This window comes from Bufo gargarizans, chromosome 5 (genome assembly GCF_014858855.1).
Source record: "Bufo gargarizans isolate SCDJY-AF-19 chromosome 5, ASM1485885v1, whole genome shotgun sequence".
In the NCBI taxonomy this organism is placed as follows: Eukaryota; Metazoa; Chordata; class Amphibia; order Anura; family Bufonidae; genus Bufo; species Bufo gargarizans.
The window spans coordinates 209825221-210401936 of record NC_058084.1 but is presented as its reverse complement, the minus strand read 5'-3'; the positions used below and the strand labels follow the sequence as shown (position 1 = coordinate 210401936).

At 42.9% G+C, this 576716-nt stretch overlaps 4 protein-coding genes across 4 annotated transcripts; all 4 read right to left on the bottom strand.

The window, feature by feature from the left end:
• Positions 1-11903: 11903 nt before the first annotated feature.
• Positions 11904-31943, bottom strand: LOC122939385 (immunoglobulin kappa light chain-like). Its single transcript, XM_044295453.1, has 5 exons — positions 31904-31943; positions 31520-31815; positions 22216-22276; positions 20461-20781; positions 11904-12019 (listed from the first exon to the last, which is right to left on the bottom strand). The coding sequence occupies exons 1-5, from the start codon at positions 31941-31943 to the stop codon at positions 11904-11906; spliced, it is 834 nt and encodes a 277-aa protein (XP_044151388.1).
• Positions 31944-62954: 31011 nt separating this feature from the next.
• LOC122939384 lies at positions 62955-129248 on the bottom strand. Its single transcript, XM_044295452.1, has 8 exons — positions 129109-129248; positions 128687-129014; positions 102732-102945; positions 94912-95028; positions 71052-71112; positions 67159-67482; positions 65209-65271; positions 62955-63255 (listed from the first exon to the last, which is right to left on the bottom strand). The coding sequence occupies exons 1-8, from the start codon at positions 129146-129148 to the stop codon at positions 63119-63121; spliced, it is 1284 nt and encodes a 427-aa protein (XP_044151387.1). The 5' UTR covers positions 129149-129248; the 3' UTR covers positions 62955-63118.
• A 10645-nt stretch (positions 129249-139893) lies between these two features.
• LOC122939383 (immunoglobulin kappa light chain-like) lies at positions 139894-189776 on the bottom strand. The gene is made up of 6 exons (XM_044295451.1): positions 189667-189776; positions 188960-189260; positions 148107-148186; positions 141811-142125; positions 141185-141244; positions 139894-140159 (listed from the first exon to the last, which is right to left on the bottom strand). Exons 1-6 carry the CDS (start codon positions 189719-189721, stop codon positions 140038-140040), a joined length of 933 nt encoding a protein of 310 aa, XP_044151386.1. The 5' UTR covers positions 189722-189776; the 3' UTR covers positions 139894-140037.
• Positions 189777-220593: 30817 nt separating this feature from the next.
• Positions 220594-521785, bottom strand: AMPH (amphiphysin). The gene is given in 22 exon segments (XM_044294372.1): positions 220594-221992; positions 224419-224520; positions 250258-250476; positions 260354-260445; positions 263614-263704; positions 270793-270912; positions 272382-272441; positions 276846-276878; positions 281567-281590; positions 284327-284350; positions 292084-292197; positions 292791-292919; positions 322196-322334; positions 346614-346696; positions 364294-364369; positions 367621-367706; positions 368099-368206; positions 386938-387033; positions 396506-396600; positions 399734-399788; positions 429442-429522; positions 521717-521785. Coding segments are annotated over 22 exon segments (2004 nt in total). The 3' UTR covers positions 220594-221884.
• Between the last annotated feature and the right edge of the window lie 54931 nt (positions 521786-576716).

Below are 576716 nucleotides of genomic sequence, written 5' to 3'. Positions count from 1 at the left end.
GCTTGAGCAGATAAGTGGCAGATGAGGTTTAACACTGACAAATGTAAAGTTATGCACATGGGACGGAAAAATACAAGTCACCCGTACATACTAAATGGTAAAACACTTGGTAACACTGACATGGAAAAGGATCTAGGAATTTTAATAAACAGCAAACTAAGCTGCAAAAAACAGTGTCAGGCAGCTGCTGCCAATGCCAATAAGATAATGGGTTGCATCAAAAGCGGGATAGATGCCCGTGATAAAAACATAGTCCTACCACTTTACAAATCATTAGTCAGACCACACACAGAGTACTGTGTACAGTTCTGGGCTCCTGTAAACAAGGCAGACATAGCAGAGCTGGAGAGGGTCCAGAGGAGGGCAACTAAAGTAATAACTGGAATGGGGCAACAACAGTACCCTGAAAGATTATCAAAATTAGAGTTATTCATTTTAGAAAAAAGACGACTGAGAGGAGATCTAATTACTATGTATAAATATATCAGGGGTCAGTACAGAGATTTCTCCCATCATCTATTTATACCCAGGACTGTAACGAGGGGACATCCTCTGCGTCTGGAGGAAAGAAGATTTGTACACAAACATAGAAGAGGATTCTTTATGGTAAGAGCAGTGAGACTATGGAACTCTCTGCCTGAGGAAGTGGTGATGGTGAGTACAATAAAGGAATTCAAGAGGGGCCTGGATGTATTTCTGGAGTGTAATAATATTACAGACTATAGCTAGTAGAGACGGGTCGTTCATCCAGGGAGTTATTCTGATTGCCTGATTGGAGTCGGGAAGGAATTTTTTATTCCACTAAAGTGAGGAAAATTGGCTTCTTTTTTTTTTTTTGCCTTCCTCTTGATCAACTTGCAGGATGACAGGCCGAACTGGACGGACAAATGTCTTTTTTCGGCCTTATGTACTATGTTACTATGTTACTTCCACGTCCCTTACTGCTCGCCTTCTTCGTTTTAAATATATGCTTGAAAGTATGTCACACGTACAGTAGCGTAGGTTTTGGAAGTGTACGTGCAAAAAGATTTACAAGGGTATTTGTGATGAGGAAACGTTATAAAGGACAGGTACCACAGGTAATGTCACAGTTCACAGTGTCTACGGAAAGTGTACTGGATGTCACTAATATTTTAGGGATGCACACACTTTAAACAGGAGATGTGGCGCGGATAATTTTATTGTCCGCAGCGGACACCGTCTACAGATAAAGTGCACTGGATGTCACTGATATTTTAGGGATGCGCACACTTTAAACAAGAGATGTGGCGCAAATAATTTAACTGTCCGCAGCAGACACCGTCTATGGAAAAAGTGCACTGGATGTCACTGATATTTTATAAATGCGCACACTTTAAACAGGAGATGTGGCACAGATAATTTAACTGGCCGCAGCGGACACAGTCTACGAAAAAACTGCACTGGATGTCACTGATATTTTAGGGATGCGCGGATAATAACTGTCCGCAGCGGACACCGTCTACGGAAAAAGTGCACTGTATGGCACTGATATTTTAGAGATGCTCACAATTTACACAGGAGATGTGGTGTGAATAATTTAACTGTCCGCAGTGGCCTATTACACTGTATTTTGCACAGGATTCGCTAAAAATATATATTGCTGCGTTCACACACAATAGTCCTTAAAAGGTCTTTTGGGTCTCTGAAAAGTTTTTTGGTATAAAAATCTTCCTATTACACTCCTTACACTGTCTATCCCTTCCTATGCACAGCTCTCCCTAAGGGTCCATTCACACATCCGTGTGTGTTTTGAGGATCCACGGATCCGCGGATCCGCAAAACAAGGACAGCGGCAATGTGTGTTCTGCATTTTGTGGACAGCACATTGCCGGCCCTAAGAGAATATGCCTATTCTTGTCCGCTATTGCGGACAAGAATAGGACATGTTCTATTTTTTCCAGGATCGGAATTGCGGAACGGGAAGTGCGGGTCCGCAATTCCGGATCGGGGCCGCACGTCGTGCGGCCCCATAGAAATGTATGGGTCTGCAATTCCGTTCCGCAAAATGCATAATGGAATTCGGGATGTGTGAATGGAGTCTAACACTGAGCAATTTAGCGCAGGTTGTGTACAAACATACAGACGTGGACAAAATTGTTGGTACCCTTTGGTCAATGAAAGAAAAAGTCACAATGGTCACAGAAATAACTTTAATCTGACAAAAGTAATAATAAATTAAAATTCTATAAATGTTAACCAATGAAAGTCAGACATTGTTTTTCAACCATGCTTCAACAGAATTATGTAAAAAAATAAACTCATGAAACAGGCATGGACAAAAATGATGGTACCCCTAACTTAATATTTTGTTGCGCAACCTTTTGAGGCAATCACTGCAATCAAACGCTTCCTGTAACTGTCAATGAGACATCTGCACCTCTCAGCAGGTATTTTGGCCCACTCCTCATGAGCAAACTGCTCCAGTTGTGTCCGGTTTGAAGGGTGCCTTTTCCAGACTGCATGTTTCAGCTCCTTCCAAAGATGCTCAATAGGATTGAGGTCAGGGCTCATAGAAGGCCACTTTAGAATAGTCCAATTTTTTCCTCTTAGCCATTCTTGGGTGTTTTTAGCGGTGTGTTTTGGGTCATTGTCCTGTTGCAAGACCCATGACCTGCGACTGAGACCAAGCTTTCTGACACTGGCTAGTACATTTCTCTCTAGAATTCCTTGATAGTCTTGAGATTTCATTGTACCCTGCACAGATTCAAGACACCCTGTGCCAGACGCAGCAAAGCAGCCCCAGAACATAACAGAGCCTCCTCCATGTTTCACAGTAGGGACAGTGTTCTTTTCTTGATATGCTTCATTTTTTCGTCTGTGAACATACAGCTGATGTGCCTTGGCAAAAACTTCGATTTTTGTCTCATCTGTCCACAGGACATTCTCCCAGAAGCTTTGTGGCTTGTCAACATGTAGTTTGGCATATTCCAGTCTTGCTTTTTTATGATTCGTTTTCAACAATGGTGTCCTCCTTGGTCGTCTCCCATGTAGTCCACTTTGGCTCAAACAACGACGGATGGTGCGATCTGACACTGATGTTCCTTGAGCATGAAGTTCACCTTGAATCTCTTTAGAAGTCTTTCTAGGCTCTTTTGTTACCATTCGGATTATCCGTCTCTTAGATTTGTCATCAATTTTCCTCCTGCGGCCACGTCCAGGGAGGTTGGCTACAGTCCCATGGATCTTAAACTTATGAATAATATGTGCAACTGTACTCACAGGAACATCTAGTTGCTTGGAGATGGTCTTATAGCCTTTACCTTTAACATGCTTGTCTATAATTTTCTTTCTGATCTCTTGAGACAGCTCTTTCCTTTGCTTCCTCTGGTCCATGTCGAGTGTGGTACACACCATATCACCAAACAACACAGTGATTACCTGGAGCCATATATATAGGCCCAATGGCTGATTACAAGGTTGTAGACACCTGTGATGCTAATTAGTGGACACACCTTGAATTAACATGTCCCTTTGGTCACATTATGTTCTGTGTTTTCTAGGGGTACCATCATTTTTGTCCATGCCTGTTTCATGAGTTTATTTTTTTACATAATTCTGTTGAAGCATGGTTGAAAAACAATGTCTGACTTTCATTGGTTAACATTTATAGAATTTTAATTTATTATTACTTTTGTCAGATTAAAGTTATTTCTGTGACCATTGTGACTTTTTCTTTCATTGACCAAAGGGTACCAACAATTTTGTCCACGTCTGTATATTGCTGCTGTCACACACAATAGTCCTTACAAGGACTTTTGGGTCTATGAAACGTTTTTGTAGAAAAATGAAATTCGATTACACTCCCTGCACTCTCTTTCCCTTCCTATGCTCAGCTCTCCCTGACTTAGAATGAGCCGAACACGCGTCAACGGGTGCTATATAGCACCTGATGACGCGTTTCGGCCAGCCAATCACTGTAATTCCAGTAGCCAACATGGCTAATGGCATTACAGTGGGTTCAGTACTTACCTGCATGTTTATTGGCTGCTTAGCAGCCGAAAAACATTGCGGGGAGGAGACTCGAGCATTGCGCTCGAGCACATGCGGTACTCGGCCGAGTACCGCCATGTGCCGAGCATAGCGATGCTCAAGCTGAACTGATATTTGGCTGAGCATGCTCGCTCAACACTAAAGGTTACTCAATCACAGTAATAAAACAGCAATTTATTTAAATGGGTTCAGAGTTCTAAAATATCAAAAGATATTGATACCGAGCGTGTTTCCACCCCATGCTGCACTTTGTTTTTCCCTATCGCTGATGTCATCTTCCAGGCTGTTGCAGTGTCATTCTGTAAGTCACTGCTGCAGCCAATCACTGGCCTTAGCAGTTACATCCTGTGTACTGTTGAGGGAAGTGATCGGCTGAATGAAGTAGGAGCTGCAAGGCAACAAACTCATAATTTGAAGAGATATGCTAGTAAAATACAGTTTATACTGTAATTAGCAAATCTGGATCACAGTGAGTTCCCATAGCAGTCTCCTGTATTTGGCAATTTTTATTTGTTCCCTAGGATAAATTAGAATTGAAATGATTAATATTACCATGGAAATATTTGCTTGGAAACCTATTCAGAACAAATTATGCAATATATTCTGTAAAACACAGATATTTGGAATGTAACACGTATAATAGTAAACTTTACTACAGGATTACCTGAAAGGAAAAAATGAAAGATTGCAGATTTATTGATTTTTTTTTTATTAACAAATGTTGCAGTTTATATAGCATTATATAGTAACATCATAGCTTACAATAAAAAAATATATATATATAACCTGTTCTTTATTATTTATGATTGCATGGTGTTTTCATATAATAACTTGTTCAGAAATACAAGTTGTGTGCCTATTGCTACATAGTACTATTTATACAGGACTGCCTCATTTGTTATCTAATAAACTACGCAGCAATTTTTGTGCATCAAATGTTCAATGCATTTAAAGGGTGTTATGTGGGAACTAATTAAAAAGGGGACCTTTTAAACCATGAAGGTGCAGAAGGGCTTTTCAGAGTGTTCTGTGCTTCAGATTATATCTGCTCTGCTCCGATTTTCAAGCATGCAGAGTATGGGGCCATAGAAAGTATATGGGATCACTAGAATTCTCTGAGAAAACTGCTGCACCTTCATAGTTTCATCAAACAGTTAGGTCCCCTTTAAGGAACAAAAAATATGTAGGTGCCCAGATATTGCAAGTGTTGTATGTAGTTTATCTTCAATCTAAGATCAAAAATATGCATGTAATTATCTGATTATATCACTTTTTCCGACATTTAAAGGGATTATCCAAATCTTAATATCCCCTCCCTCTGAACCCGTGGTGCTGACCATACTTACCTGGTTCCCCCATGCCAGTTTCCTTACCAATCGCTTCATGGCTATCTCCGCATCTGCCTTGCACGCTAACAATATCCATCGATGGGTGGGTCACATGACTGCTGCAGGTCATCTGTGCAACTGGCTTTTGGCTGTAGTGGTTAAGTGGCACCGCCCATACCCCCTCCACAATCAATGGATGTTGTTATCTCTACACAGGGGAGATGCGGAGCCGGCAATGGAGTAATTGGGAAGGAAACCAGTGGCAGGGCAAGGTTAGTCTAGTCAGCCCCATGGGTCCAGGCATTGGGGCGGGGCGGGGCGGGGGGGGGGGGGGTGGAGTTGTTGAATCATGGATAACCCCTTTAATATAGCACCTGATGCTTTGTTAAAATTTTACCCATAATTTTTTATGAGTAATAGTATATTTGGTAATATTATGATCACAAAAAAAAAAAAAATATATATATATATATATATATATATATATATATATAAAAAAGTGGAATAATGTGGCAGCACCAAAACATAACAGTGTAGCGGGTGCTATGTCCAGGGTTATCACTGCTTACCCAACATTTGTATGTAGAAATGGACAGCACATCCAGTAGAAAAATATATTCAAAAAATTTTTATTCAGCCACAGTGGCACAAGTGCCTCTTGTGCCACTGTGGCTGAATAAAAATTTTTTGAATATATTTTTCTACTGGATGTGCTGTCCATTTCTACATATCACCTTTTAATGTGACCTATAAACTGTATCACTTAATTTAAAAACAAACTGAAATCTTTTAGGTGGAGGGAAGACAACAAAAAAAAATAATAATGTGGTTGCACACCCTCTTATAACTTGGGTTGTAGCTGTGTTCAGAATGAAGCAATCACATTCAAAATCATGTTAAAATGTTAAATAGGAGTTGGCATACACCTGCCATCATTTAAAGTGCCTCTGATTAATCCCAAATAAAGTTCAACTGCTCTAGTTGGTCTTTCCTGAAATTTTATTAGTTGCATCCCACAGCAAAAGCCATGGTCCACAGAGAGCTTCCAAAGCATCAGCGGGATCTCATTGTTAAAAGGTATTAGTCAGGAGAAGGGTACAAAAGAATTTCCAAAGCATTAGATATACCATGGAACACAGTGAAGACAGTCATCATCAAGTGGAGAAAATATGGCACAACAGTGACATTACCAAGAACTGGATGTCCCTTCAAAATTGATGAAAAGATGAGAAGAAAACTGGTCTGGGAGGCTACCAAGAGGTCTACAGCAACATTAAAGGAGCTGCAGGAATATATGGCAAGTACTGGCTGTGTGGTACATGTGACAGCAATCTACCGTATTCTTCATATGTCTGGGCTATGGGGTAGAGTGGCAAGACTAAAGACTTTTCTTACGAAGAAAAACATCCAAGCCAGGCTACATTTTGCAAAAACACATCTAAAGTCTCCCAAAAGCATGTGGGAAAAGGTATTATGGTCGGATGAAACCAAGGTTGAACTTTTTAGCCATAATTCCAAAAGATATGTTTGGAGCAAAAACAACACTGCACATCACCAAAAGAACACCATGCCCACAGTGAAGCATGGTGGTGGCAGCATCATGCTTTGGGGCTGTTTTTCTTCAGCTGGAACTGGGGCCTTAGTTAAGCTGGAGGGAATTATGAACAGCTCCAAATACCAGTCAATATTGGGACAAAACCTTCAGGCTTCTGCTAGAAAGCTTAACATGAAGAGGAACTTCATCTTTCAGCATGACAATGACCTAAAGCATACATCCAAATCAACAAAGGAATGGCTTCACCAGAAGAAGATTAACGTTTTGGAATGGCCCAGCCAAAGCCTAGACGTGAATCCGATTGAAAATCTGTGGGGTTATCTGCACAGGAGATGCCCTCGCAATCTGACAGATTTGGAGTGTTTTTGCAAAGAAGAGTGTGCCATGCTGACTCATATCCAAAAAGAGGGTGTGCACACTTATGCAACCGTATTATTTTATTTTTATATTTTTTTCTTCCCTCTACCTAAAAGATTTCAGTTTGTGTTTCAATTGAGTTGTACAGTTTATAGGTCACATTAAAGGTGGAAAAAGTTCTGAAATGATTTATCTTTGTCTCATTTTTTTTACATCAGAGAAACCTGACATTATAGACTTTATATATCTATATATATCTACATATATATATATATATATATATATATATATATATATATACAGTACAGACCAAACGTTTGGACACACCTTCTCATTCAAAGAGTTTTCTTTATTTTCATGACTATGAAAATTGTAGATTCACACTGAAGGCATCAAAACTATGAATTAACACATGTGGAATGATATACATAACAAAAAAGTGTGAAACAACTGAAAATATGTCATATTCTAGGTTCTTCAAAGTAGTCACCTTTTGCTTTGATTACTGCTTTGCACACTCTTGGCATTCTCTTGATGAGCTTCAAGAGGTAGTCACCTGAAATGGTTTTCACTTCCCAGGTGTGCCCTGTCAGGTTTAATAAGTGGGATGTCTTGCCTTATAAATGGGGTTGGGACCATCAGTTGCGTTGTGGAGAAGTCAGGTGGATACACAGCTGATAGTCCTACTGAATAGACTGTTAGAATTTGTGTTATGGCAAGAAAAAAGCAGCTAAGTAAAGAAAAACAAGTGCCCATCATAACTTTAAGAAATGAAGGTCAGTCAGTCCGAAAAATTGGGAAAACTTTGAAAGTGTCCCCAAGTGCAGTCACAAAAACCATCAAGCGCTACAAAGAAACTGGATCACATGCGGACCGCCCCAGGAAAGGAAGACCAAGAGGAGACTGTGTGAATCAGGCCTTCATGGTAGAATATCTGCTAGGAAACCACTGCTAAGTACAAGCAACAAGCAGAAGAGACTTGTTTGGGCTAAAGAACACAAGGAATGGACATTAGACCAGTGGAAATCTGTGCTTTGGTCTGATGAGTCCAAATTTGAGATCTTTGGTTCCAACGACCATGTCTTTGTGCGACGCAGAAAACGGATGGACTCTACATGCCTGGTTCCCACCGTGAAGCATGGAGGAGGAGGTGTGATGGTGTGGGGGTGCTTTGCTGGTGACACTGTTGGGGATTTATTCAAAATTGAAGGTATACTGAACCAGCATGGCTACCACAGCATCTTGCAGCGGCATGCTATTCCATCCGTTTTGCGTTTAGTTGGACCATCATTTATTTTTCAACAGGACAATGACCCCAAACACACCTCCAGGCTGTGCAAGGGCTATTTGACCATGAAGGAGAGTGATAGGGTGCTGCGCCAGATGACCTGGCCTCCACAGTCACCGGACCTGAACCCAATCGAGATGGTTTGGGGTGAGCTGGATCGCAGAATGAAGGCAAAAGGGCCAACAAGTGCTAAGCATCTCTGGGAACTCCTTCAAGACTGTTGGAAGACCATTTCAGGTGACTACCTCTTGAAGCTCATCAAGAGAATGCCAAGAGTGTGCAAAACAGTAATCAAAGCAAAAGGTGGCTACTTTGAAGAACCTAGAATATGACATATTTTCAGTTGTTTCACACTTTTGTTATGTATATAGTTCCACATGTGTTAATTCATAGTTTTGATGCCTTCAGTGTAAATCTACAATTTTCATAGTCACGAAAACAAAGAAAACTCTTTGAATGAGAAGGTGTATCCAAACTTTTGGTCTGTACTGTGTATATATATATATATATATATATATATATATATATATATATATATGTATATTTAGAAAGCAAGCTTGTTCTTTTGTAAGGGTCAGTTTATTCATGTATTTGAGTTGGTGAGAAAGCAGTCAGTCATTCTGCAGCTTTGTAATTAAAGAAAAGCAGGAGTGGACAATACATGAAACTTTTCAAAAGTAATAGAGCATAGATAAGCTGTGCGGTTCGGATTATCATAGGCTTAATTCCTGCAATATTAAAAATAGAAGAAAGCTCTATTAGTGTTAATGGCAATATGTTTAAATGCAGAGACAGATTATACAAAGACCAAAGGGACCGTAACCCAGGGACTTTCACCACCTAATGCAGCCCCTTCCAACACACTCCGAGCAGCAGGACATTTCTAACACAGAGAAACTGAGTGATTGAATGTGCATATTTATTGCCATAGGGTGACAGGCTAAGCATCTACCAAATGCCTCTGACTCTGCCTGTTTACTGATTTCACAAAGAACTTAAAATATTAAAATTAACTTCTGTTATTAAAATTAAAAAAAATGTTTTTTCTTGTACTGATTAGCTTAGCAGAATAGTACAAAAAAACTGTATCTAGACAAAAAGGTGGAGCAAGTGCAGGAATGAACAGTTGACATTTAAATATGGTGCTGGTTACTTTCACACTCGCGTTTTGTGCAGATCTGTCATGGACGGATCTGTTCAGATAATACAACCGTCTGCATCCATTCAGAACGGATCCGCTTGTATTATCTTTAACATAGCCAAGATTTGAACACTAGTCTTGAACACCATTGAAAGTCAATGGAGGACGAATCTGTTTTCTATTGTGCCAGATTGTGTCAGTGAAAACGGATCCGTCCCCATAGACTTACATTGTGTGCCAGGACGGATCCGTTTGGCTCAGTTTCATCAGACAGACACCAAAACGCTGCAAGCCAAATCGACACTGAAACTGACTGGAGACTGAACTGATCCTTTTCCATTAAGAATGCATTAGAATGCAAAGTGATGCGTTTTGGACCACTTGTGAGAACCCTGAACGGATCTCACAAACGGAAAGCCAAATGCAAGTGTGAAAGTAGACTTAACTGTGCAGGATCCATCTCATTGTACACATCAGATGAATGGGGGCTAAGTGATGTTAACAGAGTCTTAGGTCTCAGTCTATGGCAGAAAATGTGCATGTATGCAGAAAATAACTTGGCTGTGAGTGCAGAATGAATAAATATTCATAATGAAATGTGGTTGCTAAGTCAGTGAATTTTTAGATCATGCTTTATTTTTCACACATGTCAACTTGGATTTGTGCAATGGTGAATAAAACCTCTTTTGGATTGATTGTGCACTATGCTATTTATGTAGCGTAATGTTCTAATAGTCTTACTGTTAGAACAGAGTTCTGCAGTAATATGTAGCATGCCATCTGTCATGTTAGCGATTGCTACAGCTATACATTAATTTTCATAGAAAATACTTCTAGAAGCATATCATAAAAATACTAAAAAAGTAAATACGGAATTATGATTGTACTGAAAATATCTAAATACAAGTTTTGCAGAAGTAGTGGATTGAAAGACTATTGTTCTGTGTAAAGTCCTAAAGGGGTTGTCAAACCATCATAGATTATCCTTGTTTGAAAAGAAAGGTAGCCTGGCAATTAGCTGATCATCACAACTTCAACTTCATATGGTATTGTCAGGGCAAACTGCAGCCACAAATGTAGTATTAGGCCAACTTCACACTTGTGGCAAAGCTCTCCGGCTGTATCAGATCCAGAAAACATTGGCAGGCTGTTCTTTGCCAGAACAGCCTGATGATGTTCTCCGGATCCAGCAGAGTTGGATAGTGTCACGTGCCTGTCAGACCCCATTATAGATGCCAGGAACCAGTAAAACATAAATTGCTGTATGCAACAGTTTTTGTCTGTCTGAATCCCAGAATTTATGCTGGGGAGCAGCCAGATGCCATGATAGTCAATGGGGCTGGTCGGCACACAGCACTATATGGCTATGCCACATCTGGAGAACACCAACAGATTGTTCTCTGCCAGAACAACCTGCTGGATAACTTTGCTGCAAATGTAAAGTGAGCCTTACATGCTTCCCATTTAAAGGGGTTGTCCGGGTTCAGAGCTGAACTCGGATATCCCTCCATTTTTACCCCGGCAGCCCCCCTGACATGAGCAACGGAGCAGTTCATGCTCCGATGCTCTCCTTTGCCCTGCGCTAAATTGCACAGGGCAAAGGCATTTTTAGGAGTTCCGGTGACGTACCGGGGCTCTCCATGGGTCTGACAGGAACCCCGGTGACGTCACCAGCACTGAAGGGCGGGATTTAGCTCTGCCCTAGCCAGTAAAATGGCTAGGGCAGAGCTAAAGCCCGGCCCTCAGAGCCGGTGACGTCACCGAACACACTGCCGGGCGGAAGTTACCGCCCGGCAGTGTGTTATTGAAAGCAAAAGAGCCCGTGCCCTGCGCGATTTAGCGTAGGGCACAGGAGCGCATCAGAGCATGAGATGCTCCCATGCTAGGCTCAGGGATGCTGCCGGGGTGAAAATAAGGGTATGTCCGGGTTCAGCTCTGAACCCGGACAACCCCTTTAAGGGAATGTAAGTTCTTGCAAATTAAGCAGTTTAGTTTTTTTTTTTTCTGACTGATGTATTGAAATATACAGTATAGTAAAACCCCTTTAAGAAGACCACCTTGTTATCAGACCAGATTTCCCTTGACAGAATTTAATTCCACCATATACTGGATTTCTTCTTTATGAAGATCATCTTTTTAGTGGAACACTTTTCAGTTTAGTTTGGTCATCTTAAAGAAGTTTCACCATATCTTTTTTAAAAAGAGAAGACATTCAGATATAAGCTATAGATACATGTAGAAGATTAAATTTGTCCAAATATAGTTACCTGGAGTATAAATGCAATTACTGATATCTGTTTGATCTGCCTGATCCATGAGATCTTCAACATTCAAATGTTCTGTAAAGTACAATTAATTAGAATAACTGAGAAATAAGATAGCAGGTTTACTTATTACAGAATAAAAAAGGCTAAATAGCACTTTGATTCCCTGATAAAATGTTATTTATATAAGTGCTACCATTAGTAGTGTTGAGCTCGAATATTCGAATAGCAAATATTAATTGTGAATATTGCAACTTTGTAAATTTGCGAATATTACGAATATAGTGCTATATATTCGCTATATCGAATATTCGTCATTTTTTAACATCTGAAAACATGATTCCTTCCTGCTGCCCCTTGTGGGTCAATGAGTCATTGGCCCACAAGCAACCTAAGCAGGAAGGAATCATGTTTTCATATGGAAAAAAAAGATCAATATTCTAAAAAACTAATATATACTGTAGCAATATAGTGAATATATTCGTTATTTAGAATTTTCACATTATTTTTTCCTATCTGTACAGTTGTTCGCATACTCCTCCCCAACAAGCGTCACCGTCACCATGGGAACGCCTGTGGGTTAGAAAATACCATCGGATCTGAGTTTTCCCTGAGATCATGAAAACTCAGATCCGATGGTATATTCTAACCCCACAGGCATTCCCATGGTGACGGGGACCTTGTCGGGGAGCAGTATGCCAAAGTGGAATAACAGTACACATTGAAGAAAAAAAAAAGATGAATATTCTAAATAATGAATATATTCGCTATATTGCTATAACTTCGTCTTTTAGCATATTACGAATATTCTAAAAAACGAAGTTATAGCAATATAGCGAATATTCGTAAAATACACATATAACTGCAATTTAGCTAATATAGTGCTATAGTATTTTTTTTATAGTGTACATTTTTTCCAAAGCTGAAGTTCAGTAGAGGCAAAAAAAAATTAGACAAAAAAAAAATGATTATAGCGCTATATTAGCTAAATTACGGTGTATATGTGTATTTTTAAAAAGGCCTTGGTGATGAGGGATGTTGCAGGATCTCCATTATCGCTCCCTGTCAGGCTTTCTAGGTCTGAAGCTGGGTCTCCTGAGTTTCCCGCTCTCAGCACCATGATGGGGTCAGTACCGGCTACCCGGTCTGTCTGAGGTTTCCAGTATTTCTGCAGGTCAGACTGACTTCCCATAAACTTTGGGGTACTGGGGGGGTCCCCTGAGCGTTCTTTGCTGTGTTTGCCCATCTTTGGGGTAATTCTGTTTGCTATTAAAGGCAGTTTAGAGGTGTTTTATGGAGGAGCAGCAGTCTCACACGTCCATTCCAGTCGGTGGCTAGGCTGTATATGTGTATTTTATGAATATTCTCTATATTGCTATAACTTCAACTACGAATATTCTAAAAAACAAAGTTATAGCAATATAGCGAATATTCGTAAAATACACATATTAGCCTAGCCATAGCCATAGGAAATATTCGATTTAGACGAATATAAGACGAATATTCAATCGAATATTCGCGTAATCGAATATGGCACCTCCCGCTCATCACTAACCATTAGCAGTAATATACATTTTTAAATCACTGGCTATTGGGCCCAGAGGTTGGGAGGGCTCTATCAGTTGCAATAACGTTGTGCCTTTGTGTGGGGAATAACAATATGACAACCCTTTTTACTATAATGTAGTGTGGGGATTCGCTCTGGTAGTTAGGATAAGCAGGCGCAGTACAGAGGCAAAATACAAGTTCGTAATTCAAACTTCAGTGTTTATTCACACATGATGCCAAAAACAAAACGTCACTTTTGCAGTGTTGGTGTTACTTCACACCCAATGGCAAGTTAATATAACAAAAGTCACCTTGGTGGCAGTTCTGCCTCAGAAAGTTTAAATACAGGCTTTAGACAACCTGTTCCCCTGACACACGAGTCTCCGCTCTCCAGCCCAGCACAGGCCTCAGGTCCCAGCACACAGACCTCCTGAGCTCCACTGTCAGACAAAGGCAATCCTCTCCACCTGGCAGTGCTGGCTGTTTTTTTACCTGGCAAAACCCGGCCTGGAACATGGGTAGTAGTCACCCACCCAGCACTTTGACTACTCCCAGTAAGAGCCGTCCCAGATCAGCTCTACAGCCATGCTAAGTACCAGCTCTTACTCCACCAAAGCCAGGAACCTCGGTGACACGTAACTATTATCCATGATGGTTCCTTATACCTTCTTACATACCTCCCACCTTTGTTCAACCCTGCTGGGATAAACACATGTCATACATTATACTCGGGACAGGGCATCCTTGTTTCCCTGCAACCGGCCTGCCCTGTGTTCTGCGGAGAACTTAAAGTTTTGTAAGGACAGGAACCACCTGGTGAATCAGACATTTCTCTCTTTGGCCTGGATCTTCCACTTGAGAGGGGAGTGGTCAGTCACCAGGCGGAACTTTCTCCCCAACTAATAATAGCGGAGAGACTTGAGTGCCCACTTGATGGCTAGTTACTCTCTCTCCACTATACTATGCCTGGTCTCAGCTGGGGTGAGTTTATGGCTGAGGAAGACAACGGGATGCTTCTCCCCGTTAACTACCCGAGACAGTACAGCACCGAGGCCTACTTTGGAGGCATCGGTCTGTACTATAAACTCCCTTTTGAAGTCGGGCGTCACCAAAACCAGGGACTCACACAGGGCCGACTTCAAAGCAGAGAATGCCTCTTCCGCCCGATCATCCCAGTAAACCATCACTGACTTGTGTCCCTTCAAGAGCCCTGTCAATGGCAGGCACCTTAGCAAAGTGGGGAACAAATCTCATTTAGAAGTCCACCATTCCCAGGAATGACTTTACTTGCCTAGTGGTAACAGGTCACCAATTTCTTATCGCCTCTATTTTGTTTACTTGGGGTTTGATGACTCCACGCCCAATGACATACCCCAGGTACTTAGTCTCTTCCAACCCTATCGCACATTTTTTTTGTGTTAGCGGTCAGTCCACTATAGCCTGCACCATGGGTAGGTGACTTTCCCAGTCGGTACTGTGGATGACAATATCATCCAGGTAAGCTGAAGCGTACTGATGGTGTATACACAGCACAATGTCCATGAGCCGTTGAAAGGTGGCGGGGGTGTCATGCAGACCAAAGTGTAACACCTAATACTGTAATACCTAATACTGATACAGCCCCTCTGGTGTGATGAAGGCAGTTTTCTCTTTGGCAGCCTCCGTTAACGGTACCTGCCAGTACCCTTTGGGGAGGTCCAAAGCAGAAAAATACCGGGCTTGGCCTAACCTCTCAATAAGCTCATCCACCTAAGGCCTAGGATTCGCATCAAATCTGGAAATCTCATTTAGTTTGCGAAAATAGTTACAGAACCGTAACGTCCCATCTGGCTTGGGTATCAATACTATAGGACAGGCCCATTCCCTTTTTGACTCCTCAATGACGTATAGCTGCAACATTAGCTGCACCTCCTCCAAGATGGCTTGTTGCCTAGCTTCGGGTACCCAATATGCTTTTAACCTGACTTTTGCCTGAGGCTCAGTGACAATATCATGCTTGATTATGGAAGTTGCATCTAGTGAGGCCCAAGAACCCATCTGTGTTCCAATTAACGAACTCCCTGGCCTTCTGAGTCTGTTTAAAGGCGAGGTCGTCAGCAATTTTTACTGTGACAGCTGCTTCTCTTGCATCAGACAGAGGGGCCGGAACCTCTTCTTCTAGAAAACCCTGCTGCGGGATGTCTTCAGTACAGGTTTCCCTATCCACAGTTTCCCTAACTATCCACGGTTTGAGTAAATTCACATGGTAAACCTGATCTGGCTTTTGCCACCCTGGCTGGTGTACCTTGCAGGTCCCCTGCCACCTAGCCAGGAATTTACTGTCCACGGTCAGCACCAGAATCAAAATCCGATCACCCGGGTTAAAGAACCGGACCCGAGCCTGCCGATTATAGACCCGACTCTGGGCTCGCTGAGCTGCCTTCATATGCTCCCTGACAAGAGGCAACACTGTCTCTATCTGATCTTGCATCTGGGTTATGTACTCAATGACACTTTTATGTGGAGTGAGTTCTTGTTTCCATGCCTCTTTGGCCATGTCCAAGAGACCGCGAGGGTGTCTGCCGTATAGCACTTTTGAAAGGCGAGAACTCAGTAGAGGCCTGGTGTACCTCTCGCACTGCGAACATGAGATAGGGCAGAAGGAAGTCCCAGTCCTTCCCATCTCTAGACACTACCCTTTTCAACATATTTTATAATGTTTGGTTAAACCTTTCTACCAGACCGTCCTGTTGCGGATGGTAAACGGACGTCCGTAGTTGTTTTATGTGCAGCAACTTACAGAGTTTCCTCATCAGCTTGGACATAAAAGGGGTCCCCTGGTCGGTCAAAACCTCTTTAGGTAGTCCTACTCGGCAAAACATCTCCATTAACTCCTTAGCCATGAGTTTGGCTGAGGTATGTCGCAGTGACTAAGATGAGTTGATGCCCTCTGGCGGACTTCGGTACTGGGCCTATCAGTCAAACTGTACTTCAATAATCTGGAGAGGTACTAGGGGACTACGGAAATGTGGCTGGGGGCTAGTTATCTGGCAGGTCGGGCAAGACTTACAACATTCTTCCACCTCTCTGGATATGATGGGCCAGTAAAAGCGCCAGGTGAAATGGGCCAGATGACACCCGAGAATGTGTTGATGGGCTAGATCTAACACGAATTTAAGTTTATAATATAGATTGGTGGCGACGGCCACCTCGTGGGTTAATCTGCCGACAACCGTGGATAGAGACACCATAGCGGTGGGGTAGTCTTTTAAGTCTCCATAAATACACATTACCCTGACTTTCCGGCCAGTATACTCAGCGGGCCGTACCAGTGTAGCCCTTACTAGGGACACCAGACTCCCTGAGTCCAGCAACGCCTCCGCCAGAGTGTCTCCTTCTTCCACCTGGCACAAGTAGTTGTTGTCTATAGTCTCTGGGGTACCGGAGGCACACAGCTTCCTGGCATATAATGAGTGGCGGTAACCATAGTTAGTGTCCATGGGCTCACCCTGATGGGGACAGTCAGCCCTTAAGTGGCCAAGCTCCTGCCACTGTCAGCAGACTATTGGAGCCAGGTCCGTAGGGGGCACAAGTCGCCGGGTCTGGGGTGGAGATTTCCGGGGTTTGACTGCCCCACTCCCAAATAAACCCCCTGTAGATTCCTGGTAGCCTCATAGCGTTCCACCAGGTCCACCATCTCAAGGGCATTACAAGGAGAGACCTGGCCGATCCAGTGCTGTAGAGGGTATGGCAAAGTCCTCCATAATACATCATCCAACAGATGGTCCGGTATAGCAGTGGAACTCAGCACATCAGGCTGAAGCCATTTTTGCAACAGGTGTAATAGATCATAATACTGAGGTCTCTCAGGTTTCAGCAGGGTTAAACTCCCACTGATGCACCCGCTGGGCCCGGACCAACACATTCACCCCCAGTCTTGCCAGAATCTCACCCTTTACTGTTGGGTAATCGTCTGCTTGTTCATCCGGTAAGTTGAAATACACCTGCTGGGGTCCGGATGCCAGGAACGAAGCAACGACCACCTTTACGATCACTGCCAGATAGTTTTCAATGTCATCTGAGAGGGTCATCTTAGGGATCACCGCACGGACCGCTTTCCGGGCATCGTGGATGCTCTGGGATGCTACTGCCGCCTGTAAAGCCATTGCATTTTCTAACAGCAGCTGGTTTGTTTCTTTCTGCTGCTTATTAGCCTCCCGCTGCTGCAGGTTAGCCTCCACGAGTAGTGATGGACGAACATCGGCCGGGACGATTCGTAAACACGATTAAATGATCGCAAACCGCAAGTTCGCAGTGGGCACCATTCACTTGTGCTGGTGTATCTCAGGCCTCAATCAATATTTTGTGGAAGCCGGTGTATCACACCCCACAATCAGTATTTTGTGGAAGCAGGTATATCGCACCCCTTAATCTGTTTTTTGGGGGGCAACAGGTATATCACACCTGTTGAAATTACTTATTCCAATACCGTTTGTCCCTCTATCTAGCTGCGGTATCTCAGCAGAACCACACACAGCTTCTGCACAATACAAATGCTCGATAATATACTTTATATGTTAGAAGGTATATTATAGGTATATCACACCCCTCTGTATGTCACACCTATCAATAGCAAACCTATACCAGTCCTTAAAAGGACTTTTGTGGCCCTATTAGCTAGCTTTTGGTGTCATTAACAGTCTGTCCCTGCTCCACACATCAACCTCTCCCTACACTGGAAAAAACGGAATGTAAAATGACTGCCAGATCAGGTTTATTTATAGGGTAGGGGGTGTGTCCATGTGCTGAAACGTCTCAATTAGCTGTCCTGTCCCACTTGATGGATTCGTCATAGGTCAATGTTTGGCGCTATGCAAAAAAATATTGCGCGTGTGAATATCGTCATATGTTCACATGTTTGGCAAATCGCAAACGAGCAAAGTTTTCTGCGAAATGACAACCGGGTGAACCGCTAGGCCATCTCTATCTACGAGGGCTTTCACAACAGCTTTCATTTTGTCGAGGGACATGGGTTGTAATCTCACTGGTTTGATGTAAGACATAAAACCGTACCTGGAAAAAAAAAAAAAAATTCGGCCTTCACGCCAGCCTCACTGTGTTTTACCGCATCCTCCACTAATTGTGGAGTTTCAGCGGACGCAGTACAGAGTCAAAAATTCAAGTTCTTAACTTAAACTTCAGTGTTTATTGACACTTGCGGCAGTTGCACAAAACAACATGTCACTTTGCAGTCTTTGGTGTTAATTCACACACAATAGAAAGTTCATATTGCACCTATATGAACTTTCTATATGAACACCTTGTTGGCAGTTCTGCCTCCAGTAGTCCACAGCAGGCTTTAGGGGCCTGTCATCCCTGCACATGGGTCTCAACTCTCCAGTCCAGCACAAAACCTCAGATCCCAACACAGAGACCTATTTAAAGACAGCCAGATGCTGCCAAAACCCAGACCATCATTTAAACTCTGGTCCGGTATTTGACCTTACGTGGAAACTACCTGCCTTCCCAGACAAAACCCCTCACTGTGTCATAGTTGTTACAACTAGAGGTACAGTACCCATTGAAAAATAGATTAATAGTTACCCAAAATTTACTAAAAAATCACAACGTAGATGGAGTTTTTCAGTGTTTTTTTGTGTGCTTTAAATTCTGTGAAAAAAGCGACTCCTCACTAAAGTTATGTAGGTGTTGGCCTTACTACTGGAGATGGTGTGGACCTCTAAGTTGCTACAGTTTTGACTTTGGGCTAAGCCTGGCAATGGATTCTGAGTGATTCTCTGTTATACCCCCTTTAATCTCAATATAGGTATCTTGACTTTGCTTCAGGGAATCCTCAGGTAGCTACACCAGGAGTACGGTTGATGAAAAACTGAGCAGACTTGACACCAAGTTGGCAGGAGGAAGTCAAACTGAGGCACAGGGAGGTTGTAGTAGGCAGAGTACAGTCAGCAACAGAAGACAAGCAGAGACCAGGGCAGAGAAATGGACAGGGTCAAATATACTAGCCGGAACAGAAGAAGCTGACATCATCTTAGCAGATCACAGGAATGAAGTGAATATTATTATTTAAGATCAGTATGTGTGGGGTGGCGATACTTTACTTTACAAAACCAAAAGGTTCTGCGTTCTTGCAAGTCCTAACACTGCATGTAGTTGTAGAAGAGCAGTTGCAGACAATAGATGATGCCTGACCCCTAAGCAGGTAAACCGACAGGTTATGACATGATTAGTGATGCTATAATGCATGCAGCCTCACCAATGATAAATTCTAAAGTGCCTCTATGTGAAAGTCAGTCATGTGATATTTTAAGGGTCTAAACTATTGTTATTGTTTTCCCAAGGAGCACTATCATTGTCTACATACACAGCTGGTCTCCTTAAGGGGAGCCAGTTCCTCCCTAAGCTGCATTCAAGAACTCTCACTCAGCTGGAATTGTACTCCATACCATATCCTAAGCTGTATTTATAATGGATAAGTGAAATAAATTATGCATAAGGGTAAAAAAATTCCAATCACTTAGTGCATGCACAAGGGCATTCCTGCATACTGTGACAGTGGTGGCTCCAGGCAGCTAGAATAGTTTTATTTAACTCCATATCAATGCAGAATGTTTGAAGCTCTAAAATGACAGTGACAAATTTACTATTGCAAATACACCACATTTATTAAAGGTTTTAGACGCTCCTTCTTCCCACTTGACAAGGGTAATGAAAGGGGGCATGGTTTAAAGTGCAACTGTGTGCCAAAATTGAACACTTTAATGTGTCATTTATGTGGTGTTTTTTGTCCATCTGTGTGTTGCAGTCCGCTCTTCCTTCATGCGGCCGCAGTGTCAAGAAAGCACATGTAATTTATATGCGCGGTTTCCACACAGCCTCTGCTGGAGCTACCTTCAGAAGACATTTTAAGTACTATTTGACAGTGATAGATGTTTGGAAATAATAGAAAATATAAAGATAAAATGTACCTGTGTTATACGTTTCTTCTTTCCACTGATTTCCATTTCCCTCATGTTTGTACTTGCATTTATATGTGCTGCCAATATCAGACTGCTTTATTGTAATCCAGCTGTACAATGAGGACAAGTCGCTGGATGCATCTGTTATGATTGTCCCCTGTTCTGATTCCAGCTTATTGTTACTTCCATCGGTCCATTCCACTTTAATTGCATCAGGGAAGAAATTCTGCAGGTTGCACAGTAAAGTTGCAGACTTTTTTGTCCTCAGATCACTCTTGGATGAAGCTAAGATAGTCACATGTGGTTCTTTTGCCCTTTGATCTGTTGAAGCTAAAAGAATATTTTTGCTTTTAAGTAAATTGTAGTCATTTTATATGTATATATGTAGTTTGTGACCATGCCAGTATATCTTTTTTTATATAGGATTTAAAAAAAACTACTTTTTGTGACAATTTATTTAAAAATCAATAGCAAGCCATTTTAAAGAAATGCTTGTATTGTTTTCTTACGTTGCAATTTACTTTTTCATTATATATTGTTGAATATTTCTTTCATAAATATTTTATTAAACTAGTGCTTAATTTTTTTTCGATTTCTTGAAATGTATCTGCTTAGATATTGTACATCCTGAAACCATTTCAATTACACATGAATTTGTATAATAAGACAAAAAATAAAATAAAAAAGGATCCTGACTAAACTAAGGCCTCTGTCACAGACTACAGTATTTCTCTTCTTTGTTATTAACTTCTTTTTTAAATGTATATTATGTCCATTTAACCTTCCGGAATGGATTACAATGCTTCATTAGAGCGTACAATACAACACACATTGAAAAAATAATTTTTATCATTTTTGTTTTCATTTTATACCACATTAACCTTGGTGTGAAAAAAATATATCATGGTGACTATACATAAATATGAATAGACCTATTAATGGATAAAATATACTAAAAATCACATTTAGTTTTTCAGTGTATTTTTTGTGTTGCATCTGATCTAAACTATTTGAAAGAACTAATGATTAAACATGTATCAACCATTAACTTTAATTAAAACCTTACTACTTTAATAAACTTACCCATTGGCCCACATTTTTTAACATTATATAAGGGGTTGTGTTACTTCAGCAAATGGCATTTATCATGAAAACAAAGTTAATACAAGGCACTTGTCTACATGATAAATGCCATTTGCTGAACTGAGACAACCCCTTTAATGTATTTGTGCCTTGTTTTCTGGTTCCATTTACTACAGAATTGTCTTATCTGCAGCGGGTCACATTAATTAACCATTTACTCCAAAATTAGAGACATTTGTACCATGCACGTCAGTTTGTAAAAGTCTGCTGAAAGGTAGACGGGGCATGCTACATACTTTTGTGTAATCTCACTCCAGTAGCTAGGTTGCATAAAAACTAAAGAAACATGAACATTGTGCGTCATTTCGATAAGTTTTTTGCAGACGATGTGGTATCCAGCAAAAATTATTTTAGAAATAGAGCACAAGATAAAAATCTTTCAATGTAAGTCACTTTAAGTTACTCCACAATTTTCTATAAATGTTGGTGTCCAGCACTAGATGGAGAATATCTCTGCACTTCATGGTAATATAAAACTTTCTGTATAATTATGATATAAAGGAAGCTGTGATAAACAGGAGTGTTTTTGTATTTTACATAGTAGCTCGTGGATGGGTTTACACACGTCGTTTTAGATAGGTAGTTCTAGCCAAACGTCAGAGAACTTGAATTATCACTTACATGTTACGACAAGCTTGGTTCCAGATCCGAATACTTTGACATTAACACTGTGCAACTTTCCCTTACAAAAATATATAAAGCACATTTGAATGAGTTGTGAAACGTTCTACTGTCAAATGTGGCTTTTAGTGTGAAAACAGTAGTCTTACTTTGATGTGATGCAGCTGCTCTGTGCTGAAAAAAGGTTTATTATGATGAGAGGACTGTTTAGCCAATGCTGGATTTTCTGAACTGTGAACTGAATCAGCCAATCAGGAGTCTTCTTTTCATGCATCACATTGAGGTTAAATTTAATTCAGATTAATTGAAGTGCTTCGCTTTTATGCATGGCTAATTTGGATTATCGTAAAGCCATAAAAAATACAGCTATTTGCATGCAAAAAAAGCAATTTTCCTAATATAAAAACTGGTCTCATATTGCTAGGATATACTATCATATTTCTGATCATGGGGGTCTGACTTCTGTGAACATTACCCTGGTTTGTAACGTGTGCCCAGGGCACCATATGTAAAAGTTTCTCCAAATATGGGACTTATATTGGAGAAATATTTTTAACCACTTCATTACCAGAGGGTTTGCATCCCTTGCTTACCAGGCGATGTTTTCAATTTTAGCAATGGGCGTATCTACCGTAACTGCAAATAACTATTTAATTCAAGGCCATATGTATTTGATAGTATTTTTCACAGAACACATTAGACCTTTCTGTTGTGCCATGAGATGACATATGTAATATTTTTAAAAATATTGTAGTGAAAAAATGTTAAAATTATGAAAATAATATATTTTATCATTTTTCCAAACTATTAAAAATGATTTGAAGACAAAACATTACTAAAACCATTGCTGTACAGTCGTGGCCAAAAGTTTTGAGAATGACACAAATATTAGTTTTCACAAAGTTTGCTGCTAAACTGCTTTTAGTTCTTTGTTTCAGTTGTTTCTGTGATGTAGTGAAATATAATTACACACACTTCATACGTTTCAAAGGCTTTTTTCGACAATTACATGACATTTTATACAAAGATTCAGTATTTGCAGTGTTGGCCCTTCTTTTTCAGGACCTCTGCATTTTGACTGGGCATGCTCTCAATCAACTTATGTGCCAATTCCTGACTGATAGCAACCCATTCTTTCATAATCACTTCTTGGAGTTTGTCAGAATTAGTGGGTTTTTGTTTGTCCACCCGCCTCTTGAGGATTGACCACAAGTTCTCAATGGGATTAAGATCTGGGGAGTTTCCAGGCCATGGACCCAAAATGTCAACATTCCTGAGCAAGCTCTGCACTGGTGGCACTCCGATCCCGCAGCTGAATCCTCTTTAGGAGACGATCCTGAAGCTTGCTGGACTTTCTTGGACGCCCTGAAGCCTTCTTAACAAGAATTGAACCTCTTTCCTTGAAGTTCTTGATGATCCTATAAATTGTTGATTGAGGTGCAATCTTAGTAGCCACAATATCCTTGCCTGTGAAGCTATTTTTATGCAACGCAATGATGGCTGCACGCGTTTCTTTGCAGGTCACCATGGTTAACAATGGAAGAACAATGATTTCAAGCATCACCCTCCTTTTAACATGTCAAGTCTGCCATTTTAACCCAACCAGCCTGACATAATGATCTCCAGCCTTGTGCTCATCAACATTCTCACCTGAGTTAACACAACGATTACTGAAATGTTCTTAGCAGGTCCTTTAATGACAGCAATAAAATGCAGTGGAAAGGTTTTTTTGGGGATTAAGTTAATTTTCATGGCAAAGTTGGACTATGCAATTCATCTGATCACTCTTCATAACATTCTGGAGTATATGCAAATTGCTATTATAAAAACTTAAGCAGCAACTTTTCCAATTTCCAATATTTATGTAATTCTCAAAACTTTTGGCCACGACTGTATATTCGTACTGTGACAATAGGTGGTATTTGTGCAATTTACCTAATGGCTGAGCTCACAGCAAAACTTGAAATGAGTAGAAATTATTATAGATTTTGGAGCCCTATTTTTCTGTTGTTGGTATTATGGCACCATGCTGCAAGGCCAGATATTGTACAGTGTCAAAACATTAGAAACACCATCAAAGTGACTATTGTTTAAATGTTGACCCCCTAAGTTATTTATCTTTGGGAAATGTAGACATTTTGAGGTAGGTTTATCAAACTGACATGAAGAAAAACTGGCTTAATTGCTAATAGCAACCGATCAGAATCCACCTTTCATTTTTCATAGCTCCATTGGAAAATGAAAGGTGAAATAGTTGCTATGAGCAATTTAGCCAGTTTTCTTTACACCAGTTTGATAAATGTTCCTCTTTGTCTTTTTTAAGGAAAGCTGGATGAAATTACATGGAGAAAAATTAAAATAGCTTCTTTCCCTAAATTTTTGATTCAGTGGCCTAATTTTCACATTCACCAGGTGGCCTTGAAAAAACACACATTACCACATATTCATATATGGTACTTCTGTCTTTTGAATGATATTGTATATGTGCTTTATACATCTTGTTTGGGCTCATCACAAAACTTCAAAGGATTGGAGCGCATTTTGGAGACTTTTCTATTACTATGGCACCATAATGCCAGAACAGATGTTGTACAGTACAAAAATATTAGAAACACTCACAAAGTGACAAGTTTATAAAATGTCAACCTACCTAAGGTATTCATTTTTGGGAAATGTGGACATTTTAAGCTTTTGGCTTTTTTGGAAAAACTGAATGGAAATAAATGGTGTGGGGTTTCGCTCTGGTAGACCGGATTAGTGAACGCAGTATAGAGGCAACAACAGTTCTTTGGATCAAACAGTTCAGTGTTTTATTCACACTTTAGGCAAGTGAAAACAAGCAGTCATAAACAAGCAAAAAGTCACCTTGCGGTGTTGGTAGTAATTCACACCATGCGGCAATTCTGCCTCAAAGAGCACAGCAGCACGCCAAACAGGTAGCAAGCCTTCATCCAGACACAAAGCTGCCAGCTGCCTATTTAAGGACAGCCAGGTGCTGCCAAAACCAGGACCGTTACTTAAAATCCGGTCCAGTATTTGACATCACTTGGCTATAAATCAGCCCAGCAGCACATGCTGAGAGGAAAATACCTGTTTTCCCAGACCAAACCTCTCACTGTGTCACATACGCCAGACAGTTTACCTGCGACAGGGCATCCGCGTTTTCCTGTAACCGGCCTGCTCTGTGTTCTATCAAAAACATAATGTTTTGTAGGAAGAGAAACCATCGGGTGACATGGGCATTTCTGTCCTTGGCCTGGCTCATCCACTTGAAAAGGGTGGTCAGTCACCAGCCGGAATTTTCTCTGCAATAAATAATAGTGGAGAGATTCTAGTGCCCACTTGATGCCAGGCACTCTCTCTCCACTATACCATACCGGGTCTCGGCTGGGGCGAGCTTACGGCTGAGGAAGACAACAGGATGCTCCTCCCCGTTGACTTCTTGAGACAGTACAGCACCAAGGCCTACTTCTGAGGCATCGGTCTGTACTATAAACTCCTTTTTGAAGTCGGGCATCACCAAAACCGAGGCCGCCTTCAAAGCGGAGAAAGCCTCTTCCACCCGATCATCCCAGCGAACCATCGTTGAGTAGTGTCCCTTCAAGAGTCCTGTCAAGGGCGTGGCTAGAGTAGCAAAGTGGGGAACAAACTTCATGTAATAGCCCACCATTCCCAGGAATTACTTTATTTGCCTAGTGGTGACAGGTCGGGGCCAATTCTGTATTGCCTCTATTTTGTTCACTTGGGGGTTCTATGACTCCGCGCCCAATGACATACCCCAGGTACTTAGTCTCTTCTAACCCTATTGCACATTTTTTGGGTTAGTGGTTAGGCCAGCTTTCCTAAGGGAGTCCATAATAGCCTGCACCTTGGGTAGGTGACTTTCCCAGTTGGTACTGTGGATGACAATATCGTCCAGGTAAGCCGAAGCGTACCGACGATATGGACAAAGCACAATGTCCATTAGTCGCTGAAAAGTGTCAGGGGCGCCATGGAGACCAAAGGGTAAGACCTTATATTGATACAGCCCCTCAGGTGTGATGAAGGCATTTTTCTCTTTGGCAGCCTCCGTTAAGGGCACATTCCAGTACCCTTTGGTGAGGTCCAAAACAGAAAAATACCGGGCTTGTCCTAACCTCTCAATCAGCTGGAAATCTCATTAAGTTTTCCAAAGTCGTTACAAAAACGCAAAGTCCCATCCGGCTTGGGTATCAATACTATAGGACTGGCCCACTCACTTGTTAAATCCTCAATGAGTTAGTCAGACCACACATGGAGTACTGTGTACAGTTCTGGGCTCCTGTGAACAAGGCAGACATAGCAGAGCTGTAGAGGGTCCAGAGGAGGGCAACTAAAGTAATAACTGGAATGGGGCAACTACAGTACCCTGAAAGATTATCAAAATTAGGGTTATTCACTTTAGAAAAAAGACAACTGAGGGGAGATCTATTGAACAGTTGGTGGTTTATCGCAAGCTTGTGTTAGATCTAGCCCACCAACACGTTCTCAGGGGTCAACTGGAGCTGCAGAAAACTCAGAACCGTATTCTACAGTGGTTTTACTGGCCCAGCATATTCAAAGAAGTGGAAGAGTTTTGTAAGTCTTGCCCGAACTGCCAGATAACTAGACCCCAGCCACATTTCCATAGTCCCCTAGTACTTCTCCCGATAATCGAAGTACCGTTTGACCGAATAGCTAGGGACCTCATAGGCCCAGTACCAAAGTCCGCCAGAGGGCATCAACACATCTTAGTCATTCTAGACAACGCCACTCAGTATCTCGAAACAATGGGAGACCTGGATTCTTAATTCTGGCTTAGCCTCCCAGGAATTGACGAGGGCAAGGTTGTTAGATACTAAGAGAGTATTGAGTTCCACTCAGAGAGGAAGGAATAATAGTCGCTGAAATGGAGGTCATAGTGGTAGGGAATATAGTGGATACCTTGAAAGTGGATTCAAGGCGTATACGTATGTCTGTTGGGATGGGGGAGGACACTGCACAGAGAAGGGTGGGAGGGGTTTCACAGAAGTCACTGTATTATTCAAGTTGTACTGTAATTTTTAACTGTAAAAATCTATAAAAATAGTTTGATTTAAAAAAAAAAACTTCCCTTGCTGACATGTTTTCCTTGTGTAACTAACTACATGTGTGAACCATGTCAGCAGGAGAATGCCATGGAGTTTTAACATGTTAAATTAAAAGTTATGTTTTATTAACTGAATGCTGGATTATCCTACTATTCTTGAACATATTGTATACCAGGGGTCCAGTGAAGGACCTGTGCCGCCCTACACTGGCCAAGGACTCTGTTCACATAATTTGCCTCTGGGTGAGCTGTGCTTATTTTTCTTTTGCTAATATGGCCTATGGGCCTGCACAACTGATCAGCTTTTTTGGTAGATTTCACACTGTTACACCATACAAAAAGAATACTAGTTTTAGGCCACATCAGTGTGGATTTTTTTATGTTGTTACAGTATCAGATAAGCCAGCAAAGTCTTACATGGTATAGGAATCTAACTTACCAATCAGATGCTGCCATCATTATTGACTGGCATCTGGGGGTTGGGGGGAGTAGGCGGAGTTGGCGCATAAACAACCAAGATCTGAGTTATACCTGAACAAGCTTCTGAGCCATTCTCCATACACTCTTTGGACACCAACAATGTAAAGTTACTTCATGGTACACATAGGAGTTAAACAATAAAATAAAATATTATTAAACTAAATTATACATTTTTTGTCTGACAAGGGAACTTGAAGCTGCAGTCATTTGATAGTTTATATAATCCTTTAGAATATTATGGGTACATCCATAAGGGATTTGATACTGCAGATTTTTTTCTCAGTTCTAAAAAGGAAATCTGTAGTAGCAAATTCATGTGGATTTTTTTTGCAGATTTGCTTGTGAGTTCAATTCTGAAAATTGTGCAGATTTCCCTTCTGAATTTCAATAATGCTAAGTAATGGTAGAAGTCAAAATTTGTTAAAAATCTGCAACAGCACCACAGCAGAAATTGACATGCTTCAGATTTACACGGCGTGTGAATGAGATTTCTGCAAATCTCATTCACTTTTCTGGTACTGTAATCTACTGTAGATTTTTTGTCTGTAAATCCAGATGTAAAACCCGCAGCAAATCCATTACATGTGGATAAACCGGTAACATTGTAGAGCATTATTGCCTGATGATGTATCACTGACAGGCAAAATAATAAGGGCTGATGCATATGGTCATATCCATTTTTGCTGTCTGCAAATTGCGGATACACATGTACACTGGCCATCTATAGAACAGTACTATCCTTGTCCGTAAAACATACAAGTATAGAACATGCTCTATTATTTTGCGGGTGCAATTTAACGGACATACGGATGTAGATGGCGCCATTTTTAAATGCCCAGCCACCGACTTAAATTTACTGTGGTGGTCAGGAAAGAATTAACTTCCAAGTCTTCACACTGAGATTGGGCCACCAGGTGGGAAGAATATGATTAGGCAGAGTGGCCTGGGTATACCTGATTTATTCTATAGTGATTCGTGACAAATTAATCCAGAACCAATAAAATGTATTTGTGAATTTTGGCAAATCAAATTTTTCAAAACTTTGCTCATCCTTAGTAGATACCTATTGCAGATCTGAGGACCTTTGTTAGCCAATAGGCTGACAGTTCACTATTAACTACAGCATCTAATGTGTTAAACTGCAGAGATCAGAGGTTTCTCTGACCCTAGCCTTTAGGCCACATGCATGCAACCGTTTTCCTGGTCCATGTCCAATCTGCTTGTCAATCTTGGGCTACAGTTGTTCTTCATGCAGCCTCTAGGCAAGGCAGTGCTCTTTTGTCAAATGTATGAAATGTTGCATTAAGTTTTTTTGGTGCATTTTTTAGTGTAATACTGTTTTGACATGTTCTTCCCATTTTTACTACATGCCTATACTTGAGTAAGGGTCCAGTCATACGTCCGCATGAATGGGTCTGCATCCGTTCTGCAATTTTGCGAAACGGGTGCGGACCCATTCATTTCTATGGGGCTGCAAAAGATGCGGACAGCACACCGTGCAGGGCCGTCTTTAACAAGGGGCAAAAGGGGCAGCTGCCCCGGGCCCAGTTGCTCCTGGGGGGCCCAAGGCAGCTGTCTCTTGAGCCCTGCTAGCCACTGCCCGGGTGTTAGGCTGTCAGCTACACAGGAGGTGCTGCCATGCCATGCCTGCCAGCACTACAGGCAGCGTACTGTAAGAGCTGTAATTCTCTAGGACCTTAGATGACATCATCACCATGTGACCAGTAACCTAGCAATATTACTGGTCACGTGGCTATGAAGTCATCAAGGTCCTAACAGGAGTGTTGTGTAGAAGTTTGCCTTAACTGTGGAGCTTTTTTAGTGAAGATTACATCAAAAAAAGGTAACAGGGGCTGTTATACTAATATACTGTAAACTACTGTATAGTGGGGGGCCTGTAAACTGTGGGGGGCTGTATACTGTGGGTGCCTGTATACTGTGGGGGGCTGTATACTGTGGGGGCCTGTATACTGTGGGGGGCCTGTATACTGTGGGAGGCTGTATACTGTGGGGGTTGTATATTGTGGGAGCTGTATATTGTGGAGTGCTGTACTGTATAGTGGGGGGCTGTATACTGTGGGGGGCTGTATACTGTGGGGGTTGTATACTGTGAGTGCTGTAAATTGTGGAGTGTTATACTGCTGTACTGTATAGTGTGGGGGGCTGTATGGTTTGGGGTGCTGTATACAGTGAGGTGCTATACTGCTCTACTGTATACTGTGAGGTGTTGTATACTGTGGGGTGCTGTATATTGTGGGCTGCTATACTGCTCTACTATATACTGTGGGGTGCTGTATACTGTATAATGTGGGGTGCTATACTGCATACTGTGTGGTGCTGTATACTATAGGGTGCTATACTGCATACTGTGGGTTGCTGTATACTATAGGGCGCTATACTGCATACTGTGGGTTGCTGTATACTATAGGGTGCTATACTGCATACCGTGGGGTGCTGGAGTGCACTGTAACGCTAGGGTGAGCCGAGCCCTGGTCTCCTTCCTGCAGAGCGGTGCCCACTTCCAGCTGCCCAGAGCACTGATCCTGATTTCTGAGCTGCTGGAGTCTTCAGAACTGGAAGTATTTACAGTCATTCACTGTTCTCTACCAGATGTGTGAATTTTTTTGTGTGTTTTGTGGTGGAGGGCGTGATTGCCTGCTAAGGTGTGGGAAGGCGGGATCCAGGGGGCCCAAGTAAATTTTTGCCCAGGGTCCAATCAATATTAAAGACGGCCCTGACACCGTGTGCTGTCTGAATCTGCACTTCTGTTTTGCGGCCCCACAAAAAAGATAGAGCATGTCCTATTCTTGTCTGCGGCCACGGACAAGAATAGGCATTTCTATTATAGTGTCGGCCATGTGTGGTCTGCAAAATGCGGCACAACCATGGCTGGTGTCCGTGCGGATGTGTAAATGAACCTAAGATTGAGACCATTGAAAACTCACAGAATTTTGGTTTAAATCAGTTGACATGCCCACTTTACCATTTCCTTTTCAAAACTGTAGTGAGTATTGTAAAAACTTCCCCCCTCTCTGGATCAGCACTCCTCCCCATTCGGCTCAGGTGCTTTTAATCTGCAGAAGTCTGCATAGGGTTTAAAATTCCTACCAAATCTCAGTTGGTGTTCCTGAGAGGCTGTGAACAGGTGAGCTCTTTGCACCAGTTCACATGCGGTGCTGGGCGGCGGCCGTCGCTGCTTTTGTGCCGTGCTGGTGGAGTAGTGGGACCCAGGGCCTTGGTGGCTTTTCTGCACAGTGGGTGCTGTGTGGCTACTGGGTCCCATTGCCTGCTGGAGCGGTGTGGGGGCGCGATGGTCGCCGCACGGCGCCGCACCATAGTTAGAGTAGGTCCCCACTTAAAAGGAGGCGACCTTGTCGTGGTAAGTGGGCCTATGCTCTTTGATCAAACTGTATACTAATGCCTCCTAATAGTGCATAGCAAATTTATGATAAGAAGTGCTGTATAGCCATTGTTTATCTTGCTTAAAATTAAAACAGTTGCTGCATCAAAAGCATAGTAATGAGGATGTGCAATTTAGATTCTCTCTCACACATTGGATAAAAATGTAAAATATCGCTGTGCATACAAACCCCTCTAATGGAGGCAAACAATGGAAATATACAGTATAACAGTGGTGTGAACTCACTCTTACTAGCCTTCATATAATGTTTCCTGACTAATTGTACAGGATTTCTGTGATGTTATATCAGTGTGGAAGCTAGGGGACCTGACCCTGACCCAATATGCACAGTAATAGATACCACTGTCATCATCTTTTACATCATAAATGGTCAGTGTATATTTGTTTTCTCTTGGAGTAGTGTCATATTTTCTTGAGTCAAATCCATCTTCATAATTATCTTTTCCTTCTCCAAAATATAGAATCCTTTTAATTACTTGATTTTGTTTTTGTACATACCAATGAACATAGGATGTCTGCTGGCTAATCTCACACGGTATACGAGCTGTTGACCGGTCACCTCTAACCTTTACTAGAGAAGGCAGCTCTTGGTCTATGGTAGTCTGTGCATCTACTGTAGGTAAAATAAGAGATATGGGGATGAAACAAGCATGAGGAGGTCAAGCATAACATTTATCATTGATTCTGGCATTAGGACTTACCTGATAGAAACAGAGCAACCAAAATGCAGAGATACAACATTGTTTTATCTCCTCAGATATCTATACGTTGTGAACAGTTATTGCAATCCGCTCTGTATTTCATAGGGTATATCAATGACACACATCCTCTTTTCTGAAGGTATCAGCCTATCATGTAGATTAATCATTTGCCCTTATTCCTTTTTTCCTGTCTGGGAGATAGGAGATTCAGCTAGTGCCACTGTATATAAGCCCTTAAAGTTTTTTTTTCTCTTGAGCAAATGGAATTTATAAAGTATAGAAAGTTAAAGGGGTTATGCAGTTTGTTTAAACAGATGATCTATCCTCTAGATAGATCATCAGCATCTGACCAGCGGGGGTTCGACACCCAGGACCCCTGCCGATCAGCTGTTTGAGAAGGCAGCGGTGGCGGTGCTCCAGCAGCACCGCAGCCTTCTCACTGTTTACGGCTGGCCCAGTGACGTTACGACTTGTATCAACTGGCCTGGGTGGGGCTAAGCTCCGTTCACTTGAATTGTGCCCCAGATGGGTGTGCACGTACTGTAGGCTGGAGCTTTTTCCTATAGTGTGCAAGCACGACCACTGCTGCTGGATTGCAGGGTGGTCGTTACCCCTGGAATTGAGTAGTGTATAATGTGCTGGAAAAATGAAATAAACCAGCAAAGGAGGAAATATGGACAATCACAATACATTAGTATGTGGCTTGTATTAACTTTGTCTACATGATAAATGCCATTTGCTGAAGGGAGACAACCCCTTTAAAGATGTTGTCAAGTATTTTAAAAAATATTCGACACACCTCTCCGCTAGCCGTGTGAAGGAAAAGATACATACCTGCTCTTTGCTGCTGGATTTCGGCTCCTTCAGTTCATCAAGTTCCAATTCCCTTTAACCACCAAAGCGTTTTGGGGCTAAATGACCAGACATTTTAAAACAGTTTGTGCAAGTGATTGTTTTTAGCCTTAACATTTGTATTACTTGGGTTGCCCAGAAACTGTGGCTTTTTTTTTCAAGACATGTACTGCTGCTTTTGGTAAATTTGATAGATTATGTAGAAAAAGTTAAAATATATATATTTTTTAGTTTATAGTTTTATTCTTTAAATGTGCAAATTAACACTAAAATAAAGCATTCAAATAGTATTTTGTTTAGTTAATTTTAACATATAATATGCTTAGTCTCAGGTGATCAGACTGCAGTCTGGGTTGGAATATGGAGTGTGGATTAATAAAAATTGTGTTGGTACTTTATTTTATTATCGCTTTCAAGACGTCTTTCACATGTCAGTGAATCACAGACATGCGCTCTGTGTCTCCATGAACTGCATGTATAACTATTAATTTTAATAGGTGATGTTCCACTGACCGAGGTATGCACTACTTTGATCTGTGATGCAGACTAAACACCCATTGAAGTTTATGCGTCCGTGAAAACCACTGACACAACACGGATGATATCTGTGTTCTGTCAGTGCTTTTCATGGACCATTGGTTGTAGATGCTGTGGAAGCTAATTTTCAACCTTGCAATGAATGCGAAATATGCGAAATATGCTTGACACATGGGGGTAAAAAACTATCACACAGACCAAACATGAATCCTTCACGGACATCTTCACGGATGTCATCACAGACACTGACATGTGAAAGAGGCCTAAATTATGGTACTATACGTTGGTATATAATTTACTTGCCTAACATATCCCCTGTTAGGTCATAAAGATCTCTGATGGACATTCATAAAAAAAAATAAAAAAAATTCATTTTGAAGTTTTCCACTGTAACTGTGGCATTCATAGGAGCTCGAGTCACATAGGAAAACAGCTCCCTGTCATAACATTGGTCACAAGCAGTGGCTATGGGATGCACCTGGCAATCACATGATCATCTGGTCTAACAGAACTACAGTAGCACCATTGCCACTAAGTCCTGTGTAGGCTTCTATTTCCTCCTCAATGTCTTAGGCTGCCTCACAGCCAGGCACCTGACCTGGTTCTGTTAAATTGCAAAAGCAATAACTTTAAATCAAAAATGCCAAAAGACTCCACTGTGTGGCATCAGTGCAGTGAGAATAGGACACTGGACTCAGTATGGTAATATTTATTTTGGGACCAAATGACAATACCTGGGTAATGTATGACACATTTTACGTGGACACTACTAACATGGCTGCTGTGTGCAATGTATACTGAGCACTACCGTATATGTATGTATTTATGTTATTTAACCCCTTCATGATGTGCCTGATTTGGGACCTTGGTGACCAAGCAATATTTGTTTTTTTTTTATTGTCGGATTTCAAGAGCTATAACATATATAACACATATATAATATATAATTGTTGATGTAGCTGTATTGAGAGCTTGTTTTTTGTGGGACAAGTTGTAGTTTTTAGTGCACCATATTAAGGTGCATTGTAATTATTGATTAACTTTAATGAACTCATTTTAGGGAGAATGAGAAAAAAACTGCAATACCGTCATTGTCTTTTTACGTCGTAAATTTTGCAACGTTCACTACTTTGTGGCATAAATAACACAGTAACTTCACTCTCTAGCTTAGTATGATTATAGCGATAGCAAATTAAAACCCTTTCAAAAAAATCTTTTTGTATCACCACATTCCAAGACGCAGAACTTTTCTTTCCACAGACCTGTGTGGGCTTGATATTTGTGGGACAACTTGTAGTTTTCATTGCTATTATCTTGGGGTACATAGTATGTTTTGATTACTTTTTATTCAATTTCTATGGTGTTCACTTGCTGGATAAATTGTGTAATCATTCGGGTGATCACAGAGTAAAAATGTGGACAGAATTTTACTGTTAAAATGTTTTTATTGAAAATATATATTTTTTTGTATGAAAAAGTTGGATTTAAAAAAAAACAAACTTTATTTATTACTTTTTCAATTTGTTACTCCCACAAGGGGACGTTTACATTTAATCATTTGATCGCTTTCATAATACACTGTACTACTTATGTATTACAGTGTATATTGCTGTCAGTACAAGCCAGACAGGCAATTTATTAGGCTGTGTCTCTGGCATGGCCTAATAGGTGTACACTGACGGCAGATCTTTAAGGATACCGGCATCCCACAGCCCTTCTTTGTGGCAGTGCTGATGGCTGACACACAGAGTCCTCTACCTCCGAAACCACTTAGATGATACAGTTGAAATTAACTGCAGCATCTAAGGGGTTTAATGGCCAGGATCGAGGCTTCTTGTTGCTTTATTTGGGTCATTAGAGCAGGAGCCCAGCTTTCATAAGAGAGCTGAGCTCCTGCTCAGGCTGCCCTGACCTCCGGACGGTTTACCATATTGTACAAACTCTGCCTGCTCAAACCTCAGCTTGTAGCTAACTATGGGTTTTCCTGATCTCTTGATGCTTCTGACTGGGTGTGTTTTGAACCCTGAAGCAGGGTTGCCAACTGTCCAGAAAATTCTGGACAGTCCGTAAAAATAAGTAACCTTTTTCTTGTGTATGTTATTTTTGAGTCTGTTGGTACTTGACTAGATTATTTTGGTGTTAAATATTATAATTTTACAGCTCACAGTAAATGCTGGTAATGAGTTTTTATCAGTATATTGAGCTATAGACATGTAGTACTTATAATCTTTATCATTCATTATTCATTCCAATTTGTCTGTAAAAAATCCATGATTTGGGGATAAGATGTCCAGTAAAATGAAAAATTATGGTTGGCAACCCTGCCCTGTAGGCCAGCAGCCTCTGAACAAATACTACTCCAAGAGTTAGGAGCTTAGTGGTTTCCCTGTAGAGGTTTCCAAATCTCTGTATAGGAGTTAAAGGGAGAAAACCATGGTGGTCAATTAGATAACACCCTTAGGGGCCAAATCTGTTCATTGGCCCTGCACATCCACATCTGCTCCTATTACAGTTTTATTCAGGCCATTGATCCCTCTGGTCCACATAGTTAAGGTTTACAGAATGTGCTGAAGCCTAGGAGCTGACTAACCAATGCAGTTGACAGGAGCAAATAATCCAGTATCTGAACATGATGTCTGCTCACTTGGACTCCTTTGCAATTACAGCTCTAGCTTTCCCCCCTTAAACCACAGCATCTGTACTGCAATCACAATCGGCTTCCTCCACTGGTGCTTCCAGCCTTCATGGTCCACTGCCACTGCACTATGACAACAAAGTTCCTAAGGCTGTTGTGGATTTTTAAATCAGTGCACCATCCACTTTGAGTTACAGGCCAATCAGTTCCCTACTGGCCATGCCAAGGTAGTCCTCCAGGCTTCGCTCCTATCTTCTGGAGAAATTTGAGGAGCCTGATCGGCCACTGCACTATCTTCATCTTGTTGTATTCCCTCTCTCCACAATTGTTCTGGAACAACAAGGCCAGTATCTGCTTTTTAGAAGGGTTTGACTGTCTGCATTAAGGATAAATTAGTAGAAAGGGACCTTCCAGCTACCCTGGATGACTTGGTCACATTGGCTACATGATCTACATTTCAGGGAGCATCTCAGAGAGACAAAATCATGAGATGAGAACACATTAATAGACACCCTTCATTCAGAAGCCATTGCTTCCCTCTGCTTCATCCTCCTCTGTGGAGCCTTCTGCAAAATCAAAGCATACCCTCAAATCATCTCTTGTAAAAACCAGGGAAGAACTTGCAGATACTTTCACACAAAGGAGATCTGCCTAAAGTGGGAAATGTTTGTGGGGCAGACCACAACCAGGCTGAGTATTGGGGTCCAGTTCTTTAATGCATTCTTCATGAAACAACACCTGTGGCTCCTCTCCATGAGTCAGCATTTAAGTTCTTTGTGATGATCTGAAATCCTTAGTGATGATGTGCAGTCCTGCCGCGTGTAGGGCTGCTCACTTACTGTATTACCATCTTATGAAATTACTAATAGCAGAACTGAAAGACTTTATACCAATGGGGAGACATTAATTTGCACCAAAAAATTCTAACATTACAAGACAGAAGTGGTGATTTCCCCACTTTTTAAAATATAAACTTCAATTTCTGCTTATTTCTTTTGATTTGTTACATTTCAACGTCACTAGCAATAAAATGTGTTTTTTTAAAACTGAAATGCACCATTTCAGCCAACCCTGCCAGACCGCACTTGCGACTTTTGAAAAATATTTGTCACTTTTTAAGCATATTTGGGACATTTCCTGTGATAAATTGCAACTTTTGTCTCAGACTCGGGACATTTTTGTTAGTTTTTTTTTTTGTTCAATGTCAATTTACTGACAAAACGCTGTTGTTTAGCTCATTTATATTAGATAAAAATAAATACATCCTGTTTTAATACTTACCTATCACTTGTTCCCATGACGAGTTGTTTTTTCTTTTCATAAATGCAACTTTTTGACAAAAAGTGCCATAAATACAAGATTTTACTCAAAACATCAATTAGAGCCATTTCTGCCAATAAGAAGATGATAAATGAGGCGTAATATGCACCAATTTGATAGCCCTGCCCACTTTGACATTTACACCTAATTTCTGGTGTGATGAATTATTATGATGAAATTCTGGAGAAAACTGTTGATGTATTAGCGCACAAATCAAAACTCCATTATTTTTGTTTTTTTGTTTTTTATAATTATAGCTTAACATGCTTAGTAAATGTCCACCATAGTGTTTTTAGCTGCTGTGTCATCCTTCCACTCTGAAATAGTGGCTATAGGAGACCACAGCAAATCTAGAAGAAAAGATGGAGTGGGGGGTAGGGGGGCCTCGGCTTCTCTTACTGGTTCCGGGTCTCTGCTTGTCAGCAGCACAGACCCTGCTCCTGCTCTATCCATCCCTGTTAGTCCGGCCAATTCTAAAACTATTAAAACCCATTAAAGGGAATGTGTTATCAGAAAATGGCCTGCTGTTTAACCGCCTCCGGACCACCTAACGCAGATCTGCGGTCCGGAGGCGGCAGCGGGGCGCTCAACGACGCATTGGCGCGTCATCTCGCGATACCCGAGATTTCCAGTGAACGCGCGCACACAGGCGGGCGCGTTCACAGGAACTGAAGGTAAGCGAGTGGATGTGATTTTTTTAACCCCTAACAGGTATATTAGACGCTGTTTTGATAATAGCGTCTAATATACCTGCTACCTGGTCCTCTGGTGGTCGCTTTTGTTTGGATCGACCACCAGAGGACACAGGTAGCTGTGTAAAGTAGCACCAAACACCACCTACACTACACTACACCCCCCCCTGTCACTTATTAACCCCTTATGAACCCCTGATCACTTCATATAGACTCCCTGATCACCCCCCCGTCATTGATCACCCCCCTGCCATTGATCACCCCCCTGTCATTGATCACCCCCCTGTAAGGCTCCATTCAGACGTCCGTATGATTTTTACGGATCCACGGATACATGGATCGGATCCGCAAAACACATATGGACGTCTGAATGGAGCCTTACAGGGGGGTGATCAATGACAGGCGGGTGATTGAAGGCAAATGTGACTCCATGTTGTCTTCCCTATGATGTACAGAATTGTTATAATATCTCACCTACGCACTTCACATCCTCCCCCACTGTGAGTTAGGTTCACTTATCTGTCTCAGGACATATTCTGGGAATCTCCCAGAATTAGAACAAATGTTCTAATTCACTCAGGGTCATTCGGCACAACTGTGTACGTTCTTATATGTGACGTATTACATACCCATAAAAGGGATGTTCCAGTGGTATCTGTATGGGCATCAATGTTTATCATTTATGATTGGTTTAACGCTGTTGTTGTGCAAACTTTTCTGCTGCCTATATGAGACCAAGCTATAGCATAATAAAATTAGAGTGTTTCTCAGTGATGTGTGTGACTATTATTGCCAACTGAGAAACATCTCTCCTGACGTCAGTGTCTCAAACCAAGGTTGTCGTAGAGGTCCAGAAAGGTCCAAATCCTTTCAGTTTGGGGGCTACATCTGGGTTAGAGAAGGCCATCCTCGTGTCCGGTAAGAGAGACATCTCTTTTGTCCACTGCCCGGTCCGAGGGCACTGGCCACATCTCTACCCGTGAGTTTTTATTATGTATCCGGGATACATTGTTAAGCCTTAAAAATAAACTCCGGGAGTTTATAATGAGTACTTGGAGTACTTTCATGAATAAGGCCGGCACTTGGAGTGCCACGCACGGAAAAAAATCTCCGGGAGATTTGTTTTGTGTCAGGGACACATCATAGGATCACATGATCCATTCCGTAAGTTGTTGTGTGTCAGGGACACACTATAGATTCTCCGGGAGAATCTATTTACATATAGCATGCCTATATTTAGAGTATAAGATACATAGAGTGTTAAGATTAATCTGTTTGTGTGAGAGCTATTGTTCTGGTGGTAAGTGTAAGAACATATCTGTAATATTATCACTCTGTCATTTGATGCATTTTTCTTACTGTGGGTGGAGGAAAGAAAATCTAAGTGTGAGTTTCCCCCTCCCAACCAGGGACTGCAAGGCTGCAAATAGTGACAACCTAATCTCATGTTGATTGTAAAGCAGCGCGTTTTTTCATGGACCTCAGACAAAATACAAGACTTTGAGAAACATTTATATGAGAAGGAGGCAGCGGGATGCTGTGAGATCAGGAAGATTCAGAACCCCACACATAGTTACAAAATTTTAGGAGCAAAACCTTGAGTAAACAGCCAAGACATTCATCAGTTGCTCTCAGCCATCTACTGCAGAAGCTGTCTGTTTCAGCGTGATAGACTTGAAAAATGCTTTCTTCTCTATTCCGGTTGATAAGTGGACCAGACTAATTTTGTTTTTTCCTTTGAGGGACGTAAACTCACCTTGTGCAGGATGCACCAGGGATATGCTGATTCACCTGTAGTGTACAGCATTGTCCTCCAAGTCATTTTAAAACACTGGCACCCCCCCCCCCCCCAGGGTTCTGTGCTCTTGCAATACGTGGATTATTTGTTATTTGTGCAGTATGTCAGAGGAGGCCAATGTAACAGATGATTTATCTTTGTTGAAATGGTTGTCTGAATGTGGACACAAGGTGTCACGCAAGAAAATGCAATGATGTAAAAAGCAAGTTGAATACTTGGGCTTTGTTCTCACAAAAGGGAGAAAGGAGAATCAGCACAGAAAGATTCCAGTCTGGTAGCGGGCCTGGTCACCCCGCACACCAAGAAAGAAATGTTATCTTTCCTTGGTATGATAAACTACTGCAGACAATGGATTCCTGATTGCTCCTACTATGACAATGTAATGAGACAAGCCACTCTGGCAGACATGCCAGATCTCATCAGGTGGTCTGAGGAAATGTTTAATGTATTTGATTATTTGAAATGTTCTTTAATTACAAGTCCAGGTTTGGGCCTCCCTGACTACAAACTCATGTTCCACGTATATGCTCGACAAAATTGTAAAACCATGGCTGGTGTGCTGACATAGTATCACGGAGGCAAGTTACGTCCTTGTGCTTTTTTCTCAAAGGTGGTTCTGGCATCCGTCCAAGGAATGCCGGCCTGTCTGAGATCTCTTGCAGCCTGTGCCTGTGCTCACAATGGGACATGAGACTATCCTGTACACCACACATGATGTAGTAGGCCTTCTTAAAGGCATGCACACACAGCACATGTCTGCACAAAGACTATCTGGGTGGGAGATTCTACTCCTCAGCAATCCCTCCCTCCAAATATGCAACACACACCTCAGGTCCAGCACCTATCTTGAATGCCCTATTAGGACTTAAAGGACCTGAGGATCACTTGACAGAGGCACATGATTGTATACACGCCATACAACATGACACAGATATTGTCCTGGGAGCCAGACCCATCACATACCAATCTTCACAAGCAGCAGAATTGCACTCACAAGAGCATGCATACTACATGAAGGCAAGCTAGTCACCATTTACACTGACAGCAGGTACGCACATGAAGTGGTCTGGGACCACAGGGTCATTTGGCAAAGGAGATGATTCATTGCAGCTGATGGTAAGCACATCTCACATTCACAACTTGTCATACAACTTTTAGAAGCCATAAGATCTCCCTGACAGATTGCAATTGTCCACTGCAGGGCGCATACTGGTGGTAAAGATCATGTGTCCCAAGGCAATGCCCTGGCAGATGCAGAGGCCAAGAAGGCTGCACTGATGGCCCCGGCCACATTGCAGATGGTGAAATTGGTACCTCCTTCACTTGAGTTAACTCAGATGCTTGTGGATCTCCAGTCCTCAGCTACTGACGATGAAATGGCCAATTGGTGTTATCCAATCTTGCAGAAGAATCCTAGGACAGGATTATTCTGCAAAGAGGGGGAAACATGCATACCACAGCACAGCTCCGCTCTGTTCATTGCACATTTTCATGGAGTAGGACACAACAGCATTCAAACAACACACATGCTGCTAGCGCAGAATTTCTATATTACAGGCATTAAACAGTTATTGTCAGATTATGTGGGAAGGTGTATTACATGTTTGAGGAACAAACCAAACACCTTTGTAACCAGATTGTTTAAAACCCTAAGTGAAATTGAGGAAAAAGTTGCTTGTAAATCTCCTTGTCTTCCACAGGAACCAACTCACCCATTCCAAGTGGGAGATATTGTGTTGATAAAGAAATTAAAGAAAGGAAAATTTGCAGGAGACTTCCCCTACGGACCACCGACTACAGTGGTAGCCGCAACCCGCACAGCAGTACTCACGGAAGAAGCACCTACTTGGATCCATGCCACCAGAGTGAAACTGATAAAGGAGGCACCCCAAAAGGAGGTGATAACGGGGACAGACAGTCCTGACCTTGAAAAAGGACAAAGTAAGGTACTAACGGGGACAGACAGTCCTGACCTCGAAAAAGGACAAAGTAAGGTACTAACGGGGACAGACAGTCCTGACCTCGAAAAAGGACAAAGTAAGGTACTAACGGTAGCAGACAGCTCTGACCTCGAAAAAGGACAAAGTAAGGTACTAACGGGAGCAGACAGCTCTGACCTCCACCAGGATGCACTCCCTCAATTCTGGAAGATGGCACAGATGGTCCACTTGGACTGTGGGATTACTGACGATCCTAATGACTCTGCCGGAGGATAACAAAGATGAAGTTGCTATAACTCGGAAAGGTGGAATCACTACCTTCTGGTACAATTCCTCCAGTACTCACGTTGCAACTTACTCCTTCTGTTTATGCAGCTGTCATGGTCTTACCTTCTTACTGTTCTCCTTCGTTTGACATGTGCTGGCGGCCATCTTGGTTTCTGGGTTTCTTGTAGCCTCCCACCCTGCGGCTTCTCCTTCCCACTGGGAGGAGCTGGATGCCTAGCTCATATATATAGGAGGTCTGTGGCTTCAGTTCCTTGCTTGGTCCTCCTGTGTTCACATGCTTCTAAGACTGCTGCTGCTTCTGGTCCCTGATCCTGGCCTCGTCTGACTACCCCGTTGGTTCCTGATCCTGGCTTCGTCTGACTACCCTGCTGGTTCCTGATCCAGGCTTCGTCTGACTACCCTTCTGGTTCCTGACCTCTGTCTACGCAAGACCCTGCTTCGGTTTAGCCATCCGTTTGGACTTTTGCTTACAGCTTGATTTTCAATAAAGCCTTCTTATTTCCACTTATCTCTTGTTGTACGTCTGGTTCATGGTTCCATGACATTAGGACCAAGCCATGAATTTGGACGGTACAGGGCCATCCTCGCTACCTACGCTGGTTGCCAGACTTGATCAGCAGGATCACCTGTTGGGTCGGTTCGCTGTGGCGTTGCAAACCCTGCTTGAACGCACGGCTCATTTCGCTTCCGTTGCCGATGGGTCGGTTGTCGCTCCTGGGCTCGCTCCTACTGCCGCTCCGGTTGTTGCGCCAGAGTCTACCCCGACACCTGTTGCTGCGCCTGCGGTGTCTCGGGGTATGACCGGTTCTGCCCCCCTTCCACAGCGCTTTGGGGGAGAGCCAACTCAGTGCCGAGGTTTCCTTAACCAGGTGGGCATTTATTTCGAGTTGCTGCCACATGCCTTTCCTACTGAGAGATCAAAGGTGGGCTTCTTGATCTCGCTGCTCTCGGACAAGGCCTTGGCCTGGGCCAGCCCTTTATGGGAGAACAACAATCCGGTGGTTGCCGAGTTTTCCGGTTTTGTTGCTTCTCTTCGGAAGGTATTCGATGTGCCGGCTCGTGCTGCCTCTGCTGCGAAGCTCCTTATGTCCATCAGACAGGGTTCACGATCCGTAGCTGAATACGCCATTGAGTTTCGTACCCTGGCAGCAGAGGTGGGCTGGAATAATGAGGCTCTGGTCGCTGCTTTCTCTCATGGTCTCTCGGATGCCTTGAAGGATGAGGTTGCAGCTAAGGACCTACCAGTGGAGCTCGAGTCTCTTATTTCTTTCCTGATTTTGATTGACACCAGACTCAGGGAGAGACCTTCCTTTAAGGAGAGCCTGCGGAGGTCTTCTAACAGATTGGCGCCTACGTTTGCTGTCCCACCCGTGCCTCCCTCTCCTCCCACGCCTCCTGGGGATGACTTGTCTGGGGGTGAACCCATGCAGCTGGGGTTTGCTCGCCTGTCCGAGGGGGAGAGGGTACTCCGGAGACGCGAGGGCCGATGCATGTACTGTGGTCTCGGTGGGCATTTTCGGTTGGCATGTCCGAACCGTCCGGGAAACGCTCGCACCTGAGATCCTGTCGGGGGCAGATCTTGGGTGGAGTCTCCTCGTCCCCGGTTTCCCGTGTTGACAAACCACTGATCACTGTTGTCCTCTCCTGGGTCGGGGGCTCGGTGACGACCCAGGCGTTGGTGGACTCTGGTGCTGGTGGTTTGTTCATTGATAGTGTGTTCGCTGCCGCCAATTCCATTCCTCTGCAGCCTCGAGGTTCCCCACTGGCTCTTGAGGCGATAGACGGCAGACCCCTTCTGCCGCCACACGTGACTCATGAGACCCTTCCAGTGGGGATAGCCATTGGTGCCGTTCACAGAGAGTCGGTCTGTCTCCAGGTGATTTCGTCTCCACACTACTCGGTGGTCTTGGGGTACCCCTGGCTCCAGAAGCATAATCCGACTTTCGATTGGAGATCGGCCGAGATCCTCTCGTGGTCACCGCAGTGTGGGGCTAGTTGCATCCATGGGCCTGTCAAGTTGCTGTGTACTTCCTCGGACTCTCTGTTGCCTCCTGAATACGAAGAGTACCGGGATGTATTCGATAAGGTGCGCGCGGTTGCCCTACCTCCGCACCGCCCATACGATTGTGCCATAGAGTTACAATCTGGTGCCGTTCCTCCTCGTGGCAAAGTCTATCCACTGTCGGTAGCGGAGAATGAGGCCATGGAGGAGTACGTGAGGGAGGCGCTTTCACGCGGACACATTCGCAAATCCTCGTCCCCGGCAGGGGCTGGATTTTTCTTTGTGAAAAAGAAGGGCGGTGAGTTGAGGCCTTGCATCGATTACAGGGGTCTCAATCGCATCACGATCAAGAACGCTTACCCGATACCCTTGATTTCCGAGCTGTTCGATCGCCTCAAAGGGGCCACGGTCTTTACCAAACTCGACCTGAGGGCGGCATATAACCTGGTAAGGATCAAGGCGGGCGATGAGTGGAAGACCGCGTTTAACACCAGGAATGGTCATTATGAATCCTTGGTTATGCCCTTTGGGTTGTGCAATGCGCCCGCAGTCTTCCAGGAATTCATCAACGATGTTTTCCGTGACCTGTTGCAGCAGTGTGTGGTGGTCTATTTGGATGACATCTTGGTATATTCTGAATCCATGGAGGCCCACATTATGGATGTCAGACGAGTGTTGCAACGGTTACGAGAGAACAGGCTGTTCGGTAAGCTTGAGAAATGCGAATTTCACCGATCCCAGGTAACCTTCTTAGGTTACATCATTTCCGCTGAGGGGTTCTCCATGGATCCTGAGAAGGTTTCGGCTGTCTTACAGTGGCCCCAGCCCAGTGGTCTCCGTGCCCTGCAGCGCTTTTTGGGCTTCGCCAATTATTATCGGAAGTTCATCAGGGACTTTTCTATGCTAGCCAAGCCTCTCACGGATCTGACCAGGAAGGGCAGTAATTTCCAGGTCTGGCCGCTCGAGGCCATCCGAGCTTTTGAGGCTCTAAAGTCCGCCTTTGTGTCGGCTCCGATTCTGTCGCATCCCAACCCTGGGTTGCCCTTTGTCCTCGAGGTGTACGCGTCTGAGACGGGAGTAGGCGCCCTTCTGTCTCAGCGTAGAACACCAGAGGGTCCTCTGCTTCCTTGTGGGTTTTACTCCCAGAAACTGTCTTCCGCGGAGTGCAACTATCAGATTGGTGACAGGGAGTTATTGGCCATCGTTCAGGCCCTTAAAGAATGGAGGCACTTGTTCGAGGGTTCGGTGGTTCCGGTTCTCATCCTGACGGACCACAAGAATCTGACCTACCTTTCTGAGGCCAAGAGATTGACACCACGTCAGGCCAGATGGGCTCTGTTCTTGTCACGTTTTAATTACGTGGTCTCCTACCTACCCGGTTCCAAGAACATCAGAGCGGATGCCTTATCACGGCAGTACTCCGAGCTGTCCGGGGAGGAGTCGATTCCGACTTCGGTCATACCTCCGAATCAGATCCTGGCCGCCATTCGCACCAGCCTGACCTCTCCCCTGGGTGAGCAGATTTTGGCGGCTCAATCTGGTGCTCCCTCTGGGAGACCCAACAGCAGGTGTTTTGTGCCTGAGGAGTTGCGCACTCGGTTGTTGCGAACCTACCATAACTCCAAGGCCGCGGGGCATCCTGGAAAGAATCAGCTGTCCTGGGCTGTTTCACGTCTGTTCTGGTGGCCTTCTCTACGTTCCGACATCGCCGCATATGTAGCGGCATGCTCCGTTTGTGCCCAGAGTAAGTCCCCTCGGCACCTTCCGTTGGGCCTTTTGCAACCCATAGCCACCGGGGAGCGCCCATGGTCACACCTGGGGATGGATTTCATTGTGGACCTCCCTGCATCCCGAGGCCATACGGTCATTCTCATGATTGTGGATCGGTTTTCCAAAATGTGCCACTGTGTTCCTCTCAAGAAGTTACCCTCTGCACAAGAGTTGGCCACGATTTTCGCCAGGGAGGTCTTCCGGTTGCACGGTTTGCCCAAGGAGATTGTGTCGGATCGGGGGAGTCAGTTTGTGTCCAGGTTCTGGCGCGCCTTTTGCTCCCAGTTGGGGATTCATCTCTCTTTCTCCTCGGCCTACCACCCTCAGTCCAATGGGGCCGCAGAACGATCCAATCAGGCCTTGGAGCAATTCCTTCGTTGCTATGTCTCCGATCACCAAGACAATTGGGTTGACCTCCTGCCTTGGGCTGAGTTTGCCAGGAACACGGCGGTGAACTCTTCCTCTGGGACATCTCCCTTCATGGCCAATTATGGGTTCCAACCTGCCGTGTTACCGGAGGTATTCTCTCCCCAGGATATTCCGGCTGTGGAGGATCACCTTTCCGTCCTACGTGCTTCTTGGGTACAGATCCAGAGGTCCCTTGAGGTCTCTGCGCAGCGCCAGAGACTCCAGGCTGATCGCAGACGAGCGCCCGCTCCTTCCTACCAGGTCGGAGACCGTGTATGGTTGTCCACCCGCAACCTCAACCTTCGAGTGCCCACTCCCAAGCTGGCGCCTCGCTTTGTTGGTCCCTTCCGAGTGCTTCGCAGGGTAAACTCGGTAGCCTATGCCCTTGCGCTTCCTCCTGGCATGCGGATCTCCAACGTGTTTCATGTCTCACTGTTGAAGCCATTGGTGTGTAATCGTTTCACTTCCTCGGTTCCTCGGCCCCGTCCGGTCCAAGTGGGCAATCGTGAGGAATATGAGGTGAGCAATATCCTGGACTCACGCCTGGTCCGCGGTCGGTTGCAGTTTTTGGTCCATTGGCGTGGTTATGGTCCAGAAGAGCGTTCCTGGGTTCCCTCCGCAGATGTCCATGCTCCTGCTTTGCTCCGAGCCTTCCACGCACGCTTCCCTCACAAACCGTTCCTTACTCCGCGGAGGAGGGGCCCTTGAGGGGGAGGTACTGTCATGGTCTTACCTTCTTACTGTTCTCCTTCGTTTGACATGTGCTGGCGGCCATCTTGGTTTCTGGGTTTCTTGTAGCCTCCCACCCTGCGGCTTCTCCTTCCCACTGGGAGGAGCTGGATGCCTAGCTCATATATATAGGAGGTCTGTGGCTTCAGTTCCTTGCTTGGTCCTCCTGTGTTCACATGCTTCTAAGACTGCTGCTGCTTCTGGTCCCTGATCCTGGCCTCGTCTGACTACCCCGTTGGTTCCTGATCCTGGCTTCGTCTGACTACCCTGCTGGTTCCTGACCTCTGTCTACGCAAGACCCTGCTTCGGTTTAGCCATCCGTTTGGACTTTTGCTTACAGCTTGATTTTCAATAAAGCCTTCTTATTTCCACTTATCTCTTGTTGTACGTCTGGTTCATGGTTCCATGACAGCAGCATAATGAAGTGCAGTCCTTCCACGAGATACTGCAACCACTATAAGAATGGACATACCCTCAGAAACAAACAAACCCCCTCAAACCTCATATCTTAACTTTTAACAATATGAGAACAATATCTGACCCAACATATGAAGAGGCTCTTGCAGCAGAAACTGGGTTCTCTGATGCCAACCTATGGTTAGAATGGATGAACTACAGCACTGCTTCAGTAAATAAAAGTAATTGTTATATATGTGGGACAGCTAAGCCTCACCTAGGTACTGTGCCCTTAATATTGCCCTCTAGTGTTGAGGAATGTTTTTTGCAATTATTCTCAACTTTATCTAGTAACCAGTGTGCATGTGAAGAATGGAAGCAAAAATACTCACTCCTCATAAAAACTCCCCGCCCTGGTGCAGGTATACATATCTATCCTGGTAACTATACCTGCAACAGAGGGGGAGATCAAGGAAGATTCCTGGGTAATTTCACTGAAGGATACTGTGCAACTTACAGTGAAACAGATACCTCCCTCACACAGAATCAAGTATACTCGAATGGAGATGTATATTGGATCTGTGGGGATGGAAAGATAAGATCTAGACTAGAGGGTTCCTGGAAAGGTGAATGTGCCCTTGCTAAAGCCATCATGAACATACACATCTTCACTGAAAATGAAAAAGACACCAACACACATATACGCAACCGTCGTGCCCTCCCAAAAGGTAGCTTCGACCCACACGTATATATTGATGCAATCGGGGTCCCAAGAGGGGTCACTGATGAATTCAAGGCCAGAGGTCAGGTGGCAGCAGGATTTGAATCCATAATTCCCCACATAACAATCAACAGAAATGTAGACTGGATCAACTATATTTACTATAATCAACAAAGGTTTGTAAACTACGCCAGGGATGCGTTACAGGGTATAGCAGAACAGCTACAGGCAGATTCCATTATGACATTTCAAAACCGCATGGTACTCAATATGATACTTGCAGAAAGAGGCGGTGTCTGTAAGGTAATGACGGACCCCTCATCCTGCTGCACGTTCATACCCAACAACACCGGCCCTAATGGTATGGTCACACTGGCAATAAAGAAACTCGAGGATTTATCAATCGAGCTCAAAAGAAACTCAGGTATCAATAACCCATGGGATCAGTATTTTGGCTGGTTCACTACCTGGAAACAGGCACTTGTACAGTTGGGAATCATTATCCTGATAATTATTATAGTAATAGTTGCAACATGTATCATACCATGTGTACGGAAACTGATAATGAAAGGAGTATCAAATATGTCATTTTATGAGACTATGCTGCCTAATCCTGAAGACAACTCACATGAAGGATATAGAAAATATCTGGTGGTATATAGGGAAAAGGGCAAGGGTAAGAACCATATTATCTAAGAAATTTGGTTCTAAAGAGGAGATTAAAGGCAAAGGTGACTCCATGTTGTCTTCCCTGTGATGTACAGAATTGTTATAATATCTCACCTACGCACTTCACATCCTCCCCCACTGTGAGTTAGGTTCACTTATCTGTCTCAGGACATATTCTGGGAATCTCCCAGAATTAGAACAGATGTTCTAATTCACTCAGGGTCATTCGGCACAACTGCGTACGTTCTTATATGTGACGTATTACATACCCATAAAAGGGATGTTCCAGTGGTATCTGTATGGGCATCAATGTTTATCATTTATGATTGGTTTAACGCTGTTGTTGTGCAAACTTTTCTGCTGCCTATATGAGGCCAAGCTATAGCATAATAAAATTAGAGTGTTTCTCAGTGATGTGTGTGTCTATTATTGCCAACTGAGAAACATCTCTCCTGACGTCAGTGTCTCAAACCAAGGTTGTCGTAGAGGTCCAGAAAGGTCCAAATCCTTTCAGTGATCACCCATATAGACTTCCTGATCACCCACTGTCATTGATTACCCCCTGTCATTGATCACCCCCCTGTAAGGCTCCATTCAGACGTCCGTATGATTTTTACGGATCCACAGATACATGGATCGGATCCGCAAAACACATACTGGACGTCTGAATGGAGCCTTACAGGGGGGTGATCAATGACAAGGGGGTGATCACCCATATAGACTTCCTGATCACCCCCCTGTCATTGATCACCCCCCTGTAAGGCTCCATTCAGACGTCCGTATGATTTTTACGCATCCACAGATACATGGATCGGATCCGCAAAACACATACGGACGTCTGAACGGAGCCTTACAGGGGGTGATCAATGACAAGGGGGTGATCACCCATATAGACTTCCTGATCACCCCCCTGTCATTGATCCCCCCCCTGTATGGCTCCATTCAGACGTCCGTATGATTTTTAAGGATCCACGGATACATGGATCCGCAAAACACATACGGACGTCTGAATGGAGCCTTACAGGGGGGTGATCAATGACAAGGGGGTGATCACCCATATAGACTTCCTGATCACCCCCCTGTCATTGATCACCCCCTGTAAGGCTCCATTCAGACATTTTTTTTGGCCCAAGTTAGCGGAAATTGTTTTTTTTGTTTTTGTTTTTTCTTATTAAGTCTCATATTCTACTAACTTGTGTCAAAAAATAAAATCTCACATGAACTCACCATACCCCTCACGGAATCCAAATGCATAACATTTTTTAGACATTTATATTCCAGACTTCTTCTCACGCTTTCGGGCCCCTAAAATGCCAGAGCAGTATAAATACCCCACATGTGAAAGAAGACACCCCAAGGTATTCCGTGAGGGGCATATTGAGTCCATGAAAGATTTAAATTTTTGTCCCAAGTTAGCGGGAGACTTTGTCCCAAGTTAGCGGAAAATTATGATTTTTCTTTTTTCTTTTTTTTTTTATGAAGTCTCATATTCCACTAACTTGTGAAAAAAAATAAAAAATTCTAGGAACTCGCCATGCCCCTCACGGAATACCTTGGGGTGTCTTCTTTCCAAAATGGGGTCGCTTGTGGGGTAGTTATACTGCGCTGGCAATTATGGGGCCCTAATGTGTGGTAAGTAGTTTGAAATCAAAATCTGTAAAAAATGGCTGGTGAAATCCTAAAGGTGCTCTTTGGAATGTGTGCCCCTTTGCCCACCTAGGCTGCAAAAAAGTGTCACACATACTCAGGAGAAGTTGGGGAATGTGTTTTGGGGTGTCATTTTACATATACCCATGCTGGGTGAGAGAAATATATTGGCAAAAGACAACATTTCCCATTTTTTTATACAAAGTTGGCATTTGACCAAGATATTTATCTCACCCAGCATGGGTATATGTAAAATGACACCCCAAAACACATTCCCCAACTTCTCCTGAGTACGGCGATACCAGATGTGTGACACTTTTTTGCAGCCTAGGTGGGCAAAGGGACCCACATTTCAAAGAGCACCTTTCGGATTTCACCGGTCATTTTTTACAGATTTTGATTTCAAACTACTTCGCACACATTAGGGCCCCTAGAATGCCAGGGCAGTATAACTACCCCACAAGTGACCCCATTTTGGAAAGAAGACACCTCAGGGTATTCCGTGAGGGGCATGGCGAGTTCCTAGAATTTTTTATTTTTTTGTCGCAAGTTAGTGGAATATGAGACTTTGTAAGAAAAAATAAAAATTAAATCATAATTTTCCGCTAACTTGTGACAAAAAATAAAAAGTTCTATGAACTCACTATGCCCATCAGCGAATACCTTAGGGTGTCTACTTTCCGAAATGGGGTTATTTGTGGGGTTTTTCTACTGTCTGGGCATTGTAGAACCTCAGGAAACATGACAGGTGCTCAGAAAGTCAGAGCTGTTTCAAAAAGCGGAAATTCACATTTTTGTACCATAGTTTGTAAACGCTATAACTTTTACCCAAACCATTTTTTTTTACCCAAACATTTTTTTTATCAAAGACATGTAGAACAATAAATTTAGCAAAAAAAATTATATATGGATGTCTTTTTTTTGCTAAATTTTACAACTTCAAGTGAAAAATGTCATTTTTTTGCAAAGAAATCGTTAAATTTTGATTAATAACAAAAAAAGTAAAAATGTCAGCAGCAATGAAATACCACCAAATGAAAGCTCTACTAATGAGAAGAAAAGGAGGTAAAATTCATTTGGGTGGTAAGTTGCATGACTGAGCAATAAACAGTGAAAGTAGTGTAGTGCAGAAGTGTAAAAAGTGGCCTGGTCATTAAGGGGGTTTTAGCTAGCAGAGTTGAAGTGGTTAAATCACTTTTTTATGTTTAACATATAAAAAAAAAAATTCATGTTATATTTTAATTTCCATGTCACTTTTTATATTTAAAGTAAAACCAAACTGCCTACAGTTTTTGCACTGGCCACTATGTCTAATAATTGGTGCCACTTCTTGGTTTGTACAGATTACTTTACTGCAGCAATTACCTCTGTGTATAGATAAGCCAGGATCCACAATTCACAATAGCTGATTGTCACAGCTCTTCTATTCTTTCCTTGTAACAAAAACTTTCCCATGTAAGTCAATAGGGTTCCCTCCTGTCTATTGTGTCTATGGCACATGGGGCTGCCGTAAAGCAAGTTTTATAATGCTTTGTAAATGCTGTTAAGAACAGCTCAGGCCAGATGGCAGCCCCCATAATCATGTTCTGAAAGTAAAATTAAAAAAAACACTCAGAAGATAAAAACACTTTAGAAAACATAGATATGTTCTACTATCAGATTTTAGATGTCAGATTTCCTTTAAGTTTAGTACGGTATTTCCTGATTTAGAGTCAAAAGGTTTAATTCTGTCAATATTGTATATTAGGTCACACAAGTCATACTTCATGTCTTTGGGCTACACAAAGAATTTCTGTTCCCTTCAAAAGAGAGATTATCTCTACTCCTTTTTTACTGTATTAATTAGGCATTTTGTATTCCACTGACTTCTGCTTTTTAGATGTCATATTTTACCATTTCATCTAAATATTTTTAGGATTTCTTTTCTTTTTTTTTTTATCTATCTCGGTATAATCTTATTGCATTTACTCAGTTATATATGATATTCACATGCATTTATGTGAATGCATTATCATGACACTTTTTCACCTTTTCAGAACTGTATATGATTGTGTTGTATGTCAAATTGAATACCTACTGAAATTCAATAAAACAAGTAAAAAAAACTTTTGTACAAATAGAAGTTATATAAAATTAGCAACTGCAGAACTACATTGACCTAACTTTTTGCATGCATATGAAAGTGAAATGACATTAAAAAAGTAGCAATAATAGTAAAAATAAACATAGAATGACAATGGCGATAAAGAAAACTGGCATATTGTATGGGAAATGACACCAAAATATTTTACTTGAGTTTTTCTGGATGGCTTTAATGCTTCCCTAATATTAGATTGTTGTAACCACCAACTGCAAACAACATTGGGCGTGCAGATGTTCAGAGTAGTAGATATATGTAAGGGAAATCTGTTTGAATTGACAGTTGAAGCACAGAGAAAAACATAATTTCCATAAGCAAAGAATTTTACATGTCAGCCTAATGTGTTGCTCTATGAAACAACAGCATATAATGCTCTTTTCACATCTGGTGTATAGCCTTCATTTAACCGCTTAAGGAAGTGGCATTTTATGTAGTAATAACTTTGGAGCGCTTTTACGTATCCAAGCAATTCTGACACTTTTTTGTGGCATATTGTACTTTATCAAAGAAAAATAAATAGTTCTATGTGTCAAAGTCTCAAACTAAGCAGCAGTCCTGAGAATAGGAGTCGATCCAACCTCCTTATCACATGCAATCAATAAACCAGAGTCCAGGTCCGCGCTTCAAAGGAGATGTAGTTTGGAAATGCCTTGTAGAAGGAAAGCGCAGTTAAATCATATCCCACGCTGAAACTTCCCCACAGGCACACGCCACACTGCCGACCGAAACTTCACAGGACAGTGGTGACCCTTCAAAAGATCAGCAACATAGTGCAGTACCCGTGAATATGTCAAAGATAAAGGCTTTATTATACTCACAACAGCACCACTAGAAATCAGCGTATAAAGTCATCTGAAATATCACTGCCCGACCTGGGTTTCGCCTGGAGGCTTCGTCAGGGGCTCTACAAAGGTAAGTGCCGGTGTCTATTTATGCACCTAAGCAGGTGCTTCTGTGTCAGGAATCAACTCTATCAAGTCCGGCACACCACTTTTCAGGTCATTAACATAGGCAATGATCCCATATTATATCACAGTATCCCACATAGCAATGAAAGTACATACATATATAAAACAGAAAAATTCTTAAATACATTCATACTAATACATCACTCCTATAAAAAACATTCATAAAAATACAACACTTCTATAAAAACCTTAAGCTATAAAATTCCATATCCAAAATAAAAGGAGTATAATAATCATACAAAGACATTCTCATTGTAATTGATAAAAATCGCAAACATAAAAAATCACAAGCACAAGAGAAAAAAAAAAGGATGTCTACTATATAAACAGGAGTATGCCAGATAGAGACAGCCCACATACACGCCACTGGATATCGGGTAAGAAAGAAACTCAGATCGGTCCGATACATTCACCACGGCATCATTATGATGTACTGAATTGTTTGTATGGTATAGGTCAGAATATATGGATGCCACCCACACCCGATATATATCCATGCCAGATTTGCTTTACAGATGAGGTAGCTGTGGTTTTATGGCTAGATACAGCTTTTATATTTATATGCTGGTCTAGACCTCTTACTCACAACACCCTCACTGAGATTGAGGGAATTAAGTGATTGAATATCTGCTGACATTGGAATTATTGTGGACTGCCCCTTGAGGCACGCTGTACGGTCTCTACATTTATGTAAATGTTTGTATGTTTTTATGTCATAATAAAATTAGATTTTATTGGGTAATATTTAGTACCGGTTCTCTTTTTGTTGATATATATACCATTTCAGGTTTGCAGAGGCCTTGAGGTGAAAAAAAATATAAAAACACCACAAAAGACCCCTTTATGGAAACTACACCTTTGAAAGAATTCATTTAATAATGTAGTGAGCGTTTTGATCCTACATGTGTTGATCTAATATTAAGGCATAATGGTTGTTGCAGAGTGAAAATTCAATTTTTTCCCCCAAAGAAATGCTATTTCAGGGCCAAATATGTTGTTCCCAGCTTGTGCCACTGGAGAGAAAAACCGACATAAACTGTAATGCCGGTTCTCCCGGGTAGGGTAATACCCCACGTGCGGCTATTATCTGCTGTCTAGGCACATGGTAGGACACATAAGGAAAGTACCACCATTTGGCTCTTGGAGCAGTTTTTGCTGGAATGGTTAGTGAGTGCCATGCATTTGGAGAGCCCTAAGGTACCAGTACAGTGGAAATCCTTAAAAAAGTGACACCATTTTGTTAACTACACCACTCAAGGAATTCATCTAGGAGTGTAGTGAACATTTTGGTCCCACTGGAATGTTTCTTAATATAATGGAAAATGGATGGTGTAGATTGAAAACTGCAATTTTTATTAAATGTTTCTGTGAGCAACATATTGTGCTCAGCTTGTTCTACGAAAGACACATATCCCATACATTTTATATGGCTTCCCCTAAACATGGCAGTACTCCACATATTGCCAGTATTTGCTGCCTGGGCATACAACAGGGTTCAGAAGGGAGGGACAGTCATTTGGCACTTGGAGCACAGACTTTGCTGGAATGGTTATTGGGTGACCGTTGCAAACATTGAGTATAAATTAGCTCATAAACTTTTTGGCAGACACATTTATGAAAAAACTGAACAGAACTGGTTGGTAACCTCAATTAAGACTTAGCTGTTAATACATTAAAATACCCAAAAAGGTAGCAGGTCACCCACCAGGGTGCAACACACTTGTCAAAAATCACTCAGTGGTGAATGAATACAATACTGATATATTAGTGCCAAGAGTATTTTAATGATGTATTCAAAGTTAAGTCTTAAAGGGGTTGTCCGGGTTCAGAGCTGAACCCGGACATACCCTTATTTTCACCCCGGAAGCTCCCCTGAGCCTAGCATCGGAGCATCTCATGCTCCAATGCGCTCCAGTGCCCTGCGCTAGATCGCACAGGGCACAAGCTTTTTTGTTTTTAATAACACACTGCCGGGCGGTAACTTCCGCCCAGCAGTGTGTTCGGTGACGTCACCGGCTCTGAGGGGCGGGCTTTAGCTCTGCCCTAGCCGTTTTACTGGCTAGGGCAGAGCCAAATCCCGCCCATCAGTGCCGGTGACGTCACCGGGGTTCCTGTCAGCCCCATGGAGAGCCCGGTACGTCACCGGAACTCTGAAAAATGCCTTTGCCCTGCGCGATTTAGCGCAGGGCAAAGGAGAGCATCGGAGCATGAACTGCTCCGATGCTCATGTCAGGGGGGCTGCCGGGGTGAAAATGGAGGGCTGTCCAGGTTCAGCTCTGAACCTGGACAACCCCTTTAATTGAGGTTACCCACCAGTTCTGTTCAGTTTTTTTTATTTATTTATAATTGGGTACCCATTTGTAGGTTATTGTTAGTGACCATCTTATTCCCATGATTATTTAAATATATGCAGACAAATTCATGAAAACTTTTGGTAAAAAAATTGTGATGCACCACTTAGGCACAAGAAATTGTGATGCACCAATTAGGCACAAAAAGGTGACACACCAACTAGGCTAACTAGCCTACTACGTATTATTATTATTATTATATATATATATTTTTTTAAAGAAATGAGGTAAAAGGGATGAAGAGATTAAAGGAAATGCCAGACTAATTACTCAGGCCTAATCAGCCCACACCGTGTAGCCTAGTTAGCTCATAGACAGGCTCACTTGGAGGACAAAATGGCAGAAGCTGCACAAGAGCCGAGGGGGTTGTCCTAGATAGTGGTAAGATATTGGAGTGATGGGTCAAGTTGGTGCGATGGAGGTGGGGGGTGTCTGCCTCACAGACAGGGTGTGGGCTTGATTGTTATTGGCTATCACCCCGAATAGTACAGAACATACACAGGATCACTGGCAAGTGGGAGAGATTGGGGGACAGAAAATATTTAATTTACACCATAGAAGCTGTAGAACTTTTTTGAGCTGATGTCGTCTATAGCATCTATAGAGTCCTATGCAGAGGTCACTGTTAAGAGAGTGTGGTGCTGTAGAGGTCATTTAAGTGGGCATGGCACTGTAGAGGTCACTATTAAGGGGGCACGGCCCTTTGGAGGTTACTGTTGAGTGGGCGAGGTGTTATGGAGAACACTGTTAAGAGGATGTGGTGCAGTGGAGGTAACTGTTAAGGGGTGGTGTGCTGTAGAGGTCACTGTTAAAGAGGTGCTGTAGAGGTAACTGTTAAGGGGCAAGGTGTTGTGGAGGTCACTGTTAAGGGTGTGTGGTGCTGTAGAGGTCACCTGTTAAAGAGGTACTGTGGAGGTAATTATTAAAGGGCATGGTGTTGTCTAGGTCACTATTAAGGGGGTGGGGTACTGTAGAGGTCACTGAAAAGGGGACGGGGTGCTGTGGTAGCCATTTCCTTGTAAAAAAAATACAAAAAATGAGGATTGGCCTTCTTGGCACCCTTGGAACAAATCCAATAAACACACAGACAGAATGCAACAGTTTGCAAATCAGTGAAGTTCCAATTCCAAAACTTCAGCAAAAATTGAAGTCATTTGTATAGACGCAACTTCTTTAGCAGATATGCAGTGACATCAGTCTGTGTCAGAGCTCCATATGCAGTAGGGTTTGCTGAACTGTTGTTGTAGAGACACATCTAAAACCTCTCTGGTTCATGCTGGTTGGGAGTTGCTCCACTGTAGTGTGTTGGTCCTCCTGTCACGGCTGAGGATGGGGAAAACCCTCAGCCGTGCGATGACAGAAGATGTTAATGGCTACTCATCCAGAACAACAGAAATAGGGAGCAGGTCACCTCCTATTGCGTCCCTAATCTGACCCTAACTCCTAACCGTATGAGCCAACCCTGATGGTAGGAGGGCTCATACACCGGAACCTAATAGTCCCTGCTAGCCCTCAGGGTGGCCCTGGACTAGGAGCTAGGTAGACAACCTGTTCCTCCTGGACGCGGAGAAACAGGAGTCTAAAGTGGCCAAGCTGCAAAGAAAAGGTAGACATGGACAACTTATGGCAATGGCAGGTAAATGTAACAAATACAACACCTACCTGCCACAGACAACGAAGCCTGGAACCCAAGTGCTGCTGTCCACAACACCACAAACGGACACAGCACACACCACACAATCACACAGGAACCCAGGACCATAAGCTGCAAAGAATAAAGACCAAACAAACATCTTCATAACATCATGTGACGTAACTCTATGACCACAAGGGTGGCCCCCACTGGCAGATGGTAAGCAACAGGAGGATGTCTCCAGCAACCATGGCTGAAGAACCCCTCAGCTAACTGAAACCAGCAGAGGCTTTATAGCCCAAAGTAGCCACACCCACACTCAGACACACCCAGTGCACACACACACTGAGGGAGTTAACCATTCCTTAACCAGGGAGTGTAGTGAAACCACATAAAGGGGAATACACAAACTCTCACTGCAGCTGCTACCGTCGACAACGACATGCGTGGCAAACGTGTCCTGGGAGCCGGCCAGATGGCCGAGACACTGCCATCACATGTACACAACACCACACGTTGCCACAGGCAGCCACAGGCGAAGGGAAAATGTCAGAGTGCACACATAACATAAAACACAGTGCACACCAGACATTCAAAGTGCATACAAACACACACACATAACCAAAGGCAACCGCACGCATACCTGTTGTCCGCGGCAACCGCACTTGAGGCAAACAACGAAGTGCCCCCAGCTGCGGCTGACACAACACCAGACTGCGGGCAACTGCATGCGGCTCCCGAAGAGTCACGACCATGAACATGGTCGTGACACTCCCACCCCTCAAAGCCCCCCCACAAAAACAAAGGGGAAAACCAGAGAGGGACCCAAACAAGGGGATAGGAGAAGGGGAATCAGAGTCATATTATGCGCATCTCCCCAGGACTGCTGCCGGCCCCTGGAACAACACACAGGAACCAGGAGCCGACTGCCAGGCTCCGGGGCAACACACAGGAACCGGAGACCAGCAAAGAAACAGCCCGGGGAGAGCGCACTGACCCTGCATCCCTTCTCCACTCACGTCCCCACTCCAGTTGCTGCCAGCAGACACCCCTAACCAGCACGCAGCCGGACCACTAACGGAATGCTGCCAGCAGATGACCAGAGATAGGAACATGGAGAGGGACGAGGGATCACCAACACGGAAGGTAAGGTGGCGGGGAATAAGCCACCAACCGCGCCGTTAACGGTGATCCCCAAAACGCTCTCCCTCCGGAGAATGCGCATGCAGGCCAAGAGCAAATGGCTTTGCATGCTGCACCCTCTTTCAAGGTGTGCAACCGCACACCAAACAAACCACAGTGAAAGAATAAAAAGGTAAGGGGACACCAAAACAGGCAACGGTTAAGGAATGACGGGGACTAGCCACTCACTGCGCCATCAACGGTAATCCCCAAAACGCTCTCCCTCCGGAGAACGCGCAGGCACCACACAAAACGTATGACGATGCATGCTGCACCCTCTTCCGAGGGTCACCACGTGAGAAGCACTTGTGGTCATACTGTCACGGCTGAGGATGGGGAAAACCCTCAGCCGTGCGATGACAGAAGATGTTAATGGGTACTCATCCAGAACAACAGAAATAGGGAGCAGGTCACCTCCTATTGCGTCCCTAATCTGACCCTAACTCCTAACCGTATGAGCCAACCCTGATGGTAGGAGGGCTCATACACCGGAACCTAATAGTCCCTGCTAGCCCTCAGGGTAGCCCTGGACTAGGAGCTAGGTAGACAACCTGTTCCTCCTGGACGCGGAGAAACAGGAGTCTAAAGTGGCCAAGCTGCAAAGAAAAGGCAGACATGAACAACTTATGGCAATGGCAGGTAAATGTAACAAATACAACACCTACCTGCCACAGACAACGAAGCCTGGAACCCAAGTGCTGCTGTCCACAACACCACAAACGGACACAGCACACACCACACAATCACACAAGAACCCAGGACCATAAGCTGCAAAGAATAAAGACCAAACAAACATCTTCATAACATCATGTGACGTAACTCTATGACCACAAGGGTGGCCCCCACTGGCAGATGGTAAGTAACAGGAGGATGTCTCCAGCAACCATGGCTGAAGAACCCCTCAGCTAACTGAAACCAGCAGAGGCTTTATAGCCCAAAGTAGCCACACCCACACTCAGACACACCCAGTGCACACACACACTGAGGGAGTTAACCATTCCTTAACCAGGGAGTGTAGTGAAACCACATAAAGGGGAATACACAAACTCTCACTGCAGCTGTTACCGTCGACAACGACATGCGTGGCAAACGTGTCCTGGGAGCCGGCCAGAAGGCCGAGACACTGCCATCACATGTACACAACACCACACATTGCCACAGGCAGCCACAGGCGAAGGGAAAATGTCAGAGTGCACACATAACATAAAACACAGTGCACACCAGACATTAAAAGTGCATACAAACACACACACATAACCAAAGGCAACCGCACGCATACCTGTTGTCCGCGGCAACCGCACTTAAGGTGAACAACTAAGTGCCCCCAGCTGCGGCTGACACAACACCAGACTGCGGGCAACTGCATGAGGCTCCCAAGGAGTCACGACCATGAACATGGTCGTCACACTCCCACCCCTCAAAGCCCCCCCCCCAAAACAAAGGGGAAAACCAGAGAGGGACCCAAACAAGGGGATAGGAGAAGGGGAATCAGAGTCATATTATGCGCATCTCCCCAGGACTGCTGCCGGCCCCTGGAACAACACACAGGAACCAGGAGCCGACTGCCAGGCTCCGGAGCAACACACAGGAACCGGAGACCAGCAAAGAAACAGCCCGGGGAGAGCGCACTGACCCTGCGTCCCTTCTCCACTCACGTCCCCACTCCAGTTGCTGCCAGCAGACACCCCTAACCAGCACGCAGCCGGACCACTAACGGAATGCTGCCAGCAGACGACCAGAGATAGGAACATGGAGAGGGACGAGGGATCACCAACACGGAAGGTAAGGTGGCGGGGAATAAGCCACCAACCGCGCCGTTAACGGTGATCCCCAAAACGCTCTCCCTCCGGAGAATGCGCATGCAGGCCAAGAGCAAATGGCTTTGCATGCTGCGCCCTCTTTCAAGGTGTGCAACCGCACACCAAACAAACCACAGTGAAAGAATAAAAAGGTAAGGGGAAACCAAAACAGGCAACGGTTAAGGAATGACGGGGACTAGCCACTCACTGCGCCATCAACGGTAATCCCCAAAACGCTCTCCCTCCGGAGAACGCACATGCACCACACAAAACGTATGACGATGCATGCTGCACCCTCTTCCGAGGGTCACCACGTGAGAAGCACTTGTGGTCATACTGTCACGGCTGAGGATGGGGAAAACCCTCAGCCGTGCGATGACAGAAGATGTTAATGGGTACTCATCCAGAACAACAGAAATAGGGAGCAGGTCACCTCCTATTGCGTCCCTAATCTGACCCTAACTCCTAACCGTATGAGCCAACCCTGATGGTAGGAGGGCTCATACACCGGAACCTAATAGTCCCTGCTAGCCCTCAGGGTGGCCCTGGACTAGGAGCTAGGTAGACAACCTGTTCCTCCTGGACGCGGAGAAACAGGAGTCTAAAGTGGCCAAGCTGCAAAGAAAAGGCAGACATGAACAACTTATGGCAATGGCAGGTAAATGTAACAAATACAACACCTACCTGCCACAGACAACGAAGCCTGGAACCCAAGTGCTGCTGTCCACAACACCACAAACGGACACAGCACACACCACACAATCACACAGGAACCCAGGACCATAAGCTGCAAAGAATAAAGACCAAACAAACATCTTCATAACATCATGTGACGTAACTCTATGACCACAAGGGTGGCCCCCACTGGCAGATGGTAAGTAACAGGAGGATGTCTCCAGCAACCATGGCTGAAGAACCCCTCAGCTAACTGAAACCAGCAGAAGCTTTATAGCCCAAAGTAGCCACACCCACACTCAGACACACCCAGTGCACACACACACTGAGTGAGTTAACCCTTCCTTAACCAGGGAGTGTAGTGAAACCACATAAAGGGGAATACACAAACTCTCACTGCAGCTGTTACCGTCGACAACGACATGCGTGGCAAACGTGTCCTGGGAGCCGGCCAGAAGGCCGAGACACTGCCACCACATGTACACAACACTACACGTTGCCACGGGCAGCCACAGGCGAAGGGAAAATGTCAGAGTGCACACATAACATAAAACACAGTGCACACCAGACATTCAAAGTGCATACAAACACACACACATAAACAAAGGCAACCGCACGCATACCTGTTGTCCGCGGCAACCGCACTTGAGGCGAACAACTAAGTGCCCCCAGCTGCGGCTGACACAACACCAGACCGCGGGCAACTGCATGCGGCTCCCAAGGAGTCATGAACATGGTCATGACACCTCCTTTGTGCATCTTTGTAGCTGACATAGTGAGTTCCCATAGCAGTCCCACATATCTAAAACTCAAGTCAAAACAAGTTATGTAATAAATTCTGTACTGTAAAATGCAGATATTTGGCATGTTAGATATAATGGTAAACATTGACTACAGGCTTATGCCAATGGAATAATGGGTGGAAATTGATATTACGTTTTTAATAGATATAGGAAAAATAAGCAGTTAATAATGTGTGTTCTTCATACAGCTAATTGAAAAGTAAACATTCTCAGCAGAGGGGAAAATGGCAGAATTAATTAAATACCATATAATAACAATGAATGAAAGATATGTAACCTGTATTTTACTATTCATGTTTGCATGATGTTATTATATAATAACTTGTTGAGAATATGTTGTCAGAAACTAGTGTGCTTTCTGTAATGTACTTGTATTACAATACTGCCTAATTTGAAATTTGATCTAATGAACTAAGCTTTGTGGGAACTGAATGTTCAATACATGTAAAGTGTATTATGCATTACTAGTAACTAATTAAGGCCTCATGAACACGGCCGTTGTTTGGGTCCACATCCGAGCCGCTGTTTTGGCGGCTCAGATGCGGACCCATTCACTTCTTCAATGGGGCCTCAAAAGATGCGGACAGCACGCCATGTGCTGTCTGCATCCGTTGCTCCGTTCTGTGGCTCCGCAAAAAATATAGAACATGTCCTATTCTTGTCCGTTTTGCGGACAAGAATAGGCATCTCTACAATGGGCCGCCCGTTCCGCAAATTGAGGAAGGCACACGGTTGGCTTCCATTTCTTTTTGCGGATCTGTGGTTTGCGGACCGCAAAAAATGGCACGGTCGTGTGCATGAGGCCTAAAGGACATAAAAGATCATTACACAAATCAAATATAGGCACTTAATAATCTGATTTCATCTGTCTTTCCAGTATTTAATAGAGTCCATGATGTTCTGTTTGACATATACACTGATTATAAATATTTTATAGTATATTTTTATTTCATAACATTTTATGAACTATCAAATAATTTTGGCCAGCTTCCAATAATAATTTCCAGGTCTGCCTTGTACAGGAGAGAGGTGTCATGAATTTGTGGAGGTCATTACAACATAGAAAGAGAACTTTGAAAAATGCAGCACGTCTTCATCTAATATAAAATATAGTCTTTATTGATAAGCTTTTAAAAACAGCATAAAGACAGGAGAGATATTTCCAACGCACTCGGAGCTAAAATATATATATTAATGCTACTGCATAATTAAGAAGCAAGCTTGTTCTTTTTGTATTTGAGTTGGTGAGAAAGCATTTATTCATTCTGTGGCTTTGTATTTAAAGAATAGCAGGAGAGGACAATACAACAAACTTTTCAAGAGCAATAGAGCATAGATAAACTGTGCTGATCGGATTATCATATGTTTGATTATCATATCTTCTCTTCCTGCTTTGCCTGTAAGGTTCAAATTAGAGGAAAGATGTGTTATATATCAGGTATAACTAGGGTTGAGCGAATCGAAGTATCCGAAGTGGACTTCGATACAAATTTCAGGGAAAATTCGATTAGCCAAATTTCCTTGTGCTTCGTGGTTATTAATCAATTTTCTCTGAAATGGCATAAAAAAGATTCGATACTCACCTCATCTGTTTGAGTGCAAAGAGGCCGCCACGGCCTTCTTGATTGAAGATCCAGTGCGAAAACTCGTGCACAGTGACCTATGACATCACCAAACACTGCACGAGATTTCGCATGGGATCTTCGAACAAGATGGGCGCAGCAGGCTCTTTGCGCTCGAACGGATGAGGTATTATTTATTTATTTTTTTTACCCCTGAAAGGCCTCCATTTTTATACCACATGCTACAATCAGCGATGCACGCAACTTCTGAGAGGTTTATTGATGGGTGGCCACACAATCGCCATTTCCCATCATTGTGCCCGCTATTTCTACAACGAAATGCGCTTTGTGGCGAAGTAATTCATAACTTCGCTTAACACTAGGTATAACAGGCTTTTTACTATATATAGCAATAAGTTTAAATGCAGGGCAAGATTATCTCTCCACATGTACTAATCTGTCATTAATTTAGTCCACCATATTGATTGTATTTGGTTTTGTTTTAAACAATGTACTGTATGCAAACCCTTGCCACATGTACAGCATCCTGGAATTAGCGGTGCTTTAAAATAATAAGGATAGTAATAATACCAAGTTTTTTGTTGTACCGAGTAGCATAGCAGGAATAGCAGAATACACTACAGTACAGTACAATACAGTGTCCTTGCTCGTAGTGACTTCAGAATAAAGAAATGTTGCTAATGAAATATGGCTGCTGTGGTAAAATGTAAAAAGGGAATTGTAGACGATGCTGTATTTTTACAAAACATATTTCAGCTTGGATTTATGGAAGTTCATCCTTATTGATTTTAATGAAGAATAAAACCTCATATACTGTATTTTGTTTTACCATATTCTACCATACAGATGTTGCGATTGTTAACATGACAAATGAGGCACTACACTGCACCATTTTAATACACTTTTCTATTAGAACAGCACACTATATCAGTCTATATCTCTCATGTTATTTTTTACTACATTTGTACATAGATTTCCATCAAAAATACTTATAGTATTATATCCTAGAAATGGTGTCATAAAGTTGTGATTGCAGTTAAAAAATAAATCTACCAATTAGCTGATCATCCAGGCTCTGGTGTTCGGATGTTATTGTCAGGGCAAAATGTAGTTTTACATGCTGCCCATTCAAGGAAACGCAAGTCCATGTGAAATACTGTATATAGAAGAATTAGCTTTTTCTGACAGATGTATTAAAGGGGTTATCCAATCCCTATAATGAGCCCCAGAATGCCCTGGCCCCTCCTCTAGAGCATACTTACCTGCTCCCTGGCACCCGAGTCCCTTTGGATCCCTGCATGGCCGCTGCAGGATCTCCCTGTCGTGTGGATCAAAACATCCGGCGATGAGGGGAGCAGCCAATAGCAGGCCGCAATGTTGACCAGCCTCCCTAGCAGCTAGGGAGGCTGATCACTGTAGCGGCCTTTTATTGTCTGCACCCCCGCCACCCCCTCGTTGCCGGATGTTTTGATCAGCGTGACGGGAAGACGCAGCGGCAGTGCAGGGATCCAGAGGGATGTGGGTGCAAGGAAGCAGGTAAGTATGCTCAAGAGGAGGGGCCCGGGAATTCTGGGGGTCATTATAGGGATTGGATAGGGACCCCTTTAACATATACAGTATAGTAAAACCTTTCTAAAAGACCACCTTGTTATTCAGACAGATTTCAACGTATATGTGATAATGGAAGGAAACGTTCAGACAAGCTTTAAAGCAAAATACTCTAGAAACAACACATGTAGGAGATTGTATTTGTACAAATATAGTTACCTGAAGTATAAGTGCAATTACTGATATCTATCTGATTTGTGGGATCTCCAGTATTCAAATGTTCTGTAAAGTACAATTAATTAGAATAACTGAGAAATAAATATGATGATAGTTTACTTATTACGGAATAAAAAATAAATAGTACTTCGATTTCCTGATAAAGTATAATTAATCTGACCGCTCCAATTAAAATGAATTTTTAATTCCCTGAAGTCACCAGGGCTATTCTTTCGCAACAGGCTGTCTGCATACTTTTAATTGTACAATCTAAAATTCCCTTGCTGCCATGCTATATACGGTATATCTGTTTATATGATGGAGGCTGGAGGTGGAGTACTCATAGCAAACAAGATTAATAGTTACTCAATTTACACAAAAAAATTGGACAGAATCATTTGGTGTTTTTTTTATTTTTTTTATTTTTGCAAGTCAATAAAAAAATATATCCTCAGTAAACTGAGGTATTTGCCTAATTACTGAAGATGGTGTGAACCACGTTGCTTCACAATTCACTTTGGGTTAAACCTGGGAGTGGATCCCCTTGTATTCTCCATTTAATCCTGATCTGTTACTGCTTGCCGTTCCAGGTGTGAAGATGCAGAAGAACAGCAGAGGTCAAAAGGACGACACTGGACCTCCACAGGGAAAGCCAGCAGAACGTGACGTAACTCACCAGTGATAAAATTGGGCATGTCTCTATCTGAGGAGTTGGTCTTAAATGGAAGTACGGTGGCTCAGTGGTTAGCGCTGGGGTCCTAGGTTCGAATCCGACCAAGGGCAACATCTGCATGGAGTTTGTATGATCTCCCTGTGTTTGCGTGGGTTTACTCTGAGTACTCGGGTTTCCTCCCACACTCCAAAGACATACTGATAGGGACCTTAGATTGTGAACCCTATTGGGGACAGTTGGACGCTTATGTCTGTAAAGCACTGTGAAATATAGTAGTGCATAAATAAAATAAATATCATTTTAAGGATCAAAACTATATCTGTATATATCTTTATAAGGGATATAAATGTATATCTAGTGAAGTTCATGCTGTAAAATTTCCAAACACTTAGTCCATACACAAGGGCATTCGGAATGTGACAGTAAAAATTCTAATAATAATAATGCATGGTATTTAGAATTTAATCATTTAACTTGTTCTATTCAGGGGGCTTGAGGCTCTGTAGCAGAAATATTTAATGCTGATTGCTATAAATATATGTTAAGAAAGTAAACAGCAAAAGATTGGGGTAGATTCACTGTTGCAGATGGAGTACATGTCTTACACCACATTTATGAATAGTTTTAGACACTTTTTCTGCTATGATCGACAAGGTAGTATAAAGGTGTGCCAGATTTATCATCCAGCATCAACCACTGTAATAAATCTAGATGATTTTTGTGCATAGTCTAAGCATGCACTACTTAAACTTTTAGACAGGATTAATAAATATTCACCAATACATTAAAAGCTGAACATTAGAGGACAATTTAAGGGGTTTTCCAAGACTTTAGTAGTGATGACCTATCCTCTGGATAGGTCATCAGTATCTGAGTAATGGGTGCCTGACACCAGTGACCCCTGCCGATCAGCTGTTTTAGAAGGCACTGGCGCTGGCAGTAGAACCACAGCCTTCACACAGCCTTCCCTAGGCCAGTGAGGACACATTCATCGGTCACATGGCCTAGGTACAGCTAAGCCCCATTCAAGTGAATGTACGGCACTGTGCTTGGTAAGCACGGAGAAGGCCACGGTGCTCACAGGAGAGCTGGTGCCTTCTCAAACAGTTGATCGGTGGGTTCCGGGTGTCAGACCCCTACCAATCAGATATAGGTCATCAGTTCTAAAGTCGTTGAAAACCCTTTTACGTGTAAGTATTATTTTACATCTTGCTATAATTATGTTACTGAAGAGACACAGTATAGCTAGAAATAGTAGTAAATATAAAGATAAAATGTACCTGTGTTATACGTTTCTTCTTTCCACTGATTTCCATTTCCCTCATGTTTGTACTTGCATTTATATGTGCTGCCAATATCAGACTGCTTTATTGTAATCCAGCTGTACAATGAGGACAAGTCGCTGGATGCATCTGTTATGATTGTCCCCTGTTCTGATTCCAGCTTATTGTTGCTTCCATCGGTCCATTCCACTTTAATTGCATCAGGGAAGAAACTCTGCAGGTTGCACAGTAAAGTTGCAGACTTTTTTGTCCTCACATCATGCTTGGATGAAGCTAAGATAGTCACTTTTGGATCTATTGCCAGTTTTTTTGCCTCCTCATCTGTTTATTGTAAATTGTAGTTATCATATACGTATATATGTCATTTTATAGGGAAATAAAACAGAAATGAAAAAGCCTAGTAATGCATTTACATTGAAACATAAAACAAAGAAATGTGGAAGCTATAATATGAAACCCTTTGTTGAAGTATACGGACGATACAATATAAAATTCCTCATATGGCATAAGAAAAATCAGCATTAAAATGCATTTTGTAACCATTTTTATGTTTGATTTAACAGGCTGCTGGCACAGGGATCATGTTATGGTGTGGTCAGGAAACCCTTGTTGGGGTATGGCGGACTGTAAATACAGGGAGTGCAGAATTATTAGGCAAGTTGTATTTTTGAGGATTAATTTTATTATTGAACAACAACCATGTTCTCAATGAACCCAAAAAACTCATTAATATCAAAGCTGAATATTTTTGGAAGTAGTTTTTAGTTTGTTTTTAGTTTTAGCTATTTTAGGGGGATATCTGTGTGTGCAGGTGACTATTACTGTACATAATTATTAGGCAACTTAACAAAAAACAAATATATACCCATTTCAATTATTTATTTTTACCAGTGAAACCAATATAACATCTCAACATTCACAAATATACATTTCTGACATTCAAAAACAAAACAAAAACAAATTAGTGACCAATATAGCCACCTTTCTTTGCAAGGACACTCAAAAGCCTGCCATCCATGGATTCTGTCAGTGTTTTGATCTGTTCACCATCAACATTGCGTGCAGCAGCAACCACAGCCTCCCAGACACTGTTCAGAGAGGTGTACTGTTTTCCCTCCTTGTAAATCTCACATTTGATGATGGACCACAGGTTCTCAATGGGGTTCAGATCAGGTGAACAAGGAGGCCATGTCATTAGATTTTCTTCTTTTATACCCTTTCTTGCCAGCCACGTTGTGGAGTACTTGGACGCGTGTGATGGAGCATTGTCCTGCATGAAAATCATGTTTTTCTTACCTTGCAGACTTCTTCCTGTACCACTGCTTGAAGAAGGTGTCTTCCAGAAACTGGCAGTAGGATTGGGAGTTGTGCTTGACTCCATCCTCAACCCAAAAAGGCCCCACAAGCTCATCTTTGATGATACCAGCCCAAACCAGTACTCCACCTCCACCTTGCTGGCGTCTGAGTCGGACTGGAGCTCTCTGCCCTTTACCAATCCAGCCATCTGGCCCATCAAGACTCACTCTCATTTCATCAGTCCATAAAACCTTAGAAAAATCAGTCTTGAGATATTTCTTGGCCCAGTCTTGACGTTTCAGCTTGTGTGTCTTGTTCAGTGGTGGTCGTCTTTCAGCCTTTCTTACCGTGGCCATGTCTCTGAGTATTGCACACCTTGTGCTTTTGGGCACTCCAGTGATGTTGCAGCTCTGAAATAAGGCCAAACTGGTGGCAAGTGGCATCTTGGCAGCTGCACGCTTGACTTTTCTCAGTTCATGGGCAGTTATTTTGCGCCTTGGTTTTTCCACACGCTTCTTGCGACCCTGTTGACTATTTTGAATGAAACGCTTGATTGTTCGATGATCACGCTTCAGAAGCTTTGCAATTTTAAGAGTGCTGCATCCCTCTGCAAGATATCTCACTATTTTTGACTTTTCAGAGCCTGTCAAGTCCTTCTTTTGACCCATTTTGCCAAAGGAAAGGAAGTTGCCTAATAATTATGCACACCTGATATAGGGTGTTGATGTCATTAGACCACACCCCTTCTCATTACAGAGATGCACATCACCTAATATGCTTAATTGGTAGTAGGCTTTCGAGCCTATACAGCTTGGAGTAAGACAACATGCATAAAGAGGATGATGTGGTCAAAATACTCATTTGCCTAATAATTCTGCACGTAGTGTATACAGAATGGTCCTTTGCATATTGCTGCATATTTCTTTGCCGAGATTGGGAAGGGGTTAGAATGGTGGCCAGCAACCTATCCTGGAATGTGAGCAGGATGAGTTGCTACCACTTTCAGAGCTGCCTAGGGTGTGAGGGGGCAGAGCCTCGCCACACACTAAATTGCTCTACAGTAGATGGTAATGATGCTATCCTGCCTATGTTTTGCCATGATGGCTGAGCAGCCTGACAGGAAAACTCACCAATATGTAGTATATGCATGTTCTTGATCATAGTGTGTAGTGAGGCCTCACCCTATCCCTCAGGCAGATCTGCAAGTGGGAATCCCTTTAAGTTATTAAGTTGTATACCACAGGTTCCCGAAAATAGTGATATTTAGGACTAGACAGATAATTTTTCTATACTCAAAGATATTGTAAAGACGCATTTAGACAAGTATATAATCGTTTAGGCAATAAATGATACAATTGCATTTAGCAATTTAGGTTAGAGCTATGGCTGTTCACACAAACCTGTCGCAGCCAGCATTACAGAGTAGCTGTGATCTCATAGAGATGAATTATGGGATCAAGTGTGAGTCGCAAAAAAATCCAACACTGCTCATTTCTGAGATTACCGCTACTCTAAAATCTTGGACACAACAGCATCGTGAAAACAGTGTCACTGTGTAACCCTAGCTTTAAAGCCACTGCCACTAATCAAGGATTGCTCACTCGATTTAGACAGCAACAATTTACAAAAAAACACACGTGTTCCTTCACATTGCCACAATTTATTTGGTCTCACAAACTATTTTACATGTAAACAAGCATTTTTCAGTACAATCCTTGCCACGTACTTTTACACTAAACTATTATCGTCCAACATGAATCGTTAGCATTTGAATTGTAGCGGTTATCTGCTTGACTAAATGCGCCTCTAAGCTTTTTGTATAATTAAGAATAATAAAATGAGAATAACAAGCAAAGATAAAGGTTGTAGATGGATTCATACATGCAACGTCTATCCTTTATACTTTTTCTTTTTGTGTGTGTCCAGTCCTATATTTGGCTATGTGAATCCAGTCTTCAAAAACAGAAGAGTTAGATACGCATAGTAAAAGAATGTTTTTATTACTAAAATTGCATTATAATATTGTATAATATTGTAAAAGCAATCATTAACAAAGTGTATATTGTTTATATGGTCAGAATCACATACATTGTGAAGCAATGCTCTACACATACAAGGTTAATACCGGTATATTAATAATGTGTAATTACCGGTACTTACCTTTACTCTTGGCTCAGGATATCCCACAGATCAGTGGTGTGGGATGATTTTAAGAAACAAAACTTTAGTGTTACTTACAACACCCAACAGTAATGTAAAAGTTTGCTTTGTTTTCAAAGCTGGTCATCTCGTACCACTCATTTTGGGATAGTGTATATCTAGCCAAAACGTAAGGAAGGATACAACTGAATTCATAATATATACAAAATTTAAAATATAACAAAAAATAATAAAAACATGGTAAATACTAAATATTGTATTGTCGTAAATTTTTTATTATACGAAAACTTAAAAATAATAATAATAATAATAAAGTGACATGTATGATATGTGTGCAAAAATGTTTACTGACTATTAGTAGTTTCAGGGCTATAGCAATACATATGGTTAATTGTTATATTTGTAATACGGTTTAGATTTGAATGATCACTCACGTGTTACGACAAGCTTGCTTCCAGGTCCGAATACTTTAAAATAATCACTGTGCAATTTTCCCTTACAAAAATATATAAAGCACATTTGAATGAGTCTCAAAGCATTTGACTGTTACATGTGGCTTACTGTAAAATTGGCAGGCTTACTTTGAGGTGATGCAGCTGCTCTATTAAAATGGTTTGTAAAGTATCAAAATGAGTAAACTGATTTGTCGGTAGTGAACCCTCTCCAACTCAGCTATGTCTCTCTTGTATACAGGAGCCCAGAATTTTACACAGTTCTCCATGTGTGGTCTCACTAGTGATTTGTAAAGTGGCAGGACTTTCTTATCACATGCATTTATGCTCCTTTCGATACAACCCATTATCTTATTGGTCTTTGCAGCGGCTGCCTGACACTTGTTTCTACAGTTAAGTTTTCTGTCAATTAAAATTCCTAAGTCCTTTTCCATGTCAGTGTTACCCAGTGTTTTACCATTTAGTACAGTATGTACTGGTGACTTGTATTTTTCCTTCTCATGTGCATAACCTTACAGTTGTCTGTGTTAAACCTCATTTGCCACTTCGCTGCCCAAGCCTCCAATCTATCCACATCCATCTGTAGCAATATAATGTCCTTTTCCGTGTTCATTACTTTACACAGTTTAGTGTCATCTGCAAAGATTGATATTTTACTATGCAAGCCTTCTACAAGATGTGGTGATGTGAATGCTAAAGTGTATAAGGATCCCGGAAAAGGGGTATATCTCACCTAGGTTCCTCAACTGGAGGAGATAAGTAAAGTTCCAGACTGGTGTTGGTTTCAGCAAGGCATAGTTGCTGGAGCTATTTTGTTTAGTATTTTAGGGCTGGATTTTATTTTGATTGGGAGCTAGGTTGGTAATGTGATCTCCCAATCCACCCCTCCCATTCCAGGGCAGATTTTCCCTAGCATGAGGGATCCCCAGGTGTAATCACCTGGGATCATTACTGGGGACTAAAAGCCCATCCCCGACTGTCAGTCAGGGGTGTGGTTGCAAACAGAGGCCGTGTGAGGCCCTGGATGTGTGGTTTCAGCTGGGCTTGGCTGAGAGGCCACCAGGCTGGGAGCTGGGGAAAAAGTGACACATGGGAAGTGAGTCACAGTGCCATAGTCAGGCGGAACACTGAGTCTCAATCCCCGACAGGAGACATTGAACTTGTTACAGCCAGGAGGCTGTTGGACTGACTAGCTGGGAAAGCCGCATCTGGCTCCGTGTATGAGCTATGTCTTATAGGTGACTCAGGGATATTTTTTGTAAGTTTAGTTGCCTAGTTGCCTAGATGGGCAGGTGTTCATTTGTATTGTTTTGTGTGTACTGGTGTTAAAATAAATGCACTGTTTGGACATTCCACACAGTTGTCAGCAATAATATTGCGACTGAGACCCTGGAGATAGAGCTAATCCCTCACAAAGATCATTAATAAATATATTGAAGAGAATAGGGCCCAATACTAACCCCTGTGGTACCCCACTAGTGATAGTGACCCAATCTGAGTGTGTGTACCATTAATAACCACCCTTTGTTTTCTATCACTGAGCCAGTTACTTATCCACATACAGACATTTTCTCCCAGTCCAAGCATTCTCATTTTAAGTACCTACCTTTTATGTGGCACAGCATCAAATGCTTTGGACAAATCGAGATATACACAATCCATATACACACCCTGGTCTAGTCTAGAATTTACCTCTGCATAAAAACGGATTAGATTAGTTTGATCCCTCATGAAGCCATGCTAATACAGTGTTATACACTCATTTTCATTGCGATACTCCAGGATATCATCACAAACAGATGTTAAACTTACTGGCCTATAGTTTCCGGGCTCTGTTTTTTACCCCATTTTGAATATTGACATCACATTTGCTAACCGGAAATCCTGTGAAACACACCCTGTCATTATAGAGTCCTTACCTATCAGAAATAAGGGTCTGCCTATTACATTACCTAATTATCTTAGAATATGGGAGTGTAAGCCATCTGGACCTGGTGATTTGTGTATTTTAATCTTTTTAAGACACGGCAAAGCTTCTTCCATGGTCAGACAGGTCACTTTTAATGGGGACTTTACTTTAACACTCTACTTTTCATCTGCCATTTTTTTTTCCTAAGTGAATACAGTGGGAAAAAAATATTTACAAAATTTACTCTCCTCACCGCCCTCTACACCTCGTCCCTCATTACTCATTAAAGGGCCAAAACTTTCAGGTTTAACCTTTTTATAACTGAAGCACATTTAGGGTTAGTTTTACTCTCTTTGGAAATCAGCTGTCTCCAGATTAGCTTCCTTTATCTGTCTTTTACATATTCAGTTTTTTTCCTTATGTTTTTTTTGTACTTTGTTATCTTCCTGTTTTAGCAATTTAAATACTTTCTTTTTGTTACTTATTTGCTCCCTTTACATTTTTATTTTCAAATCTATTTTTATTTCTAACCCTTTGATTACCATAAGGTATGTACCTCTCACAATGAAAATTTAGGATGCCTTTAAGAATATCCCACTTTGTGGCTGTAGTTTTATTTTTTTAAGTACATTATCCCAGTTAAAAAGGCTAATGGCTTCTCTAAGCTAGTCAAATTTTGCATTTTAGTGCCTACCTGAAAAAGCACTCTTTAATGGTAATTAGTAGTTTATTATATTATGGTCACTATTTCCCAGGTGTCCCCCAACCCACATGTCTGTTCTGTGAGGTCTGTTGTTTGATACTAAGTTTATTATCACCATCCCTTTAGTTGGATCCTGTACCAGATTGTGAAAGTACTGTATTTTTCTCTTTATAAGGTGCATCAGATGCACCCCTGGTTTAGACCAGAGCAAATCTGAAAAATATTTTCTAGGTCCTCTTTGAAAGGAATGTGGTATACTGAAGTGGAGGGGGCAAGGTCAGTAACTTTAGGGTGTAGGGGGGATAGTTTTGGTCAGCTCCTGTTACCCTCAGTGTGTCATCTGCTGACCATTGTATCAATCAGCAATGGCACATGTGGTCACCTCATTAAATGTACGTATCCAAAATCATGTGTCTCTTGTCATTGCTATGCTGTGTCCTGCCATGCTTCTTCTTCTGCTAGATAATTTTTAAGTATTTGTCTGTGACACACACACACGCAGATTTGGTACACAAACAGCTCTGCTGTATACACACACACACATACACATACTGCAATACACAGATACAGCTCTGCCATACACATGCAGCCCTGCTACACACACAAAAAAAACCTCACACACACACACACAGCTCTATCACACACACATACAGCTCACTTACTCACATACAGCTCTGCTACACACATGTACACACATACAGCACTGTTACACACATTTCCCTGCACTAGTGTCGGCTGTATAGTTCTTTTGTTCTGGCTCCTCCCATTGATGACATCAACAAAGGTCCTTAAAGGGGTTATACAACCTCTTAAATGTGTCCCCAAATTCCCGGGTCCCTCACATAGATTGCATTTACCTCGCTTCCCAGCACCGACGTCGATTCTGATGCCCGCACGGCCGCCGATGCATCTCACTGTTGCGCAGATAAAAACATCAAGAAATGGTGGGAACGAGCAGCCAATAGCAGGCCACAATGGGAACGAGCCCCCCTAGCATCACCTGCGATGCTAGGTAAGCTTGTTCCCGTTATAGCCTGGTATTGGCTAGCCAGCCCTGTCATCGTTTTCATCCACATGACTAGGAGATGCAGTGGCTGCTGTGCGGGTGTCAGAAGTGATGTGGGGCCGGGGAGGGAGGTAAGTACAATGTGTGTGAGGGGCCCAGGAATTTGGGGAGGCATTTTAGGGGTTGGAGTTCTTATCTCCTTCCATTACATTGCAGAATGTTCCTTCTTATGTGCTGAATTGATCATTCTCCTGCTCTCCTGCTTGGTGTCAGCTGTAAGAGAGAGGTGTGTGCAGATTGGGCAAAGCGCTGAATGTGCACTCTGCCAGTCAGTGCCAGGGGGTCTGGCCATGCTGGATCTCCCGGACCTTTTCCCCCAAAAAATTTGTGCAACTCAGAATTAATATTGCCCCCATTAGTGCCCCCCAGTAACAGTAATGCCCCTATTAGTGCACCCCAGAATTGATAATGCCTCCCATTAGTGTCCCGCAGTAAGAGGAATGCCCCATTAGTGCTCCCTTCTGTGCTTCTGCCAAAAAAAAAAAAATAAAATCACCTCCTCCATTTGAGCGCACCGCGTTTAACACTTGCTGCTGACTGGAAGCTCAGGACAGGACCTGCAGTCCAGTGGAAGAACTCATTAGTAACAGACCTTATAGGAAAATTACCAGCACCGGCAGTGACGCTAAAATACCAGCTTGGTGAGACACCAGCCAGGTGGCAACCCTAACTGCAGTTAATAAGACACAGGCACTTTGTAGCAAGAGTTTTTCTTCCTAAAAAGTGCGTCTTATAAAGTGAAAAAAAGGTAATTGTCTTTAGTTATTGCCAAGAACCTGTTTCCTTTATGAGATGTACAGGCTTCAGTTTCCCAGTCTATATCTGGGTAGTTGAAGTCCCCCATAATAGCGACCTCATAATTATTTGCACCCACGTCTATCTCATTTAGTAGCAGATTTTATGTGGACTCTTATATATATGTGGACCTAATATATATATATGTATATTAGGTGGTTTATAATAAACTCCTATTAGTATTTTATTATTGTTTTTGCCTCCATATGTTCATGTCCCTCACTTATATCCTCTGGGACTGTGGGCATTAGACAGGACTTTAAATAAAAGCAGACCCCTCCCCCTCTCCGGTTTTGGCAATCCTTTCTAAACAGACTGTAACCCTGTACATTAACTGCCCAGTCATAGCTCTCATCCAGCCATGTCTCAGTTATTCCCACTACTGTATGTCATAGTCCTCCTCACACATCACTAATTCCAGTTCACCAGTTTTATTAGTCAGGCTCCTGGCATTAGTGTACATACAATTAAGCGATTTTTGAATATTGTTTACCCTACACCTTTCCTTATGAAATGTTAGTGTCTCAGTCACGTTCTTTCGACAGGCACGCTGCTCAGCAGGCAGCGCCACAGGCATTCTGTTGTCAAGGCAATGATGGTACAGGAAGCAACAGCCAAGCAGAGATGGCACCGACGCATCCAGCATGCTGACATCATCGTGTCACATGACCAGGAAGTGTGGCCTATTTAAACAGGTTGCCCGTGATCTGTGTCTTCTCCTAGGATATCCTTGCTAGCCTTTTGCTTCTATTATGACTCCCCTGGTATTCAGACCCTGCTTAGACTGAACTATGATTCTTGGCTGACAATTTGGATCGTAATGTGCCCTCCTGGTTCAGACTTTTGGCTTGGTATAGTTTCTGATTATGGTTTGCTTTAATTGCTCTTCTGGTTGTGACTCCTGCTTCTGTTTTTTTTACTCTATCTTATTGGTTTTGTTTCAGTTTATATTGGTCTCTCCTGGTTTCACCTGGCCAGTCTGTTTAGCTTATTACTGTGTGCAGGTGGACAGTCCTGCCCCCAAGATGATGTTTCATGATATAGTTTGACCCTATTGGATGCATATGTGTTTTTAACAGTTTCTGATGACTTGCATGCTATGCCATCATTAAAGGGCTTCTGTCACCCCACTAAAGTGATTATTTTTTTTTTGGGCTAGTGAAATTAGTTATATTGCGATATATGACAATATAATTGTGTTACTTACTTTGATCCAGCAGTTTCTGCAAAAAACGAAGTTTTAATATATGTAAATTCGGTCTCTACCAGCAAGTAGGGCGGCTACTTGCTGATAGCTGCTGCAGAAATCCGCCCCCTCGTCGTGTTGATTGACAGGGCCAGCCGGGATCTCCTCCTCCGGCCAGCCCTGTCGGCATTTCAAAAATCGCGCGCCTGTGTTGATTCGGCGCAGGCGCTCTGAGATGAGGAGGCTCGTCTCCTCAGAACTCCCTCAGTGCGCCTGCGCCGATGACATCACCGAAATAGAAGACGTCATCGGCGCAGGCGCACTGAGGGAGTGCTGAGGAGACGAGCCTCCTCATCTCAGAGCGCCTGCGCCGAATCAACACAGGCGCGCGATTTTTGAAATGCCGACAGGGCTGGCCGGAGGAGGAGATCCCGGCTGGCCCTGTCAATCAACACGACGAGGGGGCGGATTTCTGCAGCAGCTATCAGCAAGTAGCCGCCCTACTTGCTGGTAGAGACCGAATTTACATATATTAAAACTTTGTTTTTTGCAGAAACTGCTGGATCAAAGTAAGTAACACAATTATATTGTCATATATCGCAATATAACTAATTTCACTAGCCCAAAAAAAAAAAATCACTTTAGTGGGGTGACAGAAGCCCTTTAAGGACATGTTGGTGGTGCTGCCTCATCGCGCTATTTTTATTATTTAAAGAATTGGATTTTACTTGACATGTGGAAACCTTTTTTCCTACATGGATTATCTTGCACAAGCCAATAAGTGTTTCCTGCACCAATGCATTTGGGACACTCAGGGGAGATTATTAACTGAAGCGTAGGTGGGCTCCATTTATACTCCTTGCTTGCACTGTTACTGTGTGGTCATCTATCAGCCCCTAGATGTTCCTCCTTATAGGCCCTTGTACCTACAGTACAGACCAAAATTTTGGACACACCGTCTCATTCAAAGAGTTTTTTTTTTTTTTCATGACTATGAAAATTGTAGATTCACACTGAAGGCATCAAAACTATGAATTAACACATGTGGAATGATATACATAACAAAAAAGTGTGAAACAACTGAAAATATGTCATATTCTAGGTTCTTCAAAGTAGCCACCTTTTGCTTTGATTACTGCTTTGCACACTCTTGGCATTCTCTTGATGAGCTTCAAGAGGTAGTCACCTGAAATGGTTTTCACTTCACAGGTGTGCTTTCTCAGGTTTAATAAGTGGGATTTCTTGCCTTATAAATGGGGTTGGGACCATCAGTTGTGTTGTGGAGAAGTCAGGTGGATACACAGCTGATAGTCCTACTGAATAGACTGTTAGAATTTGTATTATGGCAAGAAAAAAGCAGCTAAGTAAAGAAAAACGAGTGGCCATCATTACTTTAAGAAATTAAGGTCAGTCAGTCCGAAAAATTGGGAAAACTTTTAAAGTGTCCCCAAGTGCAGTCACAAAAACCATCAAGCACTACAAAGAAACTGGCTCACATGCGGACCGCCCCAGGAAAGGAAGACCAAGAGTCACCTCTGCTGCGGAGGATAAGTTCATCCGAGTCACCAGCCTCAGAAATTGCAGGTTAACAGCAGCTCAGATTAGAGACCAGGTCAATGCCACACAGAGTTCTAGCAGCAGACACATCTCTAGAACAACTGTTAAGAGGAGACTGTGTGAATCATTGTAGAATATCTGCTAGGAAACCACTGCTAAGGACAGGCAACAAGCAGAAGAGACTTGTTTGGGCTAAAAAACACATGGAATGGACATTAGACCAGTGCTTTGGTCTGATGAGTCCAAATTTGAGATCTTTGGTTCCAACCACCGTGTCTTTATGCGACGCAGAAAAGGTGAACGGATGGACTCAACATGCCTGGTTCCCACCGTGAAGTATGGAGTAGGAGGTGTGATGGTGTGGGGGTGCTTTGCTGGTGACACTGTTGGGGATTTATTCAAAATTGAAGGCATACTGAACCAGCATGGCTACCACAGCATCTTGCAGCGACATGCTATTCCATCCGGTTTGCGTTTAGTTGGACCATCATTTATTTTTCAACAGGACAATGACCCCAAACACACCTCCAGGCTGTGTAAGGGCTATTTGACCACGGACGAGAGTGATGGGGTGCTCTGCCAGATGACCTGGCCTCCACAGTCACCGGACCTGTTCCCAATCGAGATTGTTTGGGGTGAGCTGGACCGCAGAGTGAAGGCAAAAGGGCCAACTAGAGTGCTAAGCATCTCTGGGAACTCCTTCAAGACTGTTGGAAGACCATTTCAGGTGACTACCTCTTGAAGCTCATCAAGAGAATGCCAAGAGTGTGCAAAGCAGTAATCAAAGCAAAAGGTGGCTACTTTGAAGAACCTAGAATATGGCATATTTGCAGTTGTTTCACACTTTTTTGTTATGTATATAATTCCACATGTGTTAATTCATAGTTTTGATGCCTTCAGTGTGAATCAACAATTTTTATAGTCATGAAAATAAAGAAAACTCTTTGAATGAGAAGGTGTGTCCAAACTTTTGGTCTGTACTGTATGTAGGAAGGAAATGTCAACCAGTTGTGCGCCACTGTCTAGGGCGCATCGTATGAGTAGGTAGGGACAGTGGGAAACGGTAGGTAGTTCAGGATTCACTTTTTCCTACCATGACATCCTCCCACCATTCCACCACCATTCCTTAGCCCCAGGACACTATTTTCACTGTTCTCCTATAATATAGTTACCCGCTTCCCAGTTCCTAGTTTAAACACTCCTTCTAGCCATCTTCTTCCCAAAAATGAGATGCACCTTCCCAAATGGGGTGCAGCCTACTCCCATGATAGCGCCTGTAGCCGACAGAGATGTCAGCCTAGTTTTACAGGAACCGAAACCCGTTCTTCCTACACCAGTTCTTGACCAACTTGCTTAGCTTCCTAATCTCCGCTGCCTTTGTCGAATGGCTCATGGTACAACTTGCATTTGAGAAAATACTTCCTTTGAGGTCCTTTCCCTGAGCTTGTGACCTAAGTCATTGAAATCATTTGTAAGGACACTGTACCTACCTCTAACTTTGTCATTGGGGCCAATGTGTACCATGACTGCTGGGTCTTCTCAAGCCCCTCCCAGTAATCTGTCAATCTGATCTGTGATATGTCCAATTTGAGCATCAATTAGACAACACTCAGTTTGATAATCCTGGTCTTTGTGACAGAGATCCTTATGTGTATATGTACAGCACCTGTCTGGCCTGCCCTGCACTCCTGGTATTCTCCTTACTGGAGCTCACATTCCTCTGACCGGCAAAGGAAGTATCTTGCTGCATCATTACCATCCCTGAACCCATATGCCCCTCATCTGCCAACTTTACAAACTTGTTGGGGTATGTCAGATCAGGACTAGCCTCCCTGGAATTCTTCCCTCTACCCCAATTTATGTTACTCAGTTAGCTACCTCACTTTCCTGCTCCTCCATACTACCCCCCCCTCATCCCCCCCCCTCAGTGAGCAGCAAACTCCTTTCCATATTATCAAGGTTTCCCAGTGTTGCAATTCACTCATTTAGATACAGGATTTGCGCTTTCAAGCAAACAATTTGCTTGCATTTTGTAGAGTAATATGCAGTCTCAATTGGTTGTTCAAGGACTGTATACATTGTACAAGATGTGCACTGAACTGCTTTGTCAGTCATGGAGCACATACTTACTAATGTGGATTTTATATCGAGGTAAGAGACTCCATTATGCTTTAAGATCTTTCTTTTTACTCCCAGCAGTAAACAGTTAACAATATAAAACAGAAAAAATCAACTTCACTGCAGTCTGAAATATATGTACTAATATATGTTGGTAAGGCTGATTAGTCCGCCTGCATTTGTGAGAGGGGCGGAGGCTCTTCATATACGAGCCACACCCTCACTCACAGGTGTGTGTTTTCAGGTGCCATTAGCACACTAGCTTCTCTGGTGGTAGGATTCTTTCTTTGCAGCATGGAGCTTGTTATTTTGCTCTCTGCCACCATAGCATGCACGCGCCATACTACGTAAGTAGGATGGGCCGGTCGGATCCGACTTTGCTAGCGAACGGGAGGCTTTGCCTCAGAATCTGCTACCTCAGGTTTGCTCGTTTGGGCCTAAATACTTCCATTTGCTTTTCATTTTTGTTTGTTGGTAATAAGAGTTGGTTCCTATAAATCTTACAAGTTTCACTTTGCTTTGTTCGTCTCGTATGAAAAGTTTCTTTACAGCAATCCGGCTGAAGTAAGAGTTACCCGGGCTGCACGTGACGTCATGTTTGGAGCCCGGACGCATCATTTATTGTTTAGGTCTTTTGCTGTAGCTGTTCCTTGCCATGTGTCTCCCCCCCGCCTCCCCCCGCTACCACCATCTTTAAACTTCATGTATTTCACTTTTGTAAGCCGTGTACCGGGGTGGGCTCCCCAGGATACAGCAAAGTCACAGACATGGAAGCAACACTGACACCAGCTTTATATGCAAGAATATAAACTTTACTTTGGAAACAGTATTAACACAAGTACAAACAGTATAAGTAATACCCCAGGCCCACAGTCACCGTCCCTGTCCGAGGGACAGGCCTAGCCTGCTAGCGTACACAGCAGAGCCTACAAGTCGTACTGTGCCGCTATAGAAGACACACCTAACCGGTGGCAGACGCAGCAGAGCCTGCAAGTCAATTACTGCGCTGCAGCCCAGTACAGTAAGGCCTAACAAAGCTATAACCCTATCTAACTAGCTAATACAAGGCCTAGGCTAGTCTCTGTTACTTTAGGCGCCAAACAGTGAAGTACAATTGGTAATCAGGTGTACCGACCTGCGTCCGTTCTGGGCCCTAGGATGCCGCTTACCCGGGATGGCCACCAAGCTCTCAGCAACCGTGCGGCCTTGCTTGATGCTAAGGTTTTCTGTCCATACACTGGAACTGGTCTTCCTGGGACAACCTCTTTCAAAGCGCTGGATCCAGAAAGGGGACAGCAGATACTCTCCATCCCTTGAGTTCCATTCACTGCCGGACATCCGCAAGCCAGGATGGAATCGGATTCAGCCCCTCACAGCACAATCCTTCCACCATGTCAGATCAACACTTACTGGTTCACCCAGAAGCATGCTGACTGTGCTGCAAAACAGCGGCCTCTAGTGCCCGGAATGCCAAATGACAGCTCCAGTACAATTTAAAGGGAACCTGTCACCGGGATTTTGTGTATAGAGCTGAGGACATGGGTTGCTAGATGGCCGCTAGCACATCCGCAATATCCAGTCCCCCATAGCTCTGTGTGCTTTTATTGTGTAAAAAAAACGATTTGATACATATGCAAATTAACCTGAGATGAGTCCTGTCCCTGACTCATCTCACATACAGGACTCATCTCAGGTTAATTTGCACAATAAAAGCACACAGAGCTATGGGGACTGGATATTGCAGATGTGCCAGCAGCCATCTAGCAACCCATGTCCTCAGCTCTATACACAAAATCCCGGTGACAGGTTCCCTTTAAACATAAATATACAGGCAGAGCTTATCCACACTCTCATACTTTCATGCTCCGCTGTTATCCTGAGCGGCATTTACACTTTTGGCTTTTATTTAAGCCTTATGCTGCATCCGCACGTCTTCACTGTACTGCACTTTTCTACTCTTGGTTCGTATTCACTCAGATTGGTCTCACATTCAAGCTGCACTCACCTGTTGGCTGTTACATCTCATTCCGTCCCCAGCCGACAGCCGGATCCGTATTACATGCCTGTTATTACATGTTGTATACTCGGCTTACAGCCATAGCTGCTACTGTTACTCCATTTTCATGCTCTGGACGCACCACCCTGGTGTTCCCACCTTGCTCCACTCACAACCAGAGCTGCGTTTATACAAATTTTCATGCTCTGCTTATACCCAAAGTTGTGTTCACACTTCTACTGCTACACCAGGTTGTATACCCCACTCACCAAAGCCGCTTTCCATGTCTGCAGTCACATCAAGTTAATATTCCGTTCACATCCAAAGCTGCGTCCGCATGTCTGCTTTTCACATCTTGTCCTATACTCCTTTCACTACTAGAGCTGCGTCCACATGTCTGCTTTCGTATCACGTCAATACTCTGATCACTTTCAGGTTGCATTTATACGTCTGCTTTATACCATGCTTTTCATGCGCTACCCATACTCAAAGCTGCGCCTATACCATGTTTTTAGGTACCACTCACATCCAAAGCTGCATTCTCCTGTTTATTGCTACATCATGGTTTTGCTCAATCTCACCGGGGCAGTCTGCACCCACCGCTCTGGTACCTCTCTCCTAACAAACATAACTGCGTTCTTTTCAGGCTTACGTTACCTTCCTCGGTGGTCTGTTACATTCCATAGGCCTAGTTTCTGTTTAATCCTGGTTCGTATTCACTCAGACTGGTCTCCTTTTACTTCTGGTTCGTATTCACTCAGATTGGTCTCCTGCCCCAGTTCACCAAACAGCTCCTCAGCGGAGGTCAGTGGGCCGATAGGAGTACGTTTCCTGCTATGTTTTCACAAGCTGTTCATTGAGACTTCTCTTAGCGAACTTGCAATGCCCCAGGCATTTCATGTTTACGTTTATGGTTCATGGTGGTTAGTGTTTTATGTATGCACGTGCTTCAAATTACTAATGTCTATATTTTTAACGCCTGTTGGCAGTCATGTTCCTTAGGCCACCTTCTAGCCAATCCAATCATTCAAGTCGCTTCATATGCCATCAGGTCCGGCTTACGTTTTAATTACTTATCGTCACCGCAACGTCATCCCTCTGGCTTCGGGGGCCCTATGACCGATCCGGCCTCATGGCTCCAGGGGCCCCTTGACCGCTTTTCATGTTTTGTTTGTTAAGGGTACGACATGGTTGTAGGCTGGTTAGTGTCCCAGGTTTCTGTTGGAGGTTATGCGAGTCCATGTCTTTGTCTTTCTAGGTTATCGAGTCCCGGTTGCTTACTAAACCCGTTGGGTTAAGGCCCAATCTTTTCCCCAGCCGTCCTTAATTCTAAGGTTCGCATCCCAGCGGCTGCCCGGCCCCATGGGCCCCTGGTGGTTGCTTCAGCCCCATGGCTTCAGGGGTCTGACCAACGGTTGTCTGTCCACCTGTGCAGCTATGCTTTTGAATGACTCATATCTTTACCTGCTTGCCAGCTTATGTTATTAATTTTAGTTAATGTCCGTTATTATCTCCATTTTCTGTCACGTTTCCCTTCGTCTTTTCAGGTCATGCAGTTGAACTATTGGGGTCACCTTCCACGTCGGTCAGGTCTCGTTCCTAACGATATTTCGCCTTGCATGTTATTCAGGCCACGTAGTTTATCTTGGGTATCGCCTGCCACATCGGTCAGGCTCATGGTTTAATTCACGTGCACCTCATTCATGTCACTTTTCATAGTTATAATTCTTTAAAAAAAAATAAAAAAAAACTCGGCCCCATGGCTTCGGGGGCCCGATGACTGCTTCGGCCCCATGGCTTCGGGGGCCCGACGACTGCTTCGGCCCCATGGCTTTGGGGGGCCCGACGACTGTTTTCAAACCTGCTGGGCTGATTGCCTGGTTGGTTGTCCATCTGTGCATCTAGGCTGATTTGGCCCCTATGTATCGCACACATACCTGCTTCCCTAATTTCCTAATAATCCATGTTGATCGCTCCATGTTGATCCATGGCTTCGGGGGCCGGACGACTGCTTCAGCCCCATGGCTTCAGGGGCCCGACTACCTGCTTCGGCCCCATGGCTTCGGGGGCCCGACTACCTGCTTCGGCCCCATGGCTTCGGGGGCCCGACTACCTGCTTCAGCCCCATGGCTTCGGGGGCCCGACGACCTGCTTCGGCCCCATGGCTTCGGGGGCCCGACGACCTGCTTCGGCCCCATGGCTTCGGGGGCCCGACGACCTGCTTCGGCCCCATGGCTTCGGGGGCCCGACGACCTGCTTCGGCCCCATGGCTTTGGGGGCCCGACGACCTGCTTCGGGCCCATGGCTTCGGGGGTCCGACGACCTGCTTCGGCCCCATGGCTTCGGGGGCCCGACGACCTGCTTCGGCCCCATGGCTTCGGGGGCCCGACGACCTGCTTCGGCCCCATGGCTTCGGGGGCCCGACGACCTGCTTCGGCCCCATGGCTTCGGGGGCCCGACGACCTGCTTCGGCCCCATGGCTTCAGGGGCCCGACGACCTGCTTCAGCCCCATGGCTTCGGGGGCCCGACGACTGCTTCGGCCCCATGGCTTTGGGGGCCCGACAACTGTTTTCAAACCTGCTGGGCTGATTGCCTGGTTGGTTGTCCATCTGTGCATCTAGGCTGATTTGGCCCCTATGTATCGCACACATACCTGCTTCCCTAATTTCCTAATAATCCATGTTGATCGCTCCATGTTGATCTATGGCTTCGGGGGCCCGACGACTGCTTCGGCCCCATGGCTTCGGGGGCCCGACAACCTGCTTCGGCCCCATGGCTTCGGGGGCCTGACGACCTGCTTCGGCCCCATGGCTTCGGGGGCCCGACGACCTGCTTTGGCCCCATGGCTTCGGGGGCCCGACGACTGCTTCGGCCCCATGGCTTCGGGGGCCCGACGACTGCTTCGGCCCCATGGCTTTGGGGGCCCGACGACTGTTTTCAAACCTGCTGGGCTGATTGCCTGGTTGGTTGTCCATCTGTGCATCTAGGCTGATTTGGCCCCTATGTATCGCATACATACCTGCTTCCCTAATTTCCTAATAATCCATGTTGATCGCTAATTTTATGTTTTGACCGCAAATTGGTCCGGTTCGCCCTACAGCATTATTGTCATGTCTTACGCAGATATTTTGTCTTTCTTTAATTGTTCATGCTTTCGTTCAGGTCCTGCCAGAGGAAGAACAAGTAGGGCAATTCGCTCTAGCATTTCAGTCTCTGATCGTAGTCGATCATATCTTGTCAACCAAGTCCCCGCGCAAAGTCTTTACCTTTTTACCACGACCAGGAATTCATTTTCGCCAGTAGCTTCATTGCATTGCATTCCCTCACTCATGGGAGGGCATAGACAGAATCTTGTATATTATGGCTTCATAGCTTCTTGCCCCACTAACCTCCGACTCCCTACAACCACGGTGAATCGGATTTTGGACAAGGTCCAGCATTTTCTCACGGTAGAAGATTCAGATAGTAGGTCGGTCTTCACTTCTCAAGCGTTAAAACAATTCTCAGGGGCGCACAGTAGAACAAAGCGCGGATAGCTGTTGTCTGGGTAACTATTCAAGGATTCTCTTCCTATCTACATGGTTCTTTTTGGCCCTCATTCCTGCATAGTCTAGGCAGTTAGGCTTTGGTCCCACGATCTCCTGACGCTAGGGCATTGCCAGTACTCGCACTAGAACCAAACTTTACAAGTTTCAGTTGGTTTTATGATCCATTTCACAACGTATTCTCGGTCCTCCATTCCGCTTTGGTGCAGTATCCACAATATTGAGCATGTCTCTGGCCTTGTCATCCACAAGATGGGTTGTAGGTTTCCTACTGGTCTTGCCTCACATACCCTGAATTTTCGCTCTCTAGATCCCGGATGCCTTGCAGTTGGCTTGGGGATTAGTTTGTACATGCCATTCAAATTCCTTTTCTATCCTACTTGGCTTGGTTTTTGCCCACTTATAGGCCTACCCACAATCATGGCTTAGGGCACACAACAAGCCATTTAGTCAGGTCAGCTAAAACACGCCTAGCTGGGTTAGGTTGTTCCTGTTGTTTTCTCACTAGGGTTCTTCGGATACCTCTTGGCCGTAGCCATGACCACAAGTTGGTAAGGCTGATTAGTCAGCCTGCATTTGTGGGAGGGGCGGAGGCTCTTCATATACGAGCCACACCCTCACTCACAGGTGTGTGTTTTCAGGTGCCCCACCCTCCCTCCCTCATCTTCTCATTTCCACAGGGTATGCCCACTTATAGGCCTACCCACGATCATGGCTTAGGGCACACAACAAGCCATTTAGTCAGGTCAGCTAAAACACGCCTAGCTGGGTTAGGTTGTTCCTGTTGTTTTTTCCCTAGGGTTCTTCGGATACCTCTTGGCCGTAGCCATGACCACAAATATATATATATATATATATATATATATATATATACACTCATTTAAAGAATTATTAGGAACACCATACTAATACGGTGTTGGACCCCCTTTTGCCTTCAGAACTGCCTTAATTCTACGTGGCATTGATTCAACAAGGTGCTGATAGCATTCTTTAGAAATGTTCACCCATATTGATAGGATAGCATCTTGCAGTTGATGGAGATTTGAGGGATGCACATCCAGGGCACAAAGCTCCCGTTCCACCACATCCCAAAGATGCTCTATTGGGTTGAGATCTGGTGACTGTGGGGGCCATTTTAGTACAGTGAACTCATTGTCATGTTCAAGAAACCATTTTTCCAATCTTCAACAGTCCAATTTTGGTAAGCTCGTGCAAATTGTAGTCTCTTTTTCCTATTTGTAGTGGAGATGAGTGGTACCCGGTGGGGTCTTCTGCTGTTGTAGCCCATCCGCCTCAAGGTTGTGCATGTTGTGGCTTCACAAATGCTTTGCTGCATACCTTGGTTGTAACGAGTGGTTATTTCAGTCAACGTTGTTCTTCTATCAACTTGAATCAGTCGGCCCATTCTCCTCTGACCTCTAGCATCAACAAGGCATTTTCGCCCACAGGACTGCCGCATACTGGATGTTTTTCCCTTTTCACACCATTCTTTGTAAACCCTAGAAATGGTTGTGCATGAAAATCCCAGTAACTGAGCAGATTGTGAAATACTCAGACCGGCCTGTCTGGCACCAACAACCATGCCACGCTCAAAATTGCTTAAATCACCTTTCTTTCCCAATCTGACATTCAGTTTGGCGTTCAGGAGATTGTCTTGACCAGGACCACAACCCTACATGCATTGAAGCAACTGCCATGTGATTGGTTGACTAGATAATCGCATTAATGAGAAATGGAACATGTGTTCCTAATAATTCTTTAGGTGAGTGTATATATATATATATGTATATATGCGTACATATATATTGTTTACCTTATTGATAAGTTCCCTATAGTACAAACCGGACTCCAAAAAAGTTGGGACACTAAACAAATAAATATGAATAAAAACTGAATGCAATGATGTGGAGATGGCAAATGTCAATATTTTATTTGTAATAGAACGTAGATGACAGATCAAACGTTTAATCCGAGTAAATGTATCATTTTAAAGGAAAAATACGTTGATTCAAATTTTCACGGTGTCAACAAATCCCAAAAAAGTTGGGACAAGTAGCAATAAGAGGCTGGAAAAAGTAAATTTGAGCATAACGAAGAGCTGGAAGACCAATTAACATTAATTAGGTCAATTGGCAACATGATTGGCTATAAAAAGAGCTTCTCAGAGTGGCAGTGTCTCTCAGAAGCCAAGATGGGTAGAGGATCACCAATTCCCACAATGTTGCGCTGAAAGATAGTGGAGCAATATCAGAAAGGTGTTACCCAGCGAAAAATTGCAAAGACTTTGCATCTATCATCATCAACTGTGCATAACATCATCCGAAGATTCAGAGAATCTGGAACAATCTCTGTGCATAAGGGTCAAGGCCGTAAAACCATACTGGATGCCCGTGATCTCCGGGCCCTTAAACGACACTGCACCACAAACAGGAATGCTACTGTAAAGGAAATCACAGAATGGGCTCAGGAATACTTCCAGAAACCATTGTAAGTGAACACAATCCACCGTGCCATCTGCCGTTGCCAACTGAAACTCTACAGTGCAAAGAAGAAGCCATTTATAAGCAAGATCCACAAGCTCAGGCGTTTTCACTGGGCCAGGGATCATTTAAAATGGAGTGTGGCAAAATGGAAGACTGTTCTGTGGTCAGATGAGTCACGATTCGAAGTTCTTTTTGGAAATCTGGGACGCCATGTCATCCGGACCAAAGAGGACAAGGACAACCCAAGTTGTTATCAACGCTCAGTTCAGAAGCCTGCATCTCTGATGGTATGGGGTTGCATGAGTGCGTGTGGCATGGGCAGCTTGCATGTATGGAAAGGCACCATCAATGCAGAAAAATATATTCAGGTTCTAGAATAACATATGCTCCCATCCAGATGTCATCACTTTCAGGGAAGACCCTGCATTTTTCAACAAGATAATGCCAGACCACATTCTGCATCAATCACAACATCATGGCTGCGTAGGAGAAGGATCCAGGTACTGAAATGGCCAGTCTGCGGTCCAGATCTTTCACCTATAGAGAACATTTTGGGGATCATAAAGAGGAAGGTACAACAATGAAGGCCCAAGACGATTGAACAGTTAGAGGCCTGTATTAGACAAGAATGGGAGAGCATTCCTATTTCTAAACTTGAGAAACTGGTCTCCTCGGTCCCCAGACGTCTGTTGAGTGTTGTAAGAAGAAGGGGAGATGCCACACAGTGGTGAAAATGGCCTTGTCCCAACTTTTTGGGGATTTGTTGACACCATGAAATTCTGATTCAACATATTTTCCCCTTAAAATGGTACATTTTCTCAGTTTAAACTTTTTGTTCCGTGATTTATGTTCTATTCTGAATAAAATATTAGAAGTTGGCACCTCCACATCATTGCATTCAGTTTTTATTCACGATTTGTATAGTGTCCCAACTTTTTTGGAATCCGGTTTGTGTGTATATATATATATATATATATATATATATATATATATATATATATACAGGTCCTTCTAAAAAAATTAGCATATTGTGATAAAGTTCATTATTTTCTGTAATGTACTGATAAACATTAGACTTTCATATATTTTAGATTCATTACACACCAACTGAAGTAGTTCAAGCCTTTTATTGTTTTAATATTGATGATTTTGACATACAGCTCATGAAAACCCAAAATTCCTATCTCGAAAAATTAGCATATCATGAAAAGGTTCTCTAAACGAGCTATTAACCTAATCATCTGAATTAACTAATTAACTCTAAACACCTGCAAAAGATTCCTGAGGCTTTTAAAAACTCCCAGCCTGGTTCATTACTGAAAACCGCAATCATGGGTAAGACTGTCGACCTGACTGCTGTCCAGAAGGCCATCATTGACACACTCAAGCAAGAGGGTAAGACACAGAAAGAAATTTCTGAACGAATAGGCTGTTCCCTGAGTGCTGTATCAAGGCACCTCAGTGGGAAGTCTGTGGGAAGGAAAAAGTGTGGCAGAAAACGCTGCACAACGAGAAGAGGTGACCAGACCCTGAGGAAGATTGTGGAGAAGGACCGATTCCAGACCTTGGGGGACCTGCGGAAGCAGTGGACTGAGTCTGGAGTAGAAACATCCAGAGCCACCGTGTACAGGCGTGTGCAGGAAATGGGCTACAGGTGCCGCATTCCCCAGGTCAAGCCACTTTTGAACCAGAAACAGCGGCAGAAGCGCCTGACCTGGGCTACAGAGAAGCAGCACTGGACTGTTGCTCAGTGGTCCAAAGTACTTTTTTCGGATGAAAGCAAATTTTGCATGTCATTCGGAAATCAAGGTGCCAGAGTCTGGAGGAAGACTGGGGAGAGGGAAATGCCAAAATGCCTGAAGTCCAGTGTCAAGTACCCACAGCCAGTGATGTCAGCTGCTGGTGTTGGTCCACTGTGTTTTATCAAAGCAGGGTCAATGCAGCTAGCTATCAGGAGATTTTGGAGCACTTCATGCTTCCATCTGCTGAAAAGCTTTATGGATATGAAGATTTCATTTTTCAGCACGACCTGGCACCTGCTCACAGTGCCAAAACCACTGGTAAATGGTTTACTGACCATGGTATTACTGTGCTCAATTGGCCTGCCAACTCTCCTGACCTGAACCCCATAGAGAATCTGTGGGATATTGGGAAGAGAAAGTTGAGAGACGCAAGACCCAACACTCTGGATGAGCTTAAGGCCGCTATCGAAGCATCCTGGGCCTCCATAACACCTCAGCAGTGCCACAGGCTGATTGCCTCCATGCCTCACCGCATTGAAGCAGTCATTTCTGCAAAAGGATTCCCGACCAAGTATTGAGTGCATAACTGAACATAATTATTTGAAGGTTGACTTTTTTTTGTATTAAAAACACTTTTCTTTTATTGGTCGGATGAAATATGCTAATTTTCAAGATAGGAAATTTGGGTTTTCATGAGCTGTATGCCAAAATCATCAATATTAAAACAATAAAAGGCTTGAACTACTTCAGTTGGTGTGTAATGAATCTAAAATATATGAAAGTCTAATGTTTATCAGTACATTACAGAAAATAATGAACTTTATCACAATATGCTAATTTTTTGAGAAGGACCTGTATATATATATATATTCTGTAACGGATCTCCTGGCACCCCGACAGGGTACCTCCGTTTATGGATGCTCCTAGTGCTTTCCAAGGACTTCAAGCACTCCACTCGACACCGTAACCACCACAGGAACAAGGAACAGGAACAGCTCTTACAAGAGTTAGTAGTTATAGCCAGGGGAGTATAGCAAATCTTCAGCGTATAGCAATCCCCAGTGTCGATCAGTTACCCAAACACCAGCCTCAACATGATGAAGGGTAAAACAGGAACTCTTTATTGAACACACAAGCATTGATTAATATACACATTTTCCAACAAGGGTACCACCCTGTGGACCTAGTTGGGAACTGAGGACATAACATAGCATCCAATTCTTACAGTTTAAATACAAAAACTATACATTCAACAAACACAATGGCATTGTCTGTGACGCAATTAACAAACACAATGGCATTGCCTGTGTCGCACTCAATAACAGAATAGGCATTGTCTTTGACGCAATTAACAAAATACAATTACCAAAACTCAATGGGCTCTGCCTATGATACAATTATCAAACATAATGGGCTAACCTAATCACTTACAGGCAGAAAACACACATTTTTCCCCAAAAGACAGAAAACACCTCAAAACCTCACATATCCCCATAATTTATACATCCATGGATAGCTCTGATCTGGGTGAACAACATATCCAAAAATCACCCAGATCCTATCAGGGGTTCCCGAATTCCATGGAAGTCACATTTGGCTGACCGTAAGCATGGCTTTCCTGCCCAAAACAGTTCCACAGATTTAGGCTGTACGGCCGGTCTGTCTTCTCCTTCAAAGTTAGTATATGGGCCATAATCCTGAGGCAAGAGGCCGGCAAACAGACCCCTCCAAAACCCAGTGGCGAGGTTATTTTCACCACATATTCCATGTTTTATATGAATATTTATTGACCCACTATCTGTTCACAAATCTCTCTTTCTTTCTCTATACTGTATATTGTTAGAGGTTTATTTATCGATATTCCCACCGATACTCCCTTCCATACACCCCCCTTTTTCCATACAGTTTCCTTTACTAACCATATCTCCATAGCGACGTCACAGTTTACTTTCACTTTCACCGCTCCGTTCTTTCCAGTGAGCGCGCTCTGGTTGGTCCTCAGCCTGCATGCCCCTTTTTCTCACATTGTTTCAGTCAGATGAGCTCTGCAGTCCTGTCAGCTACACCGCTCCTCAACTACTCTGAGTGCAATATCCTTTTCAATGCATTAATATCTGTGTGTGTCTCTTATTTTTCATAGGAGTCATCTATGAGGGGAGATATGTGTCACCCAGAATGTTGCACAAACCATTATAAAGCGGCTTGCTTACCAGGAATGTGCCACCAAGGTGCCCGGCCTTGGTGGAGTAAAAGCCCTAGTCTAGGTGTCCACTAAGTTAGCTGGTGGACACAAAAAATAGATAGTGTAGCTGGTTCAGCTAGTTCAGGGCAGGCTTTTTCTGGGAACAGGCAATGTGTTGGGTGGGTGCCTGTTCCCCAGGTTCCAGTCCAGAACTTGAGGCATGCTTATGTCCAGGGATCCTATTTAATCCTGCTGATGGATCTTACGTGTGTCTCAATCTGGAGGAAAGACACACAGTGTGAAGTAACACTGTCAGAGCGTGCTACAACTGTTTGACCCGGCTGCAATCTGGATGTACTGGCTGTACTTTTGATGAAAAAGCCTAAATAAAGAGGACTTTTGTTGAACGTTTTGGTGTCCCTGCCTCTGTACACTGGTCAAGTGAGTACGGTTCCCCACAATATATATTATCCTTTAATTCATTATAAAAATGTTATATTCCTGATTAATTATCCATATACTTACCATTACCATGTGCGCTGAGGATACCAATAAAATACCTGGGACTCCAGGTTCAGTCATAGTGGAAGAATAATATATAGTGGATGGCACTCCAATTACGTATAGGTTCCGGTGCTCAGTGGTAATAATCAATATAGATTCAGGTAAAGACCATGGCACTCATATTAAAGTGATCAGAAAAAGTTCATTTTATTGTCCATCCCAAGGTTAAATGTTATAACACTGGCCAACGTTTCGGTCCACCAGGACCTTGTTCACGGCCTTAGTGATGTAGATTTTTAGTCCACCCAATGCCTCCAAATCTACATCACTAAGGCCGTGAACAAGGTCCTGGTGGACTGAAACATTAGCCAGTGTTATAACATTTAACCTTGGGATGGACAATAAAATTAACTTTTTCTGATCACTTTAATACGAGTGCCGTGGTCTTTACCTGAATCTATGGTTACGGACAGTCTTTAATAGACACAGCTAAAAAAAAAACAGCTCTTGCATTACCCAGGCGAGACCTGGTTTTTCCTAAACATAAAAAATACAGAGGTTTAAAACAAGGGGGCCAGACTGCAATGCCATTTTTTATAACTAACTATAGTCTTGAATATCTGGATGTCTGCAAGATTGTCAGAAAGAATCTGACAGTTTTGCTCACAGATGCCCCTGGAAACTAGGAAATAAAATGTGTTGCCCGCAAGGTGCCAACACTTTCTCAAAAACTCAGTTCGAGTCGGTTTTCAGATGGTACGGTACCGCAACAATGTTGGCTTAGGTCCAAAGGGATGTTCAAATGCGGACACCGCATTTGTACGTGTTGCAGTGTCGTACAAACAGGACGGTTTGTGGCCTCTGTTGCAGCCCAGCAATCATTTGAGATACAACAATGCATCAATTTTAATACCACACATGTGGTGTATTGTGTGTCTTGTTCTACATGTCAATTGCAATATGTGGGATGTACGTCCAATGCCCTCAAAGTTTGGGTATGCAGACATATCTCAGATATATCTCATGCTTTTGTAAAAAATGTGTCAGCAGTCAGCCAGCATTTTGCCTCTTGCCATCAGGGCAATATTGCTGGCATGAAAGTTCAGGGCATTGAACGAGTTAATTTTCCTAAACGGGGCGGAGACCATAGGAAAGCTCTTCTTAATAGAGAAGCTTATTGGATTTTTAGATTTCAGTCCTGTATACCTTTGGGCCTTAATCAAAGACAAGATTTAATATTGCATTATTAGATGTATCCTCTTCTCTTGTCCTTTAGGAACAGTTCTTGCATGGAAGGAAGAGAAAAGAGAAAATTAAATATACATATTTTTTTTTTCTCTTCTTCTCATGCAGTTCTATTCCTGTGTCTCAGTGGTATATGCTGTGGGTTGGGTGAAAGCAGTCTAATTGGCAATTAATAATCCACAGCTGAATCACTGCTTTTACTCTGTATATAAGATTTGTCAGTCTTATTCTCTGTGTCATGAGGAAGGATCTGTAATATATGTTGATCCGAAACATGTTGATGAAATGATCCTGATGTTTGATTTTTAAGCACGTTTCCTAATAAAATACGCACTGCGTGGTGAAGCTGGACAATCTACTTTTTTTGCTATTTCTCAGCCTTGGTTCCGGTTCTGTGTCCGTGCTCCTCGGTGGTGTATGGTGAGGTGAGCTCCAACGTGGTGTTTTTACGTTTACCTGAATCTATAGTGGAAGAATAAATCCTACAGTCCATGATTAATAATTCACTGACAAAATCTGTTCAATGTGCGGTCAATTCAGCCATATCTTCATTACAAGAGGCGATTGCACAATCTGTAGCCATGGCTATCACCAATGCCCAAACCATGCAGTCTCCTAAAGACCCTGCTACCCCTTCTGACCAATTTTGGTCTACGGAGGAATCCATTTCCCGTTTAGCGGAAAGTATGAATAGGGGTAAAGCCGCTCAGAAAAGGCGCTTTCCTACCGATCCCACTCCTATGAAATTGCAAAAATTACATACAAAAAGGATCAGGATACTAGTAAAACTTTTTCACAAAGCACAATTACCACTGCTAAAGCAGTCAATATTGAACCCTCCACCCCTGAGGTTGTCAACATGAAGCGGGCTTCTAAGGCTTTGAGAGTTAAGCCAGACTCATATAACGCTTCCCCTTCTGAGTCCTCCTTTAGATGAGGATGAAAATTCAGACATTTATAATATGTCTCTGTATGAGGACATTTCTGATGAGTTCTTCATCCCTTATCTTGGATGGATCGGGTACCCCTTTGTTTGACCCTGGGATGATCAAACATCGGTCAGGTGAGTGGGTACCTCAACCTCAAGAATCCAAATTTGTTTCATTATGGCTTAAGAAACCATTAGACAAGACAGCTAGAAGTAAGCTGAGTTCTGAATGCCCTAGGCCCACGCTCCCACACAAAATTGCAGATACTCCTGAAATAGATCCAACTCTTATGAAATTTTTGTCCAAATCTGGCAAAAATCATAAAAAAGGAGTTGATTCTTTTAGAACGATCCAGGACAGACTGTTGGACGTAGTCGGTCCACTACCAAAAAATTTAGACTTGACTGAACAAGCCTCTACCTTTGAAAATCCAGTGGACCTATCAGTCCTGAAGGGTTGGGCCAAGAGGACAGTATGTTTAGTGGGCAACACCAATGCATCAATTTGCATGGAAAGGAAGAGGTCTATCCTCATCCGGCTAGACCCGCAGCTAGTACACCTGGCCGCTTCAGACAATACCCCATCCTCAGAAGGTTTACTTTTTGGAGATTCCTTTGTGAAGGACATAAGTAAATACGTAGGGCTCTTTTCATCCTTACAAAAGGCCCAGACATCACTAAAACGTGTCTTCCAAGGCCGTATTTTTACAAAGGCTTGGAAATGGAGGGGCTGATTTCCCAGCCGGGTGTCCCAGGAGGGACAATATTACAGAGGCCCTCCCCCTCCTCGGCCAGAACATCCTACCTTCCCAACCACCTCCTATGCCACCATTTCTTTCTTCCCCACAAGAGGAAGACCATGGCGTTCCAGAGGCAATAGAGGATTCCCAAGATCAAAATCCTCTGCAGGTAAGAGATCTTCTTCCGTATTCTTTCCACGTTCCCTTGGGAGGTCAAATAAGACATTTTATTCACGTCTGGGCTATGATCTCAGCAGACGCATGGATCCTAAACACTGTGAGGGGTTATCAAATCAATTTTCTCTGTTAGCCAATACAAACACAGCTCCCTCATCCTATAATATTCTCACAGTCAGATCAAAGACTGATACAACTAGAAATCAAGGAACTTTGTTCCAAGGGCGCATTTGTCAAAATACCCGTAAAATCACTGGGTTTCCTCAGCAACCTCTTCTTGGTGAAAAAGAGGGATGGCGGCCACAGACCTGTCATCAACTTGAAGACCCTCAACAATTATGTCTTCTACCGACATTTCAAAATGGAAGGTATCCATTTACTGAGGGATCTACTTTTACAAAAAGATTGGCTCGCAAGAATATACCTGAAAGACGCCTATCTCCCGGTGCATGTCTCAACCCTACCTCCAATTTCTATGGGAAGGTCACAAATACCAATTTACCAGCCTACCGTTTGGACTGTCCTCCGCACCATGGTGTTTCACGAAACTCTTGAAACTAGTGATAGCAACTCTCCGGACTCGGGGTGTACATCTCATAATTTACCTAGGCGACATCCTCATCATGGCTCAGTCTCATTCATTAATTCTCCTTCACATCCACTGGATATTAACTCTTTTAACCAACCTGGGGTTTTTAATTAACCACGAGAAATCGATTTTAACCCCATTGAGACAGATGGAGTTTTTAGGGTTTCTAGTGGATACTCAGTCTGCTACTCTGAGCCTTCAATCCAGGAAATTGAAGACCATCAGGAAAGAAATTCGGTCAAGAATTTAGTGTCTCTCCGAACCATTGCTCTGATTGTCGGAATACTCTCTGCCTCAATTCAAGCGTTTTTTCCTGATTCCCTCCACTACAGAGCTCTCCAATGTTTAAAAGCTCGACATCTGAGGGAAGGGTTGGGTTAATCAGATGAGGTAACTCTAACTCTGGATACCAGGAACGAGCTCCTGTGGTGGCTGAAACACATCCAAGACTGGAACGGCAAGACCATATTGAATTCTACCCCAGACCTAATTATCGAGTTGGACGCCAGTCGACTTGGTTGGGGTGCTAGGAGCAGCTCCCGTTCCACAGGAGGAAAATGGTCCACAGAAGAAACTTCCCTTCACATCAAATGCCTAGAGCTCTTGGCAGGATTTTTTGCCCTCAAAAGCTTCACAAAGGACAAACCACATTATTGTGTCCTTCTTCGGATGGACAATGTAGTGGCAGTACAGTATATCAACGGCCTAGGAGGAACCAGATCGGAGATTCTAGCCAATATTGCCAAAGATTTGGGCATGTCTAGACAAACATATCATTTTGAAGGAGGAGTACCTTCCGGGTTTGTCCAATACTATTGCGGACTGGAATTCCCAATTTCAATCGGACACCAGCCACTGGAGATTAGATCCCACAATCTTCCATCAGATCAATTCCCTCTGGGGTCCACTATATATGGACCTTTTCACATCCCATCTTAACCGTCAGCTACCTCGGTTCTTCAGCTGGCGCCCTGATCCAGATTCTCTAGTTACCGATGCCCTGTCACAACTGTGGCCTACGGATGTCCTTTAAGCTTTCCCTCTGTTCACTCTCATCTCGAGGATTCTCCTTCTAATCATGTGTTAACAAGCAACTCTGGTGTTAATAACCCCACTCTGGCCAACTCAGACCTGGTTCCCCCACATTCTGGCAATGACTATAGATTATCCACTAATCCTTCTGATTCATCCATCGATCCTTTTAGACCCGACCGGACATCAACATCCTCTGATTCTATAGCATCTTTTGTCTCTAGTAGCCTGGTTCATTTCAGGCCAGCAGGACTTGATTACGGAATTACACAGTCAGCTAGAAACATCCTCTCTGATGCCTGGGCTCCAGGCACCTGATCATCTTACAGAGCAGCCTGGAAGATTTAGTCTGATTGGTGTGGTCCATGGACATTGGATCCCGTATGTGCACCTCTAAACCATATTATAAACTTCCTTTCTGATTCTTTCGATAGAGGGAAGGCATATCGGACTATTAATATATACCGATCGGCAATCTCTTTCTAGCATGCACCTATCCAGCCTTTACCAATAGGCAAACATCCTTTAGTTTGTAAACTTTTGAAGGGCATTAAATTTCGAATGGCCTCCCACTTCCAAATATCACTCTACTTGGGACGTTAACTTGGTGCCGGACCTATTTTTAACTTGGGAAGATGATGATCTTCTCCCTCTGAAGTTATTGTCCTTTAAGTTAACCATGTTATTATGTCTAATATCTTTTAAACGTGTTTCGGAAGTCCGAGCTTTAGATTTCTACCACAAGGAGTTCAGTTTTCTATTGTTCGTCGTACCAAAAATAATATCTCATCTGTTTTCTACCCTGCTTTCCCTCTACAATAAAAGATTTGTGTGGTCAGGTGCCTACGATCCTACGAATATAGAACTTTACCTCTAAGGAGTCCATCTGTATCCCAACTCCTCATTTCACATTGCAGACACCATCTAACAGTGTCATCTGCAACCCTAGCTAGATGGGTTTCTCAAACTATGTCCTTAGCAGGGGTGGAGACTTCTCTTTTTAGGGCGCACTCCAATAGAGGAGCTAGGTCCACAAAAATTAGACAATCTGGAGGATCCTTATCAGACATTCTAAAGGAGGCCAACTGGGCCTCAGAATCTACGTTTAATACCTTTTATTTCCAACCCGATCCACACGTTTCCACTGTATTATTTCAGTAACCATTAGTTGGTATTTATAGTTATTGTTAGAATTATATTAAAGAGCATAAGCTTTGAACTTACATAATGGAGTCTCCTGCCTTGATATACAATTTAAGATTTTCCTAGTTTTAATTAGGGAAAATATAGATTTTATGAAAGACAGGAGACGAACTATATCCTACCCTACTGACCCGACCCTTGTTTTTATTGTTTTTGTCTCCTCTCTATTAGTCTGAAACATCTTTCATCCTCATGACTGTTCTTCAACGGGTATATCAAATCCTGCTACAATCTCCAACTAGTGTTATTATCATGGATGTTTACGTTTTGTCAATGCATCCTGTTATCCTTCACCATCTCATCAAGAAAGATGGATGTTCACATGATTGATTAGACCTTATATGACCTATGCTGCCTGTTGATTGGCTGTTTATGAGCACTAATTTACATATCCTATGTACATTTTTCGGTTTTACAATATTAACTGTTTGCTGCTGGGAGTAAAAAAGAAAGATCTTAAAGCATAATGTTCATCTCCTATCTGTCATAAAATCTATATTTTCCATCATTAAAACTAGGAAAATCTTCAATTACACCAGGAAAAAAAAAAAGTTAAATAACACAAGCAATTAAACTGCTAGACAAATTAATAAATGACATTCCCTCCAAAACTCCTTTGATCTAAAGTCACATAAAAACACATTTGGGATCAAAACAAATTTTCACGCTCCCAAACTCACTTATTTAGTTTGCTTATAAAGATGTTTTTCTCCACTCAGCTGCAAACCAGTCTGCAGGTTTTTTTCCCCTTCAGGATTCAAAGGTTATAGCTATACTCAACTCTGGCATTTTAAGTTCTCCTGATTAGGTAACCACACACCTAAACTAGTCACCTGTGCAACACACTAGATGCTGAACTACTGAGCAAACAAAATGTTATACAGTCAGGTCCATAATTGGGACGTTGACACAATTCTAACATTTTTTGGCTCTATACACTACCACAATAGATTTGAAATGAAACAAACAAGATGTGCTTTAACTGCAGACTGTCAGCTTTAATTTGAGGGCATTTACATCCAAATCAGGTGAACGGTGTAGGAATTACAACAGTTTACATATGTGCCTTCCACTTGTTGGGGGACCAAAAGTAATGGGACAATTGGCTTCTCAGCTGTTCCATGGCCAGGTGTGTGTTTATTCCCTCATTATCCTAATTACAATGAGCAGATAAAAGGTCCAGAGTTCATTTCAAGTGTGCTATTTGCATTTTGAATCTGTTGCTGTCAACTCTTAGGCTGGGTTCACACTGGCGTGACGTTTTAGCTCAGGATGCGTTCAGGTAAAAACGTGCGATTTTTGTTAAAAAACAAGTCAGTTTTCACAGCGATTGCGTTCAGTGTTTGCGTTTTTTCCGCGCAGATAGCATCCGGATGACATGTGTTTTTAACGCGCGTGAAAAAGAACGTAAACATCCTGTTGAGTCACATGGTCACTTGAAACACAATATAAACACGCCCAACATGCTCTTCAGTTTGTGGCAGCTCCATTTTGTGTGGATCTATATCTGAAGTGTGTTGATTCTATTTTGAGGTGTTCCTTTTGGAAGCAGCATGTCGTCTTTGCCTGCATCAACTCCTGATCTTGTGCTTTTGCACTGGCTGGTATTTCGTTGTTTCGGAGAGCGGAGAGAAATGCTTGAGGAAGAACCGCGGAGGACGAGGATGTGGGTTCACCCAATAATTGCACAGAGGGCTGTCAAAGGGCAGTTTCTAACTATGTATGCTGACCTGCGTGCGCGCCCTGACAAATTTTTTCGTTATAGCCAAATGTCCATCCCTACATTTGATCTGCTTTTGGGGGAGTTGAGGCCTGGCCTAACCTTCATGAATACCAACATGCGGCGTTGTGTTTCAGCTGAGGAACGGCTAATTATAACCCTGAGGTATGTAAAATTTTTTGCAGTCAGGATAAAAACCATGTATTTTATGTTCGATATATAGCTGATTGTAAGCTGCATGATATCATGAAAAATGTTTTTTTTTTTTTTCACAGATTTTTGGCAACAGGAAACTCATTTGCCTCTCTACATTTTGAATTCCACATGGGGACCTCCACAATATCAGGAATAGTGAGGGCTACCTGTGCCACCATGTGGTCGCGACTGCGAGCTGCTGTGCTGCCAAAACCAACAAGGCAGCAGTGGCTTCAGATTGCACAGGGCTTCCAGGATAGGGCACAATTCCCCAATTGTATTGGTGCCCTTGACCGGAAGCATATACGGGTGAGGAAGCCACCGAACTCAGGGTCCCAATTCTATAATTATAAACAGTTTTTCTCTGTAGTTTTGTTGGCCTTTGCTGACACAAACTACAGGTTTATAATTGTAGATATTGGGGCCTATGGAAGTTCGGCAGATGCTCGCATCTTCCGGGCTTCCAGAATGGGTCGGTGGCTTCAGTCCAACCAACTGGACCTTCCCCAGCCAGCTCCTCTTCCTGGCTCTTCTGGCCCACCAGCGCCATATGTTATAGTTGGTAATGAGAGTTTTGCTCTATCGCCAAACCTGATGCGTCCTTTCCCTAGGCGAGGATTAAATCAGGAAAGGCGCACATTCAATTTTCGTTTAAGCAGGGCCAGAAGATATGTTGAGTGTGCCTTTGGAATTCTAGCCAGCAAATGGCGTATTTTTCATTCTGCTATTCAGCTTGCCCCTGAGAATGTAAACAATGTTATTAAAGCATGTGTATTGCTTCATAATTTCACTCACATGCATGACTCCAGTCCAGATGACGATGCAGAGGTGTTGACTTCATCAGCCCATGGAGACCCTTCTCTACTTGGAAGAGCAGGTTCAGCAGGACTGAGAGTCCAGTCTCCTGCTGGGTCATTTACATTTAATCAACAACCCTTTTCATCTGGCCAAAGATAATATTGTTTTCATACAGTGAAGATGACTATACATTGTATGTATCCTGGATGGATGTTTTTTTTAGTTAGTTTTTTTTTAGTAAGTTAGGGACTCGCAAAAATATTTGGACCCTTGACGTGGGTTGCGAGCTTCCATAATTCACGTGCATAACTAATTATTTTAAATGCATGTGAAATATCAACTAATCCCTCATAATGTCATTTTTTCTGTACTGTGTATTGTACTAGTAATAAAAAATAGCAAAGTAAAATTGGGTTGAAATGTTTTTGCTTTACTGAAAAAATAATATCAACAAAAAATATAGTCATATTTGACATAAATAATCTAATTTACAACAATATCAAACTTCCGTTACTTTACAAATTGTAGTAACGTGAGGGTGTGGGGGGGTTAACATCTGATTGAGAGGGCTGGTAACTGCCCTGAGAAGAGGGGGCAAAGTGCTGGGGTGGAGCAGCCTGAGCTGCGGAGGGTGCAGGTTGAACATATGATGCCTCTGTACTGTATAGGGGACCATATTGTTGGGGTGGAGGGAGGTATGGTTGCCGAGGAGGGTAGTGGGGTGGCCTGTTGGGAAACTGAGATGGAGGCCTAGATGGTGGCCCATGGATGTTCCCATATAGGCGCCAATTTTCGAGTGCAATAAATAATTCATAATAATAATAATGTGCGGCGTCTGCGCTCCTGAACATAGAAGCCCAACGGCTTAGGTAGGTTTAGCGTAGGACCCGCCTGACCTGAGACCACCTTGACGTTCGGTAGGCAGGCTTAGATGTGTTTTGATCAAAATATATTGACTAAGTGTCTCAGACATTATCATATCAGAGTGAGGACTTAGTCCATATATAGTGCTTGCATCTGCTTTAATAAGTGCATTATTGTCTTATTTCTGTGGTTTTCTTCAATAAATAATTCAGTCGGATCTTTTGGTGGAATGGCTGCCTGAATGAGGATCCCAATGGTGCCTTGGGTCCGCAGATAAAGATCCTCCGGAACTTTTTTTAGTAGGGCACCAATACTGCGCCCATATAATTCGTAATGGTCCTCCTGCCGGACTCTCGACAATTAGTTGAGTACACGAGTATTCACCTCCACTTCAGCTGTGGGCATTGACCGTTTCCGGCGTGCCCCCAGCTGAAGTGAAGGTGCATACTCTGCAGGAGGGATGTGGGGCGTGGAGCTGGTGGATGGGCCAGCTTCTGACATCTCCTCTGTGTCCAGGGAAGGTGGAATGTCTTCCTCAGTAGCAGCCTGCTGCTCCTGGGCAGCCTGCTCCATCTCTTTCTCCAGGTTGTCTTCTGTCCTTCAATTGAGAAAACATTATTAAATTACATGTTTATATAGGGAACCTGTCATCAACTTTATGCTGGCCATAATAATCACGCCAGAATAAAGTACAGACTGGTGAGTCACCTGCTGATTGTCAGTCTGTCCATCATTAGCAGATTGGTGAGAAGAGCAGGAGATTATGAATAACCATGACTCTTCTCAGGTAGATTTGACTTTTTTCAAGGCCTGGCCTGCAATGATTATGATCCTGCTTCTCAGAACCTACTTCCTTTTAGGTCATATAATATAAGTGACAGGCCACTGAAATCAGCATTTGTGTCACTAATTTATGCTGCACTCAGGGAGGTTAGCATAAACTTGATGACAGGTTAGGCTACTTTCACACTAGCGTTCAGAGCGGATCCGTCTGAGACGGATCCGCTCATATAATGCAGACGGTGGCTCCGTTCAGAACGGATCCGTCTGCATTATATTGTAAAATAATTTCTAAGTGTGAAAGTAGCCTGAACGGATCCGTCCAGACTTTTACATTGAAAGTCAATGGGGGGACGGATCCGTTTGAAGATTGAGCCATAGTGTGTCATCTTCAAACGGATACGTCCCCATTGACTTACATTGTAAGTCTGGACGGATCCGCACGCCTCGGCACGGCCAGGCGGATACCCGAACGCTGCAAGCAGCGTTCAGGTGTCCGCCTGCTGAGCGGAGCGGAGGCTGAACGCTGCCAGACTGATGCATTCTAAGCAGATCCTGATGCATATAGGATTACATATGTACTTACGGGCGCACGTCCATTATGTCTCTGAGGAACATTAGCTGCTCTTTATAAATATAGGGCCTTTTCTTCAGTGGCCCTGAACCACTGCGGCCGTGATGGGACATTTCTTTGCGAAATTGGTCGTGACAACTCGGCCATCTATTCTTTACTTCATCAACCACAAAAAAATAAAAAAATAAACATTACATACTGTATGACTACCATGTGGATTTGTAGGGATGTCCTCTATAGCAGTGTTGCCCAACCAGTGTGCCTCCAGGTGTTGCAAAACTACAACTCCCAGCATGGCCGGACAGCCTTTGGCTGTGCAGGCATGCTGGGAGTTGTAGTTTTGAAACACCTGGAGGCACACTGGTTGGGCAACACTGCTCTATAGCATAGCAAATGGCAAACTATCTTCTCGGATAAAACATGTGCTATGTTAAAATGGAGGACAATGTTACACATGTGCTATGCTACTTTGAACATAAAGCGATTATCTCAAATGTCTATATATATATATGGACAGTGCACTTACTTAAAGTATGGCGCTTGACTTCTGGAGTTTTGGCCCAAACATTAGCAAAAACCTCCTGTCACGGAAGGTGTACAGGAAACAAGACAATGCAAAATGAATATATGACTCACTGGATCCAAAACTAAGGAACAAAAGGGAGACCCCTGCATCAGACCTGGCTCTCTCCCTTACTGCTCAGCCTATGCGATAATCCCAATGGTGGACGATCGCATATCCTCGTACCTCGACTATATAACACCTGAACACCCTACAATAGTGAAGGGACACGACCACCGGCTCCCTACACTAGACACGGAGGGAGTCAGGGTCACCTGGGATCTAGCAAACAGAAAATCACAAATTAATGTACAACACTTTACTTGTAGAAGACTGGGAAATAGGATCAGCATGCACACACACTCCAGGAAGCTGTATAAACCGCACACTAATTCATTATGGGGAGGAATTTAAAGGGATGCAATCAGTCCAACTACATGACAGCTGAGAGAGGCTAACGAGATGAGGAACTGAAAACCAAAACCAAGAAAACTCAAGGAGGAGGTTCTGAAAGGCTTCTGTCAGAGCTTCTTAGCTGTCTGGTTGTGACACCTCCTTGGCCACTTCCTCCCAGGCAGCATCTTTCTTGTATCGGTCATGGTAGTCACCAGACCGAGTGTCCCACAGACAGGGCCTGCCCTGGACCACCAGAATCAACTTTTCCACGCCCATGGGCTTGCTCGGCTGTCTGGGCATTTTTCCAGCTACTCACACCAACAGCAGACAAAACAAACCAGCTTCGGACATGCAGCTCTGAAAAAAATCACTTCCTGTCTATAATCACTTTCTTTTTCAAGTGTTGAAACCTGAGTGAAAAACGGAACGCAACGCATTGCATCCGGATGCAATGCGTTATTAACGCATCCCCATTCATTTCTATGGGCCCTGTCCTGCGTTACAAACGCAGAATATAGAGCATGCTGCGATTTTAAAGCATTGCAGAAGTGATGCGTGAAAAAAACGCTCATGTACACAGCCCCATTGAAATGAATGGTGCCGGATTCAGTGCGGGTGCAATACGTTCACCTACCGCATTGCACCCGCACGGAAATCTCACCCATGTGAACGCAGCCTTAAGATGAGATCCAAAGAGCTGTCACTATCAGTGAAGCAAGCCATCATTAGGCTGAAAAAACAAAACAATCCCATCAGAGCGATAGCAAAAACATTAGGCATGGCCAAAACAACTGTTTAGAACAGTCTTAAAAAGAAGGAATGCACCGGTGAGCTCAGCAACACCAAAAGACCCAGAAGACCACGGAAAACAACTGTGGTGGATGACCGAAGAATTATTTCCCTGGTGAAGAAAACACCCTTCACAACAGTTGGCCAGATCAAGAACACTCTCCAGGAGGTAGATATATGTGTGTCAAAGTCAACAATCAAGAGAAGACTTCACCAGAGTGGATACAGAGGGTTCACCACAAGATGTAAACCATTGGTGAGCCTCAAAAACAGGAAGGCCAGATTAGAGTTTGCCAAACAACATCTAAAAAAGCCGTCACAGTTCTGGAACATCATCCTATGGACAGATGAGACAAAGATCAACTTATACCAGAGTGATAGGAAGAGAAGAGTATGGAGAAGGAAAGGAACTGCTCATGATCCTAAGCATACCACCTCATCAGTTAAGCATGGTGGTGGTAGTGTCATGGCGTGGGCATGTATGGCTGCCAATGGAACTGGTTCTCTTGTATTTATTGATGATGTGATTGCTGACAAAAGCAGCAGGATGAATTCTAAAGTGTTTCAGGCAATATCATCTGCTCATATTCAGCCAAATGATTCAGAACTCATTGGATGACGCTTCACAGTGCAGATGGACATTGACCCAAAGCATACTGCAAAAGCAACCACAGAGTTTTTTAAGGGAAAGAAGTGGAATGTTATGCAATGGCCAAGTTAATCACCTGACCTGAATCAAATCGAGCATGAATTTCACTTGCTGAAGACAAAACTAAAGGGAAAATGCCCCAAGAGCAAGCAGGAACTGAAGACAGTTGCAGTAGAGGCCTGGTAGAGCATCACCAGGGATGAAACACAGCGTCTGGTGATGTCTATGTGTTCCAGACTTCAGGCTGTAATTTACTGCAAAGGATTTGCAACCAAGTATTAAAAAGTGAAAGTTTGATTTATGAATATTATTCTGTCCCATTACTTTTGGTCCCTTAACAAGTGGGAGGCACATATGCAAACTGTTATAATTCCTACACCGTTCACGTGATTTGGATGTAAATACTCTCAAATTAAAGCTGGCAGTCTGCAGTTAAAGCACATCTTGTTAGTTTATTTTCAAATCCATTGTGGTGGTGTATAGAGCCAAACATTTCAGAATTGTGTCGATGTCCCAATATTTATGGACCTGACTGTAAATTTAAAAATGTACCCCACAATATACACCTAACTACTGTGTAAGTAAACTGGTAGAAACACAAAGAAGAGTGCCCATTCAATTCCATTATAATTATCTTCTTGGTGAATAGAGTGCAACATCAGTTTGGAGCACCTTGCCATCCCCAACCAGAGGGAGAACCGCCCTATATATCTATCATTTAGAAACACAAATAAGCTATAATTCATAAGCTATAATACCCTGCTCTGGTATAAAGTATAAAGTACAGATTCACGACAGAACACACTTGCATTCAAAACACAATTGCACGCTCCAAAACTCGCTTTTTTAGTTTTCTTATAAAGCTGTGTTTCTCCACTCCACTCCAAAATACACGTTTTTTTGTATACGTTAAAAGGATGGCAAAAACATGATGTGAACCCAGCCTAAGATCTTATGATCGAAACATGTAAGCAAAGATATTGAAGATGTATACATGTATAGATGTTTAGAAGTAAAGTATAGAAGATTTTACAACGTCCACAGGAGTGCTGGATATTCCTTTATTCAGAAAAAAGCACATCAGTATGTTTTATAATAGGAACAACACAATGATGAATCAGTTCCCCATATTATTAAAAGAGTTTTCAGGGATTTCCTTATTGATGGTAATGTGGTAAGCACGTGGATTTCAGATAAATGGGACCGTTTCAGAAATGTCTGCAACATATCTGCCACCTGTGAATATAGTTATACACTTATACATGGGTGCTCCTAGCCTTTCTGCTGCCTAAGGTGAAAAGTAAAATTGTGGCAGCCCCCCCTAAAAAAAAGTCTGCAGGTTAGATAAAAAAATATATAGCATTTAAAGGTAAATCAGGTGTACTCAACCGTTTTATGCTGGCATAATGTTAGCGACTGCTCTCTGTCTTTAGACACAACATGCACATGCACAAATTTGCACACAAACAAGCAAACAGTAACGCACATATACATACACTCACACACACACATTCCCAAATACATGCGTGCATGTACACACTTGCTGCATACATAATTCTATGACAGTATATTTTGGATTTGAGTCCCCTTACTCCCAGTACCATACCCAAATATATTGGGGACATTTATCAATTGCAATATGTCAGAAAACTGGTGTCACAAAAGTAAAAAAAAAAGCCTAATTTGCACGAAATTTTGTGAATTTTTGTAGTTTTTTGCATTTATCGTGCCATTTTTACAAAAAGTGGGCAAAGCATGGGGAGGGGGTCCAGGGCCAGGAATAGTTAGCCTGGCACATTTATTATAGTCTATGCATGCTAGATTGTGGTTTTGACGCAAAGACATGCCCAGATACTCCGCAGTTAAGAGGTGTGTGCATTTGACACAAGCGAGAGAAAGATAAGCCTGTCATCTAAAATGCCAGTGATAATAAATGCCACCCATTATTTTCCTTTCAGCCTTTTTACATTAACATTTGTTGATGTTGTAAGGCATGTTAAGTCCCAGAGTGGACCCCAAATGAATTCAGACCCTAGAGTTAGACCACCAAAAGAATCCATACCACAGACGTACAATATATTCTGACTCAAACCCACCCAAAATTTGTCAGATCTCATACCCCAAAATTTAAAGAAGCACTCCAGGTTTTCTGTTCAATATTCAAGGCAGCATAGGGCAGGCAATGTTAATTTCTGTCTAACTTTGGCTCCATATTTTAGGGGAATCTGTCACCAGGTTTGAGGGCTTAAACTAGTGTCAGAGACCTTGATTCAAATGCTGGCTCTTTCCACCCTGTATTATTGACAGCAGGGACGGACATACCGCCTGTGCAGCTGGTTCAGCTGCGCAGGGGCCCAGCAAGGGAGGGGGCCCTTCCCAGTGCCAGTAGAGGTGTTTTTTTATGTAATTTTTTTTACTCGCTTCCTCTGGCAACAGCGTAACCTGGTCACTTTGGGGTGGTGGTTGGGGGGGGAGGGATTTTGGGGGTCCTTAATTGGGACTTACTGTGAATCTGCTGCCCGTTCTTCTTACACTCCATAGCTGAAGGACCTGCGATGACATCATAGTCATGTGATCTTTTAGTCATGTGAACAGTGGTGGTAAGACCTATGATGAGGTCAGCATCATGTGACCAGTGCAGAAAAAGACAGCGCTCAGCAGTGGAGAGAAGTAGGAAAAGACCTGTGATGCCATGGAATAAATGTGAGTGTCAGAGAAATGCTGGGAGATGTGGTTCTCCCCTATTACACCTCCTCCCTGCTTAGTGGGAGGGAAATATGTTACTTAACTGGGACTGTATGTTAGAGGGACTGAAGGGAGGGGAGGGTGTTAGTTACATGGGAATGTATGTTATAGAAACTTGGGGGAGATTACTGGTAATGTTATATACATGGGACTATGTGTTGGAGAGGCTGAAGGACGGGGTTTAAATTATTTACATGGGACTGTATGTTATAGTAATTTACATGGAAATGCATGGTATAAAAGATTGGACGGAGAGGACATGCATTATAATTTATAGGGGCACTATAGAGAAGATTATAACTCCAGGGGGTATGGCAGGAGGCATTATAATTACAGGGGGCACTGCAGGGAACATTATAATTACAGGGGACAGTGGTGGTAGGCATGACTACTACTGAGGACTCTATAGAAGTGCCTTATAGATTATATATATATATTATAAGGGGTGCCCTATATACCCGACATATAGGGGGGCCTTACTAGTACTGAGGGCACTGTAGAGAGCCTTATTACCACTGGGGATACTATGGGGGGCCTCCACCTAGCAGTGATCCCAGCGACGCCACCGGCACTAATACCCTGCCCTACCCTGTAAAGGGAAAGAGAGAAAGGGAACACAGGTCCTAAATCACACACTTCCCCTCCAAAGGAGGTATTAGGAGTAACTACCGGGTGCCACAGGAGGTGGGGAGAGGCAAAATAACTAGTAGTTTTATAGAGAAGTGGTGGGAGGCTGCCAAAAGTGGATGAGTATGCGTCAATAACAGAGGCATATAATAATGAGGAAAGTGAAAGAGAGCCAAAAAAACTAGGATATTATCTTTATCTGGGATGATGATGTAAAGTATCTCCTAGCCCTCATAGAGGGTCTTTACACCAATGATTGGGGACTCACATTTAGCCTTGAATATAGTCCCTTATAGGCTATTTTCTTGGACGTCCACCTCACTAAATTACAGAATAGAATTATTACTAAAACATATTTTAAAAGGCGGATGCCAATAGTTATTTGGATTTTAAGAGTTGTCACCATCACAAATGGCCTAAAAACATTCCTTACAGCCAAATGAAGAAGGTAAGGAGAAACAGTTCTGAAGATCATACCTGTAAACAACAATATAAGACCCTTAAAGACCGTTTCCGTGAAAAGGGTACCCCAAAAAACGCATCAAAGATTCCATAGAGAGAACTCTGAATGGGGGTCGAAAGGAAGCCTTACAACTAGGGTTGAGCGAACCCGAACTGTAAAGTTTGGGTTCGTACCGAACTTTAGGATTTTTGGACCCCGAACCCGAACATTTCAATAAAAGTTTGGGTTCGGTGTTCAGCGCTTTCTTGGTGCTTTTTGAAAGGCTGCACAGCAGCCTATCAACAAGCGTCATACTACTTGCTCCAAAAAGCCATCACAGCCATGCCTACTATTGCCATGGCTGTGATTGGCCAACTGCAGCATGTGACCCAGCCTCTATTTAAGCTGGAGTCACGTAGCGCCACCCGTCACTCTGCTCGGATTAGTGTAGGGATAGGATGCAGCTGCTGTGAGGGAGAGATCAGGGAGGAATCTTATGAAGAACTGCTTCTTTACTCAGCGATCTACAGCAAATGTGTTTTGTGGGTGCAGTGCACAATTCTTTTAAGCCTGCCCTGAGCCAACTACTACTGAAAACAAACTTTTTTTCCTTCAGTTAGTCAATATCAATACATAATCGGCAGCCATTTTATGCAACGATAGTGCACCAGCACAGGATATCTGCATGTCTGCAAGTCCAAAAATACTGCTTTGAGACACTGGGGTTAAAAAAAAACCTTTGTTTCATATAGCGCACATCTAGGATTATCGGTGCATAAGTGACTGTGAAATTTAGGCCAGAATAACGGCTTTCTCATACTGGGGCATACTGGGGTGAAAAAGGATTATAGGTGCATAAGTGAGTGTCACATTTAGGCCAGAAATACGGCTTTGGCATACTGGGTGAAACAAACCCCTCTGTTTCATATAGTGCACATCTAGGATTATAGGTGCATAAGGGACTGTTCATTTTTGGTCAGAAATACGGCTTTTGCTTACTGGGGTTAAAAAACCCTCTGTTAAACTGCACATCTAGGATTAGAGGTGCATAAATTAGTGTGAAATTTAGGCCACAAATACAGCTTTTGCTTACTGGGGTTAAAAAAAAACTCTGATATACTGCACATCTGGGATAAGAGGTGCATAAGTTCTTGTGAAATTTAGGCCACAAATACGTCTTTTGCTTACTGGGGTTAAAAAAAAAAAAACTCTGATATACTGCACATCTGGGATAAGAGGAGCATTTCTTGTGAAATTTAGGCCACAAATACAGCTTTCTCATACTGGGGCATACTGGGGTGAAAAAAAAAAACATCTGTTTCATATAGTGCACATCTAGGATTATAGGTGCATAAGTGAGTGTCACATTTAGGCCAAAAATACGGCTTGGGCATACTGGGGCATACTGGGTGAAACAAACCCCTCTGTTTCATGTAGTGCACATCTGGGATTATAGGTGCATAAGGGACTATTCATTTTAGGCCAGAAATACGGCTTTTGCTTACAGGGGTTAAATAAAAACTCTGATATGCACCTCTAATCCCAGATGTGCAATATAAGTTACTGTGAAACTTAGGCCACAAATACACCTTTTGCTTACAGGGGTTAAGAAAAAACTCTGATATACTGCACATCTGGGATTAGAGGTGCATAAGTTACTGTGAAATTTAGGCCACAAATACCGCTGTCATATAGAGTAAAATAAATAAAAAATTAGTGCAATACCCTACATCAGGGTTTTTATTGGCGATTAATTATTTTTAACAGACGTAACCACTTTTTACTTTGCTTGGTGTATGCTAACTATAAGGCAAACATCTAATAAGGGACACGGTCATGGTCGTGGTGGGGGTGTTGGTGGAGCCTCTGGTGCAGGGAGAGGACGTGGCCGTTCTGCCATAGCTACACGTCCTACTGAACCTACAACCTCAGGTCCCAGTAGCCGCCAGAATCGACAGCGATATTTGGTTGGGCCTAATGCCGTTCTAAGGATGGTAAGGCCTGAGCAAGTACAGGCGCTAGTCGATTGGGTGGCCGACAGTGGATTCAGCAGGTTCACATTATCTCCCATCAAGTCTTCTGCAGAAAGCGCACAGATGGCGCCTGAAACCCATGCCCATCAGTCTGTCACATCACCCCCATGCATATCGGGGAACCTGTCTGAGCCTCAAGTCATGCAGCAGTCTCTTATGCTGTTTGAAGACTCTGCTGGCAGGGTTTCCCAAGGGCATCCACCTAGCCCTTCCCCAGGGGTGGAAGACATAGAATGCACTGACGCACAACCACTTATGTTTCCTGATGAGGACATGGGAATACCACCTCAGCACGTCTCTGATGATGACGAAACACAAGTGCCAACTGCTGCTTCTTTCTGCAGTGTGCAGACCAAAAAGGAGGTCAGGGAGTAAGACTGGGTGGAAGACGATGCAGGGGACGATGAGGTCCTAGACCCCACATGGAATGGAGTGAAAAGGTGCAGATCCAGCACTTCAGCTCTAAAAATAATTCTTAGTCCAGCAAAGGGACAAGAGAGAAGGACAAATTTAACTTCATCCAAAGGATAAAAGCCATAACCCAGGCATACAGGACCTTTGGGATATTTTAGGTGAAGGATATATTAGCCTCCGGCAACCTCACCAAGTTTCCACTGACATTGAAGTAACCCACGGCTCCAAAATCACAAAACCTGACAAGCCTTAAACAGTGGATTTGCAGAATTACCTCTGTATCTTCTAAAGACTGCATTATTGTACTACTGCAACTGAAAGACATCCAAAGTAAAAGTTGTGAGTTGCATCTTACCACTGTCTACCTAATTATTACTACCTATGGTTTTACCACCATTAATGGTACTGGCGTCACGACAAAAATCATCAAAGGACTCAGCCGCAACAAGCACCCTAAGCACCCTTAACATCAAAGGCACCTCAACCACCATCTTGGCTGATGCTTCCTACCCCAGAGCGTGCCCAGGAGGATTTCGTGCTGTCCACCTCAACACTGTGCTGCCAGCCCAGGGAGGCTATCTGCTAACTGTGAGTAAACTGATGAACTGTGTGTTATACCCCTCATTGGTCCACCGTGAACCTCACGTGTTCCCCCTGCGACGGGCTGGCTGCAGTTCTGCCCCATTCAACTTCTGGGTCTCCAAATTGTCCACATGGCCAGAGCTTTCCCTGTATGCCTTGGAGGTGCTGGTCTGCCCTGCAACCAGTGTACTCTCTGAACGTGTATTTAGCACGGCAGGAGGCATCATAACAGACAGACGAAGCCGCCTGTCCACAGCCGACGTGGACAAGCTCACATTCATTAAATTGAACCAGGCCTGGATCCCACAAGTCTTGTCTGTACCTTGTGCAGAATAGACAGTTCTAACAGCCTCAACCACTCATCACTGTACTCAAGTGCACTTATTACTTTTTTTTTATATGTCCCAATATTTTGAGGGATACCCCTATGTAAAAATGCAAAATAACACACATCTGTGATGGCTACCTATTCCTACCTTCGCCGCCGCTTCCACCTAGACCGCCACGTGAGCCTACACGGCCACATCCACCAATCCACCCTCAACCTCTTCCTCCTACATCATTCCTAATTTTTATTTGTTTATGGTCTTTTATGTTTTTTAAATTAATTTCCCTATCCACATTTGTTTGCAGATCATTTGCCATGCTCTTAAGCACATTTTGATGCCTTTTGCAGCCCTCTAGCTCTTTCCAGGGCTATTTTAGAGCCATTTTAGTGGCCAAAAGTTCGGGTCCCCATTGACTTCAATGGGGTTCGGATTCAAGTTCGGGTCCTGAACCCGAACTTTTTTTTCAAGTTTGGGCGAACCTGCCGAACCCGAACATCCAAGTGTCCGCTCAACTCTACTTACAACCAAAATCAACCACAAATTAACACGCAGGCTTAGCAACAATGGGGCGGTCTCTAGCAGTACGTACCCGCCGGGAACCGGATGTCACATGGTTTTTGCTGTCCACGGATGTGTTCCAAAGACCAGAAGTAGCATCACTTCCTGGTCTGGAACGAACGGCGGCCCTCCTCGGCTTTAGAGAGTCCAAGTACAATCCATGGCATATTTACATCTGAAGGGGAAATATACTCCCCCACCATCCCATGTCCCTATCAAAATCCTGTCTTTTTATTTTGTGCACACGTTCGGCCAGGAACACTCCGAAACCAGAAGTGATGTTTGCTCATGGTCCCTCCCCACCATGTGCTTTTTCTAAATTGGCATATCACATGGATAGGTATATAACACCCACAGGTACCTCTTTTTGTTTATGTCTTTTATGTTTTGTGTACACTGTTTTGCTCCTGAGGAAGGGGGTATTCTTGTAAACATCCGAAACGCGTTGAACCTTGATTCAAATAAAGGGAATTATCCAGAAGTACAGTCCATGGGGACTGCGGTCATTTCCTGTGATTCTACAAGCGATCCTGGCAGGGGAGTTTAGCCTATGGGTGTCTTGAGCTTTATCCCATAGACTATCTCCCCTTGTGAAGTGATTTACCTATGCACAGACTTATACCGACCTATATTGATGTTTTTTTCAGCTGTTTTTAAATGCTTTTATACATGGGTATGCACTGATTTCCAGGTCGACATATATCAACCTGGTTCCCTATATATGGTTTTCTCTTGCTAAAAATTGATTTTTCTGCCACATCTCAAAACTGCTAAATATTTTTCCATTATTGTCCTTATTTTGATCTGATCCTATTTCATCTTGGTGACTGGCTAGCCTGTAAAGCCGTCCATCAGTGCCGGTGATGTCACTGGGAACACCTCTAGGCAGAAGTTTCCGCCTAGTATTAACAAAATGTAAACAAAGGAGCCCTTGGGCATGGTAGATCATCGGAGCATGAAATGCCAGAAGGCCTGAGGGGGGGGGGGATATGTCCAGGTTCAGCTCTGAACCCGGACAACTGCTTTAAAGGGCATCTGTCAGCAGTTTGTACCTATGAAACTGGCTGACCTGTTCCATGTGCACTTGGCAGCTTAAGGCATCTGTGTTGGTCCCATGTTCATATGAGCTCACATTGCTGAGAAAAATGACGTATTATTATATGCAAATGAGAAATGTTAACAATGTCGGCGCATGGCTCAGCCCTCCTTTACGCAGTGCAGACACCATGTACTTTAGCCCATTGTCTGGACAGTATTTTGAGTACTACAATGTGACCTATGATGCACTGTTAACCCCTTAAGGACCGGGCTCATTTTCACCTTAACCCCTAAAGGACTCAGCCCTATTTCACCTTAAGGACTTGCCCATTTTTTTGCAAATCTGACTAGTGTCACTTTAAGTGCTGATAACTTTAAAACGCTTTGACTTATCCAGGGCATTAATTTTTTTTCCCAGTTACAAAGCAAGGGTTAACAGCCAAACCAAACTCAATATTTATGGCCCTGATTATGTAGTTTACAGAAACACCGCATATGTGGTTGTAAACCGCTGTACGGGCACACGGCAGGGCGCAGAAGGAAAGGAATGCCATACGGTTTTTGGAAGGCAGGTTTTACTGGACTGTTTTTTTGACACCATGTCCCATTTGAAGCCCCCCTGATGCACCCCTAGAGTAGAAACTCCAAAAAAAGTGACCCCATTTAAAAAACTACGGGATAGGGTGGCAGTATTGTTGGCACTAGTTTAGGGTACATATGATTTTTGGTTGCTCAATATTACACTTTTTATGAGGCAAAGTAACAAAAAATAGAAATTCTGAAATGTCATCTCCATTTGCCATTAACTCTTGTGGAACACCCAAAGGGTTAACACAGTTTGTAAAATCAGTTTTGAATACCTTAAGGGGTGTAGTTTTTTAAATCGTGTCACTTTTTTGGAGTTTCTACTCGAGGGGTGCATCAGGGCGGGGCTTCAAATGAAACATGGTGTTAAAAAAAAACAATCCAGCAAAAACTGCCTTCCAAAAACCATATGGCATTCCTTTCCTTCTGCGCCCTGCCGTGTGGCCATACAGCAGTTTACGACCACATATGGGGCATTTCTGTAAACTACAGAATCAGGGCAATAAATATTGAGGTTTGTTTGGCTGTTAACCCTTGCTTTGTTACTGGAAAAAAAATTATTAAAATTGAAAATTTGCCACAAAATTTTTGTTTTGGCTTCGTTTTTATTTTTTATTATTTACAACGTTCATCTGACAGGTTAGATCTCGTTCTATTTTTATATAGCAGGTTCTTACTGACGCAGTGATACATAATACCTTTACTTTTTTAATTTATTTAAGTTTTACACAATAATATCATTTTTGAAACAAAAAAAATAATTTTAGTGTCTCAATAGTATGAGAGCCATATTTTTTTAAATTTTTTGGGTGATTGTCTTAGTTAGGGGCTCATTATTTGCGGGATGAGATGACGGTTAGATTGGCACTATTTTAGGGTGCATAAAACTTTTTGATTGCTTGCTATTACACTTTTTGTGATGTGAGGTGACAAAAAATTGCTTTTTTGACACCGTTTTTATTTTATCTTAACGGTGTTCACCTGAGGGGTTAGGTCATGTGATATGTTTAAAAATCATGTTTTAGTCTGAGAGCCATAGTTTATTTTTATTTTTTGGGCGATTGTCTTAGGTAGGGGCTAATTTTTTGTGGGATGAGGTGACGGTTACATTGGCACTATTTTTGGGGGCATACGCCTTTTTGATCGCTTGGTGTTGCACTTTTAGTAATGTAAGGTGACAAAAAAATTGTTTATTTAGCACAGTTGCTATTTAATTTTTTTGACGGTGTTTATCTGAGGGGTTAGGTCATGTGATATGTTAATAGAGCCGGTCAATATGGACGCAGTAATACCTAATATGTCTACTTTTTTTCCCTATTTTTTTTACAATTTTTTACAAATTTATTTGGGGAAAAGTGCGCTTTTTTTATTGACTTCAAACTTTTAATTTTTTTGTAAAACTTTATTTATTTAACATTTTTATACTTTCTTTTTTGTACCACTCTGGGACTTCAACTTTTGGGGTCTGATCCCCTTTACAATGCATTCTAATACTTCTGTATTGGAATGCATTGGCTGTATTAGTAATACAGTGTGTATTACTCATACAGCTTCCTGCCTGTGAGATCCAGGGGGCTGGATCTCACTGGTTGTATACCAGAAGACAGCCACAATGCCTAAGGAAGGCATCGCGCTGCCTTCCATGCCATCGGATCCCCATTACTGCAGCACGGGGACCCGATGGCTTCCACAATCGGCGCCAGAATGACCCGTAAATGCAGCAAACCACAGGTCTGAATTGACCCCCCTTGGCATTGTTATAGAGTGCCTGATCCCTGTGTCCGCAAGAGGTTAAATGGACTTTTGTAAAATAATATTTTTAGTCAGATGGTTAGCAACATTTCTTCACCGCTCATATGGACTTCCTCTGAGGACGTCAATACTAATCGTTCTTATGTTACCTTGTGTTAGCTTAGAAAGCCTAGGCATTGTTTTGCATTGTTGCTACACAAGGGGACCAAGTGGTAAGTGACAAGCAGATCTAACATCGGCAAGGGTAACTCCACTGCTAAAAGTGTTAGTTTAGACTGATTAGCCCTCATCGGAGCTATGGAAGGTGGGCTGGTATCTTCTCCTAGTTCTAGATGTCCTAAGGCCTTGAGCGCAGCCTTAAGGAAAAATGCTTAGCTACCGGTTTAGTCATCAAGGTGACCGTGCAAAAAGCTTTATATAGACCTTGGTGCTGGGAAGGGATTACAGGATGAATCCACCCTTCTATTTGCGGTCATCTCATAGCATCGTGGAGGGATTACAGTACATGACACCCAGATGCTTCCCGTGGTACTAGGGCTCAGTATCCACAATGGGAGTATTTGAGCGCTTTGTGCGGACTCTTTGATTCTCTGGTTATTAACGAGAGGGAAACAGTAAATAGACACCCTACTCATACGGGCAGAGACCTAGTAGTAGCCGTTGCTATATCAGTCAGTAATAGTATATCGTCCAAAGCATCATTCTAACTTTCCTTGGGTACACTTAGAGCTTACTCTAAGCACAAGCCAAGGGCTGCATGGTTTTAAGTAAGGGGGTATGTAACTCCCCAGGTGTTACCACAACTGCACCCTGCTACTATCTCTAATAGGCTAACAAAACTTCATCTCATGTAATGTGCCTGGTTCATCAGCAGGTGTCAGCAAACACGGAAGAGCTGTACTAACATAGAATGGAACTTTCCATTCCATTCTAGTCCCCTCTGGAGAGAGGTGGGCTTGTCCTACTTCCTGCAGGAAGGGTGGGGACCAGTTAGTTCCAGTTTAGGTCCTTCCTAGACAGGGGAAGGGTTATGCAGGGGCACATATCTCCTGGACAAGCCCACGCCAGCCAGAGCACCTTAAGCTCTGCTGGCCATGGAGGCTAAAGCATAGAAGCCGCAGGAGCTAGGAGTAAACTTCCTGGGCTGAAGATTAGTCAGACTACAGAGTGAAGTGCAGCATCAAGAAGGAGCTGAGTTATCCAGTCAGCTTGTCAGTACACCAGTGGGAGAAAGATATAGCAGAGTTGAGTTTGCCAGCCAGTTTAATGCTAAAGCCTGTTGGAATTAAGACAAAGCCTGTAAGCTGTTGGAAGAAACGTTTACTCAAGTAAAGCTGCCATTCAACATCATCTCAAGGTCTGCACTCAAGTTATTCTTTCAAATCCCTCAATTATTTCCCCTATTTATTGCTTCGGAGCCAAAGCCTGGGATCCAGCCGAAACCAGGTAGGAGCACCATGACACACATAAAGAGACATTTAGGCCGTACTACACCACTCGGCATTCCTACAAAACCTGGAATGCAATATAGAGGTCCTTGGGGGGAGGCGCCCGTTGCATATCCCGGACGTGAGCTACAATTGTGGCACTCCTTGTGTCAAGCCAGAGAAAATGTCAGAAGCATCTTATCTAGGATAAGGAGAAAAATTACTGGACTGTTGCTCAGTGGTCCAAAGTCCTGTTTTCAGATAAAAGTAAGTTTTACATTTCATTTGGAAATCAAGGTCCTAGAGTCCGGAGGAAGAGTAGAGTGGCACACTATCCCAGTTGCTTGAGGCCCAGATTTAAGTTTTAACAGTGAGTGATGGTTCGAGGAGCCATGTCATCTGCTGGTGTTAGTCCACTGTGTTATAATCAAGTTTAATGTCAGTGCAGTCAACTACCAGAAAATTTTAGAGCACTTCATGCTTCCCTCTGCTGACAAGTTTAAGGAGAGGCTGATTTCATTTTCCAGCAGGACTTGGCATCTTCTCTCACTGCCAAAACTACTAATACCTTGTACCTGGTTTAATAGCCACGGTATCACTGTGCTTGATTGGCCAGCAAACTCGTCTGACTTAAAACCCATAGAGAATCTATGTGGTGTTGTTAAGAGAAAGATGAGAGTCACCAGACTCAACAATGTAGATGAGCAGAAGGCCGCTATGAAAACAACCTGGGCTTCCACAACACCTCAGCAGTGCCACAGGCTGATTGCCTCCATGCCACGCTGAATTGATTCAGGAAATAATGCAAAATGAGCCCCGAACCAAGTATTGAATGCATATACTGTACCTAACATTTCTGTATTAAAATAATTTAATTATAATATTCTAATTTTCTGAAATACTTACTTTTGGATTTTCATTAGCTATAAGCCATATTCATCAACATGAAATAGTTCACTCTGTGTGCAATAAATCTATAAAATATGAGCTTCACTTTTTAAATTGAATTGATGAAATAAATTAACTTTTGAATGATATTCAAATTTATTGAGCTGCACCTGTATTAATTGGCATTACCTGGAGTTGTGTGAAAATGCTTTTCATGCCTCATTCGTTTTGACAAATGTAATGTTTTCTACACTTGCAGAGGTCAATTTTGTATTCTTGGATGTGATGATGCCACCTGCCATGCTGAATACCCTCTCTGACAGTACACTGGAGGTTGGACAAGACAGTATACCCATAGCAGACAGGGTTAGTTCTTGCCACTGTTCCAGTCTACTGTACCTGCCCAGAAGTCATTGGGGTTAGAGAACAGGGAATGTGCCAGAAAACGAGCACAGTTCAATTAGGACTGAACCTGGTTGTTCAGGCAGTGTGTATACATATGTTGATGTGCGTCAGCTTGATGTGGCACAAAAACTGCTCCATCATATTCATCAAATTGAATTGGGTGCTGTTGGTGCTGCTGCAGCTTTTGCTGCTTGTTGTAGCAGTAGTGCTGGCAGAGATAGCAGGAGGCTGGTGACATGCAGGCTGCAGGTGTGTGCCCATTGAAAGCTGTGTCAAGTTGTGTACAGAGTGTATCCTAGTACAGTGAGGGTCTAAAATCATGGCTATCCAGTGTTCATTACTTTACTTGATGCTAACGATACTTCTATACGTAAGCCACCAAGCATGCCGCTTGCCATGTTCACCAGCATTCCCGAGGACTCAGTTCTTTCATGCCCCCCCTCCCCACTGCAATGATTGGTCATGGCAAGTGTTGTCATCATCATAATTGTAAACATTGTCCTCCTGCACCACCAGCTCCTCCTACTCCAGTGGTAGCTCCTCTTTCTCATCCATGAGACTTGAGCTGTGTGGTTCTCAAACAGCTACAGGGCAGCGAGCAAGATGTTGAAGTGGTTCTTCTTCCACCATTACTTTTTGCATTAGTGTATTTGTTCTAAAATAAATATCAGGGAGATTACATTGTTGATACCGTTGTTGTCTCTACTCACAAATTTGGTGACTTCTATGAAGGGCCTGAGTACGTGTCACACATCCCTGATGAGCAGGCACTGTCTGAGCTCAAAATAATACATGTTCCCTGCTGTGGTTGTCTTGTGTATGATATAATCATTGACCACTTTACACTGCTCAAACAGATGCCCCACAATATGAAAGGTGGAATTCCAGTAGTTACAATGTTGCGGAGCAAGTGGTGCACAGGCAGAGAGTTCTGATGGCCGACAACGTGGTGGAGGATGGGGATGAGGAACAATAGTCTGAGTGGAAGAAACAGTAACTGATGATAATGATAAAAGGCACTCATACAGCGTGTGTGCCACAAAGAAGACTAGGAGAAGGAGAAAAATCTTGTTCTGATTGCTGGCCAGTTCTATTTTCCCACTGGATCTGGTGATGTTGCCTCATGTGCTGCCTGGGGCGCATTGACCATAGACCTTACAGGGAAATCTCCCAGGGGGCCACCTGGGCCCTCCTCAAGGCAAGTCAGTGGAAGTTTTTGGGGATGTATTTTGTGCTGCTGGCAGCATATTGTGATGGACTGTGGTATTTGGCTCTGTAGGGGAGGTATAAAAAGCCACAATATGGAACTGCTGGCCCTGCCTTCCATCACTTTAAGTTCCCAGTCCGCCCCTACCTGTGGGCTGCAATAGAGATGCGATGACAAAGTTTGTAATTTAATACCCATCTTATTTTTACCCTGCCAATCTTAAACATGGCAGTGTTTTTGTCTGCTGGCACTGTGGAGAAGAATTGCCATAAGGGAGATACTTGCACTCAGCTAATGGCAGCCAAGCATGCCCTAGGTCTGGCATATTTGGGCCACTGGTATTAGCAGAACCACCAAATCCTGTGCTGTCCACAATAGAAACAGATCTGACCCTACCAGTTTTATTTTTATATTTTGGCCATTAATGTCTCGGGTCTTTATTGACTCCATGTCCATGGTCATCCCATTTGTCCTCAGATTTTCAGCACCCAGTTGCGATTCCCAGGTCCTGTCCAACTTATAACCATCATCATAGTCTTCACCTTCCCTGCCACTTCCCTTGGACCCTTGGCCCCTCTCATGATTCTCTGCTCTGTATTTATATATAAATAGCTATACATTTCAGTCCCCTCCTATGCCTTAACCATCTCTTCATGACAGTCCAAACTCTGACTCCTCACTCAACTCATCATTAACAAATTCCGTATTCATTATGAAATATAATTATGCATGGGCTGCTAGTCACAGTAATAACGCATGCACGCGACTGAAAAAGTCTTGCAATAACAGCAGCCATATTAATACAGTCTCTTTGGAGCCAAAACATTTTACCACATTAGAGATTTTTATGAAATTTAGTTATTAAGATGAGGAAATCGAGTTCATCCAAAGCAGGACAAGCTCATCATTACTTCGGAACAAGAATTTTTGAAAAATTCAGATGTATCTGATGAGTATAGATTCAATTAGCTCATCTCTACTAAGAGGTAGTACAGTATATAAGGCATAGTAGGTAGATAACAATAGTACTACTGTGGCCTTTGTTAATCAGTGGGCTGATTGTTCACTATTGACTACAGCATCAAAAGGGCTAACCTGACACAATCAGATCTCTAGGCAAATCAATAATTGTCATATAATTATGTCATGGAGTGATAAGAGTTAAAGTGAAATATATGCTTTAACCCCTTAAGGACACAGCCCTATTTCACCTTAAGGACCAGGCCATTTTTTGCAAATCTGACCAGTGTCACTTTAAGTGCTGATAACTTTAAAATGCTTTGACTTATCCAGGCCATTCTGAGATTGTTTTTTTCATCACATATTGTACTTCATGACACTGGTAAAATGAAGTAAAAAAAAAAAAAAAAACATTTTTATTTATAAAAAAATACCAAATTTACCAAAAATTTGAAACAAATTGCAAATTTCCAAGTTTCAATTTCTCTACTTCTATAATACATAGTAATACCTACAAAAATAGTTATTACTTTACATTCCCCATATGTCTACTTCATGTTTGGATCAATTTGGGAATGATATTTTATTTTTAGGGGATGTTACAAGGCTTAGAAGTTTAGAAGCAAATTTTGAAATTTTTCAGAAATTTTCAAAAACCCACTTTTTAGGAACCAGTTCAGGTCTGAAGTCACTTTGTGAGACTTACATAATAGAAACCACCCAAAAATGACCCCATTCTAGAAACTACACCCCTCAAGGTATTCAAAACTGATTTTACAAATGTCATTAACCCTTTAGGTGTTCCACAAGAGTTAATGGCAAATGGTGATAACATTTCAGAATTTAGATTTTTTTGGCAAATTTTCCATTTTAATCCATTTTTTTCCAGTAACAAAGCAAGGGGTAACAGCCAAACAAAATGCTATATTTATTGCCCCGATTCTGTAGTTTGCAGAAACACCCCATATGTAGTTGTAAACTACTGTATGAGCACACAGTAGGGCGTAGAGGTAAAGGTGCGCCGTATGGTTTTTGGAAGGAAGATTTTGCTGGACTGGTTTTTTTGACACTATGTCCCATTTGAAGCCCCCCTAATGCACCCCTAGAGTAGATACTCCAAAAAGTGACCCATCTAAGAAACTACACCCCTCAAGGTATACAAAACTGATTTTACAAACTTTGTTAACCCTTTAGGTGTTGCACAAGAGTTATTGGCAGATGCAGATTAAATTTGAGAATTTAAATTTTTGGGCAGATTTTCCATTTTAATCCATTTTTCCAGTAACAAAGCAAGGGTTAACAGTTAACAAAATGCTATATTTATTGCCCCGATTCTGTAGTTTGCAGAAACGTCCCATATGTGGCCGTAAACTACTGTACGGGCACACAGTAGGGCGTAGAGGGAAAGGTGCGTCGTATGGTTTTTGGAAGGCAGATTTTGCTGGACAGGTTTTTTTGACACCATGGCCTATTTGAAGCCCCCCTGATGCACCCCTAGAGTAGAAACTCCATAAAAGTGACCCCATCTAAGAAACTACACCCCTCAATGTATTCCAAACTGATTTTACAAACTTTGTTAACCCTTTAGGTATTCCACAAGATTTAATGGAAAATAGAGATACCATTTAAAAATGTCACCTTTTTTTTGCAGATTTCCATTTTAATAATTTTTTTCCAGTTACAAAGCAAGGGTTAACAGCCAAACAAAACTCATTATTTATGGCTCTGATTCTGTAGTTTACAGAAACACCCCATATGTGGTCGTAAATTGCTGTACGGGCACACGGCAGGGTGCAGAAGGAAAGGAATGCCATACGGTTTTGGAAGGCAGATTTTGCTGGACCCTTTTTTTTTTACACAATGTCCCATTTGAAGCCCCCTGATGCACCCCTAGAGTAAAAACTCCAAAAAAGTTACCCCATTTTAAAAACTACGGGTTAGGGTGGCAGTATTGTTGGTACTAGTTTAGGGTACATTTTATTTTTGGTTGCTCTATATTACACTTTTTGTGAGGCAAGGTAACAAGAAATAGCTGTTTTGACTGTTTTAATTTTTTGTTACTTTCAACATTCATCTGACAGGTTAGATAATGTAATATTTTTATAGAGCAGGTTGTCACGGACGCGGCGATACCTAATATGTATACAATTTTTTTATTTATGTAAGTTTTACAAAATGAAACAAAAAAATCATGTTTTAGTGTCTCCATAGTCTGAGAGCCATAGTTTTTTCAGTTTTTGGGCAAATATTTTGGGTAGGGTATGATTTTTGCGGGATGAGATGACGGTTTTATTGGCACTATTTTGGGGTGCGTATGACTTTTTGATCACTTGCTATTACACTTTTTGTGATGTAAGGTGACAAAAAATTGCTTTTTTTACACCGTTTTTTTTTTTTTTTACGGTATTCACCTGAGGGGTTAGGTCATGTGATATTTTTATAGAGAAAGTTATTATGGACGCGGCGATACCTAATATGTGTACTTTTTTTATATATGTAAGTTTTACACAATTATTTAATTTTTGAAACAAAAAAAAATCATGTTCTAGTGTCTCCATAGTCTAAGAGCCATAGTTTGTTCCGTTTTTGGGTGATTAACTTAGGTAGGGTCTCATGTTTTGCGGGATGAGGTGAAGGTTTGATTGGTTCTATTTTGGTGTACATACAACTTTTTTGATCATTTTTATTACCTTTTTTGGGAAGTAAGGTGGGCAAAATTTCAATTTCATCATAGTTTTTTATTTTTTATTTTTATGGCGTTCATCGTTACAGGTAAAGTAACATGACCGTTTTATAGATCAGGTCATTACGGACGCGGTGATATCAAACATGTGTAGGGAATTTTGTTTTTCATTTTTAATCAGTGATAAATGTGTTTTTTGATTTTTACTTTTTTTGACCCAGACCCACTTGGTTCTTGAAGATCCAGTGGGTCTGATGTCTATATAATACAGTACAGTACACTATATAGTGTATTGTACTGTATTTTACTTACACTTTGTCTGAACAGATCTATGCCTTTAGCACAGATCTGTTCAGCACCATGGACAGCAGGATGCCTGAGAAGGCGTCCTGTTGCTATGGGAACCTTCCCCGTCTGCCACAACTGAGCAGATGGAGAAGGGGAAGGAGGGGAGCTCCCTCCCTCTGTCACCCCATCCTGTCTGGGGGCTGCAGTATGGAAAGGGTATGGAAAGGGTTAAACGGCTGACATCGCAGCACAGATGTCAGCCATTTATACCAGAGTGTCAGCAATGTGCTGACACTCTGGTATATACCCACTGAACACCAATGAATATTCAAGAGGAGCCGGGCGGGGGATCGCGATCCCGCCTGCCGCACCCCCTGCAACACCCCCTGCACCACCCGCCGCATAATAATCATTCAGGGGTGCAGGGGTGCAGGGGGGGTGTGAAAAATATATATTTTCAGCATTTTAAAGTTTCTGATCCCCGATTAGAAACTGCGGAAAGCGCAGCAAACCGCAGGTCTGAATTGACCTGCGGTTTGCTGCGATCGCCAACATGGGGGGGGTCACAGGACCCCCCGGCGCATTTAGCCTAGGTGCCTGCTCAATGATTTGAGCAGGCACCGGGTTCCGATCACCGCCCGCCTGGCGGCAGTGATCGGAACCATACATGACTAGTGTTGAGCGCGAATATTCGAATTGCCAATTTTTTTCTCGAATATCGCAATTTCGAGATTTCGCGAATATTTAGAATATCGTTCTATATATTCGCGAATTCGAATATTCTTTTTTTTTTTTTATTATTATATTTTTTTCTTTCCCACTTCTCTAAAGTTGTTCCTACCTGTCCTTTGGATTCCTGGCTTCCTGGCTGCTCCAGTCAGTGGCGTTTTCAACTTACTGCTATATTCCATATTAGCTAAATTACAATCTAATCTATATGTGTATTTTACGAAATTTTGCAAATTGCGATGTGAGTAATATAACACGAAATAATCGCATGAAGATTTCAACTTAGCACTGCTATATTCCATATTCTAGCCTAATATGGAATATAGCTATGCTAAGTTAGCACTGCTATATTCCATACTAGGCTAGAATATGGAATATAGCAGTGCTAAGTTGAAATCTTCATGCGATTATTTTGTTATATTACTCGCATCGCAATTTCGACTTTTGCAAATGTTCTTAATATTGCTCTAACTTCGTCTTTTAGAATATTACGAATATTCTAAAAGACGAAGTTAGAGCAATATTACGAAATTTCGTAAAATACACATATAGCTTGTAATTTAGCTTATATAGTGCTATAATCCCTTTTTTTTCCTCTAATTTTTTTTGCCTCTTCTGAACTTAAGTTTTGTAAAATATGTACACTGTTAAAAAATATTACTATAGCAGTATATTAGCTTAAATACAATCTATGTGTATTTTACGAAATTTCGTAATATTGCTCTAACTTCGTCTTTTAGAAATTTCGTAATATTGCTCTAACTTCGTCTTTTAGAATATTCGTAATATTCTAAAAGACGAAGTTAGAGCAATATTGAGAACATTTGCAAAAGCCGAAATTGCGATGCGAGTAATATAATACGAAATAATCGCATGAAGATTTCAACTTAGCACTGCTATATTCCATATTCTAGCCTAGTATGGAATATAGCTGTGCTAACTTAGCACAGCTATATTCCATATTAGGCTAGAATATGGAATATAGCAGTGCTAAGTTGAAATCTTTATGCGATTATTTCGTATTATATTACTCGCATCGCAATTTCGGCTTTTGCAAATGTTCTTAATATTGCTCTAACTTCGTCTTTTAGAATATTACGAATATTCTAAAAGACGAAGTTAGAGCAATATTACGAAATTTCGTAAAATACACATAGATTGTATTTAAGCTAATATACTGCTATAGTAATATTTTTTAATAGTGTACATATTTTACAAAACTTAAGTTCAGAAGAGGCAACAAAAAAATTAGAGGCAAAAAAAGGGATTATAGCACTATATTAGCTAAATTACAATCTATATGTGTATTTTACGAAATTTCGTAATATTGCTCTAACTTCGTCTTTTAGAATATTCGTAATATTCTAAGAGACGAAGTTAGAGCAAATCACGAAATTTTGTAAAATACACATATTAGCCTAGCCATAGTCAATTAGCATAGGAACGTTGCCTTATACTATCAAGATAAATAATCGCAATACGCGAAAAAAAATATTCGTATATTATTCGCGATAATTAGAATAATTACGAATATTCGTTTTCGACGAATATAACACGAATATTCGCGAAATATCGTGAAATCGAATATGGCACCTCCCGCTCATCACTATACATGACGTACCGGTACGTCATGTGTCCTTAAGTACCAGGACAATATAACGTACAGGTACGTCATGTGTCCTGAAGAGGTTAAAATAATAGACCGTGGCGACTAAATAGATGTTATATATCTTGACTTCTCCAAAGCATTTGATACTGTGCCACATAAAAGGTAAGTACATAAAATGAGAATGCTTGGACTGGGAGAAAATGTCTGTATGTGGGTAAGTAACTGTTATTAACACAAAAGAGGACAGTATACTGCTACAGAGGGATTTGGATAGATTGGAGACTTGGGCAGAGACGTGGCAGATGAGGTTTAACACTGACAAATGTAAGATTATGCACATGGGAAGGAAAAATACAAGTCACCAACACATCCTAAATGTTAACACTAACATGGAAAAGGACTTAGGAACTTTAGTGATCCAGTTTCAAGCAGCTGCTGCCAAGGCCAATAAAATAATGGGTTGCATCAAAAGGGGCATAGATGCCTGTGATAAGAGCATAGTTCTGTCATTTTACAAATAACTAGACAGACCACACATGGAGTATTGTGTACAGTTCTGGGCTCCTGTGAACAATGCAGACATAGCAGAGCTGGAGAGGGTCCAGAGGAGGGCAACTAAAGTAATAACTGGAATGGGGGGACTACAGTACCCTGAAAGATTATCAAAATGAGGGTTATTATCTATTAACAAAGTATAAATATATCAGGGGTCAGTAGAGAGATTTCTCCCAACGTCTATTTATCCCCAGGACTGTGACGAGGGGACATCCTCTGCGTCTGGAGGAAAGAAGGTTTGTACACCAACATAGAAAAGGATTCTTTACGGTAAGAGCAGTGAGACTATGGAACTCTCTGCCTGAGGAGGTGGTGATGGTGAGTAGAATAAAGGAATTCAAGAGGGGCCTGGATGTATTTCTGGAGTGTAATAATATTACAGGCTATAGCTACTAGAGAGTTGATCCAGGGAGTTATTCCTGCCTGATTGGAGTCGGGAAGGAATTTTGTCTCCTAAAGTGGGGAAAATTGCCTTCTCCCTCAGTATTTTCTTTTTTACCTTCCTCTGAATCAGCCTGCAGGATAACAGGCTGAACTAGATGGACAGATGTTAGATGGACAGATGTTTTTTTACAGCTTTATAAACTGTTACTAGAAAAAAACCCATTATTTGTTAAATATATATTATTATTTTACTGTATGTGATGGCTTGCTTGTTAAATTGCTAGCATTTATGTAATGTAATGTTCTCTGATTAATTGTACAGACTTCCTATAACATTATATCAGTGTGCCTATCAGATGTATCCCAGCTTGCACAGTAATAGATGCCACTGTCATCATCATTTATATCATTAATGGTCAGAGTGTGTTTCTTTGCTCCTGTTGTTATGTCTTGCTGAGCAGATTTAAATTTATTTGTGTGAAATCCATCTTCATAATTATCTTTTCCTTCTCCAAAATAGAGAATCCTTTTTATTACTTGATTTTTTTTCTGTACATACCAATGAACATATGTTGATGAACTCTGGCTAATCTCACACGGTATACGAGCTGTTGACTGGTCACCTCTAACCTTTACTAGAGAAGGCAGCTCCTGGTCTATGGTGACAGTCTGTATATCTGGATAAAATAAGAGACATACGGTTGAAAAAAGTATTTTGTCAAGCATGAGCAGGTCTAAAATAGCATTTACAATTCTGGCATTAGAACTTACCTGATAGAAATAGAGCAACCAAAATGCAGAGATACAACATTGTTTTATCTCCTCAGATATCTATAGGTTGTGAACAGTTATTGCAATCCGCTCTGTATTTCATAGGATATATCAATGACACACATCCTTTTTTCTGCAGGTATCAGCCTATCATGTAGATTAATCATTTCTCCCTTTTCTTTTTCTTGTCTGAAACATAAGTGATACTACCAGGGGCAGATATACCATTGGTGCAGTTTGTGCAGCCACACAGGAGCCCAACAGACATGGGGGCCCATACCACTATAATAAAGGGCATCAAAGTATGCGGCTGATAGATTCTTATCCACTAGATGAAGAAGGCACTAGAGAGTCATAGCATTAGAGAAGGTACATTAGTCCTTCACTCTTGATAAATAAAACAGAAAGGGGCCCTCTACTATGTCTGCCCCTACATTTAGCCAATGACAAGTATATAAAACGACCAGACACTCTTTAAGAATTTTGGACAAATGGTGGTTTATCAGTTGAAACTTTTTCCATGACACATATAACTGTTTTTAATCCTTTTTTTCAGTTTGTACGATAGTTCAATGTGGACATTTACACAAAATAAAGTATATAAAATTACATTTTGCTTTGCTCGTTTTGATATGTATTATGTAAATGAGTTGTCTTGGGTGGTATCTTTTTTATTTAACAAATTCTGGATCTGTATTACATTTTATAATTAGTTTAAACTTAGGGTATGTTTATATATTATTCACGTAGATAATATCTCCCCACAAGGTCATAAAAGATCTTTTGGGCCTTCACTGATCTATATATTTTTAAAATTCAGCTATATAACTGTAGCATTTATAGGGGCCTGAGTTACAGGAGGACAACAGACCCATGTCTTTCATAACACTGGTCACTAGTTACTAGAGGTAGTAAGAGTCTGCTAAGACCCAGTAGCTATGCCATGCAGGTATGGTGGGTACAGTTCCTTGAAAACATTTGATTGCTGGGTCCAGTAGAGGCAATGCCTTTCCTGGTAAATTCTTTGTAGGCTTTTATCTGCTCGGGCCCCAGTCTGCCTCTAACCTACTCTTATTGAATTAAAGACTTGCCATCAAAACACCAAGGTGATAATGCAGTGTTAGAATGTATCATTCTACACCTTGAGGGCAAGTACAACCAAAATTTTATCTATGCTTAGAAGATGGTGCCATAAAGAAGTGTTTTATTGGGTTCGATTCATTTTAAGGGTATTGAACAAAAACTATTAAAAACAAAAAAATCCTGGAAAATTCATTTAATTCCTATTTTAAACCAAGTGAAGTGAAATATTATGCCTACTGAGATCTGTATTGAAGTGCATCAATATATTGGATATTGCTAATTTGAACATTTTGCCCCATATTGGCTGTTAAAAATCACAACAGGGTTATTGGTAGAATTCTCAATTATTAACTGTAGTAGAAAGCGATAAAAACAGATGACTAAGGGTTAAGCCACTTGTAAAGAGCGATGTGAGCGATGTCAGTGCAGTGGGAATAGGTGGCTAGACACAGCATGGTGCTTGCTCATTTGGAATCTGCGCTGGTTAGAGAGCAGCAGTAGATACAATGCACCAGCGCCTAGACTGGCACAAGAAGACAGGGACTAGGCAAGCTGTCTAGCCCTGTCAACCCAGGAGAAAGGGGAGGGACTAAAGCTGTAGCGGTGTTACTAAATGGTACTCTGAGGTTCTGATTGGCCTTCTAGTTCTCTAGTAAGTTAATTTACATATTGATAAAAACATGCTTTTCTGTGGAATGGGACAACAGAAATAACTAATTAGGGTATCCTTTCTGTCAGCATGATTAACCTTACCAGGTTGTATGCCCAATTTAATAGGGTTGATGATGCTGATAGATACTCTTTAATTCTATTTCAGAAATGTTACCCAACTTATGTGGATGCATGCTGTAAATGTCATATAGAATTAGATAAATTCATCTGTCTTAGCCACGTCAGCTGCTGGTCGTATGGGGGTGCCTATAATCGGACCCCAACCAATCTAAAACTGTTAGCTTATCTTAGGCCAATTATTTTAAAATTCAAGATAATCCCTTTAAGATCAATCATGATCACAGGAAAACTTGGGTTCCTCTCTAATCCAAATGTATTTCTCAAAACACACAGAGTACCTAAATTCTGACACCGCTAAGCCCATACTACAGTACTGCTCAGTTTTCTAAGATGTAATACAGCTCGCATAGAGGTGCATGAGGTCACTACTGCATCACGCACTGGGTGCTGCCGTCAAAATATTTGCCTACATTTCCATTTACACTCGTGTTTATGTGAAGCTGGTTTTCTGAATGTTCATGTAGGTGAAACCTTACGCTTATTACATTTACCTCCAATTCTAAAACAGTTAAATCCCATTTCCTTATTTAGTGTGATAAAGGGTGATCAAGGACACTGGTGACTAACATTTTGGTAAATTGCTTTTCTTGGTAGTTTTGATTCTCCCCTAGTATTAGATTGCTATAACTAACATCTGAAAACCACATAGAGTGTGCGGATGTTCAGAGAATATCTGTAAAGGAAATCAGTTTGAACTGTTTGTATGCCTGTGATGAATACCATGCAGAGGCATCTGTCAACCACAGGGTCCCATTGTAAAAAAAATATATATTAATCTATATTTTTTTTTTACTGTATGCCTTTGAATTGAATAGGGTAGTGCACTACACTTTTCCATTCTCCTATTATAGTGGTATTCTCACTGTTATGGTACATGTAATATACAGACATATTTAGCATGAACCTAGTCTTACAGCATTAATTCCTTACTCCTAGTAGCCAAAATGGACTACAAAAAAGCTTGGATGGCAACTAGGTGCACTGAAAAAATACAGTAACCACATAGTTTATTTTCAATGTACTGGATATAAGGACTGCACTCCCACATCTCCTACCTCTACCTGCTTCTTGGTGCAGGCTGCTGTGTATGTGATTATACACAGGAGCCTGTCAATCACCGATTGCCAGGAGAAGTGCAGCACAGTACAGTCGTGAGATTTATTATTCAAAATGTGTCAGAATTCTTTAGCAAATTGTAGCAAAAAATTGGCTTACATGTCTTGTTCCAATATTAAATGTTTTAGACACTTTTTTTTCACCCACAAGGGTACTTTCACACTAGTGGCAGGACGGATCCGACAGGCTGTTCACCCTGTCGGATCCATCCTGCCGCTATTTTGCCGTGCTGCTGGACCGCTGCTCCATCCCCATTGACTAAAATGGGGGCGGAGCTCTGGCGCAGCATGGCAGTGCACGGCAAAAGGCCGCCGGACTAAAAGTACTGCATGTCCTACTTTTTAGTCCGGCGGCCTCTCACCGCGCACTGCCGTGCTGCGCCGGAGCTCCGCCCCGTCCCCATTATAGTCAAGGGGACGGAGCGGCGGTCAAGCAGCACGGCGAAATAGCGGCAGGACGGATCCGACAGAGTGAACAGCCTGTCGGATCCGTCCAGCCGCTAGTGTGAAAGTACCCTAAAGATGCAACAATGTGTGCCAAAATTTCACCAAAAGTTTTGGTTGAAAATACTGGCACAAAGTAAGACAAGTCAACTAATAGGTGTTCAGCAAACTCTTGGGGAGCCGGTGCAGAGGACGAGAGTGGTAGTGGCCCTGATTAGAAGGGGTTTCACAGTGTACCCCTCAGGCATGAAAAGATTTGGCAGACATATATAATATATATCATAGAAGAGCAACAAACAATTTTCTTTACTGAGTGCAAAGGATAAGTTACAGTACATCCAGATGTCATCTGTACAAGGTGCAATGTCTCTGTCCCCAGAAGATGAGGTATGGTGGAAGGAAAGATGGCAGACTATAACACTCTATAGTAGTCCTTCTCTCTATCCTGATTTCCCTTCACTAACAGCAATAGCAGCTGGCACTTGCGGCTATTAGAGAAGAGCGAATTTCATATTTTGAAATTCGTTTGCAATTTGTTTACTGGCAAAAGCAGAATTGCGTTATGAATTCCGTTACCACAGACCATAACACAATTCTATGATGGAATGCGTAGCGGAATGCCTTTAGAGGCATTCCGTTATTCATTTAGTCATAATAGAAGTCTGTGGGCTGCAAAATGGATCTGTCCCTTTTCCGTTATGCAGGAGAGTCCTCCCCTCATTTCTAGCGTCTATAGGTGTCTATGTAATGGCAGGAGCTAGTCGGCGATCCTCTTCCACTCACAGCAGCAGTTTCTGGCTCTCTGTTCAGGCGAGCATTGTTCTCCTCGGCTGCCTCTGCCACTATCTGCTTCTAGCCACATTGTGCAGCATGTAATGGCGATGGTCAGCTGCTGGCTGTTCACCGTTCAGTCCTGGGCTCTTTTCAAGCAAGCACCCACCTCCCTGGCTGCTTCCGCCGCAGTTTCTTTCCCGCCACATGTGTGGCATGTCTCTCAACCTGCTTCTTGTAGCGCACATGTTTAAGGGCTGGCACACATTACTTCCTGCCATTTAAATAGCCAGCACATGTGATCTGTTCTGACTGATCCCAGCCTTCCTGCACATATATTAAGTCGTCCAGCCCTCTTCCCAGTTGCCTGAGCATTATAGGTTCTTGTGACCTGCTAAGGTCTGCATTTATATGTTCCAATGTTCCTGGAGAGCACCCGACAGGGTAAGGAGGGTGATGAGGGACTGTTGGTCCCCTCTTCCCCTCTCCTTATGTTTCCCTTGGTAAGGGTGGAGAATAGGCCTGGGTAGTGGTTATGAGGGAGGATAGGAAGGGGTTAATAGAAGTGGTAGGTGTAGTGAGGATGAAGTGGGAGAGACGGTGGGAGGAGGAATAGGGGTAGGCTTATATAGGGGAGTTCAGGGAAGAGGACTTCCTCTTGACAGGGTAAGCCGAGTTGCCCGCCCTCCCGCCCTTTAGGTTTCAGATTTATTTTATAGCAGGTTTATTTTTATAAATTTATAAAAAATAAAAAAAATGGTTGTTGAACGGTTTGGTTCACTGTTTCTCTCTTTTGAGGTTCGGTGGAAAGGGGAAGTCACAGCTGGCTTCGGCATTTGAAAAGCAAGTCGTGGTGAAGAGTGATTGGCGTACGTACACCCTGGGGATCCAGGGTGGTATACCACATCGGAGGAATGGTCTGTGGAGGAGGTGGTGTTTTGATACCGTTTTGTTAAAGGAAAAATTTTGCTGTGGCCGATCATCACCCAGTAAAGGATTGGTTATAGAGCTAAGTTGTCTGAGTTTTTATTTGGTTTAAGTGTAAGGGGGTCCGGTGAGGTCTCCCCCCCCCCATTCATCTCCCTGCCCCATCCCTAGGTTAGTACCAGCAGTCTGAACTCTTTACTCATGTCCGCCTTCCGGATTCTGGTACCTGTCTAATCCCTGCCTGTTCTATTTTGACTCTCCTGTTGCTTGACCTGTATATGTGGCACCTCCCCTGACCCTTTGCTTGTACGACTATGTCTCTGCCTTATACTTCTGTCCTGCTCTGTCACTTCTAGTTACGACTTGGTCTGTTGAGTACGTTCATAGCTCTGGTGATTTGCACTTGCACCCCACTAGTCCGATTGGGCTACATTGTGTGTCAACCACCCTCAAGAGGTAGCAACCTGGTGTTCTCCATGGGAAAGTCTATCCCCACCATCTGGGATACTGTGAAGAAAGAGGGGTTCACTTAGACGATGCCCAGTTGGTCCACACCCACTTATCATGACAGTCGACTTGTAGAATGCAAGCATCTGAATATGTCTGTCCTGAACTGTGGTGATGGGTGTCTCAACTTGTTATCCCCTCACCTTGCAGTGGAGTCTGTATATCTGTAATGCTGATCACTCTGCTGACTCTGTATGCTGTAGCTTGCAGTTCTTCTTGTGGCTTGGGACCCTGCAGTCTCCCTGGAGTAGTGGTCCCAGGACCCTTGGAGCTAGAACAGATGGACTTGCTCCCCCACTCCAGGCTTGCTCAGCTAACTCTCCATATAACTCTCTGGGGCTCTTCCTTTTGGAAGAAGCAGGACCAGCACACTCCCATCAAGAGGGGAGGAATGGAATAGTATGTTCCATTCCTAATGCCAGCCATACCTTACCATTCTGAAGCTTACAGCAGATACATAACATGACATTACAATTAGAGATGATCGAATCGAAGTTGATGAAGTGGAATTCAATTCAAATTTCAGAAAATATGTGATTTGCCCCAAATCCTTCAAGCTTCGTGGTAACAAATCAAATGTTTTCCTAAAATGACTGCTGCACATGTTAGGACATGGAGCAAAGAACTCTGGGAATGAGGGATCACCCATAATGCCATGCATGCAGCCAATCAGCAGCCAGCCAGCCCTGTGATGTCACAGCCTCAGCCATCTTGGATTCAGCCATGTTCCAGTGTACTTGGTGCAGGGAGAGATGTCAGCAGGCGCTACGAACAGTGGTAGAAAAGACTTTAAAACTTTTATTTTGCTGTATAGAAGTTTAGGAACAGGATAGGGAGGAATCATTTCACAGTATTGAAACAGAACAGGATTCAGTAGGGGAGTTTGCAGCCTGGGTAATAGAAACAATCCTATTATACCCTGCTGCACTGACTGTGGATCCAAATTGCCATTATACAGCTCTGTAATTCCAGCAAACCGTTCTTGCTATTGGGGTGCAAGTGCTGTTTCATACAGCCATTAACAAGGTTTATTCCAAGGAAGTATTTCTACATCTTATTTGCCCTTGTGCGGTGCAGCTATATGTTCTAAAGCATTCTTTGGCTTGTGTTAGTGGGGAAAAAGGGCTTATTAGCCATTGTGTGGTGATGTGAGAAAATTACAGCCCTTTTTTGCGTGTATTAATGGCACAAAAATATATATTATTTGCTGTTCAGCGGTGCAGTTATATGTTCTAAAGCAGGGGTGGCCAACCCGCGGCTCGCGAGCCGCATGCGGCTCCTTGCACCTTAACCTGCGGCTCTCAGAGGAGCGCGCTCTCGTTTACATATGCGGCTCGCAGGGGATCGGGGATCAAAATATTAGCAGTACAGGGGAGAAGGAAGAAGAAAGCAGTCCGCCCTACCCCCTGTGCTGCTGCCGCTGCCACCAATAAGAATACAGAGGGAAAGAGGAGGGGAGGGGCTGTGGCCACTGCCACCAATGAAGGTAACGCACTCATTTATTCAAATTCAGGAGGCGGGTGCAGGCTGCAGAATAATTTAGCCCGCACCCGACCTCTATAGCTGAGATCCGCGGCAGTTAATTGACATGTCATTGGTGGCGCAGTGCCCCCCCCCCCTTAATACGTGAAGGCCCGCGCTCTGACCTGACGCTGTGCACGTCAGGTCACTGTGGAGAGGGCGCCAAAGTCTTCAGAGCAGCGGCAGCAGAGGTAGGATAAGCCTCCTACACAGTTTTATTTTATTAAAGTACTGATCTGGGGGTCTTATCTGACATGGGGGTAGTATGAGCTCAGATAAGACCCCCAAATCCTCATCAGACCCACAAAATAAGCCTCACCAGTGCTCATATAAGACACTAAAAATCGGACACCCCATGCTCACATCTCCCCTATGTCAAATCACCCCTGAGCATCTGAGCATGGGGCGTCATCTGAGCATGGGACGGTCATCTGAGCATGGGACGGTCATCTGAGCATGGGGCGGTCATCTGAGCATGGGGCGGTCATCTGAGCATGGGGCGGTCATCTGAGCATGGGGCGGTCATCTGAGCATGGGGCTGTCATCTGAGCATGGGGCTGTCATCTGAGCATGGGGCGGTCATCTGAGCATGGGGCGGTCATCTGAGCATGGGGCGGTCATCTGAGCATGGGGCGGTCATCTGAGCATGGGGCGGTCATCTGAGCATGGGGCGGTCATCTGTGCATGGGGCGGTCATCTGTGCATGGGGCGGTCATCTGAGCATGGGGCGGTCATCTGAGCATGGGGCGGTCATCTGAGCATGGGGCGGTCATCTGAGCAATCTTGAAACACATTGTGAAAAACAAAGATTGCCAGAATTCTCACTAAAGCTGTTTACACTACAGGTAGGAAAGGTGGTTTAAATGCACTTTTAAATGTTTGATAACTCAATTGCAGTAATACTGTCGTGTGCACGCATATTTGTGTAAACGGATAGCTTGTGGCTCCTGGCAGTCATACGATTTTTTTTTCTGGCTCTTTGTGTCTGTAAGGTTGGCCACCCCTGTTCTAAAGCCTTTTGTGGCGTGTTTAAGTGGAAAAATATAAGGGCCTATTTGCCCTTCAGCGGTGAAGTTATATGTTCTAAAGCCCTTTTGGTGTGTATTAGTGGCAAAAAAATATATATTATTTGTCGTTCAGTGGTGCAGTTATTTGTTCTAAAGCATTTTCTGAAGTGTATAAGTGGGAAAAAGAAGGGCCTATTTGCCATTCAGCGGTGCAGTTAAATGTTCTAAAGCCCTTTTTGGCGTGTATTAGTGGCACAAAAAAAGTATTTGCTGTTGTGCAGCGAAGTGAGAAAATTACAGCAGTTTTTGGTGTGTATTTGTGGCACAAAAATATATATTATTTGCCGTTCAGCAGTGCAGTTATATGTTCTAAAGCCTTTTGTGGCGTGTATAAGTGGCCAAAAAATATATATCATTTGCCGTTCCGCAGTGCAGTTATATGTTCTAAAGCCTATTGTGGCGTGTATAAGTGGAAAAAAACAAGGGCCTATTGGCCTTCAGCGGTGCAGTTATATGTTCTAAAGCCCTTTTTGGCGTGTATTAGTGGCCAAATAATATATATTATTTGCTGTTTAGCTGTGTAGTTATATGTTCTAAGGCCTTTTGTGGCGTGTATAAGTGGAAAAAAATACGGGCCTATTTGCCCTTCAGCGGTGCAGTTACATGTTCTAAAGCACTTTTTGGCGTGTATTAGTGGCAAAAAAATATATATTATTTGCCGTTCAGCGGTGCAGTTATATGTTCTAAAGCCTATTTGGTGTGCATTAGTGCCACACAGGCCCAGAAGAGCACAGATGACTTCTGCTAGCAATGACTTTGTCTCCTCACTTTTCCAGTACTCTGTCTCTACCTTTTACAAGAATACACAAATTTACCATTCTCCTGCTACCACTATTGTTAATCCAATTTCCCTATTTAAATAAAGGAAAAAAATAATTACACAGTGGGACAGTGAGGAACTACATGTCTTGGCAGAACCTATGAAAGAGTAGCTATATAAACAATGAAGTACAGTACTACAACCTAGTTATGAATAGCTTGACACTGAAACACTGAGGTACTACAGATCCTAGTACAACCTAGTCAAGAATAATGTAATTATGCGCTGGAACACTGAGGTACTGGAACTCCCAGCATACCCTAAAAGTGATTAATTGCACACAGGAACACTGAACGTCCAAGAATAGCCTTCACATGCATAAATGCACAGTAAAAGTAGGGTAATCCTTGGGCTTAAAGGCTGTAAAGGAGAGCAGGATTCTGCTTGGCAGTATTATGGAATAGATCTCCTCTGGCACAGTACATTGCTCCTGTGTGCTGATGCTGCAGCATGGATTCAGAGGATTTGCGACTGATTTGTTACAAAGAGCTGGCTCCTTTACCTGAATGATGGGAGCCAGCACCTAAGCAAGAGTGAGCCAAAAGCACAGACAGGGCAGGGCAGGCACAGCAGCAGTCTACAGAGAATAAATTAGCAGGGAAGGCAGAGTTTCAGGGAGGCGTCGGTGTTTGAGACATCAGTGGCTATTCTGGGCAGGCCTTGGGGCAGAGAATAAATGAGCTAGGATATTCCCCCAATGTCTGCTAGCTGTTGGTCTTACCTCTAGGACCTGCACCTATCCTTTGAACACAGCCTGCAAAGTCCCAGAGAGCACACTGCGAAAGTGCAGCCACACTCCATTGATTCCTATGAGAGCGCCAAAAATATCCGAGCACTGGCTCAACTATTTCTGTCAGCTCCAAATAAGTGAATGGAGCAATGGCTATGCTTGTGCGGTGCACTTCCCATTAATTTCAATGGGACTTTCGAAAATAGCTGAGCTCGGCTATTTTCAGTGCTCCCATAGGTATAAATGGGCGGTGCGCCCTCCGGGACTTTGCAGGCTCTGTTTGAAGTATAGGTGCAGGTCCCAGAGGTAGGACCCACAACTATCAGACATCCTAATGATATGCCCCCAATGTTTGAGACGGGAATATCCTTTTAATGCTTCTGTTTTCACATTGTTGTTTCTTTGGTATTTGTTATATGTCACAAAATACAGCATGCCAATAAAAAAATACTGATAAATTTCTCAGAATAATAAAAGCCATAAATTCTACTAAAAAAAGAGACATTTGAGAGCCAAAAGAGCCAGTTTTTTTGGTGACCTGAGCCAGGATCACTGAAAAGAATCGAAATACCTGCAGAAAAGGAGTCCAAACAACAGGGAGCATATTACCCCAGACATTTGTCCAGTTTGCATCCCCACTCCCCCAAATTCTAGCCCTGCACTAAAAATAAATATACTATAGTTTTCAAATATCAAGGTATCTATTGTAAAAAAATTGAAAAATAAAAAATCTCTGGAGCTCCCAGGTACTCCACTTGTCCCTGCTTTCTGGTGCCTCTCAATAAGCCTGAATGGTCAATAGTGGGCTGAGCAATCATTTGCTCTTTGTTGAGAGGGACCAGGAAGCAGAGATCGGCAGAGGACTGCGAAGCTCTGGAAGGGGATCGGTACTGCGAGTATCGCTTATTTTGATGCTTCACAGCAATCTCAGCTTATTTTTAAGAAATGGACAACCCCTTTATGCCATTTTTCTTGATTTCTATAATAAATGTAGTGGATTTTGTTTTACAAGCTTTTATTAAGAAACACTTATTTCATAAGCATCAAGCTATATAGACATATGATAGTACAGTATAATTCTAAAGCACTCACTGAAAGCTTTTTTTTTTTTAGGTGCAAAAACATAATATATGTGTTTTGGAAAAAATAAATTCAGTTTAAGAATTTGCATTTACAGACAAGCAAGAATGGACAATACATGAGGCATTTTAAGAGTAATAATGTGTAAGTAAGCTGTGCAGCTCGAATGATCGTATGCCTGATATGGACACCACCTGCAAAATTTAAGATAGAGTTTTTAGCAAAAATACACAAAATTATTTAGTTTCATACAAAATATACAAAAAATGTATAAAACATAATTTAATAAGTGAGTACTTTGTGGTGCGTCTCTTGATGATCCACAGTTAAACAGTTATGTTATAATAAAGACATAAACAGCTATAATGAATATGGAAATCATAACGCAAAGAATCAAATTCAGACCACTAAATGGTGCCTAGAATAGGTAACAGAAGGTAACTCTGTTTTAGAAAACTCCATTTTAGAAAACTCAAACAGTATTTCCACTTCTCCATCTCCAGTAGGTAATATTTTCAAAAGCTAAGATGGCCCCACCTGTAATTTACCTTATTCCTTATACCTTGTTATACAGCCTTCCTACTCATTGGTCCATTTGATTTTTTAGAATTCTAGAAAGCAAACTGCGTTGTCCATAGTGAAATAGCAATGGGAAATGTATTTAAACCATGTGCTCATTGTTCCAACATAATTCCTTACCCTGATTTATTAAATCTTACTGAACAGATTCATTTGAATGGTAGTTGAACGGCCACTGCACATCATTTATTTGGACAATTTAACTCTGTGTTCCCTTAGATGTCCTCATTTGTCATTAACAATTCTATTCCTCACCTCACTCATTATTTTTATTGTATTAGGTTTCATGCACACAAACATATTTTTGTTCCTTGTCCGTTTTTTTGTGGCCCATATGCGGAACCATTCTCTGCAATGGGGTGTACGTATGTCTGCATGGCTTTTCCGCAAAAAAAAAAAAAAAAGAATATGTCCTATTATTGTCTGCATTATGGACAAGGATGAACCTGTTCTCTTATAGGTCATTAAATGTGAAATGCACGTGGTCGTTATCCGTGTTTTACAGATCTAAAATTTACAGACTGCAAAACACCCAACTGTCATGTGCATGAGCCCTTAAGGAAATGTTTTTGCTGAACTGAAATTCATACCCTGTTAAGAAAGTAATTCGGAAGCTAGATTTAAAATACATATTGCTTACCTGCGGAATTAGTACAATTACCATTTTTTGTCTTGTCCGGCTCTGTATCTTTAAAAATAGCTGTGAAACAGAATCATAGTGTCATCTAAGTAAATATATTACACATTTTATTATATTATAACAATTATTTTTATTAAAATGTTAAAAGAAAGTAGAAGGAGCTGTATACAATTTTTTAAAGAATAAATAGGTCATACTGCATGTGTGTTTTCTGTGTGTTGAAGGGTCTGAGCAGAAACCTAATTCCTCCACAGCTGAAATCATAGCACATTGGTTACTGTAGAAATTGAAGTTTGTAATTGAAATGCTGAAAGCAATTTTAATAACGCATAGCCACTCTATCGTTATTTCAATGTCAGACTGTGGTTCAGTGGACCCACCAGGCTCCATCCATACAGAATATGTGCATGTCTATTTTTAATATTAAATCTTTATTGTTATCATTCCATGCTATGGATATATCACCCAATCAGAAATAGACAATAATGACAAGATATTTGCTCTAAAGCCCTGTAGACAATTATTCCTACACATATTGTCACATTTAAGAATTAAGTATGACTTGTACCTACTGAAAAACAAAACATTTATTTATAATTTATAGGAATATAATAGTATAAATGTACCTGTATCATACTCTACTTCTTCCCATGTTCTTTGATTTCCCTCGTGTTGATACTTGCATTTATATATTTTACCTATGCCAGGTTTTTTTATTGTAATCCAGCTGTACAATGAGGACAAGTCACTGGATGCATTCTTAATAATTTCACCTTGTTCGGATTCCAGCACCTCAATGCCTCCATCTGCTCTCCACACAACATTAATTACATCAGGGAAGAAATTCTGAAGGCTGCATAGTAAAATTGCAGATCCTGTGTCCTTCACAATTTCCTTAGATGTGCCTAAGATAGTCACATCTGGTTTTCTTGCCTTCTGATCTAAAAAAAAAAATAAAAAAAGGTTTTTACATTAAGAAATGAATTGGTAAGTTTTGAACCATTGCTCCAATTTAAAGAAATGTATTTTATATTCTCACATAACTCATGTTTTACCACATTAAATATTTATCTGTTCATCTAAATATTTTAGATATATGACATTTAACCCCTTAAGGACTCAGCCCTATTTCACCTTAAGGACCAGGCCATTTTTTGCAAATCTGACCAGTGTCACTTTAAGTGCTGATAACTTTAAAACGCTTTCACTTATCCAGGCCATTCTGAAATTGTTTTTTCATCACATATTGTACTTCATGACACTGGTAAAATGAAGTTAAAAAAATTCATTTTGATTTATAAAAAAATACCAAATTTAGCAAAAATGTAAAAAAAAAATTGCAAACGTCCAAGTTTCAATTTCTCAACTTCTATAATACATAGTAATACCTCCAAAAATAGTTATTACTTTACATTCCCCATATGTTTACTTCATGTTTGGATCATTTTGGGAATAATATTTAATTTTTGGGGGGATGTTACAAGGCTTAGAAGTTCAGAAGCAAATCTTTAAATTCTTCTGAAATTTTCAAAAACCCAATTTTTAGGGACCAGTTCAGGTCTGAAGTCACTTTGCAAGGCTTACATAATAGAAACCATCCCATTCTATAAACTACACCCCTCAAGGTATTCAAAACTGATTTTACAAACTTTGTTAACCCTTTAGGTGTTCAACAAGAATTAATGGAAAATAGAGATACAATTTAAAAATTTCACTTTTTTGGCAGATTTTCCATTTTAATAATTTTTTTCCAGTTACAAAGCAAGGGTTAACAGCCAAATAAAACTCTATATTTATGGCCCTGATTCTGTAGTTTACAGAAACACCCCATATGTGGTCGCAAACAGCTGTACGGGCACACGGCAGGGCGCAGATGGAAAGGAATGCCATACGGTTTTTGGAAGGCAGATTTTGCTGGACTGTTTTTTTTTTACACCATGTCCCATTTGAAGCCCCCCTGATGCACCCCTAGAGTAGAAACTCCAAAAAAGTGACCCCATTTTAGAAACTACAGGATAGGATGGCTTTATTGTTGGTTAAAACGCTTTGACTTATCCAGGCCATTCTGAGATTGGTTTTTCGTCACATATTGTACTTTATGACACTGGTAAAATGAAGTAAAAAAATATTCATTTTTATTTCTAAAAAAAATAACAAATTTACCAAAAATTTGGAAAAATATAGCAAATTTCTACGTTTCAATTTCTCTACTTCTATAATACATAGTAATACCTCCAAAAGTAGTTATTACTTTACATTCCCCATATGTCTACTTCATGTTTGGATCATTTTGGATTTCGGGAATTATATTTAATTTTTTGGGGATGTTACAAGGCTTAGAAATTTAGAAGCAAATTTTCAAAAAACCAATTTTTAGGGACCAGTTCAGGTCTGAAGTCACTTTGCGAGGTTTACATAATAAAAATAGAAACCACCCAAAAATGACCCCATTCTACAAACTACACCCCTCAAGGTATTCAAAACAGATTTTTACAAACTTTGTTAACCCTTTAGGTGTTCAACAAGAATTAATGGAAAATAGAGATACAATTTCAAAATTTCACTTTTTTGGCAGATTTTCCATTTTAATAATTTTTTTCCGGTTACAAAGCAAGGGTTAACAGCCAAACCAAACTCAATATTTATGGCCCTGATTCTGTAGTTTACAGAAGCACCCCATATTCTGAGCCATAGTTTATTTTTTATTTTTTGGCCGATTGTCTCAGGTAGGGGCTAATTTTTTGCGGGATGAGGTGAAAAAATTGTTTATTTAGCACAGTTTTTATTTTTTACGGTGTTCATCTGAGGGGCTAGGTCATGTGATATGTTTTTTTAACTTTATTTGGGGAAAATTAAATTTTTGTTTATTTCTACTTGAAACTTTAAATTTTTGTTGGGGAAAACAATTTTTTCAACTTTTTTTTCACTTTATTTTTTGTCCCACTTTGGGACTTGAACTTTTGGGGGTATATTCCTTTACAATGTATTTCAATACTTCTGTATTGGAATGCATTGGCTGTATGAGTAATAGTGTGTGTATTACTCATACAGCTTCCAGAGCCTGTGAGATCCAGGGGGTGTGTCCTTAAGGACTCACAAAACATGTCATACCGGTACGTCATGTGTCCGTAAGGGGTTAAAAATGTATACTAGAGTGTTTAAGCTTGTAGATCCAGTCTAGCCTAAATATGTAACAAAGAGAAAAACATAATAAAACCCTAGTTTGAACATTCTCATCCTACTAGGAAACAGTGACTTCTAATCAGCTTGTATGGAAAGCTTGATTCCTTTTAGTTCAGGCTATAAACAATAAGCAAAAGAAGAAAACAAGTTTGGGAGCTGAATAGATAGAAGCAAATTGACAAAAACTGCTTTCCTCACTATTTTTGGAAAACATTTAGTCTTTGCAGCAGTATCCTTCATACCATCTTCTGTCACTGTAATTGTTGGTCACAATAAAACTGCATTCCATTGTCTCCATGGTACAAGTTGTTCTGTAGTATACTGTCCTCCCCTGAAACACGTCGCTTGATAGTGGTTGTCTGTGCTTGGTCACCGCTACCTCTGTTCACCAAACTATACACCCCAGGTTCAACATATTGCAGAAACACAGATTACCTCTGTGCTTACACTGCAGGAGGATGAACATGGAAAACTCTGTGCAACACCTTTACAAGTGTTTAAAAAGTAAGTTTATTCTAATCACATAATAAAACCCAAAAGCCAGAGTTTTCTGTGTTTATCCTCCTACAGTGGGAACACAGAAGGAATCTGTGTTTTGGTGACTAGTTAAACCCATGGAGTATAGTGTGTTGCACAGTGTTATCAATGACTAATGACACTACTGTAGATCACCCAACCTGCTCCAGATAGAGGATGGTAAACCACAGAAAAACCTACACCAAGGAGACAGTGGAATGCTGTTTTATTGCTGCAAATGCTACCTGTACACCAGGAACACTGTGTTCTAAAATACTACAGGGCACTAATCATGTTGAATATTTCAACAGTGTAAATTTAGGTTAGACTTTAAAAATAGGCCAAATTTATCATGCTGGATGATACATTTTATGTATATTTTTATTTCTGTTGAACTGTATACTACGTGTTGTTTTGGCGCAATTTTGACACACGTCGACACATCTTAAGCTACACCCTTTTTCCAGCTACACCCCTTTTCCACGTCTCTTTCTATTTAAACTATACCATTTGTCAACCGATGCACTAAAAAAGCTTAAAACACATTATAAATGTGATTCAAAACATTTTTTTATAGTAAATTATGGCAGAATTCTGACACATATATCTTAGCAAATCTCCTCTACATATATTCTATATGCATTTTAGAAGCAGTGAAGTATTCTTTCAAATACCCTATGGGGTATGACTCTATGACAAAGGTTAAATAAAATAAAATTGAGTAAAAATAATAATACTTAATGTCTCCTCTCCTGCCAAAAATAAAATAAACATGTCTTTCTTTTTTTAAATAAAAGATTTTTAAAATAGATCACCATAAAAAATACACATTTGGTACTGCCACAATCGTGATAAAATAAACTTTTTGTTTTTGTCACATGGTCAAAAACAAAATAAGAAAAATGTCTGTTTTTTCATTCTCCGCAAAGAATATAATAAAATAAATGAATATATGTACCATAAAATAGTACTAATAAAAACTCCAACCTGAGCTATGAAATCAAAGCTCTCATATATTTGCATCAATTTAAAAAGTTATGGGTCTCAAAATGAGTTGACACAAAAAGTAATCCAATAAAAAAAAAACTATACTTATTAAATAAATCAATAAATTATTTGCACCACAAAATGTTACCACTGAAAAATACAACTTGCCATCTGATGATTGCCAGTTATAGTCACCTAGGGTGACAAAAAAAAGTAAAGAAGAATAAAAAATGCCCCTTTTTTCTAAATCAAAATAAATGAAAATAGGTATCACTGCATCAAAAAACACCCATACTATTAAAAGATAACAATATTTATCCCATACAGCAATTGGTGTAATGGAAAAAAATCATAAAAAGTTATCAAAAAGTCACACACACTTCAAAATAGTATCACTTTGTAAGTACAGATGACCCTGCAAAAAATGAACCCTCATATATCTATGTACACATAACTAGAATAAAGTTATAGGGGTCAGAATATGGTATTGAAAATAAAAAAATATATTTTTTCAAGGTTTTTTCAGTATTAAAATGCAAGAAAAACTATACAAGTGTGGTATTGTTATAATCATACTGACCTGGAGAATGAAGGTAACAAGTGAATTTTACTGTATAGGGTATGCAGTAAAAAAAGAAAATAAATAAAACTGTGGCAGAATTGAGTTGTTGTTTTTTTCCAATTCCACTCCATTTTGATATTTTTTTTCAGTTCCTCACTACATCATACACAATATTAAATGGTGCCATTAGAAAATACAATTTGTCCCACAAGAAATATGCCCTCATAAGGCTATGTGAAAGGAAAAATAAAAAGGTTATGGCTCTGGGAAGGTGGGGAGTGAAAAAGGAAAGCGCAAAAATGGAGAATCGTAATGTCCTCTAAGGATTAAGTTACATTGATGGAAAAATAATATGGCCCTTGAAATAAAACAATGGGGAAAAAAAAAAAAAAAAAAAAAGGTCCTTAAGGTGCAAAATATGCCAGTTCTTAAGGAGTTAAATGTTACCCTTGAGAATAACCTAAATAACACTTCCTTCAAATAATAATATTATCAATTCTGCCATTTAAAAGAGGTTCTACATTACTCACTGAACAAATTATTATATTAAAATATTTAAAGTGGTTCCAAATTATAGTTTGTTGCTCAGAATAATATAATATTACTCAATAATAATCAGCCTGACAGTTTCATAAGCTGATTATTATTAAATGTCATAAACTATTGAATTGTTAACTGGGTTCCCAGTGGTTAGCAATAACGTTTCTCATGAACATGTTGGATACCAGGACATAATGGCTAATGATATACTTTAATAAAATACTAATTCCACCATTTTCAAAAATTGGCTGAATACAAAGTAAAATTACACAAACGTTTTTGCAACCATCGCAAAAAATATGAAGATCATTTGTTGTTGTTTTTTTCATTGAGATTACTGTAATCCTGCAATTTTACTGCCACCAGTGGTAAAACTGATCTTTAGAAAGTAAAAACATTTAACTGAATCTATCAAATAAAGGGTATAAGTGGATGAAAACCAAATAAGTGTTCTGCAATCACAAACTCATGTCCTTCATAGAACCAATCTGGTTTTAAATATGTATTGTGCCATATATATATATATATATATATATATATATATATACATACAAAATGTTAATATTTGAATTAGCTCATGCTAATTGTGGAATTATGACCATAATTGTCAAATAGCACCTGCACATGCATTAGTTTCAAATAACATGTATGACCCGACAAGTACAGATGCTATCCCGTGATTAGCGATGAACCGCATGGAGATTCCGTTGCCAGGGCCGCATCATTGCTGGTAGCCTGATACATATTTTAATTTATTACTAATAGTAAGGCAAATTATCATTATCTTGTTTTTATTTTTTTTACTATTTATTAATTTTCGCAATACTGGTGTTAATCGGATCCATATTTGTTACCAGGAATGAGGAGATAAAATGATCCTGCTACTAGGTAGAAAATATATGTATTTTTTTAATTTGACTTAGTACATTTAGTAATCAGACTGCTGTGTTATGAAAAAAGTATATAGAGATGACAGAATTAAGAATTATATTATTCTAATTTGTCACACATGGCTTTATTATTTATGTGCACAATTTTGTATGAATGTGATATCGGTAAGACAATGAAACCTGTGAAAGTGTGACCTGAATGTCACTAGATGTGTTTGCTTCTAGTAAACTATACTGTACTTACCAATCACCAAAAGTTTTGTGCCTGTTCCAAATTTCTTCATGTTGGCGTCCTTACACAGTGATGATTTTCTTAGCAAAAAACTGAAGGGTGTTATTGTATAAAATAGAAGGAAGTCTGGTACATAAAATATAAAGCTAGGGCTTTTGATAACTTTTAGTAACATTATGTTTAATGCAATTATACGATCTTCATAAATCATGTTCAGAAATATAAAATAATTCATTAATTAGAGGTTACCAGTGCTGAGAGCAAAAGTGATTTCAATTTAGCTTTACATTGTATTTCAACTTATCAATTCAAATTTAACAATTGAAAATCAATCATGTTCAGTTAAAACGCTCACGTGCTTATATTAGCCTAGGTCAGTAACAGCTAAAATGTACCGTAATAAATATAGATACAGAGTAGAATGAGTTTATTCCAGCATTAACAGGACTTAATAGGTACTTTGCATTAAACACTATAAACGTTATATATTTGTCATAGAAAACTATATTACTAATTGTTGACTAATTATGACTAATTGTCATGTTAGAGAATCTATAAAATAAAGTGCTAACACAAGATTCATTGTTAGTAGACATATTTTCTTCATAGATGCCTCATAATCTGGTTTTTTGGGCAATCTTCTGTTTCTTAACAGATTTATGTTATGTTGACAGTACTGAATATTGAATTACCGTACATTTATTTTACTGCACAATTTTTTTTTATTGGTGAATTTGCAAGGCATTTGTAACAATGTAATGCTTTATAGCAATTATCAGAAAATATGTTTTATTGATTGATAGTTATTTATAAACAATAAAAACAAGTTTATGAGCTGAAATTAACAAAAATAATCTTCACAACAATCACAGTAAATTAATAAATGGTAAAAAAAGAAACAAAGGAAAATAAAAAAATTCTACACCATGAGTGATGGAATTGTACCAATTATAATGATACCAAGCCATATCAACACATTTACTGTTAAAACTATCCATGTTAAAACTCTAAAGCTTAACTGGTGATATAAAGTATTGATAGTACCATGTTCGACAAAATAAATACATAAATAAAAGTATTTTACAAATGTGGAGTTTTAATACTGAAATTATATAAATCTATCACATTCACAATGTAATATAACTAATATAATTAGTTAAATAAAATATATTGAAAATTGGTGGTGACATATTCAAATTAGTTACCTGAATTGTATCTAGCAAAATCATGTAAATCTCTTTCATCACTGGAAATATATATAGCTTATTAGTTTTATAGCTGTAGTATGCATTGAGTAGTAAGTTTAATCATGTACATACCTGTTATGATGTGCTGAGTGCCACTACCAAATTATCCAATGATCCAGTCAGACAACGATCACGGTGCAATTATCCTCTACAAAAACCTCCAGGTAAGACTTCAATGCCTCGCCAGATAGTCTATTTTTAACTTTAAAAAGTCAGTTTTCTTATTCTAAACTGCCAGTGCCAAACACCCTTCCTGCTTATCGTGCAGGTGCAGCAGAAACTGAAAGAATATGGATAGAAACATAACTAAGGTTCAAATACAAGCCAAGAATCCTGATGCAACAATTTTTTTTAATTTGTTTTAGCTTTTGTGGCTTTTCATTGCCGCTATGATCTTTAAGGGGGCCTTCACACATTTCTGTGAAAACAAATCAGTTCCATTCATTTAAATAGGGTTGGTGGCAAGCCTATGAATTTCTATAAGCACCTATTAAGTGAATAGAACTGATTTCCAGTTACAGAAAATCTGCCTTTAATTCTAACACTACACAAATGTCAATTTACTCTCATTTCCGTGGCCGACTTAGCACCCACGTGTTCTGTAGTGCTGTGCATAAATTGTCATCACTCATATCAGTCTCTGTTTTTATTAGAGCACTCATGTAGTGCCGTTGAATCAATTTATATGTATCATAGTGCTATCAAAGAATTAATCAGGGGATTTTTCCTGACTCAAGTTTCACTTTTATTTGTTATTCGTCTTTATTCATATGTCGGTGTCCTTTTCCATGTGTGAAAAAAACAATCCACTTGTCAACCATGACAATATCTATGTTGTGTCCATTTCTGTACCATGTTTTGTGTTTTTTGTGCTTTGTGTCCCAATCAATAGAAGGTGGGCCACTTTGTCCTATCCCACTAAAAATTGAGTTCCAGACAGTTGGCATCCATGTTTTTCAAGAAGCTATAGATTTTAATGGACATGTTTGGTCAGGAAAAGTTACCAAATTAGTGCAAGCCTACATCTTTTCTGTACAGATCAGCAATATACATGGTGGGCCATTTATATTGATACACCTTAATAAAATGGGAATGGTTGGTGATATTAACTTCCTGTTTGTGGCACCTTAGTATATGTGAGGGGGGAAACTTTTCAAGATAGGTGGCGACCATGGCAGCCATTTTGAAGTCGGACATTTTTAATCCAACTTTTGTTTTTTCAATAGGAAGAGGGTCATGTGATACATCAAACTTATTGGGAATTTCACAAGAAAAACAATAGTGTGCTTGGTTTTAACGTAACTTTATTCTTTCATGAGTTATTTACAAGTTTCTGACCACTTATAAAATGTGTTCAATGTGCTGCCCATTGTGTTGGATTGTCAATGCAACCCTCTTCTCTCACTCTTCACACACTGATGATGTGTTTCCCTCTTTATGCACTGAAGCTGGCACGTTCCCTGAGTTTTTCCAGCAAGATGGTGCACCACCACATTATGGGTGTCAGGTCCGAGCATTCCTAGATGAACAGTTTCCTGGAAAGTGGATTGGATTGTCGTGGGCCAGTTGAATGGCCCCCAAGGTCTCCCGATCTGACCCCCTTAGACTTTTATCTTTGGGGTCATCTGAAGGTATTTGTCTATGCTGTGAAGATACGAGATGTGCAGCACCTGAAACTATGGATACTGGAAGCCTGTGCTAGCATTTCTCCTGCGGTGTTGCTATCAGTGTGTGAAGAGTTGGAGAAGAGGGTTGACAATCCAACACAATGGGCAGCACATTGAACACATTTTATAAGTGGTCAGAAACTTGTAAATAACTCATGAAAGAATAAAGTTACGTTAACACCATTGTTTTTCTTGTGAAATTCCTAATAAGTTTGATGTGTCACATGACCCTCTTCCTATTGAAAAAACTAAAGTTGGATTCAAAATGTCCGACTTCAAAATGGCCGCCATGGTCACCACCCATCTTGAAAAGTTTCCCCCTCACATATACTAATGTGCCACAAACAGGAAGTTAATATCACCAACCATTCCCATTTTATTTAAGGTGAATCCATATAAATGGCCCACCCTGTATATTGGATGAGAGCACTAACAGCCAATATAATAATTTATTCTTTATATAAAGGAACATTTTACACTCTTTCTTATGTGCATATGTAGTAAATAATTGACAGCTCACCTTGTATGCACATTCCTAGAAGAGAAGTGGTCAATCGGAAAGTATGGGCAGGAGTAAAGTGTTGACAATATGTAAACAGCATTAGATGAAAATACTGAATCAAATCGTAAAAAACTATACATCTCAAAGGCTAATGTCTCCCTCTCTCTAGAAGACGAGATCTGACAGATCCACTTTAAATAGGCTGTCCATTCATTTACAAGTAATGGCCTGTCTATAAGTCATCAGTATCTGATTGGGGGGGGTCCAACACTTCACACCCCCTCCCCTGATCAGCTGTTCTGCAGTACCTCCCGAGCCCAAAGTCCGTGCAGGAACTACATTGCACTGTCTATTGTGCAGTGAATGGAGCTGGTAACTACAGCAGTGCTTCCACTAACTTCAATAAAAGCAGTGCTAGAGTAACCAACCCTGTCCCCTGGATGAAGCTGCATAGTTCCGGTGCTGACTCCTAGCTCCTTACTACTGCAATACAGCTGATTGGAGGGGCTGCTGGGTGTCAGATCCTGAGCTGATTGGAGGGGCTGCTGGGTGTCAGATCCTGCCAATCAGATATTGATGACCTCTCCTGAGCATGAGCCATCACTTGTAAGGAAATGGAAAACCTCTTTAAAACTCTTTTCAGGTGTTAAAAAAACTGAAATCATTTTTTAAACTGGATTTGTGCATGGGAGCGTTTATCTAAGTATAATGTATAACTATGTCTAAATTTATAACTATTGATATCATTTTGAAAGCACACACTTAACATTAATCCAGTCTTATGGAGGTGCCATAAATGTTCATATATGACCAGCCCTTTAAAGGAACATGAAACCTAGAAATCAATGCTAGAAAAAAAAAAGAAAGAAAGTTGATCTCACTGGTGCTCAGTCTACAGCATTTTCTGAAGGATTCTAAGGCAAGCAATTTTTAAGAAAATTTTTGCATACATTTCTAAGTTTTGTGTTCCTTGTACATGCATGGTGGATTCCCATACTTTAAAGATGGTGCCGGCTCTGGAGCGGGCACCATAGTCACCGGTTTTCTGCTGTTTTACACAGCAGACACCTGCAGCTAATAACATTTAACCTGAGGCAGATTTTCACAGGAGCATTGCACTCTGGGAACCTGAATGGCTCCCCGTCACCGTGATTGAGGGAGACATTTTTTCCCTGTGGTAGCTTTGGTCCCTCTGATCCGAGGCCACTACAGCAACAGTTCCTAAGGAGACTTGCCTGTTGAAGGGCTCTGTAGGAACGTATTTAATGTTCCACAGCAAGAAAAACAGGGGGTCAGTCAGCACATCCCAATTCGCAGGTGCACGCTCCCATGGCTAGAAACATGAAGAAGAAAAAAAATACAATGCAACAGCACTCTGCAAACCAAATTATGTACAATAATGCCATAGTTATAGAAAATATTCTGGTGCTAATGCTACTCTTTTGTAAAATTTGGATTCTTGTCATATACATTTTGTACAAAATAATTTGGGTCCGTCTGCCAAACGTCAAGGTGATCTCTGTAAGACTGGAACCTAACACTAAATACTACCTGTTATGTGCCATGCTGGGTCCACTCTGCCTTTTACAATTTTTGGTGGCATAATGGCCTCCATTAAATCCAGGGAATGGAGCTACCAACATGCATGCCAAGCCCACTCTATACCTCTCCTGGTGCCAAAAGGCTTTCAATGAGTACAGGGAGAGCAAGCTACAGCTTTATACTTGCACTAATTAAAATCAGCCTATGGGGCAGACAGGCTAGTCAGGAGTGCAAGACTAACTGGAGTCAGCCACACCTCCAGCTCATATTCTGCTACACTTATTTAGAAAATTTTAGATTCTTGGCAAATACATTTTGTACAAAATTATTTGGGTCCGTCTGCCAAACCTCAAGGCGATCTAACACTAAATACTACCTGTTATGTGCCACAATGGCCACCATAAAATTTAGAGAGTACAGGTTCCACATGCATGCTGGATCCTCTCTGCCTTTTACCATAGTCTGTAGTGGTAATTAATTGCAGTCTATGGGACAAGCGATTGCATGTTCAAGTCCTTAACCACTTTCTGTCCGCCCATAGGATATAAACGTCCTATGGGTGGATCTCTATTTCAGAATGGACGTTTTAAAATGTCCTTTCAGAAACTGCAGCTGCACGCTAATCGTGCAGCTGCTGATCGGGTTGCCCGCTGTACAGCCTCTCTGGGGGGGTGTATTTTTCCTGTAACTGGGGCTACTATGTCAGCCCCAGTTACAGGAGAAATCAACAGTGAAAAAAAAAAAGAAAAAGTGAAGTAAATGTCCCCCAGAGGTCTTGTATGACCTTATGGGGGACGAAAAGTGTAAAATAAAAAAATAAATAAAGGGTTGAAAAAAATAAAATAAAAAAAAGTTTCCCATGTAAAAAAAAAAAAAAGTCCCCAAGTAAGGAATAAAAAAAATGTTAAAAATAGAAAAAATAAAATAAAATAGACATATTTGGTATTGCCACGTCTGTAAAAACCAGCTCTATAAAAATATCACATGACCTAACCCCTCGGGTGAACACCGTCAAAAAAAAAAAAGTGTCAAAACAAGCAAGTTTCCTTACATCACAAAAGGTGCAACACCAAGTGATCAAAAATGCGTATGTCCCACAAAATGGTACCAATAAAACCGTCACCTCATCCCGCAAAAAATGAGCCCCATACATAAGAAAATCTCTCAAAAAATAAAAAAACTATAGCTCTTAGAACATGGAGACACTAAAACATCATTTTTTGGGTTTCAAAAATGCTATTATTGTGCTAAAGTGAAACAAATAAAAGTATACATATTAGGTATCGCCACGTCCGTAAAAAACAGCTCTATAAAAATATCACATGACCTAACCCCTCGGGTGAACACCGTAAAAAAAATTTTTTGTCACCTTACATCACAAAAGGTGCAGCACCAAGTGATCAAAAACGCGTATGTCCCACAAAATGGTACCAATAAAACAGTCACCTCATCCCGCATGAGCCCCTACATAATAAAATCTCTCAAAAAATAAAAAAAACTATAGCTCTCAGAACATGGACACATTAAAACATCATTTTTTTGTTTAAAAAATGCTATTATTGCGTACAACTTTAGCAAATGAGAAAAAGTATACATATTAGGTTTCGCCACGTCCGTAACAATCTGCTCTATAAAAATGTCACTTGACTGAACCCCTCAGGTGAACGCTGTAAAAATAAATAAATAGAAACTGTGCTAAAACAACACATTTTTTGGTCACCTTGCCCCATAAAGTGTTATAATGAATGATCAAAAAATCATATGTACCCAAAAATAGTACTATTAAAACTGGCACCTTATCCCCTAGTTTCCAAAATGGGGTCACTTCTTGGGAGTTTCTACTGTAAGGGTGCATCAGGGGGCTTCAAATGGGACATGGCATCTAAAAACCATATGGAGTTCCTTTTCTTCTGTGCCCTGCCTTGTGCCCATACAGCAGTTTATGACCACATGTGGGGTGTTTCTGTAAACCGCAGAATCTGGGTAATAAATATTGAGTTTTGTTTGGCTGTTAACCATCGATGTGTTAAAGAAAAAATTGGATTAAAATGGAAAATCTGCCCAAAAAGTGAAATTTTAAAATTTGATCTCCATTTTCCTTTAATTCTTGTGGAACGCCTAAAGGGTTAACAAAGTTTGTAAAATCGGTTTTGAATACCTTGAGAGGTGTAGTTTCTACAATGGGGTCATTTATGGGGGTATCCACTATGTAAGCCCCACAAAGTGACTTCAGACCTGAACTGGTCCTTAAAAAGTGGGTTTTGGCAATTTTCTTAAAAATTTTAAGAATTGCTTCTAAACTTCTAAGCCTTCTAACGTCCTAAAACAATACAATGACATTTCCAAAATGATGCCAACATAAAGTAGACATATGGGGAATGTTAAGTAATAAATATTTTATGAGGTATCACTTTCTGTTTTAAAAGCAGAGAAATTGAAATTTTGAAAATTGCTAATTTTTTAAAATTTTTGGGTAAATTTGGGATTTTTTCATAAATAAAAGGTGAAATATTTTGACTCCAATTTATGACTATTATGAAGTACAATGTGTCACGAGAAAACAATCTCTGAATGACTTGGATAAATAAAGGCGTTTCAAAGTTATTACCACATAAAGTGAGATATGTCAGTTTTGCAAAATTAGGCCTGGTCAGGAAGGGGGCAAATGGCCCAGATGGGAAGTGGTTAAAGGTAGGGATGAGCGAACCCAGACCAACACGTTAGGGTCCGTACCGGACATTTGGGTGTCCATGTACCAAACTCGAACTTGGATTTTGGCGACAAAGTCTGTGTCCGGCTTCATTGTTCATACTTTAAATAAAGCTTGTTGAAAGGCTGCAGCACAGCTAATCAACAAACGATTAAGCTGTGGGCACCTGAAAGCCATCACAGTCATGCCTTGTATTGGCATGGCTGTGATTGGCCGGCGCACCATGTGACCATGCATGCATAAATGCTGGATCACATGGGGTGCCACCATTCTGCTCTAACTGGTGTAGGGCTTTTATTAGTTTTAAAAAAAAGTGTGCTGGTGACCTATAGTTATTATTGATGGGTGCAATAAAGCTCCTTTGCACCAGTGAGACAGAAATACCATACTTAATCGTGCTGTTCAGTCTGAGGGTGACCTGTTGCCATTTTTCTTTTGGTGCAATCCTACTCCTTTGCAGCAGTTACAGGGAAGTATAATAGTTAATCAGTCTGGTATTTGTGTAGGTGAGACATACCTATTTTTTGGGGAGAAAAAAACTTTACTTGCCACTGTCAAAGGTGATATATAATAGTTATTCAGCTGGTTAATTGGGTCAGTGTGTCCTACATTTTTTTTTGTGGTTTAAAATACAATGTACTTGCCACCGCCAAAGGGATATATAATAGTTATTCAGCTGTTTAATTGGGTAGGTGTGCCCTACCTTTTTTTTTTTTTTTTCCAAACACCTCGTCTGTCAGGAAATTTTAGTGGGTGACTGTAACAGAATGAGGAGAGCATCAACTAGGGGACGCGGCCATGGTGTTGCTGGTGGTGGCGGTGGGGGAGCTCCTGCTGCAGGGAGAGGATGTTGTCATTCTGTGCTGGCTACACACCCAAATGAAACACTTTCCTCTAGTGCACGCAGGCAACAGGGCGTTATGTGGCATTTTGTAGGCCCGAATACCACTCTTAGAATGGTGAGGCCAGAACATGTAGAGGCGGTAGTAAACTGGATGGCCAAGAGTGCCTTCAGTTCTTTCACATTGTCTTCCACCTGGTACACTACTGAAAGCGCAAAGTTGGCACTGGCGTCCCATGGGCATCTGTCTTCCACCTCACCTTTCACACATCAGCCAAGCAGTCTGAGCCCCAAGTCATGTAGCAGTCACTTATGCTTTTTGATGACTCTGCTGGCAGGATTTTTGTGGGCCATCCACCTAGCCCTGCCCCAGAAGTGACAGAGATTAAATGCACTGATACCCAACCACTTATGTTTGAGGATGAGGACATGGGACAACCACCGTAGCATGTCTCTGATGATGAAACCAAGGATACTGCTTTCTGCAGTGTGCAGACCAGCCAGGAGGGCAGGGGTGAGGAGTGGGTGGAAGACGATGGGGAGGATGATGAGGTCGTAGATCTCACATGGCATCCAGGTCATACCAGTGACATTTTCAGTTCAAAGGAAGAAGAGGGGGGCACGCAGCACCAGCCAGGAGCAGGGTGCAAAAGCTGTAGACACCTCAAAAACCTTAAGTAGACACCTCAAAAACCACAAAAGTTCAGAGGCTCCTCCTGCTCCCTCTTCTGCTGTGGTCTTGGCCTCTTCCTCCCTCTCTGGAGCAACAGGGTCACCAGTCACCCCTGCAAACAGAGGATGTCGTAGCCCCACCACCAGCATATCCACACTGTCCCATTGAAGTGTTCAGTTGTCCATCCCACAAACACTGGAGAGAAAGAAGAAGTACCCACCTACCCACCCATGAGCCCTGGCCCCGAATGCCAGCATTTAAAAACTGCTGGTCTTTGAAATGCTGCCATTCTGTCTGGTGGAGACGGACAAATGTACTGATGCCAGCTGTCCCACGGTATGTGGTTCCCAGCCGCAACTACTTTTCAAGGAGGGCTATCCCTGCCCTGCATGAACAAGGGGCAGAAAAAATCAGTGGCAAGGTCCACATAACCACCGACACATGGACCAGTAAGTACGGGCAGGGAAGTTATTTCTCCCTAACTTCCCACTGCGTAAATGTAGTGGCGGCTGGGCCTGAGGCGGACAGCGGTTTGGCACATGTCCTACCACCACCGAGGATTGCTGGACATTTCTCAGTTCTTCCTGTTGCCTCCTCCTTCTACTCCGCTTCCTCCTCTGGTTCCTCCTCTACTGCATCCTCATCACGTCAGTGCAACACCTGCACCACCAACTTCAGCATAGCCGGGGGAAATGATAGCAGGCTGTCCTGAAACTCATATGTTTGGGGGAAGATCACACACCACGCAGGAGCTGTGGACAGGCATGGAAGAACAGACCAATAGGTGGTTTATGCCACTGAGCCGCAAGCCCAGCATGATGGAGTGTGACAACAGGCGAAATCTCATAGGAGCTCTGGGGCTAGCTGATTGGACATACATCCCTTGCCTGGTGCATGTGCTAAACTTGGTGGCGCAGAGGTGGCTTAAGATCTAACACGATATGTCAGAGCTGCTGCAGAAAGTGAGAGCCGTCTGTGCGCGCTTTTAGCTTTCCCATCCTGCTTCTGCTCGCTTGTCTGCAGCCTAACTTTGGCCTTTCCGTTCACCGCCTCATATGCGATGTACCCACAGGGCGGAACTCCACCTTGCACATGCTGGAGAGACTGTGCAAACAGCAGCAGGTGATAGTGGAGTTTCAGTTGCGGGGCGCGCACGGGGGAGTCGCTATGTGGAACAGCAACATTTCACCACCAACAAGTGGGCCTCCATGCGAGACTTGTGTGCCTTGTTGTGCTGTTTCAAGTTCTCCACCAACATGGCCAGCGGTGATGACGCCATCATCAACCTTACTATACCACTTCTATGTCTCCTTGAAAAAACACTTCAGGTGCTGATGGATTAGAATGTGGCACAGGAGGAAGAGGAGGAGGAACAGGGGTCATCCCCACAGTTATCAGGCCAGTCATCCAGAGGTGGCTCCAAGGGTGGGTTCCTGCACCAACAGCAGCCAGATACCCAACTGTCCAGCCATGGCACAGTTTTGGAAGATGAGGCGGAGGAGGAGGGTCCCTGTTCACAGCAGAGTGGCACGCAAATCAGTTCACGGGCATCACTGGAGTGTGCCTGGGGGGATACAGACGATACAGACGATACATCTCCCACTGAGGACAGTTTGTCGTTGCGTCTGGACAGCCTGGCACACATGAGCGGCCATATGCTGCAGTGCCTGCGCAACGACTGCTGAGTTGCCCATATTCTAACTGGTGCTGATTACTGGGTGGCCACCCGGCTGGATCCCTGCTACAATGACAACATGCCGTCCTTACTTCCGTCACTGGAGCATGAACAGAAGATGCGCAAGTACAAAAAAACGCTGGTAGAGGCGCTACTGATGGCATTCCCACCTGACAGCGGGGGCTCAGTGGAAGCACGAGAAGGAGATGGCAGAGGAGGAGGAAGTCGCCAATGCAGCAGGGGCAGCGTCTGCACCTCAGAAGGGATAATTGGCATGGCCAAAATGTGGAAAAGCTTTGTCTGCACGCCATAATATACAGCACCACCATCTGATACTGACCATCTTAGCAGGAGGCAGCGTTTCAGCAACATGGTGGAACAGTATGTGTCCACATGTCTGCATAAACTGACTGATGGGTCTGCCCCGTTTAACTTCTGGGTCTCCAAATTGGGCATATGGCCTGAGCTTGCCCTTTACGCCTTGGAGGTGTGTGTTTAGCACAGCAGGGGGGTGATTACAGACAGGCATATCCGCCTGTCCACAGTGAACATGGACAAGCTCACGTTCATTAAAATAAACCAGGCATGGATCCCACAGGACTTGTCCATATCGTACCTTGGCCAAAGTAGAGAGGTATACCAGCCGCACTCAGCCATTGTTATACTCCAGCGCGATTTGTGCATTCTCTTTGCTATTTCCCAATGTTTTGGGGCCTCCACAAACAAAACCCCCAAAAAAAATTTCAGCTTCCCACTACATTATATGCAATATAAATAGTGCCATTATAAAGTACAACAAAACCACAAAAAACAAGCTTGTGAATGGAAATATTAAAAAGTCGTGGCTTCGAGAAGGCTAGGAGTAAAAATTTTAACTGCAAAAATGGAAAATCGCTCTGTCCTCAAGAGATTCAAGTGAATCTCTAATCATGAAATTCACTAATAAACTAGGCACAATGGTTTGTAGGACTAGCTCAGCTGAATGTAATAATACATTTTACCTAGCGATCTGTTGCTTCATTCAAGTATGTTTATTCACTACACCAGGGACAGGCCCAAGTCACTGTGTGCATCTGTCAGCCCCTCCCTCCATTTCTTTGGTAGCAGGGCCTGATGAGAAACCTGGCCCTGACAATCAAGAAGGAAAGGAAGGGGCTGGCAGTGGAAGCAGAAAGAGCAAGGGTTCCATTGAGTGAATTGGGCTTTTCCTTGGTGGTGCAGGTAAATGCTCATTTGCATTATTCTCCATAATGAAGCAATTGATTAATACATGGAAGATATCAAGATATCATTACATTAAGCTCAACCAGAACTACATTGTGCTTGGTTTAATAGTGAATCAGGGTCAGTAGTGGGTTAAAGGGTTGTCCTATTTGAATATTTATGGCATATTTACAGGATGTTTGATAGATGCAGACCACCCCTGGGACTCACTTCTATGTCAAAAACCTGGAATGAATAGGAAGCCGCACTAGCATTGCTTTTTCCATGTACTGCTGTGGGACTTACTCAGTTATTTTTGAAAGTCCCATAGAAATGAAAGTAGATAGCCACACATGTTTGAACATCTTTGTTCCCAGCAGTGTATGATGGGGCCCTGTTTGCTTTATTACCTTACACATTCTAGTACATGCCTTGTACAAAGTCTCTGCAAAAGCAGAATATGTGGAATTAATAATGAAAGACCAAAAAATCTTAACTATAAAAATAGTGTTTTATGTGGTGCATTCAATTCTTGCTTCATCTGTTGAATTACCTGACATACTGCTCTGTAGTCCTTAGACTATTGGTACAGACTTCCTGTGGTTTTGTAGCAGTGTGGGCAGGAACCGGGGATCCAGACTGCACAATCATAGTGCCATCGTCTTCACGAGTTATTTGATTAATGTTCAATATGTCATTTTTCCCAAACTGACTGGCTGTATACTTTTCTTTGTAAATCCCATTTTTATAAGTATGTCTGTTATTCCACATATATAAAATCCTCTTCAATACTTTGTTTGATTTCTGTAGATATTAATGAACTTCGGTTGATGGCCTGACCTTTACGTTGCCTGCTCGTTTTCCTAGAGAAATCACTTTATGTTCTATATATCTGTACAAGTGAGTCAATGATTAGGATAAAGTAATCTTTATAGATCATAAGTGAATCACCTCCTCTGGGAATCCTTAGAGCCATTGCAAACAGGCAATACCATGTAATAATATAAAGATTATAATCTAGAAATATATAATTGATATGTATTATACTGTATGGAACTAGAAGATAATTTTTATTATTACAAACACTTGTTATAAAGAAAAAGGTAAAACTGACGGATCTAACATTGTCTCATGTCTTAAGAAATGCTTGCCCTAAGAACAGTCAATGCAATTAGCTGTGTCTATTTCACACTGTACAGTGACACCAGTTCCTGTCTAAGGTATCAGCCTTCTATACAGATGCTTTCATTGACATGATGGTACAAACGGCAACATGTGTCGCATGACATGAAAATCACAATGTTGCATTGACTGTCAATTAGTTGTGATGTGATAAGCAACATGCTGGGAATGTGACACGACAGTCGCAGATAATCAATCCCAGGCTATTGGATTTCGGCCCCAGATCGCAGGTCACCCACGACTTTACCATCATAGACCACAATGCAAGTTACCTGCGACTGTAAGTTGTTTGTGACTGTTCTGCAATTTACTCGTCAAAGTGAAGACAGGACAGCACCACTTGTTAGTCGATTTCTGTGTAAAATGGCGGCGGTGCTCTCAGTGCCAGGCCCCGACCTGAAGGCCCCTTGGTAGCCAAAACAATAGATGAAAAACCGCAGTACTCCCAGTCTTGAATCCAATTTTGTGTTTATTAACACCGAAAAAAACGTTAATAAACAGCTTGAAAAATACTTTGCTGTCACATAAATGTTTTTGGTTTTGCTGCTTTTTGGGCTGCATAGCCTATATCAGAATGTAACATGTTCCTTTAGCCTGGTTTCACACATAGGGGGAGATTAATCAACTGTTGTAAAGGAAAACTGATTTAGTTGCCCATAGCAATCAATCAGATTCCACCTTTCATTATATCAGAGAAGCTATGGGCAACTAAACCATTTTTATTTACACAAGTTTTGATAAATCTCTCCCATAGATTTTTTTTCTGGCATTTGTTAGGGCTTTTGTTTTTTGTTTTTGTCCTGGAGTTTTGTGCACTTTTTCAAAGGTTAAAATCAACAGTTCCAGATGCTATATGGAAGTCTATATTACAATTTGAAACTTTTGCAGTGCTGTTTTTTCATCCTTGAGGTGCAATTTTTGGGTCCATAGCATTTTTATCAAATGTCAGCCTGGTGGTTTTTATCTCATTGCCTAGAGTTATTCTAACACAGACCACTCGTTACATTGGTTGTTCACGGCTGCTGCTGTCCTATGTGTAAGTGCCAGCTTCCTGTATGTGAATTAGGGCTTGTATTCGTTGTATCTCTGTCTTTAGCCTGCTAGGGTTAATTTTCTCCTGCTCTGTGAGCCGCTGCATGGCTGTGTTCAATTGTGAATCAACTGCTCCTATATATACACCTTGCTCCTTCCTTGCCAGTCCTTGCCTGAGCAATCGTCTTGGTAGGTCTCTTTCTAGCTAGCTAGAATCTGCAAAAATGCTATTACCTGGTTGTCTTCCTATTTCCTCACCTGTACCTGTTCATCATCCTGATCCTATGCTGCCTGCCCTGACCTTTGGATTATTTCATAGATTTGCACAAAGTCTGCCAGCCCTGTCCTCTGCCTGTTTCCTGTCTAAATCTATTGTCTGTTCTCTCTATGCCATGCGTTGGTGTCTCTGATCCCCATGGGTCATCAGTCAACCACCCTTGAACTATTCCAATATATAGCGGTCTGGTGCCTTCCCTGCAGTGAAGTCCAGATATCTGCATAGTATTTAAAGGGTGATTATCAGGGGACAACCAGGATAAAACTTTTAGGTCTATCCCAAAGCCAAAATGGTTGGTTGGCACAGTGTGTCCACAACCAGTGCCCATTACACCACCATTGTTTTTTCTGTTGCACCTTTCAAAAAATGCATGTGCTGAATGTTGGCATGTGATAAAACACACTATATGGTCAACAACATCTCTAAAAACTTAACAAAAATGCTGATTAAGTCATTTTTTTTTGGTTTTTTGGCCCAAAACCACCAAGAGCAAAAATGTGCGAAGAGGCCCGTATACTGCATCAGTGTTTCTCGTAATTCCTATATCACCCACATTTAAATACATTTAAAATAATAATTTAAAAGGAAATTATTCAGCATCCTACATGCCACTATGTTATATGTGTGCATGTGTATTGTTTGTGTGGTGTGTGTATGGAGAAGGGGTCCTTCTTTTGCCACATCATCAAGAGAATTATTTGGTTGCTAGTGCAACTCTAGGTCTATAAGTGCAGATTCACGCAGGAAAAATATTATACAGTTGATGAGTTAAAAATTTAATGTAGATTTCATTGTGTATTTCATGAGGACATAGCCAGGAATTTCATGCTTTGCATAGCATTGATATAAAATCTGCAATGAAAATCGATGGCATTTCTGCAGATGACAGGATATGCTGCAGATTTGAAAAAACCTTCAGTGTGACTGCTATAATATCAGACTAGTGAAATTTGAAGATCATCCAGAAATGCATATAATCAGATCTCAGTCCTTTTATTGTTAGGTAGGGATTTGAGGAACTCACATTCTGGAGGACATTTTATTAGAACATCTAAAAAAAAACTGATGTGAACATTCTCATGTTTATGCATTCAGGGCGCTAATACCTTCCATAATCGTAGTATTCATAAGTAATACAGATACCTGTAGGGGAAGGAAGGGAGCCCCCACACTCTTGGGAGACAGAAAAACATGTGTAATAAAAATGGACTACATTCTGTGGATATGCCATACATTTCTTAGATGGAAATACTCCTTTAAATATGTTCTACTGTATCACCTCGCTTTGAGATAACATTTATGGAGAATCTTTTGATCTAACTCTATGCTGTGCTACTTTTCAATTATTCCTACTTGAAGTTAATAAATGCATTTAGAGTTGAGCGAATTGAAGTCACAAAGTCGAATTTCCTTGTGCTTCGTGATAACGAATTTGATATATTCTAAAATGGCTGCTGCACATGTTAAAAAGGGGAAGTAAGAAGCCCGGGAACAAGGGATCACCCACAATGCCATGTAGCCAGCCAATCAGCAGATAGCTCCTGTGATGTCACAGCCCTATAAAAAGTCTTCTCCTGCGTGGTCTCTGCCATTTTCCAGTGAACTTAGTGCAGAGAGAGACGTTACAGGCACTAGGGACAGTGATTAGGAAAGACTTTATTCACAAAATATTGCTATTGACAATTTCAAGGACAGCTTAGAGATAGTGTCGGGATATAATAGGGTGGCATTATCCAAACGATTGGGAGAGAGCAGGGGCCAATTGAACTGTGTAAAGTTTGGCTAAGGCTACTTTCACACTAGCGTTACTATTTTCCAGTATTGAGATCCATCATAGGGTCTCAATACTGGAAAAAAACTTCAGGGGACAAAAAGGGGACAAAACGTAACTGAACGGAATGCTCCAAAATTCCGTCATGGGATGAGGAGCAAAACAGATTCGTCATGACCCACAATGCAAGTCAATGGGGACGGATCCGTTTTCTTTGACATAATCTAGAAAACTGATCCGTCCCCCATTGACTTTCAATGGAGTTCATGACGGATCCGTCTTGGGTATGTTAAAGATACTACAACAGGATCCGTTCATGACGGATGCAGATGGTTGTATTATCAGTAACGGAAGTGTTTTTGCCGGACCCTGCCACATCCAACAAAAACACTAGTGTGAAAGTAGCCTAATAGGGGCTATTCTATTACACCTTGCTGCACTAATTGGGGTTCTAATACTACTGATTTTAGTTTGTTTTGTTTGCATTCTTGTACAAATAAGTAATTCCATTAATCCTTGATTCTGTTATTCGGGTGAAATTGCAGTCTGACACTACAGATTTTCAGGGGTTCACATTCTTTTATACATAAGAAATTTTTTAATCCTTGATTGTCTAATTAGGGTGAAATTGCGGCTGCTAAAAATTACAAGGAATCGGCACTCCAATACATAATTTGTTATACATAAAGAAGATCATCATATACACCCTTGAAAAATTATGACTGATGGCCTGCTGGTGACCCTCTAAAACATTAGGGGTGAGGGCCTGCTGCTGATATGACCATCTAAAACATTAGGGGTGAAGGTCTGCTGCTAAGCTGACCATCTAAAACATTAGGGGCAAGGGCCTGCTGCTGATCCTACCATGAAAAAAATTGTGGGCGAAGGCCTGCTGCTGATCTGACCATCGAAAGAATAATGGTTGAGGGTCTGCTGCGGAGCTGAATCTCTAAAACATTAGGGGTGAGTGCCTGCTGCTGAGCTATCCATCAAAAAAATTATGATTGAGGGCCTGCTGCTGAGCTGACCATCGAAAAAATTATGGTTGTGGGTCTGCTGATGAGCTGACTCTCTAAAACATTACAGGTGAGGGCCTGCTTCTGAGCTATCCTTCAAAAAAATCATGGTTGAGGGCCTGCTGCTGAGCTGACCATCGAAAAAATGATGGTTGAGGGCATGCTGCTGTGCTGACCATCGAAAAAATTATGGTTGAGGGGCTCCTACTGGGCTGAACATCGAAAAAATGATTGTTGAGGGCCTGCTGCTGAGCTGACCATCGAAAAAATTATGGTTGAGGGTCTGCTGATGAGCTGACTCTCTAAAACATTACAGGTGAGGGCCTGCTTCTGAGCTATCCTTCAAAAAAACATGGTTGAGGGCCTGCTGCTGAGCTGACCATCGAAAAAATGATGGTTGAGGGCATGCTGCTGAGCTGACCATCGAAAAAATGATGGTTGAGGGCATGCTGCTGAGCTGACCATCGAAAAAATGATGGTTGAGGGCCTGCTGCTGAGCTGACCCTCTAAAACATAAGGGTAGCCTAATAAGCATGTTGATGTGATGGAGGAGGAGTACAAGAAAAGGAAGATTGAACCATATACCCTTTTTTGTGGTGGAAGGGGTGCATGGGAATATAGTGTATTCAATACACCATAAAAGCCACATTTAAAGTACCTTTATGTTCAGCCGCTTTCCTCTGGTGGAGTAGAGAAGTCAAGGGCAATCCAGGCCTTGTTCATTTTGATAAGAGTCAACCTGTTAGCTTTTTAAGTTGACAGTCAGATGCGCTTATCAGTTATTATGCCCCCAGCAGCACTAAATACCCTCTCTGACAAAACGCTTGCGGCAGGACAGGCCAGCACCTCCAAGGCATAGAGCGCCAGTTCGTGCCACGTGTCCAGCTTGGACACCCAATAGTTTTAAGGCACAGAGGGATCATTGAGGACGCTGACACGGTCTGCTACGTACTCCTTCACCATCTTCCAAAACTTTTCTCTCCTTATGACACTAGGCCGTGCATCAGGGTGAGGTTGCTGGCGGGGTGTCATACAACTGTCCCAGGCCTTGAAGAGTGTTGCCTCTGTATGAACTGCTCTGTGTTCCCCTCGTCTTCCCTCCTTGGTTGCCCAAGGAACTACATACTCTGCTGCCAACATTGTCAGCTGGAAATTTTTGGAGCAATTTTTCCACAAGGACCTTCTGGTATTCCACCATTTTGCTAGTCCTCTTCGCCACAGGAATGAGAGATGAGAAGTTCTCTTTATAGTGGGGGCCGAGAAAAGTGAACAACCAGTAATCGTGTTGAGGTTGCTAGTGTTCATGCCCCTGCTCATTTTGGTACAGAATAGGTTGCAAATGACGATTCTTTTATCGTCCAGCCTTTCCTCAAAAAAGCACCAGACTGCGGAACATCTACCCCTTGTCAAGGGAGATTGCCACAAGGAGGTGCTCCGGGGAACAGTTGCATGTATTTCAAGAGGAAATCGAATCCTAGCTGTCTCCTCGCCAACTGAAGATTGGAACCATGGTCACCGATAACAGAAAAAACATCATGTTGGTGCTGCGTCAAGGAGGGCTGACCCATCTGCCCTGCATGGCAGATTTCTTTAATCATGTTTTAAAGCGGTACCTGAAGTCTTCCATCCAACAGCAAGACATCCTGAAAAAGGTCAGGAAACTTTCAGCCACTCTTACCCTGCAAAACACACTGAACTGGCACAATCAATTTATACAGAAATCAGTGGTTTTTCTGCACAAAAGACAGCAGAGAATCAGGAGGTGTAGATTGCTTCCAATGAATGCAGGGAGAGCAGGCCAAAATGCGTGTAACGTGAGGGTCACGGGAAAGGCAGCATAACATAAAGTCTGCCATGTGTGCCAGAGTCCCAACATACAAGACTTTGCTGTCCTCATCAGGAGGATGACTCTCAATCTCCTCATTCTCTTCCTCCTCTTTGGCCCATCCTTGTTGAACAGATGGAATAAACCCGCTGTGGGTAGTACCCTCTTTAGCGGAGGCAACTGTCCCTTGCTCGTCCTCCACATCATCATCCAATTCACGCTGAGAAGATGAACGGAAGTTGGTCTGGCTATCACCCTGTGTACTGTCTTTCCCCATTTCCACCTCTTCCGCAAGCAAAGCGTCCTCCTTCATTGTGTGCAGTGAGCGTTACAGTAGACACAGAAGTGGGATGGTTATGCTGATAATAGCGGCATCGCCGCTCACCACCTGTGTTGATTCCTCAAAGTTGCGTAAAACCTCACAGAGGTCAGACATCAATGCTCACTCGTCACTTGTGAAGAGCAGAAGCTAACTGGAAAGGCGACGACCATATTGCAGATGGTATTCCACTACTGCCCTCTGCTGCTCACAAAGCCTGGTCAACATGTGTAACATGGAGCTCCAGCACGTGCTCACGTCGCACAACAGTCAGTGAGCTGGCAATTGCAATCGCTGCTGCTGCATTGCCAGACCGGCGGCAGCTGTAAAAGACTTACGGAAATGGGCACATACGCGGCGCACCTTCAAAGTAGCTCAGGGAAACTGGGGTAGGTTTTGAAAAATCACTGAACCACTAATTTGAACATGTGGGCTAGGCATGGGATGTGTGTGAGCTTGGCGAGCTCCAAAGCCGCCACCGAGTTACGGCCGTTATCAGACACAACCATGCCTGGTTCTAGGTTGAGTGGCGAGAGCCACAGCTCAGTCTGGTCCCTTATACCCTGCCACAGCTCTGCGGCGGTGTGCTGTTTGTCACCTAAACATAATAGTTTCAGCATGGCCTGTTGCCTCTTCCCCACTGCAGTGCTACACTGCTTCCAGCTACTGACTGATGGCTGACTGGTGCTGCAAGAAGAGAATTCAGAGGTGGAAGTGGAGGAGGAGGTGGAGGAGGAGAAGGGGAGTTGCAGCAACTATTGGAGGTGGTGGCGGAAATCCTGATAGAAGTCGGGCCTGCAATCCTTGGCGTCAATAGCACCTGTGCAATCCCAGAGTACGACTCACTCCTGGCCTCCACAACGTTTAACCAGTGTTCCGTCAGGGAAATGTAGCATCCCTGGCCACAAGCACTTGTCCAGGTGTCAGTCGTTAAGTGGACCTTCCCAAACTGCGTTGGTCAGGGCACGGGTGATGTTAAGGGACACATGCTGGTGTAAGGCGGGGATGGCACACCAGGAAAAATAGTGGCGGCTGGGGACTGAGTAACGAGGGACCGCCGCAGTCATCAGGCTGCGGAAAGCCTCAGTGTCAACATTTCCAGGGCCAGCAATTTGAAAAGGTGCGCATTCAGTGCTATGGCCTGTGGGTGGGTGGCTGGGTATTTACGCTTTCGTTCAAAGGCCTGGGGTATGGACATCTGTACGCTGCGCTGGGACACAGAAGTGGATGTGCTAGCCAGCATGTAACATAGGGGAAGAGGAGGCAGTGGTGTGACCCGCAGACACTGATTGTGGACCCAGGCGTTCGGCCCACCTATTAGGGTGCTTTGATGCCTTGTGGCGGATCATGCTGATAGTGGTGAGGTTGCTAGTGTTCATGCCCCTGCTCATTTTGGTACAGAATAGGTTGCAAATGACAATTCTTTTATCGTCCAGGCTTTCCTCAAAAAAGCACCAGACTGCGGAACATGGGAGATTGCCGCAAGGAGGTGCTCCGGGGAACAGTTGCAGGCCTGTTTGGTGTCGCCCGCCTTCTCCCTTTGGCCACCCCACAGCCTCTTCCAGCCTGTTGCGGTGCTGCAGATCCCTCTCCCTCTTTACTGCTATCATCATTTCGGCTTGCCAGCTTCCCAGGTTGGGTCAGTGATTTATTTGTCCACCACCTTCTCTTCCACTTCCTCACTCTGGTCATCCTTATACTTGTTGACCTAACAACAACCTCACTTATTGACAACTGTGTCTCATCCTCATCATCAACCTCTTGAGACACTAATTGCCGTTGACTTATTAGCAACTGTTTCTCATCATCATTATCCACCTCGTGAAACACTAATTGCCGTTCCCCACCGTCATCTTCTTGTGACTGTGGATGCTCAAGAGTTTTGGCATCAGTGCACACGATCTCCTCATGTCCCTCTTTAAGCGGGCTTGGCTAGAGGCCCAAACAGGGGCGGATTAAGTGCATGATAGGCCCGGTGCTGTCTACCCAACTTGGGCCCCCCCCCTCTTCTGTATGAAGAGGCTGCGGTGCGTCCTAAGTACCACAGTCTCTTACTAGGCTATATGACATAATTGACATGGTCTTTGCGCAGCTCTGTCCCATCTGAGTGATTGGGGCTGACCTTTAGTACCAAGCACAGTGCTATCAAATGGACAGCGCTGTGCTTGGTAAGGCGCAAAGAAGCTGTGGCGCTCACTGGGACATCGCAGTCTCCTCAAGCAGCTGATTGGCGGGGATGCCAGAAGTCAGACCCCCACCATCTCATAACTCTCTGAGTACAGATGTCATAGATGTTACCTGCAGTCCTATGTAACACCGCACATAACACAGTGAACTATTGTGTTATGTGGGGTGTTACATTGGATTTCATGGAACATCTACTACATTATCTTCACACAGAAAGTTATCCCTGTTATTTGGGATGTTACATAGGACTGCAGGTGACAAATTAAAACTTTTATTGCCAAATTTAAAATACATATGATTATGATAAAAAAAGACTTGGAGGAGAAGATGAGACGCAGGTCACAGTAGTGATCCAGCTCTACATATGGGAGAATACAACATCACATACCTGTTACATCCAGTGACATCTCCTGTCATGTAGACTTTCTCTTTCCTCTTCTCCTCTGGTTGACCCAGAACGCCATGACAAATTCTTTCAGCCGCATCTTATCTCTAAAGAGTTTGTTACACAGACACGTTAGAGTTCTCATAATTGGGGTCAGATATCAAACTGGTGTAAAGTAGAACTAGCTTAGGTGCCCATAGCAATCAATCAGATTCCCCCTTTCATTTTCCAAAGGAGCTGTCAAAAATGAAAGGTCAAATCTGTTGCTATGGGAAACTAACTCAGTTCTACTTTACACTAGTTTGATAAATACCCCAAAGGTCCCTATAGTGTCTACAGCAATTATAATGTCCCCTAGAGTGCCCCCAGTAATAATATTGTGCTCCAGGTAATAATGCCTGTATAGTCTCCCCAAAAATAATGTCCCCTAATAGCAACGCCACCACACTACCCCCATATAGTAATTTCCCCGACACGGCCCCATATAGTTATTTCCCCCACACTGCCCCCATATAGTAATTACCCCCACACTGCCCGCAAATAGTAATTTCGCCCACACTGCCCTCATATAGTAATTTACCCCACACTGCTCCATATAGTAATTTCCCCCACACTACCCCCATATAATAATTTCCCCCACACTGCCCCATATAGTCATTTCCCCCACACTGCCCCATATATGCCTCGACACTGCCATCCATTAAGTAATGTGCCCCAACACTTACCCCAATTAAGTAATTTGCACCCACACTGCCCTTCATTAAGTAATGTGCCCCCACATTGACACCCATTAAGTAATTTGCCCCCTCACTGCCCTTCATTAAGTAATTTGCCCCCACACTGCCCCCAATTAAGTAATTTGCACCCACACTGACCTTCATTAAGTAATGTGCCCCCACACTGACCCCATTAAATAATTTGCCCCCACACTGCCTTTAATTAAGCAATTTGCCCCCACACTGCCCCCAATTAAGTAATTTGCACCCACACTGCCCCCAATTAAGTAATGTGCCCCCACACTGCCCTTCATTAATTAGTATGCCCCCACATTGCCCCCATTAAGTAATTTTCCCCCACACTGCCTTTTATTAAGTAATTTGCCCCCACACTGCCCTTCATTAAGTAATCTTGCCCCAAACTGCCCCCAATGTAATAATTTTCCCCATGGAAACATTCCCCCCCCCCCCCTTGTCCCTGTAGTAATATGTCCTCCTCTGTCCCCCAAAGTTAGCACACACACAAAAAAACAAGGAAAAAAAAGGCTAATACTTACCTGTGTCCGGAATGGTAATAGCTCTGCACGCGCCCCTGAGGGATGACTTCAACACGCACATCGGGCTTTTACCACCACATAGGCCTCAGGCCTACTAGGCTTTAAGCCTATGGCGGTGATAGGCAGCAGGGCAGGGAACTATGTGCTCCCATGCCCTGCTGTAGTTTGTGGGTGTTTGGGTCAGTGTTGGGCCCTCCAGCGATGACGGGCCTGGCGGTACAGACCAAAATGCCCCAATTATAATCCGCCACTGGGCCCAAATCAAGGAATGGCGATGAAAAGAGCCCCTTGGAATATCTAAGTGTGGGATCACTTGTTTGGCAAGACTCTCCATGGTGGGAGGAAGGTGGGCTACTGAGACTGGACTTTGTGTAAGACAGGGTGGTGCTTAACCGACTGGAAGCATTATCTGTTGCAATCCAACTGACCACCTGGTCGCACTGGTGTGACTTCGAGAGTGGTGTCCTGCACCACCCTGCAAACTGGGACATGAAGCTAGGTATCACGGATGAGTGTGTTTCTTGTGCTCTGGCAGCAGGCACAGTTTCACCTCGCCCAGGGCCACGGCCTCTGTGTGCACCATCAGCAGCACGGCCACTTCCCCGTCCCTTACTGCTAGTCTTCTGCATATTAAATTGTATATATGCTTGCAAGTATGTCACACGTACACTAGCGCAGGTTTTGTAAGTGTATGAGCAAATAAAGGAGGAGATGTAGCGCAGGTAATGTTGTTGCTGTCACCAGCGGCTAATAAAAAATGACAGGGAATATCACTGATATTTATGATGCGCAAACGTTATACAGGAGATGTAACACAGTTAATGTTGCTGCTGTCACCAGCGGCTAATAAGAAATTACAGGGAATGTCACAGCTATCTGGGATGTGCAAACATTATACAGGAGATGTAGCGCAGATAATGTCGCTGTCCGCAGTTCCTATGTAAAAAGTACTCTGGATGTCACAGATATTTTTAGGATGCGCAAACATTATACAGGAGATGTAGTGCAGGTAATGTCACTGTCCACAGCATCTACCGAAAAAGTACACTGGATGGCACAGAGATTTTTAGGATGCGCAAACGTTATACAGGAGATGTAGTGCAGATAATGTTGCTGTCTGCAGCGGCCAAACAATTGCAAGCTATTTTATCGCAGGTTGCGCTAAAAATATATATTGCTGCCAGATACAACAATAGTCCTTAAAAGGACTTTTGGATCTCTAATCGAACACAATTTAGCGCAGATTGCGCTAAAAATATATATTGCTGCCAAATGCAACAATAGTCCTTAAAATGACTTTTGGGTCCCTAACACCAATCCTGCCTAACAAAGTAAAATTAAATTCCCTACACTATCTGTCCCTTCTACAGCACAGTTCTCCCTGACTAAGACTGGCCGAACCACGTGTCATCGGGTGCTTTATAGCACCCGATGACGCGTTCCAGTCAGCCAATCACTGTAATGCCAGTGTAGTGGCAATAAAGTGAGTGGCAGTACTTAGCTGCACGTTTATTAGCTGCATAGCCAACAAACATTAGGGGAGGAGACTTGAGCCACGCGCTCGAGCACACGCAGTATTCGGCCGAACACCGTGATGTGCCGAGCATCGCGATGCTTGAGCCGAACTGGTGTTCGGCCGAGCATGCTCGATCAGCACTAGTCATTAATTCTCCAAAAAGGCTGTACCGTCCGTGCACACATGTAGTAAAAGGCTGACATGTCAGCCTGCATTTGTGGGAGGGGCGTAGGCTCGCTTAAAAGGGAGCACGCCCCCTCCTTCACTTGCGTGCGTTTTCGGTGCCTTTCCCGCCCTGAAGCGTCACGCCCCTTGCTGCCGCGCTGCTCGTTAGGTAAGTGTCTCCCTGCTCCCCCGATGCTCGCCTGCCCATCCGGCTGTTACGGGTAAGTAATCTCCGACTCATTACAGCACTGCTTTTCACAGCCACCCTGACCCCCCCCCGGCTTGCCCGCCCGCCCGCTCCATCACCACCGCCGTTCTTCCTCACCTCCGCTTCGGCCCCCGGCCAGGCGGCCGGCGCTGTCTCCGCTTCCGGCGCCGGCAGAGAGGGTCACGTGGGACGCCATGCAGGTTCGCGGCTCAGCGTCCCTGTTGCCACGCAACAAGCCAGCGTCTCTGTCAGCTCCCGCGATTCCCCGCTCGGCTCCCAGCCGGGCTGCGCCGCGCTTCCTGCTTGGCCGGGGTCACGCGGGACGCTAGGCTGGGGTTGGCGGCTCGGCCCCTGGTTGCCCCGGCAACTAGCTCGCGTCCCCGGCTTCCACCCGCGTGACCTCGGCGCTGGCGGGTGCCGCGTGGCGTGCGTTTCTCCCATCATGGCGCCGGTGCATTATATGGCCCGGGCGCCCTTGGCATGGGGGTCGGAGCCGGCGAGGGAATGGGGCACTCATGTGGCCGCGCCATCCGGTCCCCGGCTGTTCTCACGCCGGGGGCGGCATTCCGGCCAGGCAGGCCCGTGGGTGTGCAGGCTGATTCTCCAGGCGGCGTCTTCGTTGCCTCGGCACCCTGCCCCGCGGCATGCCTTGAGCGCCCCCTCCTGGCTGGCAGGTGTCGTTTCTGTCAATCATATTCGGGGGGGGGGGTATCTGAAGTATGGCTGGTCTCATGGTAGGGCAAAGGTGGTATTGAGGCTATCAAGCCCCGCAGGTCATAGCACGGTTGGCAAGGAATTGGGGTCTCTCAGCGCCCCCTTCTGGCTTGCGGGTGTTTTAAAAAAAAAAAAAAAGGCTTGTTGTTGTTGACTGTGAGGACGCGTGCAGGTCCGCGGTTCTCCCCCTCACGGCTTCTAAATTCTTTTCCACACCACAGGTGCCACTCCTTTTTCGGTGCGCATTAACCAGTTTTTGCTCTCACTCGATCCAGTCCGAGCCGACCGTCGCTCTGTCACTTCGCAATCCACGGAGTTTTGGTAAAATACCGTTATTTTTTGTTTTTCATAATCTGTTGCCTGTTACGCTTCAGGCTTACGTTGTTTTTCATAATCTGCGGCCTGTTACGCTTCAGGCTTACGTTTTTTCTTCCAGGTTGGGTGCCTGTCTCGGTTCAGGCTAAAATTTTATTTGTTATCTGTTGCCTGTTACGCTTCAGGCTTACGGTTGTTTTTCATAATCTGCGGCCTGTTACGCTTCAGGCTTACGTTTTTCTTCCAGGTTAGGGGCCTGTCTCGGTTCAGGCGTAAGTTTATTTGTTACCTGTTGCCTGTTACGCTTCAGGCTTACGTTTTATTTTCTGTTTTTAATCTATGGCCTGTCACGCTTCAGGCTTACGTTTTCCTTTCCAGGTTGGCTACCTGTCTCGTTTCAGGGTTAAGTTAATTTGTTATCCGTTGCCTGTCACGCTTCAGGTTTATGTATTACATTTATCATCATCTACTACCTGTTACGTTCAGGCTCAGGTACCAAAACCCCGCGATTGTTATCTCTCTCTCGGGTCAGGCTCTCGTTGCTAACGTACCATGACTGTCATCTGTCTTTTGCCCGTTCTGCACCAGGCTTACGTTCATGTTTTTTTTTTTGCAAACTGTTGCGTATCAGCGTTGCATTGTTATTTACCAATTCTGTCGCTTTTACGTTTCAGACTCGTTCCATTTGTCTCGTCGGTACTAATCCAGGTTTGATGTTCTTTAAAAAAATAAATAAATAAATAAAAAATATCACGGCCTGGTAGCTGGTACGCCACTGCACACCTTAGTCGGGCATGGTCCTCCACGGTAACGCCGTTTTTGTAGAACTAGGCACTCGCCACCTTAAACTCCTCATTCACCAGTCACGCCTCGGGGGTCGCCTGTCAGTACGGGGCCTCCAGCTCAGCTCCTTGTTTCTTTTTCTTGTTTTGGTTTGTCACCTCACAGCTGCAGCATGTCGCATATCTCCAACATCGAGGAGGCCTCATCCATCCCCGAGACTCCCGCATCCGAGCGGCCCAGCTCCTCATCACTAAGGAGTTGGACTATTGCAAAGTTGATTGCAGAATTAAACAGAAGAGGGATTCAACACCCGGCTTCCGCCCGGAAAGCCGAATTATATAGGCTGCTCATGGCAGAACCGGCTGCCCCGGACTTGGAGCAAGTCTCTATGTCCACATTGCAGGTGTCACTGACGCAGCTGCACGCCATGATGAACACTATTGCCTCCTCAGTCTCGGACGTGCAGTCCAGACTCCTGGCTGTCGAGTCTCATCAGGGGCTGGCATCCGTCCATCCAGGGTCTCCTTTGCCTGTAGCCTCCACTTCCGTGCTCGTTCCCCCAGGTAGGGTCCCTTGCGCACCTGAGGTAGCTCCGGCATACTTCATCCCCGGCAGCATTAAAAAGGACATTCTAGAGGGCAAGGACGTCAATCTGGCGTCCATCCTAATAGCTACCCATGACACGATAGAGAGCAAGACCATAGCCTGCGGCGACATGTCAATTGTTCTCAAAGCTAGGGATCCCCGCCTCAACAGAAAGCTATCCATTACGGAGTTCGTCCTGGCCTTTAGCTTGTTCAGGGATGTCATCTGTTCTGTCCATCCTGAGAGGTGGGAGGAGTTAGATACTTATCTTTACAGGGTCACGGACTTGGGCCACAGGTACGGTGGGCACGCCTTCTACGATTACCATCGCTCCTTTTCGGCCAAAGCGGCCGCCGCGCTGGTTCAATTCAAGCATATCACGAACTGGGCCGCTATGGACATGGAGCTCTTTTGCCGGCATTTCGCTGGGCTCAGGGCCCCAGCATGCGCCTCCTGCCAATCAATTGCCCACTCCGCAGAGTGGTGCCCCAACTCAGGTCCCTCCACGTCCCAGGGCAGGTCCCTCCCCGGCAGTTCGGGGGCCCCTCAGCGGTCTGGCCCATCCACAGACAAGCTAGGGCGGCCGATAGTGTTCCTGGGCAACAGCCAGGTGTGTAATAACTTCAATCAGAACGCGTGTTATTACAACAAATGCAGGGCCCTTCACGTTTGCGCGGGCTGTTTCAGGGCTCACCCCCAGTTGGCTTGTCCTCAAAGGTCCAGGCCATCCTGACTAAGCGGGGTCAATGTGGTTCTGCTAGCATCCCTGCTACAGAACCATCACAACCCTCAGTTCGTACAGTTCCTGGTTTCCGGGTTCACAGCAGGTTTCCACACAGGCCTGATAGCTCTCCCACAAGCTTCTTGGGAAGGGCCCAACCTGCTGTCGGCAACCAGTGATCCTGAGCCGGTGGGTGCGCTGATCAGGTCTGAAGTAGAAAAGGGGTTCCTCATCGGCCCCTTTTCCTTCATACCCTTTGACCTTTGGAGGATAAACCCCGTGGGCATCGTGTCCAAACAGTTCTCTAATAAAAAACGCTTAATTTATGATTTGTCTGCTCCACATGGCTCCAGCACACCCAGTCTGAATTCTTTTGTGCCTTCCGAGGAGTTTTCAATGAGCTACGCCACCATAGATGAAGCCATTCAGTTGATCCTCAAAGTAGGTCGGGGGGCGTGGTTGGCAAAGGCGGACATCGCCGATGCTTTTAAATTACTGCCCATTGATCCACAGCTCTGGAGGTTCTATGGCATCCGGTGGGAAGATCAGTTTTTCTTTGCCAATCGCCTAACGTTCGGGTCCAAGAGCAGCCCCTGGCTGTTCAACCAGTTCGCCCAGGCATTGCATTGGATCCTGGTCAACCACTGCGGTTGCCCTCTGGTCATCCATTACTTGGATGGCTTTCTGTTAATTGAAAGCCCAGACTGCCGGCCAAGCAAGCTCCAGGCGCTGCTTCAGCTGTTTGACCAACTCAACGTTCCGGTGGCATCCTCCAAAACAGAAGGCCCGGCGACGGTCATCACTTTCTTGGGCATAATCCTGGACACAGGGAGGATGGAAGCCAGGTTGCCAGCTGAAAAGTTGGTAAAAATCAGGGAGGCCATTGCCAGGTCAGCAGGTAGCAGGACTTGCACCAAGGTAGAGTTGCAGTCCCTGCTCGGCATGCTCAATTTCGCCACCAGAGTCATGCCCCAGGGCAGGGCCTTCATGTCCAGACTCCTGCAGCTACTCCCTTCTGCCCCCGAGCAAGACAGCCTCGTCACCTTGGACACCCAAGCCTTGGCTGACCTGGCTATGTGGCAGGACTTCATGGCCTCATGGAATGGAGTCTCCTTGTTCATACCTCAGCCGGGCCCAGCTTCCACATTGGTTTTTTCGGACGCCGCCGCCTCTAGAGGTTTCGCGGCTATCTGTGGAAACCAATGGTTCGCGGGTGCCTGGCCAGCAGAGGTGTCATCCGCTAGAGCCGCGTTGAAATCATCCCCCTTGCTGGAAGTTTACCCGATTGTAGCAGCAGCCCAGGTTTGGGGCAGTACGTGGGCCAACTCTTCAGTGGTGTTTGTAACCGACAGTCAGACAGTGGTGGACATAGTCACCAGGGGCAGATCACAGTCTCCCCAGATCATGTCCTTTGTCCGCAGGTTAGTCTGGCTTTCATTGGAACATAACTTCCATGTGGCATGCAGACACATTCAAGGAGTACATAATGTGGCCGCAGACGCCTTGTCACGCTTTAATTTCGACACTTTCTTTCAGGTCATGCCGGAGGCAGACCGTGTGGGGCTATCTCCTCCGATGTACCAAAACCTGGTGATGGATTAAACTTTCTCATTGATTCGGCTAAATCTTTGATGCAGGAGTCTTTATCTCGTAACACTGCCAGAAACTACAGGACCGCGTTGAACACCTTCAACAGGTTCACGGGTCTGCATCCGAGACGAGACACCGATATGACCACGTACATCACAGCTTTCATTGCCTACTGTCACAAGGATCTCAAGCTATCCTTCAACACCATCAAATTGTACTTGTCCGGGGTCCAACATTTCTCCATGTTAGAAGACCCCGAAAGCAGGTCGGTTTTCCTTTCCCAGGCAGTCAGGGCAACCCTCAGGGGCGTTCAGAAAAACAACCACGTGGCCATCCCGTCCAGGCAGCCGGTGTCAGGGGATTTGTTTAGAAGGCTTTCCTCCTCCCTAGACGCCTTTCCTTTTGGGCTCCTTTCCAGCACAGTCATCAAAGCAGCAATGTACCTCTGTTTTTACGGGTTCTTAAGACCCGGTGAATTCACCCGCAGTTCAGCCAGGGCCAAGGGTTTAACCAGGGGTCAGCTGGCCTGGCATGACTACCATTTCTCCTTGTACCTCCTCACGTCCAAAACCATGCAGGTAGGTCCACCGGTGGAGGTACGCTTCTACCAATCTGCCAACGCTTGGTGCCCGGTCCAGGTGCTGGGGAGTTTGCTAGCAGCCCTGGGAGACGCAGGCCCTTACAGCCCGTTGCTCCCGTTCCAGGCCTTGCCCCTCACGACCTCCCAGTTGTCTCGCACGTGCGCACCCTGGCTTCGGGTTTGGGTTTCGACCCAAAGGCCATTTCAGGGCACTCCTTCCGTATTGGGGCAGCATCCGCGGCTTCAAAGCATAACGTTCCCGGCCACGTCATCCGGAGAATGGGCCGCTGGCGCTCCTCTTGCTTCACTCGCTACATACCGAACCCCCAAGCCGAGATTTCACGGGCTTTTCACAGTTTGGTACTGTAATTGGTCATTACAATAAGAGTTCTCTCCTCCTACTCAGGTGTGGTTTTTGCCCCCTTTTAGGTCTACCCTCGGCATGGCTAAGGGCACACCTCCAGCCATTTTAGTCAGGTAACAGGTTCCTCTCTGACAGGTTCCCGGTTCGTCATAGCACTGGCTCTCGGCTGTAGCCTCGACCACAAGTAGTAAAAGGCTGACATGTCAGCCTGCATTTGTGGGAGGGGCGTAGGCTCGCTTAAAAGGGAGCACGCCCCCTCCTTCACTTGCGTGCGTTTTCGGTGCCCCACCCTCCCTCTCCTTTTCTCTCCTTACTCATCAGGGTATGCCCCCTTTTAGGTCTACCCTCGGCATGGCTAAGGGCACACCTCCAGCCATTTTAGTCAGGTAACAGGTTCCTCTCTGACAGGTTCCCGGTTCGTCATAGCACTGGCTCTCGGCTGTAGCCTCGACCACAAATGTTGAACAGAAGATGGGCCAGTCCTTGAGCCTGGCGGTGTCTGCTAAAGTTCACGGCAGCGCCGACATGTGGAGCTGTAACTACTGTCAAGGACAATATATGTCCTTTACGGTCCACTGGGTAAATGAGGTTTCTGCCCAGCCATACCAGAAACTTGGCCAGGTGACAGCACTGCCGCCTCCATATTCTCAAGCTGTGAGTCCTGTACCAATGTCCTCCTCTGCTTAGTCATCCTTAACCTTGTCCTCAGCCTTCACTGCAAGCACAATTCAAAATGCTGCTCCAGCATACCACCTATGCAGAGCATGGTGGTGTCATGCTGTTCTGCACCCGATATGCCTGGGGTGGAACTGATCCATTTCTTTCAAGAGGACATCGAATCCTAGCTGTCTCCTTGCCAACTGAAGATTGGAACCATGGTCACCGATAACAGAAAAAACATCATGTTGGCGCTGCGTCAAGGAGGGCTGACCCATCTGCCCTGCATGGCAGATTTCTTTAATCATGTTTTAAAGCGGTACCTGAAGTCTTCCATCCAACAGCAAGACATCCTGAAAAAGGTCAGGAAACTTTCAGCCACTCTTACCCTGCAAAACACACTGAACTGGCACAATCAATTTATACAGAAATCAGTGGTTTTTCTGCACAAAAGACAGGAGAGAATCAGGAGGTGCTGTAGATTGCTTCCAATGAATGCAGGGAGAGCAGCCTACAGCTTTATACTTACACTAATTGCAATCAGCCTATGGGGCAGACCGACTGGTCAGGAGTGCAAGACTAACTAGTCTGGGATGTACTGACTGACCCCCTTTTTCTTGCAGTTGTACTGAGCTGGAGGTGTGGCTGACTCCAAGAGAGATATAGAGTGGGCTCAGCATGCATGTTGGTACCTGAATTCCCTGGATTAAATAGAGGCTATTATGGCACAAAAAATGGTAAAAGGCAGAGTGGACCCAGCATGCATGTGGAACCTGCATTCCCTGAATTTTATGGTAGCCAGTATTGCACTATAACAGGTAGTATTTAGTGTTAGGTTCCCGTCTTATAGAGATCGCAATGACGCCGACAGACGGGACCAAATAATTTTATACAAAATGTATTTGCCAAGAATCTAAAATTTACAAAATAAGCATAGCATTAGCACCAGAATATTTTCCATTGTCATGGCATTATTATACTTTATTTGTGTTTGTGGAGTGCTGTTGCATTGTGTTCTTTGTGTTACTAGCCATGGCGATGTGCACTTGCGCACTGGGATGTGCTGACTGACCCCCTTCCTTTTGCACTCTGTAACTGGGCCACTATGTTGACTCCTCATGCGGTTGTCACCTCGCCACTCTGTGACTTGGCCACTATGTTGACTCCTCATGCGGTTGCTACCCTCACCACTCAGTGACTGGGCCATTGTGTTGACTTCTCATTCGGTTGCCACCCTCCCCACTCTGTAACTGGGCTACTATGTTGACTCCTCATGCCGTTGCCACAATCACCACTCTGTGATTGAGCCATTGTGTTGACTTCTCATGCGGTTGCCACCATCCCTACTCTGTGACTTGGCCATTATGTTAACTCCTCATGCGGTTGCCACCCTCCCTACTCTGTAACTGGGCTACTATGTTGACTCATGCAGTTGCCATCCTCACCAATCTGTGACTGGGCCATTGTGTTGACTTCTCATGCAGTTGCCACCCTCCCTACTCTGTGACTGGGCCACTGTGTTGACTCCTCACGCGGTTGCTACCCTTCCCACTCTGTAACTGGGCCACTGCGTTGACTCCTCATGCGGTTGCCACTTACTACTATGTGACTCGGCCTCTATGTTGACTGCCCATGCGGGTGCCACTCTCCCTACTCCGTTGCTGGGCCACTATGTTGACTCTTCATGCAGTTGCCACCTCACCATTCTGTGAATAGGCCATTGTAGTTGACACCCTCCCCACTCTGTGACGGGGCCACTAGTGTCCCTGTTTGGCCTTGTTGACATCACCATTTATTTTGCCCTTCTTGTGATCTGTCAGAAGGACAGAAAATTAAAAAACACAACAGATCCTGCTTTGAAGCATCCATAAGGCCTGTCACATGATCCCTATTTTGCATCAGGATATTCTCATAATTTGGAAACCAAAAGCAGAAGTGGATACAAAACACAGAAGGCATACAAATATTCCAATCAAGGTGTCATCTCTGTTTTGGATCCACACCTGTTTTTTTGGCCTTAGCAATACTGATGGGTTAATGACTAAATGATGACAGTGCGAAGGCGGAGGCTAAAAGGACAGAATCAGTTTTTTAGGGTTGTTTGTGTGACGGATCAGAAGTAGGGAAAAATAAACAGTGACGTCAACAAACACTTATTGCTGACACCCTCTCCACTCTGTTATGGAGCCACTACTTGTATCAGCTTGTAAAAGAACAGGTTCTGTAGAAATCTATGTGAAATCAGCTGATGCCAGTGTAAAAGGAGTATGCTTTTTCACTCTATAGTAAAATCTTGGGCCACTGCACAGTTCTTTATACCTGATGATAACATTGATCTGTTTGCCCCCATAACTGACCAAATAAGTGAAGTGATTCTAAGAGTGACACCTGTCATACTGATGCACAGTAACTATTTTACTACCACAACGGACTAGCTATTCATGTTTCTTAAATGCACAGTATTGCACACCGATATACAGGCTCTCTGCAGCCTGGAAATAGATAATTTTTAACGCGCTTCGTCACAAATAAATTTGGATCGAATCAAACTTTTTGGGAAATCTCTAGTAATCATGTGTATATACACTGCTTAATTAAATTGAACCCCACCAAAAAATGGGGGAAAACATTAAAGTATTTGCTTGCAGACAGCTGCTTTTGAGGTCTGCAGTGTAGCACCTGCACTTCTGATAGCAGGCACAACCTGCCCCAGCTCCTGTCTTCTCTTTCCCTGTTTGTCAGCTGCCCTGCTTGTCCCAATTCCACACAATTTACCACACAATTGTTCTTTGGAATCCTAGCCTTTCCCTTCACTCTCTCTGGCAATAAGCTTGATTGATTTCTGACTGTCCCTGAATGATTTCTAACTCACCAAACTCACCCTGACTCCCTAAGAGCGTTTTCCTGCAGACACTGTAACACCCAACCACCCTCATTCACAGCCCACCACTGATTGGCTAATCCAGGCTGTCTGTCAGCCGGGGAGCCAGTCAAGGAAAGCCTCCCCCCACTTCCTCTCAGGGTCATGTGAGACGTCTTATTTTTTCCTCCCTAGTTCTTTTTTCGGCGCCATTTCAGTAAATTCGTCCGAAACGAACCTGAAAATATTCGGGTTCATCTGCTATCTAAACTAGTTTGCTCATCCTTAATCCACATGAATACAAAGACTTAAAGTTTCCAAGGAGGGCATTGCCCAGTCCAGCTATGAGACTATTGAATATACAGTGTCTAACTGATTCACTGAGGAAGGGTTTGGACATCTACATTTAATATACAGTGGCAAGCAGCACTGCGGTCCAATAGTGCTGTTGAAACTGATGTTGAACCACATATTCCCCTGCTTTAAACCTCATTCACACGTCAGTGTTTCACGGGCGTGTGCTGAAAGTGTTCTCCACGGACAGCACACGTCCCTATTCATTTTAATGTGTGTATTCACACATCAGTGTTTTAGCACGGTCCGTGGGTCTCTTTTTTTTAGCACCTATGCATGCTCTATTTTGTCCGTGTTCACGGATCCATCACGCCCATTATAGTCTGAGGGTCCGGGAAACCCATCCGTGTTGCATCCGTGTTTCACGGATCATTAAGAAGAAATTAGTAGAAAATTCTTTTTCAGCTGTTCAGTATCGGTGAAACACAGATGCAACACGGACAGTAAAAAACGGACACACGGACCCAACACGGATCCTTCACGGACAGTTTCACGGATGCATCACTGACCACTTGCTCACGGATTTGAGCACGGACACGGATGTGTGAATGAGGCTTTATGCTGTGGCTTTTCATACATATTAAATACAATACAGGTTTATTTTGGCATGTGCACATCTTTTACACATATTTTGCATATTACTCCTGACATAGATTTATATCCCTGTGATATGATTGTAACCACCAATGGGAATAACTACAGTAGATCATGATAAGGGTTTATTTTAAAGAATTATCAGAATATCATCAGAAAAATTACAAGCATTTATGACATGGTTTTTCAATTCATTTGCAGTTTTCACCTATAAAAAACTGCATCTGATTCGAAAACCACAGCAAAAACACATGATATTTGCAATGCGGTTTTTGAATAGCATCTGAATACAACCTAAGTGCATATGGCAATAGCATGACACAAAGTGGCTATGGGTCCATAGTAGAATAACTTCATAATAAAATATTCCATATACCTCTGCATAAACCTAAAGCTATTGTGTCTCCTCATACATTGGTAGCATATTGCTAGGATATGCCACCAATGTCAGATACCTCTAAAAAGGGGCCTCCAAAGTGAACAAGTGCACTATGTATTGATGACATGCTCTCCATTCAATTCTATGAAATGTCTGTAAATAGCTGAGCGGCCGCGCATGTGCAGTGTACTCTTGATGAATTTGAGGACTCTGCTGTAGACCTCTATTCATGTGAATGGGGCTTAGCTGCAATACCAAGCATAGCCACTATACAATGTTATGCTTGTGAAGAGACTGCAGTGCTCAGTGAAGCTCCAGTGAGAACAATGATCTTTTCAAACAGCTTATCGGTGGGGGTGCCAGGGTTGGAGCCCAGCCTATCTGATATTGATTACATATCCCAAGGATTGGCCATCAATATTGAATACCTGGATTACCCCTTTAATGCAAAACTGAGACTTTTTCATGTGCTTTTTTAACAGTGTTTAGTCCTTGAAGATGTTCATGTTTGGTCCATGTGTCTGTTTGTGCCCTCCTTAATGCATCAGTAGTTCACAAATCCTGATAGGCTGAAAAAGGTAAATCCTGGGCAACATATGCCAACCATCAGTGGATTCCACTGAAATCTATGCCAGTGGCACACGAGGCACACATACGCATGCATACGCCTCTTAATTTAGGAGCAACATCTAGCAGCACTGGTTTTGATAAATATTCCCTAATAAGATATAGGAAACTATTTTCTAAACTGGACAACCCTTTTAACCCCTTCCCAATGTCCACTGTACATGTATGGCAAGTGGCGCCCTCTAAGTTCCTGACCAGCAGGTGACTGCTGTGTTAGAAAATATATGTAACGAAAAAAAGAGAAGTTGAGGGTTAATCAGCTCTTATGGAAATACGGTCCAGAAGATCAGAAAAATCTAGAGACGCCAATGGATTAGGAAAGCGTATTAATAGGGGGGAGAAACAGGTAAGGTGTATTGAGGATCTGGTTTGAGGGTGAAAAGGCTGCTTATGGGTTGACCAGATCGCCATGTAAAACAATTTTATACAAGAGGAACAGATGGGTAGGATGCAGTGTGTTTGTGGAATTAACCCACTGAGTACAACCTGTTCGAGATCCCACTTAAAGCACCAAGTCACTACCTGTTGTTAATGTTGGTTGGGTTGATAGGGCCACTAATTTAGAACCCAAAACAAAAGATCACCTCGTGGGTATGATGAAACAAAGTAGTCGTGCCAGATAAAACCGATTTGGAAAGATAGGTCAATAAAATATATATTAAATCAAAATATCTCAAGAGTTGTAGAATATGAGACTAAAATAAACACTGTAGGCTTTTACTCACTTCACGAGGGGGGTGGTTATCTGGATAAACTCAAGACACCAGGAGACCATGAACCCCCCAGCCTGGACCGCCTGTTGAGTGTTAGAAGATGAGGGCAGCCGACATCAATCAGGGCTTCTGTTCAAATTCTTTATTAGGAGTCGAAATCCGACTCAACGTGTTTTGGGGCTGAAAAGTCCCTTCCTCAGGAGCAGCATACATAAGACATGATGTATGCTGCTCCTGAGGAAGGGACTTTTCAGCCCCAAAACGCATTGAGCCGGATTTAGACTCCTAATATAGAATTTGAAAAGAAGCCCTGATTGATGTTGACTGCCCTCATCTTCTAACACTCTACAGACGATCCAGCCTGGGGGGATTCATGATTTCCTGGTGCTTGAGTTTATCTAGATAATCACCCCCCTCGTGAAGTGAGTAAAAGCCTAGTGTTTTTTATTTTAATCTCATATTCTACAACTCTTGAGATATTTTGATTTAATATATATTTTATTGACCTACAGTATCTTTCCTAATCGGTTTTATCTGGCACGACTTCTTTGCTACATCATACCCCTGAGGTGATCTTTTGCTTTAGGTTCTAAATTAGTGGCCCTATCATCCCAACCAACATTAACAACAGGTAGTGACTTGGCGCTTTAGAGTGGAATCTCGAACAGGTTGTACTCAGTGGGTTAATTCCACAAACTTGCTGCATCCAACCCATCTGTTCCTCTTGTGTAAAAGTGTTAGAAAATAGACACCCGCTGGCTGTGTCCGTTAGAAGAGGCAATTCTTATTACAGACATTTAACCCCTCAGATGCTGTAGTCATCATTTACAGCTACAGCAGGTGAATGGTCTGAGGGTCCTCAGGCAGTCTCAAAATAGAGACTGTGGAATAAGTGATCAAATGATTGCAAGTCCCCTAAGGGAACTAAAAATTAAATACAAAAAAAAATTATAAAAAAGATTTAAAAAAAACATCTTTTGTCCATTTTACATTTAAAACTAAACAAAAGTAAATAAATATAATTGTTATCACCACATCTGAAAATGCCCTAATTATTAAAATATAAATGTCCATAGACATTCCTGCATGGTAAATGTCGTAACAGAAAAAGAAAATCTGAATAGTCAAGCTGCTGTTTCTTCTTTGCTTTGTTTTTAAAAAATTGAATACAAATTAATCAAAAATGGTATCAATGAAAACTTTAGATCACCCAGTTAAAAATAGCCCCCAGACATCATAGACAGAGATATCAAAAGTTATGGTGTCAGAATAAGACAATGCAAAGAAAAAAGATTTTTCAAAGTTTATTTTTTTAAAAGTACTAAAACATAACAAGCCTATGTAAGGGGGGTTCACATAGGCATTTTCAATCCTGCTACAGCTTTCCAGTATAACATGCTTATAATGGAAAATAACGCAATGGATAGCCCAGAAACCAAATAGAAACCTTTCAGTTTTAATCAGTCCTCAATGGAGAATAAATAACGCAAACCAGACAGAATGCTGGTTTCCATTATTCATTCTCCATTAAAGTATATGAGGACGGATTAAAACGGAAAGGTTTCTGTTTGGTTTCAGGGCTATCCATTACGTTATTTTTCATTATAAGAATGTTATAATGGAAACCTATAATGGAATTAAAAAAAACACCTATGCGATCACCTCCTTAATTTGGTATTGCTGTAAGTGTACCGATCAGTAGAATAAAGGTAATATGTAATTTTTACCACACAGTGAGCACTATAAAAAAAGAATCCTGTAAAGCCATGGCACAAATGCTTTTCTTTCCAGTCCCCCCCCCCCCCCTTTAGTATTTTTTTTCCAGATTCCATATACATCATATAGATTATTAAGTGGTGCCATAAAAAAATACTTGTCCAGCAAAAACCAATCCCCAATCCATTATTTGGATATGTGAATGGGAAATAAAAAAGTTATGGCTTTTGAAAGTCAGAAAGTAAAAAATGAAAAATAGAATGGGGTCTGCAATCCATCCGTCCCGCAAAAAGATAGGACAAGTTCTATCTTTTTGCGGAACGGAAGCACGGAACGGAAACCCCACGAAAGCACGCTGTGCTTCTGTTCCACATCTCCGGATTTGCGGACCCATTCAAGTGAATGGGTCCGCATCTGTGATGCGGAATGCACATGGCTGGTGTCCCGTGTATTAAGGACCCACCGTATGCGGGCCGCAATACGGCCACGGAGAGGACACACGGCTGTGTGCAAGAGGTCTTAGGATAAGAAGGAGGACCTGTCACTTTCTCACAGAAGTGCACCTGGCTGCAAACCTTTGTAACCACATCATGCCTGACTCCTATGCTGTGTTTTATGGTCATTAGTTTTGATAGCCAAGTGCAGTGAATTGTCAGGTGGGTGATCCCCAGAGATTGTTACGACAGTCATTGACACTGAGCACTGTGGACTGCCCACCTGACAATTCACTTCTATCAGATCCTGAATCTAATGACCCTAAGGCTAAATTCGCATGGCAATATCTGCATCAGAAAACTCAGTAGTAGATTAATAGCAGATTACTATCTGACAACAGGTTGTTCTTGGGTGGCAGATTTCTAATTTGGTGGCGAATTTAAATGAGAATTACAAGCGTTTTAGAAAATGATTTATTTAAGGAATTGGAAGAGTATTTAGAAGAGGATTAGAAGAGGTTTTACAAGAGGTTTTTCCAGCATTTTTCTTATCCAGCCCGTTGTTGGAATATAATTCAGAAGTGTTTTTGGTGACAGAAAAGCTACTAAAAATACTTCTAACACCACTAGCATTTTTTTTTCACTTCCTCATTGACTTCAATATAAAATCTGTTATCAATCCACTTCTAAGAGGTAAGATGCCGCTTCAAAAGCAGATCTCAATTAGGCCTATTGCACACGGCCGTTTTTTTTTTCCGTTTACTGGCCGTTTTTTGCGTTCCGTATACGGTCCGTATACGGAACCATTCATTTCAATGGTTCCGCAAAAAAAACGGAATGTACTCCGTATGCATTCCGTTTCCGTATTTCCGTTTTTCCGTTCCGTTTTAACATAGAACATGTCCTATTATTGCCTGCAAATCACAGTCCGTGGCTCCATTCAAGTCAATGGATCCGCAAAAAAAACGGAACACATACGGAAATGCATCCGTATGTCTTCCGTTTCCGTTCCGTTTTTTCCTGAACCATCTATTGAAAATGTTATGCCCAGCCCAATTTTATCTATGTAATTACTGTATACTGTATATGCCATACGGAAAAACGGAACGGAAAAACGGAACAGAAACGGAAACACAACGGAAACAAAAAACGGAACAACGGATCCATGAAAAACGGACCGCAAAACACTGAAAAAGCCATACGGTCGTGTGCAATAGGCCTTAAGCAGTGGAAAAAAATACCACCATGTGCATATGGGGACATTTTTTTCCATTAAAGCCAATGAAAAGCTATTGATGATATTTTGATGGCAGATTACACAGCGGAAAATGGTTTTCCGCAATGAAATCCGATCTGGATTTAATTTATGTGAACATACCCTGATAGTAGCAGAACTGGAGAGACTAGAAATAAAAAGATAAAACAGTGCAGGAGTTGCCAATGATATGGTATAAAACATACTGCTAGTTGCACTTCTTGAAGACGTTACAGGACCTCTTTAAGCAACAAAAAATTAAACAAGATGGAACAAATGTAAAATATGTAATTCTTGCCCACATCATTAACACAGTCCATAAAATAAGATAATTTATAAATTTAGTGTAACACAGGGAATTACAGTAAACCATTGGAAGGAAATTGTGCTATTCCCTTATGTAGTTACAAGACAGTGGTGTTCTGCCAGGCTGCACAGAAATAGGTGCCATCATCCGTAGGCTTAATATTGGTAATACTCAAGGTGCAAGAACTTTCTGTGGAAATTTCCAGGGATATCCTTGTTTTATATTCATTTACAGCTTCAGTCGTTCCAGGCTTGTAGAACAGTAGCCATTTAATAGCCTTGCTGCTGTCTTGATGGTACCAGTGAAGACCTTGATGTATGACATAAATGCCATCAACCCCACAAGTGAATTTAGCTGTTTTGCCCATAGATCGTATAAGAGACTTTAATTCTTGGCAGGAAACTACACAAATAATTCAGAATAATAGATTAGCAGCATGTATTATTATTATTACTTCTATATTCTTTTTTCATAAATGTGGTGCTGAGCTGTACCTACCAGTACAAAATATGCACAGACGTAGGATATATGGCAGCATGCTGAATGTCTTCTTGACGGTGGACCCTTGAAGTCAGTATATCTTACTGCTTATCTTTGAGGAACTGCTCTAGCCAATATCATGTGCTATTTCTTTCTAAGTTGTCTTCATAAGTTAGCCTTGCAATTATATAATATTCAGCAAAACCGCAAGCAACAACCACACGGCTCAGTGGAGCACCTGACATACATATAACAAACCCACAGTGTAACTAACAAGTAACATTTTAAACACAGATGGGTAACTTGTAAATACTTCTTACATACTTACCGATAACTACGTGCACTGAGAAAAAGCCTTGGGGTTCAGGAAACTGGAGTGTCATCAAAATGTCCCTGCAAAGTGAGGAGTAGAAGCAGGGAGAAAATACTGTGCGTGAAGGGGAAGGGGCGGTCAATTTATCAAAACTGGTCTAAAAGAAGACTGGCTTAATAGTCCATAGCAGCCAATCAGATTCCAGGTTTTATTTTTCAGAGCTCCTTTGGAAAATGAAAGGCAGAATTTTATTGGTTCTTACGGGCAATTAAGCAAGTGTCCCTTTACAGTTTTCATTAAGAGCTTATTCCTACTTACTCAAGAAGTGGGAGCGTACATTCCCACTGTGACCAGGATTTATTTATCTGTGCTGCTTATATACAGTCACACTAGTTAGCAGATGCAGAGGGCAGGTAGCTTAGTAAATGTGTAAGCTACCTTGTCCCCTCCTTACCTAATGATAGAACAGGGCAGAAAAAGTGATGATCTCTGGAGACATTTACACTAGTGGTGAGATGCCGGATATGGTTAATGGATAACCAGTAGTGTGATCCAGAATAATTTTACCGATGGCATTTATTTATTTTAATGGTTTCAATTTCCCCATAATAAAAATAAACATTAAAAAATAAAGATAATTTGCACTGCCACGTCCCAAAACACCTATACTATTAAAATATAGAGTGCAAAGAAGGATGTCTTGTGGGGATTGGAGATGACATTGTGGATGGCCTTGTATAGTATATCATTATTAATTAGCAGTTATTTTGTCCTGCTGTGGGAAAGTTTAGTGCATTTCTCTACTTTCTTAACCCTTTTCAGGACCAAGCCATTTTTCACCTTTCTGCCCAGGCCATTTTTAGCAAATCTGACATCTGCCACTTTATGTGGTAATAACTTTAACACGCTTTTACTTATCCAGGCCATTCTGAGATTGGCTTCATGACAGTGGTAAAATTGACTCAAAAGATTTCATTTTTATTTATAAAAAAATACCAAATACTTTTATAATAGATAGTACTTAATAACTCAAAAATAGTTATTACTTTGCAATCTCCATATGTCTACTTTATGTTTGGATCACTTTGTGAATGCCATTTTATTTTTTGGGGACGTTAGAAGGCTTTTTCAGAAAATTTCCAAAACCCACTTTTTAAGGACCAGTTCGGGTCTGAAGTACCTTTGTGAGGCTTACATAATATAAACTACCCAAACATGACCCTATTTTAGAAACTACACTCCTGAAGGTATTCAGACCTGAGTTTACAAACTTTGTTAACCCTTTAGGTGTTCCACAAGAATTAATGGAAACTGAAGATTAAATTTCAGAATTTCACTTTTTGGGCAGATTTTCCATTTTAATCCAATTTTTACAGCAAAAAAAACTCAATATTTATTGCTCTGATTCTTTATTTTACAGAAACACCCCATATGTGGTCATAAGCTGCTGTATGGGCACACGACAGGAAGCAGAAGGAAAGGAACGCCATATGGTTTTTGGAAGGCAGATTTCACTGGGATAATTTTAAGCTGCCATGTCACATTTGAAGACCCACTGATGCACCCCTAGAGTAGAAACTCTAAAAAAGTGACTCCATTATATAAACTGCAACCCTCAAGTAAAAAAGCAAGGGTTAAAAGCCAAACAAAACTCAATATTTATTGCCCTGATTCTTTAGTTTACAGAAACACCCCATACGGTATGTGGTCGTAAGCTGCTGTACGGGCACACGGCATGTCGCAGAAGGAAAGGAATGCAATATTGTTTTTGGAAGGCAGATTTCCCTGGGATAATTTTAAGCTGTCATGTCACATTTGAAGACACCCTGATGCACCCTTTTTTGTTTGTTTGTTTCTTTCAGTTTTACATAATAAAGCATTTTTGAAAAAAATTATGCTTTAGTGTCTGCATATTCTGAGAGCCATAGTTTTTTTTTATTTTTTTGGGCAATTGTCTTAGGTAGGGTATTATTATTTGCGGAAAAAACAGAGGAACTAAAGCTCATAGGCGTCCAGTAGTGAAAAATCTTATACTTTATTAATTACAAAAGTCAGTGGATAGTAAAATACCATAAAACAAGGGGGATAAGGAGCACAAACACCATCCCAGCATTACAATGTCGACATAGGTAACAACAGCAACAATAAGCATGGAATTGATAAGCATGAGTCCTAATATGAAAACACCACGGCAAGTACCAAATAATATGGATATGGCAGGTAGTGACCTGGGGTTATTTCACACAGAGAAACCCGCAACCAAAAGCGGTTGTGTGAGCCCTCCAGAACTATGTCCTGCCTATATAACAGAAGCCATGAGTGAAGATGTAGGTAGCGTGGACTCACCAAAAGATGGCAGCGACCTGAATGCCTGGGATGGCGTTACCCCTGGGTTACCATAGTTTTTTTGTATTTTTTGGGCGATTGTCTCAGGTAGGGTATCATTTTTGCGGAATGAGGTGACAGTTAGATTGGTATGATTTTGGGGGGCATACACCTTTTTGTTTGCTTGGTGTTGCACTTTTAGTGAGATAGGAGCCAGTAGGATGCGGCTGCTGCGGGGACTAACATGTGCCCCCTGTGCTGACAGATACCCGGGGACCAGAAAAGGAGGTCCCCATCCCCAGTGCTCCCAGCTTTGTCCTCCCAGGCTCTTTGGGAGTTCTATGAACTCCAGGATGCAATGCTGCAGCAGGTACGGGCCACTCTCTGCCTGGTGTGCAGGTGTGGGCAGTGCATAAGGGTGTCGGTGAAGGATACGTTGTGGCAGGTGGCGGTTTCCGGGGCCAGATCCCGGGGTGCCAGCTGCAGAGGAAGCCGGAGGAGGAGGCACGGTGGAGCTGAGCACAGCAGCGTGCCGATGCGCAGGGTTTGGCGGTGCGTGCGGAGAACCGTGTGTTGATTGGCCGCCGCGCATGCACACTTAATCATCACACACGCATGGTCGCACACGCACACAGGGACTTTATTAAAGAGGATATACAGTACAGACCAAAAGTTTGGACACACCTTCTCATTCAAAAAGTTTTCTTTATTTTCATGACTATGAAAATTATAGATTCACACTGAAGGCATCAAAACTATGAATTAACACATGTGGAATTATATACATAACAAAAAAGTTTGAAACAACTGAAAATATGTCATAGTCTAGGTTCTTCAAAGTAGCCACCTTTTGCAATGATTACTGCTTGGCATTCTCTTGATGAGCTTCAAGAGGTAGTCACCTGAAATGGTCTTCCAACAGTCTTGAAGGAGTTCCCAGAGATGCTTAGCACTTGTTGGCCCTTTTGCCTTCACTCTGCGGTCCAGCTCACCCCAAACCATCTCGATTGGGTTCAGGTCCGGTGACTGTGGAGGCCAGATCATTAGGTGCAGCACCCCATCACTCTCCTTCATGGTCAAATAGCCCTTACACAGCCTGGAGGTGTGTTTGGGGTCATTGTCCTGTTGAAAAATAAATGATGGTCCAACTAAACGCAAACCGGATGGAATAGCATGCCGCTGCAAGATGCTGTGGTAGCCATGCTGGTTCAGTATGCCTTCAATTTTGAATAAATCCCCAACAGTGTCACCAGCAAAGCACCCCCACACCATCACACCTCCTCCTCCATGCTTCACAGTGGGAACCAGGCATGTGTAAGGGCTGAGTCCATCCGTTTACCTTTTCTGCGTCGCACAAAGACACGGTGGTTGTAACCAAATATCTCAAATTTGGACTCATCAGACCAAAGCACAGATTTCCACTGGTCTAATGTCCATTCCTTGTGTTCTTTAGCCCAAACAAGTCTCTTCTGCTTGTTGCCTGTCCTTAGCAGTGGTTTCCTAGCAGATATTCTACCATGAAGGCCTGATTCACACAGTCTCCTCTTAACAGTTGTTCTAGAGATGTGTCTTCTGCTAGAACTCTGTGTGGCATTGACCTGGTCTCTAATCTGAGCTGCTGTTAACCTGCGATTTCTGAGGCTGGTGACTCGGATGAACTTATCCTCTGCAGCAGAGGTGACTCTTGGTCTTCCTTTCCTGGGGCAGTCCGCATATGAGCCAGTTTCTTTGTAGCGATTGATGGTTTTTGTGACTGCACTTAGGGACACTTTCAAAGTTTTCCTAATTTTTCGGACTGACTGACCTTCATTTCTTAAAGTAATGATGGCCACTCGTTTTTATTTACTTAGCTGCTTTTTTCTTGCCATAATACAAATTCTAACAGTCTATTCAGTAGGACTATCAGCTGTGTATCCACCTGACTTCTCCACAACGCAACTGATGGTCCCAACCCCATTTATAAGGCAAGAAATCCCACTTATTAAACCTGACAGGGCACACCTGTGAAGTGAAAACCATTTCAGGTGACTACCTCTTGAAGCTCATCAAGAGAATGCCAAGAGTGTGCAAAGCAGTAATCAAAGCAAAAGGTGGCTACTTTGAAGAACCTAGAATATGACATATTTTCAGTTGTTTCACACTTTTTTGTTATGTATATAATTCCACATGTGTTAATTCATAGTTTGGATGCCTTCAGTGTGAATCTACAATTTTCATAGTCATGAAAATAAAGAAAACTCTTTGAATGAGAAGGTGTGTCCAAACTTTTGGTCTGTACTGTATATCTAAAATAATAAAAGCCCTGTGTGCATGCTCAGGGCTGCATGTCCGTGCATGTGTGGCAATAATTGAACTGCGCACGTGCCCCCAATCACTGCCACCCCACACGCAACCACGCTGCTCACACCATGCACACGGCGCACCGACCAATCATCACACGACGCTCCGCATGGCGCCCACACATGTGTGCCGGCCAGGCCAATCGCCGCCGCTCGCAGGTTATGGTATGCTCTCCACGTCAGAGCGCCGCCATTACTGTTCGTGCATCACACAGCCGCACAGTCCCAGCACTCTCAGCCACAGACAGCAGCCGCTGCCAGCAGTCTCAGCCATCAGTCAGTGCCACTAGCCACAGCCCCCAGTAACAGTACCAGCAGTCTCAGCCACCAGTCAATGCCAGCCGTCCCAGCCACCAGTCACAGTGCTATCAGTCACAGTGCCACCAGCCACAGGCACCAGTTACAGTGCCAGCAGTCTCAGCTACCAGTCAGTGACAGCCGTCTCAGCCATCAGTCAGTGCCACCAGTCACAGTGCCACCAGCCACAGGCATCAGTCACAGTGCCAGCAGTCTCAGCCACCAGTCAGTGCCACCAGCCACATCATCAGTCTCAGCCATTAGTCAGTGCCGCTTGCCACAGCAACCAGTAACAGTGCCAGCAGTCTCAGCCACCAGTTAGTGCCAGCAGTCTAAGCCACCAGTCGCTGCCAGCAGTCTCAGCCACCAGTTACTGTCAGCAGTCTTAGCACCACCAGTCAGTGCCAGCCATCTCAGCCACCAGTCAGTGCCATTTAAGGCCTCTTTCACATGACCGTATGGCTTTTTCGGTATTTTACGGTCCGTTTTTCATGGATCCGTTGTTCAAATTTTTTGTTTCTGTAGCGTTTTTCCGTATGGCATATACAGTATACAGTAATTACATAGAATAAATTGGGCTAGGCATAACATTTTCAATGGATGGTTCTGCAAAAACGGAACGGATACGTTTTTTTGGCGGACCCATTGACTTCAATGGAGCCACGGAACGTGAATTGCGGGCAATAATAGGACATGTTCTATCTGTCAACGGAACGTAAACGGAATGCATACGGAGTACATTCTGTTTTTTTGTGGAACCAATGAAATGAATGACCGTATACGGATTGCAAAAAATGGCCGGCAAACAGAAGAAAAAAAAAAACGGTTGTGTGAAAGAGGCCTAATATTGACTGTTCCTACTAATGTTTATGCAGTAATGTTCTAGCGCCCTATATTGTAATGGGCTTAATGTCTAGTTTAAAATATTCATTATATGTGAGATATATATGAAATAATATAAAATAATATAAAAATTTTATATACATCTCACATATAATGAATAGAGTTAAGCGGACACCTGGATGTTCGGGTTCGACAGGTTCGGCCGAACTTCACAAAAAAGTTTGAGTTCGGGACCTGAACTTGACCCCGAACCCCATTAAAGTCAATCGGGACCTGAACTTTTTAGTACTAAAATGGCTGTAAAAATGTCATGGAAAGGGCTAGAGGGCTGCAAATGGCATCAAAATGTGTTTAAGAGCATGGCGAGTGCTCTGTAAACAAATGTGGTTAGAGAAATTACTTTAAATAACATAAAATATGTAAAATAAAAAAATAATAATCTTGATCTAGGAGGATGAGGTCCATATAGAGTAGGAGGTTGAGGAGGCAGATGTGGCGTGTAGGTAGAAGCGGCGGTGGAGGAGGAGGAGGTGGTAGCCTACACTGCTTTTTGGTTTTAATATATATATATATATATATTTTTTTTTTATTAGGGTACACCCCAAAACATTGGGAAATATAACTTGTGATAACCCCCTCCAGTCTTGCTAAACACACGTTAAGACAATAAACTGGCTGCAGGGCAGGCCAGCACCTCCAAGGCGTAAAAGGCAAGCTCAGGTCACGTGCCCAATTTGTAGACCCAGAAGTTGCAGGGGGCAGACCCACCAGTCAGTTTGTGTAGGTGTGTGCACAGATACTGCCCCACCATGTCGCACGTCCCCGTGATGTTCACGATCTAATTGGATATCTGCTCTATCAACTTTAGATGTTCTTTTCCGCGCCTACCATGTTGATCACGGTTAGCATCGAATCAGGGTTCCACGACGGAGAGGGAGCATGAGAAAGGTATAGCACATCCAAGGGATATCAATGGAATAAATTTTATTGTGATTTAGCAGAAATGTGGGATAAGCTATTAAAACGGAAGAATTGAAGGAAAGGAGGGGGCGCGCAGCAATTAACCACTCCCGACTGGGGGAGGTAGTGACGTTAAATAACAATACAGGACTCTTAAGATGCACTGTTATTAGAATGATTAATAAAAAATTATAGGGAATGTCACTGGGGTATTTAGGATTTGGAAATGTTAGACAGGAGAGGCCCTGCTGCCGCTTTGTTGACTCTAGATAACTTTTGCCTGATCGCACGTCACCGTGACGTCCACGATCCATTTGGATATCTTCTCTATCAACTTTTACAAATGTAGTTCCCTGTCACTTATGCAGAGCAGGGGTTTCACCAGAAATGGGTTAATGTCACCCACCTATGGAGCAGATGATTTTTAAAAATGTCGGTCCCTTTCACCTATGCAGAGCAGGGGTTTATTCACAGCAAAAATTGTAAAATGTCACCCAAGAATGTAACAGAAAAATGAGTGAAATTTATTAACCTGTCTGCTAGGTAGAGCAGGGGTATATCACAGCCAAAAATTGGTGAATTTCACCTGAGAATGTAACAGGCAAATTAGTGAAATTTGTTTACCTGTCTACTAGGTACAGAAGGGGTTTATCACACCCAAAAATTGGTGAATTTCACCCGAATATGTAACAAACAAATTAGTGAAATGTTACCTGTCTAATAGGTAGAGAAGGGGCATATCACACCTAAAAATTTGTGAAATTCGCCCGAATATGTAACAGACAAATACATTTTTTTTTTTACCTGTCTACTAGGTATAGCTGTGGTATATCACAGCCAAAAATTGGTGAATTTCATCTGAAAATGTAACAGACAAATTAGCGAAATGTTTTACCTGTCTACTAGGTACAGCAGGGGTATATGACACCTAAAAATTTGTGAAATTCGCCGGAATATGTAACAGACAAATTAATGATTATTTTTTTTACCTGTCTACTAGGTATAGATGTTGGTATATCACAGCCAAAAATTGGTGAATTTCATCCGAAAATGTAACAGACAAATTAGCGAAATGTTTTTACCTGTCTACTAGGTACAGCCAGGGTATATCACACCCAAAAAGTGGTGAATTTTACCCGAATATGTAACAGACAAATTAGTGAAATGTAACCTGTCTACTAGGTAGAGCAAGGGTATATCACACTCAAAAATTAGTGAATTTCACCAGAAAATGTAACAGACAAATTAGTGAAATGTTTTTACCTGTCTACTAGGTACAGCCGGGGTATATCAGACCCAAAAATGTGTGCATTTCACCCGAATATGTAACAGACAAATGAATGTTTTTTTTTTTTACCTGTCTACTAGGTACAGCCATGGTATATCACAGCCAAAAATTGGTGTATTTCACCCAAAATGTAACAGACAAATTAGCAAAATATTACCTGTCTACTAGGTAGATCATACCAGCCGCAGACGGATCCGTCCAGACTTTACATTGAAAGTCAATGGGGGACGGATCCGTTGAAAAATGGAGCCATATTTTGTCAAATTCAAACGGATCCGCCCCCATTGACTTACATTGTAAGTCTGGATGGATCCGTTTGCCTCCGCACGTCCAGGCAGACACCCGAATGCTGCTTGCAGCGTTCGGGTGTCCGCCTGCTGAGCGGAGCGGAGCCCAAACGCTGCGAGACTGATGCATTCTGAGCGGATCCGCATCCACTCAGAATGCATTAGGGCTGGACGGATGCGTTCGGGCCCGCTTGTGAGAGCCTTTAAACGGAACTCACAAGCGGAGCCCCGAACGCAAATGTGAAAGTAGCCTTAGTCGTGCAGTAATTCGTTGCCAAATCCCCCAGGGTCCAGGACGTCTTGCGGCAGGCCAGTAAAATATCTGGCCATTTTAGAAGATCTTACATAGCCATGGCTTGCCTTGCTGATGTTCAGCGGCTACACCAGCTGCCCATCAGATATCTGATTTGTGAAAGCCCGACGCACCTTACGCATGCATTGCATCGTGTCATTGATCAAGCCGTCGAGGAGCAGGAGCTGGAAGATGAGGAAGTTGCAATGCTAAATGAATTCCCAGGGGGGCTACTCCATCTGAGACAAATTAGCAGGAGTCTGAAGAGGAGTCACAGGAGGATGGTGTCAGGAGGGGGGAGGAGGAGGAGGAGCAAGAAGAGTAGGCTTTGAGGGGGACTTTAAACTTTTCGGGGATTTGTGGTGTTGTCCGTGGATGAGGGGAGAAGACAAAGGACGACATTCTCCTAGGCGATGAGCAGGAGCCAGGGCGCTCCACCGCTTCCAATTTAGTGCAAATGGGGGCCTTCATGCTCAAGTGTTTGAAGAGGGACCCCCGTATAAAAAGCATAAAGGGCAAGAACCAGTACTGGGTGGCAGCGTACTTAAACCCCTGGTACAAACACAAAATGGCGGACATGTTACCAGCATCACAGAGGGTAGAATGCAGCATATCCAGGCCTTGCTGCCAGAGATGCTGCATTCTGCTGTTGTGGACCCTGGCAGAGAAATTTCCACCCACAGCGAAACAGGCGCGGTTACCAATGCTACATCGCCTGCAAAAAGAGATCGGTTTAAAGATGTGTTGGTCACTTCGGATATGAGACATTCTTGCAGCCAATTTGAGAGCCGCCCTCCGGATCCAGCCTCAGGGATAACGGCTGATGTGGACGCTCTGAGAAGCGAGGAACCCCTGGAATACTGGGTGTGCAGGCTTGACCTGTGGCACAATTTGTCATGGAACACCGGTCCAGACACATAATCACTTGTTCTTTTCTGACAGCTGAATGCCTAATTTTTGGGGCCTGTACTCCACTGGCCTACAGTAAAATTGTTATTCAGTGACCGCCTAATGTACCTCCAGCCATATAATCACTTGTTCTTTTCGGTCAGGTGATGAATGCCTAATTTTTGGGGCATATACATATACTGGCCTACAGTAAAGTAGTTATCCAGTGGCCGTCTAATATATCTCCAGCTACATAATCACTTATTGTTTTCAGTCAGGTGAATGCCTAATTTTGGGGCCTGTACACTGGCCTACAGTAAAATTGTTAATCAGTGACCGCCTAATGTACCTCCAGCCACATAATCACTTGTTCTTTTCTGTTAGGTGATGAATGCCTAATTTTTGGGGCCTATACTGGCCTACAGTAAAGTAGTTATCCAGTGACCGTCTAATATATCTCCAGCCACATAATCACTTGTTGTTTTCTGTCAGGTGAATGCCTAATTTGTGGGGTCTTTACTCCACTTAACTACAGTAAAATTGTTATTCAGTGTCCTAATGTACCTCCAGCCACATAATAACTTGTTCTTTTCTGTCAGGTGAATGCCTCATTTTTGGGGCCTGTACTCGCCTACAGTAAAATTGTCATTCACTGACTGTCTAGCATGCTTCCAGCCACATAATCACTTGTTCTTTTCTTTCAGGTGAATGCCTAATTTTTGGGGCCTGTACTCTACTGGCCTACAGTAAAATTGTTATCCAGTGACCGCCTAATGTACCTCCAGCCACATAATCATTTGTTATTTTCTGTCAGGTGAATGCTTAATGTTTTGGACCTGTACTGGCCTACAGTAAAATTGTTATCCACTGACCGTATAATATACCTCCAGCCACATAATCACTTGTTGTTTTCTGTCAGGTGAATGCCTAATTTTTGGGGCCTGTACTCCACTGACCTACAGTAAAATTGTTATTCAGTGACCGCCTAATGTACCTCCAGCCACATAATAACTTGTTATTTTCTGTCAGGTGAATGCCTAATTTTTGGGGCCTGTATTGGCCTACAGTAAAATTATTATCCACTGACCGTCTAGTATGCTTCCAGCCACATAATAACTTGTTATTTTCTTTCAGGTGAATGCCTAATTTTTGGGCCCTTACTCTACAGGCCTACAGTAGAATTGTTAATCAGTGATCGCCTAATGTACCTCCAGCCACATAATCACTTGTTCTTTTCTGTCAGATGAATGCCTAATTTTTAGGGCCTGTACTCCACTGGTCTACAGTAAAATTTGTTAATCAGTGACCGCCTAATATACCTCCAGCCACATAATCACTTGTTTTTTTTCTGTCAGGTGAATGCTTACTTTTTGAGGCCTGTACTCCACTGGCCTACAGTAAAATTTGTTAATCAGTGACCGCCTAATGTACCTCCAGCCACATAATCATTTGTTCTTTTCTGTTAGGTGAATTCCAAATTTTTTGGGCCTATACTCCACTGGCCTACAGTAAAATTGTTATTCAGTGACTGCCTAATGTACCTCCAGCCACATAATCACTTGCTCTTTTCTGTCAGATGAATACCTAATTTTTGGGGCTTGTACTCCACTGGCCTACAGTAAAATTGTTAATCAGTGACCACCTAATGTACCTCCAGCCACATAATCACTTGTTCTTTTCTTTAAGGTGAATGCCTAATTTTTTGGGCCTGTACGCCACTGGCCTACAGTAAAATTGTTATTCAGTGACTGCCTAATGTACCTCCAAACACATAAGCGCTTGTTCTTTTCTGTCAGGTGAATGCCTAATTTTTGGGGCCTGTACTTCACTGGCCTACAGTAAAATTGTTATCCACTGACCGTATAATATACCTCCAGCCGCATAATCACTTGTTGTTTTCTGTCAGGTGAATGCCTAATTTTGGGGCCTGTACACTGGCCTACAGTAAAATTGTTAATCAGTGACCGCCTAATGTACCTCTAGCCACATAATCACTTGTTCTTTTCTGTCAGGTGATGAATGCCTAATTTTTGGGGCCTATACTGGCCTACAGTAAAGTAGCTATCCAGTGACCGTCTAATATATCTCCAGCCACATAATCACTTGTTGTTTTCTGTCAGGTGAATGCCTAATTTGTGGGGTCTTTACTCCACTTAACTACAGTAAAATTGTTATTCAGTGTCCTAATGTACCTCCAGCCACATAATAACTTGTTCTTTTCTGTCAGGTGAATGCCTCATTTTTGGGGCCTGTACTCGCCTACAGTAAAATTGTCATTCACTGACTGTCTAGCATGCTTCCAGCCACATAATCACTTGTTCTTTTCTTTCAGGTGAATGCCTAATTTTTGGGGCCTGTACTCTACTGGCCTACAGTAAAATTGTTATCCAGTGACCGCATAATGTACCTCCAGCCACATAATCACTTGTTGTTTTCTGTCAGGTGAATGCTTAATTTTTGGGGCCTGTACTGGCCTACAGTAAAATTGTTATGCACTGACCGTATAATATACCTCCAGCCACATAATCACTTGTTGTTTTCTGTCAGGTGAATGCTTAATTTTTGGGGCCTGTACTCCACTGACCTACAGTAAAATTGTTATTCAGTGACCTCCTAATGTACCTCCAAATACATAATCACTTGTTTTTTTCTGTCAGGTGAATGCCTAATTTTTGGGGTCTATACTCTACTGGTCTACAGTAAAATTGTTATATAGTGAATGCCTATTGTACCTCCAGCCACATATTCACTTGTTCTTTTCTGTCAGGTGAATGCCGAATTTTTGGGGCCTGTACTGGCCGACAGTAAAATTGTTATCCACTGACCATCTAATATACCTTCAGCCACATAATAACTTGTTCTTTTCTGTCAGGTGATTGTCTAATGTTTTGGGCCTGTACTGGCCTACAGTAAAATTGTTATTCAGTGACCGCCTAATGTACCTCCAATTCAATTGTTCTTTTCTGTTAGTTGAATGCCTAATTGTTAGGGCCTGTACTCCACTGACCTACAGTTAAATTTGTTATTAAGTGACCGACTAATGTACCTCCAGCCACATAATCACTTGTTTTTTTCTGTTAGTTAAATGCCTAATTTTTGGGGCCTGTTCTCCTGTGGCCTAAAATAAAAATTCTCTAGGCTCTAGCAGGCCACATTTTTGACAGTTTCCCTTTAAGATGCATACAAATGGCTCTGATTAAAATACATATTTTTTGTGGGAATTTTTGCCATTGATCCCGCTCTGGTATGTCACTGTCAATGTTGTGGGACTATTTGTGTACTTCTAGTAAGTATTTGGTGGCTGCAAATATGATGCGTTCGCTAAATGTCCCCACTGATGTACGTCAATCACTAATTCTAAGGAGCACTTGAACAAATTTAAACAATCCCTCCTTATTTGAAAATCCTTAATCCCTACTACAAAACAGGCCTACTTCTCATCTCTCATATCTTCCCTATCTCACAACCCTAAACAACTGTTTAACTATTTGAACTCTCTTCTCCTTCCCCTAGTGCCCCCACCCTCACTTCTCATCTTAGCTGAGGACTTTGCCACATACTTTAAACAAAAGATTGACATCAGAGAAAAACTTTGCACCCTACTCTTCAGATCACATCTTACCACCTGTGCTCTTGACCTAGTCCCATCCCACCTCATCCCCAACCTAACTACAGTGTTTATCCCTGCCCTAACTTATCTCTTCAACCTATCAATAATCACATTTTTCTTCCCCTCTGGTTTTAAACATGCTACCATTACACCCATCCTCAAAAAGCCTTCCCCTGACTGATCTTCTTTGTCCAGTTATCACCCAATATCACTTCCTCCATATGCCTAAAAGCTACTTGAGCATCATGTCTGTACTGCCTTCCCTTTACTAACCATTGCATAGTTTTGTTAATGTGTGTTCATATGTGTGCCTACAGCGCCATCTAGTGACCTTTAGCTGTAAGTGTATCGTCTGCCTTGTTAAACTATGCATATTCATTAGGTCACCTGACTTCCTGCTCACAGTGGTTTGTAGGAAAGAGACAGTCACCTTCTTCCTTTCCCCTTAACCTCTTGGAAGGAGCAGCTGCACTTTATGTGTGTCTCTTACTAAAGCATCGTCGGTAAGGAATTTATTAATGTTTTCTTATAAGTTTTGTGTACATTGTGCTGTACATTCAGTTCTTGTATGTTAATTTTCTTATAGTTTATTTTATCTACTGCCGGTTAATTAAACCACAGACTACAGAAACAAGTCTCATCTTATTAAATAGTAGAATGGTGATATCTGCCTGTCAAACTACATATAGACCCCGGGGGTACATATTGTCAGAACAGGACAGTAAACGACGACTTCTAGCGAGAGAGGTGCACCTGACTACACAGAAGTCTGTTACGGTCCACGCAATATCTGCAAACGGACACCACAGCGACTTCTATACAGTCCAGTGCTGCAAGGGGATAGCTGCTTCAAGCAATGTAGACACATTTGATTGCTTACTCTGACCGTTCTCTAAGCACAGTGGCATTCCACAGCATAGTAGTCTCCACGCAGTTAAGTGTCTTCACCAATACCATGTCGCGAAGCACAGTATCAAGCTACGAGACACGATCAGAGAAGGATGGTTCCACCAAGTCGTCGTCCGTTAGCAATGCAGCTGCCATTGCCTGCGCAAAGGCAGAAGCCACGAAGGTCAAAGCAGCCTTTGCTGAACAAGACATGAAGATGAAAGAAGAAAGGGCTGAGAAAGCAAAGCAACCGGTCCTCTTAGATGCAAAGCTAGAGAAACTTGCCGTAGAGAAAGAAACGGCAGCCGCCATAGTTGAAGCAGAGTTCTTGGAAGCAATGGAATACCCAAAAACCTCCCCCTCAACAGAGCTATCTATCAGGATCAATGATTGAACACTCTTCCTGGTCAACCAAGTCTGCTGCCTTGAAGTAGCCTTGGATTCTGCCCTGTCTTTCAAGCTGCACACCCAAACCCTTTCAACCACTTACTGCCTCCAACTCAAAAATATCTCTTTCATCCATCCACGCATTCCTCAACCAGGAGTCTGAAAAATGCTCGAATATGCCCTCATTATCTCCCGCCTAGACTACTGTAACATCCTCCTATGTAGCCTTCCATCTATCACCCACACACCCCTCCAATCTATCATAAACTCTGCTGATCCACCTTTCACTTGATTACTCCTCTACCCTCTACCTATCCCTTCACTGGCTCCCCATTGCACAGCAAATTCATTTTGAAAATATAACAAATACGTATAAGACCGTCCACAACCTGTCCTCTTTATATATCTCTGAGCTACTTTCCCGATACATCCCCTCACATAATCTCTGATCCTCACAAGACCTCCTCCTCTCCTCTTATCACCTCTTCCAACAATAGCCTCCAAGATTTCCCCTGTGCATCCCCTTTACTCTGGAGCTCTCTACCCCAAAATATCAGACTGTCACCTACAGTGGAAACCTTCAAAAGAAACCTGAAAACCTACTTCTTCAGACAAGCCTACAACCTACAGTTAGACCCTGCTGCTGCTCTACCCCTATGACCAGCTTTACCCTCACCTACTGTGTCCTTCACCCATACCTTGTAGATTGTAAGCCCTCACGGCAGGGTCCTCTCTGTCCTTCTGTACCAGTTTGTAACTCGTCTTGTTCATGCTTATTGCAATTGTCTGTATTACGTATGTATACCCTTTCTCATATGCACAGCACCATAGAATCAATAATAATAATAATAATAATAAATAATAATAAAAACTTTACCAATCTTACCAAAAAAATGTTGTTTGGGAGGAGTGGCTCACCTGTATCACAATACCTTTAAGCCTAAATCCCACTACAGTCAGGTCCATAAATATTGGGACATCGACACAATTCTAAGATTTTTGACTCTATACACCACCACAATGGATTTGAAATTAAACGAACAAGATTTGCTTTAACTGCAGACTGTCAGCTATAATTTGAGGGTATTTACATCCAAATCAGGTGAATGGTGTAGGAATTACAACAGTTTTCATATGTGCCTCCCACTTGTTAAGGGGCCAAAAGTCATTGGACAATTGGCTTCTCAGCTGTTCCATGGCCAGGTGTGTGTTATTCCCTCATTATCCCAATTACAATGAGCAGATAAAAGGTCCAGAGTTCATTTCAAGTGTGCTTTTTGCTTTTGGAATCTGTTGCTGTCAACTCTCAAGATGAGATCCAAAGAGCTGTCACTATCAGTGAAGCAAGCCATCATTAGGCTGAAAAAAAAAAAAAAAACATCAGAGAGATAGAAAAAACATTAGGTGTGGCCAAAACAACTGTTTGGAACATTCTTAAAAAGAAGGAACGCACCGGTAAGCTCAGCAACACCAAAAGACCCGGAAGACCACGGAAAACAACTGTGGTGGATGACCGAAGAATTCTTTCCCTGGTGAGGAAAACACCCTTCACAACAGTTGGCCAGAACAAGAACACTCTCCAGGAGGTAGGTGCATGTGTGTCAAAGTCAACAACAAAACATCCTATAAACAGTTTAGACCAAGATCAACTTGTATCAGAGTGATAGGAAGAGAAGAGTATGGAGAAGGAAAGGAACTGCTCATGATCCTAAGCATACCACCTCATCAGTGAAACATGGTGTTGGTAGTATCATGACGTGGGCATGTATGGCTGCCAATGGAACTGGTTCTCTTGTTATTTATTGATGATGTGACTGCTGACAAAAGCAGCAGGATGAATTCTGAAGTGTTTCATGCAATATTATCTGCTCATATTCAGCCAAATGCTTCAGAACTCATTGGACGGCGCTTCATAGTGCAGATGGAAAATGACCCAAAGCATACTGCAAAAGCAAGCAAAGAGTTTTTTAAAGGAAAGAAGTGGAATGTTATGCAATGGCCAAGTCAATCACCTGATCTGAATCTGATTGAGCAGGAATTTTACTTGCTGAAGACAAAACTGAAGGGAAAATGCCCCAAGAACAAGCAGGAACTGAAGACAGTTGCAGTAGAGGCCTGGCAGAGCATCACCAGGGATGAAACCCAGCGTCTGGTGATGTCTATGCGTTCTAGACTTCAGGCTGTATTTGACTGCAAAGGATTTGCAACCAAGTATTAAAAAGTGAAAGATGATTTATGATTATTATTCTGTCCCATTACTTTTGGTTCCTTAACAAGTGGGAGGCACATATACAAACTGTTGTAATTCCTACACCGTTCACCTGATTTGGATGTAATTACCCTCAAATTAAAGCTGACAGTCTGCAGTTAAAGCACATCTTGTTCGTTTCATTTCAAATCCATTGTGGTGGTGTATACAGCCAAAAATGTTAGAATTGTGTCGATATACCAATATTTATGGACCTGACTGTATGTTAAATATTAGTCTTAGGGCTACACTGCAACATTTGTCGCTGAAAAGTTGCGTAACATTTTTTGTACTGATAGTCAATGGTGTTGCAATACAACACCCTACATGCTGTGACTATGAAGTGACAGTCACAAAAAATCCATCAGTCAGATATTTTGTGACTATCATAGCAGCCTGTTGCATTGTGACCCCATTGAAAAACATGACATTAAATTTTGAGCAACTTTCTTGTCGCCCAACAAATGTTGACATGTAGTTTTACCCTTTTTTGTCTTACAACTTGCTGTAGTGTGACACATGTGTAGCCCTACCCTTACAATCAATCTCAAACCTATTGTGGAAAATAGGTTAACCGGTCAGAGAGCAGAGATTCATTGTCATGACCACCCTCAGTGAAGGAGGTGAATGCTGTTCTAAAGCAATGGCAGATGTCACAACTCTCTTAAACTTTTTTTTATGAAGTTTCAACTAATAATTTTTTTACAGCCAGAAAAAAAGGCCAACTGTCACATTAATTGTGTGCACAATGGTGGCCTTAAATGGGTGGTCCCATGAAATATATTCTACAGTATTTAAACCAGCACCTAGATGTGAATACTTTTGTATTTGCATGTAATTAAAAAATTAGCATAGCCGCCGAGTTATTCAATAAAATATATCTGTGTAGCGCCACCTGCTGTTTGTTTTTTTCTTATTTCTTTGACCTGCTCACTGAAATGGCCGCACATGCTCAGTTTCATCCTTCAACTGCCTCCTGAGTTGTGATAGGGAGAGCTGAGACACGCCCCTTTAGCTGCAGCAGAAAATACACTCCCCTTGTGCTGTCAGCTTGATATCAATCTAGCAGAGCAATGATTAGGGAGATCTCTGGATCCATGTGAGGTACAGGTTCTATCTTTGTTAGAAAGAGATTGCTATGTACTATTTTATTTTTAACATTAATCATGGGATAATCCCTATAACTCCTACAGTCTAAATAAGTGATCTCCAACCTGGGGCTCTCCAACTGTTGCCAAACCACAAGTCCCAGAATACACTGATAGATTTCAGTTGTGAAGGCATACTGAGAATTGTAGTTGGAGAACACTGCTGTAGGTGCTACCAGACTCGCAACAGAAACCCTTTAAATTTTTCAGTACTGAGAAAAAGCATACTGCCACACTAGTTTTTAGTCCTATGCAATTGTGTAACAATAAGTCTAACACCCAAACACTACAAACCACAACCGCAACAAGACAATTTATTTACTGCGTGTTTTAAGTTAACACCACCCATTAGGTCTAGGCAACCAACTAGTATTCCCGAGGCAACTGAAAACATTTTTTTTTTCAATTTTCTGGTGATTTTTTTTGTAAACATTTACTGCACAGTATCATTGCAAAACAAAAGAAAAAACAAATGAAAAAAATATATATATACAGTATATATATATATATATATATATATATATACAGTACAGACCAAAAGTTTGGACACACCTTCTCATTCAAAGAGTTTTCTTTATTTTAATGACTATGAAAATTGTAGATTCATACTGAAGGCATCAAAACTATGAATTAACACATGTGGAATTATATACATAACAAAAAAGTGTGAAACAACTGAAAATAGGTCATATTCTAGGTTCTTCAAAGTAGCCACCTTTTGCTTTGCACATTCTTGGCATTCTCTTGATGAGCTTCAAGAGGTAGTCACCTGAAATGGTTTTCACTTGACAGGTGTGCCCTGTCAGGTTTAATAAGTGGGATTTCTGCCTTATAAATGGGGTTGGGACCATCAGTTGCGTTGTGGAGAAGTCAGGTGGATACACAACTGATAGTCCTACTGAATAGACTGTTAGAATTTGTATTATGGCAAGAAAAAAGCAGCTAAGTAAAGAAAAACTAGTGGCCATCATTACTTTAAGAAATGAAGGTCAGTCAGTCTGAAAAATTGGGAAAACTTTAAAAGTGCCCCCCAAGTGCAGTCACAAAAACCATCAAGCACTACAAAGAAACTGGCTCACATGCAGACCGCCCCAGGAAAGGAAGACCAAGAGTCACATCTGCTGCAGAGGATAAGTTTATCCGAGTCACCAGCCTCAGAAATCGTAGGTTAACAGCAGCTCAGATTAGAGACCAGGTCAATGCCACACAGAGTTTTAGCAGCAGACACATCTCTAGAACAACTGTTAAGAGGAGACTGTGTGAATCAGGCCTTCATGGTAGAATATCTGCTAGGAAACCACTGCTAAGGACAGGCAACAAGCAGAAGAGACTTGTTTGGGCTAAAGAACACAAGGAATGGACATTAGACCAGTGGAAATCTGTGCTTTGGTCTGATGAGTCCAAATTTGAGATCTTTGGTTCCAACCACCGTGTCTTTGTGCGACGCAGAAAAGGTGAACGGAGATGGACTCTACATGCCTGGTTCCCACCGTGAAGCATGGAGGAGGAGGTGTGATGGTGTGGGGGTGCTTTGCTGGTGACACTGTTGGGGATTTATTCAAAATTGAAGGCATACTGAACCAGCATGGCTACCACAGCATCTTGCAGCGGAGTGATATTCCATCCGGTTTGTGTTTAGTCGGACCATCATTTATTTTTCAACAGGACAATTACCCCAAACACACCTCCAGGCTGTGTAAGGGCTATTTGACCATGAAGGAGAGTGATGGGGTGCTGCGCCAGATGACCTGGCCTCCACAGTCACCGGACCTGAACCCAATCGAGATGGTTTGGGGTGAGCTGGACTGCAGAGTGAAGGCAAAAGGGCCAACAAGTGCTAAGCATCTCTGGGAACTCCTTCAAGACTGTTGGAAGACCATTTCAGGTGACTACCTCTTGAAGCTCATCAAGAGAATGCCAAGAGTGTGCAAAGCAGTAATCAAAGCAAAAGTCTCTTCTGCTTGTTGCCTGTCCTTAGCAGTGGTTTCCTAGCAGACATTCTACCATGAAGGCCTGATTCACACAGTCTCCTCTTAACAGTTGTTCTAGAGATGTGTCTGCTGCTAGAACTCTGTGTGGCATTGACCTGGTCTCTAATATGAGCTGCTGTTAACCTGCGATTTCTGAGGCTGGTGACTCGGATGAACTTATCCTCCGCAGCAGAGGTGACTCTTGGTCTTCCTTTCCTGGGGCGGTCCGCATGTGAGCCAGTTTCTTTGTAGCACTTGATGGTTTTTGTGACTGCACTTGGGGACACTTTCAAAGTTTTCCCAATTTTTCGGACTGACTGACCTTCATTTCTTAAAGTAATGATGGCCACTAGTTTTTCTTTACTTAGCTGCTTTTTTTATTGCCATAATACAAATTCTAACAGTCTATTCAGTAGGACTATCAGCTGTGTATCCATATGACTTCTCCACAAAGCAACTGATGGTCCCAACTCTATTTATAAGGCAAGAAATCCCACTTATTAAACCTGACAGGGCACACCTGTGAAGTGAAAACCATTTCAGGTGACTACCTCTTGAAGCTCATCAAGAGAATGCCAAGAGTGTGCAAAGCAGTAATCAAAGCAAAAGGTGGCTACTTTGAAGAACCTAGAATATGACATATTTTCAGTTGTTTCACACTTTTTTGTTATGTATATAAGTCCACATGTGTTAATTCATAGTTTTGATGCCTTCAGTGTGAATCTACAATTTTCATAGTCATAAAAATAAAGAAAACTCTTTGAATGAGAAGGTGTGTCCAAACCTTTGGTCTGTACTGTGTATATATATAATAAAGAAACTCTGCGGCATCTCCGTGAATGTGCGTCTTTTCACCCGATATCATGTGACACTTCAGTACTCTCATTGGGACTATTCTCAAGCAGTGTTTACTTGGTGAGAATAGTCCCACTGAGAGGACTGAAGCATCGCATGATACTGGGTGAATAGACGCACATTCACTGAGGTGCCGCAGAGTTTCTTTATTTTTTGTATTTTTGGGCTTGAGGGATCGCCCTTCAGCCGCTGGCACTCCAGCATTTGCTTGATTTGCAGCGGTGCTCCCTGATTTATTTATTCATATATATATATATATATATATATATATATGTATAGAGAGACGAAAGAATCCGGACTGCACTCCAAAATGAACGTGAAATAAATGATTTATTCACCAATAAAAAAATTGCAAAACTTGCGACGTTTCGGCTCACAAGAGCCTTCCTCAAGCATGGAAATAGTGTAAGTGAGGGCATATAAAAGACATTTCATAAATGTAGGACCAATCAGATAGAAGTTGCAATTAACATCCAATTACATACATCTGTTACAAAAAACATACAAAGTGCATGTGCATAAAGTGACATGTGTCATGTAGTCTATATTCTCGGGGAAGAATTCCTTTTCTGTAAAAATAATGCCATTAAAGATCATAATAAAAACAGTGATATAATGAGGAATATGGATCGTAGAAATAATACCTAAAGAAGCAATAGCACCCACATGGACCATCACGTTCGTTGGGCGTCTCTATCTCTTCAATGCGCATGTCCAGAAGAGCGTCATCCTATGAGTCATAATGCAGAGAGTGTGGCGCATGTGTTCTATGGTGTTAAACAGACATCGCCATCTTGGTTAAGGGCAAGTTGCCCTGTATGTTTATATAGTATACCGATGTGAGCTGTACCAAATATCACCCGAATAAGGTAAGTCGCCGTAGTAGGGATCTCCTACATGAGTCAGTAGATGGGCAGCGATCCCACCCTGCCGAGAGGGATACCGAACCGAGGGGCCGTGGGTGTCGAAAAGGGACATTCCCATGAACCATATCGACACCGATAGCCTGACCACTGACAAAAAACCAGCTACAGGGAGATCATCCCTGAAAATGGAACAGCATCACACCTGAACAATGATCAAAGATCTAAATCTGCAAATAAGGATTACAGATCTGGACCTGCGCATAAAGGGGAGAACAATGATGTCAGCTCTGGTCTCCGATGCTTCCAAAGGATATAGTTCACGGATCCGCATCCATCACCATGTGTGTTAAAATGTTCTAAAAGGCAAAGAGAAAATACACATATTACTATTTATATAAATTGTGTTACAATTATATATTGATCTTTCACGGTTCTCCTGCACTATTATACTTTTAAGAGAAAGGTGTATCGCACATGGGGAGAGGGGGGGCGAACCACGAATCTCAAGACTCTCACCTAAACTCAACATTAAGGCCTCTAGGGTATAAGCTATCCAGGTCGTAGATCCATCGCAATTCTCTTTTCTTAAGCATTGCTGAACGATCACCTCCTCTCCTAGGGACCGTAATCTGATCAACAATCCAGCATCTTAGATCCCGTTCACTGTGTTGTAGGGATCCGAAGTGCCTGGCCACTGGTAAATCGGTGCGTTTTTTCCTAATAGAATTTCTGTGATTGTTTAACCTCAATTTAAGTTCTGTTGATGTTTCCCCAACATAAATTAAATTGCACGGGCAGGCCAATACATAAATTACATATGATGAGGAGCAGGTCAAATGAAATCTAATAGGAAATTCTTTATGTGTAGATGGATGTATGAAGGATCTAGATTTACAGATATAACGGCAATTGATGCAATTGAGGCAAGGGAAACATCCAAGCCCCAACGGCGCCAATGTCCGCTGTATACTGACCTTCTTGGGACCAACATCTGCCCTCACTAAATGATCTTTGATATTTTTATTTTTACGATAAGACAGAAGTGGAGGAAGTCTAAATTCGGGTACATCCTGAATGGATTTGCTTAAGATGCTCCAATTGTCTCTCAAAATACGTCCTATCGCCACACTGTGATCACAAAATGTGGACATGAAAGGTATCCTACGCATTTTTTGAGAGGCAATGGGAGCAGTCTCAGTATTAGTAAGCAGAATTTTATTTTTATGTTCATTCAGCAATCGACGGGGATAACCCCGTTCCTTAAATTTATCTGCCATCATCTCTAAAGTGGTAGTAAACTCAGTCGGATCTGATACAATACGTTTTGTACGTAAAAATTGTGAATAAGGTAAATGCTTAACTAAGCTGCGTGGATGATTGCTTTCGAACCGCAAAAGTGTATTTCTATCAGTCGTCTTGACAAACAGGCCCGTGTGAATAGAGCCATCAATCAATCGAACATTGGTGTCTAAAAATGACAATTGAATCTTTGAAAAAGATATAGTGTATTGTAAATCAGCACCAATGCTGTTTAAATAGAAATGAAAATCGATTAATTGAGGCGCCGTACCTGTCCATAGGAGGAAGACGTCATCTATGTATCTCCACCACCTCAGAACATGCTGGAAGTGGTGGGATACATAGATAAAGTCCTCCTCCACATGGCGCATATATATGTTGGCGTACGTTGGGGCCACATTTGACCCCATCGCAACGCCATGCTTTTGATTATAGAAAGTATCTTGGAACAAGAAATCGTTTTTCTCCAAGATCAATCTCAACATACTGTTGATGAAATACTTGGCATTTTGTGTAAGGGGCGATTCATCCAAATACTTGTTGACTGCAGAAATACCCTTTTCATGTCCTATTGATGTGTATAGCGATACAACATCAAAGGACACAAAAGTTAAGTTCTGCACATTGCTCACATCGATACCTCTCAACTGCTGTAGAAATTCACCTGTATCTTTAATGTATGATCGGCCAGCTGTCGAGAACTCCCTTAACAATTTGTCCAAAAAAATGGCTATTCTGCTGAACACCGAATCAGAACCAGATACGATGGGGCGGCCGGGGGGATCCACAAGGCTTTTGTGGACTTTGGGCAAGATATATATAACTGGAGTAATAGCGAAGGATACCATCAGGTACTCCTTAAGCCCTTCATCTATAATACCCCCGGCCACCGCATCAGATAGGTTCTGACGGATCGTATTCATAATGTTAAATTTTGGGTCACCATGTAATATGCCATACACATTTGTGTCGCTCAATTGGCGTACAATTTCATTAACATATTTGGATGTATCGAGTACTACCACCCCACCGCCCTTATCGGCCGGTTTGATCGTCAAATGGGGGTTGTTTTTGAGTTGAGATAGTGCCTCAATCTCTGCAGTTGTCAGATTCGGATGGATGAATCTGTCTGTATCCCCAAGACGGGATTTGAGTTCTCTGATGTCTCTTTTAACTGCAGAGATATAGGCCTCTACCGCAGGCTCATCTACATTGAGGTAAAAAGCACTTTTGTTAGTTAAGCCCACTTTTTTAAGTGAGAGTTCGCTGGAGCATATCTGTGCATTGGTAATACGACCCTTAAAAAACATTTTTAACTTAATAGAACGAAAAAAATCATTCAAATCCATTTCAAGGTTAAACCAATTTACCTTGGAATTTGGACAAAATGTGAGTCCCTTAGATAAAACGCTGTGCTGAGCCTCAGTCAATTCCAATGAAGATAGATTAAAGACTATGGTCTCTTTCTCTGGGATGATGTCTTCATCGATTGCAGTCTGGTTCTGTTGTACCGTTGCTTTCCTTTGTCTTCTGATCCTTTTACCTCCCCTTCTAGTTCTTGTTCTTTTCTTTTCTTGATATCCAAATCGCTGCCTAAAAAAGCTCCATCTTCGTCTGTGGGTAGCTGTGTATTTTTTCTTTTCATTTTACCATTTTGATTAAAGGACATACGTGATGGGTCTGTCTGCCAAGCGTAGATATCGCCTCTCTTATAATCTTCCGCATCGTGAATCCATTTACTCCTTTTGCCCTCCTCCAATTCAATCTGCATTTTCGATAACTGGTTTTGCGTATCCTCTGTGAAATGTGTATATTCATCAGGGGATAATTGCGCCTGCAATGTGCGTTCAACCTCAATTAATTCATCAGTAAGTGAGGTTACTTCCAGCTGTAGAAAGTCAATATTTAGTAAAATATAGTCCAAAGAATATCTGTTGGATAACATTTCAAAACGTTTACAAAATAAATCGTTATTGGGAAACAAAAGTGCTTTTTACCTCAATGTAGATGAGCCTGCGGTAGAGGCCTATATCTCTGCAGTTAAAAGAGACATCAGAGAACTCAAATCCCGTCTTGGGGATACAGACAGATTCATCCATCCGAATCTGACAACTGCAGAGATTGAGGCACTATCTCAACTCAAAAACAACCCCCATTTGACGATCAAACCGGCCGATAAGGGCGGTGGGGTGGTAGTACTCGATACATCCAAATATGTTAATGAAATTGTACGCCAATTGAGCGACACAAATGTGTATGGCATATTACATGGTGACCCAAAATTTAACATTATGAATACGATCCGTCAGAACCTATCTGATGCGGTGGCCGGGGGTATTATAGATGAAGGGCTTAAGGAGTACCTGATGGTATCCTTCGCTATTACTCCAGTTATATATATCTTGCCCAAAGTCCACAAAAGCCTTGTGGATCCCCCCGGCCGCCCCATCGTATCTGGTTCTGATTCGGTGTTCAGCAGAATAGCCATTTTTTTGGACAAATTGTTAAGGGAGTTCTCGACAGCTGGCCGATCATACATTAAAGATACAGGTGAATTTCTACAGCAGTTGAGAGGTATCGATGTGAGCAATGTGCAGAACTTAACTTTTGTGTCCTTTGATGTTGTATCGCTATACACATCAATAGGACATGAAAAGGGTATTTCTGCAGTCAACAAGTATTTGGATGAATCGCCCCTTACACAAAATGCCAAGTATTTCATCAACAGTATGTTGAGATTGATCTTGGAGAAAAACGATTTCTTGTTCCAAGATACTTTCTATAATCAAAAGCATGGCGTTGCGATGGGGTCAAATGTGGCCCCAACGTACGCCAACATATATATGCGCCATGTGGAGGAGGACTTTATCTATGTATCCCACCACTTCCAGCATGTTCTGAGGTGGTGGAGATACATAGATGACGTCTTCCTCCTATGGACAGGTACGGCGCCTCAATTAATCGATTTTCATTTCTATTTAAACAGCATTGATGCTGATTTACAATACACTATATCTTTTTCAAAGATTCAATTGTCATTTTTAGACACCAATGTTCGATTGATTGATGGCTCTATTCACACGGGCCTGTTTGTCAAGACGACTGATAGAAATACACTTTTGCGGTTCGAAAGCAATCATCCACGCAGCTTAGTTAAGCATTTACCTTATTCACAATTTTTACGTACAAAACGTATTGTATCAGATCCGACTGAGTTTACTACCACTTTAGAGATGATGGCAGATAAATTTAAGGAACGGGGTTATCCCCGTCGATTGTTGAATGAACATAAAAATAAAATTCTGCTTACTAATACTGAGACTGCTCCCATTGCCTCTCAAAAAATGCGTAGGATACCTTTCATGTCCACATTTTGTGATCACAGTGTGGCGATAGGACGTATTTTGAGAGACAATTGGAGCATCTTAAGCAAATCCATTCAGGATGTACCCGAATTTAGACTTCCTCCACTTCTGTCTTATCGTAAAAATAAAAATATCAAAGATCATTTAGTGAGGGCAGATGTTGGTCCCAAGAAGGTCAGTATACAGCGGACATTGGCGCCGTTGGGGCTTGGATGTTTCCCTTGCCTCAATTGCATCAATTGCCGTTATATCTGTAAATCTAGATCCTTCATACATCCATCTACACATAAAGAATTTCCTATTAGATTTCATTTGACCTGCTCCTCATCATATGTAATTTATGTATTGGCCTGCCCGTGCAATTTAATTTATGTTGGGGAAACATCAACAGAACTTAAATTGAGGTTAAACAATCACAGAAATTCTATTAGGAAAAAACGCACCGATTTACCAGTGGCCAGGCACTTCGGATCCCTACAACACAGTGAACGGGATCTAAGATGCTGGATTGTTGATCAGATTACGGTCCCTAGGAGAGGAGGTGATCGTTCAGCAATGCTTAAGAAAAGAGAATTGCGATGGATCTACGACCTGGATATCTTATACCCTAGAGGCCTTAATGTTGAGTTTAGGTGAGAGTCTTGAGATTCGTGGTTCGCCCCCCCTCTCCCCATGTGCGATACACCTTTCTCTTAAAAGTATAATAGTGCAGGAGAACCGTGAAAGATCAATATATAATTGTAACACAATTTATATAAATAGTAATATGTGTATTTTCTCTTTGCCTTTTAGAACATTTTAACACACATGGTGATGGATGCGGATCCGTGAACTATATCCTTTGGAAGCATCGGAGACCAGAGCTGACATCATTGTTCTCCCCTTTATGCGCAGGTCCAGATCTGTAATCCTTATTTGCAGATTTAGATCTTTGATCATTGTTCAGGTGTGATGCTGTTCCATTTTCAGGGATGATCTCCCTGTAGCTGGTTTTTTGTCAGTGGTCAGGCTATCGGTGTCGATATGGTTCATGGGAATGTCCCTTTTCGACACCCACGGCCCCTTGGTTCGGTATCCCTCTCGGCAGGGTGGGATCCCTGCCCATCTACTGACTCATGTAGGAGATCCCTACTACGGTGACTTACCTTATTCGGGTGATATTTGGTACAGCTCACATCGGTATACTATATAAACATACAGGGCAACTTGCCCTTAACCAAGATGGCGATGTCTGTTTAACACCATAGAACACATGCGCCACACTCTCTGCATTATGACTCATAGGATGACGCTCTTCTGGACATGCGCATTGAAGAGATAGAGACGCCCAACGAACGTGATGGTCCATGTGGGTGCTATTGCTTCTTTAGGTATTATTTCTACGATCCATATTCCTCATTTTATCACTGTTTTATTATGATCTTTACTGGCATTATTTTCACAGAAAAGGAATTCTTCCCCGAGAATATAGACTACATGACACATGTCACTTTATGCACATGCACTTTGTATGTTTTTTGTAACAGATGTATGTAATTGGATGTTAATTGCAACTTCTATCTGATTGGTCCTACATTTATGAAATGTCTTTTATATGCCCTCACTTTCACTATCTCCATGCTTGAGGAAGGCTCTTGTGAGCCGAAACGTCGCAGGTTTTGCCATTTTTTATGGGTGAATAAATCATTTATTTCACGTTCATTTTGGAGTGCAGTCCGAATTCTTTCGTCTCTACAATACTTAGGGTATTGCCGCTACCCCGTGCTGGACGTTGCACCCACACCTTGGCTGGTGCTCCCGCTGGACTCTCTCCTTTTTCTATATATATATATATATATATATATATAGTGGGGTTTTGCTCTGGTAGACAGGGTTGCGGACGCAGTACAGAGGCAACCACACAGTCTTTAACTTAAACAGTTCGGTGTTTATTCACATATAAGGAAACACAAATGACCGTTCAGTCTTGGTGTCATCCACAGCAGGCTTTTGGTGCCTGTTTTCTAGCATGCGGCTTTCAAGCCTTTAGCACGGCACCAGTTCACAGATGCGAAAACAAAATCTCCACAGCTTCCCTGTCAGGTGGCAGATCATCCACCCCCAGCTGAGACTGCTGGTTGGGATTTAGATTTATAGGCCAGTAAAGACCCGGCCTGGAGCGTGGGTAGAAGCCACCCACCCAGCACTTTGGCTACTCCCAGTAAGAGCCGGCCCGGATTGGCTTTACAGCCATACTAACAACAAACAGTGTCAGTCAGCACTAGCTGCCGCTGACACTTAAAACTACCCGCTCTTACCTCACCAAGACCAGGAACCTCGGTGACACATACCTTCTATCAATGATGGCCCTTTGTGCCTTCCTACAATATATATTACCTTTCTCTGCATCAGCAATATAAAATATCAGCTTTGAGCTAATATTGCATTCAAGGATATGTAAGTTAGGAAAAAGACCCCGGCGGTGGGTCGCTCGCCAGTTAACGATGTAGTGAAATTGCCAAATTGAATATGATAAACTACATCCACTGTACCACTCCTTGGTATTTCATCCTTGCCTGGTGAGCACCCCTGGTCTTCATATGCAGAGGATTCACATCCTTCCGGTTTTCAGCCAGCAGCTGTCTACTATATTACACACTATGCTCCAGGGTTATGCCTGGCTGGCAGAACTACCTAAGCTAATTTAGAGTCTTTTCACTCTTGTCAAGCGCTTCATTTACCCATTGATCTAGCACTATAAGAACGCCCTTGTGTTTTTTCCTATACAGCAGAAATATGTAAGGGCATAGTAATTACAAAGCTCTGAAGATATGCATATTACTATAATAATTACTTAATTTAAATAATTATACAAATGTATTGGATACAACTATTTATATACAGTATGTTTGCTTAAAAGGGCTCTGGGAGTAAATTATATATGGATAAGTCATCAATATCTGACTGCTAGGAGTCCGACTCCCAGAACCACCAATTTTTTTGTTTTAAGAGGAACAAATCTCCAGTGAGCACTGCAGCCTCTTCCTAGGGCAGTGATGTGACATTCATCTCCCACATGGTATGGTGTCAGCTCTATCCAATTCAAGTCAAAGGGCTTGGGCTGTAATGCCAAGCACAGCCACTATACAATTTACTGTGCTTTCTATGCTGTGAGGAGGCTGTAATGCTCACAGAAGAACCACTGCCTCCTCAAACAACTGATCAGTAGGGGTGTTGAGAGTCAGATCTCCATTGATCTGATATTGATGACCTACCCAAGAATAAGTCATTAATATTGCACTCCTTTATTTTAAAGTCAAATATAAACCTGGATGAGCATTATAAGTCCATGTTCCATGTATTATATCAATAGGAGAAGAAGATGCTGTGCAATACATATTATCTGAAGCGGTTGTCCTCAATTATTATATGGATTATGCATTTTCCCAAAGAAACAGTGTCACACTTGTTCATGAACTTTACCTGGTATTGTATTCAAATAAGACGAGTTTCACAAACCGGCACAACCCGGCACAACCCATGCTTAAGTGTAGCAATACTTACCATATTTTTCACCGTATAAGACATACTTTTTCCCCCAAGATGGAGGACAAATGTCAGTGTGTATTATGGGCGAATACTAATTAGTGCTCATCAGCACAGGAGCACCCGGTAGTTGTGAGTACAGCGCTCCCGAACTCTGTACTCGCACCGGACCGGACTCTGTACTGTGGCTGCTAACAGCGTGAGGACGTCAGTGCTCTGTGACCTCACGCTGTGCAACATCAGGTCACAGCACAGTGTGGCAGGAAGACCAGAAAGAGCGGTGGATGTTAGGAATGACATCGTCTGGGGCAGGATAGGTAAGATATATATTTTTTTTTGTCTGCTCTGAGCATGGGGCTCTGAACTGAGGTTTGAATGGGGATCACATTAACATAGGGGGTCAGATATGAGGTTGAATTGGGGTTCTGATCTGAGGTCTAATGAAAAATATTTTTTTCTTATTTTCCTCCTCTAATACCTAAGGGCATCTTATGGACAGGTGCGTCTTATAGGGTGAAAAATACGGTAAGTGTGTCAATGCTTTTAAGAAAATGTGTGACCAAAAATTGTATCTGCTTGTTAAAATTTAGATAGTAGCACATCTCCTTTTTAATCTGTTTTAATTTTTTCAATTATTACCTAAAAATTATTATTAGGGCTGCTATCTTGCCTGAACTGTTCTTAGCAACTTTACAAAAGATTAAAAAATAATTATTTACGGCAACCCCATGGGCCATTGACATAATGGACAGGAGGGGACTCTATTGACTTATATGGGAGAGTTTTCTAGGCATGCTCTGTGACCTGTTCAGAGGTCACTGTAAAATGAAGGAATAGATAATATTTAACAATCACCTATTGTGAATGGATAATCCTGTTTTATCTATACACAGAGGTGATTACAGACAAAATTAGAATGAGTTAACTGCAGCAAAGTGATCTGTATAAACCAAGAAGTGACGCCAATTATTAGACATAGTGGCCATGCAAAAACTGAAGAATTGTCTTTTTTGTTTAATATATGGAATACATGGAAAATTGAAAACAACATTATCAAAAATTCTTAAAAAATATGTTAAACATAAAAAAAATGAATTAAACAGCAGGTCATTTTCGGATGACGCATTCTGTCTATAATTCAAAATAAAAAATATATAAATATATCCTTGGCCCATTATAAGTACCTCAATTGTTTTTTAGGTCAATATAATTCCCTGGCATTATAAGAAACAATTAGTCATAATATGTGGTTGAACAAAAAGTTTATTTGAGATGACACAACATTGAAAGAAACATAATAGATACAGGTGTCATTTTCATATTCAGTACATCAGATATTTGAAATATTGTATTTAGTGTAAGCTGGTAAAATATATCTTTTCTCCAGGATAAATTCTTATATTTTGTAAACTAGAAAGAACCAATTACTGTGCATTTATGCTGCTTTCACTTTCTGTCTGTACTATAAAGAAAATGTCCCATTATTTAAGAAGACGCATTGTTGAATGCTTTGGCAATGGACGCTAGTCGTGCTTTATAGCACTAAACTAGTAAACACCACAATGCCAAAAAGAGTTCAAAGCAAAGCACTTGTCAATGATACTACAGACTTAAGAAACTACAGTAAAGGACAACATACATGATACATAACTACATTAGATATGTCTGTAAAGGAGTCAGGACACTGAAAATATGTTTTGCAGCAGTTGCTTGGTATTAAGACATAAAACTGTAAGGGTGTTGTTCATTCTGCTAGCTACTTTACAGTTACTAGTAAGATCATCTGCAATGCAGCAATTCAATACAATATAGACTCAGTGCACATAAGTTAAGGTTTGTATGCTGATATAGGGTACATTTTAGTCCCGTTTAAGAATTTACAATATATTAAACATGTACTATGCTGAAGTGAAAGCGTTTAATTTCAATATGGGCAATGCATAATGACGAGTCTTCTATGTGAATGAGGTTTTTGAGTCACTCTTGGTCTTGAAGGAAGAATTGTATCCACCATGAGATATCACATACATAGTGTCCTTCAACAGCAAATTTCTAGAGCTATGATGTAACATATTTTGAGGTACCACACATGGTTGTTAGAAGTGTACATAGGTGACCATTAGAGTGCAATTATAAGACGGATGCCCAACAGTTGCTGAAGTCATGGACACAGTACTTGGTTTTTTATTTCTTCCAGTATAATTTAAAGAGAGATATAAAAAATGATCTTCCAAAGAAATGAAATTCTTAATTTATAATAGATGGGATTTATGCTGTAATATCTTAGGAAAGGTTCACCTAACCTTTATTCTGACAAAGCACAAACAAACCAGTGGTTGCATACAAGTGAACAACATCGATTCTCCATTTACACACTAGTAGAATAAAACTGAGGCCTGGCTTTCATGCTGATTTTGTTTGCTCTCAACAAGCTTTATCTGGGACAGGCACCAGTCTTTAATGGTTAACATTATAGTCTCAAATGTATCTGTCTTCCCAGAAGGTCAATAAATCCAAATATGAAGTGTCCATCAACATCTTGCCTCACATTAACTACTCTAATTTACGAGTAAAATTTTCTGGAAAGAGTCCCTTGTAAGTCTCCACATCCTTGTACTGTTGCCAGTCTACTTCCCTGACGCCAGAAAGCCAACCAGCCTCCTGCAAAATAGAGAGTTCATAGTTAAAGGTGAACGTTCCTTATGAATCAATGACATTGTAGCCACATTGCATTTTAGCATGCCAGTACTGATTATTTAAAGGGGTTTCTAGTTTATTATTATAAAGCTAATTAAGAAGGACTGGCAAGTTCTCTCATCACTATGACATCAGCAGTATGTACACTTTTTCCATGACACAAAGATGCCACGTGATGGCCATCATTTATCGTGGCATAGTAAAACATACCGGGAAACATCTTCTGTGGCAGTGCTTGGTGCTGTCCCAGAGTGTGTTAACTGTGCTACAGTAAAGGATACCCAGAGCCTTTCTCCAGATGCTGGCTTATTTTTCTAATCTTACCCATCCAATTTTCCTCATGGAGTTAGCACCAACATGGATGCTGTCGCCTTTTTTTGCATTTTTGTATAAAATTATGGAGGTCATTTATCATTTGTGGTTGTTTTTGTGTCCATTTTAAATCCATCTTTGCTTTGTGTGCCTCCACCAAATTTATGAAATTGCACCTTAATAATATATGTGGTGTGAGGGTAATGTGGTTTACATCTGTAGGTGTAAAAGTCGACTAGGATATTGCCTGGTGCAGGTAGTGACTTTTTGCGACTTTCGTAAAAGTCGCACATAGTAAATGAGCCATAATCTAGGTCTAATCTCAGTTTTAGCTCTTAAACATAGACCACAGTGAAAAGTGGCGAGGATCACAAAATGTCGCAGAAAATGTCGCAGTTGTGACTTTTTTAGACCACAAAACTGACGTATCTGATTATATAAATGTTCCCCTATGTGTATCAATTTTGTGACATAACAGATTTTTGAACTTTTTCCTTTCCTTTGGAAACACTAAATTATCAGACTTATGCTACTTTCACACTAGCGTTAATATTTTCCGGTATTGAGATCCATCATAGGATCTCAATACCGGAAAAAAAACTTGTCCATTTTGTCCCAATTCTTTGTCAATGGGAACAAAACGTAACTTAACTGAACGGAGTGCTCCAAAATGCATTCCGTTCTCATACTGGAGAGCTAACCGCAGCATGCTGTGCTTTGCTTTCCGTCCTGGGATGTGGAGCAAAACGAATCCGTCAGGACCCACAATGCAGGTCAATGGGGACTGGGTTTTCTCTGACACAATCTGATACAATAGAAAACGGATCAATCCCCCATTGGCTTTCAATTGAGTTCATGACGGATCCGTCTTGGGTATGTTAAAGATAATACAACCGGATCTGTTCATAACGGATACAGATGCTTGTATTATCAGTAATGGAGGCGTTTTTGCTGAACAAAAACGCTAGTGTGAAAGTAGCCTTAACGCGGTTTTGTAGTCAGTCTATAGACACTGATGACCTATCCTCAGTTCTCCGGGGATCCGACATCCCCACTGATCAGCCATTCTCAGCAGCCACTGGCATTGAAAACGGTGGAGAGAACTGGATGCAGAAAGCTCCACCCATCGTGTAGCGGCTGTGCAACTGCAACTGAACTCCCATTATGGTAGGTTATGGTTAAAGAATACTGGCAGTAGAAATGGTCAACCCGGCTAGTTAGTTCAGCTTATTGGTATGACAGGATATTTAAAAGTTAACCTGTCACTGTGAAAATGTATTGCAGCATTGAGATGTATAGCAAAGAAAAATAAAGTATGTTATACTGAATCTTTTCCCACAGAGTATGGGGGAGATTTATCAAAGACTGGCAGAGTTACCGGTCTATGACACCTAGGCACTCTGCCTGATGCTACGCCTCGTCATAAATCAGGCGCAACATCTGCCAATCCGTGCGCCTAAACTGAAATCTGCTCAAAGGTCTGCCATAGATTTCAGTGTTCTTTTACGCCAGAAAAACGCCACATGCAGTTTGCGACTTTTTCACGCCAGTTTTCTAGAGTAACTTAATGATAAATCTGCCCCTATGTATCAATCTGCTCAGCTCCATCTGCTCTACACCAGGCTGTGCAACGTTGCACTGCATTTTCAAGATAGCAGGGTTGCTTTAAGAGACTGAGATTTTAAAGGGATTTTCCTATATAGGACATTTATTGTAAATTGCTGGATATGCCACAAATGTCTGCTAAGTGAGGATGTCACTTCTGGAGCCCACTCCTATCTCAAGAATGTGGCTCCACCGTGAAGCGACAAATAGAAGTCCCATAGCAGTAAATGGAGAGCTGGCCATGCATACGTGGCTACCTCTCTGTGTCCATATGCATGGCTTGCTCTCTATTCATTTCAGGGGCCTGTTTTTCAGATACAATCTGCACCTATTGGACATTTAAGGCATATCCTATCAATGGGACAACCCATTTCAGAATAAGCCCAATTTACAGTGCTTGCTAGGATTTTCTGATCTAGCAGTAGAATGATAATGTCAGGAAAACTTATATATGTGCATTTAAGGAGAATTACCTGATCAGCTGATGTTACAGAAGCAATAACCAAAACAATATCGCCTCTATTAAGGTTAAGTTCATCTTCATTAGCTGCCTCAAAATCATGCAGGGCTTCAACCTGGAAATACATACAAAGGAATGCAATAAATAATAACAGTTCCTATAAAAAAAAGGATCCCATTATTTAAACATAATTTGACAAAAATAGACAATAATGTCATCCAAGCCAAGTTCTTTTGACAGATTTCCACAGACTTCACCCTTTGCAAGGCATAGGGTAAAATCCATTGCGTATCCACCATAAGATTTGTACAGTATTCAATATGTAGATTTTATCCTATGGATCTGCAGCAAAAATTTGCAGCAGATGCTTTCTGTTATGTGCAAACTTTATTTTTTGGGGTTTTATTGGTTTTACAACAGTAAGGACGTACAAGCTTTACTTGCCCTAAAAGGGCGCCAATATAAGAATGCATGTTACGTGCAAACTTAAACCCATAGATGTAGAAAAAACATTTTTTTTAAATGTGAACCCTATGTTTGACTCATAATATGTAATTTCAAGTCAGCCCATTCAAAGCAACCCCTTTCCATATATTAGGGCAAATGGATATCATGGGATGGGGTTTCCAGCTCTGGAAATCCCTTAGTTACCCAAAGTGGGAAGCTGCAGCTTTCACGCTGGAGGACTGTGGATGTGATGTGAAATGTGGGTATTTCGGCAGCTGCTTTTAGGTATTAATAGACGATCACAGACGCCTCAGCAACCGGTAAGTGGGCAATCAGCTCATTGTTGGTGGCGCTACCTCCCCAAAGAAGTATATATAATAATAATAATAATAATGATAGAAGAAAGAACACAATAAACTGAAAATAACAGGTACAGTGGGATGCGAAAGTTTGGGCAACCTTGTTAATCGTCATGATTTTCCTGTATAAATCGTTGGTTGTTACGATAAAAAATGTCAGTTAAATATATCATATAGGAAACACACACAGTGGTATTTGAGAAGTGAAATGTAGTTTATTGGATTTACAGAAAGTGTGCTATAATTGTTTAAACAAAATTAGGCAGGTGCATAAATTTGGGCACTGTTGTCATTTTATTGATTCCAAAACCTTTAGAACTAATTATTGGAACTCAAATTGGCTTGGTAAGCTCAGTGACCCCTGACCTACATACACAGGTGAATCCAATTATGAGGAAGAGTATTTAAGGGGGGTCAATTGTAAGTTTCCCTCCTCTTTTAATTTTCTCTGAAGAGGAGCAACATGGGGGTCTCAAAACAGCTCTAAAAGGACCTGAAGACAAAGATTGTTCACCATCATGGTTTAGGGGAAGGATACAGAAAGCTGTCTCAGAGATTTCAGCTGTCTGTTTCCACAGTTAGGAACATATTGAGGAAATGGAAGACCACAGGCTCAGTTCAAGTTAAGGCTCGAAGTGGCAAACAAAGAAAAATCTCGGATAGACAGAAGCGACGAATGGTGACAACAGTCAGAGTCAACCCACAGACCAGCTCCAAAGACCTATAACATCATCTTGTTGCAGATGGAGTCACTGTGCATCGTTCAACCATACGGCGCACTTTACACAAGGAGATGCTGTATGCGAGAGTGATGCAGAGGAAGCCTTTTCTCCGCCCACAGCACAAAAAGTGCCGCTGGAGGTGGGCTGAAGCACATTTGGACAAGCCAGCTTCATTTTGGAATAAGGTGCTGTAGGCTGATGAAACTAAAATTGAGTTATTTGGCCATAACAAGGGGCATTATGCATGGAGGAAAAAGAACACAGCATTCCAAGAAAAACACCTGCTACCTACAGTAAAATATGGTGGTGGTTCCATCATGCTGTGGGGCTGTGTGGCCATTGCAGGGACTGGGAATCATGTCAAAGTTGAGGGACTCATGGATTCCACTCAGTGTCAGCAGATTCTGGAGACCAATGTCCAGGAATCAGAGACAAAGCTGAAGCTTCGCCGGGGCTGGATCTTTCAACAAGACAACAACCCTAAACACTGCTCAAAATCCACTAAGGCATCTATGCAGAGGAACAAGTACAACGTTCTGGAATGGCCATCTCAGTCCCCAGACCTGAATATAATTGAAAATCTATGGTGTGACTTAAAGAGAGCTGTCCATGCTCGGAAGCCATCAAACCTGAATGAACTAAAGATATTTTGGTAGGTAAGTGGTAGGCAATTAAGAGTGCCGTGTTTGTGTGAGGGGAGGCGGGGCTTTGACTATTTATACCTGGCTCTCCTGCCCCCACTTGTCGGTTCGAACGCTTTCGAATCGGCTCGTGGGTTGGCTATCCGTTCCAGAGAAGTCGCGTGTTTCTTTGATAGTTCGCGTGGTCGGGTGCGTCAGGCTCATCGCTGCTAAAAATAGGTCGGCCGGGTGGCTGCCCACCCGTCTCGTTTATTTATGTTATGTTATGCTGCCGCGCGTTGCCGTCTGTCCCCAGCCGCACCTGTGTCTGCCCCGCACTTTCCGCTCCTGTTCAGGCACCCCGCTCACAAATGCAGCGTCCCCCAGGCTAACTGTGCAACAGCCTCCTCGGTCACCCCTCACCTGTGGCTCCTCTGCGGCGAGTGTCATTCCTGCACTAATGCCATCGCGTGCAGCGCATCGTTCACGCCGCTCACCGGCTTCACAGTGCAGCTTACTGGCTTTCGGTACTCCAGCAGGTTCCTGTCTCAAGAGAGGGCGACACCTACAGGCCATTCTGGTACTGCAGTCTAGGAACTGGGCTCTTTGCTCAGCACTAGTTTCTAGGCACACTGGGGCAGTGTTATTAAAATGAAAAATAAATATATTAATAAATAAAAGGGGAGTTAGGGAAGTAAAAAAAAGGATATAAATAAATAAAAATAAATTAAAATTAAACAAAAAAATATAAAATAAATAAATAAATAAAAGGGGTGTTTAAGGTAAAAGGGGCAATTACATGTACAGATGTAGAGCGATATAATTAGTAATAGCCCACTGGTTTGTCAGCAGCGTCTCCGTTAGGATTGCCACTACGCCTCGTGCATGTAGCCTGGTTGCCCATAGCCCATACAGTACGTTGGGAGTTAGTGGGTCGGTTTCGGGGCGCAGCTGCGACAAGCTGGTTGTTAGCTAGGGAGCAGTTGCGTGGGTGAGGGGTCACTCAGCCGGGGTTCGCTTACTCACATGTCTGTCCTTGTTTATTCAGGTCCGCAGGTGGTTGGCTACTTTTGCGATACTGCGGGGTTTGTGGCTGTCATGGCCGCCAGGTGAGTCAGGTGTGGAGCGCATGCGTGGGCCACCCCTTTACTCCTGTGTGGGCTTGGGGGACTGGGTATGGTGGCCTATCTATGCTCAGGCCGCTGACGCATGTCTTGCAGGGTGGCGCCTACAGTCGTGGCCTTTGGTGGGAAGTTGGCATAAAAAATGAAATAAAAAAAAAAAAACATTTTTTGCCAGGTCTGTCATGACTACAGACTCGTTATAAAGCCCTGCCACGCCTGCAGGCATTAGACTGTCACGACTACAGACTCGTTATAAAGCCCTGCCACGACTGAAGGCATTAGTCTGTCACGACTACAGACTCATTATAAAGCCCTGCCACGACTGCAGGCATTAGTCTGCCATGACTACAGACTCGTTATAAAGTCCTGCCGCGACTGCAGGCATTAGTCTCACGTCAACAGACTCGTGATGTAATACTACCACGTCTACAGGCGATGGTCTGTTACCGCTACTCGGTTGCACTCCTGTTTTGACTACAGGCACTTGGTGGGCATATCTACGGGAAAGTTGCATCACGTTTACGCACGCGGGTCAGCCACAGCCTGGGAGGTCAGCCTTCACGGTCACAGGTAGGTCTGGTCAGGTCTCCCAGCGGGTTCCAGTCACAATAACGCCCTTAGCCGTGCCGTTGTCAGTTTAGTCGCTTCACCCGGCTACGATCATAAACTCTACGGTACTTGGACCTTCTCATTGACTGCTGACTTCATAATCCCTACCCGGCCAGGCCAGCAGACCTGGCAGCGCTTCTGGTTACTACCGTGGGCGCCTTCGGACCTTAGCCACGGGTGCTAGGCTTTCCTCCCTGGGGCAGATCTGGCCTTGTCTGGCCAGTAGGTAGTTATTAGCCTTAGTGTGGTTACTTGAGTTTGAATTTCTTTTAGTAGGGAGATGTCTCAGGAATTTCTTCCGGAGGGGTCCTCATCTTCTCGGGACAGCGGGGAGCAGCAGTCCGTGCGGTCGGCGGAGTTGCCGATAAGGTTGTGGACCGTCCCTAAGCTGACGGCAGAATTATCAAGAAGGGGGATTCCGTTCCCGGCCTCCGCGAGGAAGTCTGAACTCTACCACCTTCTGTCTACACAACCGGCGGCTCCTAGCCGAGATGAGGTTTCCCTTAGTACCATTCTGACTTCCCTCATGCAGCTGCAGGCTGCTGTCAACGTGATGGGTGCATCTGTGTCAGATATGCAGGTTAGGCTGGAGACTGTCGAGGCCCGGCCTGCAGTGTTCGGTACAGGAATGCAGACGGTGCCCGTCGCCGGTTCATCAGCCTCCGCAGCGCCGGATGGGTCCAACCTTTCTTCTACTATAGCACCATCCCATTTCGTACCTGCTAATATCCGGCAGGATATTCTGGAAGGAAAGGACGTCAATCTGGTGTCTCTTCTTGTGACGGCACACGAAGCCCCGGACAACAAGACCATATCCTGCGGAGAGGTCTCTGTTGTGCTTAAGTCTAGGGACACAAGGCTGAATAGGAAACTCAATGTTGCCGAATTTGTGTTGGCTTTCAGCCTCTACCAGGATGTGGTGTGCTCTGTTAGCCCCCTTAGGAGGGAGGAGTTTGACCTGTATTTGTTTAAAGTCGTCGATCTAGGGTACAAATATGGAGGCACTGCCTTCTATGACTAACACCGCTCCTTCTCGGCCAAGGCAGCGGCCACACTCGCTCAGTGCAAGCATGTCATAGATTGGTCACGGATGGATACTGAGTTGTTTTGCCGTCACTTTGCGGGCCTGAAGGCTCCAACTTGCACTGGTTGCAGTTCTTACGCTCACACGGCCGGCTGGTGTTCAGAGAGCGGTAGCGCAGCTGGGCCTTCCGTATCTAGCGTTCTCCCCGCCCAGCCGGCTAGTAGGGTTCTCGCGTCCATTGACAAATTGGGTCGCCTGGTGAAGTACCTCGGCAAGTCACCTTTGTGCAACAATTTTAATTATGCAATATGCCACTACAATCAATGCAGATTGTTGCACTTATGTTCCCTGTGTTTCAGGGCCCACCCCCGCGTCGCTTGCACGCAAAGAGGGGGGAGTCACGCATGACTAAGCGTGGTTAACGTGGATCTCCTCGCCTGTTTCCTAGCCGGACATCCAGACTCAGTTTGGGTACAGTTTGTGCTCAACGGTTTGCGGTACGGCTTCCACACAGGCTTGCTTACCCTTCCTCAAGCCCCGCATGAGTGCAGGAACTTGTTGTCGGCTACCAGAGATCCCGAGACGGTCACACAATTAATTCAACTCGAGCTAGACAAGGGTTATGTGATCGGCCCAGTGCAGCAGCCTCCATTCAATTGCTGGAGGGTTAACCCGGTCGGTGTGGTGACTGGCAAATTTTCCAATAAAAAGAGGTTGGTTTACGACTAGGGATGAGCAAACCCGAACTGTATAGTTCGGGTTCGTACCGAATTTTGGGGTGTCCGTGACACGGACCCGAACCTGGACATTTTCGTAAAAGTCAGAGTTCGGGTTCAGTGTTCGTCGCTTTCTTGGCGCTTTTTGAAAGGCTGCAAAGCAGCCAATCAACAAGCGTCATACTACTTGCCCCAAGAGGCCATCACAGCCATGCCTACTATTGGCATGGCTGTGATTGGCCAGAGCACCATGTGACCCAGCCTCTATTTAAGCTGGAGTCACATAGCGCCGCCCGTCACTCTGCTCTGATCAGCATAGGGAGAGGTTGCGGCTGCGACAGTAGGGCGAGATTAGGCAGATTAACTCCTCCAAAGGACTTGATTAATTGATCGATCTGCAGCTGTGGATCATTGAGCTGCTGATACTCAATTGCTCACTGTTTTTAGGCTGCCCAGACCGTTTGTCAGTCACTTTTTTCTGGGGTGATCGGCGGCCATTTTGTGTCTTGTGGTGTGCCAGCACAAGCTGCGACCAAGTGCATTTAACCCTTAATGGTGTGGTTGTTTTTTGGCTAATTCCTACATCAGTGTGAAGCTGTCACACCAAGTGCATTTAACCAACAATAGTCTGGTTATTTTTTGGCCATATACTACATCAGGGGCAAGCTGCGCCTGTCACCAAGTGCATTTAACCCTCAATTGTGTGGTTGTTTTTTGGCTAAATCCTACATCAGGGTGAAGCTGTCACACCAAGTGCATTTAACCAGCAATAGTCTGTTTATTTTTTGGCCATATACTACATCAGGGGCAAGCTGTCACCAAGTGCATTTAACCCTCAATGGTGTGGTTGTTTTTTGGCTAAATCCTACATCAGGGTGAAGCTGCCACACCAAGTGCATTTAACCAGCAATAGTCTGTTTATTTTTTGGCCATATACTACATCAGGGGCAAGCTGCGCCTGTCACCAAGTGCATTTAACCCTCAGTAGTGTGGTTGGTCAAGCTGTCACACCAAGTGCATTTAACCATCAATAGTGTGGTTATTTTTTGGCCATATCCCAGTCTAATTCTGTCAGTAAACCTATACCTGTCACCCAGCGCCTAAATACTAGGCCTCAAATTTATATCCAGCTAAATCTGTCGTTACTGCTGTACTGTTGTGGCTGGTCAAGTTATTTAGTGTCCGTCAAAGCACATTTTTTGTTCTGGGTTGATATACAATTCCCAATTTAGCAATTTCATAATTTAGTGGTTTCTGCTGTATCAGAGCTATTTGAAATCTATCCCTAAAAGGGTATATCATATTCAAGGTGCACATTGGGTCATTCAGAATAACTTCACACACACGCTACTGTGCATTTCCAAGTCTAATTCTGTCAGTAAACCTATACCTGTCACCCAGCGCCTAAATACTAGGCCTCAAATTTATATCCAGCTAAATCTGTGGTTATTGCTGTGGCTGGGAAAGTTATTTAGTGTCCGTCAAAGCACATTTTTTGTTCTGGGTTGAAATACAATTCCCAATTTAGCAATTTCCTAATTTAGTGGTTTCTGCTGTATCAGGCCTACTTTAAATACATCCCTAAAAGGGTATATCAGAATCAAGGTGCTGATAGGGTCATTCTCAATAACTTCACACACACGCTACTGTGCATATCCCAGTCTAATTCTGTTCGTAAAACGTATACCTGTCACCCAGCGCCTAAATACTAGGCCTCAAATTTATATCCTGCTAAATCTGTCGTTACTGCTGTACTGCTGTGGCTGGGCAAGTTATTTAGTGTCCGTCAAAGCACAGTTTTTGTTCTGGGTTGAAATACAATTCCCAATTTAGCAATTTCCTAATTTAGTAGTTTCTGCTGTATCAGAGCTATTTGAAATCTATCCCTAAAAGGGTATATATTATTCAAGGTGCACATAGGGTCATTCTGAATAACTTCACACACACGCTACTGTGCATTTCCAAGTCTAATTCTGTCAGTAAACCTATACCTGTCACCCAGCGCCTAAATACTAGGCCTCAAATTTATATCCCGCTAAATCTGTCGTTACTGCTGTACTGTTGTGGCTGGGCAAGTTATTTAGTGTCCGTCAAAGCACATTTTTTGTTCTGGGTTGAAATACAATTCCCAATTTAGCAATTTCCTAATTTAGTGGTTTCTGCTGTATCAGGCCTACTTTAAATACATCCCTAAAAGGGTATATCAGAATCAAGGTGCTGATAGGGTCATTCTCAATAACTTCCCACACACGCTACTGTGCATATCCCAGTCTAATTCTGTCCGTAAAACGTATACCTGTCACCCAGCGCCTAAATACTAGGCCTCAAATTTATATCCTGCTAAATCTGTCGTTACTGCTGTACTGCTGTGGCTGGGCAAGTTATTTAGTGTCCGTCAAAGCACAGTTTTTGTTCTGGGTTGAAATACAATTCCCAATTTAGCAATTTCCTAATTTAGTAGTTTCTGCTGTATCAGAGCTATTTGAAATCTATCCCTAAAAGGGTATATATTATTCAAGGTGCACATAGGGTCATTCTGAATAACTTCACACACACGCTACTGTGCATTTCCAAGTCTAATTCTGTCAGTAAACCTATACCTGTCACCCAGCGCCTAAATACTAGGCCTCAAATTTATATCCCGCTAAATCTGTCGTTACTGCTGTACTGTTGTGGCTGGGCAAGTTATTTAGTGTCCGTCAAAGCACATTTTTTGTTCTGGGTTGAAATACAATTCCCAATTTAGCAATTTCCTAATTTAGTGGTTTCTGCTGTATCAGGCCTACTTTAAATACATCCCTAAAAGGGTATATCAGAATCAAGGTGCTGATAGGGTCATTCTCAATAACTTCACACACACGCTACTGTGCATATCCCAGTCTAATTCTGTCCGTAAAACGTATACCTGTCACCCAGCGCCTAAATACTAGGCCTCAAATTCATAGTCAGCTAAATCGGTGGTTACTGCTGTGCCTGTATTAGTGTAATACGGTACCTAAATAGATAGCCAGATAGTGTTAGGTGTCTGTAAAAAAAGGCCTGAATTTGAATTCAATACATTGGGCCAAATAATATTTTTGTTGTTGTGGTGAACGATAACAATGAGGAAAACATCTAGTAAGGGACGCGGACGTGGACATGGTCGTGGTGGTGTTAGTGGACCCTCTGGGGCTGGGAGAGGACATGGCCGTTCTGCCACATCCACACGTCCTAGTGTACCAACTACCTCAGGTCCCAGTAGCCGCCAGAATTTACAGCGATATATGGTGGGGCCCAATGCCGTTCTAAGGATGGTAAGGCCTGAGCAGGTACAGGCATTAGTCAATTGGGTGGCCGACAGTGGATCCAGCACGTTCACATTATCTCCCACCCAGTCTTCTGCAGAAAGCGCACAGATGGCGCCTGAAAACCAACCCCATCAGTCTGTCACATCACCCCCATGCATATCAGGGAAACTGTCTGAGCCTCAAGTTATGCAGCAGTCTCTTATGCTGTTTGAAGTCTCTGCTGGCAGGGTTTCCCAAGGGCATCCACCTAGCCCTTCCCCAGCGGTTGAAGACATAGAATGCACTGACGCACAACCACTTATGTTTCCTGATGATGAGGACATGGGAATACCACCTCAGCAAGTCTCTGATGATGACGAAACACAGGTGCCAACTGCTGCGTCTTTCTGCAGTGTGCAGAACAGGAGGTCAGGGATCAAGACTGGGTGGAAGACGATGCAGGGGACGATGAGGTCCTAGACCCCACATGGAATGAAGGTCGTGCCACTGACTTTCACAGTTCGGAGGAAGAGGCAGTGGTGAGACCGAGCCAACAGCGTAGCAAAAGAGGGAGCAGTGGGCAAAAGCAGAACACCCGCCGCCAAGAGACTCCGCCTGCTACTGACCGCCGCCATCTGGGACCGAGCACCCCAAAGGCAGCTTCAAGGAGTTCCCTGGCATGGCACTTCTTCAAACAATGTGCTGACGACAAGACCCGAGTGGTTTGCACGCTGTGCCATCAGAGCCTGAAGCGAGGCATTAACATTCTGAACCTTAGCACAACCTGCATGACCAGGCACCTGCATGCAAAGCATGAACTGCAGTGGAGTAAACACCTTAAAAACAAGGAAGTCACTCAGGCTCCCCCTGCTACCTCTTCTGCTGCTGCCGCCTCGGCCTCTTCTGCTGCTGCCGCCTCGGCCTCTTCCTCCGCCTCTGGAGGAACGTTGGCACCTGCCGCCCAGCAAACAGGGGATGTACCACCAACACCACCACCACCTCCGTCACCAAGCATCTCAACCATGTCACACGGCAGCGTTCAGCTCTCCATCTCACAAACATTTGAGAGAAAGTGTAAATTCCCACCTAGCCACCCTCGATCCCTGGCCCTGAATGCCAGCATTTCTAAACTACTGGCCTATGAAATGCTGTCATTTAGGCTGGTGGACACAGACAGCTTCAAACAGCTCATGTCGCTTGCTGTCCCACAGTATGTTGTTCCCAGCCGCCACTACTTCTCCAAGAGAGCCGTGCCTTCCCTGCACAACCAAGTATCCGATAAAATCAAGTGTGCACTGCGCAACGCCATCTGTAGCAAGGTCCACCTAACCACAGATACGTGGACCAATAAGCACGGCCAGGGACGCTATATCTCCCTAACTGCACACTGGGTAAATGTAGTGGCAGCTGGGCCCCAGGCGGAGAGCTGTTTGGCGCACGTCCTTCCGCCGCCAAGGATCGCAGGGCGACATTCTTTGCCACACCTTCACCACCAACTTCAGCACAGCCCGGGGTAAACATCAGCAGGCCATTCTGAAACTCATATGTTTGGGGGACAGGCCCCACGCCGCACAGGAGTTGTGGCGTGGTATAGAACAACAGACCGACGAGTGGTTGCTGCCGGTGAGCCTCAAGCCCGGCCTGGTGGTGTGCGATAATGGGCGAAATCTCGTTGCAGCTCTGGGACTAGCCGGTTTGACGCACATCCCTTGCCTGGCGCATGTGCTGAATTTGGTGGTGCAGAAGTTCATTCTCAACTACCCCGACATGTCAGAGCTGCTGCATAAAGTGCGGGCCGTCTGTTCGCGCTTCCGGCGTTCACATCCTGCCGCTGCTCGCCTGTCTGCGCTACAGCGTAACTTCGGCCTTCCCGCTCACCGCCTCATATGCGACGTGCCCACCAGGTGGAACTCCACCTTGCACATGCTGGACAGACTGTGCGAGCAGCAGCAGGCCATAGTGGAGTTTCAGCTGCAGCACGCACGGGTCAGTCACACTGTGGAACAGCACCACTTCACCACCAATGATTGGGCCTCCATGCGAGACCTGTGTGCCCTGTTGCGCTGTTTCGAGTACTCCACCAACATGGCCAGTGGCTATGACGCCGTTATCAGCGTTACAATACCACTTCTATGTCTCCTTGAGAAAACACTTAGGGCAATGATGGAAGAGGAGGTGGCCCAGGAGGAGGAGGAGGAAGAGGGGTCATTTTTAGCACTTTCAGGCCAGTTTCTTCGAAGTGACTCAGAGGGAGGTTTTTTGCAACAGCAGAGGCCAGGTACAAGTGTGGCCAGCCAGGGCCCACTACTGGAGGACGAGGAGGACGAGGATGAGGAGGAGGTGGAGGAGGATGAGGATGAAGCATGGTCACAGCGGGGTGGCACCCAACGCAGCTCGGGCCCATTACTGGTGCGTGGCTGGGGGGAAAGGCAGGACGATGACGATACGCCTCCCACAGAGGACAGCTTGTCCTTACCCCTGGGAAGCCTGGCACATGCTGCAGTGCCTGGGCAACGACAGCAGAGTTGCCCACATTTTAACGTGTGCGGACTACTAGGTTGCCACCCTGCTGGATCCACGGTACAAAGACAATGTGCCCACCTTACTTCCTGCACTGGAGCGTGATAGGAAGATGCGCGAGTACAAGCGCACGTTGGTAGACGCGCTACTGAGAGCATTCCCAAATGTCACAGGGGAACAAGTGGAAGCCCAAGGACAAGGCAGAGGAGGAGCAAGAGGCAGCTGTGTCACGGCCAGCTCCTCTGAGGGCAGGGTTAGCATGGCAGAGATGTGGAAAACTTTTGTCAACACGCCACAGCTAACTGCACCACCACCTGATACGCAACGTGTTAGCAGGAGGCAACATTTCACTAACATGGTGGAACAGTACGTGTGCACACCCCTCCACGTACTGACTGATGGTTCGGCCCCATTCAACTTCTGGGTCTCTAAATTGTCCACGTGGCCAGAGCTAGCCTTTTATGCCTTGGAGGTGCTGGCCTGCCCGGCGGCCAGCGTTTTGTCTGAACGTGTATTCAGCACGGCAGGGGGCGTCATTACAGACAAACGCAGCCGCCTGTCTACAGCCAATGTGGACAAGCTGACGTTCATAAAAATGAACAGGCATGGATCCCACAGGACCTGTCCATCCCTTGTGCAGATTAGACATTAACTACCTCCCCTTAACCATATATTATTGTACTCCAGGGCACTTCCTCATTCATTCCCATTTTTATTTTCATTTTACCATTATATTGGGAGGCTACCCAAAGTTGAATGAACCTCTCCTCTGTCTGGGTGCCGGGGCCTAAATATATGCCAATGGACTGTTCCAATGTTGGGTGACGTGAAGCCTGATTCTCTGCTATGATATGCAGACTGATTCTCTGCTGACATGAAGACAGATTCTCTGTTACGGGACCTCTCTCCTCTGCCTGGGTGCTGGGCCTAAATATATGCCAATGGACTGTTGCAGTGGTGGCTGACGTGAAGCCTGATTCTCTGCTATGACATGCAGACTAATTCTCTGCTGACATGAAGACAGATTCTCTGTTACGGGACCTCTCTCCTCTGCCTGTGTGCTGGGCCTAAATATATGCCAATGGACTGTTGCAGTGGTGGCTGACGTGAAGCCTGATTCTCTGCTATGACATGCAGACTAATTCTCTGCTGACATGAAGACAGATTCTCTGTTACGGGGCCTCTCTCCTCTGCCTGTGTGCTGGGCCTAAATATATGACAATGGACTGTTGCAGTGGTGGCTGACATGAAGCCTGATTCTCTGCTATGACATGCAGACTGATTCTCTGCTGACATGAAGCCAGATCCTCTGTTACGGGACCTCTCTCTTCTGCCTGGGTGCTGGGCCTAAATATCTGACAATGGACTGTTGCAGTGGTGGCTGACGTGAAGCCTGATTCTCTGCTATGACATGCAGACTGATTCTCTGCTGACATGAAGACAGATCCTCTGTTACGGGACCTCTCTCCTCTGCCTGGGTGCTGGGCCTAAATATCTGACAATGGACTGTTGCAGTGGTGGCTGACGTGAAGCCTGATTCTCTGCTATGACATGAAGACTGATTCTCTGGTGACATGAAGCCAGATTCTGTGTTATGGGACCTCTCTCCTCTGCCTGGGTGCTGGGCCTAAATATCTGACAATGGACTGTTGCAGTGGTGGCTGACGTGAAGCCTGATTCTCTGCTATGACATGCAGACTGATTCTCTGCTGACATGAAGCCAGATTCTGTGTTATGGGACCTCTCTCCTCTGCCTGGGTGCCAGGGCCTAAATTTATGACAATGGACTGTTACAGTGGTGGCTGACGTGAAGCCTGATTCTCTGCTATGACATGCAGACTGATTCTCTGCTGACATGAAGACAGATTCTCTGTTACGGGACCTCTCTCCTCTGCCTGGGTGCCGGGGCCTAAATATCTGAGAATGGACTGTTCCAGTGGTGGGTGTCGTGAAGCCAGATTCTCTGCTATGGGACCTCTCTCCAATTGATATTGGTTAATTTTTATTTATTTTATTTTTATTCATTTCCCTATCCACATTTGTTTGCATGGGATTTACCTACATGTTGCTGCCTTTTGCAGCCCTCTAGCCCTTTCCTGGGCTGTTTTACAGCCTTTTTAGTGCCGAAAAGTTCGGGTCCCCATTGACTTCAATGGGGTTCAGGTTCGGGACGAAGTTTGGATCGGGTTCGGATCCCGAACCCGAACATTTCCGGGAAGTTCGGCCGAACTTCTCGAACCCGAACATCCAGGTGTCCGCTCAACTCTATTTACGACTTGTCGGCCCCACATTCCTTACCAGTCCCCAGTCTGAATTCATTGATCCCCTCGGACGAATTCTCCATGAGATACGCCTCCATCGATGAGGCTATTGAGGTCATACTCAAGTTCGGGAGAGGGGCCTGGTTATCTAAGGCGGATATCACAGACGCCTTTAAACTGCTCCCCATCCAGCCGGATCTCTGGCAGTGGCATGGGATTAAGTGGCAAGGGCAGTACTACTTTGCCAGCAAATTAACCTTCGGGTCCAAGTCTAGTCCATGGCTCTTTGATCAGTTGGCTAGCGCTTTGCATTGGGTGTTGTCAGATGTCTTTAGGGTCAGCCATGTCACTCATTACCTGGACGACTTTCTTCTTATCGAGCCCCCGACACAGCAGCCTCAGGACCTACAGCGCTTGCAGACTGTATTTTCAGATCTTAATGTGCCAATATCTTCTCATAAAGTAGAAGGCCCCGACACCACCATTACCTTTTTGGGAATACGTTTAGATACAGTGCGCTTGCAAGCGAGTCTCCCACCTGATAAGTTAGACAGGATTAGGCAGGTCGTGCATAGGTGGACTCAAGTGAGAGTGGATTCCAGAGCGGACCTGCAATCCCTGTTAGGCATGCTCAGTTTCGCCATGCGCATCATTCCCCAAGGTAGGTCTTTTATATCTAGGCTCTTGGCGCTGCTCCCGCAGGCCCGAGCGCTGGACGAGATGGTACGTTTAGGTCCAGAGGCCATGGCTGACCTGGTGATGTGGGATAGGTTTTTGATACACTGGAACGGTGTGTCACTCTTCGTTCCGGTGGTCTCGAACCAGTCTCCAGTAGTCCACACTGATGCCTCGTCATCAGTCAGCTTCGCCGCACTGCACGGCAACCATTGGTTCGCTGGTCCTTGGCCGCCGGAGGTCGCGTCCATCCCAGGTTTCTCTTCATGTTCCGCCTTGTTTGAGGTATATCCCTTAGTGGAGGCAGCAGTGGCCTGGAGCGAGCTATGGAGAAACTGTACGGTCCTATTCCTGACTGACAATACGGCAGTTGTGGACATCATCATGAAGGGCAGGCAAACTGGTCATGTCATTCGTGAGGAGGTTCGTCTGGCTATCTTTGATGCATAGTTTTCGTTTTATATGTAGACACATTAGTGGAGACCGCAACATCGCTGCAGATGCCCTGTCCCGCCTTAATTTTCCACTTTTCTTTCAGGTTTGTCCAGGGGCAGATTGGTTGCCAACGCCAATTCCTCACCAGTCCCAGCTGCGCTTGGACTAGTCTCTCATCTCACTGTAGCTAAGAGACTGATGGCCAATTCCTTGTCCAGTAATACTCTGAGGGCTTACAAGACAGCTTGGCGCCTGTTTCAGAAATATAAGAACATCTACCCGGCCGCTGGCCTGGGGCCTATCACTCACCTATTGGGCTTCGTCGGGTTTTTCCACTCTCAATTTAACCTGTCCTATAGCACTGTTAATCTATACAGGTATTCAGCACCATTGGTACATGCTACATCCGGACCTACCGTCATTCTTCTCCGCCCACCCTATCAAAGCGGCGTTGAAGGGTTTGCGCAAGATGTCTGTTGCAAAACGACATGTGCGTCAGCCATTTACCGGTAGCTTGTTCAGGTCCGTGACAGACAAACTGCAGGGTAAACCGTTCGGCCCGCAGGTAAACGCTCTGGTAGAAACAGCCTTGTACCTGGCCTTCTATGGATTCCTCAGGCCAGGCGAGCTCATGGGAACCAATACGCCGGCTGGGTGCTTGGCCTCGTCCAAGACGTCACGGCCGGGGGAATCGGTGGAGGTCAGATACTTCCCCACGGCCAACAGATGGTGTCCGGTGCAGGCCTTGGATGCTTGGCTGCGTAGTATTGAGTCCTAGCATGCATGTTCTCCCTTACTCGAACTAGGCAATGTCCGGCTAACCACCACGGCCTTTCCTAGGTACATTCGGGTTTTGTTGACAGGTTCAGGGGTTGATCCTCTCTCGATCACAGGACATTCCTTCCACATTGGCGCTGCAGCTGCGGCGTCCATGCATAAGGTACCAGTACATGTCATCAAACGGTTGGGTCGTTGGAGTTCCGCGTGTTACATGCGTTATATCCCGGATCCTCAATACGAAATGTCACTGGCTTTCCGAGTTTTTTTTTGTAGTTTTCTGTTATTAAAGTCTTTCAAACTCCTATGCATGGTTCTTTTGGCCCCTTTAGGCTACCCTTCGATAAGCAGTTCCGACATAACTCTGCTGCTTCTAGGTGGGGGTGGGGGGGATATAGGCTTAGGTAGGGGATCCTCTCATCATGAGCCGATCCGAGCACAAGTGGTAGGCAATTAAAAGTGCCGTGTTTGTGTGTGGGGAGGCGGGGCTTTGACTATTTAAACCTGGCTCTCCTGCCCCCACTTGTCGGTTCAAACGCTTTCGACCCACCCAGGAGCCCTCCCTTCTTCTCAGGACTCATCATTGGTGTGGCCCCCTTTAGGCTACCCTTCGATAAGCAGTTCCGGCATAACTCTGCTGCTTCTAGGTGGGGGGGAGGGAGTATAGGCTTAGGTAGGGGATCCTCTTATCATAAGCCGATCCGATCACAAACAATAAAAAAATTTAAAGGGTAACTGTCATGTTTTCATTAAAAAAATCTATTTCAGCATATGTTACATTATGCATAAAGCAGTCTTTAGTTTCTTCACATACCACTGTTTTCCTTGAGTTTTCCCCTTAGTTACGGCTGTTTAAACATTTACAATATGAGGACCTTCTCAGGATGGCTCCTCTGCCAGTTCTGCTTTCCCTCACTTCACATACACACTTGCTGTAGCCCGCCGCTCCCTGCCAGCCAATCAGATTGGATTGCTGAGAGACATGCCTCCTCACTCTGAAGCCTAATGCAGGCATGCAGTGTGGAAGACCACCCCTCTGTCTTCTGTTTATACTAAAAGGAAGATAGACAAGCCCTAGCAACAGTCTTTTAAGGGAGCAGTGGAAAGGGACAGAGGACATTAATAAAAGCTGTTATTATAAGGTAATTACAGATCTTTTGACAATCATTGACAGACTAACTCAGGTATACGTGCCTAGCTCTAATAAACTAGCAAATAAAAAAAATGACAGCTACCTTTTAACCCCTCACTACCAGCGCCGTTGCGATGTGTAAACAAGGCGGTAATTAAAGGTTTTAGGTGATCAAGCGAGATCATGGCATCTAAATGCGCAAAAACCCGGAGGCTCACGCTTCTGGGCTTGCTACCTATGCCCCGTGTGGCCAATTTGGGAATGGGTAGTTGTGCTGAATACTTTCAGCCTCGCTGACGAGGCTGATAGTATTCATGCTGCAATTCTTATTTTGGCCACCAGATGGCAGGCCAGGATAAGAAATTAGCAAATTAGGGTTTAAATGTCAATAAAAAAAATCCCTGATAGAACAAAATCAAAACTTTAAAAACATTATTTATAGGCTCATTTATGAGCTTCAAAATTATCCAATTTTTTTTTTAAATGTTAAAAAATATATTTAAAAAATCAAAAAAATATAAAAGTTTAAATTACCCCCCTTTCTGTATAATTTTAAAATAAATACCAAAATAATAATAAATGTAAACATCATGGGTATCATTTGAACAGAAAATGCCCATATTTAAAAAAATCTCCAATACGGCGAATGGCGTAACGGAAATATGGATCAAAATGGCCAACTTGCCATTTTTAAATTGCTTATTTTACCCCAAAAATGTAATAAAATGTGATCAAAAAGTCATGCATACTCCAAAATGTTATCAATAAAAACTACAGATTGTTGCCTAAACAGCTCAGTAGACATAAGTCTAAAAAAGTTATGGGGATCAGAATATGGTGATGTAAAATTTTTGTAATCAAAGTTTATTTTATTTTTGTAATCAAACTATTTAGATATAAAAAACCTACACATATGGAGTATGATTTTAATCGTACTAACCCAGAGAATGAAAAGCATGGGTCAGTTTTGCCGTGAACAAGATACGTAAAATGGTGGAGGAATTGCGTTTTTTTTTCCAATTCCAACCCATTTGGAATTTTTTCACCGCTTCCCACTACATTTTATGCCATAATTAATGATGGCATTAGAAAGTACAACCTGTTCCGCAAGAATTAAGCCCTCATAGAGCTATGTGACCAGAAATATAAAAAAGTTATGGCTCACGGAAAATAGGAAAGAAAAATGAAAAAAAAACTCAGGTAACCTAAGTTGACAAAGTGGACTAAGTGGAATTCGATCCAAATTTCAGGAAAAATTTGATTTGCACTGAAGCCGAATTTCCTCACGCTTCGTGGTAACGAATCAAATTTTTCCAAAAAAGGGCTGCTGCACATGTGAGGACATGGACAGGAACTCTGGGAAGGCGGGATCACCCATAATGCCATGCATGCAGCCAATCAGCAGCCAGACAGCCCTGTGATGTCACAGCCCAATAAATAGCCTCATCTTGGATTCTACCATTTTCCAGTGTACTTAGTGCAGGAAGAGACGTCAGCAGGCGCTAGGGACAGTGCTAGAAAATACTTCATTGTGCTAAAAAAACTATTTACAAGTTTAGGTAAAGATTATTCAAGGTGTAGGGAAAGGATAGGGAGGAATCATTTCACATTATTTATGTAGAACAGGGTTCAGTAGGGAATGTTACAGCCTGGGTAATAGGAACAATCCTATTACACCTTGCTGAACTGATTGGGAATCTAAATTGCCATTATACAGCTCTATAATTCCAGCAAACCGTTCTTGTTTTTGTGGTGCAAGTGCTGTTTGATTCAGCCATTAACAGGGTTTATTACAAGGAAATATTTCTACATCTTATTTGCCCTTGTGCGGTGCAGCTATATATTCTAAAGCATTTTTTGGCTTGTATTAGTGGTGATAAAAGGGCTTATTAGCCGTTGCGTGGTAAAGTGCAAAAATTATAGCCTTTTTGGCATGTATTAGTGGCACAAAAAAAAATGTTATTTGCCCTTCAGAGGTGCAGTTATATGTTCTAAAGCCCTTTTTGTTGTGTATTAGTGGCAAAAGAAAAATATATTTGCCGTTCAGCGGTGCAGTTATATGTTCTAAAGCAGGCATCTCAAACTGTGGCCCTCCAGCTGTTGCAAAACTACAACTCCCAGCATGCCCGGACAGCTTACAGGTATCAGTCTACAGCAGGGCATTGTGGGAGTTGCAGTTTTACAACAGCTGGAGGGCCGCAGTTTGAGATGCCTGTTCTAAAGCATTTTGTGTCGTGTATAAGAGGAAAAAAGAAAAAAATATTTGCCGTTCAGCAGTGCAGTTATATGTTCTAAAGCATTTTGTGTTGTGTATAAGAGGAAAAAAGAAAAATATATTTGCTGTTCAGTGGTGCAGTTATATGTTCTAAAGACCTTTTGTGTCATGTATAAGAGGAAAAAAGAAAAATATATTTGCTGTTCAGCAGTGCAGTTACGGTATATGTTCTAAAGCCTTTTGTGGAGTGTATAAGTGAAAAAAGAAAAAATATATTTGCCATTCAGTGGTGCAGTTATATGTTCTAAAGCCTTTTGTGTCGTGTATAAGTGGAAAAAAATAAGGGTCTATTTGCTGTTGAGCTGTGCAATTATATGTTCTAAAGCCATTTTTAGAGTGTATAAGTGGAAAAAAGAAAAATATATTTGCAGTTCAGCAGTGCAGTTATATGTTCTAAAGCCTTTTGTGGAGTGTATAAGTGGAAAAAAATAAGGGCCTATTTGCCGTTCAGTGGTGCAGTTATGTGTTCTAAAGCCCTTTTTGTCATGTATTAGTGGCAAAAGAAAAATATATTTGCCATTCAGCAGTGTAGTTATATGTTCTAAAGCCCTTATTTGCGTGTATTAGTGGCACAAAAAAAGTATTTGCCGTTGTGTTGTGAAGTGAGAAAATTGCAGCCCTTTTTGGCGTGTATTAGTGGAAATAAGAAAGGGCTTATTAGCCGTTGTGAGATAATTACTGATTTTTGGGGGTGTTTTAATTTCTTTTTTATTTATTTATCTGATCTTACAGTATGCAAGACTGGCAGTGGCAGAGGCCTAAATGTTTCTGGCGCAGGCACAGGTCGCAGCAGAGTAAGGGGCATGGCAGCAGGAGTCGCAGCGAGAGGCCTGAGCTCCCAGTTATCTAGCAGTCGTGTCTTGATCAGCAACCCAGTGGTTCTTGAATGGTTAACTCCAAGAGTCAGTGGGTTCGTCAGACACAACAATTAGTTGGCGTGGCCTGGGAGAAGGCCCTGTGCCCTCACCTGTCCACAACCTGCCTCTGTCCTTTTCTGTTCCCTAAGCCAGAGCAGTATTATATGCTGTGGGCTAAGCCCCCACTATACAGCGAGGAAGAGCTACTAGAGGACAATCAGCAGCTACTGGCCAACCAAGATGTGGAGGAGACATCCGCCACCTCTGCTAGGCGGGCAAGTAGTGATGAGGAGAGTGGCGTGTGAGCTGGTTTTGCGAGCGGTGAGGCTCCTGACCCAGAGACTGTTGAGGAGGACATCAGTGACGTGCAGACAGTACTCAATGATGATGATGCAGCTGATCGCACTTAGGAGCCAGGTGATTAGGGGCTTTATCATCATCGGGAGAAGAGCGTGGCAGCTTGCCCGTGAGGCAGTGGTGGAGCCAGCAAATGGATAGTGTGGCCGGGACTCAGCAGAGTGGCAACAGTGGGAGGTCGGGAGCCAAACATGCCTGGGGTAGACTACACACTTTGCAGGAGCCAACCTGTCCAGAAAGTAGTGGTGCACGGGTTTACTGAAGCAGCGGCGGTAGCAGTCAGTCAGTGTGGAGTGTTGGGGGTAAAATCACTTACTCATTGGTGTGGTAGTTTTTTGTTAAGCCGCCGGAGGAGGTAAACATGGCCATACGTAGAATCTGCGAGAAGAAAGTGAAGCGTGGCCAAGGTGTCAATGTTGGCACCATGGCCCTGGGTCTACATATGCAGCGTCACCATAAAGTGGCCTGGGAAAACCGTGGCTTCAATGTGGTGGTCCAGTCTGCCGCAGCAACCGATGCATCACCCAGTGGCACAGGCAGTCAAGGCTCCACCACCTCAGCCGAAGGGAGCTGTCTGTCCTTCCCATCATCTACTGGTCCTGATGGTCCTGATGCTCTTGCTCTTCCTATTCCTCATCAGTCATTCCATCAGCAATCAATCACCGAAGCGATTGCCAAGAGACAATAGTATGCGTGCACTCATCCAACGGCGCAGAAGCTGAATGTGCTCCTGTCCAAGTTGCTGGTGCTGCTGTCCCTCCCTTTACAAGTGATGGACTCTGCACCTTTCAGAGATCTGATGGCTTGTGCCAAGCCGAGGGAGAGAGTCCGAAGCCATCATTTATTTGCCCAAAATTTAGTACCATCCCTGCACACACATGTAGAACAAAAGGTGGGCCAGTCCTTGAGCCTGTCGGTGGCTGCCAAAGTGCAAGGCAGTGCCGGCGTGTGGAGCTGTAACTACAGTCAGGGCAATACATGTCCTTTACGGCCCACTGGGTGAATGTGGCTCCTGCACAGCCACACCAGCAACTTGGCCAGGTGACGCCGCTCCTGCCTCCACGTTGTCACGCTGTTGGTCCTGCGACAATGTCCGCCTCTGCCTCTTCACCCTCCACCGTGTCCTCAGCCTCCACTGCAGGGACAATTCACAGTGCCCCTCCAGCATACCACATGTGCAGGGCACGGCAGTGTAATGCTGTTCTGCACCTCGTTTGCCTGGGGGAACGGTGTCACACAGGGGAGGATCCTGACTTTCTCTGCGACAACTCAAAATCGGAACCATGGTGACCGACAACGGGAAGAACATGGTGTCGGTGCTGCGTCAAGGAGGGCTGAGCCATGCGCCATGCATGGCACATGTGTTCAATTTTGTCAAGCGGTTCTTGAAGTCTTCCACCCATCTGAAAGACATCCTAAAAATGGCCAGGAAACTTTGCATGCACTTCAGTCACTCTTACACTGCAAAGCACACCCTCCTTGAGCTGCAGCGGCAAAACGGCATCACCTAACATAGGCTGATATGCGACGTTTCAACCCTCCATTTGTGGGACCGACTATACGAACAGAGAAAGGCCACAAACGATTTCTTGATGATCCAAGTGGACAAGAGTACGTGGCGCCTACATCTCACGGCCTCATAAGCCCTGTGGGGGCTGAACTGGAGGACGAGGAGGAGTACATTGTAGCACAAGCGTGAGTTTTTTGCCTAATATTCGGCATAAATTCACAAATTCTAGAATTCATGATCTCCAGTCATTAATTTCTTGATTACGAAAATCGCCAATGTAATTTGTGTGTATTGCACGCGCAATACAGGTGTGACTCAATTTAGCTAAATTTTTCAAGCTGCTAGAAGTTTCCTGAGACTGGATAAAATGCACAGTACAGTAATTCCTATCACACCACCTAACACCCTGCACTGGAACCTATCAGCTACACTATATAACATACGCTGACTATTTCTCACTAACTATCTGTATTATATATATGAGCTAACTAACTATCTAATGTAATTGAATAAGGATCCAGATGACTCAGCAAAGCACAGAGCACAGCAATGACACTGCTCTCTCTCTCTCAAAACTGCAAAAATCAGCAGAAAATGGCTGCTGGGGAGTTTCTTATAGAGTAAGGGGTAGGCAACTTTCCTATTGGCTGCTAGGGATGTTGCTATGCGTGCACTCATCCAACGGCACAGAAGCTGAATGTGCTCCTGTCCAAGTTGCTGGTGCTGCTGTCCCACCCTTTACCCACCTCCACGCCGCTCTGCTTTCTGCTTTGTCCTGCAAGTACCTGCGCGGCGTCCCACGTGGTCACTTGTCTTTTACACGTGGCACCCCGTGATAAAGACATAAACTTAGACCTTTTTTTTCACCTGTAATCATTCATCCCTGTGAAAGTATCAACTCTTGTATATCCAGCATACGTAAACAATCTATTTCGGTATACTTTAACTGGTACATTGAGCACTTTAACATCACCACATTGAACACTTGAATTGAGAATTTCAGTGCATATTATTTACAATTGCCTGAACTGAGAATTTTAGTACATCCTATTTTCAATGTACTCAGCTTGCACATAGCACATTTAATACATCCTATTTATTCAAAATGTACTCAGCTTGCACATAGCACTTTTATGTACCGAGCTTGCATATTGCGCTTTCATGTATTGAGCTTGCATATTGCACATATTCTACCGAGCTTTCATATTGCACTTTGATTTACCGAGCCTGCACATTGCACTTATATGTACTGAGATTGCACTGAGCTCTTTACATATACTCAACTTGCCTATATGTACTCAGCTTGCCTATCTGGTACTCGCACTTAGTACTTTGTATATTCAGCTTGAATCGACCTTCATATGTATTCAGTTTGCACATATTATACCATCTATTTGTGACTTACTTGGTTTATATCCTTTCTTACCATTAATAAATACCATTTTATCATAACCAAGATACTCATCATTTCAAATTTATACCATATGTGAGTGTGCCATCACATCTTTATACATTGAATTTTCTTTACTACAGGTTTTTTGGGTGTATCTCTATCCATAATACCTAACTGGTGAGCCACTGAATACCTACATTGCAATCTATGTGGAATCAGCTGATGACGGTGTAAAAGGAGTGCGCTTCTTCTTGACACTAACATCGACCTGTAAGGCTGAGTTCATACTTGAGTTATTTGGTCAGTTTTGGCCCCGTAACTGCCCAAATAAGTAAAGTGTGCATTAATTCTAAGAGCGACGCCTGTCATCTGCATGTCATACTGACTCACAGTGTTGTTTCACTACCACAGCAGACTCCCTATGCGTGTTACTGCAAGGCACAGTGTTCTACACCACTATAAAGGGTCTCTGCAGCCAGTGAATAGCCGTTTTTTAACACGATTTGTTGCAAATAAATTTGGATCAAAACTAATTTTTCTGAAATATTTGGCGAACTGGCCGAATCAAATTTTTTTTTAATTTGCTAATCTCTAGTATTAACGATAAAGATCAAAATGGCACTTCGCCTCCCCCAAATTTTTTACAAAAAGTTGTACACACTCCAAAATGGTATTCATAAAAACTACAGACTGTCCCGCAAAATATGAGCCACAATACAGCTCTGTAAACATAACTATAAAAAAGTTATGAGGGGAAGAATATGGTGATAAAAAGTAAAAACTAATTATATAAAGATTTTATTTTCTTCTTCAGTATTAAAACACAAGAAAAACTATATTAATGTGGTATTGCCATAATCTCAAAGGCTATCATGGTGCACAGCAAGACAGCAATGTAGGCTGGTATGGAAGTTTATCCTGCTTTTTATCGGATGCAATTATAGCCAGAAATTGGTCTGGAGACCACGTGGACAAAGCCATGAGGAGGCCATCATAATGGAATGCCACAATGGTCGCAATCCTGAGATTATGGTGTGGAGTGGCATAATGTATGGTAGCCAGACCCCTCTTCATTTTAGGTTCACTAACAGCTCAGTATTACTTTGTGGCATGGCAATTTCCCCAAAGTATCCCAAGAGCCATTTATCAATAGGACAATGCCAGGCCGCGCGTTGCTCGTAAACTGTGAGCAATCTGCATAGCATAAAAGTGCTACTATGGCTGCAAAATTTACGGATTTGTCTCCCATCGAGCAAATCACTGTTCACTGATAGCAAAATGAGCTTTCAGCAGTGGATCTTGATGATTGGTGTTCCCAAGTGCATTTAGTGTGGCAGAACAACCTCAGTGTGGCAGAATAACCTCAGACCGCCATTAATAATTCATTATTAGTATGCCAAGGCATGTAAGTGTGTGTATTTACACACATAGTGCTCAGAATCAACATTTACTAGTACTGAGCAAGTCAACACGTTTTGGATATGATGTTTCCACTTTATCATTCACATATGATTAAAATGTTCATCGATCCTGTGATTTCCATAGTTTCACGATTTCTCCTACTTGGTGTTGTCATTTTAGTGTTGAAGAGTGTCTATAAGGACAAGGATTTGTGTAGAATCTTCAACTCTGGCTGTAATTTTATTGCAAGGAGATCCACAACCATTGACAACATGGCATCACCCAGTATTTTGTGGGACAGAATTGCATCCGGGATGCTGCATGGTTGAAAACCAATGGCACATATAAATGTGGTTTGACTAGATCTACTCTACGTAGATATATATGTAAAACAAAAAACTTTGGGGGTCATTAATGACAAGATATATGCCACTTTTGTGCCGTATAGCAGGTGCAGATTCTGTCGCGCACTATGGTTGTGGCAGAATCTTCGACCTTTTCCCCGCTCACACCAGGTGTAAAAAAGTGGGCTTAGCATGGGCGGGGAAGGGGACGGGTCGCCATGCCCATCTCATTCATCATTTTCTACATCTCGCTTAGGCGTAGAAAATGGTCTAAATGTAATACAGCAAGGAAGTTGTCTTACATTTAGAAGTGGCGGTGGATCTGCCAACGTTATGTAGAGACCTGCACATCTGTATAACTTCGGCGATCCACTATAGGGCTTATTAAGACCACGGTCTAAAAAGCCAGTCTTAATAAATGTGCCCCTTTCCTTCCACAAGGCCGTTCTTATGTACTACTGAAGTTTGTGCATCCTTATAATATTTTATACTATTGCTGACTTTTGTAGAGGTCATGGCATGTGATTCAGATAAGTTTGATCTATGTGTTATCTTTGATTCCATGGTGTGTATGTTATTTTTCTCCCTCCCTTGCCACAAGTGTAAACCAATTGATGTATCAGTTAGTCCTCACATATGTCATGAAGACAAGGAGACGGTATTAAAAGAAAGCTTTGCTATATGTCTGCATGCTCTATTATGATTAAGAACTGGATGCATTTGTTGGTTCGAAATGCACAGGATTAGTCTCAGGATGTCCTGGTTTATAATCTCTAAATCAGGGATGGCCAACTTGCGGCTCTCCGGCTGTTGTAAAACTATAACTCCCACCATGCCCTGCTGTAGGCTGATAGCTGTAGGTAGTCTGGGCATGCTGGGAATTGTAGTTTTGTAACAGCTTGAGAGCCTCAGGTTGGTCTAAATAAACTTCAGTGTTTTTAGAATACAGATGTGTGCTGGATGCAATCTTTCCATGAACGCTTTTATAATATAGATCAATATGGCAGAAAACAGTTGGATAAACTGACCTTAAACAGGAAGTTGATAGGTTGGGCCTTAGATGTAGTGCTCTCAGATGTGGGAAGATTGTTACTTTCATCAGCGGTGCCTTCAACTTGCCCAACAGATGACTCCTGGATGGCATCAAATTCATCTTTAGAATCTAATAGACTTTTTTCTTGATAATCTCCTTCATCTTCATGATTGGATGCTGGTTCTATTACAACTGATGGTATGCAGGGAATGTCCTGCTAAAACATCAGAGATATTTACGATTAATGCAGTTGTCAGTTTCAACATGGAAATAATACAAAAAATAATGATTTATGTTCTCATTTTTAATTCAAAATCTAAACTAGTAGCAGAATTTGAAGCAAATATGTTAATTGTGGCCACAGTTTAACTAGAAGGATTCTTTCATGGAGCTCCTGACTCCCCTTACCATATACTATATGGTAGACATATGTACAGTATTCCAACAAATCGTGGGTGTTCACTGAGTGCTGCATCATCTACTTGCTAGATTCAATTTTGTCATTTAATAAAATGTGCACATTTTTAAAGGTCTATCACAGATATTCTTTAACCACTTCCTGCCTTCCCTCTGTAAATTAATGGGCTATGGTAGTTTCTCTGCAAGAAGTCTGTTGATTTGATGGTACTGCATGCTACTGTATGCAGTGCCATCTGCTGGATTACAGTGACAGCCAGATACTGTACCATGCCAGATCCTGTACTGTGAAAGGGCATCAATATTAGAATAGTGTAAAAATTATTTAATAAACCAATAAATACATATAGTAAAATGGAGACAATATTTTAAAAATGATGAAACAAAACAAATAATGTCTCCCAAAAATTGTGCACACCTCTCTTAATTTTATAAATCCTGCATGGCACAGAAGTATTGCGCATGGGCATCAGGTGCTTAAGCATTAATGCGTTCCTGTCACAAAGAATGTACATTACCCTAAACAAGAAATAATTATCCCTAATTTTCATTCTTTCCACCAGAACGCTTCCTGCTTTTGTGCCTTCACCAATAAATGTCTGTAGCTAGATTATCATCCCTCTAGAGATGTTGCATGTAAAGGGAGTTGAAATTTAAAATTGAAATAGGGTTTTTGTGTTTCACACTGTACACATATCTGACATTGTTATATACAGGAACATAATTAGAGGATTAATGCCTGCAGTATATATCATTCATTGAACAAACTAGTATGAAGGCAATCTGTCATCGTTAAACCAGACACAATGCCTTGTAGGGCTGGTGTAATTTTAATCCATATGCAAATGAGCTGTTTAGTGCACCAAGGGTGGTCTGAAACCACTCTGTGCACCTTGCTCCTCCTGCTTCCTCTGCCAGCCCCTCCTTCTCCTTCTTGAATGATAGGGCTAGATACCTGCAAAGCCACCTCTCCTGGCACTGTCAAGCACAAAGAAGGGGAAGGGGCTAGCAAAAGAAGCCGGAGGAGCAAAGGTTCACAGAGAAGCTTTGGCCCACCCTCGCTGCTCTTAACTGCTTATTTGCATATGCATTAAAATAACTTTTTCCCCAAAAAACAACAGATCACTACTTGAAAGGTAAAATTACATTCATCTGAGCTAGCCTTACAAGGCATTGAGCCTACTTTATCAGTAGATTTCGTGGTGACAGACTCCTTTTAAAATAAAGCATGAAAATTGAGGAACAACTGTATTTTTCTCTGTTTTTGACCATTTTACGCTAAATGAAACATACAAAATGAATTGATAGCCACTCCAATTTTAACTCACAGGAAATCCCCATCTCCTCATGGAAAGAAACAAAATACTTTTGGGTGTAATAATTAATAATAATAATTAAAAATTGCTGTTAGAATGCAGTATTCCACAATGTCAAAATTGGTGTTATTTCTAGTGCAGTGCCTTAGAGGGTGGGGCATGATACTGTACAAGATCAACAAAGAAAGACTACTTTATGTATTGGTGCCATACACTGATCCTAAAAGGAGACACAAGATGGATTAAAGAGGTTGTCCATCCTTGAAGTGAATGAGAGCAATGTTGCAGTTGCGAGTGCTGTCCACTACAATGTTGACAGTGTTGTGTTGTCCCGGCAGAGCTGCACAGGACAGCTAATCAACCAGATGAGCTGGTCATGTCCTATCCTGAGGATAGGTCATCACTTAAAAATGGTTGGACATCTTTAATGGTTAATATGTAGCTCTCTAGTATATGCTGTGAAGATACGAGATGTGCAGCACCTGAAACTACGGATACTGGAAGCCTGTGCTAGCATTTCTCCTGCGGTGTTGCTATCAGTGTGTGAAGCGTGGGAGAAGAGGGTTGCATTGACAATCCAACACAATGGGCAGCACATTGAACACATTTTATAAGTGGTCAGAAACTTGTAAATGTCACAGGGAGTGAGAGAAAAGAACGCAACCGGCACTGCTACATGCACCCATGCAGTCACTGGAGCACATAAAACACTTGGATCCCGAACCTTCACGGTGGTGCTCTGTCGGTGGTATAGTAGTTATGATGATAGCAGAAGTAAAAAGCACCGCGGCACTCACCACTGGTCACAAAGTTGCTGTTTGCAGTTTTATTTTTCAAATACACATCGTGGACGCAGACAGGACACAGGTGAATGGACAGGCTACAGCTGTTTCGCGCTGTGTTGCGCTGTGTTGCGCTTTGTCAAGGCTTTTTACTTCTGCTATCATCAGAAACTTGTAAATAACTCATGAAAAAATAAAGTTACGTTAAAACAAAGCACACCATTGTTTTTCTTGTGAAATTCCCAATAAGTTTGATGTGTCACATGACCCTCTTCCTATTGAAAAAACAAAAGTTGGATTCAAAATGGCCAACTTCAAAATGGCAGCCATGGTCACCACCCATCTTGAAAGTTTCCCCCCTCACATATACTAATGTGCCACAAACAGGAAGTTAATATCACCAACCATTCCCATTTTATTAAGGTGTATCCATATAAATTGCCCACCCTGTAGTATGATAAATATCATTGTTTCATTGTTACAGATTAATGAGTGTGAACCTACTGTGCCAACTAACCAGCTTGGCATAGGGTTAATGCTATAAGGCATTATTCTGGCTCTCCCCTGATATTCACCTTTTAACTCCTGTACAGGGATCCAGCCTTTACTGCAGGGATGCAGCCAGACTGCCACCTCTTGGGATAGTCCTAGTGTACTTGACAGCTGACCCACTGGGGTCGGAGACTCCAGTGCAGGCGCCAGGAGCTGAGGTTACAGAAAATGCACTAAAACCACAGGAGCGGTCTGAACAGCCAATAAATCTTAAATGCAGGTTACTAGATCCGGACTGATGAATGAAGACACAAGAGAAATCGGCAGGCTGGGTGGAAGTGAAGATACAGGCAGGGTTGGCAGGTTGGGTCCTTAACAGGAATAAAAAGAAAGCAGGCAGACTAGAGATGAGCAAATCGAAGCTGATAAAGTGGAATTCAATCCGAATTTCAGGAAAAATTTGATTTGCACTGAAGCCGAATTTCCTCACACTTCGTGATAACGAATCGCATTTTTTCCTAAAATGGCTGCTTCACGTGTGAGGACATGGAGAAAGGAACTCTGGGAAGGTGGGATCACCCACAATGCCATGCATGCAGCCAATCAGCAGCCAGCCCTGTGATGTCACAGCCCTATAAATAGCGTCAAACATCTTAGATTCTGCCATTTACCAGTGTACTTAGTGCATGGAGAGACGTCAGCAGGCGCTAGGGACAGTGTTAGAAAAAACTTAATTGTGCTGAAAAAACTATTTACAAGTGCAGGGAAATATTATTCAAGGTGTAGGGAAAGGATAGGGTGGAATCATTTCACAGTATTTAGGTAGAACAGGGTTCAGTAGGGGAGTTTACAGCCTGGGAAATAGGAACACTCATATTACACCTTGCTGCACTGACTGGGGATCCAAATTGCCATTATACAGCTCTGTAATTCCAGCAAACAGTTCTTGTTAGGGTGCAAGTGCTGTTTGATACAGCAATTAACAGGGTTTATTACAAGGAAATATTTCTACATCTTATTTGCCCTTGTGCGGTGCAGTTATATGTTGTAAAGCATTTTTGGCTTGTATTAGTGGGAAAAAAGGGCTTATTAGCTGTTGTGTGGTGAAGTGCTAAAATTACAGCCCTTTTTAGCGTGTATTAGTGGCACAAAAAAAATGTAATTGCCATTCAGCGGTGCAGTTATAAGTTATAAAGCCCTTTTTGTCATGCATTAGTGGCAAAAGAAAAATATATTTGCTGTTCAGCGATGCAGTTATATATTTTAAAGCCTTTTGTGGAGTGTATAAGTGGAAAAAGAAAAAATATATTTGCTGATCAGCAGTGCATTTATATGTTCCAAAGCCCTTATTTGCATGTATTAATGCACAAAAAAGTATTTGCCGTTGTGTGATGAAGTGAGAAAATGACAGCCCTTTTTTGGCGTGTATTAGTGGTAAAAAAAAAAAAAAAAAGGCTTATTAGCCGTTGTGTGCTGAAGTGAGAAAATTACTGACTTTTGGGGTGTTTTAATTTCCTTTTTATTTATTTATCTGATCTAACAATATGTCAGACAGAGAAGTGCCAGGCCCTGCACAGGGGAGTGGCAGAGGCCTAAATGTTTCTGCCGCTGGCAGAGGTCGCAGCGGAGTAGGGGGGCGTGACAGCAGGGGTCGCAGTGAGAGGCCTGAGCTCCCAGTGTCATCTAGTGGTCGTGTCTTGACCAGGAACCCAGTGGTTCTTGAATGGTTGACTTGATCATCTCTGTTTTGGATCCACTCCTGTGTTTTTTTTTTGGGCTTTAGCAATACTGATAGATTACTGACCAAATGCTAACCGAGTGAAGGTGGATGCTCAACAGACAGCATCCGTCTTCTGGGGGTTATTGTTCAGACAGATCAGAAGAAGGGCAAAATATTCAGTGACGTCAACACAAACTTACTGCTGACACCCTCTCCACTCTGTCGGGGGGGGGGGGGCTCTACTTGTATAAGCGTTTAATAGAACAGGTTCTGTAGGCATCTATGTGGAATCAGCTGACGACGGTGTAAAAGGAGTGCGCTTCTTCTTGGCGCTAAAATCAACCTCTAAGGCCCCATGCACACGGCCGTGTTTCACGGCCGTGTGCGGGCCGTGGAACCGCGGCCTGGATCCCTCCTGAGAGCAGGAGCGCACGGCGTCACTGGTTGCTATGACGCCGTGCGCTCCCTGCTGCCGGCACAGTACAGTAATACACTGGTATAGATCATACCAGTGTATTACTGTACTGTGCCGGCAGCAGGGAGCGCACGGCGTCATAGCAACCAGTGACGCCGTGCGCTCCTGCTCTCAGGAGGGATCCAGGCCGCGGTTCCATGGCCCACACACGGCCGTGTGCATGGGGCCTTAGGCTGAGTTCATACTTTAGTTATTTGTCTCAGTTTTGGCCCAGTGACTGCCCAAATAAATTAAGTGTGCAGTGATTCTAAGAGTGACGCCTGTCATCTACATGTCATACTGACTCACAGTATTATTTCACTACCACAGCAGACTTCCTATGCGTGTTACTGCAAGGCACAGTGTTCTACACCCCTATAAAGGCTCTCTGCAGCCAGGAAATAGCCTTTTTTTATGCGATTCACTGCGAATAAACTTGTATCGAACCAAATTATATATATTTTTTCTGCAAACCGGCGAATTGAATTTTTTAAAAATTTGCTGATCTCTAGCAGAGAGCGTTAACTTAAAGAAGAACAGAACTGAAAAAAAAACTGATAGTGTAGGAACACACAGACAGGTATAGGGTACACCTTTGCTTGTCACCAGAAAACCTAAAGCTTGAGCATCTTAAATACCCAGGGACCCCCAGCCATTGGCTATGGAATCTGGCCCTTTAAGAAGCCAGATATGAGCTCCCTAAAGGAACAGGTACTGGCAGGCTGGAAGGCAGCAACCTGCAGAGGATGAGGCCGGACAGCATGGTGAGTAGTGCAGTGGGCACGGACCGCCGACCAAGCAATTGTGCTTTTTATTTAGGGGTATATGCCATATCTCTACGGAATACTCCCATGGTTCTCATGTAATGCTTTTAAAAGGTAGCATATTATATAATCATAGCTTGGGGTCATTTGATTCACTAAAGCAGTATGCAGCTTAGAAACTCTGAAAAAAAAAGTTTGGGATATTGTATACAATTAATACAATATTTTTTTTCTATCAAGCAAGTATAAGAAACGCAGAACTCAGAGTTACTCATTCACAAGCATTTTCTTGTGATTTATTGCCATCTACTGGAAACTTTCGGGAAGGCCACAAGCCATCAGCAGGAATCCTTGTCAGTTTGGCCAGTGTGAGGTCCATAGACTGGACAAAGACTATAATGTGAGTGACAGATATACACCTGTAACTACAAAAATGTTGTGGCTACAACAGTTTTAGAAGAGTGTTTTTCCCAAACTTCTCTTGCAATGAGGCAGGTTGCTTAGAAGAACCTACCTTCTCACCTTCCCAATGTATACACTGCTCAGGTAATAACTTCAAAAATTAATTTCTACTGCAAAAAGGTACCACATGGAACCGAACTTGAGTTCGGTAAAATGTTTTTTACAGTAGAAATTAATTTTTGAAGTTATTACCCGAAGTCCTGCTCCATACAGTAGTGTAACAAAGTTTTCATGCGAATCAACTTCGGATGTTTCATCCAAAGTCAATTCGCTGATCTCTATTTATTTTGTTACAATGGCACCTGTCAATGGGTAGGATGTATTTAAAGGGATTCTGTCATCAGAAATGAGGCCTATAACCTAAAGATATGGCGATCTCCCTAGTAATACACTGAATCCTAAAGTGAATATATCAAATGCGCCTGTGGCTCTATAATCATAAAAAACAGGTTTATATCACCTGTCACTCACTTCAAAATGTGTCCAAGGGGACGTCTCATGGTGAAGGGTGCCTGGCTGCAGCCATCTCGTTTAGGTGCCCAGCGCCACCTTCTGAAGTGAAATCGCCACCCTCCCTTTCATTAGATATGCCTACCTCAGTTCATCTATCTCTCTAACGTCCACTCGCTTCAGCCAGATCCCTATACCTAGTGCGCACGCGCGGGATCTGGCTGAAGCGAGCGGACGTTAGAGAGGTAGATGAACTGAGGTAGGCCATTTGTCTTACCGTGGACTGATGAACAGCAAGGCTTTTGGAGATACTTTTATAACCCTTTCCAGCTTTATGCAAGTCAATAATTCTTAATCGTAGGTCTTCTGAGAGCTCTTTTGTGCGAGGCATCATTCACATCAGGCAATGCTTCTTGTGAAAAGCAAACCCAGGACTGGTGTGTGTTTTTTATAGGGCAGGGCAGCTGTAACCAACACCTCCAATCTCACCTCATTGATTGGACTCCAGTTGTCTGACACCTCACTCCAATTAGCTCTTGGAGATGTCATTAGTCTAGGGGTTCACATACTTTTTCCACCTGCACTGTGAATGTTTACATGGTGTGTTCAATAAAAACATGGTAACATTTAATTCTGTGTGTGTTATTAGTTTAAGCAGACTGTGATTGTCTATTGCTGTCACTTAGATGAAGATCAGATCACATTTTATGGCCAATTTGTGCAGAAATCCATATCATTCCAAAGGGTTCACATACTTTTTCTTGCAACTGTACAGTGGTTAGTGCCTACCACGTGTGCTCCAAAGAATCATACTCAATGAACAGGAGTTGATTAATGCATGTTGGGACCGAAAATTTGCTCTGGTCTGAGGAGGAGAGCTACTATAGCACAAATTGATAAAAAAAAGTTAATGCTGGCTATAATAGAAATGTGCCAGAACATAGAGGCAGAGTATATCACAGCTTAGGGTACTTTTACACTAGCATTATTCTTTTCCGATATTGAAATCCGGTAAAGGGTCCCAATACCGGAAAAAAATGCTTCCGTTTTGTCCCAATGCATTCTGAATAAAAAAAAAGCAATTTGTTCAGTATGCATCAGAATGTCTTCCATTCCGTCCCTTGTACGGTATTTGACCGGACAAAATACAGCAGTTTGCTGCTGTATTTTTTCTGGCCAAAATTCTGGAACACTACTGCACTTGCCAGATCCGGCATTAATTTCCATTGAAATGTATTAATGCCGAATCCGGTACCAAGTGTTCCGGAAATTGCCGCATCGCTGGATCTGGTTTTCCGGTCTGCACATGCACAGTTCTTTCTAGCCTTGAAAAAATTATATATGGGATCCGTTATTCCGGAAGATACCAGAAAGACAGATCCGGTATTTCAATGAATAAGTCTAACGGATCTGTATCTGGGAAAATAAGATATCCGTTTACATACGGATTTCCGGATCCGGCAGACAGTTCGGGCAACGGAACTTCCTGCAGGATTCTGACAACACTAGTGTGAAAGTACCCTTACTGTTTGGGGCTGTCTGGTCACAGACTGGTCATAAAGCCGATGCTGACCCTTGTCACCTTGTCGTTGAAAGCACATACATGAGCATGTGAGCTTCAGAACTGGACCATGGAGCATCATATGGATGGCTTGTGTCTAACTTACCTGGGGGACATATGGTATGACAGAGGAAGCACTATAGGAAAAAGCCAAGCTTGCAGATGTAGTTTGATACACTGGGTAATGCTCTGCTGAGATTCTTTTGGTCCTGACATTCATGTGGATATATCTTTGACATATAACACCTACCTGAAAGTTTAGCAGACCAAATACACCCTTCACAGCAACAGCATTCCCTAATTTTTGTGGTCTCTTTTGGCAAGATCAGACATAAAGAATCTGCTGAAAACATTTTTGTGTCGGGTACACAGGATGCCTTCAGAAATCTGGAGGTGTTAGAACAGCTTTGGTGGGACTTGCACAATAGTAGATTTGTAGGTTTTAATATTATGGCTGATTGGTATATCACAAACTTGACAGTGATACTGTTATGCCTTTGACTGCATCATTCTTGGTAAAAACTGTTTGATCTTTTAATTGTCGAGCTGTCTAATAAGAATAATACTATCAGTGGCTTATTACAAAGACTGTAGGACTCCTAAGTTATCAGTACTGCTGCCCTATGTTGTGCCTTTAATTTTGAGAGGATGTAGGTTGGCATATTGCATTCTACCACTGGATAAAGTTTTGTCACGAAAGGTACTTGAATCTCCACCAAAACCTCCAACAAGTGTTGATGGAGGAATGAGGAGGCAATAATATAAGTCCTAGCCCCATAAAGACTATTCAAGGCATTCAATCTAGTGGGAGGAGAAAAGGGTGAAAAGGCTACATATGTCACAGGTCTTGCTTGAGCTCCAGTTAAAGGAAGCAGTCAGTGGCCTTGTCTGCATTTCTACCGACTAAATGGAGATAATGTTGCAGAACGCCTATTGTGCTAGTGCCAATCTCCATATATTTTCTGGTTGAAAAGAAACCTAACCCCCCAAGCACAAGAGAGAAGGCATGGCACTTGGTCTTCAAAATGCAATATTAAAATAGCATAGAGACATCCTTGTCATCAGTGCTGACTGGCAGAACATCTTGTAGAGGGAAGGCTACAGTATTTAGGAAAAGGAAGATAGGTGTGAGTGAAAGTGATGTTGAGACTGGCAGGCAGTAGGGAACCCCGTCAACTTGGACAGTGAGAACACCACAGACTGAACAAAGAGGAGTAGACTGTGAGAGTGCCCACAAGACATATAAAGTGTGGCTAATGTCCATTGGGATAGCGCCCCAACAGAAAGGTTGTGATTACAGCTGATTTAAAAGAGTAGCCTGCTTTTCCCTTACTTGGGCCCTTGACATTATTTCCAGAGCCCATTAAACACATAATAGCTTTTTTTTATTATTTACCCTCTAATTGGTTGAATGACATAAAAAATGCTCATTGGGAAATGAGGAGGGAAAGCAGGTGATTAATACTGTTGATAGAAATAGTTCTATCAAAACAACTTTGCATAGAAGATAAAAAGGGTGATCTCAAGAAGCCTGAGATGTGTGTACAGCCTAGATTAAGTATATAAAAATATTGGACTATTTATGTCACAAGAGACGACAGCTCGTTATTTGGTAATTTCAAGTGAAACTGTGTTTCAATGTGATTTGAAAGTGGTCAACTGTAAGTTGTTACCTGAGTCACGTCAGTATCTTTAGCGCTGTCTACTACCTCGGGTTCTTTCTCTTCATCTGCAGCACTTTGGATGGGTTCAGCAAGTTTTTCTTCTGAACTCTCTGGTTCTGCCTGAAATATCAATAAAACACCATGTATCCATAAATGCTAATGCAAAGCATAACCATGGGTATTGTATGATGCTTCAGTGCTACTCTAGACATTTACAGGGCACCTGCCAGCTCCACTATAATTGGTTTTATAATCACACAATCATGTTATATTAAATCTCAGAAATCTTCTTTAAGTACATTAAAGAAAAAAAAATTAACATTCAATATATCGTATAAAGGCTGAAAATAGTCTTATCCAATTTAGAAGAATAACACATTTCTAAGACTGAATTCACACTCTCTGTTGGTCAAAAACTAGATAATACTTTAAAGCATATAGGGCATTACTGAAAGTCTACATGCTCAGTGGTTTTAGAGTTTTTGTCCCAATTCTGGGGCTTGTTGCTTTTTTTTTCAAAATGTTCCATGCTCTTAGTATAGTGTTTTTTTTTCTGATGTTTTTCCCATAGTATTCTCTTAGGACTTAAAAAACACTAAAAAAAAGAAATGCTTTAAATGTTACTAAATTCAAAAAGCAACACCAAAATAGTAAAACATTCTGTGCAAAATGCTGAAATTAAGGGGGCTTTATATATGCCTTTAAAAATGCAGAAAAATAGTGTGAGAGAAAGCCTTCAAAGTTTTCTTCTTGTATTATAGCAGATAAACTTCTGGGTTAAAACACCACTGTCACAATGTGGGTGTGGGCTCACTATGTAACTTAACAGATTTGGCTTGGAGCTACTTCAGAGTACATTATCCAGTGATTCCCCCCTTCCCTCTCCCACCTGCCAAATTCACCTTTAACCCCTGTACAGGGATCTGAACTCTACTGCAGGGAAACCACCAGGCGACTACCTCTTGAAGTAGTCTATGTTCAGTGACTGCTGACCCAGGCTAGTCAAGGAACACCAATGTGTAGCACCAATGAGGCAGGCTGGAGAGTAATAAATTGAGGGCAGGCAGAGTTTGTTCAATCAGTATATAGGAAAGTCAGGGCAGGTGGCTGAATGGTTAACACTAGTGCCTTGCAGCAAGGAGTTTGTAGGTTTGAGTGGACATCTGCATAAAGTTTATATGTTCTCCACATATTTGTATGGGTTTCATTCTACAATTCAGACACATACTGATTGGCACAGGGTCGCTATGATAGACAGGCATTAGTTTGGTCAGGCAGCACATGGTCAAATCTAGTAAACAAGCAGATGTGAAGTCTGGGAAATCAGAACAGATTAATAGTGCACATTTGCAGGACTAGACAAGCTAAGACCTACTGCTCCGTCACTCTCCCACAGAGACATATTTGGTCATGTATGTGCTGGCCTTTTAAGAGTGCACTCTTTAAGGAAGCGAGAACAAACAGAAGACAGCATGGGACAAGGGCAGACACACTACCAATGGGCACTTGGTACCAGTGTTTCAGCAGAGGTTACTATTCCAGTGGACATGGCCACCAAAAGCAGGGTGAAGCTGACAGCCACAGACCACCAGGAATCAGTACACCACATCCACGTTTCTTTCTAGTTTTGCGAATTGACCTGTATGATGTAAATGGCTCAATGTAATTGCATAAATGGTGAACACACCGATGACATAGCAGATTAGACATTATTCTGGAGTGTGCCGTAGGATTCATCTTCTCATTCATGTAACTCCAATAAAAAGATGGCCTAGTTTAGGCTGCTGACACACTACATCTGGTCCTTGGCTGTTTTTTTTTTTTTTTTGTTTGTTTTTTAGGGGTAAGGGGGTGGTTAAAAAATTACCTGGAAATGTACAAATTATTTTGTGGTTGCATCACATAACATCTTTTTATGACTTTTTTCTTATAGACAAGTCTATAAGAAAATATCTGAAAAAACGCCATACCCAGTGCATTCTGCAACTTAAAAATAAAATGACAAGAAAGCAAAAAAGAAAGAAAAACACTGGACATCTATGAATGCCACTACAAAAAACAGTGCATGTAGGGCATTTCCTAATTTCCTGTGGAATGTAACATCTGGCTGCAGATATTACAAAAACATGCCTTCAAAAAACATGGCGTTTTTCAAAAAAGATGTGAAAGTGTGAAACCACCCTGAACGACCACATTGAAAATGTTCTACTAGAGAAGTTGAGAAACCCCTCATCCATTACACAATGCCGAGCGATGGGTGACAAATATTTTGCAATAAGCAGTTGAATTAGAAACATACATTAACTGTCATGAAACGATCACCACAGAAATCGTCACATGAAAAACAAGAAAAAATACAAGAAAACCATTAAACCAACTTGCAATAAGCAATTTAGTGAGAACAACACAGTAACCACAAATAGAAACCTTTGGAGCAGAAGCTACTAGATTATATTTTTACAGTTATTACTTTTAGGATCTTCTGCTACATTGAAAAACTGCATTCAAAACCCTAAATGCATTTATCTCACAGTCAACAAATAATTGCCACTTTGCCAACAGGTATACAGAAGAGACTATGTGTCATGGCTGTCCATGGGCTGTGTCTGGAATTGTAGTTCAGCCCTATTCACTTGAATGCAGATACACTGAAATACAAATAATGTACTGTATAATGCTGTTTCTATGGCAAAAAATGCATAACCCTGTAAGACTTTATGCACGTAGCAGTTCCATACAAAATCTGTAAGACATTTTATGAAAAAAATTAGAACATGCTTCTAGGAGAAAGTATCACCTTCGCATGGTGCTAAATGGGGGCATCATACAGAAGGAGAAGGTCTCTGGTATTGCCTCTTCTCTGTGAACATGATACTGCTGTGTGCATGATGCCTCAATAGGCTGTTAGCAGTTCTCAGCTTTGTAGATACTGTATGTTTCCTTTCAAATCAAATTACGATCATGCTTTTGAATGACAACAGTCAATAACTATTCATCAGGAAGAAGATCTCACCAATTATAATTTGAATTCATGTTGAATCATAGGGAGCATTAATGAACATTTTGCATTATCTTGTTATGTTTGTGTCTGTATTTAGCCTGTGTCATTAGTGCCTTAAATCTACCTAAAGCTTATTGCAAGATGCTTTTACAACTGTTAATAATTGATAAAGGACTGTACACATGCAGCGATGACCTTCACATGTAAAAACAAAAAAGGCAGGGGAAACACTTACATTTGAAACAAATGTAAGGAATGTGAATCCAGCAGGATTCTCTTTTTACAGGGCAGACACCTACCTTGCTGCCCTCTGTGTCAGCTTCATCTGCTGTCTTGTGATCTTCAGATTCAATAGTTTCCTTCACAGGAAGGAAACGGTGTAACAACAATGTCAGGTATGATCATCAGTAGAGTATAATAGCAATTGTGGAAAGGTAAAAACCACCATGAATTAAAGGATGAATAAATAATGAATGACTCAATTGACACACTATATTAATAAGTATTTGGTGAAGTGTATGTAAATGACAGACCTCAGTGATACCTTATTACAAGATGCCTATAGCACATACTGTCATGGTTTACATATGTTCAAATGGCAGGGAAAAACGAATGAGTCAAAAGAACAAATATGAGTCGAACGGAAGCCTCTGTTTTTAGGGCAGACACCTACCTTGCTGCCCTCTGGGTCAACTTCATCTGCTGTCTTGATTTCTTCAGGTTCGGGAGTTTCCTTCACAGGAAGGAAACAGTGTAACAACCATGTCAAGTATGACCTTCAGTATAGTATAATGCAAGAATGACCATGGAATGGATGATGAGTTAGTCAGTGTAAAAATAACGAAAGGAATCATTTTAAAGTGATATGATTATGTATGCTATAAACAAAAATATTAAATTAAGTTCTGTGATTACTATTTATATAAATGTCTATCTATCTAATGTATCTCGCATCTATGTCATATCTATCTATCTAATCTATCATCTATGTCATATCTATCTGATCTATCATCTATGTGATATCTAGCGTTTCTAATATCTATCTATCTATTGCATGTCTATCTATCTATCTATCTATTTCATATCTACCTATCTATCTATCTATCTATCTATCTATCTATCTATCTATCATATCTATCAAGAGGAAATCTAGAGGGAAAAAAAGCACTTATACAAGCAGCCAAACAACGCGAGTTTGTGAGCGTTTGCATGTTTGATTTCCAGTGTGTGTTTGTACTAAGTGTGTGACTTTAGATTACATGACTTCAGATTCAGCGACTTTAGGAGGGTACTACACTAAGTTACATTCTTATCACTGCACTAGATTATATTTTTCTCTTTTCTTGTGTAATACCCACTTAGTAAGTGTTCTATTATTGACAGCGCAGTCTAGTACACATCTTGTCTAATGTATGCAGTCATGGAACAGCCGTTTGAGGGTGCATATCTTTGTTCAAAATGTGAGCAAATTGCCCATTTGGAATCGCACATCGAGTATCTAACCAGGCGAATTTCAACACTTAGAAGCTTTGACAATTTGGAAAAGAGTTTGCTGCTCACTGAGCAAGCACTCTATGGGGAAGATGTGGGGGAGGGTGGTAGCGAGGAGGCTCGGGAAAGTGAGGTAGCTAGCTGGGTATCCAAGCGGACAGGAGTACTTCCCTGTCTAACTTCGATGTCAGTCAGTGGCAGTTCATGCGTGACACCTGCCGTTTGCTCAGGCCCTTTGAGGAGGCCACATTATTTGTCAGTCGCCAGGACTATGGGATGGCTGCTGTTGTGTATATTCTTTTTAGTACAAGAAATAAAGATGGAACCGGAGATGCTGCCATGACCGTGTTTTGATTACAGGATGAACAACGTCATTCCACCGCTTCATGTCCTGCAACAGATGCTGATAAATCTGGCTGGTCAGGGGACTGGAGACGTGGCGCATAGATCTCACGGCCACATGAGCCCTGTGGGGGCTGAACTGGAGGAGGAGAACATTGGAGCACAAGCAATGTGTACCGAAATGGGTGGTTTTTCTACACAGGTGAGAGAAGAGGAGGAGCAGGAGCACCAGAGGAGCTACAGGGTGATGAGGAAGGTGAGGCAGAGGACCCAGACACACCGTGGCATTATCCATTGGGGATGGAGGCAGGGAGTGCATCCAAGTCACTTTCACAAAATGCCCAAATGCATACTCGCTTGCGTAGTGACAGCCGAATTGTCACCATTCAGCAAAGGGATTACTTCTGGCTCTCCACCTTGTTGGACTCTCACTAGTGGTCCAAAATGGGGGCATTTTTTACACCCTTTGAGAGGGAGGACAAACTGAACTACTATAGAGACATCCTATGTAGTGAGTTGGCCGCTGCCTATCTGCACCATTGTCCATCCTCTCGCAGGTCTGACCGGGAGGGGGGGCCCTCTGCGCTCATGTTCCACTGCCATGGATGCTGGGGAGGGGTGGGTTGGTAGGAGCAGTACCAGCTCCATCAGCAGCAGCCTGAGTCGCTGATGAGCAGCTTTCATCACCCGCATACTTGGAGTGCACCTTGCCAGCTGTCATTGAAGATCTGCTTGACTACTTGACAGCCAAACTGGATTTGTGGCCGCAACTGGCAGAGTTTGCTCTGGAAAAGCTGTCCTGCCCAGCCAGTAGTGTGGTATCAGAATGGGTGTTTAGTGCGGCGGGGGCCATAGTTACTCCAAGAAGAACTCTCTTGCCCACCTAAAATGTGGAGAGACTGACCTTTGTCAAGATGAGTCAGGTGTGGATCAGCCAGGATTTCCACCCTCAAATGCCTGATGCATTAGACTAGATCATCCATGGTGCCATACCAACACTTTGACAAAAGAGATTGGTATCTTCTGGCTACCTTCCTCAGCTACTATTCTGATGCTGCCACACATCTGATGCCAAGTGCTTCTTATTTCACCCACCATCTTCAGCTGGTACTGGTATTGCCACCCACCTCCCCACTCTGTCAACGGGTGTCATGCCCCACTCTGACGATGTGTGGAGGTCGGCCAGGATAGCAGCACGAGTTTAGTGTTTGTTTTGGAGCTATGCTGGATCCGCCTCTCATCAGGTGCACTGGGTGGGGTCATTAGTTTAAATAGCACACCAGCCCAGTGCTCTGAGCGGATTATACAAATCATTGTGGTCTTGGAAGCTAGGAAGGAAGGTTGTCTGTCTGTTCCAGCTCAGAAAGATAAGTGTGATTCTAGTTTGGTTGTTTTGTGTCATCTCTCCCATCCAGGTTCTGTGCGAGCAGGCTGCTCCTATTTCCCCTCTTCACCATCTCAGGGAATTTAGGGTTTTGTCAGTCCAGGCACGAGGACACATCATACCTACCTTTAAGGTCTGCATGTGGGCTGAGCAGTGCAGGGAAAGAGGTCAGGGATTAGGTAGGAGGTGACCCTTCCCCTGTCTCTCGCCCAGAGCCTGGTTGGTGGGTTATCTGTGAGTCTGAATGCACGACCGCCGTGACACCGGGTGACTCTGTGGTCTTCTGATACTGCTGCCACCTTACCACTCAGGTTTCCTGATGCTACTGCTGCCACCTCCACACTGTTATTGTGCCACCCTATGGCCACCTCCTGATGCTGCTTCCACCACCTTCACACCCTATCAGTGTGCCACTCTGCAGCCTCCTGATGCTGCTGCCACATCCACACTGTCATTGTGCCATCCTGTGGACTCCTCCTGATGCTGCTGCTTCTGCCACCTCCACACTCTGTCAACGGGTGATTCTGCTGTTTCCTGATGTTGCTGCCACCTCACCACTCAGGTCTCCTGATGCTGCTGCTGCCACCTCCACACTGTCATTGTGCCACCCTGTGGCCTCCTCCTGATGCTGCTGCTGCCTCCTTCACACTCTATCATTGTGCCACTCTGTGGCCTCCTGATGCTGTTACTGCCACCTCCACACTCTGTCATTGCGCCACTCTGTGGCCTCCTGATGCTGCTGCTTCCGTGACCTCCACACTCTGTAATTGTGCCATTTTGTGGCCTCTTGATGCTGCTGCCACTACCTCCACACTCTGTCATTGTGCCACTCTGTGGCCTCCTGATGCTGCTGCCACCACCTCCACACTCTATCATTGTGCCACCCTGTGGCATCCTCCTGATGCTTCTGCTGCTGCCACCTCCACACTCTTGTCATTGGGCCACTCTGTGGTCTCCTCGTGCTGCTTGCAGCTCACCACTATGTCATAGGGCTACTCTGTGGACTTATCATACTGTTCCCACCCTCCCCACTTTATGACTGGGCAACTATTTTGCCTTTCGCCCTGGCTGACATCATTTATTTGACCCTGTCAGGATGTAAAAATTAGACGCAGAACAAATCCTGTCTATTTAACAGCTGTAAGGCCTGCATGGCATGGTCCCTATTTTGCATTAGAATTGGCTTATGATTTGGTAGCCAAAAGCAGGAGTGGGTACAAAACACAGAAGACATGCAAATATTCCATTCAGGTGTCATCTCTGTTTTGGATTCACTGCTGTTTTTTTGGCTTTAGCAATACCTATGGATTACTGACCATAGGTATTCGCCTCGAATAAATTTGGATTGAACCACATTTTTTTGTGCGCAATTCGCGCTCATCTCTAGTGTAAAGTTAGGAAATTGTTGACTGCAAAAGTTTGTTATAGTCTATCGAATACAGGTAACTATCTCTTATTTGTGCAGCTTAAAATACTAACAAAGTAACAATTACTTGAGAAGATGACTCAAAAGCACCAACTAATATGGCTGGTATATAAACAAATCAGAGATGGATTAGTTAACACGACACATTTCAAAAGTGAAAAGAAGTGGGAATTAGAAATAGGAAACGTCACCAGCATTAACTGGGTGAGGGTATATAAAAATATAAACTGGGTAATTACATCTGCCAACTTTAGACTTATACAATTCCAAATAGTTCACAGGTTGTATTACACTCCACTGCAAATTGCAAGGATGCATGGAAAAACTGAATCTAAGTGCCCTAAATGTCAAATTGGTCAGACTGATTTTAAGCATATGATCTGGAGCTGCCCAAATATTCAGCAGTACTGGGTAGAAATGTATAAGCTACTGGCTAGTAAGTTGGGCAACAACCCGGAAATGGGAATCAAGCTTGCGGTATTGGGAACACTTGGAGTTGAGGATACCAATAGACATGAGTTTATGGCCTGGCTGAAAGGCATGTTATTAGCCAGAGTTATGTGGCTCCTCTGACTCTCCTACTATAACAGAATGGAAAAACTTGATGGACAAGACCAGAAGCTATGAAAAAAATCTATGTCTATCCAAAAAACTGTTATCACGCTGGGAAAGGTCATGGGCAAACTGGATATAGCCGGAGGACCCAGGCCGGCAACACCTACACTCTACATTTGTTTTACACTACTTACTTGGCTATATGAGAATGTCAAGCCCGGCGGGATTACCCGTCGATTCCATTAGGCTCCGGGGGCAGCGAGGCTAAAAACCAGAAGGGATTGGGGAGGGTTGGGTCTTCATTTAAAGGTTGTATATATTTAAATGTAATGTAAAAGCTGAATTTACTTTATTGTTATGTATATTAATACTAAAGATGTACGCAATAATTGAAAAAAAAAAAAAACTAATGTGGCTGCACTTCCTGGTGTTACTTTAGCATAAAAGGAATTTTGAAAGAAAACTGAATAATGCACGAAAGACAGTCATTTCTATTTAACATAATTACCAAACTAGAGATGGGTTTCTCCTAGTGGTTGGGTAGTGTTGGAACGGGTGAGGTATATATCATGAATGAAGTCATTACGAAGTGACAAATAGGCACTGGAACTTCATATTATTTGTTTGTATTATTTTACACTGCCTGTCCCAAGCCACCTGGATTTAACTAACCAAATAGTTATGAGCCTCCTATTGGATAATTACTGCATGGGTGATTATCTTTCAGCTGGCAATAAGTTATTTAACCCCAACTGGTGCAATGAGTTGCTTCTCATTTCTTAAACAACCATGTCGAAAGACACATCTTGTGGTTGTGGAAAAGATGTTAGTCTGTTTGAGAAGGGTCAAATCATTGGCATGCATCAAGCAGAGAGAACATCTAAGGAGATTGCAGAAACTACTAAAATTGGGTTAAGAACTGTCCAACGTTAAAAACTGGAAGGATAGTGGGAACCCATCGTATTCGAGGAAGAAATGTGTCTGGGAAAAAAAGCCTGAACGATCGCGATCGGCGATCACTTAAACGTTTGGTGAAATCAAATCAAAGAAAAACAACAGTAGAACTCAGGGCTATGTTTAATATTGAAAGTAAGAGCATTTTCACAAGTACAAAGCAAAGGGAACTCAAGGGATTGGGACTGAACAAAACAGGAAAACCTGTTAGCCATCAGGCACTTCTTTTATGCTATGCATACCTGAAGAATACCCATGAGTAGCAGCTAGAGAGCACAAAATATAGAGACACCCATAGTGCCCTGATTTATAACAGTACAGAGCCTCCATGTACATATTGACAGCCAAAACCCACCATATATAAATTACATGTACTCAATTTAGCTATAGTCATAATTTACCTATATACTGTACATTGATAGCTACAGGCCCACTACAGTGGCACCCACCAGTAACAGTGGCACCCACCAGTAACAGTGGCAGTCTCTGATTGAACTTGATGGACATATGTTTTTTTATGTACTAAGTGTGTAACATTTTAAGATGCAAAATGCAGTGTCAGCCCCAACCATCATATACACCGACAGCCACAGTCCACATATACAATGACTGTAACAACTGTGAAAGCTGAATGTCTCCAAATTTCCCATAAAAAGACCTCTATATTCCATAACAAGGAGCGAGAGGGAGGGGAGGAAGCCTGAGCTTTGTTTGATCCTGAAATAAATCCAGGGCCTTTTCCCTTCAGGGGTCGCTCAGTGATTTTTACAGTTTCAATTAAGTTGAATGGTAACTGTATAAATGTCTGTGCACTGAGGGACCCTAGTGATGGCTACAGGCAGCCAGTTTTATCAAGTACTTTATGAAGGGAATCGGAAGATGTAGAGCTGTATGGAAAGATTTATCAGTGTATTTATGCTAGTTGTCTGGTGGTGTAAGTAAGTTGGGTAAAGTGAGTGGAGCACAACATTGTTTTTATTTTATCTCCTCCTCCGAAAATTATATTTTTCATACATTTTGTTGAGGGGCATAACCCTATCAGACCTGTGTACACCCTTGCTGCGCCATATACATTGAAAACCATAGAGAAGACTGTAGTGGACCTTTACTGTTGGCTATATCTGTGATATTTACATTTTCCAACTAAGCAAGAAACTGATTTCTAAATGGTACTGAATACATTTTGAAACAACTTTGTCTGTGTTATGATCCTGATAAAGCCATGGATGGGTGACTGGAATGTAATGAAATGGAATAGATGAGCTGATGCTTGGCTGATGTTTCTTCTGACTCACCATTATCTTCTCTGCTAATTCATTTTGCTCATCAGCTTTAGTGTCCTCAGCAGGAACATCAGGCAGAGGTGCAACCTCCTCAATCTTGATCTCCACAGAAGCAGCTACATCTGATTCCACCTTAGTTGTCACAATATAAAATATTTAGTAGCTGAACTAAAGTGTTTGCATTACAAACCCTTTCATTATGGGGCAAAACACTAAATAAAATACATTTTGACAACTTTTAGGACTTTCAACAACCATTTTAGTCAACTGTAGTCAGTACTGAAACAATCTACAGATTACAGTATATAAAAATTAACATTTATTTTGACATGAAATGCCCTAACATGTTGCCCATAGTAACAGCATGTAAAACTGAATTAGATTTCATTATGCCATCTACAAAAGATGTGTGAAAATACTTTACAGCTAGGGCTATGATCATGTTATGGTTTTGATGCACAATTTCACAGTAATTTTCTGTTGCGGTCTTGCAAAAATGGAGGCAAGATAGAATGAAAAAACTGGGACAAGTGAACACAGCCTTACAATCAACATATTGTATAATTAACAATTGAAGTGATAAAGCGGGGAAGCTGAATACAACAGCATGAAAGGAATGTACTTTTTCCAAAGTACATACCGTATACTGGACCTTAAAAGACAACATTTAAAGGGCTTGTCTACCTTTATATGAATAAGGGCTCACACACATGAAGGTATTTTTCGTCCACATCAGATCAGAATTTTTTTTCGGGTTGGATGTGAACCCATTCACTTCAATGGGGCTGCAAAAGAAGCAACCAGCACTCTGTGTGCTTGTCTGCATCCGCACGTCCGTTCACATACTACGGACAAGGATAGGACTGTTCTATTAGGGACCGGCCATTCCTTTCTGCAAAATGCTGAATGTAAACGGCCAGTATCTGTGTTTTGTGGATCTGCAATTTGCGGACCACAAAACAGCCAACTGGCGTGTGCACGAGTCCTAAAGCTTAAAGGGCTTCATGATGTCTGAACCATGGACAACATGAAGCCATAGTTGTTTGTATTCTGGGAGACTGTTGATATTTCATGCAGCTTGTGGTTCATGATGCACAGTATAATATACAAAAATGCAACATTCCAATATCCTTTGTGTTAGTTTCTTACTATTTTCAAGATTTCTTCTCACTGTCAGTAAATGTATACCCATATTCTTATTTACATCAAGAGACTAAAAACCTGCTCCATTTGCTACAATGTATCAGTGTAGATAATTTTCAGTGCGAGAGTTTCACTAATCTCTTTCCTGTAATGGATGTTATGCTTATACAGCACATGCTTTCCATGAAGGCACTGAGAAGAATATGATAAGAGTAATGGGTGCTCTGCTGTTTGGGGTCAGTGCACATGGCTTTGCTTGGGCATTAAACTGACATGTTACATTATTGTAATGCCACCGATTGCTGCCAGCAAAGTAAACCTCTAACAAACACAAAGTATATTTTATAGGAAGGTGCATAATTTGGTAAATCCAAAACTGATTTATGACTTGCCACAAGGTCAGAGATAACTGTAAATCATTTTATATTTTGATGAAAAACCTGTCTACTTACCGGTACTGTCCATTCCTCAGCACTTTGCTCTGATTGCATTGTGAAGAGGGACGTGGGTGCATCAGGCTGGAAAGATCCAAATTCACAATGAGTTAAATCTAGAATCATTCCTTTATTTCACTTGTAAGGGTATGTGGTTTAGGGCATGTCAACATTACAATGGGATAATATACAGATTCTTTAAAAAATGCATATGTTTTATTGCTGAAAGACTCCCTAGCGTTATACTGTTGACTACAGAGTAGAGATGGCTAAATAGAGAATTTTTCAGAAGACAAAGCGTTGGAAGTTATTAACAGTTCAAAAGTTAAAGGGGTTGTCCGAGAGTTTAACCCCTTCTACCATGGGCCAGTTTTCGCTCTTCTGCTCAGGTAATTTTTTTGCAAATCTGACATGTGCCACTTTATGTGGTAATAGCTTTGGAACACTTTTATTTATCCAAGCAATTCTGAGATTGTCTTCCCATGACACATTGTACTTAATGATAGTCATAAAATTGCAGGAAGGTGCCTGTGAGTATAAAGTACGGAGTAATATTTTGACCTGTGCCAAGTGTCTATATAGGTGTGAGATTTTATTGTATGTATGGAAAAATAGTCCTGGCTAGCAGAGGTGCCAAATGCCCTAAAATCCTTGACAATGAACTAGTTCAATCAGTTTAAGATGCAGGTTTTTCACACTAAAGCTATATTCCTACCAGTCTAAAAATTTCTGAAAGGCAAAGATGATGCTAATGGTAATTACCAAAATGAGGAAATCCATAGCTATCACTGGTTTCTAAGATTAATTACAAAGAAGGCTTATACTGGGAACTTTCAGCCTCTGTCTTGTATGTAGGATTGAGGGCATAACTGACCTACTGTAGACTGTGCGGTAGTTCTGCAGCTCTAGTGAGAATCAGACCTAAGATATATAGTAAATAAACTGCTAAAGGTAGGTTGCATAGTTTTTTTTCCCAGCAATCACTATTAGGCCTCATGCACACGACCGTTGTGTGCATCCGTGGCCGTTGTGCCGTTTTCCGTTTTTTTTCACTGACCCATTGACTTTCAATGGGTCCGTGGAAAAATCGGAAAATGCACCATTTGGCAGCCGCATCCGTGATCCGTGTTTCCTGGCCGTTAAAAAAATATGACCTGTCCTATTTTTTTCACGGCCAACGGTTCACGGACCCATTCAAGTCAATGGGTCCGTAAAAAATCACGGATGCACACAAGATTGTCATCCGTGTCCGTGATCCGTGTCCGTTTTTTCCTATCATTTCAATGGCAAACTTGACTTAGATTTTTTTTTCATTTTTCATGTCCGTGGATCCTCCAAAAAACAAGGAAGACCCACGGACGAAAAAACGGTCACGGATCACGGACCTACGGACCCCGTTTTTGCGGACCTTAAAAAAAAAACGGTCGTGTGCATGAGGCCTAACACTGAACATGCAGAAACAAACGGATACAGGTTTCGGATAAATTATCTCTTTTAATTATTATAATAATTTCAAAACACTTATTCTATTAGAAAATAATGTTTGTTATAAAACATCTACTCAAATTATAATTTCCTAACAAAATATATATATTCTGCATGTATCCAGTCTTAAAATGTTTTTCTGGTTTGGAAAAGTTACTTTCAAATACCCTAATATTAGAGGTGAACGGATTGATGCTAGACAAATCTAATTAGTTAATTTCCTCAGTAATTTGGATTTTAGCGAATATAAAAATGTTGTGATTTTGGACAAATTACTCAAAATGGTGGTCAGAAGACAGAGAAGAAGACATTTGCGACCAAAGAGGGATTATTTATGGACCTTTTTTAAATTAAAATTAAAACAATACAAAGTGCAGTGTGTCTTTAAACAGGCTGTTACTACCAACTTTTATCCATTTACCCATCCGCATTTTTGTTGATGTCACTTTAACATTACTAATAGTGTCTTGGCAAGGCATTTGCACATCTCTAGGTATAGGGATTATCCAGCTATATAGAATGATGATCTATTTTCAGGAAAGGTCATCAATATCAGATTGGTGGGAATCCGACATCTGGCACCCTAGCTGATGAGCGAGGCGGCTCTCCATGCAAGCGCCCCTTACCGTATTTTTCGCCCCATAGGACACATTTTTCCCTCAAAAAAAGTGGGGGGAAAATGCCCCTGAAGCGAATACTAATGAGCGCTCCCATTATGGAAGCGATCATTAGTACCGGAGGACCAGAAAGTGGTGAAGACTCTGTACTCACTGCTTCCTGGTCCTCGGCTGTCGGCTGTGAAGGCTGCGCACAGCGTGAGTGCGCTCTGTGACCTTACGCTATGCACGTCAGATCGCAGAACAGCTGACAGTAAGAGGAAGAGGATCACGATGTAGGTGAGGAGCAGCGGCGTCCAGGAGCAGGAGAGGTTTTTTATTTTATTTATTGAGGCTGATGGGGGCTAATATAAAATGGCTGGTGGCTGAAGAAAGGCAGTTAGGGGCTAAAGAGGCTTCTGGGGGCTGAAGAGAGGCTGATGGGGGCTAATATAACATGGCTGGAGGCTGAAGAGAGGCTGCTGGGGGCTGAATAGAAGCTGCTGGGGGCTAATATGACTGGGGTCTGAAGAGGCTGCTGGGGGCTGAAAAAAGGCTGATGGGGGCTAATATAATATGGCTGGGGGCTGAAGAGAGGCTGCTGTGAAGGCTGAGCACAGTGTGAGGGTACTCAGTGACCTCACGATATGAGCGTCAGATCACAGCACAGCTGACAGCAAGAGGAAGAGGATCGGGATGTAGGTGAGGAGCTGTGACGTCCAAGAGCAGGAGAGGTAACTGTTTTTTTATTTTATTTATTGAGGCTGATGGGGGCTAATATAACATGGCTGGGGGCTGAAGAGAGGCTTCTGGGGGCTAATACAACATGGCTGGGGGCTGAAGAGAGGCTGCTGGGGTCTGAAAAGGCTGCTGGGGGCTGAAGAGAGGCTGATGGGGGCTAATATACCATGGCTGGGGGCTGAAGAGAGGCTGCTGGATGCTGAAGAGAGGCTGCTGGGGGCTGATATGAGGCTGCTGGGGGCTAATGAGAGGTAATGGGAGCTGAAGAGAGGCTGGTGAGAGGCATATGGGGGGCTTATATGTGGCATATGGGGGCTGATGAGAGGCATGGGGCTCTTATCTGAGGTCTGATTGGGATCATTCACATTTGGGTCTGAACTGAGGTCTGATTGGGTCATTCACATTGGGGTCTGAACTGAGGTCTGATCTGAGGTCTTATTTACTTCGGGGGTCTTATTGGGGCTGTCAGCTGAGGTCTGATTAACATTGGGGGTCTGACTGCTGGTCTGACCAGAGGTGTAATGAAAAATATTTTTTTTCTTATGGCCCTCCTCTAAAACCTAGGTGTGTCTTATGTGCTGATGTGTCTTATAAGGTGAAAAATACAGTACGCTTCAGTACACTGTACTTCATCTTGGAAATGCAATGTAATGAAGAGTACGTGCTCCATTCAAGTGATCTCTTAAAGACCTCTTTAAACAGCTGATCAGCGGGGGTGCCAGGTGTCAGATCCCCGCTGATCTAAAATTGATGACCTATGCTGGGATAGGTCATCAATATATATATGGCTGGACAACCTCTTTAATATAGAGGAGAAGAATTACACAAAACATCTCTTTAGAGAACTTGCATTAAACTCCCATTTCAAAAATGAAGGATGTATGCAATTCTGATATTTGCTAAGCTAAAGAAAAATTGCAAATTCTGTTTTCTGACACCAATGAATATATCAACAATTTATCCACCATGCCACCTATATCAGGTTTATTACCTACAGAATATATACTATTACCCTACTGGAATATATAGATCATTTTACACTGTTGCTAAGTGATGAAGGTTTTTAATGTTTATATGCACAATTTGCCTTTGAGCCAGTGTTTTCTATTTCCTCACTGACAAACAATATTCCATCTTATGATTAGAGATGAACAAAGTTTTGAAAAATTTGATTCGGCTGCTTCACTGGACTTCAAAAAAGAAATTTGATTCATTATGAATCAGTTCATCACAAATCGCTTTCCACTGTATGGCACATAGACAGGGAATGGAAGCCTTTCAGGGGTCAATAAAGGATTAAGAAAAATACTTTCTTTATCCACTTATGTCATCACTGATGACATCACTGCACGCCCAATGTGATCACGTGGTGAGGTCATCATGCTCGCCACAGGCCCTTTGGTGGATTTTTGTCAATCAAGATAGGAGCGGACTGCCTCTCCGGGAGCAAGTAGATGAAGTGAGTAATTTTTTAAATTTATTTTCAGCCACCATTTTGTGAAAATTTAGGAATACCAAGGAAATTCGGCATTGTGATTAATCAAATTTTTCCTGAAATTCAGATTGAAGTCTACTTCAGATACTTTGATTCGCTCAACACTAATTATGATGCTTACATTATGATGTGGACATTGTTTCTACTTTCTCATATTATCATGACACTTACTTGTGTAATTCCATTAAAAGCACCACTGGATGCCTAAAGGAAATGAAAAATCAGATCATTAACATTTAAAGTTGCACTTAATGAAACATGAGGCTGATGATGATAATGTCACTACTGTGCTGTGGTATTAGAGGGAATCTATTTCTGAAGGACTCTAGCAGGGTACAGCATGTAACTTGAACTTTAAGTCTGCATTAAACCTTGGAGGAAAACTCTTTATTATAAGAAACATCTTACAATTTCATAAGGGCACATTCACACAACCGTATGTATATTGCCGTCTGCAAAACATGTATCCGCAAAAAATAAGGATGCAATCTGTGTGACGTCCATGTTGCATGCATTTTTTTTGTGGACCCACTGTAAAAATGCCTATCCTTGTTCTATATTTTTTGTGGGGCTGCAGAATAGAAATGCAGTTGCGGACAGCACAGTAAGTGCAGTCAGTTTTTTTTTTTGCGGACCCATAGAAATAAATGGGTCCATTTGAAATCCGCAAAAAGTGCAGATCGGATGCGGACCAAAATTATGGTCGTGGGAATGGGACCTTAGTCAACACCTTTTTCATTCTTCTACAATATATCCCTGGGTAGACATTGTGGCCAATGTACCATAGTTATTTAACAGCAATATAAGAAAAGTTCCTTTAAGTCCAAGAATTTTTATAATCCTCCTATTCCTTTTACAATTTTTTATAGTTTTTTTTTTATATTTTTAAGTGAACACTTTACTATATGTTATCAGTGCTACAGAAATATAAAATAATTTGACAGATAATGAATGTAGAGGTGAGCAAATCAATTTGTTCAAATCTAAATTTGACCCAAATTTTTGAAAAAATTCGGATTTGGCAGAATGAGATTTTTTTTTCCTAATTCATCTGTAGAGTTTTATAGACTACCCAAGCCTTCTTATGGTATGCATATTAGCTGAGCTTCTTTCTCTCTCTCTCTCTCTCCAGGTAAAACTGATTCATACTCTAATCAAATTTCTTTGCAGATTCGGATGAATCTGGACGAAATTAAGAGAAATGTGATCAACCTTAAATGTTTTATTGCTAATGTTCATTTTTTCATAGTCTGCAACATTACATTGTAGCATCAATATATCCAATAATACCATTAGGGGACACTTGTCAAGTAAACTGATCTTAAAGAACATCATCACTGCTAGTAAACTAGGCATACTACTAGTTACTGTGAGTTAAACATGCTGAATTATGTTCTGTAGATTCCTCTGTAGCCACACAGTCCTCCCCTTGAGTGACAGAGCCAGGCATTCTCACCATCTTCCTGTCTGGCTCTGTAATCTGCACATACATTGGTGAATGTTGAATTGGCGCATGCACAGTTCAATTCTCAGCATAAGAGATGTACTAGGATGTAATATAATTGAGATGCACTGTGCATACGCAGATTCAACATTCACCTGCACATGCTGAGGATTACTCAGGCAGGCAGGAAGGCAATGAGAATGCCTAGCCCTGTCAATCAAGAGGAAGCAGTGACTAAGGGAAAGGTGGTGGTGAAGCAGTAGTCAAAGGGGCTAGGCTTGCCCCACAGTTCTCTGAACACCTAATTAACATATCAAATATAGTGCATATTTCTCTATTGACTACCAATTTTGACTACTGAGGAGTCGTTTAACTCAGCATGAGCAACCTAACAGGCAATATGCCTGGTTTAATAATGTTGATCATGCTGACAGATGCTCTTCAAAACCTCTCTACTCATCATAGACAAGCCCTTTAATATCAGAAACATGGCAACATTTTTAGTGTGGGATTGGATGTAATGTTTAAATAGTAGCCATGTCAATGTATATGGATAGCCCTAGTTTGCCACAGTGAGAGACATTGCTAGCTGTGATATGTAGAGTTCCAAGCAGAGGATCCCCTTTATGACATTCAAATGTTCTAATAGGACATTTTGACAGGGGCTCTTCTGATGTGACAACACATTTAAGGCCTCATAATGAACAGCACAGGTCATTCCCAATTAGAATATAGTTCTACAGATTGGCAATGTGAAAGGATGATAAGAACACTTTGGGTCAAACTGATGTGCTGTACATAGTACGATGTTTAAAGGGTGGTGATTTACACTGGGATTCTCTATTTGGATTTCTTTTTTGGTGAATGCCTACTGGTGTGCCATTCTTTACCTTTTTTCTTGTCTTAAGACTTAAGATGAGTGGTGAAATTTGCAAGTTTTGAACAAAATATGATTTTGCAATACTCATTGGGCATTATTTATGCTGCATGTGTTTGTGTCGCCACCCAATGGTTGTGATGTGAATTGCAGCCTGTTGAGAGTTTTGCTTGCATGTAATGATAGTGAACTGAATTTGTATTGTGAAATTGTCTTTGAGTCTTTGTATATTATGCCAAACCAGTACAGGCTGAGTCCTAGGTAAAACTCAGAGTATCAGTTTTTCCTAAAGTGTCCCTTTAAAAATATACAGTAGTTACTCAAAATACCACAACATCAAAATAGTGCACTGCTTGCTCTATAAGGACTACTAATTTAGCACTAATATTGCTTTTTTTTCTAAAAAGGGATGACAAAATGCAAAGAACATAAAGCACAAGGTCCAATATATATCTATACTATATCTACACATGGGGGAACAGAGATACCTCTTCTTTCTCATGTTCTATATCTTGGTAGAGAAATCCATATCTCCGATTAGCTAGTTCATCTTCTGACAAATCTGAACTGTTGGCCTCATTTTCTCTGTTTTTGGATGAACATTCAAAGCTAGAAATTCTGGAATTGCTTATGCATGACCCTGGTTGTGTACTATCCTGTTCCTTATTTATTTCAGGAGTATTGCTGCAGTCTTCATTCAAGGACATGCTTGCTTGTGCTTCTTGTTCATTGGAAATGGATGTGTTACCATTGTTTCCTCCATGATCAATGGTTTCAGAAAACCAAAATGAATTAAACTCTGCTGAATTTTCCTCAGCCCTCCAGAATTCATGTGTTTGGCAATCGGTTCCATAGGAATCACCCCATGAATCTGTTGTACAGGTTGGTTCCCAATTAGCAGGCCATATCTGGTCTGTGTCTATTTCAGTACTATAAAATTCAGTCTGGGAAGCATTACTCTCCCATCTGTTCAGATGACTTTCTTCCTGAAATACATCTTGGTGGCTCATGTTTGAAAGTGAAACATCATGGCTATGGATATTTTCAGTGTCATCTGATTCTTGAGGCAAACCCATACACTGTTCCACAGTTTCAATAACATTTTGATCATTATTCCAGCCATAATGTTTTACAAGAGTGGAAATGTTCTCTTTTTTAACATTCTCCATCATAAATTCATTAGCGGTAGTATCTTCATCAGTTAACCCATCTATTTCATAGTCTTTATCCAAAACATTTGTCTCAGTTTCACTTCTGTAAGAACCAGCCTGCTCCATACTGGATTCTGATATATGTCTATTTTGCTCACCATAATCTTCTTCATGGATTTTATCTGTGTCAGAAAAGCATTCATCATATAAATCTTCTTGACTCTGTTCTTCATTGTGTGCGCTTTTTTGTAGTCCTTCTTGTTTTATTTTTGCATAGTTTTTCATTTCCATACCAATGTCTTCCTCTTGATATTGACTCTCTTCAAATACAATATTATCATCACCACCACTCACAAATACTATTTCATTACTTGAAACTCCTTCCTCAATATGACTATCCTCATCCATGGGGGTGACAGCAGAAGGTTCATCATCATTTGACTTTTCCCACCTATTTGTGATATCACTATCCTCAAGACCCAATGTACCCTCTGCTATATCACTCTCCAAAATATTTAACTCCTCTGCTGACCCACAAGTTGGAGTCTCAGCTATAACAAGGTTATTTAATGACAGACTTTTTGAGGTATCGGGCTTCATGCAGACACACAAGTAAAAGGGAGGAAAAGAGATAAGAAAAATTATGGAAACAATGAAAGAAACACTAACATGTGATGTCATGAATACAATGTAAAAATAACTAGAAAACTACTGTATTTTAAAAAGAAGTCTGTCGCCTCCAAAATCAGCTTCAAACTATGCATACCATTACATAGGGTAGGTGCCCTGAAACATAACCATACCTTTCTTGTGAAGATCTGTTCTTCTAACTCAGAGAAACATTTATTTTTATTTCCAGTCAAATAAGAGTTTGATGCACCATGGGCAGGGCCACATCATTTGGTGCACCAGCAAGACCACCCAGCACCCACCTTCTCTTGTCATATTGACAGTCTCTGAGATTTCACAGGTGGTAGCAATGATACAGGTAAGCCAAGTGCACTGAATATAGCAAATCTATCCATGGTGCATTGCAAACCCTATTTGCATAAAAATTAAAAGAAGCATCAAGGTTAGAGGAGGAGATTGTTACAACAAAGGATTTTATGTTTTGGAGCACTTTGCAATTGAAGCTTCACTGTAGAGTCACTTTATACATAGTAATTTGACAAATATGCTTTACTTTTTGATCTATAGCCTGTAGTCTGTCAATAGACTGAAAGCAACATACTGTTGTAAAACATTCTGTGACTGTTTGACATTCCCTTTAACCATTTATGACATAGTTGGAATCGTTCTGTTATAAACAAGAACAACTGCATAGTTTTTTTTTTTAAATCAATCCCCCTAATACATTCTTCGTAGCAGCTCCAGCTTTGAAATGTGTAGTATATTATAGACAATTAAAAGATATACTTACTGGCTGCACCAAGTCATTGTTTGTCTATTAGAGAAAGAGAAAATATTGCTTAGTTTATCAATATTCAACTAAATTATACTTTACTATATAGTTTGGCTGCTTTACATTGATCAAGGCAATAAATATACAAATCTAAAATTACAAATTAGACACTTTTATAAGATATATAAATGATCAAACGTTTTTGTTTGGGATGTGATCCAATTCGGTTGACGTACAATCATAAATACAGAATTTGAAAACAAACAAACTACTCCATTGCAGACTATTTGCTGATTGTTTTCTGAGTATGTAGATTTGTTTCTCTATTCTGCCTAAGGGCTTATTCGGACTTATGATAGAACATATAGCACTCGGACTGTACACTGCCCCATGTGAATGGGACAACTGATGTGTGTGATATATATTTTTTTTCTATGGACCACAGCATGCACCATCCAGCTCTGATTTTCCTGTAAGACTCGTTCATTGAAATGAATGGGTCTGTGAGAAACACAAACCCCACATGGACGCCATACATACTGTATGCAGTACATTTAAAAACTCATTCTTGTTTGCCAGCCAGGAACACAAACAAGTTTCAAATAGTTTATCTGAATAAGCCCTAGTACATGTGAATTAGTATTAAATTGACCCAAAGAGGGTTGCCTATCACTCGAAAACTTTAAACTATGTCTTTGAAAATATATTACTAGCAAAAAAAACATACACAGTTCTCATTTCTTCAATTGAGGCTAAAATGAGTGGGAGGAATTTTACCTTCAGTCTATGGGGTTTATTTATTATGACCCCATACACCAGAAACTGGCGTGAAAAAGTCACATACAGTAGCCTATCTCGTAACTTTTTGAACACCTGTGCACCTAAATGTGCATGTATTAGGACTGGTTACCACTTCTTTCCCCAAGCTTCCTGTGGCACAGAAGGAAGGTTTGTGATTATTGAAACTCCCTGAAATTCCAAGCCATCATATATTGCATCAATTTCTCTTGATTCTATGGAAATTTCATGTATGCACTGACTGTGTTGATAAAAACAAGTTCTTGGGAATATGCTGGATTTGTTATTTAACATCTAAATGTAGGCTCATGTAGCGTTTTTATGCCACCCTCATCACTGGGCATTTACTGCAGCAGCTACTAAACCTCCTGGAAGAAAATCTAAATTAAAATGTTAAAAAAGCTGCTGCTGCTGCTCTCTGGAGATAGTCCTGAAAATGGTACTAGAAAAGGATTCCGCATTATTGAATTTTGCAATTAGTATTGGATTCCAGTATTTTTTATGACAAGAATAGCATGGAAAGTGCATTAACTCTTGCATCAAAAATATTGGTAAACCCAACAGGCCCAGTTAACACTAAGGCTACTTTCACACTTGCGGAAGAGGATTCCTACGGATCCGTCAAAACGTATGCAAACTGATGGCATTTGTCAGATGGATCAGGATCCTGATCCGTATGACAAATGCATTGAAATGCCCGATCCGTCTCTCTGGTGTCATCTGTAAAAACGGATCCGGCATTTATTTTCACATTTTTTGCGGTCTGAGCATGAGCAGACCGCAATGCCAGATCCATTTTGCCAGAACACTCTGGGACGGATCCGGCATTAATGAATTTCAATGGGGAAAAAGATCAAATTCGGCATTCTGGCAAGTGTTCCCAAATTTTGGACGGAGATAAAACCGCAGCATTCTGCGGTATTATCTCCGTTCAGAAAAGTCAAAAAGACTGAACTGAAGACATCCTGATGCAACAGATTGCCCTCCATTCAGAATGCATTAGGATAAAACTGATCAGTTCTTTTCCGGTATTGAGCCCCTAGGATGGAACTCAATGCCAGAAAAGATAAAAGCTAGTTTTAAAGTACCCTAATGCAAACTGAGAATAACAGATATATCAAACAAGCTAACTACACTGTTGCAGCAAATTTAACATTGATACTTAAATGAGTTGTCTCACCTTGCTATTACTAAGGCGATTTGAGACTAAGCCCCGATCACCCGGTAGACGGAAAACAGTGAAGATGGCAGGCGCTTCACTGTTTCAGTAGATCCCAGGGCATGGGAGCTAGGGAAACACCATAGCTCAGCAAGCTACCATACATATGCTGTTTCCCTAACTTGGAAACCACATAGCTTACTGTGCTACACTGTTTCTCCACTGTAACCCCGGGTACCTGGGGGTTGGGATCTAGTCTCATCTCTCCCCAGTAACAATGAGATAGGACAGCCCCTTTAACATAAAAAATCAAGTTACAGTTTGCTACAAAGTTGTGTTTACCCCTACCTGATGTAGTCTGATTGCTTAACCCATATTCTGCAATGATTTATTATTGTCACCTATTGAAAAATACACTATTTCCAATCAATACCTGCCACAATAGGCTCTAGTGTGCACACAGGGAAGCCATTCACAGAACTCTCGGTAGATAACCACTCAGATGCAGTGGTAACAATTGACCACACCATCTGAAGGGTTAAAAGTCAATGCCGATCACGGGCTGTGTCTACTGAGTGGGCACCAGCTTTAAAGAGTCAACATCTGTCATACACATATGGTGGATGTCGGGTAAACATGCTAACTGTCAAGTTAGGTTTTCTACATCTGTAAAATGATATGTGTCCATTAAACAAGGCTGTCTACTTTTGTTAAGATAATGCAAATCCTACATGGTATCTAAAGCTAGTAAACTAATCAAGCAATGGTCTGTAAGGTTAAAGATTAGATGCAGTAATTTGGTGGTTAAAGGGTCCTCTTACCGTCCAGAGATCCCAAGGCAGCGTCTGTAGATTTAAATGACAAATAAATAAAATAAAACTATTAATGCAAGACCAAAAATAAGCAATGAAGTAACGAACCAACAGCCAAACTGTTTTAACAAATGGGGACGTACGAAGGAGAAAAAGGCAAGTTCAAAACATCCAATGTATGCAGTAAAGCCTCCATGGCTGCAACATTAAATTAGAGATAACTCAAGTCACTTCCAGCATGGGGACTGAATTTTTAACATGGATACCATTTATCCACCATATAAAAAACAGTAATGAGTCACCTATGATAAAATTGATTGTATGGTCTCTAGTGTTGCAGCCACTTATGTTTCCTTGTATACAAAACCAGAAACTTATATTTATTAAGTGCTTCTTCACGTGACACCAGGCAACCTAATAAATGAATTATTTAATTTAGGTAGTGATATATATGTAGCCATGAGCTCCTGTAATCTACTTAAATTATATCTTTATGAACCAGTACAGATAAATAATTCCATATCTCTTACAAAGTTGAAATTCATTTGGATAGATACAGAGTTATTTTCCTACTACCTTTCCTTCTTTATACCTTAGTTATAATTACTTGTTACTTTTTTCTTTTGCAAAATTATAACCTCTGCATTCATAATTGAGAGAACATAACACAAACCTATTAACATGAAAAGACGTAAAAGACGAATGGTATGTCATATGGTATGCCATACCATGGTTTGCGGCTCCTGTAATTCCATACTAGTCAGCCTGACTCGAGCCAGGCTTGAATCCTGTTCAGTTTCTCTCCTGAAGTCTTTGCGTAGCTGAGACGTTTCCCAACGCATAAACATCGTATAAAATTTCCCTCTGCTGTCACAACAGATCCCGTTCTTGAAAATTCCAACATGCATTTACTGTTTTCTCACTGAGATGTTGCCATCTTGAACCTGCCCCTTTGTGTACAGGTTTAAAGGAGTTGTCTCATCATGGACAATGGGGGTATAATCTGTAGGATATGCCCCCATTGTCTTATAGGTGGGACCCACACCTATATCGAGAACGGAGCCGGGCAAGGTGGGGGCTGGAGGCCAGCTCCCCATAGAAGTGAATGGGAGTGTACAGCGCATCCGCGGCCCCTGCAACCATTCATTTCTATGAGGCCGACGGAAATAGAGATCCGTTTTGTGTCCGATTCATAGAATATTTCAATGGCTGAATTGATTCTACACAAATCAAAATTGCTCTAATTGTCCTGTAAACTGCTATATGAAACTCTCTCTTGCCCCCTTAAAGGGGTTATCCCATCACAATGGTCACTGTTAAATCTGTTAATGATTTGACAGTGATCATTTTTGTAAATACAATTTATTACCCAATTCCCACCCTTTTTGAGAAAATAAGTCCCCTCTTACCTGCTTGTTCCTTAGTCTCCCCTGGTAACGGCCACCTCTCGCCTGTCGAATCCCGTGGCCGCGCTTGCGCAGAAGACTGAAGATTTTCTCCCGGCCGGGCCACGCAATGTCCTGAACGCGCATGCCGCCGCGCATGCGCCATGATGACTTCTTCCTGGCCAGTATAGTACAGAGCCGTGAATGTGCATGCCGGATCTGTACTATACAGGCCATTGACCTTGGCGCATGAGCGGCAGCGTGCGCATTGAAGACAGTGCGCAGCCTGGCAGGGAGAAGACGTCAATCAAGCTTACTGAGCCTGCCCAGCCGAATCCAGAAAGTGAACGTTGCGCAGGTAAGTATAAAAACTGTTGATGGGAATACCCCTTTAAATGCAATAGCAAATAACCTCAGAGTGACAATTACATATATAGCTATGGGTGGTATATTTTCACCTGATACATCTCTGCATTTAGTTGGAATTAAAAGTTTGGTGGCAAACAACATGTGTTTTGAAGGTGGATAAGTAGTTTAAGGCATGCAATAGAAGTATTAACTGCTGAAAAAGAGATAGCGGTAGAACATATAGGGCCAGATTTATCATTAGCTCAAGTCAAAATAATGGAGTGAAAAAGTTGCAAATTTTTGCGCAATCACAAAAAACTGTGCAAAAAAGTGGGCGTGTTTTCTTATTCACTATTGCGCAATTAAAGAAATTGCTAAAAATTGCGCAATTTCACTCTATTCTTATAGAGAGTCTTATGCGACTTTTTGATAGAAGATGCAACTTTTTCGTAAAGATGTGTGACTTTTGTAAAGCCACTTACTGAAGGATAAACTGCTACCATCAAACCAAATTTATCCCAGTATTAAAGGACCATTAATAAATCTGACTTAGGAGGAGTTTTCCTGTAACCGTATACATCGTGAAACACCACATGCATGAGAGCATAATCCATTTCTTTCTTGGAGAAACTTGACCATCTATCTAGAAGATTCTGATGACCGAACCATGAAACGTATGAACTCTGCAGATTACTTAAAGAGGTTTTAATTTTAGAAAATACTGGGGTGTAATTCAAAGAAAAAAAGCGGCAAGGTCAGAGGGTAGTATGAGGGCAAAGTATTTAATTGCTGCTGAGGGCCATTTAAAAGAAGAGGTAGCCTTAAAATGTGTCAATAGCTTAGAATCTACTGATACATTAAAAGCTTTGCATTTAGTATGTTAATCTTCAAGTTAGAAACGCACCCAAATGTCTCATATGTTTACAGGATCACTGGAAAAGCTTCAACTGGATTTGTAATGAGTAATAATAAATCATCTGCCAAAGCAGTGGTGGTATATTGTGAATATACCCAATGTGAGCCCTTTAATCTCTTCAGATTGCCTGAGTTTTAACAAAAGTGTTTAATATAAAATGAGAGGCTGTGTGGCCACTCTTTTCCAGGGTGATCAGCTCTATATATGATAGGGGGAGTACATATATATATAGATCTATATCTCTAGTCATTATTACCTCACCTCTCTCGAAGCACAGAAATTGGCTGCTCAGCCCGTGGTCATTTACTGCATATCAAGAGTGACCAGCAGGGGGCCATAAAATGGCAGGGGATCGGTAAGGTGAGTACGACTTTTGTATTTGATATACACCATACTAAACCTTGATTTTCAGAAATTATAAAAAAATATATATATAGCTAGAAAACTCCTTGATGGTTATAAAAAGTTGTTGGGTAGGGAGATGAAAATCCTCAATTTGTAAACCTTGGCACAGCTTCAGTTGCTTTTGATATTTTCCTTTGATCAAATCTCAGATTTTCAGCAATATCTTTTAGATTTTTTTCTCCTTTATACGGATTTATCCACCACCATTGCCTATAAACTTCTCATAAAGCTAAATAATACTTCATTTTATTTCAGTTCAATAGAATGCAACAAGAAAAACACTAAAACTGCAGGAAAGATTACCTGCGCTTCACCTTGAGAATAAGCTAATTATGATACAGTCTGTGCTTTTCACAGAAAATGACAGTTATTAGAGCTGAAGAACACTGATCCAGTAATTTTATGGCAACATTTCGTCAAGGCACATTATTTACACATTTTAATCATGTTCCTTTTACTAGCAAAAATACATCTATTCAGAATATGTATAATATGACAAATGCAACCACCGTGCCCAACTAAAGCATAAAGACAGCCTTTATAAAGAAACTGTCATACATTTAAGAACCTTTAAATGTAAAGATATATTCTGTACATGACTTTTAATCTTGTGAACGTCACAAACACAGACTAGTATATTCCATATTTTTTTTTTTTTTAACAAATAACACCCTAATATAACTGAAAAGGGTTCTACAGGTATTAAAATGGAGAATTAAAATGTTCAGTTCAGTAATATAAAGTTTCTGCAGCTCAAAGAAAATATGACAAGGCCATTTCAAACCAAAAGAGTCAGCTGGTATAGCTATAAGGGTTGCAATTGCAAATTGGCCTTTGCTAGAATGCAATATACTGTAGGCCCCTGAATCTCTTTGCCCAATCATAGAGATAACTGTGTATCCCGACACTTATAACTGCATAATCCTCTCTATCCTCTCCCTGCACTCATCTCTATGATTGATGCAGGAAAGAAACAGGAAGTTCCAGCCAGGACAAAGCTGGAGCCTGGAAAGGGGAGTAACCACGGGAGCCCATGTATGCAACATTCAACCTTTCACTGCCTTCAACCAGGGATCTTAAAATGTATCATTTGACAGCTCCAGACCGGACCATGGATCCTTACTTTATTCCCTTCAGTGCTCAGAATCACCCAGGATCCTTAACATTAACCCCTTCACTGTTCAAAACTATCAAGGATCCTTACATTAATCAACTCACAGTCTTTAAAGAGGACCTTTCACCGATTATGACACTGTGAACTAAGAATACAGACATGGTTATGGTAGGCGGAGTCTGTCCTTGTTCTTCTGTAGCGCTTTTCTAGCGCTGGCCAATCGCATTGCAGAGCGCACAGCCTGGGAGAAAATAACCTCCCAGGCTGTGAGCTCTGCGCTGCGATTGGCCTGCACTAGAGCAGAACAAGGGCAGACTCCCTCTACCATAACTTAGTGACTGAAATCTCTGCCTACTATAACTTAGTGGCTGGAGATACCGGAGGGCATAGCGGGAGAACGGAGCGGCGCCCAGGGATAATAGTAAGTGCAGTGAGATCCCCGGGCGCCGCTCTCCATGTCTGTATTCTTAGTTCACAGTGTCATAATCGGTGAAAGGTCCTCTTTAACCACCAGGTTTATTGACTTCAACCCCTTCCTTGCCTTATACCATGAGGAATATTGACAATAACCCTTTCACAGCCCTAGATCACCAGAGATACTGACATTAATACTTTTACTGCCATGAACCACCAAGCATAAAGAGATTGATCCATACAATGCCCTAGGTTACCAAAGATGTAGAAAATAACCTTAATTGTGCTAAAACTGGATGGTATATATGGATGCTGGATACAGATAAATATATATAATATATATATAGAGAGAGAGAGAACAAAAATATAAACGCAACACTTTTGGTTTTCCACTTTGCATGAGCTGAACTCAAAGATCTGAAACATTTTCTACATACACAAAAGACCCATTATTCTCAAATATTGTTCACAAATCTGTCTAAATCTGTGTTAGTGAACACTTCTCCTTTGCCAAGATAATCCATCCCACCTCACAGGTGTGGCATATCAAGGTGCCCATTAGACAGCATGAATAGCGCACAGGTGTGCCTTAGACTGCCCACAATAAAAGACCACTATGAAATGTGCAGTTTGATCACACAGCACAATGCCACAGATGTCGCAATGTTTGAGGGATCATGCAATTGGCATGCTGACTGCAGGAATGGCTACCAGAGCTGTTGTTCGTGCAATAAATATTCATTTCTCTACTATAAGCCGTCTCCAAAGGTGTTTCAGAGAATTTGGCAGTACATCCTACCGGCCTCACAACCGCAGACCACGTGTAACTACACTAGCTGAGGACCTCCACCTCCAGCATGTTCACCTCCATTATCGTCTGAGACCAGCCACCCGAACAGTTGCAGCAACAATCAGTTTGCATAACCAAAGAATTTCTGCACAAACTGTCAGAAACCATCTCAGGGAAGCTCATATGCATGCTCGTCGTCCTCATCGTGGTCTGGACCTGACTGCAGTTTGTCGTCGTAACCGACTTGAGTGGGCAAATGCCCACATTTGATGGCATCTGGCATGTTGGAGAGGTGTTCTGTTCACGGATGTGTCCCGGTTTTCACTGTTCAGGGCAGATGGCAGACATCGTGTGTGGTGTCATGTGGGTGAGCGGTTTGCTGACGTCAACGTTGTGGATCGAGTGGCCCATGGTGGCAGTGGGTTTATGGTATGGGCAGGCATATGTTATGGACAACAAACACAGGTGCATTTTATTAATGGCATTTTGAATGCACAGAGATGCCATGACAAGATCCTGAGGCCCATTGTTGTGTAATTCATCCACGACCATCATCTCATGTTGCAGCATGATAATGCACAGCCCCAATATTGCAAGGATCTGTACACAATTCCTGGAAGCTGAAAACATCCCAGTTCTTGCATGGCCAGCATACTCACCGGACATGTCACCCATTGAGCATGTTTGGGATGTTCTGGATCCACGTATATGACAGCGTGTTCCTGTTCCTGCCAATATTCTGCAACTTTGCACAGCTATTGAAGAGGAGTGGACCAACATTCCACAGGCCACAATAAACAACCCGATCAACTCTATGCAACGAAGATGTGTTGCACTGCGTGAGGCAAATGGTGGCCAAATCAGATTTTGACTAGTTTTATGACCCCACCCCATTAAGCCAAAACTGTGCACATTTATTTAACTGTGGCCTTTTATTGTGGGCAGTCTAATGCACATCTATGCATATTCATGCTGTCTAATCATCACCTTGATATGCCACACCTGTGAGGTGGGATGGATTATCTCGGCAAAGGAGAAGTGCTCACTAACACAGATTTAGACAAATTTGTGAATAATATTTGACAGTAATGGGTCCTTTGTGTTAATAGAACATGTTTCAGATCTTTGAGTTCAGCTCATGCAAAATGGGAGCAAAACCAAAAGTTTTGGGTGTTACCTAGGATGATTTATATTTTTTTCACCAGGGACCATGAGCCTTTAGCTACACCCCTGGTCAAACATGACACCAGCGCTTCATCCTAACATAAAAATATATGTTATGGTGAAGTACATGATAGGGGTGGGCTGAGGGTGTGCATCTCACCCAGGTTTTCAGTTTAGCTGGGGGAGATAACTGGAATCCAGAAATGGTGCTGCTTTAGCAAGGCATAGTTGCTGGAGATAATTTTGTCTAGATTCTGTTCTGGATTTTATTTGGACTGGAGGATAAGTTTGGTAGTGGGATCTGCCAGTCCACACCCTTCTAGTACACGTATTGCCTTTAGCTGAGGAGATCACAGGTGAGACCAGCTGGGTGCAATAACTGGAGGATAATCCAGCCCTCAGTGTAGGAGAGAGAGGATTTTTTAGAAGAAGCCTGGAGAGGCTCTGTGTGGTCTCAGGTAGGAGGGCAGAGGGGCCATGAGGCTATGTGAAAGCATGAAGTTTGGGGGCCCCAGTGACGCCTGCGGAAAGAGGGTCACACGGTCAGAGTCGGGAGGACTTCTGGATCATAATCCCCTAAATGTACTGGTGTGGTCACAGCCTGGTGGCTGCTGGACCATTTGGCTGAGGAAGCCGGATCTAATTCCATGTGTGAACAGCACTCTATAGGTGAGGTAAAGACGACCTATGTATTAGGTAGTGCCTAGACTGGCAGGTGTTTATTTTGATGTTTATGTTTGTGACAGTGCTGAAGTGCCAAAGTAAAGCACCATTTGGACTTGAACCCCGTTGTCAGAGGAGAAGCCTGTGATTGCGACCCCCTGAGAGAGAGCAATCTATTACAATGTCATGATTCCCTTAGAAAAATCATTTCCATATACACTACTGGGACAAATGGATATTATATAGGGAGGGTTCCTGTTTTGGACTCTACTGTAATACCCAGAGTGAAGAATCTAGAATAACAAAAGTTTCTGCTCTTGTGCACCCAACCGTATATTTGAATGACTACCATGTAATACTACAATTCTCTTCCAGAACCTGCTGGACGAACCTCTAGGAAGAAAACCTGAAATTAAATGCTGACAAAAAAATGTGATATCTATAAATAGTACTGAAAAATACTAATAATACCGTAAATATGTGCTAGTTTATTAGACTGTCTGGATGATCAGATTCTGAAGGATAGATTTAACTTATGAATATAACCAAGGATGTAATGATCCATACCTGGGACATTGGTGAATGAGACTGTGTTATTCCTGTTGATGCAGCTTCTGGTTTGAAAGGATCAAAGTCAAGATCTAGTAAAGATTCAACTTTCTTTTCTTCTGCAGCTTCATTCTATAATAAATGAAATAATAAAGATTAAACTCAGGTATCCACTAAACCACTTAGCCAACTGCTTTACAAGCTTCCTGCTTACACTATTGCAATAACTCTGAGACAAAAAGCTAATTAGGGGTTTACAGTCTTAGACTATTCTTAAGCCTCATTCACATGTCAGTTTTCAGTCAGTGATTTCCATCAGTGATTGGGAGCCAAAATCAGGATTGGAGCCTCCACAGACATGAGGCATAAGGGAAAGATCTGCACCTGTTCTGTGTTTAGAGCAGCACCTGGTTTTGGCTCAAAATCACTGATGGAAATCACTGACCAAACACTGACTGTGTGAATGAGGCCTTAAGCTTTTGGCCACTTATAAAGTATTCTTACAATAAGTGTACTATGCTTCAGGAACAAGGTAAAAGCAAATTATCAAGTCATACTCAAATTAATTGTAAAATCATTGATATTTCTATTTCTATTATATTGTTATTCCAGAGAACATTCAGGATATTAACAATGAATATACATATTTTATTTAAACTTAATGAAATTTGCATAGTTCTTAAAGAACTAAATATTTGGGCATAACTGTACAGAATTTCACCTACCTGTGAAGGAGTTGTCACATTGATTTCTGGGACAAAATTGTCTTCAAAGAAGCTAATGATATTTTCTTGCTGTAGTTCTTTTGATGGAGTGAGCTTGGGTAGAGGTGGTACAGGAGGACCTTTTCTCAGCTAGGAGTAGGATCAAAGGTTAGTACATTGGTAGCATTCCTGATCACTAAAACTATACAATCTTTTTCGATAATGAACTCTCACATTGCTCATATGAAAGCCAGTAAAGAACATTTTAATAATGTTTATCATATCTTGCAGTCCTTATCTCAGAAGGATATCTTATTTTTCTTATGTCAATGCTTTGGCTTCAGTACATTGGTAATACAGATCTACCATTAGTGCAGCACATTCTGTGATTTTCAAATGACTTTTCACATCAGACTAACTTGAACAGTCGCCGTTGGTGTATGTAGGATGATGATAGACCTACAGAATGAACTTGTAATTGTACTAAAAGCTGATTTATCCTGCACTGATCCTGAGATACAGCCTGACTTAGAGCCCAGAACTGCAGTCGTAATTCTGCTTGTTGTAATGGAAAAACTCCCGAGAACTCTTTGGTCCTACTCAAGATTTCAGTTGAATGATCTTGGATCTAGAACAGTGGTAGTCAACTTTTGAAATTTAAGGGGCCCTTCATCAGAGGGGCCCGCTTGATTCAATACATGGGTTGTTTAGTCACCTATTTCCTCAATTTTATACCAAAGAGGTGGATGCATGTCTACTTTCCAGTAAAGTTGATGGGAAATATGAAAACACCCAATTGTGGAGGATCAGATGTTTCTGTATCTCTCTAACCCTGGATGGACATTTGTACTGTGTAAATGGTGGACTCCTCGGCACCATCCCATTCTCTTTATTATAGACAGTGTATTAACGCAGAATTTGTAGCACAGGAAGCAGAGCACATGTATAGAACTGAGGAGATCTCAGTTTAAGCACCCAAGGGTTGAATTTGGTCCCTAAGTCACCATTTGCCTACCACTGGTCTAGAATGCTGTGTGAGAAACTTCCAGTGATGAAAATCTCTCATCAGTACTGATTGGATATGATATGCCATAGTTTTAGAAATTTATGGAGCCACAATCTATACCTACTTGATCTTCTAATATAGTGTATATTTATGATCTGTTAGAATATACTTTTGGGTATTTTAAGAAAGCATTAATCATTAATAAATAAAAAAAAGAAAGAAAAATGAATTGCAGTGGAGATTCAGGCCACATCTTTATGTGACTGATGTCTATTGTGGATTTTAGTAGGAAATCTGAACACAAATGTAGTTCAGTGCAAGTGAATAGAGTTTTGCAATACCATTTTCACGTACTGCAAAAATAAAATCATGGATTTCAGGGCAAGAGAGAATTCTAAAGCCCTGTTTTTCTTAGTTTGATGTAGGTTTCACCAAGTGTATGTGAGGAGTAAAATTCTGCAAACAAATCTACATGTAAATCCTGATTGCAATCCATGTCAATGAGGCAGTAAAAACCTTTTGAACTCTTGAAAGGAAGACTTTCAGTACCTATTACAAATGTTTTTTTCTCTTTTTTTAGGTTATTTTTTTTTTAAAAAAGCATTTTGTTTGACCCCAAGTACTACTTAATACATTTACTATCAGAATTCCTTATTGTTCTACTATCGATGTTATTTGGGTCTCCCATTAGAGCTCCATCTATGTTTACATGTTTGCATCCATAGACACATCATTTTCCATCATGAGCCAGTCACTGCCCACAATAGTAACATTGCTATGGTCAAGGTCTGAGGGGCTCATACACACAACTGTAGTTTCAGTCCACATCCAATCCTCATTTTTGGTGGATTGGATGTAAACCCGTTTAGTTCAATTGGGCCACAAAACATGCGGACAGCACACTGTGTTCTCTCCACATTTGTGGACAGCACACAGTTCCTTGGCCCTTCAAAAAAATAGAAAATAGAACATGTCCTATTCTTTTCCATTTTGCAGACAAGAAGAGACATTGGTATCATAGTACAGGACATGTGCAAGGGAAAATGCAGGCCGTTAACTGTGTTTTGCAGACTGCAAAAACGGATATGGTTGTGTGCGTCAGGCCTTTGCTAATGAATCACAATTAGGATCTGGAACAGAGGCAGCAAGGGAACAATGAGGAATTCTAAAAGTAAATTGAGAAATGTATTATTTTAGCATGTTGGGTAAAATATATATTTTTTACTTTAAATTTAAATGTTGTTTAGACGTTTCAGTAAAAAAATTAAATCCTCTTGTTTGCACTATGTAGAAATAGCCCTGAACCATTCACTTGTAATACTTTGTAAAAAGTCATCAAGAATTCATTAACAACTTATTAACATAAAAGTCATGTCACATGAGAAATATAACCCCCCCCAGGACAACTCACAGAGGGAAAGTACAGTACGATGTGCAATTATTTGTATTTTTATCTATGTAGTTCTACGAACAGTTTATAATTTAGAGGTTTATGAAATGCATTGAAGTGAATGTGAAATACCAAGCACAACTGCTATACAAGCACAGAGAAGGACGTGGCGCTCACAGTCCATACCACGGACTAATTAGACCTCTCCATTCCCCTGCTATCATCATAGCTTGCCAGCCTAGGAGCACTAAGGGTAGTCCTGATTGACAATTGTTCTGATTGGTCAGTAAGAAGTCACAAACCAATCAGAGCACACAGGAGGGCAGGAGTCTGGGTAAGAGACACTCTTACCCCCTCTGATCTCCTCAGTTGTGTTAGAGAGGCGACAAGAGACAGTCAGTGTCTCCCAGACCTCCTGTCATAGTCACACCAAGCATTAAACACTCCCCAGTGACCTTCCCCCCCGCCCTTCACTAATCAGTGACCTCCCAGCACTGAAATAGTGAACCCTGTCCTGTTATTATCTACTGTTTTATCATTACCTTTGTTGGCAGTGGTTTACGGTTAAATATATAAATATACAGTTGCAAGAAAAAGTATGTGAACCCTTTGGAATGATATGGATTTCGGCACAAATTGGTCAGAAATGTGATCTGATCTTCATCTAAGTCACAACAATAGACAATCACAGTCTGCTTAAACTAATAACACACAAAGAATTACATGTTACCATGTTTTTATTGAACACACCATGTAAACATTCACAGTGTAGGTGGAAAAAGTATGTGAACCCTTGGATTTAATAACTGGTTGACAGCAATAACTTCAACCAAACGTTTCCTGTAGTTGCAGATCAGACGTGCACAATGGTCAGGAGTAATTCTTGACCATTCCTCTTTACAGAACTGTTTCAGTTCAGCAATATTATTGGGATGTCTGGTGTGAATCGCTTTCTTGAGGTCATGCCACAGCATCTCAATCGGGTTGAGGTCAGGACTCTGTTGAGCTTTAGCTGGTGGACATATGGCCTTACATTCTCCTGCAAAATGTCTTGATAAACTTGGGAAATTAATTTTTCCCTCGATGATAGCAATCCGTCCAGGCTCTGACACAGAAAAGCAGCCCCAAAACATGATGCCCCCACCAAACTTCACAGTTGGGATGAGGTTTTGATGTTGGTGTGCTGTGCCTCTTTTTCTCCACACATAGTGTTGTGTGTTTCTTTCAAACAACTCAACTTTGGTTTCATCTGTCCACAGAATATTTTGCCAGTACTGCTGTGGAACATCCAAGTGCTCTCATGCAAACTGTAAACATGCAGCAATGTTTTTTTTTGGACAGCAGTGGCTTCCTCTGTGGTATCCTCCCATGAAATCCATTTTTGTTTAGTGTTTTACGTATCGTAGATTCGCTAACAGGGATGTTAGCATATGCCAGAGACTTTTGTAAGTCTTTAGCTGACACTCTAGGATTCTTCTTCACCTCATTGACCAGTCTGCGCTGTGCTCTTGCAGTAATTTTTACAGGACGGCCACTCCTAGGGAGAGTAGCAGCAGTTCTGAACTTTCTCCATTTATAGACAATTTGTCTTACCTTGTACTGATGAACAGCAAGGCTTTTGGAGATACTTTTATAACCCTTTCCAGCTTTATGCAAGTCAACAATTCTTAATCGTAGGTCTTCTGAGAGCTCTTTTGTGCGAGGCATCATTCACATCAGGCAATGCTTCTTGTGAAAAGCAAACCCAGAACCGGTGTATGTATTTTATAGGGCAGGGCAGCTGTAACCAACACCTCCGATCTCATCTCATTGATTGGACTCCAGTTGGCTGACACCTCACTCCAATTAGCTCTTGGCGATGTCATTAGTCTAGTGGTTCACATACTTTTTCCACCTGCACTGTGAATGTTTACATGGTGTGTTCAATAAAAACATGGTAACATTTAATTATTTGTGTGTTATTAGTTTAAGCAGACTGTGATTGTCTATTGTTGTGACTTATATAATTCCAAAGGGTTCACATACTTTTTCTTGCAACTGTATATATATATATATATATATATATATATATACACACACACACGCTATCCACAAAAAAGTTAAAGATAGTTGTTTTGGGTGAAATTGATGGAAAACGTAAAAAGTTCACGCTACAGTGATATTATATCATGAAAGTAAGGCATTTGAGTAGAAACATCCAATGATGATTTCTTTACCTTAAACAATTCATTAAAGGGCTTCTGTCACTCCACTAAACTCATTATAATTTTTTTTGTCTCCTTAAGATCCTTATGCTGCGATTTCTCAATATATAGGGCTATTACTCCATTTGGTTCAGTAGTTATATAAAAAAAACTGACTTTTATAATATGCAAATTACAAGCTGCTAGCAGCCGCATCCTCCATTCATAATGATGCCCCCTCCTCATGCTGATTGACAGGGCCAGCGGACGCGCTCATTCTCTGACTGGCCCAGTCTGCCTTTTAAATCTCGTGCCGGTCTTCAGTTGGTGCAGGCACACTCAGTGGAGGACGCTCGTTCGGCCGCTCCATCCTCAGTGCGCCTGCGCCAGGTGTACATGTGACGTCATCAGCGCAGGCGCACTGAGGATGGAGCGGCCAAGCAAGCGTCCTCCACTCAGTGTGCCTGCGCCAACTGAAGACCGGCGCGAGATTTAAAAACGCAGACAGGGCCAGTTAGAGAAGGAGGATGTCCGCTGGCCCTGTCAATCAACATGAGGAGGGGGCGTCATTATGAATGGAGGATGCAGCAGGTAGCCGCCCTACCTGCTGCTAGAGAGGTAATTTGAATATTATAAAAGTCAGTTTTTTTATATAACTACTGAACCAAACGGAGTAATAGCCCTATATATTGAGAAATCGCAGCATAAGGATTTTAAGGAGACAAAAAAAAATGAGTTTAGTGGAGTGACAGAAGCCCTTTAAAACAAAAGCCAACGACAGTGGTGGGTATAAAAAATGTCAATGTCTCAATAACTTGTCATGTGGCCTTTAGCATCAATTACAGCTTGACAACTACGTCTCAAGCTGAACACACACGTTAACTTATTGTCTGCTGAGGCATGGCATCCCACTCTTCTTGAAGGACGGCCCTCAGGTCATTGAGGTTCTGGGGTAAAGCATTATGAACCATTGCACTGCTATTCAGCTGATTTAATAGATTTTCAATGGGATTCAGGTCTAAAGAAATTGCAGGCCATTCAATTTGAGGTACCCCATACTCCACAAGCCATTCCCTAATGATGCAACCTTGATGAGATGGAGCATTGTTGTCCATGAAGATGAAATTAGGCCTGTTTTGTTCATGCAGAGGCACAATGACTGGATTAATGATGTTATTCAAGTAGTATGGGCTTGTCACTGTACCATTCACAAAGCATAGGGCAGTTCTGTATTGACTAGACACGCCTGCCCACACTGTAACACCACTACCACCAAAGGCTCGTCTGGTGACAACGGTTAGCACTCTCCTTGACATCTCCAATATCGTTGACGGCCATCATTTCTACTCAGCGTGAATCGACTTTCATCAGTGAACAGCACTGAGGCCCACCGGTCCCTCATCCAACGTAGATGCTGCCTGGCCCATGCAAGACGATGATGCCTGTGCCTTGTGGTGTGGTCAGGTATAGTGATGAGCGGGAGGTACCATATTCGATTTCGCAATATTTTGCGAATATTCGATTGAATATTTGTCTTATATTCGTCGAAATCTAATATTCGTCATTCTATTTATCGCGAATAATATGCGATTTAAATATTCGAGTATTGCAATTTTCTTTTAACTGGGCAACTTTTTTTATTGGTTGGCTATGGCTATGGCTAATATGTGTATTTTACGAATATTCACTATATTGCTATATATTCTTGTTTTAGAATATTATGAATATTCTAAAAAAACTAAGTTATAGCAATATAGCGAATATTATGTAAAATACACATATAGACTGCAATTTAGCTAATATAGTGCTATAATCTTTTTTTTTATAGTCAATTTTTTTTGTATTTTCTGAAGTTCAGATTTGGATAAAATGTATACTATAAAAAAAAATACTATAGCACTATATTCGCTAAATTGCAGTCTATATGTGCATTTCACAAATATTCGCTATATTGCTATAACTTCGTTTTTTCGAATATTTGTCATATTCGTTATATTCTAAAATTTAGAATATGGGATATGACGAATATTCTAAAAAACGAAGTTATAGCAATATAGCGAATATATTCGTTATTTAGAATAGTCGTCTTTTTTTTTTCCAATCTGTATGGTCGTTCGCATACTCCTCCCTGACAAGCGTCCCCGTCACCATGGGAATGCCCGTGGGTTAGACTATACCAGTGATGGCGAGCCTATGGCACGGGTGCCAGAGGCGGTACTCAGAGCCATCTCTGTGGGCACCCGCACCCTGGAAAAAGTCTATGGTGTACCAAATTGCCTTAGATGTTTCCTGCCATCATCAGCACAGGGCGTACTATAAACAGCACAGGCAGCGCACTGAATGTAGGCAGGCTATTGTAGCTAAATGATAAAGTACATGGAAGATATACTATATTAGACTGTAGTATTCAGGTTACATTGCCGTGTTGCCACTTTGCAATAAATAAGTGGGTTTTAGGTTGCAGTTTGGGCACTCGGTCTCTAAAAGGTTTGCCATCACTAGACTATACCATCGGATCTGAGTTTTCACGATCTCAGGGAAAACTCAGTTCCGGTGGTATTTTCTAACCCACAGGCATTCCCATGGTGACGGGGACGCTTGTCGGGGAGGAGTATGTGAACGACCGTACAGATTGGAAAAAAAAAATTTGAATATTCTGAATAATGAAATATATTTTGTATATTGCTATATATTAGTTTTTATTTGTCATTTTATTTTCCATATGAAAACATGATTCCTTCCTGCTTAAGTTGCTTGTAGGCCAATGACTCATTGACCCACAAAAGACAAAGACAAATAATTTTGTACAAAACGATTTGCCAAGTATCTCTCACTTATAGTGTAGTACTTGTAATTATTATGCAATATTGTACTCTATATTGCAGTGAGTTGTCGCATTGCATGTTTTGTCTTTTAATGTTGTTCCCTGCCATTGCAATGTGCTCCTGCGGTTTGGTATGTGCTGACTGACCCCCTTTTTTGTCTTTCTTTGCAGTTTGTACTGGAGGTGTGGCTGTCTCCTCAGTCATGCACTCCTGACCACCTTGTCTGCCCTATAGGCTGATTTTAATTAGTGTGAGTATATAGTCAGGCCTGCTCCCCCTCACTCACTGAAGCCATTTGGCACCAGGAGTGAGATAGTTTGTGGACTCTCACTGCAGTCTTTGGTGGCTATTTGGCGCCGGGGGTGTTGTGGAGTGGGCCTGCATGCATGTTGGTACCTGCACTCATTGGATACAGTGGAGGCCATTTTGACAGTTGACAGTTATTGAAGCACACCCAGCATGCATGTGGAACCTACACTCCCTGAAGTGTATGGTAGCTGTCATGGCACTTAATAGGTAGAATTTAGTGTTAGGAACCCGTCTAACAGAGATCGCCTTGACGTGCGGCAGACAGGCTCAAATAATTTTGTACAAAACGATTTGCCAAGTATCTCTCACTTATAGTGTAGCACTAGTAATTATTATGCAATATTGTACTCTATATTGCAGTGAGTTGTCGCATTGCATGTTTTGTATTTTAATGTTGTACTCTGCCATAGCAATGTGCTCCTGCGGTTTGGTATGTGCTGACTGGCCCCCTTTTTTGTCTTTCATTGACCCACAAGAAAGAAGCAGGGAAAAATCATGTTTTCAGATGTAAAAAAATGATGAATATTCGATATAGGGAATATATAGCACTATAGGCACAATATTTACAAATTCCTGAAGTTGCGATATTCGCTATTAATATTCGCTATTCGAATATTCACGCTCAACACTTGTCGGGTACCCTTGAAGGTCATCTAGCACGCAGACCACACCGATGTAAATGGTTTCAAATGGTATGACATCACACTTGGGTGCCTCTCATCTTCTTTAAATGTGCCTGGAGTTGTGTTGCATTCATAGTTCTGCAGAGCATTGTTCACATCCTCGTCTATGACTTTCCAGTGTCTCTGTATCTCTGTTGCAACCTGCTGATGACACTGTGACACTCTAAGCTCAGTGGCCACTTCTGTCTGCTTGAAGCCTCGCAATGACAAGGTACTGTTGATAAATTGTTAGGTATCATCTTGGTCTCATGATGTCAAAATGTGAACAGCATGATAAGGAGGACTGTTTAAAAAACAATTCTAATTTAACCAAGAAAGTTATTGGTGATTTATGGATGAAACACCTGTTGTGATCCTAAGCCGTTAAGCTACTTGTTAGAGAACAGCAAGTTGTACAAAAAGTACTGAAACACTGATCAGTTGGAGATGTGCATTCAAAAGTTTGGAGAAGTTCACAATAAATACACCTGTAAAGGTTAGAGTGCATTTTAGGTTCAGCCTGAAATTTCACCCACAAGCCAAATATCTCTAACTTTTTGTGAGTAGTGTATATATGATTCTAATATGGCCCGCAGTAGACTGTTTACTGCTTAGGAGGAGTATGCCATTGTTTGATAAGACACAGAATCTGCTAGTGAAGGTGAAGCAAATGTTATCATCTTCCTCTTCAGGTGAATCAGATGAACCTCCCTGCAGGGTTGAGTCATTGAACTCATTTGGATATCCCCAAATAACTATCAGCCCCGGGTACCTGAATTCACCGCTAATGCAAGATGATCCAAATTTTGATAGATTATATAAATTAAGGCCCATAATTAATCATTTTAATTCTAAATTTGCAGATGTCTACACCCCAAAACACATATTTTTGAATCCCTAGTGAACTTCAAAGGAAGGCTTCATTTTTGACAGTACTTATCTAACAAAAGGGCAAGGTACAGGATAAAATGTATAAACCAGTGATGGTGAACCTTTTACAGACCGAGTGCCAAAACTGCAACCCAAAACCCTTTATTTATCGCAAAGTGCCCACACAGCATTTTTACTGAAATGCTGCAGTCCAATATAGTATATCTTCCATGTACTTTATCATTTAGCTAGAATATCCTGCCTACATTCAGTGTTCTGCCTGTGCTGTTCATAGCGTGCCCTGCGCTGATGAATGGCAGGAAAAGTCTAGGGCATATTGGTACACCATAGACTTTTTCCAGGGGGCGAGTGCCACAGATAGGTCTCGGAGTGCCGCCTCTGGCACCCGTGCCAAAGGTTTGCCACCACTGGTATAAACTCTGCAAAAGTCAATCCGGATGCAAACACTGCTTAAAAATACATGAGGGGAAGGATTCAAGAATGGCACCCCCAGAATGTCCCCCCACCCTTGGCATAAGTGAAAAAATTGTGTGGGATTTGGTTTACCCACTGTTGGATCAAGGCTACCATCTGTACCTTAACAACTTTACTCCAGAAGGAATATTTTTTTGAATTTCAAGAAAATGTAATAAAGCCCCTCATATATGGCGACCAAGAGGAGGAAGGCCTAAGTACCACTACAACACGTCAGGCCTCAAGAATAGTTCCCGGACAGAAGTTCCCCAATGAAATACGCCTCACCACAAAAAACTGTAAGCCGACAAAAGAATGCCATGTATGTTACAAAAATGGCATCAGAAAGGAAACCAGCTATCACTGTGAGACATGTTTGTCACAACCTGGCCTCTGTATGAAACAGTGCTTCAAAATTTTCTATACTACTTTGGATGAATAATTTTATACTTTTATTTTCAACAACCCTCTTTATCCTCTTGTTGCCCTACATTAATTTATTAAATCTTCTGAAAAATTTAGCCCACCTTGTCCAAATGATACCAACAGAAAATTTAATTCGGTCACATTATTGTAAAAATTACAATACAAATTAAATTCCCATTCTACCCCTAATAAATAGAGGGCTAGAACCTGGCACTAACAAAACTAAAAATGGTGCTATTTTTCTTCTTCGCATTGCTGACTTCCAAGAATGAGATAATGGCCACATGTGGGGTATTGCCGCACACAGGAGAACCTGCATATCAATTCATTAGATGAGTGTCTCTTATAACACACGCTGGGTACAACATAGTGGTCACTGAGATGGCACAATTTTGAAAAGATTGCAATTTACATGCTTTGCATCAAATTCTGAAAAACTGTGTGATCAAAATGACCTCTACTTTCCTAAATACATTAGTAGTGATGAGCGGGAGGTGCCATCTTCGATTTCGCGATATTTTGCGAATATTCAATTGAATATTCGTGTTATATTCGTCGAAATCGAATATTCGTAATTATTCCGATTATCGCGGTTAATATGCGATTTAATTAATCGCGTATTGCGATTTTTTTCTTAGGCAACGTTCCTATGACTAATTGTCTATGGCTAGGCTATATGTGTATTTTACGAATATTCTTAATATTGCTCTAACTTCGTCTTTTAGAATATTCGTAATATTCTAAAAGACGAAGTTAGAGCAATATTACGAAATTTCGTAAAATATAATCCTTTTTTTTTCTCTATTTTTTTTTGCCTCTTCAGAACTTAAGTTATGTTAAAGATGTACACTATTAAAAAAATTACTATAGCAGTATATTAGCTAAATTACAATCTATATGTGTATTTTACGAAATGTCGTAATATTGCTCTAACTTCGTCTTTTAGAATATTCGTTATATTGCTATAACTTTGTCTTTTAGAATATTCTAAAAGACGAAGTTAGAGAAATATTAAGAATATACGTAAAAAGTTGAAATCGCAATTCGATTATTATAACTTGAATGAATCGAATTGCGATTTCAACTTAGCACTGCTATATTCCACAGGCTAGAATTAACGAATATGGAATATAGCAGTACTAAGTTGAAATCGCCATGCGATTACTTTGAGTTATATTAATCGCATTGCGATTTCAACTTAGCACTGCTATATTCCATATTAGGTTAGACTTAACGAATATGGAATATAGCAGTACTAAGTTGAAATCGCAATTCGAATAATTCAAGTTATAATAATCGAATTGTGATTTCAACTTCAGCACTGCTATATTCCATATTCGTTAATTCTAGCCGATTACTTCGAGTTATATTAATCGCATTGCGATTTTAACTTGGACCTGGTTTACTATGGTTGGCTTCAATGGCTTGGTAGAATTAGCGAATATGACGAATGTATTCGTCATATTCCACAAAACGAATATACGAATGTATTCGTCATATTCCACAACACGAAGATATTCTCCATCTTCGTTTTAGCTACCTATTCATCAACTTCGCGAATTCTAGCAATCATATAGGTCAATGACTATAGAGACAGCTAAGTTTAATTCGCTATGCGATTATATTACTTCGCTTTTTTTTATAAATAGAATAATTATAATAATTAAATAATTATCAGGTATTATAATTATTCTATTTATTTAAAAAAAAAGCTAAGTAATATAATCGCAAAGCGAATTAAACTTAGCTGTCTCTATAGTAAACTTTCCTATATGATTGCTAGAATTCGCGAAGTTGATGAATAGGTAGCTAAAACGAAGATGGAGAATATCTTCGTTTTGTGGAATATGACGAATACATTCGTATATTCGTTTTGTGGAATATGACAAATACATTCGTCATATTCGCTAATTCTACCATGCCATTGAAGCCAACCATACTAAACCAGGTCCAAGTTGAAATCGCCATGCGATTAATATAACTCGAAGTAATCGCATGGTGATTTCAACTTAGCACTGCTATATTCCATAGTAGGCTAGAATTAACGAATATGGAATATAGCAGTGCTTAAGTTGAAATCGCAATTCGATTATTATAACTTGAATTAATCAAATTGCGATTTCAACGTAATTCTCAAATCCGACAGTACATTCTAGTATATGGAGACGTTCCCATGAGTACGGAAGCAACGGGCACTGACTGGAGCATAAAAAAAAAAAGAATATTCGATTTCGCGAATATATAGCACTATATTCTAAATATTCGCGAAATCGCGATATTCGAGAAAAAAAATTGCAATTCGAATATTCGCGCTCAACACTATACATTAGTTGAGGGGTGTAATTTCAAAAATGGGTTCACATCTTAGGGATTTCCATTGTACTGGTATCTCAGGGGCTCTGCAAATACAACATGGCACCTATAAAATATTCCAGCAACATCTGTGTTCAAACCCAACTGGTGCTATTTTCCTTATGATCCCTGCTGTGTGCCCATGCAACAGTTTACGACCACATATTTAGGAGAAATTGCTTAACAAATTGTTGAGTGCTTTTTTTCCTATTACCCATTTTATAAATTAAAATTTTGAGTCTAAAGCGATCTTTTATTGGAAACAATATAGTTTTTAATTTTCATGGTGAAGTAAGTGCTTATTATAACCTGTATAAAATAGCTGTGAGGTTCAAATGCTCACTAAACCCCTAGATAAATTCCTTGAGAGGTGTAGTTTTCCAAACTATGGTCACTTCTTGGGGCGTTCCACTGTACTGGTAAGCTCAGAGGCTCTGCAAACGCAAAATGGTGCCCGAAAACCCTCCCAAAATCCAAACGGCACTACTTCTCTTCTGAGCCCTGCTGTATGCCCAGGCAGCAGATATTAGTCACATATGGGGTATTTCTGTACCCGGGAGAACCTGCATAACATTTTATGGGGTGAGTGTCTTCGATAACATAAGCTGGATACAACGTACTGGCCACTGAAATGGCATAATTGTAAAACAATTTTGGAAAATTCCTGTGGGGTCAAAATGATCAATATATTCCTAGATAAGAGTCCTGAGGGTTTAGTTTTCAAAATAGAGTCATTTATTGGGGGTTTCCATTGTACTGGTACTTCATTGGCTCTGCAAATGGGACATTGTGACTGAAAAACATCCGAATAAAATCAAAGCCCTAAAATCCACAAGGTGCTCTTTCATTACTGAGGACTGTGTTTGATTTAAGGGGTGCACTAGGGCCACATATGGGACAGACCCCAAAAAGGTGCAGAGTGTGTCAATGGAGGGGGATACGGAAGAACACCACCACTCAGTGTGACACGTGCCCCGATCATCTGGGCCTCTGCGTCATTGGTTGCTTCTGGGAGTACCACACTTCCATGGAGTACAAAATTTATAATCCTCTTCCCCAATTCTAATTCCATTTAGCCACTGACAATCGAAAAAAAAAACTATGGTTCTCAGACTTGAAACACTAAAACCCCCGTATTTTTTTGTCACCTTACATCACAAATAGTGTAATAGCAAGCGATCAAAAATGCATATGCCCCTCAAAATAGTACCAATAAAACCGTCCTCTCATCATGCAAAAAATGAGCCCCTACCTAAGATATTCAGCTAAAAAAATAAAATAAATAATGACTCTTAGACTATGGAGATACTAAAATGTTTTTTTTTTTTGTTTATAAAAGGATAATATAGTGTAAAACCGAAATAAATAAATAAAAAGTATCTCCTTGTCCATAGAAATCTGCTCTATAAAAATACCCCCTGACCGAACCCCTCAGATGAACATGGTAAAAAAAAAAGGTGCACCAAAAAGTTTTTTTTGTCACCTTACATCACAAATAGTGTAATAGCAAGTGATCAAAAAGTCATATGCCCCTCAAAATAGTCAATAAAACTGTCCTCTCATCCCGCAAAAAATGAGCCCCTACCTAAGATAATTGGCTAAAAAAACAAAAAACAAAACTGACTCTTAGACTATGGAGATACTAAAATGTTTTTTTTTTTTTGTTTATAAAAGGATAATATAGTGTAAAACCTAAATAAATAAAAAAATACATAGACATAGTAGGTATCGCCACGTCCGTAAGAATCTGCTCTATAAAAATACCCCATGACCTAACCCCTCAGATGAACAAGGTCAAACAAATAAAATAACAATGGTGCCAAAACCATTTTTTCCAGTAGCAAAGCAAGGGTTAACGGCCAGAAAATCCATAATATTTATTACCCTGATTCTGCAGTTTACAGAAACACCCCAAATGTGGTCGTAAACTGCTGCATGACCAAACGTCAGGGCGCAGAAGGAAAGAAACGCTGTATGGTTTCTAGAAGGCAGATTTTGATGGCCTTTTTTTTGGCACCATCTCCCATTTGAAGAACCCATGATGCACCCCTAGAGTAGAAACTCCATAAAAGTGACCCCATCTAAGAAACTACACCCCTCAAGGTATTCAAAACTGATTTTACAAACTTTATTAACCCTTATGGCAAATGGAGATGAAATTTCAGAATTTCTATTTTTGGCAACATTGCCTCACAAAAATGTAATATAGAGCAACCAAAAATCATATGTACCCTAAAAATAGTCCCAACAAAACTGTCACCTTATCCCGTAGTTTCCAAAATGGGGTCACTTTTATGGAGTTTCTACTCTTGGGGTGCATCAGGGGTGCTTCAAATGGGACATGGTGTAAAAAAAAAAAACAGTCCAGCAAAATCTGCCTTCCAAAAACCATATGGCGCACCTTTCCCTCTACACCCTACCGTGTGCCCGTACAGTAGTTTACGGCCACATATGGGGTGTTTCTGCAAACTACTGAATCGGGGCAATAAATATTGAGTTTTGTTTGGCTGTTAACCCTTGCTTTGTTACTGGAAAAAATGGATTAAAATGGAAAATTAGCCAAAAAATGTAAATTCTAAAATTTCATCTCCATTTGCCAATAACACTTGTGGAACACCTAAAGGGTTAACAACGTTAGTAAAATCTGTTTTGAATACCTTAAGGGGTGGAGTTTCTTAGATGGGGTCACTTTTATAGAGTTTCTACTCTAGAGGTGCATCAGGGGGGCTTCAAATGGGACATGGTGTAAATAAACCAGTCCAGCAAAATCTGCCTTCCAAAAACCACACGGCGCACCTTTCCCTCTACGCCCTACCGTGTGCCCGTACACTAGTTTATGGCCACATATGGGGTGTTTCTGCAAACTACAGAATCGGGGGAAATAAATATTGAGTTTTGTTTGGCTGTTAACCCTTGCTTTGTTACTGGGAAAAATGGATTAAAATGGAAAATTAGCCCAAAAATTGAAATTCAGAAATTTTGTCTCTATTTGCCATTAACTCATGTGGAACACCTAAAGGGTTAACAGCATCTTTAAAATCCGTTTTGAATACCTTGAGGGGTGTAGTTTCTAGAATGGGGTCATTTTTGGGTGGTTTCTATTATGTAAGCCTCACAAAGTGACTTCAGACCTGAACTGGTCCTTAATAAGTGGGTTTTTAAAAATTTCAGAAAAATTTCAAGATTTGCTTCTAAACTTCTAAGCCTTGTAACATCCCCAAAAAATAAAATGTCGTTCCCAAAATGATCCAAACATGAAGTAGACATATGGGGAATGTAAAATAATAACTATTTTTGGAGGTATTACTATCTATTATAAAAGTATAGAAATTGAAATTTGCTAATTTTTCAAAAATTTTGGTAAAATTTGTATTTTTTTTATAAATAAAAAGGATTTTTTTTTTACTTCATTTTACCAGTGTCAGGAAGTACAATTGTCATGAAGTACAATATGTGATGAAAAAACAATATCAGAATGGCCGGGATAAATAAAAGCGTTTTAAAGTTATTCACAAATAAAGTGACACTGGTCAGATTTGCAAAAAATGGCCTGGTCCTTAAGGTGAAAATGAGCCCGGTCCCTAAGGGGTTAAATATTGTTGGTTTTGGGTGGAAGACCATTTTGAGTGCTCATCCATTACACTTAGTCCATAAATGTTATTATTACTCCCGATATAAGTTTTTAATTGGTCTATTTTTATGTAGAAACGTTAAAATGTAATAAATAAATAAAAATCTTAATTTTGGTGTTATGGATCAGCGAGTGTGACCACACTGTGCCAACTAATAAAATAACCCTGGTATGTCTGCATTTAGCATTACGGCTCCACACAGCTTTCCCCAAGTATTACTATACATACTCCATATTTCCTACCTTTGAATTACCCTAGTATGTCTGCATCCAGCATTTCAGTCCCTGCTGCGTTTATAATCTATTTGTTTACATTGAATATTTCATCCTGTCTCTGGATATGCCTGATAATTCCCTGATTAAAGGGCTCATGCAATATACGAGCACTGGCCGTGTGCACCCCGCATAACAGATGCGGACCCATTAACTCTTAAGAACTTTAAATGTAAGGCTATAGGTGTTCTTAAAGGGGTTGTTTCATCATGGACAATGGGGGCATAACGCTAGGATATGCCCCCATTGTCTTATATAGGTGGGACCCCCACCTATATCGAGAACGGAGCCCCACAAGTGAAGGAGGGTGCACTGCGCAAGCGCAGCTGCCCTCTATTCATTTTCTATGGAGCCGACGAAAATAGCCGAGCACTGGCATGTGCAGTACGCTCCCATTCACTTCTATGGGAAGCCGGCTTGGTGGTTGCCGGAGTCCTCCAACTACCACTTTTCAGGGCTCCGTTCTTGACATAGGTGCGGGTCCCAGAGGTGGAACCCGCACTTATAAGACAATGGGGGCATATCCTAGCAATATGCCCCCATTGTCCAGACTATTGTTGGGAGTGAAGGGTTCCTTCTCCTAGAGGAGGAGACCACTGCTATTACATGAAGCAGTCTTCTCCACAGCATGGGGAGAAGCGATCTCTATAACATTGCACGTCCCCATGCTGTATAGTGGTTTGGCGGTGGCAGATCGTGATTAGACACTACAATCGGTGGCATTATTACACTGCAAGATGATCACTAACAAGCGTTAAAGTGCGCATAATCAAATTACACCAGAATTGACCAGAAGGGAACTAAAGGTAACTAAATAAATAGTTACTGTAAATAAGTTTTCTGCTTCTCACTATGAGGGTCCATTCACACGTCCGTAATGTGTTTTATGGATCCATCTCCTTCCATCTGGCCTCCACCTCAAATCTGTTTCTTAATATAAAAGCTTTTCTCTCCAAACCCACACAGCCATCTCATGCATTCTCCTAGTCCCATCTACTAACACTTTCTCCAACTACTGGGTCTCCTCAACAAATCCCCACTTTCATCTCTACCTTCCACTATTGATCTCCTTCTATAAATTTCTGAATTATGGAATGCTCGCTTGCAACAAACTTTTCTGCATTCATGGACTTTTGATCTTGGACAAACTTTCTTTCCAAACTTTTCCTTTCAGACTTGCAGAGCGGCGATGGAATAAATCTAATTAAAAAGAGCACTTTATCATATACAGACAATCCCTCTTCAATTTCAAATCCATGCTTGCTGCTGCAAAACAGGCCTATTTCACATCTCTCTTCCCCAACTATGTATTACTTTTAACTCTCTTCTCTGTCCCCCAATGACCCCTCCCTCACCTCTCATCTCAGTTGAGGGCTTAAAAATACAAGAAAGACATCAGAGAAAGCTCCAGCCTACACTTCATGCATGCCCTCTCCACAACATTTTAGTCTTCTTCACTCCACCATTACAGGAAAAACTTTCTACCCTACTCTGCAGATCACATATCACCACTTGTGCACTAGACCTAATCATATCCCACCTTATCCCCAACCTCCCCACAGTATTTATCCCTGCCCTAACTCATTTCTTCAACCTATCAGTAACCACAGGTGTCTTCGCTTCCTGTTTTAAACATGCTACCATCACACTGTTCCTCAAAAATCCTTCCCTTAATCCATCTTATTTCTCTATTGCCCTTTTATCATTTCCCTCATATGCCTCCAAGCAACTTAAAAAACATGTCCACCTTAAACTGTACTCCAATCTCTCTTCCTGCTCCCTATTTGACCAGCTACAATCTGGCTTCCAACCCCACTACTTGATTGAAAGTGCCATTACAAAAGTCAACCTGCTAACTGCCAAAGCCAAACGACATTACTCTGTACTCCTCCGTCTTGACCTGTCTGCTGCCTTTGACACTGTTAATCACTCCCTCCTGTTACAAACGTTCTCATCTCTTGGCGTCATGGGCTTGGCTTTCTCCTGGATCACATCATACCTCACAGACCAGACATTTAGTATCTCCCATTCGCATACAACCTCCTTGTTTCGTCCCCTCTGTGTCTGTGTACCTCAAGGCTCTGTTCTAGGACCTCTGCTCTTCTAAATCTACACATTTAGCTTAAAACAGCTCATAGAGTCCCATTGCTTTCAGTGTCACTCCTATTCTGATGACATGCAAATTTACCTCTCTGCTCCAGATATCACCACCTTGCTATCCAGAATCCTGCAATGCCTAAGTGATATATCCTCCTTCTCTTGCTTTCTAAAACTTAATATTGATAAAAAAGAATTTGTATTCTTTCCCCTATCTCATTCAATCCCCCCAACAGGCCTATCTATCACAGTTAATGGCTTCCCCAAGTCAACCAAGTCTACTGTCATAGGATAATCTTTGATTCTGCTTAGTCCTTCAGGCCGCACATCTAAGGCTACTTTCACACTCACGTTTGGTGTGGATCCGTCATGGATCTGCACAAACGCATCCGTTAAGATAATACAACCGCATGCATCCGTTCAGAACGGATCCGTTTGTATTATCTGTAACATAGCCAAAACAAATCCGTCTTGAACACCATTGCCAGTCAATGGGGGATGGATCAGTTTTCTATTTTGCCAGATTGTGTCAGTGAAAACGGATCCGTCCCCATTGATTTACATTGTGTGTCAGGGCGGATTGGCTCAGTTTCATGAGACAGACACCAAAGCGGAATGGAGACGGAACTGAGCCAAACTGATGCATTCTGAGCGGATCCTTATCCATTCAGAATGCATTAAGGGCAAAACTGATCCTTTTGAACCGCTTGTGAGATCCCTGAATGGATCTCACAAACGGAAACCAAAACGCCAGTGTGAAAGTAGCCTAAGCCCTTTCCAGTTTCTGCCTGGCTAAAAATATTTTTTTCGAATCCGTGCATTACTCAACCAGGAGTCAGCAAAACTGTTTGTACCTGCCCATATCATCATTTCTCGCCTAGACTACTGTAACATCCTCCTCTGTGGCCATCCCGCTCTCCAATCTATCCTCAACTCTGCTGCCCGACTAATACACCTCTCTCATGTTATTCCTCAGTTTTTTCTCTCTGTCAGTCCCTTTACTGGCTCCTCATTGCATAGAGAATCAGTACAAAACAATAACTGACATACAAGGCCGTCCGCAATCTGAACCCTCCCTACATCTGTGACCTGATCCCTTTCCACAAGTAATCTTCAATCTTCCCAATACCTCCTTCTCAACTCTCCTCTTATCACTTCTTCTCACAATTGCCTCCAAGATTTCTCCTATGCATTCTCCATACTTCAGAACTTTCTACCCCAACACATCAGAGTCTCAACTTCAGTGGAAACCTTCAAAAGAAACCTGAAAACCCACCTTTTCAGACAAGCTTAAAACCTACAGTAAGGATGCTACCACTAAACTGCTGTATAACCAGCTTTAGACTTTCCTATTGTATGATTCCACCATCCCCTGTAAATTGTAAGCCCTTGTGGGCAAGGTTCTTTCTCCTTCTGTACCAACTTGTCTTCTTTATGCTTATTACAATTGTTTTGTATTATGTACAGTACAGACGAAAAGTTTGGACACACTTTCTCATTCAAAGAGTTTTCTTTATTTTCATGACTATGAAAATTGTAGATTCACACTCAAGGCATCAAAACTATGAATTAACACATGTGGAATTATATACATAACAAAAAAGTGTGAAACAACTGAAAATATGTCATATTCTAGGTTCTTCAAAGTAGCCACCTTTTGCTTTGATTACTGCTTTGCACACTCTTGGCATTCTCTTGATGAGCTTCATGAGGTAGTCACCTGAAATGGTCTTCCAACAGTCTTGAATGAGTTCCCAGAGATGCTTAGCATTTGTTGGCCCTTTTGCCTTCACTCTGCATCCAGCTCACCCCATACCATCTCAATTGGGTTCTGGTCCGGTGACTGTGGAGGCCAGGTCATCTGGCGCAGCACCCCATCACTCTCCTTCATGTTCAAATAGCCCTTACACAGCCTGGAGGTGTGTTTGGGGTCATTTTCCTGTTGAAAAATAAATGATGGTCCAACTAAACGCAAACCGGATGGAATAGCATGCCGCTGCCATACTGGCACCCCCACACCATCACACCTCCTCCTCCTTGCTTCACGGTGGGAACCAGGCATGTACAGTCCATCCGTTCACCTTTTCTGCGTTGCACAAAGACACGGTGGTTGGAACCAAAGATCTAAAATTTGAACTCATCAGACCAAAGCACAGATTTCCACTGGTCTAATCTCCATTCCTTGTGTTCTTTAGCCCAAACAAGTCTCTTCTGCTTGTTGCTGTCATGGTCTTACCTCCTTGCTGGTCTCCTTCGTTTGACATGTGCTGGCGGCCATCTTGGTTTCTGGGTTTCTTGTAGCCTCCCACCCTGCGGCTCCTCCTTCCCACTGGGAGGAGCTGTATGCCTAGCTCATATATATAGGAGGTCTGTGGCTTCAGTTCCCTGCTTGGTCCTCCTGTGCTCACATGCTTCTAAGACTGCTGCTGCTTCTGGTTCCTGATCCTGGCTTCGTCTGACTACCCTGCTGATTCCTGATCCTTGCTTCGTCTGACTACCCTGTTGGTTCCTGATCCTGGCTTCATCTGACTACCCTTCTGGTTCCTGATCTCTGGTTTCACAAGACCCTGCTTCGGTTTAGCCATCCGTTTGGACTTTTGCCTTACAGCTTTATTTTCAATAAAGCCTTCTTATTTCCACTCATCTCTTGTTGTACGTCTGGTTCATGGTTCCATGACATTAGGACCAAGCCATGAATTCTGATGGTACAGGGCCATCCTCGCTACCTACGCTAGTTGCCAGACTTGATCAGCAGGATCACCTGTTGGGTCGGTTCGCTGTGGCGTTGCAAACCCTGCTTGAACGCACGGCTCATTTAGCTTCCGTTGCCGATGGGTCGGTTGTCGCTCCTGGGCCCGCTCCTACTGCCGCTCCGGTTGTTGCGCCAGAGTCTACCCCGACACCTGTTGCTGCGCCTGCGGTGTTTCGGGGTATGACCGGTTCTGCCCCCCTTCCACAGCGCTTTGGGGGAGAGCCAACTCAGTGCCGAGGTTTCCTTAACCAGGTGGGCATTTACTTCGAGTTGCTGCCACATGCATTTCCTACTGAGAGATCAAAGGTGGGCTTCTTGATCTCGCTGCTCTCGGACAAGGTCTTGGCCTGGGCCAGCCCTTTATGGGAGAACAACAATCCGGTGGTTGCCGAGTTTTCCGGTTTTGTTGCTTCTCTTCGGAAGGTATTCGATGTGCCGGCTCGTGCTGCCTCTGCTGCGAAGCTCCTTATGTCCATCAGACAGGGTTCACGATCCGTAGCTGAATACGCCATTGAGTTTCGTACCCTGGCAGCAGAGGTGGGCTGGAATAATGAGGCTCTGGTCGCTGCTTTCTCTCATGGTCTCTCGGATGCCTTGAAGGATGAGGTTGCAGCTAAGGACCTACCTGTGGAGCTCGAGTCTCTTATTTCTTTCCTGATTTTGATTGACACCAGACTCAGGGAGAGACCTTCCTTTCAGGAGAGCCTGCGGAGGCCTTCTAACAGATTGGCGCCTACGTTTGCTGTCCCACCCGTGCCTCCCTCTCCTCCCACGCCTCCTGGGGATGACTTGTCTGGGGGTGAACCCATGCAGCTGGGGTTTGCTCGCCTGTCCGAGGGGGAGAGGGTACTCCGGAGACGCGAGGGCCGATGCATGTACTGTGGTCTCGGTGGGCATTTTCGGTTGGCATGCCCGAACCGTCCGGGAAACGCTCGCACCTGAGATCCTGTCGGGGGCAGATCTTGGGTGGAGTCTCCTCGTCCCCGGTTTCCCGTGTTGACAAACCACTGATTACTGTTGTCCTCTCCTGGGTCGGGGGCTCGGTGACGACCCAGGCGTTGGTGGACTCTGGTGCTGGTGGTTTGTTCATTGATAGTGTGTTCGCTGCCGCCAATTCCATTCCTCTGCAGCCTCGAGGTTCCCCACTGGCTCTTGAGGCGATAGACGGCAGACCCCTTCTGCCGCCACACGTGACTCATGAGACCCTTCCAGTGGGGATGGCCATTGGTGCCGTTCACAGAGAGTCGGTCTGTCTCCAGGTTATTTCGTCTCCACACTACTCGGTGGTCTTGGGGTACCCCTGGCTCCAGAAGCATAATCCGACTTTCGATTGGAAATCGGCCGAGATCCTCTCGTGGTCACCGCAGTGTGGGGCTAGTTGCATCCATGGGCCTGTCAAGTTGCTGTGTACTTCCTCGGACTCTCTGTTGCCTCCTGAATACGAGGAGTACCGGGATATATTCGATAAGGTGCGTGCGGTTGCCCTACCTCCGCACCGCCCATACGATTGTGCCATAGAGTTACAATCTGGTGCCGTTCCTCCTCGTAGTCTATCCACTGTCGGTAGCGGAGAATGAGGCCATGGAGGAGTACGTGAGGGAGGCGCTTTCACGCGGACACATTCGCAAATCCTCGTCCCCGGCAGGGGCTGGATTTTTCTTTGTGAAAAAGAAGGGCGGTGAGTTGAGGCCTTGCATCGATTACAGGGGTCTCAATCGCATCACGATCAAGAACGCTTACCCGATACCCTTGATTTCCGAGCTGTTCGATCGCCTCAAAGGGGCCACGGTCTTTACCAAACTCGACCTGAGGGCGGCATATAACCTGGTAAGGATCAAGGCGGGCGATGAGTGGAAGACCGCGTTTAACACCAGGACCGGTCATTATGAATCCTTGGTTATGCCCTTTGGGTTGTGCAATGCGCCCGCAGTCTTCCAGGAATTCATCAACGATGTTTTCCGTGACCTGTTGCAGCAGTGTGTGGTGGTCTATTTGGATGACATCTTGGTATATTCTGAATCCATGGAGGCCCACATTCAGGATGTCAGACGAGTGTTGCAACGGTTACAAGAGAACAAGCTGTTCGGTAAGCTTGAGAAATGCGAATTTCACCGATCCCAGGTAACCTTCTTAGGTTACATCATTTCCGCTGAGGGGTTCTCCATGGATCCTGAGAAGGTTTCGGCTGTCTTACAGTGGCCCCAGCCCAGTGGTCTTCGTGCCCTGCAGCGCTTTTTGGGCTTCGCCAATTATTATCGGAAGTTCATCAGAGACTTTTCCATGCTAGCCAAGCCTCTCACGGATCTGACCAGGAAGGGCAGTAATCCCCAGGTCTGGCCGCCCGAGGCCATCCGAGCTTTTGAGGCTCTAAAGTCCGCCTTTGTGTCGGCTCCGATTCTGTCGCATCCCAACCCTGGGTTGCCGTTTGTCCTCGAGGTGGACGCGTCTGAGACGGGAGTAGGCGCCCTCCTGTCTCAGCGTAGAACACCAGAGGGTCCTCTGCTTCCTTGTGGGTTTTACTCCCGGAAACTGTCTTCCGCGGAGTGCAACTATCAGATTGGTGACAGGGAGTTATTGGCCATCGTGCAGGCCCTTAAAGAATGGAGGCACTTGCTCGAGGGCTCGGTGGTTCCGGTTCTCATCCTGACGGACCACAAGAATCTGACCTACCTCTCTGAGGCCAAGAGATTGACACCACGTCAGGCCAGATGGGCTCTGTTCTTGTCACGTTTTAATTACGTGGTCTCCTACCTACCCGGTTCCAAGAACATCAGAGCGGATGCCTTATCACGGCAGTACTCCGAGCTGTCCGGGGAGGAGTCGATTCCGACTTCGGTCATACCTCTGAATCAGATCCTGGCCGCCATTCGCACCAGCCTGACCTCTCCCCTGGGTGAGCAGATTTTGGCGGCTCAATCTAGTGCTCCCTCTGGGAGACCCAACGGCAGGTGTTTTGTGCCTGAGGAGTTGCGCACTCGGTTGTTGCGAACCTACCATAACTCCAAGGCCACGGGGCATCCTGGAAAGAATCAGCTGTCCTGGGCTGTTTCACGTCTGTTCTGGTGGCCTTCTCTACGTTCCGACATCGCCGCATATGTAGCGGCATGCTCCGTTTGTGCCCAGAGTAAGTCCCCTCGGCACCTTCCGTTGGGCCTTTTGCAACCCATAGCCACCGGGGAGCGTCCATGGTCACACCTGGGGATGGATTTCATTGTGGACCTCCCTGCATCCCGAGGCCATACGGTCATTCTCATGATAGTGGATCGGTTTTCCAAAATGTGCCACTGTGTACCTCTCAAGAAGTTACCCTCTGCACAAGAGTTGGCCTCGATTTTTGCCAGGGAGGTCTTCCGGTTGCACGGTTTGCCCAAGGAGATTGTGTCGGATCAGGGGAGTCAGTTTGTGTCCAGGTTCTGGCGCGCCTTTTGCTCCCAGTTGGGGATTCATCTCTCTTTCTCATCGGCCTACCACCCTCAGTCCAATGGGGCCGCAGAACGATCCAATCAGGCCTTGGAGCAATTCCTTCGTTGCTATGTCTCCGATCACCAAGACAATTGGGTTGACCTCCTGCCTTGGGCTGAGTTTGCCAGGAACACGGCGGTGAACTCTTCCTCTGGGACGTCTCCCTTCATAGCCAATTATGGGTTCCAACCTGCCGTGTTACCGGAGGTATTCTCTCCCCAGGATATTCCGGCTGTGGAGGATCACCTTTCCGTCCTACGTGCTTCTTGGGTACAGATCCAGAGGTCCCTTGAGGTCTCTGCGCAGCGCCAGAGACTCCAGGCTGATCGCAGACGAGCGGCCGCTCCTTCCTACCAGGTCGGAGACCGCGTATGGTTGTCCACCCGCAACCTCAACCTTCGAGTGCCCACTCCCAAGCTGGCGCCTCGCTTTGTTGGTCCCTTCCGAGTGCTTCGCAGGGTAAACCCGGTAGCCTATGCCCTTGCGCTTCCTCCTGGCATGCGGATCTCCAACGTGTTTCATGTCTCCCTCTTGAAGCCACTGGTGTGTAATCGTTTCACTTCCTCGATTCCTCGGCCTCGTCCGGTCCAAGTGGGCAATCGTGAGGAGTATGAGTTGAGCAATATCCTGGACTCACGCCTGGTCCGCGGCCGGGTGCAGTTTTTGGTCCATTGGCGTGGTTATGGTCCAGAGGAGCGTTCCTGGGTTCCCTCCGCAGATGTCCATGCTCCTGCCTTGCTCCGAGCCTTCCACGCACGCTTCCCTCAGAAACCGTTCCTTACTCCGCGGAGGAGGGGCCCTTGAGGGGGAGGTACTGTCATTGTCTTACCTCCTTGCTGGTCTCCTTCGTTTGACATGTGCTGGCGGCCATCTTGGTTTCTGGGTTTCTTGTAGCCTCCCACCCTGCGGCTCCTCCTTCCCACTGGGAGGAGCTGGATGCCTAGCTCATATATATAGGAGGTCTGTGGCTTCAGTTCCCTGCTTGGTCCTCCTGTGCTCACATGCTTCTAAGACTGCTGCTGCTTCTGGTTCCTGATCCTGGCTTCGTCTGACTACCCTGCTGATTCCTGATCCTTGCTTCGTCTGACTACCCTGTTGGTTCCTGATCCTGGCTTCATCTGACTACCCTTCTGGTTCCTGATCTCTGGTTTCACAAGACCCTGCTTCGGTTTAGCCATCCGTTTGGACTTTTGCCTTACAGCTTTATTTTCAATAAAGCCTTCTTATTTCCATTCATCTCTTGTTGTACGTCTGGTTCATGGTTCCATGACAGTTGCCTGTCCTTAGCAGTGGTTTCCTAGCAGATATTCTACCATGAAGGCCTGATTCACACAGTCTCCTCTTAACAGTTGTTCTAGAGATGTGTCTGCTGCTAGAACTATGTGTGGCATTGACCTGGTCTCTAATCTGAGCTGCTGTTAACCTGCGATTTCTGAGGCTGGTGACTCGGATGAACTTATCCTCCGCAACAGAGTGACTCTTGGTCTTCGTTTTCTGGGGCGGTCCGCATGTGAGCCAGTTTCTTTGTAGCGCTTGATAGTTTTTGTGACTGCACTTGGGGACACTTTCAAAGTTTTCCCAATTTTTCGGACTGACTGACCTTCATTTCTTAAAGTAATGATGGCCACTTGTTTTTCTTTACTTAGCTGTTTTTTTCTTGCCATAATACAAATTCTAACAGTCTATTCAGTAGGACTATCAGCTGTGTATCCACCTGACTTCTCCACAAACGCAACTGATGGTCCGAACTCCATTTATAAGGCAATAAATCCCACTTATTAAACCTGACAGGGCACACCTGTGAAGTGAAAACCATTTCAGGTGACTACCTCTTGAAGCTCATCAAGAGAATGCCAAGAGTGCGCAAAGCAGTAATCAAAGCAAAAGGTGGCTACTTTGAAGAACCTAGAATATGACATATTTTCAGTTGTTTCACACTTTTTTGTTATGTATATAATTCCACATGTGTTAATTTATAGTTTTGATGCCTTCAGTGTGAATCTACAATTTTCATAGTCATGAAAATAAAGAAAACTCTTTGAATGAGCTCACCAAAATTGGACTGTTAAAGACCGGAAAAATGTTGCCTGGTCTGATGAGTCTCGATTTCTGTTGAGATATTCAAATGGTAGAGTCCGAATTTGGCATAAACAGAATGAGAACATGTATCCATCATGCCTTGTTACCACTGTGCAGGCTGGTGGTGGTGGTGTAATGGTGTGGGGGATGTTTTCTGGGCACACTTTAGGCCTCTTAGTGCCAATTGGCCATTGCTTAAATGCCACGGGCTACCTGAGCATTGTTTCTGACCATGTCCATCCCTTCATGACCACCATGTACCCATCCTCTGATGGCTACTTTCAGCAGGATAATGCACCATGTCACAAAGCTTGAATCATTTCAAATTGGTTTCTTGAACATGACAATGAGTTCACAGTACTAAAATGACCCCCACAGTCACCAGATCTCAACCCAATAGAGCATCTTTGGGATGTGGTGGAACGGGAGCTTTGTGCCCTGGATGTGCATCCCTCAAATCTCCATCAACTGCAAGATGCTATCCTATTTATATGGGCCAACATTTCTAAAGAATGCTATCAGCACCTTGTTGAATCAATGCCATGTAGAATTAAGGCAGTTCTGAAGGCAAAAGGGGATCCAACACCGTATTAGTATGGTGTTCCTAATAATTCTTTAGGTGAGTGTATATACAATTGGCTAACTGTAGATATGGTCCAAGAGAAGTTAAATAGGGTAAATGTGAACAAAGCTCCGGGTCCAGATGGAGTACACCCAAGAGTTCTTAAAGAACTCAGTTCAGTCATTGCTGTGCCCCTGTTTATAATTTTTAAGGATTCTCTAGGGACTGGTACAGTGCCAAGTGATTGGTGCAAGGCAAACGTGGTGCCCATATTCAAAAAAGGACCACGGTCCCCCACAGGTAATTATAGACCAGTTAGTTTAACTTCTGTTGTGGTAAAAGTGTTTGAAGGACTCTTAAGGGGCTATATACAGGAGTATGTGACTATAAATAATATTATAAGTGATAACCAGCATGGGTTTACCAAGGACAAAAGTTGTCAGACTAATCTGATTTGTTTTTATGAGGAGATGAGTAGTAGCCTGGACAGAGGGGTGGCATTGGATGTAGTGTTTCTGGATTTTGCAAAGGCTTTTGATACTGTCCCTCATAGACGCTTAATAAGTAAAGTAAGGTCTATTGGCTTGGAAAGTATAGTTTGCAATTGGATTGAAAACTGGCTGAAGGACCGTGTCCAGAGAGTTGTGGTCAATGATTCCTATTCAGAATGGTCCCAGGTTATAAGTAGTGCACCCCGAGGTTCAGTGCTGGGCCCTTTATTATTTAATGTATTTTTTTTATAATATTGAGGATGGGATTAATAGCACCATATCAATTTTTGCAAATGACACTAAGCTGTGTACAGTCTATGGAAGATGTCCACACACTACAAGCTGACTTGAACACTCTGAATGATTGGGCATCAACTTGGCAAAAGAGGTTCAATGTGGACAAATGTAAAGTTATGCATCTTGGTAGTAATAATTTCTGTGCTTCATATGTCCTAGTGATGTAGCACTGGGAGAGTCACTTATTGAGAAGGATTTGGGTGTCCTTGTGGATGGTAGATTAAATTACAGCATACAATGTCAATCAGCTGCTTCTAAGGCCTCCAGGATATTGTCAAGCATTAAACGAGGCACGGACTCGCGGGGAAGGGATGTAATACTACCACTTTACAAAGCGCTGGTGCGGCCTCATCTGAAATCTGCAGTCAAGTTCTGAGCACCAGTACATAAAAAGGATGCACTGCAGCTGGGAAAAGTACAGAGGAAAGCTACTAAAATGATAAGGGGCATGGAGGGTCTTAGTTATGAAGAAAGATTAAAATAATTGAATTTATTTAGTCTTGAGAAGAGACGTCTAAGGGGGGACATGATTAACCTATACAAGTATATAAATGGGCCATACAAAAAATACGGCGAAAAGCTGTTCCATGTAAAATGTGCTCAAAAGACAAGTGGGCACTGCCTCCGACTGAAGTATCCCCTCCACTTTCTTTTGGATTTCAGGTTTCAATTGTGTTAAGTGTATATACAGTATACTTGTAAAGGTACACTAAATAATTATGCCTGATGAAGACCTTTGTCTGAGGTCACAATATGTTACATTAGTGTTTTCCGTTTATACCTATTTCATAAATGCTAGGGCTTATAAGCCTATTTAAATAGATAAATGGGGTCACTTATCAAACGAGTATAAAGTAGAACTGGCTTTGTTGCCCATAGCAACCAATCAGATTCCACCTTTAATTTTCCAAAGGAGGTATCAAAAATGAAAGGTGGAATCTGATTGGTATCTATGGGCAACAGCAGTGCTGTTTTTTTTTTATCTTGAATTTCGGCAGAACAATGTAACGCACCAACCATGGGTGCTCAGTGTTAGCATCCTGAGTTTGAAGCTGCTACTTCTTCAAGTCAAACGCTTGACACATGCCTACAAATTGAGTTGTTCCAATATATAGCAAAAGTAATCTAGAGGATCATCATTCCTAAAATGCTGTTAGATTTTAGGCTTCTCTGAAGAATGATACCTTATATGCAGCATTAAGTTAGTAAATATTTTTGATGTGAACGTTTGCAGCAGAAATTAGCACATTCATAGCTTTTTTTCTACTGTATGATCTCTACATACCTGTGAAGGAGATTTAGGCCTTGCTGGTGCAGGAGAGGATGGTGCTAATGTATGGTTAGGACTTGCTACTGGACTTGGTATCTGTGGAACCTCTTCGGGTGGCGATGGGGTCTTTGCAATGCGGAGTGGACCAGAATCACTAACACAGATGAAATAAAGACACTCTCATGATGATATTCTGGTCTAAAAATTAGTACAATATACATATAAGAAAATGTATTCTAGTAGGACAATAAGGGGTCACTAATCTACTGAGTATCTTTCTGCATGATTAACAGCTTAACGTTTAACCATAGTCCAAAAGCACTGCAATCTAACGTTTTACCTAGGAGGTAAGCCAAAACACTCACCATCGATTTCTGTGGCAATATTAAACAAAAATATTAAAACAAAATTATATATTTTTTTAATTGTATCTTTTTTTTAAAGAATGCTGTCAGTTACTTATAGTCTAATCTTCCATTATACACCTTACCAATCATTCATGACATTCACCAAACTCACAATTAGAATTTGAAGTGACTACTAAAGGTCCAGTCTCTGTTAGGCCTCATGTATGTTGCTGAATTGTATGGTACCTATGGTGTTTCCTGATTGTGCCATTATATGGAGGTATTTTCCTCTAGAATAAAAATTTCTAACGGAGTATAACTCTATAATACAGTGCACTTGTTTTGCCCAATACAGTACATTCAGAACATTTGCACATGTCAAATTAAAATGTACAGAACTTAAACCTAAAATCTCTACACAGTGATGGATCAAAATCAACCCTGGCCACTGCTGTTATGCTGTGGGGACAGAAGTTAGAAATATTTCAGTCATTTCACTTCATTTTTGTGATTTCCATAGGTGAGGTCCAAGCATGTGGAGATTGGATACATAAAGTCTGCACAAGGCAATTCTACTGGATTCTGAAGCTGAACGCAAGCTCTCCTAATGGCTTTAATTTGTGGTCTGACATTATGTATTTTTACCAAGGGCACTGGATTTAACATGGGAAAGGTTCTAGTTAGGTTTATAATAGATCACACAGGTACAGTATTTCAACAGTTACTGATCAGGGGAATGTGAGCTATTATGGAAAGGAGGGGGAGGGATTATGTAGTATTTTAAATGGCAAGATATTTTCCAGTAATATCCAAAATTGAGCAGCACTACCGGTCCAAATTGGATAGTCCATGCAGTGGCGGTGCCAGCAGTCTAAGACCAGCAGGCCCCAGATAATCAAGGATTTGGGGAAAATACTGCAGCACTCGATGTCTCCAATGCATGTCCTAACTTGTTCACCAAGAATGTGACGTCTTTTTGAAGCAGAGTTACAGTATACACCAATGTTCAACACATATACAGTTGAAATCTGAAGTTTACATACACTATATAACAAGACACATATGCATGTTTTTCTCAATATCTGACATGAAATCAGAATAAACCTTTCCTGTTTTTGGTCAATTAGGATTACCATAATTATTATTCTTTGCTAAATGCCAGAATAATGAGAGAGAGAGAGAGAGAGAGAGAGAATGTTTTAAGGCAGCTTTATAACTTTCTGGAAAGTCAAAAGTTTACATATATTTCATTAATACTTGGCACCATTGCCCGTAAACTGTATGACTTGGGTCAAACGTTTTGGATACCCTTCCACAACCTTCTCACAATAGTTGGTCGGAATTTGGGCCCATTCCTCCTAACAAAACTGGTATAACTAAGCCATGTTTGCTTGTCGGTTGGTTCGCACCTTCCTTTTCAGCTTTGCCCATACATTTTCAATTGGATTGAGATCAGGGCTTTGTGATGGCCACTCAAAAACATTGACTTTGTTATCCTTAAGCCACTTTGTAACCAGTTTGGCAGTATGCGTCGGGTCATTGTCCATTTGGAAGACCCATTTCCGCCCAAGCTTTAAAGGGATTGTCCAGGTTCAGAGCTGAACCCGGACATACCTATTTTTTCACCCAGGCAGCCCCCCTGATGTTATCAAAGGAGCATCTCATGCTCCAATGTGCTCCCTTGCCCTGTGCTAGATAGCACAGAGCAAGGGCTCTTTTGTTTACAATAACACACTGCCGGGCGGAAGCTTCCGCCCGGCAGTGTGTTCGGTGACGTCACTGGCTCTGATGGGCATGCTTTAGTGCTGCCCTAGCCGTTTTACTGGCTTGGGAAGCGCTAAAGCATCAGCTTCCTGGCAGACCTATGGAGAGCCCGGTTCGTCACCGAAACTCCTGAAAATGCCTTTGCCCTGTGTGATTTAGCGCAGGGCAAAGGAGAGCATCGGAGCATGGACTGGGTGAAAATGGAGGTATGTCCGTATTCAGCTCTGAACCCAGACAAACCCTTTAACTTCCTGGCTCATGTCTTGAGATGGTGATTCAGTATTTCCACATACCGTATTTTTCGCCCTATAAGACGCACCTAGGTTTTTGAGGAGGAAAATAAGAAAGAAATTTGAGCCAAAAGGTGTGCTTTTGGTGGGCTTTGAACTAATGGTAGCCTGTGAATGACACTATTATCGGGGAACTGTGAATGACGCACTGTTATGGGGGATCTGTGGATGAGACTGTTTTGGGGGTCTGTGGATGGCACTCTTACGGGGGTCTGTGGCTGACACTGTTATGAGCGTCTGTGGATGGCACTGTTATGGGGGTCTGTGGATGGCAATGTTATGGGGGTCTGTGGTTGACACTGTTATGGGGGCTTTTGTGGCTGACACTTATGGAGGCGTCTGTGGATGGGACTGTTATTGGGGCATCTGTGGATGACACTGTTATGGGGCATCTGTGGATGGCATAACACTGCTATGGGGGGATCTGTGGATGACAGATAAATAGCATGTTATGCTATTTGTCATCCACAGATTCCCCCATAACAGTGTCAGCCACTCTGAATGACCCTCAATACAGGGGGTGGGGGCTGGCATCTACACTAGTTTTTTAATGGCAGCGGGGGCCCAGTGCAGTCATTGTATTCTATTGCACCGGGCCCCACTCACTGTACTAATCGTATCTACGGTAACTGCAGGCAATGTTTACATATAGAATATGTTCAATCCAGCAGCCTCTACTTACAAACATAGCAGGCACGAGGCAGGAGGCTTGGCGAGTGGGCACTGGCAGCGTAACTCACTATGTCACGTGCCCGAGCCGCCTGCTTCATTCATAAAGTGGGCGGAGCAGGCACATGACGTAGGAAGTTACGCTGCTAGTGCCCGCCCGCCCAGCCTCCTGCCTTCTGCGGTAGTAAGTACAGGCTGCTGGATCGAACATATTCTATAGTTAAACACTGCCTGCAGTTACCGTAGATACGATTAGTACAGTGAGTGGGGCCTGATGCAATAGAATACAGTGACTGCATCGGGCCCCGCTGCTATTACAAAATTAGATGCAGGCCCCCAGCCCCTCCTCCCTCCTTGCTGATACACGCTGGCCGCGCTGTGCAGCATGCGGTCGGCGGTGTATCAGTGCAAACGGCAGCATTCGCCCCATAAGACGCACTGCCATTTTCCTCCCACTTTTGAGGAGAAAGTGCGTCTTATAGGGCGAAAAATACGGTAATCTTCTTTCCTCATGATGCCATTTATTTTGTGAAGTGTACGAGTCCCTCCTGCAGCAAAACAACCCCAAAACATGATGCTGCCACCCCCATGTTTCACAGTTGGGATGGTGTTCTTAGGCTTCCAAGCTTCTCCCTTTTTCCTCCAAACGTAATGATGGTCATTATGGCCAAAAAGTTCCATTTTAGTTTCTTCAGACCACAGGACATGTCTCCAAAAATGTAGGTTTTTGTTCCTGTGTGCATTTGCCAACATTAATCTGGCTTTTTATGTTTCTTTTGGAGTAATGGCTTCTTCCTGGCAGAGTGGCCTTTCAGCCCATGTTGATACAGTACTTGTTTCACTGTGGATATTGACACAATCTTACCAGCTTCTGCCATCATCTTCACAAGGTCTTTTGCTTTTGTTCTTGGGTTGATATGCACATGTCGGACCAAAGCACCATCATCTCTGTGACACAGAACCCGCCTCCTTCCTAAGTGGTATGATGGCTGGACATTCCCATCTTGTTTAAACTTGCATATAATTGCTTGTACAGATGAACGAGGCACCTTCAGGTATCTTGAAATTGCACCCAGGGTTGAGCCAGACTTGTGCAAGTCCACAATTCTCTTCCTGATATCTTGGCTTCTTCAGACTTTCCCATGATGCTACACAAAGAAGCAGTGTGTTTCAGGTGTGCATTAAAATACACCCACAGGTGTGTCTCTAATTAACTCAGATGTTGCCAACAAACCTAACAGAAGCTTCCAAACACAGGACATCATCATATGGGCAGTCCAGATTTGTTTGAAGGCATAGTGATCTTAGGCAGCAACATTTTTTGACATTGCAGGAAGTAATAATTTGGAAATTTGGAAAATAATAATAATTATGGTAATCCTAATAGACCAAAAACAGGAAAGTTTTATTCTGATTTCATGTCAGATATTGAGAAAAACATGCATATGTGTCTTGTTATATAGTGTATGTAAACTTCTGGTTTCAACTGTATATATACCCATATAATAAATGTACACACTGTGGGCCTTGACCCACCCAGTGGTGCTAGAATCGCCCCCATAGGTCATGTACATAAATAAATGAGAAAAAAAAAACATTAACAAATATAAACATCTCTGTTAGTTCACAAAAATGTTAGTTATTATTAGATAACTTGGGGTTGCACTCACTGTCCAAATGATGAGATGCTTCACTGGAGTGGATATGATCCAAACATAAATAAAAAAAGAACCACCGCACACTCACCGGTTGTATACAAAAGAGGTTATTCATTTTGACAAGTGCTCCAAAAGTAGCAAAATAACAAGGAACAAATAATAATTAGTGTGACTGTTATCTTGACATTTCTGTCACAATAGGACCTTGGTCACAAAAGTCACTAAAAGAAAAAAGAACACATTAGTGATAAAGGAAGAGAGTGGGATATAAGTAGAGAGTAACAATCTAGTAAAAACAAATGTATAAGAGACAACTAATATATGAAAGAATGATTAATAATAGATGTGGTCTGTATGTGGAAAGAGAGGCTATGGCCTATGTTAAAGCTACATAGATATGCTGAGCTAGAGTCCTGGATAAAATGATTGCAGTATTCTGGTACAGGTGTGAAAAGGCTTAATTCAATCTCAGGAATATATAATGATACAGCATAGGAGAATCTTAGCGGGAATACATGATGGTAGAGTAAAACATGCTGAAACCTAAATTGAGAAAATATGTGCAAGGTCAGGGATAAGCCCTATAGTAGTGATAGGGGGATGGTATAGAATCTAAGGAAAAGTTGGTAATTGATGTATAGCCATTGGGGAGCATTCTGGCAGTATGTAGATAACCTTATAATGATAAACTAGGGAGAAGAGCTGGCAATCAATAGGCAGCGTGTAGGGGAAGCTTTTTCTTAGATTCAATACCACCCTGCTATCACTACTATAAGGCTTATCCCTGACCTTGCACATATCTTCTCAATTTAGGTTTCAGCATGTTTTTACTCTACCATCACATATTATCACTAAGATTCTCCTATGCTGTATGATTATATATTCCTGAGATTGAATTAAGCCTTTCCACACCTGTACCAGAATACTGCAATCATTTTATCCAGGACTCTATCTCAGGATATCTATGTGGCTCTAACATAGGCCATAGCCTCTCTTTCCACATACAGACCACATCTATTATTAATCCTTCTTTCATATATTAGTACCCCACTCCTTTTCCTTATCATTAAGGTGTTCTTTTTTCTTTTAGTGACTTTTGTGACCGAGGTCCTATTGTGACCGAAACATCAAGATGACAGTCACACTAATTATTGGCAAATGTTCCTTGTTATTTTGCTACTTTTGGAGGACTTGTCAAAATAAATAACCTCTTTTGCATACAACCCGTGAGTGTGCAGTGGTTCTCTTTTTATTTAAGTTCAGAAAAATGTGCAGATCAGTGAAACTTACGTATCATCTAAGTACTGACACAAAATTCATACAAGGTATCCGAGGGGAGATCGGTTCCATGTGTCATATATGTAGTATCTGCCCTGGACAACGCGCGCTCCCTATTGCAATACTGCTCATGTCCTGACGTCACATTGCCTGGGAGTCATAGATGCTTTTGGAAACCAGTCTATGACACCCAGGCAACATGATGTCAGGACTAGGGATGAGCGAACTCGAACTGTATAGTTCGGGTTCGTACCGAATTTTGGGGTGTCCGTGACACGGACCCGAACCCGGACATTTTCGTAAAAGTCCGGGTTCGGGTTCGGTGTTCGTCGCTTTCTTGGCGCTTTTGTGACGCTTTCTTGGCGCTTTTTGAAAGGCTGCAAAGCAGCCAATCAACAAGCGTCATACTACTTGCCCCAAGAGGCCGTCACAGCCATGCCTACTATTGGCATGGCTGTGATTGGCCAGAGCACCATGTGACCCAGCCTCTATTTAAGCTGGAGTCACATAGCGCCGCCCGTCACTCTGCTCTGATTAGCGTAGGGAGAGGTTGCGGATGCGACAGTAGGGCGAGATTAGGCAGATTAACTCCTCCAAAGGACTTCACTTGATTAATCGATCGATCTGCAGCTGTGCATCATTGAGCTGCTGAAATTCAAATGCTCACTCACTGTTTTTAGGCTGCCCAGACCGTTTGTCAGTCACTTTTTTCTGGGGTGATCGGCGGCCATTTTGTGTCTTGTGCGGTGCTGCGACCAAGTGCATCCAAGCTGCGACCAAGTGCATTTAACCCTCAATGGTGTGGTTGTTTTTTGGCTAAAGCCTACATCAGGGTGAAGCTGTCACACCAAGTGCATTTAACCAGCAATAGTCTGTTCATTTTTTTGGCCATATACTAAATCAGGGGCAAGCTGCGCCTGTCACCAAGTGCATTTAACCCTCAATGGTGTGGTTGTTTTTTGGCTAAAGCCTACATCAGGGTGAAGCTGTCACACCAAGTGCATTTAACCAGCAATAGTCTGTTCATTTTTTGGCCATATACTACATCAGGGGCAAGCTGCGCCCGTCACCAAGTGCATTTAACCCTCAGTAGTGTGGTGCGTCAAGCTGTGACACCAAGTGCATTTAACCAGCAATAGTCTGTTCATTTTTTGGCCATATACTAAATCAGGGGCAAGCTGCGCCCGTCACCAAGTGCATTTAACCAGCAATAGTGTGGTTATTTTTTGGCCATATCCCAGTCTAATTCTGTCACTAAATCCATACCGGTCACCCAGCGCCTAAATACTAGGCCTCAAATTTATATCCCGCTAAATCTCTCGTTACCGCTGTCCTGTTGTGGCTGGGAAAGTTATTTAGTGTCCGTCAAAGCACATTTTTTGTTCTGGGTTGAAGTACAATTCCCAATTTAGCAATTTCATAATTTAGTGGTTCCTGCTATATCAGAGCTATTTGAAATCTATCCCTAAAAGGGTATATAATATTCAAGGTGCACATTGGGTCATTCAGAATAACTTCACACACACCCGCTACTGTGTATTTCCAAGTCTAATTCTGTCACTAAACCCATACCTGTCACCCAGCGCCTAAATACTAGGCCTCAAATTTATATCCTGCTAAATCTCTCGTTACCGCTGTCCTGTTGTGGCTGGGAAAGTTATTTAGTGTCCGTCAAAGCACATTTTTTGTTCTGGGTTGAAATACAATTCCCAATTTAGCAATTTCATAATTTAGTGGTTCCTGCTATATCAGAGCTATTTGAAATCTATCCCTAAAAGGGTATATAATATTCAAGGTGCACATTGGGTCATTCAGAATAACTTCACACACACCCGCTACTGTGTATTTCCAAGTCTAATTCTGTCACTAAACCCATACCTGTCACCCAGCGCCTAAATACTAGGCCTCAAATTTATATCCTGCTAAATCTCTCGTTACCGCTGTCCTGTTGTGGCTGGGAAAGTTATTTAGTGTCCGTCAAAGCACATTTTTTGTTCTGGGTTGAAATACAATTCCCAATTTAGCAATTTCATAATTTAGTGGTTTCTGCTATATCAGAGCTATTTGAAATCTATCCCTAAAAGGGTATATAATATTCAAGGTGCACATTGGGTCATTCAGAATAACTTCACACACACCCGCTACTGTGTATTTCCAAGTCTAATTCTGTCACTAAACCCATACCTGTCACCCAGCGCCTAAATACTAGGCCTCAAATTTATATCCTGCTAAATCTCTCGTTAACGCTGTCCTGTTGTGGCTGGGAAAGTTATTTAGTGTCCGTCAAAGCACATTTTTTGTTCTGGGTTGAAATACAATTCCCAATTTAACAATTTCATAATTTAGTGGTTTCTGCTATATCAGAGCTATTTGAAATCTATCCCTAAAAGGGTATATAATATTCAAGGTGCACATTGGGTCATTCAGAATAACTTCACACACACCCGCTACTGTGTATTTCCAAGTCTAATTCTGTCACTAAACCCATACCTGTCACCCAGCGCCTAAATACTAGGCCTCAAATTTATATCCTGCTAAATCTCTCGTTACCGCTGTCCTGTTGTGGCTGGGAAAGTTATTTAGTGTCCGTCAAAGCACATTTTTTGTTCTGGGTTGAAATACAATTCCCAATTTAGCAATTTCATAATTTAGTGGTTTCTGCTATATCAGAGCTATTTGAAATCTATCCCTAAAAGGGTATATAATATTCAAGGTGCACATTGGGTCATTCAGAATAACTTCACACACACCCGCTACTGTGTATTTCTAAGTCTAATTCTGTCACTAAACCCATACCTGTCACCCAGCGCCTAAATACTAGGCCTCAAATTTATATCCTGCTAAATCTCTCGTTAACGCTGTCCTGTTGTGGCTGGGAAAGTTATTTAGTGTCCGTCAAAGCACATTTTTTGTTCTGGGTTGAAATACAATTCCCAATTTAACAATTTCATAATTTAGTGGTTTCTGCTATATCAGAGCTATTTGAAATCTATCCCTAAAAGGGTATATAATATTCAAGGTGCACATTGGGTCATTCAGAATAACTTCACACACACCCGCTACTGTGTATTTCCAAGTCTAATTCTGTCACTAAACCCATACCTGTCACCCAGCGCCTAAATACTAGGCCTCAAATTTATATCCTGCTAAATCTCTCGTTAACGCTGTCCTGTTGTGGCTGGGAAAGTTATTTAGTGTCCGTCAAAGCACATTTTTTGTTCTGGGTTTAAATACAATTCCCAATTTAACAATTTCATAATTTAGTGGTTTCTGCTATATCAGAGCTATTTGAAATCTATCCCTAAAAGGGTATATAATATTCAAGGTGCACATTGGGTCATTCAGAATAACTTCACACACACCCGCTACTGTGTATTTCCAAGTCTAATTCTGTCACTAAACCCATACCTGTCACCCAGCGCCTAAATACTAGGCCTCAAATTTATATCCTGCTAAATCTCTCGTTAACGCTGTCCTGTTGTGGCTGGGAAAGTTATTTAGTGTCCGTCAAAGCACATTTTTTGTTCTGGGTTGAAATACAATTCCCAATTTAGCAATTTCATAATTTAGTGGTTTCTGCTATATCAGAGCTATTTGAAATCTATCCCTAAAAGGGTATATAATATTCAAGGTGCACATTGGGTCATTCAGAATAACTTCACACACACCCGCTACTGTGTATTTCCAAGTCTAATTCTGTCACTAAACCCATACCTGTCACCCAGCGCCTAAATACTAGGCCTCAAATTTATATCCTGCTAAATCTCTCGTTAACGCTGTCCTGTTGTGGCTGGGAAAGTTATTTAGTGTCCGTCAAAGCACATTTTTTGTTCTGGGTTTAAATACAATTCCCAATTTAACAATTTCATAATTTAGTGGTTTCTGCTATATCAGAGCTATTTGAAATCTATCCCTAAAAGGGTATATAATATTCAAGGTGCACATTGGGTCATTCAGAATAACTTCACACACACACGCTTCTGTGCATTTCCAAGTCTAATTCTGTCACTAAATCCATACCGGTCACCCAGCGCCTAAATACTAGGCCTCAAATTTATATCCCGCTGAATTTGAATACAATACATTGGGCCAAATAATATATTTGTTGTTGTGGTGAACCATAACAATGAGAAAAACATCTAGTAAGGGACGCGGACGTGGACATGGTCGTGGTGGTGTTAGTGGACCCTCTGGTGCTGGGAGAGGACGTGGCCGTTCTGCCACATCCACACGTCCTAGTGTACCAACTACCTCAGGTCCCAGTAGCCGCCAGAATTTACAGCGATATATGGTGGGGCCCAATGCCGTTCTAAGGATGGTAAGGCCTGAGCAGGTACAGGCATTAGTCAATTGGGTGGCCGACAGTGGATCCAGCACGTTCACATTATCTCCCACCCAGTCTTCTGCAGAAAGCGCACAGATGGCGCCTGAAAACCAACCCCATCAGTCTGTCACATCACCCCCATGCATACCAGGGAAACTGTCTCAGCCTCAAGTTATGCAGCAGTCTCTTATGCTGTTTGAAGACTCCGCTGGCAGGGTTTCCCAAGGGCATCCACCTAGCCCTTCCCCAGCGGTGAAAGACATAGAATGCACTGACGCACAACCACTTATGTTTCCTGATGATGAGGACATGGGAATACCACCTCAGCATGTCTCTGATGATGACGAAACACAGGTGCCAACTGCTGCGTCTTTCTGCAGCGTGCAGACTGAACAGGAGGTCAGGGATCAAGACTGGGTGGAAGACGATGCAGGGGACGATGAGGTCCTAGACCCCACATGGAATGAAGGTCGTGCCACTGACTTTCACAGTTCGGAGGAAGAGGCAGTGGTGAGACCGAGCCAACAGCGTAGCAAAAGAGGGAGCAGTGGGCAAAAGCAGAACACCCGCCGCCAAGAGACTCCGCCTGCTACTGACCGCCGCCATCTGGGACCGAGCACCCCAAAGGCAGCTTCAAGGAGTTCCCTGGCATGGCACTTCTTCAAACAATGTGCTGACGACAAGACCCGAGTGGTTTGCACGCTGTGCCATCAGAGCCTGAAGCGAGGCATTAACGTTCTGAACCTGAGCACAACCTGCATGACCAGGCACCTGCATGCAAAGCATGAACTGCAGTGGAGTAAACACCTTAAAACCAAGGAAGTCACTCAGGCTCCCCCTGCTACCTCTTCTGCTGCTGCCGCCTCGGCCTATTCTGCTGCTGCCGCCTCGGCCTCTTCCTCCGCCTCTGGAGGAACGTTGGCACCTGCCGCCCAGCAAACAGGGGATGTACCACCAACACCACCACCACCACCTCCGTCACCAAGCGTCTCAACCATGTCACACGCCAGCGTTCAGCTCTCCATCTCACAAACATTTGATAGAAAGCGTAAATTCCCACCTAGCCACCCTCGATCCCTGGCCCTGAATGCCAGCATTTCTAAACTACTGGCCTATGAAATGCTGTCATTTAGGCTGGTGGACACAGACAGCTTCAAACAGCTCATGTCGCTTGCTGTCCCACAGTATGTTGTTCCCAGCCGGCACTACTTCTCCAAGAGAGCCGTGCCTTCCCTGCACAACCAAGTATCCGATAAAATCAAGTGTGCACTGCGCAACGCCATCTGTAGCAAGGTCCACCTAACCACAGATACGTGGACCAGTAAGCACGGCCAGGGACGCTATATCTCCCTAACTGCACACTGGGTAAATGTAGTGGCAGCTGGGCCCCAGGCGGAGAGCTGTTTGGCGCACGTCCTTCCGCCGCCAAGGATCGCAGGGCAACATTCTTTGCCTCCTGTTGCCACCTCCTCCTTCTCGGCTTCCTCCTCCTCTTCTTCCACCTGCTCATCCAGTCAGCCACACACCTTCACCACCAACTTCAGCACAGCCCGGGGTAAACGTCAGCAGGCCATTCTGAAACTCATATGTTTGGGGGACAGGCCCCACACCGCACAGGAGTTGTGGCGGGGTATTGAACAACAGACCGACGAGTGGTTGCTGCCGGTGAGCCTCAAGCCCGGCCTGGTGGTGTGTGATAATGGGCGAAATCTCGTTGCAGCTCTGGGACTAGCCAATTTGACGCACATCCCTTGCTTGGCGCATGTGCTGAATTTGGTGGTGCAGAAGTTCATTCACAACTACCCCGACATGTCAGAGCTGCTGCATAAAGTGCGGGCCGTCTGTTCGCGCTTCCGGCGTTCACATCCTGCTGCTGCTCGCCTGTCTGCGCTACAGCGTAACTTCGGCCTTCCCGCTCACCGCCTCATATGCGACGTGCCCACCAGGTGGAACTCCACCTTGCACATGCTGGACAGACTGTGCGAGCAGCAGCAGGCCATAGTGGAGTTTCAGCTGCAGCACGCACGGGTCAGTCGCACTACAGAACAGCACCACTTCACCACCAATGACTGGGCCTCCATGCGAGACCTGTGTGCCCTGTTGCGCTGTTTCGAGTACTCCACCAACATGGCCAGTGGCGATGACACCGTTATCAGCGTTACAATACCACTTCTATGTCTCCTTGAGAAAACACTTAGGGCGATGATGGAAGAGGAGGTGGCCCAGGAGGAGGAGGAGGAGGAGGAGGAAGAGGGGTCATTTTTAGCACTTTCAGGCCAGTCTCTTCGAAGTGACTCAGAGGGAGGTTTTTGGCAACAGCAGAGGCCAGGTACAAATGTGGCCAGCCAGGGCCCACTACTGGAGGACGAGGAGGACGAGGATGAGGAGGAGGTGGAGGAGGATGAGGATGAAGCATGGTCACAGCGGGGTGGCACCCAACGCAGCTCGGGTCCATCACTGGTGCGTGGCTGGGGGGAAAGGCAGGACGATGACGATACGCCTCCCACAGAGGACAGCTTGTCCTTACCCCTGGGCAGCCTGGCACACATGAGCGACTACATGCTGCAGTGCCTGCGCAACGACAGCAGAGTTGCCCACATTTTAACCTGTGCGGACTACTGGGTTGCCACCCTGCTGGATCCACGCTACAAAGACAATGTGCCCACCTTACTTCCTGCACTGGAGCGTGATAGGAAGATGCGCGAGTACAAGCGCACGTTGGTAGACGCGCTACTGAGAGCATTCCCAAATGTCACAGGGGAACAAGTGGAAGCCCAAGGCCAAGGCAGAGGAGGAGCAAGAGGTCGCCAAGGCAGCTGTGTCACGGCCAGCTCCTCTGAGGGCAGGGTTAGCATGGCAGAGATGTGGAAAACTTTTGTCAACACGCCACAGCTAACTGCACCACCACCTGATACGCAACGTGTTAGCAGGAGGCAACATTTCACTAACATGGTGGAACAGTACGTGTGCACACCCCTCCACGTACTGACTGATGGTTCGGCCCCATTCAACTTCTGGGTCTCTAAATTGTCCACGTGGCCAGAGCTAGCCTTTTATGCCTTGGAGGTGCTGGCCTGCCCGGCAGCCAGCGTTTTGTCTGAACGTGTATTCAGCACGGCAGGGGGCGTCATTACAGACAAACGCAGCCGCCTGTCTACAGCCAATGTGGACAAGCTGACGTTCATAAAAATGAACCAGGCATGGATCCCACAGGACCTGTCCGTCCCTTGTCCAGATTAGACATTAACTACCTCCCCATAACCATATATTATTGGACTCCAGGGCACTTCCTCATTCAATCCTATTTTTATTTTCATTTTACCATTATATTGCGAGGCTACCCAAAGTTGAATGAACCTCTCCTCTGCCTGTGTGCTAGGCCTAAATATATGCCAATGGACTGTTGCAGTGGTGGCTGACATGAAGCCTGATTCTCTGCTATGACATGCAGACTAATTCTCTGCTGACATGAAGCCAGATTGTCTGTTACGGGACCTCTCTCCTCTGCCTGGGTGCCGGGGCCTAAATATCTGAGAATGGACTGTTCCAGTGGTGGGTGACGGGAAGCCAGATTCTCTGCTATGGAACCTCTCTCCAATTGATTTTGGTTAATTTTTATTTATTTAATTTTTATTTTAATTAATTTCCCTATCCACATTTGTTTGCAGGGGATTTACCTACATGTTGCTGCCTTTTGCAGCCCTCTAGCCCTTTCCTGGGCTGTTTTACAGCCGTTTTAGTGCCGAAAAGTTCGGGTCCCCATTGACTTCAATGGGGTTCGGGTTCGGGACGAAGTTCGGATCGGGTTCGGATCCCGAACCCGAACATTTCCGGGATGTTCGGCCGAACTTCTCGAACCCGAACATCCAGGTGTTCGCTCAACTCTAGTCAGGACATGCACAGTTTTGCAATAGGGAGTGCGCGTTGTCCAGGGCAGATACTACATATATGACACATGGAACCGATCTCCCCTCGGATACCTCTTATGAATTTTGTGTCAGTACTTAGATGATACATAAGTTTCACTGATCTGCACAATTTTCTGAACTGAGATGTTTATATTTGTTCATGTTTTTTTTTCTTTCACATTTATTTATGTACTTCATGATTTATCACATGACCTATGGGGGCGATTCTAGCCTCAAGGGGTGGGTCAAGGCCCACAGGGTGTGCACTCATTATATGGGTATATATATATATGTGGAACACTGGTGTATACTGGCACTCTGCTTGAAAAAGACTCATTGTAGTCACAATATCTCATTCTTGGTGAAAAAATTTGAAATTTTATTGAAGACCTTGAGTGCTGCAGTATTTCTTCCAAATCCTAGATATTTTCCAGTCTTATTATGCCGTGAATAAGGACAGAACGTTACTGGCCGAAATCCGTGGGCTTTATTCCTTCAATGTATGCTCTAATTTTTTAATATAAATAGAGATGAGCAAATTCACCAAATTTTGCAACAAAATTAGCTTTATGATGAATAACTTCGTCAAAAAGCACTTAATTTTTTTGTAAGTATCAGGTGCAATGAAAGGGAGCAGCAATGGCGCTGTCCCCTGTCATTGTACCCCTCAAATGCCGCGTTTATACATGATCGTGGAATATGAGTGCAAAAACAGTGTGAAATTAACATTAACATTTTTTTTTAATCAAACTTACCGTCTCCATTTGCTTATGACGGGCCGGCCGCTGCCATCTTGCTTGAAGATCAGGAGCAAAATCTTGCGTAGCGCGAGATTACATCATCACGCCGACCGGTGTGGTGACATCATACATCACCACACACGGGATTTCGGCCGACATGTTCAATCAAGATGGAGGCTGGCGGCCCGTCGCGAGCAAAGTATCATTTTTCCTTGTTTTTTTACACTATTTCAGGTTAAATTTATTCGCAGACACAAAGCACGGGGAAATTCAGTTTTGAGGCAAATCAAATTTATCCTGAAATTCGGATCGAATCTGTGGGATTTCATTCGCTCATTTCTAAATATAAAGACTGAAGATTTTAGGATGTGATGCTGGATTGGAATCTATACTGCCATTCTGCTAAGGGTCAAAAGACAGAAGGGTTCAGTCACTAGACAACTTTAGGCATCTATAAGATCTATAGCTAATACTTTGCAGATGTTGAAGGGTTGAGACCTTCTAGCGCTGCAGATCTATTGAGTCATACATTCTATCTAAATTAGGGCTGTCTCTAGACCAGACAGCCAGGTGGTGGCAGCAGTATATGTGTGGGTGTAGGGTGGAATGGTGTTTCATACATTGGTTATGTATCTATGCTGTTATTTTCATTAAACAAAACTATCATGGCATATACCCCACACTGTATCTGCTTATGTGTCTTACTTTTAGGACATACAGATGTAATAGGGGGAAATTCCTCATTAAGGATACCCATCTCTTAGGTGGATTGAAGAGCTCTACAAAGAGTGTCTGTCTGCCTGACCTGGTTCACCCTTGCATTAGACAGACAGATCACTGATTTCATTTGGCATTGTGTAATGTGAAATGTGTAAGAAGGTCTTGCTGGTGGTTGACAGCCTTCCCCATATCAGTGTACATACAGAGGTAGCTGTCAGTCACCAATAAGACTGCTTCCTTGACTCCAAAGTGAATGAGCAGAAATTTAAATGAACAAATACAACTGAATATTTTTCAAGAAAACTACAAATCTATCTGCTCAGCTCCTGCTCTATAAAAGACTGCCTGCAGCTTCCAAACCATGTTCAATGTGAAAGGTTACTATAGGTCTGTTAGAGTTATTTCTATATACCATATTACAGAAGTCTTTTCTATGAAGTTTTAAATACTGTATATTACAAAGTTACTGAAAATACATCATGTACAAAAAAGACAGTAAATTCAGAAATCCCCAGCCCAAGTTAATGCCTCAATCATAACATTTCTAGAGATAACAGGTCCTTCTACAAGCAATTATTTCTATAGTGCAGTGGACACGGCAGTGGGAAGCCCTTTCAGCTACAGTGGGATGCGAAAGTTTGGGCAACTTTGTTAATAGTCATGATTTTCCTGTATAAATCATTGGTTGTTACGATAAAAAATGTCAGTTAAATATATCATATAGGAGACACACACAGTGATATTTCAGAAGTGAAATGAAGTTTATTGGATTTGCAGAAAGTGTGCTATAATTGTTTAAACAAAATTAGGCAGGTGCATAAATTTGGGCACCACAAAAAAGAAATGAAATCAATATTTAGTAGATCCACTTTTTGCAGAAATTACAGCCTCTAAACACTTCCTGTAGGTTCCAATGAGAGTCTGGATTCTGGTTGAAGGTATTTTGGACCATTCCTCTATACAAAAAATCTTTAGTTCATTCAGGTTTTATGGCTTCCGAGCATGGACAGCTCTCTTTAAGTCACACCACAGATTTTTAATTATATTATATTCAAGAATGTTGTACTTGTTCCTCTGCATAAATGCCTTGGTGGATTTTGAACAGTGTTTAGGGTCGTTGTCTTGTTAAAAGATCCAGCCCCGGCGCAGCTTCAGCTTTGTCACTGATTCCTGGACATTGGTCTCCAGAATCTGCTGATACTCAGTGGAATCATGCGTCCCTCAACTTTGACAAGATTCCCAGTCCCTGCACTGGCCACACAGCCCCACAGCATGATGGAACCACCACCATATTTAGCTGTATGTAGCAGGTGTTTTTCTTGGAATGCTGTGTTCTTTTTCCTTCATGTATAATGCCCCTTGTTATGGCCAAATAACTCAATTTTAGTTTCATCAGTCCACAGCACCTTATTCCAAAATGAAGCTGGCTTGTCTAAATAGCTTTAGCCCACCTCAAGCGGCACTTTTTGTGCTGTGGGCGGAGAAAATGCTTCCTCTGCATACAGCATCTCCTTGTGTAAAGTGCGCCGAATGGTTGAACAATGCACAGTGACTCCATCTGCAGCAAGATGATGTTGTAGGTCTTTGGTGCTGGTCTGTGGGTTGACTCTGACTGTTCTCACCATTTGTCGCTTCTGTCTATCCGAGATTTATCTTGGTCTGCCACTTCGAGCCTTAACTTGAACTGAGCTTGTGGACTTCCATTTCCTCAATATGTTCTTAACTGTAGAAACGGACAGCTGAAATCTCTGAGACAGCTTTGTTTATCCTTCCCCTAAACCATGATGGTGAACAATCTTTGTCTTCAGGTCTTTGTTTTGAGACCCCCATGTTGCTACTCTTCAAAGAAAATTAAAAGAGGAAGAAAACTTACAATTGACCCCCTTAAATACTCTTTCTCATACAAACCGGATTCCCAAAAAGTTGGGACACTATACAAATCGTGAATAAAAACTGAATGCAATGATGTGGAGGTGTCAACTTCTAATATTTTATTCAGAATAGAACATAAATCACGGAACAAAAGTTTAAACTGAGAAAATGTACCATTTTAAGGGAAAAATATGTTGAATCAGAATTTCATGGTGTCAGCAAATCCCCAAAAAGTTGGGACAAGGCCATTTTCACCACTGTGTGGCATCTCCCCTTCTTCTTACAACACTCAACAGACGTCTGGGGACCGAGGAGACCAGTTTCTCAAGTTTAGAAATAGGAATGCTCTCCCATTCTTGTCTAATACAGGCCTCTAACTGTTCAATCATCTTGTGCCTTCTTTGTTGCACCTTCCTCTTTATGAAGCGCCAAATGTTCTCTATAGGTGAAAGATCTGGACTGCAGACTGGCCATTTCAGTACCCGGATCCTTCTCCTACGCAGCCATGATGTTGTGATTGATGCAGAATGTGGTCTGTCATTATCTTGTTGAAAAATGCAGGGTCTTCCCTGAAAGAGATGACGTCTGGATGGGAGCATATGTTGTTCTAGAACCTGAATATATTTTTCTGCATTGATGGTGCCTTTCCAGACATGCAAGCTGCCCATGCCACATGCACTTATGCAACCCCATACCATCAGAGATGCAGGCTTCTGAACTGAGGGTTGATAACAACTTGGGTTGTCCTTGTCCTCTTTAGTCCGGATGACATGGTGTCCCAGATTTCCAAAATGAACTTTGAATCGTGACTCTCCTGACCACAGAACAGTCTTCCATTTTGCCACACTCCGTTTTAAATGATCCCTGGCCCAGTGAAAACACCTGAGCTTGTGGATCTTGCTTAGAAATGGCTTCTTCTTTGCACTGTTGAGTTTTTAGCTGGCAACGGCGGATGGCACGGTGGATTGTGTTCACTGACAATGGTTTCTGGAAGTATTCCTGAGCCCATTCTGTGATTTCCTTTACAGTAGCATTCCTGTTTGTGGTGCAGTGTCGTTTAAGGGCCCGGAGATCACGGCATCCAGTATGGTTTTACGGCCTTGACCCTTACGCACAGAGATTGTTCCAGATTCTCTGAATCTTCAGATGATGTTATACACAGTTGATGATGATAGATGCAAAGTCTTTGCAATTTTTCGCTGGGTAACACCTTTCTGATATTGCTCCACTATCTTTCCGCGCAACATTGCGGGAATTGGTGATCCTCTACCCATCTTGGCTTCTGATAGACACTGCCACTCTGAGAAGCTCTTTTTATACCCAATCGTGTTGCCAATTGACCTAATTAGTGTTAATTGGTCTTCCAGCTATTCGTTATGCTCAAATTTACTTTTTCTAGCCTCTTATTGCTACTTGTCCCAACTATTTGGGGATTTGTTGACACTGTGGAAATTTAAATCAACGTATTTTTCCTTTAAAATGATACATTTACTCGGATTAAACGTTTGATCTGTCATCTACGTTCTATTACAAATAAAATATTGACATTTGCCATCTCCACATGATTGCATTCAGTTTTTATTCACAATTTGTTTAGTGTCCCAACTTTTTGGGAATCCAGTTTGTAATTGGATTCACCTGTGTATGTCGGTCAGGGGTCACTGAGCTTACCAAGCCAATTTGAGTTCCAATAATTAGTTCTCTTAGGTTTTGGAATCAATAAAATGACAACAGTGCCCAAATTTATGCACCTGCCTAATTTTGTTTAAACAATTATAGCACACTTTCTGTAAACCCAATAAACCTAATTTCACTTCTCAAATATCACTGTGTGTGTCTCCTATATGATATATTTAACTGACATGTTTTATCGTAACAACCAACGATTTATACAGGAAAATCATGACGATTAACAAGGTTGCCCAAACTTCCGCATCCCACTGTATAGTTTGTGTTCTCAAACCAATGGCACTAGTTTATTTCCATACATTTCACAGAATACATATAATACATAATCTATTAATTAAAACAAGAGATGTGGTTCAGCGTGGAAAATACTTTTTTTGCACTGCACTGTGTTTCTTTGTGTATCTTTAGAGATTAGATCTTTGTAGAGGTTTCTAGTAGATGACAGAGATCTCAGAACAGTATGTGTTTTTTTGCTATGCAGATGTGCAAAGTGCTGTTCACAATTTCCCTTTACCTTCTATTTTTAAATATCAGGGATGAACAATTGAGGCTGATTAATAGTAATAATAATTATTTTCATGATTTTTATTAAAGGGCTTTTCTGAGTGTTTTATACTAATAACGTATCCTCTGAATAGGTTACCAGTATCTGATGAATGGGGGTCCAACTCCCAGGATCCCCGCCGATCAGCTGAGGAGGTGAGCACTGTGGCCTCCTTACAGTGGCATACCATCAATATAGGCAGACCACGCACTGGCTATGGGGCCCCTGAGGTTAGGGGGCACGGCCAGGCTGCATGGATCTGCCCCCTTTCTGACCTGAATACACGCTGCATTAGTAACAGTAGAGATACCGGCAATGGGGCGTTTGGGTTGGCAGCCCCGGGCCCAGTGTCAATGAGGGGCCAATTGCCACCCCAAAAGCCCCAGTGCCATTACATATTAACATTTAAATTTGGCATTATGCACAGCGCTAGTGCTGCACCGACAACAGCGGGCTGGGCCCCGAGTGGAAGGAGGGAGGGAGAGTGAGCAGCCGCTTCCTCCAATCAGGTAGCAGCTCAGTGCCTGATGTGCCCGCCCCTCTGTGATGTCTTTGGTGGAAGTTTGCTCCCACAGCTAGCAGCACGGTAAAGTACCAGCCCTGCATTTACTTTTATCAGCAGTGATGTCCCACATGCTGACCCTCCTCTGGGTCTTCCTGCCCTTCTCTTTGCTTGTTAACCCCCAGCACTGCCTTCACTAGCAGGAAGCAGCAGAAGAAGCTCTCTACAGTGCTGCCCATAATTATTCATACTCCTGGTAAATCTTTACTTAAAGTTACTTTTATTCAACCAGCAAGTAATTTTTGGACAGGAAATGACATAGGTGTCTCCCAAAAGATAATAAGACGATGTACAAGAGGCATTATTGTGGAAAAAAATAAAAGTTCTCAGCTTTTATTTACATTAGAGCAAAAAATACAAGCTGTTCCGCACTGTGGAAAATCTCAGAGGATGTGGTCGGAAGCCAAAAGTGACACCTGTGCTGGCCAGGAGGACAGTTAGAGAGGTGAAAAAGAATCCAAGGATCACCACCAAGGCCATCCTGGTGAATCTGGGTTCTGCTGGTGGCAATGTTTCAAGGCAGACAATCCAACGGACACTGCACACTGCTGGGTTCCACGGATGCAGACCAGGCACACAAAAGCTTGCTTGGCCTTTGCAAAAGCTCATCTGGACAAAGAAGAAGACTTCTGGTCTTCTGTGTTATGGTCAGATGAAACAAAAATTGAATTGTTTGGTCACAATGATGTTTCCTTCATTTGGTTTAAAAAAAAGAGAAGCCTTCAACCCAAAGAACACCATCCCCACTGTCAAACATGGTGGTGGGAACCTAATGCTTTGGGGGTGTTTTTCAGCCAATGGACCAGGGAACCTAATCACAGTAAACGGCACCATGAAAAAAGAGCAATACATGAGGATTTTCAATGACAACATCAGGCAGTCTGCAGAGAAACTTGGCCTTGGGTACTAGTGGACATTTCAGCATGACAATGACCCAAAACACACAGCAAAAGTGGTGAAGAAATGGTTAGCAGACAACAACATTAATGTTTTGGAGTGGCCCAGCCAGAGTCCAGACTTGAATCCAATTGAGAATCTGTGGAGGGAGCTAAAGATCAGGGTCATGGCAAGAAGACCCACCAACCTGAAAGATTTGGAGCTCATTGCTAAAGATGAATGGGCAAAAATACCTGTGGGGACATGCAAAAAGCTGGTCTGCAATTATAGGAGGTGTTTGATTGCTGTAATAGCCAATAAAGGCTTTTCTATTGATTATTGAGAAGGGTATGAATAATTTTGGACTGGACACTTTTTGCTCAAATGTAAATAAAAGCTGAGAAATGTTTTTCTTCCACAATAATGCCTCTTGTACATCGTCTTATTATCTTTTGGGAGACACCTATGTCATTTCCTGTCACAAAATTACTTGCTGGTTGAATAAAAGTAACTTTAAGTCAAAATTTGCCAGGGGTATAAATAATTATGGGCAGCACTGTACATGATAGAGCTGAGGTGAGAGGAGAGAGGAGCTGACAGGAAGACGGGCTGTTTGCTGCAGCAGGGGGACTGTACTTAGAGCTGTTAGGGTCAGCCTCAGCTCTGCTCACTGTAGTGCATATATACAGTTGCAAGAAAAAGTATGTGAACCCTTTGGAATTATATAGATTTCTGCACAAATTGGTCATAAAATGTGATCTGATCTTCATCACAGTCTGCTTAAACTAATAACACACAAATAATTAAATGTTACCATATTTTTATTGAACACACCATGTAAACATTCACAGTGCAGGTGGAAACAGTATGTGAACCCTTGGATTTAATAACTGGTTGAACCTCCTTTGGCAGCAATAACTTCAACCAAATGTTTCCTGTAGTTGCAGATCAGACGTGCACAACGGTCAGGAGTAATTCTTGACCATTCCTCTTTACAGAACTTTTTCAGTTCAGCAATATTCTTGGGATGTCTGGTGTGAATCGCTTTCTTGAGGTCATGCCACAGCATCTCAATTGGGTTGAGGTCAGGACTCTGACTGGGCCACTCCAGACGGCGAATTTTCTTCTGTTTAAGCCATTCTGTTGTTGATTTACTTCTATGCTTTGGGTCGTTGTCCTGTTGCAACACCCATCTTCTGTTGAGCTTCAGCTGGCGGACAGATGGCCTTACGTTCTCCTGAAAAATGTCTTGATAAACTTGGGAATTCATTTTTCCTTTGATGATAGCAATCCGTCCAGGCCCTGACGCAGCAAAGCAGCCCCAAACCATGATGCCCCCACCACCATACTTCACAGTTGGGATGAGGTTTTGATGTTGGTGTGTTGTGCCTCTTTTTCTCCACACATAGTGGTGTGTGTTTCTTCCAAACAACTCAACTTTGGTTTCATCTGCAGAATATTTTGCCAGTACTGCTGTGGAACATCCAGGTGCTCTTGTGCAAACTGTAAACATGCAGCAATGTTTTTTTCGGACACCAGTGGCTTCCTCTGTGGTATCCTCCCATGAAATCTATTCTTGTTTAGTGTTTTACGTATCGTAGATTCGCTAACAGGAATGTTAGCATATGCCAGAGACTTTTGTAAGTCTTTAGCTGATACTCTAGAATTCTTCATCTCATTGAGCAGTCTTGCTGTGCTCTTGCAGTAATCTTTACAGGATGGCCAATCCTAGGGAGAGTAGCAGCAGTGCTGAACTTTCTCCATTTATAGACAATTTCTCTTACCTTGTACTGATGAACAGCAAGGCTTTTGGAGATAATTTTATAACCCTTTCCAGCGTTATGTAAGTCAACAATTCTTAATCGTAGGTCTTCTGAGAGCTCTTTTGTGCGAGGCATCATTCACATCAGGCAATGCTTCTTGTTAAAAACAAACCCAGAACTGGTGTGTGTTTTTTATAGGGCAGGGCAGCTGTAACCAACACCTCCAATCTCATCTCATTGATTGGACTCCAGTTGGCTGACACCTCACTCTAATTAGCTCTTGGAGATGTCATTAGTCTAGGGGTTTACATACTTTTTCCACCTGCACTGTGAATGTTTACATGGTGTGTTCAATAAAAACATGGTAACATTTAATTCTTTGTGTGTTATTAGTTTAAGCAGACTGTGATTGTCTATTGTTGTGACTTAGATGAAGATCAGATCACATTTTGGGACCAATTTGTGCAGAAATACATATCATTCCAGAGGGTTTACATACTTTTTCTTGCAACTGTATTCTTTCATATAGGACCTGTGGCATGTGCTGGATGCTCCAGATAGACTACCTCAGAGTGAAGAATGGGACATGACTAAAATTGCTCAGTTCTGCTCCCTGTTAATAACAAGGGGAGAAGTTGAGCTGTGAGACAGAGCTCTAATGCTGTGGACCTGCACAAGATATGTCCCAGGGTCACATTGACCAATGTGGACAGTCCTGCTGCAGTAATTAACCCTATAGGCTTTGCACCTATCATAAAATAAATAAAACTTAAAGGGTAAGGCCGAGTTCATATCCTGTTTTTTCCACCCGTTTCATGTATACATACAGTGACAGCCTTCATCATAGAGTTTGAAAGAAAAATGTATATGTTAACGTATACGTTTTTTCTACTGGACTCTGCAGTATAGAAAAGCATTGGGTGCAGCACTTTTTTATCCCTTTCCCCCCCCCAACATATACGTAAAAACGGATGGCAAAAACATGATGTGAACACAGCCTAACCTTTTATTTAGCCCCTAATGTACCCGCACCCTCACTAATCAGCTTTAATAATTGTAGTTTTTATTGGAGGGGGGCAATTCTAAACCCATTTGCTATGGGGCCCCATGATTTCTATGTACTCCCCTGCTCACAGCTTGCCAAGCACAGCTCCATCCATTGGAAGGGGCTATGCTTAGTATCGCAGCTCAGCCCCATTCACTTGAATAGGACTGAGGTGCGCCTAGACCACATGACTGATGAATATGACTGGCCTAGGGTAAGTTATGAGGAGGTTGGGCGCTTACTGGAGCGTCGTGGCCTCTTCAAACATGTGATTAGTGTAGGTGTCGAGATTCGGATCCCCACCAATTACATACTGATGACCTTTCCAGAGGCTAGTTAATCAGTATAAAACAATCAGAAAATCCCTTTAATTTGTATACGTACCTCGGAGCTCCTTGAATGGTAAATGCTTTATCAGCATGCTGTTCGCCTAACTTTGTCATCACTTCATACAGTTTGTGACACAGCTGAAAAGACAGAACATAAAGATCAGTGCACTAATATGTTAAGATGTACTTCACATTCCTTTTTACATTGTGCAGTCAAGGTAAACGTGACACCTTTCAATAATATTACTCAAGAACATCTTGCTCTGAATTTGTGCTTTCATGTTTCTCAAATAAAAGGTTGTTATCTCTATGGTAGCATCCATCTGGCTTGTTTCTTATCAGGTATGTTTCTTCTTTCACTAAAGTATAATAGTAATTGTCTGTTCCAAAGTACAGAATAATTTCATATTATTTCAAAAATAAGTTGGCTTTTTCGAAGATCTAGCATTGATAGTCTATTCTGCACCACCACCACAGGGAAATTGAAGGCATTAAAGGGGTCTTCAGTGACTTAAATACTGGCCCTCCTCAGGTCATCAATACCTGATAGGTGGGGGTTTGACTGCTGGAACCGATTACTGATCAGCTTTTGGAAGGCTGAGGAAGAGGCCGCATTGCTCACTCAAGTGCCACTGCCCCTAACGTCACATCCATCAGTCACGTGGCCTATGTGCAGCTCAGTCCTGTTCAAGTGCATTGGATGGAGCTGCAATATCAAGCACAGCCGCTTTTCAATGTACAGATTGTGCTTGGTACACTATGAAGAGGCTGCAGCACTGGTCTTAGAGCTGCAGCCAAATTGAAAATCTGAATGGCAAAGGTGCAGAGAGACACCCCCACCAATCAGATATTTGACAATTTCAGTAATATTTGATTCCTGGAAAACCCATTTAGCAATTCCCATTAATGTCAGTGGGCTGCTTGTGTATTACATGGAAATGCGTGTCGTTTTATGTTGTCGATAGTGTTGATCGAGCATGCTTGGCACATCACTATGTTTGGCTGAATACCACATGTGCTCGAGCTCGATGTTTGAGTCTACTCCCTGCATGTTTGTTGGCTGCTATGCAGCCAATAAACATACAGGTTAGTACTGCCACTCACAGTAATGCATTACAGTGATTGGCTGGCCAGAATGTGTCATCGAGTGTGTGGGGATTCGCTCTGGTAGTTCAGTTCTGGTAGTTCAGTGTGGGGATTCGCTCTGGTAGTTCTGGATCAGCGGGTGCAGCCCAGAGGCAAAGTACAAGCTCTTGGTTCAAAACATCAGTGTTTATTCGCACGTGAAAGCAAAACAAAAATGCAAGTTGCTTGGTGATAGTTCACACACATGAAAAGTTCACATACAAAACAGTCACCCTTTCTCCTGGGTGTTACTTCACACACTGTTGGAAGTTCTGCCTTGTCAAGTCCACAGGGGTCTGAGCCCTCCAGCCCGGCTCAAACCACAGATCCCAACACAGCCCTTAGATCACACAGCCCTCCTGAGCTCCACTGTCAGATGGAGGTAATCTTCTCCACCTGGCAGTGCTGTCTGGTTTTTATGCCTGGCAAAACCTGGCCTGGAACATGGGGAGCAGTTGCCCACCCAGCACTTTGACTACTCCCAGTAAGAGCCGTCCCGGATCAGCTATTATAGCCATACTAAGTATCAATGTGTCAAACAGCAACTGCTGCTGACACATAAAAACCGGCTCATACTCCACCGAGGCCAGGAATGTCAGTGACACGTACCTATCATCCATGATGATTCCTTGTACCTTCTTACAGCTGCTATAAAACACCCAATGAGACACGTGGTTCGGCTCAGTGTTAGTCGGGGAGAGCTGTTTTGTACAAGGGAAAGATAGTGTAGGGAATTGGTTCAATTGAATTTAGTTTTTTTGTTAGGCAGGGTTGCTGTTAGAGACCCAAAAGTCCTTTTAAGAACTATTGTTGTGTCTGGCAACAATATATATTTTTACCACAACCTGCGCTAAATTTTGTGCTATTGAAGAGACCCCAAAGTCCTTTTAAGGATAATTGTATCTGGCAGCAATATATATTATTAGCACAACCTGCGCTAAATTACGTGCAATTTTTAGAGACCAAAAAGTCCTTTTAAGGACTATTGTTGTATCTGGCAGCAATATATATTTTTAGCGCAACCTGCACTAAATAGCTTGCAATTGCTTGGCCGCTGCAGACAGCGACATTATCTGCGCTACATCTCCTGTGTAACATGTGCGCAGCCTAAAAATATCTGTGACATCCAGTGTAATTTTTTTCCTTAGACGGTGTCCGCTGCGGCCAGTTACATTACCTGTTCTACATCTCCTGTATAACGTTTGTGTATCTGAAATATCAGTGACATTCAGTCTAACTTTTTTTGCTGACGTTGGCAGCGACATTATTGTGCTACATCTTCTCCGGTATAACGTTAGCGCATCCGAAATATCAGTGACATTCATTCAAATTTTTTCGCCGTTGGTGACAGCGACATTACCTACGCTACATCTCCTGTATAACGTCAGCGCATAAAAAACATCAGTGACATTCAGTCAAATTTTTTCGCTGTTGGTGGCAGCGACATTAACTGCACTACATCTCCAGTATAACGTTAGCGCATCTGAAATATCAGTGACATATAGTGTATTTTTTTTTTTCGCCGGCCGCTGGTGACAGCGACATTATCTGCGCTACATCTCCTGTGTAACGTGTGCGCAGCCTAAAAATATCTGTGACATCCAGTGTACTTTTTCCATATATGGTGTCCGCTGCAGACAGTTACATTACCTGCGCTACATCTCTTGTATAACGTTAGCGCATCCGAAATATCAGTGACATTCAGTTTAATTTGTTCGCCGCTTGTGGCAGCTGAAACTGTGCCTGCTGCCAGAGCACAAGAAACACACTCATCCACGATACCTAGCTTCATGTCCCAGTTTGCAAAGCGGCGCAGGACACCACTCTCAACGTCACACCAGTGCGACCAGGTGGTCTGTTGTATTGCAGCAGATAATGCTTCGGTCGGATAAGCATCACCCTGTCTTCCACAAAGTCCAGTCTCAGTAGCCAAGAGTCTGGTCAACAGAATCCTCACCCTGATCCCCCTTCCTCCCACAGTCTTTGCAAACAAGTGATCCCACACTTAAATATTCTGAGGAGCTCTTTGCATCGCCATTCCTTAATTTGGTCCTGTCGCCAAGCACGCTTGAAGAGGGACATGAGGAGATATTGTGCCCTGATTCCCAAACTCTTGAGCATCCACAGTCAGAAGAAGATGGCGGTGGGGAATGGCAATTAGTGTTTCACGAGGTGGATTATAATGATGAGATACAGTTGCCAATAAGTCAACGGCAATTAGTGTCTCAAGAGGTTGATGATGAGAATGAGACACAGTTGTCAATAAGTGAGGTTGTTAGGTCAACAAGTCAGAAGAATGATCAGAGTGAGGAAGTGAAAAAGGAGGTGGTGGATGATGAAATCACTGACCCAACCTGGGAAGGTGGCAAGCCGAGCGAGGACAGCAGTACAGAGGGGGAGGGATCCGCAGCACAGCTGGAAGAGGCAGTGGGGTGGCAAAAGGGAGAAGGCAGGCCACACCAAACAAGTCCGCAACTGTTCCCCGAAGCACCTCCTTATGGAAATCTCCCTTGCCACGGGGTAGGTGTTCCGCAGTCTGGCGCTTTTTTCATGAAAGTGCGAACGATTTTGTCAACTGAAGAATTGTCATTTGCAACCTATGCCGTACAAAAATAAGCAGGGGCATGAACACTAGCAACCTCACCACCACCAGCATGATCCGCCACATGGCATCAAAGTACCCTAATAGGTAGGCCAAAAGCCTGGGTCCACAATCAGTGTCTGCGGGTCACACCACTGCCTCCTCTTCCCCTGTATTACGTGCCTGCCAATCCCCTGTCTAAGATACAGGCCCGGATTCCTCCCACCCTGCACCTAGACTTTCACAAGCACCATCAGTTAACACATCCACTTTTGTGTCCCAGTGCAGCGTAAAGATGTCCATACCCCAGGTCTTTGAACAAAAGTGCAAATACCCAGCCACCCACCCACAGGCCATAGCACATAGCACTAAATGCTTGTGGACACTGAGGATTAAAAGGCTTGTGGACACTGAGGATTTCCACAGCCTGATGGTGGCGGCTGTCCCCAGCCGTCACTATTTTGCCTGGTGTGCCGTCCCTGCCTTATACCAGCATGTGTCCCGTAACATCACCCATGCCCTGACCAACGCAGTTATTGGGAAGGTCCACTTAATGACTGATACATGACAAGTGCTTGTGGCCAGGGACGCTACATTTCCCTGACGGCAAACTGGGTGAATGTTGTGGAGGCCAGGAGCGAGTCGTATCCTGGGATGGCACAGGTGCTACCGACGCCAAGCACCAACAGGCCGTGCTGAAACTTATTTTCTTAGGTGACAAACCTCACACCACCACAGAGCTGTGGCAGGGTATAAGGGACCAACTGTGGCTCTCGCCACTCAACCTAGAACCAGGCATGGTTGTGTCTGATAATGGCCGTAACTTGGTGGCGGCTTTGTAGCTTGGCAAGCTCACACACATACCATGCGTAGACCACGTGTTAAACTTAATAGTTTAGCGGTTTCTCAAAACCTAACCCAATTTGCTTGAGCTACTGGTGAAGGTGCACCACATGTGTGCCCATTTCCGAAAGTCATCAACAGCTGCCGCCGGTCAGGCAATGCTGCAGCAGCGCTTGAAATTGCAAGCTCACGACTGTTGTGTGATGTGAGCACGCGCTGGAACTCAACGTTCCACATGTTGGCCAGGCTTTGCGAGCAGGAAAGGCCAGTAGTGGAATACCTGCTGCAACATGGTCGTCACCTCTCCAGTCAGCTTCCGCTCTTCACAAGCGATGAGTGGGCATGGATGTCTGACCTCTGTGAGGTTTTACGCAACTTTGAGGAAACAACACAGATGGTGAGCAGCGATGCCGCTATTATCAGTGTAATCATCCCACTTCTGTGTCTACTGAAACACTCGCTGCTCACAATGAAGGCGGAAGAGGGGGAAATGGGGAAAGACAGTACACAGGGTGATAGCCAGACCACCCTAATTTCGTCATCTCAGCGCAAATTGGATGATTATGAGGAGGAGATGAAGCAGGAGACGGTTGTGTCTGCTACAGAGGGTCCCAGAGCAGGTTTATTCCATCTGTTCAGCATGGATGTCCCGAAGAGGAGGAAGCGGAGATTGAGAGGACAGCAAAGTATTTTCTGTTGGGACTCTGGCACACATGACTGACTTTATGTTATGCTGCCTTTCCTGTGATCCTCGCGTTGTATGCATTTTGGTTAAGATCGATTACTGTTTGTTCACCCTTCTCGACCCCTGCTACAAAGAGAACTACTCATATCTCTTTCCTGTGGTGGAGAGGACTAGCCAAATGATGCAATACCAGAAGGTCCTTGTGAAAAAATTGCTCCAAAAATTTCCAGCTGACAATGCTGGCGGCAGAGTACGTAGTTCCTTGGGCAACCGAGGAGGAGAGACAAGGGGAAAACACAGCAGTTCCAACAGAGGAAGGGCACAACTCTCTTCAAGGTCTAGGACAGTTTCATGACACCCCGCCAGCACCCTCACCCTGATGGCCTAGTGTCACAAAGAGAGAAAAGCTTTGGAAGATGGTAAAGGAGTACGTAGCAGACCGTGTCAGCATCCTTAATTATCCGTCTGCGCCTTACAACTACTGGATGTCCAAGCTGAACGAGGCACTAACTGGCGCTCTACGCCTTGGAGATGCTGGCCTGCCCTGCAGCCAGCGTTTTGGGTATAGAGTGGGTATTTAGTGCTGCTGGGGGCATAATAACTGATAAGCGCATTTGCCTGTCAACTGAAAATGCTGACTCTTATAAAAAGGAACAAGGCCTGGATTGCCCCTGATTTCTCTACTCCACTAGAGAAAAGCGGCTGAACATAAAGGAACTTTAAATGTGGCTTTTATTGTGTATTGAATACACAGTATTCCCATGCACCCCTTCCACCACAAAAATGGTATATGGTTCAATCTTCCTTTTCTCATCCTCCTCCTCCATCATATCAACATGCTTATTAGGCTGCCCTCGCTCCTAATGTTTTCGATGGTCAGCTCAGCAGCAGGCATTCGCCCCTAATGTTTTAGAAGGTCAGATCAGCAGCAGACCCTCACCCCTAATTTTTTTCATGGTCAGATCAGCAGCAGGCTCTTGCCCCTAATGTTTTAGTGGGTCACCAGCAGGCCCTTGCTCCTAATGTTTTTGAGGGTCACCAGCAGGCCATCAATCATAATTTTTTTAAGGGTGTGTATGATGCCCTCTTCTATGTGTAATAAAGGGTGTATTGTAGTGCCGGTTCCTTGTAATTTTTGGCAGCCCTTTCACTTAGTGCATAGGCTTTATGAGTGTAGGAATGCCACTACCTGAACATTTGTACCACAATGCTAATGAGGCCCTCCATTATGTGATATACAGATTGTATCGGAGTGCCTCTTCCTTGTAATTTTTGGCAGCACTTGCACTTTATATACAAGTAAATATACAGGAAAGTAGTGGAATTTTTCCTAACAATTTTTCCTCTAAAATCCATGTTATCTTCGGTTTTGTGCGTATTATTGTCAGTCTGTACAAGTGGCATACTACTCGGACAACATCATTCCCAGCAGCATCATTCCCACATGCATCCAGACATCCTCCCCATGCTGTTCCTGAACCATTTCAGTGGTGTTTCCGTCAATTTCTGACCTTTTCTTGTGAACCAGACACCCTCTCCTCTTCAGAGCAGGGGGTGCCTGGTTTAATGCTCGGGTTCTCCTATTGACTTCCATTGTGCTCGGGTGCTCGGTAGAATACCCGAGCATCCCGAAGTGTTCTTCTTAAGCACCCGAGCACATTGGTGCTCGATCAACACTATCATCACAGCATAAAAAATCCACAATAAATCTGCATGTAGCTCAGATTCACAGCTGGTTTTGCTGTAGAGCCACAACAAATTTTATTGTTTCAATTCATTTATTTTGTAAAAAAAAAAACTATAAAATTACCTGAGTGAACTTTTTGACATAGCCCTATTTGCAAGCACCACAGTATACAGGATATGAACAACATACATTCAATCACACAATTTATGAGCTTTTATGTGAGAAGCATTACTGTGAAGTGAAACACACCATTTACATGAACATAAACATACAAGTGCGCTACCCCAGAACAGGATAACTGCACAGGATTGATTGTTATACTGTTATTTGGTTATTTTAAATGTTCTGATTTGTTGTATTTGCCTACTCAGTATTATTGTATAGATAGGTCAGGGTTAACAACCTTGACTCAGCCCCTTTAGGTTGCTAGGAGATGGTCCTGGGTCTATCCCTAGTCAATATACAGCCTAGTGCTAACTTAGGAAAAGAGAGGACCTACATGTGCTTGCTCCTCAGTCCCAGAAAACCATCATCTCTGATACAGCTACAGCTAAGAAACAGCTATATCCAAAGTGCTTCAGAGAGATGGAGAAGGAAGATTAGAAGGTCCAGAATCTGCAAGGTTGTGCATTGGAGTCATGAAGGTATTGTGCATGCTTAAGGCTTATAGAGACTTTGATGCTGCTGTGAGATGGAATATTGCCACCACATCCTTCTACACTTTGTGACAGTTTGGCAAGCTGTATCTTAATTCTGTACCCCTCAGTCTGGGAATTACGAAACATCTACTAATAACCTCATTGCAAGCCTTAGGTTCTGCAGAGAGAGACAAAGACAGAGATAAGGAGTACAACACTCCTGTCTTGCACCCAGCCATTTCACTTAAAGGGGTTGTCCGGGTTCAGAGCTGAACCCGGACATACCCTTATTTTCACCCCGGCAGCCCTCCTGAGCCTGGCATCGGAGCATCTCATGCTCCGATGCGCTCCCGTGCCCTGCGCTAGATCGCGCAGGGCACAGGCTCTTGTGTTTACAATAACACACTGCCGGGCGGTAACTTCCGCCCAGCAGTGTGTTCGGTGACGTCACCGGCTCTGAGGGGCGGGCTTTAGCTCTGCCCTAGCCGTTTTACTGGCTAGGGCAGAGCCAAATCCCGCCCATCAGTGCCGGTGACGTCACCGGGGTTCCTGTCAGCCCCATAGAGAGCCCCGGTACGTCACCGGAACTCAGAAAATGCCTTTGCCCTGCGCGATTTAGCGCAGGGCAAAGGAGAGCATCGGAGCATGAACTGCTCCGATGCTCATGTCAGGGGGGCTGCCAGGGGGAAAATGGAGGGCTGTCCAGGTTCAGCTCTGAACCTGGACAACCCCTTTAACACCAAGGGCATCCCAAGTAGCACCAAGCAGGAGCCCCAACACCAGGGTTTGCCCCGAGGGAAGAAAGGGTGCTACCTCCTGTCACTGCACAGCCCTAGGTGGGTGTTGGTGTGAGGATTGCCACTGTGTTCCATGTGTACACTTATTCTTGCCAAAGTTCGTTCCTTTGTGCTGCTGCTGCACAAGATATGATGCATTTTGTACAATTCACAGATTCAGTCTTTGTAGAAGACGTGCTGTGCTAGAAAAATAAACATGAATATGCTTGCAATTTTCCAGAATACTCCAATGAGTAAACCAGTAATTCAGCATTTATTTTGCTTTCACATAAACACAGATTATTGTACTGTGGGAGAATTGAATTTATGAATGCCATAAATATATAGAAGTTCTGCTTCCTGTAATATATGTGCTGGCATAAAAAAAAACTGATTCTAAAGTGATGGCAAAATGACAAAGCATAAATGGTGTAAATTGGAGCAAATCTCTCTCTAGAGAGAAACATTTGTTTCTTGTGTTTCTACAATCTTTAGAATGTACAGACGCTGGGGACTTTATACTCTACAGTTTATAAGGCTGTCCTTGCTGCCCTACAGTCATTTTCATGCTCAGGCTCAGGGGACAAAGAAGAAGAAATGCATTTTTTGTCAGCAAAGCTTTATAACATCTAAATGGAGGGGTGATGAATTATGAAGGCCCCAGCTACATTATGTGTTACAAGTTTTTATTGGGAAATAAGTGATTATTAGGAAGCATCACTCTTCGCTTTCCCTACAGCAGTTTAGAGCAGTGGTGAGCAACTCACGCCCATAAAGCTCATGCAGCCCTTGGGTGCTTCACATGCAGCCCCAGGATGTCCTATTCCCTCTGTATACTGTAAAAAATCATGTATGTAAGGCAGCCAGCTTCCTGGAGAGAAAAAACGTCTTCGCTGCAAATAGGGTACTTGAGACACCAAAAGGAATGCATGTCCTTTCGGTGGAATGATGAACTTCATTTGACACCCCCCTCAGCTCCTTAGTAGTTCAAATTCAGTTTAAAATTAATTTGTTAGATCATTTTACCACCGCAAACCAACATACCGTTTTTAAATAATCTGATATTGCCCCTAACATGTCCCTGTCTGTTTATTCACATGCATGAAATATAATAAAATCTATTTTTAAAGAGTATGCTACTGACCTCTCAATAGTCAAGTGGGAGCTCTCGCTGTATAAACGAGTCACGCAGTCCTATCCAGACTATAGGTTCAGGACAATGTGACACGCTGTGTAGGTGAATCACATTGTCCTGACACTATAGTCTGGACTGATATGCCCTCAGTCTTTGTAGAAACCTACAGGCTTCGGCACATGCACCATTGCCTTATACTACCAAGACATGTTCAGAGAAGCAAAGTGCCCAACTTCATCACAGTACATCTTGCTACACTGTGCATGCCCAGGCAGTACAAGGCAATGGCACATGCTCATGAGACTGGTGTTTACTTGCTATGTTGGCTGGAGGGATGTCAAGACTGGAGTGGTGGGGATATACACCAAACATCATGACTCTTCCATACAGCATGAGTGCCTCCTCGAATCTTCACAATAGTATACTGCATGCTATGTTTTAAAAATGGTTTCAACTGCATTTGCGGCATCTGAAAAAAACAGGGCATTTTTTTAAAATACTGTAAGGCCTATTGTCACAGCATGATGGCAGTTTAGTTTAATAGGTTCCCTTTAATAGGAATGCCAAATAATTGAGCCTCAAAAAAGCAGTGCTACCTCTTGATGACTGGAAGAAAGCCGTTGAGATAGGAAAAAGCTATTATTTTATTTATGAATAAACTTGCATGTGATAAGTGAAAATCATAAAAATAATATACATGCAAATACAGTACCTAAATAATATAAATTCAATAGATTGTCAGCTTTTTATTCAGCAACACCCTTATCCATGGACCATTCCTGGTTAATAGTAGACACAGCCTATGGACAAGATATTTTTTTTTCTAATCTAAGGTAATATTTTAGGTTAACCATGCATAATGCATAATACCCTACCAAGGATTTTTCTGGTGATACTATTAACCACTTCAGCCCCGCTAGCTGAAACCCCCTTCATGACCAGAGCACTTTTTACACTTCGGCACTACACTCCTTTCACCGTTTATCGCTCGGTCATGCAACTTACCACCCAAATTAATTTAACCTCCTTTTCTTCTCACTAATGGAGCTTTCATTTGGTGGTATTTTATTGCTGCTGACATTTTTACTTTTTTTTGTTATTAATCAAAATGTAACGATTTTTTTGCAAAAAAATGACATTTTTCACTTTCAGCTCTAAAATTTTGCAAAAAAAACGACATCCATGTATACATTTTTCGCCAAATTTATTGTTCTACATGTCTTTGATGAAAAAAAAATGTTTGGGCAAAAAAAAAAATGGTTTGGGTAACAGTTATAGCGTTTACAAACTATGGTACAAAAATGTGAATTTCCGCTTTTTGAAACAGCTCTGATTTTCTGAGCACCTGTCATGATTCCTGAGGTTCTACAATGCCCAAACAGTAGAAAAACCCCACAAATGACCCCATTTCGGAAAGTAGACACCCTAAGGTATTCGCTGATGGGCATAGTGAGTTCATAGAACTTTAAATTTTTTGTCACAAGTTAGCGGAAAATGATGATGATTTATTTTATTTATTTTTTTCTTACAAAGTCTCATATTCCACTAACTTGCGACAAAAAATAAAAATTCTAGGAACTCACCATGCCCCTCACAGAATACCTTGGGGTGTCTTCTTTCCAAAATGGGGTCACTTGTGGGGTAGTTATACTGCCCTGGCAATTTAGGGGCCCATATGTGTGAGAAGTACTTTGCAATCAAAATGTGTAAAAAATGGCCTGCGAAATCCGAAAGGTGCACTTTGGAATGTGGGCCCCTTTGCCCACCTTGGCATCAAAAAAGTGTCACACATTCTGGTATCGCCGTACTCAGGAGAAGTTGGGGAATGTGTTTTGGGGTGTCATTTTACATATACCCATGCTGGGTGAGAGAAATATCTTGGCAAAAGACAACTTTTCCCATTTTTTTATACAAAGTTGGCATTTGACCAAGATATTTTTCTCACCCAGCATGGGTATATGTAAAATGACACCCCAAAACACATTGCCCAACTTCTCCTGAGTACGGCGATACCAGATGTGTGCCACTTTTTTGCAGCCTAGATGCGCAAAGGTGCCCAAATTCCTTTTAGGAGGGCATTTTTAGACATTTGGATCCCAGACTTCTTCTCACGCTTTAGGGCCCCTAAAAAGCCAGGGCAGTATAAATACCCCACATGTGACCCCACTTTGGAAAGAAGACACCCCAAGGTATTCAATGAGGGGCCTGGCGAGTTCATAGAATTTTTATTTTTTTGCATAAGTTAGCGGAAATTGATTTTTTTTTGTTTTTTTCTCACAAAGTCTCACTTTCCGCTAACTTAGGACAAAAATTTCAATCTTTCATGGACTCAATATGCCCCTCAGCGAATACCTTGGGGTGTCTTCTTTCCGAAATGGGGTCACATGTGGGGTATTTATACTGCCCTGGCTTTTTAGGGGCCCTAAAGCGTGAGAAGAAGTCTGGAATATAAATGTCTAAAAATGTTTACGCATTTGGATTCCGTGAGGGGTATGGTGAGTTCATGTGAGATTTTATTTTTTGACACAAGTTAGTGGAATATGAGACTTTGTAAGAAAAAACAAACAAACAAAAAATATATTTCCGCTAACTTGAGCCCAAAAAATGTCTGAATGGAGCCTTACAGGGGGGGTGATCAATGACAGGGGGGTGATCAATGACAGGGGGGTGATCACCCATATAGACTCCCTGATCACCTCCATCATTGATCACCCCCCTGGTAAGGCTCCATTCAGACGTCCGCATGATTTTTACGGATCCATGGATACATGGATCGGATCCGCAAAACACATGCGGATGTCTGAATGGAGCCTTACAGGGGGGTGATCAATGACAGGGGGTGATCAGGGAGTGTATATGGGTGATCACCCCCTGTCATTGATCACCCCCCTGGTAAGGCTCCATTCAGACGTCCGCATGATTTTTACGGATCCATGGATACATGGATCGGATCCGCAAAACACATGCGGACGTCTGAATGGAGCCTTACAGGGGGGTGATCAATGACAGGGGGTGATCAGGGAGTGTATATGGGTGATCACCCCCTGTCATTGATCACCCCCTGTAAGGCTCCATTCAGACGTCCACATGATTTTTACGGATCCATGGATACATGGATCGGATCCGCAAAACACATGCGGACGTCTGAATGGAGCCTTACAGGGGGGTGATCAATGACAGGGGGTGATCAGGGAGTGTATATGGGTGATCACCCCCTGTCATTGATCACCCCCCTGGTAAGGCTCCATTCAGACGTCCGCATGATTTTTACGGATCCATGGATACATGGATCGGATCCGCAAAACACATGCGGACGTCTGAATGGAGCCTTACAGGGGGGTGATCAATGACAGGGGGTGATCAGGGAGTGTATATGGGTGATCACCCCCTGTCATTGATCACCCCCTGTAAGGCTCCATTCAGACGTCCGCATGATTTTTACGGATCCATGGATCCATGGATCGGATCCGCAAAACACATGCGGATGTCTGAATGGAGCCTTACAGGGGGGTGATCAATGACAGGGGGTGATCAGGGAGTGTATATGGGTGATCACCCCCTGTCATTGATCACCCCCTGTAAGGCTCCATTCAGACGTCCGCATGATTTTTACGGATCCATGGATACATGGATCGGATCCGCAAAACACATGCGGACGTCTGAATGGAGCCTTACAGGGGGGTGATCAATGACAGGGGGTGATCAGGGAGTGTATATGGGATGATCACCCCCCTGTAAGGCTCCATTCAGACGTCCGCATGTGTTTTGCGGATCCGATCCATGTATCCGTAAAAATGATACGGACGTCTGAATGGAGCCTTGCAGGGGGGTGATCAATGACAGGGGGGTGATCAATGACAGGGGGTGATCAGGGAATCTATATGGGTGATCACCCGCCTGTCATTGATCACCCCCCTGTAAGGCTCCATTCAGACGTCCGCATGTGTTTTGCGGATCCGATCCATGTATCCATGGATCCGTAAAAATCATACGGACGTCTGAATGGAGCCTTGCAGGGGGGTGATCAATGACAGGGGGGTGATCAATGACAGGGGGTGATCAGAGAATCTATATGGGTGATCACCCGCCTGTCATTGATCACCCCACTGTAAGGCTCCATTCAGACGTCCGTATGTGTTTTGCGGATCCGATCCATGTATCTGTGGATCTGTAAAAATCATACGGACGTCTGAACGGAGCCTGACAGGGGGGTGATCAATGACAGGGGGGTGATCAATGACAGGGGGGGTGATCAGGGAGTTTATATGGGGTGATCAGGGGTTTATAAGGGGTTAATAAGTGACGGGGGGGGGGTGTAGTGTAGTGTTTGGTGCGACTTCACTGACCTACCTGTGTCCTCTGGTGGTCGATCCTAACAAAAGGGACCACCAGAGGACCAGGTAGTAGGTATATTAGACGCTGTTATCAAAACAGCGTCTAATATACCTTTAGGGGTTAAAAAAAATCACATCTCCAGCCTGCCAGCGAGCGATCGCCGCTGGCAGGCTGGAGATCCACTCGCTTACCTTCTGTTCCTGTGAGCGCGCGCGCCTGCGTGCGCGCGTTCACAGGAAATCTCGGGTATCGCGAGATGACGCGCCGATGCGTCCAGGAGGAACAAATCAACCACCTCCCGGACGCATCGGCGCGTTAGGCGGTCGGGAGGTGGTTAAACTGCATTTACCGTACTTACAGTAGGTCCTTAGAATGACAATCAATTTACAACCTAGGCTTCCCCTAGGCAACGCGATGTCTAGCTCCATGTCTGCACAGGCAAGCGGGGCGGAGTCTCTTTGATGCTGTGGTCAGTTGTTTCTGACGTCGGCTATCACGGGACTTCGCTCCGGGCGCGCGCGTGTGATGTGGAGCGGGTCTAGTCGCTACATGGAAATGCGCAGTGTGGTTTTGAGGACGCGGACCACAGCTGGAACCATTGCGGATAAGGAGAGGGTAACTACAGGTGATGTAATTAGTATGGGAGTCTGTGTGCAGAGAGGTAATGGGATGGGTGGATGATATGGCTATGTTTAATTAGTTCTGACAATTGTGGGTGTTCCTGGGTGTGAGTATTTATATGCAATTTTGCCATATGTTTTTTATGCTTGACAAAGGCTGTTGCACAGCCGAAACGTTTTTTGTATGCTGTGAAGCTCTAATAAAGATGGAATGATGGGAGATGCTGCCACCGCTGTTTGATTTTCACGTATTCTCTGGCTGATTGGATCCGCGGCTGGTGCGGGGCTGTTGCAACTCCCTACAACACTTTTGTTTCTACTACTTGATCCAGGGAGTGTGCACCGTGGTGGGATACATCTGAGTATACAGGATGGAGACCCCCGCAGGTCTGGGTAAGAACAATGAGACTTCTATCAAGCATGCTTATGTGTACACTGATGAGGACATTCACCGTCTGATCAATACTAGGGAGGGAGATGCATCCTTCCCGAGTTCACCCTCCATTGATATGCTTGAACGCAAATATGAACAAGAGGCTAAGAGACCTAGCACCATGGAGCTACACCTCATTACCTTTAGGGAATATTTTAGAAGTCAAAGGATCCCGAGGGTATTAAGATCCCATCTGCGCCCCTAATTTGTTCCCCAATAACGATGAATTTGGCAAAGCATTTGAGGCGGTGAACAACAAGTATTCGTTCGAACTCATGTTATTGAACATTGATTATTTACAAAAAGAGGTGGACACAATAAAGTTATCCTTAAATGCACTGGAGTGTCAGATCCAGGGTCTTCTGAGCACAGAGGACTTTGCTGGACAGAAAGAAAAAGTGACACAACATGTACAGCGGCACAGGTCAGAGGTTGAGCGCATGAAAAGGGACAAATGGCATAGAGAGCTAGACGACTATCAGTCTGGTAAAGTCTATAATTGGCAATCATCACAGACACAGAATGTATCCAGGCGGAGAAAGGGCAGAAGATTTGATCATGGTCGATTTGGGTTCACCACAGGAGAATCAGATTCAACTGATAAATCAGTGTCATCAAATTTTTTAGGGGCAGCAAGAAAACCAGGAGAGGTGGATATCGAAGGGGCGGAAAGAAAAACCACCGGCCTCTTAAAAGATCTACCACCGACACAGTCTGGGCCCCACAAAGGCAGACTGACGAGACGCAACCAGAGGAAATAAGGGATCTGGTAGTGAATATCTCTTCTGTTGAATTAAGTCATGACCAGATATGTGTATTGAGCTGTGGCCTTACCTTTTGTCCTACAGGTGATCGGGACTGGTTTGAGTTTGAATTAGACCTACAATGCTTCTTTAGGAGATTAATATTGAAAGCATTTTTTTCTATGACTAATACTGTTAATGTTGGGTCCAATATGGGTGATGTAAATGGGGAACTGTCATGTAAAACATATGGGTTGAGGAACAAAAGTAGCTTTTCACCCCCACAAAATATCCATGTGGTGGAAACATACATCGCTATTGTAAAAAAGAAATATTGCAGAGTTACAAGGTACTGATTTGAAACAACACAGGTCCAACTTATCCATTGTAGAAAGGCATGCCATTAAAGAGTTGGAGTGCAATAAACAATTTACCATTAAGCCAGCAGACAAGGGGGGAGCCGTGATTGTCATGGACACAGACAGGTATATTGGGGAGATTATGAGACAGTTAGGTGATGTAGAGGTCTATGAGGTTTTGGGAGGGGATCCCAAGTGGGATATTATGCGTATCATAGGGGGCATTCTGGATAAGGCAAGAGATGAAGGGATCATTGATGATGATCTCAATGAGTATCTCAGAGTCAGCCAACCGATTACCCCTGTGATATACATACTCCCCAAAATACACACGAGCTTGGTGGATCCCCCTGGCCGGCCCATTGTGTCGGGCAGGGTCTCTGTCTTCAATACTGTCTCAATATTCCTGGATAGGGTCCTGCGGGTCCATGCAACCTCGGCTCCCTCATACATAAGGGATACTGGCGATTTTCTCTCAAAATTAAAAGCAATTGTATTACCTAGTGAATTTAGGTTGGTAAGCTTTGATGTTGTTTCACTTTATACCTCTATTCACCACACTTATGGTTTGAATGTCGTCGATGTGGCCCTGGCCGGCATGGGACTCTCCCTGGGCGCCAGCCATCTAATCCTCAACCACCTGGAGGTGGTCCTGAGGAGGAATTATTTCCTCTTCAGGGACACCTTCTATCAACAGAAGCGGGGTGTGGTCATGGGGTCCAATCTGGCCCCGCCTACGCTAACATCTTTGTGGCGGAGGTTGAGGACAGATTGGCATATGGCTCCCATTTCTCTAGGAGGGTCCTATGCTGGTGGCGCTACATCGATTACATTAATGGTCGAGCCAGATATTTTTCTATTGTGGTGATGACATTGATCCTATAGGCTCAGGCTTGAACGTGCCAGACCTAGGGTAAGCTCAGTTTCCTCTAGCTCTGTGTATCTCCCATATACCGTAGCCTTAGCTGTGCCTACATTTTCCTTACCAAACCCAGATTACTGGCTGGTGTCTATGAGACAGCCATTATACATGCTCTCAGATCGCAAGCTACAGTCAGAATTGTGTCTCCCCAGCATAGAGGCTGAAGGGCCTTCCAAAATCCTTCCCCGATTGGCTGAATTTTAGAATTGATTCTCTTAGCACATTAGATATTTTTGGCACATTTTACAACAAGGTCAAGTGAACACAGTTAGTAAATGTACCCCATTTTGTTATAAATTGGTCTTGCACCATATGCCCTGAAAGAAGCACTGAAAATAAACAGACCCTGGCCAGATAGAAATATAGCAGTATACACAACAATGCATTTCATCCATATTCAAAATCTATTATGTTGCTAAAGAAACTGCAGAAAAAGACCTCAGAATACTTCAACCAATGCCCCCTACCAGGTTGCACCTGGACAACATCCTGAGGAGGGTGCCTCAACAATGAGGTCTACATTACAGTTTGAGAACTAAAATACAGATACTTCCAAAACTTGTAAGACAATGAGCTCCTTTACTGGCACAAGGAAAATTAGTGAACATTTCTAAAAGTGATACATGAGAATACTATGCAATTAGTATTGTACAATAACAATTAGTTATTGTACAGTAGTAGTTACTAATATTACAGAGGCCAAGTTCTTATATAACAGGATCTTGCATACCAGACTGCAGTTTGAGTCTCAACGACAAGTATGACATTTTCTTACATTTCTACACAAAACATACCTTCAATAATTTAATAATCTTTTTACATTAAACTTACATTATTTTAGTATATTACTCACCCCTGTAATTTCCTTATGAAACTTTGCCTCTAGACCTGATATATTTTGGAACGTGTTCACATAGAAACCAATTCGTCTGGATTAGCGATGAGTCACGAAGAGAGTGGAAAAAAATAAAAATGGTTATTGTATATTATTATTGGGCGGCCGAGACTGAACATTGATTCACACATACTCCAATGTGAGCGACACTGTTGACGTAACGTGTGAGATATGAAGAAAGTGCTTGTATGGGAGCTGCAGAGACAGTGTAGCACAGCCCGCTCGTATGATTTCATAGCTCCAAACATCCAGAAGATTCACTGGGAATGTTTGGATGGTGTACAAGATGTTTTTTTTGGAGCATATACCATATGTAGTCAGGAGATACTTCTTGTCTTCGAAAACTTACTGGCCAATTTATCATTTTCCCTACGCCAATCTCTGATGTTAAAAAGTCGCAAAACCTGCAGATTTGTAAATCTCATTGTGACTTTTGGAAATGTGGCAAATGCGGGGTATGGGCAGGGCCATCAGCCCTGGCACATTTATCATTATTTATGCCAGAAGCTGGCGTAAATAATGACTGAAATCTATGCTAGCTACAAGCTGAAGTCGATTACACTATGGCTCATGGACTGCCTGAGGAGGCTTTTAATTTTTGACAAGGTCTACGCCTCATCATACTGCACTACTCATCTGTCAGTAGAAAAAAAACAAATACCTAAGCAAGATAAAAAAAAAAAACTCCCTGTACTGAAATGTAGTTGGCAAAAGTAGTATTTAATGTAAGAACTGGCTAATGGGTGGTGGGGGACTTTGAATGGTGTTTTGTTCAACCAAGACACTCTTTACCATGCTACACTGGACATGTGTATGTGGTGCTATGGAGATGCATATTTTCTGTCACAAATTTACCATCATCCAGGCACCACTGTTCTGGCCATGATGGGTCGGCAAGTGTGTGACACTACTGTACAGCTGCATTGCCAGTTGATCTTTGTGGCCTAGTCATCTCCTCTGTTCCTCCCAATCTGGAATCTGCTATCCTGCCACACCCAGCAGTCTCTGCTTGTCACATGTCGGAGGCCTAAGGCAAACTTCCGGGACTTTTTGCAAACAGGACACAGGCAAAACCAACAGACCAACAGAATACTTTATTACACATGTAATAAATTAACTTGACAGTAACATATGCAGGTTAGGCAATAGTGGTAACAATACCACAGAACCAAGTGCACCAGCAGACCAGAGGAAAAACCCAGAGGGCAGAAAGCCAGTGAACCCCATTCTTCACAGAGCCCCTTATGGTAGGAATGAACTGGGCCGAGGGCTCACTGGTCACACCTCCAGGAAGGTCCCGGTACATTTAGCGGCTACCTGCAGGAAAACACGCTGGTGCAAGCACCAGCGGAACAGAAACAGGACTGGAACCAAAACATAACCTCAGTACAAGGATCAGACAACAAGACAAATGGAACCAGCACAGAAGCAGATGCCTGGACCCCAAGTGGAATGGAAGCATGGTGGTCTCAGGCAGAACAAGGGACCCTCTCACGAAGGCAGGACAAACCCAGGGACAGAAGAGGTAAGGCACTGCAGGACAGACAAGGAACAGACTATTAAGTATCCAGAAAAATAAAAAATGGAGACAGCCATTGTGTGCACAGCCGAAACGTTGCATCTGGAATAAATTCCACTTTTTGCACCTTTTTGGATGTGCTGTCTCCATTTTTTATTTTTCTGGATACCTACAAGTTGTTCTACTAGGGGCTTTTTACCACCCCTCCTGGAGACGAGCACCCGAAACATTTTTACCAAGGAGTGCTGTCCACCCATATTTTTTGCTAAGGAACAGACTAGATCAGAAGCAGTAGGCACTGCCAGGCTGGACATAGGACAGGATCAGAAGCAGCTTACCACTGCCAGGCTAGACATAAGACAGAATCAGAAGTAGTTTAGCACTGTCAGGCTGGACATAGGGCAGGATCAGAAGCAGTTTAGCACTGCTAGGCTATCAGATGCAGTTAGAGCACTACTAGGCTAAACAGAGTGGATCCAGACAGAGAACTGGTACAGAAGAAAAGGCAAGGCATGGACAAGGATAACATCAACATCATCACATGACAGGTACACAAGAACAGACAAAGCAACAACAACAATGCATTTCCAGGTGACACCACAAACAAGGGCAGATGGAAAAAAAAACTGGGTTAGCAGCAAGGGGCTACACCCAGTAAGGCACAGGACAGACTGACCCCCTGGGTGAGCAGCAAGGTGCTACACCCAGCAAAACACAAGAGACTGACCCAAAGCCCCACAGCTTACAGATAGATATAGCTGCCTAAAGAGGGTCCTGATAAGGCACACCCAGGCACAGATCAGTGGAAGTTAACCCCATCAGAGCAAGAGTACCAAAACCACAGAGCACACAGGCTGCAGTACAGGACGCTGCCTCTGGCAACCAACATACACAGAGTCCACTACGGGCAGTACGCCAGAGCACAAACAACCCGTTTCACAGTGACAAGCAGAAAAGCATCCATATTCAGACCCTGTTCACACACAAGGCCGCAGCCAGCATGCATCTCAGAACCAGCATACATAGGAACACCCACAGCCAGTACAAAAAGTGCATGCAGCCAGCCTACACAGCATCACAGACAGAAGCCACAGAGATGCAGACATGGGAAGCCACAAACACAGGCCACAGTTCACACACTGCACCGCAGCCATCATGCAGTCTCAAGCAACCAGCATACACAGGTGTCAACCTGCAGCCAGTACGCGAGGGAGCCTGCAGCCAGACTACATGGCACCAGAGACAGAAACTGCCAAAGATACAGACACACATGGGCATAGTTCTCACAAGACACCGCAGCCAGCACGCAGCCCCAAGCAACCAGCATACACAGGTTTCAGCCTGCAGCCAGTATGTAAGGGAGCATGCAGCCAGCCTACATGGTCACAACTGTCACAGTTGACCGCACTGTGACACTGCTTAGTTAGAGTTTAATGTTCCTCCATCTCTCCAAGCTGTTCTGTGCATTGATTGCTAATAAAATATTTCAGGTCTGCCTATAAAACCCAGTTGTTGCTAACCATGGTGGCTTGTGTAAAATCTGACTACAGAAGCCTTTTTAGTGTTTTGCTATGTTACATCTTAAGTGAATACCTAAATTACCTATTACCACACTAAAAGGGCATTGACATGACCTTATGTGTGTTTGAAGATGTGTTTAGTTGATGTGCATTTTGAATCTATTGTACTTTTGTAACTGTATCACTTCTTTTGATAATCTGCATGCTCCTATACTACTAAAAAAGAAGAAATACAAAAAGAAATACCTGGACCATAAAGATGGCAGTTCCTCCTGTAAATCTGTATTAAAGTCTTCAAATACCTTCTGTGCCTTCTGAAATTCTTCTTCTGCCTGCAGAGAAAAGGATGGACTCTTAGTTCATGGTTATTTAATGTTTTTATGTTGATATTCATACAAAAATCATTGACTAATACATACATACAGCATTCATTCTCACATACTTTTAAGCTTACAAAACCAACTGTAGAATAACTAGAATATAAAGCAGAGATGGCAGCTAAGACCACTTAATGACAAAATCAGTACAATACAATGTTTATTACTACCATGCTGAGCAATCATGTAAAAATTGGCCTAGTCATGGCCCACGGTTCTCAGCCATGAGTTTGCACTCCCTAATGACTCAATGGCAAAGCATGCATCCTTTATTGACCACGTAGGCTGTAAGAACCCCAAAGTATAAGAAAGGTATATTTAACATATTGACTAGCTACAGTAAATACCTTTGTAATTCTTCCGTCATCTCTTCTCTTAGCATTCTGTAATGCTTCCAAGTGATGTCTTGCACTGTCATAATCAACTAGTTTTCGGCTCCGCTTGGCAATTCGATTCTTGAAATAAAGGGGAAAAAGGTTAAGATTCAGATTTAGTGTCATTGTATTCATCTTTTATCTCAAATGGTCTTAGCATCCATTAGTTCATGCTATAGCCATATCAGTTTCTTTTCAAATATATTGCCAAGTTATACCCCATGCTTAATAGTATCCTGTATTTCAGTGGAAATTGGAAGCTTCCCATTGTGATGACATCTAGCTGCACTTGGAATGAGATTTTTTAAAATTGAAAAAGTCCTGGTACAGCAGAGTGTCTTGATTTTTGGAGTAGTATGTTGATATCATGTCTATGCACCACAGAAAAGTAATATTTTCACATTTTAGCTTGTTTACCTATCAAACACAAAGTCATATGGGAGTGATAATTTTTATTACCATGACTAACCCTCCACACCATTACCATGGCTATTAGAGGTTCTTATGCTAGTGATCAGAGCTATCACCAAGCACACGTCTACTGTATATGACCATGTTGTTTGCCTCATAATACTTTTTTTAGATCCCCACAAGCAACAATGTACAATTATTTTTAGGCTAGTGAGATAGTGTTTGCCCATTATATGGTGGTATGCTATGTTGATGATCAGAAATGGACATCAGTGATTTACAAAAAAATATTATCAGGGACCTGGAAACTGTATGAAATAAGCAAAGTGTTTGTTTTATGTGTTACCATGAGAAATGTGCTAAAATAACCTAAGATGCTGAAATAGAGTTTCCACATATAGCACTCAGTGATGTGATTAACACCACAGACAATTCACATACTGTAAAAGCACAAAAAAAACCTCATAGAATATAAATTAAAGTAGGCGTTATTCAAAGCAACTTAAACATTACAGTATACATAAACAGCAAATAAATCAATGATAAAATAAATATGTAATAATCTCATTGGCTTTTAAAACGTATAGGCTCTCATTGTCAATTACCTGCCTCCGCTGGCTCTCTGTGTGCTGTAATGAAATCTATGGCATATTTGACCTCATCAGGCTGAAAACGTTACATTAAAGTTGCTTTGTCAGCATCAGAAGAAATGGAATATCAGACAGTACCAAGTCAGGGGTATAGACAGGGTGCTCTAAAATTGGCTAACTCCAATATAACAAGGGCTGATCTCTTTCCTTGTCTCATTACTGCCACCTGGCTCTCCAAAGCAGAGAGTATGGTATGCAACCTCTTATGGGAATGGGCACATATAAGTTGAGTAAATCTGATTATTTACACCAGCTCAGTGCTGCCATGCTGTGCCTAAGAGACTTCCTTCATTATAAAGGTGATTATTGTTTGCTGATTTTCATTTTACCCAGACTACTTTGCCTTTGGATCACTGGTTGCTATTAAACAGGTTGGTCAGTTTCTAAAAATATTTGCTAAAAGCTCTTGATTTGTTTGTAGTGGTTATGGGTCCACTGTAGCAACTAACCAGTTTGACTTTGGGCTAAATCTAAGTGTGTTGTGATAGTGGTCCCCTGGTATCCACCCTTTAACTCCTATACACGAATCTGACTGCTTCAGGGAACCAACCAGGACGCTACCTCTTGGAGTAGGCCTGGTGTATTTGGCTGCTGACCCACGAAGCATCAAGGGATAAGGCAAAAGGCATAGTCTGAATCGTTAGGCTAGCTACAGAACACGAGTAGTCAAACAAGAGATCATACCTTTGCTGGTTACTAGATACTACAAAACTCAAAGCTTAGGCAAGGAAGTGGAACCACCAGCCCTGCTAAATAGAAAGGCTTTTCAGGTCCTTCCTCAGCAACTGGACAAAGAGCAAGAGGGAAAGATTAACTCCAGCATTGCAGTAAGGAAGTTTATTGAGCACTAGTCCCAATATACACAGGGTGAGTGGAGCTACATCTACATATGCGCGGGAAAGCAGGAAAGCAGAGGACACGGACAGCCAGCCTAATATTGTGTGCACATACTGTATGTCACATCATATCTTACCCCTGTTGTACAACAGAAGGCCTCTGTGGACTATGTAAATACCTACACCGCTTGGCCGGTGCGAGATGGTGGCAGTGACATGTCTCACCTACATCACCTGTTTTTCTGCTGTTCCTGATATGACTGACCCTAACCTGAATATGTTCCCACATTGTTCAGCGCAAGTGCAGAAGAAGATCCTGCTGGCACAGCAAAGAGAGGTGGAAGCAAGATGTCCAGCATCTGGCTACTCTATCTGAACCCAATTAGTTTGAAAACTTTGTTTAGAATATGTACTCTGTACCACAAGTAACGCGATGCATGCTTAGTCTTGTACCTGTGATGTCACGTTACACATCTATGGCAATTAACCAGGGAGACATTTTTTATCACTTTTATTTGTGTGATTTTGAGTTTGAGTGAATTTCTTTTTGGGTCCAATTGTAACAAATTTGCAAGCAGATTTGATTAAGGTACAAATAATTTCAACCTGAATAGCAAGTGCTCAGATTACCCTAAAAAGTTGTATTTCACACTGTAGTTTCTCCTAAAACTAGGCATTCAGCCCACTTGAGTCAATACTTTGCAGGATTAACTTTGGCTGCACATACAACTGCAAATCTTTTAGGGTATGTTTCTACCAGCTTTGCACATCTAGAGGCTGCAATTTTTGCCCATTCTTCTTTGCAAAACAGCTCAAGTTCAATCAGATTGGATGAAGCGCATCTGTGACCAGCAATTTTCAGGTCTTGCCACAGATTCTCAATGGGATTTAGGTCTGGACTTTGACTGGGCCATTCTAACACATGAATATGCTTTGATCTAAACCATTCCATTGTAGCTATGGCTGTATTTTTAGGCTGGTTGTCCTGCTGGAATGTGAACCTTCGCCCCAGTCTCATGTCTTTTGCAGCCTCTACCAGGTTTTCCGCCAGCATTGCCCTGTATTTAGCTCCATGCATCTTCCCATTAACTCTGACCAGCTTCCCTGTTCCTGTTGAAGAAAAACGTCCCTATAGCATGATGCTGCCACCACCATGTTTCACGGTGAGGATGGTGTGTTCAGGGTGATGTGCAGTGTTTGTTTTCCGCCTCACATAGCATTTTGCATTTAGGCCAAAAAGTTCAACTTTGATCTCATCTGACCAGAGCAACCTCTTCTACGTGTTTGCTTTGTCCCATACATGGCTTGTGGCAAACTGCAATGGAGACTTCTTATGGCTTGCTTTAAAAAATGGCTTTCTTCTTGTCACTCTTCCATAAGGGCCAAATTGGTGGAGTACACAATTAATAGTTGTCCTGTGGACAGATGCTCCCACCTGAGCTGTAGATCTCTGCAGCTCATTCAGAGTGACCATGGCCCTCTTGACTGCTTCTCTAATTAGTACTTTCCTTGCCTGGGCTGTCAGTTTAGTTGGAAGACAATGTCTTGGTAGTTTTTCAGTTGTACCATACTCCTTCTAGTTCCGGATGATAGATTGAATAGTGCTTTGTGAGATGTTCAGAGCTTGGGATATATTTTTTTTAACCTAACCCTGCTTTACACTTTTCCACAACTTTATCCCTAACCTGTCTGGTGTGTTCCATAGTTTTCATGATGCTGTGTGATCACTAATGTTCTCTAATAAACCTCTAAGGCATTCACAGAACAGCTGTAATTATACTGAGAATACTTTAGACACAGGAGGACTCTATTTATGAGGTAAGTGACTTCTGAAGGCAATTGGTCACACAGGATTTTATTTAGGAGTATCAGAATACAGGGGCTGAATACAAATGCACACCACACTATTCAGATTTTTAGTTTGAAAAATTTTAAAAAAACATCTATCATTTTCTTGTTACTTAACACATACTTGCTACTTTGTGTTGGTCTATTGCATAAAATCCCAATGAAATACATTTAAGTTTGTGGGTGTAACGTGAAAAAATGTGGAATATTTCAAGTGGTATGAATACGATTTCAAGGTAATGTATATGACTATGGGTAAATGGAGGATAGCCAGTGGTAACAGTCTGCTTAATAACACACTGCACTGTTGGATTTTACTTTTAAAGGGGTTCTGCAGTTTGTTTAAACGAATGATCTATCCTCCGGATAGATCATCAGCATCTGATCGGCGGGGGTCCTACACCTGGGACCCCCACCGATCAGTTGTTTGAGAAGGCAGCAGCGTCCCAGGAGCGCTGCAACCTTCTCACTGTTTCCCACAGGTCCAGTGACCTTACGACTAGTATCAACTAGCCTGGGCGCGGCTAAGCTCTGTTCACTTGAATGGAGCTTAGCCGCGCCCAGGCCAGTTGATACTAGTCATGACGTCACTGGGCATGCGGTAAACAGTAAAAAGGCCTTCTCAAACAGCTGATCGGTGGGGGTCCCGGGTATCGGACCCCCGCCGATCAGATGCTGATGATCTATCCAGAGAGTTTAAACAAACTTGAGAACCCCTTTAAATTAAAAGAATGGTTTACAAATTGTCCCTTTTTGGTTGCAGTTGCCTTCTTCTCTTATCTGACCTGTAAAATTGTGGCTGTCATTTTGAAAATGAGTCAAATTAAGTTCGATTGAGCAGAATTAAAAAGAGTCAGATTCAGCTGGAATCAGAATTTTATGAGGAAATTCAAGACAACTTTGATTTATTTAGAATCGAGTTGCTCATCTCAAACCACATCTCATCTTAAACACTAAAAAATCACATCAAACCCTATAAAAATGGCATTAGCTTCATGGAGGTATAGATCATTCTGCACATTTTTTATTTATTTTTTTGCTTCAATATGAGTTATTATTATAATGGTTGATTGCACTTGTCTCTACGGGAGCCTGGAGAACCAGTCACCTGCTGGCTTTGATGTTGCCTAACAAGCAAAGCATTTGGATTTTTATTTTTATTTTTTATGAAGCTGAAGACATTTTCAATGAATAATTACAACTTAAAACATAATCCTTTAAATTATATGGTATTTCACATATTGAGAACAAATCTAACATGGTCCAAATCAATGCAGCAGTGTTTTTCATTCATAGTATTCAACATTTTAGTCTTTTTTTTTTAAATCATGTTTATTTATCTAGCTAACGGAGAGTACTCTTGCCCTTGTAAAAGCTATGGCCTAATCATCAATGTTAAGCTACTTTCACACTTGCGGCAGAGTGATCCGGCAAGCAAATCCGTCGCTGGAACAGCCTGCCGGATCAGACAATCTGCATGCATATGGACTGCATATGTTTTTGTGCATGCATTTATGTTGAACAGGGTTCAGTAGGGGAGGTTACAGCCTGGGTAACAGGAACAATCCTATTACACCTTGCTGCACTGACTGGGCACATAAATTGCCATTATACAGCTCTGTAATTCCAGCAAACTGTTCTTGTTATTGATGTGTTACAGCCACTAACAGGTTTTATTACAAGGAAATATTTCTACGTCTTATTTGCCCTTGTGCGGTGAAGTTATATGTTCTAAAGGATTTTTTGGCTTGTATTTTTGGGAAAATAAGGGCATATTAGCCGTTGTGTGGTGAAGTGCTAAAATTACAGTACTTTTTGTGGTGTATTAGTAGCAAAAGTAAAATATATTTGCCGTTCTGCGGTGCAGTTGTATGTTCTAAAGCCTTTTGTAGCGTGTATTAGTGTAAAATATATATATATTTGCTGTTCAGCGGTGCAGTTATATGTTCTTAAGCCTTTGGTGGTGTGCATTAGTGGAAAAAGAAAATATATATTTGCCGTTCTGTGGTGCAGTTATATGTTCTAAAGCCTTTTGAGGCACGTATTAGTGGAAAAAATATATATATACTTGCCGGCCAGCGGTGCCGTTATATATTCTAAAGCCTTTTGTGGTGTGTATTAATGGCAAAAGAAAGATATATTTGCCGTTCAGTGGTGCAGTTTTATGTTTTAAAGCCCTTTTTTGTGTGTATTAGTGGGGGGGAAAAAGGGCTTATTAGCCGTTGTGTGGTGAGGTGAGAAAATTACAGACTTTTTTGGGGTGTTTTAATTTCTTTTTTATTTATTTGATCTAACAGTATGTCAGAAAGAGAACTGCCAGGCCCTGCACAGGGGAGTGGCAGAGGCCTAAATGTTTCTGGTGCAGGCAGAGGTCGCAGCAGAGTAAGGGGCCATGGCAGCAGGGGTCACTTCAAGAGGCCTAAGCTCCCAGTCAGATAGCGGTCGTGTCGTGACCAGCAACCTAGGGGTTCTTGAATGGTTGACTCGATCTTCAACTTCATCGCAAGTGACATCAGACACCCCTAGCCAAGAGTCAGTGGGTTCATCAGACACAACCCTTAGTTGGCATGGCCCGGGAGCAGGCCTTGTGCCCTCACATATCCTCAAACTGCCTCTGTCCTTTTCTGTTCTCTCAGCCAGAGAAGTATTGTATGCTGTGGCTCAGCTCCACTATACAGTGAGAACAAGCTACTAGAGGACAGTCAGCAGCTACTGGCCAGCCAAGATGTGGAGGAGACATCCGCTACTTCCTCCGCTAGGCAGGCAAGTAGTGATGAGGAGAGTGGCTGGGAGCTGGTGTTACGAGCAGTCAGGCTCCTGACCCAGAGACGGTTGAGGAGGACATCAGTGATGTGCAGACAGTACTCGATGATGATTATGTAGCTGATCGCACTTGGGTGCCGGGTGACGAAGGGGCTTTATCATCATCAGGAGAAGTGGTGTCAGCTTGCCCGTGAGGCAGCAGCGGAGCCGGCAAGTCGCTAGTCGGGAGTCATCAGGGTGGCAGCAGTGCAAGGTCCAGAGCCAAACGTGTTCGGAGTAGACCACCCACTTTGCAGGAGCCTATATGCCAGGGAAATTGTGGTGCATGGGTTCACGGATGCAGCGGTGGTAGCAGTCATTGCATAGTGTTGGGGGTAAAAATCACCTACTCGGCAGTGTGGCAGTTTTTTGTTAAGCCGCTGGAGGAGGTGAACATGGCCATATGTAGAATCTGTGGGCAGAAGGTGAATCGTGGCCAGGGTGTCAATGTTGGCACCACGGCCCTGCATCAACATATGCAGCATCACCATAAAGTGGCCTGGGAGAACAGTGGCTCCGATGTGGTGGTCCAGCCTGCCGAAGCAACAGCTCAATCACCCAATAGCACGCACCCGGTTTCAGCCAGTCAAGGCTGCACCACTTCAGCCAAAGGGAGCTGTCTGTCCTCCCCATAATCTGCTGGTCCTGATGCTCCTACTCCTCGCCCTCCTTCTCCTTGTTAGTCATTCCGTCAGCAATCAATCACCAAAGCGATTGCCAAGAGACAATAGTATGCGTGCACTCATCCAATGGCGCAGAAGCTGAACGTGCTCTTGTCCAAGTTGCTGGTGCTGCAGTCCCTCCCTTTCCAAGTGATGGACTCTGCACCTTTCAGAGAACTGTTGTCTTGTGCAGGCCGAGGTGGAGAGTCCCAAGCTGTCATTTCTTTGCCAAAAAGGCAGTACCAGCCCAGCAAATACATGTAAAACAGAAGGTGGGCTAGTCCTTGATCCTGTTGGCCAGTCCTTGAGTCTGCCAAAGTGCACGGCAGTGCCAACGTATGGAGCTGTAACTACGGTCAGGGACAATACATGTCCTTTACGGCCCACTGGGTGAATGTAGTTCCTGCACAGTCACACCAGCAACTTAGCCAGGAGATGCCACTTCCGACTCCAAGTTCTCACGCCTTGGTACTGTGACAATGTCCGCCTCTGCCTCCTCATCCTCCACCATGTCCTCAGCCTCCACTGCAGGAACAAATCACAGTGCCCCTCCAGCATGCAACATGTGCAGGGCACGGTGGTGTCACGCTGTTCTGCACTTCGTTTTCCTGGGCGAACGGAGTCACACAGGGGAGGAACTGCTCCGGGTCCTTCATCAAGAAATCTAATCCTGGCTTTCTCTGCGAATCTCAAAATTGGATCCATGGTGACCAACAACAGGAGTAACATGGTGTTGGCGCTGTGTCAAGGAGGACTGAGCCATGCACCCTGCATGACATACATGCTCAATCTAGTTGTCAAACGGTTCCCTAAGTCTTCCACCCATCTGCAAGACATCATAAAAATGGCGAGGAAACTTGCATGTACGTCAGTCACTCGTACACAGCAAAGCACACCCTCCTTGAGCTGCAGCGGCACAACGGCATCCCCCAACATATGGTAGGCTGATATGCGACGTTTCCACCCGTTGGAATTTCACCCTCCATATGTTGTACCAACTGTACGAACAGAGAAAGGCCATAAGCGATTTCTTGATGATCCAAGCGTGTAACTTTGATCTCAGCCAGTGGCAGCTCATGCGTGACACCTGCCGATTGCTCAAGTCTTTTGAGGAGGCCATGTTATTTGTCAGTCGCCAGGACTATGGGATGAACAACATCATTCCACTGCTTCATGTCCTGGAAAGGATGCTGATAAATCTGGCTGGTCAGGGGACTGGGGTTGTGCCGCCTAGATCTCACGGCCACATGAGCCCTGTGGGGGCTGAACTGGAGGAGGACATTGGAGCACAAGCAATGTGTAGTGAAATTGTTTTTTTTCTACACAGGTGACAGGAGAGGAGGAGCAGGAGCAGCCAGAGGAGCTACAGGGCGATGAGGAGGAGGCAGAGGACCCAGACACACCGTGGCAGTATTCAGTGGAGATGGAGGCCGGGAGTCCCTCCGAGTAACTTGCACAAATGGCCCGATGCATGCTCACTTGCTTGCGTAGTGACAGCTGAATTGTCACCATTAGGCCTCATGCACACGACCGTTGTTTTATTCTGTGTTGTTGTTCCGTTTTACGTGATTTTCAGCGGACCCGTTGACTTTCAATGGGTCCGTTGAAAACTCGGCTAATGCACCATTTGCCATCCGCGTCCGTGATCCGTGATTCCAAATATAACCTGTCCTATTATTTTCGCGGAAAACGGTTTGCGGACCCAAGTCAATAGGACCACTAAAAAACACGGAGGCACACAAGATTGTCATCCGCGTCCGCACTTCCGCGTCCATTTTTTTCCTATCATTTGCGTGGCAAACCTGTCTTAGATTTTTTTTTACTTTCCTTTATGTCTGGTGATCCTCCAAAAATAAAGGAAGACACACAGAAACTAAAACGGAAACGGATCATCGAACAACGGTACCCCATTTTGCGGAACGGAACAACAGTCGTGTGCATGAGGCCTTAGGCAGAGGGATGACTTTTGGCTCTCCACCTTGTTGGACCCTCGCTACTGGTCCAAAATGGAGGCCTTTTTAACACCAGCTGAGAGGGAGGACAAACTGAACTACTATAGAGATATCCTATGTAGTCAGTTGGCCGCTGTCTATCTGGTTAAAATCTGCCCGATTCCCCTGAGGACGCCGGTGTTCCGGCGAAACATGTCGGTGGGCAGCGTTTAGTTTGGTTTTAATAAAAAGCAGCAATAGTACTGTTAGGTAGGCAATTCAATGCACTGGCCAGCAACTGTTCAAAGAGCTTCGGAGTATGCACGCAATACTTCCAAAGTGATAAACCAGAAGAGACTGACAATATCTTTATTATAAACACTCCGATAGGACTGTTGCTCATGCTGCGGCTTTTTAACATACTACTCTCATGATATTAAAGAGTTTCTAAAAGAGGTGGAAAATAAAAGCCAAGTTTTATAAATTAGTGGGTGGAAAATAGGGTGAAATTTGTGGTTTAAATTACTATAGGAAAATGAGGTCTGTATATACAGTACAGACCAAAAGTTTGGACACACCTTCTCATTCACTTCTCAAGAGTTTTCTTTATTTTCATAACTATGCAAATTGTAGATTCACACTGAAGGCATCAAAACTATGAATTAACACAAGTGGAATTATATACATAACAAAAAAGTGTGAAACAACTGAAAATATGTCATATTCTAGGTTCTTCAAAGTAGCCACCTTTTGCTTTGATTACTGCTTTGCACACTCTTGGCATTCTCTTGATGAGCTTCAAGAGGTAGTCACCTGAAATGGTCTTCCAACAGTCTTGAAGGAGTTCCCAGAGATGCTTAGCACTTGTTGGCCCTTTTGCCTTCACTCTACGGTCCAGCTCACCCCAAACCATCTTGATTGGGTTCAGGTCCGGTGACTGTGGAGGCCAGGTCATCTGGCGCAGCACCCCATCACTCTCCTTCATGGTCAAGTAGCCCTTACACAGCCTGGAGGTGTGTTTTGGGTCATTGTCCTGTTGAAAAATAAATGATGGTCCAGCTAAACGCAAACCGGATGGAATAGCATGCCGCTGCAAGATGCTATGGTAGCCATGCTGGTTCAGTATGCCTTCAATTTTGAATAAATCCCCAACAGTGTCATCAGCAAAGCACCCCCACACCATCACACCTCCTCCTCCAAGCTTACGGTGGGAACCAGGAATGTAGAGTCCATCCGTTCACCTTTTCTGCGTCGCACAAAGACACGGTGGTTGGAACCAAAGATCAAAAATTTGGACTCATCAGACCAAAGCACAGATTTCCACTGGTCTAATGTCCATTCCTTGTGTTCTTTGGCCCAAACAAGTCTCTTCTGCTTGTTGCCTGTCCTTAGCAGTGGTTTCCTAGCAGATATTCTACCATGAAGGCTTGATTCACACATTCTCCTCTTAACAGTTGTTCTAGAGATGTGTCTGCTGCTAGAACTCTGTGTGGCATTGACCTGGTCTCTATTCTGAGCTGCTGTAAACGTGCGATTTCTGAGGCTGGTGACTCGGATGAACTTATCCTCTGCAGCAGAGGTGACTCTTTGTCTTCCTTTCCTGGGGCAGTCCGCATGTGAGCCAGTTTCTTTGTAGCGCTTGATGGTTTTTGTGACTGCACTTGGGGACACTTTCAAAGTTTTCCCAATTTTTCGGACTGATTGACCTTCATTTTTCTTTACTTAGCTGCTTTTTTCTTGCCATAATTCAAATTCTAACAAGAAATCCCACTTATTAAACCTGTCAGGGCACACCTGTGAAGTGAAAACCATTTCAGGTGACTACCTCTTGAAGCTCATCAAGAGAATGCCAAGAGTGTGCAAAGCAGTAATCAAAGCAAAAGGTGGCTACTTTGAAGAACTTAGAATATGACATATTTTCAGTTGTTTCACGCTGTTTTGTTATGTATATAATTCCACATGTGTTAATTCATAGTTTGGATGCCTTCAGTGTGAATCTACAATTTTCATAGTCATGAAAATAAAGAAAATTCTTTGAATGAGAAGGTGTGTCCAAACTTTTGGTCTGTACTGTATATATGGACACACATATATAAACATTCACCTACATATATTTGTGTACATTCTTATATTTATGTCTATATATGCCTGTGTATATGTATATGTGCACTGTGTGGGGCTTCCCTACGGCTGCTGCACAGAGCCGCTTGCAGACTAGTTGCATAAGCGAATGTGGAAATCCCTGGGGTAGAGCAGGTTACATGCTGCAGTCATCCCGGGAAGTGCTCCGACGGCCTGTATTTATATCCTAGGTCGATCTATAAATGTGCACACACCCACGCTGCCAGTACAAGGATTACCGTCTGCCTGACAGCAAGCTCAAAAGCGCTAGTATATGTGAATGCAAAAGCAACTCCATGCGCCATCTGCTGTTTACAAACCCAAATTGCATCCTGATTTTTCTTACTACCCTATTTACGCGCTTTGTTCTCAAATGAAACAGGATACAGGACACTATTCTAGTGTGATCGCTAGCACTGCTACATCTGCATGTAGTCAGTTGGCTGCTGCCTATTTGTGCCTTCGTCCATTCTCTCGCAGGTCTGACTGAGGGGGCCCTCTGCGCTCACGTTCCACTGCCATGGCTGCTGGGGAGGGGTGGGGTGGCAGGAGCAGTACCAGCTCCATCAGCAGCACCCTGAGTCTAGAGTCGCTGATGAGGAGCTTTCTTCACCCGCCTAGTAAAAAAACTACTTTCCAGCAGCTAGACATAGAGCAGAACCTGAACCAGCAAGTGGTGGCATACTTGGAGTGCAGCCTGCAAGTCTTCTTTGAAGATCCGCTGGACTACTGGGCAGCCAAACTGGATTTGTGGCCGCAACTGGCCAAATTTGCCCTGGAAAAGCTGTCCTGCCTGGCCGGTAGTGTGGCATCAGAGTGGGTGTTTAGTGTGGCGGGGGCCATATTTACCTCATAGGGCCAATCTGTGGACTTCTCATGCTGTTGCCACCCTACCCACTTCATGACTGGGGCACTATTTAGCATTTCGGCCTGGCTGACATCATCATTTTTTTTACCCTTTCTCTGATCTGTCATAAGGAATGAAAAGTGAGAAGCACAACGGATCATGTCTATATAGCAGCTGTAAGGCCTGTATGGTCCCATCAAAATTGGCTTGTGATTCAGTAGCCAAAAGCAGGAGTGGGTATAAAACACAGAAGCAAATATTCCATTCACGTGTCATCTCTGTTTTGGATCCACTCCTGTTTTTTTGGGGGGCATTAGCAATACTGATGGATTACTGACTAAATGCTGACCGTGTGAAGGCAGATTATCGACAGACAGGATCCGTTTTTTGGGGGGTTATTGCTTTGATGGATCAGATGAAGGGCAAAATAATCCGTGACGTAAACACAAACTAACTGCTGACACCCTTTACACTCTGTCGGGGGGGTCTACTTGTATAAGCGTTTAATAGAATGGGTACTGTAGACGTCTATGTGGAATCAGCTGACGACAGTGTAAAAAGAGTGCGCTTCTTCTTGCCGCTAACAATGACCTGTAAGGCTGAGTTCATACTTGAGTTATTTGGTCAGTTTTGGCCCGTGACTGCCCAAATAAGTGAAATGTTCAGCCTATCAAGCATATACAAGGTGGAGTTCCAGCGCGTCGGGCTGTCACAAATCAGATGTCTGACGGGCAAGTGGTCACCGCTGAACGTCAATAAGGCAAGCCATGGCCATGTAAGATCTTCTAAAATGGCTAGAGATTTTCCTGGCCTGCCACAAGACGTCCTAGACCCTGGGGTATTTGGCAACAAATCGCTGCACGACTAAGTTCAGGACGTGTGCCATGCACTGCTTGTGTGTCATTTTGCCCTGCAATCCGTGGCAGTAACACCAAATCCACACGGGAGCCACAGGTTACAGGCTTGATGGCCGTCAGAAGGTTCACCCAGTGGACAGTAAAAGTTGTCCCTGCCTGTGTTTGCTAGACCACGTGTCTGTGGTCAGATGTATCTTGGCACTGAGACTGTGTGCCAGAGATACTGTATATTCACTTGCCACTGAACATGGCTATATACCTCTGGGATGCCCTTCTGGGAGAAATATTTATTTCCGGGGACCTTCCATTTCAGTGTGCAAATGGCCACAAATTTTTTAAAGGCCTCCGAGTCCACCAATTTATATGGCAGTAGTTAGTGGGCTAGTTCTGAAAAGCCAGCGGTCAGCCGTTGGCAAGAGGGTTATCCTGCATCATCAACTTTTTACGCTCAAACATTTGAGCCACGGAAGCCTGCCTTCTGCCAGATGAACGTGACAACGGCATGGTGGAAGGTGGAGTGGAGGACAAATGGGAGGAGAGAGGAGAAGGAGAAGAGGCAGGACGTGTAGCGTCGGGAGTGTGGCTTTGTGGGTTCTGACAGCGTTGCTCCCACTCGGCTCAATAATGGGAAGCCAGGTAACTTCTTAAGGCAGCCATCCCTAGGTGAGCGACTTATGCATTGACAGCACAGGCTACAGATGGCAACATTATTGTCAGCAGCTGACACATTTAAAAAAAGCCCACACTGCGGAGCCATGTGCCGGCGTCCTGGGAGTGCCAGAAGTGACCGTGCATGGTGGATGGCTCGCTCCAGATACATTTGCAGTCTGCTTTTTGCAGACTGCTTTGGATGGGAAAATAATTCCTCTGTCTCGAGTGGAGGGGCTATGGTGGTGGTGGTGGTGGTGTCTTTGGGGGTGCACACAGCAGAGAATGAGGAGGGTGCAGATACAGAGGATGAGGATGGTGCAGAAGCGTAAGGCTGAATGAGACACTCAGCCAACTCTGGTGAGTCAATAGCACGCGCTTCCTCCAACTTCCCACTTAGGCTCTGGCCTGGTGCACCTGCCCTACCCCTACCACCCCTGCAGAATGGCCTGCTTCTTCCTCTACCTGTCATTTTCAAAATTACCCTGTGTCTAAGTCCCTAGAGAAGAGCAGTATTTTGTAGAAGCAGGTATATCGCAGGCATCAATCAATATTTGGTGGAAACAGGCATATCAAACCCCATAATCAGTATTTTGCGGAAGCAGGTATATCGCAGCCCTCAATCAATATTTGGTGGAAGCAGGTATATCAAACCCCTTAATCAGTATTTTGTGGAAGCAGGTATATTGCAGACCTCAATCAATATTTGGTGGAAGCAGGTATATCAAACCCCTTAATAAGTTTTTTGTGGAACAGGTATATTGTAGTCCTCAATCAGTATTTGGTGGAAGCAGGTATATCAAACCCCTTAATTAATATTTTGTGGAAGCAGGTGTATTGCACCCCTCAATAAATATTTGGTGGAAGCAGGTATATCAAACCACTTAATCAGTATTTTGTGGAAGCAGGTATATCGCAGGCCTCAATCAATATTTTGTGGAAACATATATATATAAAACCCCTTAAACAGCATATTGTGGAAGCAGGTATATCGCAGGCGTTAATCAATATTTGGTGGAAATTTATATCAAACGCCTTAATTAGTATTTTGTCGAAGCAGGTTGTCATGCATTTTCATGAGTGTACAGTCTTATCTGAAGATATTATAGTCTAAATATCAATGCCCATTGCCTTTAAGTGTAATCACAGATTGAACCAGAGTCTGATATTTCTCTATAGGATTGAAATAGGCCGAGATGAAGTTATGCTGAGTTCAGTTTGGGTAACATGTTTGTAGGGACATAGAGTGTATTGTCTCTTAAAATTATTATGAGCAGATGTGGTATATATGTTAATGCTATGATGGGTCCTACAGACATGTGTCTGTGAGAGAGAACCATTTGAATAGCAATGTATTATTTTACTTCATTACAAAGTCATTAGGGAAGTCGGCCTTATAGAAACATTGGGTGTGTGAATGTCCCATTCATGACTTCATAATTATATTCTATATATTCCTGTGTGGTATATTTAAATTTGCAACATATTTTAACTAATGACTTATATAATATGTCATCTATGTATAACAGTGTGTCGATATATATATATATTTATATCATTTAGAATGTATATTTTATGTCGTGTGTATCCCACTGACCATATAGACTTTTAAGGTTTAGAAAGTATTGAAGTTGTCTTCTTACTAATTGGGTTTCATGAGGAGAGCTGAATGTTATTAGTAGCCATGTGGGCAAGTTAATGAACCTGGATGTCAAGTAAAAGGAACCATTGTCCATTGTCCCTAAGAAGACAGTAGGAGATGGTGACTCCAACATGTCTAGATTAGGGGTAATTAAAGTGTCAGGAAGAAACCCTTAATACTGATGTATATTCGAGAGGTTGATAAGGTCATATGAATGTATTACTAGGTATTTAGAATTAATGTTGAAATTTTTATGTGGTACAACAGTGCCATCTGGAGAATAGTATGTCATTTTCACCAGTATTCCGGGGGTTAAAATGACATCATTATTATCTGCATACGAATACACCCACCTTGTCTGATTGGAGATCCCTAATCTGGAAGGGGAGTTCTTAGATTACATGGGGTATAAAGTATGCATGTAAAACTTTAGACAGGATCTACACTTATCAACTGAAACAACTGCAACTAACAATTTACTTCAACAACAAAAAGAAACTTGGATAATTTTTTTTGACTACTGGAAGAGTCCTGAGAACTGGTCCCATCCGAATCTCTGTCCATCCTTGACTTGGTAACGTATGTTATACTTTTTGCTTGTGATATTAATAAGATATTCCTTTCCGCATATAGTCACGAGTTCCCATACTGTGGGAACGTATAGTGTTAAACCCCTCCCTAATGCTAGTTGTCCTCTAAGCAAAGATGCATATTGCTAATGGGAGATTAGACATTGTCTGAGTGGAGGAAAAACTCTGGGAAATTATATTTCCATAGTCTGATTGCTGAGTGGGATATAATATCATATTAATACCATTTATATTTTTGATTGTCATAGGCTGAGATAGAGTCAAGGGACAACATTTATTGTTCTTGTATTAATCTATATTTTGTCATGTTAAAACCTGTTGATAAACTGAAAATCCTGAGTTTCTCTTGATGTATTAATTATTGGTCTGTTTGATAAAGATATAGCATTTATTTCTTATCATATGTAACTTTTAATAAATTCTGTGCTGGTGAGAAAGTGATAGTGAGTTACACCACCATCTAGTGGTGGTTTGTTGGTACTACGTCAATTCGTCTATCCATTGATCTTATGTGTGTTTTATATTGGATTTTTACTCATTTATGAATAAATTATTACATATATTTTGCATAATTGATTGCCCCTTTGTTTTAATTAATTGCATAAATTAAGTCTCAAGATAAAAGAAAAGGCGTTCTATGTCCGCCTAGTGGATTTCCTGACTGATTTCCATATTTTATTGACATCTTATTTTTTTTATATAAAATATTTATATAAAAGATATACCTTGACAAGGTATATCGTAGCCCTCAATAAATATTTGGTGGAAACAGGTATATCAAACCCATTTAGTCAGTATTTTGTGGAAGCAGGTATATCGCAGGCCTCAATCAATATTTGGTGGAAGCAGGTATATCAAACCCCTTAATCAGTATTTTGTGGAAGCAGGTATATCGCAGACCTCAATCAATATTTGGTGGAAGCAGGTATATCAAACCTCTTAATCAGTTTTTTGTGGAACAGGTATATTATAGCCCTCGATCAGTATTTGGTGGAAGCAGGTATATCAAACCCCTTAATTAACATTTTGTGGAAGCAGGTGTATTGCACCCCTCTATAAATATTTGGTGGAAGCAGGTATATCAAACCCCTTAATCAGTATTTTGTGTAAGCAGGTATATCACACTTCCCAATCAGTTTTTGGGGGGCAACAGGTATATCACACCCATTGCAAGTAGTTGTTTCAATAGCGCTTGTCCCTCTATATAGCTACGGTATCGCAGCAGAACGCACACAACTGCTGCACAATACAAATGCACTATAATATACTTTCTATGTTAGAAAGTATATTATAAGTATATCACACACCTCAGTATATCAGAACTATCGATAGCACTCCTATACCAGTCCTTAAAAGGACTTTTGTCTCCCTATTAGCTAGCGCTTGGTGTCCCTAACATCCTGTTTCTGCTCCACAAAGCAACCTCTCCCTACACTGGCAAAACACAGAATGTAAAATGGCTGCCAGATGGGGGGGTCCATATGCTGAAACGTCTCAATTGGCTGTCCTGTCCCACCTAATGGATGTGTGATGGGTCAAAGTTTGGCGCATTGCTAACGAATATAGCGCTGGCGGACATCGACATATGTTCGCATGTTTCGCAAATCGCGAGCACGCAAAGTTCGCCCCGAAACAACTGCTGGGCGAACCGCAAGGCCATCTCTAATTCTAAAAGTGACGCCTGTCTTCTGCATGTCAAACTGACTCACAGTATTATTTCACTACGACAGCAGACTTCCTATGCGTGTTACTGCAAGGCGCAGTGTTCTACACCACTATAAAGGCTTTGTGCGGCCAGGAAATAGACGTTTTTTATTGCGATTCACGGCAAACTAATCTTGATCGAATCGGCCAAATCAAATTTTTGAGAAATTCGCTCATCTCTAGATATAATGTTCAAATTAAAAGTACCCTCATTTAATTTCAGGCCAACTAGAATACAGGTACTAACCAAGGGGTAACAAGGAAAATGTTTATTGTGGCTTCTTAACTCAATTATTGTTGTTAGTGGCTGTGTATGTACCCTAGTCATAGTTAATACGGTTGAAAAAAAGACATAAGTTCTACCAAGGGATAGGTGGGGATATGAATCCCAGTCATAGGGGAAGAATTATGTTTTTTTTTAAATATATACACATCAATCATTAAAATGAATGGCACAACTTAAGACTTTAATTTGTTCTTGTCTACTGGGTGTGATGTCATCATACAGTAATAAATACCAAACCATTATTTTCCTTCTTGGATCTTTTCCCCTATAAACATTTGAGATCCTTGTGATATGCTTCGATTTGACTTCTTCGCCGAATTCCTCAAAGAAATTCACTTAGTGACTAATTACTTCATCATAAATTGCATTTCTTAGTGAGTAGCGGGCGCAATGACGGGGAACGGCTACGGTGCCATTCCCCGTAATTGGATCCCTCAGATGCTGCGTTTATCACTCGTCATGGCATCTGAGATGACTATTGAAGGCTGTCAGGGGTTAATCTAATCTAATTAAAAAATACTCACTTTATCCATTTGCTCATGAAGAGTCCGCAATGGCCATGTTGATTAAAGATCCAGAGCGAAATTTCATGTGATGCGTGATGACGTTATCATGCTGGCTGGCGTGGTGACATCATATGTAATTGTGCATGAAATGTCATGCAGGATCTTCAATCAAGAAGACTCTTCACACACAAAAATATGAGGTAAGTATGAATTGATTCATTACCATGGAGCATGCGGAAAATAGGTGAATCAGATTTTCATTGCATTTCTCTAATAATTCTACTCCAGCTTTTATTATCGCCTTCCCAAAAATACCCCTTTCTACTAATCTGTTTGCAATTGTTTGTATCTGTTCTCTATTTGCCGTCTGATTACATGAATGTGTGAAGGAGCCATATTTGTTATTGGAAAAACGTCATCATAGTGTAGTAAGATTAGAAAATGGAAATAAGCAGATGGATACAGTCTTACCTTAATATCGGGAAACTGGCCTAAATATGTATCAAGTGTTAACAGAGCTCCATCGACTAACTTCTGATGAAAATCTTCCCATAGTGCATCACATTTCTGTAAAAAACAAAAAACAAAAATAAATTACAAAAAATAAACTATTTTTATGTGTATTGTTGGCTAACTGTATTGCGGCATAATTCTTAATGGAGTTATAGATAATGCAGGTATGTGTGTTATATTTGGCCACCTTTTTTTGCATGCTGCGTGAACAGTTTTAAGGTTTATTTATAGCATATACTAAAGGAATTCCCCATGGTAATACTAGAAATTTACCGAAATTAAGGGTACAATTGGGTCTTAAAAAGACATTTCAGATTATGATGTTAACTAGCTACGACACATTATACTGTTAATCTAGCATGCTATCACTTTAACAAACAAACCCCTAAAAATTAACTTTTATTGATCTACAGATAAAATAATGAACCCCAAGCTTCTATCTAATAAAGGTAGGTATGATGACCTATATCCGATGTGTGTACTGAAGATGCAGTATCAGTACAATAAAAAAGATATCATTACAGCAGCGGAAGGGCAACCAGCCTCACATCTGTATATTGATAAGTCCTATAGATTTATACACAATAACCAGCAGTTGTTTGATAAAGACTCACGGTTACTTGTATACAGACGATTAGAGTTGAGCGGAGGACACCTGGATGTTCGGGTTCGTCCGAACTTCTGAAAAAAGTTCGAGTTTGGGACCCGAACTTGACCCCAAACCCGAACCCCATTGAAGTCAATGGGGACCCAAACTTTTGAGCATTCAAATGACTGTAAAAATGTCATGGGAAGGGCTAGAGGGCTGCAAATGGCGTCAAAATGTGGTTAAGAGCATGGCAACTGCTCTGCAAACAAATATGGATAGGGAAATGACTTAAAATAACATAAAATACATAAAAATAAAAAATAATTATCTTGATCTAGGAGGATCAGGTCCATATGGAGTAGGAGGTTGATGAGGCGGTGGATGTGGCGGTGTAGGTGGAAGTGACGATGGAGGAGGAGGAGGTAGCCTACACTGCTTTTTGGTTTTCAATTTTATTTTTAAAATTAGGGTACACCCCCAAAAAATTGGGAAATATAACCTGTGATAACCCCCTCCAGTCATGCTAAACACACGTTCAGACAATACACTGGCTGCAGGGCAGGCCAGCACCTCCAAGGGGTAAAGGGCAAGCTCAGGCCATGTGCCCAATTTGGAGACCCAGAAGTTGCAGGGGCTGACCCCTGTCAGTTTGTGTAGGCGTGTGCACACTTACTGCCCCACCATGTTGCACGTCCCCGTGATGTTAACGATCCAATTTGATATCTGCTCTATCAACTTTCAATGTTATTTTATGCGCTTAGCATGGTGATCACTGGTGGCATGGAATCAGGGTTCCAGGTCAGTGAGAAAGAAAGACCACATCCAAGGGAGGATTCATTTTTTCTAATTTAAAATTAGAGTTGAAATATGAGAGAAATTATTAAAGCATAAAAGTGTGACAACTTTTCAAAGTTTAAGCAAAATTGGTGAATTTCACCATAAAATGTAACTGACAATTTTTTTTTTTTTTTACTGGTCTACTAGGTATAGCAGTGGTACTATGCACCCAAAAATTGGTGAATGTCACCCGAAAATGTAAATGACAAAGTAGTGAAATTATATAAAATAAAACACGTACAAAAAAAAAATGGATTTATGAGGTGGAGTTCCATATGGAGTAGGAGTTTGAGGAGGTGGTGGACGTAGCAGAGTAGGTGGAAGTGGCGGTGGAGGAGGACGAGATAGCCAACACAGGTTTTTGGTTTTAAGTTAATTTTGTAAAATTAAGGTACACTCCAAAAGAGTGTGAAATATCCAAAATACAAACATGAGCAATTGCGCTGCAGTATAACAATGGCTGCTTAGTGCCGGTATATATGTCTATTCTGCACAAGGTATGGACAAGTCCTGAGGGATCCATGTCTGATTCATTTTAATGTACGTGAGCTTGTCCACATTGGCTGTGGACAGGCGGCTGCGCTTGTCTGTGATGACGCCCCCTGCCGTGCTAAACACACGTTCAGATAATACACTGGCTGCAGGGCAGGCCACCACATCCAAGGCGTAAAGGGCAAGCTCAGGCCATGTGCCCAATTTGGAGACCCAGAAGTTGAAGGGGGCAGACCTGTCATTCAGTACGTGTAGGCGTGTGCACACATACTGCTCCACCATGTTGGTGAAATGCTGCCTCCTGCTAAGACGTTCCATATCAGCTGGTGGTGCTGGTTGTTGTGGCGTGCTGACAAAGCTTTTCCACATTTCGGCCATGCTAACCCTGCCTTCACCTTGTGCTTCTACTGTGCCCCTGATCACGCTCCAGTGACGGAATTAAGGACTGTACGTTGTCCTTGTAATGGGGATCCAGCAGCGTGGCCACCCAGCAATCAGCACAAGTTAGAATGTGGGCAAATCGGCGGTCGTTGCGGAGACACTGCATCATGTAATCGCTCATGTGTGCCAGGCTGCCCAGAGGCAATGAAAAGCTGTCCTCTCTGGGAGGTGTATCGTCTGTGGACTCTGTATCCCCCCATCCACGCACCAGTGATGGCCATGAGCTGGTCTGGGTGCCACCCTGCTGTGAACATGGTTCCTCCTCCTCATCCTCCACCTCCTCATCCTCCAGAACTGTGCCCTGGCTGGACAATTGTGTACCTTGGGTTTGTGGGTGCACTTGGGAATGACTGGCCGGGAACCCTACGAAATGATCCCTCTTCCTCCTCCTGTGCCACATCCTCTTCCATCATCGCCAGGAGCATTATTTCAAGGAGGCATAGAAGTGGTATAGTAATGCTGAGTACGGCATTATTGGCACTGGCCATGTTGGTGGAGTACTCGAAACAGCACAACAAGGAACACAGGTCTCGCATGGAGGCCCAGTCATTGGCGGTGAAGTGGTGCTGTTCCGCCGAGCGACTCTCCCGTGCGTGCTGCTGCTGAAACTCCACTATCGCCTGCTGCTGCTTGCACAGTCTGGCCAGCATGTGCAAGGTGGAGTTCCACCTTGTGGGCACGTCGCATATGAGGCGGTGAGCGGGAAGGACGAAGTTACGCTGCAGCGTTGACAGGCGAGCAGCAGCAGGGTGAGAACGCCGAAAGCTCGCACAGACGGCCCGCACTTTATGTAGCAGCTCTGACATGTCAGGGTAATTTTTAAGGAATCTCTGCACCACCAAATTCAGCACATGCGCCAGGCAAAGTATGTGCGTCAAACCGCTAGTCTCAGAGCTGCTATGAGATTTTGCACATTATCACACACCACCAGGCCGGGCTTGAGGCTGACTGGCACAACCCACTCATCAGTCTGTTGTTCAAGGCCCGTCCACAGCTCCTGCGCGATGTGGGGTTTGTCCCCCAAACATATAAGTTTTAAAACTGCCTGCTGTCGTTTACCCCTGGCTGTGCTGAAGTTGGTGGTGAAGGTGTTACGCTGACTGGATGAGGAGCTGGTAGAGGATGAGGAAGCAGAGTAGGAGGAGGAAGCAACAGGAGGCAAACTGAAGCGCCCTGCAATACTCGGTGGTGGAAGGACATGCACCAAAATGCTATCCGCCTCAGGCCCAGCCGCCACTGCATTTACCCAGTGTGCTGTTATGGAGATATAACGGCCCTGACCGTGCTTACTGGTCCACTTATCCGTAGTCAGATGCACTTTGCCAGCGTTTTGGATATGGAGAGCTGAACTATTCCGTGGGACATTGTGGAGATGCTTGGTGACCCAGGTGTTGGTGTTGCTGGCAGATCCTCTGTTTGCAGGGTGCCAGGTGGCACTGTCACTCCAGAGGTGGTTGAAGAGGCCGCGACTGCAGCATAAGAGGAAGCAGGAGGAGCCAGAGACCTTTCTTGGTTTTTGAGGTATCTACTCCACTGCAGCTTGTGATTTGCACTTAAATGCCTGGTCATGCAGGTTGTGCTCAGGTTGAGAACGTTTATGCCTCGCTTCAGGCTCTTATTGCACAGCGTGCAAACCACTAGTGTCTTGTCGTCTGCACATTGTCTGAAGAACTGCCACACCAGGGAACTCCTTGGAGCTGGCTTTGGTGTGCTCGGTCCCTTCCTGCGGTGGGCAGTAGCAGGCGTACTGTCTAGTGGATGGCCGCTCCGCTTTTGCACCCTACTCCCTCTTCTGCTCTGCTGGTGGCTCTGTGCAACCACCGCCTCTTCCTCTGAACTACATAGGTCACTCGCATGACCTTGATTCCATGTGGGGTCGAGGACCTCATCGTCCTCCACATCATCTTCCACCCAGTCTTCACCCCTGCCTTTCTTATCGGTCTGCACACTTTCGAAAGCCCCAGCAGTTGGCACCTGTGTTTCGTCATCATCTGAGACGTGCTGCGATGGTCCTCCCATGTACTCATCTTGAAAGATTAAGTGGTTGGGCATCGGTGCACTCAATCCCTTCCATTTCTGGGCCAGTGCTAGGTGGATGGCCCTGGCAAACCCTGCTAACAGAGTCATCAAAAAGCAGAAGAGACTGCTGCATGACTTGGGGCTCAGACTGCTTGGTTGATTTGCAAGGGGGTGAGGTGAAAGACTGATGGACATCGGCTGCAGGTGCCAACTGTGGTCTTTCAGCAGGAGACTGGGTGGGAGACAATGTGAAGGAACTGGATCCACTGTCAGCAACCCAATCTACTATCGCCTGTACTTGTTCAGGCCTCACTATTCGTAGAGCAGCATTAGGCCCGACCAAATACCGCTGCAGGTTTTGTCGCCTACTCGCACCTGAGGAAGGGGTTTCACTTGTGCGTGTAGCTGGCACAGATTGACCACATCCACCAGCAGCACCACGACCTGGGCCATGTCCCTTATTTGATGCTCTCCTCATATTTTTCAAATTTAGGATCTTGCCCTAAATGGGTGTTTAATTAATAGTAGATCTCACACGGCCTGAACCAGACTAGGCCTCAATAAAATATTTTTTTGCCCAAAATGGCTGTATTTTAAATGCCTGAATCAAACACCTGTATGTAGAGGGTGTATCTCACACGGTCTGAACCAGTGTAGGCCTGAAGTAAATATTTCTTTGCACAAAATGGCTGTATTTCAAATGCCTGATTCAAACCCCTTTATGTAGAGGGAGTATCTCACACAGTCTGAACCAGTGTAGGCCTGAAGTAAATATTTATTTACACACAATGGCTGTATTTCAAATGGCTGTATTTCAAATGCCTGATTCAAACCCCTGTATGTAGAAGGGGTATCTCACACGGTCTGAACCAGTGTAGGCCTGAAGTAAATATTTATTTACACACAATGGCTGTATTTCAAATGGCTGTATTTCAAATGTCTGATTCAAACCCCTGTATGTAGAGGGAGTATCTCACATGGTCTGAACCAGTGTAGGCCTGAAGTAAATATATCTTTGCCCAAAATGGCTGTATTTCAAATGGCTGTATTTCAAATGCCTGAATCAAACCCCTGTATGTAGAGGGAGTATCTCACACGGTCTGAACCAGTGTAGGCCTGAAGTAAATATTTATTTACACACAATGGCTGTATTTCAAATGGCTGTATTTCAAATGCCTGATTCAAACCCCTGTATGTAGAAGGGGTATCTCACACGGTCTGAACCAGTGTAGGCCTGAAGTAAATATTTATTTACACACAATGGCTGTATTTCAAATGGCTGTATTTCAAATGTCTGATTCAAACCCCTTTATGTAGAGGAAGTATCTCACACGGTCTGAACCAGTGTAGGCCTGAAGTACATATTAATTTGCCCAAAATGGCTGTATTTCAAATGGCTGTATTTCAAATGCCTGAATCAAACCCCTGTATGTAGAGGGAGTATCTCACCCAGTCTGAACCAGTGTAGGCCTGAAGTAAATATTTATTTGCACACAATGGCTGTATTTCAAATGCCTGAATCAAACCCCTGTATATAGAGAGGGTATCTCACACGGTCTGAACCAGTGTAGGTCTGAAGTAAATATTTATTTGCACAAAATGGCTGTATTTCAAATGGCTGTATTTCAAATCACTGAATCAAACCCCTGTATGTAGAGGGAGTATCTCACACGTTCTGAACCAGTGTAGGCCTGAAGTAAATATATCTTTGCCCAAAATGGCTGTATTTTAAATGGCTGTATTTCAAATCTCTGAATCAAACTCCTGTATGTAGAGGGAGTTTTTCACACAGTCTGAACCAGTGTAGGCCTGAAGTAAATATTTCTTTGAACAAAATGGCTGTATTTCAAATGGCTGTATTTCAAATGCCTGATTCAAAACCCTGTATGTAGGGGGGTATCTCACACGGTCTGAACCAGTGTAGGCCTGAAGTAAATATTTCTCTGCACAAAATAGCTGTATTTCTTTTTGAAAGCCGCGCGTCTGACATCACTGCCGGTCATGTGATCAGACACAAACTTGCATTGATCTATAGCAGTGATGGTGAACCTTTTACAGACCGAGTGCCCAAACTGCAACCCAAAACTCACTTATTTATCGCGAAGTGCCAACATGGCTATTTACCCTGAATACTAATATAACATATCTTCCATGTATTTTATCATTTATCTATAATAGCCTGCCTACATTCAGTGAGCTGTCTGTGCCATTCATAGCATGCCCTGCGCTGATGAATGGCAGAAAAAGTCTAAGGCATAGTGTTACACCTTGGACTTCTTCCAGGGTGTGGGTGCCCACAGAGAGGGCTCTGAGTGCTGCCTCTAGCACCCGTGCCATAGGTTCGCCATCACTGATCTATAGTATATTTACAATTGTCTGTTTAAAGTCACAATTATCAAGATCAAAGAAGAAATCGATGCTGCTGATGGTGATATTTGCAAGTACTCTAAGATACATATAGATTGGGGCGGAAACACGTCACTCAGGCGCCACAGGAACGCATCAGGAAGGCGCCGGCTGAGGGTGGAAAGCAAGATGCGTTCCAAAATAACGGAAGTAAGATGCATAGAGTCGGATATGACTCTCTGGGACAGCTCAGATGCCACAAAGTGTTGCCATAGTTACATGACGCTACTCCCGTGCTGCAATAAGTCTTCCTACTATACAGCACCTAAGTTCGAATGAGTCAATCACTAGCAGGCTAACTTCTGGTGCCCCCTGGGGATTATAGAGAGGAACAAACTATATTAATCAAGACCCTGGTTTAGTCACCCCATAGATAGGGTGATCCAAGGTGTCCCTATATAGTGGTGTACAATCAATTGGCCATTTGCTTTGGCCATGGTATAAAGGCAAGATTTCCGTCTGTACACTGACTTGATGTCCTGATACTTTTTATATATAGTCAAAACACTGTTGTTTAAAGCATACAGGCTACAGGAAGCACGAAAAGGAGATCTGATCATTGAGACCCATTGGATTCGCGTTTTTTAACCGTTGAATCCACTGGGCCTCTTTACAAAGTATCATTTTATCTCAATCACCGCCTCTGGGGGATCTTCGTACCACCTCAATGACCTGAAACCGTAGGGCACTTACATCACCTGACTGGTATTCCAGGACGTGCCTAGCCACCGGATTATCTCTCCAATGTTTTACATCTCCAATATGGTCTCCCACCCGTCTTCTCAGTTCCCTTTTTGTTTTACCCACATAGTTAGGTGGACAGGGGCAGGTACATAGGTAGACAACTCCCTCAGTCTTGCAGTTGGCAAAGTCTCTCATAATATAACTTGTTCCAGTAGAGACGCTGCAGAAATCTTTAGACTTCAAGATGAATGGACAACAAATACAGTCATTTCCACATCCCAAAGTCCCACAGATTTTTCAACTGAGCCAACTATCACTCTGGGATGGTGCTTTATAGTGGCTATGAATTAACCTGTCCCTAAGTGATCTGCCTCTTCTATATGTTATCATTGGTCTTGGGGGCAAGAACTCCTTTAAATCTGAGTCAGATAATAAGATACCCCAAAATCTCCTTTCTGATTCTGGACATCATAAGTACCAATGATTCTCATCATGTTTGTCTCAGAGAGATATACCGGTGGCTAGGCACGTCCTGGAATACCATTCAGGTGATGTCAGTGCCCTACGGATTCAGGTCATTGAGGTGGTACGAAGATCCCCCAGAGGTGGTGATTGGGATAAAATGATACTTCGTAAAGAGGCCCAGTAAAAACCGTGAATCCAATGGGTCTCAATGAACAGATCTCCTTTTCGTGCTTCCTGTAGCCTGTATGCTTTAAACAACACAGTGTTTTGACTATATATAAAAAGTATCAGGGCATCAAGTCAGTGTACAGACGAAAATCTTGCCTTTATACCATGGCCAAAGCAAATGGCCAATTGATTATACACCACTATATACGGACACCTTGGATCACCCTATCTATGGTGTGACTAAACCAGGGTCTTGATTAATACAGTTTGTCCCTCTCTATAATCCCCAGGGGGCACCAGAAGTTAGCATACTAGTGATTGACTCGTTTGAACTTAGATGCTGTATAGTAAGAAGACTTATTGCAGCACGGGAGTAGCGTCATGTAACTATGGCAACGCTTTGTGGCATCTGCGCTGTCCCAGAGAGTCATATTCAACTCTATACATCTTACTTCGGGGTTTTTTAAGCGCATCATGCGTTCCACCCTCAGCCGGTGCCTTCCTGATGTGCTCCTGTGGCGCCTGAGTGACGTGTTTCCGCCACAATCAATATGTATCTAGACTACTTGCAAATATCACCATCAGCAGCATCGATTTCTTCTTTGATCTTGATAATTGTGATTTTGAACAGAGAATTGTAAATATACTATAGATCAATGCGAGTTTGTCTGATCACATGACCGGAAGTGACGTCAGACGCACGGCTTTCAAAAAGAAGCACTCCCAATCACTGGTGCGGTCCTTTTCATCCTGGTGTCCTTATCACATGTTTCTATTATCTGCAGCGACTTTGTATTAACAAAACGCTGTCCCCTGATTAACCATTTGGATATCTCCACTTGGGGAAACGCGTTGGAAAGACTTTTCACTCGGTAGGGATATCTAGAGTGTCTGAGGGTTTAGCCACCGAGAAGTGGGGTCACCCCTTTCGGGGCGGATGCTCTGCTTGCAGGCAGGGATAGCCGGTAGGAACAACCTAGGGAAAGAAGATCTTCCCCACCCCATGTTCCTGGCTGCAGACCCACAGACAACTTGGTGATGGGTAACCGTGAGTCCCTCAAAACCATGAGATCGTCTGTATACAAGTAACCGTGAGTCTTTATCAAACAACTGCTGGTTATTGTGTATAAATCTATAGGACTTATCAGATATACAGATGTGAGGCTGGTTGCCCTTCCGCTGCTGTAATGGTATCTGTTTTACTGATACTGCATCTTCAGTACACACATTGTATATAGTTCAGCATACCTACCTTTATTAGCTAGAAGCTTTGGGGTTCATTATTTTATCTGTAGATCAATAAAAGTTAATTTTTAGGGGTTTGTTTGTTCAGTGATAGCTTTATTTGGTTCCCCTACGCAAATGTACCTAGCATGTCTGTGATATGTTAATTTAGCATGCATAAAAAAAATTCTGTATCCTTACCTCTCCTACTATTTTAACGTCATCTCTTCCATACCATTCAGGTTCATATACTTCATGAAGTGATTCCGTAAGCTTCAAAGACGCTTCTTGCATTCCTATAAAAAATAAAAAATTTGCAATCCATTTGCTTACGTTGTGAGGGACCAGAAGATGTGAGATCCAGGAGGGTTCTGGATATTTAGTTTATCATCTAAAATAAACATGGACACTAGCAAAAATTACAATTTTACCCCTTCATTTAAAAAAAGTAAAAAGCAAACAGTTGCTAAATACAGATTCAAAAAAGCATGGAGGAGAAATTACTCATTAAGGCTACAATGTGTGTTCTGGAGTCCAGTCTTGCATGGAAGGTGGCAGTAGTAGGATCTTTTCTAGGGAGAAGTTGTGTGCTGGAACATGCCTGGCTAGATTAATTCTGCTTCTGAGTGAAAAATGTAATCTTGTCATTAGGCAAGAAACTTAAATATGCGTCAAAGAATAGAGAAATATAAATCAACTTCAAAGAGGAGCATTCTATAGGAATGTTTTTGGCGTAGTGAGGGGAATACCAGATACTATTTTCTTTTAATAGGACCTTTAATTTCATAAAAAAGCTGTAGTACCAATTACGATTAATACTGAATATAAATGTATACCATTAACTTATTGTTACTATTTGCATTCACATTTTATATACTCAGGAACAAAAATTGAGTCTGCTCATTGCAACCACCAAACTTCTATTTGTAGAATTAATCCTATACAATCCTATCAATGGAAATCCTTTCCCTTAGTTGGATCACTAATTGCTCATGCTTCTAAATGTTTTTCATCCATTAATGGTAAACACTTTTGTAGGTTTAGCTTCACTATTTTTGACTAAATTTATGTGGGAGAATTATACCATGGGATTTACTATTTTTTTGATTATGCCCTAATGAGTGCTGCAGTTTTGTAATGTCAAAACAATTCCAAACACTCATCATATCGGAGGTAATCTATGGTCAATTTGCCTGTTTTCTTCAGTATTTACTGGTGATTTTCCTATGATTTGTGGGTGAGGTCGTTCTTTAAGACTACTACCTTAAAATAAAAAAAGCAGCAACAGGATGGAAAATTTAGCAAAAATAGATACTTCTGCTGTACCTACTGTAGGCAACATGTCAATATCCTGACTTGAACTGACCAACTACTGACAGGTATGCACAAGCAGGAGGCAATGCTCGTAAAATAACCCAGGGTCAGTTGGCAGGTGTGATGTCCTGGCTCATAAAATATTTAAATCATGACAGAATGTAGAACTGACATTTGGCAGCTGATACAACTTATTAGGCTTAGAGAGACTAAGATCCATGAAAAGAAATTTAATTCACAGGATGGTTTTCATCTCATTTTCTATTTCAAAAGAGATGATTTACATGAGTTACTTTCATCATAGTTTGGATAAGGGGTAAGTATGCCATCTGTTAAAAAAGAAGGAATGCAGCACTGTGAGAATGACTTTGAAATGGTGAAAGAAATTAGTTTTTAATTGCAATTGACATCATGCTCAGTTCCAATATAATTTTTAGTTAAAAGACACTTCAAAATACTCTTCTATTCCTCCAAATGGCCAATAATAGGAAAACAACATTGTACAACAATCAGAAAAAAACTTTCTGCCACAACTTTTTATCTTAAAGATCTGGATACAATGCTGATTTGACGTTAACATTGCATTGACTAGGTAAACTTCACTCTAAGGCATACAGTATGTTGAATTGGGAAAACCATTTTATATAAGAAAATAATTGATACCAGGATATTTTTAAATACATTGTATTACATTGTATTCTTGTCCTAAGTTACAGCCTACAATATGAAATGCTGCATTCTCAACTTTGTCAGCTTCAGAGCAGAGATCTCCATTTCATAATTGTTTAAATCTCACTTTGTGAAAACGAACTAAACACTTTGAAGAGCTCTTTCTGTCTTGGATTTATATTAATGCTTGGACGGAAAGTGTTCAGTTGTTCCCTTGAACACGTACCCAGCATCCTCAACAGTAGGAGTTGTACTGCCTGGTCTACACTATTAACCAGACTAAGTAACAATCATGTCTGAGTCAAGTTAGAGTATTTTAGGCATCATCACTGTATCATACAAAAGTTGATCCACTTTCTAATATACTGAGTTTCTATTCCTCACCAGTTCCAAGATATTTGTTTGCTGTCAGTGAATGAACATGTTATGGTTACTATAAATATGTACAAATCTAACACTTCTCACGTCTGATAATTTGTTAAATTAGCTGTTAGGTCCCTTTCACATAGATATAATATGGATCCATTTAAGTGTTCATGTTACAACCACAACACCATTGACTACCCTATCCCGCCATTCTGGTGAAGCAAACTTAGATTATTCTACAACCCAATAGCAATACAAATTTGGTTCAGTAGAAATACTCAGATTTGAAGGTTGCAGGTAGTATCAAAAAAGTTCTACATCAGAACAGTAGACAGTAAGAGAGCAAGAATGCTGGGCAAAGACTAACAATCAAAGTCAAACAGAGACTAAAATAATAATTATAATTATGGCTGTGTGAAACCAGAAGTAGTAGAACCCTGAATAAAGCTCTATGGTATAATACAGGTTCAGAACCTGTGTAAAATAAGGCAGTACATTTATAAAACTGCTCATCATTAATGTGGAATCATTTTGTATATAAAATGGTGGACAAAGCCTAACATTAACTGGAATATGATATAATAATAAGACTAATATGGATACACAAGATGGCTTCAATAACCACTTACACACACTTCCAGGACTTTGCCTAAAGAAAGAGAATATATCTGAGGACAAGAAACTCCAACCTGGACCTATGTATGCTGGGAGAGCATCCTGTCTGTTTCAGCTATTCGGAGATAGGTTTCAATGGTGCTGTTGACAAGCTAATCTCTTTCAGGAATTCCCGAGTCATTGTACAACCAGGAGCTCCTTATTCCTCAAAAATCTGCCTTATCTACTGCTGAAGTCCCCTAGAAGCTTCTCCCTTAAACCCCTCTCTGTTAGTCTGTCCCCTCCACACCCTTACCAGAGACAGAATGCACACAGATGGGACATACATGCATTGATAGACACAGAAACAGATAGCTACGGAGCTGGACACAAACCACTTACACAGAAAATAGACATGAAAAAAGGATCAGTTCTAATTGATATAGGGCATATCCCCTTTACAAACATACAATGATTCCAGCTTACCTTTGATAGCAGCCAAATATGCTCGTAGCTCTCTCTGTAACCGAGTACCTTCTGACTGTAAAAAAAATAATGATACTATTATTATAGTACATACTAATTACATTACAACAATGTCTCATTACAATGATAGTGTATTAAGCAATGGTGCTATACCAGAAGGTAGCAAAAGAAGGCACAATTTTATAGAGACTGTCCATTCCCTTGAAGGAAGTGACCTCACTGGACAAATGTTTATACAATATATACATATTCTGAACACATGGAGGTTGTCTTCCATCTAAAACAGGCCTTTTTTTCTGAAACACCGCTACTCTTATTATTTATTGCTGAAATACCCACTAAAACCATTTTGAGTGATGCAAAGAAAGCCCAACTATAATGTCTGCAGATCAATTAGGGTAATATCATAATTAGAAAACAGAAAGAGGGGGATTTAGCTGCAGCCTTTGGCAAAGTGTTGCAGTAAAATAGGACAAGGAAGAGAAAGGAAGTTTTACGTCTGTGTCCACTGCTCCACTTCCTCTGTGTCTGCCTTTCCGGGGTGTATATGTGAATAGAAGCTTAATTCAGTATATCTCGTCTCAGGTTCAGCACTGCAGGGGCTACAACTTTTTTCTCCTTGCTCTGACTATTGTTGTCCAGCTGCTGGCTAACTAGCTCATCAGCTTGCCTATAAATACCTGCTTGTCTCTCTCACTCTTTGCCTGACCAACACAGGTCCTGCTAGGTTCTGCTAGTCTGCTTTTCCATGGTATCTGGGCTATAATTATTCTACCTATAGGTATACTGACAGTTGCCTCCCAGTACTTTGATCTCAAACTGTTCCTGACCATGAGCTAGCCTTGTTCCTTTGGTACTCCGCTCTGGTCTCCCTGATCTTCTTGAGTCAAGAGCCTACTATTCCTGGTCATTGGCCCAGTAGATCTACATCCTCAGATCATGACAGAGAGAGTAGCCACAGAAGGAGACATCTAACACACAATAAAGCTCTTGCTTTGGACTAGTTTGTGCACTCAGCATATAAGGAGAGAGAAATTGTTGATTTACAAAAACCAGCAGAAGCAAAGAAAACACCCAAAATATTATTGATACCTACAACATTTCTGTTTACAAAACCTCTGATATACAATGCCCTGTGAAAGTATCCACCCCCTTGGTGTATTTCCTGCTTTGTTGCATTACAGCCTGAGTATTAAAATGTTTTTTAGGGGGAGGGCGGTTGTACCATTGAGTTACACAACATGTCTACCACTGTGAAGGTACAACATATTTTACTTTGACACACAAACAATAATTAAGACAAAAAGCAGAAAATGTTAATGTACATAGGTATTCATCCCCTGTGAATACTTTATGTGAGATGTTTGTTTGGTCCTGTTGAAATCTGCAATGGACAGATCTGAAATCTGTCTATGGACAGCACAATGGAAGTCTCCTTCATTTCTTCTGTGGGTATCCTCTTCTGCTAAGTAGATGTATCATACAGTTACAATGATCTACTCATAGTTCAGTACATATTACGCTTACTGTCTAACAAAACTATGCTATGGCTCAGATAATGACCTCATAGAAATGGCAATTTACAGCTTCTATGGAAAATCATGAATATTGTATATTGCTATGCAGTAAGTGGTGAATTTGTTTTATTTCACTGCTTTTCTTCCAAATATACAATCCAGATTGAGTAAAGTCTGTCAAGTGTTTAGAACTTCTCCATTGTTGGCACAAAGATAACATTGGCGAATGCTGAAATACTTCTTTGACTGCAAGATAAAATCATCTGCCATCAGATAACTTTGAAGATTGGTTATGTACTGTATGTTACACTGCAGTACAAATCACAAAATCTATAGCCATCATCAAATGAGTAAATCACTAAGTAACAGATTAGAATAAAAAAAAAAGCTAAATTTAAATCAGTCTAAATTCCTGAAATATATTCTTTATTTTAAAGGGATTCTATCATCAGAATTTAGGCCTATAATCTAAACATATGGCGAGGTCCGTACTAATACACAGATCCTAAATTGACCTTATCAAATGCGCCTGTGGCTCTATAATCATATAAAACAAGTTTATATAACCTGTCACTCACGTCACAATTGTGTCCAAGGTACGTCTCACGATGCAATGTGCCCGGCTGCAGCCATCTCCTTTCGGTGCCCAGCGCCGCCTTCTGAATAGAAATCGAAGCCCTCCTTTTCATTAGATCTGCCTACCTCAGTTCATCGCCGCCTCTCTAACGTCCCCTCTCCTCAGCCAGTACTTGCGCGTGCGCACTAGGTATCACCTGATGCGCCTGTGCGGACTCCAGGCAGCGGCCTTGTTATGCGAAGTGCGCATGCGCCGGGTGATACCTAGTGCGCACGCGTGGGTACTGGTTGAGGAGAGCGAACGTTAGAGAGGCGGCAATGAACTGAGGTAGGCAGATCTAATGAAAAGGAGGGCGTTGATTTTGATTCAGAAGGCGGCACTGGGCACCGAAAGGAGATGGCTGCAGCCGGGCACATTGCATTGTGAGACGTCCCCTTGGACACAATTGTGACGTGAGTGACAGGTTATATAAACCTGTTTTATATGATTATAGAGTCACAGGCACATTTGATAAGGTCAATTTAGGATTCTGTGTAATAGTACGGACCTCGCCATATGTTTAGGTTATGGGCCAAATTTCTGATGACAGAATCCCTTTAAGTTATAGAGAAATTAGGGCATTTCTGAAGCCAGTTTTGATTTAGTTTGCAGTGGAGTGAGATGTGCCAAACTTATTAGAATGTCTCTTATTGTTTGGCACGGAAGGTCTATATACCAGAATCTGAAATCATTTTAGGATTTAACCACTTAAGGACCACAGGTTTATACCCCCCTAGTGACCAGGCCCTTTTTTTACAAATCGGCACTCCACAACTTTAGCGGTTTATTGCTAGGTCATGCAACTTACCACCCAAATGAATTTTACCTCCTTTTCTTCTCACTAATAGAGATTTAATTTGGTGGTATTTCATTGCTGCTGACATTTTTACTTTTTTTGTTATTAATCGAAATTCAACAAAATTTTTGCAAAAAAATGACATTTTTCACTTTCAGTTGTTACATTTTTCAAAAAAAACAACATCTATATATAAATTTTCCTCTAAATTTATTGTTTTACATGTCTTTGATAAAAAAAAATGTTTGGGGGAAAAAATGGTTTGGGTAAAAGTTATAGCGTTTACAAACTATGGTACAAAAATGTGAATTTCCGCTTTTTGAAGCACCTCTGACTTTCTGAGCACCTGTCATGTTTCCTGAGGTTCTACAATGCCCAGACAGTAGAAAAACCCCACAAATGACCCCATTTCGGAAAGTAGACACCCTAAGGTATTTTCTGATGGGCATAGAGAGTTGATAGAACTTTTTATTTTTTGTCATAAGTTAGCGGAAAATGATGAATTTTTATATTTTTTTTCCTTACAAAGTCTCATATTCCACTAACTTGTGACAAAAAATAAAAACATCCATGAACTCACTATGCCCATCATGAATATCTTGGGGTGTCTTCTTTCCAAAATGGGGTCACTTGTGGGGTAGTTTTACTGCCCTGGCATTTTAGGGGTCCAGATGCGTGAGAAGTAGTTTGAAATCAAAATCTGTAAAAAATGGCCTGTGAAATCCGAAAGGAGCTCTTTGGAATGTGGGCCCATTTGCCCACCTTGGCTGCAAAAAAGTGTCACACATGTGGTATCGCCGTACTCAGAAGAAGTTGGGCAATGTGTTTTGGGGTGTCTTTTTACATATACCCATGCTCTGTGAGAGAAATATCTTGGCAAAAGACAACTTTTCCAATTTTTTTATACAAAGTTGGCATTTGACCAAGATATTTATCTCACCCAGCATGGGTATATGTAAAATGACACCGCAAAACGCATTCCCCAACTTCTCCTGAGTACGGCGATACCACATGTGTGACACTTTTTTGCAGCCAAGGTGGGCAAAGGGCCCACATTCCAAAGAGCACCTTTCGGATTTCACAGGCCATTTTTTACACATTTTGATTGCAAACTACTTCTCACGCAGATGGGCCCCTAAATTGCCAGGGCAGTATAATTACCCCACAAGTGACCCCATTTTGGAAAGAAGACACCCCAAGGTATTCCGTGAGGGGCATGGCGAGTTCCTAGATTTTTTTATTTTTTGTCACAAGTTAGCGGAAAATGATGATTTTTTTTTATTTTTATTACAAAGTCTCATATTCCACTAACTTGCGACAAAAAATAAAAAAATCTAGGAACTCGTCATGCCCCTCACGAATACCTTGGGGTGTCTTCTTTCCAAAATGGGGTAACTTGTGGGGTAGTTATACTTCCCTGGCATTTTAGGGGCCCAAATGTGTGTGAAGTAGTTTGCAATCAAAATGTGTAAAAAATGGCCGGTGAAATCCGAAAGGTGCTCTTTGGAATGTGGGCCCCTTTGCCCACCTAGGCTGCAAAAAAGTGTCACACATGTGGTATCGCCGTACTCAGGAGAAGTTGGGGAATGTGTTTTGGGGTGTCTTTTTACATATACCCATGCTGGGTGAGATAAATATCTTGGTCAAATGCCAACTTTGTATAAAAAAATTGGAAAAGTTGTCTTTTGCTGAGATATTTCTCTCACGCAGCGTGGGTATATGTAAAATGACACCCCAAAACACATTCCCCAACTTCTCCTGAGTACGGCGATACCACATGTGTGACACTTTTGTGCAGCCTAGGTGGGCAAAGGGGCCACATTCCAAAGAGCACCTTTCGGATTTCACAGGCCATTTTTTACACATTTTGATTGCAAACTACTTCTCACGCATATGGGCCCCTAAAATGCCAGGGCAGTATAACTACCCCACAAGTGACCCCATTTTGGAAAGAAGACACCCCAAGGTATTTCATGATGGGCATAGTGAGTTCATGGAAGTTTTTATTTTTTGTCACAAGTTAGTGGAATATGAGACTTTGTAAGGAAAAAAATAAAAAATAAAAATCATAATTTTCCGCTAACTTGTGACAAAAAATAAAAAATTCTAGGAACTCGCCATGCCCCTCACGGAATACCTTGGGGTGTCTTCTTTCCAAAATGGGGTCACTTGTGGGGTAGTTATAACTGCCCCTGGTAGTTATACTGCCCTCAGCTCATATGCCTCGGCAAACGTATCTTTTACTGCAGAGGAGAAATCTCGTCTTGCAGCGCCGCATACAACGACTTTTGTTTAATCTGACAGCAGCGCAATGCTTCTGTCAGAATGCACATTAGTGCTGCAGCTGCTTGATCGCTTGGTCCACCTAGAAGGTAAAAAAAAAAAACAGGCCGCAACGCAATAAATTTATTAACATTAACTTTAGAGAACATTAACTTTTATAAACTTTTGAAACTGAACAATAACTTTTTTGCTTACCGGTGATCGCCCAGAGATGTGGCAAAGTACATTATGCACTTTGTCCCAGGTGAAAGGAGAGGTTTGTGGCAGCTCTGTGTGAATGGGCCCTAAGACTCCTGTGTGCCTGTCCTGTGTACGCAATCCCTACGCTAATAGTGTACCTGAGTGTGGAACTTGCGGAAACACTCCCCTATGCATAGGGCAGGCTGGTCAGGACAGTCTGGATAAAAAAAGGTGGTGTCACGCCTTATTTCACCCCTGCTACAGATACAACATCTTTTTCTTGGGGAACGTTGATTTAGGGTACCAGGATAGACAGACGGGAAGTGTCTGCCATGTAGCTGGCTCACTACATCAGGGCCTTGGTGCACGGACCCTCCTGGATACAGGATTTCCAAAATGAACTCTTCCTGGAATTTTAGGAAGGATCCTGTTCTCCCAGCCTTACTGTAGAGAACAAAACTATTGTACATCGCCAATTGGATCAAATAAACAGACACCTTCTTATACCAGCGTCTGGTGTGTCGGGAAACTAAATAGGGAGCCAACATCTGGTCATTGAAGTCCACCCCTCCCATGTGAAGGTTATAGTCGTGGACAGAGAGGGGTTTCACAATGACTCCAGTTGCCCTTTCAATTTGTACAGTGGTGTCTGCGTGAATGGTGGACAGAAGGTAAATGTCCCTCTTGTCCCTCCACTTCAACGCAAGCAGTTCTTGGTCACACAAGGCAGCCCTCTCCCCCCGTGCAAGTTGGGTACTAACGAGCCGTTGGGGGAAGCCCCGGCGACTAGGTCGCGCGGTGCCACAGCATTGAATTCCGACTAGATGTAAGTGCCGAAAGAGGGCCACGCTTGAGTAAAAATTGTCCACGTATAAGTGGTACCCCTTGTGGAGTAAGGGTGACACCAAGTACCAGACAATCTTGCCACTGCTCCCCAGGTAGTCAGGACATCCGACCGGCTCCAGTTTTGAATCTTTTCCCTCATAGACCCTAAAACGATATGTATAGCCTGTGGCCCTTTCACAGAGCTTATACAGTTTGACCCCATACCGGGCGCGCTTGCTGGGGATGTACTGTTTTATGCCAAGGCGCCCGGTAAAATGTACTAGGGACTCGTCTATGCAGATGTTTTGATTAGGGGTATACGCATCTGCAAATCTGGATGACAAATGGTCTATGAGGGGCCGAATTTTATGGAGCCGGTCATAAGCAGGGTAGCCTCTTGGATGACAGGTGCTATTGTCAGCGAAATGCATAAAGCACATGATGGCCTCAAAACGCGCCCTAGACATTGCAGCAGAGAACATGGGCATGTAATGTATTGGGTCTTTAGACCAATATGACCGCAATACATTTTTTTAGTTAGACCCATGCTCAGGAGAAGGCCCCAAAAAATTTTAACTCGGAAACTGTGACTGGTTTCCACTGGAAAGGCTGGGCATAGAAGCTTTCCGGATTGGCGGTAATAAACTGTGTGGCGTAGTGGTTGGTTTCTGCCACAACTAGGTCATAGAGATCCGCTGTGAAGAACAGCTCAAAAAACTGAAGGGCCGATCCTAAATGAGCCGTCTCCACGCGAACTCCAGACTAGGCGGTGAAAGGGGGCAATACGGGTGCGGCGGAAGCAGGGGATTGCCAATTAGGATTTGCCAGCACCTCTGGGAGACTAAGGGTTCTACAGGCCTGTGAACGCGGTGGCTGCGACAGGGGAGTTATTGTTCGTGCCACCGTACCAGCTGGAATTGCCCTTCTGGTGCTCGCCATTTCACCAGGGAATACGGCAGTGCTGGTAGAAGGTCCAGGATGTGCTGCGCTGCTGGTGTATGCCGCACCATAAACAAGATCAGTGCTAGCACCACTCTGCTGCAAATGAGGATCATCATGCAGGGTTTGCAGAACTCTGACATGGGATCGGGTACGCCTGACCGTAGCAGGGACCTCTACCTCGTCATCTTCGCTAGCGGTTAGAGTGCCACTGCTGTCTACAGGTTCATATTCTGAACCACTGGATTCAGCGGATGAGGCGTCCCCATCACTTTCATCCATCACGGCCAGAATCCTGTAGGCTTCTTCAGCGGAATACCCCTTGTTTGACATTTTGGGTTCACAAAATTTAGGGGGTATTCCTCTGAGACTACCCGGGAAAAAGAGCAAACCTACCTAGTAAAAAGGAGTGCTTGCGAAGTAAAGCTGCGATCACTAATAAAGATCCAAAAGCTCAAGGCCTGATCGGGCGAACACTGTGTTTTTTGTAGAACCTAAGGTGACCCTAATGTACTGATATAGATCTGATTGCGATCAGTATTGATCACTTACAGATACTATATAGTACTAGTGCTGATTAGCAACAGCGATGACGCTAATCAGCGACTAATCAGTGACTGCGGTGCGGTGGGCTGGGCGCTAAACTACCTAGCAAGTAACTAACTACCTGGCAGGGATGAGGGACCCTTACAGGGGGGGTGATCAATGACAGGGGGGTGGATAAGGGGGTGATCAGGGTGATTAGGGAGTCTAATATGGGTGATCAGGTGCTAAATAAGGGGTTAATAAATGATAGGGTAATATCAAATGTGTAGTGTGGTGATTTGGTGCTACTTACAGAGCTGCCTGTGTCCTCTGGTGGTCGATCCAAGCAAAAGGGACCACCAGAGGAGCAGGTAGCAGTTATATCAGACGCTATTTTCAAAATAACGTCTGACATAACCATTTCATTGGTCGATTCAAAAATCCACAGCCTGCCAGCCAATGATCGCGGCCGGCAGGCTGTAGATGAACTTGTGCACTTGTGTGCACGGGTTCACAGGAAATCTCGGCTCACGCGAGATGACGCCAATCGGCGTTAGTGTAGCCTGAGAGCGCCGCAGCAATGACGCCTTTCGGCGTTAGGTGTGCGGCAAGCAGTTAAATTGTAGCATGCGCCCGAAACATATTGTAAGTACAGGTGCATCTGCAGCATCACAATAAAATAGAATATTATCAAAAAGTTAATTTATTTCAGTAATTCAGTTAAAAAAGTGAAACTCATATCACATAGATTCATTACACACAGGATGATCTCTTTTAAGAGATTATTTATATTATGATTACGGCTGACAGCTAATGAAAACCCAAAAGTTAGTATCTCAGAAAATTAGAATATTGGGTGGGGATTCGTTCTGGTAGTACAGAGGCAAATTATCAGTTCTTAAATCAAACTTGTGTGTTTATTCACACATAAAGCAAAAAAAAACACGCCAGTTTGCAGTCTTGGTGTTAGTTCACACACAATGGAAAGTCCATATAGCAAAAATCACTTTGTTGGCAGTTCTGCCTCCAGCACGGCACGAGCCTCAGATCCCAGTACACACACCTCCTGAGCTCCACTGAGACTGAGGTATTCCTCCTCACCTGGCAGTGCTGGCTGGTTTCTAGGCTTGGCAAAACCCGGCCTGGGACATTGGGAGTAGTCACCCACCGAGCACTTTGACTACTCCCAGTAAGAGCCATCCCAGATCATCTATACAGTCATACTAAGTATTAAGGTGTCATAAAAACCGGCTCTTACTCCGGCCAGGAACCTTGGTGACACGTACCTATCATCCACAATGATTACTTGTACTCTTACAATTGTGAAAAAGTTCAATATTTTAGACTCACTGTGTCACACTCTAATAAGTTGATCAACACAAAACCCCTGCAAAGGTGTCCCAAACCTTTAAATGGTCCATCAGTCTGGTTCAGTAGGTTAGACAGTCACGGGGAAGACTGCTGACTTAAAAGTTGTCCAGAAGACAGTCATCAACATCCTCCACAAGGAGGGTAAGCCTCAAAAGGTCATCGCTAAAGAATCTGGCTGTTCACAGAGTGTTGTATCCAAGCATATTAATGGAAAGTTGAGTGGAAGGAAAATGTGGTAGAAAAAGGTGCACAAGCAGCAAGATTGTCAAGAAAAGGCCATTCAAGAATTTTGGGGAGATTCACAAGGAGTGGACTGCAGCTGGTCAATGCTTTAAGCACCCCCACACACAGATATATCCAGGACATAGGCTACAACTATCACATTCCTTGTGTCAAGGCACTCATGACCCAGAGATATCAGAGGCATCTTAACTGGGCTGGGGGGGGGGGGGGAGGACTGGACTGTTGCTCAGTGGCCCAAAGTCCTGTTTTCAGGTGAAAGCAAAATTTCCTTTCATTTGGAAATCATGATCCCAGAGTCTGGGGTAAGAGTGGAGAGGTGCACAATCCACATTGCTTGAGGTCCAGTGCAAAGTTTTCACAGTCAGTGAGAGCTTGGAGAGCCATGTCATCTGATGGTGTTGGTCCACTATCTTATATCAAGTCTAAAGTCAGCGCAATCATCTACCGGGAAATTGAAGAGCATTTCATGCTTCCCTGTGCTGACAAACTTTATGGAGATGTTGACTTTATTTTCCAGCAGCACTTGGTATCACTGTGCTTGATTGGCTAGCAAACTCACCTGACCTAAACCCTATAAATTATCTATAGGGTATTGTCAAGTCAAGAGGAAGATGAGAGACACCAGACCCAACAATGCAGATGAACTGAAGGCCACTATCAAAGTAACCTGGGCTTCCATAACACCTCAGCAGTGCCACAGGCTGATGAACTCCATGCCACGCCACACTAATACAGCAATTTATGCAAAGGAGCCCCGATCAAGTATAGAGTACATATAATGTACATCCCTTTCAGTATGCCAACATTTCTGTATTAAAAATATTTTTAATTGGTCTTATAATATTCTAATTTTCTGAGATACAAACTTTTAGGTTCCCATTACCTGTAAGCAATAATTATCAACATGAAAAGAAATAAATGTTTCAAGTAGATCACTCTGTGTAATGAATCTATATAATATGAGTTTCACTTTTTGAATGGAATTACTGAAATAAACTTTTTGATGATAATCTAATTTATTGAGATGTACATATAATATTAAATTCATCAGTCCCCTTAAGCCCCATGACTTTTTACAAAAGTGGTGAGTGTAACATAAAGCAGCAAAGAGTCTAAAATTTTTGAGTAAACAAGGTCTAGTGAACAAATGTGTGTGCTAGAAAAACTCTCTTTACCACACCAATGCCACATCTATAGAACTGCACTACTTATAGGGAAGAATAGCCCAGTATATACTGCACCCTTTTTACAGCTTTTACCTCCAAGGATGTCTATTTGTTGTAAATTAATGGATTAACCACGTATTAGCAAATTCTTTAGAGCTTGTTCTCTATTATATGCCAAAACAAAATTTGTTCTTTACACTGTAACTTCTCAGACACAACCGTTTGACCCTCAGAAGACACTTTATACTGTTGTACCTAGAATCAAATAGTGTTAAGCGTGAATATTCGAATATCAATTTTTTTTTGCGAATATCGGCACTTCGCTAATTCGCGAATATTTCGAATATAGTGATATAAATTCGATATTTCGAATATTCGTTTTTTTTGTTTGTTTGTTTGTTTTTAATTGTTATATTTTTTTCTTTCCCGCTTCCCTAAAGTTGTTCTTACCTGTCCTTTGGATTCCTGGCTTCCTGGCTGCTCCAGTCAGTGCCCGTTGCCGCTTCTGCCGACTTCCGTGCTCATGGAGCATCCCCATCACCATGGGAACATCTCCATATACTAAAATGTACTGTCAAATTTGAGAATTACGTTGAAATCGCAATTCGATTATTTCAAGTTATAATAATCGAATTTCGATTTTAACTTAAAGGCTACTCTCCTATTGAAATAGCAATGCGATTAATTCAAGTTATAATAATCGAATTTCAATTTTAACTTAGCACTGCTATATTCCATATTCGTTAATTCTAGCCTAATATGGAATATAGCAGTGCTAAGTTAAAATCGAAATTCGATTATTATAACTTGAATTAATCGAATTGCGATTTCAACTTGGACCTGGTTTACTATGGTTGGCTTGGTAGAATTAGCGAATATGACGAATGTATTCGTCATATTCCACAAAACGAATATAACGAATGTATTCATCATATTCCATATAACTTGAATTAATCGCATTGCTATTTCAATAAGAGAGTAGCCTTTAAGTTACAATCGCAATACGCAATTATTTAAATCGCATATTAATCGCGATAACAAGAATAATGACGAATATTCAATTTCGACGAATATAAAACGAATATTCTATCGAATATTCGCGAATTTCGTCGGAATCGAATATGGCACCTGCTGCTCATCACTAGAATCAAACTATTTAAATGTTCCAACAAGAAGTCAGTTTGTAACACCAATATATTGGGTGGAGAATTTGCTGGTAGTGGGTCTCTGTTCTAAATTCCACCTGTTCCATCTCATTGAGCAGATATTATCAGATGAGATCGAAAGACTAAGTCTAAACATTCATGCAAAAGGTTAGACTTGTGCATGTTATGCTAAATCCACTTTGTTATCCAAGAAAAAGTGTGGCTGTAGGCACTGCTGACATAACACTTCCAAAACAATTGAATGAGCAGTAGAACTAATTTTACTGACAAAATAAATTACGATAATTATAAGGGCAATTAGCATTTTTTTTTCCATAACTCAAAAATACTCAATACGCAATGCCCTGTTCGCCACTAACAATCATCGTATCATAAAACTCTATCAAACCAACTAATAAAACTACTTGTCCATGTCTGCATGTTTTTCTGCAATAGCTTTCTAGTAACTCAAACTACATATTAGATGGATAGAATGTGCCATTTTAAAGAGAGTCTGTCACCAGACAATTCATTGTTATATGTACCAGGCACAATGCCTTGTAGGGCTAGATCAGCTGAATGTAATGATACCTTTCACTTAGTGATCTAGTGCTTCATTGTGGAGAAGAAAACACTTTTAATCCACTTGCAAATGAGTAAAATGTCCTGGGAATGGGCAAAATCCTCACTAGGCACCCTTGCTAGTCCCACTTCTAACCCCTCCCTCTCCTTACTGATTGCTCTATTTTCTTCTTGATTGTCAGGGCCAGGTTTCCGCATGCAGTAATTCCTCAAGATACAATGGCCTTAGGATATAATATTTTAACATACAATGGTCTTTTCTGACACATCGTAAGTTGAAACTAGACTCAACATACAATGTCTCAGACTCAGATCCAACCAATTAAGGCCATTCCTGGATGTTATATGTAAGGACTTGTATCTGTTTTAGTTATCTGCTTATTTTTTGTAACTCTTCATTTTCTCTTATCTTGGTTGTCATTTTTGGGGCTTTGGAACCGATTACTTAACTTACAATGGTTTCAACATTTCAATAATGATTGTTCTGGAACCAATTAATATTGTAACTTGAGGGACCACTGTATTCATCTTGCCTTTCCCTTTCAATCAAGGAGAAAGCGGGGCTGACAAAAGAAGCAGGAGAAGCAAATGTGCACAGATTCGCCTGGACCCACCCTCAGAGCTCTTAATTGCTCATTTGCATATGGATAAAAAAAATCCTTTTCTCCAGAAGGAAGCAACAAATCACTTAGTGAAAGATATTGCTTAAGTTATCTAAGGGTTAACACATGTTTTTTGCTGCTTTAAAAAAAACATAAAAAATGCATTGCAAAAAACACATAAAAATGTGTTTTTACCACAATTGTATTTTTATTACAGGTTAAACATGTGAAATCAATGTGTATCACCTGCAAAAATTGGCATTTAGCACATTGATCTAACATGTTTCATCTGCAAAAAAGCAATCATGATAAAATGGCCTGCTTTTCTTCAATGTGTTTTTATGTATTTTATGTATAGGTTAAATCAACATAATAAATGAATGCTTAAATGAATTAAGCACTTGGAAAGCATTGAATAATTTTGAACAGAATGAGTTTTACTCCAACAAATACCTGATCTACATCAAAGTTTGCATAGTAAACAGTGTATGAAAATGTAATGGAATAACACAATTTCAAAAAGTCTCGTTTTTCAGTTTAAAAGTCTTACTTGAGCAAGGCCCAGTACTGTTAAAAGTGCTTCAGGCATCTGCTTTTGCGTTCGTGAACTGTCAAAGTTACCCGTTGCAAAAACCAGCAGTAGTCCTCCATCATGTTGGGATTCCAGCGGCCTTGATACCTGTTCTCCATTGTAGAAATATCTTTATGGAACCGCTCTTCATGTTCGTCACTTACGTGTCCAAAATTGGGTGGGAAAAAGTCAAGATGGGAATGTAAGAAAGGCACTTTCAATGACTTTCGGCAGCCAAGTTGTTCATAAGCTGTAAGCATATTGTCTACTAATTCAGCATAGTTTGCAGCTCGTCTGTTCCCAAGGAAGTTCTGCACTACTAGCACAAATGCATCCCAAGCTGCAAGTTCCAGAGAGTTGAGTTTTGTTCTGAATGTGCCATCATGCATTACTTTGTTGATTTCAGGGCCAATAAAATTTCCGGCCTTTATTTTAGCATCAGTTTTCAGTGTGCTAAACTTCTCCTTCAAATACTGGAAACCATTTCCATCACGATGAAGTGCAATTACAAATTTTTTCATTAAACCAAAGTTTAATGTGAAGTGGTGGAAGATAAACTTGAAGTGGATCGACCAGTGATTTGTGTTGTACATTGTACTGACCAACTGTGTGCTCGACTCTGAGAGGCCACTGTCTAATTTTGTAATGATTGTTGTCATCACAACTGTTCCATAGGCACAAGTAACACATATGCTTTGTGTACCCTAACTGTAGGCCAAGCAGCAGTGCTGCCACTTTCAGGTCAGCACAAATTTTCCATTTATGTTCTGAGTATTTGATCTTTTTCAAAATTAACTCCATAGAAGCATGGGTCTCTTTCATTCCAACCGCATGAGCCAATGGAACAGATGGTTTTTCGCTACAATTGTGCAACAAGACAGCTTTCAAACTTGTTTTGCTAGAGTCTATGAATAGCCTCCATTCATCGGGAACATGTGTACCATCTAACTCCATCATAAGACCATTTACATCAGTACAGAAACAGACATCGCTTTCCATTGCATAGTATGCAGCTAACTTGGTGTGTCAATGACAAAAGTGTGAAGTTGTGGTGGTTCATTGTAGCAAATTCCATTCCTGAAGTCTAGAAGCTAGCAGTTCTGACTTTTCTTTAGATAATGACAGATATCTTACCAGATCATCTAAATCTGATTGGCTCAGCAAGTGCAGCTGACCCTCCAGTTGTTCAGGAAATACATTGTGACAATCAACATCTGTTTCAATTGCCATTCCTGCTGTGGGAGGGGCAGGCACTGTATTCTCTACATTGTGTGGTGCTGGTTTAAGAGCAGACTCACAGTCAGGATACACAATTTGTGACTTGTTTCTCTTGGAATATCCGGCGATTTTAGTCATGCAAAAGTAACAGTCTGAATGGTGATTTTTTTCTGAGCACGCCAAACCATAGGCACTGCAAAAGCCATCCCTTTCCTTTTACCATTCAACCACTGCATTAGCCCAGAGTAACACACAGTGCAACAAACATGAGGTGCCAAGCTTTTATCTTGATCTCCAATTTTACAGTCAAAATAATACTTGTAAGCAAATCATAGGGAGAAAAACAGAACTGGATTGCACATCCACAATGCTATGCTTAGATCTAATTAAACTCGCTTCTCAGTAGAAGTCTGCATATAAGTGGTAATTGACCTGCAATTCCTGATAGCAATGGACATGTTGTGTTAGACAACTGTTCACATGGTGCAGTACTGCGTGGTGGCCTTTGTTTTGTGGCGCTGTGCTGGTGGGTTGGTGGGACCCAGTGCCATGGGTGGCATTATCAGACAGCAGGGTTGCTGTTTGACTCCTGGGTTCTGCCACCTACTAGGGCAGTGCCGCTTTGTCACCGCATTGTGCTGTACCTTTTTGTCAGAGTAGGTCACACTCAAAGAGGCACTTTATCAAAATCTGTCCAGCTTGCTTTATATACTTACTGCTGGCATCAGCCTGAGTGCGTCTGGACGGGTCTGGACATGTCCATTGGAATATTTCCAATATAATAGATTAATATTATAACTGAATAGGCTTTGCATGTATAACTGAAAATCTAGACATGTGAGGCAAATTCCAAGTTCATATTTAGAATCAGCGTGCTCAATTTAGTATAAATTACATGTTTTTCCCTCAGTAGCAAAATCATTGTTGCGCGGTAAAATGAGAAAAACTTTTTTTTGATGAAATATGCAAGATGGGTTGGTGTTCCCGGATGGGGTGACCGGATCTCACCTTTGGAACCTGCTTCTATATCGAGAATAATGCCCCACCGTTAATGGAGTGCACCAATCACATGTGCGGCATGCTCTCCATTCACTGCTAAGAATTCTGAAAATAACCAACTTTCCCACAGCAGGGAATTGAAAAAATTGTACATGCACAGCATGCTCTCCATTCAAAGATGGGCCCCATTCTTGAGATAGAAGGGGGTGGGACCTGAAAATATTGGATATTTATGGCATATCCTATCAATATTCCATATATAACCCCAATGGGAATACTAATTTAATTTCAAACTTAGATACAAATAGGTGCCTCAGAATCAGTATATTATATGGCAAGAGCATGACTAGTAAAAATTTAGCAAAACTACATAAAAGGATAATATGCTTAAAATATTCCCCTTTACATAGATCTCACTCTGTGTGCCCCAAAGCCGTGGGAATGTACTATTACTAAAACGTTGGTGGTTCATTGCTGTAGGAACCAGCACATTTTCCTTCTGCTTGAAAATCTAGGAATGCATACATCCAATATGTAACCAGCCCAGTTAAGAGGGTAAGTGGATGCACTGCCAGCGGTGGATTGGGAACTTAAAGTGGCCCTGGAAAAAAAAACTAAAAGTTGGCCCATGTTGTAGGGGGTCCAAATTGACAGAAGACAGGACAAAACAAGTAGGCAGGGAAAACAGAAATAGGCACGGCCTGCAATATGGAATGCAGCACAGAATACCGCCCCAACAGAACCAAATACCACAGGGCAGCACAAAATACTGCCACCCCAACCACAGTATTCAACTGTATCACAGTGGAGTTCAGGAGAGTACCTGTGGCCATTGAGCATCAGATCATTATGTACCTGACCTGCGGCCATCAAGAGGGCTTGAATGGCCCCCTGGGCATCAGCCCTCCGGGAAATTTCCCTGTAGGGTCTATGGCCAATCTGCCCCTGTGCACTGCTATGGTGGCACTAACCTTTGTTAAAATTAATCATATGTTGCTGGAAAATGTAAAGGTGTGAGTGAATGTATCCATGTCCACACATAAGAATGGCCCTTTTTAATAAAGTCCTACATAATACTGTCATATTATTTTTTTTTTTTTTGTTATTCTTATTGGTTCTTCCCCTTTAATTATTATATTACCTTTTAATGTGGTGAGTTAGTACAATATATACAAGACCCCTGTTGTTCTGTAAAGGCTGCATTCCTGAGTGGTTAGATACCATAGCTCAGGACATGTGTACTTCACACTGGACATCCTAAATAGAAGGGGCCATTAAGTTAGAAAAGTTTGATGCATGAGACAGTGCTCACAGCTAAACTGATGGCATTCATCGGGTAAGATGGTGTTGTCTGACTATCTTTCTTTCTGCATTACCATGGGGCATCAGACATGTTGGAAGCATGTGGACAGGAGTTTACCCCATTGTTATTACAAGCTAGGTGATTGATTGTTACCTACTTTTACTCAGTATTTGATTTATTTGTAACATGTGTAACTTTAATGTCTTTTATGTATTCTATCACACTTAGTAAACATTTTATTTCACCTAGCCAGTTTAAGCCTGTTTTATTGTTGAATATTTGAGATCACAGTAAAACAGGGCCCTATAGGAAGTTTTCATTTGTTTCTCACAAGCTTAACATTTCGTGTTGAGCTAAAGCCATGCATAATTTAGTTAGGTAAAACCATGACATGGAAAAGCAAAGCAATGTTATCTCTCATTATCCCTCATTCTCCACACTGTGCCTATGGGGTAGGATATTTTTATCCTTGTTTCCTATATTGATACAGCAATAGGTAAAACATTTATTGTATACTATATAAATAGCTATGCAAATCTGTAAATATAACCAGTTTTGCACATATAGTAACATGGTAACATAGTACATAAGGCCGAAAAAAGACATTTGTCCATCCAGTTCGGCCTGTTATCCCGCAAGTTGATCCAGAGGAAGGCAAAAAAAACAACAACAAAAAAAAAACCCTGTGAGGTAGAAGCCAATTTTCTCCACTTTAGGGGACTATAAACTTCCTTCCCGACTCCAATCAGGCAATCAGAATAACTCCCTGGATCAACGACCCCTCTCTAGTAGCTATAGCCTGTAATATTATTAAGCTCCAGAAATACATCCAGGCTCCTCTTGAATTCCTTTATTGTACTCACCATCACCACCTCCTCAGGCAGAGAGTTCCATATTCTCACTGCTCTTACCGTAAAGAATCCTTTTCTATGTTTGTGTACAAACCTTCTTTCCTCCAGACGCAGAGGATGTCCCCTCGTCACAGTCACAGTCCTGGGGATAAATAGCTGATGGGATAGATCTCTGTACTGACCCCTGATATATTTATACATATTAATTAGATCTCCCCTCAGTCGTCTTTTTTCTAAAGTGAATAACCCTAATTTTGATAATCTTTCAGGGTACTGTAGTTGCCCCATTCCAGTTATTACTTTAGATGCCCTCCTCTGGACCTTCTCCAGCTCTGCTATGTCTGCCTTGTTTACAGGAGCCCAGAACTGTACACAGTACTCCATGTGTGGTCTGACTAGCGATTTGTAAAGTGGTAGGACTATGTTCTTATCACGGGAATCTATGCCCCTTCTGATGCAACCCATTATCTTGTTGGCCTTGGCAGCAGCTGCCTGACACTGGTTTTTGCAGCTTAGTTTGCTGTTTATTAAAATTCCTAGATCCTTTTCCATGTCAGTGTTACCGAGTGTTTTACCATTTAGTATGTACGGGTGACTTGCATTTTTCCTTCCCATGTGCATAACTTTACATTTATCAGTGTTAAACCCCATCTGCCACTTATCTGCCCAAGCCTCCAATCTATCCAGATCCCTCTGTAGTAGTATACTGTCCTCATCAGTGTAAATTACTTTACACAGTTTAGTGTCATCTGCCAAAATTGATACTTTACTATGCAAGCCTTCTACAAGATCATTAATAAATATATTGAAGAGAATAGGGCCCAATACTGACCCCTGAGGTACTCCACTAGTGACAGTGACCCAATCTGAGTATGTACCGTTAATAACCACCCTCTGTTTTCTATCACTGAGCCAGTTACTTACCCACATACAGATGTTTTCTCCCAGTCCGAGCATTCTCATTTTATATACTAACCTTTTATGTGGTACAGTGTCAAATGCTTTGGAGAAGTCCAGATATACGACATCCATTGATTCGCCGCTGTCAAGTCTAGAACTTACCTCCTCATAGAAACTGATTAAATTAGTCTGACATGACCGATCCCTTTACGAAGCCATGCTGATATGGCGTTATTTGCTTATTTCTGTTGAGATGCTCTAATACAGCATCTCTCAGAAAACCTTCAAACAGTTTACCCACAACAGATGTTAAACTTACCGGCCTATAGTTTCCAGGCTCTGTTTTTGGCCCCTTTTTGAATATTGGCACCACATATGCCATGCGCCAATCCTGTGGGACATTCCCTGTCAGTATAGAGTCTGCAAATATCAGAAATAAGGGTCTGGCTATGACATTACTTAATTCCTTTAGGATACGGGGGTGTATGTCATCCGGTCCTGGCGATTTGTCTATTTTAATCTTTTTAAGTCGCTGATGTACTTCTTCCTGGGTCAGACAGGACACTTTTAATGGGGAATTTATTTTTGCATTCTGCATGTCATCTGACAATTTATTTTTCTCAGTGAATACATTGGAGAAAAAAATATTTAACAGCTTTGCTTTCTCCTCATCGCTCTCTGCGACTTCCCCCTCATTACTCTTTAAAGGGCCGACACCTTCAGATTTATACTTTTTAACATTTATATAATTGAAGAACATTTTAGGGTTAGTTTTACTCTCTTTGGCAATTAATCTCTCGGTCTCTAGTTTGGCCGCTTTTATTTGTTTTTTACATGTTCTATTTTTTTCCTTATAGTTTTTCAGTGCTTCCGTGCTCCCCTCCTGTTTCATATGCTTTCTTTTTGTCATTTATTGCTTTCGTTACAGTTCTATTTATCCACATTGGTTTCTTTTTGTTCCTTAACCTTTTATTACCATACGGTATGTACATCTCACAATGAGATTTTAGGATGTTTTTAAAGATATCCCATTTTGTGGCTGTATTTTTATTTTTGAGGACTTTGTCCCAGTTAGTTTGGCCTATGGCCTCTCTTAGTTGGCTACATTTAGCTTTTTTGAAGTTTGGTATTTTTGTTCCTCCCTGTAGAAACGCTCTTTTGAATGATAATTGGAAGGTTATTACTTTGTGGTCACTATTTCCCAGGTGTCCCCCAACCTGCACGTCTGTTGTTCTGTCCGGCCTATTGGTTAATACTAAGTCCAGTATGGCCGTCCCTCTAGTCGGGTCCTGAACCAGTTGGGAGAGGTAATTGTCTTTGGTTATTATATATTTGAATATAATAGCCGGGTGGGAGGTTTCCTTGCACATTTGTAATCTAGAGTCTTTTTTATTGACAATATAGACAAAGAGCAAAAATTATCGTACAGGTATGAAATGTACTTCTGTACCTAACAAGTCTTTGGCCAAGTACCTGATTTGACTTTACAGAGTGATATATAAACTAATATGCTTTCATTATTATTAACAGTTTTCAGTAAGAAAATGTTATTTATCCCAGAGTATAATTAGATTATCCATATGCTCATAAGTACATTTCTTCTTCACATTTGCATTTCTTGAAAACAAAATGAAACGGATGCTTTACAGAAAAGTTAAAAAAAAAAATGAAAAAAACTATTCCATTACATGTAGTTTGGTTATCCTGTATTTTATGTAAAGCAGGAGTATAATTCAAAGGGCACAGTATGTCTAGTTTTGCTGACAATTTTTAATTGCTCCAATAAGAAGCCACTAAGGAAATAGCACCTAAATCCTGACAGAATCCACAGCAAGTCAAGGTAGTACTTAACAGCCCATTCGCATGCTCCAGAAAAAAAAAAATCTATGATTAATAATGAATGGGTGGCTTCTTCAGAGATAATCCATGGATAAACCCATCACTGAATTACAGTGGGGCTAATCCGCCAATTAAACGTAAATATAAATCTCACTGGTGGTTTTGCGCAGTGAAGGGGGTAATGTAAAAATCCCTAGTGGTCTAAGGCAGTAAAGGGGTTAATGTCAGTAGATATTGTGTTCTAGGGCAGTGAGGTGATTAGTTCCAGTATCCCTGTAGTATCCCTGGGGCAGTAAAAGAGTTAATATAAGGATCACAGGTGGAGGGTAGTGGAAACTGTCTATCTATCTATCTCCTATTTCCTATCTATATATCAATCTATCTATCCATCCATCTAAGTAAAAAAAACAGGCAACACTCCAATGAGGTGAAAGAAAATAAATGGTGGACTTCTTTATTCACCCTGCAGCAATGTTTGGTCCCAACTCGATTCGGTCTTTTTCATGTTTTTTTCCTTTTAATAGATAAATGTGAGATACGGTAGGTAGATAGATAGATAGATAGAATAAATAGCTAGATAGATAGATAGATAGATAAGACCCCAGCAGCCCAGGAGTAAGCAGCACTGAACATGAGCTCCTGAGTTTTCATTACTTTATACCTTGTAATGAGCAAATTTTAAGACAAAATCTTGGAAATGTTGACTCCATGGGATACAGAAGCGCGCAGGACTGAAGCTCTTCATGAAAAAGGAAAAACTTATGGATTTTAAAGGACAAAATAAGACTTTTGCTTAGAGGACAGACAGCATTTATCAGGACAAACTACAAACAACAAGCACCATCATCATTCAGAGTCCAGAGAACTGAGCAACCACAGTTAAGAGCTCCTGCTCCAACACCAAACCCCCCACAACCTCACTAGCAACTGCTAGAGACCAAGCTCCATAGAAATAAGGATATCATTTAAGAAATGGAAAACCACAATTTGGGACAAGGAATGTCCAGTAATGTAGATGCGGAAAAGACACAAGCCTCAGCCAGCAGGGGGTCAGACATCCCTGAGATAACATACTCAGAATGGCCGCGGAGCACTCAAGCAAGGAAAGCTGTAAAAGATGCCACGATTAGACAGAGTCTAGAGACCCTCTAAGCTGATTTCACTTATAAGGAGCCACAGAGGAGGAAAACAGACGTAGTTCACTGAGAAGCCATCTGTCTGCCTTCTGCAGACATTATATTAACGTATCAAAGTGCGGCATCAACAGGGGCCTACAGATCTGGATAAAGGAAATGGGATGAGGAAGACACTGTACTTACCATGAATCTATGCAACACCAACACCATCATGATGCAAGGCAATGAGGACAACTTAACACAGTTTGAAAGAATCTCTCCTTATATCAAAAACCTGGCTCAAAAATACAAGTCAGAAAAACCAGAGACAACACACAAAGACCCCCCTGAGTCTTTAGGTGAGGATATATCTGTAAAGAATAAATCAAGGCAACTGGATGTACTGTAGATTTCTTGAAAACGTTTCACTCGTTCTTCCAACGAGCTTTCTCAATTCTGAGTGATTGTACAAAAAATTCTGGGAATAAATATGTAACTGAATCCACATCTGGTAATTAGACCCAGCATTGGGTCAAAGGTGTTGATTCCATGGGTGAGGATGCTTCCCACCCAACACCCAGCATTCTCAGAGACTGTTTATCTCAATTAGTAAGAGACTTCGTTGAATTCAAGGAAGAACTGCAAAGAAACCGAAGAGACAAAAATGCAAATGACTAAGCACTTAAATAAACAAACTGAAATGTGAATTTACAGCAGTTCTGGGAGAAATGCAATGTAAACTGCATGCCCTACAACAAGAAAATAGAAAGCTACAACAAGAGATAACAGATCTAAAGACGCAGATACAGAATCAGGAAGGGGGGTCAGGGAAGACCACAGACACAATGACAACCAGCATCCAGAACTTTATACTAAAGATCTGTAACACATTAACAACACCAGAAATGAATTTAACCACATCAACCAATAGCGGATTGCTACACGTGGAGACAGAGCCAACAATTATTAGAACCCCAAGCACAAACCAACATGAAGACCCAATAACAGGACCAAACAGCACCCAGGAAACCTTCACCAAACAGCAAGTGGCCCGTAAGCCCGAATGTCCAGATACAGTACTAATCATAGACTCCAATGGGAAATACCTGAACATGAGGTGGCTTTTCCCAAAATAAAGGGTTAAAAAAAAATTGCGCAACAATAGAACAAGTCACAGCAGTTATCAATGATCCATACTTCACCAATTCAACCAATATCATCATACATGCGGGTACCAACAACCTTCAAGACCATCAGCAGCAGTTCATGGAACAGCTGACCCTGCTGGCAAAAACTGTACAACAGAAGTTCCCGGCCAGTAAAATAATAGTGTTATCCCTGATGCCCAGAAAGGATGTGCCCAACGATACCATCCAAACCATTAACACTGAACTAGCAGCTAAGATCAGCTCTGTGGCAGAGACCTAGACGAGATAAAAAAAACTGCTCAGAACTTTATGTAGAACATTCAAGTGACTGGACAACACAAGCCTTATCTATCATACCAGAACCAGTCAGTCCCCCAGCTTGTCCTATGAAACCCGCTCATTACAAGGTATAAGGACCCGCCATGACATCCTATATAATCAGCAGCTGGAACATCCAAGGTCTGAACGTGTCAGCCTTTGGATGTAAAGTAAATGATCCAGACTTCACCCAGAGTTTGAGAAACATCGACATTCAAATCCTTCTAAAAACATGGACTAACGCAGAAAGCGAGTCCCTGGCACTCACTGGATGCAGGGAAATCTCTGTCCCAGCCCTAGAAAATAAAACCACCAAACTGGAGCTCCATGAACAGATCAGACCAGTGAAATGGGGAAACAGTCACATCTGGATCAGAATAGACGGCTCCATCCTCACCTCCCAGTCCGACATCTACCTCTGTGCAGCCTACATACGACCACCTGAGTCCCCTTACTACAACCCAGAATGCTTTGAAAAACTGCAATGGGAAGCCGCCCACTATCAAACCCTGGGCAAAGTCCTTATCATGGGAGATCTCAATGCAAGAACAGGCAGGGAAAGAGGCTACCTAACCACAGATGGAAACATCTATATATATGGAGCACAGACCGACAGTGACAGCTCCGTACATACAAAGAGGAACAGTTACGACAGCACGGTAAATAAAAGTGGCAAAAAAAGGGAAACTCTCTAGGAAGGACGATGCAATTACAGACATGGGACCCGCAAACATTGGGGCCTTCATAGACAGCCCACAATCGCACTTGTCTGATCACAACGAAACATCCCTATATATTAAGTCCACAAACAAACCACCAGGACAAATACTTCAGCAGGACGGGCTCTTCACACTACCTCCATCTTATAAGTGGTCCAAGAAATCGGCTCAGAAATATAAAGAGGTGCACAATAAACCAGAAATCCAAGGGATGCTCTGCTACTTCAACAACAGGGTGTTTGAGATAACCCCAGAAGGAGTCAATCAAGCTGTAAGAGACCTTAATAATATATTTTACACCATGGCAGAAATGGCTGACCTGAAAAATTATAGCTAATGCCACCTGAAGCAAAAAGAAGATAACCTGAACACTTGGTTTGGTGAGGAGTGCAGAGCTGTACGGAAGATCTTAATATCGGCCTCAAATAAAAAGCATAGAGATCCCAACAACACCAACCTGCGGGAAGTCTTCGACACAACACAGAAGCAATACAAAACCCTCCAAGATAACTCCTTCTGGGAACTATGGAACCACCTGGGCACAAATGAGAAAAAACAACCTCCATATTCAGAACGGCAGAATCTGGCTCCAGTATTTCAGAGACCTCTACAGAGACATCCCAAAAGAAGAACGTAATCCAGACCAAGAACAAATGAGGTCAAAACTCAAAACCATGTAAGAGATACTTAAAGATTTCCAAAACCCGCTAGATTCACCCATAACACTGCAGGAGATATCAGAGAGAATATCAACCATAAGAGGTAAAAAAGCCAGCGGCACAGATGGCATCCCACCCGAAATGATTAAGTACAGCCCACCAGCAATACAGGCAGTCATAGCAAAATTGTACAACATTGTGCTAAGCTCTGGCTACTTTCCCCAAGCCTGGAACTATAGTGTTAAGAGCGGGGACAGGTATGACCCTGCCAACTACGGAGGGATATGTGTCAGCAGCAATCTGGGGAAAATATTTAACAGTATCCTGATCCAGATAATCCTCAGCTTTCTCATCCAGCACAATGTACTCAGTAAAAGCCAAGCAGGGTTCCTGCCAAACGACCGCACCACAGACCACGTCTACACCCTGCACCACCTCATCCAGAGCCATGTCCACAACACAAAGCAGGGAAAGATATACGCTTGTTTCGTGGACTTCAAAAAGGCCTTTGACTCTGTGTGGCACCCAGGATTGCTCCTGAAGCTATTGGAGAGCAGAATAGGAGGAAAGACATATGACGTCATCAAAAGCTCCTACACGAGAACTGAGTGTTTAGGCAAATGGGAAAAGAACGGCTTACTTCAAGCAGAGCCGAGGACTCACACAGGGCTGCAGCCTCAGTCCAACTCTCCATGACACTGAGGTGAAAATTCTCCTGTATGTGGATGATCTTCTCCTACTATCACCAACTGAGAAAGGTCTCCAAGACCAGCTATTCATTCTGGAGAAATTCAGCACCACATGGGCCCTTCACATAAAAAAGACCAACACTGGTGTTCCAGAGAAGGAAAGCCAGGCCCTTTACCTTCACGCTACACAACTGCCCTCTTACAGCCACCAACAGGTACACCTGCCTGGGCCTGATAATTGACCAAACTGGGAGATTCAAATCAGCCATTGAGGAGCTGAAAGACAAAGCATGCAATACCTTCTACAACATCAGAAGACAACTGTTCCACCTCAAAGCACCCGTGAGGGACTGGTTTAAAATCTTTGACTCCATCATTGCACTAATCCTCCTGTATGGCAATGAAGTCTGGGGTCCTCACACGTACCCCGACTGCTAAAGATGGGGTTCCAGCCCAACAGAAATATTCCACCTGGAATTCTGTAAGCATCTCCTCTAGGTCCATTGCAGCACCTCTAATAGTGCCTGTCGAGGGAAGCTGAGCAGATTCCCACTACACTTTACAATCCAAAAGAGGGCGCTTTCATTTTGGCGCCATCTACATGGTAGTAGCGAAGGCTCCCATCACCATAAAGCCTTGCTACACCAAGGAATCCCAGACAAGAAAAGCCCCAAAAACAACTTAATGTAATGCAGCCCAACCAGAAAATCACCCCACACCACCTCACAAAAGCCGAGATCAGAAACACAATAAACAAGAGACAAGAGGAATATGTCAGTGAATGGAGGAAGGAGGTGAGAGCATCCCAGAAGCTGACGGTGAACCATAGCCTGCAGAGAGACTACAAACTGGCCCCATATCTGGAGAAACTAGGGAACCCCAGAGACTGGAAAATCCTGAGCCGCTACAGACTGAGCGCCCACAGCCTGGCCATCGAATCCGGACGGCATTGACAGAGCTACATACCTAGAGAAAGTAGACTATGCCAGCAGTGCAACCTGGAGGCGGTGGAGGATGAGTCCCACTTCCTGATATACTGTCCCATATACTCAGTAGTGAGGGGCATCCACTTTAGGAGACTCTGTGATCTACTCCCAGACTTCAGCTCCATGAAGGAGGAAGAGAAACTGCCCATTCTGCTGGGAGAGGATGAGAACACTGTGAACATAGCAGCACAATATTTCAGTGCCTGCCACAGACGGAGAGGAGCCTGATATGCCATGGACATGGATACCCTGACCCGGGGTGTGTCCGCACCCCTTTCCCCCTGTCATGATACGCCACGGACTCCTATACACCGACCCAAGGTGAGGCCCAATTTCTCAACCCCCTATTTCCCACATGCTTTGGCAATACTAATGTACAGTCGTGGCCAAAAGTTTTGAGAATTACATAAATATTGGAAATTGGAAAAGTTGCTGCTTAAGTTTTTATAATAGCAATTTGCATATACTCCAGAATGTTATGAAGAGTGATCAGATGAATTGCATAGTCCTTCTTTGCCATGAAAATTAACTTAATCCCCCAAAAAACTTTCCACTGCATTTCTTTGCTGTCATTAAAGGACCTGCTGAGATCATTTCAGTAATCGTCTTGTTAACTCAGGTGAAAATGTTGACGAGCACAAGGCTGGAGATCATTATGTCAGGCTGATTGGGTTAAAATGGCAGACTTGACCTGTTAAAAGGAGGGTGATGCTTGAAATGATTGTTCTTCCATTGTTAACCATGGTGACCTGCAAAGAATTGCGTGCAGACATCATTGCGTTGCATAAAAATGGCTTCACAGGCAAGGATATTGTGGCTACTAAGATTACACCTCAATCAACAATTTATAGGATCATCAAGAACTTCAAGGAAAGAGGTTCAATTCTTGTTAAGAAGGCTTCAGGGCGTCCAAGAAAGTCCAGCAAGCAACAGGATCGTCTCCTAAAGAGGATTCAGCTGCGGGATCGGAGTGCCACCAGTGCAGAGCTTGCTCAGGAATGGCAGCAGGCAGGTGTGAGCGCATCTCCACGCAAAGTGAGGCGAAGACTTTTGAAAGATGGCCTGGTATCAAGAAGGGCAGCAAAGAAGCCACTTTTCTCCCAAAAAAACATCAGGGACAGATTGATCTTCTGCAGAAAATATGGTGAATGGACTGCTGAGGATTGGGGCAAAGTCATATTCTCTGATGAAGCCTCTTTCCGATTGTTTGATGCATCAGGAAAAAGGCTTGTCCGGAGAAGAAAAGGTGAGCGCTACCATCAGTCCTGTGTCATGCCAACAGTAAAGCATCCTGAGTCCATTCATGTGTGGGGTTACTTCTCATTCAAGGGAGTGGGCTCACTCACAATTTTGCCCAAAAACACAGCCATGAATAAAGAATGGTACCAAAACACCCTCCAACAGCAACTTCTTCCAACAATCCAACAACAGTTTGGTGAAGAACAATGCATTTTCCAGCACGATGGAGCACCGTGGCTCGGGGACCAAAACGTTGACATTTTGGGTCCATGGCCTGGAAACTCCCCAGATCTTAATCCCATTGAGAACTTGTGGTCAATCCTCAAGAGGCGGGTGGACAAACAAAAACCCCCGAATTCTGAAAAACTCCAAGAAGTGATTATGAAAGAATGGGTTGCTATCAGTCAGGTATTGGCCCAGAAGTTGATTGAGCGCATGCCCAGTCGAATTGCAGAGGTCCTGAAAAAGAAGGGCCAACACTGCAAATACTCTGACTCTTTGCATAAATGTCATGTAATTGTCGATAAAAGCTTTTGAAACGTATGAAGTGCGTGTAATTATATTTCACTACATCACAGAAACAACTGAAAAAAAGCAGTTTAGCAGCAAACTTTGTGAAAATTTATATTTGTGTCATTCTCAAAACTTTTGGCCACGACTGTATAATTTTAGACCTGCCAATAAAGCTTTATTGATTGATAGATAGATAGATAGATATATCAGACAGATGGATAGATAGACATGAAATAGATAGATAATAGTTTTTTGAGTAGCAATTGAACAGAACTTAACACAGCTAATTGTATCTAGCAGTAATTGCAGATATTTAGCATCAAGTGCTATAACATGATCCACAGATTTTCTCTTCAGGGATAAACCATTCCAACTGACACTGCAATTATATGAGGTTAAAATAATGAAAACATTGCTTTAATCTCTGACAAATAAGCATTGCGGATATAGCAATTAATATGCATTTCTGTGCCGGAAAAATTAGCATACATTGCTGAAAGTAATAATTGTAGCCCAGTTAGGTCTGGAACTTGCTGGCAAAGCAGCATGAGAGAACCATGTTTGATTGATATGCTAAAGACATCAGCGATTAATGTCTGTGTGCAATACGCTATGGAAAAATGCTGGCTTATCAGCAATGTAATGTTCCTCCTGACTCGGATCTACACCTACCAAGATTATTATCATTATTACTGTTGTATGCATATTACATTGTGTTATCTATTAATTAAATTAGTGTTTTCATAAAAGCGTATTCATGATTCTATCACTTCTATCATTCCCACAACAAACACAGCTCTAATTAATCTGATAACACCAGGGCTGTTATACTGTATCTGACAAAGCTCTGCTACATCACTGAAAAAGAATTGTCAAAATAGGTGACGTCATCAAAGCTAAAAATTATAGGAAACTACAGAAGCAAACAGCAGTACAAAATAAGAAGGAATGGAAATTCAACAGTCGTATAAATCTGAAGACAGTGATTGGCTGCAACGGTCAGGTACCATATAGCGAAATGGCCCCGCTACAGCCTATATACATAGTCCTGAGGGGCGAGTAACAGCGCAGAAAACTGCAGGGTGAGTGGTAAGTGGTGAGTACATCATTTTTTACTATTTTAACACATTTAAGAGCTTCGGGGAACTTTTGAAATAATTAGGACAACCTCTTTAAGTACAAAAAAGTTAATACATCCAGCAGTGGTGGCTGTGCTTGCACACTATGCTTGCACACTATAGGAAAAAGTGTCAGTCTCTCTGGTGGCTAGGATCGTGGGAGAGTGTATAGGCATACACGTGTCTGCGATTCAGCGCTGGCTGTAACCCCTGGATACAAACAATGTATAATGCGATTGAAAATCAAAACAGCAAATCATAAAGAAGGTCTATGCAAACTGCTTAGAGGACTTAAGTTGCATGTACTATATGTGTGACATATCCCATACCTAGTGATGATTAAAGGGGGTGTCCGGTTTCCTATATTGATGACCTATCCTCAGCAGTTTGAAGAGAACGCAGTGCTCATGTGTGTGGTGCATTGTCTTCACTGTTTACCTGCTCACCATCGATATCTCAGCAGCAAGCAAGGTGTAATTGCAGCTCCTCCGTGCCATTCGTTTAATTGAGGAGGAGCTGTTACACTCTGTCTGCTCCTTCCGATTTAGGTGAATGAGACGGAGGAGCTGCAATTACAGTGAAAAGAACTAAGCTCTCACATGCATGCTATTCAAACAACTTATAGGCGGAGGTACCTGGAGTTGGACCTCCGCCGATCTGATATTGATGACCTATCACGAGGATAGATCATCAATATAGGAAACCGGACAATCCCTTTAAACACATTTCTTACCTCTTGTCTTTTGAAGTTTTGTACATATTCCTCAAATTGTTCATCTTTTGTTTCATCTGCCTTTCCAAGCTTTTGAAGTACCTGAAAGAAGAAGAGAAGAAAAATAGGTGAAGAAATGTTGATATAACAAAAACGTAATCTTTTAATGAAAAAATACTAGAAGAAGTTTTCAAGCTCTGGTTTAATAACTCCTAACTGTGCCCAAAGTGGGTTACCATAGAAGCATACACAGCCATGTACATTGATTACCTTCCAACAAACTGTATGGTTGGATGCACACACACAAAAAGATCAAACACATCTTCCAGCCACATTAACATTCAAGTTCCACATACAGGTCAATGTGTCCCTTCATCTCTTCACAAGAAGGTCCATTACTTTCCTTATACCAAACCTTATACCTTATACCCAACCTAACAATGTTTAAGGGAAATTAGTAATTTTTGGGGGCACTTTTATCCCATCATTCGACAAGGCTCAGGCACACAGTAATGCCATGTATACTGGCCCTATAGGGTGACATATTAAGTGGCTATGTGGTTGTTTTACAAACCTATAGGCACATTGCATGCCCCACATGAGACACTGTATTCTTCTCTGGATGTAATGCTTGTAAATCCATGCATGGTCCATTTCAACTTTTTTTCTCATAAATTTTTGTTAGGTCCACAAAAAACAGCATAAAATCAGCGGCATCCAGAGGTATATTGTATGAGCCCATAGCAGCCCATGTGTATGAGACCTCACAGTGTTGAGCCAGTAGAGACGGGTAGCTATGTTCACCATACCTATTAAGAAGTGAGATAAGGCCAGCCTTTGTTGGGTGTGCCTTCTACATATGGTCTGTATCAGATGCAGGACCTAATTTTATGGCATCCACTTACATGAACTAAAGTGTTAGACTAAGGCCTAGTTCACACTTCAGTGTTTGGTCAGTGATTTCCATCAGTGATTTGTGAGCCAAAACCAGAAGTGGAGCCTCCACAGACATGAGGTAGGCGGGAAAGATCTGCTCCTGTTCTGTGTTTAGAGTTGCACCTGGTTTTGGCTCACAAATCACTGATGGAAATCACTGACTAAACACTGAAGTGTGAACGAGGCCTAAGTTTTATAGAAAAGTTATTGCACATAATGAAACCTTTATTTTATAATTGCTCAATTGCACTATATAACAAATATGAAACAGACCATTCACCAATAGTTAGACCTCACTTAACCACTACAGGACCGCCGCACGCAGGGATGGGTCCCGGCGGCGGCCCTGTAATTCCTTCTGGACGCGCCAGCGCGTCATCTCACGAGACGCAAGATTTTGGGCAGAGCCGGCCCGCGCATGCGCATTGCGGGCCGGCAAAAGTTAAAGAAGTATTTCGTTACCAGCCTGCCAGCCAATGATCATCGCTGGCAGGCTGGTGATTAAAAAAAAAAACTAATCACATATTTATAAATATAAGGTGTTAAATGGCTTCTGTGCTCCTCTGCTGGTCCTTTTCGTCGGTTGGTTCCAGCAGAGGAGCACAGTTCACAGTGAGTACACCAAACAGCACACTTAGCCCCCAGATCACCCCCCATCACCCCAATTAACCCCTTGATCGCCCCTGTCAATCACCTAGCGAAAGGGAAAAAAGTGATCAGTGTAAACTGTCACTTTTTTTTTCCACTAGTATTGACGGTTAGGTTTAGGATAGTTTAGGCCCCTTTGTTAGGCAGTTAGCGTCGGTTAGCGCCCAGCCCACCGCACCGCAGTCACTGATTCGCTGATTAGCGTATCGCTAATCAGCATTTGTACTTTTATTGTATCTGTAAGTAATCAGAACTGATCACAGTCAGATCTATAATAGTATTAGTGTCACCTTAGCTCGCCCTCCACCCAAAACGCAGTGTTTGCCGATCAAGCATGATCGGTCGCCCACACGTGCGTTCACCCACGCCCGCCCCACCGCAGTGCCAAAATTTTTTATTTTTTTTTATCACTGCACAATCACTTTACAAGCACTGCGGCGATAAAAAAAAATCAGTTTTGATTTTTTTTATCAATCGCAGCGCCCTCCGGACCTTTGCTAGCCTCCCATTTGTAAGACAGGCTTGCTTTTTTTCTTGGGTAGTCTCAGGGAATACCCCCTAAATTTAGTTGTTCAAATGGCAAATAAGGGGTATTCTTCTGAAGAGGCCTACAGGCTTCTGACCCAGTCGGATGAGGAATGGGAACCCTCATCTGACGAATCCAGCAGGTCAGAATACGAACCTGTAGAAAGCAGTGGCAGTCTGACCCAAAGTTCGGACGAGGAGGTAGAGGTCCCTGATACCACCAGGCGTACCCGGCCCCGTGTTGCTAGACCACAGGTTGCGCAGGATCCGCTTCAAGGGCAGCAGAGTGGGGCTGGCGCTGTCGGATTACGTGGTGAGGCATACACCAGCAGCGCAGCCCATCCTGGACCTAGTACCAGCACTGTCGTACAACATGGTGAAGTGGCGAGCACCAGAAGGGCAGTTGAAGCTGGTACGGTGGCACGTGCATTAGTTACCCCGTCGCAGCCACCGCACAGACAGGCCCATAGACCCCCTAGAGTCCCTGAGGTGCTGTCAAACCCTGATTGGCAGTCCCCAACTTCAGCCGCACCATTAGTTCCCCCTTTCACCGCCCAGTCTGGAGTTCGGGTTGAGACAGCTCAGACACCCCAAGGTATTCGCTGATGGGCATAGTGAGTTCATAGAAGTTTTTATTTTTTGTCACAAGTTAGCGGAAAATGATATATATATATATTTTTTTTCTTACAAAGTCTCATATTCCACTAACTTGTGACAAAAAATAAAAACTTCCATGAACTCACTATGCCCATGACGAAATACCTTGGGGTGTCTTCTTTCCAAAATGGGGTCACATGTGGGGTATTTATACTGCCCTGGCATTTTAGGGGCCCTAAAGCGTGATAAGAAGTCTGGAATCCAAATGTCTAAAAATGCCCTCCTTAAAGGAATTTGTGCCCCTTTGCGCACCTAGGCTGCAAAAAAGTGTCACACATGTGGTATCGCCGTACTCAGGAGAAGTTGGGCAATGTGTTTTGGGGTGTCTTTTTACATATACCCATGCTGGGTGAGAGAAATATCTCTCTAAAATGACAACTTTGTATAAAAAAAATGTGAAAAGTTGACTTTTAGAGAGATATTTCCCCAAAACACATTTCCCTACTTATTCTGAGTACAGCGATACCACATGTGTGACTTTTTTTTTGCAGTCTAGGTGGGCAAAGGGACCCAAATTCTAAAGAGCACCTTTAGGATTTCACAGGGCATTTTTTACGCATTTGGATTCCAAACTACTTCTCACGCATTAGGGCCCCTAAAATGCCAGGGCAGTATAAATACCCCACAAGTGACCCCATTTTGGAAAGAAGACACCCCAAGGTATTTCGTGATGGGCATAGTGAGTTCATGGAAGTTTTTATTTTTTGTCACAAGTTAGTGGAATATGAGACTTTGTAAGAAAAAAAATATATATATATATCATTTTCCGCTAACTTGTGACAAAAAATAAAAACTTCTATGAACTCACTATGCCCATCAGCGAATACCTTGGGGTGTCTTCTTTCAAAAATTGGGTCATTTGTGGGGTTTTTCTACTGTCTGGGCATTGTAGAACCTCAGGAAACATGACAGGTGCTCAGAAAGTCAGAGCTGCTTCAAAATGCAGAAATTCACATTTTTGCACCATAGTTTGTAAACGCTATAACTTTTACCCAAACCAATAAATATACACTTATTGCATTTTTTTAATCAAAGACATGTAGAACAATAAATGTAGAGAAAAATGTGTATAGAAATGTAGTTTAAAAAAAAAATATTACAACTGAAAGTGAAAAATGTATTTTTTTTGCAAAAATTTCAGTAAATTTCGATTAATAACAAAAAAAGTAAAAATGTCAGCAGCAATGAAATACAACCAAATGAAAGCTCTATTAGTGAGAAGAAAGGGAGGTAAAATTCATTTGAGTGGTAAGTTGTATGACCGAGCAATAAACCGTGAAAGTAGTGTAGTGCAGAATTGTAAAAAGTGGTCTGGTCATTAAGGGTGTTTAAACTAGGGGGGCTGAGGTGGGTAAAGGGGTTGTCCCATGAAACATATTCTACAGTTTTCAAACCAGAACCTGGATCTGAATAGAGCACGGTAACGCCGCCTTAGCTGCAGTGGAAAATACACTCCCATTCAGCTGATGTTAGATCCCAATAATCTTATATTGATGACCTATCCTGAAAATAGGTCATGAATATCTAAAAACCCTTTAAATGAGATATCCAGGATATTCTTAGTATAGGTTATCAATATCAGAATATCAGATCATTGGAGGTCCCGGTATTGGCTAATTAAAGGGGCTGTGCATCTTCCTTTTCCAGGCACAGCTCCCTACTTTTGGTAGTGGCTGTGATTGGTATTACAACTCAGTCTCATTAGCTTGAACATGAAGACGAGAGCTGTGTGGCATCTTAAATTATTACTTGCATGGATCTGTAATTTTTTTCACTCAATTTGAATGATGTTTTATCCTGTTGTACAGTTACCATCATACTATATCAGCACACTTTCCTTTATAAAGTATACTGCAGCTGTTACATTTAATTAGCTTTTAACTAACCATAATGTCATTTAAATGCTGGGAATGTTAAATTAATGATGTCCTGCTACCGAGAGCTAGACATGGCAAAATAGAAAATGTTCATTATAAATTGACTAATTTCATCAAGTTTAACTCCTTTAGGAACCCTTAGTTGCCTCTTATTGAATTGTGTATTGCATTAACACAGTGTTTTTAGCCATGACAACAAATGGGGGAAGGGAGGCGTGCATCGCAACCTCAGAATAATAATGTACAGAAAGGAAGTCAAGTGTGACTCGCTACAGGGAATTTTATGCTACTGTCAATTTTTCAGACTGGTCTAGTGCAATAATATACAGGGAGGACGAGAGAGACCGATGTGTTATACTCCACTGGAAAAGAGATGTGCATGTCAGTTATATTTAACCAGTTTAAAACCGGGCAGCTTTACCCCCTTCATGACCAGATATATTTCCAGCTATTTTAGTACATGCCGCATGAAAAACAATAACTTTTTTCATTCAGTTATTTACATAATCTTAAAATATTTTTTTGTGACGCACAGACTTTATTTTTAGGCTATTTTTTATTTAACCCCTTCCTGACCACCATTTTTGGAGGAATTTTTTTTTTCACCCGAAGTCACGCGAGATTTCGGTGAACAAATTCGGTATTCATTTCTGCATCTTTAAAAACATTTAAAATTATCAATCTGAAGTTGGGTTTGGTACTGAGGTGCCAGGGGGTACATCTCCAGAAATGAATACCGAATTTATTCACCAAAGTCTTGTACGACTTCGGGTGAAACTAATTTGGCCTCCACTGACGCAATACATTTTAATGCTGTACAGAGACAGATCTCCATACAGCATTAAAACAAACTGTTTGACGTAATCAACTTCGGATCTATGATCCGAAGCTTGATTCGCTCAAGGCTAGTAATAACGTTGGAATGCTTTAACTTATTCAAGCCATTCTGAGAAAATTTTCTTGTGACACATCATACTTCATGTTAGTGGTAAATCTGAGTCAATATGTTTCACTTTTATTTATTTTTTAAGTCCAAACTTTATAGAAAATTTGAAAAAAAAAATCTGTTTTACAATTATGGAGGCCACTGTGCTCTCGGGAACTTTCAATGCAGCAGAGATGTTTTGCACCATTTTCCAGATCTGTGCCTCCTCACAATCCTGTTTCTGAGCTTTACAGGCAGTTATTTTCCCCTTATGGCTTGGTTTTATCTCTTATATGCAATGTCAGCTTTGAGACCTTTTATAGACAGGGTTTTGTCTTTCTAAATCATGTCAAATCCACAGAATTTACCAAAGGTAACACTCCAATAAAAGTGTACAAACATCTCAAGATGATCAAGAAAAATGAGAGGCCCCCAAGACTAAATTTTGCTTGTCATAGCAAAGGGTCTGAATACTTATGCCCATGAAAAATTTAAGTTTTTCCTTTTTAATACATTTGCTAAAATTCCTAAAATTATGTTTTCACTTTCTCATTATTGGGTTTTATTTGAGCAAGTCTGCAATATCACAAACTGTGGAATATGGAGGTTGGCTGTCTCTGACACTCTCCACAGTCTTGCAGTAAAACTTAGTAAGGACATTTTGATATGTCCTTGCAGAGTCATATGCAGGCTGGCAGACGTTAAAAGTCATCTGCTGGTCTGCATATCGTGTTACAATGTGTAAGGCTTGGCAGCACAGTGACACTGTTGTGTCCTTGTTGTTCTATTTTAGAATAAGAGTTGCAAGTTGTATACTGTAGTGACTCTTGCATAAATACTGGCCATTTATGATTATTTTTTAAATTTGCAAGGTTATTTATGAGCTAGCTTCCCATAGAGAACAAATGTGTCACACATAACTGCATGATTCACAACTTTGCAAGGCCATGTAGCCGAAGCCTAAAACAATACATTTATTGGTCAGAATATGCAAAGAGCTTAAGTACCGTATTTTTCGCCCCATAAGATGCTTTTTCCCCCCAAAAAATGGAGGGAAAATGTCACTGTGTCTTATGGGGTGAATACTAATGAGCGCTTCCATTAAGGAAGCGCTCATTAGTACCGGAGGACCAGGAAGCAGTGAAGGCTCTGTACTCACCGCTTTCTGGTCCTTGGCTGTCAGATCACAGCACAGCAGACAGCAGGATGAAGAGGATCGTCTTGTTCTCTGTTCTCTGTGGCATGGGGGCTGCTAAGAGGCATGGGGGCTCATATGGGGGCTGCTAAGAGGCATGGGGGCTCATATGGGGGCTGCTTAGAGGCTTGGGGGCTCATATGGGTGCTGCTAAGAGGCATAGGGGCTCATATGGGGGCTGCTAAGAGGCATGGAGGCTCATATGGGGGCTTCTAAGAGGCATAGAGGCTCATATGAGGGCTGCTAAGAGGCATGGGGGCTCGTATGGGGGCTACTAAGAGGCATGAGGGCTCATATGGGGGCTGATAAGAGGCATGGGGGCTGATGAGAGGCAATGAGGGATGATAAGAGGCATATGGAGTCTGATATGAGGCAATGGGGGCTGATGAGAGGCATATGGTGCATCTTATAGGGTGAAAAATGTGTCATCATCTGTAAAAAAAAAAAAATTTAAAAATCCCTCATGGTCTTCTAAAGATCATACACATAAACAGTGTTTTAACAGGTTTCCAGTACATATTTTTTTTCTCTAAAGTAATGACAGCTTTAGAATTCAAAATAAATTACATAAGTACCCCTGAGGGAGGCTTATGTACTGAGCTTATTTACTGCCTCTACTGTATTCATCTCTAGTAAATGATCAGTAATTGTTGGTTGTGTGATTATGCAACTTACACTGTGGTAGTCTTCATTAATTGGCTGACCTCTAAATAACATTGGAGAAGAAAATTGTTATAAGACTGGATTTTAACCAAAGTATAGCATACTACGGCCTTTTCATAGGGCACTTTCCGCACATAGATGATAGTAACAAAAATTATAGCAAAACTACCTGTTGTATGTGGCAAAAAATGGTCTTGTAAGTACAATAAAAGCACGGTGAACCAGTTTTTTTGCGGGTCTGTACTATATTTATGTCTTTTTGAAGGAAGAAAAGGTTTCTGTTGCTGGTTGGTTCAGGGATCGAGGAAGCCGAAAGCCAGGAGAGTGACTGCTTGTGAACATTCCTCTAGAAGGAAAACAATTAGCGCGGACCCATACCTATGTGTTTTATTAGAATTTTATGGGAGTGTGGGCGTGCTCCTGTTTTTGGGACTGCAGCTGTGAGGAAGTTCAAGAACCTGCACACTCAATTGTTTTGTTCGTGATGTCTGTTAGTGTAGGTCCTGTCTGTTAGAGGCCACCTTGTTGCTGGTAGATGGGTGAGACACATTTTTGATCAAAAATGTGTGCAAAGAGCTTCTAATTTTCATATAGAAAGTATAGCAGTGATACAGTTTACATACATTCATCTTTCTAGTGTTTGCATGCGCATAGCAGTGTGTTCCTACTTGTAGTCCTAGTTTTATTTTGCATTGCAGCCATGGTAGTGTGCACCTGAACCCCCTTTTTTACATGTTGTTTGGATGTGTTGGTCTAACTATTTTTTTTTACACTGTACATTTGGGGGATTTGCTACACCAATTTGGACTGTACACTTTATTTAGAGTGTAATATAGCTGGATTCTACATTGGCCTGAAATCTTGTAGTCCAAAAGCCGAACTAGAGACAAGTCTGTGAGGATAGGTCTCATCTTTGCACATATCAGTGTGCTGCTACTTGTAGTCATAGTGTGCTTAGATGTATATATATATATATATATATATATATTGGCAAGTTGTACAGTGCAGGAGGGCGTGTATATCTCTCCCAGATTCCTCAGCTGGGTGAGATAACTAAAATCCAAAAGTGTGCAGTGGTCTCAGCAAAGGATAGCTTGATGAGACAGTTTTGTTTACATTGCATTCTGGGATGGATTTTAATGGGACTGGCAGTTAGTCTTGGTAGTGGGAGCTGCCGGTCCACACCCTTCCAGCACGGGTATTCCCTCATACCTGAGGTGAGCACAGGTGAAGCCTACCCTAATGAGTCTGGCATAAATCCACCCTCAGTGTGTCAGTCTGGGGAAGTGTGTGTGAACCTGGATCAGAGGATCTGTGGGTGGTCTCAATCTGGAGGACTAAGGGGCCACAATGTTATGCGACGCCTGATCGCTTTTGCGGCGTGGAACTGTGTTTGTTGAGTGGACCAACTGAGGCTTGGAGCCTGAGACCCTGAGTAAAAATCTGAGATTATAGGTAAGTCAGGGAAATCATAACTCTGTTTAGGTAGAGCCCAGCCGGGCAGGAGTTTATTTTGTTTAACTGTTTATGTTTATGCGGATGTGACACAATAAAACACAGTTTGGCCCTTAAATTCTGGTGTCTGTGAATATATCTGTGAGTGCGACCCCCTGAAAGAAGGCGATCCCTGAATAAATATATATATATATTTATACACCCTACACCCTTGGCTTATCTTGAATTTGGTGTTCGGGACTAACAATTTTTATGAAACTAATTCATTATCCCAACATGCTAGCAAAACCTGCTGCAGCTCAACTTAATAACAACTACTAGGTGGCTGCACTTAGGATAGACATCTTGTGACATCTTGGAATATGTTGAATGGTAAGTAAAGACACATCTGTAGTTTAGTAAAATGTCATAAGTGGACCATTGGGCTTACAGTGGAATACTGCCTACATCCAATCTGGATTCAAGCACAAAGTATAGTAGTCTTTGATGGTAGATGAACCAGCCATGAGGAATCATTTAGTTCCAGTTTCCACCAACAACAATGATCATTGGTCGATTGCTCACCTCTTGTAGCTGGCCAGCTAAGACCTGTCCTAGGTTGCTAATATAGCTTGTGTGTTTATACAGCTAGACCTGCCAATAACCTTAACACAGTTCCTATGTTTGTGTGTTAAAGACAAAAGCAGAGTTATTTACAGTGACATCATGTTTGGATGTCATACAACTGTTATATTTTGTGTTCACAGTAGCAGAAAAGATAATATGCCATTAAGATTCATTATATAATGTAAGGTAAGCTCAATGACACTTTAGAAACAACAGAAAGCAAAGAGTTAAACTGTTGTTGCTTGGCAGGAGCCTCACACACAGCAGGAGTTTTGACCAATAACAGCAAGCCTTATACACAGCCTGTGTGGAGTCATTACACCAGAGGAGAGGAGCTGAACAGACATTCACTCCACTAAGAGCTGTGTTTTATGGAAGCAGAGAGGCCAAAATAGGTATTTGGAACAGTTATATAATGTTCCTATTATTAGTATTGTGATAAGAACTATATACTGAACAAGTTATGTGTATTTTACAGTTCCACCAAATGAATTGCTGAAACAATCAAACAAATTGCATACAAATGTGAACTGCTCATACCAGATCATAAGCAATTGTATAGAGCAAACTGCAAACAAAGTTGAGCAAGTTAACTATTTGTTTAACCTCAGATATACCTCTCAGAGAGATCATAAAGTACTTAAATAATTTAAAGTGGGAGTACAGATACTGAAGAGAGAAATATATCCACCATTTTATGTTGAATGACAAGATTGAACTGTTGAATCACCATCTTATGCATACCGCCATTTTATGAATCTTTATGCAACATGTGTTTTGTACATGGACTATCTGCTGTGGAGGTGGCAGTGTTATATATGAAGAAAAGTTGAAGTTAATAAAGAAGATATTTAAAGCATTTGGTGTGCTCTTTAACCCTACTGCTTCCATAGAACGGCGCTAGAGGAATTACAGAGTAACAGACAGTCTGGTTAGACTAAAAGTCAGAGATATCAGAATTCCTCTAATGCCACAGCGCAAAACGCACTTCATAGTGCTGCGCTTGCTACACCTCATTGTGTGCAGCAAGAGTTGAGAGCACTTAAGGGTTCATTTAGTAAACATAAATACGCATACATTAGGTGTATTTGTGGTGCAGATTGTGGCGCAAAGATAATAGGCACTGCAATCTGCGACTTCTCTCTGCTCACGCCAAGTCTCAAAAAGTGGGCATGCTGTGGTCAGGGAAGAGGATGGGTGAGCAGGCCTGTCTCATTTACCATTTTCTATGCCTGTTTTAGTCTAAAACGCTGGCCTTAATAAATGTGCTTCTTAAGTCCTCATGATTCCTTAGCTGTACTGGCTATGTGTGCCATTTAAATAGAGATTTCTATGTACACAGGGCAGCAAAATCTTTTATCATTTTGTGCCCTTCTAGATAACTTCAAGCACATTTTGTTAATCATTGGCTAATATAATTGAAATTAAATTCCACAGACTCCTCAAGGGACAATATCTACAAGCCATTAACATCACAAAATTTCTTCCATAGAAAATAGAGAGCATAAGGCATTGCAAGATAAATAATCTTTAAAAACTTCTATTTTTATTTTTTTTTCCTTTTCCACAACATCACAACAAATTACAAGATACTTTAATCAAAATTAATCATTGCTCTCTACGGTTGTATGGTTAGCCTAGTTAACAAACATGTATTGTTACAGTATAACAAAAAAGATGTCTGAACTTGTCCTGCTCATTAACAGGCTTTACTAATGAACCTTTAAATGGGCAAGGAAATTAATTCCATTAAAATACTTGCAGATGAAACATGAGCTGAAAAGATCAGTTTTGCAATTTTAGACATACGTAACCCCATGAAAATTAGAAATGTGGTTAAACCACACGTACACTATGCCATTCCACAAATTTACAGTTGTAGAAATGAAGGATATTGGAGTTACTTGTGCTTATTCAAAATAACCACAGACATCAGTTGTAATGATATACATTCCTAAGTAAAATGTAATGCTTAATATTAATAATTGTAATAATTATTTCCTTAGCATCTTTTTTAGCTTTAAGTAAATGTATTTCCTAAGACTGTGGAAATACCTATGGGAAGATACCTGAATAAATGCAATGGAACAAAAAAAATGCACCAAAACTAAGAAAAAAAATATATAAAAGTATATTGATTGTACTGTTTTTTTTTTTTTTTTTCATAATTCTGGATTTGGTTTCAGCAAATATCTGGCCACAGGGTTTTTCTTTAAAAAAAAATGCTAAGAAAGTCAGGGAATACAACACAAAAAAATATGCCGTTTTCTGAGAAATGCTCTATGTGACACTACCTTAAAGTGTAACTGTTTCATATTTTTTTTTTTATATTGTATTGCCATGGTGATGTTGAAATTTTTTTAATATATATTATTAGGGAAAGATGTTTCTTTGTACTAGAAACCTGGGTGTAAAGAGTGTTCTTAGTAAAGCTCTCACTGAGTGTTGTTAAGGAGAGTCTGTCTTCAGTCTTCAGTTCTGAGCGCTGGAGACATCTGTGTGTAACATACAGAGGAGTCCAGCCTGCCTCTGGACACTATCCTAGTCTCGGACTCTGTTCATGCAATCTAACCATCACTGCCTATCACCCTGCCTATCCGACATGTTACACATACCCGTCTTCAGTGCTCAGTAGAATGCTGAAGACAGAAGACAGACTCTCCTTAGCAACTGTCAGAGCTTTGTTTTCTAGTACAAAAAAATAGCTAATAAAGTAGATTGCAGAAATGTTTAACATCCCAAAACGGAAACATTACAACTTAATGCAGATGCAGTATCTGTCTTATCATGTGACATTACATCTGTGTGAAAGGAAGCAGAGAATTTCGCCTCTCTATAACAGAGCTCAGACCCCTGTAAAGATACAGTATATTATGAAATTAATAAACACAACATTTTAGATTTATTTATAATGAACAAAATAGTACTAAATGGTGTTTCAGGAAGTACACATGCATTTGGAGTTTTTACTACTACTTTGTACTAATATTTTAAAATAAATTTTAAAGGGAAATTTTATTACATATACATCCACTAAAGCGCTGCCATATTGTTATTCAGGATGGCAATATGTTTCTAAAGATGCCACTCTCTGAAATTTCTTTTAGAACATAAAGGAAAAAAGTTATAAAGTAGTGAAGAGTCATGTAGGTGGATCCGGCCTCCTCAGGAGTCATGCAGTCTTGGCTTGACATCTCACAGGCCTAAATACATCACTGCAAGTCAACTCCAGCACCATCCGGTGAAATCCAGGGCCACAGCACCTTACTGCATATGCATATCCCGACCAATGTGGCGTCAATCAAGCCAGGAGTCCTGGGGAAACCGGAAACACCCACACAACTCTTTACGGGTAGAACACTACTTTATAACTTCATGTTTTAGATATCTGTTACCATCCTGTATAACACCATGGTAGTGGTTTAGTGGTTGTATGTGTGATGGAAGGGTCCATTTAAATGAAAGAAAAAAACTGAAATGTGCCCTTTAGGTCCCAAACTGACCCTTCTGAGTCTTAACATAATAATGTAACGTGGGCTGGGGAATTTGTCCATGTAGTTTTGTACAGTTTTGAGTCACAAAGAATAAATGTTTCACAGTGCTGCAGGGAATGAACATTTTGTTGCATTCATTCATGTACTGAGGTCTGACCTAGTTACTATGATCTGCTTAGAACAATATGCTTATTCATGGAAACAATGAGTAGAAATATCCGTGGTATCTTCCGTTAATAAGTAAGTTTACTCTGCAGCATAACACAGTAGGAGTTTATTATAGGAAAAGAACACTATAGGTAGAAAATGTAAAAACCATAGGATAACGCGTCGGCTGTACATAAAGCTCATTCATTATTCAGATGCCTACAGCCAAGTACTCCCTTGACAAAAACAAAAATCTTACAGACTGCGTGACTATCATAGGAATACAAAGTAGAGCTCTATGTTTCTTTAGCTGAATCCATATAGAACCTAATAGTATGTAATTTACGAATAATGGTCCCACAATAAAACAATGTAGGCTGAGAGGGATAGCACTTAATCAAGGGAAAATGTTTCCTCAAAGGTTCCTTTAACCCCTTAGTGACCAGCCTGCTTTGGGCCTTACTGACAAAGCGTTTTTCGTCCTTTTTTCATCGTCGCTTTCCAAGAGCTATAACTTTTTTTTTTTTCCATCTATATAGCTTTATGAGGGCTTGTTTTTTGCGGGACAAATTGTATTTTTAATGGCGCTATTTTGGGGTACACATAACTTTCTGATTACTTTTATTAACTCTTTCTGGAAGGGAGATGGAAAAAACTGCAATACTGCCACTGCGTTTTTACACAAAAAATTTTACAGCGTTCATTTTTCTGTATACATAAGATAATATTTTTAGTCTCTGCGTCAGTACGATTAGGGTCCATTCACACGTCCGTTGTTTCTTTCCTGATCTGTTCCGTTTTTTGCGGAACAGATCTGGACCAGATCTGGACCCATTCATTTTCAATGGCTCCTGAAAAAAATCGGACAGCACAATGTCTGATTTCTTTCAGGACCCATTGAAAATTAATGGGTCCAGATCTGGTCCAGATCTGTTCCGCAAAAAAACGGAACAGATCAGGAAAGAAACAACGGACGTGTGAATGGACCCTTACAGTGATATCAAATACATATTTTTTTTTTTACATTTTACTACTTTTTTGCAATACCTTTTTTTTTTTAAGAAAATTTTTTTTTGCATTGCCGCTTCCCAAGACCCAGAACTTTTTTATTTTTTTATGGGATTTTTTTATTGGATAAATGTGTGTTTTTTTATTTTTTTTACCACAATGGGGACTATAACAGACAGCTTTTTGATTTATCTTAAAATTCAATGCACTATCCCTATAGTGCATTGCATTTTAATGTCAGTGCTGTTATGACATTGACCTACATCAGACCCCTGCCAGCCTTCACATACATCGGCACCATGCAATTGCATTTGCGGGGTGCCGATGGGAGACAGAAGGAGTTTGCTACCTCTGTCAGCACTTTACATGCAGCCAGCGAAATTGCCCGCCGCATGTAAAGTGTTGACCAGCCAGGATCGGCACTCCTGCTGGTCCGGGTTGTTAGAGCAGGGCGAAGGATCACATGTGAAATCCGGGCCCCTGCTCCCTGATGCACGGGAGACCCGTGCAGCGCTTAGACTAAGCAGCCATAAAAAAGCGGTGGCCCAGCCTAAGGCCCCTTAGTGACTGCCGTAAAAAAGGCGTATGGGTGGTCACTAAGGAGTTACAGCTCTCTTCTACATGCTTGCTCAAAAACAACTAAATCATTAGACTAAATCATCTTCCTAGTGATGATAAATGATTTCATGTTTTGGTGTGACAGACTGGGCTAGAGGCACAAGTAGGCCAGTATTTATAGGTGAGCCGTAGGGAAGGACACCTGGGGGTGTAAAACATGTTCATTTATACAAAGCTTTCTCAGCATTGAGGAGAGGAGTGACAAGGGGAAAGCTGCTTAGAGTGCTTGATCTTGTGAGAAGAATGCTTCAATTGTGTGTTCTATTTCATAAATGGTGAAAAACATTTTTGGGGGTAGATCACTTAAAGGTAGTGTGTGTCCAGGAAATTCACTATTTAAAACGGCCCACTGGGGGAGATTTACTAATCATGTTGTACAAGAATTATGGCGTAACATGTGCCAAAAAGAATGGTGTTTTGATATGCGCCAAATATATCAACTGTTTTCTCCAGAATTTTTACCATAAAGAATGCATCATGTCAGAAATTAGTTATAAATGTCAAAGTGGGCGGGGCTATGAAATTGGTGCATATTGCGCCTCATTTATCACCCTCTTATTGGCAGAAATGGCAGAAAAGTTGTATTTATGACAGAAAGATGCAACTTTTGTCATGAAAAACTTGTTGTGGGAACAAGAGATAGTACTAAGGACTCTTTCACACTTGCGTTGTCCGGATCCGGCGTGTACTCCACTTGCCAGAATTACACGCCAGATCCGGAAAAACGCAAGTGAACTGAAAGCATTTGAAGACGGATCCGTCTTCAAAATGTGTTCAGTGCTACTATGGCAGCCAGGACGCTATTAAAGTCCTGGTTGCCATATTAGTAGTGGGGAGCGGGGGAGCGGTATACTTACAGTCCGTGCGGCTCCCGGGGCGCTCCAGAATGACGTCAGAGCGCCCCATGCGCATGGATGACGAGCCATGCGATCACGTGATCCATGCGCTTGGGGCTCCCTGACGTCACTCTGGAGCGCCCCGGGAGCCGCACGGACAGTAAGTATACTGCTCCCCCGCTCCCCACTACACTTTTCCATGGCTGCCAGGACTTTAGCGTCCCGGCAGCCATGGTAACCATTCAGAAAAAGCTAAACGTCGGATCCGGTAATGCGCCAAAACGACGTTTAGCTTAAGGCCGGATCCGGATCAATGCCTTTCAATGGGCATTAATTCCGGATCCGGCCTTGCGGCAAGTGTTCAGGATTTTTGGCTGGAGCAAAAAGCGCAGCATGCTGTGGTATTTTCTCCGGCCAAAAAACGTTCCGGTCCTGAACTGATGACATCCTGAACGGATTTCTCTCCATTCAGAATGCATTAGGATAAAACTGATCAGGATTCTTCCGGCATAGAGCCCCGACGACGGAACTCTATGCCAGAAGAAAAGAACGCAGGTGTGAAAGAGCCCTAAAACAGGATGCATCTATTTTTATGTAATATAAATGAGCTAAGCAGCAGGGTTTTGTCAGTAAATTGACATTCAACAAAAATAAAACAATAACAATAGCGCCTCGAGTTTGAGAAAAGAATTGCATATTACCACAGGAAATGTGGCAAATATGCTTCAACAGTCTAAAATATGTTTCAAGTGTGGTCTGGCAGGGTTGGCTGAAATGGCGCATTCCAGTTTGAAAAAGTAGTATTTTAGTGCTAAAGTCACATTTTAAAAGTGGTGTGCATTTTTTGATATATGAGGTAAAACAAATCACCACTTTTGATTCGTAATAGTTATTTTTTGCCCGCAAATTATTGATAAATGTCCCACAATGTCTTGTAATGCTAGGTTATCCGAATGTAATAATATGCTTTATTGTGAAAAGAAAGTAATTTTAATCCATAAGCGAATGAGCATTCTCACGTACCTAGGGCAGGCCTGAGCCAGTCTGTTTACCTATGTTTCTCCTGCCTCCTCTGCCAGCCCCTCCCCCTTCTTCTTCATTGATAGGGCCAGGTTCCTACCTAGTCATCTCATCTGGCCCTGTCAATCAAGGAGAGGGAGGTGGTGGCAGAGGAAGTAGGAAGAACAAGGGTCCACAGAGTGGCTTGGGCCCACCCTTGGAGCACTTATCTGCTCTTTTACATTTGCATTAAAAGAACAGCATAAGGCAATGGATCACCAAGTGAAAGGTCTCATTACCTTCAGCTGAGCTAGCCCTTCAAGACTAGCCCAGATCATGTAGTACCACAGAGGTGCCAAGTTTGACAGTGAATTTCCTGGTGACAGACCCCCCCTTAAGATGTGGTCTACATGATGGATTCACAGTATCCATATCACAGTATGATCAACCAGGTACCAACCAATATAATATAAATAAAATAACCCCTAAATGTAATGTTTATATATACCATATCTTTTGGACTATAAGACACTCTCCTGGTGATTTAATGGAGTGGAGGGGTCAAGAACACTAACTTTGGGGTCCAGCGTAGAGGGGGTTAATAGTTTTGGTCAGCTCTTGTTAACCTTAGTCCCAATGCAGACAGCCATATGAACAGGTCCGCAATTTTGTGGAACGGGCGCGGGCCCATTTATTTCAATGGAGCCGCAAAAGATGCAGACGGCACCCGGTGTGCTGTCCGCATCCGTGGTCCCGTTCTGCAGCTCCGCGGAAAGGATAGAGCATTTTTTATTATGGTTGCTGCCATTTGTGGACCGCACACGTTGGTATCCGTGTTTTGCGGATCTGAAAAACACTACAGACCTCTGAATGAGGCCTTAGTGTGTCATTTGCCGACCATTGAAATAAACAGCAGTGACGCATCTGGTCACCTCATTAAATTAACTTATCTGACTAAATGTGTCTCCTGTTATTGTGACTGCCATGCTTGTTCTGCTAGATAATTTATTTTTTATTGTATTTTTATTTGTTTGCTCTCTATCATCATGAAATTACCCAAATACACGCACACAACTCTGCGGTACAGTAGTCCAGTACACAGATTATACAAACCCAGCAGCACACACATTATACATACACAGAAACACATGATATATATATACACACACAGAGCTCTGCTACATGCACAGCTGACCTATATAGAAACACACACCCATACAGCTCTGCTACATACACAGCTGACAAACATAGTTTTGCTGCATACACAGTTGACATAAACATACACACACAGCTATGCTGCACACTGAACTTACAAACACAGCTCTGCTACATCCATAGCTGACATATACACACACACATTTCTGCTGCATACACAACTCTCTCTTACACACACGCACACACTATTATCTTTAATTAAAAAAACATTTTTGTACACTTACAACCACTGCATATCTTCCTTTTCTGGTCCTTCCCACCCCCGACATCATCAAATGTCCTCAATAGCGATGAGCGAATCGACTTCGGATGAAACATGCAAAATCGATTAGCATAAAACTTTGTTTCAATACTGTACAGAGCGATCAGAATGTATTGGCTCCGATGAGCGGAAGTTATTACTTTGCGAAGATTTGTGAGACTTAGCATAATAACTTCAGAAATAGATTTTTTTACTGTAAAAAAAAAACATTTCCAGTACTCGCGAGACTTCACAAAATAATAATTTCGGCTCATCGGAGCCAATACTGTACAAAGCGGTCACTCCGTAAAGTATTAAAAACAAAGTCTTATGCGAATCGACTTCAGATGTTTCATCCGAAGTCGATTCGCTCATCTCTAGTCCTCAAGCTGCAGTTAGTCGGATCTTTTCATCTTCTTCACTGTAACTTGGGGACCTTGAGGATGAATAGGGCAGTGTTTCTCACAGTCCTCTCCATGATCGCTCAGCTTACTTTCCTGCCTGCACTGATGACATAGATTGGTGTTGGGCCAGGAGACTAGAAGACATAGACACTTTTTAGCAAAAAAAAAAAAAATTCTACTAAAAATTGTGTCTTATAGTCCAAAATGTAAGGACTGTGCATGTAAAAGAGGCTAAGATGGCTAGATGGGGGACATTTATCAATAATGGAGTTTATTGTGCCAGAAAAATCCTGACATCACAAATAAAAAGTGGTGATTTGTCTCATCTCATTTATAAAAAGCTAATGCAATTATAGGCTAATAATCCGTAATTTTATAAACAAATACAACATTTTTTACGCCCAATTTAAAATGCAACATATAATTGTATTTGCATCTGTGCTTAACAGATTTTGAACGTGCCACTCCTATAAGGCCGATAAGCTAAATTTTCGACTTTTTTTAATAAAAGTCACATCTCTAACATTACATTTTTGCCTTTTAAGCCGAACATACATTACTGAATGAGGTGTAATATGTGCCAATTTGGTAGCTCCGCACACTTTGACATTCAAAGCATTTTTCAGGTGTTTTTCATTCTTTCTGGCAAAAAATAAGGAGAAAACAGTTTATATATTTGGCGCAAATCAAATCGCCATTATTTTTGGAGCATTTTACACCATAGCTCCGGCTCAACATTATTAGTAAATGCCCCCCAATGTCTTTTCAAGGTGGTGACACTGCTTTTAGGTAGGGATAGGGAATTATCAGGGAGAGATAACCTTTAACTGTCTTTCACCATCCCTCCCCATCCCATTTTAACCCCTAGCCAGCCACTACAGCATTGGATTATACATATATAATGAATATATATTTTAGGCAGAAATCTGCAGTGATTTCTATTCATATAGCTATACTACTACAGAAGTACTGATCTGATTTAGTCAATACAAACATAATTCCAAGAAATATACAGTACATCAAATAAGTAATTAGTAAAAGTCTTTAATATACAAGAATATGTTTGTATTCTGTAGACTGTATTGTGTTGTTTTTTTTTTGCTGTATTAAATGTAGCTACTTAAAACTGAATTTTGTTACCCAAAAATCATTTACTATATCATTGTGTACATGATTTCTGAATGTCTGCTTCCTTCTTAAACCATAATAACTGTGATTTCAGGTCATGGAGTTAGGCAGTGGCGTAGCTACAGGGATCGCAGCGGTCGCAGTTGCCAGTGGTACTGAACTTTTCCTTTTATAAGATGCAGTGCATTCCATAATGGAAGCGCTCACTAGTATGCAGGAGGAGAAGGCGGGTTTAAGCGCTGTGAGCGCTGTACTTACCCCTCCTCTTGCTTACTTTCTCAGGTCCTGCGCTGCTGTGTCCTGGCTGCCTGCAGAGTCAAGACGTACAGAGCACACTCTGATCTGACACTGCAGGAGGTCAGGTGACTGTACAGCGTGGGCCCTGAGAAGAGAACCAGGACCTGGAAAGTGGCGGCAGGAGATAGGAGAGGTAAGTTATTTTATTATTTTACAGTCTGATCTGAGGTCTGATATGGAGGTCTTATTGGAGTTCTGAAGAGGGTTAATGGGGAGTCTGGGGGTCTGAAGTGGTCTGACTGGGGTCTCACAGGGGGGTCTGGAGGTCTGGAGAGGTCTATAGGGGGTTCTGAAGGTCTCATTGGGGGTCTGGAGTGGTCTCACTGTGGGGGTCTGGAGTTGTCTGACTGGAGGGTCTGGAGGTTTGACTGAGGGTCTGGAGAGGTCAATGGGGGGGTCTAAAGGTCTGACTGGGGGTCTGCAGAGGTCTAATGGGGGTATGGAGGTCTGACTGGGGGTCTGGAGAGGTCTAATGGGGGTATAGATGTCTGATTGGGGGTCTAGAGGTCTAATGGGGGTCTTATCTGAGGTCTGATATTGGGTCGGGGTCTTACATGGAGGTCTGATCTGAGGTCTAAAACTGGGGTCTGACATAGAGGACAAAAGGGGGTTTGGTCTGATATGGGGGGTCTCATTTTGGGTTTTATATGGGGGTCTGATCTTGAAGGGGTATTTTTCGTACTGGCGCACAATATAAAGGGTGTTTTTGTACTGAAGCTCTGTGTGGTACCAGTATTTTCAGGGGGACTGTTTCTGCAGGATTGTATTGGAGGGCACAGCGGACACAGTATTGGAGGTGGCAGGATGGGGTGTTGAGAAGGTGATGAGGATGATGGAAAAGTAGGAAAGTAAGATGCCTGTTTGTTAAACTATGGCTAGAAGTCACTATGGCGGTCTGGTCTGAGAGGAGAAGAAGAGAAAAGAGAATATCTACATCAGAGAACAGAAAACACTGGCTGGAAGAGGTACATATGTGGGGCTGTATTACCCTGTATGTTCTGTAGCGCTGTATGTAATGTTTTCCAAGTATGTCTTTAAAGGGGTTGTCTCCTTTTTTTCTCGTACGAGCGCTGCCTTCTCTGCTCTGTTTACCTGCTCATCACTGCAAATGCTACAGCGAGCAGGTGAACAGAGAAAGCAGTATCGTATGAGCGTTGCCCTCTCTTCAAACAGCTGTTCAGCAGGGGTGCTGGAGAAGGCTGCCGCTAGTGTGAAAGTAGCCTGCTTAGCTTTTTTTCTTTCATTTATATCTATATCAAATAAATCCACATGGTAACATGAGATATGATTAATCCTTGCCTTTTAACGTGTTTAAATTTAACAGCACTAAACTAGCTTGACAGCATATTCCTCAGAAATGGTAAGAAGCCAGAAGATATATTTTATCCACATGAATGTGGCACAGTGAATTTCTGATATATATAATTCCAATAAAATGAAGCATAAATAAGGCTTTACCATTTTACATGCTGACTTGCATTTAATGGCTTCTCTGGCTTAGAAAAACATTTTTAGAAACACAGAAGATATCAAACACAGAAGATATCTTCAAACATCCTATGGGAATTCTGGGTTAATGAGTGCCTATCACCACTCCTGACATGTCTGTTTTAGCAAATGATAGTATTCTTAAAGAAGTAGTTTTACACTTTACTGCTTATGCAGCACAGTGTATTATTATATCAGTGCTATACTGACAGGCACTATCAGGCTAACAGAGTGGTGAAGCCTGATGAACATGCACTGCAGGCAGGCCTGAGGCCTTCATTAGGGCCCCAGCTATCATGCTAAAACATCAGGGCACCCGCAATCTCATTTGTGGGGATGCCAATGCCTGAGAGAGGGGGCTCCTTTCCTCTAAACTGCTTAGATACCACAGTCACTATTGACCTCAGCATCTGAGGGCTTAAATGGCCCAGATCAGTGCTTCTGCCAGTCCAGGCTGTTAGAGAAGCAGTCCGGTTCTCGTGTGAGAGCCACATTCCTGCTCTGTGCTACATAAAATGAAATAGGCTGATATCCACAATTTAATCCTGGTTTAGAAGGCTCTATGAAATAACATATAACTGTATAATATACAGGAAACAGGAATGTGAAAATACAATGTATTTGTTCTGCTCTGTAGACACTACATGGAGCCTCAGAACCAAGTTCTTCACTCACATTTCAATTTCTAATACTTGAGTCGCTCAATAATGGCTAGGCACACTATCTCAAAAACAATATTGCTTTTGTCTTTCATGTACAACGTGTTTCCTGCTGTTCTTGCAGAGGTTTTTCCAATGATTAAAAGTTCTCCATGAGTACGTTATACGGCACTAATGAACTTCAGCACTAAATATAGTTATAAGGTGGCAAGTTTTCTAATTAGGGAAATTGCAAAGTTCAGTTCAGTTTCATATATGAAACATAATTAAATGTAGCTTGATTGTTCCTGTATCCAGGCATCATCATAAATCATAAGGAGGCCCAACACAGGAAGAGAGATAGCACTGTGATAGCAAGATTTTCTAACATAGCTATAATTAGATATAACTGTTCAAATCAAAAGATTTTTCTAAAATTAGTAAATCATTAATTTGTATTCTAATAATTGAAAGGCATCTCTTGTCAAAGCGGAAGTTGTGGAATATGTGCTTCATAAATATGGCGCTCATTCTGAACATTATAAGTCTCAATGTACTTACACCCAAAAACTTGCATGAATACACTGATGAATCGTCACCATACAGCTCTACGTCTGCTGCTTCTCATACAGTGTATTTTAAAATTCTCTGGCTAAAGCCAACACTAGGGGGGGGAGTGTATTGCACCATCTGCAATGGAACATGTAAAACTCTCTTTGCACTGAGCTCCCACAAGTGACAGCTGCAGAGGAATGAGTTCAGCACCAGGCCACATAGCAGTAGCATGGTCTGCCATGGAAGGTACGCTAGTGGTCCACAGACTTTCCTTCTCCCTCTTCCTTAGAGTCAACCAGTATTGTGCATATTACAATGCTGTCGTTTTATTCTACATGCTTGGACTAGTACACATGTATAACTGCCTACAAACACAATGAGAGCTGGCAAGATAAATGCTGTCAAAAGGATTGCCTCATGAAGACAACCCCTGTCCACAAATGCTCTACTAGGACATATGGGTGTCATAGAGGATGGTTCCATGCTCAAGACATCCCTCTAAGAACTAGAATGGCCCAAACTGTTCATATATTATACAGATTGCCATTCAGTAGAATGCCTGCTATGTAATACTACAAATCCCTGGTGCAGCTACTGCAGGGACGAGTAACTGGCTTGCCCTGGCTTACGGAACATCAGTAGACATATTGGTGGCCCTAACCTAAAAGGAATTCATTCCCTCCTATTTAAACTGGCAGACTACACTCATTCCCAGATCTCACAATTAGAGGTCAATGGGTACACCTTCTGAAGAGTTATCTATCATAAGGGGAAGTAATCCAAATAGTTAAAAGTAACCGTCCTACAAAAAGGATATAATCAAAATAAGAAATGTATCACAATAAGATGAGAACTAAAGGTGGACTGAACAGGGACACACCTTAGATCAGTGGATCCATAGGAAAATGCAACCCAAAACCCACTTATGTATTGCAAAGTGCCAACACAGCAATTAAACCTGAATACCAAAATAGTATATCTTTCATGTACTTTATCTATTCAGCTATAATAGCCTGCCTACATTCAGTGTGCTGCCTATGCCATTCATAGTGCGCCCTACACTGATGAATGGCAGGAAAATACTTTTTCCAGGGTGCGGGTGCCCACAGAGAGGGCTCTGAGTGCCGCTTCTGGCACCTGTGCCATAGGTTCGCCACCACTGACCTAGACGATGCGCTCCACCAACAGGCACGTCACACAAGTGAAAAGCAGCGCATCAGCCGGGGAAGCGCAGCGCCCGGTCACGTGTGGCCGGTGGGCGGCAGGAAAAGATGTGCGCGCATTGCTATGCAGACAAGAGACGCCGGCGAGTGCGCTGACATCTGACACATACTGCAGTGGAGCGGGCAATCAGCCAGCGCTCATATACCATTTGAGAAATATATGTAGCATTTAGTGCAGGAGATCAGGTAATAAAGATAAAAAGATGGCGTATGTTCTTTTAATCAGACAGAAACAGAGAACAATATAACCCTGAACAAGAGAATGAAGAAACAGAGAAAGAGAGGGGAGGAGAGAAGAAGAGGGAAAAAATACAAAATGCCTAAATGGAGGCAGCATATTGCACCAAACTGGGATGTCGGGAACAATCCTCAATATAGGGGGCCTAATATGGTGACACTAGTGTCCCCCCTCTCCTCTTTCTCCTCTCATCCTACTGTAAAGGATATTCTGGGAGAAAAAATGAATGCAACACCTTCTGAAGAACCTTGAATGAGGTGGTCTATTACCAGGACCACACTGTTATTAAAGGGGCAGATAGAAAATAGGGGGGCCCTATACTGGTCTTGAACAACATCCTACTATTGTCAGTGTCTATCCTGGGGAAGCAAAACGTAATGTGTTTGTGTATAGTAGATGTTCCCTATTTGTTAGAAATGTCCCTGAAGATCACTATGGGATATTCTGCTGAAATGGATGGACGTGTTTAGTCCTCTTTATGATGCTCTTTGTATCCAGCAGCCAAACTGACCAATAAGCAAGGGTTGTAAATGGAGGACCTCCTGTATTCCCTAATAGAACATTTTACATTGGTTTCCAGACAAGGTATAACTGGTGTGTAGTGATGTTCCCCGTGCTTCATATAACTCCAAATCCAAATATTTGGCACTGACAAGTGTCCCACAGTATAACTTTTACACACCTGGTACCAAGTAACATGAAAAAGTAATCAACTAGCCACACTGTAGGTTAATGGCTAATGCTAATATATACTGTAGCTTGCTTAGACTTTTCTTGATTTCTACATCACTGAGGGCTACTTAGTGTTAAATCCATTAAGTGGTTTACACTGCAGGGTTATTTAAGCCTAACACTGTGACGCTCATATCCCAAGATCCTTAACTGCTAACCTTTCTTCCTTGACTTTTTAGAAGTGTCACCTATATTAAGAAATAAGGCCTAGAAAAAATTGCGTTTTACCTATATTTTATCTGTAGCTATTCTAATTATTAATATTCCCACTACCACAACTTAGATTTCAGCAGATGCCAGGAGACACTAGTTACAGAAATGTGGACCGTAGAGCCAAAAGCAGCACATATACTGTAGAGCTTACACTTATCAACCTTACTGAACATCACTGAAACTGAGACCCTTTAAAGAGGGCCTGACACCTCCCCTAACATGTCTGTCTTAGTAAATAATTGTATTCCGCATAATATAAAAATTCTGCAACATCCTTTATAAAAAGTCTTTACTGTTCAATTCCTCTATTAAAGGGGTTGTCCGGGTTCAGAGCTGAACATACCCATAATTTCACTCAGGCAGCCCCCCTGACATGAGCATTGGAGCAGTTCATGCTCTGATGCTCTCCCTTGCTGTGCACAGGATCGCGCAGGGCAAGGGCTCTTTTATTTACTATAACACACTGCCGGGCGGAGGCTTCTGCCCAGCAGTGTGTTCGGTGACGTCACCGGCTCTGATGGGAGGGCTTCAGCGCTGCCCTAGCCATTTTATAGGCTAGTGCAGCGCTAAAGCCCACCCATCAGTGCAGGTGACATCACCGGGCTCACTGCTGGGTGTAAGCTTCCGCCTGGCAGCCCTATGGAGAGCCCAGTACATCACCGGTACTCCACAAAATGCCTTTGCCCTGCGCAATTCAGCGCAGGGCAAAGGGGAGCATCAGAGCATGAACTGCTCTGACGCTCTTGTCAGGTCTGAACCTGGACAACCCCTTTAAGCCTCATTCACATGTCAGTGTTCCACTGACGTGTGCTGTACGTGTTCTCCAAAGACAGCACATGTCCCCATTCACACATCAGTTTTTTAGCACTGTCCATAGGTCCGTGTTTTTAGCACGGACGCATGCTCTATTTTGTCCATGTTCACAGAGCCATCATGCCCATCAAAGTTTATGGGTCAGTGAAAACCACAGATGCAACACGGATACCATCCATGTTTCATCAGTGTTTCATGGATAATTAGGAACAGATGCTTTGAAAATTATTTTTCAGCTTGTGCAGTGTCAGTAAAACACAGACGATACACGTATAGCAAAAAACAGAAACATGGACCCAACACGGATCCATCACGGATTCACGTACACGTGAATGAGGCTTTATTCCTGCTACAAAATTATAAATAAATTGCCACCTGGGTGTTACCAGGTGAGGATATGTCAGTACACACTCTCATACCATCCAATCAGGACTGTCAGTGTCTGACTGAATAGTGATACACACCTTTGGTGGGGGAAATAAAAACCGATTGGCAATGTAGTCATAAAAGTTTCTAGAAGGAATAGCAGAGGAATGGTATAATGTAGAGTTATAAGAAAATACTGTATGCCCAGAACTGTTATTTTATGGGGAATACAGGTATTTACTAATAAACATATGTCAGGAAGGGTGACATAAATGCTTTATATAATCTAAAGAATGAGTATGCAGATATTGCCACTAGTGTTGATAGAGCATGCTCGGCCGAATATGGCATGTACTCAAGCGCGATCCTCGAGTCTTCGCAGCAAATAAACGTGCAAATAAGTACTGCCCTTCACTGTAATGCTGTAGCCATGTTGGTTACTGGCATTACAGTGATTGGCTGGCCGGAACACGTGATCGGATGACACATGTTCGGCTCAGTGTTAGGGAGAGCTGTGCTGAGGAAAGGAAAGAAAGTGTAGGGAGTGAAATCTTTTTTTTTTTTCAGTAAAAAAACTTATCAGAGACCCAAAAGTCATTTTAAGGACTATAGTGTGTGGCAGCAGCAATATATATATTTTAGAGCAACCTGCGCTAAGTTGCTAAAACTTTACAGACCCAAAAGTCCTTTTAAGGACTATTGTGTGTGGCAGTAGCTATATCTATTTTTAGCGCATCCTGCGCTAAATAGCGTGCAATAATTAGGCCGCTGCAGACAGCGCATCCCAAAAATATCAGTGATATCCAGTGTACTTTTTCCGTAGAAGGTGTCCACTGCGGACGGTGACATTACCTGGGGTACATCTCCTGTGTAACATGTGCACATCCCAAAAATACCAGTGACATCCAGTGTACTTTTTCAGTAGACGGTGTCCGCTGCGGACAGTGACATTACCTGGGGTACCTCTCATGTGTAACATGTGCACATCCAAAAAATACCAGTGACATCCACTGTACTTTTTCAGTAAATGGTGTCCGCTGCAGACAGTGACATTACCTGGGGTACCTCTCCTGTGTAACATGTGCACATCCAAAAAACACCAGTGACATCCAGTGTACTTTTTCAGTAGACGGTATCTGCTGCGGACAGTGACATTACCTGGGGTACCTCTCCTGTGTAACATGTGCAAATTCAAAAAATTTCAGTGACATCCAGTGTACTTTTTCCGCAGATGGTGTCCGCTGCGGACAGTGACATTACCTAGGGTACAGCTCCTATATGACGTTTCCAGAGCCTAAATACCCGTGACATTCCCTGTAAATTTATATTAGCCTCTGCTGACATCAGCGGCATTATCTGCGGTATTTCTCTTGTGTAACGTGTGTGCATCCCAAAAATACCAGTGACATCCAGTGTACTTTTTCCGTAGACATTCTCCGCTGCAGACAGTGACATTAGCTGCGCTACATCTCCAGTGTAAAATGTGCACATCCAAAAAATAACAGTGACATCCAGTGTACTTTTTCCGTAGACGGTGTCTGCTGCAGGCAGTGACATTACCTGGAGTACATCTCCTGTATAATGTTTCCACATCCTAAATACCTGTGACATTCCCTATAATTTTGTCTTAGCTGCTGCTGACATCAGCAACATTATCTGTGATATTCCTCCTATGTAACGTGTGCGCATCTCAAAAATATCAGTGACATCCAGTGTATTTTTTTCGTAGACGGTGTCTGCTGCAGACAGTGACATTAGCTGCGCTGCATATCCTGTGTAACGTGTGCACATCCAAAAAATATCAGTGACATCCAGTGTACTTTTTCTGTAGCTGGTGACTGCTGCGGACAGTGACATTACCTTTTTACATTTACATTACATTTTTTTTGCGCATACACTACACAAATCCTACACTACTGTGCGTGTGATATACTTTCAAGCATATATAACATTTCCTATGAAAAGGGGAGCAGTAAAGGACAGGGAAGTGGCTGTGATGCTGATGGTGCACACAGAGGCCGTGTCCCTGGGCACATTAAAACTGTGCCTGCTGCCAGAGCACAAGAAAAACAATCATCCATGATACCTAGCTAGCTTCATGTCCTAGTTTGCAGGGCAGCACAGGACAACGCTCTAGAAGTCAGACCACTACGACCAGGTGGTCGGTTGGATTACAGAAGATAATTTTTCCAGTCAGTTAAGCACCACCCTGTCTTCCACCAAGTCCAGTCTCAGTAGCCAAGAGTCTGGTCAACACAATCCTCACACTGATTCTCCTTCCTCCCACCTCCTTCCTCACACCACGTACCAAACAAGTGATCCCACACACAGATATTCAGAGGAGCTCTTTTCAGTGCCATTCCTTCATTTGGACCTCTCGACAAGCCCGCTTGAAGAGGGACATAAGATCTTGTGCCCAGATCCCCAAACTCTTGAGCATCCACAGTCACAAGAAGATGACGGTGGGGAATGGCAATTAGTGTTTCACTAGGTGGATGATGATGATGAGACACAGATGCCAATAAGTCAACGGCAATTAGTGTCTCAAGAGGTTCATGATGAAGATGAGACACAGTTGTCAATAACTGAGGATGTTCTTAGGTCAACAAGTCAGGAGGATGACCAGAGTGAGGAAGTGGAAGTGGAGGTGCTGGATGATAAAGTCACTGACCCAACCTGGGAAGGTGGCAAGCTGAGCGAGGACAGCAGTACAGATGGGAAGGGATCCGAAGTACTGCAACAGGCTGGAAGAGGCAGTGGGGTGGCCAAAGGGAGAAGGCGGGCCACACCAAACAGGCCCGCAACTGTTCCCCAGAGCACACAATTGCGGAAATCTCCATTGCCAAGGGGTAGGTGTTCCGCAGTCTGACGCTTTTTTGAGGAAAGTGTGGACGACAAAAGAATTGTAATTTGCAACCTGTGTCATGCAAAAATTAGCAGGGGTGTGAACACTAGCAACCTCACCACCAGCAGTATGATCCGCCACATGGCATTAAAGCACCGTAATAGGTGGGCCGAATGCCTGGGTCCACAAGGTGTGTCTGCGGTTCACACCACTGCCTCCTCTTCCCCTGTGTTATGTGCTGGCCAATCCTGTTTGGATGCCTCCCGCCCTGCACCTGGACCTTCGCAAGCACCATCAGCGACCACATCCACTTCCGTGTCCCAGCGCAGCATACAAATGTCCTTACCCAAGGCATTTGAAAGCAAGCGCAAATACCCAGCCACCCACCCACATGCCATAGCACTAAATGCCCAACTTTCCAAACTATTGTCCCTGGAAATGTTGCCATTTAGGCTTGTGGACACTGAGGCCTTCCGAAGCCTGATGTTGGCGGCCTCCCATCGTTGCGCAGTTCCAAGCCGCCACTATTTTTCACGGTGTGCCGTGCCCGCCTTACACCAGCATGTGTCCCGTAACATAAACTGTGCCCTGACCAATGCAGCTACTGGGAAGGTCCACCTAACCACTGACACATGGACAAGTGCTTGTGGCCAGGGACGCTACATTTCCCTGACGGCGCACTTGGTGAACGATGTGGAGGCCAAGAGCGAGTCGTACCCTGGGATGGCACAGGTGCTACCGACACCAAGGATTGCAGACCCTAATTCCATCAGGGTTTCCGCCACCACCTACGTTAGTGGCTCCAACCCGCACTTCCTCTCCTCTGCCTCCTCCTCCACTTCCACCTCAAAATTATCCTCTTGCAGCACCAGTCAGCCATCAGTCAGTAGCTGGAAGCAGTATAACACTGCAGTGAGGAAGCGGCAAAAGGCTGTGCTTAAGCTGATCTGCTTAGGTGAAAAACAGCACACCGTCGGAAAGCTGTGGCAGGGGATAAGGGACCAGACTGAGCTGTGGCTCTCGCCTCTAAACCTAGTACCAGGCATGGTTGTGTCTGATAATGCCATAACTTGGTGGCGGCTTTGGAGCTCGGGAAGCTCACACACATCCCATGCCTAGCCCACGTCTTAAACTTAGTGGTTCATCGGTTTCTCAAAAGCTACCCCAATTTGCCTGAGCTACTAGTGAGCGTGTGTGCCCATTTCCACAAGTCATCGACAGCTTCCGCCGGTCTGTCAACGCTGCAGCAGCACTTACAATTGCCAGCTCACCGACTGTTGTGCGACATGAGCACGCGCTGGAACTCCACGTTCCACATGTTTTTTGAGCAGCAGAGGGCACTAATAAAATGCCACTTTGAGGAATCAACACAGATGGTGAGCGGCGATAACGCAATTATCAGCATCACCATTTCACTTCTGTGTCTACTCAAGCGCTCGCTGCTCACAATTAAGGCCGATGCTTTGCATGTGGAAGAGGGGGAAATGGGGGAAGACATTACACAGGGTGATAGCCAGACCACCCTCACTTCATCTTCTCAGCGCAAATTTTATGATGACGAGGAGGAGCAGGAGACGGTTGCCTCCGCTGCAGAGGGTAGTACCCATGAAAGTTTAAGTCCATCTGTTCAGCGTGGATGGGCCGAAGAGGAGGAAGAGGATGTGGAGATTGAGAGTCATCCTCCTGATGACGACAGCGAAATCTTGCCTGTTGGGACTCTGGCACACATGGCTGACTTTATGTTAGGCTGCCTTTCCCATGACCCACGTGTTTTACGCATTTTGGACAACACCGATTACTGGTTGTTCACCCTTCTTGAACCCTGCTACAAAAAGGACTTCTCTTCTCTCATTCCTGTGGTGGAGAGGATGAGCAAAATGGTGCAATACCAGAAGGTCCTTGTGGAAAAATTACTCAAAAAATTTCCAGCTGACACCTCTGGCAGCAGAGTACGTAGTTTCTTGGGCAACTGAGGAGAGACGAGGGGAACACACAGCAGTTCCAACAGAGGCAAGGCAATACTCTCCAAGGCCTGGGACAGTTTCATGAGACCCCGCCAGCACCCTCACCCTGATGCGTGGCCTAGTGTCACAAGGAGAGAAAAGTTTTGGAAGATGGTGAAGGAGTATGTAGCAGACCTCAATGATCCGTCTGTGCCTTACAACTACTGGTTGCTGGCCTGCCCTGTTGCCAGCGTTTTGTCAGAGTGGGTATTCAGTGCTGCTGGGGGCATAATAAGTGATAAATACATCCACCGCCGTGTCAACTGAAAATGCTGACAGGTTGAATCTTATAAAAATGAACAAGGCCTGGATTGCCCCTTCTGTACTACACCAGAGGAAAGCGGATGAACATAAAGGAACTTTAAATGTGTTTTTTATAATGTACTGAATACACTGTATTCCCATGCACTCCTTCCACCACAAAAAAAAGGGTATATGGTTCAATCTTCCTTTTCTCGTGTCTGTGAAGGTTCTCATTTATCCAGGTCATGGTATATATCTGTAAAGAATAAATCAAGGCAACTGGACGTACTGTAGATTTCTTGAAAACGTTTCACTCGTTCTTTCAACGAGCTTTCTCAATTCTGAGTGATTGTACAAAGATTCTGGGAATAAATATGTAACTGAATCCACATCTGGTAATTATACCCAGCATTGGGTCAAAGGTGTTGATTCCATTATCCTAATTGGAGTCAGTAGGTGATAAAGACTTCCCAGAAAAGGGTGTCAAGTCCGCATTGTATGTGGCAGACAATAGATGTCTAACCCCCCCACCTCTATTCAAGCTTGGCTTCTCCATTTTTACGTAGATGGCCTCCTTCACGCCTCGTTTGTACCAATAGGCCTCCTTATCCAAAACACCCCAAAGACCCAACGCCTAAACACAAGATGGACAACATTGTGTACGCAGTCCAGTGCAATGAGGAATGCTCAGAACTGTATATTGGCGAAACAAAACAACAACTACATCAGTGTATGGCGCAGCATAGAAGAGCCAAAACCTCTGGTCAAGATTCAGCCATGTACTTACATCTAAAAGGAACAGGTCACACCTTTGAAGACAGTCAAGTACGTGTTTTGGATAAGGAGGCCAATTTGTACAAACGAGGCGTGAAGGAGGCCATCTACGTAAATATGGAGAAGCCAAGCTTGAATAGAGGTGGGGGGGTTAGACATCTATTGTCTGCCACATACAATGCGGTCTTGACATCTTTTTCTGGGAAGTCTTTATCACCTACTGACTCCAATTAGGATAATGGAATCAACACCTTTGACCCAATGCTGGGTATAATTACCAGATGTGGATTCAGTTACATATTTATTCCCAGAATTTTTGTACAATCACTCAGAATTGAGAAAGCTCGTTGGAAGAACGAGTGAAACGTTTTCAAGAAATCTATAGTACGTCCAGTTGCCTTGATTTATTCTTTACAGATATATTCCTTTTCTCGTCTTCCTCCTCTTCCATCATATCAACATACTAATTTGTCTGCCCTCGCTCCTAATGTTGTAGAGGGTCAGCTCACCTGCAGGCCCTCGCATATAATGTTTTAGAGAGTCAGCTCACCAGTAGGCCCTCACCTTCAATCTTTTAGAGGCCAGCTCACCAGCAGGCCCTCACCTACAATCTTTTAGAGGCCAGCTCACCAGCAGGCTCTCACCTACATTCTTTTAAAGGGTCAGCTCACCTGCAGGCCCTTGCATATGTTTTAGAGGGTCAGCTCACCAGCAGGCCCTCACCTACAATCTTTTATAGTGCCAGCTCACCAGCAGGCCCTCACCTACATTATTTTAAAGGTTCAGTTCACCTGCAAGCCCTCACATATAATATTTTAGAAGGTCAGCTCACCTGTAGTCCCTCGTATATACATTGGGATGCGAAAGTTTGGGCAACCTTGTTAATCGTCATGATTTTCCTGTATAAATCGTTGGTTGTTACGATAAAAATGTCAGTTAAATATATCATATAGGAGACCCACACAGTGATATTTGAGAAGTGAAATGAAGTTTATTGGATTTACAGAAAGTGTGCTATAATTGTTTAAAGGGATTCTGTCACCTCCCCTAACCCAAAATCCGATTTTAAAGCAGCCATGCAGCACAGCTTACCTTGATTAGGCTGTGCTCTTCTATCTTGTAATCCGTCCAGTAGTTTCTGTAAAAAACGACTTTTATGGTTATGCAAATGAGTCCTGAATGTGCCCAGAGGGGCGTTTTGTTCCCCTTAGAGAGCCCAGTAACGCCCCTCTTACAGTGCCCAGCCCGCCTTCCTTGCGACTGTCTAACCGCCCCCAGCCTGCCACAGCCTCTCCTCCCTCTCCTCCCCCTCCCTCACGGCCGAACAAACTCTCGCACAGGCGCAGTACCCACTGAGGGCTGCGCCTGTGCGATCTGCAGGAGACTGAGGGCAGGAGCTTCATCCTCATCACTGGGCATGCGCCGAGCCCAGTGATGTCCGATGCTCGCTCTTCCCTCAGTCAGCAGGGAAGAGCGAGCATCGGACGTCACTGGGCTCGGCGCATGCCCAGTGACGAGGATGAAGCTCCTGCCCTCAGTCTCCTGCAGATCGCACAGGCGCAGCCCTCAGTGGGTACTGCGCCTGTGCGAGAGTTTGTTCGGCCGTGAGGGAGGGGGAGGAGAGGGAGGAGAGGCTGTGGCAGGCTGGGGGCGGTTAGACAGTCGCAAGGAAGGCGGGCTGGGCACTGTAAGAGGGGCTGTACTGGGCTCTCTAAGGGGAACAAAACGCCCCTCTGGGCACATTCAGGACTCATTTGCATAACCATAAAAGTCGTTTTTTTACAGAAACTACTGGACGGATTACAAGATAGAAGAGCACAGCCTAATCAAGGTAAGCTGTGCTGCATGGCTGCTTTAAAATCGGATTTTGGGTTAGGGGAGGTGACAGAATCCCATTAAACAAAATTAGGCAGGTGCATAAATTTGGGCACTGTTGTAATTTTTTTTATTCCAAAACCTTTAGAACTAATTATTGTAACTCAAATTGGCTTGGTAAGCTCAGTGACCCCTGACCTACATACACAGGTGAATCCAATTATGAGAAAGAGTATTTAAGGGGGTCAAGTGTAAGTTTCCCTCCTCTTTTAATTTTCTCTGAAGAGTAGCAACATGGGGGTCTCAAAACAACTCTCAAATGACCTGAAGACAAAGATTGTTCACCATCATGGTTTAGGGGAAGGATACAGAAAGCTGTCTCAGAGATTTCCGCTGTCTGTTTCCACAGTTAGGAACATATTGAGGAAATGAAAGACCACAGGCTCAGTTCAAGTTAAGGCTCAAAGTGGCAGACCAAGAAAAATCTCGGATAGACAGAAGCAACGAATGGTGAGAACAGTCAGAGTCAACCCACAGACCAGCACCAAAGACCTACCACATCATCTTGCTGCAGATGGAGTCACAGTGCATCGTTCCACCATTCGGCGCACTTTACACAAGGAGATGCTGTATGCGAGAGTGATGCAGAGGAAGCCTTTTCTCCGCCCACAGCACAAAAAGTGCCGCTTGAGGTGGGCTAAAGCACATTTGGACAAGCCAGCTTCATTTTGGAATAAGGTGCTGTGGACCGATGAAACTAAAATTGAGTTATTTGGCCATAACAAGGGGCGTTATGCATGGAGGAAAAAGAACACAGCATTCCAAGAAAAACACCTGCTACCTACAGTAAAATATGGTGGTGGTTCCATCATGCTGTGGGGCTGTGTGGCCAGTGCAGGGACTGGGAATCTTGTCAAAGTTGAGGGACGCATGGATTCCACTCAGTATCAGCAGATTCTGGAGACCATTGTCCAGGAATCAGTGACAAAGCTGAAGCTGCGCCGTGGCTGGATCTTTCAACAAGACAACAACCCTAAACACTGCTCAAAATCCACTAAGGCATTTATGCAGAGGAACAAGTACAACGTTCTGGAATGGCCCAGTCCCCAGACCTGAATATAATTGAAAATCTGTGGTGTGACTTAAAGAGAGCTGTCCATGCTCGGAAGCCATCAAACCTGAATGAACTAAAGATATTTTGTAAAGAGGAATGGTCCAAAGTGCCTTCAGCCAGAATCCAGACTCTCATTGGAACCTACAGGAGGCATTTAGAGGCTGTAATTTCTGCAAAAGGAGGATCTACTAAATATTGATTTCATTTCTTTTTTGTGGTGCCCAAATTCATGCACCTGCCTAATTCGGTTTAAACAATTATAGCACATTTTCTGTAAATCCAATAAACTTCATTTCACTTCTCAAATATCACTGTGTGTGTCTCCTATATGATATATTTAACTGACATTTTTTATCGTAACAACCAACGATTTATACAGGAAAATCATGCCGATTAGCAAGGTTGCCCAAACTTTAGCATCCCACTGTAATGTTTTAGAGGGCCAGCTCACCTGCAGGCTCTCGCATGTAATCTTTTAGGTGATCAGCTCACCAGCAGGCCCCCACCTACAATGTTTTAGAGGGCCAGCTCACCTGCAGGAACTCGCATGTAATCTTTTAGGTGATCAGCTCATAACAGGCCCTCACCTACAATCTTTTAGAGGGCCAACCCACCTATAGGCCTTTCCATATAATCTTTTAGAGGGTCAGCTCACCTGCAGGCCCTCACATATAATGTTTTAGAGGGTCAGCTCACCAGCAGGCCCCCACCTACAGTCTTTTAGAGGGCCTTCTCACCAGCAGACCCTCACCTACAATCTTTTAGAGGATCAGCTCACCTACAGGTCCTCAAGGAAAATAGGGAGAAGACTGGGCATAACTATACATTTATGAAAAATAGAACTGCTGGTAACAAGTATCTGTTACATACAAAATTAACCAATGTAACCAAAAAATCCCGGATACCAGCCTGTTTTGGGCCTTACTGACCAAGTGTTTCTCTTCCTTTTTTTATTGTTGCATCCCAAGAGCTATAACTTTTTAATTTTTCTGTCTATGTAGCTTTATGAGGGCTTGTGTTTTGCGGGACAAGTTGTAGTTTTTAATGGCACCATTTTGGGGTACACATAACTTTCTGATTAACGTTTATTAACTCTTTCTAGAAGGGAGATGGGAAAAACAGCAATACTGCCACTGCACTTTTATGTTATACATTTTACGGTGTTCATTTTTTGGTATAAATGACTTAATATATTCTCTGGGTCAGAACGATTACAGTGATACCAAATACATATCATTTTTTTGGGGTTTTGCTACTTTTTTGCAATAAAACCCCTTTTTTTAAAGAAAAAAATGTTTTTACATTGCTGCTTCCCAAGACCAATTTTTTATTTTTCATTCTATGGAGTTGCGTGAGGGCTTGATTTTTGCGGGATGACTTGTATTTTTCAATGGTATCATTTTGGAGTAAATGGCGCTTTTTGATCACTTGTTATTAAGTTTTTTGGCAACAACTAAAAATAAATTAGAAATTCTGCCTTTTTTTATTTTATTACAGCATTCACCGTAGGGGATAATTTTTATGGATTTTTTTATGTAAATGTTTTTTTCCATGTTTTGTTTACCACTTATTAGTCCCACAAGTAGACTATAACAGACAGTATTTTGATTGCTTTTAAAATGCAATGCATTATCCCGCTCCACACTGCACGGGGGGACCCATGCAGCGCTTAGACTGGCCCGTCGCTTTTTTACAACCCAGGCCCCTAAGTGACCACCGTAAAAAAATGAATCGGTGGTCACTAAGGGGTTATTACATTGTTATTGACAAAATTATGTTCCTTAGTAGACTACTTTAGAGAAATGTCTATACAAGGGATGCCCAACGTGCGGCCCTCCAGCAGTTTCAAAACTAGAACTCCCAACACTGCCTGATATTTGTAGGCTGTCTAGGCATGCTGGGAATTGTAGTTTCGCAACAGCTGGAGGGTTGCTGGTTGGGCATCCCTGTTCTATACTGTAAAGTAGCTATAGACTGCTGCCAGGCTGGCAAAGGACACTAAGGAAACTCACATTTCCCCAGGCTGCCATTCTATTTTTGGACTACCCTTGCTTCTTCCAATATACTGTATCAGGGACTTGCTGCTTATTTTGCTCTTCCCTCCCCTTTTCATTTATAGATTCGCTTCAGGAAGTTATTTTTTGCAATATAAAGACATTTATTGTGAAAGAATAGAAGACAATTAATCTTTACCACAGAACCACTCTCTACAAAGACTGTAAGGCTCCATTCACACATCCGCAAGTGTGGTCCACTATCGTTCCGCAATTGTGAGGAACGGGTGTGGACTCAGTTATTTTCTATGGGGACAGATTGGATTCGGAGAGCATACTATGTGCTCTCTGCATCCGCATTTCCCGAGCCCGGCCCCAATCTTCCGGTCCGCAGCTCCACAAGAAGTAGAGCATGTCCTACTCTTGTCCGCAGCTGCGGACAAGAATAGGACTTCTCTATTTAGTGCCAGCCATGTGCGGCCCAGTGTGATGCGAATCCGTAATTTTCGAATGGACTCTTAGACAAACCACATTATGTCCGCCTTTTGACCACTTTGTAAAGATAAAAATTATGACCAAACATTTGTCAGATATACAACATGCCATTTAAAGGGAATCTGTCAGTAGTTTTCTAACAGCTAATAGCTCCAGCACATGCCAACAAGTCCTGATATTTATGAGCTCCCGACTCTCTTCGCCAGCTGCCTCTGATTGACAGGGTTTTCCATATGAATCAGTAGCAGGAGGGTGGGGTGAGCCATGAGCTCATGAGTATCAGGACTCATCATTAAGTGCTGGAACTGTTCAATACAAGATTTTAGCAAAACGGATGGGTCAATTAAAGAAGGTGACCCAGCATTTAGCTAAGAAGACCTGCCACCAGTTTATGTTGCCCTTAGTTTAGAATACCATAAAACTGTTGAAAAATTCACTTTAACATGGCTGTGAAACTTTTCCTGTGTGATATCTGCTTCTGCTACAAATGTCCTGCTGTCTACATCTAATAATCAAGATGCATCACTTCCAGTCATCTCTTGAGAGACCTGTCAAGGTCAAAGCCAATAATACAGAGATGCCCCATGACTAAGCGAGAAGCAGCTATGATGTTGGTTCAGTATTGACCTGTGCTGGTCTGCAAACAAGGCTTGACTTCTACCATTTTACAGAATGTTTATGTACATTATTGGCCATTCCACATGTTGGTTCCTACCAGTTCCTTTATCATATTCAGCTCCGAAGCTCCCAGCTGAGCTACTTGCATGGAGCCTGTCCAGAAATGCACAGAGGCTGTACCAATGCCCAGTATGAAGCCACATGGCCTATACAGGATCAAACGGGTGGTGTACATACATCCACAATCCGATGAAGACTGCAATAAGTGTGTTTTTTGTGGGATTTTCACAAAATCTAACATAAAAAAAAAACTCTATGGACCCATATTTATGGTTCCATCCAAAATGATGACTTAATTCAGCAATGTCCATGGCTCTAAAAGTCTGATATAGGGCTCCTTAGATATGCCCAAATTCAGACAAAAATATAAAAAGATCTGTGAACACCATGATCATGATTCTAAAATTGCTGTGCATCTGTTAAAAGGTCCATGCCAGACACATTAGAGTTCAAATTACATAATGTATCAACCCTTACCTTACATAGGCGGTGACAAAGTAAAAAAAAAATTCTACAAAGTATATTGGATTGTTTTACGAACATTGGCGATTTACTAAGCCTGCAGATGGTCTAAACCTACACTGGTTGTCTAGACCCGCACCATATTTATCACAGGGGCTCAGGCTGGATGATAAAGGAGCTCACGAGCGGACCCGAACGCAGCCGTCCAGCCCTGATGCAGTCTGAATGGAGGCGGATCCGCTCAGACTGCATCAGTCTGGCGGCGTTCAGCCTCCGCTCCGCTCGCCTCCGCACGGACAGGCGGACAGCTGAACGCTGCTTGCAGCGTTCGGGTGTCCGCCTGGCCGTTCGGAGGCGTGCGGATCCGTGCGGATCCGTCCAGACTTTCAATGTAAGTCAATGGGGACGGATCCGTTTGAAGATGCCACAATGTGGCTCAATCTTCAAGCGGATCCGTCCCCCATTGACTTTACATTGAAAGTCTGGACGGATCCGTCCCAGGCTATTTTCACACTTAGCTTTTTTTTGCTAATATAATGCAGACGGATCCGTTCTGAACGGAGCCTCCGTCTGCATTATTATGAGCGGATCCGTTCAGAACGGATCCGCCCGAACGCTAGTGTGAAAGTAGCCTAAATTTGGTTCATTTGGACATTTTTATCTGATTCTATACCAACTATTGGTTGGCTTAATTTGAGATAGAGTTTTACGCCAAAAATAGAGACACAATTTTGGCACAAACTGTCACATCTTAGACTACACCCCATTTCCTTAGAAGTTCCACCGCTTCCCTCTAAGCTCTATCCATTTTTAAATGAGTAAAAAAATAAATATGAATATTGTTTCACTTTCTGGATTTGTCTTCCCATTCTAAAGATTTGAATGCACATATTCTCCAGGACCATGTACATGATACTTGACACAATTGTAATATTTCCTCATATTCGCTATTGAAACGGTTACTTTGTTGCTGTGAAGAAATTAGCAGCCTTCCTCTGCATAATGTAGGTCATCTGTGCTCCTATGATTAAGTGATTATGCTAATTTTCGGTTTAGACTTTTGACCTTTGAACACATGACGTCCCATCATTTATATTCTGAGTTGTTACTTTTCTACGCTGCTTAAGAAAGGACGTTCACGGTTAGAAGGCTTGCACTTATGTGATATTTAATGGCTGGCTTGCAGTTACGTAATATTTGCCCTCATTAAAGAAGAAGCATTATAAACAGCTGAGTGCTACGGAGCTATTCTCCTGCCACCACATTTTGGGACAGTATGGACCTGTGCTGCCAAGGGCAGTGGGAAAATTGTTGAGAGATACCAAGCAGAAAAAATTATGTTAACCATAGTTTTACATCAATTTGTGGCTTAAAGTAGTTAGTTGAAATAAAACTATTTCAATATTGAAGAACATTTCGTATGCCATCTGTGTTGGCATGCAAATGATAATATCACAAACAAGTCCTAGAACAAAGTAACTGATGTTCAGATTTGATTTCAAACACATTTATACATTCATTTTACACACAGATATATAGCAGTGCTGAATCTGTCAGTGAGTGGCTTCAATAAGTTAACGCATTACACTATCACTATGTCAATTCTGGAACATGTGTTTGTAACCTACTGTACATATTGTACACAGGAAAAAACTAAATTCCTGTTAGACCGCCAACTGCAGGAACTAGATGACAGACTAAGGCTGGGTTCACACGGGCATGTCCGGATTTGGTCCAGATGCGTCCCGGTGTATTGCAGCCAACCCGCGCGATTAGGTACGCAATTGCAGTCAGTTTTGACTGCGATTACGTTCCAATGTTCAGTTTTTATCGCGCGGGTGCAATGTGTTTTGCACGCGCGTGATAAAAAACCGACTGTGGTACACAGACCCGAACTTCTTCACAGAAGTTCAGGTTTGGGTTCGGTGTTGTGTAGATGTTATTATTTTCCCTTATAACATGGTCTCTTCTTTACTTCTTTAATGATGAACTACTGGCTAGGACCTGTGGTGACGTCAGATCAAATGCTCCAATCACATGGTCCATCACCTACTAAGCATTCTGTATTCAGAATGCTATTATTTTCCCTAATAACCATGTTATAAGGGAAAATAATACAGTGAATAGACTGTCACCTAGCAACCATGCGTGAAAATCACACCGCATCCGCACTTGCTTGCGGATACTTGCGATTTTCACTCAGCCCCATTCACTTCTATGGGGCCTGCATTGAGTGATAAATATAGAGCATGCTGCGATTTTCACGCAACGCATAAATGATGCGTGAAAATCACAGCTCATGTGCACAGCCCCATTGCACCCGCGTTCACCTCCCGCATTGCACCCGCGCGGAAATCTCACCCGTGTGAACTCAGACTAAGGCCTTATTCACACAGTCAGTGTTTGAACAGTGATTTCTGTCAGTTGTGAGCCAAATCCAGGTGCGGGTCAAAAACACAGAACAGGTGCAGATGTTTCTATCATACCTTATCTCCATGTATGTTCAACTCCTGGTTTTGGTTCGCAATCACCGATGGAAATCACTAACCAAACACTTAGGCCTCATGCACATGGCCGTTGTTTGGGTCTGCATCCGAGCCACTGTTTTGGCGCATCCGTTGCTCCATTCTGCAGCCCCGCAAAAAAAAAATATAACATGTCCTATTCTTGTCCGCGCTTTGCGGACAAGAATAGGCATTTATATTGAAGGCTGTCCGTGCGGACAGCAAAACACACCACGGTCATGTGCATGCGGCCTAACTGTGTCAATAAGGCCTAAGGCTGTATTCACACGACCATGTGATGTCCATGCTGCAGACCACATATTGCGTATCTGCAAACCACTGGCTATGTGCACCCCGCATCGCAGAGCAGACCCATTGACTTCAATCAGTCCGTGATCCACAAGATGCGGCCAAAGGTAGGACATGTCCTATCTTTTGCGATGTGGAGGCTTGCATCCAGAAGCATACAGAAGGCTACATACCTTCATTTATAGTATTCTAAGGCTACTTTCACACTAGCGTTCGATCGGATCCGTTCTGAACGGATCCGATCATAATAATGCAGACGGAGGCTCCGTTCAGAACGGATCCGTCTGCATTATTTTTAGCATATAACAGCTAAGTGTGAAAATAGCCTCGTACGGATCCGTCCAGACTTTCAATGTAAAGTCAATGGGGGACGGATCCGCCTGAAGATTGAGCCATATGGTGGCATCTTCAAACGGATCCGTCCCCATTGACTTACATTGTAAGTCTGGACGGATCCGCACGGATCCGCACGCCTCCGCACGGCCAGGCGGACACCCGAACGCTGCAAGCAGCGTTCAGCTGTCCGCCTGTCCGTGCGGAGGCGAGCGGAGCGGAGGCTGAACGCCGCCAGACTGATGCAGTTTGAGCGGATCCGCTCCATTCAGACTGCATCAGGGCTGGACGGCTGCGTTCGGGTCCGCTCGTGAGAGCCTTCAAACGGAGCTCACGAGCGGACCGACGAACGCTAGTGTGAAAGTAGCCTAATACAAACCGGATTCCAAAAAAGTTGGGACACTATACAAATCGTGAATAAAAACTGAATGCAATGATGTGGAGATGGTAAATGTCAATATTTTATTTGTAATAAAACGTAGATGACAGATCAAACGTTTAATCCGAGTAAATGTATCATTTTAAAGGAAAAATACGTTGATGGGTAGAGGATCACCAATTCCCACAATGTTGTGCAGAAAGATAGTGGAGCAATATCAGAAAGGTGTTACCCAGCGAAAAATTGCAAAGACTTTGCATCTATCATCATCAACTGTGCATAACATCATCCGGAGATTCAGAGAATCTGGAACAATCTCTGTGCGTAAGGGCCAAGGCCGTAAAACCATACTGGATGCCCGTGATCTCCGGGCCCTTAAACGACACTGCACCACAAACAGGAATGCTACTGTAAAGGAAATCACAGAATGGGCTCAGGAATATTTCCAGAAACCATTGTCAGTGAACACAATCCACCGGGCCATCCGCCGTTGCCAGCTGAAACTCTACAGTGCAAAGAAGAAGCCATTTCTAAGCAAGATCCACAAGCTCAGGCGTTTTCACTGGGCCAGGGATCATTAAAAATGGAGTGTGGCAAAATGGAAGACTGTTCTGTGGTCAGACGAGTCACGATTCGAAGTTCTTTTTGGAAATCTGGGACGCCATGTCATTCGGACCAAAGAGGACAAGGACAACCCAAGTTGTTATCAACGCTCAGTTCAGAAGCCTGCATCTCTGATGGTATGGGGTTGCATGAGTGCGTGTGGCATGGGCCGCTTGCATGTCTGGAAAGGCACCATCAATGCAGAAAAATATATTCAGGTTCTAGAACAACATATGCTCCCATCCAGACGTCATCTCTTTCAGGGAAGACCCTGCATTTTTCAACAAGATAATGCCAGACCACATTCTGCATCAATCACAACATCATGGCTGCGTAGGAGAAGGATCCGGGTACTGAAATGGCCAGTCTGCAGTCCAGATCTTTCACCTATAGAGAACATTTGGCGCATCATAAAGAGGAAGGAACAAAGAAGGCCCAAGACGATTGAACAGTTAGAGGCCTGTAGTAGACAAGAATGGGAGAGCATTCCTATTTCTAAACTTGAGAAACTGGTCTCCTCGGTCCCCAGACGTCTGTTGAGTGTTGTAAGAAGAAGGGGAGATGCCACACAGTGGTGAAAATGGCCTTGTCCCAACTTTTTGGGGATTTGTTTACACCATGAAATTCTGATTCAACATATTTTTCCCTTAAAATGGTACATTTTCTCAGTTTTTACACTTTTGTTCCGTGATTTATGTGCTATTCTGAATAAAATATTAGAAGTTGGCACCTCCACATCATTGCATTCAGTATTTACCCAACTTTTTGGGAATCCGGTTTGTACATTTTTCCTCCTTCACGTTCCCTCCCCATAGACCAGAAGTGACGTGTTGTACTATATTTAATTTAAACATTACTTCCACAAAATACCAGACATTTACTAAACTTTTATTTCTTACACTCACACTGGATGGTGAGGAGAACCTGTACTGGAGCTCTCTTCACTATGTGAATATTGAACTGGGTCTCTATTATACTCCTGAATACATCTCTGCTCTCCAACAAGCGCTCTACTTATCTTTTATATATTTTTTGCTGCTATAATCTACATATGTAAGCAGAGGCTGCTGAAGGACCTGCAAAATTATGGGGCACTATGGGACATTAGCTTAACTGGGGGCACTAAGAGGAGGTACTTTTTTTATGGCCACACAACAGGGCATTTTTTTGTATCATTATGTTTGGGGGAAATTATGTTTATTAGTGTTGTATTGCTGGGAGCAGTTATTTTTTAAGGCACTGTGTGCCAATAATTATTAAAGGGGCACTATCTGGTACTAGTATTTTCAGGGGGTTTATCTGTTTCTGCAGTATAGTATTGGGGAGCACAGCAGGCACATGATGGGGTGTTCAGTTGGTTGGAGGATGTTGGAAAAGTAGGAAACTAAGATGTCTGTCTGTCAAACTCTGCAGAGAGAAGAGACGGCTGAAAGGAATCATCATGGTGGTCTGGTCTGAAAGGAGAAGATGAGGAAAGAGAAGATCTAAAAAGAGGTTACTGGATGTACAAGGTATGTGGCGCTGTATTAGGCTACTTTCACATCTGTGTTAGTGATTCTGGCAGGGTGTTCCGGCTGAGAACAGCCTGCCAGAATTCACTGGATCCGGCACTGCTGGATGCAGACGGAATGCCTGCCAACCGTATTAACTATAATGGGGTACGGTAGAGATCCAGCCACAATCTGGCAAATATGCAGAGAATCAGTGGGACATAAACCGCTGCATGCTGTGGTTTGTGTCCGGACGGATCATGGTGCCGTGGATGTGAAAGTAGCCTTACCTTGTATGTTTTGTATTGCTGTATGTAATATTAGGAGGGAATAGGTTAGGTTGAGAATTTGGCATGGTAAGTGGAGGGGCTCAGGCACATTCTTTGCACAGGGGACCTCTGCTGTCTGTGTCCGCCCCTGCCAGTATAAGCAGAACCACTACATATCTTGCAATCTGTCTATGTTAGCTATGGCTAAAATAGACAAACCAGGCTATTAACCCTGATTACCCTCTGTCTGGGTTAACCCTTCAGTTCCCAGAGACACACCTAAACCTTACCACACACAGTTTAACCATTTCAAAAACAGATATCGGTTCTCCCATGCCTTTCTCAATAATAGATAGATAAAAATAGTGTTTTAGGGCATTGAACATGCTGTAACCCATTCACATTTATATTTAGTTATTACATTAATAAATAAACATTAACATAATCTGCATGTTATGTTGTTTTGCAGATGAATGCATCAATGTATGTGAAAATAAACTGTCACAGCTGTCAACCACTAATACTTCATACTTGTGACAGCATTGTACATTAACAAATGAGACGTCCCACAGGGAGGATTGTCCGGGCAATTTGTTTGGTGAATTAACATAAATTTCACTAAACAATCTTTAGGCAGGTACTTGATGGAGGTGCAAAAAAACACTAATCAAAATGGCCAACATGAAGAGGGAAAAGTCATGGAATTATGGAAATCACAGAAAAGATAGACATGTTAATGATAAAGTACACAGTACACAAGCAACATGTGGCCTGGTATTGTTTTTTTTAAAAACAGCTCCTAGGACACTTTGGAGAAATGTCTGTACCACTGGTTTCATGACCAAATCAATGTAATGCTGTGCTTAGTGTATCTGAAATGAAGACTAGAGGGGTCCAGCTACCGTATATTATGCCACCCTACACCATAATGTCAGGAGTAGGACCCGTGTGATATTCCCTTGTGAAGGCATCTTCATGGTCTCCAGACCAATATCCGACTATTATTGCAGCCGAGACAAAAGCAGGACTCGTCGCTGAAGTGGATAGACCCCCAAAAGTGGTGTAACTAGAAATAACTGATCTTTGAACGGGGGCCCCCCCACCCCAGAAAATTCTTTGCAACCCCCAATCCTGTGGCTAGTCAAGATCGTTCTTTCAGACGAGGCCTGGCAGGCACTCAGTCCATTTCATATAGTGTCTCTGTATAAAATATCATTTTATAATACTGCTACCATGATACTGTGTACCATGATAGCATTTTAGAGCGGTAGCGTGAGGTCAATAGAACATCTGTAGCTGGACATCTAGCTCATAGCCCAGTGTCGTATAAACACCTTCTGATGGTTTGTGTAGACACTGTTTGCTGCTCTAGGCTTGGGATGTGATGTCCAAATTCAATTGCAGTACATTATGTATCATCACATTCCATTCTTCTAATCAGGTAATCTATTTGTGCAGATGTTTGCCGTTGTGCACCTCTTGCTGTCACTTGAGTTTATCTTTGTTCTCTCAACCACGGGACATGCAGCATTGAACACTGCTGGCATCTTGGCCTAGGTACATAGTAATAAACCAAGGTCTCGAGATTCAAGCATTCCTCATCAGTTTGTGACAAGTGGAGATAACTGGCGCATCGACAAAAAGGAGGCATCGAAAAATCATGCCACATGATTTAATCCGATTTTGAGGTTTCATTTGGCTAAAATCTGGGTTTTATGCCTCTCTTGCATGCCATAGATTGGATCTAGATGCTTCAAAATATGACCACCTGCAAACGACACCTGCTACTTCCTTGATTTGCATAGACTTCCGTCTTGTCTTTCTTGGTGTTGCAGTTTCAATGTTGAGGAACGTATTAAAGGAATATTACCATCTGTACATTATTGGCATATCGATAGGATAATGATAGGATATGCAATAGATGGTTAATAGGTGAAGAATAACACAACATCTCCTGGCAACCATCAGTGAAAAATGGGCAGTCCTACAATCTGCTTCAGTGTGGCAGTTTTCATAGATCAGATGACTTGAATAGACCAGTCCTGCTTGAAAAACGGACGAGGATAGAACATTTTTCCTGAACAGGCAGATGTTCTGTTAAAGTCAATACTCATAGGCATATACCTGTTGAAATGAATGGGTCAGTCTGGATGCTGTCTATTGTAAAAAGGACTGCATCCAGATGGACATATCGCTCATATGAAATCCTTAGCATCTCCTGGCTTATGGTCTCTGGACATGCACTGCTATTCTAGCCTACCTAACACTAAAATTGGTGCCATATAAAGTTTTTGTGCATGGATTCTCTAAGCATTAGTGATTACACCAGTGTTTTAGTCAGGTAAGCTGCTGTGGTATCACAAGTGAGCTCCAGTCAGGTCTGTTACTGCAACACATCATATGTGGGTTTCTATCAGGTAAGCTCAGTGGCGTACAAGGAGAAGTAAGGATCAAACCAGGCCCCCCCACACAGGATAGAAGGGTTTCCTTTTCAATGACCCATGGGCCATGTTTCCACTCCTTCATTTGCTAAAAGTTGTTCCTTTAGAGCAGGCATCCTCAAACTGCGGCCCTCCAGCTGTTGCAAAACTACAACTCCCAACATGCCCGAACAGCCTACAGGTATCAGCCTACAGCAGGGCATTGTGGGAGTTTTAGTTTTACAACAGCTGGAGGGCCGTATTTTGAGGATGCCTGCTTTAGAGGGTAGAGTCCTGGTTAAGTTTTCACCTCCAGTAGAAGAGGAGATAAAACCAACTAAGACTGGGCCCCCTCTTGCCCTGGGCCCCCTCTTGCCCTGGGCCCCATAGCAGTCGCATGGTCTGCCGCTATGGTAGTTACACCCCTGGTTAAGCTATTGTGACACCAAAAGTGTATTTCCATCAAGTTGAACAGATTGTCTGTCTGGGTCTGCCCTGGAACCTACAGCATTGTCAGCAGACAAATGGTGGATGATGGTGATATTTAAAAGTGTTTATAAAAAAAAAATCATAAAGTGTGCATCTCTTTGTAGACATAACATAAAATATGTTATCTGCAGTATACAAGAAGGAGAAAATAGCCTTACACAGCAGATTTTCATGGAATGTCTGCACCATAGGTAAAGTACATGCAGGTGAATGCAATTTTTGACACCTCATTCACTTGTATACAACAAAACCTGAAAATGTTAAAGGGGTTTTCCCATATTCTAAAGCAATGGGATACCACTTTCTGATATGTGGAAGAATGGGGACCCGGAATCCTGAGAATGAAAGAGGCACGCCAATAGTGCAGGGAACTGCAGCATGACCCTTTTGGTCTAGCAGATATTCCCACCTTATGGCTACAGTGTCTGATGTCAGATTTTTCATGCTGAATGGTGACCGAGTGACATGACACTCCTGTGTCATGTCACTCGGTCGCGCAATGCATGGCAGACATGTCATCACTGCGTTCAGGCATTAGCGGCAGCGGTCATGTGACCTGCATCAAAAAGGAAGTTGACACATGGATACCAGAGGGAGACAGCCAAACCCTGAAAACATACAACCACTTTAAGCCAGATTTATCAACTTTGACTTTTTGAAAGGTCGCAAAAGTTATTGCAGTCTTACTCTAGAACAGGGGCAGCATAGAAGTTGGAGTAACAGCTCAAGATAACGATGGTAGATGATTTTAGACCAAATTTATCAAACATAATGAGACATTTGACAACTTTGTCACAAATTAATGCAATGCAGACTCTTGCAAAACTGACATTAAAAATTTCCCTCATGATAAATCCCCCTAATGAGGGAAATTTGTCACTTCACTTGTGGCAGAATTCTGATGGAAAAAATTCTCAATTTGCAACTTTTTGTCATTTAGACGTAACTGAGACTTTAAAAAGTTTTTTTAAAAAGTGCAGTCTTACTACAGTAGGAGGGGAGGGTGTGTCATAAAAAAAACCTAAGAAACATCTCCAGACAAAAGTGTTAGGTTTGCAGATGTGCCAAGTTTGCAAATCATGTAACAGTTGATAAAATTGCTGCAGAAAAACTTGCTTAAAAAATTACCCCCGCCCCAGTGTATATTTTGGGATCTTACAAATAATCTGTAATTCATACTTGTGATCTACTATGAGAGCTACAGTGTGATAAGGGCCTTGGAGTCTAAAGTAATCAGAGATCTTCATTCCACCTAAGTCCTCCATCAAAGACTGACTCCTGTTCTGTTCTCAAACTGTCCATGCCAACACTTTTAAAAATGACCTTAATTTTTCTCAAAATAACTTATTTGAACCTGGTAGAGCATTAAAATAAGCATAATATGAGTACATTTTGATGTTAAACCAGAGATTGGAGCAGCCAGAGAAATACTAGTGCAGCATATACACAATTGAGTCAAATTATTATGACCATCGGCTAATAACCAAGTCTTGGTCATGCTCTTCCAACTAATAGCAGACATTTCTAACCATGTGACATGTTGCATTGTCTTGCTGGAAGATACCATCCTCCCCCGGAGAAGACAACCAGCATATATAGGTGTACGTGATCTGCAAGGATGGATTCATACTCAAATCTGTTGAGAGTGAGTTCCACATGGAAGAGTGAGCCCAGAGAATGCCATGAAAACATTCCCCGGACCATGAACCTGCCACCACCAGCTTGAGTTTTTCTAGAAGTGGTTGCAGGGTGTTTTCGCCTGAGACACCAACGTCCACCCATTCAATGAAGCAGAAAACGTGACTCATCGGAGGAGGCAACCCTATGCCAATAAGCAGAGGCCCAATTCTGATGCTGCCGCGAAAATGGAAGCCTTTTCTGCCAATGCAACTTTATTAGCAAAGGTGCAGTGACTATCCGTTTGCTTCTGAGCCCATATGCAGTAGGGTTCACTGAACTGTTGTTTTAGAAACACATCTGATAGCCCTCTGGATCATTTTGGCAATGAGCTGCTCCACTGTAGTATTTCTTTCCACACTCATGCATTTTCATACTTATGTTCACCTCTCACACCAACGGCAGGTTATGGTGCCATCTGTCCTCTCACGATAAACTTTCACCACAGTAGCACAAACTGTGGAGGTTCATAAATACAGCCAGCCTTGGCCCAAAAGCCAATAACCGTTCATTTTTGAAACTCGGATATATTGCCCCTTTTACCCATGATGGCAACAAGGGATATTTGTGCAGACAGCCTATCACACATCTTACATACTCACCAAGCCAGCTCACGACACTTGACTTCCTTCATAAGCTAAGAGCTACTAATGTCGAAAGTAGGAAGTGGTCATAATAATGTGACTCTACTGTGTAATCACTTCTGTCAAAACTGGCTCCTTAGCTGTGCCTCAACATTAAGTGGGGGTCACCTCCCAGTTTGAGAAGCCTAGGTCTAAATGTTATAAGAGCTATCTTTAGATATGTTCAAATAACATTATTACTGTCAGTTAGGAGAAGCGCTAATGAGATTTTACACTGTCTCTGTGTTTCTGGTCCATACAGAATAATTTACATATAAATAGGGTGTTATATAACCATAAATCTAATTGTCTTTTGAATAGAGGTTGGGAAAAGCACAATGATGGAACTGCATACTTGTGCTCAACCAGATACAAAATGTATAATTCTACCTCAGCATAGCCATAATGCGAATGACACTGCCTGTCCTAATATCATTATTTCCTCAAAGTGTATGGGTGACACCCTTCATGATTATTATGAATTAAGATTGCTTAGTTGATCGAAACGTGTCATTTGTTTTCACTACTGTTACCTGTGACATTTTAATATTCTAAATAAAGGACATTTTCATTTTCATTCCAGTGGAGCTGGATTGCTTTCTGTTTTGGTTCTATTGCTATCTCTTGCCAGCGGTCTGTAAAATTTGTCTCATCGTTCTCTAAATGTGGTGCAGTTCCATGCCTTTACCCAAATTCTATTCATAAGGCAGTAGTACTTCTGGCTTTCTGTCTGTTAAAATTGTCTAATTTTCTAAACGACTGTGGCCTTTTATTGGAACATACCTTTTTCCCTGACCCCATGAATTCCTGAAGAGACAGATTGGAACAGTGGCTGGAACTGGCCCCCTTTGCTATCACTGGACTGTATTGTCGAGCCTCCAGCATACTGTCAGAGAGGGTTTTCAGCACGGCAGATGGTGTCTTCACACCCAAGCAGGCAACATTAGCCTCCATAAGTGTGAATATCATCACAATGAATAAAGCATGGATCAGTGAGGATTTTCACAAACCCCTGACTGCGGCTGATGAATATATCTTTTTGCTGATGGTGACTCTTTATCTCAGGCCCTATCATGCCACTGCTGCTGCCAACCATCATGTTCCATACTGTATGAACTCCTGTGGCACCTACTTCCCCTTCTGCCACTACCATTACCTCAACACCACTACTATCCTTACACAGATGCACACACATTGACTGCCTTGTCTGTTCCATGCTGTGCTGCTACTACACTACGTGCAGAATTATTAGGCAAATGAGTATTTTGACCACATCATCCTCTTTATGCATGTTGTCTTACTCCAAGCTGTATAGGCTTGAAAGCCTACTACCAATTAAGCATATTAGGTGATGTGCATCTCTGTAATGAGAAGGGGTGTGGTCTAATGACATCAACACCCTATATCAGGTGTGCATAATCATTAGGCAACTTCCTTTCCTTTGGCAAAATGGGTCAAAAGAAGGACTTGACAGGCTCAGAAAAATCAAAAATAGTGAGATATCTTGCAGAGGGATGCAGCACTCTTAAAATTGCAAAGCTTTTGAAGCGTGATCATCGAACAATCAAGCGTTTCATTCAAAATAGTCAACAGGGTCGCAAAAAGCGTGTGGAAAAACCAAGGCGCAAAATAACTGCCCATGAATTGAGAAAAGTCAAGCGTGCAGCTGCCAAGATGCCACTTGCCACCAGTTTGGCCATATTTCAGAGCTGCAACATCACTGGAGTGCCCAAAAGCACAAGGTGTGCAATACTCAGAGACATGGCCAAGGTAAGAAAGGCTGAAAGACGACCACCACTGAACAAGACACACAAGCTGAAACTTCAAGACTGGGCCAAGAAATATCTCAAGACTGATTTTTCTAAGGTTTTATGGACTGATGAAATGAGAGTGAGTCTTGATGGGCCAGATGGCTGGATTGGTAAAGGGCAGAGAGCTCCAGTCCGACTCAGACGCCAGCAAGGTGGAAGTGGAGTACTGGTTTGGGCTGGTATCATCAAAGATGAGCTTGTGGGGCCTTTTTGGGTTGAGGATGAAGTCAAGCTCAACTCCGAGTCCTACTGCCAGTTTCTGGAAGACACCTTCTTCAAGCAGTGGTACAGGAAGAAGTCTGCAAGGTAAGAAAAACATGATTTTCATGCAGGACAATGCTCCATCACACGCGTCCAAGTACTCCACAGCGTGGCTGGCAAGAAAGGGTATAAAAGAAGAAAATCTAATGACATGGCCTCCTTGTTCACCTGATCTGAACCCCATTGAGAACCTGTGGTCCATCATCAAATGTGAGATTTACAAGGAGGGAAAACAGTAAACCTCTCTGAACAGTGTCTGGGAGGCTGTTGTTGCTGCTGCACGCAATGTTGATGGTGAACAGATCAAAACACTGACAGAATCCATGGATGGCAGGCTTTTGAGTGTCCTTGCAAAGAAAGGTGGCTATATTGGTCACTGATTTGTTTTTGTTTTGTTTTTGAATGTCAGAAATGTATATTTGTGAATGTTGAGATGTTATATTGGTTTCACTGGTAAAAATAAATAATTGAAATGGGTATATATTTGTTTTTTGTTAAGTTGCCTAATAATTATGTACAGTAATAGTCACCTGCACACACAGATATCCCCCTAAAATAGCTAAAACTAAAAACAAACTAAAAACTACTTCCAAAAATATTCAGCTTTGATATTAATGAGTTTTTTGGGTTCATTGAGAACATGGTTGTTGTTCAATAATAAAATTAATCCTCAAAAATACAACTTGCCTAATAATTCTGCACTCCCTGTATTCCTGCCACATGCCACTAATATGAATACTCACCTTACCCTGTACACATCCACACTGTACTGCTGCTCCCATATACATTTTTGCAAGCTTGTTCAGAACAAGTCATTATTTCTTCTGACATTAATATGTGTGTATAAATATGTACAGGCATCTGCCTATTTTTAAAAATTATTTTTGGATACTTGTTCAGAAAAAATGCTTCTTCTGACACTACTGTGTTTGTGTATAAACATAGGCAAGCATCTGGTCCTGTTAAAGGGGTTGTCCGAGTTATTTTTTTGTTCTTTGTATCTTTCTAATTAGGCAAATGAAAGAACTTTAGAATTCACTTACTTTATCTCAAGTTGCTGGTTTCTCAGATCCCACTGAGGGTCACATGACCTGTGATGTCAGCTTCTCTACCTGCTCTGATGATAATTTATGCACAAGCCTGAAAGAGCAGATGTGTGTCTGTACACGAGACATCACTGTGCTGGCCACGTCCCCCTTCACTGCCATCTGCTCTCTCCCTGGATTCTTAACCCCTTCAGCTGCACAGACTCAGGACTAAAGGCTTTACTGAGTAGCTGCAGGCAGTGAGGAGACAAATGCTTGGCATAGGAGCTCACAGACTAGAGGAGTTCTGCACAAGAACAGGTAGGGGGAAGATCCTGTGTGTAACAGCAGTATCATTGTATCATTGTACAGCTGGGACTTGTAGTCCTACACATACAACATGCTGCTGAGTCTCCCAGCAGGCTGACATGTCACTTAGGGCAGCACTTATATTCAATCCCTTTGCAAAGCAGGGGAGGGGCAGACATTGATTGTTATTGCAGGTAAACAAAGAGGCAGAAGAGAACCAGGGAAATTAGGAAATATAGATTTTTTTGGGACTAAAACTTGCTTAACTCAGTTATATATTGCTGCCCATCAGATTTACAGTGGTATAATTTTTTTTTCATAACTCAGACAACCCCTTTAAGACATGATTGTTCTGATGCTTTTTTCCACTGTGTGTGTTAAACCCTTTAACGCATAATCATTTACATGTATGTAATTATGCGTAAGAACTTTTATGGAGCAGACTGCCATACTCAGCACACTCCATACAAGGCGGGTGCTGACTGTATACTACAGCATGCACCCGGGCACAATAACTAGGATCTGTGATGATGCTAAGCCTGGTCATTTAACCTCTCAATGGTCAATAGCAATTGTGGCATATGTGCGGTTAGGCAGAGGGGGGGGGGGATCCCCTCGGCACAATGTGTTTTTAAATAGGCTGTTGGTTAAGATCGTCAACTATGAATTTACGGATAGCTATATATGTCAGTGTCACTCTGTCATTATTTGCTGTTGTCATAACATTAAAAGTGCAAAAATGTGAAAAATATAGAGAAACAATAGGAGTCTTAGGAGACCTCAGTGTCGTATACCAATTTTCAGGCTTATTAGAACACTTTTGATTGTGGTAGAATCAATTCGGACACAAATCACATTTTTGGAACGATTTGGGGAATTGGAACCGAATTTCAAGCAATTTGCTTATCTCTGATTACCTGTCAAGTAGGAGGCACACATGGTAAAATATGGACCTATAGAAAAATGTACAGCTATGCAGAAGGTTCTGCTTTTCTCCCTAGGGTACTGATTCAATTTTAGGAGATCTAGCCAAAAGGTAGACATTAAAATGCATGTCTGTCTATCTTTGAACCCCATTTTGTTATATATGCTCTAAATAGGTTTAAAATTCTGTATTGATCATAATAGCAGTCAGAGCTTTGTTTTTTCTCATACAGAGTATCAAATCTGGTGCATAGACACCAGAATTGAGACAAGAGAAAAAAAATCACATATTTTGGTGCATGCCTGTTTTGTCCAATATTTTTAGCACTGTATTTATGTATATACAGTATAATGTAATGTTCATTTTTAGTCAGACCCTTTGTATTTTATAATATGGTTAACCAGGTTTGCAAAAAAATAAATAAAAATCTTGTAACATCATGTGCAAAACAAACAATGATAATTACTGCATTTCACAAATCATCTCTAGAAGCATTTAGACACGTTTAGATTTGTGCCGAGGTCTGAAACTAGCGTTTTTTCACCCTTCTCTTTCATTGTCATTGGTTACTGATCTGGTAATTTAACTTATACACTCAATGTAAGAAATCCTTTGCGTGGTGACTCATTCTTTGCAGGTGGATCTTGATGCTAATATGCCCAGACTAACCACAACAATTGGGTAAATAGAGTCATAACAAGTGACTAGCTCATACACTGCATGGATATAAAATACTATACTTTTTTGCTTAGAATATTTCTAATCCTGATAATCGCGTTCTGATGGGTATGTTAGGCAGTTCTACAGTCACCATTCAGATCAAAGCCAGTGAACTCTGCTATATTTCTAAAAGCTCTCCGGGTAGTATGAAACTAAGGCTACCCCTAGGTATTTACTAGCTGGGAGGCTAGATGGACTTGGCTGCTAGGGACCCTGGATATGTCTGTAGAGCTTGAACAGATTACTGGTGCAGACCCACTAGATAGAGAGACAAACACGATGAATACAGTACATAAGGCGTTAAATCCAGAAACTAGTCAGTGTCAATTACCAAGAGAGTAGATGTAAACAGAAACAAAAGCCACAAGAATAATCCCAAAAACAATCCAGAAGTAAAAAACGTTTTATTAGTAAGTCACTCAGTACAGAGCCTAGAGTAGGCAAACTGAATCACAGGCAATGATGATAGGGAACAGCTGACTTAAATCCCCCACCTAGCTCTAGGAATGGACACAGAGACAGACACCTGATTGGCTTATTTTATAGTCATATGGACAGGTACAGCAGCCAGGGCTTGTCTGGTCAACATGGCAACCCTCCCAATACAGCCCTACATTACCATGTGAGGTGAACTCTTGATGGATAAAACTGAATATGTATAAAACAAAAAGTCTGACTATCTTCTAAAAACAAATGAAAAGCCATTGAGGATTCTCAGGGATAATGACCATACCGAGATTTACAATAAGTGGTAGAATAAGAATTTTGAAGTACTGAAAAGGCTGTTCAATATCCACATGCTTATTTGGGCATATGGGTGGCATGAGGGAGGTCCCTTTCTATCCACCAAAAGGGAGAGACTCTTTGTAGGAGAGACTTCCACCTTGGCAATCCCCACATGTACATTGACAGCTATTCATTTCATTGCCCGCCATGAAATTCTACTTTCCCTGCAGTGACCATTTTAGAGGACATTAATATCTAGATGATGTTTCCCCCACTGAGAAGAACTGAATGATGGACGTGAATTAAAACAGAATACATTTTCAAAAGTAGTTGATTTTGTGAGACATCCCTTGTAAATACATAAAAAAAATCTGGCTTAATAAGTGCCAATACACTTCTTAAATACATTTTTCAATTCTGAAAAAGAAGATAACTATTAGGCACAAGCACATGTTAGAGCCATGGGCAGGAGACGTGGGCCCATTTTATAGTGCTTTATATGAGCATGCCACTGTAATACCTAAAGTACTAGTGCAGAAGTATAGCATAGAGGTGTATATGCAAAATGGTTGTATTTAATAAAACCTATTTGCAGATTACAATTTTTATATGCCTTGAAGCAATAAAATATATTTAAAGGGAAAAGTCATCAATAGCTGGCGGAAGTCTGGTTCCAAACAACTCAGTCAAAAAGCTGTTAGAAGGCAAGCACTGTGGCTCCTTAGTCGACCTGTGATGGTTATGTCAGTCCATTGGTCACATGACATTTCTGCAGCTCAGTCCCATTCACGTGTATAGGATTAAGCTGCAATACAGGCGCAGCCGTTATACAAAAAACGGAGGCCACTATGATTGTCCAAGTGCCACAACACCTTCCAATAGCTGATTGGGGAGGGTATCAGGAGTTTGACCTCCGCGACTGGATATTGATAACCTGTCTTAAGACTATTTCAGTCTAAAAAAAAGAAACTTTAATTTTCTCATTATGTAGTAAATCAGAGGGAATGTTTTCATAAATGTTTTCTGTACTATCTGTTTACTGTGAATTTTACCTATTCCAGTTTGAGCTCTCTAAAATAAATATGACAGACTAAATAAAAAAAAGAAAAGAGTCAATGGCATAATTTATAGTTTCCTGGCAGAGACGGGTGATGATATCCTGTGATTCCCGACCTTTGTTAGATGGAAGAGATTGTTTTTTAATCAAGATATGCCCTTTTCCTGAATTGCTGATCTCAGCTTATTTCATTTTAGTTCAATTATTCCATACAAATCAGAGGCAATTTTTATTTTAAATATAATTCATTATACCATTGCGTATATTAGATTTTATTACATCCTGCATTATTTTAACATATAAAATGATGTGTAATCAGGAAATGACACATTATTTATACCAGGAATTATTAAATAGAAGTATTGCTTGTCTGTCAATGGTAAATGGGGGCAGAAGCCATAGGGAATCTCCTGAAATAACTACGGCAGACTCAAACTATAAGCCATATTAACTGAAAAACACAATAATTATTTTTTTTATATTGTTTTGCCTTATAGTACAGCAGACTGGTCCCTATATTATGCTACCAACCAATAGGGCGGCATACAGTTGCAAGAAAAAGTATGTGAACCCTTTGGAATGATATGGATTTCTGCAGAAATTGGTCATAAAATGTGATCTGATCTTCATCTAAGTCACAACAATAGACAACCGCAGTCTGCTTAAAGTAGTAACACACAAATAATTAAATGTTACCATGTTTTTATTGAACACACCATGTAAACATTCACAGTGCAGGTGGAAAAGGTATGTGAACCCCTAGACTAATGACATCTCCAAGAGCTAATTGGAGTGAGGTGTCAGCCAACTGGAGTTCACACAATGAGATGAGATTGAAGGTGTTGGTTACAGCTGCCCTACCCTATAAAAAACACACACCAGTTCTGGGTTTGCTTTCCACAAGAAGCATTGCCTGATGTGAATGATGCCTCGCACAAAAGACCCACGATTAAGAATTGTTGACTTGCATAAAGCTGGAAAGGGTTATAAAAGTATATCCAAAAGCCTTGCTGTTCATCAGTCCATGGTAGGACAAATTGTCTATAAATGGAGAAAGTTGAGCACTGCTGCTACTCTCCCTAGGAGTGGCCGTCCTGTAAAGATGACTGCAAGAGCACAGCACAGACTGCTCTATGAGGTGAAGAAGAATCTTAGAGTGTCAGCTAAAGACTTACAAAAGTCTCTGGCATCAGCTAACATCCCTGTTAGCGAATCTACGATACGTAAAACACAAAATAAGAATGGATTTCATGGGAGGATACCACAGAGGAAGCCACTGCTGTCCCCAAAAAACATTGCTGCACGTTTACAGTTTGCACAAGAGCACCTGGATGTTCCACAGCAGTACTGGCAAAATATTCTGTGGACAGATGAAACCAAAGTTGAGTTGTTTGGAAGAAACACACAACACTATGTGTGGAGAAAAAGAGGCACAGCACACCAACATCAAAACCTCATCCCAACTGTGAAGTATGGTGGTGGGGGCATCATGGTTTGGGGCTGCTTCGCTGTGTCAGGGCCTGGACGGATTGCTATCATCGAAGGAAAAATGAATTCCCAAGTTTATCAAGACATTTTGCAGGAGAACTTAAGGCCATCTGTCCACCAGCTGAAGCTCAACAGAAGATGGGTGCTGCAACAGGACAACAACCCAAAGCATAGAAGTAAATCAACAACAGAATGGCTTAAAGAGAACATTTCACCTGGAAAAACATTGTGAACTAAGTATCATGACATACAAAGCAAGGCCAGGGATCTCACTGCACTTACTATTATCCCTGGGTGCCGCTCCGTGCTTCCATTATGTCCTCCGTAGGGATGAGCGAACTCGAACTGTATAGTTCGGGTTCGTACCGAATTTTGGGGTGTCCGTGACACGGACCCGAACCCGGACATTTTCGTAAAAGTCCGGGTTCGGGTTCGGTGTTCGTCGCTTTCTTCGCGCTTTTGTGACGCTTTCTTGGCGCTTTTTGAAAGGCTGCAAAGCAGCCAATCAACAAGCGTCATACTACTTGCCCCAAGAGGCCATCACAGCCATGCCTACTATTGGCATGGCTGTGATTGGCCAGAGCACCATGTGACCCAGCCTCTATTTAAGCTGGAGTCACATAGCGCCGCCCGTCACTCTGCTCTGATTAGCGTAGGGAGAGGTTGCGGCTGCGACAGTAGGGCGAGATTAGGCAGATTAACTCCTCCAAAGGACTTGATTAACTGATCGATCTGCAGCTGTGGATCATTGAGCTGCTGATCCTCAATTGCTCACTGTTTTTAGGCTGCACAGACCGTTTGTCAGTCTCATTTTTCTGGGGTGATCGGCGGCCATTTTGTGTCTTGTGGTGCGCCAGCACAAGCTGCGACCAAGTGCATTTAACCCTCAATGGTGTGGTTGTTTTTTGGCTAAAGCCTACATCAGGGTGAAGCTGTCACACCAAGTGCATTTAACCAGCAATAGTCTGTTCATTTTTTGGCCATATACAAAATCAGGGGCAAGCTGCGCCTGTCACCAAGTGCATTTAACCCTCAATGGTGTGGTTGTTTTTTGGCTAAAGCCTACATCAGGGTGAAGCTGTCACACCAAGTGCATTTAACCAGCAATAGTCTGTTCATTTTTTGGCCATATACAAAATCAGGGGCAAGCTGCGCCTGTCACCAAGTGCATTTAACCCTCAATGGTGTGGTTGTTTTTTGGCTAAAGCCTACATCAGGGTGAAGCTGTCACACCAAGTGCATTTAACCAGCAATAGTCTGTTCATTTTTTGGCCATATACAAAATCAGGGGCAAGCTGCGCCTGTCACCAAGTGCATTTAACCCTCAATGGTGTGGTTGTTTTTTGGCTAAAGCCTACATCAGGGTGAAGCTGTCACACCAAGTGCATTTAACCAGCAATAGTCTGTTCATTTTTTGGCCATATACAAAATCAGGGGCAAGCTGCGCCTGTCACCAAGTGCATTTAACCCTCAATGGTGTGGTTGTTTTTTGGCTAAAGCCTACATCAGGGTGAAGCTGTCACACCAAGTGCATTTAACCAGCAATAGTCTGTTCATTTTTTGGCCATATCCCAGTCTAATTCTGTCACTAAATCCATACCGGTCACCCAGCGCCTAAATACTAGGCCTCAAATTTATATCCAGCTAAATCTGTCCCTAGTGCTGTAGCTGGGCGAGTTATTTAGTGTCCGTTCAAGCACATTTCTTGTTCTGGGTTGAAATACAATTCCCAATTTAGCAATTTCATAATTTAGTGGTTCCTGCTATATCAGAGCTCTTTGAAATCTATCCCAAAAAGGGTATATAATATTGAAGGTGCACATAGGGTCATTCAGAGTAACTTCACACACACCCGCTACTGTGTATTTCCAAGTCTAATTCTGTCACTAAATCCATACCGGTGACCCAGCGCCTAAATACTAGGCCTCAAATTTAATTCCCTCTAAATCTCTCGTTACCCACCGCTGTACTGTTGTTGCTGGGCAAGATATTTAGTGTCCGTCAAAGCACATTTTTTGTTCTGGGTTGAAGTACAATTCCCAATTTAGCAATTTCATAATTTAGTGGTTTCTGCTATATCAGAGCTATTTGAAATCTATCCCTAAAAGGGTATATAATATTGAAGGTGCACATAGGGTCATTCAGAATAACTTCACACACACCCGCTACTGTGTATTTCCAAGTCTAATTCTGTCACTAAATCCATACCGGTGACCCAGCGCCTAAATACTAGGCCTCAAATTTAATTCCCTCTAAATCTCTCGTTACCCACCGGTGTACTGTTGTTGCTGGGCAAGATATTTAGTGTCCGTCAAAGCACATTTTTTGTTCTGGGTTGAAGTACAATTCCAAATTTAGCAATTTCATAATTTAGTGGTTTCTGCTATATCAGAGCTATTTGAAATCTATCCCTAAAAGGGTATATAATATTGAAGGTGCACATAGGGTCATTCAGAATAACTTCACACACACCCGCTACTGTGTATTTCCAAGTCTAATTCTGTCACTAAACCCATACCTGTCACCCAGCGCCTAAATACTAGGCCTCAAATTTAAATCCCTCTAAATCTCTCGTTACCGTTGTCCTGTTGTAGCTGGGAAAGTTATTTAGTGCCCGTCAAAGCACATTTTTTGTTCTGGGTTGAAGTACAATTCCCAATTTAGCAATTTCATAATTTAGTGGTTCCTGCTATATCAGAGCTATTTGAAATCTATCCCAAAAAGGGTATATAATATTGAAGGTGCACATAGGGTCATTCAGAATAACTTCACACACACGCTTCTGTGCATTTCCAAGTCTAATTCTGTCACTAAATCCATACCGGTGACCCAGCGCCTAAATACTAGGCCTCAAATTTAATTCCCTCTAAATCTCTCGTTACCCACCGCTGTACTGTTGTTGCTGGGCAAGATATTTAGTGTCCGTCAAAGCACATTTTTTGTTCTGGGTTGAAGTACAATTCCCAATTTAGCAATTTCATAATTTAGTGGTTTCTGCTATATCAGAGCTATTTGAAATCTATCCCTAAAAGGGTATATAATATTGAAGGTGCACATAGGGTCATTCAGAATAACTTCACACACACCCGCTACTGTGTATTTCCAAGTCTAATTCTGTCACTAAATCCATACCGGTGACCCAGCGCCTAAATACTAGGCCTCAAATTTAATTCCCTCTAAATCTCTCGTTACCCACCGGTGTACTGTTGTTGCTGGGCAAGATATTTAGTGTCCGTCAAAGCACATTTTTTGTTCTGGGTTGAAGTACAATTCCCAATTTAGCAATTTCATAATTTAGTGGTTTCTGCTATATCAGAGCTATTTGAAATCTATCCCTAAAAGGGTATATAATATTGAAGGTGCACATAGGGTCATTCAGAATAACTTCACACACACGCTTCTGTGCATTTCCAAGTCTAATTCTGTCACTAAATCCATACCGGTGACCCAGCGCCTAAATACTAGGCCTCAAATTTAAATCCCTCTAAATCTCTCGTTACCCACCACTGTACTGTTGTTGCTGGGCAAGATATTTAGTGTCCGTCAAAGCACATTTTTTGTTCTGGGTTGAAGTACAATTCCCAATTTAGCAATTTCATAATTTAGTGGTTTCTGCTATATCAGAGCTATTTGAAATCTATCCCTAAAAGGGTATATAATATTGAAGGTGCACATAGGGTCATTCAGAATAACTTCACACACACGCTTCTGTGCATTTCCAAGTCTAATTCTGTCACTAAATCCATACCGGTGACCCAGCGCCTAAATACTAGGCCTCAAATTTAAATCCCTCTAAATCTCTCGTTACCCACCGCTGTACTGTTGTTGCTGGGCAAGATATTTAGTGTCCGTCAAAGCACATTTTTTGTTCTGGGTTGAAGTACAATTCCCAATTTAGCAATTTCATAATTTAGTGGTTTCTGCTATATCAGAGCTATTTGAAATCTATCCCTAAAAGGGTATATAATATTGAAGGTGCACATAGGGTCATTCAGAATAACTTCACACACACGCTTCTGTGCATTTCCAAGTCTAATTCTGTCACTAAATCCATACCGGTGACCCAGCGCCTAAATACTAGGCCTCAAATTTAAATCCCTCTAAATCTCTCGTTACCCACCGCTGTACTGTTGTTGCTGGGCAAGATATTTAGTGTCCGTCAAAGCACATTTTTTGTTCTGGGTTGAAGTACAATTCCCAATTTAGCAATTTCATAATTTAGTGGTTCCTGCTATATCAGAGCTATTTGAAATCTATCCCAAAAAGGGTATATAATATTGAAGGTGCACATTGGGTCATTCAGAATAACTTCACACACACCCGCTACTGTGTATTTTCAAGTCTAATTCTGTCACTAAACCCATACCTGTCACCCAGCGCCTAAATACTAGGCCTCAAATTTAAATCCCTCTAAATCTCTCGTTACCCACCGCTGTACTGTTGTTGCTGGGCAAGATATTTAGTGTCCGTCAAAGCACATTTTTTGTTCTGGGTTGAAGTACAATTCCCAATTTAGCAATTTCATAATTTAGTGGTTTCTGCTATATCAGAGCTATTTGAAATCTATCCCTAAAAGGGTATATAATATTGAAGGTGCACATAGGGTCATTCAGAATAACTTCACACACACGCTTCTGTGCATTTCCAAGTCTAATTCTGTCACTAAATCCATACCGGTGACCCAGCGCCTAAATACTAGGCCTCAAATTTAAATCCCTCTAAATCTCTCGTTACCCACCGCTGTACTGTTGTTGCTGGGCAAGATATTTAGTGTCCGTCAAAGCACATTTTTTGTTCTGGGTTGAAGTACAATTCCCAATTTAGCAATTTCATAATTTAGTGGTTTCTGCTATATCAGAGCTATTTGAAATCTATCCCTAAAAGGGTATATAATATTGAAGGTGCACATAGGGTCATTCAGAATAACTTCACACACACGCTTCTGTGCATTTCCAAGTCTAATTCTGTCACTAAATCCATACCGGTCACCCAGCGCCTAAATACTAGGCCTCAAATTTATATCCCGCTGAATTTGAATACAATACATTGGGCCAAATAATATATTTGTTGTTGTGGTGAACCATAACAATGAGAAAAACATCTAGTAAGGGACGCGGACGTGGACATGGTCGTGGTGGTGTTAGTGGACCCTCTGGTGCTGGGAGAGGACGTGGCCGTTCTGCCACATCCACACGTCCTAGTGTACCAACTACCTCAGGTCCCAGTAGCCGCCAGAATTTACAGCGATATATGGTGGGGCCCAATGCCGTTCTAAGGATGGTAAGGCCTGAGCAGGTACAGGCATTAGTCAATTGGGTGGCCGACAGTGGATCCAGCACGTTCACATTATCTCCCACCCAGTCTTCTGCAGAAAGCGCACAGATGGCGCCTGAAAACCAACCCCATCAGTCTGTCACATCACCCCCATGCATACCAGGGAAACTGTCTCAGCCTCAAGTTATGCAGCAGTCTCTTATGCTGTTTGAAGACTCCGCTGGCAGGGTTTCCCAAGGGCATCCACCTAGCCCTTCCCCAGCGGTGAAAGACATAGAATGCACTGACGCACAACCACTTATGTTTCCTGATGATGAGGACATGGGAATACCACCTCAGCATGTCTCTGATGATGACGAAACACAGGTGCCAACTGCTGCGTCTTTCTGCAGTGTGCAGACTGAACAGGAGGTCAGGGATCAAGACTGGGTGGAAGACGATGCAGGGGACGATGAGGTCCTAGACCCCACATGGAATGAAGGTCGTGCCACTGACTTTCACAGTTCGGAGGAAGAGGCAGTGGTGAGACCGAGCCAACAGCGTAGCAAAAGAGGGAGCAGTGGGCAAAAGCAGAACACCCGCCGCCAAGAGACTCCGCCTGCTACTGACCGCCGCCATCTGGGACCGAGCACCCCAAAGGCAGCTTCAAGGAGTTCCCTGGCATGGCACTTCTTCAAACAATGTGCTGACGACAAGACCCGAGTGGTTTGCACGCTGTGCCATCAGAGCCTGAAGCGAGGCATTAACGTTCTGAACCTGAGCACAACCTGCATGACCAGGCACCTGCATGCAAAGCATGAACTGCAGTGGAGTAAACACCTTAAAACCAAGGAAGTCACTCAGGCTCCCCCTGCTACCTCTTCTGCTGCTGCCGCCTCGGCCTATTCTGCTGCTGCCGCCTCGGCCTCTTCCTCCGCCTCTGGAGGAACGTTGGCACCTGCCGCCCAGCAAACAGGGGATGTACCACCAACACCACCACCACCACCTCCGTCACCAAGCGTCTCAACCATGTCACACGCCAGCGTTCAGCTCTCCATCTCACAAACATTTGATAGAAAGCGTAAATTCCCACCTAGCCACCCTCGATCCCTGGCCCTGAATGCCAGCATTTCTAAACTACTGGCCTATGAAATGCTGTCATTTAGGCTGGTGGACACAGACAGCTTCAAACAGCTCATGTCGCTTGCTGTCCCACAGTATGTTGTTCCCAGCCGGCACTACTTCTCCAAGAGAGCCGTGCCTTCCCTGCACAACCAAGTATCCCATAAAATCAAGTGTGCACTGCGCAACGCCATCTGTAGCAAGGTCCACCTAACCACAGATACGTGGACCAGTAAGCACGGCCAGGGACGCTATATCTCCCTAACTGCACACTGGGTAAATGTAGTGGCAGCTGGGCCCCAGGCGGAGAGCTGTTTGGCGCACGTCCTGCCGCCGCCAAGGATCGCAGGGCAACATTCTTTGCCTCCTGTTGCCACCTCCTCCTTCTCGGCTTCCTCCTCCTCTTCTTCCACCTGCTCATCCAGTCAGCCACACACCTTCACCACCAACTTCAGCACAGCCCGGGGTAAACGTCAGCAGGCCATTCTGAAACTCATATGTTTGGGGGACAGGCCCCACACCGCACAGGAGTTGTGGCGGGGTATTGAACAACAGACCGACGAGTGGTTGCTGCCGGTGAGCCTCAAGCCCGGCCTGGTGGTGTGTGATAATGGGCGAAATCTCGTTGCAGCTCTGGGACTAGCCAATTTGACGCACATCCCTTGCTTGGCGCATGTGCTGAATTTGGTGGTGCAGAAGTTCATTCACAACTACCCCGACATGTCAGAGCTGCTGCATAAAGTGCGGGCCGTCTGTTCGCGCTTCCGGCGTTCACATCCTGCCGCTGCTCGCCTGTCTGCGCTACAGCGTAACTTCGGCCTTCCCGCTCACCGCCTCATATGCGACGTGCCCACCAGGTGGAACTCCACCTTGCACATGCTGGACAGACTGTGCGAGCAGCAGCAGGCCATAGTGGAGTTTCAGCTGCAGCACGCACGGGTCAGTCGCACTACAGAACAGCACCACTTCACCACCAATGACTGGGCCTCCATGCGAGACCTGTGTGCCCTGTTGCGCTGTTTCGAGTACTCCACCAACATGGCCAGTGGCGATGACACCGTTATCAGCGTTACAATACCACTTCTATGTCTCCTTGAGAAAACACTTAGGGCGATGATGGAAGAGGAGGTGGCCCAGGAGGAGGAGGAGGAGGATGAGGAAGAGGGGTCATTTTTAGCACTTTCAGGCCAGTCTCTTCGAAGTGACTCAGAGGGAGGTTTTTTGCAACAGCAGAGGCCAGGTACAAATGTGGCCAGCCAGGGCCCACTACTGGAGGACGAGGAGGACGAGGATGAGGAGGAGGTGGAGGAGGATGAGGATGAAGCATGGTCACAGCGGGGTGGCACCCAACGCAGCTCGGGTCCATCACTGGTGCGTGGCTGGGGGGAAAGGCAGGACGATGACGATACGCCTCCCACAGAGGACAGCTTGTCCTTACCCCTGGGCAGCCTGGCACACATGAGCGACTACATGCTGCAGTGCCTGCGCAACGACAGCAGAGTTGCCCACATTTTAACCTGTGCGGACTACTGGGTTGCCACCCTGCTGGATCCACGCTACAAAGACAATGTGCCCACCTTACTTCCTGCACTGGAGCGTGATAGGAAGATGCGCGAGTACAAGCGCACGTTGGTAGACGTGCTACTGAGAGCATTCCCAAATGTCACAGGGGAACAAGTGGAAGCCCAAGGCCAAGGCAGAGGAGGAGCAAGAGGTCGCCAAGGCAGCTGTGTCACGGCCAGCTCCTCTGAGGGCAGGGTTAGCATGGCAGAGATGTGGAAAACTTTTGTCAACACGCCACAGCTAACTGCACCACCACCTGATACGCAACGTGTTAGCAGGAGGCAACATTTCACTAACATGGTGGAACAGTACGTGTGCACACCCCTCCACGTACTGACTGATGGTTCGGCCCCATTCAACTTCTGGGTCTCTAAATTGTCCACGTGGCCAGAGCTAGCCTTTTATGCCTTGGAGGTGCTGGCCTGCCCGGCAGCCAGCGTTTTGTCTGAACGTGTATTCAGCACGGCAGGGGGCGTCATTACAGACAAACGCAGCCGCCTGTCTACAGCCAATGTGGACAAGCTGACGTTCATAAAAATGAACCAGGCATGGATCCCACAGGACCTGTCTGTCCCTTGTCCAGATTAGACATTAACTACCTCCCCATAACCATATATTATTGGACTCCAGGGCACTTCCTCATTCAATCCTATTTTTATTTTCATTTTACCATTATATTGCGATGCTACCCAAAGTTGAATGAACCTCTCCTCTGCCTGTGTGCTAGGCCTAAATATATGCCAATGGACTGTTGCAGTGGTGGCTGACATGAAGCCTGATTCTCTGCTATGACATGCAGACTAATTCTCTGCTGACATGAAGCCAGATTGTCTGTTACGGGACCTCTCTCCTCTGCCTGGGTGCTGGGCCTAAATTTATGACCATGGACTGTTGCAGTGGTGGCTGACGTGAAGCCTGATTCTCTGCTATGACATGCAGACTGATTCTCTGCTGACATGAAGCCAGATCGTCTGTTACGGGACCTCTCTGCTCTGCCTGTGTGCTAGGCCTAAATATATGCCAATGGACTGTTGCAGTGGTGGGTGACGTGAAGCCTCATTCTCTGCTATGACATGCAGACTGATTCTCTGCTGACATGAAGCCAGATTGTCTGTTACGGGACCTCTCTGCTCTGCCTGTGTGCTAGGCCTAAATATATGCCAATGGACTGTTGCAGTGGTGGGTGACGTGAAGCCTCATTCTCTGCTATGACATGCAGACTGATTCTCTGCTGTCATGAAGCCAGATTGTCTGTTACGGGACCTCTCTGCTCTGCCTGTGTGCTAGGCCTAAATATATGCCAATGGACTGTTGCAGTGGTGGGTGACGTGAAGCCTCATTCTCTGCTATGACATGCAGACTGATTCTCTGCTGACATGAAGCCAGATTGTCTGTTACGGGACCTCTCTGCTCTGCCTGTGTGCTAGGCCTAAATATATGCCAATGGACTGTTGCAGTGGTGGGTGACGTGAAGCCTCATTCTCTGCTATGACATGCAGACTGATTCTCTGCTGTCATGAAGCCAGATTGTCTGTTACGGGACCTCTCTGCTCTGCCTGTGTGCTAGGCCTAAATATATGCCAATGGACTGTTGCAGTGGTGGGTGACGTGAAGCCTCATTCTCTGCTATGACATGCAGACTGATTCTCTGCTGACATGAAGCCAGATTGTCTGTTACGGGACCTCTCTGCTCTGCCTGTGTGCTAGGCCTAAATATATGCCAATGGACTGTTGCAGTGGTGGGTGACGTGAAGCCTCATTCTCTGCTATGACATGCAGACTGATTCTCTGCTGACATGAAGCCAGATCCTCTGTTACGGGAGCTCTCTCCTCTGCCTGGGTGCTGGGCCTAAATTTATGACAATTGACTGTTGCAGTGGTGGGTGACGTGAAGCCTGATTCTCTGCTATGATATGAAGACTGATTCTCTGCTGACATGAAGCCAGATTGTCTGTTACGGGACCTTTCTCCTCTGCCTGGGTTCTGGGCCTAAATTTATGAAAATTGACTCTTACAGTGGTGGGTGACGTGAAGCCTGATTCTAGGCTATGATATGAAGACTGATTCTCTGCTGACATGAAGCCAGATTGTCTGTTACGGGACCTTTCTCCTCTGCCTGGGTTCTGGGCCTAAATTTATGAAAATTGACTCTTACAGTGGTGGGTGACGTGAAGCCTGATTCTCTGCTATGATATGAAGACTGATTCTCTGCTGACATGAAGCCAGATTCTCTGTTACGGGACCTCTCTCCTCTGCCTGGGTGCTGGGCCTAAATTTATGACAATGGACTGTTGCAGTGGTGGCTGACGTGAAGCCTGATTCTCTGCTATGACATGCAGACTGATTCTCTGCTGTCATGAAGCCAGATTGTCTGTTACGGGACCTCTCTGCTCTGCCTGTGTGCTAGGCCTAAATATATGCCAATGGACTGTTGCAGTGGTGGCTGACGTGAAGCCTCATTCTCTGCTATGACATGCAGACTAATTCTCTGCTGACATGAAGCCAGATTGTCTGTTACGGGACCTCTCTCCTCTGCCTGGGTGCTGGGCCTAAATTTATGACAATGGACTGTTGCAGTGGTGGCTGACGTGAAGCCTGATTCTCTGCTATGACATGCAGACTAATTCTCTGCTGACATGAAGCCAGATTGTCTGTTACGGGACCTCTCTCCTCTGCCTGGGTGCTGGGCCTAAATATATGCCAATGGACTGTTGCAGTGGTGGCTGACGTGAAGCCTCATTCTCTGCTATGACATGCAGACTAATTCTCTGCTGTCATGAAGCCAGATTGTCTGTTACGGGACCTCTCTGCTCTGCCTGTGTGCTAGGCCTAAATATATGCCAATGGACTGTTGCAGTGGTGGGTGACGTGAAGCCTCATTCTCTGCTATGACATGCAGACTGATTCTCTGCTGACATGAAGCCAGATTGTCTGTTACGGGACCTCTCTGCTCTGCCTGTGTGCTAGGCCTAAATATATGCCAATGGACTGTTGCAGTGGTGGGTGACGTGAAGCCTCATTCTCTGCTATGACATGCAGACTGATTCTCTGCTGACATGAAGCCAGATTCTCTGTTACGGGACCTCTCTCCTCTGCCTGTGTGTGTGCTGGGCCTAAATATATGCCAATGGACTGTTGCAGTGGTGGCTGACGTGAAGCCTCATTCTCTGCTATGACATGCAGACTAATTCTCTGCTGACATGAAGACAGATTCTCTGTTACGGGACCTCCCTCCTCTGCCTGGGTGCTGGGCCTAAATATATGCCAATGGACTGTTGCAGTGGTGGCTGACGTGAAGCCTCATTCTCTGCTATGACATGCAGACTGATTCTCTGCTGACATGAAGCCAGATTCTCTGTTACGGGACCTCTCTCCTCTGCCTGTGTGTGTGCTGGGCCTAAATATATGCCAATGGACTGTTGCAGTGGTGGCTGACGTGAAGCCTCATTCTCTGCTATGACATGCAGACTGATTCTCTGCTGACATGAAGCCAGATTCTCTGTTACGGGACCTCTCTCCTCTGCCTGTGTGTGTGCTGGGCCTAAATATATGCCAATGGACTGTTGCAGTGGTGGCTGACGTGAAGCCTCATTCTCTGCTATGACATGCAGACTAATTCTCTGCTGACATGAAGACAGATTCTCTGTTACGGGACCTCCCTCCTCTGCCTGGGTGCTGGGCCTAAATATATGCCAATGGACTGTTGCAGTGGTGGCTGACGTGAAGCCTCATTCTCTGCTATGACATGCAGACTGATTCTCTGCTGACATGAAGCCAGATTCTCTGTTACGGGACCTCTCTCCTCTGCCTGTGTGTGTGCTGGGCCTAAATATATGCCAATGGACTGTTGCAGTGGTGGCTGACGTGAAGCCTCATTCTCTGCTATGACATGCAGACTGATTCTCTGCTGACATGAAGCCAGATTCTCTGTTACGGGACCTCTCTCCTCTGCCTGTGTGTGTGCTGGGCCTAAATATATGCCAATGGACTGTTGCAGTGGTGGCTGACGTGAAGCCTCATTCTCTGCTATGACATGCAGACTAATTCTCTGCTGACATGAAGACAGATTCTCTGTTACGGGACCTCCCTCCTCTGCCTGGGTGCTGGGCCTAAATATATGCCAATGGACTGTTGCAGTGGTGGCTGACGTGAAGCCTCATTCTCTGCTATGACATGCAGACTAATTCTCTGCTGACATGAAGACAGATTCTCTGTTACGGGACCTCTCTCCTCTGCCTGGGTGCCGGGGCCTAAATATCTGAGAATGGACTGTTCCAGTGGTGGGTGACGGGAAGCCAGATTCTCTGCTATGGAACCTCTCTCCAATTGATTTTGGTTAATTTTTATTTATTTAATTTTTATTTTAATTAATTTCCCTATCCACATTTGTTTGCAGGGGATTTACCTACATGTTGCTGCCTTTTGCAGCCCTCTAGCTCTTTCCTGGGCTGTTTTACAGCCTTTTTAGTGCCGAAAAGTTCGGGTCCCCATTGACTTCAATGGGGTTCGGGTTCGGGACGAAGTTCGGATCGGGTTCGGATCCCGAACCCGAACATTTCCGGGATGTTCGGCCGAACTTCTCGAACCCGAACATCCAGGTGTTCGCTCAACTCTAGTCCTCCGGTATCTTTGCTCACTTGGTTATAGTAGGCGGAGACTTAGGGGACTTGGTTATAGTAGGCGGAGTCTGCCCTTGTTCTGCTGGGCATCTCCTCCTCCTAGGCTGTAGCGCTGGCCAATCGCAGCGCAGAGCTCACAGCCTGGGAGTTTTTTTTCTCCCAGGCTGTGAGCTCTGCGCTGCGATTGGCCAGTGCTACAGCCTAGGAGGAGGAGACGCCCATCAGAACAAGGGCAGTCTCCTCCTACTATAACCGAACATACCGGAGGACATAACGGGAGAGCAGAGCGACGCCCAGGGATGATAGTAAGTGCAGTGAGATCCCTGGTCGCCGCTGTATATGTCATGATACTTAGTTAACAATGTTTTACCAGGTGAAAGGTCCACTTTGAACAGAAGAAAATATGCCTTCTGGAGTGGCCCAACCGTTCTGTAAAGAGGAATGCTCAAGAATTACTCCTGACCTTTGTGCATGTCTGATCTGCAACTACAGGAAACGTTTGGTTGAAGTTATTGCCGCCAAAGGAGGTTCAACCAGTTATTAAATCCAAGGGTTCACATACGTTTTCCACCTGCACTGTGAATGTTTACATGGTGTGTTCAATAAAAACATGGTAACATTTAATTCTTTGTGTGTTATTAGTTTAAGCAGACTGTGATTGTCTATTGTTGTGACTTAGATGAAGATCAGATCACATTTTATGACCAATTTGTGCAGAAATCCATATCATTCCAAAGGGTTCACATACTTTTTCTTGCAACTGTATATTAGTGACAGATCTCCCTTTATGAAACAAGAGTTAAATGCATAATACATTCCCATTAAGGTATGTCACAGTTCAGTGATGACGGCCTAGAGATAACAAGCATGCAGGTTATGTTTTCAGTTTTTTCCCCTACTAATTGGAAAGACAGATTGAATGGACATATGCTTTTGCTTATTTATGATCTTATGTCATTTCAAATTTAGACAATAATTATATCCATCGTTATGCACTCTGAGCAGTCGTAAACATAGGAACAAAAACAGCATAAAAGACATTAAGACATAAAATTACAAACAATAAAAGGAATACATATTTTTTAAAATTTTGACCATTTTTTTTAAAGAGAATTTGTCACCAGTATTACAGTGCTATAACATACATGCACTGGAACTGTTCAGTACGCAGCGCGAGCCAGTGAGTCCTCCTATTAATAAAGTCCTGACTCCCCACCACCGTGCTGCACCAATTGAAAGCACAGCATGAAAGCAATGTATGTACCCCCTAATAACCTGGCATGTACCCACTGGAGTACATGTGCAACATGTTGAGAAACTAGGCACCAGGAGACTTGAACTAGATAGCAATGTATCAGTATTACACATTAGGCATATAGATACTGGGGTCTAGCACAAATTATGAAAACCAGCTCCAGAGAATAGTTCATCAACCACCAAATTTACAGTAATTAATAGGAATTTGGGCAGAACACTTTCTTTCTTAAAAAAAAATAAAAATTAGCAGATTTACTAAGATTGCTCTTTCACCAGTAAAAAGTCCAGTGGCATGAATTGAGCCAGATGTATCTTCTGCTGTCCGTGCACCGCAAACAGAGATTTCTACCAGCTACCATATGATAAATATGTCTAAGGAGGCTTAACCAATTTCACCAAGCCCCACATTTTTGTCAACATGCCATGACAAAAAGATTCAAATGTTGCTAAAAATGTCACTTATGCAAACATTTGCACCGTCGCAGACCAAAAAAACTGACACATGGATTTGATGAATTTTTCGTTGTGTCAGTGTGATTCATCACTTCATACAAATTTTCGGTACTTAAGAATCCATTGATGGTGTCCTATACATCAACAGACTCAATATGAAGAGTAGAGTGGGAAACGGTTTATAGCATGACACCCAATCAAATGAAGACCATGTGTCTGCTTTTTGCTGCTCTGCCTGATATATTGGAACCCTGTACAGAGGACTGACCTTCTATGACTTCAATAGACTCTAAGGCCTCTTTCACACGGGCGTCATGGATTTGGGCCGGATAAGATGCGGGTGCGTCGTGGGAAAATGCACAATTTTTCCGTGCGAGTGCAAAACATTTTAATGCGTTTTGCACGCACGTGAGAAAAATCTGCATGTTTGGTACCCAAACCCAAACTTCGTCACAGAAGTTCAGGCTTGGGATCTGTGTTCTGTAGATTGTATTATTTTCCTTATAACATGGTTATAAGGGAAAATAATAGCATTCTTAATACAGAATGCATAGTAAAATCGGGCTAGAGGGGTTAAAAAATAAATAAATAATAATTTAACTCACCTTAATCCTCTTGTTCGTGCAGTCCGGCTTCTCTTCTTTCTTCAGGACCTGGGTAAAGGACCTTTGATGAGATCACTGCACTTATCACATGGTCCATCCAATGATCCATCACTACGGCTATTGATCATGTGACGGACCATGTGATGAGCGCATTGACATCACCACAGGTCCCTTTCCTCCTGCACATTAAAGAAGAAGAAAGAAGAGAAGCCAGGCTGCGCGAACAAGTGGATTAAGGTGAGTTACATATTTTTTTTTTTAACCCCTCCAGCCCTATTTTACTAAGCATTCTGTTATAAGGGAAAATAATAATGATAATAATAATAATAAAATCATCTCCTAGCAACCATGTGTGAAAATCGCACCGCATCTTCACTTGCTTGCGGATGCTTGCGATTTTCACGCAGCCCCATTCACTTCTATGGGGCCTCTGTTGCGTGAAAAACTCACAAAATAGAGCATGCTGCAATTTTCATGCAACGCACAACTAAAGCGTGAAAATCACCGCTCATGTGAACAGCGCCATAGAAAGGAATGGGTCCGGATTCAGTGCAGGTGCAATGCGTTCACCTCACGCATTGCACCCGTGTGGAAATCTCACCCGTGTGAAAGAGGCCTAAGAATGAGAAGGGACAACACCATTTAAAGAGGACCTGTAACTTAACATGTCTGTTTTAGCAACTACTTGCATTCCATGTAATTTTGGAGCGTCTATTCTTATGACTCTATCATGTGCCATTCCTTTATTGTTCCTCCTAGAAGTTATGAATGGATTACTAGCCGTCTGCAACAAAGATCCAGATGGGTGTTACCAGTTATTTTTTTATATTTTTTTTTGGTGGGGGGGGGGGTGTCCCTGCACAGCCTGCCCCCCCCCCCCCCCAAAGCTGGTAACCCCCAATTTAACCCTTACTGCAGACTGCTAGTCATTCATTCATAAATTCTAGCAGGAATAATAAAGGAAAGGCACAACATAGAGTCATAAGGATATATGCTCCAGAATTATTATTACATAAGGAATGCAAATAGTTACTAAAACAGAGAGGGGACAGGTCTTTAAGATTCTGACAATCAGCTTTTGTGTTGACTTTGCTTGTGTGACTACCACTTAGCAGCTGAGCTATTGTTTAGGTATTTTCACTTGATATAATGGTACTTATCATTGAATGAAGCAGCTGAAGCTGTAGACACTGAACATTACGTATCTAGAAATTACACTACCACATTGAAAATCACATTTAACTTTAATGCTAATTATGGTCTTCACATGGATGTATACATGTTTTGTACCCTTGTTGGATATAGGCGAGGGTCAAATGGCTGAACCCATTTATTTTAAGGGATTTCAACATGCTTTTGGACAACACATGTAGTGTATATACTGTAAATATAAAATATTTAAATTTCATATACAAAAGCGAATAAAGGCCACAGCTCACTTCACCGCTGTATCACCCAGCCTGCTGCTATCATTCAATCCTGTTGGTGCACAGGACACTTGAAGGACTGAAAGAATGGATACCCTCCCCGCTAGTAATCCATGAGTGTCTGAGTATGTCTTGTTAGAAGAACAAATATTCAAGAAAATCTGAAAGAATTATCTAACCACTGATCCCGGGATTATCCATCCATTTGTTACTATTACCACTTTCCCTCCTATCCCCCTGTTTCTTTATATCCCTTTCGTCTCAAGCGGCTCGCTGGTCATATTTTTCTTTAATTATTTAGATTCATTCATTTGGAAGTACTTTTATTATTTCACTGTTCGACTTTTAAGTTAAGTTTGTAAGTTAGTTTGCAATTAAATTAATACAATATAAAAGTTCAGCTCTGTAAAAAAGACTTTGTTACTCTTGATCGTGGCTGTAATAAAATTTTAATTAAAATCATCACTGGTTACATTAGTGTCAGGCATTTCACTTAGAGGGCATGATCACAGCTAGAGTAGAACTTATTTGTTGCTGCATTTAATTAGTCAGCAGTGTCCATCTAATCAGACTGAATGTATGATACGCTCATGGCTCTCAAATTCTGATTTCAATAAATAGAATCTTACAAATGCATCGTCTAGCTCAATACACATAAAAGATAACATTGCAATGCTATGAGAATAAATGCTTTATAGTTTGGCTTTAGAGACATGCTTGAAGGAAACCATAGTCCCCTCTCTATTCAATCCAGAGGGCCGCATCACATGCTGGGAACAGAAGTCAGGAGACTCCAGTTCTCCTAATAGGTGAGGAACCCAGAGATTGGACCCAACCCATCAGATATTTAAGCCATATTAAATAAATGTCTATGATTAGAAAAATCCTATATATTATTTCAGTTAAAGGGGTTGACTTGATATCACCCCTTTTTACCCCCTGCTTCTTTCTTTGCTGAGCTCAGTCCTCCCCATTGCTGCTTGCTTTCTAGGCTAAAGCACTACTTTTCTGTGCATACAGGTCATCACTCAATCATGGCAGTTAGTCAGGGAAGGAGTCAGGGATGCTATGCCAGCTACACAAAGTTGTTTATTGGTCAGGTATGTTGCAGTTTGTCTTACCTTATTAACTGCTTGTTTTTTCATTGTTGCTGCTGTTTACCTTCAAATTCATCTATAACTTCCACCCTTTGTCCCTTCTATTCACATCAATCCCTCCCTCTTTCCTTCACCCGTGTACAGTTCACATATACTTACATTGTCTTGCCCATCTTTCTTCATGGTACAGCATAAACAACACACTCACAAATCATTCAACCTTGTGCTGTATTTTTCTATTCTCTGGCAAAAAGCTGCAGGTGACAACTCACCAAATCCTGGTTGACCTTCTTCTACTTATTTCAGCTTCTCACCTGCTACACAGAGAAACCCTGAAAATATGATTAATATCCACTGTACATATTCGCCTATCTCTTTTAAATGCTGGGGTTTTTTTTAGTCGGTGTGCAACAAACTCCCCACTATCCGTGTTACTTTTTCCTTTCAAAATCTCTCAACTTGCTAGCCTTCACACAAACTTGGCTTAAACATTATGACTAGGCTTGAGCGAATTGGGTTTGGATTGCTCTATCGGAACCCGATTAGTTTGAAAACATTGTTTACGATATCTCCTCTGTTGCACGCTAAAATGTATGGTCTCCACTGAGGCCTTGAAAATCTTGCTGCAAATAACGCAAGACTTGATTAGTCTCCTGTCAACGGCGTTACACTTTGGTTATGCTCATATAAGTTATAGTTTCAAAATCTTATTAACAAAGCCAAGTTCAGATTTGGATTTTGAAATAGTAATTTATGTGCATGAAGTGTAACGTTATCAACTGAAGTGTAACGTCATAGTGTAACGTTATTTTCCCCATGATTTTCAAAGCCTCAGTGGAGCCCATACATTTTAGCATGCTACGGAGGAGATATTGTAAACAAAGTTTTCAAACAAATCGCTTAACACTAATTAAAACAGTGCTTCCCTATCTGCTCTATCTCATGGTGGCATACACTTTTCCCATACCCCCAGACCTGAAGACAGGCATGGCAGAGGAGAAGGCATACTTCTTTCCCCAAAATGATCTAAAATTACCATTCCCCATAATTCGAACCTCTTACTTCCATTATCAAGACTTTTCTCGAGCTGCACCAGCTCTTTAGAATGCACTGCCTGGACAATCAGGTTAATTCCCAACCTTTTTAGCTTTAAATGTGCCGTCTTAACGTTTAGCCCGCCACACTCCTCTTGAGTGACGTCCGAGTTATCTGGATCGCTGAAGAAATCCTGCGCCTGCACCGTCCACTTCTGTATTCGGCGCAGGTGCAGTGAGTGAAGGACGCTCTCCTCACTCACTGTGCCTGCATCGAATACAGAAGTGGACAGCGCAGGCGCAGGATTTCTTCAGCAATCCAGCTAACTCGGATGTCACTCAAGAGCAGCATGGCAGGCTAAACAGAGAACCTGGGCAGGATAAATGGTTAGTAGACTGAGCCTCTAGGTGCTGAATCAATGCCCTCATAGCACCTAGAGGCTCATTAGCATATTTTAAAAGTGTGTTTTTCCGGAGAACGGCGGCAGGGACAAAAGTATAAAGAACACTGTTATGTACTGCTGACATTAGCACATCGCTAATAGCCAGCTACATAACAGAATTTCTGATGATAGCAACCCTTTAAACAATCATGTCAAAAGACACGTGGAAAAGATATTAGTCTGTTTGAGAAGGGTCAAATCATTGGCATGCAAGCAGAGAAAACATCTAAGGAGATTGCAGAAACGACTAAAATTGTATTAAGAACTGTCCAACGCATTATAAAAAACTGGAAGGATATGTGCTTAAAGAATGAGGTCAGCTGACTACCTGAACATACTGAATGGCCAGGTTATTCCATCAATGGATTTTTTCTTCCCTGATGGCATGGGCATATTCCTAAGATGACAATGCCAGGATTCATCGGGCTCAAATTGTGAAAGAGTGGTTCAGGGAGCATGAGACATCATTTTCACACATGGATTGGCCACCACAGAGTCCAGACCTTAACCCCAATGACAATCTTTGGGATGGGCTGGAGAAGGCTTTGCAATCAGACCATCATTAATGTAGGATATTGGTGAAAAATTCATGCAACACTGGATGGAAATAAATCTTGTGACATTGCAGAAGATTATCGAAATAATGCCACAGTGAATGCGTGCCGTAATCAAAGCTAAAGGCGGTCCAACTAAATATTTTTGGTAGCGACTTATTTTTTGGACGGGCAGTGTATTTGTTAGCTGTGATCCAATGACAGCTAGACCTATCATACTATCAATTTATAGAAAAGACAGTAAGGTATTTACTATTTTACCCTATACCCTGTCCTTGATTGATGCAGAAACAGAAAATTCACAATTCTTGATGAGGTCATAGGTTTTGATGACAACGTGCTGAGGCATCTGGTGACAGGCAATCAAATACTATTCTTCCTCACAACTCCAGCAGTAGTAACCAGTGAATGCTGCTCTTCCTGCATGGACCGTTTTAGGGACCTCTTACCAGAAATCCCACCCCAACCAAAGCAGATGGTAAGAAGGAGATTATTTAGTCAGTAAGTTAATAAAAAAAATGTAATCCTGATTCATTTACCACAGGATGCACGTGTGGTGACATACCTATTTATTTAATTTTATGTTGTTAAAAGGCTATGCTAGGGTCCGCACTATAACAATTAAGGGGTTGTCCAAGATTAGAAAAACATAGCTGCTTTCTTCTTGAAACAGGACAACTTCTATCCAGGGGGTTGGTCTGGTACTTCAGCCTAACTCCACTAAAGTGAATGGGACTGAGCTGCACTACCATATGTATGTAAAGTCATTTCACACAACATTGGTGCCTATAAGTAATGGGAGGAAAGGCATTTGCTATACACTCTTATCTCCAGTCACAGACTACCTGCCTCAGCTATATAACTAATTTAACAGCCTTGAACATTTTGCTTCAGACAGCTTGTCTAACTCCTTGGCTTGCCCTAGACATGGCTTTATCTATTCATTGCATCTCCTCCGCCAGGAACTACACAATATGCAAAATTGTTAATGATAGAATGCAAGGTTTTATTTTTTATGGTTTTTACACATAGGAAAGAAATTAAGCTTAAATATACATTAGAAGAACAGTATTATTTGATTATAATAGTTACAGCAGATAATTAGAGAAAAATTATTTCATATACTATAGCTCCACTTTTGTACTATATTAGTTGATGTTTAGCTAGTACACCACCCAGGACCCCACACCGGCTATAGCTATCCCACGCTGCATGTCTCTCGACCCTACATGATTACAGACATTGAAAGGAATTGAAAAAAAAAAAAAACAAGCAATAATATCTAGAGAATGATAATATGGACAGACTATGTATAATAGAAAAAAATACAAGTATTTACATATTTTCTCATTTGATAATAAATTATACCAGAGGTAGAATTGAATGTTATTACCAAGCAGCTACAGCAATCAGGCTCTAAATGTAAACCACAGCCCAGGGCACTATGTCCTGTGGTCAGCAGCACATCGGCCTCTGGGAAATTAATATATCTCCTGGACAACTGAGTTGATTTATGTATGGTTTATTAATATACTACATGCTGCAATAGCTTTATAATTACTGTTTAGCCTTGTATTGATATACATCTTCAAATGCCGTGAGTCAGTTACAGCCGTGGCATAGAGAAAGACAGAATAGCTTTCAACTAAAGCAGACAACCAAAATAGTGCCGACACTCACTCTGCTGCAGGTTGGGATAAATGCTTTCTGATATTTCCAATTCTATGAAACCCTATTGCTCTCATCTTTATGCATAGCTGGGCTAAGCCAAATGACATGAGAAGGAGCACTTCTGACCATACCTAAAGGGGTTTTCAGGAGTTCCTAATGATGTCATATCCATGGATAGGTCATCAACATCAGATCTGTGGGAGTCAAGCACTCAGCACCCCCACAATCACCAGCTAGAAGGAAGATTAGCGACCAGAACAAACATTTTTTTATATCATTCCATTGTACTCGGTGTGGCCTAAAAATTGTAGCTAAACCCTTACCAGCCTGATATGAATATGGCTTAAATTAGTGTTTATGAGCTGTTAGGAGTTCAGAGATAAGGGTTACGCATGAGCTGCCAGAGCTGCTGTCTGATGGACTCAATATAAAACAGAAAGTAAGACAGTTTGCAGATATACTGAAACTTAGGACTGCAGAACGGAAATTCTTGAACATTTTTAGTAAAAACCCATTAAAAACTGATTTTTCTTTAGCACAAAACAAGTACAATGCAATGATTAAAAAAATTGCCCCTGAAGGTGTTCATAGCCTTTAATGCTTTCTTTGTTGGTCATAAGCATTGACTGTTTTTACCTTTTAACATATTTAATAAGAGTTACCATTCATGTTGCACGGGTGGTGATTGCAATGAATCAATGATGCGCACTTGCACTGAAATTTTGTGTATTCTCTACCAGTGGTCATGACACTAAATTTGTTTAACAATTATACTGCCTGGACCCTGAACATACTGGTTCAGAAGCATCATACAGGCCAAAGGTTCTACTTACATCATCCTTTTTTTCATTCATTATCAATAGTATGCGACAGAAGCCAAATTACGAAATATTTTGCATTACAACTGACATAGAAAAATTATTTAGTGAAATAATTTTATGCCCAAAAATTCATAAAATAAGTAAAATTTATCTAGAATTAAATAAGCTACTTACTGATAATTTGTAACTACTAATTTACTGCCTCCACTTTGACTTCCACTGCTTATTAGAGATGAATAAAACTTTGTAAACGGTGAACTTTTCTCATGTTAATGCCTCATACACATGATCATATATATTTTGTGGTCCACAAAGTGGGGATCCGCAAATCACAGATACCGGCCATGTGCGTCACACACTTTCCCATCCTGCATGTCCCACCCTATTTTAAAAATGCCTATTTTTGTTTGTAAAATGGCAAGAATAGGACATGTTCCATTTTTTTTTTTTGTGGACAGAGATATGGCTGCATGGATTCGGACAGCACACAGGTGACATCCATGTGCTTTCAGCATGAGCTGCAAAAAACGTGGATCGGTCCCACATGAGGCCTAAGACAGTATAATGATTCCTATTTAAAGGTCATGTCACTGAATGTCAAGTGCCTGTTCTATGGAGTTCCATCTGCAGGACCCCCACTGATCACAGCAACTACGTTCCTGTATCCTCCTTCTGAATGGGTGACACATGCATCGTTGCTCTATTCAAAGTTTATTGGACTACTGAACTGGACTATAGATCATCTCAAAGGAAATTTCACCAGGATCATCACATCATTTCACAGCCTTTCAAATAAAAGTTGGCTTGTATGTAGCTACTAACTAGTCATCTACTGTACAGTTATATTGGCAACATAACAAGAACCATTACCACTTCTCTTAGCTTCCCCATTTGTGGGGTTCATAGACAGAAATGCATTAAGTAAGGGTGATATTTGGCTGCCCACTGGGTTACAGTAAAGGGTAGTGCAGTGGCTTAATATTGCTGATCTATCTTCATGACAGGTCATCAACATCAGATCGGTAGTGGTCCGATGCCCGGCACCCCCACCATTTAGCTGTTGAAGTGGTTGTGGTGCCCAGCATCTCCTTTGCAGGAGCGGTGCAGTGTAATTACATTGGCTGCATGCCATTTATGTGACTGGGACAAGCAGTTGTAAATATGCCTTGTTCACATTTCCATGTCCGTTTGACATCCTTTCTTTTTCACTGACCCATTACACATCAGTGAAAAACGGAAATGTGAACAAGGCCTCACACTGCACTGCTGATGCAAAGGACACGGCAGGCAGGTAAAGTTGAAGAGGAAGCAGCCCTCACACAAGTGCTGTGACCCCTATTAACAGCCTATCGGCAGGGGTGCCGTGAGTCAGACCTCCACCAATCTGATATCGAGTAAACTGTAGGACGACAGCTTGTACAAGTGACTATAAACATGAACATATATTTTATAATGAGTACAATAAAAATAGAATTCAACTTAGAGCTACAGTATTTAAACAATTTGGGGCACATTTATTGAGGTTGGGGTTTTAGATGCCGGTCTTAATAAGCCCTTGTGCTGGTGGTGGATTGCATCCACCGCCGATTCAAAATGTAAGACAGCTTCGCTGAGGATAGGTCATTAACATCTTCTACCATTTTAAGTCTACTATTGGTAGGCAGAACAATGTGTCTCTATGATTACAGACTACGAACAAACCCTGTGTAGTCTGATGCTGCAGTCATAAGCTTCTGTCCTCCCCAAACTATGGTAGCAAGAACTGACTTCAGGATCAGACTAGACGGGGTTAGTCACTTTCCTGTAACTACAATGTCATTAAAGAGAATTTTGTCAGCATGATCATCCCGATTAAACCCCTCTATGCTTGTCAATCAAGGGGAGGGGGAGTGTGCAGAGCACAAGGGCATTACAAAAGTAGTGCTCCAAGAACTCAGTCCGGCCCCTTGGTGCTCATTTGCATATAAATAAAAACAGATATCAGCAGTTCAACATACTGACAAAATAAAGATATTGTTTTAACAAGCATGGTCAATCTTAAAAGGCAGTTTGCCTGGGGTAAAAAGATTTGTCATGCTGACAGAAGGGTTTTAAATAAAGTGTGCCTGCATATGAGCTGTAGTCTTAAAGGGACACTACCATAATTACGTTTTGTATGACCTGTTAAGAACCTATATGTGATTATTCAATATATCAAAAAACAGACAGATGTTCATTGCATATAGTTTTTGAAGTTATTCCATGTATTCTACTTCCTGTATTGACTCTAAACGTCCTCTTATGTTTAAACATCAAACAGCCTCAGTTCACTTTCTTACTCAGATTATTCATTGTAATTAGAGAGGGAGGTAATGAGTGACTCAATAGAGCATCACACAATGCACTGATAAGTGCAATGCTCATCTGTGTGCATCTTCATCTAGATCTATCAAAACACATAATAACAGGATAACAAAACATCTCACACTGTTATCCTAATTCAACAAATCTACAATTTTACTAACAGATAACGTCTTTCTTCTACAGCAGAAGTAAACTAATAATGGGATCCCTATCTATATAGGAGTTTTATCTCTCTGTGTTGATTGCTTCAGAATGACAATATTTTGCATTTAATTTTCAATGACATACTACTCCCGAAATGAAAAAGGAAAGCAGACAAAAATTATTTTATGAATATTGAGTTAAAAAATATGCTTGTCCTTTTAATCCTGCCAGTTTGCAAACTTGCTTCATTTTTTTATTTTTATTGTAGAATAATAGAAAATAATTGCAAAGGTGGATACAGGCTTTATGCAGTTGTCTCATGTCTCATATGGTGTATCATAGCATATGGACATCATAATTATGTGTTTTCCACCTGGGACCCCCTCTATATGGCAAAGAAAATAGAAATACTCACTCTAGCTATAACTCTCTGTATTACATGACCAACTAATCAACTGAAATTATTTAAATGACGCCTGCTGCCATGAATATTTGCTACAGCAATCTGATATAGTTCAAGTCTGAAGGTGAAGAAAGAAAGCCGCTATCTAATGAGTTGTATTAAATGACACTGCATGCAGATGGTCAGGCTACTCATGCAGAGCGAGCATACATGGGGCTTTAACGTCTTATTTCTCCATTATGCAGCCACACGTACATTTCTATTTTCTGCTAGTCTGTATCCAGACCAGGGTAATGGCTATATAAATCATTAATATGTAGAAATCCACAGCACTCGTCCATTTATGTGAAAAATCTGGTTATTTTATTTATATAAGCAGCATAAAGATAGCTATCTTTATGCTGCTTATATAAATAAAGTAACCGGCTTTTGCTGTGGATTTCTACATATTGCTTCTTGGCGGGTCCCCCAGCCAGGATCTCCATCCACGGGCACCACTTATTTACCAGCCCTTTTTTATCGGTTTACTACCCCCAAATTGGGGTCTGGAGTGCTGCTTATTCTATTTTTTTATATAAATTATTATACACCATTGGTATAATGACATGTGATTTCCAATAAGCTCATGGGAAATTTCATGATGGATATATGAATATTAACAATGCTACTGTCATAGCTGATTAATTTCTAGCTCTATAACATAGGAGTTAACTATACATTTCACACATTGGGATCTACAATGCAATTCTGTAGACTACCTACAAACTGTATTGTTTACTGATAATTAGAGATGACCAAAGTTTAGAAAATTTCGATTTGGCAGCTATGCCGAAGTTCATCACGAATCGCTATAAATCTGGTATACCCATGCCACTCTGCCTTAGGGTATGGCCACACAGAGCTGGTTGGTTTCAGCCATGCTGCGGTGAAGAACCTCACAGCCAATTAGCGTGCAGCTGTCTTTCATTTAATGATGAAGACCGCACTGTATAGTCTTTCTTCATTGTTAATGGCCATGCGGCACCTTTAATGCACCTTTAAACAGGGGCTGTTGTTGGTATGGGGTTTGGCTGGTTAGGTGAGGGCCCTAATTGCCATCTGCTTTTCCTCCTTTTCCACATCATCTAATATTGATGAGAACATGTCATCAGGAACATCCATCTCCTCCTCTCTCTGCACCTTGCTGACTTTTTTAGGAAGTAAAGCCAGAAAAAGATGTGGATGCTCATTAGAGATGAGCAAAGTTCTCATAACTTGGATTTGTTTAGCCGAATTTCAAAAAGTCATAAAGCACAATTCTTTCCGAGTAGCAGGCACAATCATGGGGAATGGCAATGGTGCTGCCCCCCATCATTGAACCCCTTAGATGCCACTTTCATAGCTGATCATGGCATCCAAGATGACCATTGAGGGCTGTCTGGGGTTAATCTGTTAAAAAAATAATAAATAATGAAATAAAAATAATCACATTATCCATTTGCTCGAAAAGAGTCCACCGAAGTAATCTTGATTGAAGATCCTTCGCGAAATCTCACACGGTATGTGGTGATGTCATACATCACCACACACCAGATTTCGCTCTGGATCTTCAATCAAGATGGCCGTGGCAGACTCTTCACGAGCAAATGGATGAGGTGAGTATGAATTTTTATTTTTACCGCCATGTTAGGGATAATTGATTCATTACCACGAAGCACGAATAAGTTCGCTTCAAATTGAATTTTCCCTAAAATTCTGATCAAAGTACACTTTGTGAACTTCAATTCGCTCAACACTAATGGTAAGGGGTGACCCTAAGGGGTGCTGACTGGATGGTATTGGTTGACACACACACTGACACTGGAATAATAAAGGCATCCATCTTATTGGTATTGAATTCTTCTATTAATCGTTTTCCGCAATACTGTCCCTAGCGCATGAGCACTTGCCATGCCACACCACACGGGATTAGGGTTTTATAGCGCTGTGACATCATAGGGGGATGACTACCTGTGGATTGGCTGGCTGTACTGAATTATGGGTTATCTCGTGTTCCTGGGCTTGTCTCATCTACAATTAGTTTCGCTTTGTAACACATGCAGCCTCCATTCTAGGAAAACCTGATTCATTACCATGAAGCGTAAGGAAATTCAGATTTATATAAACTTCAAACCAAATTCCATTCTGAATGCCTCGCTTCGCTCAACACGACTGATCCATATGTGAAAAATATTCAATTTATTGTAACAATTTCCTGCTCTGATCTTAATGTGTAGGAAGAATCACGCAGTACTGTGTAAGCCAGAACTAAAACTATGTGATGTTGAATACTTTTGCGTTAATATATACAAAAGTATTATGGGAATGATACCCTTCATAGTACAAAGGCTCCTTTTTCAATGGAAGACTGAGAAACAGGCACAGCATTTCAATAGGACCTACTGCACTGTTCACCATGATCTTCTAGACTCAGGAATAGCATACTATGGCTACTTTCACACTAGCGTTCGTCGGTCCGCTCGTGAGCTCCGTTTGAAGGAGCTCACGAGCGGACCCGAACGCAGCCGTCCAGCCCTGATGCAGTCTGAATGGAGCGGATCCGCTCAGACTGCGTCAGTCTGGCGGCGTTCAGCCTCCGCTCCGCTCGCCTCCGCACGGCCAGGCGGACAGCTGAACGCTGCTTGCAGCGTTCGGGTGTCCGCCTGGCCGTGCGGAGGCGTGCGGATCCGTGCGGATCCGCCCAGACTTACAATGTAAGTCAATGGGGACGGATCCGTTTGAAGATGCCACAATATGGCTCAATCTTCAGGCGGATCCGTCCCCCATTGACTTTACATTGAAAGTCTGGACGGATCCGTACGAGGCTATTTTCACACTTAGCTGTTATATGCTAAAAATAATGCAGACGGATCCGTTCTGAACGGAGCCTCCGTCTGCATTATTATGATCAGATCCGTTCAGAACGGATCCGGTCGAACGCTAGTGTGAAAGTAGCCTAAGGCCTCTTTCACACTTGCGTTGTCCGGATTCAGCGTGTACTCCACTTGCCGGAATTACACGCCGGATCCGGAAAAACGCAAGTGTACTGAAAGCATTTGAAGACGGATCCAAGCCTGGACACAGAAGACAAACAGTAAGAGATGGGAATACACCCAGGTATAGCATGGCTTATATACTATATAGGGTCACTGTCAACATGAAGTGCAATACAATCTGCAGGCACCATGTTATAAAACAGGAGGCGCTGAGTAGCCTGCTTCCAATATCTCCAAATCAAACTGCCTAATAGTAAATCTGTCTTAGTTGTCCATAGCAACCAATCAGAGCTCAGCTTTGAGTTTCTACAGGGCTATGAAAAAATGAAAGCTGAGCTCTGACAGATTTACTATTAGGCAGTTTGATTTAGAGATATTGGTGGTGGTATACTTTTTCAGCTTAGGAGTCCAGTGGGCGGTCCTGCTTTCTTCTCTATATACAGAGTCATAAATGAAAGTCCAATCACTAAGTAGAACTATCCACATGACTACTAAGCACAGAAAAGCATGGATTTACATGAATGAAATACCAGCTACTGTATTATTCGCTTTATAAGACGCACTTCCCCCCCAAAAAAGTGGTGGGGGGGAAATGGCAGTGCATCTTATAAAGCGAATGGTACAATTTTTACATTGCTGGCACTGATATATTGCCAGCGGCTATGCTGCACAGTGCGGCCTGCAATGCATCAGTTACAGTGTACCTCTATCATGCGGGGTGGAAGGAGGGGCTGGGGGCCGGCAACTGCTGTGGTGCAGTCACTGTACTCCATTACACCGGCCCCCGCTCACAGCAGTCTTCATATGTAAAGTCTATTCATGTAATCCTCAACCAGTAGCTCTGCTTTGTTAAACTACCCTAATCATCTGTAGTAGTACTCACTATCAAAGCGGCGGGCAGGCCGGCAGTGTAACGCCACTCACTCCGTCATGCTCCTCCCACTTCATTAATGAAGCTGATGGAGCAGGAGAGTGACGGAGTGAGTGACGTTATGCTGCTGGCCTGCCCGCTGATTTGATAGTGAGTATACAGACGATTAGGGTAGTTCAACAAACCAGAGCCACTGCTTAAAGATTACATGAATAGACTTTACATGTGAAGACTGCTGTGAGCGGGGCCTGGTGTAATGGGGGTCACCATTTACACAGGGACATGAGAAAAGACAGAGGGGACCAGCATAAGATGCTATATACAGTCAGGTCCATAAATATTGGGACATCGACAAAATTCTAACATTTTTGGCTCTATACACCACCACAATCAATTTAAAATGAAACAAACAAGATGTGTTTTAACTGCAGACTGTCAGCTTTAATTTGAGAGTATTTACATCCAAATCAGGTGAACGGTGTAGGAATTACAACAGTTTACATATGTGCTTCCCACTTGTTAAGGGACTAAAAGTAATGGGACATAATAATAATCATAACTCAAACTTTCACTTTTCAATACTTGGTTGCAAATCCTTTGCAGTCAATTACAGCCCAAAGTCTGGAACGCATAGACATCACCAGACAATTCATCTCTGGCCTCTACTGCAACTGTCTTCAGTTCCTGCTTGTTCTTGGACCATTTTCCCTTTAGTTTTGTCTTCAGCAAGTGAAATGTATGCTCAATCGGATTCAGGTCAGGTGATTAACTTGGCCATTGCATAACATTCCACTTCTTTCCCTTAAAAAAACTCTTTGGTTGCTTTTGCAGTATGCTTTGGGCTTTTTTAGAAGTTGTTTGGCAAACTCTTATCTGGCCTTCCTGTTTTTGAGGCTCACCAATGGTTTACATCATGTGGTGAACCCTCTGTATTCACTCTGGTGAAGTCCTCTCTTGATTGTTGACTTTGACACACATACACCTACCTCCTGGAGAGTGTTCTTGATCTGGCCAACTGTTGTGAAAGGTGTTTTCTTCACCAGGGAAAGAATTCTTCGGTCATCCACCACAGTTGTTTTACATGGTCTTCCGGGTCTTTTGGTGTTGCTGAGCTCACCGATGCGTTCCTTCTTTTTAAGAATGTTCCAAACAGTTGTTTTGGCCACGCCTAAAGTTTTTGCTATCTCTCTGATGGGTTTGTTTTGTTTTTTTCAGCCTAATGATGGCTTGCTTCACTAATAGTGACAGCTCAGCAACAGATTCAGATTCCAAATGCAAATAGCACACTTGAAATGAACTCTGGACCTTTTATCTGCTCATTGTAATTGGGATAATAAGGGAATAACACACACCTGGCCATGGAACGGCCGAGAAGCCAATTGTCCCATTACTTTTGGTCCCTTAACAAGTGGGAGGCACATATGCAAACTGTTGTAATTCCTACACCGTTCACCTGATTTGGATGTAAATACCCTCAAATTAAAGCTGACAGTCTGCAGTTAAAGCACATCTTGTTTGTTTCATTTTTCATTCAAATCCATTGTGGTGGTGTATAGATAACAGCCATCTTATCAGGCTTATGGGCTCCTTTGAATTTGGTGTAGGACAATCTAGCTTCAGGCAGCCTTACCGGCATATAGAAGACAGAAAAGTGAATCTGTTATGTCACTTATGTGGAAGGAAGGATCAGAAACCACAGTTTCGGGGATTAGAATAAGGCAAGGAGCAAGATACCAGCCAGTTGGATTTCCACTAAAGTAACTGAACTTTAATCTAAAGTTTTTATCTACAAGAAGCCTGTTACCTGGGATTACAATTTATTACCTCTGCATACAAGAGAGACTGTGTAATCTGTGAATGTCATTGCTACTGAGAACCAGCAAAACAGCAAAAGTTGTAAGTTGGATTCAACTGCTGTCTTACTCCTTAATTCAACTACTACTCTCACCATTGTTGTACCACAACGGTACTGGCGTTATGACTCACGGGACCTAGCCATAAGCACATAAAGTCAAGTTACTACCAAGGGCACCTCAGCACCATCTGGTCTGTGTCCCTCATATCAGAGTGTGCCCCGGAGAATTCCTGTGCTGATCTCCCCTTCACTGCACTGTTGGCCCAGGGAGGCATCTGCTAACCGTGAGTACCTGATGAACTGTTGTACCCTTCAGCCCACCGTGAACCTCACGTGTTCTCCCCTACAGACCTACAGACAGGCATGTTGCACACAGATCCCCCATAACAGTGTCATCCACAGATCCCCATAACAATGCAGCATCCACAGATGCCCCAATATCAGTGTCATCCACAGATCTCCCATAATAGTGTCATCCGCAGACCACCATTAGTTCAAAACCCACCAAAAGCACACGTTTTGGTTCAAAAATTTTTTTTTCTTATTTTCCTCCTCAAAAACCTGTGCTTCTTATCATCAGGTGCATCTTATAAAGTGGAAAATTCAGTATATTGAATTTTCCCAGAAAACTACATATCAATCTGCTCAGCTCCTCCTGCTCTATAACATGCTGTCCACAGATAGACTGTGTGCACAAGGTGATATGTTCCCTTCAAGTTATATATAAAGTTAGGGTCCATTCACACATCCGCAATTCTGTTCCGCATTTTGCGGAACAGAATTGCGGACCCATTCATTTCTATGGGGCTGCATGATGTGCTGCCCGTATCCGGAAATGCGGACCCACACTTTTGGGTCTGCAATTCCGTTCCTGAAAAAAATAGAACATGTCCTATTCTTGTTCGCAATTGCGGACAAGATTAGGTATATTCTTTTATAGTGCCGGCGATGTGCGGTCCACAAAATGCGAAACACACATTGCCGTTGTCCGTGTTTTGTGGATCCATGGATCTGCAAAACACACACGGATTTGTGAATGGACCCTTATCCAGAAGAAAAAACAACTAATGTTCAAAGGGAATTTCTATAGAATATATGAAGAGATTTAACAAATTTCCAGGAAGTAGCAGAACATAAAAAATATATTCCCTTTTATTTAGTATGGCCTATCCTTAGGTTAGGCCATCACTGATCGTTGGGTCTTACATCTCGCACCCCGTACTGATCAGCTGTTCCTCAATAGCTTTGGAGCTGGAGCTACTGCTGAAGGGGTGTGAGACCCAACGATCAGTGATGGCCTAACCTAAGGATAGGCCATCACTAAATAAAAGGTGGACAACCCCTTTAGGGTTCCTCTTATACATGAACTGCAAATTCCCCCAATCATGTGAAGTCCTGAAACTGGAGCTGACACTGGATTCCGTGGAGTTGATCAGTGACTGTGCCTAGCACAGTGACAGCACTGCCAGCAGTGATAAGGTTAACAGGGACACAATCCTCTTACTGCATTGAACATGTGCATGTGTGGGGGAGGGGACAAGTGACAGCAGATTGTTTATCTGCCTCAACAAATCACAATGACAGATGTAATCTTTCTACAGCAGCACTCGCCCATTGTGCTGCCATTTGGCCTAAATTTCCTCCCAGTCAACAATTCAAAGGCCCAAAATAAAAAGCCCTTAGTGACACAAGACGCTACAATGTATAGTACAGCGCCAGTGTCTGCTGCTGCACCTTCATAAAGCCTTACCTTATATCTACTGTAGGTCAGGAACTTACTGCACAAGTTACAAGGCGCAGTATACAAATACGGTACGAGGCGTTCTGTCCAATATGATTTATTAATCGCATAATAAAGCAAAATGTACAATATTATATGCTGGCAATTAAAAGAAATGAGACCTCAACAGATACCTAATACAGATGTATGAATATATAGATCAATAGATATATGACAGATAGATCTATCTATCTCATATCTATCTATATCATATCTATCTAATATCTATCTATCTATGTAAGGCTACTTTCACACTAGCGTTCGGCTGTCCGCTCGTGAGCTCCGTTTGAAGGGGCTCACGAGCGGACCCGAACGCTTCCGTCCAGCCCTGATGCAGTCTGAATGGATGCGGATCCGCTCAGACTGCATCAGTCTGGCGGCGTTCAGCCTCCGCTCCGCTCGCCTCCGCACGGACAGGCGGACAGCTGAACGCTGCTTGCTGCGTTCGGGTGTCCGCCTGGCCGTGCGGAGGCGTGCGGATCCGTCCAGACTTACAATGTAAGTCAATGGGGACGGATCCGTTTGAAGATGCCACAATATGGCTCAATCTTCAAGCGGATCCGTCCCCCATTGACTTTACATTGAAAGTCTGGACGGATCCGTCCGAGGCTATTTTCACACTTAGCTTTTATATGCCAAAATAATGCAGACGGATCCGTTCTGAACGGAGCCTCCGTCTGCATTATTATGATCGGTTCCGTTCAGAACGGATCCGATCGAACGCTAGTGTGAAAGTAGCCTAAATCTGTGTCATATCTATCTTCTACCTGTCTATCTATCTCATATCTATCTATGTAAATCTGTGTCATATCTATCTTCTACCTGTCTATCTATCTCATATCTATCTATCTATCTCATATCTATCTATCTATCTATCTATCTATCTATCTATCTCATATCTATCTATCTATCTATCTATCTCATATCTATCTATCTACCGATCTCATATCTATCTATCTATATACCTCATATCTATCTATCTATCTATCTATCTATCTATCTATGTCATATCTATCTATCTATCTATCTATCTATCTATCTATCTATATTATATCTATCTATCTATCTATCTATCTCATATCTATCTATCTATCTATCTATCTATCTATCTATCTATCTATGTCATATCTATCTATGTCATATCTATCTATCTATGTCATACCTATCTATCTCTAAATAATGTATGTCATATTCCAAGTGTACATGTGGTTGAACATGCCCACTATCACTATATCACTATTTTTCTATATGTCATATTACTAGCTATGTATTCATATATGTCCAGTGATCCAAAGCCACACCAGGTGGCAAAAGCCAGATGTGATGCACCCAATGACCCTTCCGGTGCTCTATAGGGTTAATCGGGGCACAGCCAGGACCTATAGGCACAGCCAGGACCTGTCAACTAGTCCACTGAAAAATGCTGCAGTCAACATTTTCTGAATTGGGACGACCACAAGAGAGGAAACCTACGGCAGATCACTGATCATACGTGAATTCACCCCTCAAATATCTGCTAGCAGCAAGTAATAAGGATGCTGGGACATTGCTGGCTTTGCAGTCCTGTCCATGCAGTTATGCAGCACCTCGACCTTGTGAGGCTGCACCATGCACCCCCTCCCACCATTGCTACTAGTGCAGTCTTGCAATATATTCCCCTAGCCCCTGCTGCTGCATTCCGTGTAACCCTTGAGTGCCCAGAGAGCTACACACACAGACACTCCCTCCCCCTTCAACGTGACACTACACTGACACCAGAAGGGCTGCAAGCTGGGAACTGGAACAATCAAAGGCTTAGAAGGCACCTCTCCCACCCTGCATCTCCATTAATAGGGCTGATCCCATGCCATACACCAGGGCCTGCTTGGCACTGACATGCCGGGGATGCTGCAGGCTCAGCTCAGGGGGTAGTAGGGTTTCTCATCTGTTACTAGGCAGGCCAGGTTGCTAGTTAACCAGGTGACAGGTATCTTTGTGAGCACTTACCTTTTCCTGAGCCCTGCTGAGCTTTTTCTGGACATTTTTAGCAAACACGCCTGTCTTCATATCAGCCATGGCTGCTGGTCCAGGGAGCCAAGTGAGAGGAATCAGATGGAGCCTGTAGGCTGAGAGAGAGTGAGAAGGGAGGGGAGGGAAGAGGAGGAGCCCTTCAATGTGCAGAGTGATGGGATGAAAAGAAGGAAAGAAGAGAGAAAATGAAGAGGTAGCACAGGAAGACGCAACCGTGAAGTGGTAGATAGATAGCTAGATAGATAATAGAGAAAATGAAGAGGTAGCACAGGAAGACTCAACAGTGAAGTGGTTGGGAGATAGATAGATAGATAGTAGAGAAAATGAAGAGGTAGCACAGGAAGACGCAACCGAGTGGTTGGTAGATAGATAGATAGATAATAGAGAAAATGAAAGGTAGCACAGGAAGACACAACCGTGAAGTGGTTGGTAGATAGATAGATAGATAGATAGATAGATAGATAGATAGATAGATAATAGAGAAAATGAAAGGTAGCACAGGAAGACGCAACCGTGAAGTGGTTGGTAGATAGATTGATAGATTGATAGATAGATAATAGAGAAAATGAACGGTAGCACAGGAAGATGCAACCGTGAAGTGGTTGGTAGATAGATAGATAGATAGATAGATAGATAGATAGATAGATAGATAGATAGATAGATAGATAGATAATAGAGAAAATGAAAGGTAGCACAGGAAGATGCAACCGTGAAGTGGTTGGTAGATAGATTGATAGATTGATAGATAGATAGATAGATAGATAGATAGATAGATAGATAGATAATAGAGAAAATGAAAGGTAGCACGGGAAGATGCAACCGTGAAGTGGTTGGTAGATAGATTGATAGATAGATAGATAGATAGATAGATAGATAATAGAGAAAATGAAGAGGTAGCACAGGAAGACGCAACCGTGAAGTGGTAGATAGATAGATAGATAGATAGATAGATAGATAGATAATAGAGAAAATGAAGAGGTAGCACAGGAAGATGCAACCGTGAAGTGGTTGGTAGATAGATAGATCTATAGATAGATAGATAGATAGATAGATAGGCAGATAACAGAGAAAATGAAGTGGTAGTGCAAGGAGTCACATCTGTGAAGTGATTGATTGATAGATTATAGGTAGATAGATCTATAGATACTGTAGATAAATAGCTAGATAGAGGATATATGTATAGATAGATAAATATGAGATAGATAATATAGATAGATAGATAATATAGATAGATAGATAGATAGATAGATAATAGACAGATAAATAGGTAAAAGGTACATGTGTGTATGTATCTACATAATGGCTAACTACTTTTAACCCATCTATATGTGAAATTATTACAGTAGGCATGTGATAAAGATATGAAGATCATACATATTGCTCTACCCCATATCTATCATTACCCAATTATACAGCATACTACATTACTGCAGTAAGCCTGCCATAAAGATACTGTATGAGTGCTCCATGATAAGATGTTAGTCAACTGTTCATGTGCTGTCCAAGGTACTGAACTGGCAGATTTAAGAAGCTCCATGAATTTAGGAAGTGGACTCTCGCCAGTTTCCTGTTATTCCCCCATAAAGTAACTAATATTTTGTACACATCTGAGCACAATAAATAATCTTTCCACTGGTTTCCACACAACTGTTATGTTTGGCAAAGCAATAGATAAAATATTGCTACCGGCAACCTAAGGTTGTGTTAAAATGAAGAACTAGCCTCTGTCACTCTGCTCCTTTTATCCTTGCCCTACTGTACCTGTGAGGAGGGTGACTAGAAAACAACTGATATTTATATCAGTGGTTTTATATATATATATATATATATATATATATATATATATATATATGTATATATTGTAAAAAAAAAAAAAAAAGCAATGATATTCTCATTAGGGTCTCCTTTCCCATTCAAAAAATTGGAACATTCACATAAATTTCTCCATCAAATCTGTTGAGCGTTATTTCACCCTTAAAAGGGGTTATGCCACGACTGATGTAAAAAATGAAGATCAGACATCATATAGTACATGCCAACCTCTTTCTAACAAAGCTAGAACCAGCCCTGTACCTCACATGGATCCAGAGATCTCCACATTCACTGCTCCAGTTGCTCTGCTATATTCTATTCAGTCTGGCAACTCTGGGGGAGTGTCCTTTCAGCTGGAGTACCTCCCTATTGCATTTCAGGCATGTGTCCTTTCTGCTGAAGCTCTCTCCCTGTAGTGGTGACAGTTGAAGGAAGGAGCTAAGCATAAGTGACCACCTTAGTAGGTGGACATGCACATTACTATACAGATTAAACACTAGGGGTGCCATTCTAATAAACAAAGGAGAATTTTTCATAACTGGAACATTTTGCAACAAAGTAAAATACAAAAATAGCAAGTTTTTTTCATGCAGAATAATATTAAAATAACATTTCATGGTGGCACAACATCGTTAAGGGTTTGTTTTGTCTATTTGTATTATAACCTTGCATGATATTGAAACATGCCTTTGTTTAAAGCCAAAAAATGTGTACATGTCCAGTTAACGCCAATATGCTACCATGTTAAACTCTCAGGGCTTCAAGAAGCTAAGATCCAAGAATATGTATGGTGTGGTCTTCACAATATATAGTAGTTTTAGATGACCATGTTCCAGCCTATAACATGGTGGGAAAATGTGTGATCTTCTACTGGTTCTAGGAGAATAGGTTTGTTCAAGAGCAGCACGGCTTGTAGAGAGCAATAATAGTGGTCATGCAGTAGCTGGGCAGGGGATCACAGATCCAACGCGATCCAAAGACATGTGGAGAAAGTAGAGGGCCACAGCAGCATATCCACAAAATCTTCTTTATTCAAACGATCACCTCACAACAGGGCATAAAAATAGCAGCAACGTTTCGGCTACGAATAGCCTTTATCAAGCTTGATAAAGGCTATTCGTAGCCAAAACGTTGCTGCTATTTTTATGCCCTGTTGTGAGGTGATCGTTTGAATAAAGAAGATTTTGTGGATATGCTGCTGTGGCCCTCTACTTTCTCTTCTACTGGTTCTGTGATCAATAAGACCCTGATTTTAACTTTTTAGGGTGTGCCAGCAGGGTTTCCAACCTTTGAATTGTAAATGGTGAAGTCTGTGAGGACAATCCACAGAATCTGCACAGCATAAAAGGAATGTTAAAGGGTTATTCTCATCTCAGACAATGTGGGCATATCGCTAGAATATGTCCCCATTGTCTGATAGGTGTTGGTCTGACCACTGGGACCTGCACCTATGTCAAGAATGGAGACCTGAAAGTGGTGAAGGATGCACTGCGCATGCGCAGCCGCCTTCCATTAATTTTCTATGGAGCTTTCCGTTGAGCCCATAGAAGTGAATGGGAGCAGTGCCCGGTCCTTCGCACTGCACTCCCATTCACTTCTATAGGGAGAGTGCTTGGTGGTGGCCAGACCAGAGTCCTCCAGGCACCACTTTGCGGTGCTCCATTATAACGGTGGGACCTGCACCTATAAGACAATGGGGGCATATCCTAGCAATATGCCCCCATTGTCTGAGATGAGACAACTAGTTATGGTCAAGTACCAAAGTGCTCAGGTGCTCAAGTAGAACACCCCAGGATGCTTGGGTGCTCTACAGAGCACCTGAGCAGAATGAAAGTCATTGGGAGAACCTGAGCATTAAACCAGGCACCCCCTGCTCTGAAGAGGGGAGGGTGTCTGGTTCATAGGAAAAGGTCAGAAATTTATGGAAACATCACTGAAATGCTTCTGGAACGGCATGGGGAGGATGTCTGGATGCATCTTGGACTCCCAGGTTGCTGCTGGGAACGATGTTGTGCGAGTAGTACGCCACTTTTGCAGGCTGACAATAATATGCACCAAACCAAAGATAAAATCAATTTTAGAGGAAAACTTTTCTGTATATTTACTTGTATATAAAGTGCAAGTGCTGCCAAAAATTACAAGGAAGAGGCACTTCGATACAACCTGTATATCACATAAAGTAGGGCCTCATTGACATTGTGGTGACCCTCTAAAACATTGTGGGTGAGGACCCGCTGCTGAGCTGACCCTCTAAAACATTTAGAGCGATGGCCGCCTAATAAGCATGTTGATATGATGGAGGAGGAGGAGAAAAGGGAGATTGAACCATATACTATTTTTAGTGGTGGAAGGGTGCATGGGAATACAGTGTATTTAATACACCATAAAAGCCACATTTAGAGTGCCTTTATGTTCAGCCGCTTTCCTCTGGTGGAATAGAAAAGTCAGGGGCAATCCAGGCCTTGTTCATTTTTTATAAGAGTGAACCGGTTAGCATTTTCAGTTGACAGGCGGATGCGCTTATCAGTTATTATGCCCCCAGCAGCACTAAAACCATGCTCTGACAAAACACTGGCGGCGGGATATGCCAGCACCTCCAAGGTGTAGAGCGCCAGTTCATGCCACGTGTCCAGCTTTGACACCCAATGTTGTAAGGCACACAGGGATCACTGAGGACGCTGACACGGTCTGCTACGTACTCCTTCACCATCTTCCAAAACTTTTCCCTTTTTATGACACTAGGCCGCGCATCAGGTTGAGTGGGCTGGCGGGGTGTCATAAAACTGTCCCAGGCCTTGGAGAGTGTTGCCCTGCCTCTGTTGGAACTGCTGTGTGCTCCCCTCATCCCCCCTCCTCAGTTGGCCAAGGAACTATGTACTCTGCAGCCAGCGTTGTCAGCTGGAAATTTTTGGAGCAATTTTTCCACAAGGACCTTTTGGTATTGCACCATTTTTCTCATCCTCTCCGCCACAAGAATGAGAGATGAGAAGTTCTCTTTGTAGCGGGGGTCGAAAAGGGTGAACAACCAGTAATCGTGTTGGCCAAAATGTGTACAACGCATGGGTCACGGGAAAGGCAGCCTAACGTAAAGTCAGCCATGTGTGCCAGAGTCCCAACAGACAAGTCTTTGCTGTCCTCATCAGGAGGATGACTCTGAATCTCCTCATCCTCTTCCTCCTCTTCTACCCATCCACGTTGAACAGATGGAATAAAACTTTCATGGATACTACCCTCTGTAGCGGAGGCAACTGTCTCCTGCTCCTCCTCCTGATCATCCAATTTCCGCTGAGAAGACGAACTGAGGGTGGTCTGGCTACCACCCTGTGTACTGTCTTCCTCCATTTCCCTCTCTTCTACATGCAAAGCATCCGCCTTAATTGTGAGCAGCGAGCATTTGAGTAGACACAGAAGTGGGATGGTTACGCTGATAATAGCGTTATCGCCGCTCACCACAAAGTTGCATAAAACCTCACAGAGGTCAGACATCAATGCCCACTTGTCGCTTTGGAAGAGCGAAAGCTGACTGGAAAGGCGACAACCATGTTGCAGCTGGTATTCCACTACTGCCCTCTGCTGCTCACAAACCCTGACCAACAGGTGGAACATGGAGTTCCAGCGCGTTCTCACGTTGCACAACAGTCGGTGAGCTAGCAATTGCAAGAGCGGCTGCAGCGTTGCCTGACCGGCAGTAGCTGTCGATGACTTACGAAAATGGGCACACATCCGGCACACCTTCACCAGTAGCTCAGGAAAATTGGGGTAAATTTTGAGAAACCCCTGAACCACTAGGTTGAACATGTGGACTAGGCATGGTATGTGTATGAGCTTGCTGAGCTCCAAAGCCACCACCAAGTTATGTCCATTATCAGACACAACCATACCTGGTTCTAGGTTGAGTGGTGAGAGCCACAGCTCAGTCTGGTCCCTTATCCCCTGCCACAGCTCTGCAGCGGCGTGCTGTTTGTCACTTAAAGGGAACCTGTCACCAGTTTTATGGTGTCCTAACTAAGGGCAACATAAATAAGTGACTGATTCTCTTAGCAAAATTCTGGGTCACTTTCTTTAATTGACCCAGTCAATCTACCAACATCTTGTATTGAAAAACTCCAGCTGATAATGATGAATCCTGAATATTCATGAGCTCCTGACTCTCCCCTCCCACCTGCTGCTGAATGACAGTTTTTTTCCATATGAATCAGCAGCAGTTGGGCAGGGGAGTGGCTATAACTCTGAATTAAATATACGATGGACTCAATGACATCACGCTTAACTCAAATCAGCTCATTAGCATGTGGCATGCAGCATCTTTGTGTGTATATTATGAGGTAACCATCTGTCACACCAGTAAGTGAATACATCTAAGGTACTTTTTAGTAGTTAATGATTGTATATAATAAGTTAGATTATAATCAAATATCCACATGACAGGTTCCCTTTAAGCAGATCAGTTTAAGCACAGCCTGTTGCCGCCTCCCCACTGCAGTGCTACACTGCTTCCAGTTACTGACTGATGTCTGACTGGTGCTGCAAGATGATAATTCAGAGGTGGAAGTGGAGGAGGAGGTGGAGGAGGAGAAGGGGGGTTGCAGCCACTAATGTAGGTGGCGGCAAAAACCCTGATGGAAGTAGGGCCCGCAATCTTTGGCATTGGTAGCACCTGTGCCATCCCAGGGTACGACTCATTTCCGGCCTCCACAACGGTCACCCAGTGTGCTATCAGGGAAATGTAGCGTCCCTGGCCAAAAGCACTTGTCCATGTGTCAGTCGTTAAGTGGATCTTCCCAATAACTGCGTTGGTCAGGGCACGGGTGATGTTATGGGACACATGCTGGCGTAAGGCAGGCACGGCATACCGTGGAAAATAGTGGCAGCTGGGTACTGTGTAACGAGAAACGGCAGCCGACATCAGGCTGCGGAAGGCCTCAGTGTCCACAAGCCTAAATGGCAACATTTCCAGGGCCAGTAATTTGAAAAGTTGCGCATTTAGTGCTATGGCATGTGGGTGGGTGGCTGGGTATTTGTGCTTGTGTTCAAATGCCTGGGGTAAGGGCATTTGTATGCTGTGCTGGGACACAGAAGTGGATGCTGATGGTGCTTGCGAAGGTCCAGGTGCAGGGTGGGAGGCATCCAGGCCTGCATCTTAGACAGAGGATTGGCCAGCACATAACACAGGGGAAGAGAGAGGAGGCAGTGGTGTGACCCGCAGACACTGGTTGTGGACCCAGGCGTTTGGCCCAGCTATTAGGGTGCTTTGATGCATGTGGCAGATCATGTTGGTGGTGGTGAGGTTGCTAGTGTTCACACCCCTGCTCATTTTGGTGCAGCACAGGTTGCAAATGCCAATTCTTTTATCGTCCGCACTTTCCTCAAAAAAGCACCATACTGCGGAACACCTAAGCCTTGGCAAGGGAGTTTTCCGCAAGGGGGTGCTTTGGGGGACAGTTGCGGGCCTGCTTGGTGTGGCCCGCCTTCTCCCTTTTGCCACCCCACTGCCTCTTCCAGCCTGTTGCGGTGCTGTGGATCCCTCCCTCTCTGTACTGCCGTCCTCGCTCGGCTTGCCACCTTCCCTGGTTAGGTCAGTGACTTCATCGTCCAGCACCTCCTTTTCCACTTCCTCACTCTGGTCATCCTCCTGACTTGCTAACCTAACATCCCTATTATGAACCTCTTGAGACACTAATTGCAGTTGACTTATTGGCAACTGTGTCTCATCATCATCATCCACCTCGTGAAACACTAACTGCTGTTCCCCATCGTCATCTTCTTCTGACTGTGGATGCTCCAGAGTTTGGGAATCAGGGCACAAAATCTCCTCATATCCCTCTTCAAGCTCCTCATGTCCCTCCTCAAGCGGGCTTGGCGAGAGGCCCAAATTAAGGGATGGCGATAAAAACAGCTCCTCGGAATATCCGAGTGTGGGATCACTTGTTTGTCAAGACTCTCCATGGTGGGTGGAAGTAGTATCAGGGTGAGGATTTTGTTGACCAGACTGTTGACTGGAAGACAGGGTGTGCTTAACCGACTGGAAGCATTAACTGCTGCAATCTAACCGAACACCTGATCGCACTAGTCTGACTTCGAGAGTGGTGTCCTGCACCGCCCTGCAAACTGGGACGAGGATGAGTGTTTTTCTTGTGCTCTGGCAGCAGGCACAGTTTCACCACACCCAGGGCCATGGCCTCTGTGTGCACCAGCAGCAGCACGGCCACTTCCCCGTCCCTTACTGCTTGCCTTGCGCATATTAAATGGTATATATTCTTGCAAGTATCTCACACGTACAGTAGCACAGGTTTTAAAGTGTATGCGCAAATAAAGTACACAGAATGTCACAGATATTTTAGGATGCGCACACATTAGACAGGAGGTATAGCACAAGTACGGTAATGTCACTGTCACCACCGGCTAATAAAAAATTATACTGAATGAATGTCACTGATATTTCGGATGCACTAACATTATACAAGAGATGTAGAACAGGTAATGTCGCTGCCACCAGCAGCAAAAAAATTTGACTGAATGTCACTGATATTTGGGTTACGCAAACGTTATACAGGAGATGTAGTGCAGGTAATGTCGCTGTCACCAGCGGCGAAAAAAATGACACTGAATGTCACTGATATTTCTGATGCGCTAACGTTATACTGGAGATGTAGGGCAGGTAATGTCGCTGCCACTAGCAGCAAAAAAATTTGACTAAATGTCACTGATATTTTGGACAGAAAGAGTACACTGGATGTCACAGATATTTTTAGGCTGCGCACACGTTAGACAGGAGATGTAGCGCAGATAATGTCGCTGTCACCAGCGGTGAAAAAATTACACTGAATGTCACTGATATTTCAGATGCGCTAACGTTATACAGGAGATGTAGCGCAGGTAATGTTGCTGCCACTAGCAGCAAAAAAATTTGACTGAATGTCACTGATATTTTGGATATGCAAACGTTATACAGAAGATGTAGCGCAGGTAATGTAACTGTCCGCAGCAGACACCGTCTATGGAAAAAGTACACTGGATGTCACAGATATTTTTAGGCTGCGCACATGTTAGACAGGAGATGTGGCGCAGATAATGTTGCTGTCTGCAGCGGCCAAACAATTGCAAGCTATTTAGCGTAGGTTGCGCTAAAAATATATATTGCTGCCAGATACAACAATAGTCCTTAAAAGGACTTTTGGGTCTCTAACAAGTTTAAAAACTTAAATATTGCTATTTCATTCCCTACACTATCTCTCCCTTCTGCTCTCCAGCTCTCCCTGACTAATACTGAGCCGAACACGTGTCACCGGGCGCTATATAGCACCCGATGACGCATTCCGGCCAGCCAATCACTGTAATGCCAACAGCCAACATGGCTATGGCATTACAGTGAATGGAAGTACTCATTCGCACCTTTATTGGCTGCGTAGCAGGCAAAAAACTTTCGGAGAGGAGACTCGAGCATTGCGCTCGAACACACATCGTATTCGGCCGAACACCGAGATGTGCCGAGCGTCGCGATGCTCTCCCAACACTAGAGACTACCCCTTTAATAATTCGGAAATCTGCATAAATTTTTTTGTAGATTGGGTTTTGAAAACTCACGTATTGTAGATTATTCTGTTATTGGTTGCACAGAGTTTTAATGAGTAAACATTGAGATTGCAGCAGAATGATTGTGGTAATTCACCATGATTTATTTCTTCAGTAAAAATGTTATATTCATTTCTGGTTTTAGTTTTTGTTTAATTTATTCTGGTATTTTCATTTATCAATCTCATAACTGTCTAGCCTTTTACCTTTCAATTGCTCTAAATTTCACTTTCAGACAAAGTCAAGCGTACGGTTCTACTATTTCTACTGGTGAAATTAAGAATTAAAGGTTTCATCAAAGGTCAGATTGAAAGCGGTTGTTTTAACAGGCAGAAGGGTGTTTTTGCTTTTTGTTATTGTATGTGCTGTTCCTGTAACAGAAGCTGTTTTGGCCTAAGGGCTAACAATTATTTTCTGCACATATAGTAATGTGTAGGTGTTTGTGGGAATACTGGAAGTTATCAAAGTACATTATACTGTATATTACATTAAAAATCTCCTATCATTTTGTATTATATTATATATATATATATATATATTATAAAAGAGCGACCCCTCTGGAAGGTCCCAACCAGCTAACTAAGATGCCATAGAACTGGTCCTAATGCCAATCCTGTTTGTATTCATCATATGGCTAAACAGGTTGCCAAAAGGGGTAACCAATATCCCAATGCATTTCAATCATGCAGTTGTGTCCAATCTCATCAGGGGACTTGAGAAACATTACACCCAATGGACTAGTAGTATTGATGGTCGTATGAGCCAGGTATGCTCCAGGTAGGCTCCCATTGTAGCTACACAGTGTATCGCTCTGTGCAATGGAGGGAGACCTATTAGGAACGTTTATAGGGCATCTTAGTTAGCTGGTAGGGACCTTCCAGAGAGCCTTCTCTTATCAGGATGGGTACTGCGCTTATGTGGACAACCAGATCAAGTGAGAGCAAGTAGAGATTACTAGGGACAGTTTGGCCAATCCTACCTTAACCCACCCTGGACTAGTGAACAGTCACTTTTCCTAGACAGTACCTTCGGCATCTGGTAAGACCATTCCTTTTATGTGCACTAGTTTATATACATCACCTTGGGCACATAGATTATATATTCCACAAATGACTACATTTCTGTTTTAATGACTGGATTAAGAGTTAGGTTTTATCTTTTACTTTGTTCTCTAGTCAGGGCAGAATGCTCTGTTTCTGTCTGGAAGTGTTTAGGAAGCACAACTCAGCCACAAAGTAGCAGACCACGTAAGATTACAGAGCAGGGTTACCAAGTGCTGAGGCACACAGTTTATTTAAGTCACCAATGCTCAGCTGACTCAATAACTGCAGAGGTCCAAACCTCCTCTGGCATTAACATCAGCACAAGAACTGTGCCCTAGGAGCTTCATAGTATGGGCTTCCATGGCCAAGCAGCTGCATGCAAGCCATACCAAGCAACTTGCCTAGTGTTAGATGGAGTGGTATAAAGCATGCCACCACTGGACTCTGGAGCAGTGGAAACTGTTCTGTGAAGTGATGAATCCTGTTTCTCTGACAGCCTTACTGGTAAGTCTGTGGTTGGTGAATTTCCAATAGAATATGACCAGCCTGATTGCGGTTTGCCAACTGCAAAGTTTGGCGGCGAAGGGATAATGCGATCAGGTAGTTTTTCAAGGGGTGGTCTTGGCCCATTAGTTTAAGAGAAGGGAATTATTTATGCTCCAGTATGCCAAGACATTTTGGACAATGGCATGCTTCCAACTTTATGATTACAACTTTTAAGACACAGGTGCTGCTAATTACAGGACACAACTTACTGTAACATGTCCCTATGGTCAAATTATTTTCTATCTTTTCTAGGGGTACTATCATTTTGTTCCAATCCAGTTTCATTAGTTTGCTTTTTAAAATTAGTCTGTTGAACCACAATTCAAATGCAATGACTGATTTTTAGTACATTTTTATTTATTATTACTTATGTCAGTTTCAAGTTACTTGGGTGGCCATTGTGGGTTTTTCTTTCTCTGACAGAAGTGTCCACGTGTGTATATGCTGAATGTATCACTGTGTATATCTCATCAAATGCCCTTCTTTTATTCAAAGGGCTATATATGGATACATCAGATTAGGTTGCTTTTGGAATGCCTACAGCTCTAGGGCTTCAAAAGTGAATAAGTGACAAACTGTATTACTTAAAAAGATTTAACAAGTTCTATGCATAGGTGAGAAAGTGACTATTGTGACACTTCTATCATCAGTGTGAAGTGGAAGAAGAATCTGTGATTAATCTGCTGCCTATCACTCACAGAAGGAAAACTTTAGTTCTCTAGAACATAACATGTGGAATATATGTGAAAACGGTTTCCTTGTAAATTATATTTTACACTCCTCAATATTGAAACTGTAAGTGGTAAGGTTATGCAAAAGTAACATGTGTTGCTAAGATCTGCAAGTAATCAAATGTTAAAGCATGTAACTTCAATCTGTGGCAAGTGGGAGAGGCATAAAAGCCCGATTGAAAGCAAAGTTTTTTTAGCCACATGAAACCTCATAAATCTCATCAAGTCATGTGGGATGATTGTGCAATGCTTCCTGTTCATAAATGTACCAGTTATCACCACTTGTCACAAACTGAGAGGGACAGAATTTTTGAACTGATCTTTATCACTCCAGCAGTTTGCTACACACCTAAGCTGAGATGTCAGCCCTATTCAATATTGCGAGTCCAGGTGTACTGGACGTCAAATCCCTAGCCTACAGCAACTAACAAATATCATCTGAAGGCGTTTGCACTACACTGGGCTATAAGACAGACATCCGATCCAGCTACAGGTGTCCCATTGACCTCACGCCACCGCTCTCACAGGCTATCATGGTGCATAGTAAGAGGGCTGAGTCAGTTCGAATGAAGGTCTATCTGCTTCAGCAAGAAGTCCAAACTTTATTAAGTGTTCTTGCATGGCAAGACCACTTACTGTTATCTCACATATATATTCTTATTAATATAGCCAAATTTACCTTCCTAACTCCTCCCACAGTTTTTACACTACATAGACAGTAATATAATGAAATGTGTGGATTGTTCCTGATTGGTATGCTATTACTTTGTAGAACGTTTCGCCGAATGGTTCACGAAATATCAGTGTTTTTGTGGTGAAATTGGTCCCATAGGAATGAATGGCGGAATGTTCAAAACTAGAGTTGGAGCTGACAAAAGCTAGAGTGTGAGCTGAAAAATCAGGACATAATTTCTAAACTGCCACCACTCCCTCATTTTCAAGCCCACCTACACAAATCTTATATGAAAACGTTCAGCTATCCCTGCTGCCGCTAAAAATTTCTATGGCTAAGCCATAGTCCTGATAGTTTTCACAATATGACCATTTGTTTGCAACTCACGCCGCCCATTGACATTCATTGAAACTCCACTCTAGCCACCTCAAATTTGAAGGGCAATCTCTAAACTGCGACTGTGCCTTCATTTTTAATATTTCAGAGACATACTATGCATCAAAATGTAGGTCTGAGTCTTGTGATTCTCACAATATAAAGCTCTTCATTGTAGGATTTATATTTTTTAACTACAACCGTTTGAAGTTGGCAACCACCAGTGAAGTGAGCAAGTTGGAGCAGTTTGTTTTTAACCGCTCTTCTCTGCCCTTGCTGTAGAGTGAGTTGCCATAGTAACCCAGGTGTGTGAGCAGCCAGCATAGTGACAAAAGCTAGAGTGTGAGCTGAAAAATCAGGACATGATTTCTAAACTGCCACCACTCCCTCATTTTCAAGCCCACCTACAAAAATCAGCTGCTAATTTTTTTGTAAATGTATGTTTTAATGTAACTGTGAAGCACTTTGGGCAACAACATTGCAATTAAATGTGCTATATAAATAAATACAAGTTGAACTGCATTTCTCACTCTATCAAGCTTGCTATGTGCACTTTTTAAATTTGATCAATCAATTGGTTAGTGTAATGATTACTATCTTTACTCACTCCAAACACTCCACCCAGTTACTCTGCCCACTCCATAAAGTTACTCTGCCCAGTCCAACCTTTCCACAGTTACTCCAGCCACTCCAACCACACAACAGATACTCAAGCCACTCCACCCAGTTACTCTGCCCACTCCAGTTGTAGACTACTGGTGGAGGCAAGAACACTTCACACAATTTCCCCAGAAATTGTAAATTTTCTAGTCTCAGATGCAATGATAGCTGAAAATTGGGCTGAAGACCATGTATGCAATGCCACGAAGAGGTCTTCACAAGGGAATGTCCTACTCCAGGGATTATGCTGTAGGGTGGCATAATTTATGGTAGCTGGACTTATGTAGCCTTCATTTTAGGTACACTAAAACACAAATCATGTGTTACATTGATTTGGTCATGGAACAGTGGTACAGCCATTTTTCCAAAGTGTACTAGGAGCCATTTTTCAACAGAACAACACCAGGCCACATGTTACTTGTGCTACTGTGAGCAACCTGGGTAGCCTAAACATGCTACCATGGCCTTCAGAATCTCTGGATGTGATTCCCATCGAGTACATCTGGGATGTAATCAATTGGCAATTGCAAAGGGAGCTGCAAGCAACGGATCTTGATTATTGTGTGTCCAAGTGCATTCAGCATGGAAGAACATTCCTCAGACAACCATTATTACCTCAATGATAGCATGTCAAGGCATGTGTGTATTTCTGCATGTGGCACTCATACTTGATTATCATTTGCATATACTATTGATCCTTGATTTCCATAATTCCACTACTTTTTCTTCTCTTGTAGTTGCAATTGGAATGTTTAAGAGTGTAGGTTACTCTTTGATCAGACAAAATACTAAATACTAAAATGTTGTTATTAAGGAGCATATAAGCTGCAAAATGCATGAAAATTATACAGCTATGACAGTGGGGTCGAACGTGCAGAACATGTCCTATAGCCCTAGCATTCTGTTGTGGTAGATTAGGACAAATACTGGAACTGAAGACTCACTGTGCATTGTTCTATATTGTCTATTGTATCACCCTAATTCAATTAACTTTTTGAGCGTATAGTGTTCTGGAGGCCATACACACTCAAAAGCTGTTGGCGAACAGCTATCTCTACTAACTCATTCACAACTCCATTGAAAGTATTGGGGCAACTGCACACCAAATATATTGTCAGAGGTACTGTCCAGAAGTGTTATTCAACCGCTAGTGGTACATCCTTTTGAATTAATGACGCAGTGAATTTTTATTCAATCACACTACGTTAAAACATGTGATCAAGTAAAGTCCAGCTTAATAATTGAAGTCCAGACAAAAAATAAAATAAAAAAATGTTTTGGTAAATTAACCTTTCTCAAGTCATATACAGTGCCTTGCAAAAGTATTCAACCCCTTGACTTTTTTCATATTTTGGTGCCTCACAACCTGGAATTAACATGGATTGTTTGAGGATTTGCATCATTTAATTTACAGAACATGCCCACAACTTTGAAGATGTTTTTTTTATTTATTTATTGTGAAGCAAACAACACATAGGACAAAATAACAGAAAAAGTCAATGTGCATAACTATTCACCCCCCCCCCCCCCCCTAAAGTCAATACTTTGTAGAGCCACCTTTTGTGGCAATCACAGCTCCAAGTCACTTTGGATAAGTCTCTATGAGCTTGCCACATCTTACCACTGGGATTTTTGCCCATTCCTCCTTGCAAAACTGCTCCTGCTCCTTCAAGTTGGATGGTTTGCGCTTGTGAACAGCAATTTTTAAGTCTGACCACAGATTTTCTATGGGATTGAGATCTGGGCTTTGACTAGGCCATTCTAACACATTTACATGTTTCCCCTTAAACCACTCAAGTGTTGCTTTAGCAGTGTGTTTGGGGTCATTGTCCTGCTGGAAGGTGAACCTCCGTCAAATCACACAAAGAGTGGTACAGGTTTTGTTCAAGAATATCCCTGTATTTAGCACCATCAATCTTTTCCTCAACTCTGACCAGTTTCCCAGTCCCAGCTGCTGAAAAACATCCCCACAGTATGATGCTGCCACCACCATGTTTCACTGTTGGGATGGTGTTCTTTGGGTGATGTGATGTGTTGAGTTTGCGGCAGACATAGCGTTGCATGCCTTTACGCAAACTCACAACGTGCCTTTTTGTTTTTGCTGAAATTAATGTCTTTCTTCTGGCCACTCGCCATAAAGCCCAACTCTATGGAGCGTACGGCTTATTGTCGTCTTATGTACAGATACTCTAGTCTCTGCTGTCGAACTCTGCAGCTCCTCCAGGGTTACCTTAGGTCTCTGTGCTGCCTCTCAAATGATTGCCCTCCTTGCCCGGTCCGTGAGTTTTGGTCGCGGCCGTCTCTTGGCAGGTTTGCTGTTGCACCATGTTCTTTCCATTTGGTTATGATAGATTTGATGGTGGTCCTGAGGATCATCAAAGATTTGGATATTTTTTTATAACCTAACCCCGACTTGTACTTCTAAATAACATTGTCCCTTACTTGTTTGGAGAGCTCCTTGGTCTTCATGGCAGTGTTTGGTTAGTGATGCCTCTTGCTTAGGTGTTGTAGCCTCTGGAGCCTTTCATAAAAGGTGTGTATATGTAATGACAGATCATGTGGCACTTAGATTGCACACAGGTGGACATCCTTTCACTAATTATGTGACTTCTGAAGGTAATTGGTTGCACCATAGCTTTTTATGGGTTTCCTAACAAAGGGGGTGAATACATACGCACATGCCAATTTTCTATTTCCAAACAATAGTTTTATTTATATATTTTACTCATTTCACTTCACCAACTTAGAATATTGTGTTCAGATCCATCACATAAAATTCAGATGTAATGTAACAAAATACAAAAAAAGTCAAGAGGGGTGAATACTTTTGCAAGACACTGTATGATACTGAAAAAGGGGCCATGATGAAAAAAATGCAAACACACTTCTGTACTGTATGTATCGTCCTGTTTTATCATGGCCCCTTTTTCACTATCCTCTACACTTCGCTCCACTCACAATACCATCTGGCATCCTGGTCACCGGCAGCTTGCTCCATGTTGCAGCCCACATGATCTTGCCTAGTGAACCCTTAGGGAATGTGAACACGTGCACTCCTGTCTGGCCCTTTAAAGGGCCAATGTACATGCTCATTAAACCTTCCTCACCAATGGCATAGGGTACCTGGGTATTTAATTGAGATTAAGTGGTCACTAGGACCAGGTGTATTTTTGCAGCTCCTCTGACTTGTAATAAAACTAAACTTTATTTCAATATTTTAAAAAATATCAATGAACTTCTTGGGAACATATTTTAACATATTCTGTAAGGTAATATTGGTGGTTTAAGGTGCGTTTTTTTGGTTGAGAGGTTCCATTTAAGGGGTCATTTACTAAATTAGGCATATTTCAGGTGCAGATAGCTATCTGCAACTTCGCCCCGCTCACCTCAAGTCTAAATTTGTGAGCGTAGACGGGGAAGGGGAGGGGCCAGCAGGCTCGTCTCATTCGCCATTTTATACACCTGTTTTATGGGTGGAAAATGGTCTAAATGTAAGAATGCTTGGAAGCTGTCTTACATTTAGAACTGGCGTTGGATGCACCGAAGTTATGGATAGGCTGGCGCCTCTTCATAACTTCTGTGGATCTACCACCAGTTTAGGGCTTTATTAACACCGGCATCCAAAACACCAGGCTTAATAAATGTGCCCCTTAGTGCTTTATCGTTTATCTTGCGATTTATCTGCGTTATCCAGCCTGTGTTCCTGCTGTCTACCCATTATGCCTGTGGAGTCCTAAACTCATAGTTTAAATCTGTTCAAGTTATCCTAGTCGGTCTGCCCTGTCAGTGCTACAGTCTTGGTTATTGTCTGCCTTGTTCCTCTATCCACCACTACCGTTACTGCAAGCTCTCTTAGTGTCTCCAAATATCTCCAGTATTAGACACCGTTCTGACTGCCTCTGTGATTGGGTTCACACTCACTGATCCATAATACTCAGTTATTTCTAGTGGTCTTTTTTCCAATCCATGTGTTTTGTTTTTATTTAATCAAGAAAGATTTTTATTGTATTTTGTTGAAGTTATACGAAAGGAGCAGTCAGCTCTAAAATAAACACACAGTAAAAGAAATATGCAATAAGCAATAATAACCAGTGATACATTAACACATTGGTCTCCGACATTCTTATCATGTACATGGTAGCTTAATGAGTTACTAATGAGGGCGGTGGGAATAGTTCAAGTATTTCTGAAAGGGGATCAGGGTATTATTGTGGTGGGCTATTAACTGCTCATAGATGCAATGGTTAGATAGCATCTCCGTTATATCCGATACTGCTGAGGGTTTAGTGGATTTCCATTGCCGAGCTATCATAAGTTTGGCAGCTAATAGAATATGGCAGAATAGTTTCCTGTGGGTACCTGGGACCTGCTCAACATCTAAGGATAGAAGAGCTAATCTAGGGGTTAGGCTAATATGGTGTGAAACAATGCTTCTAAGCAGAGTTGTAGAGTCTGACCAAAAAGGGCAAAAAATTCCAGAATATGTGCATTAAATTATCAGGAGACCTCTGGCAACACCAACATTTATTTTCTACATTCAGAAAAAAGTGTGTTACCGTAGTTCAGTGGGGGTATAATACCACCTGATCAGTATTTTATGGTACACCTCCTCTAATAAATTGGAACACGAGGTGGCTCTAAGAGATACATGAATCGCTGTTTGCCATTCTTTATGTGTATATGATCTTTGAAGATCCTTCTCCCAATTTAATAGACAAGCTCATTTTTTCAAATCTAGATCCCCATGAGGGTCCTGTATATGTGTCTAGTTTCTCGTCCTTTTGGCTAAGATCAAGTGTAGTATCTCTTCTTATCAATCCTGGAGGTAGGACAGGCCTCTAAAATGTAGGGCAGAGAACCACACAGCATCCCTAGGGTGTACGGCTTGGGCCATTAGTGCCCTATGCTAGGTGACCAAGGGCTCTGCTGGATCTAAGCCAGGGGCTGAGATGTTTGAAAGCCTGAGGTGCAGAAGTGCCCAAGGAGTGGTGACCCTGGGTTGTCTAAACTCACTGATGGTGGGAGACTAATCAGTGATGGCACATTTGCACGCATTTACTTTCTCACATTTTGAGCGCACACACCTCTATTCTTTGCGCGGCCATCAGGCCTGGCGTAAGGAGGAATCATTTTTACAATTCCAGCCGGATGTCCGGGCTGAGCTTCAGCACTCATCCCCTATTTATTTAAGTTTTTGTTCACTGTATGTTCACTTTCCACGTTTGTTTGTCACTAGGATTTCTTGGGTTGTGGCGCCCTTACGGGTACCCCCCTAGAGGTCTGTGGGGATGTGTGTGGTCATCCCGGTTCCGCACTCCCCTGCAAAACCCCTTGGGCTCTCCCTCTGGGGAGAGTCCAGCCTAGTAGTTGAAGCTCCGTGCTGACACCTTAGGTGGCAGCCTAGGTGCAAGCGGTAGCACAGACTTGGCGTACCCTTGGCTTCGGCTGAGGATTGCCTCGGCGTACCCCCTGGCTTTGGCTGGGGGTTGCCTTTTTTGTCTCGGTTCCTTGCGGTAGCCTTCTGGCCTGGAGGGACTGGAAAAGGTTTATGGGGGGCCATTTTCCTTTGGTAGAGGGCCTCTGATTGACCGTAACCTAGTGCATGTTTTTGTGTGGCATACTGCACGATTTTGCTGCATGGTTGTAGAATGCACGCTCCTCTGGCTTTAAAAAAAAATAAAAATATGTGTCTAGTGGGTATCAGCGTGTTTCTGTTTGAGAGGGAGAGATCGTTATAAAGAGGGAGTGGGAGGGAAACCTTTAGTTAAGAGCTATTTCTTAGAAAGTGGGTAATTATCATATAGTCATACCGCTATGGGATTGCAAAGATGGTCTGAATAGATGACAAAGGCCTTCATTTGTGGCCTTCATATAGGTTATTAAGTAACCAAATACCTCTACTTCTCCAAAAGGTGGTAGACAGGTCTGGCAAGGAACTGTAGCATCTCTACCTGGAGGGGGATGTCTTTTAGAGGGCAATCTCTGTGGATATTTTTGAGCCTTGTTTTCCATACCTTGACTGAGACTCTGAGAGATAGGGCAGAAGGTAGTGGTAGCTCCAGTTTAATAGCATGTACCAGCAAAAGAGCTGTGAGTGACTTCCCTGTATTAAGCTCGGTTTCTATTGCAGGCCATCCGACAGCAGACTCTTTTGTTTCCACCAGTATCTTAGCTGTTTGAACAATGGTGTCTCATAATATTGTGTTGGAGGTTCGGGACTCCCATTCCTCCCCTTCCCCTGTGGGATATAATATAGAGGCTGTGAATTAGCGACTTCGGTAAAGGAATCGCTAGGGTGCGGAAATAATATAATATCTTAGGTAGCACCATCATCTTGTAGATGACTATTCGTCCTAACCAAGCGAGTTCTATTTGTGAGTATCTAGTCAAGTCCCTTTGTAATGAGTTGAATTAGGGGTCATAATTACAGGAAAGTAATCTGGTGATTGGGAAGCATAGCTGGATCCCTAGATAGGTTATGGATGATGTTGCTTATTAAAAAGGGAACTCTTTTAAAATCACTTAATAGCTAATATTTGTGATTTGGTTTCATTAATCTTGTAATAAGAAACCTCCCCAAACGACAAGATGATAGCTGTAGCTGCTCTTATGGAAGACAGAGGATCTGACAAAGTCAGTATTACATCATCAGCAAACAAGCTCAACTTGTGTTGTCTACTTCCTGCTGATATGCCCCTGATCGTCTGCGACATTCTAATTTTCTTGGCGAATGGCTCCATCACCATCAGGAACAGGAAGGGAGATAGGGGACATCCCTGGGGTGTTCCATTAGTAATGGAGGATGCTCTAAAAAAGGTGTCATTTATTAATACACGGGCTGATGGCTTGAAAATATAGGGCCTAAATAGCTTGCAAAATGGGTCCTTGAAATCCGAACTTGGACAAAATCGCAAAGGAAAATTCCCAGTAGATCCGATCAACTGACATGCCTTCTGACATGCCATCTGGGGCTAATACATAGGGTACATTGGGCTTTTGCAATAAAGGTTTGACTTTCCAAGCCATCAATCTACTCGATTTGTTATGTGAGTTATAATAGGACATGCGGAGGGAAGTTAAATGCTGATCATAATCCATTTGTAGGATAGAATGGACCTCATGGAGAAGAGACATCAAAGTCTTGTGAAGAGTGGGGGAGGGTGTTTTGCAGATCTGGGCCTCTACATTGGTTTTGTCAGGAAGTACTGATGTTAATTTGGCATCCTTGTGCCGCTTAAAGTGGGAGCTCTGTTTGAGAAGAATTCCTCTGATAGTAGCTTTATGGGCCTGCCATAAAATAAAGGGGTCAATATTGTAGTGTTATTTAGGGAGAAGTATTCTGATATCTGAGAGTCAATATGTTCTTTATATCGGGGATGGCGTAACAGTTATACGTTGTTCCTCTAAGATCTATGGGAAGGAGGCCGTGAGGAGACAGAGAATGTACAATATATTGGTGCGTGGTCAGACCACAAGGAAGTCCTTTTTGTGAAAGAACTCACCATTGGGAGCAAAGTTCTATCGGCTATAGCAGGTCAATGCGGGAGAAGGATTTGTGGCGAGGAGAATAAAAGGTATATCCCCCCAACTATCTTCCCAAGGTTAGAGGAGACAATCTGCCACGCCCTGTGGAATCAAGCTCTTTATTGGGGATAATATTGAAGTCCCCACATATCATCGTCTCTTTCTGGATTTTTTTTAATTCGGTGCAGTACTTTATTCAAAATCGTATCTGGGATTTGTTTGGAGCATAAATATTGGCTATAGTCAGGGTAGTTGACTTCATAGTGCACACAAGGACAGATACAGTCATGTGAAAAAATTAGGACACCCTTTGAAAGCATGTGGTTTTTTGTAACATTTTTAATAAAAGGTTATTTCATCTCCGTTTCAACAATACAGAGAGATTAAAGTAATCCAACTAAACAAAGAAAACTGAAGAAAAGTCTTTTCAAGATCTTCTGTAAATGTCATTCTACAAAAATGCCTATTCTAACTGAGGAAAAAGATAGGACACCCTCACATGTATTCCCTCTTAAATTGGCTCAGATCTCACACAGGTATATCACACCAGGTGCACATAATTAGTAGATCGTTACTCTGCATGTTGAATGAGGCTTGCCCTATTTAAACCTCAGACATTTAGTTTGGTGTGCTCCTGACTGTTGAAGTGAGAGTGAGCACCATGGTGAGAGCAAAAGAGCTGTCAGAGGACTTCAGAAAAAAGATTGTAGCAGCCTATGAGTCTGGGAAGGGATTTAAAAAGATCTCAAAAGATTTTGAAATCAGCCATTCCACTGTCCGGAAGATAGTCTACAAGTGGAGGGCTTTCAAAACAACTGCCAACATGCCCAGGACTGGTCGCCCCAGCAAGTTCACCCCAAGAGCAGACCGCAAGATGCTAAAAGAGGTCTCCAAAAACCCTAAAGTGTCATCTCGAGAACTACAGCAGGCTCTGGCTACTGTTGATGTAGAAGTACATGCCTCTACAATCAGAAAGAGACTGTACAAGTTTAACTTGCATGGGAGTTGTGCAAGGAGGAAACCTTTGCTTTCCAAGAGAAACATCGAGGCCAGACTGACATTTGCCAGAGATAAAGTTGACAAAGACCAGGACTTCTGGAATAATGTTCTTTGGACAGATGAGTCCAAAATTGAATTATTTGGACACAACAGCAGAGGACATGTTTGGCGTAAACCAAACACAGCATTCCAAGAAAAGAACCTCATACCAACTGTGAAGCATGGAGGTGGAAGTGTCATGGTTTGGGGCTGCTTTGCTGCAGCAGGACCTGGTCAGCTCACCATCATAGAATCCACGATGAATTCTACTGTGTATCAGAAGGTGCTTGAAGAACATGTGAGACCATCAGTTAGAAAATTAAAGCTGAAGCGGAACTGGACCATGCAACATGACAATGACCCAAAACATACTAGTAAATCAACCAAAGATTGGCTGAAAAAGAAGAAATGGAGAGTCCTGGAATGGCCAAGTCAAAGTCCAGATTTGAATCCCATTGAGATGCTGTGGGGTGACTTGAAAAGGGCTGTACGTGCAAGAAACCCCTCAAACATCTCACAGCTGAAAAAGTTCTGCATTGAGGAGTGGGGTAAAATTTCCTCAGACCGATGTCGAAGACTGGTAGATGGCTACAAGAACCGTCTCACTGCAGTTATTTCAGCCAAAGGAGGTAACACTCGCTATTAGGGGCAAGGGTGTCCTATCTTTTTCCTCAGTTAGAATAGGCATTTTTGTAGAATGACATTTACAGAAGATCTTGAAAAGACTTTTCTTCAGTTTTCTTTGTTTAGTTGGATTACTTTAATCTCTCTGTATTGTTGAAACGGAGATGAAATAACCTTTTATTAAAAATGTTACAAAAAACTACATGCTTTCAAAGGGTGTCCTAATTTTTTCACATGACTGTATCTACCTCTGTCATCTACTAACATATTCTCTATCTGAAATTGTAAGGAATCTTTCACAGCAATAGCTACTCCAGCTCATTTTTTTCCAGAGTTAGCTAGGAAAATGTAGGAAAAAGCCTTGATGGGAAAAAGTGGGATGCTTATTTTTGACAAAGTTTGCCTCCTGTACACACACAACGTCAGCATGAGCTGCTCGGGCATCTTTCCACAGCGAGACTCTCTTATATGGTGAGTTTAGGCCCCTGGTGTTAATAGACATTAGTTTAACCACAATGAAAACATTAGAACAATGAGCAAATCTCAACATCTGTTGAATTAAATAATGAACTGGAGACCTGTACTTCCAGGGTCCCAAATTTCTACAGGGGGTTATATCAGTTTGAACCTTACAGCTCCTACCCTCTATTCAAAGTAAATCTCAAAGATCCCTAGTGTAAACAAAAAGTCAGTCACCCACAGTGGACCACTCTGGGACTATGCGTGATGGGCTTTTGCGGGTTGGTTGAAGAGGAGAAGACGATTCCAAGATGTTCCAGGAATGTAGGAAGGATTCCCTCTTCAGGGTTTCTGAGAGCAAGATTTTCGACTCCCACAATATGCTGGTCACAGGAGAGAATCTCTTCCCTCGCCTGTAGGGTGGCCTGGGAGAGATCAGAATAGATTTGAACTTTATGAAAAGGACTTGGTAAACCCTTGTTCTTTCTAGAGACGGACACCAAGGCGTCCTTGACATGGTAAAAGTGAATCCTGGCAATAACATTCTTAGGCAGGGATTCTGGAATGTGCTTTGGCTTCAGAAGACGGTGGGCTCAATAAATAAGGAAAAGTTGGGAATCCATATCAGGGAGAGCCATTTTCAAAAGGTCCTGAAGATATTGAGTGAGATCAGTGTTGCTGACTGACTCCGGAATGCCTTGGAACTTCAGATTATTACGTCTATTTCTGTCCTCCAGGTCAGCCAGCTTAGCTTTTAAGGCCTTCACCACAACCTTCTCTAACGAGTAGTGCAAATTAATTAATTCGTTGTGAGAATTAGTGAGCTCCCCCATTTTATGTTCAATATGATCTACTCTGGAGCCTAAATCTTTTATGGAAGTCGTTATAGTGGAGGCCGCTTGTTTCATGTGGGATGTGAGGGAGCGGTGAAGAGCAGACATTTGTCACATTTGGCTGTGTCTCAGTCTCTGTGTTGTTTGCTGTGACACGTTTACCTTTCATGCTGGTTGCCTGGGGCAATGTGTAGTCTCTACGGCATGTGTGTAGACGTATACTTTAAGGTTTGTTTCCCTTCCCTGTCTGGTGCATGTTGGGTTAACTACCTGGCTGGGTGTGGTCACTAGGTGCTTATATTACCTGTGGCTGATAGCCTGGAGTTTAGCTGTCCTCCAGCCTCTGTTGGTGCTGGAGCTACGTATGCTCCTGTCCTGGGTATTCCATCTGCCCAGTTTTTAGTTGCCACCTAGTGAGACATAAATGTCATCCCATTGTTACCATGTCTTCCTACCTTACCCGTTTCTATGTATGGTGTAGTTTATGTTCAGGGTTTGTGTTGTATGTCTAGTTGTTGTTCCATGTCTGGTCTATTTTGGTGTGTAGGATCCTGCATGGATGCTAGACACTCCCTCTGTCTGTGCCTTTGGTGAGAGGGCTCCTGGGTTCCTGTCTGCATGGGGGTCTGGGCAGTTACTGCTGGATTTCCTTCCTGTAGTTGCGGCAGGTCCAGTGGGTATTATTTGCCACTGAGTTCTTACCTGCCGATCCAGTTTTGCTTATCACTGTATTCTCTTTATATGTGCATGTTAGGGGGATTCCTTTTGTTGTGCAATGTTCTAGGGGTTAGGTGAACCTGCTTTGGAACATGACAATTTATTTTGTTTTCCCCTTTTATTGCTAGGCTGGTGGGAGACTCCTGTTCATCTGTGTCTTGAAGAACAGGTCATCTCAGTCCTGTCACTATTCCAGGGATCTTTAGGTTTAGTAGGAACCGAGGTTCCTGTGTATGAGCCCTCCTACCATCTAGGTCCGCTCATATGGATAGGAGTCGGGGCGAGGATTAGGGATGCTTTAGGAGGTTACTTTCTCCTTTTTCCAGGTGTCCTGGCCTAATTTCTATTCCCGATTCCCAACAGTGTTCGGTGGGGAGTTTCTCCACCAACATCATAGATTTCATGACCCCCTCTGATGCAGCTTGATCTGATGTGGGGAAGTCTTGCAAGGGGTCCGCTATCATATCAAGCTCAGCATTCATGTTTTCAGAAGGTTCAGTAGTGAGACTGGGCCTTTGGTGAGAAGGGCTAGAGGGTGGTGTGGACACTGAGTCACTCATCGCATGTCAGTTGCCATCTTTGTGTCTCTGCTGAGCCGGGATTTTTTCTGGCGTGCCTCCTTTTCCCCACAACTAGGAGCAGTGGTCTCGCTTTTCTGGCTCGGGTTTGACCCAGTTGGAGATAGGGAGCCCGAAGCAGCCGTCAGAGAAGCAGAGCCACTGATTGTTGAGGTGTCCGCCAGTCTTCTCCCTGCATGCGACTTGGAGGCTTGTGAAGCAGTCGCACAGGAGCATAAGCCGAGCCTGAAGAGAAAAAGTCAGTGAGGTGACGCAAACCTGGCTTGGTGGACCTCTTTCGGGTCATCATGGCTGCTACCACTGTGATGATTGACTAGAGAGGTGAGTAGGATCTGATTTAGTAGTGCTGGACGTCGCTTTAGAGGGAGTAGGTGATGGAGCTCTTTGGCACAGCAGCCATTTTTGTCAAGCCGCAAGCCACACACACACCCTTTTTATTTTTTTTTATTTTTTTTTATTTATTTTTTACATCTCTGCAAATATCCTCCTGTTTTGTAACGGCCCCTTTTTTCACTCACTTTGCTCAGCTATTTCTGACATTTATTTGTCTCCTCTCTACTCATTGCAATTTTTATATAGCATGGTGACTAGATCTAGTTTGATTAATTTTTTATAGAGATATGACTTGAGAAATCTTAATTTAACAAAACATTGTCTTTTGTTTATCTGGACTTCAATTATTTAGCTGGAAGGACTTTAATTGATTAAATATTGTCACCAAGTGAGATTGAATAAACATTTATTGCATCATTAATTTAAAGGAGTGTGCCCTGGAACTTTTCTGTGTCATTCAAAGCTCCCTCATATACATACACGTTCAGGTCAGCCGACTGTGTATGTGTATTTAATGGGGAGAAAGCTGGTCAGACACCTCTGCTCTGACAACTTATATCCTGGGAGAACAAAAGGATAAGGCGAAAATATAAATTTTACCTGATCCTTCTCTCCTTCAACATCATCTTTTGGGTGAGAGTTGGGAGCTCCCCATACACTTTAAGCTGTTAGCCAAAACCACTGTTCTTGGCAACTTTGGCTGACAATACAGTAATGTGTATGGGGGCTATTAAATGTATTAATAATATCAATTGACACTGTGAAATAATACCACTACTGGTTTATGCAGTATACATATAAACTGATAAAGCGCATGTCCTTGTGATACACTTATTTTTTTAACAAAGTCTTGGAGTATATTGGAGTGTAGTAGGAATATATATAAAATAGTTGCACATTATTATTTTACATGTTAGTTTATCAGAGACAATTTTTTTTTTTACATTTGTATGCTTTTATAATGACATGGAAAAACATAAGTAATAAATTAGGATTATATCAGTTGGTATTACGATGTTACAGTAGGAATCTACTTAGTGTTCCATTTTCTGCTGTAAACGTGGTTTATTTGTGGAAGTTGCTGTACAAGTTTCTCAGCTAATACATTAGTGTGGGTCAGAAAACCTCTTTACTGCAGTCAGGCTCATTTGGAAGTGGAGTTGCTGATTGGTTAGCCTCTCTAAGGATTTTTAGATTCAGCAATGGCTTACTGGTGATAGCGTAAGCTTTGTGCATTTTTATCCAATAAATCCTTTCTAGTATCTAACTCCTTGTGAGTAGGGATGAGCGAACCCGAACTGTATAGTTCGGGTTCGTACCGAATTTTGGGGTGTCCGTGACACGGACCCGAACCCGAACATTTTCGTAAAATTCCGGGTTCGGGTTCGGTGTTCGTCGCTTTCTTGGCGCTTTTTGAAAGGCTGCAAAGCAGCCAATCAACAAGCGTCATACTACTTGCCCCAAGAGGCCAGTCACAGCCATGCCTACTATTGGCATGGCTGTGATTGGCCAGTGCAGCATGTGACCCAGCCTCTATTTAAGCTGGAGTCACGTAGCGCCGCCCGTCACTCTGCTCTGATCAGTATAGGGAGAGGTTGCAGCTGCGACTGTTAGGGCGAGATTAGGCAGTGATTAACTCCTCCAAAACACTTAAGTCAGTGATCGATCTACAGCTGTGGATCATTGAACTGCTGCTATTCAATTGCTCACTGTTTTTAGGCTGCCCAGAGCGTTTTTCAGTCACTTTTTTCTGGGGTGATCGGCGGCCATTTTGTGTCTTGTGGTGCGCCAGCACAAGCTGCCACCAAGTACATTTAACCATCAATAGTGTGGTTATTTTTTGGCTATATCCTACATCAGGGGCAAGCTGTCACCAAGTGCATTTAACCATCAATAGTGTGGTTATTTTTTGGCTATATCCTACATCAGGGGCAAGCTGTCACCAAGTGCATTTAACCATCAATAGTGTGGTTATTTTTTGGCTATATCCTACATCAGGGGCAAGCTGTCACCAAGTGCATTTAACCATCAATAGTGGTGGTTATTTTTGGCTATATCCTACATCAGGGTCAAGCTGTCACCAAGTGCATTTAACCATCAATAGTGTGGTTATTTTTTGGCTATATCCTACATCAGGGGTCAAGCTGTCACCAAGTGCATTTAACCATCAATAGTGTGGTTATTTTTGGCTATATCCCACATCAGGGCAAGCTGTCACCAAGTGCATTTAACCATCAATAGTGTGGTTATTTTTGGCTATATCCTACATCAGGGGCTTGGCTGTGCTTGCTATTTTATTGAGGGGTGAAATACAATTGCCAAAATAGCAGTACCCTAAATCTGGTGTTTCAGCTGTGGCCAGCCAATTGTAATACTGTCCTGCTGTCTGGCAAAGGATATATTTTTGTTCTGGGTTGAAATACAATTCCCAACTTAGAAATTTCCTAAATTAGTGGTTTCTGCTGTATCAGGGCTACTTTAAATCTATTCATTAAAAGGGTATATTAGGTTCAAGGTGCTGATCGGGTCATTCTCAATAACTTCACACACACGCTACTGTGCAATTCCAAGTCTAATTCTGTCTGTAAACGTATACCTGTCACCCAGCGCCTAAATAATAGGCCTCAAATTTATATTCATCTAAATCTGTGGTTATTGCTGAGGCTGGTCAAGTTATTTAGGGTCCGTCAAAGCACAGTTTTTGTTCTGGGTTGAAATACAATTCCCAACTTAGCAATTCTCTAAATTAGTGGTTTCTGCTGTATCAGGCCTACTTTAAATCTATCCCTAAAAGGGTATATTAGATTCAAGGTGCAGATAGGGTCATTCTCAATAACTTCACACACACGCTACTGTGCATTTCCAAGTCTAATTCTGTCTGTAAACGTATACCTGTCACCCAGCGCCTAAATAATAGGCCTCAAATTTATATTCATCTAAATCTGTGGTTATTGCTGTAGGCTGGTCAAGTTATTTAGGGTCCGTCAAAGCACAGTTTTTGTTCTGGGTTGAAATACAATTCCCAACTTAGCAATTCTCTAAATTAGTGGTTTCTGCTGTATCAGGCCTACTTTAAATCTATCCTAAAAGGGTATATTAGATTCAAGGTGCTGATAGGGTCATTCTCAATAACTTCACACACACGCTACTGTGCATTCCAAGTCTAATTCTGTCCGTAAACGTATACCTGTCACCCAGCGCCTAAATAATAGGCCTCAAATTTATATTCAGCTAAATCTGTCGTTACTGCTGTGCCTTTATTAGTGTAATACGGTACCTAAATAGATAGCCAGATAGTGTTAGGTGTCTGTAAAAAAAGGCCTGAATTTGAATTCAATACATTGGGCCAAATAATATTTTTATTATTGTGGTGAACGGTAACAATGAGGAAAACATCTAGTAAGGGACGCGGACGCGGACATGGTCGTGGTGGTGTTAGTGGACCCTCTGGTGCTGGGAGAGGACGTGGCCGTTCTGCCACAGCCACACGTCCTAGTGTACCAACTACCTCAGGTCCCAGTAGCCGCCAGAATTTACAGCGATATTTGGTGGGGCCCAATGCCGTTCTAAGGATGGTAAGGCCTGAGCAGGTACAGGCATTAGTCAATTGGGTGGCCGACAGTGGATCCAGCACGTTCACATTATCTCCCACCCAGTCTTCTGCAGAAAGCGCACAGATGGCGCCTGAAAACCAAGCCCATCAGTCTGTCACATCACCCCCATGCATACCAGGGAAACTGTCTGAGCCTCAAGTTATGCAGCAGTCTCTTATGCTGTTTGAAGACTCCGCTGGCAGGGTTTCCCAAGGGCATCCACCTAGCCCTTCCCCAGCGGTGGAAGACATAGAATGCACTGACGCACAACCACTTATGTTTCCTGATGATGAGGACATGGGAATACCACCTCAGCACGTCTCTGATGATGACGAAACACAGGTGCCAACTGCTGCGTCTTTCTGCAGTGTGCAGACTGAACAGGAGGTCAGGGATCAAGACTGGGTGGAAGACGATGCAGGGGACGATGAGGTCCTAGACCCCACATGGAATGAAGGTCGTGCCACTGACTTTCACAGTTCGGAGGAAGAGGCAGTGGTGAGACCGAGCCAACAGCGTAGCAAAAGAGGGAGCAGTGGGCAAAAGCAGAACACCCGCCGCCAAGAGACTCCGCCTGCTACTGACCGCCGCCATCTGGGACCGAGCACCCCAAAGGCAGCTTCAAGGAGTTCCCTGGCATGGCACTTCTTCAAACAATGTGCTGACGACAAGACCCGAGTGGTTTGCACGCTGTGCCATCAGAGCCTGAAGCGAGGCATTAACGTTCTGAACCTTAGCACAACCTGCATGACCAGGCACCTGCATGCAAAGCATGAACTGCAGTGGAGTAAACACCTTAAAAACAAGGAAGTCACTCAGGCTCCCCCTGCTACCTCTTCTGCTGCTGCCGCCTCGGCCTCTTCTGCTGCTGCCGCCTCGGCCTCTTCCTCCGCCTCTGGAGGAACGTTGGCACCTGCCGCCCAGCAAACAGGGGATGTACCACCAACACCACCACCTCCGTCACCAAGCATCTCAACCATGTCACACGGCAGCGTTCAGCTCTCCATCTCACAAACATTTGAGAGAAAGCGTAAATTCCCACCTAGCCACCCTCGATCCCTGGCCCTGAATGCCAGCATTTCTAAACTACTGGCCTATGAAATGCTGTCATTTAGGCTGGTGGACACAGACAGCTTCAAACAGCTCATGTCGCTTGCTGTCCCACAGTATGTTGTTCCCAGCCGGCACTACTTCTCCAAGAGAGCCGTGCCTTCCCTGCACAACCAAGTATCCGATAAAATCAAGTGTGCACTGCGCAACGCCATCTGTGGCAAGGTCCACCTAACCACAGATACGTGGACCAGTAAGCACGGCCAGGGACGCTATATCTCCCTAACTGCACACTGGGTAAATGTAGTGGCGGCTGGGCCCCAGGCGGAGAGCTGTTTGGCGCACGTCCTTCCGCCGCCAAGGATCGCAGGGCAACATTCTTTGCCTCCTGTTGCCACCTCCTCCTACTCAGCTTCCTCCTCCTCTTCTTCCACCTGCTCATCCAGTCAGCCACACACCTTCACCACCAACTTCAGCACAGCCCGGGGTAAACGTCAGCAGGCCATTCTGAAACTCATATGTTTGGGGGACAGGCCCCACACCGCACAGGAGTTGTGGCGGGGTATAGAACAACAGACCGACGAGTGGTTGCTGCCGGTGAGCCTCAAGCCCGGCCTGGTGGTGTGCGATAATGGGCGAAATCTCGTTGCAGCTCTGGGACTAGCCGGTTTGACGCACATCCCTTGCCTGGCGCATGTGCTGAATTTGGTGGTGCAGAAGTTCATTCACAACTACCCCGACATGTCAGAGCTGCTGCATAAAGTGCGGGCCGTCTGTTCGCGCTTCCGGCGTTCACATCCTGCCGCTGCTCGCCTGTCTGCGCTACAGCGTAACTTCGGCCTTCCCGCTCACCGCCTCATATGCGACGTGCCCACCAGGTGGAACTCCACCTTGCACATGCTGGACAGACTGTGCGAGCAGCAGCAGGCCATAGTGGAGTTTCAGCTGCAGCACGCACGGGTCAGTCGCACTGCGGAACAGCACCACTTCACCACCAATGACTGGGCCTCCATGCGAGACCTGTGTGCCCTGTTGCGCTGTTTCGAGTACTCCACCAACATGGCCAGTGGCGATGACGCCGTTATCAGCGTTACAATACCACTTCTATGTCTCCTTGAGAAAACACTTAGGGCGATGATGGAAGAGGAGGTGGCCCAGGAGGAGGAGGAGGAGGAAGAGGGGTCATTTTTAGCACTTTCAGGCCAGTCTCTTCGAAGTGACTCAGAGGGAGGTTTTTTGCAACAGCAGAGGCCAGGTACAAATGTGGCCAGCCAGGGCCCACTACTGGAGGACGAGGAGGATGAGGAGGAGGTGGAGGAGGATGAGGATGAAGCATGGTCACAGCGGGGTGGCACCCAACGCAGCTCGGGCCCATCACTGGTGCGTGGCTGGGGGGAAACGCAGGACGATGACGATACGCCTCCCACAGAGGACAGCTTGTCCTTACCTCTGGGCAGCCTGGCACACATGAGCGACTACATGCTGCAGTGCCTGCGCAACGACAGCAGAGTTGCCCACATTTTAACGTGTGCGGACTACTGGGTTGCCACCCTGCTGGATCCACGGTACAAAGACAATGTGCCCACCTTACTTCCTGCACTGGAGCGTGATAGGAAGATGCGCGAGTACAAGCGCACGTTGGTAGACGCGCTACTGAGAGCATTCCCAAATGTCACAGGGGAACAAGTGGAAGCCCAAGGCGAAGGCAGAGGAGGAGCAAGAGGTCGCCAAGACAGCTGTGTCACGGCCAGCTCCTCTGAGGGCAGGGTTAGCATGGCAGAGATGTGGAAAAGTTTTGTCAACACGCCACAGCTAACTGCACCACCACCTGATACGCAACGTGTTAGCAGGAGGCAACATTTCACTAACATAGTGGAACAGTACGTGTGCACACCCCTCCACGTACTGACTGGTGATTCGGCCCCATTCAACTTCTGGGTCTCTAAATTGTCCACGTGGCCAGAGCTAGCCTTTTATGCCTTGGAGGTGCTGGCCTGCCCGGCGGCCAGCGTTTTGTCTGAACGTGTATTCAGCACGGCAGGGGGCGTCATTACAGACAAACGCAGCCGCCTGTCTACAGCCAATGTGGACAAGCTGATGTTCATAAAAATGAACCAGGCATGGATCCCACAGGACCTGTCTATCCCTAGTGCAGATTAGACATTAACTACCTCCTCTTAACCATATATTATTGTACTCCAAGGCACTTCCTCATTCAATCCTATTTTTATTTTCATTTTACCATTATATTGTGGGGCAACCCAAAGTTGAATGAAACTTTCCTCTGTCTGGGTGTCGGGGCCTAAATATATGACAATGGACTGTTTCTGCTGACATGAAGCCAGATTCTCTGTTATGGGACCTCTCTTCTCTGCCTGGGTGCCTGGGCCTAAATATCTGACAATGGACTGTTCCAGTGTTGGGTGACGTAAAGCATGATTCTCTGCTATGACATGAAGACTGATTCTCTGCTGACATGAAGCCATATTCTCTGTTACGGGACCTCTCTCCTCTGCCTGGGTGCCGGGGCCTAAATATCTGACAATGGACTGTTCCAGTGTTGGGTGACGTGAAGCATGATTCTCTGCTATGACATGAAGACTGATTCTCTGCTGACATGAAGCCAGATTCTCTGTTACGGGACCTCTCTCCTCTGCCTGGGTGCCGGGGCCTAAATATCTGACAATGGACTGTTCCAGTGGTGGGTGACGTGAAGCATGATTCTCTGCTATGACATGAAGACTGATTCTCTGCTGACATGAAGCCAGATTCTCTGTTACGGGACCTCTCTCTCTGCCTGGGTGCCTGGGCCTAAATATCTGACAATGGACTGTTCCAGTGTTGGGTGACGTGAAGCATGATTCTCTGCTATGACATGAAGACTGATTCTCTGCTGACATGAAGCCAGATTCTCTGTTACGGGACCTCTCTCCTCTGCCTGGGTGCCTGGGCCTAAATATCTGACAATGGACTGTTCCAGTGTTGGGTGACGTGAAGCATGATTCTCTGCTATGACATGAAGACTGATTCTCTGCTGACATGAAGCCAGATTCTCTGTTACGGGACCTCTCTCCTCTGCCTGGGTGCCTGGGCCTAAATATCTGACAATGGACTGTTCCAGTGTTGGGTGACGTGAAGCATGATTCTCTGCTATGACATGAAGACTGATTCTCTGCTGACATGAAGCCAGATTCTCTGTTACGGGACCTCTCTCCTCTGCCTGGGTGCCTGGGCCTAAATATCTGACAATGGACTGTTCCAGTGTTGGGTGACGTGAAGCATGATTCTCTGCTATGACATGAAGACTGATTCTCTGCTGACATGAAGCCAGATTCTCTGTTACGGGACCTCTCTCCTCTGCCTGGGTGCCTGGGCCTAAATATCTGACAATGGACTGTTCCAGTGTTGGGTGACGTGAAGCATGATTCTCTGCTATGACATGAAGACTGATTCTCTGCTGACATGAAGCCAGATTCTCTGTTACGGGACCTCTCTCCTCTGCCTGGGTGCCTGGGCCTAAATATCTGACAATGGACTGTTCCAGTGTTGGGTGACGTGAAGCATGATTCTCTGCTATGACATGAAGACTGATTCTCTGCTGACATGAAGCCAGATTCTCTGTTACGGGACCTCTCTCCTCTGCCTGGGTGCCTGGGCCTAAATATCTGACAATGGACTGTTCCAGTGTTGGGTGACGTGAAGCATGATTCTCTGCTATGACATGAAGACTGATTCTCTGCTGACATGAAGCCAGATTCTCTGTTACGGGACCTCTCTCCTCTGCCTGGGTGCCTGGGCCTAAATATCTGACAATGGACTGTTCCAGTGTTGGGTGACGTGAAGCATGATTCTCTGCTATGACATGAAGACTGATTCTCTGCTGACATGAAGCCAGATTCTCTGTTACGGGACCTCTCTCCTCTGCCTGGGTGCCTGGGCCTAAATATCTGACAATGGACTGTTCCAGTGTTGGGTGACGTGAAGCATGATTCTCTGCTATGACATGAAGACTGATTCTCTGCTGACATGAAGCCAGATTCTCTGTTACGGGACCTCTCTCCTCTGCCTGGGTGCCTGGGCCTAAATATCTGACAATGGACTGTTCCAGTGTTGGGTGACGTGAAGCATGATTCTCTGCTATGACATGAAGACTGATTCTCTGCTGACATGAAGCCAGATTCTCTGTTACGGGACCTCTCTCCTCTGCCTGGGTGCCTGGGCCTAAATATCTGACAATGGACTGTTCCAGTGTTGGGTGACGTGAAGCATGATTCTCTGCTATGACATGAAGACTGATTCTCTGCTGACATGAAGCCAGATTCTCTGTTACGGGACCTCTCTCCTCTGCCTGGGTGCCTGGGCCTAAATATCTGACAATGGACTGTTCCAGTGTTGGGTGACGTGAAGCATGATTCTCTGCTATGACATGAAGACTGATTCTCTGCTGACATGAAGCCAGATTCTCTGTTACGGGACCTCTCTCCTCTGCCTGGGTGCCTGGGCCTAAATATCTGACAATGGACTGTTCCAGTGTTGGGTGACGTGAAGCATGATTCTCTGCTATGACATGAAGACTGATTCTCTGCTGACATGAAGCCAGATTCTCTGTTACGGGACCTCTCTCCTCTGCCTGGGTGCCTGGGCCTAAATATCTGACAATGGACTGTTCCAGTGTTGGGTGACGTGAAGCATGATTCTCTGCTATGACATGAAGACTGATTCTCTGCTGACATGAAGCCAGATTCTCTGTTACGGGACCTCTCTCCTCTGCCTGGGTGCCTGGGCCTAAATATCTGACAATGGACTGTTCCAGTGTTGGGTGACGTGAAGCATGATTCTCTGCTATGACATGAAGACTGATTCTCTGCTGACATGAAGCCAGATTCTCTGTTACGGGACCTCTCTCCTCTGCCTGGGTGCCTGGGCCTAAATATCTGACAATGGACTGTTCCAGTGTTGGGTGACGTGAAGCATGATTCTCTGCTATGACATGAAGACTGATTCTCTGCTGACATGAAGCCAGATTCTCTGTTACGGGACCTCTCTCCTCTGCCTGGGTGCCTGGGCCTAAATATCTGACAATGGACTGTTCCAGTGTTGGGTGACGTGAAGCATGATTCTCTGCTATGACATGAAGACTGATTCTCTGCTGACATGAAGCCAGATTCTCTGTTACGGGACCTCTCTCCTCTGCCTGGGTGCCTGGGCCTAAATATCTGACAATGGACTGTTCCAGTGTTGGGTGACGTGAAGCATGATTCTCTGCTATGACATGAAGACTGATTCTCTGCTGACATGAAGCCAGATTCTCTGTTACGGGACCTCTCTCCTCTGCCTGGGTGCCTGGGCCTAAATATCTGACAATGGACTGTTCCAGTGTTGGGTGACGTGAAGCATGATTCTCTGCTATGACATGAAGACTGATTCTCTGCTGACATGAAGCCAGATTCTCTGTTACGGGACCTCTCTCCTCTGCCTGGGTGCCTGGGCCTAAATATCTGACAATGGACTGTTCCAGTGTTGGGTGACGTGAAGCATGATTCTCTGCTATGACATGAAGACTGATTCTCTGCTGACATGAAGCCAGATTCTCTGTTACGGGACCTCTCTCCTCTGCCTGGGTGCCTGGGCCTAAATATCTGACAATGGACTGTTCCAGTGTTGGGTGACGTGAAGCATGATTCTCTGCTATGACATGAAGACTGATTCTCTGCTGACATGAAGCCAGATTCTCTGTTACGGGACCTCTCTCCTCTGCCTGGGTGCCTGGGCCTAAATATCTGACAATGGACTGTTCCAGTGTTGGGTGACGTGAAGCATGATTCTCTGCTATGACATGAAGACTGATTCTCTGCTGACATGAAGCCAGATTCTCTGTTACGGGACCTCTCTCCTCTGCCTGGGTGCCTGGGCCTAAATATCTGACAATGGACTGTTCCAGTGTTGGGTGACGTGAAGCATGATTCTCTGCTATGACATGAAGACTGATTCTCTGCTGACATGAAGCCAGATTCTCTGTTACGGGACCTCTCTCCTCTGCCTGGGTGCCTGGGCCTAAATATCTGACAATGGACTGTTCCAGTGTTGGGTGACGTGAAGCATGATTCTCTGCTATGACATGAAGACTGATTCTCTGCTGACATGAAGCCAGATTCTCTGTTACGGGACCTCTCTCCTCTGCCTGGGTGCCTGGGCCTAAATATCTGACAATGGACTGTTCCAGTGTTGGGTGACGTGAAGCATGATTCTCTGCTATGACATGAAGACTGATTCTCTGCTGACATGAAGCCAGATTCTCTGTTACGGGACCTCTCTCCTCTGCCTGGGTGCCTGGGCCTAAATATCTGACAATGGACTGTTCCAGTGTTGGGTGACGTGAAGCATGATTCTCTGCTATGACATGAAGACTGATTCTCTGCTGACATGAAGCCAGATTCTCTGTTACGGGACCTCTCTCCTCTGCCTGGGTGCCTGGGCCTAAATATCTGACAATGGACTGTTCCAGTGTTGGGTGACGTGAAGCATGATTCTCTGCTATGACATGAAGACTGATTCTCTGCTGACATGAAGCCAGATTCTCTGTTACGGGACCTCTCTCCTCTGCCTGGGTGCCTGGGCCTAAATATCTGACAATGGACTGTTCCAGTGTTGGGTGACGTGAAGCATGATTCTCTGCTATGACATGAAGACTGATTCTCTGCTGACATGAAGCCAGATTCTCTGTTACGGGACCTCTCTCCTCTGCCTGGGTGCCTGGGCCTAAATATCTGACAATGGACTGTTCCAGTGTTGGGTGACGTGAAGCATGATTCTCTGCTATGACATGAAGACTGATTCTCTGCTGACATGAAGCCAGATTCTCTGTTACGGGACCTCTCTCCTCTGCCTGGGTGCCTGGGCCTAAATATCTGACAATGGACTGTTCCAGTGTTGGGTGACGTGAAGCATGATTCTCTGCTATGACATGAAGACTGATTCTCTGCTGACATGAAGCCAGATTCTCTGTTACGGGACCTCTCTCCTCTGCCTGGGTGCCTGGGCCTAAATATCTGACAATGGACTGTTCCAGTGTTGGGTGACGTGAAGCATGATTCTCTGCTATGACATGAAGACTGATTCTCTGCTGACATGAAGCCAGATTCTCTGTTACGGGACCTCTCTCCTCTGCCTGGGTGCCTGGGCCTAAATATCTGACAATGGACTGTTCCAGTGTTGGGTGACGTGAAGCATGATTCTCTGCTATGACATGAAGACTGATTCTCTGCTGACATGAAGCCAGATTCTCTGTTACGGGACCTCTCTCCTCTGCCTGGGTGCCTGGGCCTAAATATCTGACAATGGACTGTTCCAGTGTTGGGTGACGTGAAGCATGATTCTCTGCTATGACATGAAGACTGATTCTCTGCTGACATGAAGCCAGATTCTCTGTTACGGGACCTCTCTCCTCTGCCTGGGTGCCTGGGCCTAAATATCTGACAATGGACTGTTCCAGTGTTGGGTGACGTGAAGCATGATTCTCTGCTATGACATGAAGACTGATTCTCTGCTGACATGAAGCCAGATTCTCTGTTACGGGACCTCTCTCCTCTGCCTGGGTGCCTGGGCCTAAATATCTGACAATGGACTGTTCCAGTGTTGGGTGACGTGAAGCATGATTCTCTGCTATGACATGAAGACTGATTCTCTGCTGACATGAAGCCAGATTCTCTGTTACGGGACCTCTCTCCTCTGCCTGGGTGCCTGGGCCTAAATATCTGACAATGGACTGTTCCAGTGTTGGGTGACGTGAAGCATGATTCTCTGCTATGACATGAAGACTGATTCTCTGCTGACATGAAGCCAGATTCTCTGTTACGGGACCTCTCTCCTCTGCCTGGGTGCCTGGGCCTAAATATCTGACAATGGACTGTTCCAGTGTTGGGTGACGTGAAGCATGATTCTCTGCTATGACATGAAGACTGATTCTCTGCTGACATGAAGCCAGATTCTCTGTTACGGGACCTCTCTCCTCTGCCTGGGTGCCTGGGCCTAAATATCTGACAATGGACTGTTCCAGTGTTGGGTGACGTGAAGCATGATTCTCTGCTATGACATGAAGACTGATTCTCTGCTGACATGAAGCCAGATTCTCTGTTACGGGACCTCTCTCCTCTGCCTGGGTGCCTGGGCCTAAATATCTGACAATGGACTGTTCCAGTGTTGGGTGACGTGAAGCATGATTCTCTGCTATGACATGAAGACTGATTCTCTGCTGACATGAAGCCAGATTCTCTGTTACGGGACCTCTCTCCTCTGCCTGGGTGCCTGGGCCTAAATATCTGACAATGGACTGTTCCAGTGTTGGGTGACGTGAAGCATGATTCTCTGCTATGACATGAAGACTGATTCTCTGCTGACATGAAGCCAGATTCTCTGTTACGGGACCTCTCTCCTCTGCCTGGGTGCCTGGGCCTAAATATCTGACAATGGACTGTTCCAGTGTTGGGTGACGTGAAGCATGATTCTCTGCTATGACATGAAGACTGATTCTCTGCTGACATGAAGCCAGATTCTCTGTTACGGGACCTCTCTCCTCTGCCTGGGTGCCTGGGCCTAAATATCTGACAATGGACTGTTCCAGTGTTGGGTGACGTGAAGCATGATTCTCTGCTATGACATGAAGACTGATTCTCTGCTGACATGAAGCCAGATTCTCTGTTACGGGACCTCTCTCCTCTGCCTGGGTGCCTGGGCCTAAATATCTGACAATGGACTGTTCCAGTGTTGGGTGACGTGAAGCATGATTCTCTGCTATGACATGAAGACTGATTCTCTGCTGACATGAAGCCAGATTCTCTGTTACGGGACCTCTCTCCTCTGCCTGGGTGCCTGGGCCTAAATATCTGACAATGGACTGTTCCAGTGTTGGGTGACGTGAAGCATGATTCTCTGCTATGACATGAAGACTGATTCTCTGCTGACATGAAGCCAGATTCTCTGTTACGGGACCTCTCTCCTCTGCCTGGGTGCCTGGGCCTAAATATCTGACAATGGACTGTTCCAGTGTTGGGTGACGTGAAGCATGATTCTCTGCTATGACATGAAGACTGATTCTCTGCTGACATGAAGCCAGATTCTCTGTTACGGGACCTCTCTCCTCTGCCTGGGTGCCTGGGCCTAAATATCTGACAATGGACTGTTCCAGTGTTGGGTGACGTGAAGCATGATTCTCTGCTATGACATGAAGACTGATTCTCTGCTGACATGAAGCCAGATTCTCTGTTACGGGACCTCTCTCCTCTGCCTGGGTGCCTGGGCCTAAATATCTGACAATGGACTGTTCCAGTGTTGGGTGACGTGAAGCATGATTCTCTGCTATGACATGAAGACTGATTCTCTGCTGACATGAAGCCAGATTCTCTGTTACGGGACCTCTCTCCTCTGCCTGGGTGCCTGGGCCTAAATATCTGACAATGGACTGTTCCAGTGTTGGGTGACGTGAAGCATGATTCTCTGCTATGACATGAAGACTGATTCTCTGCTGACATGAAGCCAGATTCTCTGTTACGGGACCTCTCTCCTCTGCCTGGGTGCCTGGGCCTAAATATCTGACAATGGACTGTTCCAGTGTTGGGTGACGTGAAGCATGATTCTCTGCTATGACATGAAGACTGATTCTCTGCTGACATGAAGCCAGATTCTCTGTTACGGGACCTCTCTCCTCTGCCTGGGTGCCTGGGCCTAAATATCTGACAATGGACTGTTCCAGTGTTGGGTGACGTGAAGCATGATTCTCTGCTATGACATGAAGACTGATTCTCTGCTGACATGAAGCCAGATTCTCTGTTACGGGACCTCTCTCCTCTGCCTGGGTGCCTGGGCCTAAATATCTGACAATGGACTGTTCCAGTGTTGGGTGACGTGAAGCATGATTCTCTGCTATGACATGAAGACTGATTCTCTGCTGACATGAAGCCAGATTCTCTGTTACGGGACCTCTCTCCTCTGCCTGGGTGCCTGGGCCTAAATATCTGACAATGGACTGTTCCAGTGTTGGGTGACGTGAAGCATGATTCTCTGCTATGACATGAAGACTGATTCTCTGCTGACATGAAGCCAGATTCTCTGTTACGGGACCTCTCTCCTCTGCCTGGGTGCCTGGGCCTAAATATCTGACAATGGACTGTTCCAGTGTTGGGTGACGTGAAGCATGATTCTCTGCTATGACATGAAGACTGATTCTCTGCTGACATGAAGCCAGATTCTCTGTTACGGGACCTCTCTCCTCTGCCTGGGTGCCTGGGCCTAAATATCTGACAATGGACTGTTCCAGTGTTGGGTGACGTGAAGCATGATTCTCTGCTATGACATGAAGACTGATTCTCTGCTGACATGAAGCCAGATTCTCTGTTACGGGACCTCTCTCCTCTGCCTGGGTGCCTGGGCCTAAATATCTGACAATGGACTGTTCCAGTGTTGGGTGACGTGAAGCATGATTCTCTGCTATGACATGAAGACTGATTCTCTGCTGACATGAAGCCAGATTCTCTGTTACGGGACCTCTCTCCTCTGCCTGGGTGCCTGGGCCTAAATATCTGACAATGGACTGTTCCAGTGTTGGGTGACGTGAAGCATGATTCTCTGCTATGACATGAAGACTGATTCTCTGCTGACATGAAGCCAGATTCTCTGTTACGGGACCTCTCTCCTCTGCCTGGGTGCCTGGGCCTAAATATCTGACAATGGACTGTTCCAGTGTTGGGTGACGTGAAGCATGATTCTCTGCTATGACATGAAGACTGATTCTCTGCTGACATGAAGCCAGATTCTCTGTTACGGGACCTCTCTCCTCTGCCTGGGTGCCTGGGCCTAAATATCTGACAATGGACTGTTCCAGTGTTGGGTGACGTGAAGCATGATTCTCTGCTATGACATGAAGACTGATTCTCTGCTGACATGAAGCCAGATTCTCTGTTACGGGACCTCTCTCCTCTGCCTGGGTGCCTGGGCCTAAATATCTGACAATGGACTGTTCCAGTGTTGGGTGACGTGAAGCATGATTCTCTGCTATGACATGAAGACTGATTCTCTGCTGACATGAAGCCAGATTCTCTGTTACGGGACCTCTCTCCTCTGCCTGGGTGCCTGGGCCTAAATATCTGACAATGGACTGTTCCAGTGTTGGGTGACGTGAAGCATGATTCTCTGCTATGACATGAAGACTGATTCTCTGCTGACATGAAGCCAGATTCTCTGTTACGGGACCTCTCTCCTCTGCCTGGGTGCCTGGGCCTAAATATCTGACAATGGACTGTTCCAGTGTTGGGTGACGTGAAGCATGATTCTCTGCTATGACATGAAGACTGATTCTCTGCTGACATGAAGCCAGATTCTCTGTTACGGGACCTCTCTCCTCTGCCTGGGTGCCTGGGCCTAAATATCTGACAATGGACTGTTCCAGTGTTGGGTGACGTGAAGCATGATTCTCTGCTATGACATGAAGACTGATTCTCTGCTGACATGAAGCCAGATTCTCTGTTACGGGACCTCTCTCCTCTGCCTGGGTGCCTGGGCCTAAATATCTGACAATGGACTGTTCCAGTGTTGGGTGACGTGAAGCATGATTCTCTGCTATGACATGAAGACTGATTCTCTGCTGACATGAAGCCAGATTCTCTGTTACGGGACCTCTCTCCTCTGCCTGGGTGCCTGGGCCTAAATATCTGACAATGGACTGTTCCAGTGTTGGGTGACGTGAAGCATGATTCTCTGCTATGACATGAAGACTGATTCTCTGCTGACATGAAGCCAGATTCTCTGTTACGGGACCTCTCTCCTCTGCCTGGGTGCCTGGGCCTAAATATCTGACAATGGACTGTTCCAGTGTTGGGTGACGTGAAGCATGATTCTCTGCTATGACATGAAGACTGATTCTCTGCTGACATGAAGCCAGATTCTCTGTTACGGGACCTCTCTCCTCTGCCTGGGTGCCTGGGCCTAAATATCTGACAATGGACTGTTCCAGTGTTGGGTGACGTGAAGCATGATTCTCTGCTATGACATGAAGACTGATTCTCTGCTGACATGAAGCCAGATTCTCTGTTACGGGACCTCTCTCCTCTGCCTGGGTGCCTGGGCCTAAATATCTGACAATGGACTGTTCCAGTGTTGGGTGACGTGAAGCATGATTCTCTGCTATGACATGAAGACTGATTCTCTGCTGACATGAAGCCAGATTCTCTGTTACGGGACCTCTCTCCTCTGCCTGGGTGCCTGGGCCTAAATATCTGACAATGGACTGTTCCAGTGTTGGGTGACGTGAAGCATGATTCTCTGCTATGACATGAAGACTGATTCTCTGCTGACATGAAGCCAGATTCTCTGTTACGGGACCTCTCTCCTCTGCCTGGGTGCCTGGGCCTAAATATCTGACAATGGACTGTTCCAGTGTTGGGTGACGTGAAGCATGATTCTCTGCTATGACATGAAGACTGATTCTCTGCTGACATGAAGCCAGATTCTCTGTTACGGGACCTCTCTCCTCTGCCTGGGTGCCTGGGCCTAAATATCTGACAATGGACTGTTCCAGTGTTGGGTGACGTGAAGCATGATTCTCTGCTATGACATGAAGACTGATTCTCTGCTGACATGAAGCCAGATTCTCTGTTACGGGACCTCTCTCCTCTGCCTGGGTGCCTGGGCCTAAATATCTGACAATGGACTGTTCCAGTGTTGGGTGACGTGAAGCATGATTCTCTGCTATGACATGAAGACTGATTCTCTGCTGACATGAAGCCAGATTCTCTGTTACGGGACCTCTCTCCTCTGCCTGGGTGCCTGGGCCTAAATATCTGACAATGGACTGTTCCAGTGTTGGGTGACGTGAAGCATGATTCTCTGCTATGACATGAAGACTGATTCTCTGCTGACATGAAGCCAGATTCTCTGTTACGGGACCTCTCTCCTCTGCCTGGGTGCCGGGGCCTAAATATCTGACAATGGACTGTTCCAGTGTTGGGTGACGTGAAGCATGATTCTCTGCTATGACATGAAGACTGATTCTCTGCTGACATGAAGCCAGATTCTCTGTTACGGGACCTCTCTCCTCTGCCTGGGTGCCGGGGCCTAAATATCTGACAATGGACTGTTCCAGTGTTGGGTGACGTGAAGCATGATTCTCTGCTATGACATGAAGACTGATTCTCTGCTGACATGAAGCCAGATTCTCTGTTACGGGACCTCTCTCCTCTGCCTGGGTGCCTGGGCCTAAATATCTGACAATGGACTGTTCCAGTGTTGGGTGACGTGAAGCATGATTCTCTGCTATGACATGAAGACTGATTCTCTGCTGACATGAAGCCAGATTCTCTGTTACGGGACCTCTCTCCTCTGCCTGGGTGCCGGGGCCTAAATATCTGACAATGGACTGTTCCAGTGTTGGGTGACGTGAAGCATGATTCTCTGCTATGACATGAAGACTGATTCTCTGCTGACATGAAGCCAGATTCTCTGTTACGGGACCTCTCTCCTCTGCCTGGGTGCCTGGGCCTAAATATCTGACAATGGACTGTTCCAGTGGTGGGTGACGTGAAGCCTGATTCTCTGCTATGACATGAAGACTGATTCTCTGCTGACATGAAGCCAGATTCTCTGTTATGGGACCTCTCTCCTCTGCCTGGGTGCCTGGGCCTAAATATCTGACAATGGACTGTTCCAGTGTTGGGTGACGTGAAGCATGATTCTCTGCTATGACATGAAGACTGATTCTCTGCTGACATGAAGCCATATTCTCTGTTACGGGACCTCTCTCCTCTGCCTGGGTGCCGGGGCCTAAATATCTGACAATGGACTGTTCCAGTGGTGGGTGACGTGAAGCATGATTCTCTGCTATGACATGAAGACTGATTCTCTGCTGACATGAAGCCAGATTCTCTGTTACGGGACCTCTCTCCTCTGCCTGGGTGCCTGGGCCTAAATATCTGACAATGGACTGTTCCAGTGTTGGGTGACGTAAAGCATGATTCTCTGCTATGACATGAAGACTGATTCTCTGCTGACATGAAGCCATATTCTCTGTTACGGGACCTCTCTCCTCTGCCTGGGTGCCTGGGCCTAAATATCTGACAATGGACTGTTCCAGTGTTGGGTGACGTGAAGCATGATTCTCTGCTATGACATGAAGACTGATTCTCTGCTGACATGAAGCCAGATTCTCTGTTACGGGACCTCTCTCCTCTGCCTGGGTGCCGGGGCCTAAATATCTGACAATGGACTGTTCCAGTGTTGGGTGACGTGAAGCATGATTCTCTGCTATGACATGAAGACTGATTCTCTGCTGACATGAAGCCAGATTCTCTGTTACGGGACCTCTCTCCTCTGCCTGGGTGCCTGGGCCTAAATATCTGACAATGGACTGTTCCAGTGTTGGGTGACGTGAAGCATGATTCTCTGCTATGACATGAAGACTGATTCTCTGCTGACATGAAGCCAGATTCTCTGTTACGGGACCTCTCTCCTCTGCCTGGGTGCCGGGGCCTAAATATCTGACAATGGACTGTTCCAGTGTTGGGTGACGTGAAGCATGATTCTCTGCTATGACATGAAGACTGATTCTCTGCTGACATGAAGCCAGATTCTCTGTTACTGGGACCTCTCTCCTCTGCCTGGGTGCCTGGGCCTAAATATCTGACAATGGACTGTTCCAGTGTTGGGTGACGTGAAGCATGATTCTCTGCTATGACATGAAGACTGATTCTCTGCTGACATGAAGCCAGATTCTCTGTTACGGGACCTCTCTCCTCTGCCTGGGTGCCTGGGCCTAAATATCTGACAATGGACTGTTCCAGTGTTGGGTGACGTGAAGCATGATTCTCTGCTATGACATGAAGACTGATTCTCTGCTGACATGAAGCCAGATTCTCTGTTACGGGACCTCTCTCCTCTGCCTGGGTGCCTGGGCCTAAATATCTGACAATGGACTGTTCCAGTGTTGGGTGACGTGAAGCATGATTCTCTGCTATGACATGAAGACTGATTCTCTGCTGACATGAAGCCAGATTCTCTGTTACTGGGACCTCTCTCCTCTGCCTGGGTGCCTGGGCCTAAATATCTGACAATGGACTGTTCCAGTGTTGGGTGACGTGAAGCATGATTCTCTGCTATGACATGAAGACTGATTCTCTGCTGACATGAAGCCAGATTCTCTGTTACGGGACCTCTCTCCTCTGCCTGGGTGCCTGGGCCTAAATATCTGACAATGGACTGTTCCAGTGTTGGGTGACGTGAAGCATGATTCTCTGCTATGACATGAAGACTGATTCTCTGCTGACATGAAGCCAGATTCTCTGTTACGGGACCTCTCTCCTCTGCCTGGGTGCCGGGGCCTAAATATCTGACAATGGACTGTTCCAGTGTTGGGTGACGTGAAGCATGATTCTCTGCTATGACATGAAGACTGATTCTCTGCTGACATGAAGCCAGATTCTCTGTTACGGGACCTCTCTCCTCTGCCTGGGTGCCTGGGCCTAAATATCTGACAATGGACTGTTCCAGTGGTGGGTGACGTGAAGCATGATTCTCTGCTATGACATGAAGACTGATTCTCTGCTGACATGAAGCCATATTCTCTGTTACAGGACCTCTCTCCTCTGCCTGGGTGCCGGGGCCTAAATATCTGACAATGGACTGTTCCAGTGTTGGGTGACGTGAAGCATGATTCTCTGCTATGACATGAAGACTGATTCTCTGCTGACATGAAGCCATATTCTCTGTTACGGGACCTCTCTCCTCTGCCTGGGTGCCGGGGCCTAAATATCTGACAATGGACTGTTCCAGTGGTGGGTGACGTGAAGCCTGATTCTCTGCTATGACATGAAGACTGATTCTCTGCTGACATGAAGCCAGATTCTCTGTTATGGGACCTCTCTCCTCTGCCTGGGTGCCTGGGCCTAAATATCTGACAATGGACTGTTCCAGTGTTGGGTGACGTGAAGCATGATTCTCTGCTATGACATGAAGACTGATTCTCTGCTGACATGAAGCCATATTCTCTGTTACGGGACCTCTCTCCTCTGCCTGGGTGCCGGGGCCTAAATATCTGACAATGGACTGTTCCAGTGGTGGGTGACGTGAAGCCTGATTCTCTGCTATGATATGAAGACTGATTCTCTGCTGACATGAAGCCAGATTCTCTGTTATGGGACCTCTCTTCTCTGCCTGGGTGCCTGGGCCTAAATATCTGACAATGCACTGTTCCAGTGTTGGGTGACGTAAAGCATGATTCTCTGCTATGACATGAAGACTGATTCTCTGCTGACATGAAGCCATATTCTCTGTTACGGGACCTCTCTCCTCTGCCTGGGTGCCTGGGCCTAAATATCTGACAATGGACTGTTCCAGTGTTGGGTGACGTGAAGCATGATTCTCTGCTATGACATGAAGACTGATTCTCTGCTGACATGAAGCCAGATTCTCTGTTACGGGACCTCTCTCCTCTGCCTGGGTGCCGGGGCCTAAATATCTGACAATGGACTGTTCCAGTGGTGGGTGACGTGAAGCCTGATTCTCTGCTATGATATGAAGACTGATTCTCTGCTGACATGAAGCCAGATTCTCTGTTATGGGACCTCTCTCCTCTGCCTGGGTGCCTGGGCCTAAATATCTGACAATGCACTGTTCCAGTGTTGGGTGACGTAAAGCATGATTCTCTGCTATGACATGAAGACTGATTCTCTGCTGACATGAAGCCAGAATCTCTGTTACGGGACCTCTCTCCTCTGCCTGGGTGCCGGGGCCTAAATATCTGACAATGGACTGTTCCAGTGTTGGGTGACGTGAAGCATGATTCTCTGCTATGACATGAAAACTGATTCTCTGCTGACATGAAGCCAGATTCTCTGTTATGTGACCTCTCTCCTCTGCCTGGGTGCCTGGGCCTAAATATCTGACAATGGACTGTTCCAGTGTTGGGTGACATGAAGCATGATTCTCTGCTATGACATGAAGACTGATTCTCTGCTGACATGAAGCCAGATTCTCTGTTATGGGACCCCTCTCCTCTGCCTGGGTGCCTGGGCCTAAATATCTGACAATGGACTGTTCCAGTGTTGGGTGACGTGAAGCATGATTCTCTGCTATGACATGAAGACTGATTCTCTGCTGACATGAAGCCAGATTCTCTGTTACGGGACCTCTCTCCTCTGCCTGGGTGCCTGGGCCTAAATATCTGACAATGGACTGTTCCAGTGTTGGGTGACGTGAAGCATGATTCTCTGCTATGACATGAAGACTGATTCTCTGCTGACATGAAGCCAGATTCTCTGTTATGTGACCTCTCTCCTCTGCCTGGGTGCCTGGGCCTAAATATCTGACAATGGACTGTTCCAGTGTTGGGTGACGTGAAGCATGATTCTCTGCTATGACATGAAGACTGATTCTCTGCTGACATGAAGCCAGATTCTCTGTTACGGGACCTCTCTCCTCTGCCTGGGTGCCGGGGCCTAAATATATGACAATGGACTGTTACAGTGGTGGGTGACGTGAAGCATGATTCTCTGCTATGACATGAAGACTGATTCTCTGCTGACATGAAGCCAGATACTCTGTTATGGGACCTCTCTCCTCTGCCTGGGTGCCGGGGCCTAAATATATGACAATGGACTGTTACAGTGGTGGGTGACGTGAAGCCTGATTCTCTGCTATGACATGAAGACTGATTCTCTGCTGACATGAAGCCTGAATCTCTGTTATGGGACCTCTCTCCTCTGCCTGGGTGCCGGGGCCTAAATATATGACAATGGACTGTTACAGTGGTGGGTGACGTGAAGCCTGATTCTCTGCTATGACATGAAGACTGATTCTCTGCTGATATGAAGCCAGATTCTCTGTTATGGGACCTCTCTCCTCTGCCTGGGTGCCTGGGCCTAAATATCTGACAATGGACTGTTACAGTGTTGGGTGACGTAAAGCATGATTCTCTGCTATGACATGAAGACTGATTCTCTGCTGACATGAAGCCAGATTCTCTGTTATGGGACCTCTCTTCTCTGCCTGGGTGTCGGGGCCTAAATATATGACAATGGACTGTTCCAGTGGTGGGTGACGTGAAGCCAGATTCTCTGCTATGGGACCTCTCTCCAATTGATATTGGTTAATTTTTATTTATTTTATTTTTATTTTTATTCATTTCCCTATCCACATTTGTTTGCAGGGGATTTACCTACATGTTGCTGCCTTTTGCAGCCCTCTAGCTCTTTCCAGGGCTGCTTTACAGCCTTTTTAGTGCCGAAAAGTTTGGGTCCCCATTGACTTCAATGGGGTTCAGGTTCGGGACGAAGTTCCGGTCGGGTTCGGATCCCGAACCCGAACATTTCCGGGAAGTTCGGCCGAACTTCTCGAACCCAAACATCCAGGTGTTCGCTCAACTCTACTTGTAAGTATTCTTGCCCAGTAATTGTAGTTAGTTTTTATAGAGGTGGTCAGTATTCAAGATAGATCTAGGCAGGGGCGTAGCTATAGGGGGTGTAGAGGTAGCAGTCGCTACCAGGCCCAGGAGCCTGAGGGGCCCAAAGACCCTTGTGCCACATAAGATGACACCAGTATTATAAAAAATGTATGCAAGTTACACCTCTGGCTTGACAGAAGGGGTTAGGTCAGGAATTTGGTATGGAGGAGGGGGGTGGTGCAGTTTAAGTTTTTGCCTCATGCAGCACGAAGGTTTGAGGGAAGGGGGGCCCAAGCTGAGTTCTTGCACCAGGGCCAATGATCCTTTAGCTACACTCCCAGATCTAGGATAACATTCACGGAAATCTAGGGTCAGTTATTGTGTCTTATCCTTGGTTTTATTCATCCATCTCCTCCATTGATTTGTACTATCATCTATTACCACCATCATTCAGTTCCTGTCATCTAATGGTGAGTTTCTGCTTTGGTATATTTGTTGATACATGCTTTCTTTAGATTATTCTTGCGACTATCCGGTTGTTATAGAATTCGGCCCTACTGTAAGTCCTAGGGTGTATTTAAGTGCTGCGAGTTAACATCAGTATCTAGTTAATGGGGTTGTCCGGGTTCAAAGCTGAACCCGGAAATATCCCCTTCTTCACCCAGGCAGCCCCTCTGAGATGAGCATCGGAGCAGTTCATGCTCCTATGCTCTCCCTTGTGCTGCACTGAACCACTCAGGGCAAGGGATTTTTCATTAGATCAAGTGATGTGCCAGGTCTCTGTTAGGCAGAGGCTTCCGCCTAGCAGTGTTCCCAGTGACATCAACGGCACTAATGGGCGGGCTTTAGTGCTTCCCTAGCCTGTCAAATGGCTAGGGCAGCGCTAAAGCCCGCCAATTAGCGCTGGTGAAATCACCGGGAACACTGCTAGGTGGAAGTCTCCGCCTAGCAGTGTAAAAGTGTAAACAAAAAAGCCCTTAACCTGCGAGATGCCTCATCTCAATGGGGCTGCCTGGGTGAAGAAGCTGATATGTCCAGGTTCAGCTTTGAACCTGGACAACCCCTTTAAGGCAACTGCTATGGGTGAAGTCCAGTTCTGTTGTCTTGTTAACAATCGGCATCATTACATATGGTGTAGTCTTAAATGTCAGTATTTGAAATATTTTCCTACTTACTCTTTTTAGGTACATATTACCTGTGCAAACAGTTTTCCTCTAAATAGTGTGAATAAATGAAAGGCAGTGAGGAAAAGTGTTCCATTAGTTTAGCATCGACAGTCTTGTGGCTGTGTAATGTGATATTTTCACCACAAAAATAGCAACATTTAATAAAATATTCATTATTCCAACCTTAGAAACATGTACAGCTTTAATGTGTATAGTATTCCTATATAAAGAAATAATCATTGCAACAATATATTACCCTAACTCCCTATATTACCCTACCCTACATCCCAAAATCATGATGCAACCCCCCAAAAAATGTACCTTGTATACTTTAATATACATAAATAATAAACTGCTGTTCTGAGGAGGATGCATGCAGAGAAGAGGAAGTTGTGAACCATATATCTTCACCAATAAAATAGACTGTTGCTAAGCAATGGCAGTGGCAAATTATTTTCCATTTCTTATTTTTTTAATGTAATCTCTTTTTATTGAATATTCAGTGAGCATAAAATTAGACAAGTAAGCACATCACATATTATAAAGCGAACAACCTCTGTAGGCGATCGGACAATCTTGACTATAGAGAAGGTGTTTTTAACTATACAGCAATTCAAGAATAAGTGCTTTTTCTTACAATGGCAGTCGCACACGTCTGATCTCCCAAACTTGGGAAGAGAAAGGCATGCAGTCTCTAGGTTCAGGTGAGTTGCTGTTGTTCCTAGATAAGTATATATCAAAACTGTCCACTTTGAACAGATAAAGCTGGTGATCCACATAAACTGTGTATATGAGAAGCAAACATATAAAATAAAATAAAAACAAATAGACTCAAAAGAAAACTCTGATCCACGACCCGCGGCAGGACCCCCAGGCACTTCAATTGGTTTAAAGGCAATATTTTTCCATACTAATATTTAACCACTTCAGCCCCCCTAGCTTAAACCCCCTTAATGACCAGACACTTTTTACAATTCTGCACTACACTACTTTCACGGTTTATTGCTCAGTCATACAACTTACCACCCAAATGAATTTTACCTCCTTTTCTTCTCACTAATAGAGCTTTAATTTGGTGGTATTTCATTGCTGCTGACATTTCAACTTTTTTTTTATTAATCGAAATTGACCGAAATTTTAGCAAAAAAATTACATTTTTCACTTTCAGTTGTAAAGTTTTTCAAATAAAACTACATTTCTATATAAATTTTCTCTAAATGTATTGTTCTACATGTCTTTGATTAAAAATAATGCAATAAGTGTATATTTATTGGTTTGCGCAGAAGTTATAACGTTTACAAACTATGGTACAAAAATGTGAATTTCCATATTTTAAAGCAGCTCTGACTTTCTGAGCACCTGTCATGTTTCCTGAGGTTCTACAATGCCCAGACAGTAGAAACACCCCACAAATGACCCCATTTCGGAAAGTAGACACCCTAAGGTATTCGCTGATGGGCATAGTGAGTTCATGTAAGTTTTTTTTTGTCACAAATTAGCGGAAAATGATTGTAAGAAAAAATAAATAAAAATAATGTCTCATATTCCACTAACTTGTGACAAAAAATAAAATTTTACATGAACTAACCATACCCCTCACGGAATACCTTGGGGTGTCTTCTTTTCAAAATGGGGTCACAGGTATTTATACTGCCCTGGCATTTTAGGGGCCCTAAAGCATGAGAAGCAGTTTGGAATCCAAATGCGTAAAAATGCCCTGTGAAATACAGAAAGTACTCATTGGAATTTGGGCCCCTTTGCGCACCTTGGCTGCAAAAAAAGTGTCACACATGTGGTATCGCCGTACTCAGGAGAAGTAGGGCAATGTGTTTTGGGTTGTCTTTTTACATATACCCATGCTGGGTGAGAGAAATATCTCTGTAAAAGGCAACTTTTCCCATTTTTTATACAAAGTTGTCATTTGACAGAGATATTTCTCTCACCCAGCATGGGTATATGTAAAAATACACCCCAAAACACATTGCCCTACTTCTCCTGAGTACGGCGATACCACATGTGTGACACTTTTTTGCAGCCTAGGTGCACAAAGGGGTGCAAATTCCAATCAGTATCTTGAGGATTTCACAGGGCATTTTTTACGCATTTGGATTCCAAACTACTTCTCACGCTTAAGGGCCCCTAAAATGCCTGAGCAGTATAAATACCCCACAAGTGACCCCATTTTGGAAAGAAGACACCCCAAGGTATTCCGTGCCACAAAACCCTCAACCGACTTACGAAGCAATGAGATCCACTGTGGCTCTTGCCCCGGGTGCCCAGCAAGGACAGTATCGTGGTGCTCCTTAAAAATATTGTGTCTTAAAGCGAGAGGCACAAACAACCTCCCAGGAGGACAAAGATCAGGGGCCTCTGACTGGGCTACCTGAACCTCTGCCTCCAATTCAGTATAAAGAGCAGAGACCACCACACCTTCAGCCAAAATGGGACCCGGGTCTTCAAAATTCCCACCTCCCGGAAAACAACGTGACAGGGCATCCGCCTTCACATTCTTAACCCCAGGGTGGAACGTGACAACAAAATTAAACCTTGAAAAGAACAAAGACCATCTGGCCTGTCTCAGGTTCAGACGCTTGGCTGACTCCAAGTAGGCCAGATTCTTATGGTCAGTAAACACGGTAATAGGGTGTCTGGATCCCTCTAGCCAATGGCGCTATTCCTCAAAAGCTAACTTGATGGCCAACAACTCCCTATCTCCCACATCGTAATTTCTCTCTGCGGAGGAGAGTTTCTTCGAGAAAAAGGCACACGGTCGCCATTTGGCAGGAGAGGGACCCTGAGACAAGATCGCACCCACACCCACCTCAGAAGCATTAACCTCAACTATGAAGGGTAGAGAAACATCAGGTTGTACCAAGATGGGAGCGGAAGCAAAACTCTCCTTGATGTTAGAAAAGGCCTTACGCGCCTCTACCGACCAGGAGGAAAAATCTACCCCTTTTCTAGTCATATCAGTGAGTGGTTTAACAACAGAGGAATAATTCTAAATAAACTTCCTGTAATAATTGGCAAAACCCAAAAAACGCATCAGCACCTTCTGATTCTCAGGAAGCTCCCACTCAAGCACAGCGCGGACCTTCTCGGGGTCCATGCGAAAACCAGAAGCGGAGAGAAGAAACCCCAGAAATTGAATTTCTGGAACCGCAAACACACATTTTTCTAGTTTAGCGTACAATTTATTCTCCCGCAGGATGAGCAAGACCTGACGTAAGTGTTCCTTATGAGTTTTAAAATCAGGAGAAAAAATCAAAATGTCATCTAGATACACTAATACAAATTTCCCCATTAAATGATAAAAAATGCTGTTCACAAAATGCTGAAAGACGGCTGGAGCATTCATCAAACCAAAAGGCATAATCACATTCTGAAAATGGCCCTCAGGGGTATTGAAGGCCGTCTTCCATTTGTCTCCTTCTCTGACCCTGACCAGGTTGTATGCCCCTCTTAGATCCAACTTGGAAAAAACTTTAGCCCCAACAATCTGGTTAAACAGGTCCGGGATCAGAGGAAGCGGATAAGGGTCATGAATTGTGATACTGTTCAGCTCCCTGAAATCCAGACATGGTCTTAAAGAACCATCCTTTTTCTTAACAACGAAAAAAACAGCGGCAACAGGTGACTTCGAGGGTCGTATGTGTCCCTTTCTCAGACTCTCAGAGATATAAGCACGCATAGCGACCCTTTCAGGTTGGGAGAGATTGTATAAACGAGATTTAGGCAGTTTGGTGCCTGGGGTGAGATTAATAGGGAAATCGTACTTCCTGTGAGGGGGCAATTCCTTAACACCACTCTCAGAAAACACATCCGAAAATTCAGAGAGAAAAGATGGTACAGTCTTAGTAGAAACCTCTGAAACAGATGTCGTGAGGCAATTCTCTCTGCAAAAGTCACTCCAACCATTTATTTGCCTCGCTTGCCAATCAATGGTGGGGTTATGTTTAGTGAGCCAGGGTAGCCCCAACACTAGAGGAGTAGGCAACCAGCTTAGGACGAAACATGACACATCCTCAACATGAGTATCACTCACAATCAAACGGATATTGTGAACTATGCCCTTTAACGATTTCTGAGAAAGTGGAACGGAATCAATAGCAAAAACAGGTATATCCTTTCCCAAAGTGCATACCTGGAAACCATGAGTTATAGCAAATTGATTATCAATGAGATTGACAGCTGCTCCACTATCTACAAAAATCTCACAAAAAATTGTCTTGCTCTCTAGCGCCACCCTGGCAGGTAGGACAAAACGGAAACTACAAGCAAATGGAAAACCTTCAATTTCCGCATCAACCTTGCCAATAGTAACAGATGGAACGTCTTTAGAGGATTTTTTTCTTTTTGTCTCTTTATTACTCTCAAAAAACTGCCTGAATCTCCTAGAGGGACAAACATTTGCCAAATGATTTATACCTCCACAACAGAAACAAACCTTCCTATGAGAGCTGAATCTTCTATTGTCAGAGGCAAGCAAACCCAGCTGCATGGGCTCCTGCTCAGAAGGGATTGAGAGTGACTGAGACCCCTGTGCACTGAATGAGACCACCGCACTGTCTCTCTCTCTAAGACGCCTGTCAATACGAACAGCCCGAGACATGGCAGAGTCCAAGGAGGTATGGGGAGGTATGGTGATGAGGAGCAGAGGTAGGTCCACCCTCTGCTCCTCATCACCAGAGGAATGGGGAAGTAGGCGAAAATGGAGTTTGCAAGCCTCTCTAAAACAAACAAAATTCTCACTACCCCCGGAGAACGTATCCGGGAGCGAGATCTTAGGCTCAGAACAAACTCCATGAACACAAGCTGAACGGTCACCTGAAACTGAGAAACAGTCTTACGGAGATCTGCTACCTCCAATGAAAGACCCTGCATGTGTTCAGTCAAAAGTGAAACCGGATCCATGCTTGAGATGGTTTTGGCGGTTTATAATGTCACGGAAGGTGCATAGAAAACTAGAAGACACAAAATGAAGATCCGACTGACTGGATCCAAAACTAAGGAACAAAAGGGAGAGCCCTGCAACAGACCTGGCTCTCTCCCTAACTACTCAGCCTATGCAAAAATCTCAATGGTAGATGATCGCATATCCTCATACCTCGACTGTATAACACCTGAACACCCTATAATAGTGAGGGGACACGACCACCGGCTCCCTACACTTGATACGGAGGGAGTCAGGGTCACCTGGGATCCAGCAAACAGGAAAATACAAATGA

Bases quoted from the DNA above. Each gene is read 5' to 3' on its own strand.
- LOC122939384 (XM_044295452.1), bottom strand. From the start codon at position 129,148: ATGTTGTATCTCTGCATTTTGGTTGCTCTATTTCTATCAG. The intron at 129,015-129,108 runs GTAAGTTCTAAT...TATTTTATCCAG, and splicing joins GGTTGCTCTATTTCTATCAG to ATATACAGACTGTCACCATA. The intron at 65,272-67,158 runs GTACATTTTATC...TGTACTTTACAG, and splicing joins AGAAGAAACGTATAACACAG to AACATTTGAATACTGGAGAT.
- LOC122939383 (XM_044295451.1), bottom strand. From the start codon at position 189,721: ATGACACTCCAGTTTCCTGAACCCCAAGGCTTTTTCTCAGTGCACGTA. The intron at 148,187-188,959 runs GTAACTACATAA...AACACCCTTCAG, and splicing joins TGGCAGAACACCACTGTCTT to TTTTTTGCTAAGAAAATCAT. The intron at 142,126-148,106 runs GTAAGTACAGTA...TTTTTTTTTTAG, and splicing joins CACAAAACTTTTGGTGATTG to ATCAGAAGGCAAGAAAACCA.
- LOC122939385 (XM_044295453.1), bottom strand. From the start codon at position 31,943: ATGTTGTATCTCTGCATTTTGGTTGCTCTGTTTCTATCAG. The intron at 22,277-31,519 runs GTCAGGGTCAGG...TATTTTTGTAAG, and splicing joins TCTATTACTGTGCATATTGG to GGAAAGTTGCACAGTGTTAA. The intron at 20,782-22,215 runs GTAAGTGATAAT...ATATTCTTTTAG, and splicing joins AACCAAGCTTGTCGTAACAT to CTTCAACAGATCAAAGGGCA.